The sequence below is a fragment of the Oryctolagus cuniculus genome, chromosome 16, assembly GCF_051225735.1.
Source record: "Oryctolagus cuniculus isolate XC-2025 breed Fujian yellow rabbit chromosome 16, ASM5122573v1, whole genome shotgun sequence".
In the NCBI taxonomy this organism is placed as follows: domain Eukaryota; kingdom Metazoa; phylum Chordata; class Mammalia; order Lagomorpha; family Leporidae; genus Oryctolagus; species Oryctolagus cuniculus.
Window position 1 is genome coordinate 73,370,493 of NC_142882.1, and position 504,665 is coordinate 73,875,157.

The following is a 504,665-nucleotide window of genomic DNA, read 5'->3' on the forward strand; positions in this document are numbered from 1 at the left end:
ATATATATACACACACATATATACATGTATATATATATATATATATATATATATTCTGGTCATGAACATCTAAACCAGAATATTGTAATGATCCTTTCAAACTCCGTGAATTGACTTTTTAAAGCATAATAGTGACATTTTGTGAGCGAAATTTTCTATTTTTTTAAATTTACTTATTTATTTATTTGAAAATCAGAGTTGGGTAGGGGGAGAGAGAGAAAGATATATCTTCTATCCACTGGTTTACTTCCCAAATGGCTACAAAGACTGGGGCTCGGCCAAGCCGAGGCCAAGAGCCAGGAGCTTCTTCCAGGTCTCATATGAGTAGCAGGGCCCAAGGACATGGGCCATCTTCCACTTTTATTTCTAGGCTATTAGCTGGGAGCTGGATCAGAAGTGGAACTGGCACCCATATGGGATGCATTGCAGATGGCAGCTTTACTCATTATGCCACAGCACTGGCCACCAAAGTTTCTAATTTTTAAAAAGGGCAATTTGAGTATACTTCAGAAAACTTTTGTAAAATTCGATTAAAAAATAAATTTAGTGCCAAATTGTTAGAAATCTATGCATTTTTTTTCATAATACACATTTCCTATGAAATTTTTGAAGACCTTCATATATATGTCAAAATGTTTTGAAATAAAATAAAATTATATTTTTATTACACTTTCCTGAACTTTTTGAAACACCTTCATATGTTTTTTATTTCCTTATATTAGTGAGGGATTTTTTGTGCTTTGAGAAATGTTTGCTCACTCTAAAGCCATGAAGGTGCTCTCAGAATTATTTTAGAAATTTATTTTTTTTCTCTTTTTCCTCCCACATTTATATTTATAATCCACTTGGAAGTGACTTTTGTATATGCTGGGGGCTACTTCCTAAAATTCATTTTGCGGGAGGCAGGCATTGTGGCCACTTGCAACACACAGGCATCCCAGATCCAGAGTCAGTTCGAGTTCCTACTACTGCACTTGTGAACCAGTCCCCTGCTAACTCACCTGAGAGGCAGCAGATGAAAGCTCAAGTATTTGAGCTCCTGCCACTCATTTTGGATGAAGCCAGGCTTCAACCTGGCCCTTTCACCCTGCCTTTCAAATAAATGACTAAAAAATGTTTGCAGTTCATTTTAAGTAAACATTCAATTGAAACACCAATTATGGAAAATTCTCTCCTTTGCTTACAGCCAAAAAAGCTGCCTTTGTTCCACATTTGCATATGTGTTCTTCTAGCCAATTGGCCTCTTTTTTCCATCCATGAATGAATAGGATACTGTTTTGATTAACATTCCTCACAATGTCTTGATAGCATGTAGTGTAAGTCTTGTGCGTTTGAACTTTATCTGCAGGTTTGCTTTGGCTATTCTGAATTGTGTATATCGCCATATGAACATTAGAATAATCTTATCCATTTTACCAAAAAGATAAACAAGAAACACCTGGTGAGATTTTGATTCGCATAGCATTAAATCTATGTACTAATTTAAGGGATTGCTGACATCTGTACAATATGGAGACATCAATCCAAGAGCACACTAATAGATCCCTCCGCTTTATTGAATTTGGTTCAATATTCAATGCCCTCTTGGCCAACCAAGTAAAAGTTGTCAGGGTTCCGTAACTAAATATGATCGTTGCTTTACATTATGTATAGATCCTTTATCAAAGAAAATTTTCTATGCCTAGTTTTATAATAGTAAAATAGAATATAGAATTTTACCAAATGACTGTTCTTTGTGTATGATTCTTTTAATGTGTTAAATCTACCACATTCATCATCAAGCCTTTGCAGTCACAGGCATACTGTTTTCATATCCCATTGGATTTATTTTGGCAATATTGCACACATGCTCATGAAGAATTTGGTCCACAAATTTTCTTTGTTGCATGGTGCTTGCCAGATTTTATTATCAAGGCCATGTAAATATGTTGGTGCTTCCTTTTCTTTTCTTTTCTTTTTTTTCTTTTTTCTTTCTTTTTTTTTTTTTTTTTTTTTTGACAGGCAGAGTGGACAGTGAGACAGAGAGAGAAAGGTCTTCCTTTTTCCGTTGGTTCAACCCCCAATGGCCGCTGCAACCAGCGCACTACGCTGATCCGAAGCCAGGAACCAGGTGCTTCTCCTGATCTCCCATGTGGGTGCAGGGCCCAAGCACTTGGGCCATCCTCCACTGCACTCCCGGGCCACAGTAGAGAGCAAAAGGAGCAATGGAGACAGAATCTGGTGCCCCAACCAGGAGGAGACAGAATCTGGTGCCCCAATCGGGACTAGAACCAGGTGTGCTGGTGCCACAGGCAGAGGATTAGCCTAGTGAGCTACAGCGCCGGCTTGGTGCTTCCTTTTTTCTGCTTTTGGAAGAGTTTGTATAGAAATGACATCATTTATTCCTAAAAATTTCTGGAGAATTATTTCACCAGTATAGTTGTCTGAGTCCAAATATTTTCTTTGTGGGAAGTTTTTAAATTAGCCTAAAACTTCTTAAAGTTTTCTATTTATTATTTTGTTAATTTTGATTAACCATTTTTCTAAGATCCTCTTTGTTACCCCACATTTTCAAATTTAATAGCACAGGGTTATTCATAATATTTTCTTTCATCCTTTAACAGCCTGTAGAATCTCTTATGTCACTTTTCTCACTACTGATATTGATAATTAATACTCCCTTCCTCTCCTTCTTTCTATCCATAGTGGCAGAAGTTTATTCATTTTATTAATCTTTATAAAGAACTATTTATTTGGCTTTGCTGATCCTCTGTATTACATGCTGCTTCCTCTTTCAGTGATCTTTGCCACTATCTTTATTAATATATTTCTTCTAATTTATTTAGATTTAATTAGCTATCCTTTTGCAAATTGTTGAGATCAATATTTATTTTGAATCCTGTTTCTAATTCTATTTAGTTAAGGCTAAAAGTACTAATTTACTTCATGCCATAAGCTTTTAAATTATAACTTTCCATTAAAATATTTTCAAAATTCCATTGTGATTTCTTTGTTTTGCAAATAGCTTTTAAAAGAGCTATGCATAATTTTCCATTTTTATTTATCATCTTATTACCAGCTTTTACCTTAAATTGCTGAAATTGCAGTCTAGAATATTACAATTCTTAGAGATTTGTTGAAAACTGGTACGTGTAGCAGTGTATGCTTAATTTGGACAAAACTTTCATTTGTGTTGGAAAACATTGCATGCCCTGCAATCTGTAGTTATTGGCCATATAACACATACAGAGGTACTTGTATCTGTTCATTTGCATGTATATTTGTGATCATATGAAAACATTTGCTTATTGCACTCATAAATCTTTTGTGTACTGTTGTATCAGCTGTTCTATCATTTAATTATAGAAAGGCATTCAAATTTCATAGTATGATTGTAACATTTGTTTTCTCTGAAGGTGTACAAGCTTTTGCTTAATATGCTTTAAATCTGTGTTTTCAGGTATGTAGAATGATGTATCTTCCCTATGTATTAACCCATTTTTACTGTAAATTATCTTTCTTTATCTCTAGACTGTCCCTTAACTTAAAATTCCTCATGTAATGCTTGGCTAATTGTACAGGCTTTTTTAGTTTGATATCTTTTACAATATTTGACTTACAAACTTTCAAAGTCTTTTTTTTTTTTTTTTTTTTTTTTTGACAGGCAGAGTGGACCGTGAGAGAGAGAGAGACAGAGAGAAAGGTCTTCCTTTTTCCGTTGGTTCACACTCCAATGGCCGCTGCGGCCGGCGCACCGCACTGATCCGAAGGCAGGAGCCAGGTACTTATCCTGGTCTCCCATGCGGTTGTAGGGCCCAAGCACTTGGGCCATCCTCCACTGCACTCCCTGGCCACAGCAGAGAGCTGGCCTGGAAGAGGGGCAACCGGGACAGAATCCGGTGCTCCGACAGGGACTAGAACCCAGTGTGCCGGCGCCACAAGGTGGAGGATTAGCCTATTGAGCCGCGGCACCTGCCTCGAAGTCTTTAAATCTCAGTTGCCCCCCCTCCCCGTGCAAGCACTATATAATCATTTAAAATTTTTGGTTTATTATGATAATATATTTTAACTATAGCCCATTTGCACTTAAAGTAATAACTTATAATTGAATATTTAAATATCACTACTTCATATACACATACATCCATGTGTTTGCATTTGTAAACCCCACAAAATACCATCATTTTTGCATTGATATTTCAGTGTTTATCACACTTTATGCACATGGGTAACTTTCAGATCATCAGGTCTTGTATGACGTGGTCAATCTGCTAATGGCTTCAAACAAATTATTTTTGAATGTACTATTACTAATTGCACTTCCTCTGGGAAGGGTGATTTTTATATAGAGAAATCACTGCATCTAATAAACTGAAAAAAATTCAGAGACAGTGAGTCAATACCATGGACTCAGTTAGATAAAAAAAATTAGACCTCATATAAATATTGAAAAGATTTAATGGTCAAGCAGAGAATTTTAGCGTTTATTTGTAGTTAAAATTCCTGTGCAATTTCAAACTCAGAGGAGAAAATTTCACAATATTCAACTTATGTAAAGTTTGTGGAAAGAGAACACACTATGCTTCAGTTTCTTTAGCTAATATATTTGTCTTAAATTTACTCTACCTTGGTGAAAGCTTTGTGATTCTTTTATAAATGTTCAATTGCTATGTCCACGCTCCCATAGTCCCATGTGCAAGCCTTCATGTACTTAGTAAAATTGTTTGTTAATGTTTATTTATCACCCAGCTTCCCTACTAGCCTGTGATATATTTTCTATATTCCCAACCCTTTATACAGTAGGAGATCCATAAATAAATCATTCAATGGTTTAAAACTGTTGCACAGTGAGAACCCTTCTCAAAATAAAATATTTTGCTAAATCATCAAACATTTTAAAATAATTTCATTTACTGAAACTATTTGGTGCTGTGCAATGAATATAGACAAATCCTTTGAGAATACTTCACAAGGTTACTTCTTGCTTTTTGATTTGGTTTTAATGGCACTGATTTGAACTTATTGGCCCTGGGATGAGTCCAATAGAAGGATGAAAATGGGACACAATCAAAAATGAAGAGCAAGAATATAAGTAATAGCATAAGGCTTCTGAGAAGACAAATGGAGTTCAGTCTTTGCGAAGACGACATTTAGGGCCAGCTCTTCCACTGTAAGAGAAGATGATGGGTAGAAATAGAGTCACATTCGTCAATGAATTCTCTTGTGTCTATTACTATTTTTATTTTCTGTAAAAATAGAAACTAAGGTAATGTGGTGACACTAAAAGCATGAAATTGGGAGAGGAAAGATGGAAACAGAGATCTGAGAAAAATGAAGCATCATGTTGAAACATCAACATGAAGACTTGAGAGTACTCCCAGAGAAATGTACGGGATTGCTGAAGAATGCTAACATTGATCTGAAATTGAAAGACAGGAATATATAGAAGAAAAATTTTGTTTTATTGTAATCTTTCCTCTAAGACTCTTGTGCTACAGGGACATGGACATAAATATAGCAGTTAGTTTAGCTTATCCAGGCAGGAACAGCCTTTTGCCACAAAGATGAGACATAAGGAAAAGGATATTACTATAATACTGAGAATATATTGATCTAATAGACTTTAAAATTTAAACTGAATATGAATGTAGTGAAAAAATAGGAGGAGCCAAAAAGATCCAAGAATAGACATTTGAGAGACTATAGAATTTGGAGGTGGAGATAAACAAAAGGAAGTCATCAGAAATGAGTTCTGTGGATTGACAAGTGAAAGGCATTGATCTGCCTTCCATATAGATTATAAATCACTCAAGATTATGAATCTTTGATTCAGACAGGTTGGGTGACTGAGATCCATTGCTGTATTCTGTAACGCTTCAGACATACCCCTGTGGGAACTCTATCATCAAGGATTTGAAAAACTACTGGTTTAATTAAGGGAATGGACTCTTCAACAGAGGGAGGAGCATCATCTTGGGAATGTGTTTCCAAAGATGAAGACATGAGTTAAACCACAGTGATACAATCAATTTGCATTGTTGAGCCATTACTTCAGTATAAGAATGGTAGCTGCCACTACTATTCTGGTAGTGGTAGGGGTGGGAAGACCTTATCAGTGACTACTAGTTATAATCCTGGAGCATCCACAGGGGAAAGAAAAAACTTGTGCATCTGTCTAACAATCTTCATCATTAAATCCTAAAAAGGAGAAAGAAACTCCAGAAAGCTTTTTTTTCCATACATAAAAATGCAGTGAGGGTTAAATTTCACATGATTTGCTTCGAGGGATATCTATATTCTCATTATTGAAGAAGCAAAGTAGTATACTAAGGATGCAGTTTGTGAAGAGAGGAGTAAAACAGCACAAATAGAAACAAGACAAATGTCTACTTGTGAATTGCTAGCAGAAGGTGAGGAGAGGTTAAGTACCAAGCAGTTTCCAGGAAAGATTCATAGAACTAATTCAGCTTTGCTCCTTGGCTGGGAAAAATGCAAGTCCCTCTAACTACACCAATAGTCTGGGCATAAGAGTGAGCCCTCTTGCTCTGTAGATAGTAGGTCACAGATATGACAGGTAAGACTGGATTATTCAAGAGTTCATTATCTCTTTCATGAGGTTCCCCTTAGACCTTTGTTATCTGCCCTTTCTTATTCATGTCCATGGTTTGGTAATTTCACTGCTCATTAGCATCTAAATTAAAGAGTTAGAAGTTAGGTTAAGTTGAAATCTGTTAGGTGCTGTGAGGGAAAAGTAGGAGATTTGCAGCATGGTGAGGAATCACATTCAGCTGATGATTCAGAGATGTCAACTCTTTCCTTCCAGCACCCACCAGTCCTTCTTGGAGCACTTCTCCATTCTTTCCTCTTAGACACTGTTCTACACCCTTTAACTGGCCCCTGAGTCCTTGTCCCCCATCTCTGGTCTTAACTGATTGGAGTGGGCTAATAGTTGACCTGAGAAGAACCAATTAGGATTCCCTTTCTGTGGCTTTGGAATTTTACAGAGAAATTGGTTGTTTTCCATTGGTATCTTGACTCAGGAGATTGCACAGAGCCATTACTAAGACCCAGTCTACCGCTAAACAGAGGCAGTCCGCAGAGAGAAGAATTGAAACAGGTGTTTGGAGAGGAGAAGGGCTAAGGTATCATAACAAGGCAGGCTTGGAGGAAGATACACCACAACTCTGCAGTTCCTGGTCCTTGTAGCTCATCATGCTTGATCAATACTCACTGCCCTTGAGTTTGATGACTGTCTCTTGAGCCTTTAAAAAAAAAATCCCTGACCCTGCTTTCTTTACTCTCAGGCAAATTTGTTTAGTTCTATTAAAGATGTAAGTACCAGAAAATCATGACAGCAGCACTAAAAAATCTTGGAGCCCAAATAATATTAATGAATTTTGAAAAGTAAACCATTCCATGTGTCATGAAATGATGTTCATCTCATAGGCAATGAGGGTCACTAAAGATTTATTCTCTATATGTGGAAGGCTGACAAAAATGTTTTAAAGAGAGGCTCTGACAGCTCTGTGAAAGATGAATGGGGGGAAAATGTCTGAGCATCTGATTAATAAAGATATACTCTCAGCACAGAGCAGCTTTAGTTTTTATTTGATAATCATCTGCAGCTGTCAATTTGGAAAAATCTAACTTACATAATGGAAAAAATTAAAATTTAAGGATATAAAAGATAAAATATTGAAGAAGTAGAACAAACTGATCAAAGAAGATAGAGTGACATGAGCAGCCAGGGTGTTTACCGCCCAGACTATGGCCAACTTCTAAGAGGCATCCACCTATGTATTTCACCACAAACAATAGCAGTGTTTCCTTCAACAAGCAGAAAAAAATCTCTGACCTTTGCCTGCAAATGGTGAATTATCCCTGATAACAAAAAGAAATTCTGCTTTCATCCATCAGCTGTGTAGTATCCCCTTCACATTCCAACATCCTCCATCATCCACCACTGCTAAATGGTTAAACTCTATAAATTTCTCCAACATGAGTTCTCTCTCTCTCTCTCTCTCTTGCACACAGACACACACACACACACACAACCACAACCATCACCACTGTGGGGAGCAGCTCGGACTAGACTAAGTTACTGGAATTAAGACTTATTCTATGCATCTGCTCTCCTCTGTGGGGAGCAGCTCGGACTAGACTAAGTTACTGGAATTAAGACTTATTCTATGCATCTGCTCTCCTACAATATGGCGCTGGGAGAGGAGAAAACAGCTTCTACCCAGCTGCCTCCAGTTCAACCAATAAACTGTAGGACTTGCTCCTGATTGGAGAGCAGCGTACTCGGCGTGTGGGCAGCCGAGTTAGGATTGGCAGAGGAGGACTATAAAGGAGGAGAGAGACGGCATGCACGAGGAACATCTAAGGGGAACACCTGTGCAGCCCCCCAGAGAGCCGGCCGGCGGTGTGCCGCTCCCCTGCGGAAGTGGGGAATGTGGCCAGGGGGAACTGCCCTTCCACGGAGGTGGAAGGGATAGTAGCCAACCCGGGAAGAACCAGCAGCAAACCCGGGGAGGGCCGAGCAGACGAAAGAACAGCGCAGGGTCCTGTGTTGCTCTTCCACGAAGAGGGGGAGCGACATAATGGTGCCGTGACTCGGATAGGAAACCTGACTCGGATAGGAAACCTAGGAAGGAAGAAGCAGGAAAATGCCGGAGAGAGAGACTAGCAAAGAGCCTAGGTGCCGGAAGAAGCTATTGAAAGCCTAGGCAGAGACTCGGATATGGACTGTGAGAAAGAAGTTAGGATTTAAAGTGAAAGCAAGAAGAAACTTAGACTCAGATACGGACTGCAGATTGAAAGCGAAAGTGAAACCTGGAGGAGGCTTGGACTCGGATACGGACTGTGGGGAGTAGCCAGGAGAAATGAGAGGAATATTGTTGGAAGAAAACTTAAGGAAACATACCGGGTAGAGAAAAACGTTAGGGAGGATGAAGCCGCGAGTGCAGGCCGAGGCGGAGATATAAGCCACCTTGGAATTCTTCAAGTCACCCCGGGGAGCAAGAGGCGAAGATCTGGAACCAGAGACGTGGGCCGCCAGGTTGGAATTCGCCAGGTTAGTTCGGGGAACTTGGACTGAATGCCGGTGGTGGCGGAAACATTCGCGGAAGCCGCCGCGTGCAGAGAGAGCACGGGGCGTGAATAGATGGGGAACGCCGGGGCTGGCGCGAGGCCGTGGTGCGGGCGCGAAGTGCGTGGAGACCGCGGAGCGTGCGCGCAGAGCCGGGAACCCGCCGGCGGGGCGAGGCGCCGGGAAGCCGCGCAAAGCCGGGAAGCCGCGCAGATCGGAGAAGCGCGGGCTGAAGCGGCTCAGAGCCGGGAAGCCACCGAGAAGCAGTCTCGGGGCGGGCGCCGGAAAGCCGCAGGGATAAGAGAAACAGAAGTTTTAGAAGTAAAGTGAGAGAAATAGGAATGCTGGAAGATAGAAGTAAAATGGGAGAAATAGGAATGCCCGGAGATAGAGAAATAGAGAAATAGAAAGGCCTCCCCTCAACATGCCAATTAGAAGGCTTGGATTCGGTCTGCCCGATTAGTGAGGCGATGAGCACCTGGGCGGCTAGCCGCAGGTCACCGAAGACAGGCACGAATTAACATCAGTAAAGCTTCCCCACAATGCAACAATTAGGAGGCTTGGATTCGGTCTGCCTGATTTAAGGCGGTAAGCGCCAGCAAAGCTCGACCAGAGTATGAGCTGCAGGTCACCGAAGATAGGCACGAACCAACACTAATAAGTCTCCCCCACAATAAGGCAATGAGAAGGCTTGGATTCGGTTTGCCTGATAGGTCTTGTAAGTCCCCTGCAGGCAGAGCAGAGCATGCGCTGCAGGGCACCGAACACAGGCACGCATCAGCGCCTAAAAACCTCCTCACAACATGGCGAAGAGAGGACCCGGATTCGGTTTTCCTGATTGATAGGACTTGTAAGAACCTGTGGCAACTCTAGCAAGTAGAGCAGAGTGTGTGCTGCGGGACACCGAAGACAGGCGCGTATCAACGCCAAAAAAATAAAAAGAAAGGGGGATCTGTGGGGAGCAGCTCGGACTAGACTAAGTTACTGGAATTAAGACTTATTCTATGCATCTGCTCTCCTCTGTGGGGAGCAGCTCGGACTAGACTAAGTTACTGGAATTAAGACTTATTCTATGCATCTGCTCTCCTACAATATGGCGCTGGGAGAGGAGAAAACAGCTTCTACCCAGCTGCCTCCAGTTCAACCAATAAACTGTAGGACTTGCTCCTGATTGGAGAGCAGCGTACTCGGCGTGTGGGCAGCCGAGTTAGGATTGGCAGAGGAGGACTATAAAGGAGGAGAGAGACGGCATGCACGAGGAACATCTAAGGGGAACACCTGTGCAGCCCCCCAGAGAGCCGGCCGGCGGTGTGCCGCTCCCCTGCGGAAGTGGGGAATGTGGCCAGGGGGAACTGCCCTTCCACGGAGGTGGAAGGGATAGTAGCCAACCCGGGAAGAACCAGCAGCAAACCCGGGGAGGGCCGAGCAGACGAAAGAACAGCGCAGGGTCCTGTGTCGTTCCTCCATGAAGAAGGGGAGCGACACACCACCACTATCATAGTCATATCTTGTACCTGATAGAGCTTGATCTATGACATCCCTGAATAAAAATTGTTAATGACTCTCACTGTCTACAAGATGAAATCTCAACTCCTTAGCATGGCATATAAGGTTCCTTGAGATGTGACTGCTTCTCCAACATCTTTTTTTATCCAAATTCCTTCTATCCCTCCCACCACTCTCAGTCACCTTTAAAAATTCAATTCAGATTCATTTCTTCTATAATCTTCCATGAATTTCCACCACCTCCTGGCTCCTTGAGACTGAGTAAGGATTGATTGCAATTTACTGGACTTTCCCATCTACTTGAATGCAACCTCTTTAGGAAAGCAACTATGACTTTGCTCTCTACTTCCTTGACATCTATCACAGTGCCTAATAAAAGATAATGCATATCATTTTGATAGATATTTAATTAATTTCTATCTAGACAACTTCAGTTTAGATTTTCTATTTCATAGAATTACAATTAAAAGCTTATTACTTCTTACTTTGAAGGTTCTTTTCTTGATTTATTTTTGGAGCTAGCAAATCATATTGTTATTCTTAATTTCCTTCAAAATCCAACATTCATTGGAAGTTTAGTCTAGAACAAGTGGCTTCTCTTCACAAATAAAATATTAATAGTTTTAAGTGTTGATGATATTTTAATAAGATAACAATAAGATTTTAATAAGATAACAGTTATATTCAGAACAAGAAACCTATTAGCTTGATAATTTTAATTAGCAGCAAAAGCAAAAAAGCTTGGTTTTGTTTTGCCCATAGGATGTATTTCAGATGTATTAGCATATTCTGTCAGATGTGAAAAACCCAAGCTATTACAAAGTTTTACCAATCTTGGGGAATGCTGCTGCTCATCTTTAATAAGAAATACTCTCCCTAGGAAAAGGACAGCCAGGTGGTGAAATCAACGTTAGTTGCAAAACAGTGTAATTTTGTTCAAGATGGCCTTGAGATGGAGCCCATTCATGGACTTGAGCACCCATGAAATTGGAGGAATGAGCATACCTTGAAAATGGCTTTATTTTCTTTTAGGAAACAGAATAGTACTTTCTTGCTTTGCTGCTTCTTGAAAGTTTTTGGATCTTCAAATGGCATTAAAAGCTAGAGAATGGAAAACAAAATCTGCAAGCAATTGCCCAGCTAATGTTTATCTCAGATGCAAAGTCGGGAAAAAGTAGAACATCTTCAAAGAGTGTAATCAGCTTGAAATGAGTGATAAAAATTCGATTATCTACCAGTGCAAATTTGTGCAACAAATTGCCATCAGCCATGTATGGCCTGGGGAACTATTTGCTATTTTCAAATAACTTTGACTTTCAATGGAAAGAAATAATCACAAAGACCTCAAAAGTATGTGGTTATATGAACCATTCATGAAGTGCAAGTACATTTTCTTAACATAATTATCCTTTTAGTATAAATTATAAAGCATTGTAGAGTAATATTTTCAAAGCATATTTATGAGATGATAATTGATGTTTCTAGAAACAAGACAACATAAAAAGAAATAAGGAAGTAAAGAAATTATATTCCTTGGTCGAAAAACTTTAGAAAACACTGAAGAAAGAAAGTGGAAGGGATTCCTGTACTGTTAGGTGTCTTTTATTGATGATATTAGACCAATATATGTTGTGAATCTTCAGAAAAGAAATAACTTTCCAGAAATTTGTCCAGAAAGATGGTGAGAGACTGTAATATGTCCCTTATAAAGCCATATGTAAGTGTTTGTGATCAAGTAGTAATAAGCATTCCTATGGTGTTTCACTGGGTTCTGCCTGTGGATTTTGTGGCACTTATTTCACTTCAGTGGCTGCTGAGAATGCACTGCAGTGATTCACAGAGAGCCAGCTCTCAGTATGCTGTCAAGTCTTTAACCAGATGGTCTGACCATTTGGCTTGGGATAAATAAAATCAGCAACGTTGGAGGAAAATCCCAGATTTTCATAGATTCATCCTACCCAGCATTTTCGCCTTGCCTTAGACCATTTTGGATGCTTTAACAAAATATCATCAAATATGTGGCTTATAAGGAATATCAATTCTGGAGCCTGGGCTGCTGAAGATCACGATGTCAGCAGATTCCATGTCTTGTGATTCCTGCTTTTTCTTTCATAAATGACGCCTTATTTCTGTCCTCACGTGTAAATGGCATGAGGGACCTCTCTCAGACTACTTTAATAAGCTCTCTGATAATGTCATGAAAGCTCTGTGCTTATAACCCAATTACTCCCCCCATCACCACCACCACCAAAGACTCACTTCCTTATACCATGACTTTGGAGTTTAGGACCTCCACAGCTGAAATGTGTGGGTCACATAAACACTCAGAGCATAGGACACGGTTGAATTACACAGCTCATTTCTTACACACATCCATTTCCCTATTTTCCATCTAGAGAACAGAGTAAGTTCTCCATAGATACTTAATTGCAATCCAACCACCCTGCAAATTACTTGGACTAGAAGAGTTGAAGGACTCTGTGTTGGCCCTCAAACTCTAGAACTACCAGTGTTAAACATTCAATTGGTGGCAAAAATCACACCAAACTGTAAGCTAGGTAAAGACAAAGTTCTCATCCTCCCCTGCTATAGGAAACCTCCTTAATGTCTAGGATGTGGCTGGATGGGCAGTGAAAGGCAAGAAATGCCTGTTTCCTTCCCATGGACTTTCTATGTTTTCCTTCATACTCTTAATTTTAGATTAGTTATAAGTCTCTGCAGCTAGGGTTCTTTTATGTTTGCTGGTTGCTGTTATCTCCAATGCCTATACCAGTGCCTGACATTAGAATAGAGGGTATAAATAATGTTGAGTGAATGAATTAACTGCAGGAATAAATTCCCTTTTCATCATGATGTTGCAACCTCTTCTGACTATTAGAAGTAAAAGGAAATTTGATAGAGCAAAGAAAACTGGCATTCTGATTTTATACCACAACAGTGGGATCACGATTGAGTTCCCAAGTCTGTATAATACACTGTGCCATTTACAACACTAAACCAATGTCAAGGCTTTCTCCTTGCTCTTGGAAGTGCAAAGAAAACTGACTTTGCCACCAAATGTGAAGGGTGTCTCTCTCAATGTTTGAATTCTTGAAGCTCACATCCTTCCTGGTCATAAGGGATCTCAAGCTCCCCTTTCCTTTGAATTAGCTCTGCTGTTCTTCCTGCCCTACCTGAATTGTCTCTTTTTGGAACTGCATCACTCCCTACTGCAAAGCATCCTGATTCCTTCATCCCCCAGTCAATGGCATAAGGCTATGACTGTAAATAACTGTTCTTGGAAATTCCAGTCCATATATAATTCACATCTTGCAGAATAAGCAAACAGGAACTGAATGCTCTGTCTCTGGGCTATTAGAATTTCTATGGCTGTTCCCTTAGAAGGAATGTACACCCGGCATTCTGTTCACAGACTCTTGTGTTCCGATCAGTCCACTCTGCTAATCTTCCTATTCACTTCTTATGCAGACATTTGAACGCAAGGATTGGGATGATTTTCTCCATAGCCTTCTGTGATACTTTGGTCAGTTTTGTCTGATTCTGCCGCCTGCTCTCACACCTCCCCAAACCACCTACTGACCCAGTGCTTTGGCATGAGATTCAGACGGACTTCTAGGAGCCTGAGTCTCTTTGTAGATGAATTTTTTTTTTTTCTGCTTTGGGGCTGATGGATGTAGAGTCAAATCACAATCAAGATGGCAGGAAACATTGTTAAATAACCCATTTCTATGGGAAATATTCCATTTTAAATCATACAAAAGCTTTCTAACATCATTCATATTATATTATAAAAAGATGTTCAGAAAAGAAATTTTGTGATAGAAAAATTTTTAAAAAAGATTGTCCCATTGGCTTACCACCACATAAAACTGCACTAATCGTTTTAGTATATTTCACTTCATTTTATTCTATAAGGGCTTCTTTATGCAAAGTTAAAACCTTAATGAAGTTTTATTGATATATGCTCCTTTTGCACTTACTATTTCTTAAGCGTTTTCAAAATTTTAATTCTAATATCTGCATGTTAATTCATTAGGCAAATATCCTGTAGTCATTTTCATTTCTCTTAGTAGATATTTAGCTCCTATCTAATATTTTGCTATGTAAAATAAGGCTTCACCAAAATATTTGTGCAGAGAGTTTGTTCAGTACTTGGGATTTTTTCCTTCAGGATTCATCCTCAGAAATGAAATTGCCTCCCAGATAGGAGGATTTTAAAGCCTTTTGATATTTCTTCCTGATTCCTTCCAAAATGTTATACTGTTTTTCACATTATGATGTTTAAAACTTTACCACGCCAGTTTTTTTATTGATTGATCTGACTTAAGTGTTTGCTACCACCAAGGCCATTGAACTTGAAAATAACAGACCTGACCAAAAACCTCTGCTCTTAGCTGGAGGTCAGAGGGTGCCTTTAAATACCTTGCACCTTTGTTTGAGGGAGCTGATCTGTTCTCCCAGTTACGGAGCCATCACTTTGCAGCCTGTGGCTACCATTTCACTAGGCTGATCTATTCTCCCAGTTACATAGCGGTCAATTTGCAGCCTGTGGCCACCAGTTACTAACAAAAACTGTGCTTTGGGGTGATGCTCTTTGGGGCTTCATGATTATCTTTGCTGAACCATGACAGTGGCAGGGTATCTTAGCATTATCTTTCTGATAGCAAAAGGATACTTACTATAAAAACTTAGGAAAAATATAAAGTATAAAGAAGTATTAATTACTTTATGTGACTAGTTAGCTGCAATTGCTTAACATTCAGGCATTTCCTTCTGAATGACATTCACAAGCCCACATTCACAACACTTTTGCCAACACATCACAGCAACCAAAACCCTATTACACAGCAGCCTGCAATCCATAGCTCTCTAAGTAGCATTATATGATTTTTTTCTCATGCCTTTAAATGGCCCTTGAAAATATGAATTTTTTATTATTTATTTGACAAATAGAGTTAGACAGTGAGATAGAGAGGCAGAGAAAAGGATCTTCTTTCCGTTGGTTCACCCCCTAAATGGCTGCTACGGCCGGAACTGTGCGGATCCAAAGCCAGGAGCCAGGAGCTTCCTCCTGTTCTCCCATGTGAGTGCAGGGGCCCAAGTACTTGGGCCATCCTCCACTGCCTTCCTGGGCCACAGCAGAGAGCTGGACTGGCAGAGGAGCAACCAGGACTAGAACCTGGCTCCCATATGGGATGCTGGCACCACAGGCAGAGGATTAACCAAGTGAGCCATGGCGCTAGCCCCAAAAATATGAATTTAAAAAGCATATAGTACCCTAGAGTATGACTTTATAACAATTTATTTAAGAGTTTTCTTATTAGACATTTAACCTTTTTTTTCATTTTGTGTGATCTTCTGGCATTTTAGAAGAAGTAAATGAAGGTCCTTATACATGAATACTGTTATATAATTTTGATTATAATCGAAGGATAATTCCTTAGGTGAATTTCTTAGTGACATTTATGAACATTTTGAATGCATTCAGCGCAAACTTCCAAGTATCCTTGTGTATTACAAGTGGTAAAACAGATGGCAAACATGGAAAAAGTGATTAAAAGTTTATAAAATTTAACTAATATTTATCTTCAGGAATAAGTAAGCTAGACTTTAGTATTTGGATTGAGCCTGATTATATTTTATTGGCTGCTTATGAAGTAAAACTAATTATTAAAAAATTTAATTTTAAAGACAAAACTATGTCAAAATTGCTCCCTTAAGAATCATTTTTTCTTGAAGAAAGCTACAGTGCATAGTTTTCTTTCAGGTTTTTCAAATCATTTTTACCTAAAATTATTTTCGAAATAATACATACAATAAAACTTAGCTGTCATGATCATCACGGGCAAAATTACACTAATCAAAGTGAATAGATGCTCAACATGTTTGAAATGCATTTAAAATCTCCAGGACAAATTATATATACAAATTTACATATTTAAGAAAAAATTAGTCTTCTTTTAAAAAAAATTAAGACTAAGAAAACTATAGCAATGCCTCCTTTCCTTCAGAGGATATACTCAAAATCTTCCATTGGATACACGAAACCACAGATAATACACCTCTCTTTCTCTCTCTCTCTCTCTCTCTCTCTCTCTCTCTATCTCCCTATATCTCTGTCTCTATATGCATGTATATTATGTTTTATTATGTTTTTAGTTACACATATATACCTATGATAAAGTTTAATCTATAAATTCAGCACAGTAAGAGACTGACAACACTAATAACAAGAGGACAGTTATTACAATATACTGTAGCAAAGTTGCATGAGTATCCTCGCTTTCAAAATATCATATTGTAATGTGCTTACCCTTCCTGTGCTATTGTGAGGTGACAAGCATTTTATCGCTTCTCTGGAATATCCGAGTTCACACCATCCTTGCTTTTATACTATGAGGCCATTATTGAGTAAGTGAGGGTCGTGTGAACAGAAGGATTGAGATACTGATAAACGGATGCTAAGTGTCTGAAAAGATTGGCAGCATAGACAGTGTGGCTGTGCTGGACAAAGGGATGATCCATGTCCTGGGCAGAATGGAGCAGGATAATGTGAGAGTGCTTCTCTCTACTCAGAATGGTAACCAATTTAAATCTTAGGAACTTTTTATGTCTAGAGTTTTCCATGCAGTATTGTCAGACTGCAATTGACCACGGGGAAGTGAAACTATGGAAAACAATACCATGCTCCGGGCAGGGGAAATCAGGGGCTACCATACTATTTACCAACAACACTGAATGGCATAATTTGATTAGATCAAAATTTGCTGAGTATTAAGATATATGCTGGGTGTTGCAGTAGATTCTACTGGCTGCAGTAAAATATCAGAGGAATATGTAGCCCTGTAAAAGAAAATTGCACAAAAGTAAAGGTCCCAACTGTATAAAATCATATCTGAAAAGAACTGACTCAGAAATAAAGAATAAATAAAGAGAAAACAAGTGATTTGTGTATTTTTAGGTCAGCTAAGATTAAAGAGTATTCTTAACACAATGTTGTATGATGTTGAGACGGTTTTCATTTGTATTTTTCATTCCTTTCACAATAGTCCACATATCAATCTATCCAGTTCTGCCCGATGATACCGCTTCCTTTGTTTAAGCACTATCACCTACATTTGCTGCCGCCACCCAATATTATAGATTAAAATAACTCACTGTTGGAAAGTTTCCAGCAAAGCAAACACTCAGCTGTGGTTTTCCTACTTAATTCCTGGATATTTTATAACATAGTATGCCTTTACTAATATTGTAATAGGTGTGTATCCTTGAAATATTAACCATAGCTTCATGCTTTGCAGAAACAGAGATGGATACCATCGACACAAGCCATATGGATATGTTGGTGTTTACATTCATTTTAATACATTTGTACCTTATAAACAAAATGTGTTCTTTTAGTCATCAAAGATATAACTAGTTTTACACAACATGACAGCTATCCAAACCATGAAGGAATAAAAAATCACTTATCATCCACACTGTGATTACTGTTGCAAAAGTTCTTTGAGCATCTAGATTTACAACTCCAACACGGGCAGAAAGATTGATGCTTTAAATGAACTCCAGCACTACTGACTGTGTGTGGGATGTTAATATCATCAAAAAAATCACAAGCATTGATTAAATCCAAGGCTTTGGAGTCAAAGTAAACTGAGACTCTGCACCATCTAAATAGGGCACCACGTCAGTTCCAATATGCTCTGATAGTAGAACACCCCTCTTCCTTTTTCATGCTGGCTACATGAACCAAGCCCCAAACAAGCCTCCAGGCAGGTGATTGACAGCACAAAAAAGCAGCTGCATCAACTCCCCAGTATTCCCATTCTCATCTGTTAAAACTTTCTGGAATCAGCCTTTATTAATAATGGCATTACTCTGAAACCATGGTAAAAATGAAAGCTTATCATAAACCAATAATCTACCACTTTTCAGAGTTGTTCTAGATGAAATTTCTTTCTCTACTCACATTTTTATACTTCTCAAGATTCTATTACATGGATTGCACTTCCTGCAATTTCTAATTTTGTCCATAGTCCAAGCAGTACAAGATTTAGGAAGTGTGTGATAAAGGATTATAGCCTAAATTGCCACTCACATCTTTAACCTAAATTGATGGTCTTATGGCACAGAATTTATGAAAAAGATGCCTCAGTCTTTGGAGTCAAGTGGAAGACAAAAGGTTGTCATCGATGCGTGCATCTCACCTGAGGGGCTTTTGACACTATCAACATACAGACTCCACCCTTGAAATTTTGATTTAAATGGTGTCAAGTGGGAGCCTGAGCATCCCTAGAGTACATAAGCCTCCTCGTAGATTCTAAAGTGCAGGATGTCGGGGCCATGACTGTGGCACAGTTGGTTAAGTCTGCCTGCGGCGCCAGCATCCCATATGGGCGCCAATTCTAGTCCCGGCTGCTCCACTTCCAATCCAGCTCTCTGCTATGGCCTGGGGAAGCAGTAGAAGATGGCCCAAGTGCTTGGGCCCCTGCACCCACGTGGGAGACCTGGAGGAGGCTCCTGGCTCCTGGCTTCGTTTTGGCCATTTGAGGAGTGAACCAGCAGATGGAATGTCTCCCATCTCTGCCTCTGCTTCTCTGTAACTATGCCTTTCAAATAAATAAATAAATGTAGATAAAATAAAATGCAGAAGGTTGAAAACCATTGGTTTAGATTGTGTGTGTGTGTGTTTACACACACTCGTATTGAAAAGAACAAAACTGTTTATGAATAGCTGGTCTCAAAGAACTTCAGAAGCCTGTTTTGCTTGCTTTTTTGTTAACATTAAAATAAATAATGTTGTATTGTTCTTATTCTTACCACACCAGCTGAATTCTAAGGTTAAAATATATAATCTCTACCAAAATCAATAATAGCAGCCAGAATTGATGGAGTGTCCACTATGTGTTTCTTTATAAACTTTATTTAATCCTACAATGCTCAAAAGTAAACATTATTACATCTATTTCACAGATTAGGAATCTGAAACTCTGGAGAGGTAAAAACAATACAGCTTAAAACGCATATTCATAGAGAGCATCTTTTCTAGCCTCCTTCTACTTTCCAATTCTATTTCCAATTTCTAAAACAAAAATTGATCTGGTTTTACATCTACTTATCCTGAAGTCAAGTTAGCATGTTTCAGAATGTAGAATGATGCTTCCCAACTAATATCAACAATTGAATGTTGACACCACCGCTGTCTTTATTTTGGCTTTTTTTTTTTTTTTTTTTTTTTTGACAGGCAGAGTGGACAGTGAGAGAGAGAGACAGAGAGAAAGGTCTTCCTTTTTCCGTTGGTTCACCCTCCAATGGCCGCCGCAGCCAGCGCGCTGCACTGATCCAATGGCAGGAGCCAGGTGCTTCTCCTGGTCTCCCATGGGGTGCAGGGCCCAAGCACTTGGGCCATCCTCCACTGCACTCCCAGGCCACAACAGAGAGATGGCCTGGAAGAGGGGCAACCAGGACAGAATGCGGCGCCCCGACCGGGACTAGAACCCGGTGTGCCGGCGCCTCAAGGTGGAGGATTAGCCTAGTGAGCCGCGGCGCCGGCCTTTTTTTTTGGCTTTAAAATTATTTCAGTAAAGTGAACAAACTTTGAGAGACTGTCTCAAAAATGCATTTTAAGTACTTTCTCTCTCTTTCAGACTTGAATCGAAAATGAAATGCCCCTGACTGCAGAAGAGCAGTGAAAACAGAGATATTTGAAACCATAAATATGCTTTGGGTGACGGTTTACAAAATTTACTTGCACATAAATCATCCCAGAAGCAGACTTATATCCTATGCATTTCCATATAATTTTCAACTTCTAGTAAATAGCAACCCTGAACAAAAAAACTCCTAAAAAATGGAAAGGACCCAAAAGGGTTGTGACCTTTACTGTCAAGTGCCACACAGTTTGTTTAAAAATAAAATATTTTTTCTAGATGAAATTTTCACCAGCTTAGCTTCACTTAAAGGGGATGTTGGTCCACAAAATGCCATGCAAATGAGAAGAAGATGTTCTGATGAGTCAATCCATTGTCAACAAAATGAAAAAAAAAATATTTTCACAAGAAATAGCTTTTCAGAAAGCTTTATAATAGTTTTTAGGTAATTGTCAGTGAAAAACAAGTATCAGTGAACATTTCATCTTCAAAATTCAAATGAAAGACAGAATTTTCTATTATATGTAAAAACAAAAAAATTCTACTTACACATTGTTGTAGTTTTTCTAGAAAAATTAATGCTACCTCAGCATTTCTCAAAGTCAGAGAAATGAACTGGATTCAAAACGAAGAAAAACATTTGGTATAAATCATTTGGTATAAGAAAAACATTTGGTAATTCAGTTTTTCCCATGCCTGCAAACAAACTTACCAATGCAGTAGAAATTAGCATTTATTTTGAAAAATGTTAATTTCCTCATATTAGTATTAAATGCTCACGATAGTTCTAGTATTTTCACTTTTCAATTGATTGTACTGACCCATTTACATGAACTTTACATTGGGTTTAATAAGAAATAACCTCATAATGAACAGGCTGACAGCGTGGGAATCAGAAGACTCAATCAAGTTCGACTTCCAGGTCGTTCTCATTCTGTACTTTGAGACAATGATGTGAAACCTAACATCCCAAGTTCCTCATCTCTCACATTCTAGTTCTACTGCCCACCTTCAAAGACAGATTTGAGAACAAGATAATGTGCATGAAAGAATTTTAAAACTATAAATTTTAAAGGCACAATCTAAAGAAAATTGGACCTATGAAGTGATAGAACAAGGGAGGCATTTGGTGCAGTACGTAAGTCACTGGAATAAGAATGTAACTGAAAATTGAGAGTATTCTCAACCATTGCTTATTCAAATACTGTTGTTCACTGAGGAGAAATATTTCACACCGTAGGGGCCAGCATTGGGGCTCACTGTTTAAACCACTACTTGAGAACAGCATCCCATAGAAGAGCAGCCGTTCAAGTCTCAACTGTTCTGCTTCCGATCCAGCTTCCTGCTAATGTGTCGAAGGCAGCAGAAGACAGTCCAAGTACTTGGGCCCCTGCCACCCATGCAGGAGATGAGGATGGAGTTCCAGGGTCATGTCTTTGAGCGGGCATAGCCTTGGCTCTTGTGGCTATTTGAGAAGTAATCAATATATATACATACATACATATATATATATATATATATATTACAGGCAGAGTGGACAGTAAGAGAGAGAGACAGAGAGAAAGGTCTTCCTTTTGCCATTCGTTCGCCCTCCAATGGCCGCCGCGGCGGGCGCACCGCACTGATCCGAAGCCAGGAGCCAGGTGCTTCTCCTGGTCTCCCATGGGGTGCAGGGCCCAAGGACTTGGACCATCCTCCACTGCACTCCCTGGCCACAGCAGAGAGCTGGCCTGGAAGAGAGGCAACAGGGACAGAATCCAGTGCCCCGACCGGGACTAGAACCTGGTGTGCTGGCGCCGCTAGGCAGAGAATTAGCTTATTGAGCTTATTGAGCACCAGCCGTAATCAATATATTTTAAACTTCTCTTTTTCTCTTTCAAACTCCATCTGCCTTCAAATAAATAAATAAACCTATATAAATATTATGCCCATTATTTAGAATAAATCTTAACATTACTTTCTTAAAATACAAGTAGTTTATTTATTTATAAATGCATACATATTTACTAACAAAAAATAAAACATCAATGCATTAGAGATACACTGGTAGTTCTGCTAACCTCCTTGAAAATTAATACACAAACATCTATTTGTATCCAATATGCATTTAATTATATCAAAAATTAAAGCCAAAATAAAAAAATAAGAGAAGCACCCAGTTTGGAATCAGACTCCTACTCATTTTACCTCCCTAACCTATTTCAATATCAGTAAAACATGAGTGGTTCCATCTACAGATCTCACAGAGTTGCATTGAGGATTGAAAGAGATAGCCTGCAACTTAGGGTAGTGTTTGGAATCTAGCATGTGTTCAATAAATGTTTTCTACCTTTTCCATTTAGTGATCAGATTGGAAATTGACTAGTTTTTCAAATGAGTAATTCATATGTTATATGTAACTGCTCTTATAGGACACATACAGAGACTAGAGGAATAAATTAAATTTACATCTATTGGAACCTACTAATGAGAATATAGCAAAACATTTAACCACTCAGTCTTGGCATTTCATTTTGAATTTTTCTGATTGAAATCAATCCCTTTAAAAGAACTTGGAATGGATTATTTTACAGAAAATATAATTTTAGGTTAATGCATATCATGTTTCCAGCTTCAAAGACTGTGAATCTCAGGCAAAGTCCACATTTAATAGAATAACAGAACAGGAAACTTAGTATCTTAAATGTCTCTAACAGTTGCAAATAATTATTTGATTTTTCTCAAGAATTTAATGGCAGCATCAAAATAAAAATTCAGTCAAATGTGATTCACAAAAACATATATTCTACCAGAAACCAATGCATGTAAATTAGCTGTATCTTCTCCTGATATATCACCGGGAGCCTTAAATAGAATATCTCAAAGACCTCATGAGGCAGCTCTCTGGAGCAGAGGTGTTTCATGAAGCAGCTGACCCAGCACTGTCAAACACAGAGGCCATACGTCTTCCATTGACTGATACTCACAGTATCTGCTGCAATAAACCACATGCTGTCTATAGAGAACACAGCATAAAATAGAGCCATGGATGGGTTAATGGTAAAGGGGCTTTTTTTTTTTTTTTTTTTTTTACAGGCAGAGTGGACAGTGAGAGAGAGAGACAGAGAGAAAGGTCTTCCTTTGCCGCCGTTGGTTCACCCTCCAATGGCCGCCGCGGCCGGCACGCTGCGCTGATCCTAAGGCAGGAGCCAGGTGCTTCTCCTGGTCTCCCATGGGGTGCAGGGCCCAAGCACTTGGGCCATCCTCCACTGCACTCCCGGGCCACAGCATAGAGCTGGCCTGGAAGAGGGGCAACCTGGACAGAATCCGGTGCCCCGACCGGGACTAGCACCTGGTGTGCCAACGCCGCAAGGCAGAGGATTAGCCTAGTGAGCCGCAGCGCCGGCCAGTAAAGGGACTTTTTAAAGTACACTGTACACCTAGTAATCAAAATAAAGGTGGATTGCCTATGTTAATATTTACAACTGCATACTTGATACTCAGGAATATCACAAAAATATAGAAGAACATTTCATAATGGAAAAACGTCTCAATTTGTCAAAAAAAATAACATCCTAGATGTGTATATACCCAATAATAGAGCCAGCAATTTTACTACAGCTTCAAAAACCATGAAGCAAAAAATGTCAGAAATGTGAGAAGAAATAGACAAGAGGAAAAACAGACAAGAGTAAAAATAATATTTTCAAAGTTCAGTATTCTTTCAGTGATAAAAAGTAATACACAAATTTCACAAGGCTATAGAATATATTATAGAATATTTATGTTATATAATATCTAAACTATGCATTATACTATCATTGAGTCTGGTGATTGACATTATACAACAATGTAACAAATAGCACAGCACACATTCCTGTCAAGGGAATATAAATAAACCATGCACAAAGTAGACTATATACTGTTCCATAAAATACATCTCATTAAGACTAGGAAAATTGAAATTACACAGAATATTTGTGATCATAGTGAAGTGAAAGTGATCATCAATGGCCACAGCATTGTGGTATAGCAGGTTAAGCCTCAGCCTGTGATGCCAGCATCTCATATGGATTCTGGTTCAAGACAGCTGCTCTGCTTCCGTTCCAGCTCCCTGCTAATGCACTTGAGAAAGTAGCAAATGATGCCCAAGTGCTTGGGCCCCAGAATCTACATAGGAGACCCAGAAGAAGATTCAGGCTCCTGGCTTTGGTCTGGCACAGCCTCAGTCATTCTGGCCTTGGGAGGAGTGAATCAACAGATGGAAGATCTCTCTGGCTCTGTCTCTTCTCTTCTCTTTGTAACTCTTAAAATTTCTTAGAAATATTTATTTATGTTAACACAAAAATTTTTAAAAAATGAAAGGAAGGAAGGAGGAGTGAGGGAATGTGGGACATACCATTACTGCCTTAATATTGTACATATGAAATACATGAAATCAGTTTTCTTTATACAAATTAAAAATAAATATAAATACAAGAGTAAGCAAAAAATTTTTAGAGAGGATACCAAGAAAGCACTAAGCATTTAAAAATTGGACTCTGCCGGTGCCGCAGCTCACTAGGCTAATCCTCCACCTTGTGGCGCTGGCACACCGGGTTCTAGTCCCAGTCAGGGCGCCAGATTCTGTCCCGGTTACCTCTCTTCCAGGCCAGCTCTCTGCTGTGGCCAGGGAGTGCAGTGCAGGATGGCCCAAGTACTTGGACCCTGCACCCCATTGGAGACCAGGATAAGTATCTGGCTCCTGCCATCGGATCAGCGCGGTGCACTGGCTGCAGCACACCGGCCGCGGCTGCCATTGGAGGGTGACCAATGGCAAAGGAACCAATGGCAAAGGAAGACCTTTCTCTCTGTCTCTCTCTCTCACTGTCCACTCTGCCTGTCAAAAAATAAAAAAATAAAAATAAAAATTGGACTCTACAGAGGACATTATTAAGAAATAAAAAGGATAGCTAAGACTGAGGGTCTATATTTGAAGAACATGTCTCTGACAAAGGACTGATACACAGAATACAGAAAGAATTTCTACAGCTCAGTAAATTTTAAATGGACGAATACTTTAACTGGCACTTCCCCAGACAAATGATATATAAACATTCAGACATCTGAAGTGATACCCAGGACCATTAATGGCTATGGCTAGGAACATGAAAACTTAAAGTCATGAGATAATAATCACATGCCCACTAGAACACCTAATCTTTGAAAGTCTGACAACAGTAACGTTTGGAAAGCCACACAGTGACTGACTTTCATAAACTATTGGTAGGAAGTTAAAATGTATAAAACTACTTTTAAAGCAATTTATATATTTATTAAAGGTAATTGTACACTTATTATACAACCTAGATTTCCACTCTTAGCTGTTTACTCAAAAGAAATGCAACACAGGTCCACTCAAAGGCTCCTTTACAAATTTTCACAATATCTTTATTCAAAATAATTCAAATCTGGAAGTAACCCAAGTGTCCAACAACAGGTGAATAAAACAAATTGAAGTACTTCTATGAAATGGAACAGTAGTTGGCATAAAAAAGAGAAACTATTGGTTCAAAGACAATATAATGAATGAATCCCAAAATCGTAATGGCAAATCAGACATAAAAAGAATACTCTCCTTGATTTCTTCTTATGAAATGCTAGAATAAGAAACCTAATCTATAGTAAAACAGGGTGTATTGGATGTGATGGGTGATTGACTTCAAAAGGACACAAGGTAATATTTTATATCCATAGAGATGTCCTATCTCTTGATTTTAGTGGTAGCAGTTACATAGCTACATACAAATTTGTTGAACTAAATACTTAAGAAGTGATTTTCTCTTTATTATGTACAAATTATATCTAAACAAATGTGATCTTAAAATATTCATTCACAAAAGATGTAATTTTACATTTATAATTAAGAGCAAATATCACCAGCAAATAAATATTTTACTATCTACAGTTTGTCTTAGGGTGAATAACCTAGAAACATTTCCTGAGACAAAAGTTGAAGAGGTGAATGTAGGAGGCATCAGAAATGAATAGAAAATCAAAGAAGTGGCTATGCAAGGCAGGGAAGAGAAGAAACTCAGTTAAGGGTGCACCATCAATTAAGTTGTTATGTGTGGTATGTGTGGCTTGGTGAACCAGAACACAGCACATATCACAGTCCAGGACTGCCCTACTCACTGTTGAAATCCTCTTAATGGGTACCAAATAAGCAGCAGTTTCCAGGGAATTCTGGGCTGCTGTGTATGGGGCAAGATAAACTCCAGTAGACAGGGAAGCTTTCAGGACAAGCAATGCAGATGCTGGTGGCTGAAGTTGAGCAAATGCAACCTGACGTGATGCGAAGAGTGGCTGCATGGGTAGGACACTGCAATGTTTGCCCAATTAATACTGGACAAGAACCACTGGCAACTCAAAGTATACTGCTAATTCAGAAACTTTAGCCACAGAGGTATGTGAGTCAAAGACAATTTCAGATATTTTATACTTTTATTTCCACTTAGTTTTCAAGACTAGCACATCTTTTACAACTATAAAGACGTACACCAAATAAACTGACCACAAATCTGAAATCCTGTTTTATGCTATTCAAATATGCTGCAAAGAATAAATTATGTTGAATTTCAACATAAAATTAAATACAGATTACTATAAAAGAGAAAATAGAAATATAATTTAAAGATGTTCTAATTACTCTTTCCTGTAATGTTATTTATTTCTCATAGAACTACATATTTCCCAGGATCACTCAGCAGCAACATATTTAGAGATAAAAACAGTGTTAAAGACACTTAACTGTTATAGCTATCAAACTATTATTCTGCAACAGAACACTAAATGTTATTCCAAAGGCTTAAGAGAGTTAATTTAAATTTCTACATATGGAATAGCAATTGTACTTGCTATGGTTTTGTTGTTTTTTTAAATATTTATATGAGAATAGTCTCAACTGAATATTCAACTACCACATGTATTTTCATTTCTAAATGAGTATCACATCTACATATTTGATCTGTGAGCACAATACTTTTAAATCAATGTCTCCATGCAGTATATTCATTCACACATATTAGCTCGGGCACAATAACATACCCAATTATACAATCAATGCTTATGGACATGTGAGTTATTATAGCCTTTCTGTTACGTGATTTGTAGCCTCTTTCCTGGTTTTCAAAGTTTTGATTGCACATTTTGGGACAATCTGAACTCGTCTAATACTATTAGTCTTAGATTTTGAAGAGGTTTTGCTGATCAACAGAGAATTCTCATGCCAACCCTTGGTGTTATTTATTTTTGAAAGCTTTCATTTATTGAATGCAAATTTCAGGTACAATTTTAGGAATATAGTGGTTCTTCCCCCCATACCCATACTCCCACCCACACTCCTGTCCCAACCACTACTCCCTCTCCCATCCCATTCTTTATTAGGATTCATTTTTAATTAACTTTATAGACAGAAGATCAACTATATACTAAGTAAATATTTCAACAGTTTGCATACACACACACACACACACACACACAACATATAAAGTACTGTTTGAGAACAAGTTTTGTAGATAATTCTCATAGTACAACTCATTAAGACATAGGTCCTAAATGAGGAGTAAGTGCACATCAACTCCTGTTGTTGCTTTAACAATTAGCACTCTTATTTATGATGTCAGGGACCACCAGAGGCTCTTGACATGAGCTTCCAAGGTTATGGAAGCTTTTTATGACCACAAACTCCATCAATATTTGGACAAGGCCATAAGCAAAGTGGAAGTTCTCTCCTACCTTCAGAGAAAAGTACATCCTTCTTTGATGGTCCATTCTTTCCACTGGGCTATCACTCACAGAGATCCCTCATGTAGGATATTTTATTGCCACAGTGTCTTGGCATCCCATGCCTGAATTGCTCTCATGGGTTTTTTAGCCAGATCCGAATGCCTTAAGGGCTGATTCTGAGGTCAGAGTGTTACTTAAAATGATTGTCATTCTGCTGCAACACTTGATTTTAAATGATGTACCAAATCTGTTTACAGATATTTTAGAATGAAATAATATAAGTTTAAATTATTGTTTTATTTACCCAACTCCTATTTAGTTAAAAATATATGTAAGCATAACTTTCTAGTGGGATCAATAATAATTTTAAATGTAGAAGGTTAAGTATAAACTAGATATATTTTACAGTAATCTCCATAAGTCTTAAAATTTCCCTTTAGTGGCTCAATTAATTAAGTGATAGCATTAACTCCACTCATTATTTAATAATTCCTAATTACATAATTTTGATGTTCTTAAAGTTTTGTTTACTGTTAAAAGCTGTTTCATAAATATGACAGAAAACAGGATCTCTCCTCCAAAACAAAGGAATATATATACAATTTGGGAAATTTCCTGGCTTCCATAAAAGCCACCTTTGGACCCCCTACTCGATTTGCAGATTATTTGTTGCTTTTCTTTGAAAAGAATTACAAATCATGGTCCAAAATTAAGCATAAAGAGATTTTCTATTTACCTGTTTCTTCCAGTTTGTACAATAGCAATTTTCCTCTCAAATTTGCAACAGTGGATTGATATGTAATAAGTTCTATGTGGAAGAAAATAGTTCTTTCTGTGCTTAAAAAGTGACACTTAAAGAAAGTGTATAAATCTCATAGAACTTTTAACAGCAACAAAGTGATATCATGCAATCAAAGATGAAAAAACAGATTAACAAAATATAAAATTAATTTATTTCTTTTCCATGAATTCCAAATAGATGGACTAAACATGATAATAGATACCAGTATGTACATGTTGGAGCCAGAGTTGTGACATAGTGGGTGAAGACACCACCTGTAACGTCTGCATCACATACGGGTGCCAGTTCATGTTCTGGCTGTTCCACCTCCAATCCAGTCCTGGGGAAGCAGGGTAAGATGGCCCAGGGAGTTGGACTCCTGCCACCCACATGGGAGACTTAGACGAAGCTCCTGGCTTTGGCCTGGCCCAGCCCTGGCTGTTGTGACCATCTGGGGAGTGAACCGGGGGATGGGAGATCTCTCTCTCTCCTTCTGTGACTGTAACTCTGACTTTATATAAGTAAATTTTTAAAAGAACAAAGGAATGTAAGTGCACATCTGTAACTTTCAGTGATTTCAAATCAGGCTTTAAAATGTTTGCATCTACAATGCATCTATCTGTATATGTAACCTGAACACACACACAAGAAATAATTCAGAGCAGGTGTTTGGTCTGGTACTTAAGAGGCCAGTCAGGGTGCATGGATGTGATGCTATGCTCCAGCTCCTGACTCCAGCTTCCTGCTAGTGCAGATCCTCTCTCTCTCTCTCTCTCTCTCTCTTCTCCCCCCTCTCTTAAATAAATAGGCACAGATTTTTGAATATAAGTCATCATTCCCTTCTCTCTCACCTGACACAACCAGCTCACTAAGTTTTCCTAGTCTCCACCTTTGTATTATACCCAAGATCTAATGATTTGCCACTGCTTGCATTGCTGTCACCACGGTTTAAATGCAAGTCATTATTATCTTTCATCTGCATTATTACAGAAGCTTCATCACTGCCCTCTCTGCATCCACCCTTCCTCCTCACAATCTATTCACCATTATTCCGTGCTCCCTTTAAACTATGCCACTTCCTGAAAAGCCCATGAGAGCATTTCAGGCATGGAAAGCCAAGACACTATGGCAAAAAATGACCTAAAGGAAAGATCTCTGGGAGTAAGATCCCAGTAAAAAAAAATAGGCCATCAAAGAAGGAAGTACCTTTCTCTGAAGGGAGGAGAGAACTTCCACTTTGATGATGGCCTTGTCTAAATAAGGTCAGATTTTGTGAACTTACGAGGCTTCCATAGCCTTGGCAGCTCATGTCAAGAGCCTCCAGTGATCACTGATGTCATAAATAAGAGTGCTAATTGTTAAATCAACAATAGGAGTCACTGTGCGCTTGCCTCCTATGTGGAACCTCTTTCCTTAATATGGTGTACTATGAGAATTAACAGTAAAACTTGTCTTCAAACAGTACTTTATACTTTGTTTGTCTGTATGGGTACAAACTGTTGAGATCTTTACTTAGTATAGAGTTGATCTTCTGTATATAAGGGTAATTGAAAATGAATCTTAATGAAGAATGGGATGGGAGAGGGAGTAAGAGGTGGGATGGTTTGGGAGTTGGAAGGCGGGTATTGGGGGAGAGCTGCTATAAGCCAAAAGTTGTACTTATGAAATTTATATTTATTAAATAAAAGCTTTCTATAGCAAAAATGCCATTTCACACCACTCATCTTTTTAAACCTCTCTAAATATTCATTTCCACTCATAGGTAAAGTCAAAATACTGCTTCCTTTTTTAGCTAATTTTCCAAGATTCTCTCTGGTGCCCACTCTGCTCCAGCTGCTCTAGCCATTTTGTGTCTTCTCAAAAGCACAAGGAGCAATCCCCGGCCTTGAACATTTTCATTTGCTATGCCTTGGCCATGGAACACGGTTTCCCTACATAACCTAATGACTACTTCCCTTTGGGCCTTCAAGTCAACACAGATCATAGGAGCCACATTTCCAAGTGACCAAATTTTAAAAAATGAATAAATGACCGATTAAAACCCTGGACCTTCTCTCTGTTCTGTTTTCACATCATTTCGTATTACCAGGCATAAAGCATGTTTATTTAGTGACTGCTGTCTCTGCCCATTAGATTCTGAGCTCTGTTAATATAAGGGTTTGTTCACTGCCCTGTCCTTAGGACTTACAGTAGTGCATGACACACCTCAGGTATCTGATAAGTGTGTTGAATGAACGCATGCATACTCAGGTGGGAAGGTACACAGAGGGCTTGGTATCACACCCCCCTCCTCCTCCTTCATGTCCTACTTCCACTCTGTAGAAACCTAAGCCATATTTGGAAACACTTGCAAACCAAGACTATCCCACAGAAACATAACTTTTAAAATATACAAGCATGAGAATGAAGGAAGTGAGTTCAAAGTATAATGGAAAGTGTTAAACTGAGTCAAATTCCCACTACTATGCCTCTCCCATAGCAGGGCCTCTAAGATTTCCTGAAAATCTTACTCCTTCCAGTGGGTGCCTGTTTGAAACTGAGTTCTTCACTTATTCCCAAAATGCAGTATTATTGCTAAAAGTGGGTAGAGAAAACAGGTATGAGTTCAAAACACTATTTACCTTATAATCACCTCTTTTACACCTTTGTAATTATCCCAATATCATTATTTATGACAGATATTTGAGCCAATATAAAATTATGGACTCACTGGATAGAAAGCATCGTAAAGGTCACAAAATTCTCTCTGCTTTTTTAATAAATTATGTTATCCTTCAACATCATTATTACCAAATGAAAACTCACATTTCAAAGCACATTAGCAATTTACCTTTCCCAAAATGGATAGCAACAAATTCCATCAAGTGAATGAAATAATATTTAGCAGATGCTAATTTCAAGTCACATAAGAATTGCAGAGAAAATGTAACTTTATCTTTCTATAACAGAATTTTTATCTTAAGCTTAACTTGTACCATACCCAGAAACTAAAATCGCAGCCAATTGAATTTGATCCCAATTCAATTGGGAGTTCTCCCAATCTATTCCCAAGGTTGCATACAACTTTCACAGGACATGCATAACACCATGGTGTTGGCAGCAGATAGCACTTAATAATATTGCTTCCCCAGAGACCCACACGCCAACTGGTCTCTAGCATTCAGCCCTGGCACTTTGTTCCTGCACGTTCCTTGTCCCAGTCTCAAGCCCTCCTAAGTACTGGGCTCTGTCAAGTTTACGCCACTCTTCCCAACAACAGAAAACTTCCAGCTGCTCTCATGGAACTTCCTGTACGCCATTCCCAGTGGCACACAGGCTCCATGCAGCCATCTCAGCTCTGTTACCAGGCTTGCTGCTTCCTCAGATTCCATTCTAGAAGCAAGTACCTCTGCTTTCAGACCCTCAGGCCCCAAGTTCACCTGGCTGTTTCCTGGGGACACACAAGCATTCATAATCTTGCCTCCACTGATGAATTTCCCTCATTACATGAATAAGGAGCACATATTTTGAGCTGGGGAATCAATGAGATGAACTGACTTTTTAGGATCTTAACTTTTTCCAAAAAACTGGAGGAAATGATAACCGAATTCCTTTGAGGCCTCCCTTTTGATATGCAGAACTCAAGCTAAAGAAAAAGCAACAGAGAAAATTTTTTTGGTCAAAACCAACTGCTTTGCCAAATTTTCAAAAGAAATTCTCCAAAAATTTTCTTCTTTGATTTTTGGTTTTGCTGAAGCAGATGCCTGATAATTGGGAGTTTGAGCTTCTTAAATCAGGGGAGGCTCCCGTGTCACAGAGAGGTAAATGGGGGCATAGACAGTGGTGATCACAGACGTTGTAAGACCCTACTAAAAATGACTACATGAGTAATATCTGAAAACTACCTACCAAAAAACAAAAAACCCTGTGAACAAAAGTGAACATTTTAAACTCCCAATGCAATTTGAAAAATTAGAAAAAGAACAGAGAGAAGTAGCAGTTTAAAAGGCTATTCCCTGGAATCTAGAGATGAGACTTAACTCAGTCTACCACCCACGAGCTCTGCGGCTTCAGGAAGCTTGCTTAATGTTTCTAAGCATCAGTCTCCTCTTGCAAGGGGGCACAGGGCCACCTACCTTGTAGAGTTGCAATGCTCAAGCGAGGGAGCCCATGGAGACTTCTCAGAACCATAAATGGCTCATCTTTTTTTGTTAGTCCTTGCCATGGTCTTCCATCCTTGAATGCATTGAGTGAGGGGAGTAGTAAGAGAATAATGTTTGCTTACCTGTCTCAGAAAGTTTATAAAATATTTTGAACCTCCTTAGGAGATGCCACTTGACAATATTTTCCATTAAAATCTTTTATAAAATAGAAAGAAAAATAATTTGACAATTAAAAATTTCAGAAAATTGACAGGTTGAATTTCGGCAATAACAGAAACAATGATAAATATTTTATTTTAAAAATATTTATTTGGCAACACCTGCATTCTGACAATTTGCCTTGCACTATTTCTGTAGATGCTCACAATCACAGCAGCCAAGTTTCCTCCAATGCTTGAGTGGAGGAATCCTGTGTTCAGAGAGCCGTGACATTCTAGTTGGTCCTTTGAATCCCTGATGTAGATTTGGGAAAGCCAGTCCCTGCTGGGTGGGGAGATGATCACAGCTATACATCTAATTCACTGGTCTAGAATTTGGGGAAACAACATTGGACCCCCAGTGACAGCAGCCACCACCACCACCTTCAGAAGATACACAAGCCTCCTGCAGCCATGCATGAGCACTGGAACCATCCAACCGACCCTCAGGGTTAAAAGGCATTTCTTTTCAGTAAAGGGCTAAAAGTAGGAAAATTCTTTTGATCAAGCTTATGACACTTTGCCAGCTGCTTGGCACCAAAAATTCCTTAATTTTAGACTGTTACCCTAGGCTCTGTACATAGAACAAAACAAAACTCTCTCAATGAAATTTGTTCTTTTGACATTCTAGTAAACAGTACTTGTAATTGTTTAACTCACAAATATATTGGACATTATTGGATATAAACTCAATGACAAACCACAGTTTTTAATTCCCTGTGTTTCCAGCCCCTGCAATGATTTTTCAATATGCATAGGACTCCTGAGAAAAGCCTGACCTAACAGTTTTTCAGATATGATTCACACTATAATGTACTCAAGTTTTGTCATCTACAAACTAGGTAAATAATAATCATTTTCTGCATATTAATATGTTTTAATTTTTGAATGTACCTACAGATTTGCATTTTATTTGAACAGCAATATGAGGATAAATGATAAAAATAAAAATGGTTAAAGGGATTGCTGCCTGAGTAAATGTGTACAACTGCTACATCAACCAAGTCTTCTCAAGGTTTATAAGCACAGCCATTCATATTTGCTTCAGGCTAAAACTTGGCATTCAAAATTTATAGTGAAGATGCAAATTGTTTTTCCAAAGAATTATTGGTATTGGTTAAGCTGCTTCTTACAAGTAAAGCAGTTGAGAAAGGAGAAAAGAAAAACACATTCTCAGGCTTCTCATGATTTTTTAATCTATTCTGTGCAAAAATATGGCTTACAATTTATTGCTGAAATATAGGAACCTGCAAATTCCCAGTCCACAGTTTTAAATTTAACAGATCTCAATTGCGTGCACGATTATCACTCCCAGAACTTCAGTGTATGTATTGTTAACACTTTTGCCCCTTCCACTCATGCAGAGCAGTTCTCCAGAACCACAGACCCAAAAATGCTCATGTGAAACCATGTTGTGACAACTCATTATTTTTGCTGTAAAAAGATAAACCATTAACTTGTGTCATTTTTTGTCCCAGGAGGCAAGAAGTTGAAAATGTTGTTCCTTCATAACAATTTCAATTTTACTAAAAAGGTTTTGGAAAGAAGAACAGATGATGACAAATCCATGTTCGTATCACACTGTTTCCAGCCTGAAGTTTTCTCCTATATCTTACCAATAGTGTGGAATAACTAGGATTCTAAGCAAGGTCATTTACTTCAAGTTCTTACTGCATGAAATCTGTTTTTCCCAAGTATCGAATATATTTTAACATAGTTAAAACTTAATTTACCAGTTTTTTGAAGCAACAAGTTTGTCATTTTTGATCTTAACCCTTAAGTCATCATATTGACCATCTTGTTTTATCCAATTCTTTGTATAAAACAGGAAGAAGGAGCCGGCTCTGTGGCACGGTAGGTTAGTCCTCCGCCTGCGGCACCGGCATCCCATATGGGCACTGGTTTTAGTTCCTGCTACCCCTCTTCCAATCCAGCTTTCTGCTGGGAAAAGCAGAAGATGGCCCAAGTGCTTGGGCTCCTGCACCTGCATGAGAGACCGGGAAGAAGCACCTGACTCCTGGCTTTGGATCAGCGCAGCTCCAGGCATTGCAGCCATCTGGGGAGTAAACCAATGGAAGGAAGAACTTTCTCTCTGTCTCTTCCTCTCACTGTCTGTAACTCTACCTATCAAATAAATAAATAAACCTTTTAAAAAAAGGAAGAATATATTGGGTTTGAATAAGTTTTGAACTAAACTTTAATGCTATCATGATTTTTCCATATTATAGCTGGAAGGTGGTGATGATGTAGGATTTGGGGTTGCATGTGTACACAGGTCAAGAAAAGGGAGTCCTGACAGTCTGAATTATTAAACATGAAATCCTTGTTGGAAGCTGATCAATTGCTTTCTTGTTATATTCTTTTTCTTCTGGAGGAAAACTACAAACAAGTCATTTCACAGAATAGCTGTATTAGCTGTGTTCTGTAGCTTTATAAAAATGGAAGAGGCATTTCATGGGGAGTGTAGAGAGCAAGTGGCGGCATGGAAATTGAAGAATTTCTTTATCTCCTCTTGAATTTTGAATTAGTAAAGCACAGATCAGGCCACATAAGAAAAGTTACAGGCCACTAAATCAAACATTAACCCCACCCCATTTCTAACTCTCTTGTTTCCTACCAGCCAACTAACTTCCAAATGATTCTGTTGATAAACTCCCACAATAACAAGATTTATGGGTGACAATTATATCCAGGGTCTGGAATTCACAAAGCAATCATTGTCTAGTCTGTCACAGAGAGAGTCTATTCTATACCAGATTTTAAAATGTGTGACAAATTAATTAATGAATCACATAAATGGTTGTCTAGTTATATTGGAGGATTTGAAGAAATGACCATTCAACAGTGATGTGCATCTGACTTGCAGTTGAAGAGAGTCTTTAGTCAGATCAGTTAAGGACTTCTCACTTTACAACTCTGGTTTTGTTTTTCTTGTAGTACTTCTGTTATTTTCTATACCCATATGCAACTTATATCTAAAAGGCATTAAGGAGAGATAATAGAGGGTAAGGATAGGAGCCCTTAATTTGGCAACTCTGGTTAACTGTTGAGACTCTGCACATCCTAATACTCAGTTAATGGCTTTAAGTATGGATTACCTTACAAATTTCTTGGTCTGTATACTTTACTGGGATTATTTATAGCAGTTATTTTTAAACAGAAAGCTTACTGTCTGAAAACAAAATTTTGTAGATCAGTTATCCCAGCTGGTCTAGGTCTAGTGAGTGTGGAAGCCCTCGACTACTGTTGCAATTTCTGTAGTTGAGTCAATATAATGGAATCAGAGAAACTCAGCCACAATCTTCAGATACCTTGATTTTGTTTTAAATGAAAAAAACACTTATATTTCAAACTCTCTGCTAAATAATGATGCTATACAGGGAAAAATTCAACAGGTTGTAATTAACTAAGGCAATTTCAATTACCTCCTCTATGCTCATTGATTTTTGATAGTCTGGAACTAGTATGATAATTGACTTTTGGTATTCAGGAATGAATAAACCAAAAATGAGTGCAATGCCATCTGCCACAATTGTTTCCCAGGTTTGAGAATCAAATTCTTAAGCTGTTTTGACTGGGCATCTAATAGCAATTTAGATAGTTCTGTACAAATCCAGAGACATGAGATGCAAAGGCATGACTGTATTCCAGCACATTCTTCTTGTCAGAACCATTTAAATCACCATCTTACACAAGTACATATTGAAACTCAACTTTTAAGTGTTTTATTTTATGTACAATTCATTTTATCCAGAAATAAAATATCTAAATACAGACAGACTGTAATGTTGTATATGTATAGCTTTCAACAATACTTGAGCTGAATAAATGCTTTGTACATTAAGTTTGTCTTTTTAATGGAGTTCACAGCTACATTGATAAAATGGGTTCCTCATATCCTTTTTTTTTCTTTTTAACCAATGACAAGCAGAGAGACAAGTACAATTTAATATTAATAAGCAGCTCAAATAACACTTGGTTAAACTATGTACAATACAAACCATTCATACAAATGAAGACTAGGATATTGAATTTGTTACAATATGTGTAGTAAAGATAAGACAGACACTTATAACTTACATGGTGTCTGCCAGGAATTTTCCTTCTTAGTTAATGATCAGAACTTGTTTTAAGTGGCCTTAGCTGTTCTCAACTTCGCCAAAGTCCAAAGACTGGTGATGAAAGCTGTCATCCCGACATCTGCCCACATGTAAATTCCAAATGTTTGCTCATCTTTACTGAGAACAGGCTCCCTCCAGAGAAAAAAAAAGAGCCATCTTGTATCACCTTGAATGTGCCTACTATATGCTGGAAAAAAGTTACTACACTTTGTTGTGTTCATAAAATAAAGAATACTGAGCTCTAAAACACGTTTTTCCATTTTAACAAGCATATACTCCTACAGTAGTATTTACCAGTACAGCTACTCCAAGCAGTAGGAATGCATGAGTGGGGTTATCGATTAGCATGGACTCAAGACTTTAAGAGATTTCCATAACAGTGAGTGTTAGAAACATTCTCTGTCTAGTTAATCCTTTTGTTGCATGATAGTTGATCCTGAACCATTGAGTCAGACAATGAAAGCCCTCTCAACAGGAATCATGACGGATGCAGTTGAAATGTGCACAAATGTGTGTGTTTGTGTACCTCTATATGTGAGAGTGTGTCTGCCAGGGTGGTGATTACAACTATACCGAGAGATGAAGCTGACTGGGCAGAAATAACATCGGATTATTTTCCACTAACGTATTTGCAGCCAGTTGACGAGAGCAGCAGTGTAGACACATTCCAGGCAACAGATAGGACCTTCCTCTTTGAGGTGACAGCCCTGCCATATGACCTTTAACTCCTCAGGCTTCAGTCTCATGCCCTTGTTCATCCTCATCCCGAGGGGAAGTATGGTGTGTCGCTGTGGTAGTTGTAGTCGGGGCACACTTTCTGAACTAGTTTATAATCTGTACTATAAAAGGAAATGTAAATACAGATCACCTTAAACGGCTTGGAGCAGAGCCAGGAAACATGACTTTGGGTCTGCTCCTGGTAACAGGTTTTTGAAGGGTCATAGTTGCAGAGTGTGTTCTTGGTAGCCTTGTCAACCTTTTCATATTCAATGCGGCAGTTGAAGGACTTAGAATCTTTGGCATCAATCACGGTTTGTTGTGCCAAGTCGAATTCCACGATTTTAGTAGGGGGCACCAAGCTGACAGATACATTCCCTTGACCAGTGGAATTATGCCTGAAATAAACACTGAATGTCCCATTGCCATGATCTACAATTTTCCCAGTTATCAATAGATTTAGCTTCACTGTTTTGATGTTGGAATGAAAATCACCCCATCCAAACATTTTCTTAAACTTGCCCGTCTTAACTATGGGCCTTCGCTTGGCCCTGGGCCGAGGCTCTTGAAGGTCTGTGGAGTTCCTCAGCCAGTCCCAGAGGTCTTGCTCCGAATAAGGTTCTGGGGTATCATAGCGCAGGTCCAAATCTGTGTCATTTTCTTTCCCACGGAAAGTCTGTGACAGGAGCCGGCTGATAGATAAGTCTTTGCTGCTTTCTGTCCATATGTGCTTGAGTGTGGATTTGCTGCTTCCTGATTTCAGAAGGTCTGATTTCCCACCGTTTGTTAAATTGGCGCCTGTCACCTAAAAAAAAAGAACAGAAAATTGGCATTTATATCTGTGCCTCTCTGAACATACAACATCTAGATCCAACCCTTTTCTCAAAGGCTCAGAATTAAATGATGACACATTTTTAGAGTGCCTTTAGCATCTGATCTGTATTTATTAAGATATGATAAAATATCACTTCTATTTTTATATAACAATGGAAAAGGGGAGGTATGAGTAGATAAAACCCAGAAAACATGACCTAAAGATCTATTAAAAAATTGACTAATGAAAGAAAAGGCCACCTCTCACAAGTAAACCAAACCAAATTCAAACATAAACCAAACCAAAGTAATGATTCCTTAGTACCAAAATCCCAACACTTCTGAAATAAATTTTATTAAACATTTTGTTCTTTTCCTGTTTCAAAATCACCATAAGCTTGAAAATGGTATGATTCTAGAACTATGTCAACTGAAACCCAATAAACTTTTGGGAATTAGAAGATTAATTTTACAAAGAGATTCCTGTATGTTATAACTGAGCAATGCAAAATAATGTTTATTATCACTGATTGTAAGCAACATTATGTGTTGTATAAAATGCATTATTTTACTTTAAGTTTATTAAAATGTGTTCTAGGAATAGGAACTTAAATGGCAATATCTAATATACAATGTCTCATAGATAATTATCAATCTAGAGAAGCAAACATCATGCCTGTCACTTCAGGTTGGATTGTGGAAGAACATACACAGACTGTTCTCCTGAGACTACAGTCTTGACCCTGATCTCCAAGCAGATCAGAGATTCAGGGGAACAATTGACCACAATGGTCTCATCCACCTAAATTCTCATTCTAACAGAGATCCCAAGGACAGGAGTGAACACAACCAAAACAGAGAGTAGAGAAGCCACGGGCTGACACACACTGACTGGTCTCAGGTGCAGCCGCTGAAAGCATTCCCCAGATGCTCACTAAAAAGCCAGCTGCAAAAGAAATCTACTGCCAGACCCCTGGAGACCCTGTTCTGAGTCCGTATCTGGTACCAGCCTGATGACCAGTCAGCAGCAGCCTCGTAAGACCTTGGAAGTTCCTTTCAAACTGTTCTCCCACAACAAAGCTCCTTCCTGGGAACTTTCTCTCATTCTGTCCTTTTCCCTGTCTTTCATTCTGGTCCATTAGGAATTAGAGCTGCATTTCAAGACCTCTCTATTTACTTAGCTATTGCAGGCCTCTTGTTGTGATACAAACCTGGCCTGGAATAGTGTTTTCCTCAGCCGCTTGTTCTGGGAGTCCTCTGTTCCAAGCTGCAGGGAGCAAGACTATGAATTTTAGAGCCACACTCCCTGGAGTTCTCCCCAACCTCTAGCTCTTCTAATATGTATGCCCTTGGTCAAGTTATTTAACCTCCCTCTGCCTGAGTTTCCTGCATCTGTAAAAAGAAGCTAATAATGGTGACTATCTCACTGGGTTGCCATGAGGATTAAATGAGCTAAGACATACAAAATCTTTATCACAGTGGCGGGCATATGGGAAAAGCTCAATAAATTTAGCTATTATTATGAATCTCAAACTGGTACTTGCAGACAATTAAAGAAAGCAGTCTTCCTCGTGGTGTATGTGGAAGCCTTGTCTGAGAGTTACTTTGCTCTGGATTACACCGCCATTTTATGGGGCCCTGGATGGAACAGATTCCCTCAGGAACGTGGAAGGAGAGGGCCTTGGCAATCAAAACTGGAAAATTATCTTCAGTGTTGTAATCTTGCTGTTTCGCAATTTCATCAGGATCAATGAGCTCTTCATTCCAAGCCAGCAAGTAGTCTCTTCTTTGCTCAGTTCAAACTGAGACAATGTGGGTGTTGTGGGATTATTCCTACCTGCTAAGGAATGCCAGACGCATTGGTCTCTTTCCAATGAATGCTGACCTTGAGAAACCCTTCAAGTTTATCCTCACATAAATGCAGTGTATCTAAGATAAAATCAGGTTTTATCTTGGGGTTGCATGCTGGAAAGCCAGGACAGAAGCTAACATAAAAGCACTACTTACTACTTCAAGATGCTACCCTGTTTAAAGCTGCATCTGCTGTGATCTCAGGATAAGACGCAGAGAGTCACTGTGTGCAGAGGTTAACAAAGGACAGATAGAGATTGCCAATGGAGAATCAGACCTTAAGGATGGAATGAGGGCCCCCAAAGATGTATAGATCACAGCATTGGTGAAGTCACATCAAAGAGAAGCACGAACTAGCCTCATGTATGCGGTCACTCTGAATTCCCAAACATCTCATCCACCTTAATAAACGCTAGCTTTGAGTCAAAGGTAGCTATCAACATGATCACTACTGATCTGGGGGAACTATGAGGAATGGAGAAAAAGTTGTCTTTGCCGCCAAGTTTATTTCCTTTCCAGGTGCTTTCACTTAACTTGTACTAATCTCTTGTGTTGATTTCTCTCCTCTTTTGTCCTGAACCAAAATTGCTTACTGTTTACAAATTCTCTTCATGTTAAAACAATTCTCTGAAAATAGATCACGTTCTAACAGTGTAAGTGATTAATAAGAGCAATGCTGTTGCTTTAGTGAGGAATTTTTAAAAAAACAAGTACTAATATTAAATCCTAAAGAGATGAAATTGATATGGAAAAATTCTTTGGCGTGTATGTGGATTATGCAAAGAAATGTATTTGTTTTGTTAAGAGAAAAGCAGGGCTGGCGCCATGGCTCAACAGGCTATTCCTCCGCCTTGCGGTGCCGGCACATCGGGTTCTAGTCCCGGTCGGGGCGCCGGATTCTGTCCCAGTTGCCCCTCTTCCAGGCCAGCTCTCTGCTATGGCCAGGGAGTGCAGTGGAGGATGGCTTGGGCCCTGCACCCCATGGGAGACCAGGAGAAGTACCTGGCTCCTGCCTTCGGATCCGAGTGGTGTGCTGGCTGCAGCGCGCTGGCCACGGCGGCCATTGGAGGGTGAATCAACGGCAAAGGAAGACCTTTCTCTCTGTCTCTCTCTCACTGTCCACTCTGCTTGTACAAAAAAAAAAAAAAAAAAAAAAAAGGAGAGAGAAAAGCATACATTTCCCACCTACACTCTTTGCCTGATAACAAAGCCAGTCTACTGTGAGGCAGTTTTTACTCTCATATCAAAAGTACCAACCTTACTAGTTTCATCAACATTATTGCATTATAATTACTTAACTAAGAAAATCTAAGTTTCCCTGACTAGTGCCCTGAATGTAACATATATCAAGATTTAGTGTTTTTCTAAAACACAGAGAAACTATAATATAAAAATTGAAACTAAAAATAATAGGCAATAGAATTACGGGTCTTTTAGTTTTGGAGTTTTTATGTGTATGTAGTTGGGATTTTTGTCTTGTTTTGAAGAAATTCAGTAGACTAGTTGACTCTGTACATCCCAAAATCATAAGCATTGTCCCTTTCATAGCTCCTATAACTATGCCTTAGTATAAAATAAATAAGTAAATATCCACTTTTATTATTTTTCTTGGAATTACATAGTTTTCCATTGTTTGGGTGGTAAGAATAATAAATATGGGCATGCATTTAGGATGACAATATACTTGTCACTCAGCTTCAACATAAGGTTATACTGTGATGCTGTCATGACACATTGGGGATGAAGCAATGATGAAATTGTCCTAAAGAATGAAAATGAAAGGAATCGATAGTGCATTTTACCAGGAGCATATGGGAAGTGAAAAAAAAAAAAAAAAGAAAAAGAAAAAGAAAGTGGAAGGTATGATTTCAAGGAAGAAGAACTAATCTATTCAAAAGGATGCTGAGACACTGCCAGGCCAACAAACCTTTGTTTTTCAGGTAGATAGAGAGTACAGTTGCAAATTACACTCTCCATAGCCATCGTAATGATGAGGGTAAGCTCTGGAGTCAGACACTCTGAATCCCTGCCCAGAGTCTTGTCTTTAGCATCTCTGTGATGTGGGCAAATCACTTAATTCGTTTAAGCATTTGTTTTTCTCTTTCTAGAGACCAGTGGAATAATACCCACCTCCCTCACAGGTCTTACCAGGATTCTATTTGGCATTCCATTTAAAGCACTAAGAATGGTACTTAAATGAGGTGAATGTTCAACATGGGTTATGCTGGCTGCTGTCATCATCAAATATTTTTCCTCTAAATCCTGTTATACATTATGTAAATGAATAACTTGGAATAGCATTTGGAAGTAAAAGACATTTTTTGTAAAAAAAAAATGCCTTTAGTACAACCATAAAACAATTTAAAAATATAAAGTAACAGGAGACAGAGTTTGAGGGAAATGAGGAGTAATGAGGAATAAATGAGCATAAAGTTTTACTTAAGCAAAATGAAGTTAAGCAAGGTTAGTTAAGCCAAATGAACTAAGTTCTGGAGATCTGCTGCACAACTGCACCTGTAGCCATCAATACTGTCTGGTATACTCAGAACTTTACTAAGAGGGTAGAACTCGAGTCAATGTCTCTCCACAATAATATATATATATATAATTTCATATATATATATTTAATTTACCTTAAGAAAAAAATTAACATACATTGAACTCTAAATAAAACAATGTGGGCTAAAATGTTAAAAGAAAAATGAAGAGAATAAAAGCACATGTTTTTTAAAGTACCAACCAAAAACTATGACAGGTTAAATAGGTATTGAAACTCCAAGTAAATTGGCTGGCACCGCAGCCCAATAGGCTAATCCTCCGCCTGCGGCACTGGTACCCTGGGTTCTAGTTCCGGTCAGGGCACCGGATTCTGTCCCTGTTGCTCTCTTCCTGTCCAGTTCTCTGCTGTGGCCCGGGAGAGCAATGGAGGTTGGCCCAAGTCCTTGGGCCCTGCACCCACATGGTAGACTAGGAGAAGCACCTGGCTCCTGGCTTCAGATCAGCGCGGTGCGCCGGCCACAGTGCACCGGCCACAGCGGCCATTGGTGGGTGAACCAACGGAAAAGGAAGACCTTTCTCTCTATCTCTCTTTCTCACTGTCCACTCTGCCTATCAAAAAAATCAAAAAAGAAATTCCAAGTAACAAAGGATGAAGGATGAGCACAACCAGCCATGAAACAGTTCAGCTACCACAAGCCGTCTTTGCCTTCACTGATGTGATACTCAAAGCTTCAAGTGCTGTTGACAGTAGAGCAATTTCTCCAAAATATCTGGGTATATAATCAAAGTAGGTTTCAGCTGTCATATCGCCAATACTGTCTTGCATATCCCTAGTCTTGCTTCCCTTCCCTCTCTCTTGAGTTAAGACAGGAGCAGATCACTGTCTGTCTGTTGTGAAAACCCAGGAAGTCCCCAGATTTGTTCATTATTAACAACACAGATAGATTCTGTTATTAAGTTAATAACTATGTAGTTAGATGCCGCAGACAAATTAAAAAAAAAACTGAGATAAATGACTCAGGGCCCTTACTCTCAAGAAGTCCACAGTATCATGGGAGAATCAATTCAGCAAAACACATTGTGATGCTACCAGCACCATGTGTAACATCCTAGAAGTCACAGTCAAAGCAAAAAGATAGCAAAAGTAAACAGAAGAGACGGGCCTTAGATCTGGGAGCTACAGGAGACTGGGGAGTTTGCCAAATAGAATGGCCAGGTGAGTTCTTCCAAACATGAGGAGTACAACTGCAAAAGCACAGAAGTGAGAACAGACGTGTGATGTGCAATGCAAGAATGGAAACAGCCTCTTGCTGTCTAACTGAAATTCTGTGTCCTTTGACAAACATCTCCCCATTACCCTCAACCAGAGCTTCTAACAACCACTATTTACTCTCTGTTCCTTGGAGTTTGACTCTTACAATTCACATATTAAGATTCTGGTAGCCAGGTCGGTGCCGTGGCTCACTAAGTTAATCCTCCACCTGCGACGCCGGCATTCCGTATGGGCACCAGGTTCTAGTCCCAGGTGCTCCTCTTCCAGTCCAGCTCTATGCTGTGGCCCAGGAGGGCGGTGGAGGATGGCCCAAGTGCTTGAGCCCCTGCACCCACATGGGAGACCAGGAGAAGCACCTGGCTCCCAGCTTCAGCACCAATAATGGCTCAGGTGACTAGGTTCTTGTCTCCACATGGGAGACCTGGATTTTGTTTCTGTATCCAAGCTTTAGCCCTCATCCCACCCTGGCCATTATAGGTATTTGGATTGTGAACCAGCAGATGGGAACATTCTCTCTCCACCCATCTCCCAAATAAATATTTAAGAAGAAAAAAAGAAAAGAAAAGCAAAGAAAATGGGCTTAAGATATGGCATATGGCAGTGGCAGACAAAAAGAAGAAGAATAGAATTAAGAGATATTTCAGAGGGGAAATTGACTCAACTAGATGGTTTATTGGCTAAAGTGAAACATGAAAAGTTTGGTATTTAGTGAGTTTTCTCATATCTATGAGAAACATATAATTAACAAGTTAGCAGGAAAGTAAAGTAAAATTAAATCTCATAGGAATATTGTGGGTACAAGTGTTTACAAGACATTTTGAGACACCATCCAAAAAGAAGTAGGTTGCGTGAATCTGAAAGATAGTGAGGATAAGAGTTGTTGGTTTCATAGGATGACTAAATAGTGTTGTGCAAGGAAACTGTAGTGACACTGAAGAAGGATAATGACAATGACTAAGAAATATGCACATATCACGGACAGCCCAGAGAAATCCGGCTAGGCAGAACAAAAGAAGATGTCAGAGGTATAGAAAACAACAGAAACCAAGAGAAGTAGGGGCAGGAAAGCAGTCATGGGCAATAATCAAATTCTAAATAAAGGTCTAGAATAATAAGCGCTTGAAAAGAAGCTTCCCAACTTTTGTAATCCACTAGTAATTACTTTATTTTAGTCAGATTTCAGTAGTGATAAGAGATCTTTAAGATGAAAACATGTAACTAGCTTAACATATCCTTTTCCCAGACACAAGCTTTCTCAGTCTATCATAATCCTTTACGCCTTAAGAGCTTTAATACTTGAAACATATAAATTTAAACATAAAATTAAGACACTGAGGCTTGCCAAATAAACAATATAATCAAAAAAGAAAATCTTATACCTAGAATAGCCTCAACCATTGATTTTTATAATCATATTAAAATATTTTATTTTTAAAGGTCAGCTAAAATCTATTGATGGCAGCACATCCAAATTATAACAGATGTTATAGGAATTAGAACAAAAAGACAAATACAAATGAAAAAAAATAATAAGTTCTAATCAATACAATTGCAAAATGACAAAGTATGATGAATCTTTCTCTACAGATAATTTTTCTATATTATAATAACACAAACTATACTTCCAAACAATAAAATTCTCCATTTCAAAAGTAGTCAATGAGCATTCTATTCTATTAATTCTCTAATCAAATGATACCATTTCTGCAAATGATATGTAATGATTGTCTCTCTGTTTTAACAACACTATAAATCTTAAATTCTCATTTATAAAAGATTTGTATATTTATTTATTTGAATGGGGATGGAAAGAGAAAGAGTGAGAGAGAGATAGTGAGAGAGATGGAGAGAGATTGTCCTTCTGCTGATTCAACCCCATTTTGGCTTCAATACCTGGGATTGAGCCAGCCTGAAACCAGGGGCCCACAAATCCATCCTGGTCAACTACATGGGTGGCAAGGGCTCGAATACTTAAACCATCATTGACTGTTTCCTGAGTACATTGGCAAGGAACTAAATCAGACGCATGATAGTCAGGACATCAACCAGCCCTCCAATACAGGATCTGGCCATTCCAATAGTCAGCTTAACTATCTGCATCACAACACTTGCTCATAAAGGATTTTGGCTTTATTAGGTGGATGCATTTTAAAGTATATGTTTCTTTTGAGAACACCCCAAAATAGGAGCAAAGAGAAGGGTCATTTTCTTCAAACTTAAAGAGCTTGGGTCTTAAATACTGTGAGTGTATTTAGGACAAGAATTGTTGTTCATGGGGCTAGAGGGGAAATGACCATAGGATCATGAGAGTATGAGCACAGATACCACACTTTAACCCCTTATTGGCTTATTTTAGGGCCATACTTTCACACTGCTTTCTATCATATCTTTTCATTATAGGTTTATAATTACAATGCCAACATATTTTACTTTGTAAATATTGTTGAAAAATGTTAGAGAATAAATAATTTCTTAACTCCACTACCACCTCAAATATGGCTTCATGAGATAAATGTTCACTCACTTACATATACAGTCTCCATCTTTTAGCAATATCTCCTGGTGTTTGTATATGTCTTTTCATAAGAAGAGTAATGAAAAGCCTTTAATTTCCTCCAACCTATACATTTTACTATTGATCTATAAAAATAATCTCAAAATTGCTTTAGAAATTTTGTGTTTATTTCATCAAATGAATACTTGAAGCCAAACAAAAACTATGAACAACATTATGCTTAGCAATATCGCTCAACAGAGAATAACTAATCAACAAAATGGCCTTACTCTATGATTACAACTTCATTTTAGCAGATTTATGATGAACTATGTTGAATACATGTTGCATAATATTAATCTATTGGCTAAGAGCACACAGTATCCAGGATATTGTAATTAGCATTTTACATATGGCATTGCATTTCATTTAAACCACACACACACACACACTTTGACTTGAACTTTGAGGTTAATACTGCAGTATTCAAATAAGGATACGGAAGCTCAAACAGAGCTTGTCCAAGATCACTGCTGACACGTGAAAGAGCCACTTTTTACTTATTGCACATAGTACGTCCTTTATCTTTTAACATTATTTTAATTATGCAATTCTACATTAATATATGCTTATCAGTTCATTCCAAATTTATAGGGATTTCTGAAATAAAAACTAAAATCTCTTCTTCACTATCAAACCCTGTTCCCTTCCAAAGCAACCTGCTTCTCCAAAGGCAAAACCTGCCAAAATTTTGGAATATGTTGTTCCTAAATATTTTTAAAAGAATTATTTTATTTATTTGAAAGAGTTACAGAGAGGTAGAGTCAGAGAGAGAGAGGACTTCCATCTGATGGTTCACTCCCCAAATGACCACAACGACCAGAGCTGAGCTGATCTGAAGCCAAGAGCCAGGAGCTTCTTCCAGGTCTCTTGCATGGGTGCAGCGGCCCAAGGACTCGGGCCATTCTCCACTGCTTTCCCAGGCCACAGCAGAGAACTGGATCAGAAGAAGAGCTGCCGGAACTGGATCTGGCGCCCATATGGGATGCCAGCACTTCAAGGCCAGGGCTTTAACCCACTATGCCACAGCGTCAGCCCCCAAAATAATTTCATATATGAATATTTTACATACATAGTATCATATTTATGAATTCTATATACTTTTCCAAGTAAATATAGCTTAGAAATGCATCCCTATTAGTGTGGCCAAATATATTATCTTTAATTATTTTTTAAACTCTTACTTGAGAGGCAGAAATCCAGAGTGAGAAAGACTAAGAGAGTAGAGTAATAGAGAACACCCTCCCCATTGCTTCTCTCCCTAAATGCCTGCAATGGCCACAGTTGGACAAGTCAAAAGCCAGGAGTTGGCCGGCGCCGCGGCTCACTAGGCTAATCCTCCGCCTAGCGGCGCCGGCACACCGGGTTCTAGTCCCGGTCGGGGCGCCGGATTCTGTCCCGGTTGCCCCTCTTCCAGGCCAGCTCTCTGCTGTGGCCAGGGAGTGCAGTGGAGGATGGCCCAGGTGCTTGGGCCCTGCACCCCATGGGAGACCAGGAAAAGCACCTGGCTCCTGGCTCCTGCCATCGGATCAGCGCGGTGCGCCGGCCGCAGCGCGCCGGCCGCGGCGGCCATTGGAGGGTGAACCAACGGCAAAGGAAGACCTTTCTCTCTGTTTCTCTCTCTCACTGTCCACTCTGCCTGTCAAAAAAAAAAAAAAAAAAAAAAAAAAAAAAAAAGCCAGGAGCCAGGAATTCAATCAAGGTCTGCCACATGGGGGGCAGAGACACAATGACATGATCTATCAGAACTGTCTCCCAGGGTCTGCATTGTCAAGAAGCTGGGGTTAGGAGCCCCAGAGCCAAGAATCAAATCCAGGTAGTCAGATTTGGGACATGAGCATCTTAACCAGTAGGCTGACTGTTCATTCCAAGATATGCCATATTTACTTTAAACTAGAATACAGAAATCTGTATTCTACCATCCTTTTCTCTTTGTGTGCTTTTTGTATGACAGCTTCTTAATTATTACACCGCTTCACAAACAGGTTACATAATTACCCACTGGTTTATCTGCTCACTGTTGTTTCAGAAACCCTGCTCTTCTCTCCCTTCTGTTGGATTTTCACTTTTCTGGGTTATTGATTTCTACTTCCTCCCACCAAAAATGTTTGTATTTTCTCAATCTCAGCCATCCTAAAATCTCACAAAGTTAGTTGAATGTGCTGGGCTTTCCCCAGCCCCTTTCTTAACTAGTTCACTAAAATGAAAATAAACATTTCTGGATGTTTCAAGCTCTTTTTCATGAAGTTCCCTAAGAGGACTATAAATGCTTAAAGGATGTTCTTTCTATAAACTGAAACCATGTATGCTGTTGGAGGGAGGGCTTAGCTTAGATTAACACGTGATAAATTACCTATATGTTTTATACTCTATTTACATCTGTTTCAGTGATGGTGGTTTACTGGTTCTTTAGTCACAATCAAGAGTTTGAAGGGAAATGTAGCCCTTGCAGATTTCTCTCTTAGCTGTTTAGAGCCTGCAATTCATTGACAGTACCTGGAAAGCCTGTATTATATGTAATAAGCCAGAAGAAATGGGTTATACAGAAAGACAAATACTGCATGATCTCACTTGTATTTGGAATCTAAAGAAAACCAAGTCAGCAACAGAGAGAAATTGACAGTTGCTGGGGGCTGGAGTTGGGGAACAGAAATGGCCAAAAGACACAAAATTGTCACCTGTATGATAAGTTCCAGAGTTATCATGTGCAGCATGGTGATCAAAGTTAATAATAGTAGTGGTGGGTGATATGGCTTAGCAATTAAGTCACCACTTGGGATATCCACATGCCATGTCAGAGTTTGGTTCAAGTTCCCTACTTTGAGATTACAATCCAACTTCCTGCTAATGCACTAATACAATCCAAGTACTTGTGTTCCTGCCAACCCCATGGAAGACCTGGATGGAATTCCTGGCCCCTGGCTTCAGTCTGGTCCAGCCCTGTCTGTTGCAGGAATATGGCGATGTCGCAGGCATTTGATACATGGTTATAAAAATGAATAAAATGTTTGAAATAACATATTGAAAAACTATTTATTTACTAAAACAAAGCCACCTAGCATCATTTTATTAGCCATGAAATATTTGAATTTTTCAGCAAATCCAGATGTCTTTAAAGAAATGAAAAATGTTGTGATCTAGAAATAGCTTCTATATACATATGAACTTGAGGCCAATGAGTGACTGTCCATAACCACACTAATGTAGATGCTAGCGTATAAGTTTACAGCTTCATAAAATCAAACAAGTTACAGATCTGTCTAGAATGAACCAAATGAAGAATGATTCACCTTACACTACAGTTTCACATGGTTTGTCCTCCCAAGTTTTAAGTTCTGGTGCTTGAGCCCCAGTTTCATGGTTTTCTGAAATGGTGGAACTTTAAGAGGTGAGGCCTAGTTGGAGGAAATTAGGTCACGGGGTACTATCCTCATAAGGGATGCATGCTTATCTCCCAGCAGTGGATTTAGCCTCCACAGACTGGATTATTGACTTGCTAGAAAGTGAGGCCATCCCATGTGTTTGGGCTCTGTCTGTTCTCACACACACCCCAGCACGTGATGCCATCTGATGTGCATCTGTGTGACACAACATGAAATGCTTGCCACAGGTGGGCTCCTGAGCTTGCATGTTTCGATTCCAAAACTGTAAGCCAAAAGAAACCCCTTTCCTTATAAGGAATGCAGTCCCCAATGTCTTTTTTATAGCAACACAAAATGAACTAACACATCTTCCAACCTTATTTTCAGCAATCTGTATGTACATATGTTCCTATATATAACTTGGATACATGAGAAAAAATGAGTAGCAAAAATCACATAGTTTATACAATAAAAGTCCAAACTCCTGAGAAACTCTGTTACTGACCTTTCAGTAGACATAGGAAAAGATTGTTATGTAAATGAAATGATGGAGATGAACCACAGGGAATTATCAGCCCTCTGCCATTTAGAACTTGAATTGCTTCAAAAAGTCTTCTAATGCCTGTTTCTAGTCAGGCTATTGAACATTGAAACTGCTCAGAGCTTCCCAGGTGCAAAGAGGACAGCAACTCAACCAACCCAGGAAAAGGAAAGCAGATGAAGGTCCTTAAAGAGTTTTCCCACACTCCTGTAAAAGTCCTGGAGACAGGGGCTCCTTATGCACTCAGCAAATGCTGGTAATGCTAGAGTTTGAATTCCATAAAAACTAAAGACATTAAGTTAAAAAAAAACTATTTTGGAATCATTCATTGGCCAAATGTGACCAAGATATGGCAAGAAGTGCATCCAACAGAGGGCACTGGGCCCCACAATGAGCTCTGCAGCATGTCTCAGAAAAGACAATACTTTTGCATGCAGGGGACTTTGAACACCACTGTGTAGTCAGAAAGCTCTTCCCTTGAAAATTGTGAAGCTAGCACATCTTCTAAACGTCTCCCCATAAGAAGACTGGCATCCATTCTTTCACTTTCAGTTTCTCCCTTCCAAGAATCCTAGCACTGGGAAACTCTACTCCATCCTTCACAAATCTCCAGTTCCTGCCAGATGTGAAATCATATGCAACTGCTATCCACAAGTCTGTACCAGATTCAACATCGCTCGCCACCCCCATTTTCTTAAGGCATCGCCATGAGGTAAAAAGATATTTAGGCAGAGAGATCCCCTAAACAAGCTAAAAGGTAGCTTCTAGATTTAGATCATGGGACATTAAGGTAAGCCGATTAGGTATGAGATTGAGGGTGGGACTGGAGTTGAGAGACAGAGAGACAGAGAGAGACTTAGCTCTTTTTATTTCCAGGGTAATTAAATAAACAGTTCCATTAAATCAAAGAAGGATATTCATCCAAAGTTTATGTTAAAGGAGGCAGGTTATAGAGAGAATGGAACAAACAGAGCCCATAAACAACTGAAGATGCAGTAAAGAGGTAAAAATAGAGAGACAGGATGAAAATGAGTGTGGAGTCAGAGCTCAGAGATTCCCTTGGTCTCCAACTAATGTATTATGTAATGGCTAACTCGGTATGCGTAGCACTGCCTACCTTAATCACCATGGATACAAGATATCCTAGGAGAACTTCATGGACAGGTTGTTCCAGAGACTCTCCTCCTTGTATGTCCCTGTATTCAACTTCCAAATTCCAAGAGGTCATTTATTACCCTTTTTGAAATAGCCGGGTAGCATTCCAGCTGCCGCTAGAGGGCACAGCAAGGACATACGACACTGTCTCACTTCAGGGGTGCTGAAGTCAGAGTTGTGCCACTCGGTGTCCCAGGGCTCTTTGAGGAAAGAGCAGACAGAGACTTTGTGATCACTGCTCGCTGATGCAGCCCGTGGGAGCTACTTCTGGGAGCTGCAGAGATTAGTAAGGAGCTGCTGCTGTTCAAGACACTACTAAAGCAGCTTGTGTGAGCCCTGGGAAAGGCATCGACGCCAGGGAAGCTTCTCCGGAAGGTCATCCAGGCCTGTGTCGATGTCTCCAGTCTCATCTTTGGCCTCAGGATTCTGGCCCAGCGGACTTTTTCACCTGCTCTCTTCAACTGCAGGACCTTGGCATAGGGTGTTTCCCCTTCCTGGAAACTGTTCTACCCATCGCCCTGGCTGAGCAAATGCCTCATCCTTTAGGTCAGCTTAAACTTCATGTCTGCAGGAATTGTGGATCCTCTCATATTGCCCTGTACTATTCCCTGTACTATTCCTTTAGAAATAGACACATCAATTTATGTGCCTTACACATGCAACACACACATATAAACACACACACACACCAACGTACTTTAAAAAGTTAACATAAAAAGTTAACATAAACGGGAGTTAAGAGATGAGATCACTTGCATAAAAAAAATCCATCCATGGATTTTTTTCACAACATGTATTTCCTGTGAATTTTTGAAGAACTCTCATATATATACATATATATATATACACATATATATAAAATATTTTTTTTCCTTCCCTGGACTGTCATCTCCATGAAAGAGCCATTTTTATCATTTTTATCAGCAATTTTTTACCCTACTATAATACAGTGCCAGACAGCAAGTCGGCACTCCACCAGCACCAGTTGTATGAATAAATGCATGCTTGGATTGAATGCCTATTTGCACATAATGATATCCCTTTACAGATGAGCTTGCCCCATAAGCAGATAAACAGCGCACTCTCTGGCATAGACAAATGTGTTTCTATTCTAATCCTCCATGGTGGCTTTGTGTAACTCCATAAACATGCACAGTGAGGCAGAGAAATGGAGGTATTCTTACAAGACATTATAATGACCAATTGGTCAAGAATGCTGCTTCTAAACTCTACCAAATAAATATATTTTCATTTCTGCTGATGGAAAAATGAATAGGAGCAAAAATGACAGGGTGAATATAAAGTTTTACTTTGGGGGACTGACAAATATTTAAAAAGCTTGATGAAACAATGAGTATGGTCTCTTGGGTGGCAAGAAAGTTAGCGTCATGCTATGGACATTTTTTTCTCGAATTCCAGAAATTTGATCCTAAGACATCAGTGAGGGAGTACTGATGGGATTCTAAAATCAAAGACTCCTTAATAAAAGCTTGCCAAACATTCTGAGGGCATTTTCTTTGTGACAATTAAGCGGACATTGGTGTTGACAAATAACAATTGCTTTGTAACACGCAGGCACATATTAGCCAATTTCCTTGCCCAAAAGTAATTTCACAGAGGAATGCAGTGGTATTTCTAAAATGTGAAGCAATACAATCAATTTTATGAGTATGTTTGCAAAGGTTTAAAATTGAGACAGAAAGTATCCATTAACAGCACAAATTAAAATATAAAAATATGAGTCTTGAAGGCATTGCTGATTTTACTCTAGAGCTAACAAGTGTAAATAATAAACGCAGTTTGACACTTTTGCTGTGTGTCTGTGTCGTGAAAATCCATGACTGTCGAGAGTTAGAATTCCAGAACATCTGAAACTGGAAGGAGCCTTTGAAAGTATTTTGTAATTTGGAATCAGGACTCCTATATAGCTGAAATAAAGTGCATGAGGCTACCAAGATGGTTAGCAGCAAAATCAAAGTTGTGGTGAAGGTTTCTTAACATCCACCAACCCTCTTGTGTCCTAAGGTTTCCCTTTTTGGAGAGCCTGTAACTTAATGTCTCCTTCAGAGTTTATCAAAGCTCTGGAAAACCAAATAAGGACTGGCTCATCATATCTGATGAGTTCTTAATCTTGTGGGGGGGGGGGGTTTGAGAAATCTGGCATCATTTGCAAACCCTATTACAAAAGGCACTAATCAAGTGCATTGCAGATACAGCTCAGGGTCCCCTGGGTTGAGTGTGGGAACAACACTGAGAACATCTAAGAACAAGTTAAGTCTCAACATGATGGCTGTGTAGGAGAAGAGAGCCCATGTGACAGAACCATTGTCACAGGTTTTCAGGTAAATAAATATCACAGAGGATTATTCTTCAGGCCTGAAAGGGAAAATTTTTCATATTTGTTCCCAAAGATAAACATCAGTTTCTATTTGTGGAAGATGCATTTTTAAAGAGGGCAGTAAAATGACAACTTTGTCAGATATTCTATTCTATCCCAAATAAAATTTCAAATAAATAAATACCACCAGCAAGAATTTGTAAGTGTGATTTTTAAATTTTTAAAATTACCCCCAGGGAAATCATTTTACTCACTTTAAAATCCATGTATAAGTCAGCCCACTCTTGCTAACCGATGTCAATATTGTCACTTCTGCTAGATAATGGTCATAGTATTTGGAGCCTCCTTCCTGTTTCAAACCTTAAAAATCAGTGATTCTCCAAAGGAAGTTCTAAAGCAAACTCCAGGTATAATGAGCTGTAATATATACTGAGGATCCTGTTGGAAAAGGTAATGGTGGCAGTGGAGTGTGCATGGTATTAAATGGCATATTCTAAGTACACCACTGATTTCCTTTTCATTAAAATATTCAATATATATTGTCAAAGGAAAGTGTGGCATTTATGTGTTTTTCTCAAAGTGGAAGTTGCTTTTACACGGCTAAGTAATGCTTTTAAAAGTGAAGCCATATTTCTCTGAGTAATCCTGGTTCTTTAAATAATAATCCATCCCAATTTGATTCTGCACAGGAAATAGTACTTATGTTTACATTTTTTTTATTTCTATGTCATTTCTAATTTATAGAAAGTTATATAAAACTTCCATATGTCCTTCATTTAAATACCTAGATTCACTAATTCATTTCATTTTGTTACCTAATGCTTCAATGCTGTTTTACTCTTTTGTGTGTGTGTGTGTGTGTGTGTACTTGTGCATGAGAGTACCTCAAAAAGTTCATGAAAGTGAAGTTAAAAGAAAAGTTTATTTTGGTACAATTTTTAAAAAAAATCTATTTGTAGTTTTTTCATAATATGAAATTTTTATGAACTTTTTGAATATCCCTCATATGCGCTGATTTCAAAACTTTTGCATCAAGATAACATCTTTGAATTCCATTTCCTCTAACTTTTTGAAGTACCCTCATGATATATGTGTGTGCCTGTGTGTATTTTTCTGAGCCATTTTGAGGGTACACTGGAGATATTATGTCTACTTACAATTAAGAAGGTCTTGGAAGTATTTCCTATGAAAATTTACATCCTCTCATATAACCACAATATAATTACCAAAATTAAAAATTTAACCTTGAAATATTACTGTCATTTAATCCATAGTCAATACTCAGATGTCATCTCATTAATATCCTTCATTCTTAGTCATTTTCCTGGTCTAGGATCCAATCCAGAAAATGGACTGCACTTAGTTGCAATGGTTTTGTTTTGTTTTGTTTTGTTTTTTGTTTGTTTGTTTTTGACAGGCAGAGTGGACAATGAGAGAGAGAGACAGAGAGAAAGGTCTTCCTTTGCCGTTGGTTCACCCTCCAACGGCCACCGCGGCCAGTGCGCTGCAGCCAGCACACCACGCTGATCCGAAGGCAGGAGCCAGGTACTTATCCTGGTCTCCCATGGGGTGCAGGGCCCAAGCACTTGGGCCATCCTCCACTGCACTCCCTGGCCATAGCAGAGAGCTGGCCTGGAAGAGGGGCAACTGGGACAGAATCCGGTGCCCCGACCTGGACTAGAGCCCGGTGTGCTGGCGCCGCAAGGTGGAGGATTAGCCTAGTGAGCCGCGGCGTTGGCTTGCAATGGTTCTTATATATCCCTTCTTTCTATTTCTTGTCCTTTATGTTTTTGAATAGTCAAGTTAATTTGTTAAATGTACCTCAATTTGTTCTGTGTTTATGTGCACTGCAAATCACTTTATAATGAAATTTTAGAACTTTATGTTGACAAAGATGAGAGTTGGGAAAACATATTCCTTCACTTAAGAGTAAAGGAAGGAATGCTTTTAGTAGTCCCAGAGAAAATAATACGTATTAGTAGACTATACTAAATCAAAGCTTTGTAATTCATTTAGACTATTTAATATAATTTCACAGATAATTAGTTTGCATTATATACCGTTTTTTCCTATTAATAATAAACTCATTAAGTCTTATCATTTTGTGGGCTCTTTCATTTCACATTTTGTTTTAATGAGGCCAATGTTTTTAAAAATCTATTTGCTGGTTTCACTAAATTTATCTATTAATTTCAGGCTGCCATTATATTGTTTAATCAGAAGGATTTTTAAGCTAATATTTTCATAGTGTTAGTCAATCCCATCATACAATTGCAGTCCATAGGTGTGAGTTTCTCTCCAATAACTTCCCTGGGAATTAAATATCAGTATACTAATGATAGAATGGATGAAATCAAGGCCCACTGTCCAAGAGCTTTCCCTGAAGTTACATATTGAGTTTGCAGAAATCTTAGTTCTTCTGACCTAAAATTGCATTACTACTTTTCCGACAAAAGTGAGGTGGTTATACTATCAGTTGGTATTTTAACATCATGGTGATTCAGTTCCTTGAATAAGTATGCAGCAAGAATGGACACTTGACCAAATGGAGGTATTTTTAGGCTTCAATACTGGATGTAGAACTTCAAATTCAAGTGTAACCTGAATCTTCAGTCCCCAGAAGGATTTGACAAGCAGATCATACTGCACATAAAACACCAGGTGCTCAAGTATACAAACACTCAATTTACATCAAAGCTTTCATGGCCAAAGGTCATTTAATTTCAAAGACATAATCCCTTGAACCTTAACTTTCTCATTCCAAAGTACAGATAGTGATTCCCTTGTTCCAGTATTGTGTTAGAGACAATGTATGCAAAGTATTTCTTCTCAATAAATGACAGATGTTGATGGTATTTATTTTATGTCATCAAGAGGGCTATGTTGATCTGTGTAGTTAACATTGTGTGAAAGCATCTCATTTCTAAAATTAAAATTCATGTGAAACAAATTGCACATGTTAGGTAGTGTGCCATAGTGGTGAGGGTATGGGCTCAAAAACCAGACTCACATCTTGCTCTTAAAGCAGAAGTCCTTGGCTGTGGAGCTGGCTACCTGGAAACTTTTCAAGTCATTTTGGCAACCATAGCACTGTTACCTGTTTAAAATATCTGTGCTACAAACGTAACAGAACTTAAAAATACTAGCTTCAGAATGTGAAAGTATGGTTTTGCACACAGATTTTTTTTCCTTAATAACACACAAACAGAAAATACTCACCAGTCTCCATGGCAGAATTGTACTACCCCAGTCATGACATTTTTGATCTATGCTTTACAGAGCATCCCATTAGAGTTCCAGGGAAACCCTTACTTTCCATTATGTCAACGACACCTTTGCTGGCCTGGAGCCATCACCAGCTCTCAGGGCGCTGAACCACAAAGCAATATCTCTGTAACTAGGCCAAATAGGCCATGACCTGACAGGTTGTAAAGCAGTCATTATCTCCTATTAAGTCTGAAATCTGCGCTTTGCATATTAAAACAACTATCCAGTTGTGCTATGGAGGTGTATCTGCCAAATGAATAATTAGATTTTTAGGAGACTAAAAAGGAGATCAAAATGCTTTCTACTGTGCCAAAAACTAAGTCAATTCAGATTTTATTTCTCTCCTCCCATGTTTTTATCCTTACTCTCTGGCAGCAAAACCAAAAATATTTCAATAACAGAAAATATACTTCTGTTGCAGAATTTGCTGCATGAAACCACGTCTGAGTTGATGTTATATGGTGTGAGTGCCAATCCTTTCTGTGCTGTGAACTGCAGGTTGCTTTCTCATACAACTGGGTAGAAAAATGTAGATGGTTGGCACCTAATATTTGCTTTGTTTGGTGGATGTGATTACAAAGAGAGTTTTATAAAATGTAAAATGACTGAATGAGCCACTTAAATGTCAAAGCTCAGAAGAGATTTGCTTTTGTGGTTTATAATTTAAGTGGTTTTTCTTTCCTATTCCCTGGAGATGTCTAAGTAACTCATTTCACACAGCTTTAATGGTAGATATGCAAGCGACTTTAGAAAGATTTGGAATAGGATTGAAATATAACTATATAAAATATCCTATTAACACTTGCCCCCTATTTGACATTTTGAGGAAGATTTTTAACTAAACTCTTGAAGCTCAGTACCTATGATGTCATTAAATATTTTTCACTCCAGTGGATTGTAGTTCTGGAAAATTTGCAACTACTCTTTGCAGCAGGGGATTAAACTTTCAGGGAATAAATTAAATTGGGTTAAAATGTCTAACAGAGTTTTCAGATGAGTGCTTTATTCAAGTAGCACAGAGACATGTTAACTTTGAAATGAAACTCTAGTTAGGTAAATAACGTTTGTCAAGAACCAATTGCTCGGGTGCTACACTGCTCTAAGCTTACTTTATTAATATTGGTTTGCGATCTTCAGTGCAGGTGCAGAAAGGAATTCTAAATGCAATTAAAGCTGAGCTAGAAGGCCACACAACTATGCTTTAATCAAAAGCTGAGCTCAAACCTGCTTTACATATAATATGTGCAAAGAAAAATCTCTTTTTCACATTAAATATTACTGCATAAATACTCCATTTTGAGAGAGAGCAAATGCATTTCTATGAGAAATGCAAAGGAAGAACAGCTTCACAACAAGAAGAATGTTACAAGTACTGAAAGAAATACTGGGCCAAGAATAAATTAATACGTTATTAGGTATGAATATTTGTGATTTTTTTAAACTCTGAAATTTCAAGCCAGAACAAAAGTGTATTTCTATGGGTCTGTATGTATGTGTGTGTGTGCACACACATACCCACATATGTATGTATATATATACACACACACATACACAAACCGTATCTTTTAAATTTTATGACTACATATTTATTAGGAATATCTAGGATCCTTACACTCAAAGCCATTTTAAACTAGGTAAGAATGTTGTAAAACTAAGAGATTTGTTATTACTTTTTAAAGATACATTTATTTGAAAGCCAGAGTGACAGAGAGAGGAGGCAGTGAGGCAGAGAGAAAGAGAGAGAGATCCCCTGTCCACTGGTTCATTCCCTAACTTCTTTGATGGGACTAGGCTACAGCTGGTATCCAGGACTCTAACCAGCACTCCAACATGCAATGCAGACAGCTTAGCCCATTGCACCACAACTCTTATGCCACTTTTGTAATTATTAAATCATATTCACAGATAATAGCAAAATTAGTTTGTTACATTCTTCTGTGTACCACGAAGGAGTTACGTAGAAGGATAAATATGGCTTGTAGTCCAACAGACTTTTTTTCCTGTATCTTGTGGCCCTCATATTCACAGATAATAGCAAAATTAGTTTGTTACATTCTTCTGTGTACCACGAAGGAGTTACGTAGAAGGATAAATATGGCTTGTAGTCCAACAGACTTTTTTTTCCTGTATCTTGTGGCCCACAAAGTGTAGACACTTTCATCTTGAACTTTTAAAAGAAAAATCCAGAAGTCAGAAAGGAGAGATAGATGTCATCCCTTAAATTCATGATTCAAAGTTCTGATTAGGGTTGGTTGTTTGGCTTAGCAGTTTGTGGCACTGTTTAGGGCACCACATCCCATATCAGACTGCCTATTTTGAGTTCTGGCTCTGCTTCCCAGTACACTCCCTGTTAGCAGGAGATTCTTGGTCTCACCTTTGTTATCTTAAAAGCAGTTCCCTTCCCTGGTATTCTTAATTTTGAGAAAACTTGATGCTGTTTCAGCTAAGAGAACTACTTAGGAAGCTGAAAAGCAATTGCAAACTACATTGGATAGCTGTGACTTTCAGTTGTTCTGTATGAGTTGAATTTTGTGCTCTTCTCCCTGTGTACATGGTAGTTCTACTTTTCTCCAATAAAGCTTCTATTTAAAAAAGAGAACTGTGACATCAAATGCTGGATCTCCCATTTACCACTAATGTCATCACAAGCCAGATGCCCAGTCTATCCTAGCTTCACATTCCTTTTCTGCTAAACTAGGGATGATAATAATATAATTCAAAGGATTGACCAAAAAAAAAGGAGATAATCGTTGTAAAGTAAGTTTTCAGAGATTAGTCTTTGAGTTTTTTGAATCAACCCTAGACAAAAAGGGTAAATTTTTTCACCTGTCATACACTCTACCATCACTGGCTTTTTGAAGAAGTTTGAGTTGCTTGCTTATTTGTCAGAGAAGTTGATTTACTTTTCTATGCTAGAGTGTCAGGAAAATGTAGCAAAATTAAATCTGTGAGATAGTTGCTGACATACAGATTTATTATCTGGATGAGATATTTAATGTATACCTAACTCAAAAAACAAATCTTGTAAAAATATTGGATACTTTCCTAGGGGAAAAAAGAGCATTGATTCTGAAGTAAAGTATACAAAATTCAACACTGATTTAGGGACACATATTTAATTGTGTTCATTGTCAACCTAAGTATAAAGATTCTTGAATCCAGTAACTAATAGGCAATGCCTGTGCTATGGTCACATCAGCACATTCCAGCAAACCAAGTCCTACCTCTCTTCTCCTCTGTTTTGGCAAAGAACAATTATAAGTTTTCAGAGAAAATAAAACATTATCTGTTCAAGAAGTTCTGATCAAGAAACCCAAATGAATGGCAGCAAATATACATATAAATATCTCAAAATTGGATGGCATTGTAACCAGCAGTCCTGACCCCAGCCCTTCTCTGGTCTAGGTCAGCTTCCATACTACAACCATGTTATTCCCAAAATTTGCTTTCAATAATGATTTCATCATCTGCAAGTTATCACCTAACCTTGCATTCAAGTTCCTCAGGGATCATGCTCTTCTGTATCTGTCTACTCCAGTCCATTATCACTGATTAAAGCAGCAATGCTCCTAAGTCCCTTTTCAGTGTCTTTATGAATTCAAGTCTTTGTTCATTCTGCAACCATGCTGAGCCCCACTGTGGACACACTCCAACATACACACACACCCATACTCATGCCCCTGGATGATGGCTCTCTTCCCACAGCCCCGCAACACAGGAGTGGTGTTCAGCACCAGCTTCAAGCTTGCTACTACCTCCAATCACGCCAGGCCACGCTGACACCACCTATTCTGACACTGGCTGTAATATGAGTTAACTAGCTCTCGTGGGTAAGTCCTATATTCCCACCAGATGATGAGTTTCTTGCTGCTGTCATTTCAACTTCCACGCCTGCCTCAATGCTGGGCTCATAGGAAGGATACAGTAAGCCCTGTCATGAGAATTCACATCTTTCTGCATTCCAAGCAAATGGACCCAATCTACTGCCAGACCAACCACACAACATTTGACTGATTTCAAAGTGAAAGCAAATGAAAGACAAAGAGAGCCAAATATGCAAAAATCTACCAGACACTGGGGTCAATACATAGGTGGCAATAAAGTCTTGGCCTTCTTCTCTAGGAGTGCTGAGAATCCAGGCCATTGGTAGGCAGTCAGTATTTGGAAACAATTATTTCTTTAGTTTTCCTCTTGGTAGAAATACTCCCGGGAAATGACTTGAAAGCTATTTTGCTTTATCTAAATTGAAAACTGCTGAAGGTGGAGGTGTAGCAGAAGGCTGTAGGAAATAAGGTCTACTTTCCATGGAATACAGTATCCTTGTGTTACCCAAAACCAAAATATTCGACATGCTTTGTTCAATAACCACCTAGGCAAACCTGAGAAGATCTCTATGTTTGGCAGTTGATTGCTCTTGGCCTTCAATGCCATTTGATTAACAGTTTCCCCTTGAGCCTGTTATCTCACAAAAAGCTCAAGGTTTAATTCCCCAATCCTAGGAAAACATGCTTCTTTAAAATGTAAAATGTGAATTGTAGGAGATAGAGAATGAACTTCACACCTTAGTAAACTATCCCCCCGCCCCTTAGAAAAGACTTGATTAAAAAATGAAAATCCACCTCCAGATTTCCAGATAGACAAGGAGGCCCACTTACCCCAGCTGCCTGGAGACATTTTAACAGCAGGCACTTTGAGGTTTTTAATGACAGTCAGGTTGAACAGTGAGGCATCAGAAGCTGCCGATGCCTCATCCCTCGGTCTGCCAGCATACAGTGCTCAACCTGCAGCAGCCCTGCTCCAACCAAAAGCTTGAACAGCCCCACGAAGTCTCAGAATCGCCTTCAAAACCAATGCTGATGCTTTAGAACAAGGTTTTAAAAATATCAAGAGTCACTGCCTAATTATTCAGTTCTGTTCACAGGGCAAAGGGAGATTATTTTCTTCTTTGATTTTATTTAAGGTATACAAATTTCATGTATTTCATGTATATGGATTTAGGAACATGGTGACACTTGCCACCCATGACCCCTGCAGTGATTAATCTATGCCATGAAGGCTAGGATTTGGTTACCTCTCTCTTCGCATGGATAACTTGTGCATTAAGTTCAATTCCTCGGCTGCCTGCTAGTAAAGATGTGGGACCTGGCATTAGCTCAGACTTCACCTGCAACTTGTTTCATCCGCACATGTTTAATGCAAATGATTTCTGGTTGCTAGAAAATTATTATATCTTCATTTAAAATAAAAAAGGCTAGAAAGATAATTTGTCTATAAGACTTGAAAGACTGATATTCACCAGTGTTCTCACAAAATGGGACGTTTTAATTGAAGCAAATGCTCTGATTTAGTCAGGAGTCTTTTGGGCTTTCCACTCTTGGTAAAAATCTTTTCAAAATGTATTAGTCCATGTTTCTGGCTCACTAAGTACAGTACAGTGTGCTGAATGTAATTAATACTTCTCTGATAACTGTAAGCCCCAGAGTGCCTGAAGAGCTTCATAATGAAATTTAATTGTGATACTACAGAAAGCCAAGCAGTAAAGAGGAAATGATCTAGGTTTGCAATGCTCAAGTCCTGTAGCAAATCCTGAAAATATTTAGGCTTTTTATTTTTGTTTAATTTCTTTATCATTCACCTCATCCCACAAAGGATTTGAAGCACCAAACACACCACAAAGTAATTTTAAAGCTTAAAAGTATCAGGTGGATGACATACAAATGAACACACAAAAGGACAACAAAGAAATTTTCAGAAAGGCCTTCCCTAGGGTACTCCACTGTAGTGGTACAGCCAAGGTAGAGAGGGCAACAGGATCAACCTCAAAACTTGGTGTTCCAAAGAATAAACTGGAACAAAAAACTCTTATTAGGACAAGCAGTCTTTTTCTAGATTGCTTGTACTCAAAATAATTTTATTTTTTTGATAAATAAATTTTAACTTCTCACAATTTTAGGTGCATACTAAATACTTGGTGTGGGGAGCAATCCGGACTAGACTAAGTTACTCGAATTAGGACTTATTCTATGCATCTGCTCTCCCACAATATGGCGCTGGGAGAGAAGTAAACAGCTTCCGCACAGCTGCCTCCAGTTCAACCAATTAACTGTAGGACTTGCTCCTGATTGGAGAGCAGCGTACTCAGCCGAGTTGGGATTGGCGGAGGAGGACTATAAAGGAGGAGAGAGACGGCATGCACCAGGAACATCTATGGGGAACATCTAAGGGAACCCGTGCAGCCCCCGAAGAAAGCCGGCCGGCGGTGTGCCGCTCCCCTGCGGAAGTGGGGAATGCGGCCAGGGGGAACTGCCCTTCCACGGAGGTGGAAGGGATAGTAGCCAACCCGGGAAGAACCAGCAGCAAACCCGGGGAGGGCCGAGCAGACGAAAGAACAGCGCAGGGTCCTGTGTCGTTCCTCCACGAAGAGGGGGAGCGACATAATGGTGCCGTGACTCGGATTAGGAAACCTAGCTCGGATAGGAAACCTAGGACGGATAGCAAACTTAGGAGGGAAGAAACGGGAAGAACTGTGAAAAATACCGGAGAGAGAGACTAGCAAACAGCCTAGGGAAAAGCCGGACGAAAGAGGTGCCGGAAGAAGCTGTTGAAAGCCTAGGCATAGACTCAGATACGGACTACGGGGGGAAGCTGGGAGAAATCTCTAAGGTCGAAAGCGAAAGTGAAAGCTAGAACAAACAGACTCGGACGCGGACTGTGGGGAGAGGCCAGGAGAAATGAGGGAGGAGTATTGTTGGAGGAAAGCTTGGGGAAACATACCGGGTAGAGAAAACTGTTAGGGAAATTGAAGCCGCGGGGGGCAGGCCAAGGCGGAAACGAAAGCCACTTTGGGATTCTCAAGTTAGCCCGGGAATAGGGGGCGAAAAGTTGAAACTAGAAGCTGAGACGCAAGCCAGGTTGGGATCCGTCTGATTAGCCCGGGGAGCAAAGGACGGGAAGCCAAATCGTGGGGCGGAGACGTACGCTGGGTTGAATTCGCCAGGCTAGCCCGGGGAACTTAGATTGAATCCTAGTGGCGGAGACGCAAGCTACGCTGTGTTACTCGCGGAAGCCGCCGCGTGCAGAGAGAGCACGGGGCGTGAATAGATAGGGAACGCTGGCGTAGGCCGTGGTTCAGACGCGAAAGGGTTAAGCGTGGAGACCGCGGACCGCGCAAAGCCGGGAAGCCGCGCAGAGAGGCGCGCGGGCTGTAGTTCCTGACCCAGAAAATGTAAGTTGGGTCTGGGGCCCTGAATTATAAATAAACTCTTAGGTAAAGTCAACACTGCTGATCAGTGGACAACATGTTGAGTAGCAAGGCCCAGAGAATATCAAGCTTGGACTTGCTAACAATCCCTTATTAATGAACTTCATAATTTTCATGTAGCATCCCTCATGGTATATTGGTAGCATGCCATTAAGCCAGTAGATGCAATCCTGTATAATTAATTCTATGAGGTGAGGGTAGTAAAACATGTATTCTAGGGCACACATATCTCTCAATGTCTTCCTTGGCCTGAAGGCAAAATTTAAAAACCTTGCTAATCAAAGGGTGAACAACATATCTCCCTTCAGTTGTAAGAACGATTAATAGGCATACACTTCTTCATAGCTGGTATTTTTTTAGTACAGAAAAGAATTAAGAATACTTTATAAACTATCAGTTGGTTCTTTCTCACTACATTCAAATTATAGGATGAATCTTTTGTAATAGCATGGTATAAATATTTTCAGTTTCAAATTAATTCTATTTAAAATTTGCATATTCATATATAAGTGCATATTAAATTATTTAAAGATTTATGTTTCCTATTCTAGGAAAGTTTCAAGCATTGATCATTTTCAAAAGAAAAAAGAAAAGCTTTTATCTTTACTATTTAAGCAATTATTCTAAACCATGTGAAAATAAAGAATAACAAAAGAAAAGTTTTAAGGTTAATTGTTTCTATAATACAATTTATTCATTTTTATGAAGTCAAGCCACGAAACAGAATTACAAAGTTAAAAGAGACCTCCTTCTAGGAAGGAAGGAACTGAATCTCAGGCCATTTAAGTGACTTTTTCAAGGTCGCCCAGTTAACTTATCCCAGAGGCAGGCCCCTTTCTATAAAGACCAATGCTTGTATCTCATATGTCATACTGTTTTACTATCATTATTCAGACCGACCCACAGACACACCACCACCATTGCCATTCAACATAAAGGTTCACCATATTCCACTCACCTGCTGAATATATATTGAGAATCAACAATGTGATTTTCACTGATTTGTGAGCAGAAGGACAGGATACAATAATGGATTTCACTGCTAGCTCCTCATGATACATACAGTTTATCAGGAATAAACATGCATGTATAGTATGCCCTGTACACTCAAATGCATTTAAAATATGGTCATTAATTAGAGACAATACTTGAGGTGTATCTTAATTATTGGATATATTTTGGCTAGGAAAAATAGAACAACCAGCTATGCCAGAAGTTGGAAAACATCAGGTGTTAAAGAATGCCAAATAAACTTCTTGTCACTGTAAGAAATACAGGTGGGAGGGAACAAAGAGCTAGAGAAGACAGATGGAAATCAAGGACAAGGACATAAAGAGATTTCTGGCTTAAAAAATAAGAGCTAAGCCACTGCGGTTAATAGTCATTAAAATACATTACATGCAACTTTTAGATACCCAAAGAGAGTCTATCAAAGGCTTCTCCTTCCTCTCCAACTGGATTTGATGTCATTCTTGGAACAATCATGTTGTTGACCCTAAGAATAGTCTATATTCCAGCTACCATGGCCACTCTGCCCATGGGCCCAATATGCAACAACGAGAATCATAAAGGAAAAAGGCAAGCTGATGATCAGAGCACAAATCATCTGATCCTCATGATTATCCTGAGCCCATTCGTTGGTAGATGCCCTTTGCAGAACATTTTCATGGAACCCAAACATCGTCACATTTGGATCATTCCAAGAGGATAATTTTTATCTGACCAATCTTTCTCTTCAACAGTCAACTATTCATAAGAAAGCCCCCATGAAATCATGGTTGTGCTTTGAGGTGGGGGAGAGGGAATTCAGTAAGAATATGTATAATCAAAGTCTGAGACACCTGCTTGTGCCTCCTGGATCTGTTGAAGCTAGATCTCAAACACACTCTTCCATTAATGACAAATTGCTGCTACATATGTCTGACCAAATAACAAGTTTATAATTGCAGCTAAAGTTGCATGATCACATGACAGCTAATGACCAAGCATTCCAACTCAACCAGGTCTGGCAAGATTTCCAGGAATTGATTTTGTATTAAAAAAAAAAAAGTTAGCCATCTGAAAAAGTTAACATTGTTTGCTCCCAGCTCTAGAGGTCATAACTATGACTCTCCTACAGGGATTTCTTAGAAATTCCATGAACATCCATACTTCTAGATATATCAAATATGATTGGATCCATTCTATTATTAGACTCAAACAGAAAAGTAGTTTGTATTTCAGTATGATTAGCATTTTCTTATGGTGAGACGCTTTTGAGTCAATAAATACAGTGCAACAGTAAACTCAAATGCATTATATGTTCTCTTGAAAATCCAAATAAGCTGAGATTTGTGACACTGTCATCTTTGAGGACTAAAGGGAGGTAGAGAGAAGGGGTACTGATATAGCCCCAAAACAAAACTATGAAGAAGTACTGCTAATCTTCTTGGGTAAAAGCATATTGCCGCTGCTGATTTTCACAAATTGTTGTGGAGACAAAAAAACTTTCCTGATCAATAGTTGTGCACCAGATCCATGAGGCTCTGTTGATTTACTTCAGCAGATAAACCACAACTGCAACTGGAATAAATTCTTGATTACATTTATGATAATCCACAGCAACTCTCTAAGATACATCCATCTTCTTCAAAATCCCACCAGGAGAACTAAATGAGGACATAATGGAAACCACAACCCTTGAGTATTTTAAATTTTTGATAGTAAGGTTCTTCTGTAGTTTCTCTAAGCCTACAGTACTACCTTAGGTTCACCATCCTGGCAGGGATGTAAAGTTCCAAAATTTACACATGTACCACCCTGCCAAAAGAGCCCTCAGTTTATAAGCCAAGAGTCAAAGTGTGGGACCTGAGAGTTGTCATATCCGTGTGTTCCAATTGTCCATACAGATGCTGGTAATAATCACAGTGGGGTCCATGAACCCATTAAAGGGATAAGTATGTCAAAAATTTCATTTGTCAACTCAGAATTGAGATCTCATGTAGGGCCAGTACTTCCAAGAACCTATGAGTGAATCCTCAAGTTGAGTGTCCTAAAGTTCTTACTGGTGGCACCCTGGTTCTAGAACTCTGTTACTTGATCACTACTCTTCCCACTTTCATTGGCATTTTGAGTCCCCATATTTGGTGTAGCTGTAGAAACAATGTTTAGTAATCCTTAAGTATGCTGGGTTTCCATCTCCCAAATGTACAGCCACCTTACTGTTTCCAGGGCCTTTTGAGGGGAACCTTGGAGGAAGATTACAGACACAGTTGTGACAGTGTTACAGGTTTCACCTTTAGGAGGACTTGCCCTTTATGTCTGCAATTGACTTAGTCTGAAAACTTGGGGAGATCATGATCCTCCATTGTGGTGACTCAAGTCAGGCTCCCAGTCAGCAGATCTAGAGCTTCGTCTTTTTTAGAGATAAAGGGATATTTTAGTAAGGGGTCTATATCTTCTGCTTTTAAGATTACCATGATTAGTAATCCACAACCAAAGAGGTTATAAAAATATTTATAATTGGCCACTACTTATATCTACTAATGCCCTTCCCTTCATTCTAAATGTTAAGCATTGCCGCTTGAATACCTGTCTTTCCAGAATTCTAATGCCTCGAATAAATTCAGGAAGACCATCTCAACATCAGCATCTCCTACTGTCATCCTTCAGCTATAGAAGACAATAACCTCCAGAGTAACTGACTCATCCATTTATTACTCAATGCTTACGTCAGAGGAATAGGTTCTCTTTGGGAATACAGTGCATGATATTTTGTTGATGGCAATGGAAGAAGAAATTGATTATGTATATCACATGGGATAAATCTGCACCAAAATACTTACTTACTTTCATATTCCTTTGGAGTCTTTTCTTACAGCTATGCCTCAAATGTTCTGAAATTTTAACCTCATGCACTATGTCACCATTGTGTGAAAGTTTCAGTTAACTAAGTTTTAGAACCACTTCTAGCTGCACAAACTTAAAACATTATTCACAAATTTTTACCAAATTTATCACATCATTAAGTTCAGCCTTATCCAGCTGTATGTTTTTCCCTTAATCTAAGTCTTAAAACTTCTGATATAAACTAGCAAAAATTTTGCAATCATTCTGGAATGTAAACTATCTTATCCTGGATCAGACTTCATACTTGTTTCCCTGGAGTATTCTGAAATGCGATCCCAATCGTGAGTGGAAATGCATTCGGAGGTGCTAACAATGGATCATGGGAAGCATTATATCTCTTTGCACGGCAGTGCCCAAGGTGAACTAATTAAAAGAACATCAAACAGGTCAGAGGCTTGTGTAATTTTGTGTCTGTTTTTATTGGGCTGACCCTGAAACAAGAAATAAGGAATCTTCTAGGGATGCTATGAAAGTTCTTTAGTTCTCTAAACAATGGCTTGAAATAAGAGTTTAGAGTCATGAGTTTCCTACCCCCCACCCCAATTTTTTTTAGGTTTTCCTATAAAGTCACAGAAAGATACCTCACCTCATACATATTTTTCATTATGATTGCTGTAAGATTCAAATTTAACACACACATTTGATCCTCCAACTGCTTGCTTCAATCAGCCACAGACAATGATTTAATTAAATGTGTGCCACTGCCTACTATAAGCAAAGAGATCAGCATTAGGTTCGATAAAAATTTATAACCAAATCAACCCCAGAACAACAACAAATTCTTGAGAGTATGTCCTGGGACTGCTCATGGTGCCAAACATACTGGCATGCAGAGATTTGTCAGGAAGACTAAAACCAAATGAAACATTTCAACAGAAAGAATATACAACATGGGAAATTCGTTTTGTGGTATTTCAAGCAGACTGGAAAAGCAGGAAGGGAGTACTAATATAAGACAGAGGCAATAAACATGAAGTAGTCAACCACTGTGATGTCTAGAGAAATGTAAGGGAGGAGCTGTGATTAGAACCTAGAAGCTCATAGGAGGAACTGGGATTAGGCCCTCTGAGAAGAGGCAGTGTCTTGCAGGTGCTGGTAGCTCTGACAAGTATGATGAGGCTGGGTTGTGGGAAGTCCAGAAGAAGCTTCTACCGAACTTCCATTGCTTGGGGGGTATCCTGACAGTAACAGCAAGTAAACAAGGAAGCAGAGAGTCCCTTCCGTTCCTTTCTAATCCAAAGCCTGACTCATTGACTGGACCTAACAGGAGGGCAACTGACAAGGATCTAGAAATTCTAGCCCCAGGACCACATATCCAAGTACAGAAATAGGTTCACAGCCAAGACAACGTAGCTTGATAGCTAGTCTAAGTTTTATATGAAGAAAACAAAATCACAAAAAAAAAATTACAGGGTCAGAAACTAGGTTTTAGTCTCAGTCACATTTCTAACTATAAGAATTTTAGTAGTTAATTTCATGTTTTTGAATGTCAACGTCCTTGAAAAAAAAATCTCTGTAACCTTCCTACTAGGTGGCATAATGTCAGTGTAAATACATTGAATACAGGTAGAATACAATTTAATCATGTTTGTCTCACTATTATTGTTCATACTAAATGGAGCCAGGAATATAATAACGAGACCCATAGATAATCTTAAAATCTTCTTTTAGATTATTTATATGTATTCTTGCCTAACCAGTCTATACCAGGCATACACAAAATAGTTCAGTAAGCTCCATGTCCAGCCTCCCATGGAGATGCTAAAAAGTAGCAATGTGAATCCAAGCAGAGTAGCAGGGAGAATAAGACCTAAGAATCTCAGCTCATTCCCCAGATGAATGGCCATTTTGAATATCTGAACATACTCACATACCATCTAAATATGACCTACTTCCCTGCTATTCTAATAATCTTCAAGATGCCAAAAACCACCAGAAAAAGTTGAATTTTCAAATTTGTATATTGCTTCCTGCCAGAGTAAATCAATGAAGCAAAAGTCATTCAATAAATAACCAATTTTGGAGCAGAGCAGATATTTTTTATATTAGGATCATGAATAATAGTTTCAGAAGGAAATAGTTAATAGATAAATAGTGTATTTCACTGAATAGATTTTCAAGGTAGAGAACCACAAAATTAAGTAATGAAGACCACTGTACTTAGGGATGATTCCCAGAGATTTCAGGATAATCACCCATTGAATATCCAGAGGTTAATTCCAGGCCATACAGAACTCTAGAATTAATTGATTGTTTTTTGTTTGTTTGTTTGTTTGTTTAGAATCTTGCTCTATGGAATGAAACTGAAGAATGTTAAAACAAATGAGCACTTAGCCAGCCAAGAGGTATTTATGACTATGTCCTTTGTGACAAATGCTAGGGTCTGAGGATACAGAAGTAAAAAAGAGTGAGATATCGATAAAGCTGATTAAAATACTAGTAAGTTTAGAAATGCAGTGGGTTCAGAATAATTAGTCTTACTTGAAGGTCTTAGCAAAGGATTTTCAACTGTGATACTGAATCTGACTCTCTAAAGCTTTCTGTTTAGAAAGTGGTTTAGAAAGTGTTTAGAAAGCCACTGTGGCTTAGTGGGTAAAGCCACTACCTATGGTGCCAGCATCTCTTCTGGGCATGGCTGCTCTTCTTCCTGTCCAGCTCTCTATGACCTGGGAAAGCAGTAGAATATGTCCCACGCGTTTGGGCCCCTCCATCCGTGCAGGGACCCCCAGTGAAACTCCTGGCTCCTGGCTTCAGATCGGCCCAGCTCCAGCCATTTCAACCATTTGGGGAGTGAGTCATCAGATGGAAGCTCGCTCTCTTTCTACCTATGCCTCTGCCTCTCTGTAACTTTGCGTTTCAAATAAGTAAATACATCTTTTTAAAAAGAAAGAAAGTGGTAAAAGGCAGAAAAGCTAGGGCAGCTGCACTGCAAAGGCAGACAGCCACGAAAGGCAGCACCATGTTAGGGGCACAATAAGAAGCACTGTGTTGGGAGAACTTAGGATGCATAGGGTGCAAGCCTAGGACACAGCCAGCTACAGGCGATGAAACTGGAGAAGAATTCGGGTCCAATGAATGGAGGGATTTATTACAGTGCTACAGGGTTTGCACTTGATTCTGTGGGAAGCAGGATCCCAAGGACATCTTTAACAGGGGAGAGAAATTATCGAATATATTAACACTTCTGATAATTCTAATAGCAATATATAAATAGAACTTAATTTTATCAGCAAGAGGTAAGGAGAACTGTTGATATTGTCTAGGCAAGAGATGATAAAGATCCGTCATGCCAATGTGGTATGGTGAGAGTTAGGCAAGGAAGGCTGGCCTGGAGATACTCCTCACCAGAGTCAACAGGACATGGAAAAAGTAGAAGAAAGGCTGATGGATGGCTCAGAATCTTTAAGATTGGGAGCTAGAATGCTGAGAGTGGTGACATCTTCCGTTCAAATAGAGCAGTATGTAGCACACGTTTTCTGTGAAGGTCCAGAGAGTTCAGGCTGCCATAGGCCGTGTAACACAGACATGTAATCTTTTTTTTTTTTTTTTTTTTTTTTTGACAGGCAGAGTGGATAGTGAGAGAGAGAAACAAAGAGAAAGGTCTTCCTTTGCCATTGGTTCACCCTCCAATGGCCGCTGCGGCCGGCGCACTACGCTGATCCAAAGCCAGGAGCCAGGCACTTGGGCCATCCTCCACTGCACTCCCGGGCCACAGCAGAGAGCTGGCCTGGAAGCGGGGCAACTGGGACAGAATCCGGCGTCCCAACCGGGACTAGAACCCAGTGTGCCGGCGCTGCAGGCGGAAGATTAGCCTGTTGAGCTGCAGTGCCGGCCCAGACATGTAATCTTTTCATTAAAAGAAGTTTGTTTATTTGAAAGGTAGACTGACACAGAGAGGGACAGACATATGTAGAGTTCTCCCACCCACTGGTCATTCCCCAAATGGCTGCAACAACCAGGGCTGAGCCAGGTTGAAGCCAGGAGCCTGGAACTCCCCCGCTGGGTGGCAGGGACACAAGCACTTGAGATATCTTCTGCAGCCTTCCCGGGACATGAATGAGAAGCAGAGCAGGGGGTTTTGAACCAGCACTGCAAAATGGGATGCTGGCATTACAAACAGTGACTTAACCTGCTGCACCACAACTCCAGCCCCTGTCATTGAATCTTTACCACAACTATTTATTTCTGCCAAAATAGCACAAAATACATCAAAATGGATAATATATTAACAAATAAGTATGGTTATGTTTCAATAAAATATGATTTATAGATATTGAAATTTTAATTTCATCTAATTTTCCCATTTTGTGAGATAATTTTTTTTTTCTTTTTTTTTTATTTCAACATTTTAAAGATGGAAAAACTATTCCCATTTCACAGGCCATGGACTAGCTTGGGCCAAAGACCATAATTTGACAATCTCCAATAGAGAAAGCATGGGAAGAAATGGTGTTCAAGTTAAGTTTCAGGTAGTATGAGACAGTCAGGTAAGGATACTCTGAAGGCAAGTATACAGCTCTGGACCTCAGTAAAGGGAGCTGTCCCAAGTACTCCACAAATAATATCTTCGTGGTCATAAAGAACCCAATACAATAGAGAAATGAAAGGCCATATTGTACTCTACTGCTGCTTTTAAAGTACTTTTTAATTGAAGGTAAAGCAACATTTGAGGGTTTTATATTATCAAATGCAGACTTTTTTTATTTCTATAACAGGCAGTTAGAACCCAAGGCCAAAAAGATAAAGCATTTATGACAGAACTTATAAGAGTAATGAAAGATGAGAGAGTACAGAAACTGTCTGAGGAGCAAATAATGCTTCATCCTTTATGGGTGAATGACAGAAATGAAGCCTGATTTAATTTCAGAAAGGGAATTTCATTTGTTACCTGTCAAGCGCTGATGCAAAAGATAAATAGAAATACTAGAAACCACCTTCTCAGGTGGAAAGTAACACTACTCACAGCATTATGCCTGTTAAATAACATTTAAGCCACTCATCAAGGATCCTAAAGAGGAAGAGTTTACAATTCAATTGGGTAAAGAAAAGATGACAGTTTCTCAGGTGCCTCACTGGAGAGCCTTTTAGACATGGGCTGCCTTTCCTTTCACAGGCAGAGTAATGAAAAGTAAATTTATCTTCAGGTTCCACCATTTGTTTGGTGGCGGCACAGTATCTCTAGTTCACACTGGATTTTTGAACAGATGAAACATTTCCAAAACCAAGTAATTTGATTCTGTGCAGATAGTAACCACAGGCAGTGTAATTAATTTCTTTTCTATCTCCAACACAGTAAGTGGATCTTCCCCTTCCATCCATAAGACAAAGCCAGACACAAATCATTATGAAGAGCAAGGTGCAACATAAAGATTAAGAAATCCATGATGCTGTGCAGCCACCACTGTTCATTGCCTCACAACAAAAACAAAATGTTAAAAATCAATCCTTTAATACCATGTGAATTTTCCACATAAAGTGGCCCAGACAGATTTAGTATGTTAACTTATATTTTCCTCATTGTCAAAGCTTTATCAGAAAATTATTTGATATAGTACAAAACATGTTGCTATATGCTCTAACAGCTATTTTTCTTAAATGTTGCAAATTCCTTCGATGTAAACATTTTTAAAATGCTTTGATGATAGTTGCTAGAACCCACAAAACTGTCATATCTGCTCAAAATTACTTTTTTTGTGAGAATTACTGCCAAGTTATTTCCTTCTCAGCTATTCTTCTACAGAATAATAATATTGTTAGTACTTGATGAGATAAAACATTGACACTAAAAAGGACATTTCACAATGTGAATTTCTGCAAAGGAAAAATTGGAGACAAAAACTGAACAGCATTTCTAGTAAACAATTACCAGTTTTAAAATCTTAAAACAGAAACCCGTATGTGTTTTGCATCTTTAAAAGTTGCAAAGAATTTACCCAATGAACAATGAGACAAGAGAAGACAATTGGAAATAAACAAAACATGTGTTCAAGTTTAAGTTGCACATCATGACAAAAACCTAGTCCTTTCTACACAACGTCCCAACAACTGGATCTAAGTGGGGAAAATGTCACAATCATGTTTTATTCTTCATACAAGGACTAGGAAAATTGTTCAATCTGTTCTTGCTTTCCAAATTTAATTATTTTATCACTAAGCTGGCTAATTGACAATTACATTTTTTAGATTCATTTTATTCATTTGGAAGGCAGATTGATGGATAGAGAGAGAGAGAAAGAATCTTCCATCTGTTGGTTTATCCCCAAATGGTGACAATGGCCAGGTCTGGGCTGGGCCAAAGCCAGGAGCCAGGAAATCCATCTGGGTTTCCCACATGGGTTCAGGGGCCCAAGCACTTGGGCCATCCTCTGCTGCTTTCCCAGGCACATTAGCAGGAAACTTGATAGGAAATAGAGCAGCCAGGACTCAAATCAGCACAATATCAGCCTTGACAGCTAAATTTTATTAGTAGTAGACACAGATGAATTCAAGTCAAGAATTTGGACATTATAAATAAAATATGACAATATTATTTTATTTCTGAATTTTAAACATGATACTGATATAATGGTATAACATAATGAAAATAAACTTTGGAGACAGTCTTTCCTAAAGCCAAATGTAGTAACTATGACTAACTAGCTGTGTTTTCTTGGGAAAATTACATTTCCCAAAGAGACTCTAAATTCTAGCATAAATCAATCATAAAAAAGTAACCAAAGATTCCCAAGTTATCCATTATTACCTAGATCTATGGATCTCATTTTATCAGAGTAATGGCTTCCTTTGTATAATAACAGTATATTGTTCTAAAATAAAAGTCAGAGATATAATCTATATACATAACCAAAATATTGAAGTGTCCCATAAGATGTCTTTCAGTGTATAAATGCATGAATACAACTATTCTGCGAGTTATATTGAAATTAGATGTTTATATCAATATAAAAAGCATCAGTAAGATGCCAATTACAAATACAGAGACAGAGATGGGAGCCATTGGCTATTAAATGGGAGGTACTGCCATCAATGGCTTGATTTTCCAAAATAGTGAAGAGCTGTTGTTTAAGTACTGAACAAATAAAGAGTATTTCCTTCAACATGGACACTAAATGCATTCCTCAATAATTTCATGTAGAGTTAAACAATGCCAGTTTTTTGTGTTTATATTTAATTGTAGATAGGTTTTCACCTCTGTGAATCTCCAGTGGAGAATTCCAAGACCATGAGGAACGTGGGTGGAAAAATCTGCCATTGTCTAAAACTCATTCAACGCAGTGCAAGATGTCTAGTACCTCTGGCTCCAATGGCCTTCTAATAAGCTTCCTGTCTCCCTTCCTCTGCTCAGGTTTCCTGTACCACCCTCCCTTCATTAATTCTTCAAGTGACAACCTGGCCAATCTTTTTAAATCCAACCACATAACTGAAATTTACCAATGATTTCCAGAAACACAGAGAGTACAATCCAACCTCTTTTGCATGTCCTTCACGCTCTGTGGGGTCCTGCCTACAGCTTCCTTCCTCTGCAGTCCCATTTCCCCCATGTCTTCTTGCTCCATGCTCCAAACACACTAGTTCTCATTAGTCTGAAAATTGCTCAAACTTACTCAAGGCTTTGTATTTGCAGTTCTCTCTGAACTTGACTGCCTGAGCCATTCTCTGGTTCCCATGTCCTGTGTGACGTACTGACCTTAATGTTGATCATCTTGCCCAAATTAGAAACTTTGCTCATTTCTTCCCTAAACCATCAACCTTCCTCACCGACCAAATGGCACACTTCACCTTTCAGGCTAAAATCTCTGACAGTTCTCCGCTCCTTCCCCCAGCACTTCAGTCCATCTAATTACTAAACATGCCATTTTGTCTTCACCTCTAAAACAGCACCTAAATCTATCACAGCGACAGCTTAGCCCCCTCATGTCTCATGTGTACCACTCCACAGACCCCAGATCAGTCACACCGCTCCCGGGCAACCCTCTGAAATCCATCCTCCACTTAGCATCCTGGGTGGTCTTGAAAAAGACAAGTCAGATGACGTTATTCTCCCAGCTCAAATGCTCCAGTGATGTATTTCTCACTTAGCACAGAATGCAAACCCCTGACGCCACAGTCCACTAGGGCTTTGACCATCTGGTCCCCTTGCCGCATCATTCACTTTTGCTCCACTCATTCCTGCACAACCCAGGGTTTTTGTTTTATCCTGGAACTGTCTGGAAATTGCTGAAACATATATTTGCAAGAACTTTCATTTTCTCTATCATACAAGTGTCAATTTAAAATGTTGTGAACCCAGGGAGATCTTTCCTAACCTATTCATCTGAAGAAGTCCACATTTAATTCCAACACAATATATTGCTTTACTTCCATCATATAAGTGACCATTAGGTAACATTTTGTGGCTTATGTCTTTATTTATTAATAATAGTTAATTATTAATAACAATTAATAAGAAGAAATGAAAGAAACAGGGATATAAGAACCTTGATGAAATGAGTCAATAGGCTGAACCTAATGCCTATATCACCACTATTCAGAAAGAATATTAAAAAAATACATTTTGAAAGATTAAGTCAAAAAAATGGCTCAATATTTGAGCAGAATTCCCAGAGAAAATTCTTTAGCTTTATGATTTCAAACTACAATGTTTGCACCACCAGAAAACATGAGTTAGTCAAAATAGATCAAACCTCAAGAAAATGTGGTGCATCTTCCTGAAGCATCAATTTTATGTGGGAGTATTGTAAACAATATGTTTCTATGAAATAAATAAGTTTTTGTAATAAGTTAGAATATTAACTTGCATGAGTTATTAAAATAAGCTAGATCTGGCTGGTGCCGTGGCTCACTTTGGCATCCCGGGTTCTAGTCCCAGTTGGGGCGCCGGATTCTGTCCCAGTTGCTCCTCTTCCAGTCCAGCTCTCTGCTGAGGCCCGGGAAGGCAGTGGAGGATGGCCCAAGTGTTTGGGCCCTGCACCCACATGGGAGACCAGGAGAAGCACCTGGCTCCTGGCTTCAGATCGGCGCAGCACACTGGCCATAGAGGCCTTTTTTGGAGTGAGCCAACGGAAAGGAAGACCTTTCTGTCTCTCTCTCTCTCTCTCTCTCTCTCTCACTGTCTAACTCTGCCTGTCAAAGAAAAATAAAAAAAAATAAGCTAGATCTCTGTGAAACATTATGTTTTTAGCAGTTTCTCAGACAATGCTTCCAAATTTCCAGATATATGGCGTTATCATCTTCAGTTTCAAGGAGCATATAGGTATTTTTTCAATGAAATGAATTAAGAAGCAAAGAAATGCCTCGTTGAACATTCACTGTGGCCAAAAGCTATAATAGACCCCACATGTAATGCTCAATTAGAAAGAATCACTAGGAAGGATAACCACACTTCCTATTTGTGTGGTAATAATCAATGTTCTGAATGATAACATTGATACAATTATTATTTTCACTTTATAAGAAAATTCGGATTGCAGCTCATTCTAGTCAGTGGCAATAAATGTTTAACTATGGCACTAAATACCTGCCATAGTTAGAAGTCAACCAAGAAAAACCAAACCAAGAGTTATCCAAAATTCCTTGACAGGGAAAGCCAAAGTATCCTCACATCTACATAAACATAAGGAGGCTAAGGGGTAAGGAGACATTGAAACAGCAATTCAGTTCTGAAGTCTGCAGGTGACAATCTGGAAAGTAAGGTGTTCCACAAGCATTATGTCAGCAATAAATTATGATTTCCTTTAAAGTTATAATGACATCTAGGAAGGGAACATAATGATGTTAATTCTGGCAAACAAACTGCATTCTGTAAATAATGATCAAGACCAAGATCTTCCATGTAAAACTATCTCTGTCAACCACTAACTGTGTGACTTTGGCCAAATTACTAACCTCGGCTTCACCATCTCTGATATGGGAATAAGGCCCAGCTCTTCAGAGTGTGAAGGATTATTCGACACAGGATGCTTCAAAGATCTCCATGTCCTTAATGTCAGCTGTCCTTCTTAGAGTACAATGTGCCTTCCATTACAAAAATTAAAAAATACCCTATTCTAATTCCAAATTTAATATAGAAGAAGGTCTAGTTTAATATTAGCAATGAATATTTCATATTTTTCTACAGGAAGTGTTTTAATAAAATTTGATACCACAGATCACCAGACCTCCAATATTATATCCAAAACTTTTAAGTCTAAATCCTCTAATACTTGGTCTTAAAGCAATAAGGTGTTTAGATATATTCTTTCCTATGTAGACTGAATTATCAACAGAATCCCAAATCCTGCCCCGAAGTACTAATTTGAAACTTAATTTTGCCTTTTTATATCATCTCCCATTTTCTTCAACTTTTCTCATGTGCACATCCCTGAGAAGTTAGAACTCTACCTGAAGGCTGAGGCTGTTTCATATAACTGCTTTAATATCTAACCTTCTAGTTACATTGCTGTGGGGAAGGGGTTGGCAGAGAGAGGAGTATGAAATGAATTCCAAAGATGTCTCATATTTATTAATTATGACATTAATTTCTTGGCTCCTACTCAAAAATCAATTGAGTTGTGAATCAAATATCATCCTATAAAGAAAATAGACAAGACGTGTTATTATAAACTCTGTAAGCAGAAATCAAAAATTCCTGATTCAAAGTGTGGTTTCTCTAATCTGATGTGGTGCCTGGGCTGGCTTTTTAAGAGACTGGATTTTTAAAAGAGATTTTTTTTTCTTGTTATACAGACAGGTTGAAAACAAAATCACCATACCAGAAATATGTCTTCCCTGTGGTTCCCTCAGCATCACCCAGCTGTGCTTTCTGTTGGAACACACAAAGTCCAGTTTTTCAAAGTAAAGTTCTAGTTCTTTGATTGGCATCCATGGCACAGACCTCAAGGGAGAACTGAACTTTCCCTCTCACACACATAAAGACACCTGAATCACATAGATAACCATGCACCTGCGCCTGCACTTGGGTAGGAGACACTGGGACCAGGAACGTGTTCCAGAGACTTGAGCACCTTCATGACACGTCACCACCGCCCTACTATGAGTTACTGTTATCTCTTGCTATTGGTGCAATAGCACTTTAATGGCCTCTAGGCTTCTACACTTGTTTTCCTTATTGTCAATTCTCCACTCAAGTTCAACACAGATCATTTAAATATTTCATAATATCAGTTCACTCCCTTAATGCAATACCATCCAATTGTATCATTTACAATAAAATCTGGAGCCTTTACCATGATGTACAAAATCTAGGAAGACTTGGTAGGTCTTACTATAATCTTATAATACACCTCTTCCTTGCACGTTTAGACTTCCCTGATCTTCTTCCAGGGCCTAAAATGTGCCAAGCAGGTTCTAGCTTCAGAACCTATGCCAGCTATTCTTGCTGACTACAAAGGCATCTCCCTAGGCCATTCCCTTGTCACTCAGACCTCTGTTTGAAAGTCACCTTCTCCAAAGACCTTCCTTAACCTAGAACAACCACTCTATGACCCCATAATGAAATAATCTCTGTGCCGTAGTTGATATTCTCCACTGCTATGTTTTTTAATTTCTCTGTTTTATAGTTGTTTATTGCCTGTCTCCCTACTCAAAATGTAAACTCCACAAGATTAGAAACATGCCTACTTTATCCACCATTTTATCCCATATGCCTAAAAGAACATCTGGTATCTAACAGGACTCAGAAAGTATTTGGTGGAGAATAAATAAATTAGTCAACCAGTTTATTTTCAAATTTCCTTTACCTTCATGCAGCAATTGTAGTGGTTAAAATTTTCCAATTTATGCTTTCTGCTTTAAAAGATTATATTTGATACCAAAACATTTTCTTCTTATTATATATGCCTTTGAAAAAGAATGTTTCTTGGTGTCAAATTGTGAAAATTCCTTGATTGTTTTTGTGGGAGTGACCCTGAGAAATTCTAGAAATAATTCATTGGGAAGTTATTAAGCACTCTTCCTAAGGGATTACACCCTATATTCCAATAGGGCATGAAAACACTAGAGCCAAGTGAGCCATATGTCACCCTAACCAATTAGAGCAACAGTCAAGTGAATCTCTTGATTGTTAACTAAAAGGAAGTCTCTAGGGGGAAAGAAGTAAGTGACTCCTGAAGGAGACTTTATTCAAATCTAGATGAATAGCAACGGAGCAGTGCAAGAGCTCATGAACAGACTCATCCAAGCTGGGCAAAGAAAGGGCTTTTAAAGAAAGCAGTAGGAAAGGGAAGTGACAGGTTACCAGTGCTGGCAACATTGTCACAAATAGCGCTGATGAATGTTCATTTTTGATACCCAGAAAAATCACTAAGATTATTTATTTCCCAGGGATGTTTTCAAAACTTCCAACCAAGGCATGTAGAGAAGGTAAACCATGGACAGTTCTGACAATTAGAGATGATGACTTTGTTGCATTTGCACTCCATTACATTTGGTGTATGGACATCTCTTGGCTTAAAGACAATTTTTTTTTTTTGTCTTCAGACTCATATAGAATTAACAGCATATGCTGAAATGTTTGTTACTTCTTTAATTCCCTGCATTTATTAGTACTCTCTTTTCTTGATTGGTGCTATATATAGTAACATTGAAAACCACTCCTAGCCCATCACCAGTATTTACACAAAGTAAAAATACTAATCACAGAGGTCTTTCAAAACAAAACAACTAGCATGTAAAATATTTGGGTTTAATATATAAGCAAGAGATAAAGGCCATCCAATAAATAAATAAATAAGCAAACCACCAAACTCCCCCCTGCAAAGTATATGCATCCTAGTTGTTGAATAATAGACTTTATTGTCTCTCCCATCTTCAGTGTTTAAAACAGGTTCCTAAGGAGGAAGAAATGACTGTACAAAACAATCAAAACTTGGGTTTAGAGAATAACATAAACCCTTCACATTCTTCAGGCTGATTTTAACAAGAAACTCAGCAATGATTACCAACTTTGGAAACCCTGCGTTAGGGAGAGGAGTCTAAATTGCTTTGTAAAAAATAATACAATCATCTTTTTCAACACACATCACTTGATTACAACAAGAAAGAAATCTGAGAAAAGTGATCAAGGAAGGGAAAGAAATCTATATTCCCCTAGACTTGTTCTACCACATTATTAAGGTGGCAATAGCCCCCATTTGTCTGGCACAATTCTGTTTTATACCTGTTGCCAAAGTGCAGTTATTAATAGCAGTGTCCCATTTTATTCTCAAAAGTGTTGCAATTTGGATGATAAAGTATATAGCCACTTCATGTGTTACAGAGTGGCCACTACCCTCCTGATAGATTCATAGATAGCTACATAGAAATAGTCTCCTCTCTATTCCACCCTACAATGTTCCCTGGTGGCCAAACTATATAACCTGTATTAGTGGGTTTCCCTTTTGAGTGAGTAGGTGAATAAGAAGCACTAGTAAGAAAGAAAAGAATGTGAATAAAGTGAGATTAGAATGTGTATCCCGGATCTTTGTCCCTGCCTTGTGACCCTGTAGCAAAGACCACACAAGTGGCTTGCTTGCACACAAGCACAACACTATTTGTAGGCACTGTAAAGTCTTCACTCTCCAGGATGATGCATAATACCTTGTATGCTTCCCTTAGCATTGCCTACACATATATAAAACAGTCTCTTCCCCGATTTTCTCATTTGAATATACACTATGCTTCCCTCCAAGAAGCTAACTAATAGATTACATTTTATTTGTGCACCCCGCATGCACAGGATGTAGTAAAGCACACTCATTTTGCTTGTGAAACAATTTAGGCTCAAAGAAGCTACTTCACTTTTCCCAGCTGGTACGTGAGAGACTGAGATTTAAATCCATATTTCCCTGATTTTTCTAAAATTGATGAGTAATCCTCCTATACCAAGTTTCTTAGTCTGTTTCCTGTTACTTAAAGAAATTCCTGAGGCTGTATACTTAATAAACAAAAGAGATTTATTTAGCTCACAGTTTTAGAGGCTGGAGTTCCTAATCACTTGGATGGCCCCAATCATTGATTGAGCCTCTGATGAGGCCCTAATAGCAAATGCCATCAAAACAGGGAAAGCACATGCAACAAGCAGAGCTCACATGGTAAGACAGGAAGCTGGACTGAGTGAAGGGGCCAGGTTCACTCTATAACAATCGTCTCATGACAACTAACCAGGGTTCCAAGAGAACTACATTAATCCCTTCCAAGGGCATTTCCCTTAATGACCTAACCAACTCTCATTAGGCCCCAACTCTTAAAGGTTCCATCACTTCCCAACATTGTGATGCTGGAGACCACGTTTCCAATTCCGGAACTCTCGGAGGACACATTCAAGCCACATCTAAATCACTGTATGAAGTTGATCGACCTGTAGACTGTTTCTATATCAGATGATAAGAGGCACAATAAGCTCTTTAAATATTGCAAAGTTATATGAACACACATCCTTTCAACAAATACTTTTTCAGCAAGTAACCACTCTAGACCAGATACTAATTAAGGAAAACACTAGAAGAGAACAAAGGTCATCAAAAACAAGTATATTAGCAGATGTCAGTGTTTAAATGTACCGACACAACACCCAAGATCAGCTTCAAAAGACATGGCTGAAAACTGTAATGTAGTTCTGCAACATTCATCAAATACTTTGTGACAAACTAAAGCTCTGATTGTTAGCTGTGCCCTGACTAGGAAACTCTTCTCTGTAACTTCAAAGGAGGTTTCTCGATAAGCTTATTATGATGAACTAGAGAAGAATGACAGTTACGGATACCCTCCCTAGATGGGACTATCTCTGGATGAATGCCAAAGTCTTAAAAGTTTGGAAGATAAATATGCTTACTTAATTTGAATACAACACACTTAGCTGAAACATCACTTTCCATCACATATTTTTGCCTGACACGCCACAGATCAATGACCTGGCACCATTTGCTTCCTTAACTATTCTTCCCAGTCCCGTTGGATTTTGAGAAGTCCCCAGATTGTTTTAGTCTAAGATGAGGACATGGGACAGAAGGACAGAATCAAGAATATGATATTGTATTAAGTGAAAAATAAAATAAGAATAGAATGACAGTGACTGAGGTGCATACTATGGTACATAAAATAACATAAGAGAACACAATTCTTGAAAATGTTGAATTAACCCATAAGATTTGGAAAGGAATTTTTAATGTATAATTAACCATTTTCACACCAGTGCAGTTATTTAACTTGCCCTGGACCACTTTGCTCATCCATGGCAATGCCAGTAGTTAAACTCATTTCTTTCTGATTCTGTGTCCAGACACTTTGAGGACAGAAATGCCTGGAGGCATAAATTTGACAGAAGAAAGAACCATATGTCTTCAGTTAGAAAAATAAGGCTAAAATGATGCTTCAGCATAACATCTTTCCCAGCTGAACATCTGCATGTTGACTTTTCACAAGCTAAATATCAAATGAGAAAAAAAAATGAGTAATACCAGGCCTGAAAGTAGTCTTACTCAATGTTAAAAAACTGGATGAAACCTGGATTTCCTGTCTCCCTCTTCCTCAGAGTCCTTTTGCACCTTATATTTTCCTAGCTACACATTTGCCTCTCTCAGGTCCATTAGTTCACTCAGGTAGTGCCCAATCCTCTAAAATCCAGAATTTGCCTTATGCTCCCAGGACACACTGCTCATTCCTTCCTCATCAGAATTTACCTCACAGCATCCTGAGAATCAGGGCACTGCTGGATCACATATTGTGAATCTACCAGAAAGAGAAATAGGGTAAGAGGCAATGTTTACACACTACATAAAGGGTAGTTTGGACGCAGAAGCCTTTATTTAGCACTGCGCAAATTACATCGAATTGACATGGATTTATTTGTCTTCATGGAAAATCTATCTTGCCAAACAGTACAACTTCCTGTGAGCTTTCTTACAAGCAACAAAATTATAATTCGTCTACCATAATAGGTAAATCAGAATGAACAGCCACAAATACAATGATGTGGTTAATGACAACAGTTCCAGTTTTATCATAAAATTAACCTAGATTTGAGTTACCTGTGACAATCTGGACTGTGTATTTTCAATACTGTTTCCTTGATGTTTTGGTTTAGCAAGATTAGCAGTAAATTCAGGTGAAATAATGTCATTTGTCTCTTCGTCATTAGCACATTTGGGGGTCTAACAATTCTCTGCCCCCCTTAATTTTCCCAGCAGAAATATTATTCTTATATGAGAAATCACATAAACAAGCTACAGTTTTTCCGTGTACAAGTGACCTTCTGTTCATTCATATCTCTCCACTGGTCCTACAACATAGCCAGGTGCTATATTATTTTCCCAAAGGTCATCTTCAAGTGTAACAAATACACCTGATATTTTCTACATTATTTGCATGTAATTTGCTTATGCCTAAACAGACTGTGATTTGGAGGAGTACAAATCTAATTTAAATTTTCCTGAACTACCACAGTGAAATGATAACTGTGTTTTCTGAATTTTGACAGCAGAACAGAATTTTCATTAGAGGTAAGGAGAGAACATCAAACACTTGAGGAATCGAATGTATTCTAAATGCAAACTAGAAGCAGGAAGCCTGTAGGTATAAAATATCAGGCACATTTGCTAAAGTTAAGGTCATACCTAACAAGCAGGTTTAGAAATATCTAATCAAATACTCAATTTTTAAAAATGGCTCTTTTTAATTTGGATCGGAGAAGGGAAAGTAAATGTTCTTTATTTTAAGGAGCCAGGTGTGTCTCTCTACCTTAGACAGACCCAATGAGAAAATATCCCCGACTCAGGGTCTTATAAGCTGAGGAAAGAAAACTATTGTAAACAGTTAATATATAAGCTCCTAAGAGCAGATAAACATGCATACATAATATATAAGCTGTTAAAAGCAAATAAACCTAAGTTGTTAAAAGCAAATAAACTCTAGCTTTCAGTTTATGGAGTCCTTATGTGAACGAGTTTAAAGCAACATAAAGGAATATCATTATAGAGCAACTTTCGCAGGGAACAGGCAGAAAAACCACTCCTGAGAGAGGACCCAGGGCTACTGGCAAGAGACAGAAGAGTTAAGAAAAAAAAGGCTGAGGATTCAGAACAAAGTTCTCTTGTTCCCAACTCTGCTCAGAACTAGTTCCAAATATATCTAATGAAGTTGAAAAATGCAACATAGTGGATCTGAATCCTTGACAGCTCACATTCTGGATAATCAGCTCTCACAATTAAACCCACACACTAGTTTTGTAGGATGGTAGTTAAACAATTCACATAGTAAATGCATTTCCTAAAATCACCACTCGAACAAGACTAATAGATGTAAAAGAGGTAGGCTAAATGGTTGCCAGAGGAATATGATAAATTGCACAGGGGACATTGGAAATTGGAAGAAATTACGTACAACTGTTTTCTCACCATTTCAAAAGTTGGTTTTAGCAACTGATGATGAAGTCTTTAAATTCAAGCCTCTTCTAACACATAAAACCTCTTCTTGCGGTTACTTTTGTAAGTGCACTGGGTTGCTAATAAGACAGCAATGAAGCCTAAGACTTCTGGTGCTTTGTATCAGGAGACGTGCATTTTCTCTTTTATTTCAAGCACTTGTCTCTCCTTACAACACAAAAACCTTTTGAAACATACTGAAGGAAAGAGATTAAGCATTAATAAAACCATAGCATGGCTTGAGAGAAAACAGTCAAGAAAATAGAACACTGAACCCAAGTTTTAGCATCAAGCATCACCTATCAAAGGGCAAGGGTCAAGACCCATAGTCCAAACATCTCCTGAGAATTAGCCTGAGTGTGGGAAAACATACTCAGTATCCATGGGATCATAGCTAATGGCAAAGGTCCTTCATCACTCATCCCCCCCATTTTTTCACAGGCTCCATGGTTAACCAGATTACTCACTGTTCTTTAAACATGAATCTGTTCTTTTCTCTTTCTATGCCTAAATGTTGTGCCTCCCCAAATTTCTACTTCTACATCCTACCTGAATGTTAGGATGCAACTCAGATGCCATCTGTATAAATCTTTTTTATAGCAGAAATAAGTTCTCTGGGCCAGCGCTGCAGCTCAATAAGCTAATCCTCTGCCTGCAGTGCTGCCACACCGGGTTCTAGTCCCGGTTGGGGCATCGGTTCTGTCCCGGTTGCTCCTCTTCCAGTCCAGCTCTCTGTTGTGGCCCAGGAGTGCAGTGGAAGATGGCCCAGGTCCTTGGATCCTGCACCCACATGGGAGACCATGAGGAAGCCCCTGGCTCCTGGCTTCAGATCAGCACAGCGCACTGGCCGTAGCCACTTGGGGGATGAACCAAAGGAAAAAAGAAGACCTTTCTCTCTGTCTCTCTCACTTTCTAACTCTGCCTGTCCAAAAAAAAAAAAAAAAAAAAAAGAAAAGAAAGAAAAAGAGAGAAAGAAATTTTCGTACCCTGAATTTTTATAACAATCACCATTTTATAACATATTATTTGCAGCTTATTGTGCATTGGCTATACCCGGTAATATCTACTAATGTCTAAATTCCTTGGTGGTAGATTTTCACATTAAGTAGGCTGGTGTCTTAAACGTAGAATGTGTCAATAAATGAATGTCGGTGAACTCAAAAGGCTTCCATAGCCTTGGCAACTCATGACTAGAGCCTAGGGAGATTACTGACGCCATAATCAAGAGTGTCAAATTGTTAAGTCAACAACAGGAGTCACTGTGTACTTACTTCTCATGTGGGATCTGTCCTTAGTGGGTTGTCCAATGTGAAGTAATGCTATAACTAGTACTGAAACAGTATTTTACACTTTGTGTTTCGGTGTGGGTGCAAACTGATGAAATCTTTACTTAATATATACTGAATTGATCTTCTGTATATAAAGATAAAGATAAAATGAATCTTGATGTGAATGGAATGGGAGAGGGAGCGGGAGATGGGAGGGGTGTGAGTGGGAGGGAAATAATGGGGGGGCCATTGTAATCCATTAACTGTACTTTGAAAATTTATATTTATTAAATAAAAAAATAAATGAATGAATGAATGAACGTACAACATGTTAGGATGGTCTAGAAACAAATATTGATCAAGGAGCTTGGAAAAAAATAGGTTGATATTTGTTTTAACCTTTATGATTTACTTAATTATCTGAAAGTCAGGATAACAGAGAGAGAGACAGAGAGAGCGAGCTTCCATTTGCCGGTTCAACTCAAATGCTTGCAAAAGCCAGAGCTGAGCCGGGCTGAAGATAGGAGCCTGGAACTCCATGTGGGTCTCCCATGTAACTGGCAGGAAGTAATTGGCCATCATGTACTGCCTCCCAAGTACATTAAAAGAAAGCTGGATTAGAAGTCCACGTGGGTCTCAATCCGAAGCCTCTGATATGAGATGTGCATATTCGAAATCAATGCTTAACCCACTGCGCCACCACATCCTCTTGATTTTTTTTTAATTAAAGATTTGTATTTAGACAATATAAATGAGAAACGCAGAAATAGTATTTCCACTTGGGGCATTTTACAATAAGAACATAAGCTGCACTGATGTATTTTCTGCCAACCACATTAGTACTGCCATCATCTGGCCCATTCTTGCCTCTGAATCCAAAATCACAGAGATGAACATCACAGAATATCAGATCTCTGGCAAGTTGGAGATGAAGTCCCACTCTTTTCTGGGGACACTGTAGGTTAGGGTGCACTTTGCCTAGATAGTAGGTGAAAGAGGGGTGGAACTCAGATTCTTGGATAGATGTCAAGGGTTCTTCAGGCTCAAACAAGCTGCCTCATGGTAAATCCATCATCTCTGATATCTGGAAATATTCAACATTACGTTCTAATGATTTGAACTATGAAAAGGTTAATAATGTGTTCATTCCTTTAAATGGCATGTTTTGTGCTACACTTCTGAAGAAGCATCATTCATCCTTTAAAAAACGCTACAGTGATTTCTTCTGACTGATAGTCAATACTGATATTTATTCACGCCCAGAACCTACTCCACGAGTAACCATTTCCATTAACCACTGAGAGCATGAGATCATATCCAAACTTCATGCATGTCTGCTGGCAACACTGATGCTTATTTCAAGTGAGCTCTCCCCCATAGTCTCAGAATAAGACAGTACAATTTTGCATTTTATTGTTATAACCTTTATATTGACCTAAGAAATTTGATAAAGTGATTTTATTTTGTAAGCATTCCAGAGACTTTATTAAACATTAAAATACAATCATATAAGCATTGTATGAGTACTACAAAGAATTTCCTGAATAGCTCAAATCCAGTTGCATGTTGGATATTTTTAGAGTGCTTTTTAAAAACACGGACTCCTAACCTAGACCAGATAACTGTGAAGTCAGAATGCATTTCCTAGAAATCTGATGATGATGAGCTTCCGGTGCACAGTGAGCTTTGGGGATTACTACTCCTAAGGCCAGGCAATTCTTAAAGAAGTCTGATTTCTCTTCCCACCTATAGGTGTGCACTCAGATTTTGCTCCTGTTGCACCAACCACCCTGGATATCCACCCAAGATATCCCAGAAAGTTTTTGTGTGTTTGTTGTATTTTGTTTAAGCCTTGGACTCTGACCCAGCAGAGGACAGGCCAGTGCATTAAACCACTTCATGAGATTTCCTCACTGTGAGTAGTTTTATTGAATTATATGTTAGAGTATATGCCACACGTATGTATTATCATATAAGGTCTCTTTAGCCTCTGAGAAGTTAAAGGAATCCATAGTACTGGCATGATTGTCTCAAAGTATCACTTAACTTTCACAAAGAGAAACATAAATCAGTTGCAGTAGAAATATGCCATTTCTCTATTATATATCCCTTTGATCAGAAAATCCGTGCTTATATGTGACAGGTGGTGTGATATGGTCCAAAGATCTCAAATCTAAAAGTAAAAGGGCTGTAATTTGATGATTATTATAACTCTGAAAGTAACTGACTTGGAAATGCCACTTACTTCTCTGATAAATATCTAGTTATCCAACTACCTAATATAAAGGGACTGGGCAGGGACATAACTTCTAGGAGAAGGGCACTTACTGGACATTAGTTCTTTCCTGGCCAGCTGTGTGACTTCCAGCAGCTCGCTGTACCTCTCTGCATTTCGGTTTGCTCATCTGTGACACACAAGGTGGAACCAGCTACTGTCCTAAGGCTGTCCCAGTTGAAGTCTTCAGGTTTTTGATAGCCTCAGATCATGATGATTCTTTTCCAGTGCTAATGTTCGGTTAATAGGAATTCCTCTCATGGATTATGCAGAAGCTGCTTTAGCACATCTTTGCTTATGAAAATTGCTGAGCGCAGGTATTTTCAATTCAAGCTACCTCATTAGCAGTAGCAGCTGCAGATGTTAACTTCGTATCAATAACTTACAGTGATCACTTGTATCACGTGAGTTCCCTGCTTTGAGTATTGCATGGAAATTCTACAATTTCTCTCAGTCGCTACTAAGTGACTGGACAAGGTGCTTCAGTTTTTGAAGAACACCTGCACCATCTTCTTACTTCCATTAGGAACATATTTTTGTTCCTGTTTGGTTTTTAAGGATTTTCCTCACATAGCTTTAACTATGCATCTGTGGGACTCCCTGGTATTTACTCTTGAATCTCTGGGGAAATAACATACAAGATGGGAACTTGTTTTGGCTTGGTGAAATCTGTAATCTTAGATTATGCGATTTAGAGGAGCTGACCCCTGATCTTTGCAACTTTAGCTATGGCTGGCCACTCATCCAACTTCACACAGCCCCTGTATTCTACACAGACTAAGCTTTAGGCACAGCTCATTCCCTCGATCTGAAATGAACTATCTCTCTCACCTCTTCACCACCAGCACACCTTACCACGTTGAATGCATCTCCACACCCCCTGTATCCAGAGTACCTGGTGCATTTATCACTAGCACTCACATATTTGAATTGAAATTAACTTCTTTGGTACAGTTACAAACATAGGAAAGCCCACAAATGGCGCCGAATAGATGATTTCTGATGATGATCAAAGTGACCAAAACATGAGAGAGAATACCACTCCATGTCTGGCTTTCTAGCAACTGACTTACCTTAGGCTTTATGGAAGATACTGCAACAAGTTGACTTGTGTGATTAAGGACACTAAAAAACAATCCTTCATCCAATACAGGCATGTTTTATTCTCAACAAAAGACTCCCAACTCATATCAAAAATAATAATAAAAATTGGGGGCAATAATTGAGAGAAAACTAACAATAAGATTTATCCATTAACAATTTCAAAACTGCTGAGACTAGATTGGAGGGTGAACCAACGGCAAAGGAAGACCTTTCTCTCTGTCTCTCTCTCTCTTTGTCCACTCTGCCTGTCAAAAAATAAATAAATATATAAATAAATAAAAATAAAAATAGAGTATATCTTAATTGTTACTTTAACTAAAAAATTAAACATAATACTGATTAAGAAAAAAATCTGGCCAGATGTGAGATACATAGATAAATAGGATTCTTTTTCCATAAAGATCTCTACCACTATGATACCTGAAAAACATACTTGTCTAGTCCATAATATTGCTAATCATACTGAATTACACTTGAATGTGTTATTTACACAAATATTTCTCTTTCATATAATTTATTTATTCATTTTGAAACACAGAATAACAGAGCAAGCATAACAGAGAGAGAGAGAGAGAACTCCCTTCTGCTGGTTCATTCCCCAAATGCCCACAACAGCCAGTGCCGGACCAGACCAAAATCGCGAGCCTGAACTCCATCCAGGCTTCCTATGTGGGCAGCAGGGACCCAGGTGCTCAGGCCACCATCTGCTGCCTTTCCAAGTCCACTCACAGGAAACTGGATGGGAAAAGGAGCAGTCAGTTCTGAAACTGACCACTTGACACGGTATGCCAGCATTGCAAATGGCGACTTAACCAACTACAACATAAAGTCCATCCCAAAGGTAATTTTTTCAAAGTGCTGGGCACATAAGAGTTGAGTAAAGTATAAGTAAATCCAGGAAAAATCACATTAAAATGAGGATAGAGGAGGTCTGCCAGCTGAAAGCAGATATAATGTAGCATCCCAGGTAACTGCAGTGGGCAAAGTGACAAAAACAACAGGGGGCTTTTGCTTTGCTGTGAGTTGTTCTTGTGTAGACCACAGACCTGGGGGCCATGGTAGGAGGCCAGAGTTGTAAATGGCAGGTCTAGCAATAAGAACAACGTCGCCCTGGCAGGAGGCTCCATGGGCCAGCAGGTGCCTGTGATCTGGCTGAGAGCAGCGGGCATGAGAGCAATGAGATGTTGGTGATGCAGGGAAGATGGGTGCCCCTGTCACTGGATCATTGGTGCAAATGGCTCCAATGCTGGCTGCAAGAAGCAACATTCGGAGGACCTTAGGATGCAATTGGAGGGGGAGAAAAACTACAATGGAGATGGAAAAAACACTAAACAGGAGAAACTGTCTCAGAGTCCGAGAATTTTCTAGAATTGGAGAGGGTCCATCAGGGAGGCAAAAGGGCTAAATGTGGGCCTCTCTGACTACAGGAAAAAGAAGCATTTCTCTACTCTCAGTAGAGATATCAACGCACACACTAGTGATTAGGCCAAGTACCCAGGGTGGGGTTTATTGAGCTTCCAGACTAACTGCTAGTCTGAACTTCTTGTGCACTCAGAACCCAGGAGACCTGTAGACCCTCCGGCCACTAAACAGGGGTGCCCAGAAACTTCAGGAGCCACTTTCTTTACAGAGAACTTGAAATGAGAATGAACATCTTCCCCTGTTGAACAAATTATCCCAAAAGTACCCCACCTGCATCACACTGTAACTCCTTCTAATTATTCCTCATGTTGCCAGATCGAAATGTGTATATTTTCTGATGCTAAAGATTATTTTTATAGTTTTACATGATCTACATCTATTATGTATTATGTCTTCAGGCAACTATTTGATATTATAATCTAATCATTTTGATGGCAATAAATTGTATTCAGGGTATATTTTAGTCATTTTATAAGTTTCAAATAAAAATTAATTAATCTATATCCTGGGAAAATGCATGGTTTTATTATCAGTAAAGATCTTATTCATAGATAAGCATATATTTAATTTTCTTTTTCTGAATTAAATAAAATTTGCTTTCAATACAGGGCCTTGTTTCTTTAGAAACCAAAGATGGGGAGAAAGGTTTCTCTCTTCGCTTTTCTATTTTACAATTATGGGATGGACTCCATATGGTCTGCAGCTTTTGTCATACTCCACATTCTAATACCTGGATCATCTGGTTGTATGCTATCATAGCTCCTCTTTCCTTCTCCAGGGAAATTCGTGTCTGTTGCTGGCATCTGTCCCCTGTTTTCCTGTAAAAGTCTTCACAAATAATGCACTTAACACCTTCTGTTCTTATTAACAAGCTATCACTTTCTCTCTGGCTTGTCATTTCTTAAACATACTTCTAAATACTTTCCCATTAAAAATCTATATAGTTTCTATATTTATGTTCTAATAACCTTTTGCTTAAATGTAACCCAATCAATATATTTTTCTTTTAACATTCAAGAAGCCTAATATAAGTAAAATAACTTCAGAAAAGTTTTGGTTTTCATTTAATTCCCCAACTGTGCCATTATCAACTAGGATAAATGCAGCATGGGGAATTTCTTCAAAGAATATTCTTCTTAATTGTTCCCATAGTCTCATTAGGTCTCAACACAAGATTACGAAGAAATAAGGTACATCTATAAACTAACTTTGCTCTTTGTTGTCAAGACAACTGTGAAATATCAGACAGGACATCACAGATGGCTGCATTTAACCTGTATCACTCCTTCAGAGACTGCAAGCTAAATGAGGTCTTGAAATGAACAAAATATAGAGAGAATATTTGCTGAACAACATAAATTTGTACCAGGTTTAGCATTTCTGCATTGGCCTATTACTGGGTAAAGAGTAAGTTTATATTTGGTTCAGAAGATTTTTTCTTCCTTAATCACTGTTGATGGCTTTTTCTAATTCTTTACAAAAAATGAGTTCTGAAACCAAAGTATAAAAGCACAGGTCCCAGTCAGTCTGATTTCTTCCTGGCCTTTAAGTCCTTTATCATGAAATATCAGCTTTATTTAAATTGCAATCTTTTACCTACCTAGTTAGACAACCAGCTAATATATCAGAAACAAAGGAAATATACAGAGTCAGCCAAGTTCAATGTGAGTAAATATTTCTTGAAATGAGTCATCAACCATCAGTTCCTATCTTTCCTAAGCATGTAACTACATACATTCAAAATGTCTCTATTTGGCCATGTATTTTCCTGTACTTAGGCCGTGTAAGGCACAGTGACATTTAAAAAAAAATACATTCCAATATTACACAAACAGAAGGAAGGACTTTTTTTGTATAATGGCCTTTTCTAACATTTTTTTTTCCTAACTAAAATAAAACTACAATTGTAAGAACAAGGACTGATCAGGCTCTCAGGTGGAGCATTATGCAAATAACTTCGGCTTCCTGCTACTCACTTTATCTCACACAAGCCGACTTAGGTATAGAGCTCCAGAATTCTATCCTTTGCTTTGACAGAATATTTTGAACAAAATTTAAACATTGCTTTAAACTCACTCCATTGTTGCACACAATGGACACTTAGGATAACATGCATCTTGGGAATAGGGAGTCGTAATCTTTTCTAGTTGTTCAATTTATAATACTTCTTTTCAAGGTTGTGTGTGAAGCATAGAAGTGACTGCTTTGAAATGGTAATATCTAGTAAAATTTTACATATTTTTAAACTAACATATCTGTGGCACTGACCATGGCTAATTTGTTTAGAAAAAACATCTAAGACTGTGCCTGCATTTCTAAAGCCTAGCCCTAGAGCTTTGTTAGTTTACCCAGCCAAGCAGTGTGGGGAACTTGATAATTAGATGTAGTAGAAGCCAAGGGTGGAGGCAATGCATAGCAAAAAATAAAAAATAAAAAAAAGACTGGATGGAAATGTGTGTCCTTGATGAGAAGATGAATTGACTAATTTGTTGGAAGCCATTTAAACATTACAAAAAGCTTAAAATTCTTGGAAGAGACCTGTGCTTATCTGTGCAAGGCTTCCATGTCCTTCTATAAGTTAGTCTTTTCAGGAAATATGGCATTCTCCTTAACCTTTTTTGCCTGAACAGACATACTGTTATACTGCTAAATACACCGTGGATGATACAGTTTCTCCAGCTTTCCCAAGGTGTTCATAGCTTTCACTACTCCTCACATTGTATGGAAGCTGTACATTTGTTCTGCAAGGATCAACTTGGAAGCAAGGCCATGTCCTCAATTTGTATAATCTGGGTCTCTAGCATAGTTTATGGCACACTGTATACACTTAACGACTGAGTGCTGAATGAATGAAAGACTTAATCATAAACTTTAGAAAAGGAGCAAGAATACGAGCAAATGTAAATCTGTAAAAGATGCATAGTATATTGCATATAAATTCTAATCTCTAACTTGAAACAGATAGAACCAATGTTTATTAAGTAGATGTGAGGTAGAAATTTATGTATATTATCTTAGGTAACTTTTTGTAAGTATCCTTCATTCCATTATAGAGATGAGGAGACTACGGACCAAGAGCATTAGCAACTTACCCACTATTACAGGAAACAGAAGACCTGAAATTTTAGTGCAGATCCATCTGACTTGAGTAGTTTTCTCTACCCCACACACAAGGTCAAGAAGAATGAGCCTATCCCTACTTTGCCCTATTTTAGGATTTATCTATGCACACCCACTGCAAAGACCCTGTCAACCACAACAGGGAAACGTCAGGGCAGCTCTGTCACTAAGTTGGGTTAGAAAAACCACGTTTCATCTGGAGCTGCCTACACCAGTAGGGGCTTGACTGTAATTTCCCCCTTGAAACACTGGCCTCAGTTTCTAGGTCAATTGTTCCTGATGAGCGTTCCTACCTCATCAGAGTGATGTATGGAATCTCATTAGTTGCATCCCCTCTGTGATAGGCCTCCAGAGAGCATGATTTACTCTGGTGCATGCTGCTGGCTGTCAGCTTGCTTCACCCAAAACTGACAAGAGCCTGCTTCATTGCCACAGCAACAGTCCAACCCCTCTGTCGCTATGGTCACACTTTCCCAGTGTGTCTGCTTGCTCAGTTTCTCCCATGCTTCTCATCTCTGGCCTTCTGCTTGTGTGAATGCCTGGAGTGCCGGATTCCTTTCAAGCGCTTTTGCTTCCCTTTCTACCTCCAGGGATTTGCATGCCAAGCCTCAGACCTTCAGCATTCTCCATCTGAAGGCACCCAAGTTTTGTAATAGAAATCGATGTAAAAGAATGAACTTTCTTTTAAAATATGGTACATTTTCTGAACATAACAAAATGTGGATCTACAGAGCAGCATAGTAGTAATACTCTTAGGACACTAATTTGCTTTTAAAGAAACAAAGTGCACAATGAAGAGCCTCAGACGCACCCATTTACTCAGCATAGGCCACCACAGAAACTTGTAATTCTCCACTTGTTCCATTTTTGAACAGAGACACTAAAGGCCTAGCAGAGCTGTGGCAAAGATTGAAGTGTGTGTGTGTGTGTGTGTGTGTGCACCAGGGACACAGAGATGTATATCACAATAAAATAAACATGTCATGGATGTTTCCACAATATATTTATCCCTCCTTGAAAAAATTCTTTTTTAAATTAGGCACAATCTCAAAACTGTACCTTATTACAAATATAAACAGATTAGAGATCCTTACTCTATGATATGGAGTAATTTTCCAAAGTGTAGCTTTCCTTAAATTCTTTATCAATGGGTGCCAGCACTGTTGTATAGCAGGCAAAGCTGCTGCCTGCAGTGCCAGCATCCTATAGGGGCACTGGTTCAAGTCCCAGCTACTTCATTTCTGATACAACTCTCTGCTGTGCCCTGGGGAAGCAGCAGAAGATGGCCCAAGTCATTGGGCCCCTGCACCCACATGGGTGACCCAGAAGAAGCTCCCGGTTCTTGGCTTCGGATCGGTCCAGCTCTGGCCATTAAAGCAGCCATCTGGGGAGTAAACCAAAGAATGAAAGCTCTCCCTCTCTCTCTCTCCCTCTCTCTCTCTCTCTCTCTCTGCCTCTCCCTCTCTGTAAATCTACCTTTCAAATAAATAAATCTTTAAAAACTACTAAATTCTTTATTAATGAGTAAATCAAATATTGGTAATATTTATTTTTTCATTTTATGCTAAATTAATGACCTTTTCTAGTCTCTGAAGATATTCAATGCCTAATCAATATTAGCCATAGAATAATGCTTGGAAGATTAGCAAATATAATTGTTTCAAAATAGCATTTCCCCCTGAAACTTCTACTACTTATAATATTAATAACATTAATAACATCAAACACTAATGCTGAACCCTTAGTCTTTTCCAAGCAAAGACTATTATAATGATTGAAAATGAATCTTGATGTGAATGGATTGGAGAGGGAGCGGGAGATGGGAGGGGTGCGAGTGGGAGGGAAGTTATGGGGGGGGGAGCCATTGTAATCCATAAACTGTACTTTGGAAATTTATATTTACTAAATAAAAGTTAATAAAAAGACTATTATAATGGCTTTTGTGTATTATGTTACAAGCATACCTCTATATTGTATAGAAGGTTGTATATTGTACACAACTTGTACACATATAGAAGTATTACTATTCCAGATTTGTGCATGAAAGCATGAAGCACAAGGCTGTTAGGTATACTGCCCAAGGTAACACAGCTCCCAACTGATGAACCTGAAAGACAAAGCCAAGCACTTAGCTCCAGAAGCCACACGCTTAAACATCACACTACCCAGTCCCTACAACCCGGAAGATGTCACATACTTTCAAAGACACATCCAACCTGGAGCACGTTTGCATTGTCAAGTACATATCCCAAAAGATTTCTCCGTGGTAGCCTCTGATAGGAACACTACCAGAGGCATCTATCTTCAAATTACTTCTGAGAATTTTGTGCTATTCTCATTATTTAGAGGGAAGGAAGTAGGGTAGGAAGTATCACTATACTGTTAAAACTTTATATGTGAAATACATAAAATTTTTTCCTTTTATATAAATAAAAAGTAAAAAAATACTTTAAAAGGTTATCTCAAAAAATTTATCAAAATGAAATTAAAAGATATGTTCATTTTGGTACAAAAATTTTTTAAATTTGTAGTTTTTTAATTGCTATTAAGGAGGGCAGATTGCATATATTTCATGATACAATTTTCATAATATACATTTTCTATGAACTTTTTAGATATCACTTTCATATCTTAATTATAACCATTTATGTTAATGCTGTTTGCTTTTTTATTTGTGGTTATCTCAAATACCTTTTGTTTTTGTTTGTCATTTATCCCCCTTTTTTTTTTTTGCAGTCAATTTGTATCCCTTTTATAGGACTGAAAATAATTATATTCAAATTTGGTAATGCAATTTTGACATGGATGTGAAAATGGAGTACCAATGACTAAAAATTAACGAGAAATCATGGTATCTACACTAAGATGTTGTCCATACTCTCAAATCTAACCTCATTTCAAAACATCTTTGAGAGTTAGAAATCATTTCAGCATTTTCGGATGATAACATGTACTTGAGAAAAGCAACCTCAATACTAAGTAAATAAACAAAATTCAAACTCAGGTCTCATCTAAGTCAAAATCCATGAACTTTTTACTCTACCTTGTGGTTTTCTCCCTTAACAGCACCCATTAGAAAGAACAGACAGGAGGGCTGGGAAGGAAAATGGAGAAAAACAAGGCAGAGGGGGCCATGAGTAAGAAAGCACTGGTTGAAAGGAGCAAAATTCCCAAAGTTGGCAAGGGAGGGAAGACCCTGTCATGGCCTGCAACAGTCTGTACCCAAAGTGCATGACTTGAAGCCCCTTAGAGAACCATCATGAAATCACGCCTCCCTTGACTTTCATTCTCACTTTTTAACTCTCAAAATGCAGATCTATTTTTAAAAACTATTTTTTACAGCCTTTGTCTCAAATGTTGAGAAATAGTGTTTTCTCCTTCATACTACGTGTTAAACTCTTTACTTAGTGTAGGGTTAACCTTATGGGTATAAAGTTAACTGAAAATAGATCTTTGCTAAAATTAAGAATGGGAATAGGCCGGCGCTGTGGCTCACTAGGCTAATCCTCCGCCTTGCGGCGCCGGCACACCGGGTTCTAGTCCCGGTCGGGGCGCCGGATTCTGTCCCGGTTGCCCCTCTTCCAGGCCAGCTCTCTGCTGTGGCCAGGGAGTGCAGTGGAGGATGGCCCAGGTGCTTGGGCCCTGCACCCCATGGGAGACCAGGAAAAGCACCTGGCTCCTGGCTCCTGCCATCGGATCAGCGCGGTGCGCCGGCCGCAGCGTGCCGGCTGCGGTGGCCATTGGAGGGTGAACCAATGGCAAAGGAAGACCTTTCTCTCTGTCTCTCTCTCTCACTGTCCACTCTGCCTGTAAAAAAAAAAAAAAAAAAAATGGGAATAGCAGAGTGAGGAGGAAAAAGCGTGGGAGTACGTGTTGGGGTGTGTGGAAAGAATCACTATGTATCTGAATCTGTATCTAGGAAATACATGAAATTTGTATACCTTAAATAAAAATTTAAAATAAGTAAATAAATATATATGATACTAAAAAATTATTTTTCTGTCTTTCAGAAGCAGAGAAAGAGAGACAGAGAATCTCTGGGTTACTCTCCAAATGTTCACAACAGCCAGGGGTGGGCCAGGCCAAAGGCAGGAGCCTAGAACTCCATCCACATATTCCCATAAGGATGGTAATGACATGTGTCACACCTGATACCTCCCAGAGTATGCATTAGAAGGAAGATGGCTCAAAACCCAGGCACTTGGGTATGGGAGTTGGGTGACCCCAGCAGCATTTTAATGGCTAGGCCAAACGTCTGACTCCCACTCTTCTATTAATTGTCTCAATCACCACAGCAGTCCAGTCATATAGAAATTACAAAGCAATCGGACAGGGGCCAGCACTGTGGCACAGCAGGTGAAGCCCTGGCCTGGGGTGTCAGCATTGCATATGGGCACAAATTTGAACCTGGCTGCTCCACTTCCGATACAGCTCCCAGCTAATGCACCTGGGAAAGCAGCAGAAGATGGCCCAAGTGCTTGGGGCCCTGAACCTTTGTTGGGGACCTGAAGGAAGCTCTGGACTCACGGCTTCGGATTGGATCGGCTCAGCTCTGGCTGCTGAGACCACCTGGGGAGTGAACCAGCAGATGGAAGACCTCTTTTTCTGTGTCTCTACTTCTCTCTGTAATTTTGCCTTTCAATTAAATAAATAAATCTTTAATAAAAAAAAACCAATCAGCTGATTCTTTCCCTTTCAAGCTCCTTTCTAAAGGGGCAACAGAACGCTGACATTTATTATTTCATGTTTCTTTAAATACCCTTTTCAGAAAGGGTAAAAGATTTACACAATAAATTTATGCTAGAAATGATAGACCCAATTTTACATAACAGGAGAATTTTTTTCTGAACTAAACTTATCTAAAACATTAAAACTATCCAAAGGAGACCTAAAATGAACTCAGAAGTCCTCACGGAACCATGTCTTCACTCTAGAAAGAGTTTCATTAGCACAACTCCTGGAATATAAATAGCCACTCTGTTTTTAAAGACCTTAATGGGAGGTAATTATAGGACCTTCCAGGCAGGCTACCTCATTGCATCGCTCTAAAATGCTTCTCACAGAAACTGAGGAAAAGCATCAGTATTTTCATTCTTTTAGGCAAATATATGAGATCAAGTCCTTGATGCCAAACTTCATGCTGGCAATCAAAAAAGTTCTTTTAGAATGCTCAAACATATATCTGTTTAAGAAAGCTTCAATGGCCAAAAACAGCTAGATGCTTAATATGATAAAATCCTTAGTTACACATATGGCCTTCTCCACATGACAGTATTTTCCTATTATAACTTATCCAATTTGCTTTCTTTCATATGAAAAAAATAAAACGGTTGAGGCTGGAATTGTGGTGAAGGGGGTAGAGCTGCTGCCTGTGGTGCTGGCATTCCACATGGGCACAAGTTTGCATCCCAGCTGCTGCACTTCTGATCCAGCTCCCTGCTAATGGCCTGGGAGGAGCAATACAAAATGACCAAGTGTTTGGGCCCTGCCACCATGTAAGAGGCCTGGGTAAAGCTCCTGACACTTAGCTTTAGCCTGGCCCAGTGCTAGCCATTTTCGCCATCTGGGAAGTGAACCAGAGGATAGAAGATCTCTCTCTTTCTGTCTCGCCTCTCTCTCTTTCTGTCTCGCCTCTCTCTCTCTCTGTTACTTTTTCGAAACAAAGAAATAAATCTTTTTAAAAATAAAACTATTCCTTAAAGCACCAGCAACATACATAAATAGTATATGTAATTTAACTAGCAAATAGCATGTTGAATAACAGGTATTTGAGGAACACCAGTCTTGACTTTGTCTACAGACCACGGACAGAACATTTTTGTGGAATTTTATCTTGGAGTTCTTTTTGCTAATTCAGGGATATGGATATATCCCGGGTACCACTTAACAGGCACTATCAGCTTGGTGATATTAATAGAAACTACAAATTCTCTTCAAACAGGAAAGAATGAATTTTAGTGCGATTAAATGGAAATGAAAGGAGAGAAAAAGGCTCTAGAACATGATGGTAGAAATGATGACTAACTTATGGGAAAAGCTTTGCATTGGATTATTCAGAAAGTAGTTGGTACTGCTCAAAAAGAAGTCTGAGTGTTACAAAAAGTCATGAATTTGAGTTAGTCAAGTTCAATTTTATATAATCTTAGGTAAGTCTAATTTGACTTTAAAGACTGATTTTAACTAAACTAAAAAGTGTTTAGTAAAAAAAAATAGAACTTGTTAGATTTCAACACTGAAAATGTAGATTTGAGAAAAGTGAATTTTAGAAAAAAGTCTATCAGAAAAGGAAATCAAGGACACTGCCTTGAGAAACAGCTACTTAGGGTTACAGAAAGGAATGAAGTCAAAACAAGAAGTTCAAGGCAGATGAATGTCCATCAAAGACTCAGTAGACCAATCCTAATGCCAGAAGGCCTAGAAAATTTCATTGTTGAGTCATTGCTGAATTCCAAGCAATCAATTCCAATACTTGCTTATGAGAGAAAATATTCATCCTTAACAACTGAAGATTGAAGTCAAGATCAGCAAGATATTAGAAAGACGGCAGAGTAGGATATCTCAATCCACACTCACCATACAACATATCAATCTGAACAAACATCAACATGGTAAAATACCTTCAAAATAAGTTTAAAAAAATCAAGTGAGAGATTATAACAATTGCATGTAGTACAGAAGTAATAAAAGATTCACTGGAGATGGTAGGAAAGACTGATATTACCTGGAGCTCCCTATCCCAACCCAGGGACAGACATAGATACCGCGCACCTGGGGGAAGGAGAGGAAAGTGAGCACAAGACTTTGCCTCAGAGCCCAAGCAGAACCTAAGGCCTTCAACTCCAGACTGGTACCAGTGAACTGAAATATAGCAATCCCAGGCTCCAGGCTCCGTGTCAGACAGATGCCAGTGGCTCCAGGCTCAGAACTAACCCCAGTGTTGTACCTTAGCTCAGGTCAAATTGAGTACCACCAGAACCCCTGTAGCCCTAGTTATCAGGCCAGCATCCACGAATCCTACCTCCAAGTCAATCCCTATGAATTTAGGCCCCAAACCTGCTCTGCTTTTGTAACAGTTGAGAGACAGTTCAGCCCACATATCCCTAGGCTTCTCGGCCCTGCTCTAATGCCAAGCAAGCACTCCTGGCCTCAGGTATCAGGTGAATATGCATGGGCAAAATTCCAAACCTTCTCACTCAGTTCCTGGGCAGCCTCTGAAGCCACATTTCTGTTAGACTCAGGGTTCAGGCCTCTTCCAGTAGATTTGGGATTCAGGCTAGTGTACCACAGCACTAGACCAGCTGCTATAGACCCAGGATATGGGACCACTCCTATGGAAACACTCTCAGGCCAACCCACACAAGTTCAGGCTACAGACCAGCCCCTGTGGCTCCAGGACCTAGGGAAGCACCCATGATCCTAGACTCCACATGATGTGTCACAAACCCAGGCTTTGCATCTGCCCCAGCACCAGATTGCTTCCAGTGAGCTCAGGGCACAGGCCTGCTGAAGCAGACCCAGCATCCATGCTCCCCACAATACACCCCAGTGCCACTTGGCTCCCACCGGGTGAGACTCCAGGAACCCCCATCAGGAGCCAGGCCACAGGTCATCCACATACGAAATCATCAGTTCCACAGAAGTGTATCCAAGAGGCAGGACCCACTCCACAGGCCCAGGTGTCAGGCCTGACAACTTACTACATTAAGCAGCAGGTCAGAATGACCAAGAACTCCAAGTACAGCCATGGACCAAACCCGATAGCCCATGCAGAATCTCTGGTTAGGTTGACTGGTAACGATAGTTCTAAGACAAAACCAGTCTGAAAGCACTGAAATAATTCCCTATTCCTTCAAATGTGCAGGCATCAACATAGAACAACAAGAACTGGAAAACCAAAGGGAAATAATACCTCTAAATGAATACAACAATCTCCCAGAAGGTGACCATAGAACCAGAGATACACAAACTTCTTGACAGAGAATTCAAAATAATTGTTTTAAAGAAGCTCAGTGAACTTAAAGAAAATAAAATCAATTCAATGAAACCAAGGAAATAAACAAGCAACAAAAACAAGAAATTTAACAAGAATTGGAGTTATTTTTTAAAAATCAAACAAATTCTGGAGCTGAAAATCATCATGAATGAAAAGAAAAATGCAACAGAGACCATCAACCTCTGGCTTAATCAAGTAGAAAAAAATCTATGCACACACAGACAGACTTTGTTTAAAAGTAGACAGCCACTGGGCCACTGGGAGCAGGAAGGGGAGAGAAAAAAGGGTGAAGAAGAATGAATGAAGTTTGTAGAATTGATGAGAAAGTGTTACAGAGCACATATTTAAGTGATAAAAGTTCAACAAGGGGAAGTGAAAGAGACAAAATGGGATAAGGGAATTCTAATCAGACTATCAGAATTCCAAGTTCATGGACTGGAAGAAATAATATTAAAATGTTTATAGTATTCAAAGTAATCTACATAGCCAATGCAATTGTTATCAATATTCCAATGGCAGTTTTCATAGAAATTTATGAAACATTCCTGTGGTTCATATGGAACAACAAATAGATCCTAAAGAGCTAAAGTCATCTTGAGCAAAAAGAATGCAGCTGGAGATATCACACTATCTGCCTTCAAACTATACTTCAAAGCTATAATAATCTAAATGGCATGGCATATGAGCACATAAAACAATAGTACAGAATAGAGAACCCAGAAATAAATCCATGTATTTGTAATCAATTCATTTTCAACATTTGTTTCAAGAACATATAATGAAGACAGAATAGTCTCTTCAACAAATGGTTTTGGGAATACTGAACACTCATATGCAGAATTATGGAATTACAACCTTATCTTACATTGTATACAAACTACAACTGAAAATAGATTAAATATTTAAATATAAAACACAGAGGTATAAAATTACCAGAAGAAAAAAATAGAAGGAAACTCCTTGACATTGATCTGCACAATTTTTTATATTAGCCCCAAAACACAAGCAACAAAAGTGAAAATAGACAAGTAAGATTTACACAATACTATATACCTTCTGCACAGCCAAAGAAACAATCAGAAGAGTAAAGAGATAACCCATGGATAGGGGAAAATACTTGCAATATCAGATGTATGCATCTGGTAAGGGATTAAAATTCAAAATATATAATGAAATCAAGGACCCCAATATTAAAGAAACAAATAAGAAAATTAAACAGCAGGTAAAGGATTTGAATAGGCATTTCTAAAAAGAAAACATACAAGCAGCCAACGGATTTATGAAAAAATGTTCAATATCACTCATCTTCATAGTAATGCATATCAAAACCAAAAGTCATGATCTCATTCCTGTTAGAATGCCTCTGGAGAACATTATGCTAAATGAAATAATTCAGGCACAGAAAGACGTATAGTATGATTGCACTTATATGAAAGTACTTTAAAAGAGTTCATAGACATAAAAAGAAAAGTTCATTTTGCTCAAAAATTTTTGAAATCCATGCATAATTTTTTCACATTATGCATTTCCATGAATTTTTTGAAGTATCCTCTTATGTAGAATCAAAAGAATCTGAACTCATAGGCGTGGAGAGTAGAATGGTGGCTACCAGGGAATGAGATGAGTGGGGAGAGCATGGAGAAATAGTGGTGAAAACATACAAAGTTTCTACTAGGAGGAATAAGTTTAAGAAGTCTATTGTACAACATAGTGACTACAGCAATGTGCTGTATACTTGTACATTCCTGAGAGTAAGGTTTTAGTGTTCTCACTGAACAATTGTCAGTTACGTGAGATAAAACACATTAACTAGTTCAATTTAGCCATTCCACCATACACACACACACACACACACACACACATCTCAGGAAATCTTGTTGTATATGACACATACATATATATAGTTTTGTCAGTAAAATAACAATTAATTTTAGGGGCAGGTGTATCATTTAGTAGTTAAGTCACCACTTGAGAGACCTGTATTGCATTATCAGAGTACCTGATAAGGCTATACAAATAGGTACTTCCAGCTGAGCTACCCAGAGTACTTGATTTGAGTCCCAGCTCCTCCCATTCTTATAGCTTCCTACTAACACATACCCTGAAAAGCAACAGATAATAACTCAAGTATCTGGACCCCTGACACCAACATGGGGGATTCTGATAATTCTGGGTCCATGGCTTCAGCCTGACCCTGTTCTGGCTATTGTGGGCATTTGGGGAGTGAACCAGCAGAAGTTCTTTGCTTGCCTTTCTTTCTCTCTCTCCTTTCCAAATAAAATGAAAATAAATAAATACTTAAATAAATTAATTTTAAAAAGCAACTGAAGAAAAAGTCTTGAGGCTATAGTATATAATACAATACTAAGTAAACATTAAAAATCATATTTTGAAATGATAAATTAGTTAAGAACATTTTCTTTCTATAAAGTATACAAAAACAATAAAACCTAATAATTTTAAGAGATAATTTCACAAAATGAAGTATTTATCACAATATTTTATATATACATATTAATGTATATCCACATATTTTGATATTATATATGATGTGTATATATACATATATATATATATACAAATCTACATTCATGAACAGTATATGCATAGCTATGGTTATATAGAACTCTGGAGAATGGAATTAAGGGTTTGGGTTTTTTTTGTTTTTGATATTTTTATCTTCTTAAGTTTTTACAATAACAGATACCACTTTTAAAATACAAAAGCAAACAATCAGTTCCAGGCACATCAGGGTAGAAGCAATTTCGGAGGCAGTGAGAAAAGATTATGAATAGCAGAAGCTTAGAGAGGATGCATGTGAGGCATAAGTGAAGTACACATCTTCTTTTAAAAGAAACCAGGATTAGGACTAGGGCTAGTAGACACAGATAACCAAATATAATCAGTAATAATAAGATAAGGCAATAAGTACCTCTGTTCAAGAGAGTGACACTATCTCCACGGATTAAGCCATAGACATTGAGAGCCAGAATGATTGTCTGCGTATCACAGGATTAGACGCTTTTCAGCTTAGATAGATTTGGGAAAGCTAACATTGGCTTGCCTGGCTGATTAGTCAAGTCATTATTGTACTTCTTAAGAATTTCTATAAATGAGAATATTAAATTAACTTTATTAATTTTGTGAGGGATATCTTTATCTTTTTGGCAATTGAGATACCCAGAACAAATTTAAATGGGTTTTATAGCCTTAAAAATGGAATGATCTGAAATAGAAGCTGACTTCGGCTATTATTTGTGTGCAATGATACAGCCAGTGTTGTAGACTAAAATGCCACAGAGGGTTTTTTTATTTTTATTTTTAGCAAAAAGGAACCTTGAAATTTATCTACATTAGTTAGGATGTGTGAATCAGACAGATCATGAGACTAGAGAATGCAATGAGATCTATAGTGAACTTCCCAAATCATTTAAAGAGGAAAAGTGTGTATATCATGAGTGCCAAGGCAATGAGGGGGCAGATTCAGACAGCAGTCAGCCAAGGGGAACCATGGTCTCTATCAATTCTCTCATTTTAACAAGAAATAATACACGATATTTGCACACATTTCCTCCGTGACAATCTATTGACTTCTAGGTCCTAAGTTCTAGTTCAAATTTCTCTATGGGACCTCATGCTGACACCCCTGTCAGTCCTTTGGGGCAGAAATCTCCCAGCACAGAGAGATGTATCTGTGTCAGGTCAGAATGCTGCACCCATTCCTCCCACTCGTTTGCACTCTGCTGTAACTACTGAATTTCTTTATAGAGATGAAAAACCTGGATGATCTTATTTAGAAATACATTTACTTGTTTAAAAAATATATATATAACCTTTTGTTGTTGACTCTTCCAAGCACTGAATAAATACACATATTTATGAATATTTCAGTTAACAGCATTTGTAAAAGATCAAATATCACAAGCCATGGCTTGTAGATAGAATTAAAATATCCAATAGATTAAAAATATTACCTGTAGTAGAATGTAGCAAACTGAACCAAGTCAAATAGTCATGGTTTAAGCCCTGAATGACGCTTACTTGCTAGCTGACTTTAGGAAAGTAACTGCTTTTCAATTTTCTCATTTTCAAAAGGGCAATACAATAATATTCTTCATGAACTTTATAACTATATCTACATAAAGGTATTTTTCCATTTGAATAAAATCATATTTTTGTTTGACGTTGTCACAATACATTTTCTCATTTTGATTAAATATACTGGTGAATATATTCTAGTAACCTAAACTAAATGTATCTCCAAAGTTTGAAGGCCTCTGTTCTCATGGTTGTGAACTAAATTAAATGAAAAAGCTACTGTCTACTTCTCTTATTTAGAGGAATCCCAAGAGCAGCATCATGCAGTGCTAGTTATGTGTTTAACAGTGTTGAATCAAACATGGAAACAAACACAAAGCCACCAGAGTATAAACCTCCTCTTCATGAAAAGCCTATGTAATATATATTATAGTGTATATACAAATTCATTTTTAATACTTCAAAGACACACATAACTATCTTTTAAACTGAAAATACCAGTCAAGGCACGAGGCACTTAAGCAGTCATTTTTAAGCTCCTAAGCAAATTTTGGTTGGAAGCTTGTGGGAAAGTCTCTGTTTTTCTTTAATTAATATACTTTAATTGATGACTTTTTTTGTTTGTTTTTGCACCTCTCATGTGTCAAATGTCTTTAAATTGTTCTCAGTGTTAGGATATGTACTTCTGTGGGTCAGTCCTATTGGTGGCTCACTATTTGGACATGTGCAATGGAGAATTTTACTATAAAAAATCAGGGCTTCTCATAATTTAGAAAATTAAAAACTCATCGATATCTTTATACTTGAAGATATTTTATGTAACTTGGGTACTTATGGAGTTTGGGTAGTTGTGGTATAATTGAGTCAAAGTCATTTATTCCATTTACATGGAGTTTCTCTCTTTGCTTTACACTGCCTTTTTAATGTCCCTCCCCCATCTATCAATTATTGCCCGAGGCAGTTATTACCTACAATTAGATTGAGTTGTTTCAAAAAGCCTGGGTTTGATGAGCCACACTGTTTTTTAAGAATCAGTAGATGGAAGAGACGATCACTTGGAAGCTGGTGTCAGTTGGGATGAAAAAATGTCCTTTTACACCCCATCCTCTGTTGCAACTGTTCTCCATCAGTACTGTTTTATGTGTTGAAAATTTAAGGAAATTGAAAATTCCAAATATATATTTCAGTAATAAAATAATTTATAAAATGTTCTGAGGTCAGAAAACATAGACACCTCCGTATTCCGAGCCACTCATGCTTTGACTGCCTCTTATTCAGACAAGATTTGGAGAGGAAGCAATCACTCTGCTGCCCTTTTCGAGGCCACTGAGCAGTTTCTTAATCAAGAGAGATTACCTGAGGGAAAGATCATTCCATCTAAGGGTATGCACAATGGTGTCAGCCACTTTTTTTTGAAATAAGGGAATGATCTACAAGTTATGTTCTCTGATTTTCCCATCGTTGGTGTTTCTCTTCATTTGTAAAATTAATTAAACATTTTTAACCTGGAACTTGTTGATACACAGACAACGAATAGAGAGCTAAAGAAAAGTTTAACCTTCGAGACTAATCTTAAACTTGTATCTGTACAGCATTACCAAAAAAAAAAAAAAAAAAAAAAAAAAAGGTTGTTTGCCTACTTCCAAACCTATTATTAGAACAATTGCAAATCTTTCCTCATCTGGTAGTGCTGCTTCAGTCATACATAAATATTTTATTCTTGTGCCAAAGAAGCCTCAATTGTTATTATTGAAAAGAATTTCTGTTCCAGTGAGTGGCTTCACTGCTGTCCAATTCATGTCAAATTTACATTTCCTGTCCTCAGATCCCAAAAAAATGAGCTTTACATTTGGGGCTTATTGATCTAAAAAGTTCAACAAGTATGGCACTGTAATCTTTAAAATTCATATCTACTAGAATGTAGGCATGTTTGCCTTTAATTTTAGGCAGTAGTTTATTAAAAACACCATTTTTCTTCTTAGTGCCTCCTTTCAGAAGCTTCATACATGTATTTTAGACAAACTAACTAAATTAACTCAGAGTTTTCATTTGAGTCCTGGCACTATCCCTTACTAGTTGCACCGGCCTGTTGCTCAAACTTTTAAAGTTTCCCTTTCCTTACCTGCAAGAGTAACAACAACTAACAAATTAATACTGATGTGGTAGAATGATTTTAAGGATGAATATGAGGTGATGCATATTAAACACTTGCACAAGTGGAGGATGGCCCAAGTGCTTGGGCCCTGCACCCCATGGGAGACCAGGAGAAGCACCTGGCTCCTGCCTTTGAATCAGCGCAGTGCACCGGCCGCAGCGGCCACTGAGGGGGTGAACCAATGGAAAAGAAAGACCTTTCTCTCTGTCTCTCTCTCTCACTGCCCACTCTGCCTGTCAAAAAATAATAAATAAACTAATTAATTAATAAATAAACACTTGCACAGAGCCAGATGAAGCATACATGAGTGTGTTCTGCCCTTATCATTGGCATGTTCTTAGCAACTTAACTTAATGTAAAGTTACATTGCAAGATGAAGACAGTCACGAGTGTATTTTTCCAAAGCAAAATTATGCCACCCTTATGTGTTCCCAAAATGCTCAGCACCAGTCCTGTCTCAGCTCTTCTCTCTGGATTATGGAAGGTCCCTAGACTGTTGGCTGCTGCAAGCACCCACCCATCCCCGAGACTGGACAATGAGGTGAGTCAGAGGCCAGGCAATCCGGTTTGCTCAGCATCCTCATGCAACTTGCGTACAGGAAACAGTACTGTGAGTGGGTTGAAAAAATAATTCAAGGCATTTCTAATTTTATATTTATCCATTCCTGGAAGAATATTTCCTTCTGATAGCACTTATTAACAGAAGGCCTAAGAAAAAAATAATCCTAAGTACTGGCATCCAAAGCTTTTCTAAGGCAATATTTCCTTGACTATTCTGCTGAGGATCTTTTCCATATTTACTTTGTGCCTGTCGGTAGTACTCAGGTAATCCTCCTTTTTAACTATGTTAATTAGACTTAAAAAATCTTCAGGAGTTTTCTTACAGCTCTCACAGCAAGGCTGAAAACCTAACCACACAGAGACACCTGTCATGTGGCTCCAACTGATGGAACAGACCCATTTGCCAAAATATCAACTTCATATTTTTCTATTTTAGCCAAAAAAGTTTTATGCCAAATTCCTCTTGATCATGCTTCTATGAATCCTAACATTAGAATAGTAAGGATATGCTAGCAATCATGCCTATATAATTCATTGCCTTTAGACCATTTTAAACTAAATCACCCTTCTCCAAAATATTCTCATACAACTTAATCTATTCTACCTCATCCTGATTTTATATGGATACTAGTCCATATTATTTAATTTTCCCATATATAACTTAAATTGGCTGGTCTTTTATTTACTATTGGAGTATAAGTACATGAAAGAAAACCGTGTGCAATATTATACAAACATGGATTTTTTTTTTTTTTTTTTTTTTTTTTTTAGTGAAAGCAGCATCTTGTTATAAGTAAATGGAGATGTAGGGACTAGCAGGGATTGCCAATAACTGGTTTAATTTTACTTGATTGTATGATGTATAAGCCAATGACAAGAATAGATAGGGGATAGGGGGTTATTTTTAAAACATTTGGATGTGCTACACAGAGGATCTCTGTGAGACCTCAGTGGAAAGAAAGGGCCATCAAAGAAGGGGGTACTTTTCTCTGAAGGGAGGAGAGAACATCCACTTTGCTTATGGCCGTGTTCAAATACTGATGGAGTCTATGGTCACAAAAGGCTTCCATAGCCCTGGCAGCCCAGGACAAGAGCCTCAGCTGATCACTGACATCATAAATAAGAGTGCTAATTGTTAAAGAAACAACAGAAGTTGTACTATGAGAATCGACTGCAAAACTTGTTCTCGAAATGTACTCTATCTGTTGTAGGGGGGAGTGCAAACTGCTGAAATCTGTGTTTAACATGGAGTTGGTCCTCTGTATATAAAACCAAACTCAAAATGAACCATAATGAAGAAGGAGATGGGAGAGGAGAGGGAGGTAGGATTGGCGTTGGGGTGGGAGGGTGAGTATAGAGGAAAGAACCACTATATTCCTAAAGTTGTATCTATGAAAAAATGTTTTCATTAAATAAAAACTTTTAAATTAAAAATAAAACATTTGCATGTGCCCACATTTAATCTACATGACTTAAAATCTCAAAATCAATTCAGAACGAGAAATCATCATAAGCAAGGTTTCCCTGGAGCCTTGCATGGCATATCTTACTGCATTACAACTATGGTTACAATACGTTCTGAAGTTTTGAGACAATTGAAACAGCTCATGAAAGAATGTATGTTAAATACAAAACACGGCCATATAGTAAATAGAGATTTGCTCAGTAATCAAACACTCACCAGGTACTTAATATAAATATAAATATAAATCAGACACTGTAGTAAGTACTGAAGACAAAAAGGAGAAATAAAACATAGCAGCAGCAACTCACAATTTTGATGCTCAGATAATTTATGAACTCAATATAAGCAGTAAAGCTAATCCTATTCTAAATTTACGTGGAACTTATATGCAGAGATGTTCCTATCAGAACCATTTCAAAAGTCATCAAATACTGGTCTGAAAATGGGTGTGAGGAGGGAAATCAACTTCAGATGACTGTATTATACTGAACAGCATTCTCAATATTATTATTGTTGTTAGGGTCAAAAACGTTAACTTTCTGAAGCTTAGGAAGTGGACGTATTGCTGATGTCCCCTGTTGCTATCTTGCTGATCGTTAGTGATAACAACTAACAAAACCTGTCTTATGGAAGGCAAGGTCCTACGAATCATTGCTGAGAAGCAGGAAGGAACAGTGAAAAGTACCCTAAGTGGGGAAGTTTCAAGCTACATTACAAAATTATCAAACCTAACTAACCTGAGAGCTCCCACAGTCATTTCTCCCACCCATGAGTTCACAGCTCACTTTGTTTGCATCATGGCTTTGCCACCTGCCCTACTTTGACTTCTTCATGGTGCTGTGCTTTTTGCTCTTTGAATTCATAACAGCAAAGTAAAGGTTTTTATGATTTTAAAAGCCAAGTGCTGTGTCTGAGAGACACTATGAGACTAACAAATGAGAGACAAGGCAATTCATGTCTTTAAATAGCTAAGACACTATATGCTATAGTAGCCAGAACAACATCACACACATAAAAGTAAAATAAACACTTAACACACCAGAAACCCACCAGATGTGGAAATCACATCTTACTCTGAATGGAATGAGGGCCAAAACAAACAAACATCCATTAATGAAGAACCAGATATTTAGGGACAACATGTACACAGGAAGGAAGAAAGAGGTGAGGCTTAGTTCAAACACTGCCTCTCCTGCTTACACTTAGGTAATTTTAGAAAAGTTACTTAGGGGAGGTGCTGTGGCATAGCGGACAAAGCCACCACCTGCAGCACCAGCATCCAATATGGGTGCCCATTTGAATCCCGGCTGTGCCACTTCTGATCTAGCTCCCTGATGATGCACCTGGGAAAGCAGTGGAAGATTTTTCCAAGTCCTTGGGTCCCAGCACCAATGTGACAAACCTGGAAGAAGATCCTGGCTCCTAGCTTTGGATCAACCCAGCTCTGGCCATTGTGGCCATTTGGGGAATAAACAAGAGAATGGAAGATTTTCTCTCTCTCTCTCTCTCTCTCTCTCTAACTGTGCTTTTCAAATAAATAAATGAATCCTTTAAAAAATTTACCTAATTTCTTCCAGTCTACTTACTCAACATGTAGTACCTCACTCACAGGGCAATAAAAGTAAAATTAGATAAATAAATTTACTCACTCAGCACACAAATAACAGAATATAATATTCTAAAACAAAATTATGCTTACAATCCAGGTATGTATAAAATGTCAAAGGAGGTTATTGGAGTCAATGATTAATTCTGCAGGAGACCAAGGAAGGTTTTTTTTTTTCCCCAGATAACATCCACTTGACACATTTGTCATGTTTTCTGTGTGCAGAAGCTGAGGAAAGAATTCTAGGCAAATGCAGGGTCTGAGCACAGACCTGAGTTCTGCACGGCAGCCAAGGAGATTCCTCTTGAACTTGAACTATCTGCCATTCTCCTTTCTGGACGGTCAGTTATTACTGACTGTAAAAGGGCAGCATCTCATTAGAAAATATTTTAATAATCACAGACCAGATATGACAAATGCCTATGTTTTTCATGGACTTAGGAATTACTCAATTTCTAGAAAAATAAGAAAACACAGTGGAGAGTCTTGCTTTCTTGGAAAGATTATTTTTTCTGATTCTACAATAAACAATCTGGATAATTATGGTTTCTTCCATACTGCTGCCTTTGCATTTCTTTTCCCTTGCATTATTAGACCCACCACTAGGAGGAATCTAAGAGAATCACCTAGCTGATATTAACCCTAACTCTTCTTCTGCTCCCATTCTGAATTTTCCAACCTCCAGCTCAGACAGAAAGAATGAGGCTGTCATGGAAACCAACGAGAAGTACTTGGAGCACACTGAGATTGCCCACCTGAAGTACGTCTCCGCAAACTGAAGTCTGTGCTATACACAGAGATGCCTTGAGTAGGGGTGAAAAGATTAGAAGCTATGAACCAACAATACTTATGGAATGTTTCATGGGTCCCACAAAAGCCCAGACAAACCCTTCTCTGAGCAATGGGGGATGGATTTGCCTTTGTACGTGAACCACTCTAATAATGAGTTTGCATCCTGTGTTCCTTCAGTAGAATATGATTTCAGGGATGTAAGTTTGAAATAGGAATAAGATATTCATATTGTGACCTAGTTTAAATCAGATGACTTTTTCAGAACAGTTGAGATATAATAAGTGCTTGGTTCTTTATCACTTCTTCAACTCTAAAAACTCTTACTGAATGCCAATTAAAATGGTAAATACTACTTAGAATCTGACCCCATAAAATCTCTAGTAAATAACTTACTTGAAAAGACATAGAGTTTGCTTTCACCAGAAAAAATAGTTTGAACACTCTTTCTTCTCCCAGGAGACATGGCAACAGAAATTGAGATTCCCCAACAAAAGCAAATTGAATAGTTTTCCAAAAGTTAAAGGCTAGGAATGTCTTTGGTTTCTGCTGTCCTATTGGCAGGCCATCCTCTAAAAATATATTTACATATAGAGGAAAAAAAAGATGAAATTACTATGAAAGCCCAGCTAACCCTCTTGAACTTCCACACATTGAATCCAAACAAGGTTTACTGTGGTGTTAACAGTAACATCAATTTTCAAGGACACTTATCCATGCATAATAGTTGACCCCAGGAAGGGAGTCAGGAGGAAGTTGGATAACAGGTACCAGAACACAGTCAGATAGAAGCAATCAGTTTTAGTGATCCACAGTACAGTGGGGTGAGTATAGTTCACAGCAATGCATTATATACTGGATAAAGAACAGAAGAGAGAAGCTGGTAAGCTCCAAATTTAAAGAAAGGAAAATAGAAAGGTGCATTGCCTGGTTGGATCAGTTTATACTGTATATATGTGCTGAAATATTGCACTGTACCCCAGAAAAATGTACACATATTACATGATAATCAAACCTTTTTAATTAAATAATTTAATTGTTATAAATTATACAGGTGGAAAAATTCAACTATGAAGTAAAATGAATGAAAACAATTTAAATTTTAACTGAAAAGTAATCCCTGTTAAATATAAGAGTGGGAATAAGAGAGGGAGGAGATGTACAATTTGGGACATGCTCAAGCTGACTTGCCCCAAATGGTGGAGTTAGAAAGGTGCCAGGGGATTCCAATACAATCCCGTCAAGGTGGCATGTACCAATGCCATCTCACTAGTCCCAGTGATCAACTTCAGTTCACAATTGATCACACTGATAGGTCTAAGAGTCAAAGGGATCACACAAACAAGACTAGTGTCTGCTAATACTAACTGATAGAATCAAAAAGGGAGAGAACGATCCAACATGGGAAGCAGGATACACAGCAGACCCATAGAATGGCAGATGTCCTAATGTCCTAAATAGCACTCTGGCCTCAGAATCAGCCCTTAAGGCATTCGGATCTGGCTGAAGAGCCCATGAGAGTATTTTAGGCATGGAAAACCAAGACAATCTGGGGGAAAAAAAAAAGAAGACCTAAATGAAAGATCTCTGCGAGTGAGATCCCAGTGGAAAGAACAGGGCCATCAAAGAAGGAGATACCTTTCTCTGAAGGGAGGAGAGAACTTCCACTTTGACTATGACCCTGTCGGAATAAGATCGAAGTCGGCGAACCCAAAGCTTCCATAGCCTCAGCAACTCATGACTAGAGTCTAGGGAGATCACAGACACCATAAACAAGAGTGTCAAATTGTTAAGTCAACAACAGGAGTCACTGTGTACTTACTTCTCATGTGTGATCTGTCCTTAATGTGTTGTCCAATGTGAAGTAATGCTATAACTGGTACTGAAACAGTATTTTTACACTTTGTGTTTCTGTGTGGATGCAAACTGATGAAATCTTTACTTAATATATACTGAATTGATCTTCTGTATATAAAGATAATTGAAAATAAAAAAAAGAAATTCAATGGTACATTATCTTTCTAATAAAGTAGAAATTCTGAGAACTTTGTTTACAGTTTATGCACCAACAATTAACTAAATATCTAAGGGAAAAAGATGAGCTGCCCGTCTGCATTTGAGAGAGCAAATTTGTCCCACCCAAGATGTGGGGGAGAGAAACTGAGCTTATGTGTATTGAACAGGTTGTTGATATAGACTATCCTGCTTTGAAAATCCTGCCAATCCCGTGACTGAGAAAGACAGCATTACATCTTTATGGAAAATGAGAACCAGAAGCCAGGAAGCTGCATGGAGATGTGTATTTTAAAAGGATTTGAAAGCATTCGTGCCAGAGTTTAAGAAGTATTTTATGGTTGTACAATGCCTCCCTGTCCAAAGCTGGCAAGCACTGTAGAAATCAAATAGTCAAACTCTGTTTTATGGTTGAGGCTACAGAGCAAAGCTAGACAGCAATGCTAGAGTACACAGTGGCTTTTAAAATTCTAGCACCAAAACAACTACTAAAATATATGTGGCCTATAAGAGTCAGATAAAATTATACTATAACTTGTACATCTGAAAGTGTCATCAGTTGGGAGCATTTACTTTTCATAAAAGTGATGTTGAAGGATGATTCTGAAGTCAATAAATACTAATGATTCCAATTACACTTTTAGAGTCTACAAGAAAACTCATTTTTCTCCATAGCATCAACATTTCCCAACTACAGAAGCACAGAAACCTGATGTTTACTCAGATAGTAGAGTGAAGGGATGGGGGAGGGAAACCTATGATATGTTTTTCACTTTAACAGTATGAAAAGGATCATTTGTGGACCCCAAAATAAGATGCCTGTAAGATAATGAGGGATAATTGCTTAGTAAATAAAAGAGAGATTGATTGGAATCACAATCTAAAATTAAGTTCCATATAGGAAAGAATTTTCCAGTTTTGTTCACTGCAAACCCCAGTGCCTAGAATAGAATACTCAAAGATCATGTTTAACGAACTAATGTTTTAGGTACCTCCTGAGTATTAATAAGGGATGATTATTTTATTAAAATTTGGCACATTCATGTAGTGGAATTGGGTAGATATAAAAAATGTTTTGAGGTTTACTTATTGATGCAGAAAAGTGTCTATGATATGGTGTGCCAACTGTTGATGAATAAAAGCTGGCTATAAAGCCATGGATCAAGTATGATTCCATTTGTTCTTGTATGAAAAACAGACAAAATAATGGCCCTATGCACATATACATTCTCCCCATGTAGAAAAATACTTATTACTCTTTAAGTATTCATGAAATATTTCAATGAGTAACATATTCAGCAAAAATATTCATTATGAAAAGAATAAAAGCAGAGTTAGGAATTTCTAATTCATTTTCATCTCAAGACATGCAGATCAAGCATTTTAAAAAGACAATTCTCCTGTATCACTCAAAGATTGTATCTTTTTCTTTTCTAAGTAAAAAGAAATGAAAATAAAAATTATTCATTGCATCATTTTTATATCTGTCCAGAAATATAAGCAATAGAACTCCTGAGTGATGAAGACAGACTCCCAGATTGTTAGGTTTCACCTAGTCCTAACGTACAATGTCCAATTCACTATGACAGATCACAGCTCCTCAGTTGCTTTTTAATTTAATCCTGTTTACCTGTATGAGAGAATGACTTAGAAAAGAGAGAATGAAATTGCATTTGGGGCTTCTATTTCTGGCAAGATGGCACATTAGATATTCCAGAATATTCTCACTGCCTGACACCAGTATATGCTAGCTTTTAAGACACTTGATTTTTAACATATAACTTACTATGCAAGTAAAATACTCAAAGGAAAATAATAAATAGGAGTACTGTGGAAAATTGTAAAGAGTAATTTAAGACTGGGGCTGTTATAAAGTTATTTGTGCATTCCAGAAATTTATTTCTCTTCTACTAGACAATGTGGACAAGAGAAGGCCTTAACCCACTTGCAGTAGACACATGAAGCTAGGGAAAAAAATCCTCTCCAATCAACAAAAATGTGATTTTTCCAAAGAAAAACAGTAAGGAAATATATTTCTTCAGTGTTTGTTACACAAATACATACTATGTGTATGTGTATGAGCTTATGTGTATGTACACACGCAAGTATGGAGATGCATGGTGGATTTAATGTGAAATAGGTGAGTTGGGTACAAATTCTAAAATAAATTCTATGCAATCTCACGAGTCCAAGTGATCAATTTCTGTTCACAATTGATCATAATGATAGGATTAAGAGCCAAAGGGATCACATAAACAAGACTAGTGTCTGCTAATACTAACTGATAGAATAAAAAAGGGAGAGAACGATCCAACATGGGAAGCAGGCTACACAGCAGACTCATAGAATGGCAGATGTCCTAAACAGCATTCTGGCCTCAGAATCAGCCCTTAAGGCATGCGGATCCGGCTGAAAAGCCCATGAGAGTATTTCAGGCATGGAAAGCCAAGACACTCTGGCAAAAAAAAAAAAAAAAGAAAAAGAAAAAAAAATGACCTAAATGAAAGACCTCTGCGAGTGAGATTCCAATGGAAAGAACAGGTCTTCAAAGAAGGAGGTACCTTTCTCTGAAGGGAGGAGAGAACTTCCACTCTGACTACGACCTTGTCTAAATATGATCAGAGTCGGTGAACTCAAAAGGCCTCCATAGCCTTGGCAACTCATGACAAGAGCCTAGGGTGATTACTGATGCCATAAACAAGAGTGTCAATTTGTTAAGTCAGCAATAGGAGTCACTGTGCACTTACTCCTCATGTAGGATCACTGTCCTTAATGTGCTGTACATTGTGATTTAATGCTATAACTAGTACTCAAACAGTATTGTTCACTTTGTGTTTCTATGTGGGTGCAAACTGTTGAAATCTTTACTTAATATATGCTAAACTGATCTTCTGTATATAAAGAGAATTGAAAATGATTCTTGATGTGAATGGAAGGGGAGAGGGAGCGGGAAAGGGGGGGGTTGCAGGTGAGAGGGACATTATGGGGGGGAAGCCATTGTAATCCATAAGCTGTACTTTGGAAATTTATATTCATTAAATAAAAGTTAAAAAAATAAAAAATAGAGAACACAAATAGAATAAAATAAACACTTAATATCAAAATGGAAAATAAATGAGTTTTTAAAAGATATTTTAAAACCATAACACTAATAGAAAGCACAAAATAAGATAATAAAAATAAACTCAAATGCATTGGCAATTATAATGAATGTAAATGGACTAAACTCTCTAGTAAAAAGACAAAAATAAATAAAGTAATTTAGCTCAGTGATCAAACCACTGATAAAGATACCTGCATCTTGTATCATAGTACCTGTGTTCAGTACTTGGCTCCTAACTCCAGCTTCCTAGACAATACAGATCCAGGGAGGCAGGGACATGGCTGCAATTACTGGGTTCCTGCCACTCATGTGGGAGTCCTAGATTGAATTCTCAGCTCTCAGCTTTGCCAACCTCATCCACTGCCAGATTTTGAGGGTATTTGGGGGAAGGAACTAGAATATGGGATCTCTCAACAAATACAAAAATTAAAATACTTTAAAGATGAATATGTACAAACAGAATTCTAGGAGCTTTTTGGAAATGCCAGACTTGGGTTGATTTAGAAAAGTATATAATGTTTGAAAGAAAAAGAGTAGAATATATATATATCAGTTAAGTACCAAAAAAGGATAAAAGCATAGACATCATACAAAACAGAGGTAAAAAACATAATAGAATAATATTTCAGTTTATACAACAACAGTCTAAGACAGAGACATACTAACTAGAGTGTGTATGTATTTATTAATATAGTTCAAGTAATATATAAAAAAAAAGAACTGGTAGAATTGGAAGAAGAAACTGAAAAATCTACCATCACTGTATTGACTTCCTAAATGAAGTCCTATTTCAGGAGTTGATGAATTATGCAAACAAAAGAAAGATGAATGGTTCAGCTATTTCCAAGAAAATCAACACACTTGATCTAATAGACAAATATGAGTCTGCTCCAAACAACAAGAGAATAAACACTTTTCACAGGACATGTGAAGTATTTATATAAATTTACATGAAAAGACATAATGTTTGGAAAGTTTTATATAGGCCACATACTACCATGGCCAAAATAAAATTAAGATCAAAATCAATGAGAAAGAAGAGCTACATCAACACACATATTTGGAAATATTAAACACAGTTGTAGTAGCTAACAGGATCAAAGGTAAATTAAGTCAAATGAGCAAATTATTGAAAAAGAAGTTTGCAAAAACTGACTCAAAAAGAAAAACAGCTTGAAAGATCAAGTAAATGGAATCAGTGATCTAAAATCTTCACACAATCAGCCCTAAAATTGAAGGAACACATGATTAAAATATTATACAAATATCACAACCAATAAAAAATAGAGAACATTCATCAAATCATTTAGAGGTATAAGGTCCCTTCAAAAAAGTATTTCAACAAAACAAAATTTACAAACCATTGTACTTATGAATGGAAACACAAAAATTCAAATGAAATACTAACCAATTCAATTATATATAAGCCCAAGAGGTCCTATTCTAAAATGAAGATAGATTTACTAGTACAAAATTTATTAATGTATTTTATCATAATAATACATCTAATAAAAATCATGTAAACACATTAAGTTATTAGATAAATCATAATAAAATTTAACTTACATCAAGATTTAGGAAAAAAATAACTCATAAGCTAAGAATAGAAAAGATTGCCTTTACTTGATAAATTATAACAACAAAAAATATTATATTTGTATTTCATTTAAAAACCATTAGCATCCTTTTCTAAATATTATTGTTGGTAATAGCCAGGAAAATTAAAAAATGAACTAAAAAGTAGGAAAATCTGGGTGTGGTGCTTTAGTTTGGACAACCGTATCACATTAATGTGCGATATTAATCATAGGAGAAGCTGGCTGTGGGGGTATGAGAGAACTCTGCATTACTTCACAGTTTTTGTTTTATTAATTTAAAAGTATTTTGAAATTGAAATTTACTTCAGAAATGAATAAAGACAGGATAGGATGAAATAATATTGTCATTATTCATAAACTATAAAAATATAAAGCCTGAAATATACAAATTATAAGAATGAATAATAGAACTTAGCATGAGTTCCAGATATAAGGGCAAACATTAAGCACACTCATATTTGCCGATCACACAGATTTCAATAAATTAATTTATAATGTGAAGGTTAAAAAATTCTATCTAGCAATACATATAAAATTAGTGATACATAATTTTCATAGGAAAAGTTAAAATATTTATTTAAGCACATTAAAGAAGATCTTAAAAATAAATATACTATATTCATGGATTGGATGATAATATTTAAAAGATGGAAATTTTTCTAAATTAATGCCTATCAAAAACATAGTATCTCGGCTGGCGCCATGGCTCAATAGGCTAATCCTTCGCCTGCGGCGCCGGCACACCGGGTTCTAGTCCCAGTCAGGGCACCGGATTCTGTCCCGGTTGCTCTTCTTCCAGTGGCCCAAGTCCTTGGGCCCTGCACCCGCATGGAAGACCAGGAGAGGCACCTGGCTCCTGGCTTGGGATCAGCATGGTGCACCAGCCACAGCGCGCCAGCTGCAACGGCCATTGGGGGGTGAACCAATGGAAAAGGAAGACCTTTCTCTCTGTCTCTCTCTCTCTCTCACTACCCACTCTGCCTGTCAAAAAATAATAATAATAATAATAGTATCTCAGGGTCTTCAAATGGCTTGACAAGATGGTACTAAAATAAATACAGAAAAGATAAAATGCAAATGTTCCCTGCAGATATTAGCACTTCTATAAATATAATTAACCCCCATGAGATTAACAAAAGGATAACAAAAAGACAAGTGTGGGGGGGTGGAATGGGACCTACAAGTATACCATAAAATTGATTTGTAACAGGTAGAATTGCTGACCAGTAGGCAAATAATGGTGCTGATAATTCCACACTGGGGAAAAATAACAACGCCTAATATTTCATAACATACTTAATAACTCAATTCCTTGCAGGCCAAACACTCAAAGACAAGGAACAAAACTTTAAAACTTTTAGAGGAAATTGTAGAAAAAGATATTTAAGATCTCTAAATAGGATAAGATTTCCATAAAAAGACAAAAAAAAATCCTTAAGAAAAAGATTGAAGAAGTTAAAGATGAAACAAAAATTGGGCAAGGGCAGATGTTGGGGTGCAGTAGGTTAAGCCCTCGCTTGTGAACTGGGCAGCTTGTTTTGGAGTGCCTCGCTTCAGTCTCAGCTTTAGCTTTCTCCTAACACAGTAGGGAGGCTTTGGGTGATGACCCAACTGCTAGGTTTCCTGCCCTCTTGTGGGAGACTCAGATGGAACGCCTGGATCCAGCCTAGCTTAACACTGGCTATTATGGGCATTTGGAAAGTAAAATCAGTAGACAGAAGATCTCTCTCTCTCTCTTTCTCTCTGTCTCTCTCCCTGTCACTCTACCTTTCAAATAAATAAATAAATCTTTTTTAAAAAATCACAGGGAATATATTTGTAGTATAGTTGATATTCATTATATATCAAAGAAGGCAAAAAAAAAAAAAAATGACCTAGATGGAGGATTCTGTGAGTGAGATCCCAGTGGAAAGGACAGGCCATCAAAGAAGGAGGTACCTTTCTCTGAAGGGAAGAGAGAACTTCCACTTTGATTATGGCCTTGTCTAAATAAGATCAGAATTGGTGAACTCAAGAGGCTTCCATAGCCTTGGCAACTCATGACAAGAGCTTCCAGTGATTACTGACATCAATAAATAAGAGTGTCAACTGTTAAATCAACAACAGGAGTCACTGTGCACCTACTCCCCATGTAGAATCTCTGTCTCTAATGTGTTGTACTATGCAAATTAACAGTGAAACTACTACTCAAACAGTACTCTGTGCTTTGTGTGTCTTTGTGGGTGTAGTCTGTTGAAATCTTTACTTAGTATATACTAAGTTGATCTTCTGTATATAAAGATGATTAAAAATGAATCTTGATGAAGAATGGGATGGGAGAGGGAGTGGGAGAAGGGATGGTTGCGGGTGAGTGGAGGGTTATGGGGGGAAAAGCCGCTGTGATTCAAAAGTTGTACTTTGGAAATTTATATTTATTAAATAAAAGTTGAAGAAAAAGAAGGCTTAATATCTTAAATATATTTTAAGGAACCCCTACACTTTCAAAAAACAAAAAGTCAATGAAATGTGCTAACGATTTGGAAAAGCATTTCATAGCAGAAGATATTTGAATATCAAAAACATTAAAAGGTGCTTTAAGTATAAGAAACGTAAAAGCACAGGGGCCGGCATTGTGGCATAACGGGTTAAGCTGCCATTTGCACCACCTCACATCATGTGGGTGCTAGTTTGAATCTTGGCTGCTCCACTTCTTTTATTTTTTTAAAGATATTATTTATTTATTTGAGAGGTAGAGTCACAGAGAGAGGGAGAGACAGGCAGACAGGTCCTCCATCTGCTGGTTCACTCCCCAAATGGCCTCATTGGCCTGGAGCTGGCCGTATCAGAAGCCAGGAGCTTTCTCCATGTCTCTCACTCGGGTGCAGGGGCCCAAGCACCTGGGCCATCTTCTGCTGCTTTCTCAGGTACATTAACAGGGAGCTGGATCAGGAGAGGAGCAGCCAGTCTAGAACCAGCACCCATGTGTGATGCCAGCGTTGCAGGCAGAGGCTTAGCCCACTATGCCACAGCACTGGCCCTTGGCTGCTCCACTTCTGATCCAGTTCCCTGTTAATGCACCTGAGAAAGCAGCAGAATTGGCCCAAGTCCTTGAGCCCCTGCCACCCAAGTGTGAGATCTGGAATCTGCTCCTGACTCCTGGCTCCAGCCTGATGCAGCCCTACATATTTGGCTATTTGTGGAGTCAACCATGGATGGAAAACCTCTCTCTTTATTTCTTCCTCTCTCTGTCTATAACTCTGCCTGTCAAATAGATGTTTTTAAAAATTAAATTAACACAATGAAATGCAATTTCACAGATAACACATTTAGAGAAATTTTAACACTTGAGAACATTGCTGAGGGAATGAGACCTCCCAGCCAATTCCTGCTTCCTACTCCACTCCCCATTCCACCTGCCTGCTAATGTGCACCCTGGGGAGTGGCAAGTGATGCTCAAGTAATTGGGCCCATGAGACCCATGCAAAGGCAGATTGACTTCCCAGCTCATGATTGCAGCCTGATCCAGTCCTAGATGCCACAGGCATTTGGGGAGTGAACCAACGGATGGGCATGTACTTTCTCTCTCTCTCTCTCTCTCTCTCTGTTTCTCTTTCTCTCTCTTTTTCTCCCTCTAACAATAATTTTTTTAAAAAATTGAGAAAAACTCAGATGTTTACTAACAAGAGAGTGAGCACTATCATTATTCTGTGGACTCTACATCTGCTAAAATGACAAAGAACTTAGAACTCAATTTATTAAGAGGGATCAATCTCAAAAACAATGCTAAGCAAAAAGTAAGTTGTCAAAGACTTTCTATATAAAGTAAAAGCATGTAAAATGTTAAAAATTAAACATATAGAGTAAAAATCTAATGAGAATGCTTTTCACAAAATGTAAGACAGTGGTTATCACTCAGAGAAAATTAAGAAGATGTACTGACCAGCAGTACACAGTAAAATGCAATGGTCTTTACAGTATTTAAATTCTTAAACTTTGTAGCCATTGCATTACTTCTTATATTTAGATATTTTAAGTAGTATGGATCCATTTTAAAAAATTTAGTCTTTAAGAACATGCCAGAATCCATTCAAGACAGCAGGTTGAGCACAAATGTTCTATCCCAAGTCCCAACATGGCAGGAAAAACACTCTGCAATAAGAACTGAATAATCAGTTGAGTCATCAAGAAGAAAGGATGCTGTAAACAAACAAGAAATATGGAAGAATTTTTAAAAGACAGACTATCGCAGCAATCAAACTGACAGAAACCACAGTAAAAAATTTCCACTCAAATTAAGACTAAGAAGCAGCCATTGCCAAGGTGAGAACCTTCCCTCCCCAGAGAGCTCCAGAGAACCTCCAAGCTAGGAGTCAGCAAATTCAAATGGCAGGGCATTAGTGGTTATAATTAATTACAAGACCATCAGTCAAACAGCAACTGCTGTGCCAGTATTGGCCTTACTTATCCTGGACGAAAAGAAAGAAAGAAAAAATGCAAAGGAATTGGAAATACTAGCAATTGTTTCCTATAAAAAATCCTTAAGAATCACTTTCCAAAGAAAGGAGACTCTTCCCTGGGAGATCTCTCAGCCTAAGTATGCAGCCAGGAGAGAAATGTGAGTACAAGGCCTCAGTGTGAAACAGGCCAATGTCGCTACCTTTGCAGACACCTCCAGGTTATTGCTCTCTGGATCCCAAAGCCTTATATGAGCACACACTATTATTCTCAAACAAAATGGAGTAAAAATACAAGCCCCAAGTATTAAACAAAACCATATGAATATCTATATTGATAAGAGGCATAATCCACAGTTTTAAATTCTGTAAATCAAACAACATGGTATTCAAAGTGAACGTCTTAGACACATAAGAAATTGGCAGCTGGTGTTGTGGCATGGCAGGTAAAGTCACTGCCTGCAGTGCTGGCATCCCATATGGGCACTGATTTGAGTCCCAGCTTCTCCACTTCTGATCTAGCTCCCTGCTAATGCACCTGGAAAAGCAGCAGAGGGTGACCCAAGTGCCTGGGACCCTGAAATATGTGGGAGATCCAAATGAAGCTCTTGAACCCTGGCTTTGGCCGGACCCAGCCAGCCCTGGCTGTTGTGGCCATTTGGGAAGTGAATCAGCAGATGGAAGACCTCTCTCTCTCTCTCACTGCCTCTGCCTCACACTCTTCATAACTCTGACTTTCATGGAAACAAATCCTTAAAAAAAAAGAAGTTGGCAAAATCAGAAACATAGTCGAACATATTAACATACTTGTGGAAAAGTAAGGAAGTAATTAAATACCCAAAAGTAGAAGTTTATTTCAATTAATCAATAAATTTGTATAGATACACAGAGAAATCTTATATTACACAGGAATTAGGCAAACTTTCAAATGTCCTTTGCAATAATTATAAAATTTGAACATACATTAGACTAATAAAAAATGTCAATACATTCATACAAATACAATGTAACTAAACCAACCAAAGCCTCATATTAAGAGATGGCTAGCTAGAAAATTTCTAAAGGCTAACAAGATCTATTATCAAATCAGGAGATGGAAAGCAGGAAAAGAGGGCCGGCGCCGTGGCTCAATAGGCTAATCCTCCACCTTGCGGCGCCGGCACACCGGGTTCTAGTCCCGGTCGGGGCGCCGGATTCTGTCCCGGTTGCCCCTCTTCCAGGCCAGCTCTCTGCTATGGCCAGGGAGTGCAGTGGAGGATGGCCCAGGTGCTTGGGCCCTGCACCCCATGGGAGACCAGGAAAAGCACCTGGATCCTGGCTCCTGCCATCGGATCAGCGCGGTGCGCCGGCTGCAGCAGCGGCCATTGGAGGGTGAACCAACGGCAAAGGAAGACCTTTCTCTCTCTGTCTCTCTCTCACTGTCCACTCTGCCTGTCAAAAATAAAAAAAAAATAAAAAAAAAAAAAGAAAGCAGGAAAAGGCTGGTTTCAGACATCTATCTTGTAATTATTGATGTTAAATTCCTATATGAAATATTAGCAACAATCCAGGACTTTCTTAAAATAGTGTATCATATGGGGGGGCTGGCACCGTGGCTCACATGGTTAATCCTCCACCTGCGGTGCCAGCATCCCATGTGGGCGCCAGGTTCTAGTCCCAGTTGTTCCTCTTCCAGTCCAGCTCTCTTCTGTGGCCCAGGAGGGCAGTGGAGGATGGCCCAAGTGGTTGGGCCCCTGCACACACATGGGAGACTGGGAAGAAGTGCCTGGCTCCTTCGGATTGGCACAGTGCCAGCTGTAGTGGCCATTTGGGGAGTAAACCAACGGAAGGAAGAGCTTTCTCTCTGTCTCTCTCTCTCTCTCTCTCACTGTCTATAACTCTACCTGTCAAATTATAAAAAAATAGCGTATTATATAGGGCCAGTGTTGTGGCATAGTGGGTAAAGCTGCCACCTGCAGTGCCGGCATTCCATATGGGCGCCAGTTCGAGTCCCCGTTGCTGCATTTCTAATCCAGCTCTCCGCTATGGCCTGGGAAAGCAGTAGAAGATAGCCCAAGTCCTTGGGCCACTGCACCTGCATGGGAGACCTGGAAGAATCTCCTTGCTCCTGGCTTCAGATCAGCATAGGTCCAGCAATTGCAGCGAATTGGGGAGTGAACCAGCCAATGGAAGACCTCTCTCTCTCTCTTTCTCTCTCTGTGTGCCTCTCCTTCTCTGTGTAACTCTTTCAAATAAATAAATAAATAAATCTTTTAAAAAAGGTAAATGAAAATAGTGTATCATACACTGAAATGAATCATACAAATAATGAAATATTACATATATATTCTGAGAGTACATAAAAAGTAAATTAAAGATAAGTTTGTTTTGATGGAAAAAATTTGAAATCCATACATAGTTTTCTCATAGCAGATACTTCCCAGGTTTCCCTGAACTATTTGAGGACTCTCTCATACATACTTATGCGTGTGTATACATATACATATATGCAATATATACATATTTATTATTAAAATCAATGCTCAAATTAGAAAAAGAGTTTTCACCTATTATTAATACTAAGTATTTAAAGTTAGGAATGGAAAGAAACATCATTAACCTGAAAAGTATATGCCCAGACATCTATAGCAAAGTATTAATTACATTCCATCAAATCCAATACAAAGTAAAAGATATGTATTAGAGTTATATTCCCTACTAGTCTAAATATACTAGACAATGAAATAAGATAAGAAAAAATTTAGAATGAAAATGGAAAATGGAAAGATTGAGAAAAATATTACTGTCAAATTGCTTATCTAAAATAGCCAAAAATAATCAACAGAAAACTTGATTAAAATTCAATTAATCAAAACAAGAGGCAACATTAAAAGTAAAACTAAAAGCTTCTATGCATATTTTCACAAACCAATTCAAAAAATAGGAATAAACCTCAGAGGAAACTGGCCAAGCTCTCTCACTCTCAGAAGGTTGCCAAGTGAAGGGGAAAATGCACGACTATCATATATTATTTTAACCTAAAAGTACCAATCATATAAAAGATCTTTAAAAATTTTTAAACAAATTTTTTATAAAAAGATTTTAAATCTTTCAGAGAGAACAAAACAAAGTCACCTACAAAATATTTGAAATTAAAATGTAATTGACATAAAATTCCAAGAGAAAGAGATTTTCAAGTTCAACACTATCCTCAATTTAAATATCAACCACATCTGAGGCAAGAACAAAAATACTTTTGGTTCTGCAAAGTAAATGTACCTTTAAGCTACCCTTTTAAAGAAAGCTAATTGAGAGTGCTTCACAATAAAGAACTAGCCCAGGAAGAACAAACTGCAATGAAGAGAAGATGAAGTTCTAGAATAGTGGTGAAGAGAAGCCCAGAGATGACGGTAGTTGGACCATTAAGCTATAAAAAAAAAAAAAAAAATACAGAAATGACAAATTCCAGATAAACAATAAAATTTTTTTTCAAGTTCGATTTTAAAATTAATCTTGGACTTTTTTTAATAAAACTTTTATTTAAAATATGCATTTCAAAGTACAACTTTAGGTTATAGTGGTTTTCCCCCCAAAACCACCCTCTCACTCACAAACCACCCTATCACCTACTCCCTCTCCCATCCCATTCTTTATTAAAATTCATTTTCAATTATCCTTCTATACAGAAGAACAAATTAATATATACTAAGTAAAGATTTCAACAGTTTGCACCCACACAGACACACAAAGCACAGAGTAGTGTTTGAGTAGTAGTTTCACCATTAATTCACATAGTACAACACATTAGAGACAGAGATTCTACATGGGGAGTAGGTGCACAGTGACTCTTGTTGTTGATTTACCAATTGACACTCTTTTTTTTTTTTTTTTTTTTTTTTGACAGCAGAGTAGACAGTGAGAGAGAGAGAGAGAGACAGAGAGAAAGGTCTTCCTTTTTGCCGTTGGTTTACCCTCCAATGGCCACCACAGCCAGCGCGCTGCAGCTGGCGCACCGCGCTGATCCAAAGGCAGGAGCCAGGTGCTTCTCCTGGTCTCCCATGGGGTGCAGGGCCCAAGCACTTGGGCCATCCTCCACTGCACTCCCGGGCCATAGCAGAGAGCTGGCCTGGAAGGGGGGCAACCGGGACAGAATTTGGCACCCCGATTGGGACTAGAACCCGGTGTGCCGGCGCCGCTAGGTGGAGGATTAGCCTATTGAGCCGCGGCACCAGCCAACAATTGATACTCTTTTTTATTGACGTCAGTAATCACTGGAAGCTCTTGTTATGGGCTGCCAAGGCTATGGAAGCCTCTTGAGTTCACAAACTCTGACCTTATTTAGACAAGACCATAATCAAAGTGGAAGTTCTCTCCTCCCTTCACAGAAAGGTACCTCCTTCTTTAATGGCCCTGTTCTTTCCACTGGGACCTCACTCACAGAGATCTTTCATTTAGGTCATTTTTTGCCATAATGTCTTGGCTTTCCATGCCTCAGAAACTCTCAGGGGATTTTTAGCCAGATCCGAATGCCTCAAGGGCTGATTCTGAGGCCAGAGTGCTGTTTAAGGCATTTGCCATTCTATGAGTCAGCTGGTATCCCACTTCCCATGTTGGATCATGCTGTCCTTTTTAATTCTATCAGTTATTATCAGCAGACACTAGTCTTGTTTATGCGATCCCTTTGGAATTTAATCCTATCTTTATGATCAGTTATGAACTTAAACTGATCATTTTAACTAGTAAGATGGTATTGGTACATTCCAACTTAATGGGATTTGGAGTCCCATGGCACGTTTCTAGCTTGACCATTAGGGGTAAGTCCAAGTGAGTGTGTGCCAAACTGTACATCTCTTTGCTCTCTTATTCCCACTCTTATTTTTAACAGGGACCAATTTTCAGTTGAATTTAAACACCTAAGAATAATTGTGTGTTAATTAAAGAGATCAACCAATGGTATTAGGTAGAAAAAGAAAATACTGAGAAGAATAAAATAGTAAGCTTTTCCTCGATAGTCAGGCCAAGGGCTAATCAAGTCATTGTTTCTCATAGTGTCAGTTTCACTTCTACAGGTTTCCTTTTAGGTGCTCAGTTAGTTGTCACAGATCAGGGAGAACATACGATATTTGTCCCTTTGGGACTGGCTTATTTCACTCAGCATGATGTGTTCCAGATTCCTCCATTTTGTTGCAAATGACTGGATTTCATTTTTTTCCTTTACTGCTATGTAGTATTCTATAGAGTACATATCCCATAATTTCTTTATCCAGTCTTCTGTTGATAGGCATTTAAGTTGAGTCCTTGTCTTAGCTATTATAAATTGAGCTGCAATAAACACTGAGGGGCAAATAGCTCTTTTATTTGCCAATTTAATTTCCCCTGGGTAAATTCCGAGGAGTGGGATGGCTGGGTCATGTGGCAGAGCTATATTCAGGTTTCTGAGGAATCTCCAAACTGTCTTCCATAGTGGCTTTACCAGTTTACATTCCCACCTACAGAGGATTAGTGTGCCTTTTTCCCCACATCCTCGCCAGCATCTGTTGTTGGTAGATTTCTGTATGTGAGCCATTCTAACTGGGGTGAGGTGAAACCTCATTGTGGTTTTGATTTGCATTTCCCTGATGGCTAGTGATCCTGAACATTTTTTCATGTGTCTGTTGGCTGTTTGGATTTCCTCTCTTGAAAAATATCTATTTAGGTCCTTGGCCCATATCTTAAGTAGTGGTTTGTTTTGTTGTTGTGGAGTTTCTTGATCTCTTTTTGTGTTAAGGAATGTTCCTTTCTATACCCAATTTGCTTAGAGTTTTCATCATGAAAGGGTGGTATATTTTATCAAATGCTTTCTCTGCATCTATTGAGATAATCATATGAAACCAACAAAATATGTTGTGATTGTAAAATATGAGCAGCAGATAAAACACAATCAGTAAAGAATGACGCAGACAAGACTGGTCATATTATGAGTTATTGCATAAAATTAACTATGTTCATTGTTAAAACAATATTCTTAAAGCATTAAATAATCATTCACTGAATTAAAAGGCACAGCACCATACAGACAGCACAAGCAGCCCTTCTCAGTGTTTGTTCTCTAGTTAAAAGAACCACTATTTGTGAAATACATGGTACAACCACACTGGACCCCTAAATGAGTCACTGATTCATTCTCTCCATCTTCCTGCTTTAAAGGTTCCTGTTGTAGATAACAACTTCTTCATGCATCTTATATAGTTCCTTGGTGTCCTCATACATCTAAGTAAGAATAGAACCAACAGTGGCTACTATGCAAACCTCAAAAGCTTTCCTGCCACCCAGTTGAGGACTCTAATTTTTTTCAGTCATCACAGGATGACTGTAGTGGCCATTTGGGGAGTGAACCAACGGAAGGAAGACCTTTCTCTCTGTCTCTCTCTCTCTCTCTCACTGTCTATAACTCTACCTGTCAAATTAAAAAAATTTATAAAAAAATATATTATATGGGGCCAGTGTTGTGGCATAGTGGGTAAAGCTGCCACCTGCAGTGCCGGCATTCCGTATGGGCGCCAGTTTGAGTGAGTGGGTGCAGATACAGGCTGGTGATCACACTGCTTTTTCTGACATGCCCAAAGGCAATGAGCTGAGCAGTGTCAGTTGGGTTCCTCACTGTTGGACATGGTTGCTGAGGTGTTTATTGGCTCCTATCAGTCCTTTGTAGATTCTAGCTCTCCTCCCAGAGCCTCTGCTTTGTTTTCTTAACCTCTGTTGGCCTGGGCCATCTGCTTCCCCAGATCAGCATTCTCCTCTCTAGGTTCTTCACTGAAAGTAACTGTCAGTTGGAGTGTTTTCAGAGTAACAGCCGAAGATAGTAAGTTTTGTATTCATTTTTTTGTATTCTATTTTCTTCACCTGATTTTTCATTATTGGAGGAGTTGGGCTTATTTAATTTGGTGGTCTACACTGAGATTTCTCTTCCAGGTATGGTCTGAGCTTACACAATTACTTCTACTAAAAAAAAAAAAAAAAAAAAAAACTCCAATATCACATTTAAAATAAATTCCTGGGGCCAGCGTTGTGGCGCAGCAGGTTAATGCCCTAGCCTGAAGCATTGGTATCCCATATGGAGTTCGAGACCCAGCTGCTCCACTTCCAATCCAGCTCTCTGCTGTAGACTGAGAAAGCAGTGGAGGATAGCCCAGGTCCTTGGGCCCCTGCTCCCGCATGGAAAACCCTAAGGAAGCTCCTGGCTCCTGATTTTGGATCAGCACAGCTCTGGCCATTGTGGCCATCTGGGGAGTGAACCATCAGATGGAAGACCTCTCCTTCTCTCTCTCTCTCTCTCTCTCTCTCTCTCTCTCTGCCTCTCCTCTCTGTGTGACTCTGACTTTCAAGTAAATGAATAAATCATTAAAAAAATTCTTTTGACTTGTTTTGAATCATATCACAACAATCACGCCTATCAGTATATCTACTCAGTTGGATAACCTATTTATTTTCTGTCTGAAATAGCACATCTAATAGAAATTTCAAATTCAAGAAAGCTGAAGTTTATCACAAATTAATAAAGGCCAGAGGAGCTCAAAGTATAGAAGTTATTTCTAAATTTGACCAAAATCTAAATGTAATATCCAAAGAGGAGGTGTGAGAACAGCAGAGCACTCTGGATGAGAGCAGAGCAGTTTGGTCTGGGACAGTTCAGCCTCTTCGACCAGACCAGGAAACATGTCAAGCCTCAGTATCAAGACAGATAAGGAGCAAGAGCTATGAGGCACAATGACTAAACCTATATACAAGGCAAGGGTCCAGGAACTTTTCTGGTTCATGTATAAAACCTAACTGCATGTCTCTGGTCAGTGCCTTGGATATGCTCCCTACAACCAGAAGATAAATCATAGTATATGAAACACTGTTGTACCATGAAGATGGTTCCCTGAGAAAGGAAGCTTGGCCATATGATTAGAAGTATAATATCAGATAGGTTATGCTCATAAAGATCAAAGAAATAACCATTGTTCTTGAGCTTAAGGACCAAGTTAGCAACGCTGGCTTACTACTGAATCTTCAGTTGCTGCTCATATTTTAACATTTCACTAATTAAAATGATCCAGTGGGCTTAGATTCTGATGAATTGAGTTTCAATTGGGTATACACAGCCCAAACTGAGATTACATGAATTACCTGGATTGGAAAATCAGCAAACAATATGCCTATACAAAATTAATGTTGAGGACTGAAGCTAGAGGTGGAACATGTGCACAACATATGCTACCTTCCCATGTCCATGACAAACATAAAAAAATCATCCCAGCATGCTTTCTCACTGATTTAGACACATTCTCATCACCTCCATTACTTGTGTGGGATATCATACTCAATAACTGATTGAAATTGGCATTCCATTGGAATTGATGTCAATTAGCTATCCTCCATTTGTCCTTGACTTTTTAATCCGTTGCTGTTAAGTTTTCATGGAAAGTTTTAAAAGAATATCATTATCTCTTTTGCACAGATGCTTGTAGTTTTTCTACCTATTAATATGGGGAGAAGGTGGTTAGAAAACATCAGAGGCACTGTTGGAAATTCTGCTGACTGATGAACACTTCTGCAGGCCAAAAGTATTTTTTGGATCTTATCTGGAAGACACTTCTACAGATAAATTCCTTTAAATATTCTCATAGTGTCCTGAGTTAAACTTTTGTTTAAAGGGAACACAGAGACAAACAGAGGGAGCTTTCACTTACATTTACTCAAATATCCCAGAGGGCTGTTTCTGGAGTCTGGCTATTGAGTGAAGGAGTCTCCTGAGTCTGTAAGCTTAGACACAATCCTTTTTCAGGGGATAAATGAAACTGGGCAGAATTAGGCAGAAAACGGGATCTTTAAAGGAAAAAGAAAGTCTATGCCAGCTGCAGTCCAACTTCAATAAAAAATAAAAGAGGAGGAAAAGCTTTACCCTTGGATAAATACAGTGACCTTCCATGGATGTAATCAAAGCATTACTTTTAAGCATATTACTCCCTGGATTCTTTCTCTCTCAAAAATATTAATAATAATTTTCTTTTATAAATGGGAGGTAAAATTAATACACCTTTTAAAACCCCACCAGTTAACTGGTACTATTGGGTAAATTTTTTCAAGTGTGTATGTTTTCAATTCAATTGGGCCAACATTTTTTTAATTGTTACAGAAGAATGTTCTATCCTTCTATTGACAAATGCTTCAAAAAAAATCCAGTAGAATGAATCATGATTTCCACAAGTTATTAACTTGTTTTATTATTTTCTTTTCAAACACTTCAATTTAAACTCAGTGTTGCCAATCACTCTCCAACATTGTGACAGATAATTTAGTGATGGTTCTTCATCCAAATTATCTATGTTGGCATGTCTTATTTTTTTTCTATGTCCATGGCATTGTCAAGATTTAACAGTGGTTTTGATAATGGAGGAAATTCGGGAAACCAATCACTGAGATCTTGAAGAATTTAACAGAATAATTCAAATGGTGCCCAAGAGAGTGAATGTATTTATAACACCAAAAAGAGAAAGGAAGGGAAAGAAACTTGAAAGAACTCTGAAGTTCTATCGAGTTCAACAGCTATCTAACTAAATAGAAAGTGATGTGAGATTTTAGGCCAGAAAGCAACAAGGACTGCTGGGCACTAGTTCTTAAAGAATTGTACCTACAGCCAGCTAACAGCTGTCATTCCCATAACCTTTGAAGAAATTCGTACAGCACTCAGGCTCCAAACTTACCTCTACCTCAGTGACATAGCATTTTTTCTATTTACAATTCTTATTCAGCATCTAGGTTGCTCTTGAAATAATGTCTATGGGTTGACAGCTCCAGAGAGATAAGACCTCTAAAATACCCTCTGACAGAAGTGATTATAGATTGCTAATTGTTAAAATTTCTAATATTATAGCTACATGCTCAAAATATTATTTGTGCCTCAAGTAAACCCATTATGTCAATGGTGGGAAGCAAAGGGGTCATTTCTCTGTACAGTAGAAAATAATATACAAATTAGTATTTAAGCACTTCAAAGCTATCTGGTTGGAACTTTTGAATTCTAGGGTTCTAGATTAATGTTGGAGAAATTATCACAGATTTGGCCCAGAGAAAAGCTCTCTGCATCTGTGTGCTTTCCTATCAGGCAAGCAGTTTGCTATAAAACCAATGGTTTTCTGGAGCATTTCCGTCTCAAAGAAAACTAGTGAGGTGAGGCCATTCTCTTTGGAGAGAAATCCCAATGATACACATAATGGCAAAATAATATGTTCCTATTACTTTTTAACAAAACTAAACAAACATTATCATTATTCAGGAGATTTAAAGATAAATAGAGGCTACTATGATACAGAGGTCAGGCAAACATCAGAACCCACTTTTCAACCATCAGAATCACTCTTTAAGGGAAAATATACCCCTCTCCAATGAGGAGAAATCCTTACTTACCAATGCCCTTGAACACAGGGTTTAAAACAAATGAAAAAACAAGCCCAGCTATAATCCAGAGGTTCTAAGTCATAAAGAAATAACTCACACACATAATAGAAAATTACTAAACACTCATACAGTATGATGCCAATCTGTGTTGCAGACCTCAGTTTTCTCAATGGCAAAAGAGGAGTCTTTCAATTGAAACAGTAATTATCAAATGAGCACATTGTTGTCACCTTGCACATGGATCAGCTGGAGGAACCATGCACTGTAGTAAAATTACACATCTTTTCTTCAGTTCTTGTGAGTAATTGGTAATTACCCTTTACAAATTATTGAAACATACCAAGTATCCTATTGAGTGATTTACTAAGTGTTTCTAAAGCCTTGGATTCATACATGAGTCTTAGTACAGTACCAGTTTGCTGAGGTGAAACTCAGTATTCTACTAACAAATTTGGTTGTCACACAATACAGGAATACAATGTGTATTTGCTCCTGCATCTATATACCTTTAGAGAAGGAGATATGCTTTGATTTGACTGTATCATTTTCTTTCTAGTATTCTTATTTTTTTTTCTTTTTTTAAGATTTATTTATTTTTTATTTATTTATTTTTTAACTTTTATTTAGTAAATATAAATTTCCAAAGTATAGTTTATGGATTACAATGGCTTTTTCTCCCCCATAACTTCCCTCCCACCCACACCCTTCCCATCTCCCACTCTGTCTCCCATTCCATTCACATCAAGATTCATTTTATCTTTATCTTTATATACAGAAGATCGATTTAGTATATATTAAGTAAAGATTTCAACAGTTTGCACCCACACAGAAACACAAAGTGTAAAATACTGTTTCAGTACTAGTTATAGCATTACTTCCCATTGGACAATACATTAAGGACAGGACAGATTACACATGAGAAGTAAGTACACAGTGACTCCTGTTGTTGACTTAACAATTTGACACTCTTGTTTATGGCATCAGTAATCTCCCTAGGCACCAGTCATGAGTTTCCAAGGCTATGGAAGCCCCTTGAGTTCTCCGACTCTTATCTTATTTAGACAAGGTCATAGTCAAAGTGGAGGTTCTCTCCTCCCTTCAGAGAAAGGTACCTCCTTTGATGGCCCGTTCTTTCTACTGGGATCTCACTCACAGAGATCTTTCATTTAGGTGTTTGGTTTTTTGTGTTTTTTTTTGGTTTTATTTTGTTTTGTTTTGTTTTGTTTTTGTTTGTTTTTGTTTTTTTGTTTTTGTTTTTGCCAGAGTGTCTTGGCTTTCCATGCCTAAAATGCTCTCATGGGCTCTTCAGCCAGATCCAAATGCCTTAAGGGCTGATTCTGAGGCCAGAGTGCTATTTAGGACATTAGGACATCTGCCATTCTATGGGTCTGCTGTGTATCTCGCTTCCCATGTTGGATCGTTCTCTCCCTTTTTAATTCTATCAGTTAGTATTAGCAGACACTAGTCTTGTTTGTGTGATCCCTTTGACTCTTAGACCTATCAGTGTGATCAATTGTGAACTGAAGTTGATCACTGGGACTAGTAGATGGCATTGGTTTTTCAAGATTTGTTTATTTATTCGAAAGGCAGAGCAACAAAGAGGCAGAGGCAGAGCGAGACAGAGAGAGAAATCCTCCATCTGCTGGTTCACTCCCCAAATGGCCACAATGATGGAGCTAGGCCAATATGAACTAGGAGCCAGGAGCTTCCTCCAGGTCTCCCATGTGGGTGCAGGAGCCCAAGGACTTGGGCCATTTTCCACTGCCTTCCCAGGCCATACATAGTGGAGCATTCGATTTAGTATTCTTATTTTAATAATGCCCTATGGTTATATTTTCATCAATATTGATTCCTTGTGAGTTGGTTGGTTCCATATAGAAGTACATAGATATATCACTGATAATGTCTACAAAATTCTATTAGCTAATCTTTCAGAAACTAGAGATAAAAATTAACTGAAATTTTAAAAAGATTAAATTATCCCAATCTATACTTGTCTTGTTTCCTTTTCATCACGAGTTACTTGATCTACTAGAATGAGTAGATTGCAGTTCAAAAAAAATCTAGAAAGGTATATTGGATAAAAAATCTAAGAAACTGGAATATTCATAACTCAACTTATTATTCCAACTGTACACCATGGAAATTCTTTTCACACACAAAGAGATCTGAGAGTGAGTTAAAACAACAGTGAGTTAATTTACAGGAATAAAATCATCTACACATGCACCATCTTTAATAAAGAAGATGATTTCTTAGCTTGGAAAAACCATGAGGAAATTGAAAGAAAGGAGATATATGTCCAGTTTCTGCTCAAGTTGCCACATTTGAAAAAGAGTGATGACAAGCCACTAATCCTTAAGTGAGAAAAATCAAAGGCTAGCAAATTTCTCACTCACCTGTGGTGAGCAAGTCTCAAAGTAGCTGGAAGCAAGTTCACCAGAGAAAAAGACATAGATTTATACAAGGACTTGCATGACAACAGGTGAATCATGGGATCCAGAACACTAATATAGAAGTAACTAGTAATTCTAATGTATAAAATATAGACAGAAAATACTACTGGACAAACTGTGAGATGTTATGTAACTTCAATCCTGTTTCAAACTAAGTCATCTTAGTAATAAACAGATTTTCTCAATTCAATAAATTTATTTTAAACAAATGGATTAATCAGAGGACAGAAAGTTTCAATTATGAGTAAATCCTTGCTCCTCAGCCACAAATCCCAGAAGAAAAAATGAAATACAGGGCAATTTTCAAGTTGCCACCGCTGTGAGAAAACAGTTTCTTGTAACACAGACATAAGACTTGAGAAGTGAGCTTACATGAACCTCTAACTCTTTACCAGTGTTATAACTATCTCAGAGTGCAGTAAAGAACTCCCCATAATCTATAGCTGAATTACGGTGTCCTCTGTCAGACCAGGAAACTGAGGACATTTTTACCATGAAAAATGTAATAGTGACGTAGATGAAATACATTTGAAATACAATGAAGATACATTAGAATGATAGTTTCAGTTTCATGTCCTAACAACAGGTATAGGGTATAACTTGCTTTTATTGAGAGACATTGGAAATTAAAGACTAGGAAGAAGTTAAACTGAGTTGATATATTCAACAACCAATATTCCATGAACCATTGGATGTTGAGCACAGCTTAGGTGAGTTTGTGACCACTGTAGTGATTGGACAATGTTATACTGCTGTGGATGGTAATTTCCTAGACATACTAAAAACAAAACAACAAATCAAAACAAATTAGTATTAAGTGAAAGTTGAAAAGTAAATCCTATTAATAATGTTATCCAAGAAAAAAAGTGTACATTTGTTCTTTCAAACAATAAAATGTGGGCAAATTATGCATAATCTTCAGTAGTTTGACCTTTTGCTGGTTCATTAATATTACTGGGTAAAGGAGAACTGGAAAATTTCAAGACATAAAAATTAGTTCAATATTTAATTATATTAAACATATTTCTTTTCTTCATAAATTGACAATTTTTAAGAATGGTTGTGGGGAGCAACTCGGACTAGACTAAGTTACTGGAATTAAGACTTATTCTATGCATCTGCTCTCCCACAATATGGCGCTGAGAAGGGAGAAACAGCTTCTACACAGCTGCCTCCAGTTCAACCAATAAACTGTAGGACTTACTCCTGATTGGAGGAGAGCAGCGTACTCGGCTTGTGGGTAGCAGAGCTGGGATTGGTGGAAGAGGACTATAAAGGAGGAGAGAGACAACATGCACCAGGAACATCTAAGGGGAACATCTATCTGAAGGAACACCTGTGCAGCCCCCGAGAGAGCCGGCCGGCGGTGTGCCGCTCCCTCGCGGAAGTGGGGAAAGTGGCTAGGGGGAACCGCCCTTCCACGGAGGTGGAAGGGTCGGTAGCCAACCCAGGAAGAACCAGCAGCAAACCCGGGGAGGGCCGAGCAGACGAAAGAAGAGCACAGGGTCCTGTGTCGTTCCTCCACGAAGACGGGGAGCGACAAATGGTAAATGATATATTATATGATGTATATTCCTATAAAGTATTTTATAAATATTATGTCAAACTATCTATATTTCTGTCTGTTACTTCCATAACAAATCTGTTGTTTTTTTTTTTTTCCTTTCTTTCTTTGGTCAAATCTTGGAACCCTCATTGGGATGCACTACTTCTCAAACTACATCCAGTAATAGACATCATTAAAAATCTTGACAATAGTGAGGAATTATAAAAGACTGTACTGTTTTAATTCAATGACTTTCTGTTTAATACTGGATTAAATTAAACACAACCTTATAACTTTAGAAAATGTCTTCGTAGGCATGACTTTCTGTGTGATGCCTTTTAATGAGCATGGGACTCAGTAATATGTCAGTCATTGATTGAATCCGTTACCAAAATTTGATGCCTACAGCATTCTACTGAACTATCATCAACAAGCCTTACAACATGAGAAGTCCTGGCAAAGTTAATAAAAAAAAACTTTTTTCTAAGACTTAAGGGAGAAATGCGGGGAAGAGAAACATTTACTAACTCATCCATCTTAGCTTCTTTAGCACAGTGCAACCAAATCAGATGAAGAGACATATAAATGTAAAGCTATTGTATAATATATTCAGGCCAAAAAATCATGTTATTCTCACAGAGGCAAAGGGTTAGAGAACATAAATTATCCACAGTGGCTGCTTAAGCTGATAAATGCACCAGATAAATTTCTAAACTCTCAAGTTCACTTTGTCTGTGTAACTACAACTGTGTTTACAGAGTCTCACACAAGGCTTTAAATTGACTCATCTGTAATATACTGCAGATGGTACTTCCATTTATTACTGGGTGTTGCTCTGCACTGCATCATAACTTCAGCATTTGGACAGCAATCGGAACATTTTTCACTAAACGGCCTCTGCTTGAGACAATACTATATAGTTATTGCCTACCAGTATAAAGAGAAATTTCAATAATTTCAATGAATTATCTACATAGTAGTTTGTAACATTATTTTAACATACCAAAGTCAAAATGAGTTTGTAATATTTTTAACTAGAAATGAAAAACTATCCCAAGAGCTTAAGTAAAAGAAAATAAGAGTATCTTCCCCAACTGCAAGTAAGTCATTATAAGCCTCATATCAACAAGCATTCATTATGGCTCCTACCAGTTCAACTTTCTTAGAAATTATAAATTGGCTATAATTTCCAGAAGTTGGTCTCCATTTAAGAATAAACTTCCCAGAACTAAATAATCCATTTTCAATGTCCATGCAACACAATTTTCAGACTCTCAACTGTAAAATTTGGAAGCTTTTGTGTATAAGAGGAATCCTGAAGAAATAAATATTGTATAATAATTTGTATTTGCGGGGCTAATGCTGTAGCCTGAAGTGCCAGCATCCCATATGGGCGCCAGTTCAAGACCTGGCTGCTCCACTTCCAATCTAGCTTTCTGCTATGGCCTGGGAAAGCAGTAGAAGATGGCCCGAGTCTTTGGGCCCCTGTACTGGCATGGGAGACCTGGAAGAAGCTCCTGGCTCCTGGCTTCGGATCAGAACAGCTCCAGCTGTTGCAGCCAATTGGGAAGTGAACCAGTGGATGGAAGACCTCTCTCATTCCTCTCTCTCTCTCTGCCTCTTTTCTCTATGTGTAACTCTGACTTTCAAATAAATAAATAAATCTTTAAAAAAACAATTTGTATTTGCATATAAGATTTTTACAAATCCTGTAAAATTATTTCCATGATGAAAAAATTTTACAGCAATGCGGGTCAAGCTTGCTATAATTTTGATAATACAATTGTATTTCTGAAATGGAAGAATTCTGAAGTGAAGATTTGTTTTCATTAATTCCTTATTTGTTTCATTCCTTCTTTAAAAAACAGCACAAAGTTATGAGTTTACTAGATTTATCTTAAATTTTGCCAAGAGTTAGAATGCACGTGGCCTTGACCAATCTCATTAACCTAATGATAGTGAGATATATGAGGCTTTCATCATCCCATCCCCATATGGATCTGGCTTCAAGGGAAAATGCAGCCTTTATAAAATAGCCTTGGCAGATAACAACTGCACCACCGTCTGTTCAAACTAAGATGTCAAACCTCTGCTAAATTTGTACATTGTAACTCCAAACTTTGGTTCTTCATTTATCCAGAAACATTGATTTACATTTGTTTTCTTTCAAATCCACCAGGTTTTTGTATACCACCCAAAAATATAGTTGAATCTTCCTGAAGATAAACTATGCATTGTTTTTTGTATGTGAATGAAATAATTTCTTTCATACCCTTACAGTTCTTTTTCTTCACACATACACAAAAAGGCCTCATTTAAATTAGAGGAAATGGAAATTCAAGTTTTAACTACTAATTTTTCTAAAAGCTGCCATTAGCAGAAATTATACTGTTGCCTCAGACTTTCTTTTCTTTTTTTTAAAAAAATTGTTTGTTTATTGGGTGTAGGTTTTCTGTTTCAGTTTGGTTTTTGATTTTTTTTTTCATTTATGAACCCTCTTCTAACATTTTTAATCAGGGAACTAAGCAGAAATGCCCCAATGTTCCCTATCTGGTTGAATCACAAAAAAGCACTGCCTTCTGTATAGTTTCACTGAAACCTTGTCTGAAGATAGATGACATCAAACTATGTACTGCATTAGTGATGTTTTTATTTGCACCTTTTCATCTCTTCACTGTGAAAATCTTAAGAGAAAATATTGTTACCAAGCCATCCACAAACTCTTCCTTTACATTTCCCTTACTTTGATGCAGGAAAGAAATTATATCTGTTATGTTCAAAAATAATGAACACTCTAATGATTCTAGTTGCCATGATCTTCTCTTGTTTTGACTTTGACAGTTATTCTCCTATGTACCCAGGATAACCTACCCAGTCTAGACATTGCTACTTCCTTGTCCTTCTCTTTTTATAATGCTTTATACCCATGCAGTTCCTTTTATCCACAGATCTCAAAGTGATTCTTTTTCTCTAATATACCTTTATATTCTCTAGAGAACCAAAGAGGCTTCTTTTTTTTATAGCTCTAACTTTCTTTCATGGGTAAAATCTGGTCTGGTTGCTAAGAAGCGCGGATTTGAATATACTCTCTAGCAGCTTCTACCCTTTGGCTTTTAAAATGGTTATTCTTTTTAATCCATTGAAGTACATTTGACTACCATTTTTAAAAAGCTCTTTTTAAAAGTCAAAATGCAACTCTCTGGAAACCAATGAATCTCATTGCCACGGTATGGTAGGTTCTCTTGCTTCAAGATCTATAATCATTTCTTCAGTGTCAGTAATAAAATGCTTCAGTAATCCTCCCAGCCCCTTGGCAATCTGCCTACTAGCACCAGGCCACTCTCCATTGAAATCCTACTACTCAAAGAGCTGGGAATGATGGTGCTGCCATGGCAACTTGGAGCATTGAAGGCCCAGAACTCTTTCCTTTGTTTAATATGAGATATTAGCTGGAGAATAAATACTGTATATTAAAACAGCTTTTTCATTACCAGCGCCCCCTAAGTTTATTTTCTGCTCCCATATAGACTTCCCTATCTACAAATGGCCCCTGTTTCCAGGACAACAATTTGTTTTTCATCCTGTCTCATTACAGGATACTTTTTGTCTTCTTGCCTAAGGACATACATGAGTCCTCAGACACCTAAATAATAGTTGTTAGACACCTAGTATACATAAAAATCTGCATGAATCTCAAACTTCATTCTTCATTCCAGGTAGGCAATTTCATTTACACGTGTATTAACAACTAACTACATCCAAGCACTAGGCTGGGTATTGGAATGTTCTCAGGGAGATGGCTGTCTAACAGAGAAAACATCCCTATGAAAAGTTGGTGTTTATAAAGTCACAAAGGTTTTTTTTTTTATTTATTTATTTGACAGGTAGAGTTATAGACTAGTGAGAGAGAGAGAGAGAGAGAGAGAAAGATCTTCCTTCCATTGGTTCATTCCCCAAATGGCCACCACGTTCAGCGCTGTGTGGATCCACAGCCAGGAACCAGGTGCTTCTTCCCGGTCTCCCATGCAGGTGCAGGGGCCCAAGCACTTGGGCCATCCTCCACTGCCCTCCCGGGCCACAGCAGAGAGCTGGACTGGAAGAGGAGCAACCGGGACTAGAACCCAGCGCCCATATGGGATGCCGGCACCACAGGTGGAGGATTAACCAAGTGAGCCACGGTGCCGGCCCCTATAAAGTCACGAAGTATTAAGGGGATGTACAAAGAGCCCCTTTGCCCAACTGAAGGAAGAAAAGAATTCAGGAAAGGTAACTTGGTAAGAAGGAAGGCTGACCAGGGGTGTGTAGGATTACTAGGAGTCAGGTAGGCATACTGTGGGGAAAAGCATCCTAAGAATAAGGGAAATGTGAGAAACACCACTGCAGCTGACAGACTACTAATTGGCTACTATAAAACATAAAACCCAAGTGGAGTACATGAGTACAAATGGTAGAAGACACTGTCATGAACCAGGTCATGAAAGCCAAATGCAACATGTTTTCAGCATATTTACAAAGGACATCAATAAAGAATGGATGGTTTTATACGACATGAAGTTGTAAGCTTGATTAGCACAAGTGTGCCAATTACCAGATTACCAGAGTGTGACAATGAAGGCCATCTCGATCAGTCATTGTAGAGCTATTTAAAAGAAAAATATAGAACAATGGTGTTTGGAGCAGCAGTTAATACGCTGCATGAGATGCCCACATCCCATACCAGAGTGACTGGTTCAACTCCCCGCTACTCCATTTTTAATCCAATTTCATACTAATGCACACCCTGGGAGGCATCCAGTGATGGCTCAAGTATTTGGGTCCCTACTAGCAACAAGAAATTTGATTCTGGGCTCCTGACTTCAACCTGACCCAGCCCTGGCTGTTGCAAACATTTTGGGAGTGAACCAGCACAGAAAATGGATCTCTCTTTCTCTCTCACTCAATTTTTTTTAAAAAATGGAAATTCAAGAGCTTGGCAGGGACCCTACAGGGCCATGAAAAAGTCCTGGAGTAAGGAAAATATTAGACGTTGCCAAAAAAGGCTGCATGACAATTATTATACTCTATTGATAAATTGGAAGTGTAGTGCAAGAAGTTCAGCAAAATTGTAGTTTGCAAAAGAGATTGAGACCTAGAGGTACATAATCCAGCTATCAGGCAACACACCTAATATGATGTGATGCCTTACAAAATCCTCTCCGTTTCAGGAGTGGCTTTCTTCATTGGGATTAGTATGTCTTTTGTTCACCAGTGAAGTCCACATACTTACAGTGAAGCAGATCCCCTGGGCAGAAAAGCAACAAAGAAGAATAACAGCACCTGGTATCTCCTATAATCCTACTTAACAATCTGAAAAGTATTGCCCATATATCATTGATCAGGTGCCTGATTCACAGGCCAAAAGATTAGGCAGCTAATTGAAGGTCATAGAGAAAATCAGTCATCTCAGGATCAGAGTCCAGCGTCTGACTCATTGTTTAAACCCCCCATTAAGTCACTGATCTAATGGAATGCCGTGGGTTAATCTACAATTGCACTTTGCCAAAATCCTTTCCAAAAATCTTTAGCTTGACATCACCCTTGGATGACAAATGATGCCTGGATCATGAAGAGGATTTCAGACGTTTTATCTCTTTTTGTGATAACAAAGATCTGAAAGCTTTGTTAAGAAAACCGGTGATGAGCCGGTTTCTGCTCAAGCCTCTGGTAAATGTTCTGAGAAATAGGGAGCCATAGAGATAAGAGGAGTGGGTAGGCTTCTAATGGAACACTATCCTCTTCAGAAGATCTATAATTGTGTGTTTTATAGTCTACTCGAGTCTGTTCCACAGCATTTCTTTCCATCACAGAGAGCTTTGGCGGGCGTTAATAGACCAGAGAAAGCATTTGTCATTCCAGGTTTGTCATTTAAGCAGAATGGCACCATCTGCATAATTCTTTCTGCATATTTGGATCTAATAGGATGTAGAAAACTTCATAATGAAGTAGGGAATAGGTGCAGAGAGTTTGAGTTGGTCTTCCCCAAACTTCCTACTAGAAATGCCTAGTAAAGCATAACAACCTATCATGACAATTCTTCAGCCCTTAAAAAAGACTTTGAAACTAAAGATTAAAAAGTTAAAGCATCATTTAACTACAGAATAGGAGATCATTTTACTACAGAAAGGAGACTGATATTGATCTCCCCAATAATTTGAATTATTATAGACTGTGATATGTTTCTATTTCTGCATCTGGTCTTGAAGGTCAAAACAATTATGACACACAGGAAACTGAAAAAGACACTATAATATAATTCAGGACAATACCATCTAACTATGCCTATGTTTTTATCTAGCATAACAGCCAGTGAAACGTGGGTGTTGGAAGAAATGCTGAAAATCACTTATTCTATTCTCCTATTATAGGAAAATAAAAGCTTAAATCCCCCATATTTATAGCAATTTAATTCACAATAGCTGAGATATGGAATCAACCAAGATGTCCATCAAATGATGACTGGATAAAGAAAATGCGATATGTGATATGTGTGTGTTGTGTATGTGTGTGTGTGACGAAATACTATTCAGCTACAAAAAAGAATGAAATACTGTCCTTTGCAATAAAATGGATACATCTGGAGACCATTATGCTTAGAAAAATAAGCCAGATTGAAAAAGACAAATATCACATGTTTTAACTTCTGATTTGCGGTAGCTAATATGTAGAGTACCAAAAACCTCTTAATATGTATGCAATTAACATCTTGGTAACTGAGTATTATTTATAGCTTTTGTCTATATTCCTGCAAAACAGTGGTCTTTCTACTTCTTACATGTTGAACTCTATGTAGTGACACATTAGCCTGTGATATAAAGTAAATTAAAAATATTATCACAAAAATTAAAAAAGAATGAAAAAAAGGAAGGAGGACGATGGGGAGGGTGGAAAGGAGGAAAGAATCATTTTATGATGAGAATTGTATGTATGAACTATTTGAAACTTGTTCTCTTTGTATTGTTAACAAATTAACAAATTGGAGCCCAAAGAAATCTTTGGTGATGTTAAGTCTTCCTGTATCTGAGCTGCACTGAGGAGCCTTGCTCAACTCTGCTTCTCCTCTTCCTGGTGCTGACTTGTGCTTCCCGGTGGATCTTTGCAACATCTTCGAACACATTCTAGTCTGCCTTAAAAAAACCACGTCTTGACTTCCAAACCCAAGTGCATTGTAGTCACACTGCAATTGTCCTGCCTGCTCTGAATCTTATGACATTGGAGGCCTTCACTCCTGTACAGCTCCATCCATTCGCTTGTTCCAAAAGGCTTGTGGAGTTGCTCCCACGTGCCATATTCTCCCTCGATCTCTGCAAGAGACACTACCTTTTCCTTCCAGTTTGATCTGCTCCATATGCTTTGCCAGCATACATCTTTCTTCCTGCTATGTAAATACATACAGTTCATGAGATTTTTTTCATTTTTTTCATATACTTCTTATTCATGACTTCAACTCCACGATTTCAGCCATTGCTGACTGCCAAAGTGGCCTCTCTAACCCAGATCTCGGCAGAGCCTTGGCCACCACCTTCCTCCAGCAAGGGTTCACCTGGAAAGCTCCTTTTCACCTGAACTAAACCCTTCTGAAGCCGAAACATTCTGTTCTGCAAACCTGCTTTCCCTGAAGACTTCCCTGTCTCTATTCGAAGTGTGTTCACATTTCCTTACCAAGGCCTAGTATCAAGCCTCATGCTTAAGAAACTCCTCTGAAGCTTCAGTTTCAACAACTCACCCAGTGCTGCTAATTATCCCTGAGCATCTGCTGCTTCCTCCCTGCTCACTTTGCTCCAGCTTCGGGCTCCAAGGCCTGACCTGATTCTGCCGCTTCCCTCTAGCTCACTTATTATTATAGAAACCTTCAACACGCTGAAACATTGGAAGAAGAGCATAGAGCACACCTGCATACCTACACACCAGATTCAATAATTTTAAACATTATGTCACCTTGGCTTTCCTGTTTGTGCACCCAGATCTGGCTGGAGGTATAGAGATAGCAACAAGGAGGACTCTGGGTATGGGTCCTGGTATGAACATGGGTAGAAATATGGACACATTCCATAGACATGACATAGACGTAGATACAGATTCTGATACAGTATAGATATGATAATATAGATACTATGTACATATTTTGTAGAGTGATTTGAAAATAGAGAGCAGGTATCAGGAACTGTCTCAGCATATTTGCTCCTAAAGAATAAGAACTCTCTCTTACACTAGCACAAAACTGAAATTTAGTAACAATGTCCTAATCTTATCTAAATCCAGTCAACATTCAAATATTCCTCCTGGTCTCCCAAATGACTTCTTTAACTGTTTTTCTATAAATTATGATTCAATCATAGTTCACAGATTATAGTTTATTTACTTATTCTCTTATTCTAGCTCCCTCATCTTTTTTATTTTTCTTCCCACTTTTTTTGTGACACTGTACTTTATCCTAGAGAATGACAGATAGCTAGAATTTGTGTAATTGTTTTCTTGAGATGTTAGCTTTTTCCTCTCTCCCTGAAACTTGTGAGGCTCCAAACAATCATTTTCTAATTTATGTTCTTTATTTCACCAAAATCCCAATATTTTATGATTCAAATGTGTCTTTTTCTCTACTCTCCTAATATTTTAATTTCTTTCCTCAAATCCCCCACGTCTTCACACTTACGTCCCGGCAGCTATTACTCCTACATCATAAAACCCAAGCCTTGGAATTTTTTTTTTTTTTTTTTGCTTTCAAGACCTCCCAAGTGTCCCTGAGCCACTTCTGTGATTTTATTCCTAATTGCCCCTCTGTTTAGACCTTGGACCCACACAGTCTGTTCCCTTGGGCACACAGTGGGCTTCCTTGCTTCTCTGCTGTTGCTCCCTCTGATTTCAGGACACTCTCACCTTTCCAAATCCTACCTTCAAAACTACATCCAAGTATTTCTCTCATAAATATTCTCCACACCAATCATAAATCTACAGTTATTTTCTTCCTCTGATTCACAGCCCTTGATATTCATATTGTATCATACATGTGTTGAATGCTCATGTAATTCCTCAATCAATTAACATTTTCTCATACATAACTCAGAACTTGCACTATATAACTTTCCAAGTGATTGTGTAACGTTTTACCTGGTTAAATAGGTATTCAACAAACAGTTGCTTTATCACCAAATGAGAAATTCAGATTTAGAGTTTGCAAGAGGTCTAACCTCTGTCAAATCATCACTAATATTTGAAGATGACTTTGAATTTTCATACAATTGGTAACATGAACACCAAGTTTCATGTGTACCCTTTGGTCACTTATGGCCCAAAATAATGCCAATAAATCCTAACACCAAGTTTCATACATGCCCATCAGCCATTTATAGCCTAAAGTTGTGGGGAAAGAACCAGACCTAAGATCAAAAGACCTGAAGGCAAGTCACAGCTCTGCTAGCAAGTAGCCTAAATATTTTTTTTATTTCAGTTTTATTGTCTATAAAATGAAAATAATGAAACCTATACACCCAGTTGGGCAGGAGGTTGAAACAATAATGAGGCAAGTAACTTAACCCAAGTTACTGAATCTAATTTGACATTTCATTTCTTTTTCATGTTTTTACTTTTTTATTTATATAAAGGAAACAGATTTCATGTACTTCATATATACAGTTTAACGAGCTTAATGGTACTTCCCACCCACCCTCCTCCTTCTTTTTTCTTTTGTTTTATAATGACATACTTTCAATTTTCTTTATAATCACAAGCTTAACCCTCCCCAAGTGTAAAAGAAGGAAAATGATCTTGTGCTTCAAGAGTTTGAAATCCAGTCCTTCTAAGAACTTGCAAGTAGTAGCCCCGAATAGTAAACTTTCCAAGAATATAAACGCTCATTAAATGTGTAAAAGAGTATTATAAACTTGCATGTGCAAAGTAACTGCTCAATTTGTTTTGGAGAAAACAGGGCATTTCATGACTGGAGCATCCTACCTCAACCACTTATTGGGTTGGTCAACTCATGCTCCTCTGTATAAGATAGAGCAAACAGTAAGACGTACCTAAGAGGTACAACAGTATTATTGAGTGAGATAATCTTTGTGGCGTGGTTAACCTAATGCCATGTATAGAGTAAACGCTCAGTGAAGGGCTGCTGGTGGGATTCACGTGTGGCTTGTCTCTCAATGACTCATGTGTGAGAGGTGTTCCCAGGGTGGCAATGTACCTAGATCTAGCTATAGGCATAAAGATAGTGATGGCAGATGGTATTAACCTTTTGTAGGAGAGTCCTACCAGGAAGCCCTTAGATCAATTGGGGCATGCCCTAGAAAGTGATTAGGTATTTTTGACACACCTTGGATATTTCTTATGAGAGGGCTATTGTAAGATCCTCTCTCTCTTTCTGGCTTCTTGGATGGAGAAGTCATCTCTCACTCTCATATATGCCCTAGCCATTTCCATTGGCATGACAGGACATAGCCAAGAGTCCTTACAAGAGCTGAGCTGAAGCCAATACCACTCCTTGAATCCCTGAAACTGTGAGCTAAATCATTTTCTTCATGAGTAGCCCATCTCAGTCTGCAGTCATACAAAGCTGACAAATACAACTGCTATCATGTTATACAAATCCTAAGCAAAGAGCTTTATTCCAAAGTTATTCTCAAATGTAAGAGGCAGAAATTCCTAAGTTATTTTTCTCTAATTCTACATCTCTGCTGCAACCCATCCTTTTGAGTCATGCCTTTCTCGAACACTATTCTTCTTGTCTCTGTGCATACTTCCTGTGCTATGCATCATTTCATGGACAGAATTATTCAGCTACCTACATCCTAAAAATTTGACTGCAGGGTCTGGCATTGTGGCATAGGAGGTTAAAAAATTTGTGTACTGGCAGCTTCACTTCCAATCTAGCTCCCCACTAATGGCCTGGGAAAAGCAGTGGAAGATGGCCCAAGTGTTTGGATCTCTGCCCTGATGTGGGAGACCCAGATGAAGCTCCTGGCTCCTGACTTCTGCCTGGCCCAGCCCTGGGTGTAATGATCACCTGGAGAGTGAACCAGTGAATGGAAGACTCTCTATCTCCCTCTCTCTCTCCCTCTCTCTTTCTCTCTCTCTCCCCTTCCCTCCCTCCTACCCTCCCTCCAGACCTCCCTCTCCCTCTCTTTCTCTGTAACTCTTTCAAATAAATAAATAAATCATAAAAATTAAAAGATTTGACTCCAGTCTGACTCCTTCATGGAAACTGATACTTTTCAGAATATTGTGGTCTTGTCCTCCTTTGAAATCCTCTAATGACACTTAAATCATATTTTTCTCTACAGATGATAGATAGATTTGAACTTAATTTTCTTTCTACAAGATGTTTTTTTCTATCAGTTATAAATTAGAAAGATTTGATAAAATGACATATTGTCCCCCAGCCTTACTCTGTATCAAAACAATAATTATTTGTTGAACTAATAGGTAGTTGATCAGTACAAAAGAACCCTTTGGAAACTCTATAATTGTGTGAAACTTTATATATAGTTAGTTTTTATTTATAATGCATGAATTATCTTCTCAAAGGCAGGAAAAAAGTACTTAAACTGAAAGAGATCAGATCAGATCAAATTAATTCCTGACTCTCTTCTATCTCCACAAGACCTTTAAAGTGATAAATCAGAATTTTTAACAAATTGAGAATTTTTCTTTTTGCTTGGCCAGAAATGAATTGAGATTCTTTAAGTTTCAAGCAACAACCACTTAATCCAATCATTTAAGGAAAGGAAAAAGGTTCATGTATGCATTTTTGTTTGTTTGTTTGAGAGGCAGAAAAACAGACAGAGGACCCAAGTGCTGATTCACTCTCCAAGTGTCCACAAAGGCTGGTGCTAGGCCAGGATAAGCTCATGAGCTCAGATCTCAATCCCTGTCTCCCACATGAGTGGCAAGAACTTGATTCATTGAGCCATCACCATTGCCTCCAAAGGTCTTCATTAGCACAAAGATGGAATCAGGAGCCAGATCCAAGGATGAAACCCAGATACTTCATTGTGGGACATGAATGTCTTAACCAGTGTCTTAAATGGTAAGCTAAATATTTGCCCCTGGTTCTTACTATTTTAAGGCACAAAATTAGTTTAGATATTTTTTCAGCTTCCTATCAAATTGTATCAGCAAGGTTAAGCTTGTCTCCCAATTCTTCTTGGTTTAAAATTTGCTTCAGTTTTAAGTTACATGAGGAATAAGATAGTGGCAGGACCCTCAGCCTGCTTATTTCTAGGTTGAGTACCCAAAGAGTAGGAATATTCCCTTTCACAAAAGCCAAAAAGTCTCATGAGATTTGGTTGGGTCCAGTTGTTCCCATGATTGCCTTTCAACCAATCAAATGACAAGAGGACACTACACAAAAACTCACCAAGGCCCTCATCTCAACTGTAAGTCAGAGGTGTTTGTAACTAGCTTCCTGGACCCACAGGTACCAGGAATGGGACAGGGTGGTTCGGTGGAAGGAAATGGATATAGGCAGCAGAGGGTCAATGAATGAATACTGTAGAAACATTCCAGGACTCTGTTTTCCAGGAATGTTATGTACCTGGCAATCTTTCAGTAAACTCACTCAGTACTTTAGCAGCCTTTCGTTTTCACTATTTGCTAGGACTGTACTTCTGAGCTTTTTCAATATCATGGCACACAGAAAATAATAGTACTTCTGAGTTATATTGAGGCCAGAAGTCTGTTTGCAAGCCGAAGTCAATAGTTACCCAGACATGAGCTCCATTCTAAAACCGTTGTTATCCCCACAAAGCGACTCATGGGTGTGGAAGCTCTAACCTAGGAGGCAGCATGATATTTGAAAAGCACATTCACTGGAAATCTCAACTCTGGACTTTACATCCAGATCCACCACTTACTTTCTATAAGTAGTATCTGAAGCAATCCTCAATTTCTCCGCATCTTAGTCTTCTGGTTAGTAAAATAGCAATATTACTACTCAACCAGTCTTCCTCACAGAATCTCCAAAAAATATGAAATAATGCTGCGGGTACATGTTGTAAACAACAGAGTATTAGACAAATGTGGGGCATCATTTCTATTATCTGGGACACAGTCTCCCACTTGAAGATACAATTAAAGGATAAGATAGGAACACTATAATACTTATTCATACTGAATGTGTATTATTATCTGATTCTTCTTTAGAGTTAAGTTAATCCAAAAGGGTGAATGAAGTTGCCCAATGTAGATAAAACTAATACTATGGACATACATGAATAGAATGAAGTAAGCCAGGATATGCTGACTTATAAGGGCTGAAATTATTGATCTCTTGACTGTAAGTGATATCTGATAGAACATTTAGCATAATTTGTCTAAGTAAGCATATATGAAATAAAATCAGAATTAATCAAAACTCTAGTAAAGTGTTCACAATGGACATATGAGTCTAAGCTTCATACCTATAACCAGGAGCAAATCTTAACAAGACAGTAGAAACAAATGATAAGAGCTAAGTGGGTTAACAGACAATTTCAAGGCCAGTCTAAATAAGGAGACTAGACAGAATGTGCTTATTAGACAGAAAGTCTAATTTATTTCAAACAGAAATCAAAGGCCCTTCAAAATACATGTTACCTTACAACTGTGTCATGAATATATGGAAAATGTAGGAATGTTCAGAAAAGGCATCAGAGTAGAAATAATCCTCAAGTTACACTCAACTTCCTCTGCAAAGAGAAAAAAATAACCAACTGATGCAATAGAAAGTCATTGATACTACCTGTCTTGTGTATACTAAACTTCTTCTGCTTAAAAATAGTAAGACATAAAATGAAAACATTTCAATTTTATGATTTTATTCTTGTTCCAGATTCTTCCCATGAAATATGTGGTGGAAAAAAGAAAGAACTGGGATCCAGATAACTCCAGTGAAGACACACATAATTAGCTACTACTAGAATTCTGTAGGGTATGCTTAGCATATATTCATACAAATAAAATAAAAAGAATACACATTTTCCAGTTTTTCTTAGGCAGACTCAACATATAAAGATAATGGATTACATATCTTGCATAATCTCAAGAAGCCCTCAAAATGAAAGAATGATGCAGTGATTACACTTCTGGGAAAAACAATACGTTAGCAAAAGATTTCCAGTTCCTCTCTAGTTTGCAAGTGAAATTTAAGCCTCATGAATAGCTCAGTGCCTGAAAGTTCGCTCTATAACACAATACAGCTAATTTAGCCTCTTCCTGCCAATGAAAGCATATACAGTATAAAGGGAAAACATATGTGGAAGCTTTTGGGGCTGTTTTATACAAAGTTATTAAAATATTCAGTTATCTTCACATAGCCACTCATTGACAGAACATCAATCCAAGATTCTGTTAGGAGAGAGCTGGAGTTCTAAAAAGGACAGCTTTATATCTATGGAATCAATGCCACACCTATCAGATGCCACTCAGTCACATCAGTCAGTTGAATGAAAACAAATATGTTTCCTGATCTCCACACCACTAAAACATACCCTAAAATGCCCACATCCCAGTCAGAAGGTACAAATGTGACTAACCACTCTACCTCTTCAGTGGGTCCTGTTACCATCAAGGAAAACAAAATTTACAAGCTGAACAAAAATGAATGATTCCATATGGGCAGAAGAATCCCAGTGAATGTCCCTTTTGTCTGTTTAGTCATACATGACCCAAATCTAAAGGTTCCCCATTCTACCTCCTTCCTTAACTCCCACATATATGCCAACATTAGAGTTTCTCAACCTCAACACCTTTGCTAAATCTTTGTTGTAGAAGGTGTTGCTGTGCATTGTGGTATGCTTTGTAGCATCCCTGGCTTCTATTCACTGGATGCCATAGCAACCTCCCACCCCACAAACCAATTACAATAATAGAAAGTGTTTCCAGACACTGTCAAATGTTATTCTGGTTGAGGACCATTGCTCTCAGATCATCCACTGCCCTTCTGATTCATTGAAGCTACTAGCTCAAGCCAAAACTATCTCTTGGGATAAGTCCTCACTTCTAATCTGCTCACCTCTCATCTGATACCCATATAGCAACCAGAATTGGGTTTTTAAACAAAAACTTGATTAGGTACTCCCCAACTTAAAATATTTTAGTAGTTTCCATTTGCTTTTTAAGGGAAAATCCTTAACCACAGTGTGTGTAACCTAGTCCTTGCCTACTTTTTTACCCTCTATCGCTCCATTCTCTATTTTGTTCATTGTATTAGATAGCACTGATGTCCTTCCTTTATCTCCTCCTAGTTGTCATGCTTCCAACTACCTCAGCACCTCTGTACATTCTTCTTCCTCTGTCCTAAATGCTCTTGCCAACTCATCTCTTCTCTATTCATTCTTTAAATTTCGAATGAGTGCCTAATGCCTTCCAAGCACTATTCTGGGTCCAAGAATTTGAGCAGTAAACACAAACCCCTGACTCAATGCAGTCTTCAAGAAGTTGAGTAGAAGAGACAGAACAAAAAATAAACAAACAAGTAAATTTACAAAATGTAGATAGTGATAAATATAGCATAAGGGTGATAAGGAGTGCTGGCAGAGAAACACTTGCAATTCTATTTGTGGCCTCCAGAAAGAGCTCACCAATAAAGTGAAGGAGTACCTGGGGGAGATCACATTTTGAGTGGAGAAGGGCAAGATTGAAGACTTCAAAATGCTGTTTATTTGCATGTTCAAGGAAGAGCAAGTAAGCCAGTATGACTGGAGATGAGTATATGAGAAAATAGATGAAGATATGGTTGGAAATGTAGCAGGAGGCCAATTACACAGGACCACATAGGATAATGTAAGGACTATGAGACTGATTCTGAGATGGGAAATCATGAGAAAGATTTGAGAACCAGACTAATATAATCTAAATTTCATTTTAATGAGGTCACTCTGGTGGCTACATGAAATACAGACTATAAGGGGACTAATGTAAAAGAGAGACTAGTTAGAAGTCTATGATTTTTACCCAGTCACCCTTATACATTCTTTGTGTTCCTGTTCCATTTTCTCAGGAAAGTATTTTCAATCTCCTATACTTTCTTATAACCCACATATCTGTCGTTTATGTAGCACTTGGCATTATTGCACTTTTATATTTATTTGTGTAGTTATATGAGTAATATTTATCTCCTTCACTGATATGTGGGCTCCTTCAGGAAGGGGATCCTGCCAGTTTCTTCTCTGATGTTTAGCAGAGTATAGAACATCTTTGGTTCTCAATAAATGCTAGGGCAAGGAAAGAATATTGGAAGGAGGAGAGGGATGAAAAGAGGGAAGTACTGACACTACAAGTATTTTATAGATTCTAGTTCAATCATTCCAAAATAACTGTAATGTGGGGTAAGTAGAGACAGATATTTTGCAAAGAATATTGCAATGGTTACACTATACCAATCCAAGGGAATTATGGATCACAGAGAAATTGAAGTCATGCTTACAGATCTCAGATACTTTTAGTTTGATTATCTCACTGAATCCTCACCATAAGAGGGTTGTAGTAGTACATTTTCAGATAGCAAATGTAGTTAGATTTACATAGGCTACAGAGTTGACAGTTTGATCCCTTGCATTTAGTTATCTTGCACACTGCCTCCTGTAGGGAAGTCAATAGGAATTTTATTAAAGATTTTGCTCCCATAACTCAACTCCTAAAATTCTATTGTGTCAAACAAATAGTGGGGCTCAAGTTAGATAAATTTCTGGGTACATCTAAAGTATATATTCCTCCCCAACAGAACCAATTCCCACCAGTGTCATACAGTTTCATTTCAAATTTTAATGAGGCACAACAAACAAAAAAAGGAAAAGAATGAAAAATCAGAGCCACCTAAAAAAAAGCTATGAGACTATTCCTTGCAGTATTCAAATATGAAACAAATCTTTATTCTCAAACATCATTTAAAAGACCTTGGTTTATTTAATATATTAACAAAGAATATGATTTAATATCACTTTGAGGCCTAGAATAATTCTTTTTTCAAGATGTTCTATAGGAAAAATAACAGCCACAGAGTGAATCTCTCCTTTTGATAAATCTTTAGAAAGAAATAGGAGAAAAGTCAATTTAAGCACATACTTTGGAATTTTCATCAAAACTGCGTAATGAAACATGAAGCTTCTAAAATATTTATGGCAACTTTCATCATTTAAATCTTTCTCATGAATTTCATTTTTCCCAAGAAGGAAGCTTCCTTCTTTGTTAAAAAAATACAAAATAAAGGGTTTCTTTGGGAAAAAATATACATTAGTATTCATATGTTTAGAGATACAGATGCTTATATATAGTTAAGTAGCTTCTTCTTACAAACAGACAGCAAGAATATAAATAGTTCAACTTTTTAGGACAATTAAAATACACACTGAATTATTATAATGTTCATATTTTTGACCCAAAAATGCATGTAGGCATTTGTTTCTTGACAAAGCGAATGAGCCTCAACTACAAGTATAGATATCCCATTATGACTTATTGTAATAACAACAAAGATATAATCTAGCTAATAAGAGGAGATGATTTTTGATGTGCTAAATTTTGGCACATGTAGATGTTGGAATACTATGCAGCCATCATAACTAACGCAATGAAAGAACGTATATCAATTCAGGGCTATGCTTGATTGTACATTATTAAGTGAAAAATGTAAGCATAGTGTATCACCAATTTCATAAAACATACAAGTCATGAAAACCAGTGGTGTGGCCGTAGTGCATAAGGCCATTGCCTCTGATGTCGGCATTCTGTATAGGCAATGGTGTGCACCCTGGTTGCTCCGCTTCAAATGCTGCTCCCTGCTAATGGCCTGGGAAAGTAGTGGAAGACGACCCAAGTGTTTGAGCCCCTGTCACCCATATAGATACCCAGACGAAGCTCCTGGCTCTTGGCTTCAGCCTGGCTCAGCCCTGGCCATTGTGTCCATCTGGGGAGTGAACCAGCAGATGGAAGTTCTCTCTCTCCTCTCTCTGTAACTTTGACTATCAAATAAATAAACAGTAGAAACAATATATATTTTGGACAGAAATATGTCAGAAAAAAGTTATTAAAATAATATTAGTTGTATATGGAAACAGATTGTGGATTATAACATTTACTGTGGAATATTATATATAATACAACATGTTATGGATTATTTTTATATATAATATACCCATGCATGTTTGTAGTGCATGTGTATAGGAAGATGTATGATTTCTATGATTTATTATGAAAAAATTGACAAAGATATGTTTCTTTCTAGAAAGAAAATTACTGATATTACTGTTTTTTTTAAGATTTATTTATTTATTTGAAAGACAGAGTTACAGACAGAGACATAGAGAGAGATCTTCCATCCACTGATTCACTCCTCAGATGACCACAACGGACAGGGCTGGTCCAGACTGAAGTCAGAAGCCAAGAGCTTCATCTTAGCCTTCCATTTGGGTACAGGGGCCCAAACACTTGGGCTACCTCCTTCTGCTTTTCCCAGGTAATTAGCAAGGAGCTGGATTTGAAGTAGAGCAGCCATGGTATGAACTGGCACCCATATGGGATGTCAGTGTTGCAGACAGCAATTTCACCTGCTAAGCCATACCACCGGCCCCAGTAACATTATTTTTTAAAAATCAAATATAAGGCTGGCATTGTGGCATAGCTGGTTAAGCCCCTACCTGCAGTGCCAGCATCCCATATGGTAGCCAGTTCGAGTCCAAGCTGCTCCACTTTTGATCTAGATCCCTGCAAATGCACCTGGAAAAGCAGGAGAGGATGACCCAAGTCCTTGGGCAGCTGCACTCTTGTGAGAGACTCAAAAGAAGCTCTTGGCTCCTGGCTTAGGACTGGCCCAGCCTTAGCCATTGTGGCCATTTGGGGAGTAACCAGCAGATAGAAAACATCTCTATCTCTCCCTCTCTCTCTGTAACTCTGCCTTTCAAATAAATAAAATAAATCTTATTTTAAAAAAAAGAAATCAAATCCTGTCTACTCTTGATGGGCATTTGGGTTGATTCCAGGTCTTAGCTATTGTGACTTGAGCTGTAATAAACATTAAGGTGCAGACAGCTTTTTATTTGCCAATTTAATTTCATTTGGGTAAATTCCAAGGAGTGGGATGGCTGGGTTGAATGGTAGGGTTATATTCAGGTTTCTGAGGAATCTCCAGACTGACTTCCATAGTGGCCTAACCAGTTTGCATTCCCACCAACAGTGGGTTAGTGGATAAAGAAATTATGGGACAAGTACTCTATAGAATACTATTCATCAGTTAAAAAAAAAAATGAAATCTGGTCATTTGCAACAAAATGGAGGAATCTGGAAAGTATCATACTGAGTGAAATAAGCCAGTCTCAAAGGGATAAATATCATATGTTCTCCCTGATTGGTGACAACTAACCGAGCACCAAAAGGAAACCTGTTGAAGTGAAATGGACACTATGAGAAACAGTGACTTGATCAGCCGTTATCCTGACTGTTGACATACAACTTAATACTTTATCCCTTTTAGTACTTTTTTTTATTCTACTTAATACTATTGGTTGAACTCTGTAATTAACACACAGTTATTCTTAGGTGCTTAAATTTAACTGAAAAGTGATCTCTGTTAAACATAAGAGTGGAAATAAGAGAGGGAGGAGATGTACAATTTGGGACCTGCTCAAGCTGACTTGCCCCAAATGGTAGTTAGAAACGTGCCAGGGGATTCCAATTCAATCCCTTCAAGGTGGCATGTACCAATGCCATCTCACTAGTCCAAGTGATCATTTTCAGTTCACAATTGATCACACTGATAGGTCTAAGAGTCAAAGGGATCACACAAACAAGACTAGTGTCTGAAAATACTAGCTGATAGAATAAAAAAGGGAGAGAACGATCCAACATGAGAAGCGAGATACACCGCAGACCCATAGAATGGCAGATGTCCTAAACAGCACTCTGGCCTCTGATCAGCCCATAAGGCATTCGGACCTGGCTGAAGAGCCCATGAGAGTATTTCAGGCATGGAAAGCCAAGACATTCTGGCAAAAAAAAAAAAAAAAAAAAAAAAAAAAAAAAAAAAAAAACCACCTTAAATGAAAGATCTCTGTGAGTGAGATCCCAGTAGAAAGAATGGGCCATCAAAGAAGGAGGTACCGGAGGTACCTTTCTCTGAAGGGAGGAGAGAACTTCCACTTTGACTATTACCCTGTCGGAATAAGATCGAAGTCGGCGAACCCAAAAGGCTTCCATAGCCTTAGCAACTCATGACTAGAGCCTAGGGAGATTACTGATGCCTTAAACAAAAGTCTCAAATTGTTAAGTCAACAACAGGAGTCACTGTGCACTTACTCCTCATGTAGGATCTTTGTCCTTAATGTGTTGTTCAATGTGAATTAATGCTATAACTGGTACTGAAATAGTATTTTACACTTTGTGTTTCTGTGTGGGTGCAAACTGTTGAAATCTTTATTTGTATATACTAAATCGATCTTCTGTATGTAAAGATAATTGAAAATGAATCTTGATGCGAATTGAATGGGAGACGGAGCGGGAGATGGGAGGGTTGTGAGTGGGAGGGAGTTATGGGGGGGGGGGGGCCATTGTAATCCATAAGCTGTACTTAGGAAATCTGTATTTACTAAATAAAAGTTAAAAAAATCAAATCTTTCTAACCAGTTACTAAGAGTTAAAAACTACTATAGTTTTGATGGTTTAAGATTATTTTGAAGTTTAGTATATATTAGAAAAGTTGACATTTTTAATTTGTTTATTATTTATGGCCCTTGTCTGTGTTCCTGCTCAAATGTGGTCTTTTTTAGTTTTGCTTGTGGAAATCTTTACTTAGTATAGCATTAAGCTTTTGACCACGGTGCAAATTGAAAATATGTTATATCAATAATAAAAATAACTATAAGAAATAATATATATACAACCAAAGTTAAAAACTTAAGATATTTATTGATGATATGAGAGAGAAATGAAATTTAGCCAAATGCTTCTGAATACTGAACCATAGATATATAGTGGTTGTTTATTCCATTTTACAAAGATGTCCTGTGTTAGCCATTTTCCCCAATCTGCATTTTTCCTTGGCTTTTTAGATGGTTAGGAGACTGCATCGAGTGCCTTCTTATAATGAAAATACCCACTGTGTTCCCACTCAGCTTGTTAAGAAATCAAAGAAAGAAATTAAGTTAGTTTGGCATGATTTGTTTTTGATGAACCCATGTCGCCTCCTAATTATCACATTATTTTCCTCCAGATGTTTGCAAATTGAGTGAGCATAGGGATTCTCTTTGTTGAAATGCACCATGAAAGCCCTGGACAATAGGCTGTGTTTGAAAGCTTCTGAGTTGCTGAGTTTACTAGCATTTAGCATGGAATTCATCTGGCTAAAAAATGTGCACATACCTTAAAACATGAATATAATTATCAAAATTGGTGATGTAAAATTAATGGCCCTGATGGTTACATAGATGTAGACTCCTACATAAAGTGATAGATATAAACACACAATTCTCTAATTTGGCAAAGCACTAATCATCTTTATTATAGTTTATTCAGATAAAAATAAAAATTGGTTGGTGTTTTCAGATCATGTCCCACTTTACAAAGTACCTTTACTGCAGTATATAATCTCCTAGTGTATAATTGAGAGCTAACTTCAAGTAAGGTAAACAAGGATATGAAACTGCATTTTTTTTTCAATACCTCTATCTAATATCAGCAATAACAGTGAGTGGACAAAACATTTGCCAAGACTCTGTGACCTCTGAGTCTCTCTTTATCTATAAAGCAAGGTTAATGATACCAGGCTGGGGAAAGGGTTTAATGAATGAATGTAGCATACTGTGAAGACAGAATGCTGATACAATACATAGTTCTCTAATGTCAAAATACCAGAACAAAGAATCTTCTCACTGTTCTCTTTGAACTATAACAGAAGTAGAAGTTAAAGTCAGTGTTAGGTTGTAGAACCGAGAAGCTTCTCTTATAACCTTAGAGATAGAAACACTTATTGACTCTTGGCAAAACTGGGCAAGTCAATACTTTTACACTTTTAATAGACCTATGTGATAGCACTGTGTAAGAATGCTTATGAAGTTCAAGGAAAGTCAAGTTTCACTCTAGTGTTCCTACTAGTACTTATTCAATCTCCACACTTGACAAATATTTTTGAGATTGAGAGAAAGGTAGGAATTCACCAAAAGAACATTTATTACAACCAAATTATTTTAACTCACTGATTATATCACTAAAAATAGTCACAGGAGAAAAAAGAGAAGGAAGTAAAAAACGAGAGAGAAGAAGGAATAGGAAGAAAAGGGGGAAGAGAAGAGAAGGGATGTCAGGAAAGGGGGTAAAGAGAAGGAATGGAAGAGGAAAGTGAGAAAAGAACCTCAATCACTCATTGTGCCAACACACATTCAGTTACCTTTCAAACACCTTGGATTTCCAGGAAGTCATTTCTTGATGTTTATTATCTTAGAAGCTTCAAGAAATTCACAATCTTGAAGTTTATAAATACATCTGGCTTAATCTGAAGTCACATTTTTTCCAAAGTTAGACTTGTGTTGAGACATCACAAATTAACTGCCTAAAGCTTTACTTGTGAGAGCATTTTTAAATAAAACTCATATTGTCTAGATTTAGTGCTACCAGCAACAAACAACAAAGCTCTGTAGAAATGTAGATGCTGAGGACTGAGATAGATGCTCCTACTGGCTAACCAAGGCTCCTTTCTACTGAGAAACAATATGAACTTTATTCACATTCAGAAGAATAAGAGTTATCACCTGCCATTGTTGGAAACATATTCATTAAATGTACCACCAGGGACCACTGCATGGAAATACCCTTAAATCTTTGCTTCTCTTTTTTCAGTGCCTCCCTTCACAAATCCCCAAGCACTGATGATTGTTCACTTGATTACCACTAACAGTGATCCACTATCCAGAATACTCTCTGCCTCCTTGTTGCTGTGGATTCGTTTCCGACAGGAAGAGTGTGGTGGGGGCAAGAGGCGTAGAGTCACCACACAGACCTCTGGAGATGGTTGAAAGCAGGTCTGAGGCAAGCAGTCCACAGACTCGTTTATTTCAGTTGCTATAGCTGCTTATATAGCAAAAGCAGCCAATCTTGTCAATTGGCGCTCTATACCCTAACCAATCCCAGCCTGTTGCCAGGCAGTTTCCGAAGCCATCCAATCACGACCTATTGTCAGTCAGGCTCTGTTGTCATGTGGTTTCTGAAGCCATCCAATCACGGCCTGTTGCCAGGCAGTTTCTGTTGTCAGCGGCCATCTTGGCATGACCTTCTGACCTTCTCACCTTCTCATTCCACCACACCTCCTTTCTTCTGCCAAGACTCTTACTCTATGCCCATTTCATCAGATGTTTCATACTGGCAGACAGTCATCACAACAGTGGTCCTCCCGTGTAACATGCAAATTTTCAGGATACTTTCTGAAGACACGGTGATGTAACAAAGGAGTGACTGAAGGTTCCAGGGCCAGATGGAAAGAGAATTAGGGTAAGAGGAGAGCTCCAAGAATCTATCAAATTATACAGTGTTCTAGACAGATGCCTGTCTGCCCTTCCATAAAAATGTCTGCAGTGCCAGACTGTTTGCATTCCTTCTTGCATGGCAAATGGGACAGAGTAATGCAAAATGAAGTTTGGGAGATAGGCAACAACAGGTGTATGCAATGTCACTGACATAGAAATTCCTGGGTAACTCAATCTTTCACACCATGGAGATGGCCTACATTTCCTATACCTTGTCAGTTCATGAATACATTACCAGAAAGGATTCCAGTTCTTAGCAAGTTCAAAGGGAAATATTTGCCACTTCCCTTCATTGGAATCAGCTCTCTTATTGCTGTTAGCAAACTGTGAAATTTCAACCAAAATTATGTCAAAAGATTATAAAGTACAAGTATTTCTGTTAACAATTTTCCACTTAAAATGTTATGAATTCTTCATAGCTATCACTCTAGCAAGCAAATAAAGCAAAATTAAAGTTCAAAGCTCTAATCATATCCAAAAGCAGTACCTCTAACTCAAACAAGTAAATCTTAATAATGCAATACTTTCTACACCAGGGGATTTGAAAGTCTGAATGGCAAAATCAATCACCCTCAGTTATGTTAACAGCAGAAATGCTTTCCCTCTACCTAGCATGAAGTGAAAGATAGAGACAGTTGTCTCTTAGAATGAATAATCAGAAAATTACAGCATCTGTTATGATGAAATAATAGAAAAAAATCTCTGGGAGCTTGGAAAATATATAAAAATTTTATTATGCTGACATCATTCTTTGCTCATATAAAATTATGAGGCTGATAAAATCCAGGCACACATGAAGAACTGCACATGTGAGAAGGATTTTTCCTTTGTAATACTAGTTCAAAGGTGACTGATACAAAGTAGTCGGTAATAATAACATAACTTCTTCCAAAAAGCATCTTTGCTCTTAAATCTTTCTGAAACTCTCTCAGAGTATTTCACAGTCACTATCATGGCCTTCAGTTTGTTCTTTCTGACAAGATCTCTTTGCATGGCACTGTCTTTTTCACATCTGAAGCAATTCCATGAATTACCTAAGGCTTCCTCACCCATTGAAAATCTTTTAAATCTTTCAGACTATCTCTTGATTATTATATTCTCAATTTACAAATAGAAAACGGTAAAGTTCTTACATATAGTGCCTGCTATAGTGGAGAAGACTGAAGAATTACATAAAGTAATATTTGGCAGTTACCTTGTTACTTCCATTTACTGTTTCTAAGATTTTCCTTGTTTACTGAGCATGGTCAGTAGATATCAGCTAATTGCAGAAAGATAAGAAAGGCTAACATACGTATTTGGACCTAGTATATGGTTAAATTACAGCTTTCATTTTAATGACCTACTTACTTCTACAAATGATTTTTAAATATGATCCAAAATTTCTTAATGTAACTGTCAACATTTACTTCATGATTATCTGGATTTATATATAAATTTTTAAATATAGTCATTTGTCATTCATGCCACATCAAGAGTGGATTCGTCTTTGGGGTCATTTTTCTCTAAAATGCATGGTGGTGTTTTATAGGTGTTTTGTGCTTTATACAAGTTGTGCCCTCTAATGCATGGAAAACATTAAACTTTTCAAAGCACACACTAGAAAAAGGAGGCTCAAACCCCCATACCTTACAAAAGTACAAAAGGGGCTCTTCTACTTAGATGATTGGTTCAAATGTTTGCATTTCATTTCTATCTTCTCTCTCTCTCTCTCTCTCTCTCTCTTTCTCTCTCTTTTGCCCCTTCTTTGTTAATAACCCCATTCTTCTTCCTCTGATCAAAATCTCACTGGAATTTGCAGAGTTTGTCCTAATGAACAACATTTGCACTCCTGGGATGACCAGCTGTCCTGCAGAACAGACCTTACCTCCACACTTCATCTGTCCTGACCAATAACTGAAGTAGAAAATTGTGTCCATTTTCTTGTGATATAACATTGCATGACAAACCGAGTGTCTTAAACAACAGAAACTTATTCTCTCTCAGTTTTGAAGGCAGAAATTTAAAATCACTGTATCTGCAACACCATGCCCTCTGAGATTCTGAAAAGAAATATTCCTTATGTTTCCTAGCTGGTGGTCATTGTCCATCCTTAATTCCTGGCCTGCAGGTGCATCTCTCCCACCTCTACTTCTGTCAGTCACATGGCATCCTATGTATCTGTTGTGTCTCCATTCTTTTTTTTCTTTATGATTCATTTACTTACTTATTCACATACTTATTTGAAAGGGGGGGGGGGGAGAGATAGATTGATTTCTACCTGCTGCTTTTTATACTCTCATGCTACTCTAGGCCAAAGCCAGGAGACTAGTAGTAAACTAGATCTCCCACATGGATTATTGGGGCTAAAGAACTTGGCCTGTCTTCCACTGTTTTCCCAGGCACATTAGAACGAAGCTGAGGGCCGGCATTGTGTCACAATTTGTGAAGCAACTGTCTGCAGTGCTGGCAGTTCAAGTCCCAGCTGCTCCACTTCTTATCCAGCTCTCTGCTGTGGATTGGGAAAGCAATAAAAAAATGCCCAAGTCTTTGGGCCCCTGCACCCACATGGGAGACCTGGAAGAAGTTCCTGGCTCCTGGCTTCAGATCAGTACAGCTCTGGCCATTGTAGCCATCTGGGTAGTCAACCAGTGGATGGAAGATCTCTCTCTCTCTCTCTCTCTCTCTCTCTGCCCCTCTGTAATCCTGCCTTTCAAATAAATAAGTAAATCTTTAAAAGAAGGAGGAGGAGGAGAAGGAGGAAGCTGGTTTGAAAGCAGAGCAGCTGGGACTCTAATTGGCACTCGGTTATGGGACATCATTGTTCTAAGTGGCTGCTTAACTTGGTACACAACACCAGCCCCTCAGTATGTCTCAATTCCTTTAAGATTTATTTTATTTTATTTGAAAGACAGAGCTACAGAGAGAGATAGAGACAGAGAGAGAGAGGTCTTCCATCTGCTGGTTTACTTTTCAAATGGCCACAATGGCAGAAGCTGAGCCAATCTGAAGACAGGAGCCAGAAGCTTTTTCTGGGTCTCCCACATGGGTGCAGGGGCCCAAGGGCTTGGGCATCCTCTGCTGCTTTCCCAGGAGCATTAGCAGGGAGCTATCCAGGAAGTGGAGTAGCAGGGGCTTGAATCGGTGCCTGTGTGAGATGCCCGCACTGCAGGTTGGGGCTTTAACCCACTGCATCAAAGCACTGGCCCCATATGTTTCAATTCTTACAAGGACAACAGCTATAATAGATTCAGGGTCTACCCAACTTCACTTAGTCTCATCTTAATTACATATGAAAAGATCTTATCTCCAAATAAGTTAACATTCAAAGTATCAACCAATTACAGTATCTCATAAAGACATGTCCAACACAATTACACTGAAACAAAGGAATCCAGCAAAAATTTTCACAATTTGGAGTATGAAAAACATCACAGCTGAGTATACGAGATATTCTAAGAATTTCCACAGGACTTACTGATTTTGGAAAGAAAACAGCCAAGGGGGTTTGTCAGAGCTAGCCTGAGTTTTGCTTTTCCTAGGAAGTTCTTCAAAGTTACAGAAGTCTGTTGCATTAATAACCGAGGGCAAAATGTGGTCTGTAGTAATTATGCTGATAACATGATCTACTAATGAAGTTCATTAGTCTAGTTGATGGAAACAGGAATTTATTGACTTTTTTATTTGCCACTAGTAAATGAGTACTGACTGTATGCAGTGACACCATCCAAAGTATGAAAAAAATGCATTCTTTCAGCAGCTCATCAGTCTTAATTAAATTGGTGCTTTTAACTCATTTAAGCTAAAATCATCTGGAGCATTTAAAATTTAAACACCCATTTAAGCAACAATACATATAAATACTCTATTAATCATGAAAAAGCTCATGATTGCTACTAAATTTAAAACAATCCAATGTGATTTCACATTGTTTGGGTTCAAAGTTCTTTGAGTTAATTAGTTTAATTCTACTATATATTTAAACTCTTTAGTCCCAGGACAAGCCACAGTAAATGCTTCAAGGGAAATTGCTCAATGAGGTAGTTGTTCCAATGAGCAAATTTACTAGAAAAAGTATACATTTCAAAATTTACTAGAAAAGATTTATGCAAAAATCTCCAGAAACCACATAATTGTTCAACTTAGAGTCCTACTTCTCAAGGTAGGAAAAAATATATCTAAAAAAAGAAAGTAAAGATATTTTTCAATGCCATAAGAAATCATATATTCTTACCACTGAATCATAGCCTCCTACCAACTTCATGCCTTTGAGGTTTTCAAACAGTGCCATCCATAGCACTTCTCAATTCAGATGTGTCATTGCATTATTCTGTACATATTCATTGATCTAACAAGATATACACTTAGACTGGAACCAAGGACCTTGGTAAATATTCCACATTTAAAATACAGCAGAGCCAATTCTTTTAACAAGCTTTTGGAAAGTCAGAGGCAGAGGCAGCAGTCCTGTATCTTTGCCCATTACAAAAAGAGAGTCACAGCCATGCCTTAACTTCCAAAGCCTGGCGGGAATTTTTGCTGTTCTTGTTCCAGACTGTTTTCTTGATCCTCGTTATATTGTTAGCTCAGCAGAGGAAAGAGACAGTTTAAAAAATGTCACAGTGGGAAGTGCTTTAATATTGAGTGGTAAATCCCTAGAGGCAAATGCAAAATATATCCACATTGTTAGCAGTGCCTTTGAAGCAGGCCTAAGATTGTTAAAACAAGTGACTTGGGTTTCTTTCCTTTGGCTGAAGTTGTTTGTGGTTTGGGGTTGCTTGTGGTCGGGAAAAGAGAAGTGTTTTCCATAAAACATAATTTTTCTATTTCTATGTATTTCACATTGTACCAAAAAGTATAAGTATTCCCTTCTCACCTTCTATCCATATTTGCCAAATTTAGCAAAATAAAATATATAAAAGATACACCATGAAGTTAAATTGAGAGCTGAACACCTCAAAAGGTAGACATGTCTGTCTTTCCATGTTCAATGGTTACTGTAGGTCATTGCTACCCAACCCCCAAATACAATCAGCAAGAACTATTTTTACATATTAGACAAAAGAAGAATTATGAATATTCAAATGTGAACTAATTAATTTTCTAGAATGACAGATTCTGCCTCTCAAAAAAAATGTTGGCCTCATTTTATTCATTGTATTGGAGAAAATAACAATGATTTCCAAAACTATAGTCTCTAGAGATTAAAAATCAAGAATGGTGCTTTTACAAAGCTGGAAAAAAGTATTAAGATCTGCAGAAACTTTAATACATACCCTTCTGATGCCTTTTGATGCCTTTTCTTCCTAATCTTGTTTGATTTTTGTTGACTCCACTCTAAAAGATTTAACTTATCTATTTTCAAAAGTGCTTAGGTTTTTGGTATCCATTGCAACTCCTTTGTAGGCAAAATTGGTATTTTGATCTCTGACGTTGAACATCTGCAAACTAAATTTATATGCATGATAATGACACACAATCATAAAGGATGTGAAATAATCTGGCTGTGCTACAACAGATGTCAATTTTTGTGGCTTGTTATTACTAAAAGGGGAAATGGAGCTCCTCTCTGTGACAAGTCATGTGGCTTCTAATCCCTAGCAATAAATGTACCTAGAATATGTGCAGAAGGGGCACTCAGCCTGAATATCTATCACCATTTTGATTGTTTAAAATGCATCTGGTCCCTTTGAGTATATTTACTGTGATTACTCAGTTCAAGCCTTTTCACACTATTGTATGTGTCATCAGATGACAGTAATGAAAATAACTGCAACCATTATTATAGGTTTTAGGACTTTGCCATCTGTTGAGTATTAGCCTTTGCCATTTCCCAACTGGCATTCCAGTGAGCCAAAATTGCACAGAAGCTACCCTACAACACTACACTGTTTTATCACCTTTCATTTCCCACATGCCAAAGGTAAGACATTCCCTAAGCAGTCCTCTTTGGAATTGAGTAATTAAGAATGATCTGAATGAACTCATTTGATGTCAAATGCTAAAGAACATGTTAAAGCTTTATAAATATATATAGCACATGATATGCAGTTCCAAGAAATGGCTGTGATACATACTCTTGTGATATTTAAGTATCAATTTAAAATGGTTAAAAAATGGCAAGTTAATTATTCCCGTAAGATATGAATTATTTGGAAACATTCAATATCTCTTGTACAATATAGAAGCAACAGGCTTATTTGAGGCTACAAACATCTAATTATCATAATATTTGCATTTTAGCCAGTCACAAATTTGCAAGGAATTCCTATTCACAAATCTAAAACCCAATATTTAATCACGCCAGCAGTAGTCTATTACTGTACTAGACTTTGTTTTAGAAATGAACCTGGAGGTGGGCATTTGGCATTGTGGTTAAGATGCTACTTGGGATGCCTTCGTGTTGGGTCTCTGCTGCCAATAAGGGAGACCTTGAGTTGCTAGATCCTTGCTTTGGCTGGCCTAGTGCTGGCTATTGTAGGCATTTGAGGAGTAAACCTGTGGAGGTAAGATTGATCTCTCTCTCTCTCTCTCTCTGGCCCCCCCCCTCTGTTTCTAATTAAGTAAACAAATAAAATTTTTAAAAAAGGAAAGAATCTGATATAAACTCCATATTATAAAATAGCCTATACATGCTCTGTGATAAAATATTAGAGACTGGAAAATTCAATAGAAAATTATAAAGCTCAAAATTGAGCAAAAATTATATTTTTCCATTTTTAGTAATATAAAGAAACAAAATTTATGTATTCATAGGAACAGTTTTAAGAGGATAACTGTACTTCCCTCTCTCCATTCCGTTCCTTCCTTTTCTTTTTTGCAAGTCCCTTTGCATAGTCAATTTTTACAAAAATCTGGTGAGAGAAAGAGTCTACTGTGAAAAAGAAGAAAAAGTCATATAGTAAGAAAGCAGGCATGGTGAAACTAAATAGAAAGTACAAATGAAATTAATTAAGTGAATTTTCTAATTGTGAGACCTTATACTCCTCCAAGAGTTGACCACATCATAGATATTCAAGAACTACTTAGAGAAGGTAATTTGAAATAAAAGGTCTAGGCTATATGAAATGGTTACAGAGGGGCCAGAGTTGCAGCATAGCAGATAAAGCCACCACTTGCAAGAGTCCCAGCTGTTTCGCTTCTAATCCACCTCCCTGGTAGTGCACCTGGGAAAGCAGCAGAAGATGGCCCAAATTCTTGAGCTTCTGCACCCCTGTAGGAGATGGAAAAAGCTCCTGGCTCCTGATTTCAGTCTGGCCCAGGCTTAAACATTGCAATCATTTGGGAAGTGAACTAATAGATAGAAGATATCTCTGTCTCTCTCCCTGTAACTCTGACTTTCAAATGAATAAAATAAATCTTTAAAACCAAAAAGAAATAGTTGAAATAGAAAAAAAAGAAATAGAGAATGTTGAATAAACAGGTTTTTTTAAACACTGCAAAATGTTTTACAACTGAATCCAAATAGTTGTTTACTGTGTAAAATTCAGAATTTATTAATCTTCACAGTAAATGCCAACAACATTGAAGGTAGCTGCCAGCTAGCCTTTACAAAAACAAAAATAGAACCAACACATTTTTCTCAATTACTTGCACTTCTGTTAATACAACACAACTAACCCGCATCTTCATTGCACCTGTGGGAAGAACAATAATTTGAGACATTCATTTTAAAGAATGTAGAAGAATACATTTCAAAGAGACTTTTGACATTTTTCAGATAGAATTGAATGTTTTCTTATGTTAAATTAGTTTGTAAGAAGGTAAATGAGGAACTTATGTTTAATAAGCAAAAACATTTTTAATTAAACCAAAACGTCAATAATTAGAGAAAGGGGACTAAGGGGACTGCAGTGTTGTAGAAGAGGAAGTTTATGTAATCTGTCTCATTAGGATTGAGAAGAGTATATATTTTAAGTGGCATTTAGAGAGCAACCAAAAAAAAGTAAAATCATTTTCTGCTCAAATGCAGACATGGGAAAAATAATTCTAATAGATAAAAGGTGAAAAAGTGCCATGAATTGTGGAAGAGGTAAACAAATTATAATAATGACCAATAAAACACAAAATGATGAAAGCAGTCTTAAGTGGTCTTCTTAAGTAAATGGGTGGTACCCTTCCTGGAATGTGGTAAAGACAGCTATTGATCCATTCTTAATAATTATGTGGCCAGCTGAACAATAATAGAAAAAACAATAAAAATAGTAAAGAGTGTAATAGCTACCGAGGTCACTAAGAACACCCTGTAATACACATTGCTGCCTGGAATAATATTTACTTACTGTATGTCTATTTTAAACATTTTATACTACGGAATATATTTCAAGCTAATGAGTTTATTTCCCTTGAAAATGCCCCAAAGGATTTGGAGAAGTCAAAGTCCTTTGACATTTGACCTATGCATGTTGCTTATTTACAGACAATAACAAAATCAACCACCATCTCTTAGGCATTAACATTTTATAGACACTATGTAAGGAGATAGAAAAGACACAAAGGTAAAGCCAAGTCAACTATTGTTGAGTCTGTACCACTCTATTCCTAACCAAGAGGAACAGGACATTGCAGCTCCAATGGTGGACTTTGCCTTTATACACATTATAACAGATTTGGGGTCACTTACATTGAACAAGGCTTCACAACAATTATGAGAATATTTGTCTCCCTCCAGCCTCAGAATTTAGTGGAGAAAGCAGATATACACACATCTAAGGCTGACTGAGAGATAGGCTTAATAGAGAGAAATGAGTTGTGCGACAGAGTGAAGCAAGATATTAATTCTAACTGAGAATATCCTGGAAAAAAGGTGGATTTGAACAGGCTAGGAAAAATGAATAATGATGTGGGCAGGACATAGGAGACAAAGTACGAAATGCAGAGATCAGAGGGTTTAAATAGAGATGGAAAACCACAAGGGGTCATTAAAATCCAGGCCCTGAGTCTGAATTTATTCTATAGACAATGGAAAGCAAGTAAACATTTTTAAGCCAAGGAGTAATATGATCATATCTCTATACAAAAGGAAAATCTGCGGCCACATTTGAGGACTATTTATATTTCAAATACAGAGAAGTAACTAAAAGAATAGATATCAAAATATTACCAAAAGTGATATTTTTGAATAAGAGGTAATTTCTCTTTGGCTGTTTTTATTTTCTAAATATTTTACAATGATTGCAACTAAAGTTTACATTTTTTTAAACAAGATATGCTATATCTACTAATTGTAAATACACTATTATCACTATTACATAAATAAAAGAGGCTGGGGGAAAAAGCATTTCCAGTGCTGTGTAAGTATTTAACTTTCAGTATTGATTAATCCAAAATGTGGCCATCGGCCTTTGGTCAGGACTCTACTGAAATAGGTTTAAAGCCAAATATTTGCAGCAGCCAGCCAATGATGCCATTTTCCTGGATATCTTAGAATAGCATTGTGACTCCCTGAGTTACGGGAAGAGCCAATTGGATCACAAATCTGGGAAGTGAATGAGCTTCTCACCACAGAGCAGGAATACACTTGATTAAACACAAGGGCATGCTGACTTCCCATGTTTCAAAGAACCAAGGCCTGACATGAGCTAGTCCAGGGTGACCACATGTCCCTCCTACTGGTCTGTCCTTGTTTTTAATAAAAGGTAATTTGGGAATAACATTGCTGAGGACATGGATCAGTATCCCCTCCTTGTCCTGAATTCAAAATTTCTTGTTATCAATGTGGGGAAGAAAAGGAAGAGAGTGAAGTCATTAACTGGAGATACCATCCTGAATAGTGGGTATAGAACACTGAGAACTTTGGTAACTTCAAGTCACTAAATAGACCAGTTAGCTATCATTGTCTTGTTTTAGTTCTTTTCCTATCATGCACTGAGAAGTAATTTTGGAATAAAGATAATTCTTTTCACTTCTTCTTAGTCTGGCTCCCCTATGACCTAACTTTACCCTGAATAAAAATTCATATGCTAAAAGAAGTTTGATCACTTTTTCAAACGGGATGAAAAAAATCCAGAGAAGAGGAATTATACTAACTACATGAATTATGGGAAGGAATAATTTATGTTTACCATATGAATGTATGTATATATGTGTGTGTGTGTTTTTATGTAAATCTTTTATTTATAAACAGGATATTTGCATTTATATTGAGTCTCCTGAAGAGAATAAAGTAGTCCATTTTCATTATGTAACAAAATTTAAATATGCTTTTCAATTCAAAGCAAAGCAAGAAAGTTCAATAAAGTTCATTAAAATCCTGAGGCCAGTGCCATGGCACAGTAGGTTAATCCTCTGCCTGCAGTGCCGGCATCCCATATGGACACTGGTTCTAGTCCCGGTTGCTCTTCTTCCAATCCAGCTCTCCGCTGTGGCCTAGGAAAGAAGTAGAAGATGGCCCAAGTCCTTGGGCCCCTGCATCCACACGGGAGACTGGGAAGAAGCACCGGGCTCCTGGCTTCTGATTGGTGCAGCTCTGGCCATTGCGGCCATTTGGAGAGTGAATCAATGGAAGGAAGACCTTTCTCTCTGTCTCTCCCTCTCACTCTCTGTAACTCTATATCTCAAATGAGTAAATAAAATCTTTAAAAAAATTTTTCAACAGAATACTAACTTAAAGTTTTGGATTTAAGAGTGATTGGTTATACCACATAACCCACCAATCTAGCCTGGACATTTGTTTCTCAACTCTGCCGGCCTACCCTGAGCAGAGAGAGCCTAGACTTTGCTGCTGGTACAGGCAGCAAGATCTGCGAGCCCAGATCTGGTTAGTGTGGTCATTCTTTCACAGTCTGATACAGGAAAGGATGTCAAGCGAATGGACCAGAAGCACAACCTAAGGTCTGGTAACCACATCCAAGTACACAGGTCAGAAAGGAGAGCCAACAGCAGAAGAAGCCAAGTGGGTCGGGCAGGCACTGAATGAGCTGAAGCATGAAGAGAAGATGAACTGAGCCTTGTGAAATCCTCTGAGCCAGATCTCAGGTTTCCAAACCAGCTTTATACGTGTTTCCTGTGAATCACTGGCAGGATTTGCCCAGGACCCATAAAAAGAGTCAGCAAAGAAACAAATAGGAAGAGGGCCCAGAAAAGCAGGGATCAGTACCTTGCAAGAGGCCTCTCTTAGAGTTTACTGAAGGAATGAATGAATTCAACTTCTCATTTGAAGACCATGGTCACACAAATACACATGAAATCTATGTCCAATCCCCTATAAAAGGACTTGTAGGTATTGGAAACCATCCCTTACCACGGCTAATTCCTACCCTACTGCTAATATTCACCTCAGATATTTCTCACTCTCCCAATCCCATGCCCTTTCATATTTTAAACTCTTCCATCTAAATGAACCTATCCATGTATTTGCTTAATTATCATAATGTGACTGGAAGTTCATGAATCATCCCTAAAGCTGAAAGTTGTATTTGCTAATAAATACCAACAATCCCTCTTGGCCAGCACCGCAGCTCACTAGGCTAATCCTCCACCTGCGGCACCAGCACCCCGGGTTCTAGTCCCGGTTGGGGCACCAGTTCTGTCCTGGTTGCTCCTCTTCCTGTCCAGCTCTCTGCTGTGGCCTGGGAGTGCAGTGGAGGATGGCCCAAGTGCTTGGGCCCTGCACCCGCATGGGAGACCAGGAGGAAGCACCTGGCTCCTGGCTTCAGATCAGCGCAGCACACCGGCTGTAGCAACCATATGGGCGGTGAACCAATGGAATGAAGACAATTTCTCTCTGTCTTTCTCTCTTACTGTCTAACTCTGCCTGTCAAAAAAAAACAAAAAACAAAAAACAAAAAACAAAAAAAAAAAAAAACAATCCCTCTCATCTGTTCCCCACAAGAAAAAAACACATGAAGGTAACATAGGCATAAGATAATAGTAAGTTTGGTTAAATAGCCTCAATAATGGTGCCACTTACCTGCTGCACTCACACTAGCCCACAGCACTAGCAGAATAAACCCTGTCTTTATAACTACGAAAGACGAAAGTACTTGGCATTAGTATTTGATGGCAGATGAAAAAGGAAGGCATTAAATGCAGAAAGACAAATGGTGCAAATGTGTGAATATACTTGATAAACAGATAATTCTGAGTTAGAGTGCAGCAAGGCATGAAATGGCAGAAGACAGCACCTACTATCATGGTATCCTAAGCCAGGAAGCTCTGCATACAACTGCATTTATGACGCAAGACAGGCAGTATGAATCTTTTTGAGTTATAAAGTTTGCAGTGATAGCAACATGAAAAATTAGATTTAAAAGAAAAAAGGAGGGGTACTGCATTGGGAAATAGAAAGACCTCGAAGGGCAGGACAAAAGCAGTACCAGGAAGTGAATAAGACGACGAACTAAGACCAGCAAAGTAGGTTAAGCTGCTGCCTGAGAAGCTGGAATTCCATATGAGCACCCGTTCAAATGCTGGCTGCTCCATTTCCAGCTCAGCTCCCTGCTAATGCACCTTCTCCCAAGAACATCAGCAGTGTACATTGCACATAATAGCTTAAAAGAATAAAGGAAGGGCCAGCGCCGCAGCTCACTAGGCTAATCCTCCGCCTAGCGGCGCCAGCACACCAGGTTCTAGTCCTGGTCGGGGCGCCAGATTCTGTTCCGGTTGCCCCTCTTCCAGGCCAGCTCTCTGCTGTGGCCCGGGAGTGCAGTGGAGGATGGCCCAGGTGCTTGGGCCCTACACCCCATGGGAGACCAGGAAAAGCACCTGGCTCCTGGCTCCTGCCATCGGATCAGCGCGGTGCGCCGGCCGCAGCGCGCCGGCCGCGGCGGCCATTGGAGAGTGAACCAACGGCAAAGGAAGACCTTTCTCTCTGTCTCTCTCTCAGTGTCCACTCTGCCTGTCAAAAAAAAAAAGAATAAAGGAAGCAATTTAAGTTTTTCAAAGAGACACTAGCGATTTTGCAATGCTATAGACATACTGAATTCCACAGCCAAGAACAGACATGATACGATTGGCATCTATGGGGCTAACTTCAGAAAAACCATCTCAGGTCACAGAGAAAAAAAGGAATAATTCAAATGCAATCTATTTGTAGAAAAGCGTTGATATTTGTTTTTTTGTGGAAAGATTTCTCTGTGCATTTTCTATGAAACACAACAATAATAATAGATCAAGTACATTTTATTTATAAATGGTAATAGCTACATATTGACATTATATGAAGATTCTCATGATTCACTGCACAAATATGTCTTTTCTCTATCCCCCTCTCCTATCTCAACTTTAAAATGAAAAGAGAAAATTTACCCTAGGAGTTTCTCAGTTATGAATAATCAAACACAAGCCCTTGAGGCTCCAGAAGAGTCTAGCTATGAAAGAGAGGAGGGAAAGTGCCAAAGATAACAACTTCTCTAAGACTCCACCACTACAGAAAGGAGCTATGTCTATGGGCAGGTGCTGTGGTGCAGTAGAGTAAGCTGCTATTGAGATGCCTGCACCCTATATCATAGTTCTGGTTCAAGTCCTGGCTTCTCCACTTCCCACCCAGCTCCCTGGGAAGGCAGCACAAGATGGCCTAAGAACTTTGATTCCTGGCTGGAGGTTTCAGCCTGGCCCAGCCCCGTTCCCAGCTGTTGCAGCAGCCATTTAAGGAGGGAACCAGCAGATGGACGACTGACTCTCTGTCTCTCTCTCTCTTTTTCTGTCTCTCTCTCTGTGTGTGTGTGTGCGTGCGTATCACTCTTTCAAATAAATATATATATAAAGAAAGAACAAAAAGGAACTATGTCTATTTTCCCCAGTATTAACCAAAGAAAAGATTGGATACTAAGCTATCCATTAACACCTTATGAACTGCTTTGGATCTCATAATTGAGAAGGGGAGGAATACAACACAAGAGCCATCCAAGGCCACCGGTGCCCTAAGAATTATTCGTATGGACACCACTCCTCCTGAATCCCTTTGAGGATAGCTGCTTAGATGCTGAGAGAAAATAATTGAACAATTTCATGGTGACATTAAACAGCAGCTCAGCTCATAAGGGAGCTCGATATGAATAACAATAAAGATGGAGAGAATGACATATCCTCTGTACAGTGGGCATGGGCAGGATTCAAACCCTAATGCCTTTAACTGCAGCAAGGAAAGAACACGTGAGAAACCTGCTCACAATCATGCAAACTCTATTTGCTTTCCATAGCAGAGCTGCAGGTTTCTATATCACCTCTGCTGATTGACTACACTCAAATGACAGCACCGTGCTCTGTGGCAAAAGAACTCTCAGATTTGCATTGATCCAGGAATTGACCAATTTGACATGCCACTTATTTCCTAAAAGGGCATTTCAATGGACCAAATCAAAATGAAGTGTTGTACAATTTTCTGTACAGGTTCAACAGCAGCTGAAGAATGACTGTTCGCCAGAGTAGTAAGGCATGTTGCCAAATATAAAGGGGAGCGCTGAGGCTCCCCCCTCCCTCCCTGGCTCCTTCTTTCATATCTCAAACCTGGATGTGTGAACAGAGCTGGAGGCATTTACTCACAGTGCTCGAATTCTTCATTAGACAACTCTGAAGTCTGAATGAAAAGAAAAAAAAAAAAAAACAGACAGAGGCCGTTTGATTTTTAACACTGGCTCCCTGGGTATCCGTCTCCACAAAACAGATCATTCAGAGCGAATATTTAGAACACCTGCATATTCAAATGTGCACTAAAGGAAATTCTACACACAAAGGAAACACAAAATATTACCGAGTGACTCACAGTCTCCGTGACCTTGACGCATGTTCACTGCCTTCCCTGCTGCTCTGGCTCTTCTGCTCTCTAACACAGGCGTTCCACCATCCACACTCTTGACCACCGCAGATCTGGCATTGACTAAATTCCTGCACTGCCTCTGGAACCGGTCTCTCACCCATCACAGGGCTGTCCCACTAAGGAATCCTGCTAATTAACAAATTGGATCTTTTAATGGCTGAAGCCCCTTATTATGGTAGAATAGACCAGTGGTGGTCCAGAATCTCTTCATTCTTGTCTCCTGGACACTCCACCCACTCCCATTCCATTTAAAATTTATTCTAATTAAACTACTTGTAGTTAAGAAAACTGGTGCTGTAGTCTCAGGTCTCCTGGATTTGTTGTTTTCTTCCCCATTTTGCTCATTTGGGAAGCCTCTGCTGACCTCTATACTCTGCTAAGATGCACCACTGGCTCTGTACGTCCCTGACACGTTACTCCTGCAAACAACACCAGCAGTCCTTGTTCTGTAGTAGTGTTGAACACTGTCACTAGTTCTTTGCTTGCATTTATCCTACCACAATAAACATGTGATCCTGTTCTGCTCTTCAAGGGCTTCTTCTGAAGGGAAGCCTTGTTTAAGAACAAACTTTTTAGAGCTACCTGATTTCTAACTCTGACACCACAGCTTACCAGCCCCATGACCTATGGCAGGTGACTTAACCTCTCTGTGCCTCAGTGTCCTCAACTACAAAACAAGAGTCATGATAATAAATGCCTTACTGAGCTGCTGTGAGGATTAGGAAATCTTACCATGTTAAACTTTAGCATAGTAACTGTTTAACAAATGTGGCTTATCACACTGAGAAGTCAGTGACATCCGTCCTCAACCTGCAGTGGATACAGGGTTAGATTGCATACAGAATGGTTCTGTTGAATCTGAACTGATTTAAGAAGAGATACCATAGTAAACTGCATTCCAACAGAAACTTTTTTGTTTTTTTTTGTTTGTTTGTTTGTTTGTTTGTTTTTGACAGGCAGAGTGGATAGTGAGAGAGAGAGACAGAGAGAAAGGTCTTCCTTTTGCCCTTGGTTCACCCTCCAATGGCCGCCACAGCTGGCGCGCTGCGGCCGGCGCACAGCGCTGATCTGAAGCCAGGAGCCAGGTGCTTCTCCTGGTCTCCCATGGGGTGCAGGGCCCAAGCACTTGGGCCATCCTCCACTGCACTCCCGGGCCACAGCAGAGAGCTGGCCTGGAAGGGGGCAACCGGGACAGAATCCGGCGCCCTGACTGGGACTAGAACCTGGTGTGCCGGCGCCACAAGGCAGAGGATTAGCCTATTGAGCCACGGCGCTGGCCCAACAGAAACATTTTGATGGTAGTTCATGCATGGTGTTTGGGGCCATATAGTAAGAAACACCCTTTCCACAGCCCTAATATCTAAATACTTTAATGAACTCTTTCCTGGAATGTTATTCTGTGTTTCTTCAAACTCTGGTTCCCAAGCACTCTCATCTGTCTTAGGGTTTGTGGGGAGCAACCCGGACTAGACTAAGTTACTGGAATTAAGACTTATTCTATGCATCTGCTCTCCCACAATATGGCGCTGAGAAGGGAGAAGCAGCTTCTACACAGCTGCCTCCAGTTCAACCAATAAACTGCAGGACCTGCTCCTGATTGGAGGAGAGCAGCGTACTCAGCGTGTGGGTAGCAGAGTTGGGATTGGTGGAAGAGGACTATAAAGGAGGAGAGAGACAACATGCACCAGGAACATCTAAGGGGAACATCTATCTGAAGGAACACCTGTGCAGCCCCCGAGAGAGCCGGCCGGCGGTGTGCTGCTCCCCCGCGGAAGTGGGGAAAGTGGCAGGGGGAACCGCCCTTCCGCGGGGGTGGAAGGGTTGGTAGCCAACCCGGGAAGAACCAGCAGCAAACCCGGGGAGGGCTGAGCAGACAAAAGAACAGCGCAGGGTCCTGTGTCGTTCCTCCACGAAGAGGGGGAGCGACAGGGTTTTATCCTGAGCCAGTGCTGTCATTCTGTTCCTGAGCACAACTTCTCCAGATAAAATAGAGCGGTCTAAGGAAATCACTTATCAGGAGCAAACTTCTCAACCCCTCTTCACTGCTCATGTTGGAAGAAGCACCATTTCAATGCTCTTCAAACTTCCCTAGTTTTATAGAAGTATTAAAAAGTAATGAATAATTAAGATAGTAATATAATAACCCCAGAAAAGCACATACATGAATTCATATACCTTTTACTTTTCTGTGACATGCACACCATAGAAATAGCAAGTTTATAGTCAAAGTTTTTAAAAGGCATTTACGTCAGTATGTTAAATTTATAAATTAATTCTCATGAGTAATTTAAAAATCATTATTCTTACTATGTATCTGTCCTCATAATAAGCTTTTAAGAATGGGGGACAGGGGCCAGTGCTGTGGCGCAGCAGGTTAATGCCCTGGCCTGAAGCGCCAGCATCCCAAATGGGGGCTGGTTCAAGACCCGGCAGCTGTTCCACTTCCAATCCAGCTCTCTGCTGTGACCTGGGAAAGCAGTGGAGGATGGCCTAAGTCCTTGGGCCCCTGCATCCACGTGGGAGACCCAGAAGAAGCTCCTGGCTCCTGGCTTCAGATCAGCGCAGCTCCAGCCATTGCAACCAATTGGGGAGTGAGCCATCAGATGGAGGACCTCTCTCTCTCTCTCTCTCTCTCTCTCTCTGTCTCTCCTCTTTCTGTATAACTCCGACTTTCAAATAAATAATAAATAAATTAAAAAAAAAGAATGGAGGACAACTGGTTATAAAATTAGACACAGGGTTCATGACCCATCAAAAGTGATGGTGAAGGGTAACCATTGTTCAATGCTCTTCTCATTGGGTAATAACACCTTAAAATCAAAAACACAATAACCTCCAGAACCACCCCTCTTCCCTGAGGAAGAAAAAAAACTAGGGTCAACTCAGTATACTCCAAGTCCTGTAGGAGTCAGCGATACGTTCACAAGCTGTAGGAAACTGTATATTAAGAACTGAATTTTACCAAACATCTTCCAGACAGTACCTATCATAATAAGTTAATATCATGTACCAGTAACTAATTTGTACTTAGAGTGTCTGATGGATTTACACAATATAAACTAAACTATAAAATCTATGTTTTTAAAGTTTTAGAAAATTTCAGCAAATAATTTCCAGATGTTCATCATTTTTCAGCTTGCCAAAGTGTGAAAAAATGGTTTTAACCTCCATTTTTCTTTTTTTTTTTAACTTTTATTTAATGAATATAAGTTTCCAAAGTACGAATAATGGATTACTATGGCTTCCTCCCCATACCGTCCCTCCCACCCACAACCCTCCCCTTTCCCACTCCCTCTCCCCTTCCATTCACATCAAGATTCATTTTCGATTATCTTAATATACAGAAGATCAGCTTAGTATACATTAAGTATGGATTTCAACAGTTTGCTCCCACACAGAAACATAAAGTGAAAAATAATAGATGATTTTTTTAAATGATGATGAAATCAGATCAGACCTATTGTCATGTTTAATCCCAGTGAGAGTCAAGTTGGGAATTGATAATTTCTTTTTTTTTTTTTTTTTTTTTACAGAGGATCAGTTTAGTATGCATTAAGTAAAGATTTCAACAGTTTGCACCCCCATAAAAACACTAAGTGAAATATATTGTTTGAGTACTCGTTATAGCATTAAATCTCAATGCACAGCACATTAAGGACAGAGATCCTACATGAGGAGTAAGTGCACAGTGACTCCTGTTGTTGACTTTACCAATTGATACTCCTGTCTATGGCATCAGCAATCCCCCTATGCTCCAGTCATGAGTTTCCAAGGCTATGGAAGCCCCTTGAGTTCTCCGACTCTTATCTTGTTTAGACAAGGTCATAGTCAAAGTGGAGGTTCTCTCCTCCCTTCAGAGAAAGGTACCTCCTTCTTTGAAGACCTGTTTTTTCCACTGAGATCTCACTCACAGAGATCTTTTGCCAGAGTGTCTTGGCTTTCCATGCCTGAAATACTCTCATGGGCTTTTCAGCCAGATCCGAATGCCTTTAGGGCTGATTCTGAGGCCAGAGTGCTATTTAGGACATCTGCCATTCTATGAGTCTGCTGAGTATCTCACTTCCCATGTTGGATCACTCTCCCCTTTATTTATTCTATCGGTTAGTGTTAGCAGGTACTAGACTTGCTTATGTGCTCCCTTTGACTCTTAGTCCTTTCATTATGATCAATTGTGAACTGAAATTGATCACTTGGACTAGTGAGATGGCATTGGTACATGCCACCTTGATGGGATTAAATTGGAGTCCCCTGGTATGTTTCTAACTCTACCATTTGGGGCAAGTCAGCTTGAGCATGTCCCAAATTATACATCTCTTCCCTCTCTTATTCCTACTCTTATGTTTAACAGGGATCACATTTCAGTTAAATTTCAACACTTAAGAATAACTGTGTATTAATTACAGAATTAAACCAGTCATATTAAGTAGAACAGGCAAAAAAACTACTAAGAGGGATAATGTATTAAGTTGTTCATTAACAGTCAGGGCTATGCTGATCAAGTCACCATTTCCCATAGTGTCCATTCCACTTCAACAGGTTTCCTTTTTGGTGTTCAGTCAGTCGTCACCGATCAGGGAGAACATATGGTATTTATCCCTTTGGGACTGGCTTACTTCACTCAGCATGATGTGTTCCAGATTCCTCCATTTTGTTGCAAATGACTGGATTTCGTTGTTTCTTACTGCGGTATAGTATTCTAAAGAGTACATATCCCATAATTTCTTTATCCAGTCTACCGTTGATGGGCATTTAGGTTGGTTCCAGGTCTTAGCTATTGTGAATTGAGCTGCAATAAACATTAGGGTGCAGACCGCTTTTTTGTTTGCCAATTTAAATTCCTTTGGGTAAATTCCAAGGAGTGGGATGGCTGGGTCGAACGGTAGGGTTATCTTCAGGTTTCTGAGGGATCTCCAGACTGACTTCCATAGTGGCTTGACCAGTTTGCATTCCCACCAACAGTGGGTTAGTGTCCCTTTTTCCCCACATCCTCGCCAGCATCTGTTGTTGGTAGATTTCTGAATGTGAGCCATTCTAACCGGGGTGAGGTGAAACCTCATTGTGGTTTTGATTTGCATTTCCCTGATTGCTAATGACCTTGAACATTTTTTCATGTGCCTGTTGGCCATTTGGATTTCCTCTTTTGAAAAATGTCTATTGAGGTCCTTGGCCCATCTCTTAAGTGGGTTGTTGGTTTTGTTTTTGTGGAGTTTCTTGATCTCTTTGTAGATTCTGGTTATTAACCCTTTATCTGTTGCATAGTTTGCAAATATTTTTTCCCATTCTGACGGTTGTCTCTTCACTCTCCTGACTGTTTCTTTTGCAGTACAGAAACTTCTCAATTTGATGCAATCCCAATAGTTAATTTTGGCTTTGACTGCCTGAGCCTCCCGGGTCTTTTCCAGAAACTCTTTGCCTGTGCCAATATCTTGAAGGGTTTCTCCAATGTTCTCTAGTAACTTGATGGTGTCAGGTCGTAGATTTAGGTCTTTAATCCATGTTGAGTGGATTTTTGTGTAAGGTGTAAGGTAGGGGTCTTGCTTCATGATTCTGCACGTGGAAATCCAATTTTCCCAGCACCATTTATTGAATAGACTGTCCTTGCTCCAGGAATTAGTTTTAGATCCTTGATCAAATATAAGTTGGCTGTAGATGTTTGGGTTGATTTCTGGTATTTCAATTCTGTTCCATTGGTCTATCCATCTGTTTCTGTACCAGTACCATGCTGTTTTGATTACAACTGCCCTGTAGTATGTCCTGAAATCTGGTATTGTGATGCCTCCGGCTTTGTTTTTGTTGTACAAGATTGCTTTAGCTATTCGAGGTCTCTTGTGCCTCCATATAAATTTCAGCACCAATTTTTCCAGATCAGAGAAGAAGGTCTTCGGTATCTTGATTGGTATTGCATTGAATTTATAAATTGCTTTTGGGAGAATAGACATTTTGATGATATTGATTCTTCCAATCCATGAGCATGGAAGATTTTTCCATTTCTTGGTATCCTCTTCTATTTCTTTCTTTAAGGTTTTGTAATTTTCATCGTAGAGATCTTTAACGTCCTTGGTCAAGTTTATTCCAAGGTATTTGATTGTTTTTGTAGCTATTGTGAATGGGATTGATCTTAGAAGTTCTTCCTCAGCCATGGCATTGTCTGTGTATACAAAGGCTGTTGATTTTTGTGCATTGATTTTATACCCTGCTGCTTTGCCAAACTCTTCTATGAGTTCCAATAGTCTCTTAGTAGACTTCTTTGGGTCCCCTAAATAAAGAATCATGTCATCTGCAAAGAGGGATAGTTTGAGTTCTTCCTTCCCAATTTGTATCCCTTTAATTTCTTTTTCTTGCCTAATAGCTCTGGCTAGACCCTCCAGAACTATATTGAATAGCAGTGGTGAGAGTGGACATCCCTGTCTGGTACCAGATCTCAGTGGAAATGCTTCCAACTTTTCCCCATTCAATAGGATGTTGGCTGTGGGTTTTTCATAGATTGCTTTGATTGTATTGAGGAATGTTCCTTCCAAACCCAGTTTGCTTAGAGTTTTCATCATGAACGGGTGTTGTATTTTATCAAATGCTTTCTCGGCATCTATTGAGATAATCATATGGTTTTTCTTCTGCAGTCTGTTAATGTGGTGTATCACATTGATTGTCTTGTGCACATTAAACCATCCCTGCATACCAGGGATAAATCCCACTTGGTCTGGGTGGATGATCTTTCTGATGTGTTGTTGCATTCTATTGGCCAGAATTTTATTGAGGATTTTTGCATCTATGTTCATCAGGGATATTGGTCTGTAATTCTCTTTCAGTGCTGCATCTTTTTCTGGCTTAGGAATTAAGGTGATGCTGGCTTCATAGAAAGAATTTGGGAGGATTCCCTCTTCTTCGATTGTTCTGAATAGTTTGAGAAGAATTGGAGTTAGTTCTTCTTTAAATGTCTGGTAGAATTCAGCAGTGAATCCATCTGGTCCTGGGCTTTTCTTTGTTGGGAGGGCCTTTATTACTGTTTCAATTTCTGTTTCAGTTATGGGTCTGTTTAGGTTTTCGATGTCTTCCTGGTTCAATTTAGGCAGGTTGCATGTGTCCAGGAATCTATCCATTTCTGATAGGTTTCCCTGTTTGCTGGCATACAAGTCCTTGTAGTAATTTCTGATGATTCTTTTTATTTCTGTGGTGTCTGTTGTTACATTTTTCTTAAATGCAAAACAAATTATTTATAAATTCTGTCACGTTTTTTAAGATGTTAAAATTCAGTATATGACTTCTTTAAATGTTTATTCATCTTTATTTCATAACTTCTTATACTGAGACTGCTCAAACTGAAATAAACCATAATTATTAAAATCAAATGCTGACTTATTATGTATTTATTATGTATGTTTCTTTTTTAGACCAAAGAAACAATATGACTTTTAAAAAGATAGATAAAAGTGTGCTTCCAAGAACACAGTGATGATGATACAACTAAAAGTTAAGACCACATCATTGCCCAGAGTGACTTTGAGACTCTACATAGTAGAATAAAGGCTATTACTTCATTTTTATAAACTTGAGTAACTTTTAGGCAGGTTCAGGATCTCTGAGTCTTATCTGGGCTTGCTCATCTTTTCATTTCTTTGCTTCCTGCATCACTAATTAATGGAAATACATACTCAGCCTACAGCAAATGCAGGAAGTTGATTCCCATGAAATGCTAATGAAAGTCTGAGCCTCCACAGGGCAGTAATATGTTTAAATTTGGAAATGCCAATTGGAAGCAGCATTGATTCTTTGGGGACACTAGGCTTCTATTAAGTACATTCTTCCCTCACTGAATCAAAGTTAACTTTCAAAGAAATACAACTGCCACAAACACCCCTTCAAGGAGATGCCACTGAGGTCAAACAGACTCCATTCCTTTTTCCCTCCTTCCTGTTGTTTAGTGGAAACCAACTCTTAGGTCAGAACGCACTCGCTTAATTTATTTTGATTACAGCCTTGCCCCACAAATAAGCAAAGAGTACATTTTTAAGCCTGAATGGCTGCACAAGGCATATGCATCTACTGTGCTGACGTATACTGTAGTTAAGAAAATACGCTCTCTCTGCTTTCAGACTTCTAAACAGGGTAATGCTAACTCCCTTCTCCAGTTGTTCAAAGCAGCTCTCTTCTACAGCTGCTTACCATTTTCAACAATGACATACTTCTGCATGTCTGAAATATGTGAAACTGCAACAGCTCTTTCATGCTCCAATCCAAAGTAAACATCAAAACATTTCCTCTTCCTGCAAATACTAAGAAGCGAAAAAGACATTTCAGAACTGCTGTGGTTTGTGTGCATGTCATTTCATCTTCAGGTCTCTTATGTTTACATTTATCAATCACGTCAATGTGGGGCTGGAGTGGGGTAGCACAGTCAAAGGTGAGCCGTTCACAGAAAACAATCACTAGATTTCCTGAAAATGTCCAGCTTTCAGAGAGACATCTTTAACAAAATGCCCTCAATCCATGGTCTTCCAAACTTGCTACTATCATACCCCTAGAAGAATTTTGAAATACTGCCCATATTAAAATGTTTAAATTGACATCTAAAATTTTTACAATAAGCTGAAGTGCTTCTGAAAGATATGCTTTCTCACTTGTATTATATATCTGCTTTAAATATATATGTTTTTTACCAAACCTTGGTACTGTATTTAGGGTATTCTAATTCCTAGAAAATGTCTGCCTATCTAGTATCTTAAAAGACAAAGACAAAAAATGTCAGCATGTGACAACTTTGTCATGGTTGAATTCTAAGGTAACTAGGGAGGGAGATGGAGAAAGAGACAGAGCTACAGCAAGATGGTGAGACTAAGTCTTCCTGCATAATATTTAATGATGATGACTCTCCTCAAGCTTTTTCCATTTATTTACTCACTTTTTAGATTTTAAAAACTCTTACAGTCACCTTTAATTGACTCCAAGGGCACAATTTCAAAGTAAGAAATTAAAGAATCCCCCATGGTTTAGGGGACTAGAGGGCAATTTATTTCACAAAGGAAGAGAAATCAACTCTTTCATGTTATACAAGATTTACATGTGAACACATCTAGTGTGATACTAATTCTACCAATATGACATGAAAACTACACCTAGAATTTTAATTATATTTTCTAATCAGTCTTCAGATTTTAGGAGACTAAATTATGTTAGCAATATAAATATGATTGCTATATATTCCCTAAAATCTACAATTCAGTCGTTTTCAGAGAAACCACTTAAAAGACAGTTAAGCCACTACCGAATACCTTCTGAGAGCCCATTGTTCCTGTGGAAGGAACAACCCAAACAGAAGACTCTCTTCCTTGGAGAAACATGCCTTCTGATCAGGGATTCAGATTGATACACCAGAAACAATTAGGAGAACACTCCATGAACTCAAAAGAATCATTACTGCTGTGAGATATTTGAGTTAATGAAATGGCTTTTGAAATCCACCAGATTCCTACTATAAATTGCTTCCCTAGGACCTAAGCTTTCTTGTGAGTAAAATGGTGACAATGAGAAGGGCAGGGCTGGGTGAACTACAGCCTGTTTTGGTGTAACATGTGAAGTGAAAATGCTATATTAGACTTGTAAGTTGTTAAAATAGATTTTTTAACAATAAGACTATTTCTCAATCTGTGAAAATTATATAAATCTCAAATATTAGAGTCCACAAATAGTTTCATTAGAATACGGCCACAATCACTTATTTACATATTGCATAAAACTGCTTTTACATTAAAACAGCAAAGCTGAATAGTTGCAACAAAGACCATGTGGTCTACAGAACTTAAAAATATTTACAAAATACTTACAAAAATATTTCTGACTCTTAACAGAAAATTTTCATAATATCCTTGTTTTAGACAATTAAAAGAAATAGTAGAATCAAATCATTAACATACCACCCAATATGTAAGCACTCAATGAAAGGTAAATATGTTTGGTTAGGTAGACTTAGAAACATGGCAGGGGATTCCAATTCAATCCCTTCAAGGTGGCATGTACCAATGCCATCTCACTAGTCCAAATGATCAGTTTCAATTCATAATAGATCATAACGATATGTCTGAGAGTCAAAGGAATCACACAAACAAGACTAGTGTCTGCTAATACTAACTGATAGAATTAAAAAGGGAGAGTACAATCCAACATGGGAAGCAGGATATACAGCAGACTCATAGAATGGCAGATGTCCTAAACAGCACTCTGGCCTCGGAATCAGTCTTTAAGACATTCGGATCCTGCTAAAAAGCCCATGCAAGTTTCTCAGGCATGGAAACACTCTGGCAAAAAAAAAAAAAAAAAAAAAAAAAAAAAAAAAACCACTAAATGAAAGATCTCTGTAAGTGTGAGATCCCAGTAGAAAAAACGGTCCATCAAAGAAGGAGGTACCTTTCTCTGAAGGAAGGAGAGAACTTCCACTTTTACCTTGACTAAATAAGATTGGAGTTGGTGAACTCAAGAGCCTTGGCAACCCATGACAAGAGCCTTGGGTGATTACTGATGCCATAAATAAGAGTGTCAATTGTTAAATTAACAACAGGAGTCACTGTGCACTTACACCCCATGTAGGATCTCTGTCCTTAATGTGTTGTGCTATGTAAATTAACGGTATAACTAGTACTCAAATAGTACTTTACACTTCGTGTTTCTGTGTGGGTGCAAACTGTTGAAATCTTTATTTGTATGTATAAACTAAATTGATCTTCTGTATATAAAGATAATTTAAAATGAATCTTGATGTGAATAGGATGGGAGAGGGAGCAGGAGATGGGATGGTTGCAGGTGGGAGGGAGGTTATAGGGGGAAAAAGCCACTATAATCCAAAAGTTGTACTTTGGAAATTTACATTTATTAAATAAAAGTTAAAAAACATGTTTAGTTAGAAGCTATAATTTGGATAAGTTTATAAAATAATTTATACAAAAGGCATAAGTTACCCCCAGGTTGCCATTAAGACCTTTAGAGAATTTTAAATATTGGTATGCCTGTATCCATGCAACACATATAGACCCAGTCTTGCATTAAAGATGGAGAACTGACCACAAGAAAGTAAGGATTACAATATCATCTATTCCATGATATTTGAATGGAAAGTTTAAGTTCTTTCACATCTGAGTACCTCCATTTGTTATGCTCCATCTGCTGAATATATTCTTTCCTCTGCTCATTTAATGTCTCTCCTTCCCTCCATCAACTGTCCCCTTAAGTAGCACTACCTCAGTCACTGCATCATAAGAGCTCCTAGTTGCCTTCACACCACACCTCCAGTTATTCATAAATGTAGGTAGCTTATGATGTCTTCCCCTCCAGATCGTAAACTCGAAGAATGTAGTGACGCAATCTGCCTTCATCACTACCACACCTAGTTCTCAGAAGACAGAGATGGGGCCGGCACCATGGCGCACTAGGTTAATCCTCTGCCTCCTGCACCAGCATCCCGGTTCTAGTCCCGGTTGTTCCTCTTCCAATCAAGCTCTCTGCTGTGGCCTGGAAAGGCAGTGGAGGATGGCCCAAGTGCTTGCGCCCCTGTGCCCGCATGGGAAACCAGGAAGAAGCACCTGGCTCCTGGCTTCGGATCTGTGCAGCAGCAGCCATTGCAGCCATTTGGGGAGTAAACCAGTGGAAGGAAGACCTCTCTCTTTCTCTCTCTCTCTCTCTCTCTCTCTCTCTCACTGTCTGTAACTCTACCTGTCAAATAAATACGTTTTTTTTTTTTTAAAAAAGGAAGACTAAGAGATGACAATGAGTTTGAGGTACTTCAAAAAGTTAATTAAAGGTGAATTAACTTTGATGCAAAAATCTTTGAAATTCAGGCACACAAGGGTTATTCAAAAAATTCATGGAAATACATGTTATGCATGGATTTCAAAAGGTTTTGCACAAAGAAGAACATCTCTTAAGTCCATTGTTCCTCAAAAGTACACTCATGCCTGTTGAATGAATGTCTAAAACTCTGAAGGTCATCATTAGAGGACAACAGGCTACTTGTCTGAAGTGATATGAAACTCAACTGAAGGCACTGTCAATAAAAAGGCTCAGCCTTTTATTTTTTTATCCCAGAGTAAGAAAGTGAACTTCAAAATCATCAACAACAGAAAGACATTGTCCTAGATGCCAGCAGAAATAAAACATCTGCAAGCTAACGTGCTAACTCTCCGGAAATTCATGGTACAATCACACAATTCTAATGCAAGACAGACTTTGAGAATGATATCCTGTAATGAAAGCACAAAGCGTGACAGGAACAGGGGAGGAGCAGAATGTTCATCTTGGCTGGCAAGGTATGGAAGTCTTATAGAGATGAGATTCAATCTGAATCTTGAAGCCTGGCAGAACTTCCAAAGGCAACCAGGAGCAGCGCATTTACAGCCCTGCTTGAAAACAGGCGCAGTTGGGAAAGCACAGAGTGCAATCAATCAACAGACACCTTAATCAACACATTAGGGTGGTGGTTGAAAGGGTAAGTCTCGAGACTCAGTGTGTGGACAAATCCAAAATCTACCACTTACTCTCTGTGTCACTGGGCAAATGACTTTCTCTAACTTGCAGTTTCCTTGTCAATGAGATAGGAATAATAATGTTAGCACCTAGAATCATTTCTGTGAAGGTTAAATTAAAAAACAGAACATGAACAATATGGTGCTAATGCATGGTAAGCACTCAAAAAATCTTAGTCCTCATTGTTCCTCTTTTCCTTCCTTAGTAACTGTAAGTGTGAGAAATAGTACCCTGCTTTCTCCTCTCTGATTTCCTTATGCTGTTATGAACTAAGCTATTCCCTGGTAGCAGAGGAAATGTTTCTGAAACTGCAGGAGCATTTTAAAACTTCTAGGGTGCCATTGTGCACACAGAAGTGATACCTAATTGAATAGTAGCCTAATAGCCTCAGAAAGCTGCTGCAATTAAAAAGAATTGTGGTGTTAAAAATAGAAACAGTTCAAGGATGGGAAAATGAGCTTCCACAAGTTGCCCTGACATTCTTTCTCAACACCATTTTTCAAAAAACAAAATTTAGGAAATCTACATACATGTATAAATCCAAAATGCTCACCAATTCAACAAAACAGGAGTCGATGACTGTGGTAAAGTCCCTATATCCAGGAAGAATCATTGATGGAGGCAAAAAGATCTATATTAAAATAAACTGTCAAAGAACGAATGCTTCCAAACAGTAAAGTGTGAGTTCTATTTTTAACATTTCTCCATGAAAAGATTGAGTTTTTAAAACAAAATATAGCACTTTAGTCTCAAAATCTTCAACTACTAGCAGGCACTATCTGTACATGTAAAGAAACTTGGCAGAACCTTCCCCTGGCACTGATGAAGAACTTTCTTTTACCACTAAATACCTGACAGAGTTAACATTTGGGAGGAAATGACGTAAGATCTAAAAGTAGCTTTGTCAGTCAACTGTTTTTATGGCTTAGGAACAGCCTTGAATGGAAGCACTGGACTTGTTCTAGGGTTTGGCTACGAAAAACTAATGCAAAACTTGTCTGGTAGCCTAATGAGGGGCATAGACTTCTTTTTAAAGGAAGTGGATGACACTGGAAATAAGTTAAATATCTAAAATTACCCCAAGATCTATTTCTCTACTCATGCTAGATTCTTGCCCCCAAATGTCATATCTGTGTAATGATCCAAGTGGATGTCCAACAAAACCAATCTCCAATAACCATGGAAAGCAGAATGAAGCCAGGACATTGGATCAAACCTGCAGAATCATGGCCATGTTGGACTCAGTGCCACAGCCTTCTGTACAACAAAACTTTCCACTATAAGGGAAATGTTCTACAGCTGAACTGACCATTGTAATAACCTCTAGTGCCCTGAGACCAGTGACATTGAGGGTCTGAATGTTTATTTTATATATTATTGTATTTAACTAATTTTAATTAAGTCAAAGAGATCTATGTGGCTAGTATGTATGTCAGTTGCTGCTAGAGTTTCATATCCTGTGCCAAATTTAGTACTCATCCATGGGGCTGGCGTTTTGGCATAGTAAGTTAAGCCTTTGAATGTAATGCCAGCATCCCATGACAATACCAGTTTGGGTCCCAGCTGCTCCCATTCCAATCCAGCTCCCTGCTAATAGCCTGGGAAACGTAGCGGAGGATGGCCCAAGTGCTTGCTCCCCTGCACCCATGTGGGAGACCCAGATGAAGCTCTTGCCTCCTGGCTTCAGCCTGGCCCAGCCCCAACATTTACAGCTATCTAGTGAGTGAACTAGCAGGTGGAGGATTCTCTCGTGCTCTCTCTCTTTCTCTCTCTCCCTCCCTCTCCATTTTTTTCTCCTCCATCTTTTTCTCTTCATCTTTCTCCCTTCCTCTCTTTCTGCAACTCTAACTTTGAAATAAATATTCATCTTTCCTCTCCCGCTCTCTCTGTAACTCTAATTTTGAAATAAATTAATATTTTTTAAAAATTTAATATTTTCTTTTTCTGACACATTGGTCCATCTTGTCTATGATGCCCATGGCTGTCTCCTGCCCCTGGCATCCAGCATCAGTAACTGACCTTTCCCTCAACTGTGTGGGGTACAAGCTCCACAGGTGCTCTCCCCGGCACCCCTATCTAAGAACAATCTTCTACCCGCTCCTGTCTTCAGCAGGACTCCACCAGCATATCTCCCAGCCATTTTCTCCTGCTCAACAGTGAGCAGTTACTTTCTCCCTCTGAACAGTAACATGTTAGGAACCAATATTATTCTCTAGAGAAAAATTACAATTTCTAGAAGTCTGACTGTAAAATCTTATACCCTGTGGCTTACTGCAATAGAAGTATCCAGGCCTGCCAAACAAAGATAGTTCAGCTCCACCTCTAATTCTCTGATTCCCAGATTCTATTTTAGGTATCTATTTTCATCTTATACTTAAGATTAGTCTCCCTTTCTGATTATTCATCTATAGCCTGTTTTCCATAGCCAAGAGCAGGGGAAAATATTTTAGAAGTTAAATTTTATATTTCTAAAGGTCAGTTATCCAGGTATGAAAGCAGGCAAACTTTATTCCACCAGAAATCTGTTTTGATCATTTTTCTGTACTGATAGCAACACACTATTTTATTCTTAAATTGCAAATTTGAATAGCCTAAATGTCTTTCCTTTGAATTTCCATATAATGCTAATATGCAAAGGATTTTTAAAAGGTGATAGTATACAAACTTACATGCATCACTTTATTTCTCTGATTGTAAATAGTGCTAAACTGCTCTGAACTTTTGTGATCTTATCACATCTTTCAAAATTTAATTATTTGTTTATTGTTCACTCCCCAAATGCCCCAAGAATCAGGGTTGAGTCAAGTGAAGCTGGGAACCAGGAATTCAATCCAGGTCTCTCAAGTTGGTAGCAGCAACCCAGTTACCTGAACCATCACTGCTGCTTCCCAGAGTCTGTTTTGGCAGGAAGCTGGAGTGAGGAATCAAAATTGAGCATTGAGCCCAGACACGGTGATATGGGATTCAATATATACCTTAAATGCTATGCCAAAGGTTCACTGCTTATTCTCACATTTTAACTGCTTCTATCCTATTTCTCTATATTTTAATCAAAGTTCAGTCTCACAAATATCTCTAATACCAATTAGAGAAGGGTTGGTAGTCTGTTCCTCCATCTTAGAACACAACACATACAGGAATGAACACCCAATGATTCCATTCAAAATCCAATGGGTCCCTGAGCCCAGCCACACCAGTATCCCCAAAATCCTCACCTGAAACTAGGTAAATAGAATCAATACATCCCTGGAAGGAAGTGAGATAATCAGGCTTGGAACAAGCTCCTCAGTGTACACATGTATAATCTACTGTGCAAGAAGAGGCCAACATGCAAAAAGCATTCAATTCCTTATTTCTCTCTCTCTTGGGACCAAGTTCCTGTGTCCTTCCTGCTACACTAGGTATCCCAATACATTTCTAGTAAATTCCCTGTTTTCTGAATTAATTCAAGTTATAGTTCTGCAAATTGAATTCATGAGTGTCAATCAATACAATATATTTAACACTTTAAAATAATCTACCCCTGATTAAATGTAGCATTGTAGATGAGAATTGGAATTGTATATACAACCCAGTAAATTCAAATGAAAGATTCCACAGCAACTATTCTCAAATAAATTCCACAGTTATATTGTTACAAGAAACATGATACCTGCAATATGACTGGGCAAAGAAAATAAACTCATTTTGAATTCTCTAACATATAAATTCCTAACTTTATTTTGAAACCATCATTGAAATAATAAATAATAGAATTTTAAAGCATGTACAGTATTATCACATTATATTAAACTATTTCTGATTATCTAATAATTATCAATATTTCATTATTTTATATTCATAGAGAATTGTCTGGAATATATTATATGTTTTACTTTTTCCTACACAGTCTTATGCATTACAATGGAGGCTGGAGCAGTGGGAGGGTTGGGGAGGGGAGTATAGGGAAACTCTGTATTACCATCTCACAATTTTAGTTTTGCAAATTTAAAACTTTCTGGACTAAATTGTTAAAAAGTAATTAAAAAAGTTAAAGGTTCCCAACCCATATCATTTGAAATACCATACCCGCACATATAAAGATTATGCAAAGTAGTAGACAAAACTAGCCCAAACAAAGATTTTGGTACTGTTCTAAAAAAGGCTAAAAAAGAGTTTTTAAAATTATTATTTTCATTCTAAAGCAAATTTCTAATTTATTTTATAGTATTTGTAACTTCTCAATGTATGTCTATTTATTATACCCTTAATATGCCATTCCTACCCTGGAATTTTGAATCATGTTCTTCCTTGATACAGCTTCTACCCTTCTGCAATTTATCTACCCTTCAGTATTGAACAAAATCATTTCTCCTTTGGAATCATCTCTGTCCATCTCAGTATTCAGGGTCCTCTTTTCCTTCCAGAGCCTCTTGTTCTTACTTGCTTATCAGTAATTTGGTCCTGGAGCATACAACATGAGTTTTTATGAATCAGTCCTGAATTCCAAACTATCTACTTCTTGAGATCAGACATCACTTCTTAAACCCATAATCTTCTCCCCGTCCATACCTAGTCTTTGGAGTTTATCAGTTTCCCAAACAACATTTTTGGTCTGGAATTTTCAATTTCAGTTTTTCTCAGTCTTTTTTGTTTAAAATATTTTTTTTATTTTAAACAACCAGACTCATTCTTATCTAACCAACTAAGATAGTGTTAATGATTAGATCGTCCATATTTTTTTAAACGTGAGATACATAGAGAGAGAAAGAGGGTGCTCCAATGAAATGGTTCACTCCCTAAATGCCCACAATAGCTGGGTTGGACCAAACCAAAATCAGGGACCAGAAACTTAATCCAAGTCCACAATATGGGTGGCAGGGACCCAACTACTAGAACCATCATCTGCTGCCTCCCAAGGTCTGCATTACCAAGAAATTAGAAAGGGGAGCAGAGCTGGGACTCAAATCTAGGCTCTCTGATATGTGACGATCTTAATGACGTCTTAACCACTAGACCAAATGTCTGCACCTCTTCAAACTTTTTGGGTCGCTATTTCTTTTTTTTTAAAGATTTATTTATTTGAAAGTCAGAGTTACAGAGAGATAGAAGGAGAGGCAGAAAGAGAGAGAGGTCTTCCATCCACTGGTTCACTCCCCAATTGGCTGCAATGGCTGGAGCTGAGACAATCCGAACCAGGAGCCAGGAGCTTCTTCTGGGTCTCCCACGCGGGTGCAGGGGCCCAAGGACTTGAGCCATCTTCCACTGCTTTCCCAGGCCATAGCAGAGAGCTGGATCAGAAGTGAAGCAGCTGGGACTTGAATCGGTGCCCATATGGGATGCTGGCACTGCAGGCGCAGGCTTTACCCACTACACCACAGTGCCGGCCCCTTGGGTCACTATTTCTCCATCACTGTATCAAACTCTGTTCCAAACTCCTCTGTGATAATCTGTAAAAGGGTCAATGTTTATTCTACACAATGTCCTAAAATATCATCCTCATCATTCCTATGGGAAAATATTTTAGGAAGAAGCAGTTTTATGGCTCTAACCAAGAATTCAGCTAATCAGCTCAAGAAGTAGTCACTGCCAAAGCTCAAGAAAACCCTCATATAAAAATGTGGCACTGTCACAAATGGAGAACTGGCAAGGGGAAGAATATGTGAAGATTGCCAAGGCTGGCACTCTGCCTTCCCTATCCAATCACTTAAGAGAGTAATACCGTCTCATTGCAAATGTTCCAACATATGTGATGTACACTCATCCTCTTATTTTTAATACACAAAAGAATCTCCTTGAAATATGAACAGTCTAGCCAAAACATAATTATGCCAGATTGAGAGTAAGGATGCACATAGATTCACAAACAGATTTAAGATTTTAGATACAAGAAACCTAGGTATTAGACTGGCAAAATTGGGGCAAGTGTACCGGTTCCTAAGATTCTATTTACAAACCCTGACTGTTGTACCAGTAACTCTGGTTATGATTTACCCATGAATGAACATAACAAGTTCCACTGAATAATTAAGTTACATCTAAGAAATCTAGTGTTTATAGTAAAGTTCTAGTTCAATAGTAAAGGGCTGTTTGCAGGAGAAACACAAGACTACAAGCCAACTCCCCACCCTGAGACACAGCAGGCATGACTCCTTTGGACAACATAAGAAGACAGGGGAATCTACCAGCAAGTTGGGTTCCTAATAGTTACCAACAAATAGAAGAGGTACACATTTCTTTAAATTTTATTTAGTTATTTTGTGAGCAAAGAAAGATTTATTTAATTCATAAACTTGCCACAGCAGTCAAGAGGGAGGCTCCAAGGGAGGAATACACCCATCTTTTTAAATTTTAAGAATCAAAGGGAAGAGGTTTAATGAAGAATAAGGAGTCCGTATGAAGTATTTCATGTTACCAGATTGCAGGAAGATTTTTGAGAAACTACCTCCCCAAAATTACTTATATTTTCCAATGTAAATAGATACATAGAAACTCTAAATAGAACTGTTTTCCATACTTTGAATACCACCTACATCTCTAAAATAAGCAAAGAAAAAAATTAAAAATGAAAACATTTTTAAAGTGAAAAGTGATGCTAGTCTCACAATCAATTTGGCAAAATTCAATCTTGTTCAATATTTTGAAATAGTTTGAAAAGAATTGGAGTTAGTTCCTCTTTAAATTTTGTAGAACTCAGTAGTAAAGCCAGGAGGACCTGAACTTTTCCTTGGTGGAAGATTTTTAACTACTGCTTCAATCTCATTTTTCTGAAACTGTTATATTTTCTGTATCTCCTTGATTTAATCTCAGCAGGTTGTAAGTGTCCAGGAGTTTCTTTTTTTTTTTTTTTTTTTTTTGGAGATTTTTCCGTAGGAGTTTCTTATAATCTTCGTATCACAGTAATGTGGGTTTTTAATGTCTTTTTTAATAACTAATTTTATTTGAATTTTTCCCATTTTTCTTTGTTAGTTGGCTAAATGATTGTCTACTTTGTTTGATTCTCAAAAAAATTCAGCTTTTTCCTTTGCTGATCTTTTTTTTAGTTTCAATTTCATTTATTTCTGTTCTGATCCTTATTACTTGTTGCCTCTTGCTACTCTAAGTTTTTCTTGTTTATCTAAGTCTTTGAGATGCACCATTAGATCATTTATTTGAGATATTTCTCTTTTTTATGTAAGCACATCATGTTATAAATTTTCCTCTTAATACTACTTTTGCTGTATTTCACAGGTTTTGATATATTGTGTTTTCATTTTCATTTATTTCAAGAAAACTTTTGATTTTCTTTTTAATTACTCCAATCACCCATTGATCATTCAGTAACGTGTTGTTTAAATTCCATGTATTTATGAATATTCTATTGTTCTTTTTGTTGTTGATTTCTAGTTTCATTCTTTTATGGTCTGAGATGATACATAGCATGATTTCAATCTTTTTAAATTTACTGACACATGATGCATAGCCCAATATATGGTCTATCCTAGAAAATATTCCATGTGCTGATGAGAATATGGATTCTGTAGTTGTTGGGTGAAATGTCCTGTATATATTTATGTTAGACTCATTTTTTCAATAGTATGGTTCAACTCCAATGTATCTTTGCTGATTTTTTGTCTAGATGATCCACCCATTGATGAGAGTGGGGTGTTGAAATCACCACTATTATTACATTGGAGTCTATCTCTCCAATTAGGTCTGATTGTGTTTGCTATATATATCTAGGCAATCTTGTATATATACAGTATTGTGGCTATTGGATATGTATATATTTAGGATTATTATATCTTCTTGTTGAATTGATCATTTTATCAATAAATAATGTCCTTTGTCTCTTTTTATAGTTTTTGATTTAAAGTCTGTTTAATTGATATGAATATAGATATTCCTGCTTATTTCTGGATTCCATTTGTCTAGTGTATCTTTTTTCAGTTCTTCACTTTCAGTGTATGTGTATCTTTATTTGTGAAGTGAGCTTTTTGTAGGCAGCACATAATGGGATCTTGGTCATTTACCCATCCATGCAACCCACATCCTTTGGTTGGGGAATTTAATCCGTTTAAATTCAAGGTAATAGTATTGATGGATAAGAACTAAAACCTGTCATTTTGTTTATTGGTACTGATTCTGCATAGCAAAGAAAATAGTCAATAGAATGAAGAGACATATAACACAATAGGAAAATATTTTTGCAAGTTAACAATCCAAAAAAGGATTAATATCAGAATATAGCAGTACCACAAAAAACTCAAGAACAGAAAACAACCAATCTACTTAAGAAATGATAGATAGTTCTTAGAAGAAGAAATATAACTGGAGAACAAATACATAAAAAAAGTTCGACATCACTAGCAATCAAGAAATGCAAATGAAAACCACAATGAGATATGACCTCACCCCCATCAGAATGACTATTATCCAAAAGACAGAAAGTAACAAATGCTGGCAAGGATGTGGGAAAGGGGGAACATTTACACACTGCTGATGGAAAAGCAAACTAATGTAACCCTTGTGGAAAACAGTATGGAATTTTTTTTTTTAAATTGGAAATCGACTTGTCATATGATCTATCAATCCTGCTACTGGGTATATACCCAGTTGTCCTGAACACATTGTATCAAAGAGATACCTGCACGTCGTGTTTAGTGCAGTGGTGTTCATGAGAGCCAAGGTGGAATCAACTGAGATGTCCATCATCAGATGAGTGGATAAAGAAAATATTTTATATATACATATATATATATACACACACACACACACACACAGGTATATACAGTGGAATATTACTCAGCTATAAAAGAGAATAATTCTAGCATTTGCATCAAAATGAGTGCAACTGGAGGACTTCACATTAAGTGAAATAAGCCGGACAAAGACAGACAAATACATATGTTCTCTCTCATATATGGGAGCTAATTTAAATTTAAAAAAGCAAAAAAGCAAGAAATACCTATGTGTATTCAGTAATGTTGCAAATATAGTTTTGTCAAACCAATGGTTAAGAATGATATACCACTACAGTTTTAATGATCTGTGATTATACTAAAATTTACTAAATGGGAGTGAAATGAACATCTTTTCATTTGATTATTGTTATTACCATTGTCTATATTCCTGTTGAACTACAGTCTTTTTTAATTTTTACTTGTTTAATTCTTTATTTAGTGGAGGATTAAGCCTTTGACTGCAATGTAATTTAGTGTGTTAATAAATTCCTCAAAAAAACAAATGGGAAAATGTAAAAAATAAATAAGGCATAGAGAACATTTAAGTCAATTTTTAACATAGAAAAAGGTAAAGATAATCCCAATTTCATAAGAAATTCTCATATGATTAGTCTAAACAGACAAAAATAAGACAATTTCAGATATATAATGTAAATAAAAGGTTGTGAATAATGAGAAAAAGCTGCTGAGAACTGGGTTACCATAGCAAAAAAATAATAATAACTATGAAGTGAATTATATGTTTAAAAGGTAGACACAGGCTGCTTCAAACCTTAATAACAGTCTCCATCCTGAAACACAGACTCTTTCTGGAATTAATGATTAGAGATTGAATCAGTCACAAATGTCTTTTGAACAAACCCTCAGAGCCCCTAACAGCATATCACTGACGTTTTCATGACACATTTAATACTTTGTCTTAGACTTCTGAGTGTCTGTCTGTCTGATGTTTGGCTCATTGTATCTTGACCTCTTACAAGAAGTCTCATTCATCTTTGATCCCCCACTGAAATCTAAAGTAACATCTTATATACTGGAGTTTTTCAAAAAGTTCGTGGAATATGCATATGATGAAAAAAACTGTGAAGATTTCAAAAAACTTCATACAAAATAAACATTTTAATTCCATTTTCCTATGAACCTGTTGAAGCACACTTATATAATAAAAGTATGAATGCATATTTTTTTTAAATCAGGGACTGCTAAGGAAGAAAGTAAGGGAGTAAAGAAGGAAAGCTACTCTATTCTGGGCTCCTAACTCCATGTTACTGGGGCTTCAAAAGCATCTTTCAGTATTCTCCACAAAAAGACTGAGTTTTGAGGCTAAATGTGCAAATTTTGGGGTCTAACCATCTTGGGTTAAATCCTGATTCCTCTTCCAATCTGTGTGACATTGAGCAAGTTGCTTAGCCAATCCATGCATCCATTTGACCAGACATAAAATGAGGACAATAATATCTCACCAATACATTATGAATAGTCATTGAATTCATACCTATAATGTACACAGAATAACACTCAGTATATCTGAAAAATATCATCTGCACTCAGTAACTGCAGAACAACTGAGGGGCTCAGGTGTGGTAAACTCCTTGTCCAAAGCCACAAAGATAAGGCTGTTCTGAATTCAAGCTATTAGGTACCAAAAGCTTCAATGTCTCTACCTTTTCCTGTCTCCACGCAAGAGCTGCGTGACCAGGTTACCTAACAAAAGAGTAACTCCCTACTTCACTCTTGCTCCACCTCCAAGAGGTAAAGATGGAGTGAAAGTTGGCTACCTTCCCCATCAACCTCTGTCACTTCTCAAGTCCTGGCTTGTGAACCATCATCACTGCACTCGTTTCTCAATCCTGCCCCTCTGGGACTTGCATTCCTACTCCACAGTTCAGTTTCTGCTCCCTTTTCCAGATGACAGGAGTGCAGCTGCTTCACCAGAGTAGCACAAGCCCTAATTCTATCACTAAATGCTGTATAACATGTTAACTTAAATCTCCCTGCCACTTAGTCTATCTATAAAACGGGCGAATAACAACAACAATATTAGCAAATGTATTGAATGCTTAGAATTTATTAGGCACTGAATTTAATTCATTTAATATTCTCATAATCTATGATGTAGGAATTATTATATACACTTTACATTTAAATAAGAAACCAAGGCATGAGGGGAATATGTAATTTGCCCAAGACGAATAAGCAATAGAGCTGACACTCTGACTTCAGAGCCCATAACCCATTGAATGATCTGGCAGGTGCTTTGTAAGTGCCAGTTCTCTATACCTACTCTGTAAAGTCTTATTGCATCTGGAGATGTGGGCAATTTGTAAGTCAGGGCATGAGTTCTCACTACATCCTTGTGGGTAAAATGGGCTAAAGCTTACACTTGAACAGAGTCCTGAACATGACGATCACACTCTTCGTGCAATAGCCCCAGCTTGTATTTCAAATGTCATGTCTCCTGACCCAGACTCCCATTCTTAGTAGGAACCTCTCCCAACACCATGACCACTTAGCTTCACCCTATGTAGGGAAAATTCTCTCAATACCTTGACTGTGTCACGCCTCCAACATCCCCCTGCACTGGACCTTTCCAACTTGCTGTTCTCTCTGCTCAGAGCACTGCTATTTCACCCGGCAACCTCTCTGGGAACTTGAGTGTCTGTCTTTCCCCCCAGCTCCACACAACTTCTTATCATGACTCTTATCACACTGGGCCACAGTGATGTGCTTCATCTGCGTCTTTCCTTCGAGATCCTAAGCTGTATGAGGACTTCAGCTTGTCATACTTAGCATTGCTTCCCAGTCCCCACATGTCTTTAGTTAGTACCTATGAACGGGAAGGAAGAAAAAAAACATGACAAAAGAAAAGTATGAAATGTTTGCTTCCTCTTCTTCCAACTTGCAGTATTCTAGAATTGTAGACCAAAGATTTTTAGAACGGCAGAGGTGGAAGGTGAATGCAGCACATCCCCATTTAGCTCCAGAGGGTAACTCCCTCTCCTGCTCAGGTGTTTAATATTTCTCAGGGATGAAGATACAGGCATTCAGAAACTCGGAGACTAGACAGGTTAATGGCTGGTTATTTTTAAAATCCAAGAATAAAAGAAAATGTTAAGAAGATAAGAACAATTCCATCTGCCAAGTGCCAGATGTTAAAATATTTCACTGAAAGAAGGGCTGAAACTTGAAGGAATGAGGTGCCCTAAATGCTTGAGAAGAAACTTAATTCAGTAAGAAGCTGAACAAGTCCCAGTACCACACACAGACATTTTTCTTCCTCCCCAGAGAAGGAAAAAAAGTGACCAATACAAGCCAGCCTGCCTGAAGAGAGAAGATTTAACTCTAATGTCAGCGAACTTCACTCAAATGCCAATCACCACAATTCTGAGCTACCCAGAGGTTTTGCTGGATCTCTGCCAGTCAGTACTACAACTGATATCTTTTTCTTCAGACATCGCAACATTCAAAAATAAAAGGAAAATATGTTCAGCTGCTGCCTCTTCAGCAGATTTGCAATTTTCCAAGGATCAGCCTCTCTCCCACTCTCAGTCCCCTAATCTCCAAGCAAAGTAATAGCTTCTCCTTGCCTAGGGAGCAGTCTCTGGTTAGTAATTCAAGAATCCTTGGTTTCCTAATCCTTTCTTGCCAGAAATAAGTCGGCGGATGTTAGTTAAATGTAAAGTCCCCTGTAATACCCTCTCTTTTTTCTCTTTCCCTTCAATCTTTCAAGGTGCCTCATAGAGTGGAAGTATAACTATTAATGAGCGTAGCCTGTGACTGCATTCTAAACTGCATATTCACCAGCACTGTCTTTCACCCATGTTCATTCTTTGACAGTGAGTGAACTGTGGGTGTTGGGCACCCCCTGTCTGTTCTCACATGTAAAGTGTGACCAAGCCCAACCCATGTCCCTGCTTACTCCTTCCCCAGTGAAGCAGGTGACTGAACTCAGCTTGGTTTGTGCTCCTCAACTGGCAGTTACCACTCATTTTACACAGTTCCAGTTATGGGTCAAAAACAGATATAGAAGGTCATAGACTCTTCCCAGCCCTCTACTCATTGCTCTCAATGACAAAACCGTCACTCATGTTTTATGTAAGGACCTTGCTTTTACTCTCTATAGGTACTGAAGTCAGGAACGTTCTAGATGTTACCTAGAACCCCCAAAGGATTTAACAGAGCTGGCTGTAAGTGGAAAAGCCTTTGGGTTGCCTAATAGACACTCTGTAGTCTATTCTTTGCAATACACATGCTGAAGATGCTTCTGGCAATCTAGTAGATCAAACAAAATCAAGTGGGCAAAATGAATTACATTCTGAATTTTGAGTAATAAAAGCTTAGTCACATGAGAATTAAACTGATAACCCAAGTTCCTGAGAGACAGAGATCTTCCATCTACTGTTTTACCCCCTAATGGCAGCAACTGCCAGGCCAAAGTCTGGGACATCTTCTGAATCTCCTACATAGGTGGCAGCAGCCCAAGCACTTTGGCCATCCTCCGCTGCCTTCTCAGGTACACCAGCAGGGAGCCGTATCGGAAGCGGAACATCCAAGACTCAAACAGGCACCCATATGGGACGCCGGCATTTACCCACTAGACCACAGCACCGGTCCCATAAGTGCTGTCTTTACCTTCACTCTCAGTTTTCTTCCCCTCTCTTTAAACAGGTTTGTTAGCTATTTGTCAAGGGTGCTGAAATAAAGAAGCAGTAAGTGCCATAAAATGAAAGGCGTGGAAAGAAAATCTGAGTTCAAGTTCTTTTTTTTTCTTGGTGATTAGTTGATTTTATTTTATTTTTTTAAAACTTTCACCTAATAAATATAAATTTCCAAAGTACAGCTTTTGGATTACAGTGTCTTCCCCCCCCCCATAACCTCCCTCCCACCACAACCATCCCATCTTCCGCTCCCTCTCCCATCTCATTCACATCAAGATTCATTTTCAATTATCTTCATATACAGAAGATCAATTTAGTATATGCTAAGTAAAGATTTCAACAGTTGAGTTCAAGTTCTTATTCAGCTACAAATAGCTTTGCACTTAATTTCAAGTTGTTCCTCTTAACTCTGACAAGTGTGTGGTACGTGTGGTCTAAAGTAATGAGTGGCCACCCCTACCTGCTTCTCTACCACCATCTAGCACCATTGGTCACCTTCCTAGTTTTAATCCATTCAAACCTTAGTTTGTTCAGTCTTTGAAACACTATTTCTACTCTCACACAGGGCTTTAAAACACCCAGAATATTCTGCCTCACCTTCACCTACCACAGTTTTCACCTTAGATTATGCCCTCAATCTGTTAAGTCTCAACTCAACTATAATGTTTTCAGAGAAGCTACTCTGGGACCTTGTATTACTTTGCTTCCCCTATTTTACACTCACAAAGCAACTTATCGTTGAACTTTGGCAGTAAACATTACTCTTTAACCATTCAAGTATTTCTCCTGTCTTTGTTGTTCATTGGTCCCCGCTATGACTCCAGTACTCATCTCACTGCATGTGATAGCTACTCAATGCATATTTATTAACTGGCTGATCACCTGAAAAAACCTCCCCTCCTATCAGAGAACTGTAGTTATATGTTGTAAAATCAATTTGTAAATTACAAAACTAAATGGTGAGCTGCTATAGAAATCTAAGCCACAACTATTATGTAATTATCTTATACACTCCGAAACCTCATTCTCTCTTGAGGATTGAGTTTTCTTTAATATTGTTCGACATGTGACTTCTGTAATTCCCTCCCCAGTTACAAAAGGGAAACCAGTATGAAGGTAGAGGCCAGGATTAGAGTACATTGCAGCAAAGAAATTTACTCCAGACACAGTGACTTAAAGTGACAAGAAACATGTATCATCTTTCATGGGTTTGGAAGGGAAAGAAATTAGGAGTGGCTTGGATTCAAGGTCCAGAGTCTCATGAGGTTGCAGTCAGATGTCATCTGGGATGAGACTACATGATCTGAAGGCTTGAACAGGGTTGGTCGATTCACTTCTGGGTGGCTCACTCACATGGCTAACAAGCTGGTATTTACAGGAGCCTCAGAACCTCTCCATGGGGCTGCTCAAGTGTTCTCATAACGTGGTGGCTGGCTTCCCTCAGAGTCAGTGATTCAAGGAAACAAGATGAAGATACAATGCCCTTCAAAATCAAGCCTTAAAGATCTCACAGCATCACCTCTGTCTTATGGGACTGACATACAGACAAACTTTGAATCTCTACTGTGGCCTGGGAAAGCAGTAGAAGATCACCCAAGTCATTGGGCCCTTGTACCCAGGTGGGAGACCTGGAAGAAGCTCCTGGTTCCTGGCTTTGGATCAGCACAGCTCCAGCCATTGCAGCCATCTGGGGAGTAAACTAGCAGATGGAAGACCTCTCTCTCTCTCTCTCTGCCTCTCCTTCTCTCTGTGAAACTCTGACTTTCAAATAAGTAAGTCTTTAAAAAAGGGGAGGGGCTACACAAGGGCACACTACTACGGGGTAATGCATGCCTGGAAACTTCAAGTCTGGCTCCCACAGAATATAACTTTGTCCAGAGCCAGTAGAACAATGCCTCCTCAACAGTGTGTGCTCTAAAGTAAATCTTTGAAGGTGTCTGTGGCTGAATTCATGAACCAATAAATGAAAGAGTAGACCAATGAATGAATGTAACATCATTTATGATTATTACAATGGAAAAACAAGAAGTGTATTCTATCAGTTATCAAGCCCTCACACAAATAGTCTCCAGTTCCACAGCAAAAATGATTGTAACTACACTGCTTTTGGGAAGAGGGGTTAGTGATAACGGGCGAGGTCATGAGCCCTGGAGCCCTTTCCAAGTTTCTGAACCTCCTCTTGAACCTGTAACCTACTGAGAACAAAACACTTAGATCAATGGACTTCATCTTTTATGTTAAAAATGAAGCTGAGACTCTTAGGAATCGACAACTTTGGGGCAGTGGGTTGTATTATCCTTGGTACAGAAATTCATAACAGCTACTCCCATGAATGTTATATAAATTCATTAAAAATGTGGCTGGAAGGATTTAGCCTCTAGCATTCTTTACTAACACAAGTATTACTACAATTATCATTGCAAAGTTCTAATAACAATATTATTTTCATTTTCTTTGATGCCATTTTTAAAACAATTTCTGAATACTCAAGTAAATATTTGTAAATTTGGTCATGAAACAGTGAAGGTCATTCACAGCAGAAATGGAATATTGTAGATCAGAATTGATTACTTTAATATTCAAGCTTATTAATTTATCCCAGGATCACAGCCCTGACCCTACAGGGGATTGTAATCTATTGAACACAGAGTAAAGCAGTATTTCAATGAAAAGCAACTACCATCAACACACGGAGCAAGTCCAAAACTTGGCAATTTTCCTGGACACAGCCCTCTCTCTCACTGCCCTTATCTAATCCATCAGCATCCCATATATCCTTTCTCTACTCTCTGCTCTACAGAATCATGTATTTTCTGGCTCCACTATCAGTCTTCCCCTCACAAGAGCCCTCCTCCCCTATTTGTCTCAGCCTCTGTCAGTCTACAGCACACAAACTCGTGACGCTTTCTTCTGTAGGCTACCTTGTCCAGAGTGCCCTTCATTATATCCTTGCACTTGAGTGTCACTTCAAGGAAACTTTGAAGGGCTTCAGTGGGAACTGGCTCTTCCCGAAACACATATTAGAGCACTCTATCTCCTTGGCAATTCTTATCGCAACTGTAATTTTTATTCCCTGTATTTGCGTAGTGTTGAACTCCATGATCAGTCACTTCCACCCCAAAGGCACAGAGAGGGTCTACTTTGCCTTTTATTGTGTTCCCAGGGCCCAACACAGGAGTCAACACATAGCTGACATTCTCTAAATATGGATGGAGTAGATAAATGAACATTTGTATTACATACATAGAACGCAGTTTATATCATGGGGAAATTAAGAAAAATATAGTTAAAAAAAGCAAATTCTCTTGATGACTTCTTGCATTGTTATCAATGGCTAGAATAAAAAGAGATAGAAGCTATTTTAGAAAATCAAGAAATATCACCATCTCTAATTTAATTTTGAGATTTTTACAGGGTGTAAAGTCTTTCTAATCAAGTTTGGATTACACATTTTTGATGACTTTTTTTATTTAGAAGGCTTTCAAGTAAGCTACAGATAAGGAGGGAAAGAATAAGTAAGGGGAAATTATGATATAGCAAAAGAATGCAGAATATATCCACCAGTATCTACAGAACATTCCGTACTGCCCACTTTCTCCAGTGCTTAGTTGACATTCACCCACCAACAGCTATTTCATTAAAAAGAGAAGTAGGATGATAGCCCAATGCCAGATTACATGGTAGAATTAAAGAAAAAATACTCAATGCTTTTCAGAAAAACTCAGGAAACTCACATTAAGCAAATAAAACATGTGCAGAAAACTCAAATGGAATAAATATATTCATATGGCTTACAAAATTTAGTTTTTTCTGTAGAAAAGTTAGCCAAAAACATTTAAAAAGAGAATGGCAGCATTGATTATATGCAGAAGTTATTTCACACACTTCAACTCTTTTAAGAAGGATTTCTATGCTTCCTGTTCACTTTAACAAATTCTAAACATGAACTCCAAATTTCTATTAGAACAGTCACATATAAAACAAAAGAATTTTAATGAGTTTTCTCCTCAAAATACCCAGAGGTACAAATTCACATTAAGGATTAATGACCTGTCAGTGTGTACTTAAAGGAGAGAAGAGACATTCCAGTTGTAGAAATTTTTAAAAATGGAGTTTGAAATAAGAAAACTTATCATTTTTCCTTTTGTGTCATAAAAAGAATTGACCTGATTTATTTGCTTTAAATTTGCCAAAAGTAAAACGTATTAAATGGTTGGCTTTTAAACAAAAATTCATTCTGGGCAAAGTTTTATGACAAAATTAGAAGGCCTAGTCAGAAGTACTCTTTTTGTCACTTAAGTGGTACAGCATTAATGTCAAACACTATAAAAAGGAGAAGCTATTTACATGTTTAGACTTAACAGAACGTCTCTAATGACTGCTGTAATATAGAAGGACTGATCCCCCATAACCAAGCATGTCTGGTAATAGAAGCCATGGAAATACTCCAAGAGCTATTTCAAACAACCCATGCAATTTTATCCCTATTTCATAAGGTCTTATCTGTTGCAAGGAAGAGTTAGTGCTCAGTTTTCTGATTCATTTACATTTGACAAACAGCCATGCCACAGAAGCTCTACCTGAGGTGCTATGAATCTCTTTTCCCTCTTTGAATTCAGAAATGATGTTATGACCTCAGGAGACAGAACCTAAAGGCTGAAGAGATCAGGTTGAATTTGAAACTCAGAACCCTCAGTACCTAAAAAGATTGCAAATTTAAAAGTTCACATGCTCCCATTTTCTGAGTGTACAAAACATGGAGACACTAGCAAAGCAATACATGAAGTTGTGCCATCTTCCTTTTCTGTCATGTAGTCTTCCTGTTTGGGCATACGCTCAAGAAAGTAAGTAGATTCCACCTTTTTCCTTATTTTTAGAAAGATTGCTTATGTCTTTATTTGAAAGGCATGGTTGAGAGAGAGAGAAATCTTCCATCCACTGGGTCACTCCCCAAATGGCCACAATGGCCAAGACTGGGTCAGGCGGAAGACAAGGACCCGGAACTTTGTCTGGGTCTCCCTCATGGGTGGCAGGGACCCAAGCAGTTGGACCATCTTCTACAGTTTTCAGAAGTGGAGCAGCCTGAATGGTGCTCACTAGGGATGCTGGTGTCCCAGGCATTGGCTTAATCTGCTGGGTCAGAACACTGGCCCCTCCATCTCCCTTCAGAAGCAGACCGTCTCCAACAATCAGACTCGCAGCCCCAACCTGAATCTATACTGTACCCTGCAAACATCTGTGTAATGGCAGAAAATAAAAACAAATAAAATAAACTAGTTCTTCTGAGAAGATATAAAATAAATATGAATATTTCAGTAATTTATTTAACTTTTCATAAAAATACTTAGTGTCATACCAAAACAGAAGAATTGCACTGATTTTTAAAAGATAATAGGTACCTGAATAGCCCTTTTATAGCATTTATGCTCTTTTAGTCCTGCTTGGAGCCTGGAACAGTTGCAGGGCACATCATTAAACAAGAAGGTCCTAGAAACATCTTAAATCCTCAATAAATCTTTATCACACTCACAATTCTATATACCACATTTAAAGGTTTCCATGACATAGAGGTGACCTCATATTTTCTACCTTCCAGGTGCTTTATGCAGTCACTGACAGAAGTGTGTAAAAATCAATTTATGTTCAATAAGGTAAATGTCAATGATATCTTTAAACACGATTAGCCAATGGTATAGTTTATTTCCAAGACATTCAAATTTTGATAGCTGATGACCTTAAATAGTACTTTGGCATGATCCAAAAGTGCAAAGACATTTAATAACCTATAATTAACTGGAAGAAGTTCTAAAGTCATGGTCTTCGCCAGCTCAGAAGCCTTCTGTGTGTCACATTCCTTGCAGGAAAAAAAAAAGTGTATTGCTTTAGTTTAGCACAGAAGATGTTCCACAATCTGTCTCTACACTACTCTTTCAGCCCAATATTATGCATTTGTCACTCACATCCTATGCTGCAAAAAACTCCAACTAGTCCTTATTGCTGACTTCATACTATTCTTTTTCATCTCTGCCCTACATTTCCTTTCTTTCACCATCTCTGTTTCTTAACTCTTCAAGTCTACATTAGATGATTTATTTAGGAGGCAGTGAGACAGCACATGTATCAAGACTATTAATGTCATTTTATATCCTGAACCCAATGATTCTACTTTCATAAATAATCAGAGCTGAAATTTCTTTAAAATCACTACAGTGTTTTTGAGAATAAAAAAACATAAAAACTCTAGGAGAGACCTGAAACCCAAAGTTAGAGGATTATCCAAAAAAAAAAATCATTATTCATTTAAACATTATTGGTTAAATGTTTAAATGATGTCATTATTCATTTAAACATTATTGGTTAAATGTTTAAATGATGTTACCAGGAAATTTTTAATGGCAAGCAGAAATGCTTAAGATTGTTAAGTGAAATAGCAAGACAGAAAATTGCATGTGTATAATATGATCTTAATTATGTAAAAAAAAAAGAAAAAGACTGGAAGGAAATTTATCAAAATAATATTGGTAGGCATTTCTAGGGCTTGAGATTTGAGGTGATGGTTTTCTGCTGCTTTTTAAACTACTGCTTTACATAATTTCTGTGCATACTACCCTTGTCAAAAAAAAATGAAAAGTCTTTTCTAATCCTTTATTTTTAAGAAGATGCTCATGTGCTGCCTTCTGGGAACCTTCTCAAATGAATCTTGATGGAATTAATGCCTTATTTCTCTCTGGCCCCATAATACTTTGTACTTCCAACTATTTTTTAATCAAATTTTCTGCTTGATGTGGTTGTTGAATTTAATTGAAAAAGAAGTACCTATTACAGATCCTCATCTTTCATTTTCTAAAAATAGATACAATTGAAGAGGAGGTTTCTCTCTATTTATATATATAGCAGACACCACCTGTAATAGTTTTATTTTCAATACCATGTTGTTCAGTGTAAGAACACCTGCTTACCATCAGTCTCTTTTAAAAACCAAGCATCAAGCTTACCTTCATAGCTCTACATCTACAGTTTGTTTGATAACTTATGCCTTAATTATAGGTTGTCGTCCCACTCAATGTTGTATGAAGATTATGGAATAAAATGCTAAAATGTATGCAAGCTTTAAAAACTAAGTCAGTAATTTTATCATAAGCATAGGAAGAAAAAGTATGGCATCATTTCCCCAGCAAGCCTATTCTGGCTTTTACTTCTGAAGTGAATATATAGATGTTTGTGTGAATTAATGTTATACATTTCTATAGAACATTTTGCTACATTTTCAGCATGGTCCTTAAGCATTGATATTTTTGTAGTTTCAATATATGAGCAGTCTTCAAAAAGTTCAAAGAAAATATATATTATGAAGAAATTATTCATTGATTTCAAATTTTTTATATCAGTAAACATTTTTTAATTTCATTTTCTATAAACTTTTGAAGTACTCTCAAATATTTTATAGATTACTATGTGTAGAACATTGGAAGGAGTTGCCCTATAAAATACTTATATTTGATTTTCGGATAAACACTGATTATTTTAGTATATGTATAATGCATACAACATTTGGGAAAGGCATATACTAAAATATATGTTTTACCAGAGATTTAAATTTAATTTGGTGTCTTATTTTTATCTGCTAAATCTGACAACTTTGAGACAGGGAAGGGTTGAATACATGGAGATCCCACAATCTGGCTCAGTAACCTCTCAAACCTACTCCTAGGCAGCATTTCATTCCAACTCAGCAGATAATGAGAGGACATATCTGAATTCTCCACATCTTTCAAACCGAGTTTTAAAAAAACAAACATTGATGCCAAGGAATCACTAGGACTCCCTAAGCTCTCCAAATTCCAGAACCTGAATTCCTGCCAAGTCTATAGGAGAGAATCAAGAACATATTACCACACTCTGTTGTGCCTTATAGTTTTATTTTTAAGCATTTTTCACCTAACAGAGAAGCCAGTGATCTTTGACTTTATGAGCTCAAATTTCTTCAAAGTATTTAATGCACACTAGACAACCAAGTTTAATTTGCCCTTGTTCTTTTATAGAGCAGTAGAAGAAGAACATTTGTCATTTTGGGACTCTTCCTTGAGGTTAAGAGAGCTATTTTTTCATATTTTCTTGATAATATGACTCAGTTTCCCTCATTCCAATTTTTATGGATCCTGTTCTATGTACCACAGGCTCCTTAAACTCATCCTGCAATAAAATGGTTTATTTTTCCCACTTTGCTCTCCCAAACTTCCTTTTTCCTGTATTTTCCATCAACTTCCATTCATAAAACTTAACAAAAAATCACAGATTTATTCTTAGTGTATCTTTATCACCATCCATCTTTCCATATTTTATTAGTGAAATCTTTCCAATTTCACCTCTCAGAAATATCAAAGAATGGTCCTCATTCTATTCTTTCCACCCCCAACCCCCACCCTTGCCTTTGCCCGGAATCTCCTCTACTGTCTCCAGGGTTCTCAAAGTTCAGTATGCTTATGACTCGAACGGGTATGTTGTTAACATGCAGATTCTATTGCTGGAGCTGGATAGGCCCCAAGAATTCCCATTTCTAGCAGATTCGTTGGTGAAACTGACACTGTCAGTCTGGGAACCACCCTTGGAGTTGTTCTAGGTTGTCCCAACAATGGCTTCTTCTATTTCACTGAATCACCATATTGCTGTGGATCCTCTGCGTGAATTTCCATGATTTATTTTGCCTACTGAATGACTAGGATATAAACTACTCAGTGTACCATGACAGGTTCATGCCCTGTTCCTCTCTATCCCAAAGACCCACATTTTAACCTCTAACCCCACTCTACTTCTTTCTGCTTCCGATTCACTTTTTCCTCTCCCAATTCAAGTCTTTTTATATCCCAGAACCTTTGCCTAACAGATGCTTAGAGTAATCATTCCTGAGTGGCTCCTTCTTCAACATGAAGCTCTGAAGTTGCACTTTCTCTGTGAACTTTCTACAATGCTCTGAGGAACACGTCCTTAGCACCCAATAAGATTATTGGCACCTGTCACAATTGGCTGTTTTCAACATCACTCCTTTTATACATATTATAAAACGTGATGTTCATTATATACTAGGTATTGTTCTGTGTATTTGATGTATAATGCTTACAACATCCTGTAAGCTAAGTACAATTATATCCCCATTATAAAGACAATGGCACAGAAGCACAGAAAGTTCAATGCCTAGGATAACAATTTATTCATGCCAGCACAGATTCTAAGCCATAGCCTATCATCTTAACCACACTGCCCCTATGATAATATCTCATTTCAGTTATCAAATTGAACCATATGAAGCTATGGAATTTTTTTATTTTTTTATATTTTATATTTTTATTTTATTAAGAGTCTTGGTTTTTCATAAAATAAGAATCAATCATGAGCAGATTGGTTCCCTGAACTTAGCACAGATCTCTGGCACATAACAAGGCATAGATAGTAATACCTCCAGTTATTGCTAAGTAAATGCTGGCTGGACATTGTACCATTTGTTAAAGAACTGGTAGCTATGACTAGAAGCTTTATTAGATTCATATTCAAGTATATACAGCAAAAAGTTTCATAAGTACTATTGTGCATGTGCCATGTCATCAACCAGGATGTACATGTCTCGTCATCTGAAACTTAATAGACTGAGCCGTGAGTTCAAGAATTGTTAAATTGGCCGGCGCCACGGCTCACTAGGCTAATCCTCCACCTAGTGGCGCCAGCACACCAGGTTCTAGTCCTGGTCGGGGCACCGGATTCTGTCCTGGTTGCCCCTCTTCCAGGCCAGCTCTCTGCTGTGGCCTGGGAAGGCAGTGGAGGATGGCCCAGGTTCTTGGGCCCTGCACCCCATGGGAGACCAAGAGAAGCACCTGGCTCCTGCCTTTGGATCAGCATGGTGCGCCAGCCACAGCGCGCCAGCCATGGCGGCCATTGGAGGGTGAACCAACGGCAAAAGGAAGACCTTTCTCTCTGTCTCTCTCCCACTATCCACTCTGCCTGTCAAAAAAAAAAAAAAAAAATTGTTAAATTGATCTAGAAATTACTCTGTGTTCAAACAAATTTTACTGAAATATTTTTGGAGGTCATAAACTTTCATTTTCAAAGGATAATGTCTTAAAAACTTCTAAAATTATGATTTTCTACTTCTATAATACCTTCACATGTATGAATTGAAATTCTCATCTATTATCAACTCCCTGTCACATTTTTCAGTAAATGAGTCAAAGCACAAATGCAGATGTATCAACTATCACAAATCAGCACTGATTTGGAAACAGATAAGGATCTCAAGCTTCAGAAATTATCGTCAATATCAGGATGAAAGAAAAGCCCTCCATCAAATTATGGTTAACATAGACCTCAAATACCAGCAAGATGCTTCGTTATCACTCAAACATTTTGGATTCGATAAATATTATCTTGTTAAAACTAGGAGCTTGGTTTTTTTAACCAAGGATGTGAATTTTCTATTATGCAATATGGAAGAGATAATGGATGGTTGATTATTCGACCAAGACATCAAGTTTGGAGATCTACACATATGAATAAAACTTCAGTTACAAAGTCAAACACTGTGAAGAAAAACTTAAATTACAAAGTAATCTCTATTGCACTAACAATCTACTTTACAATCTTGCTTTATGAATCAATGTGATAAGCTTCTACGCTGCACATTGTGTTAAAATTTATCATTTGTAACATTTGCATCAAGTATCAGATAAAGAAATCCATGGCATCAGGGAGAGAATGTAGCTAATCAAATTATACTATTAGTGCTTGTTTGCCTATTCAGTGACAAAGTAAATCGGTTTCCAAAGACAAACATACAAGGAAAAATTGAAATGCTGAAAGAATTTGACGAAATTCAAGTGCAGCATCTTAGTTATTAGCCAGTTGCAGGCAACAAAGCTTTCTACCAACCCCAGTACATTTCTAGCAAATTCCTATGTAACCTGCTGTATTTTATTCATCTGTATTTCAAGGGCTATCATGACTATCAGTTTTAACCCACGTATTTCATCTTCAGAAAAACCAAAGGGCATTCAAGAATGTCTCACCCTGCAATTCAGCAGATTCAGCACCTAATTTTCACGCCCACCTTGATGTCCCTATTTGACAAATTCTTTCTTTCTTTTAAATATGAAGAGATTGGTTTTGATTTGATTGGTTTACGGCAACTCCCAATCCATATTATCCAGGGTTTTCTTAAGTGGCACTTCAAATTTATCCAGTGAAACTATGCCCTGAAAAACACTGAAAGACCATTGTTCCAAACTATGTTGAAGTGAGACATGAAGACCATAAACCACATAGCTCCACTAGCAGAAAACTAACTTCAGAGAGCAGCATATATGGTCAGCCTCAGAGAATTATACAGGTTTCTATGCAGTGGCGGTGAATACACAAGAGATAGAAGATAACAGAATTCAAAAATATTTGCTGTGTATTTGTATTTTTATATTTTGTTGTTTCTTAGTTTAAAATATTTCCTTTTCTTTGTATCATCCAACATATAAAAATCTTGATAAAAATATTCAAGTTTAGAATAAAATGAAGTTTTTTATACCTAAACCGTTATTTGAGGATATCTCAAAAAAATTGAGAAATGGAATTAATAGAAAGCTTACTTTCCTGCAAAAATTTTTGAAATCTATATATGCAGGGGTCTTCAAAAAGTTCGTGAAAATGCAGGTAAAAACCATAGAAATTTTCAAAATTTTTGGACCAAAATACATGTATCTTTTAATTCTATTTCCCTGTAAGTTTTCTGTACTTAAAGATGCACCTGACCTATAATGGTTCCATAGAAGTAGTCCCATTCTAAGCATGGCCTGTTAGGTACACAGGTATCAGTCATTACAGGCCCTGCACACAGCCGCTTCCAGGGAGAAATTCCTAGACACAGTATTTAGCATAAAACTCTTGCCAGAAGTAAGAAAATAAACAAAAATAAATAATTCAAACTCAGCAATTGATCTATGAAAAGACTTGTTGTTTAAAAGAAAGTGGAGGGGCTCGCACTGTGGTTTAGTAGGTTAAGCCTCCGCCTGCAGCACAGGCATCCCATATGAGCTCCAGTTCAAGTCCCAGCTGCTCCACTTCCAATCCAGCTTTCTGCTAATTGCCCTGGAAAGCAGTGGAAGATGGCCTAAGTGCTTGGGCCCCTACACCCATGTGGGAGACTCAGAAGAAGCTCCTGGAATTTGGCTTCTTATCAGCCCAGCTCCAGTTGTTGCAGCCATTTAGGGAGTGAACCAGTGGATGGAAGACTTCTGTCTGTCTCTCCCTCACTCTGTCTATAACTGCCTCTCAAATAAATAAATGTTAAGAAAAAATTTTTAAAAAGAAAGTGGAAAAGCACTTCTCAGGAAATTGTTTTTAGAAAACCCAAAAGTCTTCTGACTATTATTTGGAGTTGGAACTGTAAGACTTGTAACAAGCTGACAGCATAATGGACAGAGCCAATCAGTAATCAGAAAATGAACCAGTTAGCAGACAGAGTATACTGAAGGTTAAACAAAAGGAAAAGTTCCTATCAGAGATGTCTCTGTGTGGGAGAGAAAGCAACCACTCAGTAGAGAGGCCCAGGTTTCTCACAACATTCCAACTGAAACTGCAGGCCACCTGAATCCTTATCCTCTTATCTTGAAACGCTTTAAATAATGGTTTTTTTATCACATTAAGTAACTGGTTTTCATGGTCATACAAAAGATAGTATCACAATGTGGTCATTCATGAAAAAGATTCTGATGATTCCATTTGGAAAAATAGGTCATCAGAAGAGAGGACCCCAAAGAACTAAAGAAATTAATGTGCCTTAGCTGGGGTGTGTATAGCAGCAAACAGTCAGAAAAACTAATGTATGTCTCCGTGGAAACCAAAGGTGTCAGGGGAAAAACAGTAACAACTGGAGTGATTCTCTTGACAGTGGAAGTCTTATCTGGGATCATTCTGCCTTTTTAGGAGGAACAAGAATGTCCAAAGCCAATGGAAAACCAATAGAGAAGTTCACACAAAGAATCCCCCAACCTTCATCTAAGCTAGGCAGTTATGCCACAATGACATTAGCTGGAGACAATTGGACCAAAAGAATAGTTTGTTGCTTATTTTGTGACCCTACAATTCACTAGGCCATGGCCTTAGAAAGACAAACTCACCGTAAAGTTTTGTTTCCCAAAGCTCACTGAAATGTAACACTGGGCCAAGAGACAGTGTGTGCTTCTTCCACAAACTATGATGTGGGCCCATCTAAGCACACCAGTGAAACCAAGAGCTCCTTAATCAGACATAGGCAGCAAATGTGGGTTCTGAGCTTCCGTCTTCCTGTTGGCTTAGGATCTTGTGTTTGGGGCTTTAAAAATGTCAAGATTTGGGCAAGAATCACTGTGTAGCAGGTAAAGCTGCCACCTGCAATACCAGCCAGTTCATGTCTCAGCTGCTCCACTGTGATCCAGCTGCCAGGTAACAGCCTGAGAAAAGCAGCAGAAGATGCCCCACATGCTTGGACCCCTGCTACCCATGTGCAAGACCCAAAAGAAGCTCTTGGCTCCCAGCTCTGGCCTGGCACAGCCCTCACCATTGTGGCCATTTAGGGAGTGAACCAGCAGATAGAAGATCTCTGTCTCCTTCTCTGTAATTCTGACTTTCAAATAAACAAGTAAATCTTTTAAAAAATGCTAAGATCTTATATTGTATGCATGCTTAAAAGATGAGTATAAGACAACATTTCCCCAGTGACTTTCCTGGGAAATACTCTTGGGAGCAAAGCATAAGCACTCTAATGTCAGCAAAAGCACATCTTCTTTGTTTTGAAAGGAGCCCTCCCCCACCCCAACCCTGGTGACCATGCACTAGAATTTGCCCATTTACATTCTCCAAGCTTTCTATGAATGGTCCTAAAAAACTGCGAAGAAATCATGACAAAGAAAAAATCAGGTCACATCTGCTTTGAGGTGCCACTTTATAAACCCGAGGTGACTGGGCTCCTAGCAATCTTTCTATTTTATCTCTACTATCACCTCTACTTCAGCATTTAAGGGACTCAATGTCCACTTCTTGGGAGGACACTGTCCACTCCATCAAATAATAGAAGGAGATTCATAGAATGCTTCCAGAACAGGCAACTGATGCACCAACAAAGGACAAAATCATCCTATGCATCCTGCTCCTCCATTTCCAGCTAAGACTATTTCACGCTCTGGCTTCCAAAGAGCAGAGACCCCATACTCTAAACCTGAGCAGCAATTGATTGGCTCTGTCTAATGAGATTTAGAAAGGATATGGACCAAACTCTGCCTGGATTGACTTCTGGAATAATAGAAAACTATGCTGCCTTAATGAACTGCTAGTCAGCAAAGCATCCAAGTGATGCTTATCCTTTTCCCTCCTCCTTGATTTTCTCTTCTCATCAGGAGTTTGGACTAGATGTTCAATTCAGTGGGGAAGCTACAGTGTTTACTAACTGAGATGGCAGCCAGGATTCTCAGTTTAAGATATGCTTTCAAAGAGGTGTTGCCAACTTTCCTTCCAGATGGCTGTTAAGCACCCACAACCGACAACCGACACAGCTTCTGGCAGCAGTTGGGAAGAGCTGTGAGCAATGTCATATCACAAAGAGAAAGCCAGCAAAATTTCATCTTCTGCACAGCCATTCTCAAGCACCACAAGAGTTCTATTTTTATTAACAGAATCATTTAGAAGAGGCATGAAATTAATTTATTGCTACAGTGATTTAAAATATTTACTTTTAAATTATTTTTTGCAATTGGCTCCAATCTATTTTTGCTGGAGAGATTAGGATGGCAAACAGATGATGAACAAGGAAAGATTGTATGGCTCCATGACAGCAAGTGGTTGGCAAGGTTGTTGGTAGTTCTACCCAAAGAGTGAGGAATTAGTCAGAAGGCCCAGGCTAAATCTATGAATTTTGTGCTCTGGAAGCAATAGGAAGGATGGGGGATTCTTTGTTCTAGGCAATGGATATGTGGTGGCCATTTATCCTGTCCTTTGCACATATTGCTCCCTGTTCAAAATCCAATTGGCAGGGAAGAGTTTTGGCATTGGCTAACTGAAAAAGCATCATTTATTCATTTGTTTCATGGTTGTTTGTTTTGCTCCTTTAGTCTCAATGGCCCATCAATTTTTAACTAAGCTCTCTCCAGGGTTTATAGTTTGGACAAGCTAGTTAACCAGAGTAAGCGGCATACCTAAAGAATGTCTATGTGCGTTATTAACAGAACACAGTAGCCAACAGGCGTTCCAAGTAAACAGATAAAGCATTTGCTGGTGAATTTGTCTCAGTCCATGAGAAGAAGTAATTTCTAAGTGCATAACCCTTGTGCCAACCAGAATCACCCCAAGGCAATATTCCTTCAGCAATTCTGTCCCTTTACCAGCCCTCATAGTGCATCTTGACATTTTTCATGTCTTTTTAGTTATAGTTGGGAAATGTTCTATAAAGTCTCATTTTAATCCCTTCTGCTTCCACCTTTCTTATGCAATCAATGAAAATCATCACATCAACATATTATACTTTCATAAGTCTAGTTTTTTGGTCTCAAAATAGTACACATTAATTCTATTGTCCATTCAAGGAATCAACTAGGAGTATATATAGATCCAAATTCCTAGTAAGTGAGCATTCTTGAAGAACTCTGAGGATTCTGACCTAGTGACTGACTCTCTCTCTCTCTCTCTCTATATATATATATATATATGTTATATGTTACATACATTATATATAAACTAGATTGATTTTTTGCCTTTGGTTATAGTTTTTTCTCTTTTTAACACAAAACACTGCTTTTATTCTCCTAAATAATATTGTGCAATAAGGAAGGCAAGAAATATCCCAAGGACCCAAAAATTTAGAAGAGGAACTGGTAATGTTCTTTGCTATGTATAATAAAGAATTGATCTCACTTTAACCTTGTAATCCTATCATAGGCATGGAAGTTAATGTTCTATGAGAGGATCTTCATAAAGTTCATGGAAAATGCATATCACAGAAAAAGTTTTTCTCATCATAATACAATTTTATTTCCATTTTTCATGAATCTTTAGAAGTCCCCCTTGTTTTTCTATTCATTTCTTTTGTGTGTGTGTAAGCAAGCCAGATAGAAAGACAGAGAAAACACAAAGAAAGAGAGCTGCCATCCGCTCACTCAATGCCCAAAGGATTGCAATAGTCAGGGCTGGGCTACGAGAAATCCAGGAGTCAGGAGCTCAGTTCAGGTTTCCCACTCAATCCTGGTCTTAATCCAGGGTAACAGAGAGCCAACTACATGAGCTATCACCAGCTGCCACCCGGGATACGCATTAGCAAGAAGTTGGAATCAGGAGCCAGGCTAGTACTCCTAGGATGATACTGGAATTTACTTTCATTTTTATACACATCTTTTCTACTTATGGATGTAATGCATGTAATTTTTAAAACTGAACATTCAGAAGAGTGAAAAGAAGAATATTTAAATCACACATACTCTCACCACCCAGAGACAACTGGAGGTATATCTGTTGTCCTTTGAATATGTACGCATACAGATGCACATTTTAATGTAATGGAACTCATCCTAGACATACTGTTTACCATGAGCACTCTCAGTCACATTAAGTATTATCTGGCTATTTTTCATCAATTATATTTATTTAAAATTAGTTTTAAAACTTTGCAGTTAACACGCCTCAAGAGCAGGACTGCATGTTATAGATATTAAAGAATATTTATAACAGTCACACTCAAGGGACTGAAGGTCTACAAAGAACAGAAGCAACTCCTTTTCACTATCATCAGGGCTGAATGTAGAGTTGTAGAGGTGAAGGAAAGAAATTTAATTAATTTTTAAAAATAAATCAACTATTCAAGACCTTGAATTTACAGAGGCGTCTTTTTAAAAGACATTCCTTCTGCTGAAGTACTTTTCCTCAAAATATTCATCTGCCTGGAATAGACATCAGCTCCCCTGCCTAGCTCAATCCTGTAGGTTTTTGATGACCAATATTTTCCATCTGGCCTTTCCAACTGTTCCAATCTTTTCTTAAAAAGGCTCTTGTATCTCTTAGGAGGTAGCTGAAGTGTAATGTTTAAGTATAAAAGGGTAGTCTTCAGCAAATTATTTAACCTTTCTTTTCCTTTAGTTCCTCATCTGTAAAACTGGAGGGTAATACTCCTTTCCTGTCATGGTTGTTACCAGGATCCTAACTTAGCAGATGCCAATAATTTAGAACTGTGACTCAAACATTGCAGGCATTCCCTAAATGCCGAGTGCCATTATCTGTAACTCTCCTTGAGTGTTTAGTCACATATTTCTTGACTTCAGTAACTATTTTACTATGTATATGCACACATATCTCAAAACATCATGGTGTATACCTTAAATATTCACAGTAAAAGAAAACTTTTCTAAATCACACATTGCTTTGTTCTTTCATTTCTTGGCAATTTTTTTTTGCCTCCCCATTTTCTGTAGTTTTATTCTTTTGGTACCATTCTCTTCTTGGGTAAATATCTACATTTGTCTTTGCCTGGTACCTTATTTTGTTTTCTTCTTCCTCCCTGTTGAGAACTCATAGACCTTTACAGAACCTCATTATGCCCTCTAATAATCCAAAGCCTTGGACTATCAGCCTGGGGTTAGGGAGTAGTCTAGTGGAAAAGTCAGCCTCCAAAGAACCGGCCGATGGATTTGTTTCTGCAAAGAGTCTTCCTACAGCATGGGCTCAACCCACTGGAAAAATCATTGCTCATTTGTTTTCACCCTTGGGCTGAATATCTCCAAGCAAAGGACCTGAATCTCAGGTGGCAGTAGCAGTAAAGTCACAAATAAAGCCTACTACTACATTCCCTGGTACACTGTTCTAATTACTGAAACAGCCCAGAGGAATGAGGAAAAATTGAGAGAGATGGAGAGAGACAGGTGAGTCACACAAGCTTCCCTCATCTTTAACATTGAGTGTTACAAGAAAAGCTAAGAGGACTCTATCATGCACCTAAGGGTGATTTCCCACACAGCTAGCTCAGCAGTTGTGTGTAGCTCTCCCCTACCAACCAAATCTCCTCGCTAGAATCATTTGTTTCTTTTAGAGCCTCAAAACACAGAAGCACAAGGAAGCATGGAGTTACAAGTTTCAGAACCCAGTGGAGTCCCTGGGAGTGCATCTGTGTATCCTACTGGGAGAGAATATAGGATTCCCGTAGTTATAATTGGTGCTGTTGCCCTTCGGCTTAGAATTGCATTACTTGAAAAGCAGAGGGGTTGCTGTTGTACTTGTGATCATTAATATTTCAATCCAGAGCGGCCTGTTTCCTAAACCCTAGGAGAGGTAACAGAGGTTAGCGTATGAAATTCAGCCAAAATGCTATAACCTGCAGCCAGATGTGTTATGAATAACAATGTGTAGAAGAAATCATAAAATCGGATAAGGAGGACAAGCTTCTAGTGTTAAAAACCTCAGCAAATTGAGGTTTTGTTTAAGTATGTGGGAGCTAAATGCCAAGGAAAAGCCCCCTGACCTAAGCAGCTCGCTGAAAGTGGCTGCACATAATTCAACAACTCTGCCAGGAAAGTTACACACAAAAGGTTGAGAAAAGCTGATCCAATAGATCAACTAATGGCCTGGAAGGAAGCTATAGAACCAGACATCTCATCCCAGCCTCCTCTCACTCTCCCCCTCTCCTTGACATTCCCTCAGGGCCCCATTGCCTCTGAAAAGGAACTTAACTCACACACCGAAGAAAGGGTAATAAATACTTGGCAACAACCTACCATTGGAGGATGCAGCAGAAATAATGTAGGTGCAAGAAAGTGGCTGCTTTTGAAATGAGAGCAACCCGGTGACCACAGAGTGTCCTCCCTTGCAGTTTTGCACATCAAATACAGCCATAAAGATCCGACCACCTTCTTTCTAGAATTAGAGTGTATTCTTTATAGGGTCAGTGTTCAGCTCCCCTGGTTTTCAAATGCCAGCAGCCTTTGAGGTCTCAACTGTCAAGGAGTAAGGCAGGTCTAGGACTGTCTTTAAGTTTAATAAAGCGAGAAGATTGGGCCTCAGACATCATGCTTCACAACTGACAATCTTTTTATAACGCTGTACTTTTATGTGAGCTACTTTTTAATATGACCTGACTTAACTATGTGTGAAGTTAAGCAGGTGTTCAACATATTCCAAAATGAACTACATTAACCTTTCATGTACAATCCTGCTTGGTAGCTGAGAACCCAAATGAAACAAAAAGCCCTTTTTTTGTTTTTTTAATAAATAATGCCTAACAATAAAGATGGGTCTCTTGGTAACCATTTTTTTCTGTGGCAGACATCTATAGTCAATCCTGTTATCTTGCATATCAATCTACTTTTGATTTTAGGAAACTAATACTCCCAGCAACTCCTACAACAGAAATAGTGTTGGCAAGCAAGTTAGTAACTGGCCCAGGATATCTTGGCCACTTCCAACCACGGCCATCACAATGATCCCTTCTGTATCCAGGAACATATTTGAGTTTCCATGAGTGAAATGCACGTGTCTATAGTATTATCTTGAAGGCCAAGTAAAATGTACTTTCCTAAGTCTACAGAATCTATACTTGCTCTGCCTAAACTCCTGGCCCAGCCCAGTCTCTCTACCTCTCTCTCAAGAATCAATGTGTTAATGGCATCTAACTGAGTGTGGAAAGTGTACATCCGTATAGGTTTAACTACTGAAAGTTTTTGGGGAATCCAGCTAAGACAAAATAAAAATGAGTGTTCTTCACGTAATCCAATCATTGTGCCTTAAGGAATTAGAAAATGGGAGCTAAAGGAATATATTTTAAATCTAATCTGAGTAGCCAAACATTGTGATGTTTGTTTAGTGATTGTGAATTTTAACAAAAAAACACTTAAGACAAAAGCATAGTTTGTTGAAATGAAAGAAATTATAAACACAGATCTCCTCAGACACAAGAAAAAAAAAACAAAGAAATGCTTTTGAATCAAATCAACATATTTTATGTTCATATTGATGTTGTAAAATTAGATTTCAATATTAGATTCAAAATTCCAAGATTTTTTCTGCAGTTCAATATACCTCCAAAAATAAAAGAGAATGAACACACATGCACAAAACTATACAAGAATAATAGGCAAAAAGTACAGAAATCATCTGTGAAACAATTATGATTAAAATCAAGTAAGGAAGCTAGGAAATTCAACTGATTCTAACCAGAAAATACCTACAAATCTGCTGTAGGATGACGGAACAAAAAACAAACAGGAAGAAATACAAAGTTATTAAATATCAGTAACAGTCACATAAAAGGGAATGCTTGGGTTTATATGTGACTTTGACTTGTGAGATGAAAGAATCCAGCTCAGTATACAGTCACATGGAACATTCTAAAGAAGTAATCCCAAGTTTAAGATAAGGCCACAAGAACAGAGACAGAGACCAAACTTGAAGCACTGTTACTAAACAGTATACCCACAACAACCAGGTTTTGGCGGCTCCTGTGTCTCTCAGACATTAAAAAGATAAAACTAAAAGTCTGTTTCATCCTTAACTCTTGATTTGCCTTCTTCCCCAAATCACAGCTGCTCTACTTCTCCAAGTCCAGCAGAATGTCCAGTAGCCTCATAAGAGAGGCGCCCTGGAAAACTTGGCAATTCCAACTGTCTTACCAACAAAAGTTCCCACCTCCCATGAAGATGTGTTAACATTTGCTCATTAAAGAACACATAAAATATGTCAACTGAAATAAACAAAACATAAAAGTATGCCTCATGATGGCTGATAATAAAGGAATACACCCATAGTCAAGAATCGGAGAACTCAGAGGGCTTCCATAGCCTTGGAAACTCATGACCGGAGCATAGGGAGACTACTGATGCCATAGACAGGAGTGTCAATTGGTAAAGTCAACAACAGGAGTCACTGTGCACTTACTCCTCATGTAGGGTCTCTGTCCTTAATGTGCTGTGTATTGAGATTTAATGCTATAACGAGTACTCAAACAATATATTTCACTTTGTGTTTTTATGGGGGTGCAAACTGTTGAAATCTTTACTTAATGCATACTAAACTGATCCTCTGTAAAAAAAAAAAAAAAAAAAAGAAAGAAATTATCAACTCCCAACTTGACTCTCACTGGGATTAAACATGACAATAGGTCTGATCTGATTTCATCATCATTTAAAAAAAAATCATCTATTATTTCTCTCTTTATGTTTCTGTGTGAGAGCAAACTGTTGAAATCCTTACTTAATGTATACTAAGCTGATCTTCTGTATATTAAGATAATCGAAAATGAATCTTGATGTGAATGGAAGGGGAGAGGGAGTGGGAAAGGGGAGGGTAGTGGGTGGGAGGGACGGTATGTGGGGGAAGCCATTGTAATCCATAAATCGTACTTTGGAAATTTATATTCATTAAATAAAAGTTAAAAAAAAATGAAGGAATACACCCAAACCTTAAAGTAATTTCAAGAACTAAAATCAAAGTACTTCTCAGGAGTGAATTTCAAATAAAAATGTGTCCCTCACTTTGGTAAGAAAATATCAAATTTGGGAGGGCAGAAGAGAAATTTTAATAACAAGCCTATTTATGTGTATAAAGCATTTTGAGGCTTTCTTTTTAGAGTAGACTTTTGTGGGGAAAAGATTAGGTATATTCAATGCTGAGAATAAACTGGAAAAAAAAGGACCTGAAAGTGAAGAAGCAATTGGCTGGATTGGTTTTCTGTATCCTTTCCCTTGTTACAAACTCTGCAGAATGATTTTGCATAAGGAGGAAAGTATAAGACCTAACATGCTACTAAATACTAAAAAGTGACCTGGGCAGTTTACACAGCTGTACACAAGTGATCCAATTTATGAATTCCACTAGGGAATAAGCCCTGCCCTTATAAGGTAGCATCTACTTGAGAAGGAAATGTTTTTTTACTGTTCCAATTCTGTGCAATACTTGAAATACCATTAAAGGAAATAAATTGAATGAAAACCTATTACTGCTAGGTACATTACACAGAGTATATTATTTTGTCCTCAGAACCCTTAAAGGTGGTTGTCATTAGCTCCATTCCACAAAATAGGAACTCAGAACCTAAGGGGAAGGGTCAGCAACTTAACCAAAATTGTAAGGATTGTGAAGGATTTTGATCAAGTCTGTTACAGACTCCGAGCATGCAGGCCTCCACTCTACCAGTCTTGTCTCTTTCTTAAGCTTTTAAGTGTAGGTGTTAATTGAACTCATAAGATATTTGAGACTAGGTCTGCATTAGGAAAAGGGAGACTAAGACTTTACAGTGCATACCATTTTAAGACTTTATTAAAAGTCAAGGACAAATACATGAACAATGCTATAGAATAGTCCTGGAGGTGAGGGGGGAGAGCGGTATGGGGGCACAGTGGGTTAAGCTGCCACCTGCAAACCAGCATTCAATACAGGGTGTCAGTTCTACTCCTGGCTGTTCTACTCCTGGCTGTTCTACTTCCAATCCAGCTCCCTGCTAAAGCGCCCGAGAAGGCAGTGGAAGATGGCCCAAGTTCTTGGGCCTTGCCACCCAGGTGGGAAATCAGATGGAGTTCCAGGCTCCTGGCTTCAGCCTAGCCCAGCCCTGGCCATTGCAGCCATTTGGAGTGTGAACCAGCGACTGAAGATATCTCTCTTTCTGCCTCCCTCTGCATCTCTGTCTCTGTCTCTCCCTATCTGTAATTTTGCCATTCAGATAAATAAATATTCTATTAACTAAGGACTGGATAAAGAAAATATGGTATATATACACAGTGGACTACTATTCAGCCATAAAAGAGAATGAAATCCTATCTTTTGTAACAAAAATGGATGCAACTGGAGACTTTATGCTTGGTGAAATAAGCCAAACCCAAAAACACAAATATTGCTTGTTTTCTTTGGTTTATGGTAGCTAATGTAAGTAATGTATATGAATGAAATTTATATCTTGAGATTTAATTGTTGTTTATAGCCCTTGTCTATACTCCTGCAGAAAAACAGTCTTCCTACTTTCTACTTGCTGAATTCTTTATTTAGTGGAGGATTAAGGGCTATTTATAAAAATAAATTGAAAGCATGTTATTGCAAAAAATAAAAAGAAAAAGAAGAAGCAAGAAGCAAGGGAGGGTAAGAAGTATCATTATGGACTTAAAATTGTATAAATGAAACACATGAAATCTGTTCTCTTTATATAAATAAAAACAGAATAATCACAGAGGTTTCAAGTATCTCATAGGCACATGTGTGGATGCAGATCCAGGATCCTTACCCCTAAACAAATGACCACTGATATTTCTTATGTCTCTATGTTACATTATAATGTCTCACTCTTTGTAGTCATTTCTCAGGGGAGGGAAACATGTGAGTTCTGAGGTTAGACTACTTTGATTCGCATGCTGTCTTTACCATCCATCAGCTTTGACCTTGAGAACACTCCAGTATCTCAGTTTCCTCAACAGTAAACAAGGACAATGACAGACACTCAACTCATAGGTTGTAAGGATCAGTGCAAAATCATGCCCATGTCTTTCAGTACCCCTGCTTCACACAGAGTAAGAAAAAATAGATGTTAATTCCCATACTAGTGTCAAAAAGATTCAATACAAAAGGGTTTCCTCCCTTTCGTGTGACTTTATGTAGTTGTATAAGTAAAGCAACATGTGGCAGCCTGTGTTTCCAAACAAGTTCAAAATGCATGTGATCTTCTGCAATATGGCTGTGCCATTCTCCCCTAAAGTGGGAGAATTTGCTTCTGATGAGTAATGTTATACCAGTTGTAGATGTAGCCCGTGACTGGACTACTGACTTTTACTTCCTGCCTTCTGGTGCAGTCATTTGGAAGCCACTCAGCAGGCTGTAAGAAAGCACAAGCAACCCTATGGAAGGGTCCACATGAAAAGAAGCCAAGCCAGTATGACAGCTGACCTCCCAGCAATCAGTGCCAACTGACCAGCCAGGTGAGTGAGCATCTCAGAAGGAGGTCCTGCAGACTCAGCCAAGAGGGACTCCAGCTACCTCCACCTGGACCACAGCTAAGCACTTACTTTAGACCCCTGCTAAGTGGCAGATTATTGTGGTGTCAAGTCAGCATGTTTGGGGGCAATTTGTTATGCAGCCCTTGATGTGATCAGTCTGTTCCACTTTGGTGATACATACCTTCACTGATGGGCCCAGTATAAAAATGCTTCCTGTTTCAACATCTACAACCATAACCTGTGCTGAGTGCCTTCTATTTGCCCATCACTGGCCTATCCTCGATGGAGGGAGAGGAAAGAATATGCTGCACTAGCAACTATTTTCTTACCCTCAGAGCTTCTGGTACAGTAGCAAGAATGAGGAGTCATGAGCAGAAGCAACCAAAACACAGCCCAACTTACAGGAGTCTAATTCATGGGTTCCAAACACAGACGAAGGGCTACAAGCAGACGCATACGCCCTCACCAGGAGCGGCTTTGTTAGGAAGTACTACCCCAAGAATCAGATGCCGGGCAGATTTTTGAAAGAGATCAAAAACAAAGACACACAGAGAGCAGGAAGAAAACGTATTCTGTGAGTTAGGAACTGCTGGTGCGAAGGTTCAAACTTGCCACGAACAAGTCCTGGACAAGATCTGTGAATGAGACTGCCAAAATTCTAGCAGAGGTCCTCACTAAGAACAGAGAAATGAGGTTGGGGAGATTGGGATAAGGGGTCAACAGCTCTCCACTCCAAGCTTTTACAACCTGGTGTGCTTTGGCCTTGGGAAGGCTTTTTTTTTCTTTTTGCCTTTCAGACAGAAGCCCTCCCTCCAGCCTTCAAAGGCAAACAGGCCAAACAGTGACTTAGGTGCTTCTGTGACATAATGCTTAGTCTCTCTACAAACTAGACCAAACTGTCTTGCTGTGTTTTACTCAGCAGCCCACGTCATCTCTTTTGTGGAATCAGGATTACTCAAAATCGAGTTGTATCTTCTGCCTAGTGTCTTCTGTCAGAGGTGTCTGAGTGAATTCCTTACACGTCCATCAAAGAGACACACTTCAAAATGGGAACTAAAAGCAAAGTGACCATATCAATAAAAGCAGCTCCTAGCTGATTCACAAACGCAGCCTCCAAAGGAGCACTGAACAGAGAATAACTCCCGCAGGACTTCGGTCTATTTGTTGCTTGTTAGTTTTCCCCAAGAAGCGAACAGGACTCAGTGCTGGCCATTGCAACCAGGAGTCTTCCACATTCACTTACCTGGCTTGCATACTATTTTTCACTGAAGTCAGTCTTTGTGTTAAGGACCTACCTTTTGGCAAAAACAAAGCTGACCTGGAGGCCCTACCACATGGCCATCCAAAAACCACCCTTCCCTCCTGCTGCATCTAGATGTGTCCCAATCCAAAAGGATGTGAGGCCTACAGAAATCAGGAGACCATAGCATCTCCCTCTCATTCTGACATTCTCTAGAATTCTAATGAGCTCAAGAAGAGCATTTAAACTGGAGTTAGAATTAGCTAAATCCTGAAAAGCTTCCTTCACATACTGCTACAAACCTCACGGTTCTGGTGACCAGTTGTCACCATTTCAAGTAAAGTGCATACTGAGAAAAGAGGAGAAATTGGAATTGAAAAAGAAAAAAATGCAGGATATAGATCAGGCTAGGATCTTTCTGTTTTTAATGTTAAAACCAGTGTCTCCAGAGGCTTTTCTACCCAAATAATATGTTGCTTTCCCTGAATTGTGAACATAACAAAGGACATAGAGGTATGAGGAAAACATAAAGTAGTGTATTAGACAGATAAAAGCCTTTTGTATTTTAAATATATTTATGTATCAAAATTCAGCATGCTGGGGACAGCTGCTCATTTTGCATGTTCACATACACCTGAATGTGTGTGCAACCCCAGAAGCACAATACCTTTAGTTTCAAATCCAAAGAGCACCGACGGGCTCATGCTGATGGATGTGAGTCGATCTCACACCATATGGTCCACATCTCTCCTCATCTGATGCGTGCATCATCCTCAGGTTTGAGTCGCATCTGTCTCATTAGTATAAAAGGACTGCCTCTGGCTATTGTTGTATTTTTAGACAACTTCAGTATCATCCTAACTGCCTGAAGGCTGACACCTAAGCAATACGAGTATCAAATATTTACATACACTTGTTTCATTTGTGAATTTGTTGCTTGTTTTTTTGCTTCATTTTATAAGCTCCCTGAGTTCCACGTCTTTCAGCTTTTAACAAGCACAGCTCCACCCTAACCACCTTGTGGATCCCTTAGAGTTTTGTGGATTCAAGTAATACCCTGGCCACTGATAAGATGATTTCAGCTGTTTCAAGATTTGATACTAAATTACACAGTTAAAAAAAGTAATTTCTTCTAAGAAAGGTACCAGAATATATATATTATATATAATAGAAAATTATATTAGATTATATATAGAAAATTATATTAGAAAGGTTTTCCCAAGTACCCCAGGAAATCTGCACCCCCAGCAGAGCTATGATGATCATTCAGAATCACAAATAGATCCAAACTGCTAAGGACCTATACACTTTGTTGCCGCTATAAATCAGAACAAACCATAAAGTTGATCATGACTCAAAGTAATTGATTTCCCTTTGGAATATCTTAGCCTGGTGGGTCTTGGTAAGTAAATACATTCATGGAGCTAGACTCATTGGAAGACCTAAAAACAGAGAGAATACTGGGTGGTTAGACTAACCTGGAGCTCTATTCCCACATGCACACTAAATTAGTACCCTCAGGAAGTTTGCAGAGCAGCTCTCCCTCTCGGTGACACAACCCAGGTTAGGACTATGACCCGGATATGTTTCACGCAAGCCAAACAACCATGAAAGTGGCCTAGGCTACAAGCCAAAATGACACCAAATAAGGTTTAATCCAGCAAGCATTTATTGATAAATGCTGATGTGCCAGGAAATTTCTGTTCCAACTCTTAAAAACTGAAAATTATTAGACAAAGTTTTTCTATTGAATATGTACATACTTAAAATAAGCAAACTAGGAATACCACCTCCTTCAAAAAAATATGAAGCATTTTGTAAAATGCAACAAACTTTCCAATCCTAAGGGATGTGAATTCTTTAAAATCCAATCAAGAGTAGAAAAATAGATGCATTTGTCCAGTTCTGGCTTTTTATTTTGCTTTATTTTAGCCAAACAGAATCTGTACAATTTCCAAAGGCAGTTTCACTTAAACTGTTTTCTACCTTCTCTTTGTTTCCAAACCATGCTTATGGTAGAGGTCACTGAAGTTGGATTGGCTGCATATATGGTTTGTTTTCCCCATTCCATTTGGCAGTTGTATGTGATTGCTGTTTAAATGACTGCCCCAGTTACTGAACAATGGACCTGTAAGTTAACACTTCATGTAACAATACACTTCATGTATGACCATCAAGTCCTGCATCTTCAAAAATAAAAGCAAGTCTCTAATCTGATTTTCTTAAAATGTATTACATGTTGCCCTGAAATGTAATCTCCTGGACAAAAAGTAAACAGAAGCAGATTCAATTAAGGAGAGTTAAGTGGTGACATTGAAGGAATCATGGAAACAAATACAATGCAGTAATCATGTGAAAATTAAAAATAAAACAAATTGAATTTTCTTCTGTGCCCTCACATCCAAATGAAAAACTTGACAGCAAATAGTATATTTTTTAATTGAGGAAATGATTGCTCATTGTACAGGGAAAATAGTGTAAGAAATCATAACTCTACACAGTACATGGTTAATGCTATTGAAAATGCAAAAGCCAGGGAGTTGGTACCAACATTACCTGGTATTTTAGCCATTTATGCACCCAAGAACAAGCGTGTTTATCTTTCACCTTGACATATGATTGCTCTGCTAATGCCATTTAAAACTAGATGGGAGAAAATTATATTCTCCCAAGGAGTCGACTGATTCTTTTCTTTAAAGAAAAGAAAAAAACTAAAGATAGCCATTTTGAATCAAACAAAGTGCTACATAGAAATCTCTGGGCATAAATCGCATCAGGCCTCTATAATTTTTGCTTGCTATCGGTTATTGCTGGGATAATTGCATAGGAACAGTATTTGTGTAATTGTCAGCAGCAGTGCTCCTGGACCAAGGACCAAGGCCTCCTGCAGGTTTCCACAAATCATTACTCTCCTCACATTTGTGCCATTTTTTTCCTGCAGATCACAGGAGTTAAGCCAAATAGAATTATTGTTCTCAGACTTGGGAAGATTCACATTAGCTCCTGGAAAGTACCGACAAATTTTGCAGCTAATCAAATGTGTGCCCTATGTTTAAGAAAAAAGAGGCACCAAAGAATTGGGGGCAAGTAAAGGGAATCTTAAAAAGAACAGCACATTTTCAAAGCTAAAGATGCTGCTTGAACAAATTGAAAGCTAATTTGGTAAATGGGGTCAAGAAAGCCATTAGACTGTTTAACCCAAAGGGGTTGGACCTGAAGAAGACATTTGAAAATATTTATCCAACTCTGTTTTCCTGCTTGTTTGTTTTCTCTTTCACACTGTTGCAATGCATTATTGGAATTCAGAAGCAATGGATTACTATGTACTTGCAGCAGTAAATAACACTCAGGAATACATCTGAATACAAAGACTCTTCTCTTCTTCCAAAATCATAATAGATATCTCTGTCCTATGTAGAGCTAACCACCTTTTTATGAGCTATCTATGATAAACACACTATTTGTTCTGACTAAATCTTTTCACACTTTAGTAAAGGAAAATTCTTTAACTCCTTGTGTTATTGATTAGCATTTAGTGTGTTTTGCTATAACCAAGTTTGTTCAGAATTCCAATCATTTTGATGAATACAGACTGTAGCAAGCATTTCTCCAATATTTTAAATCTTAGACAAAGGATATGAATTGACAATCCAGTTATAAAAGCAGCCCAGGTGACAAACACTTTAAACATGGGAAATAAATGGATGACAGTTGATCCATTACATTAATCAAGAGATTTGTGATAATAATCCTTAAGGTTTGTGAGGAGTTAGTGAAACAAACATCTTTTTGCACAGCCAATAGAATGAAAGGGAGAGAGAGAGAGAAGGTACTTCTTTAAAACACTCTCATAACATATAGTAAAGGTTTTATTTTAAACTGTACATTCTCTAAAAACAAATGCCTATCCTAAGGAAGATGGTTCTAGGTGTAAACCTCTGATTCAGTAGTTAAGTTATTACAGGAGACACCGTTATTCCACATCAAAATGTCTGGGCTCTGGTCTCAGCTCCACTTCCAAGCCAGTTTCCTGCTAATGCGCATCAGGGGATGCAATGCTACTCAGATTCCTGACACCCATATGAGAGACAACAGGTGGAGTTCAGGGCCCCTGACTTTGTCTTGGTCCCACCCTACTGGCTGTTATGGCAGTTTGGGGAGTGAACCAACAGATCTAAGATCTCTCTCTCTCTCTCTTTCTCTAATAAATTGAAAATAAATACAAATTTTAAAAACAAAAATCTATCCTAAAGATAATGTTTAAAATCCAAAAGATTTATGTATAAAATACATAGTAGGAAACAACTATCCAACTATAGGAAAATACAGAAGTTATAGTACAATATGTAATGGATTATTTCCCACCCATTAAATACTGTTTTCACATCCAAAACTTAAAACTATGTAATAATTGGGAGGAAAAGTCACATAAAGTAAAATACAAGATCTAGAAGTATAGATGCATATGATGTCCAGGTTTCTTATAAAAATAACTATATATATGGAAAAATGTTAATCAATGTTTTTTTAATGATGGGATTATAAATGCTACTTATTTTTCCTCTCTGATTTGGATTATTGTAGCTAGATTTACATTTAATATTCGAAGGTCATTACTTCTGATCCAAAGTGATACAACACTTTCAAAGTCAAAGACTTTCAAAATCATCATACTTTCCAATAAATCTAGGGAAGAGCTTCTTGAAGTGCTCAGGTGTCTTTGCTTCTAAAAAAAGACATCAGGGATGACAAAGGGATGATCACTCTGAATAGAAGATTCTTGGAATGCAGTGGGGGTTTTTAAGTTTGTTTGAGATATTTTGATGGACATATAAAATTGTACATAATTACGGGGTACTCAATAAATGTATACATTGTGTAATGTCCAAATAGGGTAAACACATCCATCTCCTCAAACATTTAACATTTCTATATGGTGAAAACATCCAAAATCCTATCTTTCATTTTTGACTGTTTTACAGAGAAATGTACAATACATTAACATTATCTATAGTCACCCTCCTGTACAATAGAACCACAGAAATCTTTTCTCAGTATTGAAGAGTAAGATCCTTCTGGAAAGTCACCTAAAATCTGTCATTAATTTTGTTTAGAGTTGAAGTTGTCAGTGACGTTATTACCCTAAGACAGACCCTTGCAACCCCCTTACACCCCCAAGCATTTTGTGTTCTGTCACTTCCCTCTGGAATTACTAATTGTCTCCTAGTCATTTCTATCTTCTACAGTCACTGACAGCTGTCACTGGGAAAACACATTCTCTAGTGGCTTTAGCCAAGAACGGAGTCAGCTAGAGACCTGTACCTGTTCCTGCTTTCCCTGATGTCTCAGATGACTGCAGGCAAGTCTTATAAACACCCATTAACTGATCCTCCTATTTGAAAATTGGGTATCATTTGATGTCATATTCCTCCTCCCTGAGAAACAAAATAAGACAGAAATATCACCATATGCAAACCTGCATTCTATGGTTTCATTCCTCACTATTCAGTGTTTAGTGTGTTTTCTGCCTCAGGTAACTGATATAATTTAGAAGGAATTTGAGAAATAGCACAGTAGTGGTTAGAACCATAAACTCAAACTGGACTTCTGATTGAAAGCCCAGCTCTGTCACTAACTAGTTGTACTATCTTGTACCAGTTGTGTAAGCTCTCTGTGCATCTATTTCTGCCTCTGTATAAAACAGATTAAAATGGTTAATTAGCTTATAGATAGATAGGATTTGTAACCATTTTTGGTGTAAAGTGTTAGCAAATGTTATTAGAAAGCACTGTTTCTTCTCTTTTCCAAAATTAGAAATATGTTTGTAAAATTCCTGGCTATGCTTTGGAAGATCTGTTTATAAATATTCCCATCTATGGCAGAGGGGGGAGTGCATTGAGTTAGCCTTAGTGATAACTTACTAAAAACAAAATAACATAAAAGTGCTTTATATGTTTTTAATATTGGCAAAAGCCTCATTAAATAGACTTGGTATTCAGTATATTTACTCAGAATAGATACTGGATAAATGAGGAATCACAAGTAGTTTTGCATGTGTTAATATCTGTCTGTGATGGGCAACTAGTCCAATAGGAATAGATTTTAAGTAATTACATTTCATTTTGGCTCTTGTCAGCCCTGGGTTAGCTGAGCACAATTTAATGGAGAAGTGCAGTGCTCCTTGCACTTAATGAGGCTGCATTTGATAAGAGACTCTGGTGGGATCTGGAATCAAAACAGTAATGAAATCCAAGGTTCAGGTTCTTGGTTCCTTAGGCAACAAGACTGGCACTTAGTACACTTGCTTCCAAAGAGAAACAAAGAGGTCTACTTGTTGGATATATTCATTTATTTTTTAAGATGCTGGAGAATTAGTTGGCTTTTATCTTTCAATATTTAAACAAAAGTGTTCCGCAATAGCTTTGATTTAAAAATAATTTTTCTGCATTTTCTGTGCTGTGATCCAAGGATACTTTTAACACTGAATTGTATGAATCTTAACTATCATTTAACTACTATGTTACTGATGAGGAAACTGGGGATTACAAAATATGCCCAACAATATCAAGAAGCTAATTAGTGTCAAAGACAAGTTCAAGTTTAATGACAGTAATTGTTAGTACTTATTGCGCACTTAATAATCATCATATTACTCATTCAATCCTCAAAACAGTCTCATTGAACACATGATGAAAACATGATGGCACAACTGGATTAAGTGGCTGACCAAAGTCACAAAGTAGCTGAATTGTATTAAAAACCCAGGAATGTCAACTTCAGAATCATGCTCTTGATCTCTATATGCTGCTGGTTCTAGTAAAATGACATTGAAGTTCCTCTCAGGTCAAAGGCAGCATCAGAGATACATTAAGGATATCATTAGGAAAGCACCTAAAAATATGAATATCACTTTCCCTCCATTCCTTAGCATTTACACAGACACTTTATAGCCATAAGAACTCACAGTGGGGCCAGCGCTGTGGTGTAGCGGGTAGAGCTGCCGCCTTCAGTGCTGGCTTCCCATGTGGGTGTCAGTTCAAGTCCTGGCTGCTCCACTTTGATCTAGCTCTCTGCTATGGCCTGGGAAAGCAAAACAAGATGGCCCAAGTCTTTGGCCCCCTGTACCCGTGTGGGAGACCTGAAAGAACCTCCTGGCTCTGGCATCAGCATGGCCTAGCACTGGCCTTTGTAGCCATCTGGGGAGTGAACCAGTGGATGGAAGATTCTCACTCTCTTTCTCTCTCTCTCTGTAACTCTGACTTTGAAAATAAATTAATTAATTTTTTTTTTAAAAAAAGAGTGACTGGAAAGTAAATGAACACAAAAGTAGGTGATCAAAAATATAAAACATTTGCTGTGGTTGAATTCAAGTTGCTTCTCCTTAAATTAGTGGTTTGAGAACATTTAATGACTGTCAGAATCACATGGAATTTTTGATAGGAAATGTATATTCCTAAGCTTTTCTCCATATCTGTTAAAACAGAATGTCTGGTCATGAGGCCAAAGGATATGAATTTTCCTAAGAAACTCAGGTAAGTCTAAGATAGTCCATAGAGCACATTTTGATGTTAAGATATATATTGCTAAGAAAGCTAACCCAGTTGATTGAGCTGAAATATCCACAGGTACATGACAATAGACCTGACAAATACCAATGAAGAATATTATCATTGGTTTCAATAATGATTCATGAAACCCACTTTTTTCCATAGTTGCTATTTTTCCCATGTTTCCCAAACTCAATTTTTCTTTAGCATGAATGGAAACAATATATGTTAATGTACTCAATTTTATAAAGGAAGAGAAATCAAATCTAGGAATGTTTGAGTCTTCTTTAAAAGGCTTGGCATTTACACATCTAAAGCATGACCCCAAAGTGCCCAGCCATAGTATATATGGAAAAGAAGCTTCCACTATACAGGCCAATCCAACAGCCAATTTACAAGGTGCATAATCATTGATAGTTTAATTAGCTTGCATCAAGATTCCTGACCTTTTGTTGCAATCTTTAGGGTGAAATCAAAAGTGCAACAGCTGGTCTCCTTACTCACTGTGAACATTTAGCCTATACACAAAGAAGTGACTTGTTTTGTTCATCAACATAATTAAGCCCAGATATTGACTGCCTCTGTCAGACTTTGGCCAGGAGCTAACTTGTATGAGAGCTTGATGTAATTGTACTAAGGGCTGACAGTGCTTAGATTCACAGATTGAGAAAGAAAAATGATTTAAACAGAATGTGTATACTCTCTCCTGCACATTAAAAAGCTAATTGTAGTCTAAGAAGTTGATACACATAATTCCTATATTTTAATTATGAAAATCATCAACATTATAATAACTGAGTATTTCTTTTAAATAGTAAATCACTAACTGACCAAATGGAGGAGGGTATTATATTACTAAGTGCAAATATAATACTTTCTTTTGGCCACAGAAGAAGAAAATCAATTGGAAGTTCATATTTTATCTTAATTGGAGCCATTTGGGTACTGAGGCCTCTATAGCACAATTGTTCCTGATGAAGTTGACACTAGTAGCTGTATTTTTTTTCCTAGTATTATGAACTATCAGCAGAAAATGATTTTATTCTGGAATTTGTGCTGCAGATACACAATCCAGACATGTACAAGACCATGGAGCCCAGCATCAGCAACTGATGAACAGAACCGATTCCAACCAGAAGGAGTCCTCCTCACAGAGCCAGTATGGAACTCAACCTCCCACAGACACCAATGCTGCTTGTGTTTCACACGCTACTTTGCAGCATAAAACTCTGCTTAGGTGATGTTTCCCTCTCCTTATTTTGAACTCTTAATGACACTGATAACTTTAATAATAATATGTTGCTCTTCTGTTAAACCTCAGTTCATATTTCCTATCCTGTGAGAGCAGAAAAATTCTGCTTCTCTCAGCACAATCGTAAAGAGGAGAAGACAACCATTAGGAAATTATTCTGTTAGGCGCCAGCTTTGTGGCACATAGGAGCATGGTTCAAGTCCCAACTGTTCCACTTCTGATCCATCTCCCTGCTAATGGTCTGGGAAAGTAATGGGAGTTGGCACAAGTGCTTGGGCCCCTGAGCCCATGTGGGAGACCCAGAAGAGACTGCTGGTTTCAGCCTGGTCCGACACCGACCATTGCAGCCATTTGGGAAGTGAACCAGCAGATGGAAGATCCCTCTCCTCCTTTCTCCCCTTTCCCCTCTCCCCTCTCCCTCTGTAATTTTGACTTTCAAGTAAGTAAATAAATAAATAGTATTGTGTTAATGTCTAGCTTGGCTAAAAAGTGCTCCGATGAGCTTCCTAAGCTTGTACATTCAAATAAAGGGGTAACTACAAAAGGAGAAGACATTGCATTTTCCAAAAGTTATATTTACATAATTTTTCTTGACTTTCAAAAAACTTACAAGGTAAATGTTTCATGTCTAGAATATACACACATTGGTGTATAGATGCCAAACCATTTTTTATACCATAACATAATGTTCTACTTAAAGGACTAATATGTACTATAGTAGTGAAAAATGAAATTTGAAAAAAGTATAACACACTCATGTAAGTAAAAAAACATAAAAAATCTCAATCACACCATCATACACCTTAGTTCATTCTGCATTATATTGTCTTGCACACCTCCCTATCCTACTGTGTAGAATACATGCATATGGTGTGTTCCAATAACAATTGATTCATATGCAAAGCATCCTCCCATACACAAATCTGTTATGAGTCTTTCCAAGAAGCAATGACCTACATCCTTGTCTGCATAAAGCAGAGGTTTTTAATTGGGGGTAGTTTTGCTTTCCCTGGTGACATTCATCAATGTCGAAAGACATTTTTGATTGGCACAGCTGGTATAGAAGGGTGCTCCTGGAAACAAGTGATTAGAGGCCAAGGATCCTGCTAAAGTTTCTACAAAACATAAAAGAACCCCCACAACAAAAATTACTGGACCCAAAATTACCCACAGTTAGCGAGCTAAAACAACAGCTGCAGTTCTTTGGAGTGACATGAAATTTTCAGAACTTAACACTGACAAACGCACATTTGAATCTTCTCACTTGTGTGAATACCTGGGCAAATTTCCTAGTCAGAGACAATATGTGCAACAGCAAGAATGCTCGGCTTGGGCGTCTGGAGACTTGGCTTCTGTAGATGTGGTTCTCTCACTAATTAACTGTGTGAACCTGGGTAAGTCCTTTAGCCTCTCATGCCCTCAATTACTTCATCGAAAAATGAGAGAACCAAACTAAAGTAATTCTTGAGATTCCTTGCAGCTCTAAAATTATTATTCCAAAGAGATGCAAAATCGGAAATTTAGAAAATAGATTTAATTAAATTACCTAGTTCTGCAATAATTTACATATTTTTAAAAACTGCATATATATGAAATGTTAGCTGTACCATGTCATAAGTTGAGGAGCATTTATTAAGCATCCATAATATACTTAGCATGCTGCCCAGTGAAATCCATTAAAGTGGTCTATGTTTTTCTCAAAGTACGATATGCAAATCATGTCAGGATCCCTCATAATGAACTAAAATTGCATGAGCCCCTTGTCTTACCAGGTTGGAATTTCTGAGAATTTGACCCAAAACCTGTTACAACCCCTCCCACAAGGATTATTACGTACTCTATAGCTTAAAAGCCACTAAATCAAAGATTAAGGAGAGATTTTGCCTTATACTGCTTTGGTCTTTTTTTTTTTTTTTTTTTGACAGGCAGAGTGGACAGTGAGAGAGAGAGAGACAGAGAGAAAGGTCTTCCATTGCCGTTGGTTCACCCTCCAATGGCCGCCGCGGCCAGCGCGCTGTGGCCGGCGCACCGCGCTGATCCGATGGCAGGAGCCAGGAGCCAGGTGCTTTTCCTGTTCTCCCATGGGGTGCAGAGCCCAAGCACCTGGGCCATCCTCCACTGCACTCCCTGGCCACAGCAGAGGGCTGGCCTGGAAGAGGGGCAACCGGGACAGAATCCGGCGCCCTGACCGGGACTAGAACCCGGTGTGCCGGCGCCGCTAGGCGGAGGATTAGCCTAGTGAGCCGCGGCGCCGGCCTTTGGTCTTGATTATATATGTAATTTTATAGGAATTAAGAGAAGGAACACACTGACAAGCTAAAATAGTTGATGAATAGTTTTACACAGATGTTTTTATAATCTATGATATATGAGCTTGGATAGATGGGGTTTGGAAAGCAAGAGGGAAAGAACCAGAAAAAGCTATACAATGTGAAGTTCGTACATGAGCAATGCCACAGAGGGAGGGCAGTGAGATGTCACTTGAGGCCAATGAAGAGTCTCCTAGTAACAGTGCTTGTGTTGAGCAGAAATAATGAATAAACTAGTTATATGTATATGGTGGAACCATTTAGAAAATGTTTATCCTCCAGCCGGCGCTTCAGCTCACTAGGCTAATCCTCCACCTGCGGCACCGGCATCCCGGCTTCTAGTCCCAGTCCGGGCACCAGATTATGTCCCAGTTGCTCCTCTTCCAATCCAGCTCTCTGCTGCTGTGGCCTGGGAAGGCAGTGGAGGATGGCCCAAGAGCTTGGGCCCTGCACCCACGGGGGAGACCAGGAGGAAGCACCTGGCTCCAGGCTTCGGGTCGGCATAGCGCGCCAGCCGTAGCGGCCACTTGGGGGTGAACCAAAGGAAGGAAGACCTTTCTCTCTCTCTCTCTCTCTCTCTCTCTCACTGTCTAACTCTGCCTGTCAAAAAAAAAAAAAAAAAAAAAAAAGAATATGTTTATCCTCAACTGTCATGGGAAAAAATTGAGCTTGAAGCTGTTCAAATACAATTTAGACATTGTCTGTTTGAAACCCATTTCAGTGATTTTTAAATTGTGTATGCAATTTAAAAATAAAATTATTGTATGCCTTAAATGTTCTAGATCTCAAAGTTTCCTCCTGCATTTCATCTACTGAACGCGCATGTTTACTTGCTGAGTAAGTCTTACATCCCTCTAGTACACATATTATTTTGCCTATAAACTCATATATATATGCCTACATTGGTCATTTCTACATGCTCTAAATGATGAGCTTTTCCTCCTGAGGGAAGGACTGATAGATTTTTTCCCATGGAACAATGGCATTTTCACCTGAAGTGTTATTTAATATCAATAATTTAACCTGTTCATTTGTTAAATTGACTACTCAACTCCAATTTATTTCTATGATATCAAAAAATATGTTTTGTGCAACATGAATCCTTTTAAATTTTCTGAGACTACATTATGACCTAGAATGTGGTCTACACTGGTAAATACACTACATAGATTTGAAAACTGTGCATCCTGCTGTTGTTGCACGGAATTCTCTATACTGCAGATTAGGCCAATTGGTTGATGGTGTTGTTTAAATCTTCCATATAGTTCCCTGATTTTTTTTAATCTCCTTGTTCTGTCAAGTACTGAGGAAGTACTATAAATTTTTGACTGCCCTTGTGAATCTGTCTCTATTTCATCACTATAAAATTTTTTTAATTTTTTTTCTTCATGCATTTTGGATCCCTTTCCTTTTAACATGTAAGTGTGCTCTTTTCAAGCACCATGGGATTAGATCTTATATTTTTTTAACTTGATCTGACATTCTCTGTATTTTAATTGGAATATTTTGGTTGTTCGTACGTAATTTTATTATGATTTAGTCAGATTTAAATCATCATTATCTTACTACTAGTTTTCTAAATGTCCTTCTCTGTTTTCTTTTCCTCTTTATTTGACTTATTTTGGATTAACTAAACATATTCATTTTATTTTATTCCCTTTGTTGTTAATTTTATTTTAGTTAATTTATACAATTTTTAATTATATACAATTTTAACTTATCATAGTTTACTTTCAAATGACATCATACCCTTTCATATGTAGTATAAGAATCTTATAATGGTGTATTTCCATATTTACCCCTCCTGATATTTATGCTATTACCATACATCTTACTCTCACATTTAAACTCCACATTAATCATTATTATCCTGGGTTAAGCAGTTAATTATTTCTTGATAAGATTTAAATAATACCCTTCAAAAATATTTTAATTCAATTTTCCCACAAACTTTCAAGTTCCCTCATATACTCAAGGTAAGTTTCTCAGAGAAAGCAAAGGTAATGACAGTTACTGTCCCCCATAAGTTACAGAAGAATGTTATGTGACAGTATGACATTTTATTAAAAAAAAACTTAGAACATATATGCCTATTTTAGACACATGATTGGTAATATTAAGACATAATTATTGATAAGTTAGTCAATATACACTTTATTTTCAACATTCATACTTTGATTTTTATCTAAATGTCAGAAAAATATTGTCCAGTACTGCAGTTTATAGATATACATAATGTGTAAGAGACTGACTTCTGCAATCACCGAAAAGCTCGATAAGCACTTTGAAAGGAAAAACTTCATGCAAATGTTACTAACTCATATTTACCTCGTAGGAAATATACAAAAAGTAGGGATAGGTATCTGTCATGTCTTTTTGTATTTATCAGCATAATCAATGCTTTCAAAGTCAAATATTCAATAAGTGCTTACAAAAAAAAGAGAGCAAGCCGCCACCCACTTCCTGTTCTTCAGTTGTAATCCCTTTTAGCTCCTGTAGAAGTTTCTTCACACATTTACCTCCATATTTCCAAACACAAGTCCTGCTTTTTTATTTATAAAAGCTAGATGTTATCATTTCAGTTCTTGTCACTTAAGATGAGAATTTAGCTCTTCCTCACCACCACCCTCAACTCTTCCCCTTCTACATATCCACCTTCCCAGAAGAGTGAAGCTGCCATGTTTGGGTACACAGGTAGTCACTGTTTACATGATTTTGATTGTGTGATTCTGCTTATCATTGAGCTTAATGGTGCACAGTGATGACATTTCCTTGACTAGAAATATTTTCCTTGAAACTATTTGCCTTATTTACATAGATTTCCATGAATTAGCTCTAAAATGTTCTAAATATTCCCAGACCTGTCAACTACCGGTGATATTTCTCAAGTGTTCAAACATGTCAGGTTTTCAGTCTAGTACTTTCATTTCATTCCTGTAGACCTCTTCTCAATGGCCCTCAATCATTCTGCTTAACTCCAGACAGGTTGCTGTCTGGGTTTTCAATGGTGCAACCATCTTGTGACATCTAAACTGAATCACTCTGATAATATTTCCCATAGAAACAAGTGCATTAGTAACTTTGCCAACCATGACTGGTGATTTCCAGAATTTCTTTCAAGAGTGTATGCAAGATAGGCATTTGTCACAGTTCTTGGAACCCATAAGGTATATCTGAGCGCCGGGGTTGGAGTTCTGGCTCTGCTTCTGATTCCAGCTTCCTGCTAATGCCGACTCTGGGAGCCAGCAGGGGATGGCTCAATTAGTTGGGTTCCTGACATTCATGGGAGAGATCTGATCAAGTTCCAAGCACCTGGCTTAGGTTCAGTCCATCCCCAGCTGTTGTGGGCATTTGGGGAGTGAATCAGTAGAGGGAAGCATGTGTTCATGTATTCTCTCACTCACATGCTCACTTGCTCTCTGTTTCAAATAATGAAAATGTTAAAGATACATGATAGCTTCTGTATTAACAAAGAGGAGGCAATGTGGAAAATTTTTGTCACTTAGCAATAGAAGAGGGGAGAAATATAATACTATTTATTGAACATATGCATCCATGCCATGAACACTGTCAATCAAGTACTTGTCACAGATTACATCTTACATCCTCACTACAACTCCCGAGGTTGAAGCCCATCAGTATCATCCCCATTTTAGACAGCAGGGGACTAAGATCCAGAAACATTCAGTAACTGATCTGAAGTGCCAAGGATAGAGAGTATTATAACCGAGAGAGAGAGAGAGAGAGAGAGAGAGAGAGAGAGAGAGAGGTCCTCCACCCAATAGTTCACTCCCCAATTGGCCACAACGGCTGGAGCTGCGCCGATCCAAAGCCAGGAGCCAGGAGCCAGGAGCTTGTTCTGGGTCTCCCACGTGGGTGCAGGGGCCCAAGGACTTGGGCCATCTTCTACTGCTTTTCCAGGCCATAGCATAGAGCTGGATGGGAAGCGGAGCAGCTGGGACTCAAACCGGTGCCCACATGGGATGCCAGCACTTTAGGCCAGGGCATTAATCTGCTGTACCACAGCGTCGGCCCCATAACCTAGTTTCAAACACAGGCTATATTCTACACCACAAATATTCTCAAATACATTTCACTGCACAATCTCCACCCTCTATGAAAAAGCAGAGTTCAACTGTGATTTCTGAATGAGAAGACAGGAAGGGGCCTGGAAGAGAAATAGAATACTTACACTACTTAAAGAAACAGTTTTGTTTTGTTTTAAGATTTATTTATTTATTTGAAAGTCAGAGTTACACAGAGAGAAAAGGAAAGAGAGAGAGAGAGAGGTCTTCCATCCACTGGTTCACTCCCCAGTTGGCTGCAATGGCCAGAGCTGCACCTGATCTGAAGCCAGGAGCCAGGAGCTTCTTCTGGGTCTCCCACGTGGGTGCAGGTGTCCAAGGACTTGGGCCATCTTGTTCGGCTTTTCCTGGCCATAGCACAGAGCTGGATCAGAAGTGGAGCAGCTGGGTCTCAAACTGGCATCCATATGGGATGCCAGCACTGCAGGTGGCGGCTTAACCTGCTACGCCACAGCACCAGCCCCAAGAAATAGTTTAGTCCCAGCTCTGCCACCCGCTACTCAGACACCCTTGAGCAAATCACATGACATCTTAGTCTCAATAAGCACTATGAGGACATTTATTCAAACTCTTACTAATTTTCATTATTTGAAAAGCAAAGAGAAAGAAAGAGACAAAGAGATAGGTTACATTTCCTGGTTCACCCCTCAAAAGCCTACAAGAGGCAGGGCTAATCTGAACCCGTCCAGATGAGTGGCAGGGACTCAGGTATTTAAGCCATCACTTAATACCTCCCAGGATGGCCATTAGCAGGAAACTGGAGTTGGGAGTGGAAACCTGGACTTTAACCAGGAGATGTGATTATCCTATACAGCGCCACTGTGCCAAACAAATGCCCCAGAGCCCACATTTTAAAAATATTTACTCCTAGCTAAGCACTTTTCCACGTCTTATCTAACATTCTCCCAATAAGAATCTTTCGGTGTAAATGTTCTTATCACTGTTATGGTATTTGGTAGTGTCATCCATAAATAGGTATAATTTCTAACAGGGTGCTGTTTCCCTTCCCTTTTACATGAGTGAGTTTAACTTGTTACCCCTAAATTGTCTTTTTCTAATAATCCATTCCTTTGAAAACAGACAGTAAAACCTACAAGCATATGTTGAATCTGAACAGAAAATACCAACAGCAGAATTGTCAAGCTAGAAGGAAATGTAGAAACCACCTCTATTAGCTGAGTTTTCAGAGGAAGAAACCGAGGCTTAGAAAAATATCACTTGGAACTCCTAGTGTCACACAGTTGTTCATAGCCAAATTGGATGATTCCTAATTTAATGCTTTTATTAAAACTGCTGGTAGGTGGCCCATAGAGTGAATGGCAGAGGTTGGGTGGCAGGGGATAGGTAAGACAGAGATGAAGAGTAAACCACATGCAAGTCCCAACCACCATCCATTCTTCATTCTCTAAGCTAATTAAAAGACACCATAAATATAAGAACTACAAAAGGGAACACAAACACATTGTACCCCCAGAAAGAGTTCATAATAATAATAAAAAAACAGGCTAAGAAATTATTTTCTAAAACTTCCTACTAGATGTAATAAACTGCAAGTTTAGCCCAGAATGTACTTGTATGTGTAGTTTGACATCTTGAATTTAAACAATCTGTAATGGAATTCTCAATTCACTTACCCACCCCCCCAAACTCAGCCTCTCAGTACAAGGCGCCTCCAGTCAGGCAGTTAGTAATGCCAAAAATCAGCAGCCATCTTTAGTTCCCTCTCAACCTGTATCCAAATCAATAAAGCAAATCCTCTTGATTCTACTTCCAAGATACATCGCAAATATGTCCACTTCCCTCCTGCACTTCCACAACTGCAGTCTAAGCCACCATATTCTCTTGCCTGGGTTATTAACACAGCTTTCTCAGTAGTATTTTCTCTTCCACCCTGCCTCCACTCCCAATAGATTTTAGGGTCCAGCACTGAGGCTTAGCAGCTAAAGTCACTGCCTTGCCCCGGGATCCCGTACGGGTGCCAGCCAGTTCATATACCAGCTGCTCCACTTCCAAAGCAGCCCCCTGCTAACATGCCTGAGAAAGCAGCAGAGGGTGACCCAAATGCCTGGGTCCTTTTACCCACATAGGAGACCCGGAAGCAGCTCCTAGCATTGAACCAGTCCAGCTTCTCCAGCTGTTGCGGCCATCTGGGGAGTGAACCAACGGATGGAAGACCTGTTTCTCTCTCTCTCTCTCCCTCTCTCTCTCTGTAACTCTGCCTTTCAAGTTAGTAAATAAATCTTAACCAAAAAAAAAGTGAATTAGCTGATGTCATTTCCTTTCTTAAGTCTACCAATGATCATAATAGCCTCCTTTCTATAGTTTATAACTTAGCTAGTGCTTTCCCAAATAAATCCAAAATTTACAACTGGCATCCCTAGTCAATTTCTAGGCTACTAGGCAGCCTACTAACAAAAAGAGTTATTCCTGACTTCAGTTACCAGAATATGTTACATGGTTCTTTATAAAGGCAGACAAGTACTTTGTTAGTTAGATCTTCAAAAGGCCATGACAAAAACAGAAAAACTATTTTCTTATCACCCCAGAATCCACATACTGTCACCTATCTTTGCTCCTCTCAACACTTGTGTGTGATCAGAATTAAACTCCAAACACTCTGTATTACTGTATGTTTATCCATGCAAGCCCAATCCTGCCACTGAAAGATAAACTCTTATTTTCTTATCTGAAAGTGCCATAGGGACAGAAGAAAGGGATGGAAGAAAGCAAAAGCAAAGGTGAACAGAGCAACATGATCTCAGTACTGTTGTAGCTCAACGGAGTGGGCGGACTGACATTAAACACATAATTACAAGTGTGATTACAATGACAAAAGTGGAAGTAGGAGGTGATTAGGGAGAATTGAAGAGACAGTGCCTGTCTGAGCAAAGGAACACCTAAACTGAGACCTGAAGATGAAACAGGATTTAACAGAATCACCTGATAAAGCAGGGAGCTCGGTGCACTCAATGAAAGGAGAACTGAGACGTGGGAGAAGAAGAAGAAGCTTGCCGCAGAGGACAAAAAATGACCATGATGCGGTTCTGTCATATCATGTTCTTTCCATATTTTTATATCTACCCCCTATGAAAATCCCAGACTCTTTCCATAATCATAAATTGATGGTAATTGGGGCCACCATTGTGACAAAGCAGGTTAAACCACCGCCTCCTGTGACACCAGCACCCCATATCGGCACCAGTTCAAGGGTTCAAGTTCTGTCTGCCCCATTTCCTATCCAACTCACTGCTAGTGTGCCTGGGAAAGCAGCAGAAGATGACCCAAGTGCTTGGGCCCCATGTGGGAAACCAGGATGAAGCTCCTGACTCCTGGCTTCAGCCCAGCCAAGCCCCCGCCATTGTGGCCATTTGGAGAGTGAACCAGTGGATGGAAGATCTCTCTCTGTTTCTCCCTCTCTCTCTTTCTGTGACTCTGCCATTCAAATAATAAATAAACCTTTAAAATAAATTAAAATTTTTTCCTTACCAAAAGGCTTTGCCTAATCACCTTATCAAAAAGCACCTGGGTCATGTTTTCCATACCTTGCTTTTTCATTCTAATATTTACTACTAACTGCAGGGGCATATATTTGGGTTTGTTTTTCTTTTATTTTCTTCCTCCACTAAACAGCATGAGAGCAGGATCCTGAGTTGTTTATTTGTGTTCAGTGCTATATTCCAGTCAACCCCAGTCACCCAGAGAATTTCAGCACATCCCATATCAGGCCCATGTAATAGGAATCTGCTAATGCTGATTACCAGGATCAACTGATTTTTTGTTTTACACAAAGGATGTCAGCAGCACATCCTCAAGGACTTAAATTGGAAACCCCCCACCAAAAGTAAAAACATACATAAAACTGTTTTTAAAAACTGGAAAAATCCTACGATTTTTGTTTAACTCCCAAGTGAAGTAAATTGTCATGTACCTCTAACTTATCTCCATGATTTCTTGCTCTTTGTTGGGTTGGTTTTTTTGTTGTTTGTTTTTTGTACAAACCTAAAGGTGACAGACATCCAGCTATAATCTAACCTAAGTCAAAGCTAGAACTACCTCGGGGCCGGGGCTGTGGCATAGCCAGTTAAGCTGCTACCTGTAGTGCCGGCATCCCATATGGGCGCCCATTCAAGTCCCGGCTGCTGCACTTCTAATCCAGCTCTCCGCTATGGCCTGGGAAAGCAGAACAAGATAGCCCAAGTCCTTGGGCCTCTGCACCCACTTACTTATCTGTCAAATACACAGATAAGTAAGTGGGAGACTCGGAAGAAGCTTCAGGCTCCTGGCTTCAGATCAGCACAGCAGCCATTGTGGCCCTCTGGGGAGTGAGTGAACCACAAAATGGAATACCTGGAATACCTCTCTCTCTCTCTATCTCTCTATCTCTCTATCTCTCTCTCTGCCTCTGCCTCTGCCTCTCCTCCTCTCTGTGTGTAACTCTGCCTTCCAAATAAATAAATAAATCTTTAAAAAAAAAAAAAAAAAACTTAGAACTACCACTGAAGCACAATTTGATCCAGATAATCCTGGCACTCATGTCCATGTCTCTGTCTATTTTAACTTCAGCTGGGTCTAAATGACACCAAAGCATCTGCAGAACAAGAAAAAATAGTCAAAGAACCAGGCTTTTAGGAACACTGCTGCTCACTCCCACGGAGTTGGGCAGAGCTATATATTAAGTGTTACATAGCAAAGCAAATTAGGTGATGGGTTTTTTAATTTTTTATTTATTTGCCATTTTCTTTTACTTTTCCTACAGATATATTTTGTGGCACAATGGTAGATGCTCAAGATAGACAAAAATAGTGTGTAAATATGCCCCCAACATAGTAGGTACAGTAACTGGTGTTGTAGTGTTACCCTCCCAGAGACTTTCAGCAAAAGGCTTAACCAAGCTTTAGTTTCCTCATCCAGCAGGGTGAAAATGCCTGCCTGGCACAGTGCTGTAACAAGAACAGGTAAAACAGACCTGGAAACATGCCAAATATGTGAGTGTCATACACTATAAATGTAAGACATTATATGAGATTTCTTCTTTGGCATACACAGATAAGCAATAGGCTTTCTTATCCAGATTCTCAAGAATTTATAATAACATCTCTCCATTTTATACAGTATGCTTTTAAATAAGATTATAAAATGTCTTATCCAAAGACTCTTATTCCATTAGCTACCAAACAACTCATAAAGCAGCTTAATGTGTCAATGTGTCTGGGAGATTATTACTGGTGTGCAGGAGTGAGCCACACCATCTGCAGTTTCTTTAGACCCAAAAGTTCCCAACCTGATAGTGAATAGATTCCAAAATAAAAGCAATCATTTTATTAGAATATCTGCAATGATGCATTTATGGCCCTGAGAGATACTAAGACCTTTTTCATTGCATTTTTATTTATAGTATGTATTTTCATAATTTTTATCTTTAAGATACCATTATCTTCTCAGAATCCAGTCTGACCTCCAAAATATGTAGTATAACAAATATACAGTCATGAAATTCTACCTGTAGAGTAATAGCTTGATCTATAAAATAACAGACATTGAATTTTGTGTTTTTCCAATGCCTTCACTTCACTATTGTTCTTCATTAATGTAATAACTTTTGGCATCATGGAAACACAATATGTTGCTAACATTTGGTCAAAATTAGCAATGAATTATCTTGCTTGTTTGTTTATTCTGGGGCTTAGTTCTATGGATACCCTGGGTTAATTTTCAAGGTCAGTGAACTGAGGCACACTTCTAACAGAGCTCAGAGAAAATAGTTTTAAAATATTCCCTCTCACCAGTGCCTCCTTCCTCCCCTTGGCATCAAAATATTGATCAGGTTTTCTCTTGGTGTCCTATGGAGGTGATTGGGATGCAGGCTTGGGAGTGAACAGCAGGTTGAAGAGACACAGGAATATTGCCATAAGGTTCTATTTGCAATTAATGTGCCTTTTATTTGAAGAAAGCACTGTTTTTCTCATTATAAAAGTAATGTAAGTCCTTTACAGTACAAAATTTGGAAAAGGCAGAAAGTCCAAAGAATTAAATTATGTCCAATATCACTAACCATAGACAGCCATGAGTAATACTAAATTTTCATTTTGGTTTTTAAATATTTCATGATTCTCCCTGAGAATGCACACTACACTGAATTTTTAAAATGTATGCTAATTCTTCCCATTTGTCAGCAAATGTTGATTTTAGGAAGCAAGGAAAATAACAGGTTACTGACACTTCTCCAGTCCTGTGAGGCAGGTTAGTTTCGAATGCATATGTTGAGTTCTCTTTCACTACTAAAATGACAGGGACCAGGATCAGAAAAAGAAGATTAATCAGGAAAATGGCTGAACAGATGGCCACTAAATGTAAAACTAGAAGAAAACTTGTGAGCTCTGACTCTAAGTAAGTAGTAATAGTGAATAAAGGATATGTTGTCTGAAGTCACTCAAACCTGAATTCTTGTTCTTACCATCTTACTGCTTTTCTTAATTTTTTAATTATTTTTAATTAATTTCTCTGTGTTCTTATGTTCTCAAATGTGTAAAACAAGAATAGCAGTATCAACCTGAGATTTAAAGAGTGAACATATAAAGCACTTAGAACAGTGCCCCTCAAACAGTAAACTCTCAGCAAATTTTAGCTGCTAGCAGTAGCAATAGTACCATATTTATCAGACTCTGAGCTGATTGCTTTACATACATTGCCTCATTTACTTCTACACTATCCTAGAAAATAGGATTAAATGAAAATGTAACCGGACCACTTTATCATCTATAAGCTTGAATTACAAATGAGAAAACTGAGGAATAAAAACATTCATTATCTTGCCCAATTGGGCCATAGAATCTGTGAATGACAGAGTCTGGGATTTTCACGAGGGTTGCAAATGACAGTGTTTCTCAAAGTGTGGCTGTGAGACCACCGTCAGCATAATCAGAACCTCTGTAACAGAGCCCAGGAATCCACAATTTTAACAAATTCCCTAGGTATATTTCAGGCCCCAAATGGTGATTTGTTGCTACATAGAAGCTTACATGGGAAAATAATTTTCTGTCATTTATCCAGAAAGAGATAACTTCAGAACTTCAGTTTAGGGGTGGTTCCTAGTGCAGCAGTTAAGATACTGGGATTCCTGCATCCCATAATGGTGTATCTGAGTTTGAGTGTCTGGTCCCTTTGCAATTAAGCTCCCTGTTAACACACACTCTGGGAGGCAGAAGGGTATGGCTCAAGTAGGAGGGTACCTGCCGCTCATGTAGGAGACCTAAATTAAGTTCCTGACTCTTGACTTCAGCCTGGCTCAGCCCTGACTACTGGGGAGTAAGCCAGTGGATTCTAAGATTTCTCTCTTTCTCTCTCTCTCTAGCACTCTCTAGCTCTCTACTTGCAAATACATAAAAATAAATTTTAAAACTTCTTTAAGTCTCAATTTATGTTCAAAAAACTCTTACATTTTATTTACAGCCTGTAGAAAACAGACCCTGCCCCCAAATAATATCAATGGATAATCCCACAGCATGTGAGAATATTGCTCTTGAAGAGATAACCATGATGCAACATTGAAACAAGCAGCAACAAACACATATCTTCTGTGTCTATTTGCATGTGATTGATTTTTACCTTACACTTGATGGATTGACACATAGATTTAATTATATCATGTGTTGTTCCATTGATACTGCTTTGCAGCTATTTTACATTCAGCTTGGGTGCCAGATTGAATTAAATGGTTTTTTTAAAGCCTATAAAATAGGAAAATATCTTTCCCTGGCTGGTATTTTTTTACATATTGGTTACTAAAAGTCTGTAAGCTAAAAAAGGTTGTAAAGTTCATTTGTGGTGAGGAAGCTAATTTGACTTTTATAGCTATTAATCTTTTATGGAGCACAGAGCAGATACTGGTGTTGCTCCTAACTTAGACATCTCTGTAGATGTTGGGATGCCACCACTGACCATCCCTAAGGAGACAGTTCCAGTCCTAGTAATAAGGTCAAACAGAATGCAATAATACCTACTATATGCTACACAGAAAACACACTGTTGTTGCTTTACACCAGCAGTGTAATAAGGTCCAACAGAATGCAATAATACCTACTATATGCCACACAGAAAGCACACTGTTGTTGCTTTACACCAGTTGTATGACATTATATATTTTAAAGAATAATGGATAGAGATTTTATCATTTAAAAATCATTATCACAGTTCAGGCATCACCCCCTAAAAATAATAATTCATCACTCTTTTCTGTGTGCCTACCATGTGTACTCTGTGGTTCTACCAATGCCATTTACAGCAGTGAGAAATCACAAAATCAGGCAAATGATTTACTTTCATGGATCTCACATGCCCATGGGAAGAGTCACACAAGAAACATATAAAAATGGACTCATCACATGGTAATCAAAGCTGAGATGGAAAATAAGGCAAAATGAAGGATGGAGAATAATTGGAGGGAGTTCTGTTTTACAAAGAGTGGTCAGGAAAGGTATCTCAGATATAAGGTGACACGGCTCCACCTCATTTAGAGAAGAAGAGACATTGAAGGGTTGAGGATTTTTCCATGATGCTGTATGTGCAAAAACAGCTGCTTCATTCAACCAGCAGAATATAATTTTCCTATGTGGCATTTCATATATTAACCTATTTAGAACTCCACTAAAATCTTTTTTTCCTTCGTTGATTCAATAGTTATTTTTTTAACTGTTTCCAATTTTCCAGGTGCTATGCTAAGGCTGGAAAAACAGCAGTTCATAGTTATGGAGCACTTAGTAAATGAAGCACTGTACAGAGTACTTTACATGGCTTAATTGGCTGGTAGGGCAGGAACTGTTAACTCCACATCACTATTCAGTGTGAGATCCAGATGGGTGACAAAATGCCCAGGTTCACATCTCATTGCAGTGCCAGACTTAGGATGAAAATCACGCTTCCTGATCCCCATTCTAGATTCCCTTAAACTATGACATGCAAAACCTCAGGTTAAATTCTTTGTCTTCCTTTGATGTAAAAAAGATAATGGACACCCCACAAAACAAGTACTTCCACCTCATTGCTCAATGAACCTCAATAGCTATATAACTTCACTCCCTGCCTTCAAATAAATTAGTATTAGCTTCATTTACAGATGAAGCTCTTACCAACAGAGTTCAATCAGAGCAGGAAACAGGCTGGTAACTTTGTAGTAAAAAACAGATGTCTTTCATAGATGAGCCCTGTAATCAGAGATTGTCAGCAGGGCTGGAGAAGTGGACAGAGGGCTCCCTGGCACCCTTTGCTCTCACCTCACTCATGAAACCATCTGCTCTGTTCAGACACTTCCTCCTCTTGCCACTTCAGGCACAACTTTGGCCCCACACAGCCAAGTCTGCACTGTTGGTGCAGAATCCCTGCAACAGACCTCTGCCCTGCCTACCTCCTGAAGAAAGCCTCCTGGAGTACCTGCTCCAGTATCTCCTCACCAGAATTCTCATCTGATTTTGATACACCAAAGTCAAGTTTTGGCAGCCTGAGTCATAGAATCTTGAAGAAGGGAAGGACCTCCAAGGTCACCCTAGATCAAACTCCTTTGATCACAAATGGGATGCAGAGCAGGTGTACAACTTACATCAAATTAGTCCTAGAACCCAATAAGAACCTGGATTTCACATTCCAGGTCAAGTGTTCTTTGTACCCTTTCATATTGCTTTTTGGGTCTTACTGTTGGGAACAATACAATGTCAGAGATTAGTACTCAGGGAATTTGCTACAGGTTGATGGAAGACATATGGGGAGAAAGTTTGTTAGGCATCCAATCCACCCATTCCCAACACATTCTCCATGACTGGTTTTCTCTCATGATTAAGTTTATCTCATATCAAGTTTCTACCATTAGTTGTAAGGTGACTCTGATAAAAATTAAATGAGTGTGGTATATAAATACAATGGAGTATTATTCAGCTATAAAAAAGGATAAAATTCTACTATTTGCAGAAAAAAATGGAACCCAACTGTAGGATATCATATTAAGTGAAATAAGCTGGACCCAGAAAGACAAATACTGCATGTTCCCCCTTACATGTGGGAACTAAAATTAAAAAGAAACAAACAAACAAAAAAAAAGAAATGTCTATATGTATCAGTATTGCTGCAAATATAGTTTTGTAAAACTTTGATTTATAACTTTGTCAAACTATTGGTTTAAAATGTCATACTACTATAGCTTTAATGATTTGTGATTTCTTTAAAAGTTTCTGTACAGGGACCAGTGCTGTGGTGTAACAGGTAAAGTAGCAGTCTGCAGTGCCGGCATCCCATATGGGTGCCAGTTCAAGACCCAGCTCCTCCACTTCCAATCCAGCTCTCTGCTGTGGCCTGGAAAGCAGTAGAAGATGGCTCAAGTCCTTGAGCCCCTCCACGCAAGAGAGAGGAGAGAGAGAAGAAGGGAATATCATTATTTTCTTAGAATTGTAACTATAAATCACATTGAATCTGTTAAAAACCAATTAAAACTTAAAATAAAAATATATAAAAAGGAAGATTTGTTTTCTTTCAGATCAGACACATTTCAAAAATAGCTAATGATTATTTCAAAGCATTCTGAAATCATCAACTTACTTTTGACAAGATGAGTATAATTAATATTATCTTCATTTTAAAAGTGACAAAATCATGACACAAAGAAAGGAAGATTACACGGCTATCTGGTGGAAGAGAAAGGACAGAAATTAAACTCAAACCATTCTTAGTTTGATATGCTTTACTCTGGAACATTTTTCCAATATAGAGAAAGCAGAGGCTACCAAAATTTGCAAAATGTATTGGTCACTGCCTTTACGCCAGCATATGCCCTAGCTTATTAAATCTTCCCAATATAACTATAAGCTAAGTATTTTATTATTACTACTATCTTCATTATACACATGAGAAAATTCACACTTAACAGAATTACATAATTTTATCAAGGGTAAGGAATCTAAAAAATAGCAGAGCCAAATTTTGAACACGGGCTGTCTGATTCTACAGTCCACACTTAACCACTATACTATATTGATAGTAGAACCTTTATTATCAGCATGAACAAAGGGCCTCAGCAGTGCAGATTCCCATTAAACTCCTAAATAGTCTCCTTGTCTCCAAGAATCTGTGTAAATTTTGAGCTGATCATATCTTACTTTACTGCCCCATTTTCACTAAGCCCGCACTTCTGCTCACAGTGGGCCTCCTCCTTGATTCCCCTCCTCCCTCCTTGTGGCAGGATAGGCCATTGGGGTCACACCCACAGATACGTTATCAAAGAGGGATCATCCTGGAATATCTGGATGAATCCAATGTTATCACATGAGCCCTTAAAAACAGATGGCAAAAGAGAAAGTGAACAAGATATGACAAAGAAAACCAGAGAGATTCAAAGTATGACATAGATTCAACACATCATTATTGGCTTCATGATGTGTCAGGGACACAAAAAGCTGCAAGAAACAAGTCCAAGAACTAGGTTCTACCAACAACCAGTAAGCTTAGCAGGGAATGCTAAACCTCTGATAGGAACTGCAGCCTCAGTTGAAATCTTGATTTTAACCTGATGAGGCCCTAATCAAAAAATCCAGCCAGGCTATGCTGGACTTCTGACGTACAGAAGCTATGAGAAGATAAATGGGTGTTGTTTTAAATTCCTAAATCTGTAGCAATTTCTTACAGCAGCAAGAAGAGCACTGATATACCTGCCTATGTTTTCTCCTCTCCTTTCCTATCCCAGCTGGGACAGGAACAACAGAAGTCTCACCCTTATAATAAAACTTAAAATATTAAACAAGTATGTGCAATTTTTCTGAGGTTTTCCTCTCCATTCCTCAACAAAGTAAAAACCTTATGTTCCTCAATGGTAAACTAGATCTGTTCTTGGAAAGAAAAATGAGACAGAAGAGACCACTGCAAAAAGGAACATATTTCTCATATGCAAATGAGGCATTATTTCATCTCAAGAGTCTTAAAACAAAGACACTTCAATATGGTCCCTGCCTTGCACTTCATATGTGCAGATTTTGTATTAAAACAAATTGTGTGTCTGTACATGTCGTTTACTTGTGGGATGCAATCTGGCAGAGAAACAAATGTGTTTCTGACATTCAAAGTCAAGATTTCATCCCCTCATATCCTCCTGAAATATGTCCAGCCCATATCCTGGGCTGTGAGGGTGGCCACCAACACATGGGCTCCCTGCAGAGCTGTCACCACAGCAGGCGGCCCAGGTACTGTGGAAAAAACGCACCCCTCTGCCACTGGTGTTGGGCACCTCCACAGACCTCCACACTCTGCCTTCACAAGAGAAGCCTGTTTCCTTCCCTTCTACAGACTTTGTTTCCTGCACAAGAAATCACTCTTTCATACCACAGCTCTTCTCTCTCACACCATCAGTTATTATGCTTTTGGAGCTGGATCAAAGAACCCTTCTTGTGAGTTTTGTCAGCTACAAAGCAAAGACCAAAGCAAAGAAACTACTCTACAGAGGGAAGTGTCTTCCCCAGGAAATTCTTTCCACCAAGTGATCAGTTAGAAATAGACGGTTATAAAGTCATGGGCCATTAATGGTAGAGCAAAACCAATCTGGTCAAGTCCCACATCCCCTGCTCCTTTCCCTATTCTCCCACTAGAAAGCACACCAAGGTATAGACACCCCTTTGCCATGGTAATTATCACAAGAGGGGTCTCTCAAAGTGGGAGAAAGAATCCTGCAAACAATCTCAGGCTGGATGCTGGATGACTGCACCAAAAGAATAAACTCATCTTTTGTTGTTGTTGTTGTTGTTGTTGTTGAGTAGTTTTAATAATAAAGAATACATTTTATAAATCATCCAAGAATTTTTATCAATAGATTTTGAGACCAGAACAAATTGGAAAATGCTTCCAACAAAATGAAAACAAAAATGCAACCTAACAAAATGTATGAAAAAAATTTTGCGATACTGTTTATACCACACTTAGAATACATAGAATACACTTTAAACTCATCTTTTTTAAAAAAATTTTTAGTAAGAGAACAAATTTCATGCATTTCACAGATACAATTCTAAGAAGCTAACCATACTTCTCCCCCTCACTCATTCCCTCCCTCAACTCCTCCTTTCCTCCTTTTTTTTTAATTTTTGCAAAATCAGCTAATCTTTTAAGTCCATTTGTCTTCTTGCCTGAGTCCGGGTCCAGGAAAATATGTCCATGTAAGTAGTCATAGAGAAATCACTCAGAAGTACACCATCTAGACTATCCCTTGCCAGAGTTATAAACGAAGGAAGTCCTAGTTGCAACTAGTCACATAGATCCCTTCTGATTGAATGGGTCTCGCTTGTCTTCTCTATGGGTTTGCCAAAGCCATATTCACTGCCACTTTTTAATGGGGAGATGTACCACTTTAATGTAAAAGACCAAAATGCTCAGTTGGAATACAAGTTCATGTGCTGAAGGGGAGATCATGAAGGCAATAACCTACTTCTCTCAATTGTCATTGTGCATGGATCAGGCTTCCAAACCCTTAAACACATCCAAGAAAGTGAAAGCTGAGGCCCGTCCTCCACAAGTGAGGTGCAGGTCACTATAAGGTGCCTGCCAACAGTGACACCAGCTAGAATCTCTGTGTAACCAGTAGCTGTCACTCACCTCCCACCCAGTGGCAGTTATTTCTCCAGCCACCAATGAGAGAGGAGCAGATTATTAGATTTAGGTTAGCTGAATTTTAGTTAGTAGGAAAATTGTGTACTTTCTATTAGGAAATTACTTGGAGAAATTTATGGTGAGATATTATCATCATAATGGACTTAAATGGTATTACAAAAACTGTATTGAAAAGCTATGATAGGCCGGCGCCGCGGCTCACTAGGCTAATCCTCCGCCTAGCGGCGCCGGCACACCGGGTTCTAGTCCCGGTTGGGGTGCCGGATTCTGTCCCGGTTGCCCCTCTTCCAGGCCAGCCCTCTGCTGTGGCCCGGGAGTGCAGTGGAGGATGGCCCAGGTGCTTGGGCCCTGCACCCCATGGGAGACCAGGAAAAGCACCTGGCTCCTGGCTCCTGCCATCGGATCAGCGCGGTGCGCCGGCCACATCGCGCTGGCCGCGGCGGCCATTGGAGGGTGAACCAACGGCAAAGGAAGACCTTTCTCTCTGTCTCTCTCTCTCTCACTGTCCACTCTGCCTGTCAAAAAAAAAAAAAAAAGAAAAAAAGAAAAGCTATGATAGCTGGGGCCGGCGCCGTGGCTCACTTGGCTAAACCTGCGGTACCAGCATCCCATACGGGCGCCGGGTTCTTGTCCCAGCTGCTCCTCTTAACTCTGCTGTGGCCCGGGAGGGCAGTGGAGGATGGCCCAAGTGCTTGGGCCCATGCACCCGCATGGGAGACCAGGAAGAAGCACCTGGCTCCTGGCTTCAGATCAGTGCAGTGCCGGCCATAGCAGCCATTTGGGGAGTGAGCCAACAGAAGGAAGACCTTTCTCTCTCTCTCTCACTGTCTATAACTCTACCTTTCAAAAAAAAAAAAAAAAAAAGAAAAGAAAAGAAAAGCTATGATAGCTATGATAGCCTGTATTATCCAAGAAACAGAGGTTCAAGAAGCATAATACATCTACCTATTCCTTACTGCTGTCTCTCTAGCAATGGCTCCTGATTTGGGAAAAGGGTAGGAGAACAAACCAGGCTACGATTTCTGAAAGACTGACTGCCAAGTGTCTATGAGGAAAGGGGAAACTAGGGGGCCAGTGAGCCTCTGAAGCAGATCTGCACACTGACCCCAGAAGTCCTGCCTGGCCCTCTCATTACGAGCTGAGCATCTCAGGGAAAACGAGCTATGCCGTAGAGGATATTGACTGAGATGTGCTGAGGTGATTACATACAAGCTGGGTGTATTTACAACCATGGAAATAGCTTCCTTGTATCCTTAGCATACCTGAAACAGTGGTATTTTCCTTCATACCCCACATTCTGGACAGGGGCAGCAGGCCTGCAAAAGCATACGGCTAATGGAGAGGGAAAACAAATTCTGTGTAAGTTTATGGTAAAAAATATAAATGGGTAAAGGAGCAAGAATAAAGGAAAGCTAATGAGGCCCCAAAACTGGAACCAGAAAGAGCAATCCAGAACTAACTCAACCATTCATTCATTTACCTAAGGAACAAATATTTGTTTCCTGCCTAGTCTGTGTCTAGTCTCTTGGTCCCTTAGATTGCCTCAGTACAGGATAGTATAGAAAAGCTCAGAGAAAGTTTGAACTTAAAAAAAAAAAAAAAAAAACACTCAAGCTTCCCAAAATTTATTTAATGCTTTAGATTCCTATATGGTTTTTCTTTCAAGATCATTTAAGCTATCTCAAAGAATTAGTGTTTTCTGGGACAGTTTTGTAAATTTTAGTATAAAACAGATTGTACTAATTCTCCCTAAATGGCCAGAGTAAGGTGATGTTTATCAGATCCTCCAGCTGTCTGCATACAATCATGAGAAGGAGAGAAACTACGCTACGGATTTTTTTAGAGAGAAACCTTGCTGGGAAAACCCTGGCTTCAAGATGAGGGTGCCAGCAAGGTCAGATTAGCAACACCCTCGAATACTAGAGAATTCTGAGTGTGTCTGTTACAGAACACTGCGTGGAGAGGCAGCAACCCCGGAAGATGGGGACCCCTGTTGATACTGACATAAGCCCAGTATAGTCAAAGGAGGCCGTGCAACTGACCTTGCCAAAACTGCGGGTCACATCCATTCATCCAACAACCATACTGAGCCTCTGTCATCTCCACACACGAAACACGTCAGATCTCCAAATTCTCACGAATATCATCTCTGAAATACTCCATGTTTACAGATGAGGAAACTCAAGCACAGACAGTCGATTTGCAAAGTCACACACCTACTATATGACAGAGCTGAGATTCAAATCCAGGTTGATATGCCTCCCAAAGCCATGGTCTGTATCACTTTTAACACTTTCCAAGGTGAAGCCCCACATGTACCCAGCAGGCACAGCACAGCCTGCAGGCACTGAAGCTTGGAGTCTTTTATAATTGCCCTCCCCATCAGAAGGAAAGGGTACATCTATGACCTGGACCTGTGGGGGGTAAGCAGCAGTGAATCCAGCGTTGGCATTTACAGGCTGAGAAAACCAGGCTCAAAATGACAGTTCAGCCTTTAAATAGGAAAATTGGTTTTCTGTAACCTAGGAGGAAATTAATCTAAATGACAATGGAATAAAATTAACAATCACAAAATAAAGACTTGAATTACAAATTCTTCACCAGCATCTCATGTGCTTTAGAAAGAATGGTGCTAGAGCTAGTAACAACCCATAAATATAACTCTCAAAGAATCCTCTACTGTGTAAAATCGATAGTGCATATTCAATACAATAATATTAACCATATAAAACAAATTGGATCCATCTTCTATGAGACTTGTAGCAATGTTGGGCATAATTAGTCATCACTTTCAATTGTAGGAACTAACGGATTTATAGTGGACCCTAAGACTGCACAATGAAACATGCTTGTACTCTCAACACTGCTCACTTCTGGAGAGTCAGCCTAGCAGAAGCAGGTGGCAAGGAGCAGAGTTAGGCTCTTGCTGCTGTCACGGATTTCTCAAGAATGGCCTCCTGGGTGGACATCTGGGACATGGGGTTAAGATGCCACTTCAATGCCCACATCCTATGTAGGGGTGCCTGAGTTTAAGGCCCAGCTCCACTCTTACTTCCAGCTTCCTTCCAACATACACCCCATGTGGCAGCAGGCGGTAGCTCAAACTCCCTAAAACCTGTGTAGGAGACCTGCATTGAGTTCTTGGTTCCTGGCTTTGATCTGGTCCAGGCTCTGCCATTGCAGACATTTGGAGGGCAATAAATGGAAGATCTCTCTGTCTGTCGTCTCTTTCATTTGCTCTGTGTGTGTCTGCCTTTCAAATAAATTTTTTAAATGTAATAAATAAATAATTTTAAAGAAAGGAATGGCCTCCTAATGTCTGTTAGATTATGACTTGTTCTGTTCTCTTCCAAACGGTGATCTCTGATATTCTCTGCCCTTGATGTTAGTAAAGCATTGCAGCCCTATATTTGGAAACTCTGCCTTTTAGTTAAGAACAATAATTACCCATATGCATATATGTTTATAGCATTTAACATTTTATAACCAGGAGCTTCTGTTTCCTTTCACTTCACAGCAGAAGCAGCAGTGTCCGTACTCCATTTCTTTATGCAGCCATGGAGGTCTTGGCTCAATGTCATGTTACAATCTTCTTCTTGGGATATTTCTCCTCCTACCCCTGCCTTCCCCCAATCTAAATCCTCTATGCCCTTCAAACTACTTCCACCACACTGATCAGACCCTCCCGTATACACAGCAAACTCATTGGCCTTACTTCTAATTTGGTGATTATTCTGCTGTCTCCCAGTTGCAATTACTCTGCCATTGCTTCATATTGCCAATAATCCCACAATTTTGTCTTACTCCATTAGACAGAATAGACTAAACTGTGATGTCTAGAAACCAAAACCTCTTTATCTCTGCTGTGTCACCTTTCTACAGATCATTTCTCACTCACATAGAGCCAGTGAGGATTATTATGGGCTCTCTGCCATTCAACAAATCAGAGATCCAAGATTCATCCATTTTTCCATCTGAAAACCTGACCTTCAGGATGCTATGTAAAGAAAGTGAAAGTGTGGATGTAGCCATCACAGACTTTCAAAACCTCAGCCCATAAGTGATCTACATCACACCCACTAACAGAAAATTGACTGCAACTAGTCACGAAGCACACCTAACAGCAAAAGGCTCAGAAGAGCAGGATTCCTAAACGTTCCAAAAGAATAGGAGAAATGGATACAAGTGAGTCCTGAGAATCTCTGTTCTCTACTACAGCGAGATTACGTCAGTCTCAAGTAGGCTGGGACGCCAGTAAGGCTAACGGGGTCACAGTGCACTCTGGCTGTTTGGCAGTGCTTGAGCTGTGGGATTTCTCCAGAGTCCTTCCATGTGAAGCACTTATCATTCCCATCTGTAGGATCCTGGGCCTCATATGTCCTAGAACCACATGAAAACTATGCACTGGCAAGTTCAATCTGGAAAGTGATGGAGAAAACATTATCTGCAATCAACTCCTGTCTCTTCCCAAGCTCTTTGCTCATTGTCCAGCTACAGAAAAGGTGCAGCTTCCAAGACAAATGAGTGTGGCAGAGATGTCGGAATTTCTTGTGGCTGTGTCAATCAACCACATGTGAACACCACAACTTTGGAATGTCCCCTTTCACTGCTGTGTACCCTAAGACAATGCAATCAGCAGTGAGGGACAAAGCCTGACGGAGGAGAAAACGAAGTGACAAAAACCCAGCAAGAAATAGGTTTATAATATAATGCAACCCAACAACACGTTTCCTGTGGTAGGTAGAAAGGCTCAGAACTGAGGCTCCCTTCTCCTCTTTAACAGATGGGGAAAGTGATAACAGAAGAGGTTAAGCTTCTTGGACACGGTCAAACAATCACACAAGAAAAGCCAGGGAGAGTACCTGCGAGGTTGCAGGCTTAGAGCTGTTCCTATTAAATTAGATGATGTTCATTCGTCACTGACAGCTTTGGGGGGAAATGGATCAATAAGCACTTCCCTTTGGGTCACTCTCCTACTGTGTCGGATTTATATCTGCAAATGTTTAAAGAGTTCCCATTTACCTGGGGTTTTATGACTTTGTTATAATTGCCAGAGCTGGGCGAAAGCTGCCTTCTGTCTGGCTTCTCCCCCTGCAGGGAGCAGCCCCAAAACCATGTCATCTCAATCATAGAACAAAAATGCTTTGAAGGAAAACAAATGCTGCTTTTTCTTTTCCTTAAAAAGAAATTGTTGAATTGCCTAGAAAAGTCAGACAGTGACTTGCAAAAAAACCTTTCTTTTAAGTTGTCAAGCTGCTGGCAGGAGAGGATGGATCACCACGATGGATTTTCTGAGTGCTCAGCGAGGTCAGCAGTAAGGACTGGAAGATTTTTCCAGGATCTTGTGACTCCATGGTCAAGGGGCTTTTCCTTCCAAATTTCTTATTTTTAAATGTTGGGTCTATACTCCCATTCTTTTTGTGTAATGAAAAATATACACTAATATTTATCTTTATATAAATGACTATTGACAAGCATTATTATGAAGATAGTTGGGGGACAACACTAACATATTTATCTACAGCTATTTGGTACTGTGGCATTGAGCTATTTTACATGATATTCTCTTACAAAGAAGCTTTACCATGTCAACTGATATGTCAATTTATATGAAGCACATTTCCAGATATGTACACATCCATGTAAGTATGTATATGTGTGTATCTACATAAGTATGTGTACATAAATATAAACATATATATATAGTCTTTTATGTTAACAATGAAAATCAATGAGCTTTTGTTTGCCTGTTTTCTTGTTGTTGTTTTTTTCCCTACTGCAGGATCTTGCAGCCCATGCCTGGCTTTCAAGTAATACACACACATGGGGAAAGGTAAGAGGGAAGGAGGGAGAAGAAAGCACAGGAGAAGGAATGCTTCTTTGTAATTTATCAAGACGGAATATTGACAATTCAATTTCATAGCAAAAAAAGCCGCAGATGCATTTGTTCCCCATTGTAACTCCTTTCTTTGTATAGTCTGTTCCTTTTCTTTCCTTGGAAACTTCCAATTTAAATGTGCTCATTGCTGAAAACAAAACAGCATTGGTGATGTAGGCAAAGGTTGCAGAAAATGTCCCTGAGTCAGATAACATGTGGAAGCCATTATGAATTTAGACATGTGAATTACAAAATACTATTCCTTAACTCATAAGAATTCTACATATGAAGGGACAGCTTTAATTAATTCTGTGTCATTTGCTTTAACATTTTAAAAAGTACATTTTTAAGTGAAGTTAACACATTTCCCTCAGTTTTACGTACACCATTAATCAGTTTAAGACAACCTTCCCTTATAAAGTATGCAGAAGTAGATCCTGGGTCAGGCACAAATCGGAGTGGCTCAGATGCCCACATTCCACATCAGAGTTCCTGATTTGATGCCCAGCTCATACTCCTCCTGACTCCAGCTTCATCCTGATGCAGACTCTGGAAGGCAGCAGTGACGGCTCCAGCCATCCACTGGGAGACCTGGACCGAGGCCTTAGCTCCCAGCCGAGGCCCCAGCTAGGGCTTGTTCTGGGAATTTAGGGAGTGAACCAGCCAATGGGCTCTCTCTCGCACTCTCCCTCCCTCCTACTCACAAGAAAAAGTAAATTTAGAAACAATAAATTCTGTCCTTAGCAAAATAATAAATACTTCAGAATAAGCGAGATAATACTCATGAGGCTGATCTAGCCTGCTCTGAAGCTTGACTCTTTAAAACAAGGAAAAGGGTAATGAAAAGAGCAGGAAACAAATTATAAACACCCACTCCAGACCAGGAGTTCTGCTACATGCTTTACAAGACACGAATCTCTCCAGATCTTCACAAAAAAGTCTACGAAGTCATCACTACCCCCACTGTGGGAAAAGTGAGCAGGGTATAGGGGAACCCAGAGAAGAAGACCTAGAGAATTTAAGAACTTACTCCTACTACTGCAGTTTAAGAAAAAGAAAAAAAAAAAAAAAAAAAAAAAAACAGGCTGCGGCACACTGCTGTAGTTCCAGAATCTGTGCAGCAGCAGGAGTGAAAGAGTTAACCTGGAGCTGGAGATTAAATGCATATTTTAAAAATTCTTCTGATTGTGTTATCAATGTGTCTTCCTCATTTTCTATTTGTTTCTGAGTTAGGACAGGGATATAAGAAAATATCCTGAAAACATGAGACATCATAACTGTGGTTGACAATGAAGATATTTATGCAACTCTTAATTAGAACTACACTCCTTCAATGTGTCAACGAATGTTACCTACCCAGCACCTGGAACAGTATGGTTGGGAGAATGCAAAAGACATAACAAGAAGAAAATAAAGGTGGTTTTTTTTTTCCTTGAATTCCATGCTGCTCTTTTGTCATTAGTGTCATTAGTGATATACTCAAAGGTGAACTTTAATCCACTACTATTTTTGCACACCTACTATGTACATAATACACTGTCATCCTCAAGAGGAGGGCAAACCCTAGACTTGCAAAGTAGCACAAATGCAACTACTCAAATTCAGCACCTAGGCTCTGCTGCTTCTGTGTACCTATCACCTGTGTGTTTGACAAATACTGAAGCACTGAATAGAGACTGCTTCGCAACATCAAATATGAGACAATTTCTAATACAATATTGTTTACAAAATAGGCCCAGGAAGGTCTCACCACTCCTAGCAGTTCTTTGGAGATGCCGCGATTATCTCCGTTTCCCAGGTGCCAGAACATGCTTTACATTATCTCCCAGAATTGCCAGAAACTGCATGTATATAAGTGTCCCAAATAGAGCATTAGAAAAACAAATGTTATTCCTCTGCCCTCCCCCTAAAGCCCTGCTCTACCATTCCTATAAACAGAGGCGCAAGCACAACTCTGGGTAGACATGTCCTCTGGGAGGGCCCAGGATTCCAAGCCCATATGTTCTTTTGGAAGAGAAGCAACCAGATCTTCCCTGTAGCCTCTGTATGGGTATCTGTCCACCACAAACATTTATTAATTTAGGCATCCTTTTTTATATTAAATGATAAATTCAGGGCTGGCATTGTGGCGCAGCAGGTTAAGCCACCACCTATGATGCCAGCATTCCACCAGAGTGTCAGTACGAGTCTCAGCTGGTCTGCTTCCGATCCAGCTCCCTGCTAATGTACCTAGGAAGGTAGCAAAAAACATGGTTCAAGTATTTGGAATCCTGCCACCCAAGTGGGACACCCAGATGGAATTCTAGGCTCATGACTTCAGCTTGGCCAAGCCTCGACCACTGTGGCTCTATGGGGAGTAAGCCAGCAGACAAAGATCTCTTTCTCTCTATGTGTTTCCCTCGCTCTCTATCACTCTGCTTTTCAAATAAATAAAAATGAATAAATATTTTAAAATGATCAACTATAACTATAAAGGACAAAAATAAGCCCCTAAAATGCCCAGACCTGGATTACAAACAGAAAAGAACTGCTTTCTTTCTTTCCACCTACTTTCTGTACCCCAGCCATAGGCTCTCTCTACAGTTATCATGATTTTGTTTCATAAAGACCTTTAGAAACCTATTTCTCATAGAAATAAATAAGAAATTCATTCTTCCTCTCTCCCACTTCTCAATAAAGTTCTAAATTTAAAAGGATTTTGCTTCCTCTTAGCAAATATATAAGAACGAGAATGACTTCGAAAAAGCAATTGCCATTAAGATGTTAGCCTTGAAAAAGAATATTCCTCGAAGACAAAGCCATTACCTGTTTTGATGAGTCCAACAAAAATGTCAACAAGTTAGGATGTCTGTGAACCTTAGAAAATTCTTGAAAAAATTCAAACATTATTTGATGCAAAAGTATTCAATTCATAACCAACAAAAACAATATTAATTTTGAATCTCACCATGATGCCATTATACCTGTATTGGTTTTGTTACTCATCATGGACAACTGAATAAATGTTCTTTTTATTATTATTATTTCGGAGAGAGACAGAGAGAAAGGTCTTCCTTCCATTGCTTCACCCCCTAAATGGCCTTTACGGCCGGCACGTTGCACTGATCCGAAGCCATGAGCCAGGTACTTCCTCCTTGTCTCCCATGTGGGTGCAGGGCCCAAGGACTTGGGCCATCCTCCACTGCCTCCCCCCAACCCCGGGCCACAGCAGAGAGCTGGACTGGAAGAGGGGCAACCAGGACAGAATCCAGCGCCCCAACCAGGACTAGAACCCGGGGTGCCAGTGCCGCAGGCAGAGGATTAGCCTAGTGAGCCAAGGCACCGGCCTGAATAAATGTTCTTGATTGGCTGGTCGTTGGTTGATAATTCTAACTCCCTTAGTTCCAAGGGAGAACTTAGCCAGTGACATAAGATATTCAGCAACTAATAAGAAAATCCCAACTAGATAGAGCATGAGAAATGTCAAGGAGGAAAGAAATAGCTAAAGTTGATGATCTCAAAAATATGTAATAGTGGAGGAGGAAAAATTGAGTACCTAAAAAAGACAGAGAGAGCTTGAGAACTGGTAGAATTGGAATAACTCATTAAAGATGCCAGAGACTTAAACAAGGCAAACTTGGCATAATGGCATATGATGTTACAAATGAAAAAAAAATAAATAAATCAAAGGTTGGGTAACAGGGAAATAAATGAAGGTAGAAGGTTATGAATACTCTAAGAGGACCAGATGTGCGTGCCTGAGTGAGTGAGTGGCTGTGAGTGGCAGGAGAGAGCATTGTTGGAAAGAAGAGAAAAGGAAAGGATTTGAAGAGAGATGTGACTACAGAGTGACAAGTAAACCACAGGCCACATAGAAATTTTTATTTTATCCAATTTGCTATGACTTTCAGGGTTGATGTGATCCAATCCATGTTCCATGTGTGATTTTAATGATGGCATTAAAATGCTCAATGCCTCAGTTCTGCTTTGAATGACAAAGATGAAAATACCTGCAATAAACAACGTTTCCCAGCAATGATTCTGAATATGGATTCGGTCTTTTCTAAAGCAGTTGAGGACTCCATAGTAAAAGTAATAAGGAATTCATGAGTTGTGCTATTCTTACAGTCTTAGGGGGGAAGCTAATGTTTAGTGCAATGTATACATTCTACTTCCTCCCTGTGATCATCAGCTAGAAATGATACATACTTTTAAAAGCTTTCTCCTGATTCCAAAGACCATGAAACACATTTATAAACAACATGTGAGTGAGTCCCTCTGAGTATCCACAATTTAGCTGTGAAATGTAACAGTGCTCAAGGATATCCTGGCAGGAAATAAAATATTATCCTGAGCAGCACGTGGTGCCATGTGCCACATTATTTATCACTCAGTAAAGATTAATTGATGATGATGAAGCAGAATCACACAGACACGTGGCAGTTCTGCAGAAGCAGAGCTTATTTATCTCACCTCCCACCTAGACACACATCTGCCCCAAAATGAACACTTCGGACCTGACTCAAAATCAGGCACCCTAGGAAACATTTTCAGCCCAGCTACATTAGAAATTCCTCTAAAAGGTCATTTTAGTCAGGGAGCATTTTGTAAGCTAGAAACCATCTCAATCTCTCTTTAATTCAACCTCTTACATGTGTACATACTTACACACACACACACACACACACACATACACACACATGTATCTCTTTTTGCAATGCTCAGTCTATTCTAATGCTTTTAAAAGGGAGAAGAGGCACTAAATATGCAGCTGCTTCTTTATGGGACAGAGGACATATGGACCATATGAAATAAACTGACTATAAAACATCTGGAAAATAAGATAGCAAAGTAAATTTCACTGAGAGTGTGTAATCTGTGTTAAGTCATCTCTTCTAAACCACTGACTTGCAGCAAGTGGAAGCAGTGGAGGTATAGGATTCAGGCTGGGTTAGCATCCACATGATGAAAAGAAATAGAACACAATTGGGAACTTGGATATGCTGCCTTGCAGAGTGCCTTTTTGAGTCCAAGATTGATAGAGGACCCATATCATTTCACAAGCTAATGGTCTACAGCACAGAAAAGATGACAGGATCTACCTGTCTGCAAGAAAGACCCAGTGACTTTCATGAGTCCATAGCCATGACATGACCAGCCTTTGAGGGGAGTGAAATTGTCTACTATCTGAATATTGTATCAGGAAACAAGTTACTCTTGTTGTTTCTACCATTTTCCAATACAATGGGCAAAAACCTAAAGCTTGACTATAGTGGTAGAAAAGCCTGAAACTGAATTCCAAGTCTACTATTTGCTATGCAACCTTAAGGATATTATAAGATGTCTCTGAGACACCCTTAGAAATGAGGCTACTATAAACATAAGGTGAAGGAGAAGAGAAAGAAACAAATGAGGATGTATTAGCTTTTCATTACCTTAACTAAAGTACCTGAGAAGAATTTATTTTTATTTGTAACAATTTGTTTGTTTAAAAAGCAGAGTAACACAGAGAGAGATCTTACATCTGTTGGTTCACTCTCCAAATTGCCACAGTGGCTGGAGATGAGCCAGGCTGAAGCCCAGAGCCAGGAACTCCTTCCACATCTCCCACATGAGTGGCAGGAACTCAAGTATTTGAGCCATCATGTGCTATTCTCCAGGCACATTAGCATAGAGCTGGATTGGAAGCCAAGGAGCCAAGATCCAAACCAGTGCTTTGAAATGGGATGGCCTTGCAAGCAACAGCTTAACCTGCTGCACAATGCCAGGCCCTGAGAGGAGCTTCTTGGAAAGGCAAGGATTATTGCAGCTCACAGTTTGGAGGTTCACAGTTCAAAAATATGCCTGTTAGTCTGGCATCTAGGGGAAGCTAGAAATCGTGGGTGTGTGCAAACAATCACACGGTGAGGCAGAAGGCAGAGCAAGAAGCTCAACCAAGCTTGGCTTAAATAAACAACCCTTTCGTGAGCAAGTGCCCAAAGACCTTCCACTGGGTCCATCTCCCAGCCTCCACAATCATGTCAATTCTTCACTACAATCCATCAACTGTTAGCATTAATTCATTAACTGTTAACATAAGACTTTGGGGTTTAAACATCTATGCAAGTTTGGAGAGCCAAGTCCTGTTGAATCCATAACAAAGGCTAACAGGTAACTTGCAAATTCTCCAAATATTAAAGACCTAATAAATATTGGAGAGGGAGAGCAGCAATGAGTCTAAAGTGTTTCAATTACTAAACTAGGCATTGTGTTCAAATACAAGCCATACTTTTGACTAAAGTAAATGATTTATCATCACCCACTTGAAATTTCCCCTACTGAAGGGGAAAATGTTGGGGTTGGTAACCCACAAAGCTTTTATACCCCTCAAGCTGAAAGTTCAAAAACTGAGAGCTATTACCTTAAGGTAAGTTACTTCACCTTGTATACCTCTATATTCTCACTACTTACCATGTAGAGGGTATTTGTTAAATATTTGTCAATTTACTGAATGAATGAGTGCTTTAAGAACCAAAAAAAAGTTACAAAAATATAAGGGATTAAATTTCCAACTCTCTGTAGCCACCGCAATGATATGTGCTTCTTAAAATACAGGCACAACTACCACGTTCTCTCGGCTTCTCTTTAATGCTGTATTTGGAAGGGAGCCACAGCAATCCCTCTGGTTCCTTCCTGTCATCTCCTTTAGAAGAGCCAACTCATTTGGACACTCGTGGGGTTTGGCTGGCAGCTGTCAAGCTCAGGATTATGTATCTTGAGTCTTGGCATCTGCAGCTTGGTGAGACTCATCTCTAGCATCTGAACTGACTGGGCTCCAAGGACCAGAGCTGCCAGAACAGGGTCGCACATTCCTGGGTTGTCAGAACCTCCTGGCAGCTACTTTCTTTCAGTCAACCTTGATAAAACGCAAGATGCCTCCAATTCTGTCCCCTGGATGAAGTCTAATGGAAGCTGTCTGGTCCAGGACTGCAAGGATGCCAGAATCTTCAGGAGGGTCTACAAACATGCTGTGTGACGATTTAAAGGTAAGAATGTAGTTCCGTACTAGAACAGAAATAACTGTTGTTAGCTGTATTATGTTGGTGCCAATACAATAAGCCATGGTGGTACATAAAACTCACAAGTTATCTGAGGCCAGGGGACTGGGAGAGAGGTAGACAGTTCTTCCTCAAAACCTTTGAGTTCAGTGTGAACTTCCCCTTCTGTTCCATTACTGGCTGCTCATCTTCCCTTTTTATAAAGTAAAGGAGGCACTTCCAGGTATCCAGTTGAGTGAATGATCAGTCTACACGGTACACAAAGGCCTCACACCTGAGGGAAGCGCCAGATACCACTGGAGCCAAGGCCACTTACAGCAGAAATCTGAACTCAAAGGCTGGGATAATATTCACAATCAGGACATGTTCCACAATTAGGAAGGAAATATGAAATTGTATCAAAAACTGTGGCCTGTACAAAAAAAGGAGATAAACTCTTTAGGAATAAACCCACAAAGTTAGCAACACAAAAGGCCTGATAACATAGCAGGAATTCACCAATGTGATAATGTACCACATTGCTTATTATCATTAAGTGTTGGAATGAGTGTATATTGCTATACATAGTGGATTATTTCTTGAGAAGACTTATCTGTAATTGTAATTCAAGTCATACTCCTTTTTGGATTTTAGTTTAAACCAAGCTCATGTTGTTCATAAAATAAGGTTTGTTTGCAAAATTGAGAACATCTACTTCAGTCCCTCCTTTATTGATCTAAGGTCAGGGAACCACAGATCAGACCAGAACAAGCACACTATCAGTATTTATTTCCCAAGAGCCCATGACAAAGTAAGTGGAACCTTCCAAAGGAAGGGTTCAAAAGTTCAAACATAATTGAATTGGAGCCAAAAAGCAAATGCCTATTGAGAGGCTCTATACCTCCAGCACAAAGCACCAAACACCTAAAACTCATATTAGCCCCTCAATTTGAACTTATAATGAAATATTTAACATATTGTTGATGGGTATATATAAGTACATACACATATGATCACATACATTAATATTTTTTAAATTTATGTATCCTCATACATTATAAGAACATATTTATATAATTCTCCAGAAGGAGTAGGCTTTCCATCCCTTAGGTTCCATGTTTTCATTCCATTTAAAACCAAGATCCTACATCTCTTCAATCATCAAATTTCAAAAACTTTCAAAACATTGTACCTGTGCCCATTGCCCTGACTGAGAATAATGCTGGAATGTAGCCTACATCTCAACCAACAAATGCCTCAACTTTTCTGAGTCTCAATTTTTCATAAAATGGGGATAATAGTGGTTTTTCCAGAAGGTAACTATGAAAATTATATGAGAGGCTGGTACTATGGCGAAGCAGGTACAGCCACCACCTACAGTTCTGTCATCCTACATGGATACCAGTTCAAGTCCCGACTGCTCCACTACTGATCCAGCGCTATGCTGTGGCCTGGGAGAACAGTGGAAAATAGCCCAAGTCTTTGGACCCCTGCACCCATGTGGGAGACCTGGAAGAAGCTTTAGATCAGCCTGGCTTCAAATCGGCCCAGCTGTGGCTGTTGCAACCATTTGGGGAGTGAACCAACAGATGGAAGACTTTCTCTCTCTCTCTCCCTCCCTTCCTCTCTGTAACTCTGCCTTTGAAATAAATAAATAAATCTTTTTTAAAAAAGTTACATAAAACAATGTGGAAGTATTTCACTTAATATTGGTGTATGTCGGTAAAATTCGGAGCTATGACTGTATTCATCAATTACTTACAAATCCTCATTTCAGGGTTAGAAATAGACAAAATATCAGGTTTATCTTTATGATTTCCTCAGTGTACCCTAATGTCTCATCTGGATTTCAGCCCCAGCTGTATTCCACGTATATAAATGGCTTTCCCAGCCACAGCGAGGGTGCCCAGCCTGTACTGTCAGCATAGCTAGGTATAGAGGAAGCATTCTGAAGTGTGAAACAGTAAACATCCTATGGAGCCCTCCATTCATTACATGATTTACAGCTGAGGATTTTCCACAGACTCTTTCTGGATACATTTACTTTTTTACTTTTTTTTTTTTTTTTTTTTTTTTTTGACAGGCATGGTGGACAGTGAGAGAGAGAGACAGAGAGAAAGGTCTTCCTTTTGCCGTTGGTTCACCCTCCAATGGCCGCCACGGCTGGTGCGCTGCGACCGGCGCACCACGCTGATCCGATGGCAGGAGCCAGGTGCTTCTCCTGGTCTCCCATGGGGTGCAGGGCCCAAGCACTTGGGCCATCCTCCACTGCACTCCCTGGCCACAGCAGAGAGCTGGCCTGGAAGAGGGGCAACCGGGACAGAGTCTGGTGCCCCAACCGGGACTAGAACCTGGTGTGCTGGCGCCGCAAGGCGGAGGATTAGCCTGTTGAGCCACAGCGCCGGCCATGGATACATTTACAATATCTGCTGCTAAGCAGCTGCTCTAAGAACAATCAATGCTGATTCCTACCTATGAGATAGAATGTCATCACCCATACTTCCCATTCCTTACCATACAAAGGCATGGATGAGATGCCAATTGCACTTTTGATGGAACACATTACTGTTTTGTTGGTGTGCGTGGAATCCATGGTGAAAAACTTGGAGGGAAATTCACGAAACAGGTCATACCTGACTCCCTCAACCCCTTTTGTCAATCTCCCTCTCCCAAATAAAACACAAGATTCTGCCCACTGCAAACCCTGGCAAGTTCCCTTAAAAGTCCCACATACACAGGAAAAGAAAGGAGAATGCAACAGAGAGAACAAGTCAGACACACCAGCAGTTTCTTTAGGGTTGACTCCAATTATTGTAGACCATGAGTCAATGAAGATGTTAATACTAAGGACAGAAAAGAGAAAAAGAGAAAGTAAGGAAGAACAAAAGACATTGCACACATGATAACACTCTCTATGACACAGCCTTTTTGTACTGTTCCAAAGCCAGGGGCTTATCCTGGACCCAATGTATTTATTAATGTGGAATTGAACTACGTAAATTGCACAGAATGAGGTAGAGCCAAGATGGCGGCTGAGTAAGAGGCTCCAGCAACCACCTGCCCACCCAGACACCCGTGTGACTGCTATACCCACACTGAGTCACCTTCATAATCACTACAGCAGCCAGTTCAGAGACCACAGTGACCTGTGTTGTTATAATCATTAAGAAAAGCCAGATTGAACAAAGCTAGAAGCAAACAGCAGCTTGCATTGCCACTTCTCCAGCTCAAAGGAACCTGGCCCAGAGATTGACTCCTGCTGAGCAGAGGGAGAACAAACTGAATTCTTCTGTGGAAAAATTTAGCTAGACTGAGCCTACCACTGCTGTCCCCAGGCCCATACCTGTGGAGTGACTGTTTGCAGCCACCACAGTCAAGCAGCCTTTGCCATCCTTTCTAACCACCAGCAGAAAGAAAAAATCTAGCCATGCAGAGGCCAAGAGAGGGAGCTTAGTGCTCCACCTTAGATCTTAAAGTGAGGCCCACTGTGCCCAAAGCTTTTCTCACCCAGTAGGTGCTCACAGACTGACTACACATGTGCTCCAGCGCAATGGGCTCATTTTGTTGTGTGTCAGTACCAGGATCTGGTAGACCAGGGCACCCCTGGGACTTTGTGGGGCCAAGTGACATGGAAACCCAGGTGTGACCAATTTGGCGCTAATCTGGGCAGAAAGGGGGCTGCCTTTTTCATCCTTCTCCAAAATTGAGCAATTAGCCAGGGGCCAACACTCATGTCTTAGAAATGAGGAGTGGGCAGATAAAGCCCAATGCCAGACAGATCCTAATGGTTTTCATCCCTAGGCTGGTGCCTGTAGATGGAGTCTGTAGAATTCCCCCTAATATCCGCATCGTGGTGAGACAGACTTGTTTTGACATGTAGCAGTGAGCCTCCCCAAGATTGCACAGGGCAAGGTGACTCTGAGATCCAGCTCTGACCTGCCTTGGGTCTTCTTGAATAGCTAAGGAGCTGCTTCTCTCACACTCCCACAACCTTGAGCAGACAACAAGGAATCTCAGGACTGTTTTAGAACTCAGTGCCAGAACAGTAAAACTCAGCACTAAACACAGTCCCTTTCCTCAGGCCAGCGCCTGCAGATCGAGCCTCTGGACATATTTCAGCGCACAGTAGAGTTCTGTGCTCCTGGCTGGTCAGTCTTATATCCCAGGCAGCATCATCAGTTGCTGATAGATGCAACATTGGGCAGTGAGCCCACTCCAGCAGTGGAACAGACTGCTTAGAATTTCAAGAAGGATAGCCACAAATCAAGCCAGATTATTGTTAACTAATCCTTTGATGTGCAGACGATGTCATACTCCAGCAAGCATCAGGAACCTCTAGGAAACCATGGCTTTAACAGCAAAATAAATCAAACTAAACATATACAAATTGAAATTGCCAAATGCTGGGATAAAGATTTCAAAACGGCTGTTTTAAGAAAACTCATTGAAATTTAAGAGAATATAGGGAAACAATTCAATACTCTAACAGATTGAACAGAGATGGAATTAAACAGAAATCTTTCAACTGAAAATACACTAAGTGAAATAAAAAATAAAATAGAAAGCATCAATGTAGAGTATATCAAATAGAAGAAAATAATCAGTGAGCTCAAATACAGACTTTTAAAATATACAGGTGAGAGACGGCGCCGTGGCTCACTAGGCTAATCCTCCGCCTAGCAGCGCCAGCACACCGGGGGTGGGGGGGAGGGGGGTGGGGGGTGGACCCGGTCAGGGTGCCAGATTCTGTCCCGGTTGCCCCTCTTCCAGGCCAGCTCTCTGCTATGGCCAGGGAGTGCAGTGGAGGATGGCCCAAGTGCTTGGGCCCTGCACCCCATGGGAGACCAGGATAAGCACCTGGCTCCCGGCTCCTGCCATCGGATCAGCGCGGTGCACTGGCCGCAGCATGCCGGCCGTGGCGGCCATTGGAGGGTGAACCAACGGCAAAAGGAAGACCTTTCTCTCTGTCTCTCTCTCTCACTGTCCTCTCTGCCTGTCAAAATAAATAAATAAATAAATAAAATAAAATATACAGGTGAGTTTAAGTAAGAAAAAAATCAAGAGGCATGAAGAAAGACTATAGGAAATACAGAATGCAAGAAAAGAGCAAATATTCAAGTTATTGAGACACAAAATGGACTTGAGAATGCCAAAGGGTATAAAGCATATTCGATGGGACAATAATAGAAAACTTTCCAAATCCTGGGAAAGATATCATTACCCAGGTATAGGAAAAATCAAAAGTCATCAGTCATTCAAATCAACCAAGTCTACTCTAATACATACTATAATCAATCTCTCCAAGGTTAAAGATAGAGAGTATTCTCTAAACTACAACAGAAAAAAAAAAAAAAACACATAAAAGTGTCCCAATTTGCTGGACTTCAGACTTCCACATAAAGAGTGATGAGACTTTTACAGAACTGAAGGGGAAAAAATTCCAGCCAAGAATAGTGTAGCCAGCAAAGCTATCCTTCAGATGTGAGGGAGAGATAAAGACATTCTCAGACAAACAAAAGCTAAGAGAATTTATCACAAGACCTGTGTTACAAAATTGTTAAAGCGAGTTTTTCAAACTGAAAGAAATGCTAACAAAGAAGAAACAGCAGCAGGAAGAAAACTCACTGGTAAAAGTAACTATACCAACAATTTCAGAATGCTCAAAAATTGTAAATATGTATGTATATCAATTACACCTTTCTTTGGATGACTAAAAAAATTATAATGACTAAAGTGTTAAGAGACTGGCAATATGTAAAGAAGCCAAACATAACGTACAAAATTCAAAATGTTAGAAAGAATGGAACACCAATGTAGACTGTTTTACTAGGATTTCTTAACTCTTTGCTGTTTCTTTTCCTATTTTTAAGGAACAACATTAAGTTGTTGTCATTTCAAGGTAGCCTGTTATAGCCAAAAAAGTAGGTTTCTTTTAAGCTTCAAGGAAGCCAGATAGCAAAACCTTATACAGACTTAATAAAATAATAAACAATCAGTGGGGGTGGGGAGGAGGCTTGGCATTTTGCAAAGTGGGTTAAATTACAACCTGCAATGGTAGCATCCCGTATGCATTGGTTGGAGTCCCAGCTGCTCCATCTTTGATTAAGCTCCTTGCTAGGGCACCTGGGAAAGCATCAGAGAATGCACCAAGTGTTTGGGTCCTTGCCACACTTGTGGGAGACTCGAATGGAGTTTCAGGCTCCTGGCATCTGCCTATTCCAAACCTACTACTGTGGTCATTAGGGAGAGAACTAGCAGATAGAAGGTCTCTCTCTCTCTCTCTCTAATTATGCCTTTCAAATAAATAAATAAATCTGAAGAAGGAGGAGGAGGAGGAAAAGAAGAAGGAGCAGAAGAAGAAAAAGAAAAAGAAGGAAAACCAAAACTGAATGTTGTAATTCGGGGAAAGAGGAAAGGAGCCATAATAAAAATACAAAACAAGTATCAAAATTGCAGTAGTAATACCTTACCTGTCAGTAATTACTTGAAATATCAATGGACTAAATTCTTCAATTAAATGACAGAAAATGACCAAATGCCACTTATAAGAATCTCACTTCACCTCTAACGACACATCTAGACTGAAAGTCAAAGAATAGAACAGCATATTCCATGCAAATGGAACTCAAAACAATTTTTACATCAAAATGTATAAAAAGAGACTGGGAGGGTCATTATATAATGAAAAAGCACTTGACCCACTAAGAGAAAATGAGGAAATAACACTTATAACTATACATGCACCTAATATTGGAGCACCAACATATAAATCAAATACTAATAGATGTAAAAGGAGAGATATACTCCAACATAATAATAGTAGGGGACTTTAATACACTTTCTGAAATAGACCAGTCTTCTAGACAGAAAAATCAACAAAGAAGCAGCAAAGTTAAATGGCACCCTAGATCTACTGGACCTAACAAATGTCTTTGGAAATTTCCATCCAACAACTTTAGAATATACATATCTTCTCAATAGCACATGAACACTTCAAAGCATAGATCTTATGGCAGGTCACAAAACAAATCTCAGCAAGTTTAAGGGAATAGAAATCATATCAAGCATCAATTTTGATAACAATTCAACAGAACTAGAAATCAAAAAGAAAAATGTTGTAAACTCCAAAACTACATGAAAATTAAACAACTTTCTCCTGAACAACCAATGGATCAAGTGTGAAATTAAGTAGAAAATTTAAAAATTTCTGAAATGAAAATGGAAACACATCAACATATCAAAACCTATGGTATCCAGCAAAAGAAGCATGAAGAAGGAGTCAATGCCTCAATTTAAAAAATTCCAAATAAACAACTCACATCTCAATCTCAAGGAAGTAGAAAATAAGAACAAATAAAATCCTAAATGAGTAAAGGAAACAAATCACAAAACTCAGAGTATAAATAAAGGACGTAGAAAGTAAAAATAAATCAATAAAATGAAGAGTTGGTCCTTTGACAAGATAAACAAAGTTGATAACCCTTTAACTAGAATCATGAAGAAAATAGAACCAGGGGCCAGCACTGTGGCATAGCAGGTAAAGCCGCCACCTGCAGTGCCAGCATCCCATGTGGGCATCAATTCAAGTCCTGGCTGCTCTATTTCCAATCAAGTTCTCTGCTGTGGCCTGATAAAGCAGTAGAAGATGGCCCAAATCCTTGGGCTCCTGCACTCGAGCAGGAGACCTGGAAGAAGTTCCTGGCTCCTGGCTTCAGATCAGCGCAGCTCTGGTCATTGCTGCCAATTGGGGAGTGAACCACCAGATGGAAGACCTCTCTCTCTCTCTGCCTCTCCTCTCTGTGTGTAACTCTGACTTTCAAATAAACAAATCTTAAAAACATAAATAAATAAAATAGAATCAGAGATGAAAATAGAGACATTACCACTGACACAACAGAAACAGAAATGATCCTTACAGATTACTATGAACAACCATATGGCAACAAATTTGATAACCTGGAAGAAACTGATAAATTCTTGAACACATACAACTTACAAATACTGAATCATGAGGAAATAGAATACAGAAACCAATAATGAGTGACAAGCAGTAATAAAAATTCTCTCATCAAAGAAAAACCTAGGACCAGATAGCTTCCCTGCTGAAGTCTTTCAAATATTTAAAGATGAATTAACACACATTCTTCTTGTATTTTTTCAAAAATAGAGAATGTTATTCCCTCAAATTCATTCTATGTGGCCAAAATTACCTTGATACCAAAACCATAAAAGGACACAACAACAAGCTACAGGCACAAATAAGCATGATGAGCATAAATGCAAAAATACCCAAAAATTTAATCCTATGGCATACTACAAAGTTCATTCTCCATGATCAAGTGGGATTCATCCCAGGGGTGCATCCCAAGGATGCAAGGATGGTTCAATATATGCAAATCAAAAAATGTGATATACAGCATTAGCAGAATGAAGGACAAAGGTAATATGATCATTTCAATAGAGGCAGAAAAGGCATCTGATACAATTCAACATAGCTTCATGATAAAAACTCTGACCAAATTAAGTACAGAAGGAACACCTCTGAACATAACATGGGATATATATGGTAAGCCAACAGCTATTGAATGGGGGGGGGGGGAGTGGCTTTTTAAAATCTGGGGCAAGACAAGGATGCCTACTTTCAGCACTTTTATTCAACATGGTACTGGAGGTCCATCTTAGAGTACTAAGGCAAGAGAAAGAAATAAAGGAGATTCAAAATGGAAAGTAAGAAATCAAAATGTCCCTGCTTATAGACAACATGATCATATATGTATAAAACCCTGAAGACTCCATCAAAGAGCCATTAGAACTAATATACAAATCCAGCAATGTTGTAGGATACAAAGTCAATGTGCAAAAATCACTACCATGGTTATATGCCAGTAGTGAGCTATCTGTAAAACAAATCAGGCAAGCAGTCATATTTCTGTCACCAAAGAGGTGGCAACTCTACAGTGAAAATAATAAATCATTAATGGAATAATTGAAGAGGGCACAAAGAAAAGACATAAGAAAGATAGCCCATGTTTATGGATTGGAAGCATATATATTAAAATATGCTTAGTATCCAAAGCAATCCAGATTCAATGTAATACCTATCAACATCCCAATGACATATTTCACAAAACTAGAAAAAAAGGTAGGAAAAAATGCATGGAATAACCAAAGACCCCAATAGTCAAATCAATCTTGAACAAAAAGAATAAAACAGGAGGCATTAGCACTCTCTAACTTTAAAATATATTTCAGGGGCCAGCATTGTGGCACAGCAGGTTAAGCTGTCACTTGTGAAACCAGCATCCCACACTGGAGACCAGTTAGAGTCCAGCTGTTCTGCTTCCAATCCAGCTTACTGCTAATGGACCTGAGAAGGCACCAGAAGACGGACTCAGTATTTGGGCCCCTGCCACCCATATGAGAGACCAGGATGAAGTTACTGGCTCCTGACTTCAGCCTGGCCCCAATCCAGCTCTTGTGGCCATTTGGGAGTGAACCAGTAGATGGAGGATAACTCACTTGCTCTATCTCTCTTGCTCTGCCATTCAAATAAATAGATGAATTTTTAAAAATAAAATATATACAATACAAATATATAGTAATTAAATAAGCATGGTATTGACATAAAAACAAATCTTCAGACAAATCGAATGGATTAGAGACCTAGAAGAAACTCACACATATACAGTCAGCTGATAAAGGGACTAAGAAAATGTCTTGGAAAAAAAAGGATAGTGTTTTTAATAAATGATGCTGGAAAAATTGGATATCCACATACAACAAAGTGAATGCAGATCCTTAACTATCATTATTTACAAAAATCAGCTTAAAATATATTAAAGCCCTAAATGGGAGAACTAAAACTTTGAGATTATTAGAACAAAACCTATATAAAAATCTTCAGGACATTGGAATTGGCAACAATTTTCTGGATCAGACCCCAAAAGTACAAGAAATAAAAACAAAATAGACAAATAGGATTTTATCAACCTGAAGATCTTTTGCACAACAAAGGAAATGACAGAACAAAGAAACGGCCTGCAGAATGAGAGAAAATAATTGCAAGTTATACATCTAGCAAGGTGTTAATATACAGAATCTATAACTAATTCAAACAAGTCAATAGAAAAAACAATCCTATTCTCTCTAATGCATCCCTCAACCATGGCCATAGGTATGCTATCTAAGCCTCAAATTTATATCTCTTTTCTTAAGATTTTATTTATTTATTTGAAACACAAAGTTACAGAGAGAGAGAGATACAGATCTTCCAGCTGCTGGTTTCCCCCTAACCCCGATGGCTACAACAGCCATGCAGGAAACAGGAGTTCTTCTGGGTCTCCCACATGGGTGCAGGGGCCCAGAGACTTCAGTCATATGCTGCTTTCCCAGGTGCACTAGCAGGGGGCTGCATTGGAAATGCAGCAGCGAGGACTTGAACAGGCACCCAAAGGGATGCAGGCACTGCAGGCCACAGCTTAACCCACTGTGCCACAGCACCAGCCCAAATATACCTCTTCTTTTAAAGGACCCCAACTTCCTCCTTCCATGGATACTTGAGAAAACCAGTGAAAAGGCTTTAAATAACTGTACTGATTGAACTTTGACCCTGCACAGCACACAAATCCAAACACTGGACTGAAGAAATAAATGAGGAGCCTCTGCCCTCCAGGATTCACTTCTAACTTTCATGGGGAAAGATGCTAAGCAAAAATGAAATCTCATAAGCAAAAGGCACTTTCTTTTGGTCTGACCCACATTCCAAAGTGCTAAAGATGGAGAAATGTTTATACTGTCTCTTCCCATGTTAAGCTAGAAAGGGACTTTTTAGCAATAGTACAGCTCTCCTTGAATGAATGCTCTGATTTGCATGAAGGCACTCTACAAAGAATTTTTCATGTATTTACAATAGATATTTGTTTCACTTAATGCCAGCAATTACCCTACTGAGGGAGGTAATATTCTTAACATTTCTATTTTACAGATCAGTAAAGCAAAACTCAGAGCTGTAGCTCAACTTTGTCAACCACTGACTTCCTATGCCCTTACAATTCAACCCAAACTTGTTAGCTAAAACGTCTAGATTTTCTGTTGGGTTAAAAAAAATGTATCTGCAAAGACATAATGTTCATTTAATTATAATTGTGTTTCACAGGTAAAAGACAACCAAATTTATAATGCAAGGGGGAACTGGTAATTCATGAGTGTCTGAATATTGCTCCACTAAAAGGAATATCAGTCATGATATTGTAGTGATACACAAAACCTGTTCAAAGTAGAAATCAGAAATAGTAGATGGACACCAGGTGACCAGTAATATGAGATTCACTTAAGTCGGCTTGGCAAAGCATAAGCATCCTTTTCACAGGGTGCTCCTGGTTTCATCATTAATCAGCTTATCCCCATTTTCCCTATTGACTGGCCGTCCACTTCAATAGAACACTCTGGCTGCTCAAAGAGCTTTCTCATTCAGCCTTTAAATTAGCTAACTGCCCAGCCACGAGGCAGGTAGCAATTTATGTCCAACAAATCAAGAGGTAGAAGGTACTGAGAAAAGTCTACTTATTTTCCTTCTGCTTTCCTGAGAGGAGGGAGGTGGGTGACAAATGTCTGTGGGTTAGTAAACTGTACTAATTTACAAGCCTGCTGTTATCTTTCTACTGTAACACTCCCTAGAGGAGCTTGGAGAAATGATCTAGCTGCAGCTTTCAGTTTCAATCAATAAACTTGAAGATTATGAGACATGGAAACCTAGTTAATACAGCAGAATCCTGCATTTACATACTGTGGGAACTACCAGAAAATTCATGTTGTAAGTGACTTTAAAGTCTAAGTCAAAGAAATTAAAACATGAATTGATATATTGTTTGCTAAGATTATAACCAAAATGATAGTAAAAAACAACATCTGTATAGCTCATTACAGCTCAAAATGTCCATCAGGATGCCTCGATGGCATCTTAAAAATCATCCCCATGATCATAGAGGCTATCTGCTACGCAGCAGGCACTGATTGAAATGCTTTGCATGTGTTTTACTCATGATACCCACTTTCACCTTCAAACTCTAGGTCCTTGAGTAGGATTCCGCATGCTAGGGAATTAACGACCATCCATTCAATTATGCAAGCTGGAAATCTAGGCATCCAGATACCTCCCTCTTCTGCCCTCCCCCCAAATATAACCCATGATCAAACCCAAACAGATACCTCCCTCTTCTGCCCTCCCCCCAAATATAACCCATGATCAAACCCAAACAGCTCCATTCCCTAATTCAATCTCTTTTTTATTCTTTTATTTATTTATTTGACAGATAGAGTTAGACAGTGAGAGAGAGATACAGAGATAAAGGTCTGCCTTCCGTTGGTTCACCCCCCAAATGGCCTCTACGGCCAGCACTGCGCCAATCCGAAGCCAGGAGCCAGGTGCTTCCTCCTGGTCTCCCATGCGAGTGCAGGGCCCAAGCACTTGGGCCATCCTCCACTGCCTTCCCGGGCCACAGCAGAGAGCTGGATTGGAAGAGGAGCAACCGGGACTAGAACCCAGCGCCCATATGGGATGCCAGCACCGCAGGCGGAGGATTAGCCAAGTGAGCCACAGCACCGGCCCCTCCTAACTCAATCTCTAACATACTCACACCTCTCCAGGTCCACTGCAAGTACCTCAGTCTATCAGCTTTCACTTGAGCTGCTGCTATGGCTTCCCAACTGACCTGGCATCCTCCGCCTTCTTCCCACTGCCCCCTCCTCTTTCCAGAGTGGGTAATAGAAATGAAAATCTGGTCATATAATACATGCATGCCCATGAAACACACTAAAACACACAAAGACTAGGATTTCACCCAAGCCTAACCCTTCCAGAATTAGATTCAATCCACTCGGGTTACAGGATATGCTGGATTTGGCTTCTGGTCTTAGTAACTTGAGCTACATCTTCTAGCTGCATCTTCCAGCTATGTCAGCATTTGTTCAGATCCTTCAAGTGTGCTGTCTGCCACACTGTCCCCGCCTCTGTTCACTAGTGTGCTGTCACCACCTTCCTCTTTCCTATTTAATGCCAATTCATCTGTCAGTGCTCAGATCAAACATTACCTCCTTGGGAAAAGCTTCTCTGATTCCCTTGAACAGATGCCCCTTCTTTCTACCCAAATCAAAGTTCTTCGCTTTATACCCTCATAAGACCATATTCATTTTCATTACTGTCTATATGCTCATGAAGAGCAGGGGTGGTATCTGCATTGACTCCTTAAAACATATGCAAGTGTCAGCAAGTAAGTAAACTTTTTTTTCATTTGAAAGTCAGAGTCACACAGAGAGAGAAGGAGAGGCAGAGATAGAGAGAGGTCTTCCATCCACTGGTTCACTCCCCAATTGGCTGCAATGGCTGGAGCTGTGCCAATCTAAAGCCAGGAGCTTCTTCCTGGTATCCCATGGGGATGCAGGGGCCCAAGGACTTGGGCCATCTTCCAACGCTTTCCCTGGACATAGCAGAGAGCTGGATGGGAAGTGAAGCAGCCAGGTCTCAAACCGGCACCCATATGGGATGCTAGCACTGCAGGCGGTGGCTTTACCCGCTACGCCACAGCACTGGCCATCTGTCAGTGACTCTTAAAGATAGCATTTGTTAACTAAATAGTTGAATAAATTTACAAATTATACACAAAACATCTTTTTCCTGTTTAATTTTCACAGAAGCACTTAAGAGGAGCTATGAATAGTGTCCCCACTTTATAAATCAAGTAACTAAGACAGAAAGCCCATGCCCCTTATCCTGAGGTCTCAGGCCACTGGATGATGCAACCAAAGCTTTAACTTGGGTCTTTTGACTATCTAGTGCTCCCAAAGCACTTTGCTCCCCTCCAAATTGTACCTTGTCACCAATTCCATAATGGACCTTCTGAACCCACACAAATGAGAAGAGGTAAAAGTCATTCACATGACTCAGAAAATGCACTAAATATATTAAACCATGCTAAAGTAGTTGAATTTTATGGCATATACATGGTACTTCAATGAAATTGTTTTGAAAAATTATCAGTTTCCAGGGCCAGCACTGTTGTAGAGTGGGTAAAGCCACTGCCTGCAGTGCCAGTATTCCATATGGGCACAGTTTTGTGTTCCCAGCTGCTCCACTTCCAATCCAGTTCCCTGCTAAAGGCCTAGGACAAGCAGGAAAGGATGACCTGGCTCAGTCTCAGCTACTGCAGCTGTCTGGGGAGTGAGCCAGCAGCTGGAAGACCTCCTATCTCTCCCTTTCTCTCTCTGTAACTCTGACTTTCAAACAAATAAATCTTTTTAAAAATTATCAGTTTCCTCAGTGGTATTTTGGAGTTTAACCTAGAAATCACCTCTAAAAATATGAAACACAAACAACTGCTATAAAAGCAAATCTGTTGCTTTTGAAAGTGTGATATTCAGACCACATGCCCCAGAGCCATAGTGGATGCTATAAAAATGCAAATGACTGGGCCCATTTCTGGATTTAGTGAATCAGAATTGTTGGGAACAAGTTCTCAGAAATCTAAATGTTTAATTTACACAGAAAGTGACTCTTATACACACTAAAATTGGAATACAGAGACACCTGTGTGCTTCTCTAAGCTAATTTTCTAGTAAACAATAAGACTTCTGATGATTAAGAACAGAAGTGGGGCTAGCATTGTGGTACAGCAGGCTAAGCTGATGACTGTGATGCCAGCATCCCATTTCAGAGCACTGATTCAAATTCTGGCTGCTCCAATTCCAATCCAGCTCCCTGTTAATGCACCTGGGCAAGCAGCTGAAGATGGCCTGAGTGCCTGGGCCCCTGCCACCCACATGGGAGACCTGAATGGAGTTCCAGCTCCTGGCTTCAGCCTGGCCCAGCCCCAGCTGTTTCAGCCATTTTGGCAATGAGCTAGTGGGTAGATTTCCCTCACTCTGTCTTCCTCCTCTCTCTATAATGCTGCCTTTCAAATAATTAAATAAATAAATCTTCTAAAAAGAAGACAAGAAGATGTAATGACACATAACAGAATCCATCCATGAGCTTCATTCTCCAAATCTCTATGATGATGGCAGATGATGGCATTGCTAAAACCTTTTCAATCTTAATTTATTCACTTATAAAACATAGTGCTGGAATAGATATTACACTAAGTTCCAATCAGTACCCAAGAGCTTTGATTCTGATATTGGAAATATGACTTCAGAATTTTGAGATTGTTCTAACGTAGCTATTTTGGAAACTGATTCATCAAAATCACCACTAGAGTTTAAAAATAGTTCCCTTAATAGAGATCTGGACTCCAAATGTTTGTATTGGCCCAGGGAGCCCCATTTTTTTAAGATTTATTTATTTATTTGAAAGTCTGAGTTACACAGAGAGAGGAGAGCAGAGAGAGACAGAGATCTTCCATCCGCTCGTTCACTCCCCGATTGACCACAATGGCTGGAGCTGTGCTAATCTGAAGTCAGGAGCCAGGAGCTTCCTCTAGGTCTCCCACATAGGTTCAGGGGCCCAAAGACTTGGGCCATCTCTGTTTTCCCAGGTCATAGCAGAAAGCTGATCGGAAGTGGTGCAGCCAGGACTCGAACCGGCTCCCATATGGGATGCTGGCATTGCAGGTGGCGGCCTTACCCGCTATGCCACAGCGCCTGCCTGGGAGCCCCATTTTTAAAGGTCCTAGGTGCCCAGGATACATAACAAGTGGGAGAATCACTGCATTCAAGCACTCAGGATCATTGTTTTATAGTCATATGCTGTACGACACCACTCCTAAAAGCATCCAGGAGTTAATTATTTGCTATTTCATTACTCAATAACAAATTGCATTTCATTATTTTTTTCATTGTGCATGTGAGAAGCACAACTGCAGTTCAGTGGTGAGAACTGACAGCCACATTATGAGATTTAGAAACGACAGCTCTTTAGTGCTTGAAAGAGCTAGATGACAGAAATCCTATCTGTGAAAGCTGACAGATTTTTTCAAAGCTCTAAATGCAAAAACGAAAGCTGAAGAGTCCACGCTGATATCCAAGTGTCACTAAAGGATTTCATAAAGTATCTTACATGACCACAAAGTAGATCCTTCAAGACCCCAGTTACAGGAACCTGGTCCATGCTGCTTACCTGTGCGCATTATGTTCAGTTAGAGACTTCTTAGAGGTAACAGCATGAAGACTTCTATTCCAATGCTGCTGTAACTATAAGCTAGGAACCCCCCACACACACTTATTTCTTTAATGTTCTGTCATTTTTTTCTGAAAAATGAACAGGGCCAATAGGAGAAGTTCTAAATTTAAAATGTACGACTCTGTTAAAGGTAAGACTAAGGAGAGAAAAGATCTTGAATTTGTATGCTGATGTCATGATTATGGGTAATGCATAAGTTAATTCCAATGATTACCGGCAGTGTTGTTGCCATTCCAATTAAGAAACAAGTTCCTTTCAAAAATTCCATATTACAGCAGCAGGCAAAACCCTGAACAGCCTAAATAACATTGCATCCTTCTCCAACAAAGAGGCTTGTGTTTGGAAATAATAATAGCAAACACAAGTCAGGCACTCACTGATGTTCAAAACACAGTAACTCATCTAATGCTTACAGCAGCCAAGAAACGCAAATACCACTTTTAAATCACAGAAAAGTCAGCAGCCCATCCAAGGTCCCACAACTAGGAAACACCATGTTCAGATTCAGACCTTAAAGTCTGTGCTCTAAAACACCATGACATCCCACCTCTTCCCAGCTGGCCAACCTTCAAAAATTCCCTATCACTAATTATTAGTAATTATCAGTAATTATTTCCATACTTCAGTGAGTCACCAGTTTTGCAGAGACCATACATAAATTCAAATATGTGATCCAATGCTGTTACATCAGGAGCTATTAGACAAAAGGAAACTGAAGGGAAACTTAGAGATTTAAAACTCATAAGTGACCACTAGTTAAGTCTACGCCAGGCACCGACACAGCCTTGCCTTGTTCTGCTTGCTTTGACCTGACAGTTATGAAACTTGTACCAGTGCAAACCTATCCCTGGATGTGGTATTTTAACTCACAAGTACATGACAAAACAATATGTTCAGAATTTTGGAATCATACTCCATTATAAGCACATTATTCACTTTATGGCTCACAGAATTCATACAAAACAAACTGTAAAGGGTATGGAGAAATGCTTCTGTCTGTGGTTCTTCCTCTTAAGGGAGGTGGTCATCGCCTTTAACTAGCATGGCTCCATAGGAGTTTGTGGGCTGGTGCAGACCTTCCCTCTCCCATGGAGTCAGTGGTAAATCAGGGGTGGGCCAATGGTGCAGCCCGATGCTCAGAAGTATGCAACAATGGCACGGAGTAAAGTCCCTCAAAATGACATCTGAAGGTCTGCTGGCCTCACCACCCTCTAGACCAGCTTTTGTTGTTCTGACTTGGTAAATGCCTATTTATATGCCTATCAGGCATCAGTATTGATTACATAACTTGAAGCAACTCTGTATAACACGGAGAGGCCCTGGGAAGATGCTGTATCTGCTCACTCACCTGTATGCTTTTTATTGCACTGACTGCCTTAGCAGATCTGCAGTTGACAGAAGTGCAAGGAACTTAAGCTGGATCCAAGTCTCAGTTCTGCTAATCTTCAGATTCAGGCTGGCCTTTGTGGTCTGGCATAGCTCGGCTGGGAGCTCCGATGTTTGTATCGAGGCCTTTGTTACCAGTCCTTGGTCTTTGCCTGGGCACTTGATGAAAGTGCGAGCTCTGAGTGCTGCTGTTTGCTGTGAACCCTGGGAACGACAGTGGAAGGCTGTCACAGCCAGAGGTGGCCTGAGAAGTCTGGACTGTCTCAGCTGGAAGGAGCATCCTGATGCTCAAATAGCATGTTCTCTTTTGTCCTGGTGATGGGAGGGGTTTTAAGCTCCTTTCTTGAGAATGGACTCTTCCTGCCTGGTGCAAGATTAACCATTACCCAGGCACCTGTAGCTTTCATCTCATCTCACCTGACATGAGGTTTATATTGTGTAGAATTTGTTGCTCTTTTTTTGTTTCGTGCTAAGTATTTTCAAGGCCCAGCTCCTGGAATGCCAGCTACCAAAGATTATACTCAAATGGAACATGCAATATGTACTGTCTCTCTGATCAGAGCTTAAGTCCCAAATTCTCAATGGAGTTAGCCATGCCGATGCATTATCTACCTAACTCTAAGTTAGACTCTCATCACTCTTTTAACTAATATCCCCTGTTTTCCTTTCCTGGTGGTAAATCTTAGCCCTTTAACTAAAGCCTGGGAACATATTGAAGCAAGGACGCATTACAGGAACTTGAGTATAAAAGCACCTCAGAACTGTATGTTGGTTAACTGCTAGCATGCTGAAGTTGGTAACATACAGTCATCAGTATTTATAAAGTCATAAGCTATGACTTTATGGTCATAGCTTTATAGCTATATAGCTTTATATATAGCTTTGTAGCACTTTGTGCTATGACTCCCAACAAGAGCTGAAAAAAGAGATGTTCCAATGAGAAGAAGCAAAATCAGACTGCTTTGAATATGAAAAGCAATTTCTGCATGTGAAAATTTCAAAAACACTCAATCTTAGCTTTTAAATGCCTTTTGGTTTGTGAATTTTATTAACCTCAACCAAGGATGTGTCTTTAGTATGGGCAGAAACATTTTGAAAGTAGAGAGGAGAAACAGAGGTTTGATAAATGAGTGGTCATTAAATTACTCTAAATATCCAATTTTAGCTAAGGCAAAATCCATCAACTCCATTTTTTCTCAGTAAAATTAAAGCATTCAGCCATGAGTTGACCAATTTTCCCCTCTGATTTGGCTCTTCAGCTCAATACCTAATTGGTTAGTGGTGGGAGCTCGTTGACAGGTGTGATAATGAACGTTAAATGATTAGCAAACTCCAGGGATAGCCTTCAAAATGAAGTTGATGTCCATGCAAATAAGGTACTTTTAATAATAATAATTTGCATATGTACAGAGCCTCATGGTTTAAAAGGCATTTTCACATATATTAGCCCATTTTTATACAATATTTCACAGAATTAGCAGGGCAGGCATGATTATCTCAGACAGATGAGGAAATGTCAGTTGCAATATTCCTGCCACAAGGAGACAGGTCAATTTTGTTGTTACTTACCTACCCCCTGGATATTTATTGTGAGAAGCACAGTCATTGAATAGATGTATCTCAGCATGGAAGCAGGGAAGTATTTTTTTTCTTGTGCTGTGTCTGATACTGTTCTAGGACAAGTGTCCTCAGAGTTTAGCATGCGTCGCAATCACTGAAGAGCTTGCAAGCGCTAAGCCCCACCACCCAGAGTTTCCGAAACACTGGTTCTGGGTTGGGACCCAAGAAATTGCACTTCTAACAGGTTCCCAGGCAATGTTACTGTGGCCAATTTGGGAACCACATTTTGAGAACCATTTTCAAGTTCCTAAGACATATTTCTCCTTTGTCTCCCATTGATCCTACATAAAAACTTCAGTAGGCCCAGAGTTCTTGTACTTATTCTTGGATTAATTAGATTACAGTGACTATCATGGTAAATTTGAATATAATCTTAGTTCGGAAATTAGAAGTCCAATTCCTGATATTAGTCAAAACTCTGCACTTCGACCTCACATTAAAACTTCTGGTTTCTTCCTCTTCAAAACGTCTCAGGCTGGAAGACAGTGTGATAGGAAAGAGGGGCATGACTGACTGCTGGATTTCTCTGCCTTGTGCTCCCCCGCACCCACACACACACCAGGCCCTCTCTGGTTGGTGGAGAGGACCTTGTGGGGATGAAGATAAGAGAAGGAGGAGAGAAGGGCCCTACATATAGCCACACTTCTGTAACAGCCTTCACACTCAAGGTCTGGCAGATTTTAGAGCTGACTCTCATTGGATGCTTTAGTGCGTTGTCTAGAGAATCCCAATGCTGTAATTCATCTGATAGATCACTATTCCAACTAGCTCCAACCTACTCCTTGCTCAACCTCAACCCCTAGAAATCCAGTGCTCATATTCTATGATCTTTACCAGGGTCCCTTTGTCCCTTTAGAATACCCTATTGGAGAGATCCCAGACCAATCCACAATAATATTCTTGCCTGTAGTTCACCAGAAACATGACCACAAACTTTGCCCTAACAAATTCAGGAATATTGATCAACACTGTGGCAGCCACTTAAATGTCACTGTCTTGACCCCACTTTACCATGCTCATCCACATGTAAGAATAACTTCTTGAAATCTTCTCTCAACTACAGGGTTCTCCATGTAGAGTCCATTGAGGTTGCTCTCCTAGAGTTTGAGTCAGAGGAGATAAAACTCACCCCACTTCTTTGAGAAAGAGGGTACAGATCCACAAAACACTCTATCTCTTCATTTACATCTCTTCACGAATCTTAATTCCTCTTGCTTTCCATAGACTCTTTCATATTTTAAGAGCATGAAAAAGACTAGGAAAGTATGTTGTCTCTTGACCATCTCCTCTGTAAATTCAATCTAGAAAAAAATCAGCTTTAGAATTTCTCATCTACTGTGTCATGGTATATGATGGCTAATTTTATGTGTCAACTTGGCTGTGTTATGCTGTCTAGTTGTTTGGTCAAACACCTGTCTAGATGTTGCTATGGAAGTTATTTTTCAAGTGTGATTAATATTTAAGCCAGTAGGTTTTTGGTAAAGCAGATTATCTTCCTTAATGTGGGTGGATCCCATCCAGTGAGTTGAAAGCCTTCAGATAGAAGAAAGGTTTCGCCAAAGGAAGGAATCCTGCCCCGAGACTGAAACACACATTCTGGCAGGAAATTTCCAACCTACCCTTCAAGATCCAGAATTGCCAGTCTCCATAATCACAGGGGTCAAGTCCATTAAAAATCTGTAGATAATCGCCTATTGCTTATATTGCTCTGGAGCACCCTACCTAATGCATGATTTTTGGCTTAAAATTTTTGGAACCTTCTTTTTTCAAAAATCTCAAAAGCTTCTATTATCTTGATTTTATGGACAAAGAAACAAAGGTATAAAAATTTAACCAAGGCGAGTGCATTTAGTAAGGATGCAAGCAGGGTGTAGCCCTACATAGGACTTGAACCTGGGTCTCTCTGAGTCCCATGACCATGTTCCAACTATCACAAAGGATTACTCAAGTCCATGCAAGCTACCTTATTAAATGGTTGTATCTCATATGTGAATTCATACATAAAATTATATATGCCCAGAATGAAAACACTTAAGTCAGTGATTTAAGTTCAAGATAATTCTTTTAACTTGGTAAAACCCAATTAGTTGCACTTCCCAAAGATAAAACATTTAGATGATTGACTGAATTTCACTTGTTTGTCAAGGTATTTGGTGGCGGGGCGGGGGGGGAGGGGGGAGTAATAATAATAGCGGTAATTTTAAAAAAAGCAACTTTGTGCATTCTTGATTGTTGATCTTCACTCTACATACACATCATTAAATATCTATGAAAAGAATATTATCAGCCTCATTGTACAAATAATAAACTGAGGGTCATAGATGTCAAAGAAGGTTGTAGAACAAATACATTAAAATCCTAACTCCAAAAACAATGAAATAGAAAATAGTAATACTTAGTTTTAGGGTGCTGTAAAGAGAGGAAAATTTGATAATAAAAGTATAGTACAGGACTGCACCGTGGCTCACTAGGCTAATCCTCTGCCTGCGGTGCCAGCACCCCGAGTTCTAGTCCCAGTCAGGGTGCCGGATTCTGTCCCGGTTGCTCCTCTTCCAGTACAGCTCTCTGCTGTGGCCCGGGGGGGGGGGGGGGGGGGCAGTGGAGGATGGCCCAAGTGCTTGGGCCCTGCACCCACATGGGAGACCAGGAGGAAGCACCTGGCTCATGGCTTTGGATCAGCACAACGCGCCAGCCGTAGTGGCCATTTTGGGGGTGAACCAACAGAAGGAAGACCTTTCTTTCTCACTCTCTCTCTCTCACTAACTCTGCCTGTCCAAAAAAAAAAAAAAAGTATAATACTTACACAGTTTATCACATTCTATAGATCCAATGCTCTCTCTCCTCTTTAAAGAGATAAATATCTCCCAAGAGAACTTATGTTTATATGCCTAAGAAATTAATCTCCTATGAAAATTCAAGAAAGGAATTAGAAAGCAAAGTAAGACAACAGTACCTCCTTGTGAGTCTGCCAATGGCTGATTCTCCGTAAAGTCCTACATTATTCTTAAACAGTAAGAATCCCTGCAACATAGGATGACCCTTCACAATAGAAAAAAAATGGTTTTGAAAGTCAACTAACTATTCCCTAAGCTTTCCCTCATTTTACTTTTGGATTCTCATTTATATTTTAACCAAAAAGGGTGAAGGGGATAAAATGTCCCATCCTATAGAACTTACACAGTGGTGCACCATTTTATTCCTAGCACCTTAAAAATTTGGAAATTTCTCTCAACTTGAGAGAGCAAGGGAGGAAGAAGAGGGAAAGAAGAAGAACATAGGAGGGAGTGAAAGATGGAAAGAGAGAGAGAGTGACCCCTTTTCATGTACTCAAGTATCTCATCTGACAGACATGGTCTTTTCCAGACTTTTGCTCTTAAGCCACAAAGTACACCTTGACTCCCCTGGAACATTTCCTTGGTCATATAATCTTTCTAGTTGCATATATATGAACACTTTATTATGTGGCTGACCTCACTGAGCTAGAAATGGGCCATTAATTTTCTTCTAATCCCAAAAGTGGACACTTCCTCCAGGTCGAGAAGGGAAAATATATTGCAGTCATATAACAATGAAGTTATACTACTCTCCAGGTTCTGCTCAAGGTAAATTAGCTGTTCCTTCATTGTATCAGGACAAAATGTTCTCTCCTCACATGGTACAGACAAATATTTCAGGGAAATAGGAGGTTCCGGCAATAGGAGTAAGCAAAGTCAACTCACAAGACAGTCTGACACATCAGATACTTACCGTGCAGTCTTACAAGCCAGCAAAGTACTAGCTTTGAACCCTGCTTTTTATCCAGCAGTGTTGAAATAACCAGAGCTATGAGGTTAAAATCACAATTAATTTAGAACATACTTCCTTCCATGACTAGAGTAGCACCTTGGAAGGAGCCATCGCTCCAAGTGAGCTAACCATAGGCCCTGCATTATTTGTGGGACAGAAATATCCAGTAATATAGGATATAGGCAAAGACTATACCATTGTAGTGCAAAGGGCCACAACCTCTTAATCACAAATTTGCTCAGCCTCACAGAGACAGTTGAGAGAGTGGTGGATTATCCATCACATGGTGACCCGAGATAAGATCCAGAGGGACCTTGGAATACACAGAAAGCTTTGCTCTTTGAAAATGAACTTCCTCTGCCCATTGACTCTGATAGATTACATTTTAGAAGAGTACAAAGAAAAGGACTTTCTCTTTTTTCTTTTTGTCTCTCTCACTTAGAACACTCTGGTTACAAGGGAAATAATCGATAAATAGAGCTTCCAGCCAAACTTAAGGGGATAAACTAGTAAATGCTAAGCTTTGGAGCATTAAAAAGGCTCATTGTGCAGTTTCAGAACAATTTCCATGTCATTAGCTCTAACTGCTCCCTCCACCAATGGGACTGACTGTCAAGAACAGCATCAGCATTATCTTGTTTCCCACTCTCAGACAGGACAACAATACAACAGTGATGGCGATGGCTCCCCTGCCTATGCATCATATACTTCAGATACAGAGTTTTATTTGCTCCATGAAGGCAAGAATCATGTTTGGCTTATTCATCATCATGTTTCCCAAAGTCTGTCGAAATGCCTGGTAGATAATTGCTTGTTGGAGTAAATCAAATATCTTATTCAATCTCATTCAAACTTCTGAAAACAATGGATTATCGGTTCTGTTTTACAGAAGTTAAAATTGAGAATCAGGGAGTTGCATACTATCCCCAGGGTCACAGAGCTAGTAAGTGGCTGACTCAGAAACTGAACTAAAGCCTTATTTAATGTTATTCACTTTTATTTATCTGAGTGTCAGAGTGGCAGAGACAGACAAATATAGAGACAACGAGAGATTTTCCTATGTGCTGTTTCACTCCCAAAATGTGCACAACAGCCAGGTTTGGTCCAGGCCAAAGCCAGGAGCCAGCACTTCATTCAGGTCTCCCACATGAGTGGCAAGAACCCATGTACTTGGGCCATCACTGCTGCTTCCCAGGATAATTAGCAGGAAGCTGGATGAGAATGGAGGCAAGATTGGGTCCCAGGCACTCCAAAATGGGTTTGGGGCAACCTGAGCAGTAGCCTAACCCACAGTGCCACAACGCCTGCCCCCACACCAAAGACTTCTGTCTCCTAACTTAGTATTAATCATCCTATAGTGTTGTCTAATTTGATGAGAGTTACATCACAAATATGGCAAGTAAAAGGATTGACACTCAAAACGTAGGAATACCTATCCATCTGAAAAGAATGCCAAGAGAGAAAATTCTAAAAATCTAAGGTCAGATCACAATAAAAGTGCAGTGAGGAGTCAAGTTCAAGAGATTGGTCATTATTAATCAAATTATAGAGCAGCCCCAATAGCCACATATTTCCTTGCATTTGCACTCAAGAGACCCTTTTGTAAAACATCCACAGAAAAAGATCGATACCTCTCTGGAGGTAAGTGGCATAAATTACGTCTCAACATATACACCACAGGAGTTTTACTGTGTGTTGTATACAGTAATTGCATTTTATAGATGGCTGTGGAAAGCTTCAGTCCTCATTGATTTGGATCATAAACTAAAAGGCGACAAAAAGAAAAGAACAGCACTTTGGATGAAGCAGTCAGTCATCTGGAGCAGCTAAAGAAAATGAAAATTTGGCATGCTGAATGTGATCAATTCACGTTTCTAGGAAAATGAATGTAGATATTTCAGTGTGTTCATTATCAGTTGTTAGCAAGACTTGAAATGTTCTATGAGGATCACTGTCCATTTGACAGTCGTTGGTGGCACCTCTCAGCAGAATCTAAGATGACAGGAAGCCAGCCTATGCTATAGGCTTTCTGACTTTCCACATTAGAGAAGTCCACAGAATGGCTTATGAACCACGTTACCTGAATATCTGTGTTTTTATTATCACATTGACTATGTCTTTGGGACTTACATTCAAAATCAAACAGATATTGTGATGTCATCTGGGATCATCAATCTGTCCCTGACATTTCTACCTTCCAGAGCATTATCTTTCAAGCATCACTCTCTGTTTACTTCATTTCTTCATGCCCTTCACAGCAAGCAATTCTGAAGGGATATTAATGCAGCATAACAGCTCCTTACCCTTTTTCAAGGCCAATTTTGCAATATGGGCAAAATGATTGGAAATGGAGTCCTGAAAATACTGAAACCATCTGTCAGGGTCTCAGTTAAGAAGATCCACGCTGCTTCACAGCCAAGGATATGGATAAATTATGCCTGGCTGGAAATGTCCAAAGCAAGTGGGTTCCCATTCAAGCTTATTAGGACAAACTACAAATTCATTTACTTTCCATTGGCCTGATAAAATGGCACTTTTAAATTGTAACAAACCAAAAGCTACACTGATGAGGAAGAAAGCAAATGGTGAATATCTAGCAAAAAAATAAAGTCTTTCTTGAAGTAAAGAACAATGAAAGTGGCTGTCGTTAAAAGGAACTACAAGCTTCCATCAAAATGTCAGTAGACTTACTTACATCCATAGACACAATCCTACAAAATGTTCCCATGCATTCTGTAAAAATAACCCTGTTAATATTTAATCACAAACTCCAGAAGTATTCGGTTAATATTTATTCATGAAATGTATTTGGTAAAATATTAAAGAACTAGAGGGTGGGGCTGTGGTGATTAAATTATATGGCTTGGGATGTCAAGCTTTAGAGTAAGTTAAACTCTTTGCCTTCCTCCCTTAAGTATTTATTGCCATTTTAAAACTATTGACACCTTACATTAAAAAACAGGGATTCTTACATTTATGACAGATTTTCATAATAGTAAACATTGGTTGGCAAAACATTGCACAGATGTTGGATGTGATATGCTTCCTAGGAGCATCCCAAGATATATCCTAGTTTTAAGTGAAGTACTACTGAAAATGAATGACCAACTCCACACCCTCACTCAGAGATTTTTACAAGAAAAGGAAAAATAGGGTCCTTTCTATGAATAATAAAGTAGACAGTTTTGGTACAAAGCTGCAATCAGTATATCCAATGTGTTATGAAAACAGCCTATGTGCTTATAGTCACAGCACATCTACCCCTACCCCAACCCACAACTTCCTGCTAAAACACTGACATACATGAAATGTAGTCCAGTAATTCAGCAATTTCTGTATTAAGTAGATACTACCCACACACTCTTTTCATTTATTCTGTTTTTCAAAATAATTATTTAGTCTTAATCGGCCAGAATTGCCAGAAAGATCTGATTATTTTCCTCTCTAAGTAGCATTCATGAAAGCCTTTTTTCTTAATAGGATAGCACTGGAATGTTTGGTTTGGAGTACTATAGAATTTGAATGCACAAATTAACTGTATGTCCCAAAGAGCAATATCGAGTCAATAAGCTACCCAGGGGGACCCCTCTCTAGCCTGGGGCTCAGGAATACCACAGTCACTAGCTATTGCAATGAGGATGCAACAGAATCAGAGTGCTGGAGGAACCAAGATAGAAGTTCAAGAGAATAAGATGGAGTTTTTTGCTTAATTAAACCAGGTATCTAATTACCCTGAACCAGGGTGTAAAATCAAAACATGACCCAGCAAAGCTAGCGAGGTGTAGGGAATTCCTCCAGACCCACCCTCTAAACTGTTAGTCCCTGAACCTACAGCAGATCTGAATTCATAGGTGAAGGTTGAGTGTCCAGATCAGGGGATGGGGGTATACTGAGACAAGTCTTTTCAACAAGCACTAAAAGATCCTATGAGTACGTGATTTTGCCAACTGGGATCCCAAGCCAGAATCTCCAGCCCTTCCTCCTAAATCAGGGGCTCCTGATATTTGATAATTATCTTCTTTTCAAGATATATTTTATTTATTTGAAAGGGAGACTTGCTGAGGATGGGGGAGAGCGAGAGAGAATGCGAAAGAAAGTGAAAGAGTTCTCCTATCCTATCACTCCCCAATGGTCTCAACAACTGGGAATGGGTTAGGCCAAAGCCAGAGGCTGGAGTTCCATCTGGGTCTCTCATTCTGGTGGCAGGGCCCAAGCACTTGGGCCAATTTCCACTGCTTTGCCAGATGCATCGGCAAGGACCTGGATTAACAATGGGGCAGACAGGACTCAAACTGGTGATCATATGTGATGTCAGAGTTATGGACAGCAGCTTAACCTGCTGCTCCAGAGTACTGGCCCCAACAATTATTTCCAGAGAGCCCAATATTATCTAAGAGAATGCTCACTCTGCATAGCCCAGGGACTCATGAATCAATCAACATGAATCAACAATTCAAATATAATAGCAGCAGCACCTACTCAGTTGTTAGCTTGGTCCCATCGCCAGGCATGGTGGAAGCACTAAATGCAGGAATAGCTATAAGCTATCAAGTGCAGTGTTTGGCACATGACACACTCAATACACTTTCATTCCTTTCTCTTCCCTCATAACGGTGGTAAGGGGGTTGATGCCCTGAATTTTACCTCCAGAATTTTCTGAAACTCAAACAAATGCTTCAGATACCTCAGACTGCAGATGGGCCCTTTTCCAACCAAGAAGGCCCCTCACAGTTCCAAAAAATTCCTGTACAGAGAGCAGACCACAAGCAGACAGGCCAAAACTGCCCTGGCCGCTGGGGAGACAGAGTGCTGTGATCTTGCCCTTGTGTCTGAGCTCTGCCTGAAGGTACCCATCACCCGAAATCCTCTTAGTCCTTGCAGTCTTGTGGTCACATCACATCTCCCAGAGCTCCACATGTTATCATTTACAGATACAAGGAACCAAATAAAATGCCTCTCCAAGGTTTGAGTCTGAAGACTTTCCAATCAGAACCAACACTGAGAAGTTAGAAAGACTCACTGCAAAATTCAACACAGAGTTATTGAGGTTCAATAGGTTGCTAAACGGGTTGAGGGACAATTTCATAATCACTCACCTTAACAGAATCAGTAGCATTGGCTATTACTTACTGAGTTCTTACTGTCTGCCAAGTTCTTACTGTCTGCCAGAAATTCCAGGAAGTACAATAAATAGATTATCTCATTTAAACCTCATTTAATAAATTTATATATTATCTCATTTAAACAATTCTTGAGATAAGCCCTGCCATTATACCCATTTTACAGATGAGGAGATTCAATCTGGGTTTATCTGGTGATGGACCCAGATCAGAGAAGCCTATGACAAAGGAAAGGTGAGGGAAATAATTTCCTCATTCACCTTCACAAGACCAACCAACAAACAAAAGAATGTAAATTAACAAACTACAGAAATGATCCCTGAAAGTATAGTCTTAAAAAAGAATAAAAATTAGAATTAAAAGCACAAAATAAAATATCCCTGAGGTAGCTTCTGGTCGCCATAAGAGGCCATGAATGCCTGACATGATACAAAATTAAATGTTATGAAGCCTGGGTTTCAGTCAATTTTCTTTCTATGAGAAGATGAGCTTTATGCTTTGGTGAAAATCACTTTATCAGTTTAATCTCTAAAGTTAACAGTTATTAAATGAGCAAATGTTATAAATATTAAAAGGAAGAAATCATTTCTATTTTTGAAGCTTGATACATCAACCTAGGTAAACTGATGGGCCTCGTGACAGTAGTGCCTAGACACAGAGTGTGTCATGTATTTATCAGACCTGAGGGCCCGGGCTGGTGGGGAGAGAAGAAAAAGGATAGAAGTATCTGCTCTAGGAGAAGTACCTACTAAAGGCTGATGCTTGCTACGCATTATCTTCATGAGTCAGTCCTTTAAGTTATTACCAATAAATAAATGAAGAATAGGAACTATGTAGGATAAATTAATGGAAAAATACCTTACTCTGATGAGTACCAACTCTTACCAAGCTGTAGCTAACAATCACTGAAAGCCTTATAGTAACATTTTGTAGTTTTTCAAATGTATTTCATGTGACCTGTAAAAATTCTAAAGATGGAGAAATTAAGTTTGGAAAGTTTATGTGACTTAATCAGGTGACTAAGTGTTGGAAGAGTGACTCAGCTATCTGATACCAAGCTCGGAGCCCTTTTCACTGTCCTGCACTGTCTGAAGGTCCGTGATCTCACTCCAAATGGGGAGATTTCCCTTGATAGCCAAATTCCAAAGTTTAATGTTCTAAGACTTTCTATTTTGTGCAGTTAGGTTTTTCAAGGTAAACCAGTGAATATAGTAGATAGATTTATATTTCAAGAGACTTAAAAATCTTCCATAGTGAATAAAAAGATAGAGTATCAACTCATAAGTAATATTCTACCTACAGAAGTAGAATGACAAAATGGAAGGACAAGAGCAAAGCTGCATAATGATTGATGTTCCATCATATAAACCAACGAGCTGATGATTTAGTAAGAAGAACGAGAAGGGAAGTAATATCTATGAGACACAGACAATATGCCAGGCAGATTACATAACTCACTCAATCCGTATTTATTGGATAGCTATTATGTCAAAATATTATGTCAGAATATTACTCTGCAAGACACTCAATATGCAATGGTAAATAAAATAAACACAGGTCCCTATTCTCATTTCATAATGTCTGGCCATGGAAAATAGACATTAAACAAATAATCATTCCAATAAATAAAATTCTTAATCATAAAACTCATAAGCAAGATAATGAAGGGCTTATAATTTAAATAAATGGAATTGGGAAAGACTTAAGACATAATATTTAACCTGAGAACTGAAGGAAGATTAGGAATTAGCTCAACAAAGAATAATGAGAAGGCCCATCTAGGTAGAGATAATTTTATACCAAATAGTTTGAGGCCAGAAAGAGCCTGAGTATGCGAGTAACTGAAATAAAGATGGTGAAGCCCGAACAAAGAGAACAGGGGTGAAATACTTAAAATACACAATGAATCTAGAGAGCTGGCAGGGGCTAGACCCAGAATACCAGGCGTGTGTTACGTTAACTAGATCTTTATTGCGTCTGGCTTACAGATGAGGAAACAAAGATTCAGAAAAGTCTAATGACCTATCCAAGTTCCCACAGCTGGTCGGTTGGAGAATTCATCTTGTTCAAAGAAGAGTATCCTTTAAGGGAATACTGATTCTCCTCCGGACGATGCCTACAAGCAAGGGAGTCCACCAGCACAGAGGCTGGCCTCTCTCTGCTCCTGCAGAAGGGAGAAGCAAATCAGTCCAAGAAGTGGGGGTGGAAGGTGAAGCAGTCAGTCTGAGCCCAGGCCCTGACTCTTCTCCCTCGCTTCTGCTCTGCCCCTCCACATACGTCAGTAGGAATGACATCATGCAATTTGCTGCCTGAAACTGTTAGGAAGTCTGCTATGAGTCACCAGAAATCAATTTTATCAGAAATAGAAATATTTTAGATGCATCTTTTTCATCTCAGTCGATTCATATCACAAATCCAATTATAAATGTATATTTAAAAAACTTTTAAAAAACCTTTTTTCTAGTCATTTTATGTTAACAAATCAAGCTGGAAAGAGAAACCATAAGAGCTGAAATGGACCTCCACAACCAAACTCAGTGCTAGAGAACACCACTGATACCTAGCCCACAGAAGGTCCTGGCAGCTCCTGTTCCACATTTTCCTGGCATTGACATGAGCTCAACAGTTCTGGCATCCTCTCCATATGCACAGAGCATCCCAACCAATGCCAGCATCCAAACTGTTCTCTTTGGAAAAGAGTTTGTAATGATTGCTTCCCCTACAATATCTCTGATATGGAGCTTGAAATGTTAATAGGTTTTCTTTTTTTAGAACTATATTTAAACCACAAAGGATATTTGCCAGTTGGGAAGCTAAGGATTCAAAATCTCTCTCCCCTCCAGCATAACCCTCTCCAACCTCTAAAACAAGAGTGGGGCCTCATGGGTCCCGGGGAAGAGTCAGGCGTTTGTGATTTTGTCCTTGGGTGGGACAAGGAGAGGTCCTGTGGAGAAGCTCTTCTCACAGCAATGTCGCAGACCCCACGCACTGGAGGATGAGCTAACAGACGTCACAGAGTCTGACATCAGTGTGGGGGCTGCTGTCCTTCAAGTGTGCCCCTCACAATCACCTCACCTGTAGTTTTATTTTTCTTTGGACAGAAGCATACACATTCGGCAAGTTGTTTACGTGATGGTCTCTCTATCTAAATATAGCATGGAAGGACAGATCTAAAATGTCCTTGTTGAAATTCATCCATGGAATATAACCTGAAAAAAGTTAAAAAGTCCCATTCCTGAATGATGCAATATTTTTCCTGGATGAGAAAAGAAAACCATTAACTTTATTGAAGCAAAAGAGAAAATCAAATACACCCAGACATGTACAGTCCTATTATGACTCCTAAAAAGAGCTCGCTTAATGGAGATTTTCACATTTTTAAAGATTTCCAATTCTACAACATTTACTCAACCAAGATGAAGATAAAGAATCATAAAGGAACTTATTACATGGTTGTATAGAGTTTGAAAGGAGGCGGGAAGGAAAGACATTTGGTCTAACAGCTAAAGTTGCTACTTGGGATACTGACATCCCATACCTGAATGCCTGGTTCGAGTCCCAGCTACTCTGCTTCCAATCAAACTTCAAGTTAACTCAAACTCCAGGTAATGGCTCAAGTACTTGAGTCGATGACTCCAACATGAAAAACCCAGAGTTTCAGGCTCCCGGCTTCAGCCTGGCCCAGTCTGGCTATTGTAGGCATTTGGGGAGTGAACCAATGGAAGGAAGATATCTCTCTCTCTCTGCCTCTGCTTCTCTGTAACTCTGCCTTTCAAATAAACAAATACATTTAAAAAAAAAAGATTAAAAAAGAAAACAACTGTGCTTGTATGCCATCTTTCCGGTAGGGCTGTCTTGAGGACCCTTGCCACCCCAGCACCAACATTATGCCTAGCACATGGAAAACAGCACACAAACTTCTGCAGACCTAGTTTGTTGCAAGGGAAACACACAATGGAGTCAAAGCTTAATGAAAAAAGATGGCTTCTTAACTAAGACTATAAGAGATTCTCTGAGGTCCTCTACTGAATAGAAAAACGAAGGACTGAGTATATCATTTATTCTGGTTGCTGGTTGTGTTCGCATAGGCATGGCTATGAATTTCCAGTTGTTTCCACCACATAAAAAAGTTGACCACGGTCACTAGAGATTAGCCTTCCTTGCTCACTTACAATCATGGAACAGGAAGTTTGATGGAATCTTGGAGAACCCTGATCTTGTATTCTCAGCTGTGTTCCCCAGGACCTCAGGGTGCAACAGGGTGCAGAACGGGCCAAAAAGCAGCTCTCTGCATCCCCAGTCCCATCTGATTTAGCACAGCTCCTTTCACATTTCTCATTTGCATATTCGGGTTTTGTATGATTTCATTAGAAACATGGTTCCAAGTGCTGAAAACAAGACTTAACACAAATCATCTAATTCAAACTTGTAAGTTCACATATACAGTGGTAGAGCCCAAACACCCAAGATACTGTCAGCAACAAACAAAAGGCCAGATACATTGATTCTTAGTCTAGTGCTCCTTCCACAACACTATTAATTGGGAACTTTAGGGTCTTACATAAAATACCTGGCATCCACTAGTTTCTATAAGTCTAGGAGATAAGCAAGCAGTAATATGCAATCCATATGGTGCTAACAGCTTGCATGTGCATCTTACTGTGTGGCTTGCAAAGAAATCCACATCCATACATTTATTCCCGCATGCTGACCACAAACTGCAACGCATTTAAAGCAGATATTTCATGTATTTAAATGAGGACTGTTTAGTGTCAAAGGTATCCAGTGGCACTTGTAGCTGTAGGACAGGTAAGTGGCAGAGCTGGGACAAGAAGAGAGTTCTCTCCAAGACTCAATTCAGTACAACTCGGGGGCAAGGTCCACTGACCAGTACCTTAGGCCACTCTTGCTTCTCCCAAGCATAGTTAATAGAATTCGATCCATGAACTCACAGACCGGCCAGATTACTGGGTGTTCTGGAGTTGAACGCAGATTTAACAGAAAGAAAGCAATGACTGTTAGCAACGGCAGCGTTCAGCACAGGAAGGGGAAATGGAGGCCATGCCAGCCCAGGCTTTACGCTGATGCCAAACGCCAGAATTCCAGACTAGAGAGAAAATGGCTGCCATACTGAGACTTCAGCCCCAAGCCAGGGCAGGCTAGCTCTCCCTTCCAGTCGTGTGATTTGCCAGTCTAGGCCTGGGAAGCCCAGAAAGGAACACAAAGGCCCTCGACGTCCCATAAACAGGTAGCCTCCAGGTAGCTCCCTGTCCCACACAGCTCCCAGCTGAAAACGGAAGGAGGCGGGCCTGGCCACAGGCGATTGGTTATGCTGGAAATGGAGATGAAAGCACTCGGACGGCTGGGTTTGGGCAATGCTGACGAGGGCCAGATTCCACACACTCACCCGGGAAAGCCAGCGAAGCTCACAGAAACACTCCCCCTGCAATTGAGCCCCAGCTGTTCAAGCTGAGGCTGCTCTTTAAAGTGAAGCAAACGGGTGAAAAAGCTGAAGTTCAGCAGTTTCACTCTGTTGGGCCAAAACTCCTGTGCAGTCCCAGCCCTCGGCTTCTGTTACATTGGCCAGATGCTCAGGGCCTCCCGAGCCGGCCTTACGGGGAGCTGCGCACAGGGTCCAGGCCAAATGAAGCAGCTCACAGGGCGCATGCGTCTGGGTGAGCCTGTTCTACTGGCAGAGTCTGGTCGATGCAAAAGCTGGGGTCATCAGAATTAATTTTACAAACTAGTTTTTAGAGCAATATAAAACACTTTTTATTGCAGTGAGCGGTTGGAGTCTTTGGATCTTAAATTACATTCCTTGCCCCGAATGCTAATGTCATCCCAGTGGCTACCTTTCAACTACAAACAAACCCAAAAGCAATGCAAACAAGCTTGCTATTTCACCTCTGACCTCTGTGTTTCATTTTCTAGGATTTTATTTCATTTCTAAATACCCTCAGTTCCTAAATGAAAATTTTTCCAAAGCACCAAAAAAGTTTATATTTACATATTTAGTAGAGTTGTTTTTCTCACCCAAGATGTTTCTATGCCCATCCAATTACCATTGCAACTGGATAAATGTCATCTTTGCAAAGGGATCTCTCAATTATGCTCAGCAGCCTCATGCAAACAAATTGTTTTCAGCCCTCTCAAGTCACTCTGGCATTATTTTTGATGAGATCAGTTCCCGCATAGGAAAAAAAAAAGCAGCTGACCAATAAAATCATTGCTAGGTATTTTCTTTACTTTTTAAGTTGACAGCAAAAGGAGCTGCGGGAAGGAGTTTCTGAAATCTCCATCCGGGAGAGAGTATTTGACACAGTAGTTAAGACCCTGCTTTGGACGCCTGCCTCCCACGCATCCAACCCCAGCTTCTCACTTACACAGACCCTGGGAGCAGCAGCAATGGCTCGAGTACTTGGGTCTCTGCCACCCACATGCATGACTCAGACTGAGTTCCACATCCTGACTTCATCCTGGCCCAGTCCCAGCTACTGTGGACATCCGGGAAGTGAAGATCTCTCCCCTTTGTTGGTCTCTGTCTCTCTGCCTTTCCAATAATAAATATAAATAAATGAATGAAAGAAATCTCTATCCATGACCACATGAGTGGATGCTGCGATGCATCAGCCTCTGATCACACATGGTGCACGCGTGTGCCTTCTCTCGGAGTGCAGGCACAGGAATGAAACTTCCCTACTTGAGGCTCTTGTGTCCAGTTTCTGTCAGTAATTGAAGTGTCTGGAAGATAAAAAGAGTCTCACCACGAGATGAAAAAATAATTCCTTTGGAAGCATCCATCTTGAAAATGATGAAATGTGTGGGCCGTGATTGCAAACACTTAGAGAATCACTGAGGAATAAAAGATTTAACTTCCGGGACGGCTTGTGGGGAGGGGGGAGGGGAATGCATCTTCCACGTGGCACAAACCTTGGTGACTCATTTTTCTTCTTACAATCCCCAGGTGGCAAAGTTCACACAATGGATGGACAGATTAACTGAAGATCAACTCTCGCTTCTGGAAAAGAAGCTTTGAAGGCATTGTCAGTGCTGCTCAGGGAGGGCACAGGCGTGTGTAAGCCGCTTCGGGCAGCGGTTTAGTCCACTGAGATTGATCGCTCAGCTCCACGGCACCAAGCGTTAGAAACGCTCAGAGGTGACAACAAGCTATGTCACCGTGCTTTCCCCAGAGGCATATAAAACACAGAAAACTTCTGGGATACCAAGAGAAATGGTGTCCATTTTGAACCACGTCTATTCTCTAGTGCATCGGGTCCCTTCTCAGGGAACCCCAGGGGTGCCCTCCACTCCAGCAGTCTGCAGGTGCAAGTAAGATCTCAAACCACTTGGGTGAGGAGAGGAAGAACCACAGAACTGACGTGGGAGAAGAAACACAGCTCCATCCAATCTTTACTCTTTTTTGCATTTTTGTTTTCAACATTTTAAGTGTAAAATAAAACACATACAGAAAAACAACAATTCGCATGCACTCCTAGAGTTTAACGTTATATATAATGTTATTGGGCAAACATCCTGCAACCCATACGTAAGTCTAAATTTAAACTTTTGCGAGCCACCTAAGAAATCTCATCCAGGTGCTCTTCCTCTATCTTGAACACCCCCCTCCTCTCAAAAGTAACCATTGACCCAACTTTTACAGTAATGACCTTCTATAGTTTTATTTCATAAGTGTTTATTCCTAGACATCGAAGTTTAGACTGACCATTTTATTAAATCTGTTACATTTTATGTCTATTTTAATACACACATTTCTCAGCTGTAGCTTTCTTTGCTTTACAACATTTTTCTTAATTCTTATTGGTTTATTTGAGAGATAGGGAGAGACAGAGATCTCTTACCCATGATTCACTCCCCCAAATTCCCACAACAGCCACGGCTGGGCCGGGATGAAAGCCTGGAGCTGGGAATTCAGTCCAGGTCTCCATGTGAACATCAGGAAGCCCAGTCACTTGAGCCACCACAATTGCCTCTCGGGGTCTGCATTAGCAGGAATCTAGGAATCGGGAGACACAGCCAGGAACCCTGCAGTGGCAAACTGGCTTCATAGCCAACATCTTAACTACGGGTCTAAACACCTGACCCAGGCTTACAGCCGTGTTGTTCAAGGGCCTGTGGCATTTGGCCTCTTGAGTTTCCCACAGTCCAGATATCACTGACTGGAGTGGTGTGGAGCCAACATGTTCCTCAGCTCTTGATTTCCTACAAATAACAGCTGGATCTAGACAGATCTATCCCTTTCCAAAGACTCCACTTTACATTTTATCCAAAGCCACATAATGTCTGGATAGCTCTCTTTGATGTTAGCAGTTGTTGATACTGAATGACTAGACCCAGTGGTTCATTTGGATTTGCTAAGCAGTGACATTTTCTCAATTATTTCTCATTTTTAACAAAAATGCTTTTATAAATAACATGCTTCGTCTCAATTACCATATGGTTTTTCTGCTACAGTTCATACTGGAGAGATAAGATAAACATTTGATTCTTTCCCTGCATTTACCTATTTTCAAGATAATGAATTGTTCTCTAGAATTTTCTGAGGGTGACCAGGTTTTTATAAATGCCAACTTCCCTTAGTATACAACAATAATCAATGCTCTTTATGCTATAAACTTAGTTTTCCTAGATACAAAAATCTTTGCCTCATATTTTCTTTCTTTGATTCTCCCAAATTTGTTACTCTACTTTCTTCTGGCCTATGTAAATATTTCTCCTCAAAAAGGTCTGATTATAATTATAATTTAAATTTTCTTTCACTTCACAATCACTTTCTACTCCATCAAGATGCTCAAATATTTTTTTGTTTTCTTTCTCATAAAATTTTACTAACTTATGTCCTAGAATTCTCTGTTCTTGGGGCCAGCATTGTGGCACAGCAGGTTAAGCTACCACCTTTAATGCTAGCATCCCATATGGGCACTGGTTCAAGTCCTGGCTACTCTACTTCCAATCTAGCTCCCTGCTAATGTGTATGGGAAAGCAGCAGAAGACAGCCCAAGTCTTTGGGCCTCTTCACCCATGTGGGTGATCCAGATGTAGTTCCAGATGCCTGGCCCACCTCCAGCCATTGTGGCCATTTGTGGATTGAACCAGTAGCTCATTTTTGCAAATGTCCATGCAAATTCCCAACTAGACAATCTTCAACTTTAAAGAAATCTCCACTCAGGCCAACATCGTGGTATAGTAGGTAATGCCGCCGTCTGAAACACAGGCATCCCATGTGGGCACCAGTTTGAGTCCCAGCTGCTCCACTTCCAATCTGGCTCTCTGACAGTGGCCTAGGAAAAGCAGTGGAGATGGCCCAACTGCTTGGGCCCCTGTACCCAGGTGAGAGACCCTGATGAAGCCTTTGGTACTGTCTTCAGCCTAGTTCAGCCCTGGCTGTTGCAGGCACTTAAGGAGTGAACCAGTGGATGGAAGGACTCTCTCTCCTCTCTCTCTCTTGCTCTCACTCTCATTGCTTATGGGAATTGTGGAAGCTTGCTGCCCTAAGTCATCTAAGTTGGAAGTAGATTTTTAGAACTTTTCCCCAGATTGTTGCTTACATTTTAGAATCAAGAAGAAGGAGAATACTTTACCTATCCCCTCACCCAGCTCCAGAAGCACACTGTATTTTATGGTGCCATTTTATATACCACAAGACACAATAATATGACCATATATGAACCTAGGAAACTTTCTTCATAATAAAATGCACATCCAATTTTCAAATTGAAATCAACTTGACAGTGAGTATAAGGAGAGCAGAGCATTCGTGATCTGCTCCTGGAGCCAGCTCTGGGAACAATTCTGCCTTGATAGATTTTAAATGTAATGACAGATGAATTATCTTTGCTAACAGAAATCATACCTTCTGATGGCATACTTCATAGCTAAAGTAAAAAACTAAATAAATAATGCACACACCTGCATTTATGGATGTCAGATCAGAGGAAGTCTATAGTAAAAATATCCTTAAAAAGAAAAAGAGGAAAATTATGGTAATGATTTTAAAAGTAAAATAACAGGGCTGGCTTTCTGGCATGGTGGGTAAAGTCACTGCCTGGAATCACAGCATCCCATATGGGCACTGGTTGGTGTCCTAGCTGCTCTTCTTCTGAGCCAGCTTCCTGCTAACTGCTTGGGAAAAGCAGCAGAAGAGAGCCCAAGTACCTGGGCCCCTGCCACCCACAGGAGAGAGACTCAAAAGAAGCTCCTGACTCCTGGCTTTGGCTTGGCCCAATAAGGGCTGTTACAGCCATCTGGGGAGTGAATCAGTGGATGGAAGATATTATCTATCTATCTATCTATCTACCTACCTACCTATCTCTATATCTCTCCCTGTCTGTAACTCCAACTTCAAATAAATAAATCTATTTTTAAAAAGGTAAAACAACAACGTATGTGTCAAAGAATGTGAAATCTAAATCTAGCCATCTTGAGAGCAAAGGAAACAAGCTAATAACTGAGTAGTGCTAGAAAAAGGAAGAAAATTAATTGATTCTAAATTCAGATAAGAAATGGTCTCGGGTAACAGGCTTCCATAGGGAGAAAGCCAAAGGGCATGTCTGTGCTGAGGACATGAAGACACAAATCCAGGCCTGGAAGAATACAAGATGACAAGAAAAGTAGGTCAAGTGTTTGAGGGAAGAAGACAGCCAGCCAATGGGGCAAGAACAAGAGCTTTACCCTACAAGTGTCAACATTCTCTGGCACCACTCAGAGTGTTTCTAAGAACAGATTTCAGAGTCAAGCATTCATGAACTTCCCTTAAGTACACACAGAATAGGAGAAGGGAATTGAATTATTTAAAACAGAGGATCCATAAATATCTTCAGATTCAGAAAATGGCCCATGAGCCCCCAAAATACTAAGAAGCCTGTTGTAGAAATTAAACAGGATCTAAGTAAATGTTATCGTCATTTCAGACCCACTCACACCCACCTATATTGCCATAAAAACATACAAAAATATCCCAGTGGCAAGGTGAGTGGAAATTTGAAAGGTTGGGTAGGGATGGGGGGACGTGGGTGTTGCTTGGGAAAAAACAGAAATGAAGGTCATAGAATCCACTTGCCTATTTGAGATAACATTATTAATGTAAGTCAGTTTTGCCTCAATAAATTTTTTAGCAGTCCCTACACTTATAATTATACAGATAATGTTAGATCCTTCTTATTTTAATGGAGGAAAAAGAAAAGGTGAAGTAGTAGAAGGATTAAAAACTGGACAATATTAGCATTAAGGTCCCAAAAGAAGAAAAAAAGAACTTCTACCAAGGAATAAACCTTCTAACACTAAAATTTCTACTGCAATCAATGTATTTACCTGGTAGCAGAGAGAGAAGGTATATAAAGGCAGATGCTTTTTCAATTAATAAAAGACTATTTTTTATTCTAGCTGGTTTTTCAGCATGGCTACTGCTCTTTCTCATAAAAGATATCCATTCTATGATTTTTTCCAATTATGATTTAATTGTACGGCAAGTCTAGACTTGCCTTCAAATAACTAATACCAAATCTTTCCATATATGTTAGTTTTGGGCCAGAGCCACATGGTATAGGTAGAACTGTTTACGTGTTTATTTTACTTATTTGAAAGACACACACACAATCAGAGATCTCCCACACTCCGGTTCACTCCCTGGATGCCTGCAACAGCTGGGACTAGATCAGGCTGAAGCCAGAAGCCAGGCACTCAAACTAGGTCTCCATGTGGGTAGTAGGGATCCAGCTACTTGAGCCCCTACCACTGTCTCCCCAGGGGTATGTTAGCAGGAAGCAGAAAGGAGAAGTCGAGTCAGAACCTAACCCAGGCACTTAGATGTCGGCCACGGACACCCCAAGTGGTATCTTAAGCACTGTGCCTATCCCCTACTCCCATGGTATAATTTTCTGGTTTGGTTATGGAACAGAAAGACTCTTATTAAAGGAACATCAATGGGGACATGAAGCCCAAAGATTCCTCTGGTGAGACCAAGCAGCAAGGTTTAAATGGAACCTGTTGGAGACAGGCCAGATTGGGCATCAGGCTTCACCAGCAGCACTCTGCACAAGCTCTGTTTGTGGCTTAAACAACTGAAGTTTAGGAATCTCCAAAGAAGGAGACTAAGGAGGGTATGGAAAGGTAAAGAGAATAGCTCATTGCAGAAAAGCCACACCTCATCACCTTCCAAGCCAGAGTGCCCTTGCTTGACCCTGGTGGTCTCCCCCAGGAAGGACTGATGTCCAGCAGTGAGACTTGGTCTCCCTCTCTGTTCTCAATGTGCTTCCATCATCACACAATTCTCAGACATGTGCATCCTGGGAGGGAGTACATGGCAGAACTAGCCAGTGTGGCCATGACTTCATAATGGGTTCATCTTGAACTCCATCTGAGAAGGCAAGAAAAAGCCAGTGGAAGGTAGATAATGTACTAAAGAAGAGAAAAAGACAAGGCAGACAGGCTGGAAAAAAGAAAAATGAGAAAGTACAGGCTGGGTTGACTAGAAAAACTTTGAAAGCTACCCTGCAACTATCAAAATCATATTTCACAATATTTGCAGAACATTCACAATATAATAATCAACTATACAAGCAGCTTACAAAGTAGTTTGCAGTATGTATACCCATTTTCTTAATATGTGCTTTATTTATTTGAAAGACAGAGTTACAGAGAGAGGTAGAGAAGTTTTCCATCCACTGGTTCACTCCCCAAATGGCCACAATGGCTGGAGCTGAGCCAATCCAAAGCCAGGAGCCAGGAGCTTCAAGTCTCTCACGTGGATTCAGATTCCCAAGCACTTGGGCCATCCTCCACTGCTTTCTCAGGAGCATTAGCAGGGAGCTGGATCAGTGTGGAGCAAACAGGACTCAAACCAGCACCCATATGGGATGCCGGCACAGCAAGCCAGGGCTTTAACCTGCTGCACCACAGCACTTGCTCCATATGTACCCATTTTGTAAATGTGTTTAAATATAGAGACAATTTCACAATTGTGTGTATTATTTTTAGATATCTGTGAGGGAGTGAGAAGTAAAAAGAGAGGCCAAGAAGACATGTACAACAAAAGGCCTGAGTTTATTTTCCAAAATGGGATTAGAGATGACATTCTGTTTTAATGCTTCCCTACAGCCCCCAAATTTATAATATATATATGTATATATATCTTCGCACTTATACTATTGCATATATTTTATATAATATTCTCTATTATACATTTAATTATTTATTAAATTTTGTAATATAATTATACATTAATTGGACAATAAATAATCATGTGCCTAACTTATTAAATATATGTTATAATAAAAGCAACAAAAATTTTCTTCTACCTCTTCTTCTGTGTCCCTTCTTTTAGTACCCATCCCACAGAAACTTGGAATCAAGGGCCAGCGCTATGGCACAGCAAGTAAAGCTACCACCTGCAGTGCCAGCATCCCTTTGGGTACCGGTTTGAGGCCCAGCTGCTCCACTTTTGATCCAGCTCTCTGCTATGGCCTGGGAAAGAAATAGAAGATGACCCAAATGCTTGGACCCCTGCACCCACATTGGAGACCTGGAAGAAGCTCCTGGCTCCTGGCTTCAGATCGGCCCAGCTCTGCCTATTGTGGCCATTTGGGGAGTGAAACAGCAGATGGAAGATCTTTCTCTCTCCCTCTCTATCTCTCTCTCTCTCTCCTTCTCTCTTTCTCTCCCTTTCAAATAAATAAATATCATAAAAAGAAAAAAGAAACCTTAAATCAAAATTGTACCAACTGAAAAAAAAGGCAAAACACAACACAAAGCATGTGTCACAATCCTAAAATTATGTTTACATACCTGATTCTTGAATCCAACCAAAATCTTTCACATACCCAATCACAATAAGTAAAATAAACATCACGAAAGAGGACATCAAACTCTGACTTCTGGTGAAGCAATGGTTAAAATTCATGAGAGTGTATTTTGCTGTTAATTGGCTATCCACCACTAGAAACCTGGCTTTTGCACTCCCAGTAGTCACAGCAGGCCCCTGCAGATTGGCTAATGAGCTGTCCACTCATTGGCGAGTCCAGCTATTTATCAAGCCTTTGGGTAATTTGAAGCAAGCTCAGGATACCTGCAGCAGTTCAAGTGGAAAATGAAATCTGAGTAGCCTATAAAGGGGAAATGACATCCTGCCCAAGCTGAAAACGTCTGTTCTTTTGGGGTAGATTCATCTAGACTAGTCAAATGGGGCTGAGAAATTAACTAAAAAGGAAGTCTACCGTCCCTGGGGTTTGGCAACTTGCCTTCTCTCCCAGAAAAACACAGAGCTCTGATGTCTACCTCAACTTTCTGCCTACTGCCTCAGAATGAATGTAGAATCTCATTAATGAGAACATAAGCCTACTTCTATAGAAAATTCAGGATAAGGAGAAGGAATACTAAAAAATAGAAATAAAATGTGGGAGAGGGAGACAAGGTGTTGAAACTGTTGATATAGTACAATAATAAGTGATACAGAAAAAGCCCAATAAGATTGCAGTTATTTGAGTAGGTTTTAATCTGAATTCTCCCACTCACATGCCAGTTTTATATGGCAGAGAGTGTAAAAGGACACTGGAGCTTAGCAATGTCAGCCGACTGTCATCCTGTCAAGAGTGCAGACAAATAGTCACCATGTGAAAATCAATAGCAGTGGGGAAAAGGCTTTCTTGTACATTTATGATGGATAACACAGCCTGGGTGTAATGCATTGAAACAACTAACTCCAATGATGCAACTTGCTTCGGTCAACGATTTTCAAGCCTTGGTTGGGAACAGCTGCACTGCTAAAACATTTACAGTTCTAGGCACTTGACAGTGGCCATTTCCCTACAGTGAAGAATTAATCTGAAGGCTACTTCTTGAAAACTCCAGCTATGGGCATGGAAAGGACTCAGTTATGCCATGGCTCAACACTGCAAAAGTGGTTCTTTGCCACTGAGCTTTCTCCAATTCTAGAATCGAAAAGTACCATACATAGTAATAGTAATTTCTCCATTTATTTATTTAGAAGGCAAGAGGGCAGCCATTCATTGGTTCATTCCCCCAGATGCCCACACCATCCTTAGCTGGGGCTAAGGCAGGTTGAAGGAAGAAGCCAGGAACTCAATCCAGGTTTCCCACATGGGTGGCAGGAACACAATTATTTGAGCAATCGCCATGGCTTCCCATGGTTTACATTAGCAGGAAGGTGAAGAGAAGAGTTGGAGCTGAGAATTAAACCCAGACACTCTAATGTGAGATGTAGGCTTCTTAACCGCAGGCCCGAAGTCTGATCCTAGTGATCTCCCTTTTATATAAGTTCCCTAGAAATCTTTCAGTGAAGAAGTAGGAATAATGGCTTCTCCAATTTTCTAGAAACCATGGAAATGCCAGAAGTAGGTGCTGAAACCAAATGAGTTTCCCTCCTTTAGTCAACATCCTCCTATCAAAGCCTTCCACCTACGTTAGGGAAATGGGAATCTTTTGTGACTAATGAGCCAATGCCTTCAGCAGCCTGATTTCACTTTTTTTAGGCTGGGAAGGATGATTTGCAACCAACATTTCAACCAGCCTTCTCTGCCTTCCTTCTCATCTCCTGACACTGAGGCACACTTGAAGTGCAGTGTTCTAGTCTTTTCAGGTCTGCATGGGTAGTGCAACATCCAGATGCTCCAGTCTCCCAGAACACCAGAGGCAATGAGGCAGACAGCCCAGTGACAACTGCCTGGCACTACCTAAGGACAGTCACAGCTCCACACAGGTGTTGATATCGACTCAGGGTGTCTGCAGACAAGCCGTCCAACCCCTCTGCGGCTCAGCCCCTCTAAAATGATGATGATCCTGTCTCTCCCTCTAAGTGTTCAGGGAATCATATAAAATAATCAATATAAAATACTTTGAAAAATGTTCACTCATGAAGTCGAAGAATTTTAGAAGGACGTTAGAGATGATTTAGTGCAGTCCCTCATTAGACAGATGAGGAAATAGTCCCCTAGCACTTTAAATGAGTCCAGTAAATTCAGAAAAAAAGAGAAGCAGAACTGCTATGCAAGTCGAAGCACAACTGTTACATCTTAGTACAGCTCCAATGTGAGTGCTAAGCAAAAGAAACATACCGCCTATAGAAATTTAAAAAAAAAAAATCAAAGACCCCCACCAAGACTGGAATACATAATAACTGTCTTACTGCTATTACACTGTAAACATGATAAAATAATATTGCTTAACATTTTCAGGTTTTGAGGCCACCCTGGAGGACACCAAAATATAAATGAACAAAAATTCAACCATAATTCTCTGAGGAAAAATATCCGTGTTAGCATTGTAGTGAACACCATTTTCCATAGGATTACAAACTATGCACCTGTTGTGTGCAATCTGCTATTTTGAATGGGAAGAATTTAAAATGATATCCTGCATGTTCCAACAAAGGAGTATCTGTGAAGCATGTTAATAATGAGGCATGTGGAAGACTACTAGGGCTTTTGATATCATGAGTAAGAGGAAACCTCCATAAAGATCCTGATCTATTCTCTAGGACACAAAAGAATAAATACCGATGGTTGAGTTAGAAACAAAGTGGTTTCTCTAATAAGATGAACCCCAGAGATAAATGCTTGCTTCAACAGAATGAGTTACCCTCTGTTGCATTTACAACCCATTTCCAAAGCAACCATTGGCTTGGTAGACCCTTCCAGGGTAGCAAAATTGAGATGGCTTTTTTCAGTCTTAATCCTTCTCAACCCTCGTCATTTCATCTCTTTTCTGAACTAAAGGTCAACTTTATGGGAATACACCCTTTATGTTAGTGACGTTCCAGTGACCCAAAGATTTTACTCCACACAAATCCTTCCCCTAGGAGTGAAGGCTCATTAAATTTATGAATTCCCTTACCTGCAATTTGTACCTGCAATTTGAGTGCTGCCCCTTTGGCCTAATCTCTACCTCAAAGAGCAACAATCAATGGTAACCATGTCCTATTGTTTGTTTGAGTTAATCCTGAAATGCTAAACTGAGATGCAGTTCCACATAAATCATTCAGATTCAATTTGCTATAACTAGACATGCTGAATTAGCTGTGATTTTCAGACTCAAGCCCACTGGAAATCCAAAAGCCATCATTTTGCATCTGCTCACTGAACAATCACCTGAAAAGGAAACCTCATGTTCCAAGTAGACACTGCCTTCTCTGACATTGCCCTAACCTTACAGGGATTCTATAATATCCTGAATTGGTGAATTTTGTAAGACCCCATCCCCAACCATTCTGCTATTTCCTTCTTTCTTATCAAAAACATCAATTTTCATCATCCCAGAAGCACAGATGATGAGGAGGAACAGAGTTCAGAGTTGCTGGCCCAAGAAAACGTTCTATAGAAGCAGCATCTTTGCAGTAGGGGTTGTTGGTTTTTTTCCTCAGAGGTTTATAAAACATTAGGAAGAACTTGATGAAGAGCCATTATAAAACATTACATAAAAAACTAGACTGTGAGTGCATAAGCAAGAGTCTTAAAGTGGGGGCACTTGTTTAATACTCACCCCCTCATCACCTCCAGTACAGACCTGACCCCTTCTATTGATCCTGTTGGATAACAGGTCTCCTATACTAAGTTTCATCTCTGTTCCTACTCTGCCATTTTCCCTACAGTGTTGAAGTTTGGCCTTAAATGGTGTAATACTCAAAATTAATGAAAACATTAATTTTCTGAAAATTTTGGAAACAACCACACCTTGAATAAATAAAATGTTCCCCCTTTATAGGGAAATTATAGGTAGAGTTCCTCAGGAATATTAGTCTTACTTTTAACCATATATCAGAAACTCCAACTACTTAAATCCCTCTTGATTGAAATGCATAAGTATTAATACCACTTGTATGTGTGTCAAATGGTTGAAATCCACATTTCTGTTTATTTTTGTGGCCATGTAGGTAAGCCTCTGCATGATCTATTTGATAATCCAAGTGTAGCAAAATGGCAGTTGGTTTTTTCTCTGTAAACCTGACACCTTGAGCCATGACCAAATGGAGTTGCTTAAATTAAACTCAACCTAAAATCACTTTCAATCAACTTGACCACACTTGAGATGGATTCTACAACATATGTACTTCAACTATATAGACAAAACACACAGTCCACACTGTTGAATGTATTCAAAATTAAAATAGAGGACAAGTTGAGAGTGAGAGGGGCATGGGCTTAGAAATAGTCCAAACTCAGATGGAATTAGACATCTTCAATCACAGGTTACACGTCCTTGAAAACTTCCAACATCTTTGAAATCCAGCCCCCTTGTCTGTAAAACTGGAGTAAGATAATCTTATTTGATAATGATTGTTGCATGGACGACATGAAATGCATATTAATGTGAAGCATAATGTCTAGACTTTGGCTGATACTGTACATATGGTAACTGTCTACAGCAAACAATAATACCCTCCTTAAATATGCATTCAATTCATAATAAGGAAGGAGACACACACTGTAAAGATCCCTGGGACTCCTCATAGTACTATTAACTCACTCAGGGTAAGATACAAGTTAGCTCATTATTAGACACTGATTGTTTCCTAAGACCATATTTTGGAAAAAAAAAAAGAGAGAGAGATAATAGATTATTAATTGATTAGTGATTTAAAGACCAGGGAAGGAAGGAAGAAACTAGTGTTGGGGAAAACACAACTCAGAAAAGAAACTGAGAGCACAGACACATGACAGACGGAGACAGAGACAAAGAGAGACACACAAATAGACAGCAAACTCACATCTGCTGGTTCACTCCACAAACGCCACCAGTAGCCAGGGATGGGACTGGAAGAAGCCAGGAGCCAGGAATCTAATCTAAATCCTCAGTGACTATACCCACTAAACCTAGGGCCCCTGAGTATGGGCTACGTTGCCCAGCACTGTCTCTGGAATTTGATTAAGTACCCCAAAAAAAAGTATTGACAAATAAAGTTCTTTTATTATGCTTATGTGACTATTATCACAGAGAATTCATGGGTCACTACTGAAGAAGTCATTTTCAAACTCTAGATAAACTCATGCACAAGTATTTAAATACCAGAGACTGAGGCAGGCATTTGGCTTGGCAGTAAAGACATCACTTGGGAGTCTTGCATCCCATATCAGAGTGACTGAATTCTAATCCTGGCTCCCCTCCCAACTTCAGTGTCACAGTAATATCCATTTGGGAGCCTGCAAGTGATGGCTCAAGTAGTTCTGCTCCTGCCACCCACATGGGAGATCTGGACTGAGTTCTCAATTCCTGGCTTTGATGTGGTCTAGCCCCAGCTGTTGAGGGCATTTAGGGAGTAAGCCAGCAGGTTGAAATGCTCACTCTCTACCCACCCCCTTGTGTGTGTGTGTGTGTGTGTGTACCTGTGTACACATGCATTTACCATTTTGTCTGTCTCTGAAACAAAATTAAATTACAGAGAGTGTAGAATTTCAAAAAAATCACTACCATGCTGCTTTTCTAAAGTACAATAACATATTCACTTTTTCTTTGTATGATACTGAACTTTTTTTAAAGATGTATTGTTATTTTATTCGAAAGGCAGAGTACAGAGAGAGAGGGATAGACAGAGTTAAAGATTTTCCATCTGCTGCCTCACTCCCCAAATGGTCACAATGGCTGGAGCTTGGCCAGACCAATGCCAGGAGCCAAGAGCTTCCACCCAGTCTCCCACGTGGGTGCATGGACCCAAGTACTGGACCATTCTCTACTGCCTTCCCTGCATTAGCAGGGAGCTAGATCAGAAGTGGATCAGCCAGGACTCTAACTGGCAAACATTTTTCCACATCTTAATATTTTTTCCCTGTGAGCACCTTAAAGATATTTATGGCTTTAATGTTTACTTTTAGATAAAGTTTGAATTTATGAATTTAAAAATAAGCATTTCAACAGAAGCATTTAGTTTAAAACAAGCTTATTTTATTAATCTTCTGGAAGAGAAGGCTCCCAAAACCACAGATAAAATTTAACAATCATAAAAATTGACTAATTGCCATGTATTTTTCCAGATGTAAAAGAAAATAACATCAAATCTTCCAGGTGAATCTCTATTTCCATTATTTTACTATCTCATATAATTTTTTACACTGCCTTTTTACACTAGCACAATTAGAAGTAACTCAAATCTAAGAACTAAAATTATCATGACAGCTTAACCATTAGGGAAATATTTACAAACATATAAACAAAAAGCATCTTCAACAAATCAACTATAAGCAGTACAGAAACCTCACAGGGAGCTTTGAACCAACTGAGGACAGTGTTATCTTGAGGCCCCATAGAAACTGCACATCCTGAGATGTGCAAAGCCATTGCAGGCCTTAGAACCCTGAAAAGCAGTGAGTAATGGTGGAAAATAGGCTGACAGGACAGGGGACATCACCTTAGGTTCCACAGCACACACTCAAAACCAAAAACCAAGCAGATTTTCTGTTCATGACTACATATCTTACTAGAATGATAGGATGAGATATTTGAAAATAAATTTAAAATTAACCTCAGCATTTTCAGAGAAGCTGTTTTTTAAAATTTCCTTTTTGGGGCCGGCACTGTGGCCCAGTGGGTTAATGCCCTGTCCTGAAGCACTGGTGCATCCCATATGGGCACCGGTTTGAGACCCGGCTGCTCCGTTTCCTGTCCGGCTCTCTGCTATGGCCTGGGAAAGCAGTAGAAGATGGCCCAAGTCCTTGGGCCCTTGCACCCATGTGGGAGACCCAGAAGAAGCTCCTGGCTCCTAGCTTTGGATCGGCCCAGCTCTGGCTGTTGTAGCCATCTGGGGAGTGAACCATTGGATGGAAGACCTCCCTCTCTCTCTCTCTTTGCCTCCCCTCTCTGTGTAACTCTGACTTTCAAATAAATAAATAAATCTTTTAAAAAATTTATTTTCTAAAATTTATTTATATAAAGAGAGCAGATTGCAAATAGGCTTCAAATTTCTGAACTGGTTTGAAATCCCCTTCAACTTCTCTAAAGCCACCTGTATATCTACATTAGGAGAAACTCCAAGGAAAGATCACTCATATAGCTATGCATGTGCTTTTGTTTTTTTTTTTTTTTAATGTTTACTTCTTCATTTTCACTTTATTTGAAATACAGAGACAGATAGATCTTCCATTTGTTGGTTCACTTCCCAAATGCCCACAAAAGGTCAAGTCAAAGCCCGGAACCTAATACTTAAGTCTGGGGCTCCCACATGGCTGGCAGAGACCCAAGTATTTGAGCCAACCCCAGTTGCTTTTGCATTAGCAGGAAGTTGAATCAGAAGCAGAGGAGGTGGAATTGGAACCAGGTGCTTGGATATGGGATATAGGCATCCCAAGAGGCATTAAACTCCTACACCAAATTCCTGACCCCGCTTTTCTATGTTTAAGGCTTTTGACAACTTCTGGATTTTATCTTATACAATATCATATAGATTTACTCTGGAAGGATTTGTGCTTATTATTTATCCTTTAACCTGATTAGCATCTTTTAAATTTTGGTGAAAGCATAAAATATTATAGGAAACATTTTCTTATTTTCTTTCTTTCTTTCTTTCTTCTTTCTTTCTTTCTTTCTTTCTTTCTTACTTTTTGCTGCTTCATTTAAATGTAGTATGGGAAAATCACAATTCCTTTTCTCTATTTTTTTTGCACAATTTATTTCACAACAAAATTCTCAGTAAACTTTATTAATTAACTGTTTAGAAATTACAAGCATTCCTACAGAGTGCAATCCATAATCCTGATAGTGTGTGATGACTGAGAAACTAGGAATTGGCCTCAAAATAAATAGCAGTGTTTGATAATAAACTTTCTAGAAGACAATCAGAAAAACACCCAATAATTCCCTTGTTCCAAAAACAAAACAAAAAGTCTATTCATGATTATTTAATTTTAAATAAAAAAATCCTAAAGTGAGAGCACTTGCTATTTTGTCACTGTTTACTTCATTAACCAGCCAGCACTAGTGACAACCTGATTCCCCTGAACTTCCAAGATGCTTTAGCAATATCTAAAGATGCTAGGTGGGATATTCAACATTTTTATAAGCAGGCTACGGTGTCCTGACAAAGGTACATGCCAGTTCCCTACACAATCCCTTGTTTTTTCATATTTGCTGTCTTGGGCTCAGGTTTTTAGAAAGGTAGCAGCAAAAGGAGTGTGAGATGTAAGAAAGTCTGCAGGAATTTAGGAAACTCAGGAAATTAGTGTCCTAAAGAGAGTCATAATAAAAGCCTAAATTGAAAATAGAACAGACAGGAAGCGTCTATAAATTATATGCGAACTCTATGCAAATGTGCATGAAAAGGCCTCAGGGAGAATTCCAGAAGATACCTCATCATCTGATGTATCTGGGAGTCTTCATTTCACAGCATTTAGCTACTAATACCCTTTCATAGTCCTATAAAATATATTGACCTTTTAAACCAGATTTTAGTTAAACTCGGGCATATTTTAAGTGTCATAATCAGAAGGAAGAGACCTAAATTAGTTCAGACTTCTATATTGAAAATACAGTCTATAATAGGAGGATTGTGTAGGATTCATAAACAATTATTAAAAATAATTACTCAACACTAAATAGCAGGCAGTGTGCTATGTGTTTTACAGTTCTCACATCTGCGTTGTCCTCATGGTAGTCCAAGGGGAGGGGGAGCTATTACCTACATGCTGCAGATGCAGGTTAGAAAGGTTAGGAAAGATTACAGAAATGTCCCAGGTCTCATGGTCAGCAAGTGGCAGAGCCATACTCTCATCACTGCCCACGCCATCAGACCTTGTGTTCAGTTGCTGTGTCCTGCACCATCTTCCGCACACAGAACTCGGTAAACGAACTGAAAGAAGAGTGAATTTCAGGACTAGTGAGCAAATGACCAATATTCCACCCCTCCTACGCTTCTTTCAGGTCCCAAGTTCTGTTTCTTCTACTTAGTTTTTAATAACTCATGAGTTACATCACAGAAAATCAGATAAAAGGACTTTTCTCACCTCATCTTCCTTAATAATATATTAAAAACTAAGAATATGTGAATGCATAAGCTCTCTTCAAATCTTTATCTAAATGTGAGGCTAAAGCAAAATGGAAGGTGAGGGACTAGCGCCGTGCTTCACTTGGCTAATCCTCCACCTGTGACGCCTGCATCCCATATGGGTGCCAGGTTCTAGTCCGGGTTGCTCCTCTTCCAGTCCAGCTCTCTGCTGTGGCCTGGGAGGGCAGTGGAGGATGGCCCAGATGCATGGGCCCCTGTACCCACATGGGATCCCAGGAAGAAGCTCCTGGCTCCTGGCTTCGATCAGCACAGCGCCAGCTGTAGCGGCCATTTGGGGAGTGAACCAACGGAAGGAAGATCTTTCTCTCTGCCTCTCTCTCTCTCACTGTCTATAACTCTACCTGTCAATTAAAAAAAAAAAAGGAATGTGAACAGATCAGAACTCCAGAAAATGTTACAGGCACTTTCATTCTCCCAAAGATGTATATATTTTATTTTTCTGTTCATAAAAATTCATAATTAAAACTGCAAAGTGCAGCCTAATCTGGTCCCTTGTTTTAATGCCTCCATACATCATTGGCTGCGCTGACCTAATAAGAAGAGCTCATCTTTCCTGTGTCAATGTAGAGACCAAGTCACCGACCTGCTAGCATCCATTTTGTGTACAGACTCAGGTTGTATTTAATATATCGACTCCATTAGCTGCTTAATGCCATTTTTAAGATTTGACAAAGCAAATTCAAAAGCCCATTTAACAAACTGCCTGATAATATCATGGTTCTGCTCTTGATTTCCTTTAACTCATTAATTCTTTTTTTGTATTTTAATCACTTTTCAAGATGCCAGCAAAAGTCAGAAAGGGTCAACAGTGGCTAACAATCCCAAATCCCCCTTTTGTTACTACATATTTTTCACAGATCATTTCCTTGGGAATGACCCAAGAGGATTGAAACAAGTCAAGGAAAAGCCTCGAGATTTCCCCCAACACCTAGGAACAACACACTGCTAAAAAAAAAAAAAAAAAAAAAAAAAAAAAAAAAAAAAAAAAAACCCTGCCCACCCACCCCCTCCTCAAGGCTGCAGGCACAGCAGCCTCCACTTTGGCTGCTAGCGTGCCAACACCATCACGTCTGCTCAGGGGGTGGCTCTAATCCCCATGAGAGTCACATTGTGTGACATGAAGCCAGATATTGCTAAGTGAGGTCTAGGGAATAATTAAAAAGCAAGCATTTTGACTTTTAAATATTCTACAGTCTTTAAGTGGTTTAAATAATTCCTAAGTATAAGTGTCGCCAGGGAGAGCAGGGTGTCAGCAGCAGAATGAATGTTGTTGCTAACAGCCAACAGCTGGAAAGAGACTGTGACAATGCCCCCTGCTTTGCGATACTTCCCTGCTGTCCTGTGCTATGCTAGCTCAAGAGTCTAATAGCAGGATGTGAGAAATGAGCGCTCATCTATCTACTTGTCAGGGGCACTGCAGGGATCCCATGTACAAGCCTTCCCAGCTCAACCAGGGCTGAGCTGGACCATGACCTAGAAGGAAGCTTTTCAGGGGTGAGGGGCCTTTTATGGTAATTAAGCCTCCAAAAGGCACAATCCCCAATGGCACCTGAACCTAGAGGAATAGGCAGGAAATTCCACTATGCTAAATGCTTTCTCTAGATCGTACTGAAAAGGAGCTATATCAGAAATTCCAAGGGCACACTGTTTCCTTGGGGATGCCATGATAACCCTGTAGGTGCTTCATTCAAATTTCACCCATGCTTTTCTGTCAAACCATAACCTCTTGGTGCAATTGAAAGCTTTCTTTATTTTTTATTTTTTTTAATTTATTTAAGGTATACAAAAGTTTTTCTTTTTGAGGTTGGGAAGGCCTCCTAAGCTGTCTTTTCCTGTTGTCTCTTCTGTTCTAAGTGTGCCTCTCCTACATGAAGCTTCTTCTCCCCAATTCCTGGTATCCTTACCCATCTCTTAGTCACCATGTCTCCTTCCGTGCCCGCTGGTCTAGGTCATGCCACCAGAATCATCTCCCAAAGTATGCTTTGACCATGTCTCTCTTGTTCAAAAAAAAATCAAAATTCCATAGTCTAAACCACTTTGGTAAACTTTAAGGCTGTGCAGAGCACATGCGTATGACTCCCTGGCTGTAAACAGTGCTATCCTGACAAGTGATGCTATTGCTATATGAATTCTCAGGAGAGAAAGGGACATTGAGATAAGCTGAAAGGACAGTTTTCAAGGATAAAAAAATACTTAGAGCAGGTATTTGACCTAGAGGACAAGACACCAATTAAGACATCCCACATCAGAACATCCTAGCTCCTGCTCCTGACTCCAGCTTCCCACTAATGAAGACCAAGGGAGGCAGCAGGTGATGGCTCAAATATTTAGGTCCCTGCTACCCACATGGAAGACCAGTATTGAGTTTCTGGATCCTAGATGTGCTCCATTCCCTACCCTTTGACCAGTGCAAGTGTTTGAGAAATGAATCAGTACATGAGATAGCTCTCTCTCACTATCTGTCTATCTTTCTGTGTATTTCTGCCTCTCAAATGAATAATTTCTTCAAAGGAAATGCATGTAATTCCATATCCACTATTTGTATATTACCTCACTAAACTATTTGTTATTTTCATTTTGTCAGAAAGGCAGAGAGAAACAGAATAACAGAGACAGAGAGAGATCTTCTATCTGCCAGTTCACTCCTTAAAGCAGCTGGCTGGAGTAGGCTGAAGCCAGGAGCCCAAAACTCAACCCAGGTCTCATGTGGGTGGCAGGAACCCTGCTGTCTCACAGAGTATACTAGCAGGAAGCTAGAAGTGGATGTGGATCCTGGACTTAAAGCTAGGCATTCCAGGCGGTGGCTTAACCACTGCACCAGAGGTCAACCCTGTCCACCAAACTCTTAGACAAGTATAATTTCATTTTTGTTGTCCTAGATTTTAATAAATGAGGCAATTGGGGCTGCTGAGGCTTCAACAGGCAAGTGATAGGTATGGGGGGAGCAACTGAGCACATGCAGATTGATAGCAGATTGATTAGTAAGCTTTAGAATCAACAAGATATCTTGAGGTTATGGAAAGGATTAGGGTAACAGGGCAAAAAAATGAAAACTGAACTGTAAACTGCTCAGAAGGCCTGGCCAAGGAGTTGAGTTCAGCCTGTCAACAACAGGCAATTGTCAAATAATTTGAAAAAGATGCATATAGGGTAATTTTCTTTTTTTTTTAAGATTTACTTATTTATTTGAAAGTCAGAGTTACACAGAGTGAGACAGAAGGGGAGGTAGGGAGGGAGGGAGGGAGAGAGAGAGAGGAGTGTATGTATGTGTGTCTTCAATCCACTGGTTCATTCTCCAATTGACTATAGTGGCTGGAGCTGTGCCAATCTGAAGCCAGGAGTTTCTTCTGGTCTCCCACATGGGTGAAGGAGTCCAAAGACTTGGCCCAACTTTTACTCCTTTCTCAGGCCATATTAGAGAGTTGGATTGGAAGTGGAGCAGCCAGGACTTGAACCAGTGCCCATATGGGATGCCAGCAATGCAGGTGGCAGTTTTACCCACTACACCACAGTGCCAGCCCCAGGTAATTTGCTTTTTAAAAAGAAAAATATTTTATAGAGTAGACAGTGGATTGGAGAAGCAAGAGGTCACAGATAAGGAAGGTAGAAAAGGCTTGAATGGAGATAGATTCTAGAGGTGAAAGTGATGTCTGCAAAGTGATTATATATATGTATACTATATTTATGTGTGTAGAGAAAGTGAAGAGACTAAGAATTGTCAAACTTGATTATGCAGAAACATGAAGGAGTCACTTAAATAGGGAACAAAGAAGACAAAGAGGAAGAAATGCAAAGTTTCTAGGAAGATAGTGTGTGTGCAAAAACTATAGACAGAAATATGATCTAGAACTTCAGATATGGGGCCAGCACTGTGGAGTATTGTGTAAAGCCACCTCCTGCAATGCCAGCATCCCATATGGACACCATTTTGTGTCCCAGGTACTCCACTTCAGATCCAGCTCTCTGCGTCCTGGGAAAGCAAAAGATGGTCCATGTCCTTGGGCCCCTGCACCCATTTGGGAAACCTGGAAGAAGTTCCTGGCTCCTGGCTCCAGCTGTTGCAGCCATCTGGGGAGTGAACCAGTGGATGAAAGATCTCTCTCTCTCTCTCTCTCTCTCTTCCTCTCCTTCCCTCTCTGTGTATCTCTGACTTTCAAATAAATAAATCTTAAAAAAAAGAACTTCAGAGAAAGATCTGAAAGAGAGGCCTAGAGAAAAGGTACAAGTACATCATAAAAATAAGAACAGTAACAGCATTTATTAGTTGTCTATTTCCTCTCTTACATGCTCGTTTATTGCTCAAAACTTCAGTTTACACAGGAGGAAACTGAAGTTTAGAAAGCTTAAATGACTAACCCACGAAAGGGCTTTTATACAAGAAGCTTTTGATTTACTCACTTGAACAAAACTGATGAGGACCAAATATGAAAACAATAAATGACACACATTGAACTGTTCTGCCAAGGAAAGTAAGTTACGCTCTTTAACTTCATGGGTCATCATGCATGTTTGACTGAGCACCCAGGTTTTGTATGCCTCCTGTCTGCTCTATTTTTCAAGGAATCTTCAGCCCTTCATCACTCATTCATGAATTCATTCAAGCAACAAACTCTTGGGGCATATCTAGCTCTGTATCACCTCCTGCCATTCTTTTCCCAGACACAGAGACTTCACGGTGTGGTTTCCTGTCTACTACCGATCCTTACTCTTTCTCCCTTAAGTCTTCTCACCCCTTCCACTCCATGTCCATACTTTTTCCTTGCCCAGAACTCTCAGTTTCTTTCGATGTTGAGGACCCACAGTAGACTGGAAACAAAGCTGAAGTCATTAGCAGGGAAAGTGGTGCAGGCATTTGCATTATTGTCTTTAGAATGGAAAGGATGGCAATGCCGAGTAAAATTACACATTTTCCAAAATTAAACTGAAAAATGCAGTTTAACATTTCAAAACTCTACAAAAGTTCTTTTCTCTGTTGATAAAACTGTAATTATACTATTGGGCAATTCAATTAATTTTGTGTTTTATTACAGAAGGCCATGATTCTGCCTAGAGTTAAATTAATGGAATATAAATCCATTTGTCACATCTCCAAGAAATTTTGTGAAGGGTGTTTGACTTCAATTTGTAAAGTCTCCACATGATAAAATTCATCATCCTTTTCTCATATCATTTCATCCAGAATTCAGGTAAAAAATGAACAATTTTATGTTTTCATTAACCACTTTTCCTACAAAATACTAAAATTCTTAAATTAGCATTAAGCTATTAGACCACAGAGACCAAGATGTTCATTAAGTTAACTCCTTCTGCTTAAAAAAATCAAGGTAAAATCATGAACAGATCAGAAACAAAAAGCTTCTATATGGTAAGGGGACTGATGTATGTAATTGTAAGTATATGGATAAGAATGCTTCCAAGACAACAATCAGGTTATAAACTGTTTATGAAAAGGAAGTTGTCATTTGCTCTTTCTTAACCTTGCTTCAGAGTTCCATTTGCATGCCACAAAGCATCTTTTCCAAAACCGTGTGTAAAGTGGTTCTATCTCTTAGGATTATTTCAACCTTCCAAATTATTGTAATCTCTCTGTGTTACTCTCTCTCCCTTTCCTCCTCTCTTTCTCACTCATTACAAGTTATTGTTTTCAAAATCTCTGCTAAATAGTTAAGCAAATACCACAAACATCTTTGCCAATTTACAGCTGTAAGAACCGAGACTTGGAGAAGCTGAGTGACTTTGAGAGCAGTTTATTGCAGAAGAAATGCTGAAAACTGTGAACTCAGAAATCTGGGATTGTCTTCCTGTTTCATCCTGCAACTAGCTGTGTGATCCTTAATCAGTCACTCCATTCATCAGCTCATCTTTCTTCAGAATAAAGTGAGGGCCTACTATAAATTAACTCCAATGTTTTTTGGCTCTAAATCATAAGCTTTTCCCAAGAGAAAGAGAATTTGTATTAGGATACATATCTTCAATTCTTCATCTTATTCTGTCTCCACTGCTCAAGCCAATGGGTCAACACTATGGGGCAGCAGGTGAAGCCACTGCCTGCAGTGCCAGTATCCCATACGGGCACTGGTTCAAGTTTCAGCTGCTCCACTTTCAATCCAACTCTCTGCTATGGCCTGAGAAAGCAGTGGAAGATGGTCCAAGCCCTTGGGCCCGTGCACCTGCATGGGAGACCTAGAAGACGCTCCTGGCTCCTGGCTTCAGATCAGTACAGTTCCAGCAACTATGGCCATCTGGGGAGTGAACCAGTGGATGGAAGCTCGCTCTCTCTCTCTCTGCCTCTGCCTCTCTATAACTCTGCCTTTCAAACAAATAAATAGGCCAGCGCCACGGCTCACTAGGCTAATCCTCCACCTAGCAGCGCTGGCACACCGGCTTCTAGTCCCGGTTGGGGCGCCGGATTCTGTCCCGGTTGCCCCTCTTCCAGGCCAGCTCTCTGCTGTGGCCAGAGAGTGCAGTGGAGGATGGCCCAAGTACTTGGGCCCTGCACCCCATGGGAGACCAGGAGAAGTACTTGGCTCCTGCCGTGGGATCAGCGTGGTGCGCTGGCCGCAGTGCGCCAGCCGCGGCAGCCATTGGAGGATGAACCAACGGCAAAAGGAAGACCTTTCTCTTTGTCTCTCTCTCTCTCACTGTCCACTCTGCCTGTCAAAATAAATAAATAAATAAATCTTTTTTAAAAAAAGGATAATAAAAAGTTCTTCCAGGTCTTTTCCCAGCACCATTGTTCATTGTTTCACATTAGCAGAGCCTCACAGACAACATAGGAAAAAAGGCAGACTATATGCAATCTCATCAGACCTCAATTGCATTAGCACACCATTGTATTTTTGTGGGCCAGTACTAATTTTCATAATTTTTAAAGTAGACTACCTTCAAATAGAACATTCCTCAAAGAATTAAATAAAAACATTTAGTATGACATCAGTAAGAATTGCTCTGGGAACTTCACTCTGGCATTTGACTGTCTGACCTTAAGCAAGTCATGAATTTCACTGAGCCTTGGTTCTTTTATCAAATAAATTGATCTGAAATTTTTCTAAATTTTGTAGAGCTATAAACAATTGTCAATTATTTTGATCAGTGGCATCAAAGATGCCAAAAGTGTGTACCTTGATCCTAAAAAAAGTATACATGTGTGTGCAAACACACACATACTCAAGAGAGGAGAAAACAGCCTGCATCCAATGATTGCCAGGGAATTAAGAAACATGGACAGCCGGCGCCGCGGCTCACTAGGCTAATCCTCTGCCTAGCGGCGCCGGCACACCGGGTTCTAGTCCCGGTCGGGGCACCGGATTCTGTCCCGGTTGCCCCTCTTCCAGGCCAGCCCTCTGCTGTGGCCAGGGAGTGCAGTGGAGGACGGCCCAGGTGCTTGGGCCCTGCACCCCATGGGAGACCAGGAAAAGCACCTGGCTCCTGGCTCCTGCCATCGGATCAGCGCGGTGCGCCGGCCGCAGCGCGCCGGCCGCGGCGGCCATTGGAGGGTGAACCAACGGCAAAGGAAGACCTTTCTCTCTGTCTCTCTCTCTCACTGTCCACTCTGCCTGTCAAAAAAAAAAAAAAAAAGAAACATGGACTAGATCTGCAAACACTCTGTGTGGACCCTCACTGAGAGTCACCAAGGAGAAGGCTGAGGAAATACAACTGTGAACCATGGGAAGAATGCCGGGAGCTATGACACCAAATGGGCCAATGAAATTGGCTTACCTGCCTTCTGCAGCTCCTTTCAAGTGTTTTTGAGGGTTTGAGGGAAAGCTAGGGAAGAATTAGCTCAATGAAAAGCATCCCACCAGTAAAAAAAATGGTGTGTGACTAACCCTCAGTTTTTCAATGATATTAAGAATGTGAGCCTCCAGGCCAAGCTGTCACGGGCACCAGGATTCTTTGCTGCATAGTTTGACAATCTACCAATTTTTAGCCAACACGTACCAGCCACAGATTGTATCATCAGGTTGTTTTCTTCTCCAAGTTGGGAAGAGGCTCAGGATCTGCCTGAGAAAACTAAACTACATTAGACTAAATAAGGAGAGATTCATTTCTATTAGCATCAGTTGCCTACTATTGTAAAATCATTGTACAACAAATAGCTCTTCTTCAATATCTCAAGAAATTAAGTGCATCTGCCAGGAAGTAATGCTTCCTCCACAACTAAGTAGTTTGAAAATATGTTTTAAAAGTAATTTTAAAATGTCAAGAGCCTAGGATTCCTACATCGTGATTTTTTTGAATCCACATGCTGGGGATTAAAAAACATCCAACTGAACCTTGCAAAAATACAAGATTCTCTGTCATGGATGTGAGGATTGTGTTTAGAAGTACACCAAAGGTAATGTGCCACCACTTCAACAATCCAACATGGTGAAAGGGCATCTAGACACTGGCAGGAGAAACGGTGCAAATGGAGAAAGAGAAATCACCGGCAAAGCAATACATTGAAAATACAAATCAAAAGCAAAATGTTGCTTTCACCACACTGGACCTTACCACATGAATGTCTCTTAAAGTCACTTTATGGATTTGAAGGTATAATTATGGTTAATAAAAACATTCAACCACTTTTATCTTAAGTTAGCTTTTCTGCTCAAAATCAAATAGACCAGCAATAAAGCTATGTTTTCAAGCCTGTCGAATTCCTCTTCCACCATGATTCACTGAACTTAGTATGTCATGTCTGGCCTGGAAGAGAAGCAGATGTCATTCCAATAAGACCTCTGTTTCCTTGAACCTGCAACTACATTCATCATTTTTGTCACATGCTGAGCACACATAGCCAGTTGGACCAGATTCAAGGTCTCAGTCCCTGTGAATTGTAAAGAGATTGGGAGATTATTTCATGAAATTGCTCAAACTACAGCAACCTTAAAAATCTTAAAATATGATGAATAATTATAATTAGTCGCAATGCAAGGATAATGAGTTAAACATCTTCTTCGGAGATGAGCCAGAATTCTTTCTCTTACATTGTATTTTCAGGTAGGATTCCCTACTTAGTCAATAGATCAGTCTTTCATTGTTATGCAGATGGTAAAGCAACAAAACAGTGTAAAATTGTGTAGCTCTTCTCTCTTTGGCAAGATGGAAGTCAGCATACTTGAGTTGTAACTCCCACTTGTATAACCAATGTAAGACACTATTCTGCACTGCTTTAGCACTCAAAAAATGATTTACCCATACCTAGCTTCTCTCTCTTTCCATTTCAGAGCAGAGTTTACATACAGAAAAGTGTCTGATGACTTACAAGAATTATATGTACCATTCCCACACATTCTCCTTTTCTGTTAGGGTCAGCAAATAAATGATTGCCAAAGAAATAGCCCTTAGGAGACAGGGAAAGAAAGCTCTTCCATTTCATATTCAGTTTGAACAAATGATAAGCATGCCAATGTGCATTGTAACAACCCACTTAATATTTTATAGGCTGGTGGCTTCCAACAGCATCTGATATTGAATATTGGCCTAAACCCTTTTGGAAGAAGTGACAAAAAGTGGACGCTGATAAGCAGCAGGCAATTTCCTCCCAACTTGTGCTTGCAAAAGGCTGTGAACATTACAATTCCAGGCTACTGCATTGCTCGAATTCTGATCCTTTCTGGGAAGCACCATTCTGTCTGGGCAGTAATGGCCATGGAGGCCACAAGGCTGTGCAGATGATGTACAGAAAGAGGGATGTCCGCTCTCATTGTGAGCTGAAATGCCCTGGCTTGGAAATAGACTTTACTTGCACCCTTCTGCTAAAGCTGAAACAACCCTGGTTTCCTTTAAAAGATTCACTCATTTCCTTTTTCAAGGGCCAGAGATTACTCATCAAGATACAATATATAGTACATCAGTTTTCTACATGCATTTAATACTATACCACCTGATTCATGTCTCAGGATTAGTCTTTTTAAAATGGCTTTAAGCTGTTCTTTAATTTAAGCCAATTTTCTGTTTTTAGCTCTATACCACAATTCTGCAAACACAGATTAGTTTCCTTATATTAGGTTTATCTATATGAGGACTAATGATGTAGTTCCTGGAATAATTTGTTGATCCTTATGGGGTCTTATGGAAATTAATGCCATGGCATAGCACTGCATGCTTGTCTTTGCTAATCTGACACATACACCTGGCCCTTCTGTCCCTCAATTCACTCTACAGTGTCTGGCAGCTCCAAAAATGAAATAAGTGCATAAGTTAGACTTCTAGACTGAATTTTTTGACGTCCTTTGCATTTAGCAAAGAAAACAGACTTTTTCATGATCTCCATTTCCTGTCTCTGAAATACAACTTATCACGAGCACATGAATATAATGCTGTGGTCCTAGGAATGATGACTATCCAGAAGTGCTGGCCCCAAGAATAGAGGAATTCATGATTTACAAAAAGCATCACATTGCTTAAAAGACATGTAAATTCTGGTTTCAATACTGGGACTCCACTGAACACGGATAGCTAAAGGCTGATTGCTTTCTACTTTCACCAGGATCAAGCAACGTTCCTCCAATGCCCCGTTTCTCTTTTTAAAGATCCTTTTTGTATGTCTTCACAATTTTGAGAACATATAGACACAGGAAAGAGTTATTGTGGGAGTCAGAGAAAGGGGCTGGCAGCCGAAGTACCTATCATCATCGAAGAACCTTTTACATTCTCTGTGAGTGGCCCTCGTTCTACCACTTCTCCAGTCATTATAGAGAAAGGAAATAAACTAAGGGAGCTGAAGAACTAGGAATACAAAGAATCATGATACGGAGTACAGAGGAGAAATATTTTTCCAGACCTTGTGTGGTTTAAAAAAAACTGATTATCCCCCTCAAACTCTAAACACCTAAGACCCAGAAAATTACATGTGTTTTATCACCCACTTCACAAAGTTCACTGGCAAAGTCCCAGGGCCCAGGGGCACTATTCTGTCTAACCTTCTCCTTCAAAGTTCAATTGAACAAATTTTCTAAAACTGGAATGTGTAAGGGGCATATTAGAAGGGACACTTTTGGCCAGTGCCACGGCTCCCTAGGCTAATCCTCCACCTAGCAGCACCGGCACACTGGGTTCTAGTCCCAGTCCGGGCACCAGATTCTGTCCCAGTTGCCCCTCTTCCAGGCCAGCTCTCTGCTGTGGCCCGGGAGTGCAGTGGAGGATGGTCCAGGTCCTTGGGTCCTGCACCCACATGGGAGACCAGGAGAAGCACCTGGCTCCTGCCATCCGATCAGCGCAGTGCCCAGGCCGAAGCCCGCTGGCCGCAGTGGCCATTGGAAGGTGAACCAACGGTAAAAGGAAGACCTTTCTCTCTGTCTCTCTCTCTCTCTCACTGTCCACTCTTCCTGTCAAAAAAAAAAGGGGATACTTTTGGAGTTTGGTATTTTTACTCCAATATCATGAGAGTCCCCAGAACAGTTACAACCCACACAATTCAGATTTTCCTTAGCTAAGGCAGCTTAATAAATAAAACACTCTGAATTTGCTTAAAATAGATGATTCTCTACAGATCCTGATTAAGATCATATTTTACCATATACTGCATCTAGAAATGCAACCCACTGCACAATGCTGTAGTTAGGATATGTAACATCTTGGAAACCAGCAGTGCATTGCTGTAAAACGTCTGGTGATTGTGCATGTTTGAGTACTTTTTTTTTCATTTTCAGACTTTTTGCATCATTTCTGCTGATTAAAATTTTAGAATGATTTTTCAGATGTGGAATGACTAACAAGACAGTTCATGTTCACTGTTCAGTTCATTGGAGAGGAATCAACCTTTATGTCATCAAGTGTGACTGGATAAAGAAATTGTGGTATATATACACAATGGACTATTACTCGGGCATAAAAAAGAATGAAATCCTCGTATTTTTAGTGAAATAAGCCAGATGCAGAAAGACAAATATCAGGTTTTCTTTCATGTGTAGAAGTTAATATGTTGAGAGAGAGTATAAAAGCTGTATGGCTATCACACTATTTGGTATATGGATGGTTATAAATGCTGTCTCCACTAAATTATATCATTTATGTGACAACATACCCTTTCTTCTTCACTATAGTATCACAAATCCCATATTTTGTGATATTAATATCCCTGTTTAAGAAAAATAGTATATATATATGTATATAATATCTACATATGAAGTGAGTATGGAAACTGTTAATAACTGTTAAATGTTAAAAATTTCCCAGAAGCACAAAATATCTTAAAATAACAATTTCTAAATACAGAATAAATGCAAATACTTAATCTCTCTCCCATCACCTCCTTTTTTCTTTCTCTGCCCCCTCTCCCTCTCTACTTCTAATTCTGTAGAAAGGGGAAAAGCATATTTGAAAAGAAACCTGATGTTTTCTATCTTTTAGTCCCTCTGCCCAGTTTCTGGGCTGGAATGAAATTCCTGATGTGTTGTTATATTAACTCTGTCTTTGCCAGAGGCCTGCGCAAATTAGACTCCTGCAGAGACGTCCCCAGAAAGCCACAGAGGGCGCACACGCATCTCCCATGCTGTCCAAAGTCTCAGTCTGCACCAGCGTTTCTGCCAAGGAATACTCAATTTATTTTTGCCAGTACACTAACAATACAGAATTAGGAATACAAGAATCATGATGCACAATACAGAGGAGAAATACTTTTCCCACACCTCGTGTGGTTTTTAAAAAAAAAAAATCTGATTAGCCCCGTTAAACTCTCAACACCTAGAATATCTCAAGACCTAGAAAATCATGTGTGTTCTATCACCCATTCACAGGGGGAGGTTGTGAAGTGGCTGAAGTACTGATCTACACAACCATCCCACCTGACCCTCCACTCTTTTTTCATTAGGCCTCAACTTCTACCACTCCAAAAACTATGGGAAAACCAAGACATGCCTACAGGATGTCTACTGGAAAAACAGGTGAAGCATTTGAAAAGAGGCATGGAAAATGCTTCCCTCTCCCTGCTTCCCACCACACATTTAAATGACTTTGCCCTGGAGCCTAATTGCTTGAATTCCCCACCACAAATAACCTCTGAGTTGAGGCATGAAAGAGTAATCTATCAAATCAACATCACACATTCACAATTCCAGCCTCAAGCCCTTACAGAGCCCTGGAAAAGGAAGTGTAAAGCATGGTGTTGAGCTGTGATGATGGTGAGGTTCTAGACCATGAAGGGCCAAGACGTAAAAGGAGGAAAATAAGCCAGCGCCGTGGCTTACTAGGCTAATCCTCCACCTTGCGGCGCCGGCACACCGGGTTCTAGTCCGGGTTGCCCCTCTTCCAGGCCAGTTCTCTGCTATGGCCCGGGAGTGCAGTGGAGGATGGCCCAAGTCCTTGGGCCCTGCACCCCATGGGAGACCAGGAGAAGCACCTGGCTCCTGCCATCGGATCAGCACGGTGCGCTGGCTGCGGCGGCCATTGGAGGGTGAACCAACGGCAAAGGAAGACCTTTCTCTCTGTCTCTCTCACTGTCCATTCTTCCTGTCAAAAAAGAAAAAAAAAAAAAAGAAGGAAAATATCTTCAGGAGATCTAATAAAATCAACAACAACCAGAATTGGGAGAAGAGTTGACCTGGCCACAGGTACTGCTGTTTGAAGTCTCATCAGTGATAATAATACATTTAGAGAGTCTATCAGAAAAGACTGGATGGGTTTGTCAGCCTGGAAAACTGTGATACAGAGGAGCAAGTCAGGGGCACACTCGCTTCCCATCCTCAAGACCAGAAAGACACTGTGAGAAAGAAAAGCAACTTCAACTCTGCGTTGGGTTCCACCATGGCCTCTTGTAAAATAACCTCAAGGCTTTCCTCCCCCTTTTACTCAAGCACACATGGGCACACACACACCAAGCAAGTTTTGATTACTTATTAGACGCCCCAGACACTGTATTGAAAAGCAAGATTGACTTGATCGGCCCTTGTCCTGACTGTTGACGTACACCTTAATACTTTATCCCTTTTAGCATTTTTTGCTCTACTTAATACTATCGGTTGAACTCTGTAATTATTCTTAGGTGTTTAAATTTAACTGAAAAGTGATCTCTGTTAAATATAAAAGTGGGAATAAGAGAGGGAGGAGATGTACAATTTGGGACATGCTAAAGCTGACTTGCCCCAAATGATAGAGTTAGAAATGTGCCAGGGGATTCCAATAAAAACCCATCAAGATGGCATGTACCAATGCCATCTCACTAGTCCACTAGTCCAAGTGATCAATTTCAATTCACAATTGATCATACTGATAGGTCTCAGACTCAAAGGGATCACATAAACAAGACTAGTGTCTGCTAATAATAATTGATAGAATTAAAAAGGGAGAGTACGATCCAACATGGGAAGTGGGATACACAGCAGACTCATAGAATGGCAGATGTCCTAAACAGCACTCTGGCCTCAGAATCAGCCCTTAAGGCATTCAGATCTGGCAGAAGAGCCCATGAGAGTATTTTAGGCATGGAAAGCCAAGACACTCTGGCAAAAAAAAAAAAAAAATCCCTGTGAGTGAGATCCCATTAGAAAGAACGGGCCATCAAAGAAGGAGGTACCTTTCTCTGAAGGGAGGAGAGAACTTCCACTTTGACTATGACCCTGTTGGCGAATTCAAAAGGCTTCCATAGCCTTGGCAACTCATGACTAGAGCCTAGGGAGATTACTGACTCCATAAACAAGAGTGCCAATTTGTTAAGTCAACAACAGGAGTCACTGTGCGCTTACTCCTCATGTAGGATCTCTGTCCTTAATGTGTTGTTCAATGTGAATTAATGCTATAACTAGTACTCAAACAGTATTTTGCACTTTATGTTCTGTGTGGGTGCAAACTGTTGAAATCTTTACTTAATATATACTAAATTGATCGTGAATCTTGATGTGAATGGAATGGGAGAGGAAGCAGGATTTGGGAGGGTTGTGGTTGGGAGGAAAGTTATGGGGGGAAAAAGCCATTGTAACCCATGAGCAGCTGTGTTTTGGAAATTTATATTTGCTAAATAAAAGTTAAAAAAAGAAATAATTATCACTGAAAACAAAATCAGTGTTTTATCTCTCGTATGTATTATATTTGAAAAGAATACTGACCTAATTGTGAAAAACTGTGTTATTTGATCTTACTGCCAAATTTAGCTATTTATCCTAAAAACAGAAATGTTCTTAACCTATTTTGTAGGCCAGATATGCAGAGTGCAAAATACACAGAATAAAAGATTGTTTCATTACCTCCAAAAAAAAAAAAAAAAGAAAGAAAGAAAAGCAAGATACTCTGACGACTAGCATTTCAGACATTCCTTGTATAGAAGAAGGGCCCTACCAAAATGGCATTCTGGATAGCATGAGAATATTGCTGAATATCTATTAAATCTAGAAGCACTGACAACGTTCATTTACTGGGCCCTGGATAATTTCACCAGGATGATGAAACCCTGCAGGATCTCTGAGTGGCTAATCAGTCTTCTCCTATCAGTTTTTCCCAGGACTGATCATGTACTGCTCAATTTTCATTTAAAAATTTCACCAAAATTTTCAAGGGAAAGTGTATGAGGTGTGTTACATGAGGCCCCTGAATGCACACTGGGGAAGGAAACAATGCAGACAGAAATACTCTTCTTGCTGAGACAGCTGCCCTTCACAGTCATAAGCCTTTACGTGAACATCAAAATCAGCCTCTCCCAGTCAATCCATTTGAGCAATGAGTCAAGTGTTAAGCACACAGTTTGTCTTCCAGACCAGGATTCTTTAGAAAACAAGGCACTGTATTTTTAAAGTAGGCAGTGAGCATAAACCAGTACCGTCTCAAGTGAACAGAGATATTCTTACCTTAGTTATACATCTTTGATCACTGAGTGGTCATCACAGATCTACTCAGGGAGAGGACGAATGCTTGTTACAATTTTTTTAAAAAAAAAAAAGAGGCCTTTTAGAAAACCTCAATTCATTATTTAAGAAACAGGGATCCAGCATTGTGCACAGCAGGTTAGTTCACTGCCTGTAACACCAGCATCCCCTACGAGAGCTCCTTCAAATGCTGGATGCTCCACTTCCAGTTCAGCTCCCTGCTAATGTGCCTGACAAAGTAGCAGAAGGCCAGAGTGATTGGGCCCCTGCAACCACACCTAGCCCAGCCCCTGCCATTGCAGCCACATGGGGAGTGAATCAAGAGATGGAAGATCTCTTCCTCTCTCTCTCTCCCCCTCTCTCTCCTCCATCCTCCCTCACTCATTCCCTCTCTCTCTCTCCCCCATCCTCCCTCCCTCACGCTCTCTCCCTCCCTGCTCTCTACATCTCTGACCACCACCACTCCCCCACCAGCTGTAACTCTGCCTTTCAAATACATAAGTAACACTTTTTAAAATAAACAAAATACTCTTCCAAAGACAGAAAAACTTGAGATGATGTTGGCCTGCTCATCTTCCCAAAATAATTTGTTCAGCTCAAGGTTAGCAAGAAAACGAAACTCCTACTGCTGCTGATAAAGCCATCTGTGCTTCAGAAACGGCTGACAGGTGCCTCCAGAAGAAGCAATCAAAAGTCATTAACGATCAAAATCATGACAATTAAATACAAGGATCTATCAGGGTCTTATTATCCAAATTGCAATGAAAGGATTTCAACACCCTCTTTCTCAAAGAAAGGAGTAGTTACTCGACTTTCCAAGTCCATTGGCTGCATTCTGCTATCAGGGTTTTCAAACCTTGTTTCCTGAATGATCTACAAGAAAAATAATAAGCAAAAGACACAGAGATGATAATTGGAAAAAGCTGGAGTCCTCAAAATCTTTCAAAAGCTTATTCTCTCATTGCAGATTTTCCTCCAGACCACTTTTATAACTAAGGAAATGTATTCTGGGAACATTTGGCATTTTTAAAAGTTCAGAGTTGAAAGCATACATTCTATAAATAAACCCACAATGAAGTGCTAAAAGGTTTATTTCTGATTTCTTATTTCACAAACTAGGAACTAGGCATAAAAATATTGGGTCATAAAATGCTTAAAAAGTAGATTACTAGAAACTAATAGAACACATTATTATCTATTGAGCCAATGATGGGTCAAATGGCATTTTGAATTCTTGTGGAGAATATGAATATGACCTTCATGTATACCATTTAGAGAAAGCAATTTTATTTACATTTTTAAATCCACATAAAGGTGAAAGATGATACTGCTGCAAAATGGAACATTTAATTTTTTGCCCCAAGGCATAACTAAGCTTTCCCAAGGTCAAATGTAGTACAAGACTGAAATGAATCCAGCCTCTTCCCCTCATCTCCTGCCAGAGGACTTCCACTTTGGGCAGGAATACCTTGGATCTGCTTTTATTCTTCAGAAATAGAAAAACACCTAGATTCAACATAGACTGACTAATTTTATAAAATATTTTGTGGTCATTTTTCTATTTTATTTTTATATTAAACATCCAGAATGTAATGGACATGCCTATGCTAACCCAGGTAAGTGGAACTATTTTGACTGTAAAATATTAAGCAAAACAGATTTTTTGAAAGTATCTTACTCTATATCATTGTATGAAGATTTTACTTATAGAATAATGTGGACTTGCACATCTCCCATTGACATCACGTAAGGTACCAGTAATGAGAATAAATGAGAATAAATTAATGAGAATAAATGCCACAGGAAACCTGGTGTTTATGTCATGTGCATGTGGTTATCCCCTGCTCCCTCCACCTTCTCCTGCCCAGACATGGCAAATAATTCAAAACATATGTGTGTGACTTGTCAGGAAAGATACAGATGCTATGCATCATTTTAAACTCGATCACAGATGACTGTAAGGCTGTGTTTTATGCCCCGGTCTCACTTATTACATTACCCTGAGGCCCATGGATCATTTTTCATGTTGGCCAGGTCAATAGAAGTAACTTCCTAAAAAGCTTGTGTCCCATATGCCCTCAGCAAATGCTAGAGTCACAGCCATCATCAAACCTTAGCTTACCATCCTCAAACAGGGTGGGGAGGGGAATAATTTGATAGGAATTCCCTTAAGAATAAAACTACATCTAATAAAACTACTAAAGTACAGTAATACAACTGCCATTTTATGTCCAACTTCATACCCAAGTGAGGTCTGTCCAGGGCTGGAGAAAGGAGGGCTGTTCATTAAAATGGAAAGCAATATAGTGACTTCTTTCAAAACAATTTAATATGAGATTCATTACCCCACTTCTCCACTATGTGTGCATGTGCATGTATGTGTGTGTACACACACACATACACACATTATGGTGTAGTAATTTAAATCCTTAGTTCAAGAATAAGACTGCCTGGGATAGAATCTTGTCACTTGTACTAGACAATCACACTCTCAATGCCTCATCTCTACAATGGAGTGTTATCACTAATATCACTAGGATGGTCATATTACTGTTGCTATTAATGATATTAGCAGGAACCTAACAATAATAAGAAGTATCTATCATTTTATATGGTTGTGAAAAGAACTACATGAAAAAACTCCATAGTAGAGTACTGGCTCAGTGCTTGGTACAGTATATAAACAGGAAGTAGAACATAAGAGCCATTGTAGTTATCCCTACACTTTCCCTATTCTCATTAAATCCAAGACACTCGCGTTTATACAGGAACTCTTCTTTGGTACCCAGACAATCCTCTCAAAGAAGGCAGCCTATAGAAGACACATGAGCAGTTATGACAGAGATTATAGCTTTATTCCACCATATTATTTTATCTGATTATTCTGCAGAGTTAATGTGCTGCCACACACAGATGTTTGGTTAGAATGAATTTCAATGGAGAAAAACCATCACTATCTCCTGACCAAAGGTCCATGGATGTTAAAATTCTGTAGGCTATCAATTTTTATTGCGCTATGGGCAACTTTTAAGAGGATTTCAAGTGTTAAAAGTAATTAAAAGTAAATACTGTATGTAAATCAATCAATTTTTAAAATCAGATCTTAATAGATGCCTACAGTGTTTAGCACCTGAAATTAAAACATCCCAGGGATTCTCATTTCAATTAGGCAATGTATTCATTGAGCCTTGTCGATGATTTCTCTCATTTCTATAAACAGCTGGCTAGTGACTGTAGAAATGGCCATTTTCTTCTGGTTTTAATCACAATGGTTACTATCAACATTAAATACATATGGCTTTCTGGGCACTATTGGGCAATTGTATAGCAATCAACTAGCAGAAAGAGGAAAACAAAAGATGGTCCAGAGTAGAATTAGCCTTTGTGTGTCATTCCTATAAACAGTGTCCTGAGAACTCACAGAAACCTGGTGAAGAAACCTTTTCCATGAAGGGTAGAAAGACTATTTTCTTTACTTATTCACCATTGCTATGTACCAGACACTTTTCCAAGCTCTGTAACACATTAATACAGTGAACTTTCAATAATAACTTTATGGTATAATACATTTTATTAAACTCATATTATATATGAGGAAATTGAGGATCTGAGAAGTTGTTCGCCAAAGTTTACAGAATTAAGAAAATACACTGTCATTATCTTCCCCCTTTTCCTCCTTTTTAAACGCTTCTTTCTTTAAAAATGAGAGTAAGAAAGAGAGATCCTGCAAAACCCACAAAGGGGATTTCTCCTCCCTTTTGTGCCCAAATCTTCATCAGAACCAAGAAGTCACCACTTTTTCCTCATCACTTTTCTTTTTTTTTTTTTTTTTTTATTTTATTTTATTTTTTGACAGGCAGAGTGGACAGTGAGAGAGAGAGACAGAGAGAAAGGTCTTCCTTTGCCGTTGGTTCACCCTCCAATGGCCGCCGCGGCCGGCGCGCTGCGGCCGGCGCACCGCGCTGATCCGATGGCAGGAGCCAGGAGCCAGGTGCTTTTCCTGGTCTCCCATGGGGTGCAGGGCCCAAGCACCTGGGCCATCCTCCACTGCACTCCCTGGCCACAGCAGAGAGCTGGCCTGGAAGAGGGGCAACCGGGACAGAATCCGGTGCCCCAACCGGGACTAGAACCCGGTGTGCCGGCGCCGCTAGGCGGAGGATTAGCCCAGTGAGCCGCGGCGCCGGCTCCTCATCACTTTTCTATATCTAACACTGACGCTTGATCAGGTGCCATGACATCATCGGAAGCTTGGGGATGGTCTTTGGGAGGATATCAGTCATTTCTGAGCATGTGGATTTTCTTTTAAAGCCTCTCACTCTTTCTACCATTTTTTATTCAAGGGATATTAAAGGAGAGAAATCCATAAATCTATGCAAATGCATCTGGCTACATATTAATTAATCATTCTAATTGTGAAGGATTTCAGTCAAGAATGCAAGGCAGGATTAAACATCCTGGGCCAAATCATGCACTTTTCACGCTTTCACACTTCAGAACATTTGTTCAAGAGGTGCAGATCCAAAACTGTTAGCTCAGTTCACACATACTAATGCCAGGTTCACGTTCGTTTGATAATGACTAGAGATTGCGGCTGCCTCTTTGGTGCAGCTGCTCATAATTCTGCCAAAAGAAAGAAGGCTGAAAATCTAACATGAGGCTCTCATCATTCACTTACATATTTCTCATGAAACAGGCAAAAACTCCACCATATTCTGCAGTATCTCCACATCAATAGCAATTAAGCGTTACATCAAGATCAGAGAAATAGCACACTGACCATGCATGAATAACTTCCCACACAGTGGTCTGCACCTTTCTATGCAATTCCATAAAATCAATCAATGATGGTGCCAGGTTGAAGGAAGCCATTCACAAATAACTGGAAAAGATGTGTGAGTAGAGGTATTTTATAATTTCAATTTCAGAAATCATGTAGACAGCCCTGTTACCAATAGCACAGCTGCTTCAACAATACAACACCATACATCATTCTATAAATAGGTTTTAGAATTAAACTTGAGATTAATTATGGCATTCTCATTGAAAATATAATGGGTCTCATATAACCCAGCCCACATTTTTGTTTTCCATCAAGTATTGGGCAGCGTCATCAATATATGTAGCCAATTTGTAAGTCCAGGAATTTTCTCCAATTTATAGGAGCTGTTAGCACAACAGTGTTTTTTTTTTTTCTTCTTCTACTGCAAAGGGGTAAATGCTATTCTGCTTAAACTCAGAGTGAAATTGGGAGGGGAACTGATTTTTTAAATGTCACCATGAGCTTTGGCCACGTATAATTCTTAATTGAATAAGGCCGGGGCGGTGGGGGGGAGGGGAGATTTCATTCTTGCAATAAAAATGCATAGTAAAGAAAATAAAGAAGTTTATGGTAGGAGTTTTGGCATTTCCTAGATATCCATAAGGCAAGTAACAGAATGAATGAGAGAATGTAGTTTTTAATATGTTTAGAGGAAGGAAAGAATGAAGATATCAAATTTTTCTAAATTTTGCCTGCAGAAATCATAAAGAGATTTCTTTCATTTTTATGAAATGTGTGGTTAAAGTAAAACTTCTACCCATTTACTTATTTTTAAAATACACAAAATATCAATAGTCTACAACTTCAATAATACAGTGTTAGTCATTTAAAACAAAATATTGAAACAATGTTTGAGAGCATTTTTCTTTCTCATTTTTGAGTGACATTGTAAGCTAGTAGGTCAATAAATGCATCTTTCCTGAAATTGTGATCACTTACTTAGAGGTTACCTTGGAATGAATCTTAACAATCAGTTGCAGTGCAAGTCAAGTACATAAAAGAAGGGGCAGCCTTATGATTAGCACATCAGTGCACAAAGACGGACAATAAATTTCCATCACATTGTCAAGCTCACTCAAAACAATCAAATATTTCACTGAACCATTTACAACTATTGATTGCACACCAAACTTGACTTTATATTCTTCCTATTTTAAATAGATGCAATATTTTACAAGAGCTTCACAAGTAAGAGATTGTGAATGTAAAGCAGTCCATTAATTTTATATAAGCTATTTTATATACCTGTGGGCCTCTAATAACATCCACTACAAGGTTACAAGGAGAAGAATCACTTTCTAAAGTTCAGTTAGAGTATATGTACATGACGGAAATTCCAGCTATCATGTCAGTAGTTTCTCTCTACCGCAATTGCTTTCAGTCTATATCCAAAAATTCTAAAATAGGGCAACTGTTCAGTGTCAGAAACCAGATTCCTCTTGAGAAAATAGTAATGTCTGAACCAAGCTGAAATTTCAAATCCAGTAACTTATGAAAACAAAAAGATGTTCCACAATACTTTTCTATGGACTCCTTCAAAGAGGTAGCTCCATAGATTCGTACCAGCCTTTCTCTGCTCTCTGTCTATCCATGGGTTTAACCTGTCAGTGAAAACGGCCCTGCTAAGACAGGGAATTTCCCCCAAGCCTGTCAGTCATGAGTTTTTCCTCTTAAAGAAGGAAATCAGTGCCTCCTTCCTTTTAGCATCTGATTTTGAATTTCACAAAAATTCCTGCCAGTTTGCACTGTGGTAACTGTGTTGGCTGGAAGGCCCTGACACTCTATGTGTAAATTTGTGCACTGTGATGGCTGAGAAGCAGGCAGAGGTAGGAAAATGCAGCGAGCTCTCTCTGTGTAGCTCCCTGCACCACACTGCACTCGACCGTGGTGCTCATTTCCAGCAAGCGCTTAGCCTGGCCTTTTGTTCCTCTAAGTTAGTGTGAGCTAATAAATGTCTTTTTCACTTTATTGAAATCTCCTTTTAAAGAGGCATGACTGTGGAGTCTGGCCTCACAAAGATAGTCCTCTAGACATGAGAAAAGTAAATTAAAAGGGCATTTCTGTTAATATCAAAGCAGGCTTATTATTTCAATATAAGCACTTCCTTAATTTTCCTTTCTCAGCATGCAACGTAAATATAAATAAAAGGGCTCTCCACTGGATGTATGTTACATATATCTCACAGAGTTTAATTACAAAGCCTCTAAAAGTGAAGAGGGTAAGAGGAAATGATGTCAGTAGATCATGCAGTCTAGTACTGTGCTCTGGCTGTTTCTGAAACAAAGACACTCAGGTAACCACCATATACCCTGAAAGGTGGCGGTTACAGGAAAAGAAAACTCAGTGGCGGGCGGGGGGGGGGGGCTATCATTATAATTTCATGCCCAGGCACTCATAATTGTTTAATTTTGCCCTTATTAGTGCTATTATGATTAGATATTAGAATCATCTTACTGCAACAAAGGAGGGATTAGTGTTTAAAAAAAAAAAAAAAAGCCGCATCCTGCCTTGTCTGCAGCAATGTATCCGCTGTTCCTCAGGAGGAACCGCTCCACGACTCCAGCAGTACACCCGCGCCCCTCAGTTGGCCCTAAGAACTATCGCACTGTGGGGAACTGTCGAGGCACCCGCAGGGTCACACAAGCTTCTTCCCAGCAGCTTCTTAGCGGGCACGGTAGAAAACTTCTGTAAGGGAGAAACACTAAAAGAGAGTGCGCGCTGTGGGAGGGAGAAGGGGAAATGCCTGCGGACCAGCAGCGTCCCGCCTCGACCTCTGGGCGGGGGCGTGCATCTCTCCACCAGCAAAACCGCTCCGGATTGGCCGGACTTCCGCCCGGAGAAGGCCGGCGCATCGCGCCAGGGCCTCGTAGACCACTTGGGGGGCAGTTTTCCTAAACCTTCCCTTCCCTTTGAATTCCATCTCCTACCCTCTGCACAGCCAGATGCGTTCTCTTTCCGCGGGCTTGGCTTTCTGCGAGCCGACTTCTCCCACGGGCTCGTGGAGAACTACTTGCCCGATTTCAGCTCCTTTAATTCTGCAGGGATGTGCACACTCGGGTGTCACGAAAGCACTGATTGCGCTAAGGCGAGAGAAACGAACGACACTTCCCAGCCGTCCTTCGCCTTTGACATGAGACAACCCCTAGCGCCAACGCAGGGTATTATCCGGTTTATTTCGGGATCCAATCCGCCTGGTGGCCGCTGTTGAGGAGGAACCGAGCGCACTTGAAGTGACCGCAGCGTCTGCCCCAGGGCGCACGGAGAAGCCCTAGAGAGCGCGCAACAGAGGGTGGGGAGGCGCAGCGGCGACTGTGCGGGCCTGAAAGCTTTGAGGGACTTGGGGGGGGGGTGTTGTTTGGTAAGTAAATAAGGACACTCCCCGCCCCATCCCGGTCTAATGATGATAGATTCCACGCCGCACAGGCCCGATGCCGGCGAGACCAACCACAGAAAATAATGAGGCTGCATCCCCATTCGTCTGCATTAAAGGCGAGCCAGGCACTTTCGATAGCAAATACATCGATTCCCTTGCCAGGGCCGCGGTTTGTCCTGTTGTCCGTGAATAATTACGGCTCCTTTAGAAATTCATAATAATTAGGACTCTCCGCACCCCACCCAGCCCCAGCGCGCGGCCGTTTACGGGCGCCTGATTCTGGCGGACGTCTAGCCTCGCTCCCCTTAGGTGAGCGGTGACGCCAGAATCATTTCTGCCCCACATGATTTTACTCCTTGAAAGTTGGTTTCCCTCTCCGTGCCTCAGTTTCCTTGTCTGTCCAATGAGGCTTCCACTTCTAGCTCTATTATTACCAGATGCAATGCTCTGTTTGGGGGAGGAGGGGTAGATTTAATGAGTTGTGAGAGGGGGGGTGTGGGACCGGGAGAGAATGAGTCGCCTTCCCTCTGCATAAACTCTGCGGGGATCACGTGACGCAGCAACCGCAGAGGGGGCTGGGTGCAAGCCCGGGGTTCTGACCGCAAGACACACTGGGGACCTAGCGAGCGGAGCTGGGTGTTCCCGACTGACTGCGAGGGCGAGCAGGTTGTACCAACCGCAACCTGGCCGCGGGCAGGGGTCTCCGTAAGCCCGGAGCGCAAACTGGACTAGAAGAAGCCGGGAGCCCGGGCGAGAGCGGCCGCTCCGCAGGCCCCAGGCGCGCAGAGCTGGCCGTGGTGCTGAAGAGTCGCTCCCCGGCCCCGGGTCCTCGCTGCCCGCCCGCGCCCGGTTCAGTCTGGGCGCCCACGGTCTCTTCCTGGAGAACGGCCGCAGTCCAGGCTGCTGCCCCCAGAGCGCCGAAGCTCGTCCGCGTCGACGACAAGTTTCCCAAAAGCGACGCTTTGGTGTAAGGGCTTGGGGTCCGGACGCGTGAGGGCTGCACCGGTGTTTTCCTAAACCTGTCGGGATTGCTCGAGGTCACCAGAGGCTAAAAGTAGACAATAAGGCCCGCAGGGGCGGCGGCGGCGGCGGCGGCTCCAGCTGGAAAGCCTGTCCCGGCCCCGGAACACGGCACTTTGGGCAGAGGACTTGAGTTTCCGAGTCGAGGGTAGGAAGCCTACGTCGAAGAAGGTTCCTGGCTTATTTCCGTAGAAGATGGCTTGAAATGGCCATTCAACTCTAATAGTGGGGAGGGGGCTGACACACAGGCCGGGAAGTGTGCCGGAGACGCCCCCTCCCTCTGGTGGTGGGGAGCGCTGGCCTCGCTGTGCGCCCTCGGCAGCCGATGCTCGGATCCTCGCCGTCAGAACCCATTAGGGCGGCTCGGGTGACGGGCGAGGCCCGGACGGAGGCAGGTCCAGCCAGGACGCGCAGAGCCCCAGCGAGCCAGTTTCTAAGGAAACACTCGGTTTTTCTAAGCTGCAATTTGTCATATTGTGGGAGAAAGAAACGGTACAAGAAAAGCCTCCCGGTTCTCCATTCTCATGCAGATGAGACGATGCGCTCTGGCAGCGGCCTGTACACCCCCCTCCCCATCGTATTTCCGGCTTGAATGAGTAAAATACGCTCATTAATTTAAAGGGAGGAGTGGGGGGGAAGCTTTTCTCCAGCCGCTACCCGAGAGGCACCCGGTGATCTCTCGCAGCTCCGGGGACCCCACGGGGCGCACCAGCCCAACGCCCCCTCTCCTGCTGCCACCTCGCTGTCCACGATCCAGAGGCCCGGCCCGACTAGACACCCTATTTCCACAATAAAGGGCACTCTAGCATGGGAAGTCTCTCAGCCCCACTCCCAACCCCCTACACACACCCCACCAGCCCCCCACCTCGCAGTAAATATACTAACGGAAGCTGTTTACAAAGGAGGTAGTTAGGTTTTCAGCCCGCAGCAAAGATGCGGCGCCTCATCCGAAGTTTAAACAACAGCCAGCAACCCGCGGGGGCGGACGGCAAACTTGGAAAACGCGCAAATGCGCTCTCGGGCGCGCGCAGGGCCACGAAGAAGCCGCCAATATATATCATCTCAATAAAAAGCCGCTCCTGGAAGGGTTGCATAGTAATTGAGACCGGCGCGCTTCTCTGATCTAGGCTGGCATTTCCTCAGCTCAAGCTGACAGAGCCAACTCAGGAAATTGCTGGTAATATTCATCTGGGGAGCACTTTCATTAAACGTAATTCATTCGACTTTCACAATAAATTGAGTGACATCCTTACAGCGGAACCTTTTTATCCTTGATTAAGTGCTTGCCAAGCTTTGGTTTCCCACTTTATTGTCACATTCCTTCAAGCGGAGTCGTCAACATGCCAATCGGCGGCAGAAAAATGCCGCGCTGTGTTTACCAAGCTTCGGGAGGGGCGAATGCTGACACGGAGGAAAAGAGCTGGTGGGGAACCTGATGAGGGATAAATCAAGACCGCAACTTCCTGCAAACGGGCGGCGGGACCAGCCAGGCAAATGGTAGAGAGGACGCAGGAGAAGGCGAGCGCGTAGGTCCACCCTGCGACCCCGCTGCGCCCCGGAGCCGCTGACCCGACGGCGCTCTATGGTCAGGCTTGCCCGCCGCCTCCTAATTAAAATGGCGAGGGCTGATAACGGTCTTAACCTGAGACCTGATGCCGCTAAAGGACTGGCTACCCCAAAGTAACTTTCCTGGCTTGAATCAAAGCTAGGCTCTTTGTTTGGTAAAAAGAATGCCCATGTTCTAAGTTGGCACTTGAGAGCAGGCAAACTCTCAAAGCATTCATTGGCTTGCTGTGTGGACTGGGGAGTGCAAAACAGTGCCATTGTCCATTCCTGGGATTCCCTTTTTGACCTGATAGCAACGCCTCTGGAGCTGAATCCATTGAGGGCTCTTCAGAACCGGGAATTCCTGGGGAACCTGAAAAGCGCCTGAGTATTTCAGAACAGGAGTCGCTTTATCAAAGCATGGCCCCTTCTCCCCTACTGCTCCCCACTCCACCCCACTCTATAAAATCAAAGAAGCCCAAGACAGAAAATTGCTTATTTGAAAAAGCAATATCCAAATGCTTTCATCTCTCAAATGCCCTTTAGAAAATATTGTCGACGGCAGTTATTACCCGGGACAATGCTGTCAATTTCTGTAGTCTGTGGAAAATCTTCCCTCAGATAAAAAAGTAGGACACTAGGCACCTATCTCAAAAAAAAAAAAAAAAAAAAGCCAACCAATTTCCCATCCACCCGATATATATTTTTCACCCAGACAACACTTTCATTAAGGGGGAAATAGCAGTCAACAATTCAAAGCCAAATAGAAATCAACTTCACACAAAGAGGAGCCATGCGTTTAATGGCTTTCCAGGAAAATACCGCTGAGTGAGTTGGAGCAATTCTGGGTCTCTCCTAACACTGAAGGCAGTTCCCCGGAAGCTATCACTAGAAGGCCCTAGACCAAGATAAACTCCCTGGAAAGCCAGGAATAGAAGCAAGTTCTCTGTCCCACAGAGCTCTGGGATGAATGTATCTGAGGACTGGGAGTTCTCTAGTGATACTTGAGGCAAAGACCCTTTAAAAAGTCTGGATTTAATCCTGCATCTGAAAGGCTGGCCTGTGGTGGACTAGCTAGGAAATGCAGCCTGATGGGGAACTTTTAGTACTGCCCCCCCAAAAAATTGCTTTAATAGGAAACACCTAAGACCCATGGGTAGGTAGCTCATTTATTGTATTTAGTTTACCTGCAGGAGTATGCTCAAATTGAAATTTTCAGTAAGCAGCTGACTTAATTTTCAAAGGAATGGAAGTATGTATACTTACACCAAAGGATGGACATTGGGGATTTCCCTCTGCTTTTGCCCCAGCTTCAATGATCCTTACCAGCCCCCCTCCTCTTGGGTGTCACTTATCCAAACTGGCTTCTAAAGGTGCAGTTAGTATCCTCTGGGTATATCACACATTCTTTAAATCTATAAACAATCATTGTAGAATTCCATTAAGGACACCCTAAAATACAGGGGATAGATGGCTCAAAAATGTTGTGGTGCAAGGTATAAAAAGGATCTTCAATTCTTGACCAATTTTTGGCCTAAAAGGCAACCAGGTGATAGGCAATCTTAATTCCTAACAGAACTGACAGGAACTGTCCTTATTAGAGTAGTGCTAACATCATGCAACTCCTTGTAAGAGTCTCTGGACTCAACTGTCAGTAACTTTTGCTTTGCCGTGCCCAAAGAAGACTCATTAGACTCAAATCTCTGTCTGAGAATTATCACAGGGGAACTCCCAAACAGAGCACCACATTTTCTGCAGGAGAATGTTCTTCTGTGCGGTCTCAGTTTCCACTTCATCCACTGAGAATAACTCAATTTAGAACCCCATTCTTTACAGTAAGAAACCACATTTTCCTAGTTTATCCAGAGTGTGCTTCAATTCCATTCAAAGCTATTACATCACACTGAAAATATCTTGGAATCAGTCCAGAGCTGACAAGAGAATAAAGATTCCAGGACTGTTAAAAATCTTAACAAGCATTGTTGTCATAGATTCCTCTCCAACTAAATTCAGACCTTTCAACCTATAATACTCAACATTCAATCAAGTGAAATGTTTCCTTACTTTTATTTTCAAAAGATTGTTTCCCATCCCTGCACTTTTGTAGCTGGATCTTGCCCTGTGGTGATTTTTGATATGTTAGCTAATATGCTTCAGGAAGTAACTTTGCAAATATGTTTCTAATTAGCTTTTCATTGCAGTACTAAAAGAAGCTTCTAGTTTAAACTAGGGCAGATCCATTTCTATAAACACAAAAGCCTTAACCTTTGAACAGGCAAAGAGCCCTGGGCCAAGGAGCATACGCTGAGAAGATTCATCCAAATAGGTAACTGGCGTAGTCTGAAGCGCAGATCTGCTGTACATGGTTGTTTTTTTTTTATTATTATTAAAAAAAAACTCTTCCCAAATGTGGAAGGATTTAAAATTTTTTTTCTATAAGCAAAAGCCTAAATTTTTCCATAAAGGAGATACCTTGCTCCCTGGATATAATTTTAGGGGCTACTCCTTCAGAAACATAACTGGGAGTGCATGGATTTAAAGAGAAAGGTGCACTGCAGGTAACAGCTAGGAGACAGGACACAAATCGAGTGTTCCAGTCAAATAACTTGTGTTGTGAGCTCATCAAAACAAAATATTACTCATGAAATTCTTCCCTGACTATGTCAGTTCAAGGGAAACACACACAACAATGTTTTTGTCACCTTTGCCTTCTTGGAGGTAACTTGAAGCAGCTACTGACAACCTGCGTGGGTCTACTGCAGGTTCTTCCAAAGGACTGAGATGTACTTGGGTGCAGCAACAAATAAATGCTCAATTCAATTACTGTATCTGATGTTTAATGAAATAGATGGAGAAAACCACGATTATTTCTTGATCTGCTCATCACCCCAGAGTTTTAATCAAGGCTCCCTGCTTCTTTATCTGCCTGCAAGCATCCTGACTTGACTGCCCACCTCACCCTCCTAAATTCATTTCCATGGTAAAAGTCAGCTTCCTGCTCCTCCAGGCAAACAGCTCCAAATTGTGCTGGCAAATAACCCTGGGATTACAATCCTGGAGGTACCACCCTGGGTCAGGGCCATCAGCCCTTTGTTTGGGGGTTCCTGTGCTTTCTAATCCCCGACACACCAAACAACTTTAGATCAGAGAGAAAAGAATGGACTTCTAACTCACCCTCTCTATTTTATTGTTCACATTTTGTATTGTTTTGAGTGAAATTGGAAAAATTGTCTCCTTTCTCTGTATCGCCAAAAGGCATTCAGGTAATGAAGTCTGTAACTAAACGGTAATTGAATCAGCATAATTTGCACACTGAATGGTTTTCAAATGCTCCCAGTTTACAATTAAAGGAGAATTAATGCGCTTGTTGTTGAGAACGCAGCACATTAGAATAAATCCAGCACTGTTGTTGTAATGAGTGGAAAACGGTTTAACTGCCAACAAACACATTTAAAATTTAACACAACGTATTGATTTCACTTCTGCTTTTGATAGATTATTTTCCAGACTATCGAAATACTTGCTCCGAGCAATAAACTGCACCACAGCCGCGAGCCCTTGCCGTGTGATGTGAGCACAGCCCAAGGACATAAGAACAGTCCCGAGGTTCAGGCCGCTCAAAGGTGTGCAGAGGAGGGGGCAGGCAGGTGAGGACGGTCAAGGGAATCGTTAGTGTTCCTCCTCTCTGGCTCTCACTTGGCACTCCTCTCGCCTCCCTATCTCTGTTTTAAAAAAGAAATCTGCATTTCTTCTAACCAAACTTTCTGTCCTCAGCTCTGGGATCTCAATGTCAGTGGGCTTACTGGGCACAGGTAAAGGCAAGGGTGATTGAAATGGGCAATGGGAAGGACTCTCTTTGCATTCCGTGTGCGTTCCAGCGGGGGAAGGCACAGACTTCGGTGACGGTCAGAAATGCTGTTCTTTTTCATTGGCTGCCCCGGCTTTCACCTGTTTACCCCAAGGTGTCCTATGGGCGAGGACACTGATGCGCAGCGCCCTCTGGCGTCCGCAGCTGCTACGGTCACACGATAAAGGAGCAAAGACAGGCAACATCGGGGATTGAAGCTGAAACCCCTTGAACATATATATTCGCGCGCACACACACACACGCACTCGCACAATCACAAACACACAATTCACACAACTCGCAGCAATGCAGAAACATGCGCCACAGCAACGGCAGAGAAACGCTGTCAATTGCAAGGATTAAAAACCCTATCGCTCTCAGGCTTGCTGGTTCGGAGACTCGCGATTGAGGGTCGCCAGCACCACCCCCAATCCCATTTATCCAGGCCCTCCAGAGAGTTCTGGCTGCTCTAGCGCTCCACGTCTCTAACCAGAACACTCTGAGCCCTCGGTGCGCTCTCGCGGACTTGGATGATGTAGGGAGGTCGGTACGCTGAGCACAACTTCACCAGCAGGGTGCGAGTGTCCCTGGTCCTCCTAGAAGCCAGACCTGAGAAATCGCACGCTCCTCGGCTCAGCGTGGTGCCCACAGGTCCCCTTTCACCACAACAAAGCGCTTCTCCCTGAAGCCTGGTTCCAACCGCGTGCGAAGTCCCCACGCCAGAGCCCCCGCTCTTGAAGGAGTCGGGCCGTGGCTTTGTTAAGGATTCCCTCCTTGTTAACAAGGCCTGGCAGTCCCCCGGGAAGAGGCTCAGCGCCTAAGCCAGGGTTCAGTCATTTGGTGGGAAGGAGAGGTTAGGAGAGAAGAGGAGCCATGGTCGTTGGAGCACCTCTCACCTAACTCTGATGGCTCTCTGTGCCCCTAAGAGTTCAACTTCTCCTGTCTGAACCCTGGCAAGTCAGAGAAAGTTAGTTTCTTCCCGTACCACATCTCCAAGCTGCAGGAGAGGGTGCGTAGAATCACTTTCAAAGTCTCAGACCCTGGCAGATTCATGCCTCCCACTCCCCAGCCCTATACCCATTTCCCTTAGTTTAAACTCTAGGCATGAAATGCTAGCGCTCCGTGCCGTCCACCCCTTCTCTCTGTCCTTTCGCCCATAAAGCATCCTGTCCCACTGCCTCCTTGGTTTCTGGGCGTCTAGGGCGCCCAAGCCGCTGCTCAGAATCACGCACAGGAAAAGGGGGGACTGGGGCAGGAAACGGGGATGTGAAAATCCCGCAGGGATCTGGAGACCAGCTTGCCAAAGTTGTTCCAAAGCAGTCGTTAAGAATGCTGCTGTCGCTGAACTGGTGGCCTCACCCTCCTCCCAAGCGCGCCCAGGTGCCTCGCCCCGCAGCCAGAGCAGGGTGGCAAAGGCGCCTGACCCGCCGCGACTTACCAAGTACACGGTGGGCTGCAGGAGGAGAAGCACGTACCAGCACGCAGCCTGCATCCTCCCGCGTCTCAAACTTCCTTGGCGGTGCCTTCGCTGAGTCTTTGTTCCTTCAAAAACATAGATCCACCTGACATCCACTTTACGGAGCAAGGAGCGCTCTCAGCAGCCTAGATACAAATGAAATTAGACATCCCATGACCACGCGGGCAAGGTTAGGCTTGGCGAGCAAGCGGGGAGAGGGGGTCGTGGCGGGGAGGGGTAGACCAGGAGAATCGGGCGGGGAATGCGAAAAATTGAAAAGCGAGTAAATCCAGCGCCTCCAAGGAGCCAGCGCGCTGTCCGCAGGCAGCCGGGCGGCGGGGCGAGGGGCTCCGTGCGCCCTGCGCTCCTAGGGTGCGAGTTCTCGGGCAGCGGAGGCCAGAGCCGGCGGGACACAGGGAGCCGCGTGCATGCAGCCTGGTTGCGAGCCCGACCGTCTCTGGCAGCCAGACCTGCCCTAGTGTTCGCTGGCCGGGCGGTTGGGACTGAAGGCAGCGGCTGGTTCTTCGCCAGCCCTGGCAGTGCTCACACACGTACACACCAGCAGAGAGAGACAGAGAAAGAGAGAGGGAGAGAGAGACCGAGTGAGGGGGGCGCGGGAGAGGAAAAGCAGGTAGAACTGACCAGGATTAGGTGCAGGGTACCTCAACACGCCGGGCGAAGTGGGGGAGGGGAAGGGGATGCAATTTGCATACAGGAAAACAGGGCTCAGTTTACCCATTCGAGCCTCTGCACACGCAGAGATGCACACGCGTGCACACAGTCACATCGCCAGCACTACTTTCGTTCCAGCCAAGGGGGCACAGCCAGTCGCTAACTTCTGGAGAGGAAGCCTGCCTCGGGCTGTGAGGGTCACCTGCCAGGCATTCTCCGTCCCCCAACAGGATCCGCCCTCGCCGCCCCGTTCTCGTGCCCACCACCCCAAGGTGTCCCCTTTAGGCACAGTTGAGGAGAAGGATACCTACCGCACAGGACTGGGGGCGACGCTGGCGAGCAGGGACCGCTCTGGGCAGGCTCCATGGAGGAGCTACTGGGGCCTGGCGTCTTCAGCGCCCCGGACGTGCCCTCCCTGGCGCTCCGTCTCCATGCTCCGGCGCGGACGGGTCCGGCTGTTTCTTCCAGCCTCGGCGGAGTCGGTGTCCCAGTGCCAGGGTCGCACTCGGGATTGGTTCGCGGGAGCCTAGGCTTGGCACAGTTGGATTCACGGTGCAGAAAACTTAAGAGGCAGGAGAAGGAGGGGGAAGTGGAGGAAGAAACAGAGGAAGGGAGAAAGAGAGGGAAAGAGAGAGAGAGAGAGAGGTGAACGCGCCGAGATGCTGCTCCGGACAGACTGGGACTGCGAGAGCCGGCGCTGGGACCAGCAGCGCAGGGCTCCCGGCTCTCCGCGGTCACGGGAGGATGGTAGAAATGACTTAAGGACAGGACACTGGGCCAGTCCTAGGGACTTGAACTTGACCGATAAGACGCTGGCCTTTCAGAAGGAAGAAAAATAAGCTAGGCACTGGCAGTTGGAGTTTCCGAGGGAGGGTGGGGTAGGGAAAATGTGGAGGCTGCGGGCACACGCAGCTGCTGCACCTCCACCCGCGCCGCCAGTGGCCGGCGAGCCGCACCAGCTTGCAGCCGCGGGCGCTGTCCGAGGTGCTGCCCGGCCGACGGGGTTCGCTCGGGGGCGCGCTGGATTTCCCGGCGCCGCGGCGGTGGGGGTCTCTCCACAGGGACGCGGTTGGCGCGCCCGCCCTCCTGACACAGGCAATCACATTGGCACGTGGGTGAACGATCCCTCAAAGGCTAATTGGTGCCCGGTGTAAATAGATCCCGCTCTCAGGCTCTCGGCGGGCCAAGCCCGCAGGGGGAAGTGGGTCCCGTGCGGCGTCCTAGGTGGCCGCAGCGCCCCCTCTCCGGGAGGGGTAGGGGGTGCAGGGAAGACAGCGCTGAGCCGTGCAGTGGCGGGAAGCTTAGCAGGGAGGTGCGCAGGGCGGGGACTCGCACGGGCGGGAGCCGAAACGCCCCTGCTGGCCTCCTGCCCTGACGCGGGACGCCGCCGACCTGTGGCTGCGTGGCCAGAGGCTGGGGGCGCTGCGGGCCGCCAGACCTTCAGCGCGCCACCGTCCGGAGGACTGTGCGACCTTGGGCTTCGGACTCCTGTTCGTGGGTTGGGTAGAGTGGGCGGGTGATGGGGAGGGGTGTAGGGAGGATGCTTCAAGCTGTGACCACTCTTGGGACTGACACCTTCCACGCAGCAAACATCCCTCGACCCCTCGACAGTATTCTCTCTTGCGGTTCTCTGTCTCTTTCTCAACCTCTCTCTTTCAGTTTGCACCTGTCAGTCTATCTATCCTCTACTTATCCACCACTCATCCATCTACCTATTTGCCTACGGTCTATCTCCTGTCCTTTCTCATTCTTGTGGTCCCTGTCTGAACCTCAGCTTCTCTCTGCTGATCTCTGCCTCTGTAGTTCTCCCTCTGAATATCTGGCTATCAGTCTCTGGGTCTTTGTGTCTCTACTCCGCCTCCCCCACCCCACCACCTCCCTTAATCTCTATTCTTTTCTTCTCCGCTTCACTCTCTCCAGTGCACAGCCACAGCCTCACCAGTATCCGGTGAGATCCAGGACTAGGCCACTCCGGTTGGAGGGAGGTTTCAAGAGACTATTGGAAGTAGCTGAAGTCAGACCACAAGCCCCAGCACGGCTGAGAGCATTTCTCATCCTCCAGGCGGTTGGTGACTTCTCCAAGTCTACCTCTCACCAAAGCTTGGCCTGCAGTGGTACATACTGCAAGATGGCATTTCAATATTAGTTTGTTAAGAATTGAGTTAAAATTTAACCTCAGAGCCTGTGTTGAGACATCAAAAGAAATCATGGTGTTTTTTTTTTGTTTGTTGTTTTGTTTTTGTTTTTGTTTTTGTGTGTGTGTGTGTGTGTGCATCTGGGGATGTCCTTTCCTTGAGTGTGGCTCTGCAAATGTCACCCTAGCCTGTCTGGGCCCTGATACATTTTAACTCTGGACAAGAGGTCCCAGAGTGACCACAGGCAGGGGGAACCACAGACTACCTCCCAAACCCAGTGAAGACAACCAGCAGAAACCCTGTCTGGTGGAGCAGATGAAAGAGCAGCTCCACTAACACCTTTACCTGGCATCAGATCTCCAAGAGCCCCTAAGTCAGATCCCCACCTAAGCCACACCTGCCTCAATTTGAGGCCTGCTCTCTGCCTTCCAGCTAAAAACAGTTCCTTAAAGATCTCACTTGTCTAATCTCCAAAGTTTTACTCTGTCATTGTGATTTCTGGGATTCACAGGGCATGGGCAGAGTAAGGCTGTGAAACACATCTTCTAACCAGAACTCTTAAGAACGCACTTCAGAAAAACCACACATGTATCTGTAGCATGGTTGCAACTCTGTCTTGGACATTTTCACTCACCAGGCTTTTGAGTCTTATGAAGTCTAATGGAAAGAACTTGAACCTCTTTGGCACCATGTCTGAGGAGGAAGGGTCAATGGAAGGCAGGGAAAGTTGTGCTTTTTTTTTCTGTCCCCAAAGATTCAGGAAGCCATTCTCAAATTTTTCCCCACATACACATGAGCTCCAGGCCTTCCTAGACTGGAGTATGGAGCCAGAGTGCCTCTATTTGGATGCCTAAGTACATTGCTGTCAGAGCTGAACCTCTCTGTCTGACCTTTGGGAAAATGAGAATCAGGTCAGCTTTGGGATACGTCAAGTTCTTTTCTAAATCTTACTTCAAAAAACACTCTGCCTCTAGTGCCATTTAGCCTTAAAAAATTACTGCTTGTGAACTAGAAGGATGATCAGGGACCTTAAAATCTCCGTCTGAATGGGACTGATTATTTAAGAAAAGCACCACAGGCACCCAGTTATGGGAAGTGGGTCTGACACTTTGTTCTATGATGCAGGATTCCAAAGAGCTTTTTATGTTAATGACCTGAGACCTTCTGTTAAGACATTCAACTCCTAGGAGACCCTTGGACAGGGATATAAAATGAAAGTAGATTGCCATCTTTTGTATCTGCACAAGACTCTTCATTCCCTACAGTACACAATCAGAGAAGGACAGTTAACCACCAAATAACACTGGAAAATGTATCATTGTTTCAGCTAAACCTCTCCAATTTTTTTTTCCTTTTTGACAGGCAGAGTGGACAGTGAGAGATAGAGACAGAGAGAAAGGTCTTCCTTTGCCGTTGGTTCACCCTCCAATGGCCGCTGCGGCCAGCGCGCTGCGGCCAGCACACCGCGCTGATCCAATGGCAGGAGCCAGGTACTTCTCCTGGTCTCCCATGGGGTGCAGGGCCCAAGCACTTGGGCCATCCTCCACTGCACTCCCTGGCCACAGCAGAGAGCTGATCTGGAAGAGGGGCAACCAGGACAGAATCCGGCGCCCCGACCGGGACTAGAACCCGGTGTGCCAGCGCCGCAAGGCGGAGGATTAGCCTACTGAGCCGTGGCGCCGGCTAAACCTCTCCAATTTTAATGACATGATGCTGGTGGGGGAAAGGACAATGTTGGCTCATTTACCTGATTTCCTATGATTTGCTTTAAAATGAATTCAAAGCAATAAGAGCATAGCTTTCACACTTTCTGCTGTTTAAAGTAGAACCCTACCGCAAACGCACTCTTAGAATACAGAACATCGACAATCAGCTTCCCTGGGATAGAACAAAAGTGTGATTTGCTGTCAGGGGTATAGCGTTTGTGCCAATTTTTTCAGACCTTACTCATGATGCGAATCTTTTCAGAAGTCACCCTCTTGCTAAATTTTGGGTGCATTGCAACTTAATGTCCATACAAAATTCACATGAATTATCACCACTGTAAAACATCTCTCCCATCCGGTTTTCCCCAGATATGTCTGGTCCAACCTGAAGTGAACAATATGAAACAGTAGTATATATTAATATCCAAAAATATAAATATCTTCTTAAAGAGTTGAAGTAGGCTGAACTCAAAAAGAAATAGTGATATTAAACAACTTTTATGATAATTAAAATCAGAAGAAATTAAAATTAGGATTGATTTGAAATATACTGATACTTCTGTTAAATGTAATTCTGCTTTGGTTGATTTGACTTGATGCATTTATCTGATTTTTCATTTTTTGGCTGTGGAGATAGAGGGTGGGAGTTGATGCTTTGGATTTTCTTGGGACTGGGGAAAAGAAAGAAAAGGATTAACTCTGAGTTCTACCAAGCTCCACTCTAAAATGAGGCTATCTTAAACACATGAATGTCATCATATGTTAACAAAAGTCTAAGAAGGGACAGAACTTTTGTTATGAAGCACTCAGTATGGTCTTGCTCAAGCTTCAGGCCAAATTGAATCTCTGTGCATGCACATATGTTTTTCCTCATAGTCCCCCAAAATGTGTAAACTTTGATCTTAGTATAACCTGATAGTTGCCTGTTGTATCATCTTGGACAAGGGCCTGGAGATTCCCCTAGTCTCAGCTCCATCCATTATATAGTAGGAAAATAAGACAAGATGATTTTTTTAACTTTTATTTAATAAATATGTTTCCAAAGTACAGCTTATGGATTACAATGTCTTTCACCTCCCCATAACTTCCCTCCCACCTGCAACCCTCACATCTGCTGCTCCCTCTCCCATTCCATTCACATCAAGATTCATTTTCAATTATCTTCATATACAGAAGATCAATTTAGTATATATTAAGTAAAGATTTCAACAGTTTTCACCCACGCAGAAACACAAAGTGCAAAGTACTGTTTGAGTACTAGTTATAGCATTAATTCACATTGAACAACACATTAAGGACAGAGATCCTACATGGGGAGTAAGTGCACAGTGACTCCTGTTGTTGACTTAACAACTGACACTCTTGTTTATGGCGTCAGTAATCTCCCTAGGCTCTTGTCATGAGTTGCCAAGGCTATGGAAGCCTTTTGAGTTCACCGACTTCGATCTTATTTAGACAAGGAAATAGTCAAAGTGGAAGTTCTCTCTTCCCTTCAGAGAAAGGTACCTCCTTCTTTGATGGCCCATTCTTTCCAATGGGATCTCACTCACAGAGATCTTTCATTTAGGTTTTTTTTTTCTTTTTTGCCAGAGTGTCTTGGCTTTCCATGCCTAAAATACTCTCATGGGCTCTTCAGCCATATCCAAATGCCTTAAGGGCTGATTCTGAGGCCAGAGTGCTGTTTAGGACATCTGCCATTCTATGAGTCTGTTGTGTAAGACTAGATGATTTTTAAAGTGACTTCCACTTATAAAATTTTATTCTATTTCATGTGAAGACATTCCTGATTTTAAAAACTTTCCTACTTCATGAAAAACAATTGTATGCTGCATTTTGATTTTCAAAGATAGAAACAATTTAAAAGAAGTCATTCAGTTGGTGTCTTTCAAAGATTTTAAGTCAATTGTGCTTGTGGGTTTGAGCTGAAATTTTTGTCTATTTCTTCCCTACCCCACCCACATAACCTTTCTTCTAGGTCAAGGGTTGATTCTATTGTATTAATCATATCATTTTTTCACATAACTTGTTCTGCACATGTTTTTAGTGTCATTGATTTATGAGAATCTGTACTCAGAGTGGCATCCTTATTATACTTATGAATATTTGTTACAAGAGATCCAAAGCTATTTCCAGTACTTTTGCAAAATTCTTAAATGTCACTCAGGACAAGAAAGAAGCTCCTGGCATTTCCACACTCAGGATATTTTGCTAGCAGAAGGAAGGACTATTTGCAATGTGATTTTTACCAGCCTATAGTATTTGGTATTTGAATGTAGTAGAACTTGGTTAATAACTTGAGGCATGTGTGCTAAATTACCGTTACAAGAATGCTTTAATAACAAGATCACTGGACTAAAGAGAAAAAATAGCCGTCAAGCTCTGGAATAAGAAAAGTTAAAGGGAATCAAAAAGCTTTATGTGGAAGGCATTTTCGTTTTTAGAAGTAATTTATATGCTCAGTCTTTGTATCCATATTTCATTTATTCTGTTAGGTGAAGACAGAAGGTTCTCAAAGGTAGGGTAGTTTTAATTATGCTCACAAACTTTAAAAAGAGAATGAACACAATAAGAGAAATTAAAGAAAGCCATAGTTAAATGGCAGTTGAAGATAAAAGGTGGAAAGATTGGGGTCATTGCCCCAAAATCATAATTAAAATTTTTAAAAATATTGTGACTGACCGGCGCTGTGGCTCACTAGGCTAATCCTCCACCTTGCGGCGCCGGCACACCGGGTTCTAGTCCCGGTCGGGGCACCGGATTCTGTCCCGGTTACCTCTCTTCCAGATCAGCTCTCTGCTGTGGCCAGGGAGTGCAGTGGAGGATGGCCCAAGTGCTTGGGCCCTGCACCCCATGGGAGACCAGGAGAAGTACCTGGCTCCTGCCATTGGATCAGCGCAGTGCGCTGGCCGCAGCGTGCCGGCCGCGGCGGCCACTGGAGGGTGAACCAACGGCAAAGGAAGACCTTTCTCTCTGTCTCTCTGTCTCTCTCACTGTCCACTCTGCCTGTCAAAAAAAAATATTGTGACTAAGCACCTTTGCATTATAATCTAATTACAGAAATTCTTCATGGTGGTCCCTCCAGAGATTATTAATTGACAGTTCCCTAAAGCAGAATCATTAAAGACAAAGAACTTGATAACCAATATTCTGTTAACAAAGCAAAATACAGTATCTGCTTTCAGGCAGAAAGAATACTGAGACTCTTACCACACAGAGATGGAAGAAATTATGAGGACAAAGGCTACAAGCTCTGTGATTACCTAAAGCTGAAAAGTCTGCAAATGCATATTTCATATCCATAATATAATGTACCTAGATATTTTGAAATATGGATGTATTTCCACCTTTTATCTTGATTTTGCATTATGAAAACAAACTGTAAAACAAGATAATTTATACAGTCAGGGAACAAAAGACTTCTTCAACCCAAATATCATAGGGATAAGAATTTTGGTTCAGAAACCTTTTAAGCAAAAGATATCACGAACACGATAACCCTCTCAATTTCTCTTTTTAACACCAAATTAATGAAAACAACTCTACTGGAATTTTATCATAATTAACTTGAATGATCATACCATAAAAATCACATATTATACTTTTCTACTTTTTCCAGTTCCAATAATAAAATACTTTTGATAAAGTTCAAGGTAAAATAAGCTAACATCAAATTTTGTATTAAATGGATGGTCCATTTATATAGTTCCACAGTATTCAATAGGGTAACTTCTACCATTTACCAGGTGCCAGCACATGCAAGACACTCATCTCTAGTGAGTTGTTGAGCATCAGTCTGCAATGTCATTTTGAAAGGAAACCTCTCAGGTTAGGCAGGAAGTACTTCACACTCCACATCCATCGAGACTGACTTAAAGCAAGTATGAGAATTATTGGACTATTAATGCACATTCCCTCTCTCTTGTAACTGTCTCCCCTGTTTGGTTTCAGAGCCACCTTCCTTTCTCCAAGGTTTTCAACTCACCCTCCAAACACTCTTTCTCAGATTATCCATGCACTCATCTTTGTACATGAAACTTTGGTGCTCTGCAGGGCTCTGCAAATAGTTCATTCTGACTCTTTTCACTCTGACTAGGCAATTTGTCTAGGCCCATAGTTCTAACAGTAATTATAAGCACCCAAAGATCAGTAAGCTAATAAGTTCCAATTCTGATATTTTCCTTGGTGCACGTATTCAGCTTCTTGCATTCATTCAATTGCATTCATTCAGTTGCTTTACTAAGAGTCCTCATGGTGAAATGGGAAAGTACAGTTCCCATAGATACAGTCAGTCTTGACTTTTTTTCTTTTCTTTTATTCCCTTTTCTTTTTTAAAAAAACTTTTATTTAATGAATATAAATTTCCGAAGTACAGTTTATGGATTACAATGGCTTCCCCCTCATAACGTCCCTCCCACCTGCAACCCTCCCCTTTCCTACTCCCTCTCCCCTTCCATTCACATCAAGATTCATTTTCGATTCTCTTTATATACAGAAGATCAGTTTACCATACATTAAGTAAAGATTTCAACAGTTTGCCCCCACACAGAAACATAAAGTGAAAAATACTGTTTGAGTACTAGATATAGCATTAAATCACAATGTACAGCACACTAAGGACAGAGTAAGTGCACAGTGACTCCTGTTGTTGACTTTACCAATTGACACTCTTGTTTATGGCATCAGTAATCACCCTAGGCTCTTGTCATGAGTTGCCAAGGCTATGGAAGCCCCCTGAGTTCACCAACTCTGATCATATTTAGACAAGGCCATGGTCAAAGTGGAAGTTCTCTCCTCCCTTCAGAGAAAGGTACCTCCTTCTTTGATGACCCGTTCTTTCCACTGGGATCTCACTCGCGGAGATCTTTCATTTAGTTTTTTTTTTTTTTTTTCCCAGAGTGTCTCGGCTTTCCATGCCTGAAATACTCTCATGGGCTTTTCAGCCAGATCCACATGCCTTAAGGGCTGATTCTGAGGCCAGAGTGCTGTTTAGGACATCTGCCATTCAATGGGTCTGCTGTGTATCTCACTTCCCATGTTGGATTTTTCTTCTTTCTTTCTCTCTCTCTCTCACTCTTTCTCCTTCCTTCCTTCCTCCCTCTTCTCCCTACCTTGATTTTCCTCCCTTACTCCCCTTTTCCCTCTCTTCCATTCTTCCTTCCCTTATTTATTCCTTTTATTCCTAACCAGAGCCTCCCAAAGACAGTGTCTTCCATCTGACACTCTAGCTACAAGGACAATCACATACAGGAGGTAGAAACCACACCCTTCAGTGCGGAACCTGAAACAAGAAAATCCATGAAGCAAACCAAAGGTTGGCCCTGATGCTGGAGCAAAGCTCCCAAGCAGGCTTCCCTGCTGTCCTACGGAGCCACAACAAGTGAGAAGTCAAAAGTCTGTTGTTTCAGGGTCATGAACTAGGTGGGTGTTTATTTCACAGCATTATCACAGCCCAAGCTAACTACAATAACACCACTATAACACTGGAAAACACAAGTGTCATATTCCCTTATTTCTTCTTTTTCCTCCTCCACATGAAATAATAAATTGCCGACACTCTCACGTTTGCAGCTAATTGTCTTCCAGTCTCTGCTACCACTACTGCCCAAGTCATATCATCAGTTACATGCTCTGTGACAATTACCTTTTCACTGTGTTTCCTATTCTTCAGCTTCTACCTCCATAAATTTGCCTTCCTCACATTCACCTGATTGATAAAATTAAAACTAAAATATGCCCACATCTTGCATGGCTTTAAACCTCTTCATCAACTTCCCCTAGCCTTCCAGATCATGTCTGCAATAAGATCCTTTCTGAGCTGGTCTCAGTTCACACTTGTGTCTTCATCTCCTGTCATCTGGCTCTTCCTCCGTGACACACTTCACACTCTTCATGTGCAAGATCCTAACATACCACTGTATTTCTCAACTTGAAGCCTCTGTACTTTCTTTCCCTTGCTCTGACTCCCATTAACTCAACCTCTAGATGAGCTTCTAGGCTTCCGCAGATCACCTCCCATCCTCCCCATTTTTCTAAGGGATCTGTGCACTAAAACACATTATTTAGTCTTCCACTCCATATTGTTTATACATTTGTCTTCTCAACTGGACTGTGACTTTCAGGTCTGCACTTCCAGTCTTACTTTGAACTATGTTGATCTGAATGTTCAGTTACACTTGGAAAGCTCAATATCTGGAAAACAGCCTAGTGTACCTCTTGCAACAGAGCATATTCGAGATGCATTGCTCAGATAGTAACGTCAGAGAACATTTTCAGGCAAGCCTCATCCCAATGAAATCAGCAAAAGTATTAGAGGATAATATTAACAGCACAAGTTCCCTCACCATAAACACCCTCAGAGACTCTTCTGAGAATCAGAAGCTGAATGGGAAATTTGGTCTGAATAGATTACTCAGTGGCTGACCCAATAACCCCCTCATGTCCAAGACTAAGTGTGCAGAGGTACCAAAAAGGCCCTGGATGTTCCTAAATTCTAGCTTCACTCTGCATTTGTGCACCCCAAATTCCATCTCATGTTTTAGTTACTTCAGACTTAATATCTTACCCAAAGGCTTAATTACAACTAGATCTGCCCTCTTCATATCTGCCTCCAGGACCAAGTGAAAGAGGGAATGGAGGTACAGTGAAGAGAATTAAAGAAATCCTAGTGAGGGGCTGGGGTGGTGTCATAGTGAGGTAAAATATGCTCCTTTGCCTTACCAGCATCACATATCAGAGCCCTAGTTCACATACCCACTGCTTTACGTCTGGGCCATCTCTCGGCTAAAACACTTGAAAAGGTAGTGGAACATGATCCAAATACCTAGTCTCCTACCACCCAGTGTGGAAGATCAGGATGGAGTTACTGGCTCCTGGCTTTTGCCTAGTGCAGCCCTGGCCATTTGTGGCCATTTAGAGAGTGAATCAATGGATTTAAGATCTCTCTCTCTCTCTGTGTGTGTGTGTGTGTGTGTGTGTGTGTGTGTGTATGTGTGTCTCCCTCCTCCCCCATCACTTTACCTTCCAATAAATAAAAGATAAATAAGTCTTAGTAAAAAAAGAAATCCCAGTAATCACCATTATCTTAACTACACTAACCCTGGATCTAGGAAATGGGGTTAACCATACCCACAGAAAAAACTGTACACTGGATCTCAATATTCCTGGGCTTTTGAGTGAAGTTTTTTGGCAAAAGGAGAATTGTGAAGTCTTTGGTCAGAAAAGAACCTTCTTCCTATTGCAGCTAATCTTCTGATATGATAGACACCAGTAGATCCTGCTTCCTAGTCTCAGTCATTTCCATCATTCCATTGACAAGAGTCTACTTCCTTTTTTTTTTTTTTAGAATTTTTTTTCTTTTTATTTATTTATTTATTTTTTACAGGCAGAGTGGACACTGAGAGAGAGAGACAGAGAGAGAGAGACAGAGAGAAAGGTCTTCCTTTGCCGTTGGTTCACCCTCCAATGGCCACCACGGCCAGCGCACTGCAGCCGGTGCACCGTGCTGATCCTATGGCAGGAGCCAGGTACTTATCCTGGTCTCCCAAGGGGTGCAGGGCCCAAGTACTTGGGCCATCCTCCACTGCACTCCCAGGCCACTGCAGAGAGCTGGCCTGGAAAAGGGGCAACCGGGACAGAATCCGGCGCCCCGACCGGAACTAGAACCCGGTGTGCCCGCGCCGCAAGGTGGAGGATTAGCCTAGTAAGCCGCAGCGCCGACCTTTGACAAGAGTCTAAAGTGACCTAAACTTTTAACTGTATTTTTATCCTAGATTATGAGGCACCAATAATGAAGTCCACAAAACCATCCATTCAAGTTTCTTTCCCACCTCTAGCAGTTATTTTTTTCCTGTTATGGCACTTCCTACTAACTACTCCTACACTGAAACTTGTCTTCTTTCCAGTCCTCTTGTTTGATCTAAAGTACAATCTAGTATCTGTCTTCCAGAGGTCATCTTCACTCAAATGTTCTCCTGTTATCTGATACAATGTTCAAAAGTGAACTCATCAATAGCCCCTCATACACTCTCAGATACCCTCACTCCTATACACAGTTCCTCAAATTTCATTAATGGCTTACAGATTTAATATACTTGTAGTCTGTGTACCTCAGAATCAGCTCTTGATATCTTTGTATATAGCTCACGCATCAGTTAGGCACATTGTCTTGTCAAGTCTTCTTCAGAACACCTCTTGCAGCCATCTCTTTACCATCATTGTAGATAAGATCTTTATCACGTCATAACTGGTCAGCCATCTCCCAAGTGTTTTCCCAAATTCTAACTCACTTTCCAACTCCTGTTAGTCTAACCACTATGAACACTAACCATAGTAGGGGCTGTTTTTATTCATCTTTGCACCGCCTGCCCTTAATATGATGCCTACCATATAGTAGAAACTCAATAAATGTTTGCCTGATGCACAGATCAATTCCTTATACCACTCCCACTTCTTAAACAACATATCAGTATTTGCCATGTTACTTTTTTGTGCACACGCGCGCGCACACACACACTCACAATCAGCCTTTAACTTTGCATGTCTAGACAGTTATTTTTAAGTATTTATACATTTTTCTCAAGAAATCATTTCTTCAAAAGTTCTCTCAGAAACATAGCAGGTAAAATAGAGAAACATGTTTTTCTGGTGGAATCCGGGGTATACCTACACCAGTAACTGTTTGCAATCCACTTCTTGTCTTCTCTCATCCCCAAGCAATCCAAGACCTAGTGACCAGCTAGAATACCCTAAAACAGTAGTTCTCAAACCTTATTTCACTTAATTTTCACCTGGAGGATAAATTAAAATGTTTATCACCAGGTCCTGTTTCTTTAATCACTATTAATTGGTCTGGGTTTTGACCCTTAAAAGCTTCCATGTCACAAGCATCCAGGTGATGCTGATGAAGACTATATTTTAAGAAACCCCACCCTAGAAGGTAACAGATTGGAATTTGAAGCTCTATCTTTTGGAATAACATCTCAAACCCTTGTGGCAGCAACAAATGTCTGTCAAATTCTGGTATTTGACCCATCCATCAAGATTGAGTAACAGGATTTTGGTCACTAGCTTGAGTTAATCATTCCACAATGTACACATGTATCATAACATTACACTGATAATTCCCGATAAATATATACAGTGATTATTTGTAAATTGGAAGTAAATTTGAATTTTTAAAAGATTTTAATTACCCAGTGCTCCCAAGAATATTTGCTTCAGCTTATTACTCTTTGATTCCCAGTCATATTAGTTTTGACCAAACTGTGAATTGTTTCTTATGCGGCTCCCCCTAATTGGAATTACCTTCTGCATTCATTTCTTTAAACTTTTCAAAGTCAACTGTTATTCAGTAGGTACATCAAAGTCTTCCTCCCTGAAGCTTCTCTAATCTACCCACTCACCCACCTATCCACCCGTCCAATACAAGCGTATTGAGAAAGCAGTGGTCCTAAGTACTGTGGATATGGGAATGAATAAGTAGACACAAACTCTTGTCCTCAAGGAATGTACAATCTAGTACAGGAAGACTGATAATAAAAAAAATACAAGTTAAGATGTATAGTAAGCTAGATTGTACTGGGCTCTTTGGATTAAAAAAATAAGAAAGGAAGAAAGAATGACAGCAATGAAAATGCAAAGGAAAATTTAGATGAAACAATTGAGAAGGTGACAACTGAGTGAAGATGGAAGGCAGTGGCTATTGTGAGTGAAATATTTTTAGGTAGAAGGAAGAGCAAGTGAGAAAAGCTGAGATAGGAATGCACTGGTGCATTTGAGGGACAGCAAGAATGCCAAAGTGCCTGTGGAGGAGCAGGTCACAAAGAGGTGGCAAAGGATGACAGAGGAGACAGACTGAGTCACATCTGAAGGACTTAGCTTTCTACGTCTTTGCAGTATGCCTTTATGTTGAGCAGAGACATGGTGAGCCCTGACTCATACCGTAGCACAATTATGGTGACCACATCAGGAACCACCTCAGAGGGGCAAGCGCAGCAGCAGGAAGAAAACTGAGGAGGTTACTGCCATAATCTAAACAAGAGGAAGTGGTGAGTTGGTGACTTGGATTGCAGGAGAGGTGGTGGGCAGTGAGCAAATTCTGGACATATTTTGAAGGAAAAGATACATCCATCGCTGATCGGTGGAATGTGGAATGTGAGCAACACTGTTGTCTCTGAAGTTTTCATCCCTGACAGGACGGAGTTATACCCATATGAGGAGGACTGAGGAAGAGAAGGATGGACAGAGGAAGAAGAGAAATTAGCAACTCAGCTTGACACACATTCAATTAGAGATGTGCATTAGATATCCACGTGAAGATACTGAGTATAGTGAGTGAGGTTCAGGAGAAGTATCTGGACTGTAAATACAGATTTGGATGTTTTCAGTGAATAGACAGTTATCAACTTATAGTTGATATTTAAAGACATCAGATCAACAAAGGAATCTATATAGATCAAGAAGAGACTCTGGAACACTTCAGTGTTAAAATATTGGGTGAGGAGCCAGCACTGTGGCTTAGTGGGTAAAGTGGCCACCTACAGTGCTGGCATCCCATATGGGCACTGGTTTGAGACCCAGCTGCTCCACTTCTGATCCAGCTCTCTGCTATGGCTTGGAAAAGCAGTGGAAAATGGCCCAAGTCCTTGGGCCCCTACACCTGCTTGAGAGACCCAGAAGAAGATCCTGGCTCCTGGCTCCTGGCTCCTGGCTCCTGGCTCCTGGCTTTGGATCAGTGCAGCTCTGGCCATTGCAGCTATCTGTGGAGTGAACCAGTGGATGGAAGATCACTGCCCCCCCCCCGCCCCGCCTCTCTGTAACTTTGCCTTTCAAATAAATAAATAAATCTTTTAAAAAATATATCAGGTGAATATCCAGGAAAGGAGACTGAAAATGAAACCACACTGTTGTAGAAGGAGGTCAAGGAAGCGGAATAAGCAGCTGAGTCAAACGCTTTGATAATCCAGGTGCAACTGAAAATGACCACTGAATTTAGAAATATGGAAGACTGGTGACCTGACCTTGACTTCATCTACCCTCTTGCAGTTTCAGGGGGATAGATTAGGGGGGAGCTTGAATGCAGAAGATTCAAGAGAAAAAAAAAAAGTATATAAGGAGAGGGTGTGCATGGCTAGGGAATATGGAGCACTCTTTGAAGATGTTCATTTATCCCTCTTAATTCCTTCTCCCTGAGATTCTACACCAGCTAGGGACAGACTGCTTCTTTAGGTATTTTATCATATTTCACCTTCAATGATACTTTTTTTAAAAAGATTTATTTGTGATTTATTTGAAAGGCAGAGTTACAGAGAGAAAGGGGGAGAAATAGAGAGAAAGAAAGAGGTCTTCCATCGGCTGGTTCACTCCCCAAATGGTTGCAACAGTCAGGGTTGGGCCAGGCTGACTCCAGGAGCCAGGAGCTTCTTTTAGGTCTCCCATGTGGGTGCAGGGGCCCAAGGACTTGTGCCATCTTCTGCTGCTTCCCCAGGAGCATTAGCAGGGAGCTGGATCAGAAGTAGAGCCACCAGGACTGGAATTGGCCCTCAATCAGGATGTAAGCATTGCAGGCACCACAACACTGGCCCCCTTCAATGATACTTAATTCTTCACTATGTTTATATCTTCTTTCCAATTAAATTGAATACTCATAGAGGAAAGAATCAATGTCTCCTTTTACATCTGCACCACAACATCAATACTTGGCATGATTCTGTGCCCATAACAAGTATTTAAAAACACATAATGAAGTGAATAAATATTTTTCTAGAGGCTTTCTCTGCCCCCTTTTCCAGCTGTTCTACACCTTTTATTAAACTTCAAGATTAATTTGACTTTTAAGGAGTTTCATAGAGTGACTCTACCCAGATTGTGTCATTTAGAACATTCTTATCTAGCCCTCTGCTTCTGTCAGGATACTTACTTAGCATTTCTGGAAAAAGGAGCTGATAATTTTTCTTGTCATTTTCATTATGATGTTATCCTTGTCTGGAAATTCCTCCTTTAATCCTAAGGTCTCTTAGATTAGAAACTAATCATAGAAGAGTCCTAATATCATCTTTTGTCTTTTTGCTTTAATATATGTATATACACTATCTACCTTTCAGGTCTTACTTCTTATGCTATATATTGAACACAACCATTATAAATTTACATATGTTGCACTCAAAAATAAATCTTAGAAAGCTTAGAATTTTTGGCTTTCTATTTATTCTGTCAACCAACTTTCAGAATGAATTACAAGTGAAATGCTGAAAAATATCACTATATATAAAGTCATTCATTTAAAGATAAATACATGATAGTATGAATAAAAATGATGGATAGTTGAACAGATGGATGGGTGGGTAGAAGAATGGTTGAAAAGAGATTTCCAATGTACAGTTATTTCATACATCACTCATTACACTACATATTCCACACACAATCCATAGTTGGATGGTGGCATACATATTATAGGTGATGAAATAACCTTAGAGAGGTTAACATGGCTCAAATTATTCCAAAACACTAGAATTGTAGTTCTACAAGTGTATTGTTTTTCTCTTTAATAACAAGTGAACTTCTAATCTCACAATTGGCTTGACCATTTAACTCAACAAAATATCAGCACTACAAAGTGCATTCTTCATTTCTTAACATTTTATTTATTTATTTTCATTTTTTTGAAAGGCAAAGAGACTGAGAAAGAGACAGACAGAAATCTTCCATCCAGTGGTTCACTCCCCCCAAATAATCACCACCACAGCCAGATTTGGGCTATGCAAAAGCCAGGAGCCTGGACCTCATCCAGGTCTCCCACCTGTGTGGCATCTTTCAGATTTTTGTTTTTATCTTAAGAGTATATAATAGGGGCTAGCACTGTAGCGTGCTGGGTAAAGCTGCCACCTGTAGTGCTGGCAACCCATATTGGCACCAGTTAAAGTCCCAGCTACTCCACTTCCAATCCAGCTCTCTGCTATGGCTTGGAAAAGCAGTGGAAGATGGCCCAAGTGCTTGGGCCCCTGCACCCATGTTGGAGACCCAGAAGAGGCTCCTGGCTCCTGGCTTCAGATCAGCACAGCTCCAGCCATTGTGGCTATTTGGGGAGTGAACCAATGGATAGAAGACCTCTCTCTCTCTCTCTCTCTCTCTCTCTCTCTCTGCCTCTCTATAACTCTGCCTTCAAAAAAATAAATAAACCTTTAAAAAAAGAGTATATAATAGAGAATGATTTTTTAAGCAAGTGCTTTCTCAAGCTTATTTGAACTCTGTAACTCAGATATATGCAGGAAGATGTTCTATTTTTCCCTCAGCATGGGAACATTTGTGAAAGTTGAAAGCTTTCTGAACCCTCTTAGGTCACTGGGGCACCATTAGAGATCCCAGTGAATAATTTACAGTCTCCCAACATGATTGACTCCTTCAAGGTTAGCAACAAAAGTCTAGCAACCTTATTTGTTTTCTTTTGGGCCATGAACTCCAGGGTGAAAAAAACTAGCAAAAGGGCAAGCATTTGAAGCAGTAGTTAAAACACAGCATGGGACACCCACACCCCATACTGGAGCACCCCCGTTTCTCGTGCAGTGTCCTGATAATGCACACCCTGGGAAACAGTGGTGGTGACTCAAGTACTTGGGAGTGGGAGACTCAAATTAAATTCCAGGCTCCTGGCTTCAGCCTGGCCCCAGCTGTTGTAGGCATTTGAGGAGTGAACCAGCAGATGGAAGATTTTTCTTTTTCTCTCTCTCTCTGCCTTTCAAATAAAATGGAAATAAATAATTTTTTAAAACTAACAAAGAAAAACCATGTGGTAATATAAGATGTTATAATGGAAATGTATTCTCTAATACAGAGACCAACTAATTACGGCAGCTAAGCACTTCACTTGGCATCCCAACAGCCCAGCCAGAGTAATCATAGCTTATTCCTTATACCCTAAAATCATCTGTCTGAAAACTTGAAGTTGCATTGAAATATTAAAATTATCATAGATAAAATAATATAAGGTCAGAAAAGATTAACTTAGCTTTAATAGTACAGTAATAATAAAATCTCCTATTTTATAGATCACTAAATACTTTTTATTTTCATGGTAAATTATAAATCTGCAATGAGGATGTTTGGGATTTTAGCTTCATTAATTCAAAATAAGATGAACTGTATTAGACATGCTAATTTTGTGAAAATGATATTGCTATTGACTAAGACACTAAGATATTATTGTATCTTTGTAATTTGCTATTATTGTAGCTTTGTAATTTTTATAGTTTGAATCTCCAGTTTACTATTTCTACCTTGTGTCTCAGAGTGCAGAATTAATGAATGAGACAGAACCTTTCCTGATTCTACAGAGGAATTTGCTAAATAAGCTGATGGAAAACTAAGCCTATACTTTCCTTTATCATTTTTAAAAGGAGAACAGTATCAACAGTAATAATTAACCCTGCACACTATGTCCTTCTCTCTTTTCTTTTTTACAAAACCTTAATTAGGTTCCAAGAAGCAGGTATCTTCCTGTGAAAATGGGCAAAAATAGCCCTCAATGAAATGGTTGTGAAATAGATTTTCCCATTGAGGAGTAAAGATGAGACAGGAAAAGCTCTGCTCGTGCCGCAGCCATTTTTCATTCTCTTTTACAACGTGAGCAAGTGGAGGATGAAGGAACAGCCTTCACCTCCATCACATGCTCTACTGTGCTCCAAGATTGACGGTGACCCTTTAAATTAAAAGAAAGGAAAACCACAAAATCAGGAAATTGTCGGTCAGAGGAGAGGTGACCCTCACGTGTATCTTCCTGAGGATGAGTCGCAATGAGCTGATGACTGTTAACCAAACGAACACCATGACTTCCAGGGTCAACAGAATTGGAAAATAAGAGCATCCGAACAAAGAGATGTCGTTTCCCCAGTGTCATTTGTTTTGAAAAGTTATTGCATAGTGAGCAGTGCATAAACTCTATTTCACTCATGAAGAAACCGCACTTGGATGTTTAGTGAGCAAAGCCACAGTCAGAAGAGAAAGAAATCTGATCATATGCATCTTTTTTAATGTAAAAATGCACACTCTTCTTGATTCTGACAATGATGTGATTTGTAAAGCGCCCTAAATGTGGTCAATTATTACGGTCCTCCAACGCCACCTAGTGTTAGACATATATAGCTGTAGCCTGGCTCACCTATTCAACCAACCAAAATTTCTAAATAAAAGGAAACAGGAAGACTTCAAAGCTTGATTTCAATATCTTGCAGCCAAGTTACTTTCCATTCTTTTATTTTAATGCTTTTAAATTGCTTAAGTGCTCTTTTCACTATCGTTGAACTGAAAGTTATATGAATCTTTGAGTTCATTCCCATTGATGAATGTCTAATTTGCCCTGGCAAGCTTATGCAATTATAACAGTGACTCTACTTTTGATAAAAAAAGATAAGTGATTTCTTAATTATCTCACTTGGACATTTAAGATTGAATGATACACACATACAAGGCTGAGTCTACAGAAATAGCCAGAAAACATGGAAATAGGAGTGATTTGAATATCCTATGTTTGCAAACTGACAAACAGAATTGGGTGAATATACTCTCAGGCTCTTGTTGTCATAAATGTTGATCACGAAAGAAGCCTAAAGTAGGTGACAGCCATTCCCCTACAACCTTGTTACCAGATTATAATGAAAGCATTGTCAGACCAAATTATGCCACATATGTAGACATGTTAAAATAAATATTCAATAGTATGCAAGAAAAAACTGTTCTTAAAGTCAATTTTGTAAGCTTAATAAATTCTAAGTGCTGTACTTTTTAGTGCTCAAATAACTGGCCTTACATGGAAGACTCACTACAGGCAGAAGTGACAAACACCTGATGCAGAATTTTGTTACACTATCACCAATATCAGGCAGCCAGAAATATCCTGGCTGGACATGGGAGCATAAGGGATAATAAGTTAGCAACATGTCTATGAATAATTATGAATAATAAGACTTTCACGTACCTGAAAGTTTACTTCATTATTTCAGTAAATAATATTGTTTATAGCCCTTGCCTATATTGCTGCTGAACTATGGTCTTTTTGCTTTTAACTTAAACTCTTTATTTAGTGGAACATGAAGCCTTTAACTACAATGTAAATTAAAAATATGCTATCTCAAGAAGAAAGAAAAGCAAGCAAGCAAGAAAAAGGGAGGGTGGGAGATAAGTGTCATTATATTCTTAGAATTATATCTATGAGGGAGATTACTGATGCCATAAACAGGAGTGTCAATTTGTAAAGTCAACAACAGGAGTCACTGTGCACTTACTCCTCATGTAGGATCTCTGTCCTTAATGTGCTGTACACTGAGGCTTAATGCTATAACGAGTACTCAAACAGTATATTTCACTTTGTGTTTCTATGGGGGTGCAAACTGTTGAAATCTTTACTTAATGTACACTAAACTGATCTTCTGTTAAAAAAAAAAAAAAAAGAAAAAGAAACTATCAATTCCCAACTTGACTCTCACTGGGATTAAACATGACAATAGGTCTGATCTGATTTCATCATCATTTAAAAAAAAATCATCTATTATTTTTCACTTTATGTTTCTGTGTGGGAACAAACTGTTGAAATCCTTACTTAAGGTATACTAAGCTGATCTTCTGTATACTAAGATAATCGAAAATGAATCTTGATGTGAATGGAAGGGGAGAGGGAGTGGGAAAGGGGAGGGTGGTGGGTGGGAGGGACGGTATGGGGGGGAAAGCCATTGTAACCCATGAGACGTACTTTGGAAATTTATATTCATTAAATAAAAGATAAAAAAAAAATAAAAATAAAAAAAAAATGTCACAGCATTTCAAACAGGAAAAAAAAAATTATATCTATGAACTACATTAAAGCTATTCTCCTTAAATTAAAATAAATAAAATTTTTAAAATATTCATAATAAAATAATTTTAAAAGAAAAAATATTATTTAAAAAGTGTCAAATCTGTTGGTTACGTCAAGGCATGACACCAAGAAACATATGACCCTTGTTATTTCTGAACACGTATGAGAATAAGATGGTCTATATGTTCACCCCCAGGAAGCAAGCTAGCATTCTCACTCTAGTTCACTCTTTCTCAGTTCCATCAATGTAATGCAACAAACCAGAAAAACATCTCTGCTTCTAAATAGAAGCATATGATTGGGTCAGATAAAGAGAACTGTCTATACGGAAATTGAATTGCAGTCTGGATCTTCCAAATCCAGATACACACCAGAGTAATAAAATAGCTCAGTCTGCTCATGGAAAAGCCAACCACTCTGTGCAACCCCAGCCTGGCAACAAAGGAGGAAGTGGAAAGCTCATCATTTCGGCCTGAATGAGTTTTTTCCCATTTCAAGACAAGTCAGTAAGTGGAGAAGAATCAGTGAAACTGCTTCAATTTCATCATTTACAAAAAATGTGAATGGGAGCAGAAATATAACAAGAAAAGTTATGATATCACCATGTACTCATTTTTCAAATAAGCATTTCCAAAAGGATATTTGGACTTTGCAAATTTTTGTACCAAATGAAGTTCATGGTGTTTTTATAGTATTAATGAAGTAGGCAGGCATACAGGTTAAAATTGATCAGATTTGTGAACTGGAAGACCACACCTTTGCCACACCCCTGTGTGATCTCATGCCCCTACCTGATGCCTTTGCCACGCCCCTGTGTGGCCTCATTCCCTACCTGGCCACACCGGGGTGCCCACCTGCCAATCAGGTTAATTAACCACTCCCCTTTGGAGTGGGTTAAAAGCCTAGGGCACAGTGTACCTGTGCCCTGCTCTTCTTCCCTGGTGTCTTGCCAGGACAGGGCTTGCTGTAGCCATGCGCCCTAAGCTTCCTGGCCTAGATGCTCATCCACTGGCTGGTTCCTGGTGCTCGGTATGAACTCCCATTCACTTCTCTCTCCTAAACAACGCTCTCACTCTCCTATGCATCTTTCTCACTAAATAAAAGCTTAAAACGTACCATGCTGCCTCGTTTATCTGTGCCGGCATTTAGAATTCTTCTCTAAATATTAGGCAAGAACCCTCTCGGGCTTATTAATATTGGGGATTTAGTAATAAGCCCGTGGTGAAATCGTAAGGCACCCCAAATTCCAGTAGCACATGTGGCACCCCAGATAGCATTTCTAGTGAACTTTAAGGGGCCACATTTCAGGGTAAATTTTAGGGGGTCTTTTCCGATTTCATTAATAAATTTATTTAAGAATATATTACTAAATACATCATTTTGTTTCAATACATAAGAGATACATCCAGGCTGAAATAGTCCTTTCCTTTAGTTTAAAAAGCAATCAATAAATTCATCTGAGGATACTACACAATATAGTATGACCTAACAAACTAAGGATTTAGAGTATTAAATATATACAGTGTTAAGCTGTAAAGTAAGCAAACATTCTTTCTCACAAACACCTATGTAAAAGGTCTGTTCATAATTTGTCACAACAGGTAATTGGCTCCTAGTGGATGCCAAGATCCCATAAAGCTCACATATGCCAAAATATTTCCCCATTCCCTCAGTGAAGTGCCATCTGTCCTTCTGTTGAACCTCAAATTCTCAACGTTAAAACCAGTTCTCTGAATGGGTTCTCAATGATAAATCCTACAGACTATCCGTGTGCTAAAATTGTATGCAAAATATTGTGAATTTGTACATATGTCCTTGTCTGGAAAGGCGATTCCATAGCTTTAATCGGATGTTCAAGGTGTCCTCGCTCTGATCCAAAAGAATCAATGAGCACTGGCAAGGACCTCACCCAGCCCCCTCATCTATCTTCTTATTATGGACTTGTCTGTCAAGAGCCAGCAAACCCCCCTTGACAGCACTTGGAGAATCTTTGAGGAAGCAGGACTTTTGCAGACAATGCACTGCCTTGCATGACCCCAGGCTGCAATGAGTCTGTTTGTCAGGCGTGGACCCTGGCCTTAGGCCACCCAGCACTGTACCCTGCTCTGCGATGGTCTGAGCCACCGTCATCCACTGTCTCCCTGTCTGCAGTAGCCGCCGCCTGATCTCGCCGCTCCTGCTGGGACTCTTCTTCACTCTGCTCTCCATGTAGCAGACAAAGCAATCTGTTCAGTATGAGTCATATCACTTGAGTCCTCTGCCCCAAATCCTCTATTTAGAGTGAAAGTGAAGTAGAATGGGGTGGAGGCAGGACACACAGCTCCCTTCTGCTCTCTTCTCTGCCCTTGTCTCCAGCACTCTCCTGCTTCTTTGAATTCTTTTCTCTTACCACACTGGCCTTTGCTGTTCCTCAAATCCAAGACTCTCTCTCCCAGAGACTGGGAGTCTGTAAAGTTCCCCCCGGAATGCACTTCTAATCCCCTGGATGGTCATTGCTTCAGTTCCTTCTAGCTCTACTCCCAGGTCACCATGGCAGAGAGCTACTCCCAGATCCTACACTACACAATGCAGCCCCACAGACCCCTCTGCTGCACCTGAACCCCTCTCACCCTGACTCATCATTCTCGATTGCATCACTGTTTTATGACATATATGCTTCATTGTTGCTCTCTATCTACTCCCATGCCTAATCAGTACCCTCTCCACCCCAGTGTGCACCCACAAACCATCTAGAGCAGGAGTCTGTAAACTGTAAACAGAAAACACTTTCAGTTTTGTGGGTCACTTGGTTTCTGTTGCAGCGTCTCAGCTTTGCTATCACAGAGGGACAAGGATCACTTTTCAGTTAAATTTAAATGCTTAAGCATAATTGTGTGTTAATTAAAGAGTTCAACCAATGGTATTAAGTAAAACACAAAATACTAAAAGGAATAGTAAGTTGTTCCTCGACAGTCAGGACAAGGTCTGATCAAGTCATTGTTTCTCATAGTGTCCATTTCACTATTTCAGGTTTCCTTTAAGGTGCTCAGTTAGTTGTCGCCGATCAGGGAGAACATATGATATTTGTCTCTTTGGGACTGGCTTATTTCACTCAGCAAGATGTTTTCCAGATTCCTCCATTTTGTTGCAAATGACTGGATTTCACTTTTTTTTTTACTGCTGTATAGTATTTTTTGAGTACATATCCCATAATTTCTTTATCCAGTCTTCTGTTGATGGGCATTTAGGTTGATTCCAGGTCTTAGCTATTGCAAATTGAGCTGCAATAAACATTGAGGTGCAGACAGCTCTTTTATTTGCCAATTTAATTTCCTTTGGGTAAATTCCAAGGAGTGGGATGGCTGGGTCATGTGGTAGAAGTACACCATTTTAAAAAGATATATTTATGTATTTGAAAGGCAGAACATGGGAGAGAGAGAGAGAGAGAGAGAGAGAGAGAGAGAGATTCCATGTACTTGTTTACTCCCCAAAATGGCCACAACAGTCAGGTCTGGGCCAAGCAGAATCCAGGAACTAGAACTCAGTCTCCTACATGGGTGAAGCACTTGGGCCATCCTCTGCTGACTTCCTAGGCGCATTAGTAGGGAGCTGAGTAAGAAGCAGAGCAGCAAGGCCTTGACCTTGGACTCTGATATGGGATGTCAGAACTTGAAGCATCAGTTTAAGCTACTGCACCACACACCGGTCCCAGAGTCTCCTTCTTAACCACGTGATATTAAGGTATACGCTATCTACATAATGTGGCACAATTGTTAGCACTGATCATCTTGCGGCAGTAGTTTCAGCAAATTTTCTGCTGAAAAGTTCTTGTTTCCCCCTCTGCATTCTTTTATTCCTCGGAAGCAGACCCCACACTCAGTGGTGGAGGAAATTGAGCTCCCTCCTTGAAGATGTAGAATTTATATAAATCACTCGGAATCTTTCTGTAAGGAATATTTGTCTCTTCTTTCCATGTATGCATTTGTTTATTTTGTCATTCATTTATACCAATGTGGACTCATAAAGATGAACTTTGTTCTTTAGGTTACAATTCAGAACTACTACTACCTTGTTTAGTACCTTGCTCCTGCTTTGGTTAATAATAATTCTTTTAAGCTGGCTCTTGTACTTTCTTGGTCTACCAGATACACCAGGATCATCCTGTATTTTACCCGCCCCAACCCTATAGTCAGCCATTCATCCAAGGTTTCTTTAATTACAGAATGGTATTAGAAACCAAGAACTATAATTTGAGTATATTCACTGCTAGTGGGGTTCACTGCTTTGAGATCATCTTAGCAGACAGAGCAAGAAAACACATGTGTGGGTACTGTGTCACATATATGGGTTATATATATCTGGAATTATTTATCTACCCCTTTTTAATCTATATTAAGTTAAACATGGCTTCATACAGATGTTTCTGTCTCTACTGCAGTATCAAAGGGTTCATTCTCACCTTCCCTACTTGCTTATCTGGAAATTCCCTCTCCAATAGTTGTATTTGTTCTTGTGTTCAACTCCAGTATGCACAGAAGTTTCTGAATTGTTACCATTAAGCATTTGGCAAACACATTGTTATATTTTGTTGGATTACATATATATAAGACTATATATATATATATATATATATATATATAGACAGGCAGAGTGGACAGTGAGAGAGAGAGAGACAGAGAGAAAGGTCTCCCTTTTCTGTTGGTTCACTCCCCAGTGGCCACTGCGGCCAGGGCACTGTGGCCGGTGCACCGTGCTGATCTGAAGCCAGGAGCCAGGTGCTTCTCCTGGTCTCCCATGCAGGTGCAGGGCCCAAGGACTTGGGCCATCCTCCACTGCTCTCCCGGGCCACAGGAGAGAGCTGGACTGGAAGAGGAGCAACCGGGACAGAATCCGGCGCCCCGACCAGGACTAGATCCCAGGGTGCCGGCACTGCAGGTGGAGGATTAGCCAAGTGAGCCATGGCACTGGCCCGACGATATATATATTTTTATGTGGAGACTGAAACTAGAGCATCCAACCCAGTCAGACAAGGTTAAACTTCCAGCAAGTCATAGAATTGGATTTTGAATTAGAAGTCTACTGTTTAGAAAGGCAATGATCTGGGGTCAGTATTGTGGCACAGCCAGTTAAGCCACTGTCTGTAGTGTTGGCATTCCATATGGGTACCAGTTTGCTGCTCCACTTCCAATCCAACTCCCTCCTAATGCACCTGGGAAAGCAGCGGAAGATGACCCAAGTCCTTGAGCCCCTGCCACCATGTGGGAGACCCAGCTAGAATTCCAGGCTTGTGGCTTTGGCCTGGCCCAGTACTGCCTGTTGCAGCCATTTGGGGAGTGTACTCATGGATGGAAGCAAGCGCTCTCTCTCTCTCTCTCTCTCTCTCTGTAACTTGCCTTCCAAATAAATAAATAAATCTTTTAAAAAAGCAATGATCTTGCTGTTTTACATATTGCTTTCCAACATTATAAAAAGGGAAAAACTACTTTGTAATATTCAGTTTGAAAATAAGTATATGTATTGAGTTTTTACCACAAAAGCTAATAATGCTTATTATAAAAATATGGGAAAATGTATTTGTACAGTCATATTATATCACACATACTACTTGGTATAATATTCTTGAATAACATATGCATTTCTGTACCTTAATGAATGCTTTGTATTATAATTTTAATGACTATTTAATGTTCTGTGCAGTTAGTAGAACACAATCACCTTAACATGGGCCTCTATTACACAAATATGACAGTTTCACATTCTTTGCCAACATAAAATATTCTGCGATTCATTTTACATTTCCAATAAACAGAATTACTGGGCCATACTGTTTCAGGCTTTTAATGCCTTTTGCCAAATTGCTACTATAGAAAGTTGTATTAAATTAATTCTTCTTGATACTATCAGAGTGGTTCTTTCACTGTCATATTTTAACACGATTGTTTAAGAGCAATCACTATTTTACAAATGGTCATTTAAACCAAGCCTTGTTCTTATCATGACTAACTACAATTTAATTTACTTAAATGCCTTCCAGATATTAATTGATTCAAAAAGAGTTAAGCTCCTTTTAGGGGATCCCAATTAAGCAATTAAAAAGTATGTCTATCTATTGATAACGTGGAGTATTGTTGTTATTAATAAATCTTTAGAGAAGATATACTTCTGCCCCAAAGCCTTAATCTTGGTTTGTTTACCACCCCTTAATTAAGAACTCCTGATAAGATCAGTTAAATAAATCAACAACTATTTGTATCTGTAGTTATTTGGTTCTCTGGCTCTGATCCTAGCCCCAAGCTTATTCTTGTAATAAGTCGCAGAATCTACATAGTAGCCAAGAGTTATTTGTAGATTGAATAGATATCATGGATTCCATAAAGACACACCACTATTTTCCAGTATATGTATATATGAGCATTACTGTGGAAATACAAATTTATTTTAAAATATTGCTAAATTCGTAATAACTTTTGTTATCATGTTTTTTCAGAAGAGCCTAAAAATGCAATGCTATTATTGAATATTTTCATCATATTCAAAAAGGTTGAAAATGACTTAAAATGACTTAAGAGCACAGACGTAAATTGGATGGTGTTAGGACCTGCACTTGCTGAGAACATTAAACCAAATGTCATTCAAATAGTCTTTCTTTAGCCTGCTTTCAAGATTGGGTAAAAGCTGAATTATCTTATCCTATCTGAGATGTTCAAGCCATTGTCTTTGTTCAATGACAGATGCTGCAAGAATCTAATAATCTAATGGCACCCAATTTTACAGTCAAAATTTTCACTATGCCCACAGTACAAATTTGAGTGAATTGCAAATAGCCCAAATTCACCTCAGTTGCTAAATTTGTGTGCCCATTCTCTGATGTCGATCCCAGACATTTCCCACAATATAGATGAGAGGCGTGGAGAGTTAGCATAGCACCACGAGGAATTACATAGAAGCTGAGTGGTTTTCTTGGATTTTTTTGCTACCATTTATATATCCTCAAAGACTGGGTGGCAATGGTAAGGCAAACACTAAGCAGGAAGAAGAAGGCTTGTTTTTATCAAGAGAAATGAAAGTGCTGTTACTTGACTGTGCTGTAAGACTGTGAAAGCTTACAGCTTGTTTTATAGGGAGGAGCAGTGAAGCAGGAAATTGCTAATGCAACATACATCGAAAAAGAGAGACAACAAAGACACCAAGGAAAGATGCAGAGATTTTAATGTCTACCAAAAGCCTCTGCAACAGAGACTGAAGGGTACAAAGTACACATTCAACTAATGAAAGATCACTTATTTAATATAGATTTGAGCTTGATGAACTGTAAATAAGCCTATGAAGAAAGAAAATTGGGTTAATCCAAAGCACTTAGTTAGCAAGCATCATTTTCCCTCACCAGTCTTGATGTTCTGTTTCACTTTTTTTTCTGGTACAATACGGTAGTCATCACATATAGCATGGGTGTGAACACATGGTCACTTTTTTAGTATTTTACAGAATCTGTTTCTCAAGCATTTGTATTATACTTCATGGCTGATATAGTTAAGCCTTATAACACCTAATGTTCAACACATAGGAATTTCCAGAGAATATGTGGACATAGCTCTAAGGAAATTCATCTCCAGATCCTCATTGTCTACAAGTATTCTTTCTTAAAACTAATTTGTTTCACTAGCACCCAGGTCTTGTTTCTAAATGCCATCTATCAATAAATGGGAATATGATTTTTTTGAGAAATGGGGGTCTAGGGCTGGGAGAAGGAAAGTGCAAGACGATCATAAAATATTTTTAATATCAGAAAATGAAAAAATAAAGAAAGAGAAAAGGAGGGAGTGGAAGAGAGGAAGAGGCAGTGGGGAGAGAAGGGAAGATAGAATCATGTTAAAAGAACACAAGAGTCAATCTGATAGTGTTCCAATGGGCAGAGCTGGAAGGAATTGAGCAATGAAACAGTGTTGGTTTATAACCTAATGAATAAAATAAATAATCACAAATATGTACAATATAAAAAATGATTGAAGGAAGGAAGGTGAAAGGGAAGAAAGGAGGGAGGGAGACAAATCTTTCTTATGTAGTTGCTTGGCTAGGAGTGAAGCCAAGGAGGACTGAATGAAACAGAAAGTCACCATTAGAACAGAGCAGTAATCATTTCTGCAGAGAACACTCACTGGTAAATATTAAAATTAGTGGGAAAAACCCTAATGAGAAACATGACAGTTAAATAACCTCAAAAAATCTCCTCCAAAATATGTGTTAATTACTGTGGTAGTTCTAACTCCTCCCTCCGGGAGGTAGAGTTTCATTTCTCTCCCCTTGCGTGTTGGTTGAACCCGGTAACTCTCTTCTGTCCAACAGAAGATGAAAAGGAAAAATAGAAACTTTACACTGGAGTCATCAAGGTCAACATCACCAGGAGTAATTCATGTTGCTATCATGTAATCTCTGACCCAGTGCAGGAAAGAGCACCTCACCCTCTGGTGCTCTTCATGAAAGTGCATAACTCCATGCTTATCACAAGAAAATATCGGACAGACTCAAACTGACAGACATGCTGCAAAACACCTGACAAGTGCTTTTCAAAAGGGCACTTCCAAAGGTCGTGAAAAGACATGGAAAGACAAAGGAACTGTCACAGACAGCATCTAAGAAGACACAAGAACTGAATACAGCATGTGATCCTGAAACAAAAAAGGACATTTATGGAAAATATAGGAGAAATCTTCACCAACTGATAAAATCTGTATCCATGCTAAGTTCTTACTTTTGACTAGACCATGGATATCTGATATGTCAACGTTATTGGAAGCTGAGTAAAGCAGAAATTTCTAGCTTAACCTGTGAAAAACAGGAGAGATCCAGGTTACTGGCTCGTGAGGAACCCAAGACCCTAGCAAGTTACCTGAGCCTTGATTTTTCCCTCTTTCCTTGTTCCTTGCTCACTAGCACAGTTTTGGGGTAGGCAGACAGGCCCTCAGAGCACTCTAGATTCTGCATTAGCAAACTGATGATGGAGTCATGAATATGGACAACTCCTCCAGCCCGTTAATTCACAAAGAACCATCCATAAACTAGTTATCAGAGCCTTTTAAAAACTTCTAGTGATGCATGTTATTTTTTAACTGAAGTAAAAAATGCATGCTATAAAGTTTGCAAACTTAACCATTTTAAGTATAGTTAAATATATTATTCACACTATTGTACAACCAAAATCCAAAAATATTTTCCCCTTGGATAATTGAAATTCTATCCACACTAAAGACCATTCCCCATTCCTTTACATCTCATCCCCTACAACCACTCATCTACTTTCTGACTCTATGAATTGGATAATTCTGGATGCCACATACAAATGTAACCGTGTAATTTGACGTTTTCTGGAATTATTTCATTCAACATAGTCCTCAAAGTTCATCCTTGTTGAAGCATGTGTCAGAATTTCTTGAGGGTAGGTGTTTAGCTAGAAGTTAACATGTCAGTTAAAACACTCTCCTCCAGAGTGCGCTAGCGGGGTCTACTACTCATGGTTCAGGAAAGCAGGGATCCTGAAGGAACACATCTATTTACTCATTTGAGGTCCAACAGGAACAAGAGAGAAGAGGAGGAAATGGGAACAAAAGGAATAAGTGATTGAAACTTGGAGACATTTGATTGGTCAAAGACAATGAGTGGTTTGGTTCCTTCAAATTATTTAGTAAACTAAAGGAGTGGAGGTTGGATGAAAGATGTAGAAAGGGGTATGAGAAAGAAGAGGTATTTAACTAGTAGAACTGAAATCAGTAGACAGAAAATGGCTAAAGGGAATCAAACTAACATAGGAGGAGGCACTCAGGTGCACACATACAGGGTTGAAACCATAGACATACCTGGTTCCTTCAATCCATGTCTACTCTAATTTAGTACTTGTAGGGAGCCCTGCCTGAATGCCCCCAGGCTGAGCTGATGCCAGAGTGCCCACTTGGACCACAGCTCTTATCAGTAGCATGTAATTGATTATTTGCTTGTCTGTCTCCCCTTTCAGAGTGTTACCTCCTTGAAAGCTGGGACCTTGAGTCTCCTTTGCATCAACATCTAATTTAAACATCAGTAAAGAGATGTTTGTTCAAAGAATGAATCAGGTGTTCTTTGCATAAAATGTAGCTTTATAAAATGAAAGTAAACATAAAGTCAGAAAGGTCAAACATAGGGTGAAGTACTTATGTCCAAAAACAAAACGGAACTGTAAAGTGATGAAAATTTTATTAAAAATATAGATTCTTTGTTTTCATAACAAGAAATTTGGATTCACACTTTCTAGAGCTCCTATTCCAGCTCCAGTTTTGAAAAGAAACTACACTCCCAGGAAATTGCACATTATCAGCCATCTTCTTCAAACTCAAGAAACCAGTACTTCAGGGTTGAATTAGATATTCAGAATAGCTCTCAATCAACAATAAGAAAGGTATAAAGATGATTCAGACGTACAAATATTCCTTCATGAATCCAGTGATTCTGACTCACTGGTGAATGTGACAGAAGCCAAAAGGACGAGCACTATGGCAAGCACCCCTAGAGCTCTGAAAGCTGGCGACCCGTGGAGTAGTCCCTGTGGGAAGCTGCTATACATCCATTGAACTGCAAACAGCAAACCCTGTCCTGACCAACTGTCCGACAATGATACATACGACCAGGGGCTTAAAAATAGCATCAAAAAGTATTGGTAAGCATGTTCTCCTAAGCAAGAGAGGTCAGCAAGTAGCAAAATCACTTTCAGTGCTACCTGTGGCCATGTTAGGGGAGAGAAGAGACCTTCAGGCAACAAATAAATAAAACAAAAATAAATACAAATAAACATGGTAGGTTCACAGTGCATGAAAGTCTTCCACTATGGGAAGAATGTTCATAGAAAATGTTAATTATCAACAACAAAAATAAACATGCTTCAAAAGGAACTTTTGATTATCCTGGAAACTCCAATGATCTGCTTGAAAGGTATGGGGTGATGTGCCCAAGAAGAAGGAGAATAATAAACAAGGACAAGCATCAAAGGGCAAGGGTTGGGCTAGAGAGTTTGCTGATGGATTTTTATGAAGGCCATTGACAGTTTAAGTATGCCCTTGGACACAAGTTAAAAGGGAATTGCTGTAATACAATGATAAATGATTATTTTGAATAAAATGGATTTACAAAATCATCTGAAAAGGAAACGCTTTACTGTTAGTGAATCCAGACAGCATCTTCATCTGTTGCTGTGTCTTCCATGACACTGTGTGTACAGAAAGGCTTCAAAACATTCATGTGAATTTTGTATTGTCCTGTAGTTCCATTTTTTCATGGACTTTTTGAAATGCCCTAGTAGGATAGACCCTCAGAAGATATTTCCGATATCAGTTTATAGAGGTGTCTCCTCAAAGTTCCAAATCATGCAATCAAAGCACATTCCATAACTTGTAATCATCATTAGAAAAATAATGATAGTGACTAAGGCATAGTGAGATGGTGATGATGTATCTTGGCTTCAAGATCGAAAATCTGGAAATGTCTAAACTAATTAGATGTCATCAATAGCTCTGCCAACAGTAAATTTGCATGAGGGTTGTTGGGCTGGAGGAATTTTTTTTGTACAGAAGTCAGGAGGAGAAAACCAGAGTGTCTATCCTGAATATTTCTTTCTCATCCATTTGGGCCTTAATTCTCTCAGAAGATGAAGAGCCCTTTCACAAAGGATTTTTTGTGAAATTATGTGCAATATTTTGGTTTCTAGATGGTAAGATGGGATACAAAATGGGGAACAGAGGTTCCCTCTTTACTTCTGTACAGACTTTAAGGCTTTCTATCTCCCTCTCTGTCATGTGAGGACACAAAGAGAAGACTGCCATCTGCCACCCAGAAAGAGAGCCCTTTGTGGATCCCATGAGATACCAGGAAACAGCAAAATAAACAATGGCCTCAGCCTGGGCATCCCTGCAGTTACCAAAGCCATAAGCAGCAAAGGCAGTAGTGAGCAGCCTCTCCAAGTGCCTTCATGAGTGGCAGAAATCAACAAGGGCACAGAAACAAAGACTGAGGGGCAATTGTAGGCCCATGTGTATCTCCTTAATATTTTGGCAATGCTTGGAGAAGAGCACCAATTCTGAACATGGAAGTGGAATCAAATTTGTATTACTATTAATAGGATCCACATTTATATTGAGATGTCAGTAGGGCCTAGAGAATCTCACACTGCAATTCACGCATATCAGTAGTCTTCAAAAACTCATGGAAATGCATATTATGAAAAACCAATACATGGATTTTTTTTAAATTTTGACACCAAAATAAACTTCTCTTTTCATTCCATTTTTATCACAAACTACCTGCAGTACCTTCATTTGTATCATATATCCTAAAATATTTTATAACACCTTTGGTCCCAAAACTTTACTCTCAGAATCATCCTAAGAAGAACAGAAAACCTTATTATTTATCAGCATATCACTTGAAGCAACAAAAGAATTGAAGAAACTATCTGAATAGCTTAATAATAAACAATTCAGGGTTTGGGCTAGCTAGTCCCTGAACACCCTGATTTAGGAGAACTCCCAAGAACTGAAGATTTCAGGGATCCATCTCCCATAATGGAAGACATCAAGAGCATGTGCCAGCAACGTAGACTCAGCAAACCAGACACTTAGACTTTGAATCTTGCATATTGAGGAAGTGGCACAAAGGTGGGGAGTGATCAGAAATTAAAATTAATTGAGGAAAATTTTTCTGTAAATTTCTGAATCACAACATCATTTTATACCTATATGTTTACCATGTGTCACATGTGAAAAATTAAGGCATTGACCAGGAAATAATTGGACTCTGAGAATTATGTTGTAGGAATTTAGTGCTATGTACTGAATTGTGCCTCCCTAACACTTTTTCATGGAAACCTCATCCTCAATGCTATGGTTTTGGAAGATGATTTGTTTGGATAAAGTCACGATGATGGAGTTCTCACAATGGCATTGGTGCCTCTATCAGAAAGAGCAAACAGAGAATTTGCTTTCTGTCTCCCTGTCTGCCATGTGAGGACACAGACAGAAGGCCATCATCTGCCAGGCAGAGCTGACTCACTGGGGAGCCAGATCATCCAGACTTTGATCTTGAACTTTCCAGCCTCCAGAACTGTGAGAAACGCATTCCTGTGGTTCTAGCCACCCTTCTGTGCTTTTTGTGACAGCAGATCAAACTCTTGAGTGCAAATGGGAAGATTTGGGGAATTTTAAATTCCTTGAATCTTCAACTTCCACAGGAGGCCCCCCAACTGCTGTCTGATGAAGTTTTTCCTACTGTAATTGAAGACCCTCTCGTAACTTCATCAGAAGAAGTTCCCTTGCAAGGAAAAGTCAATTCTCCTTCTCTTTCATTTCCTTCCACCACAAGTCTTAAAACTAGAGTCAAATCCAGACTATCTTGGGAATAAATACAACATTGCAAAGACAACCTCTTGAGAGAAAGCTTATACAACAAAAGAATCTCTGGACTGTACAATTTCTTATCAGAAAAATATGGGGAATTAATATACGGAAATGAATTCAAAAGCTATTTAAACAGGTGTATTTATCATGAATACATCCACCACAGATTCTGGATTTGATTAACTCATTCAGGCAGCTACAAATGATTCTGATTGGCTTTTGGATGGTTTTCCTGAAACCCAAACAAAATTGTAGACCAAAAAAACCTTTAATATAATAGACAGGAATAAATACAAAGAGCTCATGAAACAGGAATACTGAACAGATTAATCACACATGACTCATCTACCGTCCATCCTCTTACCTCTTCCTTCAAGGAGATAGGATGCTTCCTTCACCAATTCCTTGGAAAACACACTGAGTAGGAGAATACTAGCATCTTTGAAAAGCACTGACTCGATTCTTGCCCTAAGTAGCAGGAGACACTGCAGGAAAACAAGCCCTCTGCCTTCCTTGGGAATGGGTGGATCCTGAAATGGCAGAGGTGCAGGAGCCCTGAGAAACTGCCCCACACAAGATGGAGCAGCTAGCACAAGAACAAGAGGGCCCAGGAGAAAAGTGGGGAGGCCGGCCTGAGTGGGCTCTTCGGCAGAGGATAATTGACCATGAGGGGTTTGAGCCAGAATCCAGAAAGGCCCCATCCCAGATGCCTTAACCCTGAATGTTGACATCTCAAAACATCAAAATGTCTCAAGTCTAAAGTCTCAAAAGACAGCATGTAGCAAACAGGAAAGAAGCTTCTTAAAAATTTAAAATAGAACTACTGTACGACCCAGTCATCCCACTGTGGAGTAGATATCCATAGGTAATGAAACCAATCTGTCAATATATCTGTACTCCCATGTTTATTGCAAAACCATTCATAATAACCAAGAAGTAGAAATAATCTAGGTGTCCATCAACTGATGAATGAATAAAGATGTTACATACACACAATGGAATACTACCAATGAAATTCTGCCATTCGTGGCAACATGAATAAAACCGGAGGTCATTATGTTATATTAGGGTCGGTGCTGTAGCACAGTGGGTTAAAGCCCTGGCCTGAAGTGCTGGCATCCCATTTGGGTGCCGGTTCTAGTCCCGGATGCTCCTCTTCCAATCCAGCTCTCTGCTGTGGCCTGGGAAAGCAGTAGAAGATGGCCCAAGTCCTTGGGCCTCAGCACCCACGTGGGAGACCTGGAAGAAGCTCCTGGCTCCCAGCTTCAGATCGGCGCAGCTCCAGGCATTGCAGCATCTGGGAAGTGAACCAGCAGATAGAAGACCTCTCTGTCTCTACCTCTCTCTGTAATTCTTTCAAATAAATAAAATAAATCTTCAAAATAAGTAAATAAATAAGACACAGAAAGACAAGTACAGCGTGATCTCAAATCATCTGTGGAATCGAAAATATCTGTCTCGTGGAGGTTCATAGTAGTCACCAAATGCTGAGAAGAGTATGAGAGAAGGGAGAGAATGGGAAAAGATTGATTGATGTGAACTGAGTCATTCTGAGATAACACTAAGAAGTTTGGGTGTTCTCTTGCACAGGAGGGTGACTACAGATACTGATAATATGTTCTGTTTTGTTAATACAGGAGAAAAGATTTTTGAGTGTTTTCACCACAAAGAAATGACAAATGTTTGGGGAAATGGATATGCTTACTCTAATTTGAACATTACCTAATATAGACATACATCAAAATAGCAAATGGCACGTCATAAAATGTACAACTTTTATGTATCAGTTAAAACAAATTCTGGGGCCAGCATTGTGGTGTAGCAGGTTAAGCCACCGCCAGCAACACTGGCATACATTATAGGCACCCATTCAAGTTCCAGCTGCTCCACTTCCTATCCAATTCTCTGCTAATGGCCTGGGAAAGTAGTGCAAGATGGCCCAAGTGTTTGGGCACCTGTTACCCATGTAGGGGTATAGCTCCTGGCTCCTGGGATTGTACTGGCCCAGCCCTGGCCATTGTGCAATCTGTGGAATGAACCAGTGGATTGAAGATCTCTCTCTTTCTCTTATCTCCCTCTCTCTGTAATTCAGCCTTACAAATAAATAAACAAATAAATCTTTTTTTAAAAAATAAAGAACAAGAGTGTCAAATTGTTAAGTCAACAACAGGAGTCACTGTGTACTTACTCCTCATGTAGGATCTCTGTCCTTAATGTGTTGTTCAATGTGAATTAATGCTATAACTAGTACTCAAACAGCATTTTACACTTTATGTTCTGTGTGGGTGCAAACTGATGAAATCTTTACTCAATATATACTAAATTGATCTTCTGTATATGAAGATAATTGAAAATGAATCTTGATGTGAATGGAATGGGAGAGGGAGCGGGAGATGGGAGGGGTGCGGGTAGGAAGGAATTTATGGGGGGGGAAGCCATTGTAATCCATAAACTGTACTTTGGAAATTTATATTTACTAAATAAAAGTTAAAAAAATAAAAAATAAAAATTAAAAAATAAATTATTTTTAAATCTTGAAACTATCACCCTGAGAAAAAAATCATAATACTTTTAATTATACTTATGTACATTTTTAAAAGAGAAATTCATTTGAGAAATAAAAATATGACAGAACAGTCCATAGGTCATTTTACACAATGAAATAGGCAGTAATAACAAACATGTTTTGCAACACTTAGGTGTACCAATGACAGTTGTATCAGTCTCACAATTAAGAAAATATAAAACATACTCGTAAAGAAATAGGTCAAAAAGGGAAATATATAGAAACAGATGACTATGGTTGGTGTTGGTGATTGTGTGCATACAGCTTTCTAGCTGTGGTCTTCTGAAATACCTGCCTTGACAGTCAGCCTAAGTCTTTTAACAAGGTCAGTCAAAACCTGAGATTAGTCACCACTGCGTATGCAGTCACCCAAAGAGCCAAGATAGTGAACAATTTTATCTTTCACATTATCAGATGTGCAAAAAGAACAACTTTCCACTTATTGAAGAATTTTCAACATTTTACATGGACACAATACCTACACAACATCAACATTTTAATAATATACTTCTACAGAGTAAAATTAGCAAAAACATGTATAAAAATCAGAACTCTTTAAAATCTCTATATAATATATTCTTCCAACCTTGGAAGTAATACGAAGATGAAGTACACAGTGTAGTGAATTGGAAAATACAACATTGACAATTTACAGTAGTGGAGACATGACTAACAACAAAATTTGGCAGGTGAAAAAAATGTCTTCCAAGAATAAATTATGAGCATTTGCATGGAAGAGTCCATAAGAACCGGCCAACTTTCACTAATGTTAAGTATATTTTTGATGTCTTGCATATGGCTAATTTTCTTTTAGAGTCTGATTTTCCCAGAACATACATCCACATTCATTTTCTAGGTGGGGATACTTTCCTGAATCCCTCTAGGATGCGAAACACTAGGGGTCTTCAAAGCCATCATGGAACATGAACATTTTCATTTCATTTTCCACACACTTTTTGAAGCACCCTTGTACACCCACATAAGTATTCCCTATTAAGTTTTCCCAATCTCTGTGTCATGCTTCTATATCTTCCTGAAAATACAAAATTCCACCCCACATGCACTCTTTAATTTTTTAATTTATTTTAAAGGCAGAGGAGGAGAGTTTTTTCCCTAACAAAAAGATTTATTTATTTATTTATGACTCAGAATTACAAAGTAAGAGGGAGATTTTCCATCTGCTGGTTCACTCCCCCAAATGGCTGCAATGGCCAGGACTGAGCCAGGCTGAAGCCAGAAGCCAAGAGCTTCTTTTTTTTTAATGATGTCATATAATATATTATTGAAATTATTTTTTTAGATTCTTCTTTTTGTTTTTTTTTTTAGTTTTTTTATTTAGAAAATATAAATTTCCAAAGTACAGTTTATGGATTACAATGGCTTCCCCCCCCCCAATAATTTCCCTCCCATTCGCACCCCTCCCATCTCCCACTCCCTCTCCCATTCCATTCACATCAAGATTCATTTTCAATTATCTTTATATACAGAAAATCAATTTAGTATATATTAAGTAAAGATTTCATCAGTTTGCACCCACACAGAAACACAAAGTGTAAAAATACTGTTTCAGTACTAGTTATAGCATTACTTCACATTGGACAACACATTAAGGACAGATCCCACATGAGAAGTAGGTACACAGTGATCCTGTTGTTGACTTAACAATTTGACACTCTTGTTTGTGGCGTCAGTAATCTCCCTAGGCTCTCGTCATAAGTTGCCAAGGCTATGGAAGCCTTTTGAGTTCACTGACTTCAATCTTATTCCGACAGGGTCATAGTCAAAGTGGAAGTTCTCTCCTCCCTTCAGAGAAAGGTACCTCCTTCTTTGATGGCCCCATTCTTTCCACTGGGATCTCACTCGCAGAGATCTTTCATTTAGGTCTTTTTTTTTTCCCAGAGTGTCTTGGCTTTCCATGCCTAAAATACTCTCATGATCTCTTCAGCCATATCCAAATGCCTTAAGGGCTGATTCTGAGGCCAGAGTGCTATTTAGGACATCTGCCATTCTATGAGTCTGCTGTGTACCCCACTTCCCATGATGGATCGTTCTCTCCCTTTTTGATTCTATCAGTTAGTATTAGCAGACACTAGTCTTGTTTTTGTGATCCCTTTGACTCGTAGACCTATCAGTGTGATCAATTGTGAACTTGGAAAATTGATCACTTGGACTAGTGAGATGGCATTGGTACATGCCACCTTAATGGGATTGTATTGGAATCCCCTGGCATGATTCTAATTCCACCATTTGGAGCAAGTCCGATTGAGCATGTCCCAAATTGTACATCTCCTCCCTCTCTTATTCCTACTCTTACATTTAACAGGAATCACTTTTAGTTAAAATTTAAGCACCTAAGAATAACTGTGTGTTAATTACAGAGTTCAACCAATAGTACTAGAACAAAACAAAGAAAAATACTAAAATAGATAAAGTATTACATTGTACATCAACAGTCAGGACAAGAGCTGATCAAGTCACTGTTTCTCATAGTGTACATTTCACTTCAACAGGTTTCCCCTTTAGTGCTCAGTTAGTTGTCGCCGATCAGGAGAACATATGATATTTGTCCCTTTGGGACTGGCTTAATTCACTCAGCATAATGTTTTCCAGATTCCTCCATCTTGTTGCAAATGACCGGATTTCATTTTTTTGACTGCTGTATAGTATTCTATAGAGTACATGTCCCATAATTTCTTTATCCAGTCTACTGTTGATGGGCATTTGGGTTGGTTCCAGGTCTTAGCTATTGTGAATTGAGCTGCAATAAACATTAAGGTGCAGACAGCTTTTTTGTTTGCCAATTTAGTTTCCTTTGGGTAAATTCCAAGGAGTGGGATGGCTGGGTTGTATGGTAGGGTTATATTCAGGTTTCTGAGGACTCTACAGACTGACTTCCATAGTGGCTTAACCAGTTTGCATTCCCACCAACAGTGGGTTAGTGTCCCTTTTTCCCCACATCCTCTCCAGCATCTATTGTTGGTACATTTCTGAATGTGAGCCATTCTAACCGGGGTGAGGTGAAACCTCATTGTGGTTTTGATTTGCATTTCCCTGATTGCTAGTGACCTTGAACATTTTTTCATGTGCCTGTTGGCCATTTGGATTTCCTCTTTTGAAAAATCTCTGTTGAGGTCCTTGGCCCATCTCTTAAGTGGGTTGTTTGTTTTGATGTTGTGGAGTTTCTTGATTTCTTTGTAGATTCTGGTTATCAACCCTTTATCTGTTGCGTAGTTTGCAAATATTTTTTTCCCATTCTGTCGGTTGCCTCTTCACTCTCCTGACTGTTTCTTTTGCAGTACAGAAACTTCTCAATCTGATGCAATCCCAATAGTTAATTTTGGCTTTGACTGCCTGAGCCTCCAGGGTCTTTTCTAGGAAGTCTTTGCCGGTACCTATATCCTGCAGGGTTTCTCCAATGCTCTCTAATAATTTGATGGTGTCAGGTCATAGATTTAAGTCTTTAATCCATGTTGAGTGGATTTTTGTGTAAGGTGAAAGGTAGGGGTCTTGCTTCATGATTCTACATGTGGAAATCCAATTTTCCCTTCACCGTTTATTGAATAGACTGTCCTTACTCCAGGGATTAGTTTTAGATCCTTGATCAAATATAAGTTGGCTGTAGATGTTTGGATTGATTTCTGGTGTTTCTATTCTGTTCCATTGGTCTATCCATCTGTTTCTGTACCAGTACCATGCTGTTTTGATTACAACTGCCCTGTAGTATGTCCTGAAATCTGGTATTGTGATGCCTCCAGCTTTGTTTTTGTTGTACAGGATTGCTTTAGCTATTCGAGGTCTCTTGTGTCTCCATATGAATTTCAGCATCATTTTTTCCAGATCTGAGAAGAAGGTCTTCGGTATCTTGATTGGTATTGCATTGAATCTATAAATTGCTTTTGGGAGAATGGACATTTTGATGATATTGATTCTTCCAATCCATGAGCATGGAAGATTTTTCCATTTCTTGGTATCCTCTTCTATTTCTTTCTTTAAGGTTTTGTAATTTTCATCGTAGAGATCTTTAACGTCCTTGGTCAAGTTTATTCCAAGGTATTTGATTGTTTTTGTAGCTATTTAGAATGGGATTGATCTTAGAAGTTCTTCCTCAGCCGTGGCATTGCCTGTGTATACAAAGGCTGTTGATTTTTGTGCATTGATTTTATACCCTGCTACTTTGCCAAACTATTCTATGAGCTCCAATAGTCTCTTGGTAGAGTTCTTTGGGTCCCCTAAATAAAGAATCATATCATCTGCAAAGAGGGATAGTTTGAGTTCTTCCTTCCCAATTTGTATCCCTTTAATTTCTTTTTCTTGCCTAACGGCTCTGGCTAAAACTTCCAGAACTATACTGAATAGCAGTGGAGAGAGTGGGCATCCCTGTCTGGTACCAGATCTCAGTGGAAATGCTTCCAACTTTTCCCCATTCAATAGGATGTTGGCCATGGGTTTTTCATAAATTGCTTTGATTGTATTGAGGAATGTTCCTTCCATACCCAGTTTGCTTAAAGTTTTCATCATGAAAGGGTGTTGTATTTTATCAAATGCTTTCTCTGCGTCTATTGAGATAATCATATGGTTTTTCTTCTGCAGTCTGTTAATGTGGTGTATCACGTTGATTGTTTTGCGAACATTGAAACATCCCTGCATACCAGGGATAAATCCCACTTGGTCTGGGTGGATGATCTTTCTGATGTGTTGTTGCATTCTATTGGCCAGAATTTTATTGAGGATTTTTGCATCTATGTTCATCAGGTATATTGGCCTGTAATTCTCTTTCAATGCTGCATCTTTTTCCAGCTTAGGAATTAAGATGATGCTGGCTTCATAGAAAGAATTTGGGAGGATTCCCTCTTTTTTGATTGTTATGAATCATTTGAGAAGAATTGGAGTTAGTTCTTCTTTAAATGTCTGGTAGAATTCAGCAGTGAATCCATCTGGTCCTGGGCTTTTCTTTGTTGGGAGGGCCTTTATTACTGTTTCAATTTCTGTCTCAGTTATGGGTCTGTTTAGGTTTTCGATGTCTTCCTGGTTCAATTTAGGTAGGTTGCATGTGTCCAGGAATCTATCCATTTCTGATAGGTTTCCCTGTTTGCTGGCATACAAGTCCTTGTAGTAATTTCTGATGATTCTTTTTATTTCTGTGGTGTCTGTTGTTACGTTTCCTTTTTCATCTCTGATTTTATTGATTTGGGTCTTTTCTCTTCTTTTTTTAGTTAGTTGGGCCAATGGGGTGTCAATTTTGTTTATTTTTTTCAAAAAACCAGCTCCTCGTTTGGCTGATTTTTTTTGTAATGTTTTTTTCGATTCAATCCTGTTGATTTCTTCTCTGATTTTAATTATTTCTCTTCTCCTACTAGATTTGGGTCTGGTTTGCTGCGGATTTTCTAGGTCTTTGAGATGCATTGAAAGCTCATTTATTTGGTGCCTTTCCAATTTCTTGATGTAGGCACCTATTGATATAAACTTTCCTCTTAACACTGCTTTTGCTGTATCCCATAAGTTTTTTTTTTTTTTGAAGTTCATTTGCTTTAATGTTGTACAAAAAAAATGAGTAGAACCAAAAGTAAATAAACATTATCACATTTGTTTACACCACTATCTAGTTCTTCATATTAACTTTACTATTCAAATAGAAAGTTAAGTGGCAACTTAGGGAATGGGAAAAATAAAACCAAAAACCTCTTCTACCACATTTATTCTTCTACACCGTGTACAGCTGTGCTCACAGAGACGGCTTCTTTTACTTATCCACTGTGTGTAATTCAGTTGTATATAAAATTGAACCTGCTCAACAGCTGAGGGAGACTAGAAATGATGGGTCCATATCCTGGTGCGTTGTCATACAATTCAAACAATGGTGCAGCTACCAGCTTGTAATTTTTAGGGACTGCAAACAAGGCTTTCTCTTGAAGTTGAACCAGAAACAACTTCTTATGTTCCTTAGGCTTTGTAATATGTGCAGGAATATATGGATACTGAGGAGGTTCAAAATTTGGTCTCCACCAGTTACCAATGCAGTCATCAATGACCCAGTCTTGCAGAACTCCATCTTGGTGGCCTAGTATCTCTGTCATTAAGCGTTTTAGTCCTTCAACTTCATCTTCTCCTGGGTTAAGTTCACCACCAGGTAATTTGAAGAAAGTCATTCCCAGTTGTAGCAGTAACACATGGGGTAGCCGGTGCTCGTGTACAATCAGAACCCCTTCTACAGTCCTCCTCATTCCAATTTTATCAAATTCTTCTCGCATGCACTGAAATCTGGCTGCAACAGAACTGTCCTTCTCATAGAGAGGCTCTTTTGTACCAAAAGTATAATTGGTAAGAGGATAAAGGTTGATGGTGCGCTCCAGGGTGAGGGGCTTGGTCTGCTGGATGTACTTGTTGCCGAACTGATTGACCCCGCGGGGCCAGCCGGTCTGCGAGCGATTGGGCGGTACCACCGACATGCTGGCAACCTCTGACTCTGGTGGTGAGCAGAAATCGGGAGGTGAGGGAAATTTTTTCCCCCCGTGCAGGCAGCGGTTATCTGCGACCCGCTCAGTAGCCGCCGCCCGCCATTAACATGAGAGCGCAAGAGTATATCCCACAAGTTTTGTTATGTTGTGCTGTTATCCTCATTTACTTCCAGAAAGTTTTTGATTTCTCTTTTGATTTCTTCTATGACCCATTGTTCATTCAGGAGCATGTTGTTCAATCTCCATGTGTTTGCATATGTTCTAGGGATTCCTGAGTTGCTAATTTCCAACTTCATTCCTTTATGGTCTGAGAAGCTGCATTGCATGATTCTAATTCTTTTGAATTTGCTGAGACTTGCTTTATGGCCTAGTATGTGGTCAATCCTAGAGAAGGTTCCATGTACTGCTGAGAAGAATGTAAATGCTTTATGTGTAGGATGAAAAGTTCTGTATATATCTGTTAGATCCATTTGGGCTATAGTGTCGTTTAAATCTACTGTCTCCTTGTTGATCTTCTGTCTTGTTGATCTGCCTATTTCTGAGAGTGGAGTATTGAAATCCCCCAGTACTATTGTATTGGAGTCTAAGTCTCCCTTTAAGTCCCTTAACAAATCTTTTAAATAAACCAGTGCCCTGTAATTAGGTGCATATACATTGATAATTGTTATATCTTCCTGTTGAATTGATCCCTTAATCATTATATAACATCCCTCTTTGTCTCTCTTAACAGTTTTTGTGTTAAAGTTTAGGTTGTCCAATATTAAGATGGCTACACCTGCTCTTTTTTCATTTCTTTTGGCATGGTATATCTTTTTCCAGCCTTTCACTTTCAGTCTGTATGCATCTTTGTTGGAAAGATGTGTTTCTTGTAAGCAGAAAATAGATAGGTTTTGTTCCTTTACCCAATCAGCCAATCTGTGTCTTTTAACTGGAGAGTTGAGGCCATTAATGTTTAATGTGACTATTGATAAGTAGTAACTTTGCCCTGCCATTTGCCAAAAATATTTTCTAATATATGCTTTGAATTCCCTGTGATCCTTTGCTGTGAAGTTTTCTTCCTTTACCTTTTTTCATATTGATGACCGTGTTTCTGTGTGGGTAACACATCTTTAAGCATCTTTTGCAGGTCTGGATGAGTGGCGACAAATTCTTTCAATTTCTGTTTGCTATGAATGGTCTTTATTTCACCTTCATTCACAAATGAGAGCTTTTCAGGATATAATATTCTGGGCTGCCAGTTTTTCTCTCTTAGTACCTGGGCAATGTCTCGCCATTCCCTTCTAGCTTGTAGGGTTTCTGATGAGAAGTCTATTGTGAGTCTAATTGGAGATCCTCTGAGAGTAATCTGACGTTTCTCTCTTGCACATTTTAGGATCTTTTCTTTATGTTTCACTGTGGTGAGTTTGATTACATAGTGAGGATCTCTTTTGGTCATGTTTACTAGGGGTTCTATGAGCTTCCTGTACTAGGATGTCTCTGTCCTTCTCCAAACCCAGGAAGTTCTCTGCAAGTATCTCACTAAAAAGGCCTTCTAATCCTTTCTCCCTCTCCATGCCTTCAGGAACTCCTAGAACCCAAATGTTGGTTTTTTAAATAGTATCCTGTAGATTCCCAACAATATGTTTTAGATTTCTAATTTCCTCTTCTTTTCTTTGGTTTGACTGTATGCTTTCCTGTGCTCTGTATTCTAAGTCCGATATTCTCTCCTCTGATTCACTGACTCTATTTTTAAGGCTCTCTAATGTGTTTGTCATTTGATCTGTTGAGTTCTTCATTTCATTTTGATTTCTCTTTGCTATCACACTTTCCTGTTCTACTAGTTTCTGTGTTTCATTTTGATTCCTCCTTAAGATTTCATTTTCTCAAAGGAGATTTTCTATCCTGTCCAGTAAGTAATTCTGTATCTCAAGCATTTGTTTTTGAAGACTTCTAATTGTTCTTATCATAAATTTGAAATCTGTATCTTGAATTTCTTCCATCTCATCATTTTCATAATCTTGGCTTGGGGTGTCTTGTTCATTTGGGAGTGTCATCGTTTCTTCCTTGTTTTTGTTTCCTTGGTTTTTGCATTTGTTGCTTGGCATCGTAGAGATATCTTTGGATTCTTCTTCCCTCGCTGTGGTGTTTTTTCTTGTTAGACTATGGCTGTATTAAGTGGACTGTCTGCTTTTGATGGGGCCTTAGAGGCTTGAGATGGGTGAGGCATGAGAGCTCTGTTTGGTTCCTCAGGGTTAAGGGTGTGCCAAAGGTGACACTCCCAGGTTAGGCATGGTAAATCTCTCTCTCTTTCTTTCTTTTTTTGATTCAAAAGGGAAGTAATTCCACACAGCTGAATGGAATTGGAGGTAGTTAGCAGGCGAATGATATACTCACAGGAGCCAGAGATTGGAAGCTCTTTCCCAAGGACCACACAGGGAATCTGTTCTGCCCTCCGTGTGGGCTCAAATTCACCTGCAGTCTCCCACTGGATTGCCAAGGTTACCGAATTGTAGTATCTCTGGAGAGTAGTCACGTGAATTCTGTGAGTTCTCTCCCCCACCGTCTCTTTTTTCACAGTCTCAGTTCATTAGCACCACACATTCACTAGGTCCTAATCTCCTGTTATTTCACCCCGCCCAGAGTCAGGTTTTTCTGCTAGGCTGAGGGCCGGTGGAGACCTGAGGTCACCCTGCTTATGACATATGTCCAAAATGGTGCCTGCTCTTTGTCTTGCTTGCCTTTAAGAGGTGAGCGGAGAGAGAGAAACTCGTGTCTGTATCAGTCACTTTTTTTTTCCTCTCTCTTCTAGTTAGCCTGGTGAACTTTTCCCCATGGGGTTTCATGCCTCATTCCCTCTAGTCTCCTCTTTCTGCTTGCCTGCCGGTGTCTCGGGCTATTGAGGTTCGGCTCACCTCGCATTCCAGCGCTGGTGTATTGAGTCTGTCGCTGGTGTCCCAAACTGTGGGCTCCCATGCTCTCCACGCAGGTCCACTGTGAATCACTAGTTCTGGAAGAGTTTCCTCTGCTGTTTCTTCCCCTACTCTTCCTTGAACCTGCAGTATCTCCACTTTTATTAAACTGTCTCTTCCCAGACTATCAGTGTACTCCCTTCCTATTCCACCATCTTGCCGCTCTCCCACTAGGTCTCCCATGTCAATGCAGAGGCCCAAACACTTGGGTCATTCTCTGCTGCTTTCCCAGGTGCATTAGCAGGGAGCTGGATCAGAAGTTGAGCAACTAGGACTCAAACCGGTGCTCATATGGAATGCTGGCACTGCAGACAGAAGCTTAACCCACTTGTGCCACAGCGCTGGCCCCCCATATGCATTCTTACATAGTCCACAGATTTGACAAAATCAATGCTGGTGATGGAACAGCAATGGTATTGTGGACATAATTTTTGGGGCAAATGTGGCTTCCATTCATGGAGAGCTCTTGGATTTCATCAATTTGAAGGCATGCCAATGCAGACAAATGATGCTTTTTGAACACTTATTTACTTGTATATTGTTTTTTTAGACTGACATCTTCAGCAATGTTTTATTACATGGAAACACCTTTGTCAGATTTCAGATTTTTACTTTTCTCAAGCAGCCTTTTATTTTCACACAGGAATGGTTTTAGGGATTTCAACATGTAAGATTTTAATCTTTCAGATTGTGATTTTGGGGATTTTTGACTTTAGGGATTTTGATCATTTGGGATTCCAACATTTGAGATTGTGGCTTTAGGGATAATGATTGACAGACACCCTATGGTAAAGTCCATAGCACCTAAAGAAATGGGCAGACCCTCAAAGAACTTTTTGATTTCTGTAACTAAGTCTCCAGGCCAGAGATCAGAGGCCTAACTGAGCTACAAGTTTCAACCACACAGTATCTCACAGATGAAGAGCTCTCTGACAGAAGGAGAACTGTCAGGTCTTGAAGGAGGACTTTGCACACATGCATCTACTGTGAATCTTCCCCTGAGCCTTCCAGGAAGACCTGTGGCACTGAGGACTGCTAGTCACTTGCTGAAGCTAACTTTAAATCTCAGCTGTCCAGAGCACCACGGGGTTCACCTGTTGGAGAGGGGCTCATGAGAGTTTGCTAATAAAAATTGACAAGATCTGAACCCAGAGCAGTAGTCCTAGTGGACTACTAGTGGACTACATCTCTGGACGTTACTTCTCCATTTCTTGGGTATACCATTGCCAACTCCTCAGCCGTCAGAATCATCCTGGATCTTTGATTTGTGGAGCCAATGAAGTAGCAAATCTCAACCAACCAGATTGACATCTCCTCCAGACCTCCAGACATTTTCTAAAGTCTGCTTTGCTCTCCTGAAATTAAATCCATGTGTGATCTTGATAACCTACACACATAAGTTGAAAAGGACAACAGAATGATCTAGCTGTGTTATGGAAAATAAACAAAAGAAATTAATTCACTCTAACATAAATAGGAAATGCTTGGGCATGCTTGCATTGGAAGTGATAATGGATTAAAAATATGCTTGTCTCATTCATAGAATCATATGTATGTTATAGCTATCAGTAAAATGTAAATGTGTATATGTCATTTTGGCAACTTACATGTCACAAGTGCCGTTACCATCAAAGATGTGATTTTGCAAAATTAGTATTCAACTCCCAATGTACATGGCAGATTTTCTCCTGAAAGATATAAAGAGTATAAAACTATGCAAAATAATCAGCATTTTTGTGAAAAAAATGGAGTTAGGTTTTAGGCTACAAATATCTATAGTGTCATTTGCAACTTGTGCAGGAATAGGATGATTCTCTCTAGATGAGCCTGTCTTGTTGGTGAAATCCCTGACCCTTGTCCAATAAATCCAACAGTACTGGTCAACCATTGCAGCAATCAAAAATGTAACCACAACTTTTCAAAATGTCCCTTGGGGTGGCACCACCCATACTGAACACAAGTGAATGGAGTCAGGGCCATGACCACATCTGACACTCTCCCTCTCCAACAAAGTAGTAAATTGCAAGGATTAGTGAAAAAAAGCAAAGGGGATGATTCCTGATAAAATAAGCTATAGGGTAGCATGAACATTTGTTTTGTTCATTTATGTATTTCAAGGGTCTAGAATTGGGCTTGGCACTTAAGAGACTCAACGCATGTTTGTGGAACAAATGAATGAACAATTCTACTGAACTCTTCAGTTCACACTTCACAGGAGACATAAGGGTCTTAGATGATTTAAATTTTAAAGGCTGGATTCATCAATTGATTTGCTTTACTTAATGTTTTATTTTAGCTGTACTGTTCTTCCTGAAGTAATATACACAGATTATGGCACCTGGTATGTAGTTTATTTTATTTATTTATTTATTTATTTATAAAGATTTATTTATTTGTTTATTTGAAAGGCAAAGTTGTAGGGGCAGGGGAGATCTTCTACTGGTTCTCTCTAGAAATAGCTACAACCGTGAGGTTAGGCAGGCTGAAGCCAGGAGCCTGGAACTCCATCCAGGTCTCTCATGTGACAGCCAAGGGCCCAAATATTTGGGCTGTCTTCCATTGCCAGGCACCTGAGCAGGCAGCTGGATTGGAAGTGGATCAACCAGGACTCGAACTAGTGTCCATATGGGATGCCAGTGTTACAGGAGATGGCCTAATCTACCGTACCACAATGCTGGCCCCTATTTTATTTGTTTGAAAGGAAGAGACACAGAAAGACAGAGATGCAGACCAGCAGAGATCTCCAAAACCCTGACTCACTCCCTACAACAGCCAGAGCTGGGCCAGACTGAAGCCAGGAGCTAGCTCTATTCAAGTCTCCCATGTGAGTGACAAGAACACAACTACTTGAACTATCACCACTGAATTTCCAGTGTCTGTATCATCAGAGCTGGGACTTGAATCCAGGCATCCTAATATGGGATGCATGCATTCTAAGGGGCATCTTAACTGCTCCACCAATGCCAATCCTTGGTATGTAGCTTTGAATTTAAAAGCAAAATGTTTTTGACCATTACATTCCCACACAGGATACAGTAATAGTACCTTTTAAGAAAAACACTGTGATGCTATGAACTGGAAATAAGATATAAGTTATCCTAGAAACCTTGGGAAGGTAACTGGGCAGATAAACCCCAAAAATATAGGACCTATCAATTAAAGGAATTTTATGGGAGGTCAATGTCAAAATATTCTCTCCAAAGTGAAGGGCAGGTCATTGTGCAGCAAAGAAAAGGTGCCATGATTATTGGGTCTGGTTGTGTACTGAAGGCAGCAGCAGAGGACACTGTGGTCCAAATTGAGAGCTCTGTGCCCAGGACCCTAAGCATGTTGTGTGGGGTGATTCTGATACACCCGTCTCCCTGATTCCCAGACTTCCCATCAGTTCCATAAGCCACATGAATACTCTTTCATCACAATGCCTTTCCACTTACATTAACCAGAGTTGATTCCTTACATTTGCATGTAAGAACCCTTATTTACACAGATCCTACAATTGAAGAAGTCTCCAAGTTGGAGAACAGCAAGATTCACAGTTACTATAAACTCAATCATAAAGTATTTATATAACATGAAGTCAAGATAAAAAAAATACAAAATGCTATATATATATATATATATATATATATAAATGAGGGCAATGAGTACAAAATGACATAGAAAATACTGGAAGGAAATACATCAAAATATTGAGTGGTTGTCTCTGATAATGGGAAAATGGATGCTTTTTCTTTTCACTTCTATGTCTATTTCCAATTTCCTATAATGAATATCTAATTCACTTATAATAGAAAATGCTTATCTTGTAAAAATCAGGTTAGTGGGAAGATAATAAAATTTGAAAAGACTTCATATATTAGAAATTGTTAATGTTTTGTGTGCTAAGCTAGACTCGAATCCCTTCTAATAAAAAAAATCTGTTAGGATAAATGAACCAATATGGAAAAGTTCTTTGAGTTCATTAAAAGTCACACCTAGTATTTCTCTCCAGGGCTGCCTTTATTACTCTCCCTGCTGAGCTCATGGAAATCACTAAATGGCTGGTGAGAAAGAAAATATAAAAGGTACCTTTGAATGAGAGACTACAGCCTAGAACCTTGATCTATTAGTTTCTTTCTGCTGCTATTAACAAATTACCACAAACTGAGTGCTTAAAAAACACAAATTTCTTCTCCCACAGTTCCTAAGGTCATAAGCCTAAAATAGGTGTCATCAAGGCTCAGCTTTTGCCAGAGAATCTGGAGGAAAATCAGTTTCCTCACTTATTCCAGGGTCTAAACAGCACCTGCGCTTCTTAGTGGAAGACACCTTCCTTGTATCACTTCTAACTCGGACTCCTGTGTCCATAACCACAATGTGCTTCCCTGAGCCTGACCCCACCCCCAGCCTCCGTCTCATAAGAACCCTTTGGATTACACTGGGCCAATCCATAGAATCTGAAATAATCTCCCCATCTCAAGATCTTTAATTTAAATACGCACGCAAAATCCCCTTAGCCGTGAAAATCACAGATTAGTACATTTCAGGAACAAGGATGTAGACATCTTTCTGCAGTGGCAGATTGGATGTTATCCTGGCTACGCACTTGGGCTTTTACAACCTGAGCTATCAAATTCAGGGCTCTCTTCCTTTCTGGGATGAGGATCAATGTCTTCAGCGGACTTTTCCCATCCCAGTCACCCAGCAAGGGTGCTGATCAGAGCCCATCAGAGGCTGCCAAGGCTGAAGGGACCCCACCAGCCCTCAAACGGGGTTTTATGACATTGCATTTTAAAAAGAGATTTGTTGCCAAATTTTTACAAGGTGTGAAGGCCACCATGCTCTTTGAAAATGCTTGGGAATTGTTGGGTTTTGTTTGTTGGCCGGGGCTTCTTTCTAATGCACTATCCTACTCCCTTACCACATCACCAGACAAGAGTATTTCTCATTTCTGTGTGCCCCTTGCCAATAAAACATTATATCCTCCCAAGGGACAAGTGAAGAGTAAGACATGAGTCAGACTACAGTTTACCAGGCATCTGGGGAAAGGATTGCATTGGAAGTGATAACACTCTATTTTACAATGGCATTTGCCTAATCAGCAGAAATCATATCAAAACAAGAGAAAAATCCCCTTTTCACATTGTTTTGGAAAACATTGCCAATTTGAGCTGGGAGGAAGTTTTGCATGTTGCATGCTTCATAGGTTTTAACAGCTATTATTTCAAAAATTACCTTTGTACAGCATTTCTTGATTGCAACATATTTCACATATATCATTTCATATACACATTATTTAACATACTCAATGGAGTATTATTTAACATACCCAATGGAGTAATTTTGACTTTTAATGGTGTCTTTGTTTCTACCAACATTTTTGCTTAGAAGCTACTATGTTCCAAATGTGTGTCCAACATCTCTATGTTGGAACTTAATCACCAACATTATAGTCTTTGAGGGGGGGTGGTTATTTAGGAGGTGATGAAGTTGTGAGGATGGAGGGCTTTTAGAAGGCTCAGGGGAGTGGATTCCTCCCTTCTGACCATTTGCCATGTGCAGTCATGGGATCCTGCCCTCCAGAGGACACCACTGAGACACAGAGAGCAGCTCTCACGGGACACCACTCCTGCCAGCCCATGATCATGGACTTGCCAGCGCCCAGGGCTGTGAGAAACACCTACCTATTGTTTCGAAGTCCCCTGCCCTGTGGTAGTCTATTATAGGAGTACAAATATACTAAGACAGCTGTAGGTAGTCCCGATTTGTAGAGATCTCGGGTTTCCACATGTAAATACTCCCACTGTAACTGATTTCTATTTATTTCATGTCATTTCATTTCATTTGAAAGGCCGAGACAGATGGAGAGCGATATTTTACCCCCTTGATCACTCCCCAAATACCCATAACAGCCAAGCTGAACAAAGCTGAAGTCGGGAGCCCAGAATCCAATCCAGGTCTCTCACGTGGGTAGCAGGGGCCCAGTATTTATGCCATCACCTGCTGCCTCCCTGGATACTCGTTATGAGGAAGCTCCACCAGAAGTAGAGAAATCAAACTTTAACTAGGCATGGCAATAGGAATACAGGCATCCCAAGCAGTGACTTAGCCACTGCTGCACAGAATGACGGCCCCCAAGCTGATTTCAAGCTACCAATGGACTGTAGCACAGGGAGTTAAGCTATGCAATATCAGCTCTTACACAGTGTTTAGAGTAGGCCCCAGGAATATCACTCCAACTAGGCATTCAGGCTTCCTGTTAAGGGAGCAGAATCCTAGCACACCAAACCAAAAGGAGAAAAAAACCAGCCTTTGAAGAACCATCAAGGTGATGGAAGCAACAACCGATCTGCAGAGGAGTTAAACATGCAGTGGACAGGTTCCTCCTCTGGCTTCAATGTACTTCACCCTGAAGACAGACAGTGCTTGCTGCTCCTGTGGAAGACACCCCTTGAGCTCCCGGAGCTGCTGGCTTCACCTCCACCTGTTACTTGTTCAGTGACTCGCAGTGTGAGATCAAGAAACCCCCTCCCGAGCTCAAGAGCTTCCCCCTGGAGTCAGATGGAAACCAACCTCCTCCAGAACTGAGGTTGGAATCACATACTTGACTCCCTCGCTCTTTCGTGTTTGTCCAGAAAGCTCTTTTTTCAGCAAATAGCTCACGAACGATCTCTTGTCTCGGGATCTGGTTCTGGAACACCCAGCCTGAGGCAGGTAAAGGACGATATATCGTCACCTCAACTTCACCCTCTGAGGGTTTTAATAAAACTATTTTTCCAGCAATCTGTGTGCTTATTATTCTGCAGTTTCTGGTCAACTGTAAGAATTTAACACATTTACAACACAGTATATTTAGTGGGGCTGAGTACCAAATTCTAGAAAATAGAGCCACGGTGTGCTAAACTGTTTAATAGAAGTGTGAAAATTTCTTACATGGATTGTCTACATCTTCTGGCCCTGGGCTGGCCTCAACAAAGTATAGGGCTATTTGATCATAAGATACCCACCCAGTTATGTGAGTAGAAATTCTAAGTATGCATGGTGAGAATATTACTTCATAATATGGAAGAAATCTGTTAATAATATAAGCTAACTTGATCTTTTCTCTATGATCAAAAAATATCTCCCATCTATGTGGAAAAGATTTAATTGTCTTTGAAAAATTCTCCCATAACTAAGTGCAAAGGTCTGTCATGCTTGTACACCTCATGACAAGTGCAGAGTCTGTAATGACAATACTCTACAGTCTACCCACAACAAATCAAAGGGAAAACACGACTTTGACACTTGGGGATCTCTTGGGCTCCACACACACACAAAACATGAAGAACTTAGTGGAATATTTGCACTTACAGCTAAAAGCAGAAAAGTCCTACTACCAGGAAATTCTAAAAAAGAAGTTCTCCTGGCAGTCTAAAGCACACACCTGCAGGTACATTCATCTGGCTGAAGCAACACGTGTCTTTACTTTATGAGCCACAAAACTGAAATAGGGTGGAATATACTGCATGGTTAGAAATCAGGAAGATAGGAAAAGACCTCTTTCAATTCTCATCTGTCAGTCTTTCCTCTGGAAGAGAAAAGGTTAAGTTCTCATACAGCTTCCAGAGAACAGACAAATACAGTCTGAAAATAAAGCAGATGTGGCCAAGCAAGGATAAAAATATGAACAAACTGAAACTATTATGGGACTTTGCAATCTGTGCTCACACATGAATTATTACCACAATCATTGAGAAAACTGCAGTCCAAACACAAATTCCTAGTCCACATTCTCAGATGCCTTGCAAGTTGCTGTCTAAAGACAAAGCATAAGAGGTTACATCTTGATAAATTCTTTCTCTTTTTTTCTGATATAATTACTCCATCTGATTACAAAATTTGAGGAAAAGAGAAATTTCAAAGGAAAGATTTTTAAAGTGCCAGAGAAGAAATCAGTTAGCAGGTTAAGGAATACAAATTATTAGAAAAGTTTTAATAGTATGCTAATTCTGCACAAAATGGGAATCAGGGAGAAAATTCCAGAAGACTGCAATGGTTGTAAAAATTAGAGACTTTATTTTCATAAGACATTATCTAAGCAAAGATATAAAAAAGAGATTGCTGTGGAATTGTGTGTATGTGTGTTCATATCCATTGTTCATGTAGATATGAGACTAGGGACAAATAATACAAATGTCTCACACAGGCTGGAGTTGTACGGGCTTCTTCACGTCAAAGACACCAGCTTCACTGAATTCAGTGTCATTAAGATAAGAAGCAGATTTCTACAGCTGAAGAGAAAACAAATTTGTGAGATCAAGTGTTCAGAGAGGAGGAAGTAATCGTATGACATCATTCAGCATCAGAGGCAATATGCCAACATCTGAAACAAAACAGATTACAATTTTCTTTCACGCGAAACTTTAAAAGATCCTTATGACTGTTTCTTCCATGCCCATTGTTCACCAGTTTCCACACAGAGACTTAATGGTGGCAATTTAATTACAATCACTTTTCCCCTTTCCATTCATTCCACTGGTATTGCCTTCTGTCTTCAACTTTCAAGTCTTAACGTTGATCAAGGTCAAACCTCATCTCATATTTATCACGGTTCTCACTTGCAGACATGTGGATAGATAGAAGTAAGTAGGGTGGGAAGTGAGTAGAAAAGAACTAGAAGCCAAATGACAAAGACTGGTGGAAAATGGCCTCATAGAGATGTCATCTTTGACAGGTGACTGAGTTCACAGCTTCTTTTGTGCTACATAACATCGCCCTGAGCATGTTACCGAGGCTCCATCCAAAGCCAGACAGAGGGGAGACGTGTGCGGGAAACGATGAGCCCGCACATTGGTTTTGAACTGCGGATGACAACTTGCTGACAAGCTGTAGCCTGACACAGGGCTGGCAAAGGACAACGCAGTGGAACTGATAATGAGAGATGTTGTCTGCAGCTGTCAAGGAGCACAGAGCAAAGAGACAGGAAGCAGAGGTCGCTAGCAGGAAGGCATAACTGACAGAGCCCAAGAAGGTAAGAGTTGCCCACTCTGAGAGGCAGCGGCCGTGGTCAGCAGCAGCCGCGTGCCTGGAGAGTGGAGGTTCCTTCACAGCCTGGTTCCTGAGGCGCTGCCGTCCAGGGGCAAGGCATGATTTCTGCCACTTCAGCCATGAGAAGCAATGGCAGCCCAGGGAACACACCACTGCCAATGGCAGGTCTTGGGAGTCCTGTCCAAGGACTCAGCATTGTTCCTGTGCCTTGTTTCATTTCACTGCGAGCCACCATTCCGATCATGCTTGGTGTTCCGGAGTAAGATGTGGCTGGTGCTTCCTAACAGGACATGAAACACTGGAGCACACAGGTGCACTCAGGACCTCCAAGAAAGCCCAGCAAACAACACTGTCAAAGTAACAAATCAAAGCTGGAGGCAGCTCACTGATAGGAAAATGCGAAATGACTCGCAGGTCTCTTTGAGGCTACTCCCACTTAGATCACAAGAGCAGCAACACCCGAGATCTGACGCTCTCCTTGAAGGCACACATCTGAGAAACAGATTGGAAGGGACGTAGACGCAGTCCTTTAACCCTCGACATCAGACAGGGATCACATTGGGTCCTCTTCTCTTTGTCGCATTGTCTAACACACCCTCCACCTGGTGAAGTCAGTCACTTTGCCTAGAGACCCCACCAAACAGGCCTCCCAACCTTCTTTCTCTGATGTCAGACATCAAAGCCACAATGACTGTAAACAGCCTGACAGCTCTATTAAGACAAAGGAAATGACTTGTAACCGATCAAAGGGTTGAAAACAACTCCATGTGTACAATGTACATTTCAGAAGACATTCTAGAGAAGAAAATTTTTTAAAATACATGGTGAGACTATTAAACATGAGTGTATACAGAGTGAGGGTAAATTTGTAAAAAGTCCTTTAAAAATGCTTTTGCTTTTAGTGCTCTCTGAGCCAATTCCATAAAGGTGGCCTGTTATATTTAATTCTTTTAAATACCACTGCTGTGATAAAGGCTTCTGGGTCAGGCATTTGGTGCGGCAGCTCTTGGCCACTTGAGATGCCCACAACTCGCACTGTGGGGCCTCAATCTGAGTTTTGGCTTCAACTGCAATTTCAGGTGCCCTGCCAATGTGCACTCAAGTAACTGGGTACCTGCCACCCATGTGACAAACCCAGACTGAGTTTCCAGTCCCTGCCTTTCAAAGAACATAGATAAGTAAATAAATAAAGGTTTCTCTTGAAGACCTGTATGCCTTGTTAAGAACTATCACCATAAAAATATCATCTAGCAGTCTCTGAGATTTTCTCAAGTAGAAGGCCAATTAGAATGTAGCTCAGGTTTGAGTTTAGCTGGATTCCAATCCAATTAGCTTTATAAATTAATAGCTCTTTGTATTTCAGCACTAGGTGATGTTGTTTAATTAGTCAGTTTATTGTTTCCAGTCTTAGTTCAGAACTTCACATTCTGATGAGTTACAGAGTTTTAATTGAGTGGATGAATATTCATCTAGAAAAGTGTTTGTGCTCAAACCGCTGTCAGAACACTGTGGTAACATTAAGATTCCCAGGCGTAATAAAAGTACAACACTCTATCTCCAGAATTTTATAGTGTTTATGGCAGAAATCACAAACAAGTTGCCTAAGGGACTCCAGGCCTGCAGACAGTTTTTTTTTAGTTTATTTATTTTTATTTATTTTTAAAGGCAGACTGACAAAAAGAAAGAAAGAGAAGTATCTTCCATCTGCTGGTTCAATTCCCAAAGGCCCACCGCAGCCAGAGCTGGGCCAGATCCAAGTCAGGAGGCAGGAACTCCATTTGGGTTCCTCATGTGGGTGGCACAGACCCAAGGACACCTGCTCCCTCCCAGAGTAAGTGTTAGCAGGAAGCCAGATTGGAAGAAAAAGCAGGACTTAGTCCAAGGCACTCTGATATGGGATGCAAAGTTCCCAATCAGCACCTTTACCCACTGCACCACAATACCTGCACCTGCAGACAGGTTTCTCTCTTCCTTTTCTTTTTTTTTTCCCTTTCTTTTCTTTTTGTTCTATTTTTGTTTCTTTGCCAAGATAATTTATTTTAGTATTGATGAGCATCAAGACAGATAAATTTACGTAGCTCTCGCATTTCTGCAGTGCAGAAGCGTCAAGTTCAGTGGCAGGTGCCCCTTTCGAATGGACTGAACGCTCTCCGTTCTTCCCCATTTTTACTAGGCCTTTTCCATTTACTAACTACAGCTACATGGCCCCTGTGGGCAGGTGTTCACTTTTGCGATCACTTAGTAGCATACAAGACCATGTGGTGTTTGTCTGAACTCAAAGCCATTGCTTGGAACTTTCCACGTCTTCACAATACAGTTTTATAGCTGGGTTCTTCCCTTTCCTCACCAAGCACATTAGAAAGAAAATCAGTTTGTCACATACTTGTATATAAAACAATTGATATTAACAGTTTATCAAACACTGGGATGGAAAAGAGATTGAGACCAGTATCAGCAAATGGCTCAGTGCCTGTAGATATCAAAATAGCTATATGCCTCCTATGATTTGACCTACAGATATAAGGGTAGGGGGTGTTGTCAGAAGAGGGAGACAAAGAGAACATCCAAGAAAGAAGGAAAAAAATGAATGAGAGACAAGGAGATGGAGAGGAGATGCAAGCCAAAGAAGGAAGACTATTTCTGGTAGAGACACCTGCAGGGAACCCACAACTCTCTCAGGTGTGGCCCTGCCTAATCCCCACAACCAGTTGTCTGCACAGGGTTCAAGGAATACATTAGACTAAACATAGATAAGAAGGAGGAAGAGGAGTTAGGATCTACCTGCTGGATAACAAAGTCAATCACTTGCAACATGGGTAGATATCCCACTAGTTCCCTGCAAACCCCTAAGGAAAAGAAGTTCTCCTGGAATGTATGCATTGTGCTCAAAGTTTCACTGCTTTTAGCACTTAATCCCAACTAAAAATCTGCAACAAAATAAATCTTTTAAAAATTAAGTTAATAAATAAAAGTCAGCAACCTACACTAATTTCATCATCTCCTAAATCAACCATTCTAGTGACAGAAAAAAGCTGGGTCCATTATTTTGGCTCATTCCCAATACTTAATAATAGGAGACATTTTGAGGGCACTAACAGGGTTACTTGTCAAGAACTCCTTTTACATAAGGCTAAAAACAAGCCAGGAGTGACACTTGAAATTGATCATCCTTTTAGCCATTCTGTCAGGCTTCCGAAAATTAATGAGTGAGCTGCGGAAGGGAAGTGGCTCACCACACAGCACGGGAATTTGCTGATCTTCACTTGCAGAAATTCTGCTTAGCTAATGCAAAGCTAAACACTTTCCTTCCCCACAGTGCTCCCCTTCTACCCAAGTCTACTCCTGGGTTTCCTCCAGTCACTGTTGCGCCCTCCTCAGGTACGTTCAGCAAAATACAAAGGAAAGCAGCAGAAGTCACTGGCCTCAACTGATGGAAGGACGTAGCAGATACTTCTCAGACTTAAATTACAAAAGCACATCCACATATAAAAATCAAAATTCAAAATGCAGGAAACATTTATTCATCAATAGGAATCAGGGGGCTAGAGGGCTCAGATCACAACTCTAGATTCAGTGAGATAGGGACTTACTGGTTCAGGAAGGCAGCTCCATGATGAGGTTCAATTTTATGCTCTATGGAGAAATGACTTCTGCCATTTTTCCAAACATGTGGATAAGAAACTAAGCTAACAGGAGTTGTGGAGAGATTCAGTATCCCCTGTCCCTAAATGCTGTAATTTACTGAGTTAGTGAAGAGACAGAAGCTCAAAAAATTGAAGGATAGCAAGTGACAACCAGTAATCATGTATTCTCCAAGTGGCGACAATTGAATCATAAGAATCCCAAATACATTCCCATTTCACTTCTCCCACAAACCCTAGGCCCTGGCCAGACCACAAGAATGCTTCAGACAACACTGCTGCCCCTGAAAATTCACAGATCCAACATGGACAGTCTTTCACTCCTTTTCTTTAAATTTAAGAAGCAGGGAGACAGAGAAAGAAAGGGAATGGCTGGTTCATTCCTCAGACGTCCACAACATCCAGCCAGTGATGGACTGTGCCTAAACTAGAAGCAAGGAACTCAATCCAGGACTCCCACATGGGTGGCAAGATTGAGCCTTTACCTGTTGCCTCCAGGTGCACATAAACAGGAAGCTGGAATCAGGAGTGGAGTAGAACCTGGATCCAGGCACTCGGGTATGGGATACAAATGTCGCAAGTGGTGTTCCAGTTGCTATGCCAAATGCTCACCCCTCTGTTCCTTTTTGAGTTATCCATAAGGGAGCTTTAGGTCTATGATACTATTCCCTATTTTACCTCATTCGGTGCTCATTAATTTTTAAATGATTTAAAAATTACCTGTTTCTTTTCCCTTTCCCTCTGTTTTGAACTCTTATCAAATTCATCTAGAAAAATTTTCACTTGCTTTGTCTCTTTCTCTGTTCTCTCTACTGCTCTCCAAGATTAAGAAACTTGAGAAGAAGGCAGGAGCTTGGGCAAACGTTTGGCATCATTGTTAAACCACCCAGTTGAGATGCCCACATCCCACATGGAAGTGCCGAGGGTAGAGTCCTAGCTCCTCTCCCGATCCCAGAAACCCCAGCATCCTGCTGAAGCACATCATGGAAAGAGGCAGGTGCTGGCTCAAGTAACTGTGTCCCCATCACCCACAAGAGAAACCTGGATTGAGTCCCCAGTTCCTGGCTCTCGTCTGATTTGGGCCATCATTGTGGACATTTTGGAAGTAAAACATTGTGGATAGGATCTCTCTCTCTCTCTCTCTCTCTAACAATTTTTAATTTAATAAATTATGCATTCATGCTAACTTCATAGTTGCTAAGGAACCATCGAGTAGGGGAGGAAACAGGACCTGGCAGCAGATAAGTTTTAAAAAAGAATAATTTCGGCCAGCGCCGCAGCTCACTAGCTAATCCTCCGCCTAGAGGCGCCGGCACACCAGGTTCTAGTCCCGGTTGGGGTGCCAGATTCTGTCCCGGTTGCCCCTCTTCCAGGCCAGCTCTCTGCTGTGGCCCAGGAGTGCAGTGGAGGATGGTCCAGGTGCTTGGGCCCTGCACCCCATGGGAGACCAGGATAAGTACCTGGCTCCTGCCATCGGATCAGCGCGGTGCGCCGGCCGCGGCACGCTGGCCACAGCGGCCATTGGAGGATGAACCAACGGCAAAGGAAGACCTTTCTCTCTGTCTCTCTCTCTCACTGTCCACTCTGCCTGTCAAAAAAAAAAAAAAAAAAAAAAGAATAATTTCCAGGGCTGGCGCTGTGGCACAGTGGACTAAGCCTCCACCTGTGGCACCAGCATCCCAAATGTGTGCCAGTTCATGTGCTAGTTGTTCCACTTCTGATCCAGCTCTCTGCTAATGGTCTCAGAAAACAGTGGAAGATGGCCCAAGTGCTTGGGCCCCTGCACCCATGTGGGAGACCAGGAAGAAGCTCCCGGCTCCTGGCTTCAGATCGGCTGAGCTTCAACCATTGCAGCCATTTGTGGAGTGAACCAGCAGATGGAAGACCTTTCTCTCTGTCTCTCCCTCTCTCTATCTGTAACTCTACCTCTCAAATAAATAAATAAATAAATATTTTTAAAAGAGTATTCCAGAAACATTTACTTTGGTTGTTGCCAGATTTAGAAATATTGAGAAATAGGAGCTAGAACAAGGAGAATACATTCCAAGTAATGAAAATAGCACACAGAAAGTCTTGAAGGAATAAACAAGTTGGAAGCATATACTTAAGATAAAAAGTTGTGATAAAAATTTTCTAGATTTTTGAAAAGATGCTTTGGCAATGTATTTTATGGCCATTGAGATCATCTTTTTATCATTTTTCTTTCCTTATTTTTAATTGTCACATTAAAATTGTACATATTTATGGGATATTATTAGGTTTCATACATGTAAACATTTTGTGGTGTTTAAATCAGGATAAACAAAGCTATTTCCTCAAACATGTATCATTTCTTTGTGGCAAAACATTCAAATCATTTCTTCTAGCTTTTTTGAAATATGCATTATATTATCATTATCTCCAGGAGCTCTAATGTGCAACAGAGCATCAAAACTATGCTTCCCACCTAACTATAACCTGCACTTGCTAAGCAAGCTCTCCTCACCCCACCTCTCCTCTACTCTTCACAGCCTCTGAATGGTAACCACCATTCTACTCTCAAATTCCATGAGATAAAGTGTTGGATCGATGTTTGAGGGTGATCATTTGGTACTTATCTTTACATGTCTGGCTAATGAGGTCCAGTTAGGATTTCATCCTTCTTTTATGCGGACTGGCATTCTGTTGCATATTAAATACCACATTTGCTTTATCCAGATATCAGTTGGTGGACATTTAAGCGTGTTTCCATTTCGTGATTGCCATAAATAGTGCTGCGGTAAACCTGGAAGTGCAGACATCTCTTCAACAGACTGATTTCCTTTCCCTCCTATACACCCAGCAATGGAATGGTTCAATCACTTGATAGCTCTGTCTTTAATTTTTTTCAGGAACCTCCATTCTGTTTTTCCATAATGGCTACACCGATTTACATTCTAACCAAGAGTATGAAAGACCCCTTTCCTCCACACACTGACCAGCACTTGTCGTTTGCCTCTTTGGTAATAGCCTATCCAGCTGGATTTGATTTTCAGTTTCCTGATGAATAGTGATATTGAGCATTTTTCATGCACTTGTTGTCTATTTGCATGTCTTCTTTTGAGAAATGCCTATGAAGGCCTATTTTTTTTCCTTTGATTGTTTTGAGTTGAGTTCCTTATATATTCAAGATGTTATTAAGCTCTTGTTAGATGCATGATTTACAAATATATTCTCCCATTCTATAGGTTGTCTCCTCAATTTATTGATGGTTTCCTTTACTGTGCAGAAAAGCCTTTTAGTTTGAGGCAGTCCCCTCTATTTTTGCTTTTGTTTTAAACTTTTTTCTTACATTGTGAAATATAACACTGCTGTCTTTAAACCCAAACTGTGATCTTCACCCAAAAAAAGGAAAGTGGAATGATTTTTCAACATTCCTTCTCCATAATAGTATTTAAAGTAGATGGAAACTGAACCAATGAAGAGAGACTAGCCCTCCACTTTTCACTCCCCCTGCAGGAGGTCTGAGCAAGAAGGGTGGAGAGCACGAGGCCCTGCTCTCATAACTGCAGCAGAATAGGATGCTTCACTTGTGGACTCTCAGAACATAAAGGAACAAATTCAGGCACTTACTATAGCTGCTGCTCATTACTGACTATTCATTAAAGAGATAGCTGGCTTGTTCCAATGTAACCTCAATGTTCTTTACAAAGAAAAAGTCCATCATGCTATTTCCTACAAATTATGGAGCTCCCTGTTTATTCTTCTTCAAAAACCCTTGCCCTGTTTTCTAAAAAGAACTGCTTAAACATTCCTGCAGTCTAGGCATTGTAGCTAAAACACAGAAATCATACTATTAAAGGGAAGAAAAAGCTAAATTGGACCTCTGAAAGGGATACGGCCCAAGTTAATGCTTCCCTTGTGCCCAAGTAAAACTCACTCTGACAAGCGGGTCTAAACTGTGTTCCCGTAATTGCTTCTTTCCTCAGCAGTGCTGAGTAATTGCTATGCAACTTTGCCCTCCTGGTACACACACATAGAGTTATCATGATGTGATCGCCAAATGATATCCAGACCCAAAGAGCTATGTTGCATAAATCCTGCAGTCAAGAATGAGAAAGATTCACAGGAGAAGTAATTCCATTTTTATTCTAGCAGCATCTTGGGCTTTCATCCAGAAAGAAGAGAAATGTGACCAGAACACCATCAGGGCTTGCACTTTAGCTCTGTCTGCCCTCTCTGGACAGTAGCCCACACACAACCCATCCAGATGCTTTGGCCTTTCAGCATTTACTCCCATCACAAGACGTAGAGGACATTCTAAATGTCTTGCTAAGTCAGACAAATGCCTCATCATAACATTAGGTCATCTGGAAGAGTCTATGTTCACCTTCCCTATCAACAATTTCCAACAGGGGAAGGATAGCTTTGGGATACCCCTAGATCTCCTTTCCTTAATAAAGTTAAGAAGCATACAATATCACTCCTTTATTTCCTAAATCCTTCCTGAATCTGGATGCACTTTCTTTTTTTTTTTAAGATTTATTTATTTATTTGAAAGTCAGAGTTACACATAGAGAAAGGAGAGGAAGAGAGAGAGATAGGGAAAGAGAGAGAGAGAGAGAGAGAAAGAGAGAGAGAGAGAGAGAGAGATGTCTTCCATCTGATGGTTCACTCTCCAATTGGCCACAATGGCTGGAATTGCACCGATCCGAAGCCAGGAGCCAGAAGCTTCCTCCAGGTCTCCCACGTGGCTGCAGGGGCCCCAGGACTTGGGTCATCTTCTACTGCTTTTCCACGCCATAGCAGGGAGCTGGATGGGAAATGGAGCAGCCAGGACTCAAACCGGCACCCATATGGGATGCCGGTGCTTCAGGCCAGGGCGTTAACCCACTGCACCTAAGCGCCAGCCCCTAGATGCATTTTCAGTTTGTAGTCACACCTTGAAATTCTAAAAGTTTGTAAGACTTGTTATGGTTCATAACGTGTCCTTTGTTTGCCTTCAATCAACATTTAAACTGATGGCTGGCACCATGGTAAGCACAGTGGTGGTGTCAGGAGAAGTATACATGTATGTATATAATACACACACACTCACACAGTTGAATTGTCTGCATTGGAAGTACATATATGGTCTGACCCCTAGACAAGAATGCACCATCTAGTTTGCTCACTGTGACTTGGTGACTCAGGATGCCAATTTGAATGTTTTGATTTGAAAGAGGAAACAGGGGCTGGCTCTGTGGCATAGCGGGTAAAGCCGCCTCCTGCAGTGTCGGCATCCCATATGGGCATCAGTTTGTGTCCCAGCTGCTCCACTTCCAATCCAGCTCTCTGCTATGGCCTGGGAAAGCAGTAGGAGATGGCCCAAGTCCTTGGGCCCTTGCACCCATGTGGGAGACCCGGAGGAAGCTCCCGGCTCCTGGCTTCGGATTGGCACAGTTTCAGCCATTGCGGCCAATTGGGAGTGAACCATCATATGGAAGGCCTCTCTCTCTCTCTCTCTCTCTCTCTCTCTCTCTTTGTGTGTGTAACTCTGACTTCTACATAAATAAATAAATCTTAAAGAAAAAAATGAAGAGGAAACAAACATATAATATCAGAGTCTCTTTTAGCAAGATAGATAAATTCCAAATAAGATGATACAGGATTTTCAGTGAATCTGTTGGCTAAGAGGTATGGTTAAGGCTACTAATTCTTTTCAGTGATGAAGCTGACCAAATTCCTTCCCGCATGGCATAACTCCTTACCATTTGGAAAATAAGCAGGCATATCTTAATGTCAGTCTGTTCCAACCTCACTTTCCTATGAGAAGCCAGTTGACCATATTTTTTCCTGTTTCCTTTACTCTGTAAGCATTGAGCCCTACCACGTGTCCAGCTACAGATTGTTGAGATGTCTTACTGGGAATTTCCCCTTGCTTTCTATGACCAATAAATATTTAAACTTCAAAACAAGAGAAGATTCAGGCTATGTCATTTGCAACTTAGAAGCTTTGGAAGACTGCATAAGAGTTGTAAGACCATCATGGGGAAATCACTAGGATTTCTCAGCTGGATTATTTGTATTCCTAAGACAAACCATCTGTCTCCAACCAAATTTTGAACTGCATGTATATGCACCAATGTGCTGCAAAGGGAATGGAATCTTTAGCTTGTATGAAATTTGCTCATCGAGATTTTCAAGGTTTAAAGCAAAGAAACCTAGGTTACAGTAGTTGTCACCTTGTGAGTATGTCTACTTCACAGATCTCTATATCTATGCTAAGATCTGCTAAGGAAAGTACATTATACTTTCATTTAGAAAGAAAACCCCAAACTGCTGCAAGGATGCACTGATGACATTGATGGTTTACCCTTTCCTGAAATATGGTATCCCATTCAGTGGCTGAACAATAACATAGCTGCTTCTCCTGGCTCAGAAATATGGACAACATTTGCCACTAATGTCCATTTCCCTCTGTTGCTGTCAGAGCTTATCGTTTCTATTGATGGTGGCTAAGCCCACTGCTTTGGCTTATTTGGTTACTTATGTGACAAAGGCTAGCCCACCAAGGTCAGTGTTGGGTATCATTCATCATGTTGCCAATATGTCTGCCATGATTGATGGAGGGTGATGCCCTAAAGGGTCCCTGACTTCTGTTACTGTCACACTTTTGCCTCTCAGCCACACCAGGACTGGAGCTCCCAGATATTGTATCATCTCATCTCCTAATGGATCTCTGATTAAAATCTCCCAAGGACTAGCCTGCTTTCAAAGAGCAGTGTGAGATCAGAGTTAATGTTCTTGCTGACTCAAATAGTGTGCTAAAACATGCATCATCTAGGGCAATGCTGTAATTCCTTGCTTCACCAACCTAAGTTGTAATCCCTCACTTGTGTGCAAACATGGGTGATTTGTACCCAAATCTGTAGCCTTAGTGAATAAACACATCCCAAACATTAAACTCTGGATAATGTAAAGAAGGCTATTAGAGTCATCTTGAACTTTTAGCCATGTTAATAGTAAATGAGGGAATTTTATAGCTGAAGAATGAAAAAATACTAATCTTTTTTTGCTTTCATAGATAATATGCAATTCCAGAAACATGATTAAAATCCTAATCCTAGGTCAATAAACACAATGAATACTCTTGATTTCAAGCTTTCCCTCCCAGCAGACAACTCCAACACAGACAGAAGCACTGAAGTCGATTATGGGGAAAAATGCAACTAGACCATGTGTTCACTTCCTCTTCATCATCTTCTCCTTTTAATCAATAGCACACTGAGTTTCCAGCTTCTATTGAATTAGGTTCACAAAGCTTTTTTGTTCTCACCTGTCGCTAAGAAAAATCATTCATGGCATCCTGGATCTCAGCTAGCAGAGACTGCATGAATCAAAAAGGTAAAAACGCTCCCTCCCCAGGGAGGCCGCCAGCTGTCTCATTGATTCAGCCCTGCTCTTGGCTGATTTGGAGGCTGCGCTGGCACCAGTTCCAGCGAGCACTGTATAATAAGGTACCACAATGCAAACTGTTACCAGGGAGAAACAGAACATCTGGTCTGGAACAAAAGCGAAGTCCATCGCTCAGAGGCAGCCTGGCCATCAGTGTCCAAGCGTGAATATACTGGGTCCTGTCACCTGAAAGAGGGGGTCCCTGGAGCCAAATCAGAGAAGATAAAATAGAAAGCATAAGGACAAGGAAAACCCCAGAGAGAAATAATATATTCTTTTCCCATTATTTTTTTTCAAACTTAGAAGTATAGTATCCATTAGTATGTCTAGGAACCCTACTTTAAAAAAAAAAAAACACTACCAGCAACAGTGATAAAAATGGAAATGCTAAAAGGCAAAATCACTCATTAGTGTCTTCATTCTGTGAGGTTTTGGGGGGGATGTTTGTTCTGGGTGGTGTGTTTTCTTCTGTTATTTTAATGGATGCAGACTTCCTTTGTCACCTGGCTGCTATAAGCAGAGCTAATGAGTGGCCTCTATTGTGTAGAAATATTTTAATGCCAAGGAACTATTGATGCGGGGAGTCAGCCTGAGAACAGTAAGGAGAGGTGGCATACAGGATGTGAACCATGTGCCTTCAGTTAGCTGTGCACCTACCCTGGGCACTTGAGAGTCTGCAGCCATCCAGGTTGCTTTATAAGCTCTCCGTTGATTTTGTTGCTTTAAGTACTAAACAACACCTTGAGAAAATAATTTGACTTCCAACTGCTTTTAAAATGCAGATTTAAAAAAAAAATAGAAGGCTTACCCTGTTGACAAAGACCCTGTCAAAGTGAGAGTCATTATACTCTACATAAGGTTTGTGTACTTCATTCCTTTCCAAAGCCATCTGTCTGAATTTAATTCACTGATAATTTTATCAGTCTCCCCATGCTTTGCCTGAACCCTCTCCATAGCATTTTTTATTCTTCACAGATGTTAACTCTTTGAATGACAGTTCCAATGCCCTTAGAATTTTGATGAAGATACACATCCTTTCCAAAGGATTGCTCTCAGATGCAACTCTTTTCAATCTCCTCTCAGCTTCTACATTTCCAGCAAAAGTTGTGCCTCTCCCAGACCAATCCAATCTATGTGAAAAAGTGTATCCGGGGGGCATAAAGAAGACACCTGCCATGGCACCACCCCAGGCACACAAAACGCCTACCACCTTTTTGGAAAAGAAGTCACAACACCTTTTATAGAGATAACTCCAATCTTTATTCCTATCTAATTAGTGCATACACTTTTATGCTTAAGAAAATGCAGAAAAGCAAAGGACACTACAAATACATTTTTAATTAACTTTGTGGAAATTATTTGTTTCTTTTTTTACCTCTTGTTTTAGACTATGCATTCTTTTTTCTCTTATTTTTGAAAAGGCATCATTTACATGCTTTTCTAGGTTGTGCAAAAGATGATTTGTATCAATCACATTATCAAATAATATTACAGATAGTCTGTTATTAGTTTCCAAATTCACTCCAGGTGTGTGCTGGGCATTGTAGGAACTGAATGGGAAGATTCTCAAGACACCTACTCCCTGGAAGGTTATGATCTAGTTGGGACTCTGGGACACAAAGCAGACTGTGATTGGTACAAACCACTACACAAACACAGACAGACAGAGATTTATTTCATCAGAAACATGATGCAGACATCACAGAAGAGATCAATCACTACTTGAACCCTGAATACTCAGTAGGATTTGTGGAGTAGAAATGAGAATGAGAAGGAATCTAACTATAAGAAACTCCATTAATAAGAGCATGGTTGTGGGAAAACCAGAATGAGTTGTGGGAACACAAAGCATGCTAGTTTGGCCGGGGCAGGGGCACAAGGGAAGAAACCAAAGACAAAGTTAAACGCAAAGGGTAGAGACATGATTTGGACACGGAAAGGTACAACTGGAATTTTCTGAGCAAGAGTAAGATATCATATGAACTGAACTTTTAGAGTATACTAACAGTCCTCTGTGGAATGAATTGGAAAGAAAGAGATTGAAGACAGGGGACATTTTGAGGTATCATAATAAGGGAAATAGAGGACCTGGATTAGGCCAGGTGCACTGGAAATGACATCCAGGGAACTTGCTCAAACATTTCATCCAAACAGATAGGAGACATGTGCTTAAATCAAAAGGGAGACTCAGGTGGGCGAGCAAAGCAATCTGACTCAAGTTCTCTTCAGTTTTGCCTCATTCTAAAGTAACTTCTGGTCTCTCAGCTGTCACCACTGCTTCCCAAAAGAACAAAAGCCAGCTCTTTGGGGAGAGTGTCATCCTCATATGATGACTTTTCGTTTTTTACTATTCATTTGGCCCTGAGAAGTTATACAGTATTTGACACACAGTTTGTGTTTATAGACTCAGATATATGACAGCATTCTGAGAAACTGGCATTTGAGCAAGATGGAGGCTAGAAAACAAGATGGCAACTCCATGAAATCCCAGATCTAAGGAGCATTTTAAGAGACAGTATTGGACAGCAGATTCACAGAATGGCAGATGTCCTAAATAGCACTCTGGCCTCAGAATCAGCCCTTAAGGCATTTGGATATGGCTGAAGAGCCCATGAGAATATTTTAGGCATGGAAAGCCAAGACACTCTGGAATTTAAAAAAAAAGAAGAAGAAGACCTAAATGAAAGATCTCTGCGAGTGAGATCCCAGTGGAAAGAATGGGGCCATCAAAGAAGGAGGTACCTTTCTCTGAAGGGAGGAGAGAACTTCCACTTTGACTATGACCCTGTCGGAATAAGATCGAAGTCGGCGAACTAAAAAGGCTTCCATAGCCTTGGCAACTCATGACTAGAGCCTAGGGAGATTACTGACGCCATAAACAAGAGTGTCAAATTGTTAAGTCAACAACAGGAGTCACTGTGTACCTACTTCTCATGTAGGATATGTCCTTAATGTGTTGTCCAATGTGAAGTAATGCTATAACTAGTACTGAAACAGTATTTTACACTTTGTGTTTCTGTGTGGGTGCAAACTGATGAAATCTTTACTTAATATATACTAAATTGATTTTCTGTATATAAAGATAATTGAAAATGAATCTTGATGTGAATGGAATGGGAGAGGGAGCGGGATATGGGAGGGATGCGAGTGGGAAGGAAATTATGGGGGGGGAGGAGCCAATGTAATCCATAAACTGTACTTTGGAAATTTATATTTACTAAATAAAAAAAGGAAAAAAATTTTTAAAAAAAGAGACGGTGTTGGGACATCAAGTACAGTGCTTTCATTGTTTCCATTAAAATAATGTAGATGCTATCTATAGATTAAAATTCCATAAATGTAAGGAAAAAAATCTTTATTGCTTAAAACTGATGATGATAATGACAATTATTGTCAACCTTATGAGGACAATGTGATACATGAATTAAAGATCCAAATCTTCAAAGACTGTGATTAGCATTTACTTTCCCTACCTTAGAGGATCTGTGACACTAAACCAGACCCTCAGACTAGAACAATCCCATTTACAGAAAATGGCAGCAACACTTCCCAGGGAACGACTGGCAGGGTGGATTTGGATTAATGTGGTTTATTGAGGACTAGCTAGTTGTTCACTAAAACCCATTCCCTTTTTGTCCTGGGCATAGCCAGCCTCCTGGAGGTGGGAAAGGCGGGGGGAAGGAAAGTAACTGACTTCTGCCTGAAGGCCTTCAGCCGGATCCCCTGCACTCTCTTCTTTTGTCTTCTGATGAAGTGGAACAGCAAAGAACTCCACAGTCCAGGGAGTGGCAAGGTCACCAAAAGAAAGAATTGTGTGAGACCATTTTCATCAACTGACACAGGAATATCGTGTGAATAAGAACACTTCCGTAACTTGTCCAGTGTTCAGTGCTGGAGACTGTGGAGTTGCTGTTCGCAGTAATTAACCTTCCTGGCTGGGGCACACCGGAGGCTGCACAGTCAGACACATCTCCCCAGCTCAGAGAACACGGGCAAGTTACTTACATCTGAGAGCTTCAGCTCCCTGTGAGAAAACAGAATGTATATAAATCTCCTGGCAATGGAGAGCAGACGGCAGAAGATAACTGTAATTGCCTTTGGTAGAGAAGACACCGCAAGCAAGGTGTTCTGGCCAGCAGGAAACGCCTCTGGAGAATAGGATCAGAAGGTAGCTTCGGCAGAAAGACTCCTCTCCAGCCTGCCCTGGAGAAAGAAGCGCAAGTTTATCTTGATTTACTATCAAAGAATTACTTCTGATTAAAAGAGTGTCTGTCTTGTTATGCTCAAAGAATGACAGAGAAATCTGTGATTTAGAGTGGGAATTCAAGTTCCAGTTCCAGGATATCCACCTTCAGCCATAACAGAATTACAGGTAGAGAAAGTCCACTGCTATTGTAGACTGTAAAACTGGACAAAATCTATGAATGGTTGTTGTCAATCATTGGACAACTGCACAGGGCTCTGCGATCCTTTACAGAAGAGAAACATGACAGATGAACTTCTCTTTGATCCTACATTTCCATCTGAACTGATATACAGAAAGGGCCGTCTCATCAGGCAGCAGAGATAGAGCTTTGGATTTGGGGCTGCTGAGGAAGACGGAGCTTACAGGGACAGATATTTGAGATGGGGAAGATGCAAAACATGGGGTCCCCAGAGCTCTACATGGAGATGCCCCTCGGCTCCCTCGCAAGCACTGGGCTGCACACGTGCTGGGCAAGACTCACTGACGCTAACCACAGAACAGCTGCCAGGAGGCGACTCCCAAGTGAAGACCCCAGCAGTTGTAAAGTGCTGTGAGATTTGGGAAACCAGCCTCTCAGGACATGGTGAAGTGACTTCACTTAGTCAAGTGGGCATGTAGTTAAGATCCCAGAAACACCACACTTCATAAAGAAACATACCCTACAGCAAAGACTGGGGAAGGGAGGGGAGTGAAATAGACCCTCTCTAACAAAATCTGAAACCTCAGGCATATCAAACTCAACACTATTCAAATATTGGATCCGATCATTCTGTGTTGTATAGGGCTTACCCTGTGGACTGTAGAATATTTAACTTTCCTGTTTTCTGTTTCTGCAACACATCCAGGTTGTGACAGCCAAAAATATGTCCATACATTGTCAAATGTGTCCTAAGGTGGCAAATGCAAGATTACCTATTGTCAAGAACAACTACCCTACAGCATATAAGAGATACCATGTCAGCTGGAAAATAAAAAAGCAGTCTTTAAAGAAAACATTATAGAGGCTGGTGTTGTGGTGTAGCAGGTAGAGCCACTGCCTGCAATGCTGGCATCCCATATGGGTGCTGATTTGAGTCCCAGCTGCTTCAATTCAAATCTAGTTCCCTGCCAATGTGCCTGAGAAAGCATCGGAGAATGGCCCAAGTGCTTGGGTCCCTGTACCCACATGGGAGATCTGAAAGAAGCTTCTGTCTCCTGGCTTCAGACTGGCCTAGGTCTAGCCATTGCAGCTATTTCGGGAGTGAACCAGTGGGTGGAAGATCTCTCTCCCTCTCTCTGTCTATAGCTCTGCCTTTCAAATAAATAAATCTTAAAAAAGATATTATAATCCATTAATCATGTAACATTCAGAATGTCCACTAAATGTTTTTAAATGGCTAGACATGCAAATAAGAAAGAAAATATGAGGCAAAAAGGAAACTTAGTCAATAGAAGCAGTCCCTCAGGAAGATGTGGATATTAGAATTATCAGAGAATTACTCTTTAAAAGGTTATTATAAATATGTGCAAAGATGTAAAGGAAATGATGGATAGAATGAGCGAATAGGCAGAGAGCATCAATGAAGACTGCACAAAAGAACCAGATGGAAATTCAAAACTTAAAAGTCAAATATGTGAAATGAAAAACTCACCAGATAGACTTAAACTTATATAACAGAAGAAAAGGATCGGTGAGCTTGCAAATCAATCAACAGAAATCACCCAACTGAAGAACAGAGATAAAAATAGTTATTGAGAATAAATAGTATCCTGTGTCCTGTGGGATGTTAAAAAGACAATCAGTTGCTCATCAGAATTGAAGAGAGTTTAGTCTTTGACTATTTGAAGAGAGGATGGTTGAAATTTCCCTCTATTTGGTAAAAACAAACAAACAAAACAGCAATCTGTAGATCCAGGAAGCTGAGCAGCCGCGCCAAAACACAAACACAAAGAACAGCACATCTCAGCACATGATAGCAAAACAATCGAACATAAAAAATAAACATTTTACTTATGTTTGCAAAGGGGAAGAAGTGACTACACATAGGGAATAATAGCAGGGATATCTCCGACTGCTCCTCAGAAACAATGGAGAACAATGAGATAGCATCTTCACAGTCACTGAAGGAGATTTCTGGTGCCAGCCAAGATAGATTAACAACAAAACTCTATAGTAGCGAAGGCAAAAAATAAAACGTATGGAACAATGGATTTCTACCCATGGGACATCAGTCAACAAAGCACCGTGATTCCCAAGGGGCATGCACTCAGTAAGTGGGTCTCATGAGCGCCCCAGCTTCCTGGCTCGAGCACTTCCAGGCCTCTGCCCAGAGAGCAAGACAGCAGGCCGGCCTCACTTTCAGAGCTGAGAAGGTGAAGCTCAGTGTCTAGTGAAGAGAAGGCAGCTAGAGTTTGCAGATCAGAGTCCCAGGAAGTACAAATGCACATATCAAAACTGCCAGCCAGGAATCTACAGAGCATCCCCCCTCACCCCCGAAATGTGTTCAGCACATCCTTGGGAGTAAACTACCTGAGGCCAGAGAATTGGAGACCAGTACTCTTTAATCCCATAGGACGATGATTGGTGCCTGTCACCACCTGGCAGACTAAAGAACTGCATTATTCATTGGCCATTGCATAGAGCAGACAGGCATTGCCTTCCAAATGGGGAATAATTTATCCTTAGACTAAATGACACTCTGCTCACACCTACCAAAATGTAAAAGCAAGGCCCAAAGGCTCGAATAGTTGCCAAGCCACTTAACTGCAATCCAGAGCCAAAAACAAAAATATTTACATGGATACCATAGATAAACTTCAGAATGTTTGTCACCCAATCAAAAATTACCAGGGATTCCCAAGGGCCCAAATTGTATGACTGACAATGAAGAGGAAAATCAGTCAACTGAAGCCAACCCAGAACTAAGATCAGTGTTAGAATTCTCAGACAAGGACACTTCCAAAATAATTATCAGGACTGTATCCTGTATGTTTACAATGTCAAATAAAGATGAGAAATATTAAAAAGGGTGGTAGACGTTCTGAAGCCAGGCAGCCAGGGCAGCCAAACCTCAAGACATGAAAAGTATCACTGCTCAGATGAGAAGTGCACATGATGGGAATAATGACGTATTAGATGTCGGAGAAGAAAAGACCTGTAAACCTGAAGCAGCATCTGTAAGAGCTCTACAAAATGATCACAAAAAGAAGACGAATTTACAAAATGAACACAGCTTCAGTGAGCTGTGGGCCAACTTCAAGGGGCCTAATATTTAGGACAGAAAAGAACGAAAAGACCCAAAGCTATTCAAAGAAACACAACAAACCAAAGGGGAAAAAATGAGTTTACAAAGGTACATAGTAATCAAATTGAGCAAAATTAGTGACAAAGAGAAAAGAATACCCAGGGAAAGGAGATGTGAAGATGAGAGCAGATTTCTCTTCTGAAATGAAGGAAGCAAGAGGGTAATGGAGCAACTTCTTTAAAATACTAACCAAAAAGAAAAAAAGAAAAACCAACCTGTGAACCCACAATTTGATGTTCAACAAAAATATGTTGCAAAACTAAAGGCAAAAATAAAGACTTTTTCAGAGATAAAAAAGCAAAAGCATTCCTCACTCACAGATCTTCACTATAAAAATATTTTTAAAAAGCCCATTAGGCAGAAGTATCTCTAAAAGATATAATATGGAAACATGGACCGCTATAAAGGAATGTAGCACAATAGAAATAGTAGCTACAGAGAACAATAGATAAGGCTCTATGTTTATTTTCATCTCTTTCAAAGAGAGTTTTTTATGTCTTAATAGCAATATATTGTAGAGTTTATTACATATAATGTATGATGAAATAATCCAAGTCCTGGAAGGAGAAAAATGAATGTATACCATTGTATGATTTTTATAGTATACAGAAAGGTCTATTAATTATATTGTAGTAAGTTAAAGATGCATATTTTAACCTCAGATCTATGTCAGAAGGAAATATAGAGATATAAATCAAAATTCAATACAGGAAATAAAGTGAAAAAATATTAAAAATAACTCGAATAACCCAAATTACAGTTCTTTATTTAAAACATTTATTATTTTTTTATTTATTTGACAGACAGAGTTACAGAGAGGGGTAGAGACAGAGAGAGAGGTCTTACATTTGCTGGTTCACTCCCAGATGGCCACAAACGCAGGAGCTGCACTGATCCGAAGCCAGGAGTCAGGAGCTTCTTCTGGGTCTCCCACACAGGTGCAGGGGCCCAAGGACTTGGGCCATCTTCTACTACTATCTCAGGCCATAGCAGAGAGCTGGATCCAAAGAGCAGCTGGGACTAGAATCGGTGCCCATATGGGATGCTGGCGCTTCAGGCCAGGGTGTTAACCCGCAGCACCACAGCACCAGCCCCCCAAATTACAGTTCTGCCACTTTTTTCTTGTGTGACTTTATGCAAGTTATTGCAACTTTTTTAACTTCAGTTTCCCTGTCTCCCACTAAATATATTTCATAATATTAATTTCATTAAATTTGTGATGAGTAACAAGGATTTAATTTTCTTGAAAGAAGACACCATATCTAATTTATTTATTTTTGTATTTCTTATACCAGGAACAATGCCTGGCAAATGAATTTTTATAACTATTTTCTTCTGTGTTTTGCCTTGTAAAATGAGTTGAAGCCTGGCATATAAGAGAAACTCAGTAAATTTTTTTTGACAGATACAGTTAGTGAGAGAGAGCGACAGAGAGAAAGGTCTTCCTTCCATTGGTTCACCCCCAAAATGGCCGCCACTGCCGGAGCTCCACCGATCTGAAGCCAGGGGCCAGGTGCCTCCTCCTGGTCTCCCATGCAGGTGCAGGACCCAAGCACCTGGGCCATCCTCCACTGCCCTCCCAGGCCACAGCAGAGAGCTGGACTGGAAGAGGAGCAACCAGGACTAGAACCCGACTCCCATATGGGATGCCGGCGTCACAGGCAGAGGATTAACCAAGTGAGCCACGGCACTGTCCAGTAAATATTTTTAAAGAAATCTATTGCCAAATGCTCTGCAAAATGATGAAATATAATAAGATACATAAAAATGAATCAAATAAATTAAATAGCATGCATTTCTATTTGATAAGCAACAGGTAGAGGGTGAGTTACAAAAAGCACATGCAAAAAAATTATAATAGAAACATTTTAAGAAGATGAAAGAGAGTGCTTCATCATTTTGCCTCATTATCATTGATAAAAATATCAAAATCTACAGTTTTCCTAAAAATGTAATGTAAAATAAATTTATTTTCCAACAATTTAAAATTCTCCCAGGTTGAGTTAAGATGATCTAGAATGATCAGTCTTCCCAAGTTGGATAGTTCTGGGACTCAGTCAGCAACAAGCAGAGAAAGTGAAAACAGTGGTGATGGCTCCAGGGCTGGGTTCCTGCGACCCACGGGGACCTGGGTCGAGTTCCCAGCTCTTGACTTCAGTCCAGCCCAGTCTCAGCTGTTGTGAGAATTTAGGAAGTGAACTTGCTGAGGTTGTCTCTTTCTGTCTCTCCCTCTCTCTCTCAAAGTAATTAATTAAAAAACAAGACATGAAGAAAGTCTTCAGATCTGAGTAATATGAACGGTTCCCACTACTCTTCTCATAATTAATATGGCAATTATTATCAGCTACTGAGCACAGTGTCTGTCAGTAACCTGAGCTGAGCACTCTATATAGATTATCTAATTTAACACAACTCCATGAAGCAAATATTGGGCACACATTACCATCATATATATGAGAAACTAAAGCTTGGAGGTGGCTACTGCCTTGCCCAGACTCACATATTCAGGACACAGACAAATTTGAAACCAAACCTGATTATTATGCCCAGACTTTTAAAAATATCTGACTCTGAGGCCGGTGCTGTGGCGTAGCAGATAAAGCCACTGCCTGAGATGTTGGCATTCCATTTGGCTGCTTGTTTGTGTCTCAGCTGCTCCACTTCTTTTTTTTGTTTTTTTGGTTTTTTTTTTTTTTTTTTTTTTTTTTTGACAGGCAGAGTGGACAGTGAGAGAGAGAGACAGAGAGAAAGGTCTTCCTTTGCCATTGGTTCACCCTCCAATGGCCGCCGCAGCTGGCGCACTGTGGCCAGCGCACCGCGCTGATCCGATGGCAGGAGCCAGGAGCCAGGTGCTTCTCCTGGTCTCCCATGGGGTGCAGGGCCCAAGCACCTGGGCCATCCTCCACTGCACTCCCTGGCCACAGCAGAGAGCTGGCCTGGAAGAGGGGCAACTGGGACAGAATCCGGCGCCCCAACAGGGACTAGAACCCGGTGTGCCGGTGCCGCTAGGCGGAGGATTAGCCTAGTAAGCCGCAGCGCCGGCAGCTGCTCCACTTCTGATCCAGCTCCTTGCTAATGGCCTGATAAAAGCAGCAGAAGATGGCCTAAGTGTTTGCTCCCCTGCCTCCATGTAGGAGATCCAGATGAAGCTCCTGGCTCCTGGCTTCAGCTTGACTCTGCCCTGGCCATTGCAGCCACTTGGAAAGTGAACTAGCAAATAGAAGATCTCTCTCTCTCTCTCTCTCTCTCTCTGTCTCTCCCCCTCTGTCTGTATCTCTGCCTTTCAAATAAATGAATACATCTATTAAAAATAATTTGACTCTAATACCTCATTTAAATATATTATGTAAATGAAGGAATCTAATATTAGTGATCATATGGTTAGGTATATACCCAAAAAATTACATTATTCTGTTTTAACATATTTTTAATTATTCATAACCCAATTGATTTCACTCTGAGATTTTGGAAGGCCCTCATTAATTTCCACAGCAAATTGCATTCAGTTTACCCACACACGGATGAGCACCCTTTTGAGTTGTCACCATAGTGAATGGAAAGACCACAGCCTTCAAGGTCAGCTAAATTTGTTTCAGGTTTTGGCTCCACCATGTGCACGAAGCATGGCCATGACTGAATATTTAATTTTCTCTCTTCTGGTTTGTCTGCCTCCTAGAACTCCCTGAGATTTAACTCAGGTAGCATTCATGACAAGCCCCAGCTCAGAGACCAGTGTTTCTTCTTTCACCTCCCCAAAAGTCACAAACATTTAAAATGAAAGAGCCCTGTGGGGGGAAAAAATGCTCTGCAAGTTAGGAGCCATCATCTGATGAATGTGCAGAGTTTTGGACATCACAGGCCCTACGTTGGCCTCCAAGGTTGTAAGGACTTGCTGTTTGTCTGATCTTTCCTTGTAGGCTTAGTAGCCTACCAGCAGATGGCAGGAGATGTGTGATGAATTGGATGCACAAGGTCATCTAGGCTGGGAAGACAGGCATTTTACATTACAGATCAAAGAATGATAGGGATTCTTCCCGCTAATGGATGCAAGACATTCTACAGATGATGCCTACTACCCGTGAGCAGATGATGCCCAAGATCTCTTCATTCCAGGAGTCAGAGTTGCTAAACAAATCATAGTTCAAAAAGTTCATGGAGAATGATATTAAAAGATAAGCTTATTTTGATGCAAAAAATAAACCCCGTGAATTCCATGCATAATTTCTTCATAGAATGCATTTTCCATAAACCTTTTGAAGATGCATTAAATTGCAACAGAGAGTATATGCAAACACAAACATGACAAAATGTTAGTAAGTAAATGCAGGTAATGAGTCTATAAATATTTATTGTAGTATTATTGGATATGCTTTTTCTATGAGGTTGAACTTTATTTGGTACTTTTTAAAATATAATTCTAAGAAATCGCATTCCAGAAAGTCATGAGTTCTAACTGGGATACGCGATCCTAAGGGAAGTGGATAGCAGTGAACCAGAGAAAAATACTTATTGAAACCTAAATGAATCAATTAGTGAAATAAATAACCCAGCGCACATATATTATCAAAAGGAAGAACATTTTGACTAAGAGGTTCTGTAGATGTATGATATCTATTTGATGTGGATAGCTCCTTTTTTTTATTTGTTTGCATGTTTGTTTTACTGTTCTTATACTGAATGGCAACAGTTTCTAGAGAATCAACAGGCTTTCAGAGGTATGGAGCAAGGGTTTATGCTCCTCTCTCTCTTCTGTTCTGATTTTCTATGAAATTCCATAGTACAAAAATAGCCCAGTCCAGGGGGAGGCATGACATTTCCTGATCACGATGGTTACATCTGTAGTCTATCCCTTTATTTTTCTCAACTGCCTTTCCAGTTGGAATCACAGAAATGACTATCAGTGCACCTGTAAACCTGGCTCTCTGTACTCGGGCAGCATGGTTCCGTGTAGCTACATGTGGGCTCCACAGGACAGCAGCAGGCACTCTTATCCCATTGTAGGCTCCACCTGGAATGGAAGTGGGTCAACACATGCACATCTGAGAGAAGTCAGACTTCAGAGCTTCTCCCCAAACCCCAGCTGTTCTCCCCCATGTCATTACATTTTCCAGGGCTCCACAGAATCTATTTTGAGATTATTTTTAAAAGTGAGAAAGTTGGTATGGTATCTGTGATCCATTAAAATTTAAAATTTTCTAGAAGACACATTTCTTTAGAAAATGCAGAGTCTAAGGCCCTCCCATTCCCTATGCCCCCGTGTGCTCAGTTCTCAACCATGTTAAGCCCAGTCTGCATCGTCCTTAAGTTCTGTCCTCTTCCAACACAATTACTCACCACTGTATCTTTTACTACTCTGTTAGCCAAAATAGAGAATAGAAAAAAAAAAAAAAAGCCAAGAATTTCAAGTAGCTCAGCTTGTCTTGAGCAAAAGAGCTGCTCCCTCTGTGTTTCTGTGGCTTTACTTCTAAAATAGCACTAGGCATCTCATGGAGTTGCACAGGAGTTTGTTTGGTTTTTTTTTCCTTTGACAGGCAGAGTGGACAGTGAGAGAGAGAGACAGAGAGAAAGGTCTTCCTTTTGCCATTCGTTCATCCTCCAGTGGCCGCCGCATCGTGCTGATCCAAAGCCAGGAGCCAGGTACTTCTCCTGGTCTCCCATGGGGTGCAGAGCCCAAGCACTTGGGCCATCCTCCCCTGCACTCCCTGGCCACAGCAGAGAGCTGGCCTGGAAGAGGGGCAACCGGGACAGAATCCGGCGCCCCGACCGGGACTAGAACCCGCTGTGCCGGTGCCGCAGGCAGCGCCGGCTGTACAGGAGTTTAATAAAAACATGAAATTCCTGCTTGATTGTGAACTCTGAAGGTAGACACTTCTTCATTCGCCTTTGTGTCACAGCACCAAGGACTTTAAATGCATGTTTGATGGCATATCATATCTGAGTATAAACAGATACCTTAACAAAGATGGTTCTCTGCTCCCGAATAGTCTAGGGAAAAGCATGCTGACTAATGGGTTCCAGTTATATGCTACTACACTTGATGTGGGTAGCTCCAATTTTTTTGTATCTCTTTGTGTTGCTGCTCTTACACATGGTAATGGCAATGGTTCTTAAATACAAGAAAATACTGAAGTGACTAATCACACTGCATTGCTGATAATTAAATGGTTCAGATGCATAGAGCAATAAAATATTATGCAAATATTTATGTCAGTACAGTGGTCAGCAAACTCTTTGTGTGAAGGTCCAGAACAATGAATCTCTAGACTTTGCAGGCCATTTATAGCCTATGTCACACCACCCAATACTGTGATGGTAGTAGGAGCATATCCATGGAAAATGTGCAAATGAGTGAAAGTGGCTATAACTCAAGAGAACTTCATGGAAGCACTGAAATTTGAATTTTGTATAGTTTTTAATGTATCTCAAAATAACCTTCCTTTGGTTTTTCTTTCAAACATTTAAAAATGTATAAAAAATCTTAGCAAACAAACCATACAAAAACAGGTGTTTTAAGATTACTTGTGTTTGGATATTACATGAATTTACAAAATATTTTTGCATCAACCTGAAATTCAACTTCTGAAAGCAAGAGTTAAATAGACACTAAAATGAAATTCCTATTTTTGAAAAAAGAGGTTAAGACAATTGTTAATTGCCTCTTTCAAAGACAGTCTTTTATAACGAATTTCTGATTTGTTTCTCATTGTTTTCTACAAACAATAGAATCTTCTAAAACTTTCAGTGAACTATAGAAATAATTTCCACAATGTGTAGGTGATTTCAGGGGATTAAACTAGGCATGCTTCAATAGATCCTGATGGTTTGTAGGCACCACACTTATTTGTTCATTTTATTCAATGATCCCCTGCCCCACAAATACTAACACTTTTCTGGTATTGTACATGTTTTTTAAAAAAGGTGTGTATTTTTTCCTTGATCTGTAATCATTCCAGTTGGATGAGTTTGGTAAATGTGAACAGAAGGGAGAACTCCACAAACCCAATGAGGAAAACTAAAATGCATAAAAGACTCATAAAGAAAAAAAGAATAGGTTAGATCACTGTTCACTCCCCTCTAGCTGATGTGCCCAAGCCCTCAAAGCTCTGTGCTTGCACACCTGTGTAATTGGATCAAAGGAATAACTTCCTAGACAGCATAGTGGGAAGGCTATAGTTCACAATGACTTCATATATATTATACAAATAGAAGAAAGAAGCTCTAAGAATGCAGTCACAAGGGAAATGTTGATTACACTGTCCTGATCAGAGCATGCTGTATACAGGCATTGAAATACCACATTGTAGCCCATAATTATGTAAAAAGTATTGTTGACAAAATTTTTTAAACCCATACAAATTTTTTTTGACAGGCAGAGTGGACAGTGAGTGAGAGAGACAGAGAGAAAGGTCTTCCTTTGCGGTTGGTTCACCCTCCAATGGCCACTGCGGCCAGCGCACCGCGCCAATCGGAAGCCAGGAGCCAGGTGCTTCTCCTGGTCTCCCATGGGGTGCAGGGCCCAAGCACCTGGGCCATTCTCCACTGCACTCCCAGGCCACAGCAGAGAGCTGGCCTGGAAGAGGGGCAACCGGGACAGAATCCAGCGCCCCGACCGGGACTAGAACCCAGGCCCCACAGGCAGAGGATTAGCCTATTGAGCCACGGCGCCAGCCCCCATATAAATTTTTTTACATGGTGCTACAAGAAGTGAGAAGGATGGGAGTTATTCCTTAACAGATAATTTACTGAGTTCTTCTTATGTACCTAGGACTTCTGTGGCGTTGGCAAAGTTGTGGTAACCAGGCCAAGCAAGTTCTTACTGTTACAGAACTTACAGTCACATGAACAAATAAAGAAGAAAACTACTGGCAAATGGTGGGTGCGATAAAAAGAATTTTAATAGGCTAACTTAATAGAGCACAAAATACAGGAAGGCTGGTTAAGCCAAGTAATGGGACAAAAAGTCTCTTGAATAGGATGACTCTAGAGTTGAGATTGGATTGGCAAAAGAAACTGGGTGCACCAAGCGCGGGAGAAGTGCGTTCAGGCAGGGGAACGAATGGTGCAGAGGCCTAATTTGAGAATGGGTTTGTCTACTTGAAAAAGGAAAAAGAATATCTCTATGTAGTGTTTCATATGCTGGACTGGGGCCGGCGCTGTGGCCTAGGCCTGAAGCACTGGCATCCCATATGGGCGCCGGTTCTAGTCCCAGCTGCTCCTCTTCCAATCCAGCTCTCTGCTATGGCCTGGGAAAGCAGTAGAAGATGGCCCAAGTCCTTGGGCCCCTGCACCCGCGTGGGAGACCTTGAAGAATCTCCTGGCTCCTGGCTTCGTATTGGCACAACTCCGGCCGTTGCAGCCAATTGGGGAGTGAACCATCGAATGGAAGACCTCTTTCTCTCTCTGCCTCTCTTCTCTCTGTGTAACTCTCTGACTTTTGAATAAATAAATAAAATCTTTAAAAAAAATTTTTGGACTTTGTTCTAAGTGCAGTGGAGCAAGAGCTTCAGGAGCAAGATTAGTAAGGAACCTAGGCGAGTAGTTCAGGCCAGATATGATGGCTGAGCGGCAGTAACCAAGGAGTTGGGGTGGGAAAGGAGGGGCTCTTTTGAAGATAAGAGCAGCAAATCTGTAAAAGGTCAGAAGTGGGAGGTAAGGAAGAGAAATCAGGGATGACTGCTCAAATGTTGGCTTTAGTAACTGGATAAAGTGGCCATCTGTTGAGAAAACACAAGACGAGAGAGCGGGAACACAGGTTTTTCATGTGGGTAGATGAAGAGTTCTGTTTTGCTCATATTGAACTTGAAATGCTATATTCATTTCCTAGGATGCTGTAACAAGTTGCCACAGACAGAGTGGTTTGAACAGTAAGAATGTATTCTCTCACAGTTCTGGAGGCCAGAAGTTCAAAATCAAAGTGTGCGACCGGCAATAAATTCTAATGGATTCATTCTAATCCTACATCTGTTGACAACTAAAATGAGTCCTTCAATGAAAGGAGAAAGCTGTGTAAAGATCAAGACACCAAACGAAGGTAGCAGAATATGCTGCTCCCTAAATAGATCGTTTTTGCTTAAGGATATGTTAAGCTGATTATTTTGAAAACAGATGAAAGAGTCTGGAAACAGGAAATAACTCTTCTGTAAGGGAAACTTCTATCTATAAAGGAAGTCTCTAGTTGTGAGGGTGAATCCCTCCCCATATCAGGGGTGGAAAGATGGTGAATTCTTATCAATGAGAAGTCTCCGACTTAAACCTGTATAACAAGCTTAACTCTTGATTGTCACCTTCCATACCCGGGTTCTCCCATAACCTTCTCTCTCTTGTCTGATATTTAAGCCTGAGTCCTAGGACACCTTGGAGAGCTACTGTTTCCCTGCATTTCCATATACTTATGGAAATATAAAATATATTATTGTGGCAAACTGTTTGTCCTCTGCATGCTTCTGTGTCTCTATCTGCAGCATTGGGGTTATAATGTAAGTCCAACATTGACTAATCAACTACTTGGGCAATACTTCACAGGTTAAAGGCTCAGGTCTCCAGACAAGATGGCCCTTACTTCATACACCAACCAGAGACTTGGGGTCCTCAGGCCATGTGTACTTCTGGACAAACAGCTCCAAATTTGGAGATTCCCACTACCTCTCCAGGTTTAGTAATTTGCTAGAATAATTCACAGAGCTCAGGAAAGCACTACACTGCTGTAGTTTTACGACAGCAGAAAGATATATAACAGAATCAGCCCAAAGAAGAGACACACAGGGCATGGTCTTGGCGGGTTTAAAAGTGGAAGTGTCTAGGACTTCTCCCTGTAAGGGAGGACACACCAACCTCACCCACGCTTCCGTGAGCAGTCACGTAGAGGCACCTTCTGGCAGAACCGTTGACCATGTGATGAAATTGCATCCCCATGGCCGGCGCCATGGCTCATTAGGCTAATCCTCCGCCTTGCAGCGCCGGCACACTGGATTCTAGTCCCGGTCGGGGTGCCGGATTCTGTCCCGGTTGCCCCTCTTCCAGCCCAGCTCTCTGCTGTGGCCAGGGAGTGCAATGGAGGATGGCCCAAGTCCTTGGGTCCTGCACCCCATGGGAGCCCAGGATAAGTACCTGGCTCCTGCCATCAGATCAGCCCGGTGCGCCAGCCGCAGCGCACCAGCTGCGGCGTCCATTGGAGGGTGAACCAATGGCAAAAGGAAGACCTTTCTCTCTGTCTCTCTCTCACTGTCCATTCTGCCTGTCAAAAAAAAAAAAAAAAAAGAAAGAAAAGAAAAAGAAAGAAAGAAAGAAAAGAAATTGCATCCCCAGCATCTCCTGGCCTTTAAGGGGTTGGGCAAATATTGCCTGAATCAAAGCACCAACCCTCCAAGCACACGGTTGGCCTTTCCAGTATAGTCATGTCTCATCCTGAAACCCTGTAGGGGCCACCATGAGTCATCTAATTAGCATAATCCGTCAGGGTTCAATCAGGGCTCATCTCACTGTGAATAGCAAAGACACTAACTCTGGAAGTTCCAAGGATTAAGAGGTACTGTCATGAAACAAGAAAAAGGGCCAACAAATCTCTTATTATGTAATAGGGGTTAATGACAAAACCTACAGAAAGGGTTGATGCATTATGAGAGCTAATAAATGAAAAGTACTTAAAACACTAGCTGGTCCTTTAGAAATGTAGCCATTATTATTCCCTAAATAATTAGATATTTTTACATATACATTCAACAGGTGCTTTTAAATCTCATATTACACTATAGTTTCTTCCCTGAGAGAAATAATTCAGTTTATCTAAATGTAATAGATCCTATAGGAGATAAATCTTATAAAAGCTGACCCACACCTGTTTTTCTCCTACCTGCACAAGATCTTTGCCAGCTCCCTAATACCTCACCACTGTGTGCCAAAGAGAGTGCAATTCTTATATAAAACTTAAAAAATGTTGAGTGACTGGGAGAATTACTGGAGATCAATGCTCCAAGTTAAATCTTCCAACTACATGAAACATCACCAGTGTAAATGTTCCATTTTCTAATTCATTGTTTCAACAAATATCTATTTAGTGTCAGTTAATACTCTAGGTATTGAAGCTATAGCAATGACTCAAACAAAACTATTGTCTACCATGAGCTTGTATTCCAATGAGAAACTCAGATAATCTCTGTGTAGGCTGAGTGGTAAGAGGAGTGGTCCTTGAAGAGACAGCATTTAAGGTGAATCTGGAATGCAGAGCCCCTGTGTCTCCTGACCTGCTTTCTGCTCTGTTTATGCAACAGCAGGCCTGCCCCTCAGCATCTGCGCACAGTCCTTCTCACACACCTGTCTCTGGATTAAACCGGCTCAGTTTGCATACAGCTGCCCATTTCTTCCACATGTCAAGGTCAGTTTGGAATGTTCTGCACCTCATTATTTTAGGTCAACATCAAATTTAATAAGAGTATAATCCTGATATTAATGGTTCAGGGATTTTAGAGAGAGAGTAGTTAAGAAAGTGATTTTGTGGAAATTACACTGAACTCGACTTGAGCAAGACAGCTGGGCAATCTTTCCCTTGAGAAAGCAGCAGAGTTTTTATTTTGTTTTGATTTTTGTTTTATTCTGCAATTTCAGTGAATATTAAATTACTTATCAGAGACAGTTTGGAATATGAGCTTTTTTTTTTTTTTTTTTTGTAGATTCCTTTTGACTTAGCATCATTTCTCTCGTGAAGTCTCACTGCTGTAAAGGCTCTTTTTATAGATAATTGGGCCTGAGAGCAAAAGGCATTTGAAGGAAATCCAGCTCCATTCTCTTTCCAGAGGGGTATGATCCTCACCTCCTTCTTGGAACCAGCAAAATATGAGAGGGATGACAGTCCTTGATTTCAATCAAAGATCCAGAACCACTGCCCAACAGCAGGGAGGGGGAGGAGCAGGTCTCCAAGCAAAGTCAGCCCCATCTACCTCACCATCTCTTCACAGCACGCAGCGTGCAGATAATAAACAATAACCATAACTCCTTTCCACAAAAATGCAGCTGAAATATTCACCAAACCTACTGTGAAAGAAAGGTCAGGTGGTCCAAAGGAAAGGGGAAAGAAGTGAGAGAGGGAGCGAGGGAAGGGGGAAAAAGGAGGGAGACAAGAAAGAGAAAAGAAGGGAAGGAAAAGCAAGCAAGAAAATCATCAGCAAAAGGGTATCCTCTTTGGCTGTCAGAAAACAGCACTAGAGGCAGATAAAGCCCGAGTTAAAATCACAGCGAGGGTTACGTTCAGCTTTATTACTGGATAGCAGGGGTGTACGTGACAGGCCATTGCGGGCAGCACCGGATGAAGAAAGCAGCAGATGTACACAATCAAACCGTCTATTGAGGCATGGAACACAGGGCAGCGGCAGTCTCCACAGAAAGCAGGGCAGTGACAACACAATTTTAAATCCATTTGATAGGCAAACGATATCAGCTGAAATTTCTCAGGGTGAATGAGTTTAAAACTCGTTATCTGTAGAGCAGCCTCTCCCGAGACACCACTTTATTTATTCAGATGGAGCGCGGAGAATATGGGTAAACATTACAACCCCAGCCTCAACGTGCTTTGTAGATAACTCCAGTACAGTATTTGTTCTCTGCGTTTTGCATAAGGTTCTTTTCCCCTTAGAAGAAAAGGATGGGGAGTGAGGAAAATGGAGAAAAGGGGATATCGCTATAAGGCAGTGTGCAGAGAACTGTGAAATGGCGAGCTTGTTTACCATGCCGGCCATGACAACACTGGAAGTCATTCTGTCATTTAATGTCCCCACTGTCCAGTTTTGAAGAGCTGGGAAGTGCTCTAACTTCTTCAAGCAGTATACCAGATAATAAGATTCATTGTATCTAAAGACACCAGTTAGTCAAAACACACAGCAAGGGGACTTCACAAAATGCGGGTCACAAAACACAAATTTGCTTTATGCTTCAATTTTCATTTTCTCTTTTCTCCCATTGGGAGCCCTAGTTAGTTTCAGCCTAGTGACATGTGGAAATGAAACTAACGGATGTGTTTATGTGATGGTAACTGCTGAAAGAACTGTAGAGAAGATTGGAAACTATGGAAAAGATGAGAACTCGAATACAAAATTTTAGAATTGATGTAAAAAATTCAGCAAAACTCTTATGATGGGTCTGTGGATTTTTTTCACTTACTAGAAGACAGAGATGGATTTGAAATAGTTTTTTTTTAAGATTTATTTATTTACTTGGAAGTCAGAGTTACACAGAGAAAGAAGGAGAAGCAGAGAGAGAGAGGTCTTCCATCCGCTAATTCACTCCCCAGTTGGCCGCAACGGCTGGAGCTGCGCCAATCCAAAGCTAGGAGCCAGGAGCTTCTTCCGGGTCTCCCACGAGTGTGCAGGGGCCCAAGTACTTGGGCCATCTTCTACTGCTTTCCCAGGCCATAGCAGAGAGCTGGATCAAAAGTGGAGCAGCTGAGACTAGAACCGGCGCCCATATGGAATGCCGGTACTGCAGGCGGTGGCTTTACCCGTTATGCCACAGCACCAGCCCCTGAACTAGTCTTTATTATTATTATTATTGTTTCTTTATTTATTTGAAAGGCAGAGTTACAGAGAGGCAGAGACAGAGGCAGAGAGAGAGAGAGAGATCTTCCATCCCATGATTAACTCCCCAAAGGGCCACAATGGCCACAGCCATGCCAATCTGAAGCCAGGAGCCAGGAGCCTCCTCTGGGTCTCCCACATGGGTGCCAGGGCCAAGGACTTGGGCCATCCTTTGCTGCCTTCCCAGGCCAAAGCAGAGAGCTGGATCGGAAGTGGAGAGGCCAGAACTCAAACCGGCGTCCACACGGGATGCTGGCACTGCAGAGGGCAGCTTCACCCACTATGCCACAGCACTGGCCCCTGAACTAGTTTTATCTGCAGCTTTACTCTTCCACTGAAGCTTGAACGCTGTATTTTGCTATTCTGTTTCTTTGTATGGTTCATGGGAAGTTTGCTATTTTATATAGAAAGGATAGGATGATCATGAAGGTCTCTTTTTCTCCCAAAAAGGAAAAATGTTTTGGTGAGTTCACTGATTTGGGAGCAAAATACAAAATACTATATCTTGGAATGAATAGCTTGCTTGCTTATTTATTTATTTATTTATTTATCTTTATTTGAGAGTCAAAGAAACAGAGACAGTCATGCAAAAAGAGAGAACGCCCCAAAAACCTATAGTCACTAGGGCTGGGTCAGGCTGAAGTCAAGAGCCAAGAACTCCATCCAGGACTCTCACAGGGGCGGCAGGGACCTAATCACTTGAGCCATCAGCTGCTGCCCCCAGTGTCCACTTTGCACAAGCTGGAATCAGGAACCAGGGCTGGAAGCAGGACTCAGGCTGATATGGGACCCTAGTGTTCTAACTGCTAGGCCAAGTGTCACCACCCATGTTTTTAAATAATTTTCCAGCATTGTGTTAGGGAGTCAGCATCAACTGTGCAATACTGGTATGGGATTTGGAGTATGTCACTTTATCTCTATTTGTGGGGTTTTTTTTTTTTTTTTTTACATCTATAAAATGAGGAATTGAGATTAGGTCATCAGAGTCTCATTTAATGTTTTATTATTTGAATCATTATTAAGAACCAAAGAGTAGTTTATAATTTTTTTAGTGTAAGGGATCTCAATCAATATGAGCTACTCTTTATCAAGTCTGCATTATGACTTGTAATCCTCATAACAACCCTATTAAGGTAGTCACTATCATTTTTAAATCCAACTTGTTTTTTATTTTAAGTAAGATAACAAGCAAATGTAGAAAGAACACATAGAATGCTCAGGATTTCACAGTTACACAGTGGAAGAAATCTATCAAATCCAGGTCTACCTGATCACAAAGATGTCAAAGTTACAGAAAGAGAAGGGGTGGACAGAAATCTTCCATCTTCTGGCTCACTCCCCAAATGGCTGCAACAGCCAGGGGCAAGGGCAAGCCAAAGCCAGGAACCAGGAACTCTGGGCCTCCCATATGGCTGCAGGGTCCCACTTGGACCATCCTTCCTTTACTGCTTTCCCAGCCATATTAGCAGGGAGCTGGATCAGAAATGGAGCAAGCAGGACTTAAATACACACTCATATGAGAAGTAGGCAGCAGCCAATTCACTGCACCACAACACCAGCCCCAAAACCATGTGTTCAATCACTAGGAATATCATGCCCTTTAGAGACAGTGATCTAGCCCATGCCCTCACTTTACATTTGCAGCTAGTAGCTGAATAAGAGTAAGTCATTTGTCCAAGGTCACTGAGCCAAACCTGAATCTAGGTTCATTTTCCTCCAAGTCTGTGTATATTGCTTCATACCAGCTAGTCTATTTCTTGAAGCCACAAGACAGTATCTAATCAAAGCAAGAGGTTAATATTCCCTGAGTCTCATTAGCATATCTAATAAGCATAAAATCAAAGAACTAGAGAGATTCTAATTAAAGTCCAGGGTAGATAAATTTGTCATGAGAATAAGAGAAAACAAAACAAGACATGATGAAAACTGAAGATTAAATTCAAAGGGATTTAATGCAATCTGGTTCTCTCTCCATCCATATGCACCTAATAGTGCTTAAATTACCATTGTTTCCTGTTCCTAGGAACAGTCTAGATCCAAAAAAGTCCTGAGTCCCAAAATCTCTGTAGGGCCTCACCAGTTTGCAGTAACCTCATGGAAAAGCATGAGCCACAGAATTCAAATGAACCACTTCCATTTCCTGCAAAAGTCTCGTCATTCATGGCAACCATGAGCATACCTTGTAATGGTGAACAGCTTGGTGCTTAAAACTGAGCCATTTTTAAACTGTCATTAAAAAAAAATAGCAGCTCCTTTACACACAGAGACTATGTACATATGTTTTGTCCCATCAAAGATGACTTGTAGAGTCCTCCAATTTGCTTTGACGAAAAATGGCCTTTAAGATTAAGAAGGGAAAAAAAAAAACTTCTGATAAAGGGAAATATTTTTCACAAACTTGCAAGTGTCTGCAAAGCCAGTTAACACAGAAAACCTTGTCACCTTGAGGATGCCATTTGTTATCACACATGTGGAATGCATCTATCCGTCTTCTTTTAATTGCTTAGCTAGGCCAGAAATACAAAGCAGTCAGTGATGCACAGGCTGTGAAAGAATATTTCGTCAAGGGAACTGTGAAAACATTTCAAAGCAAGACTCTTCTCTGGTGAAAGAAAACCTTCTAGCTGTTGGTTGGATGTTGTGTTTGCTTCATACAGCCTAGAATAGAAGACCTTCTCCATCTGCAGATAGCTGAGAAAATTCCTACCCTTTTCCAAGAAAATAGCATAGGAGAGTAGTAAGTTCTCATTTCTTCCTCTTTTCCTGTAAAACAGAAAATAAGTGAGATTATTCCTGAGTCAGCTGCAAATATCTGGTTACCACTCTGGAGTGGTATTGAAATCAATCTTGGCGGCATTTTTTTTTTTTTTTTTTGACAGGCAGAGTTAGTGAGAGAGAGACAGAGAGAAAGGTCTTCCTTTACCATTGGTTCACCCCCCAAATGGCCATTACAGCCGGCGCCGCACCCATCCAAAGCCAGGAGCCAGGTGCTTCCTCCTGGTCTCCCACATGGGTGCAGGGCCCAAGGACTTGGGCCATCCTCCACTGCCTTCCCCCACCACAGCAGAGACCTGGACTGGAAGAGGAGCAACCAGGACAGAATCCGGCACCCTGACTGGGACTAGAACCCAGGGTGCCGGCGCCGCAGGCAGAGAATTAACCTAGTGAGCCGCTGCGCCAGCCAAGGCGGCATTTTTAGCACACTCTTTCTCTGAAGAATTTGCTAGAAGTCATTTTAAAAATTAATTTGGGAGGCCTTTAGACTGGACTGCTCATGCACCTTGAGCTCCTGTGTAAGCAAAACAAAACCCAAGTCAGAATCAGGAGTCACAGCCAGGAAAAAGAAACAAGCTAACCAATCAGAAACTGCCAACTAATCTCTAGAGATTTCACCACTCAGAAGCTACGCATTAATCTCTACCTGGAAATTTTCCCAGTCAGAAACAGCCAAGTAACTTGTAACTAGGGACTTTCCACTATAAACAATCAAGTATTTTCTTTGTCTTGCTTTCTAGAACACCTTAGTAAAGTTCTCCCCTCCCATCTCCTCAGTGGAACCCCGAACTGCTTGTGCTCTGTGGCTGTCAGATTCATAAATCACTATTTGCTCAATTTAACACATAAAAATTTGAACATACCTTCTAGCAAAGTGAATACCACACATATGTATACACTTTTCAAAGTATTGTTTATTGAACACCTACTGTGTTTATGACATTGAGTCTTTATAGCAATTCTATAACATCTATTTCTAGAAGATCTCAATGTCACTGATGATGAAACTGGAAGTTTATTTGCTAATAAAGAACAAAGCCAGGCCCCTATACCTAGGGTCTTTTCCCTGTACCATACTCACTGGTCCTGATGCTGGCCAGACACAGCCCTCTGCACCTAGAAAATGATGGAGCCCTGGAACGTGGTGGATTTTTAAAAATAAGGATACCAGTATGAGTTTCTTGTATTTATTTTTATTTGTTTGAAAAACAGCACTCACCTGCTTGTTCACTTCCTAAATGTCCTCAGTAGCCAAGGTTGGGCAGCTGCAGCTGGGAATGAGGAACTTAATTTAGGTCTCTCACATGGGGGACAGGGATCCAATTATGTGAGCCGTCACCACTGCCTCCCAGTATCTGGATTGGCAGGAAGCTGGAATCAGGAGCCAGAGCAGGAATGGAAGCTAGCACTCCATGTGACGTGGGTGATATGGGACATGGACAACCCAACCAGTCTTTAGACCATGAGGCCAAACACCACCCTCATGAGCTCTTTAAAGTCCTCTTGCACAGTACCAGTGCCCCTCAGTTTTCAATGGTGTTAACAGTGGTGTTGACTAAACCCACCATAAGTCAAAAATGCACTCGCTACACCCACTCTACCAAACATCATACGTTACTGCAGAATACCGGTGGCTTACTCTTGTGCCTGTGGGGTTGACTGGGAGAGGTGCTCACTGCTGTTACTCAGCATCACCAGAGAGCGCCGTAGCACATATCTCTGTGAAAAAGATCAACATTCAAAATTCACATTCACACTGTCATGGAGTTGAAAGCTCAGTAAGTTGAGCCCTCCTTAGTCTGGCACCATCTGTGTACTGTTTCTATTGATAACTGGCCAAAGAAGACACCTGAAATTGCATCCACTGTGTCTTCCTTTCTCAGCCCTCCCCTCTCTTTCCATGGTTGCTCTTTTCCTATTTTATAAAAAAAAAAAAAAAAAAAAAAAAAAAAAAAAAAAAAAAAAAAAACTTCCACTAGCATCTTCTCTCACTATGGTAGTATCTCGAGGGATGACTTGAAACATTGCTCTGCAACAGGAATTCTCTCAATCCAGACTCCATAAATTTCTCTCCCCACGAGACACATACAGAGGCACAATCCCTCTCATTAAGAAATGAACTTTCATGGACAGGCATTGTGGTGTAGCAGGTAAAGCCACCTCCTACAACACCAGCATCCCACATGCGCGCTGGTTGTCCCAGCTGCTCTACTTCTGATCCAGCTGCCTGCAAATGGCCTGGGAAAGCAGCTGAGAATGACCCAAGTGCTTGGCCCTGCACCCATGTGGGAGACCCAGAAGAAGCTCCTGGCTCCTGGCTTTGGTCTGGCTTAGCCCTGGCTGTTGCAGCCATCTGGGGAGTAAATCAGAGGATGGAAGATATCTTCTCCTCTTTCTATAATTTTATCTTTCAAATAAATAAAATAAATCTTTGTACAAAAGAAATCAACTTTCAGTAATTTTTTGTTTTGTTCCAAGTTGTACCAAAAATTTTATATCTTTGCCTTAATTTCATAAATTATTAGTTAACAAAAATGTTGTAACTCTATAGAAAAACACATTTTAACATTGAGAGTTAGAAGATCAGAAAAAACTAATTTCAATTTATAAACACACACTGCAGAGAAATATGATAAAATGATTAATAAAAGATTCTCAAAACTACATCCAGGGTGAAATTTGGTGGGAGAAAGTGAGAAAAAAGAACAATGTGAAATTATTTACTTTTAAAGAAAAGTTTGTTCTTATAATATTAAATGGATGGTGGTGGATATTAAATCACTACGATATTAGATTTCACTGGCTACATTTAAATACGATGAAGAAATAGTTTTATTTTTACAGAATCATGGTTTTCAGGCCAGTTAAAGTCCTCAAAAATGCCATTAAGATTTGTTACTCTTAACAAGGATTAGAGCAGGAAACAGAACATGTGAGAACATCAAAGGCCAATATTCAGCCTATAATGAAAACAAGTAAGTTGACATAATTTCCTTTTATCCAATATTATTATGTTCATTTCATGAAAAATGCCCTCATATAATACTATTTCCTCTTCTTGTTAGTATCTTTGTCATAGGGGAAGATACCAGCATTTTAATGATTTAGTTATTTAAACTTTTTTTGATAATCTCTGTCCTTTGATTGACCCTTCCATTTCACCCCTTCTCCAGTTACAGAACTAAGGAAAGGAATTGTCAGCAAATCAAGTTACAGAGCACTGGAAAGGTTATTGTTCCAGGAACTGCTATTATCTTTCTGACAAAAATTATAACAAGCACAGGATAAGGTGCAACTGGAACTCATTACTAGCCTACCACTCAGAAACAGAAGATACCATAGTGCAGATTTTAGACACAACAGAAATGGTTGATATTCAAAGAAATACCATAATTCATGTCCAGAATTGATTTTCTTCACCTTTTTGCTGAGATTGTCAATAAATGAAATGGCTATTAAACTCGGCAACGATTGGGATAATATGATGTATGTCAACAGAGAAATCAGAAGATGTTTCATCGTCCACCACCATTATAGATATTGCCTGAGCTTTCAACATAATGCAGCCCATTCGACCTTGGAATTAGTTCATTATGGGTGCATGTCAGCCCTGGAATACTTTTCAAATAGCATGCTCTCACCTATATACTTCTTCCAAAGCAAGGACAGAAACACACACACACACACACACACACACACACCCTGCCTTGCAATGAGGTGACATGATCTTTGATAACAATAACAATGCTTCTGGCATATGCCTATAAATTTATATTTTGTAGAACATATTAGTAGGTTAGAAATGGTTTCAAATGTACAAATCAGCTTTTATAATCAAGATTCACATTTTATGACTACACAAATAATTTTAGCCAGCATGTATTGAGTGCTATCCACCATGAAGTGTGCAAGCTTCACATTTCACATCTTATTATTTAGGCATCAGGCAGTGGCTACTCCTTTGACCTCCATATTAAACACAAGGAACTCAAAGATTAAAGTACTAATTACATCACCCAAGACCATTTTCCATGCAACATACAGAATCCCAAACCAAACCCAGGCCTGAAGGCCCTTGATTTAACCCTGCTCTGTCCACTATGGTGGCAACAGCATTAGAAGTGTGGTCAGTCAAAATTGAAATGTACTGGATGTGTAAAACATAAAACAGATTTTAAAAACTTAGAATGCAAACACAATATAATAATTTTAAATTGATTAAATGTTAAAATGATAATGATCTGGATATGTTGGGTTAAATGAAACATACTATTAAAATTCATTTCACCCTCTTTTGTTCTTCTCAGTGTGGCCTCTAAAAACTTAATACTATCTATGTGATTCATATTATATTTCTATTGGACAGTGGTCATCTAAGTCATTGGGTATAGTGTCATATTTGAATATGTACACCTATGTGAATGGATGGCTGGATGGACTTTCTTATTATAGAAGTATATTAAAATATAGAAAAGGGGTGGACATTTGGCCTAGTTGTTAAGATATCACATCCCATATCAGAGTGCCTGGGTTCAATGCTAGGCAAGATTTTGATGCAGACCTGGGAGGCAAGGGTGATGGCTCCAGTTATTGGGTTCCTACCTTCATATGTGGGAGACCTGGATTGAGTTCCCTCTCCAGCTTTGACCACAGCCAGGAGCCACTGCAGGCATCTGGGGGGTGAATCAGTGGATATGGTTATATTTCTCGCTCTTTCTCAATCTGATTCTCACCCCCCCCGGATAAATATATTTAAAAATTAAAAAGAACTTTCAAAGATATAAAAACATTAACATAGGTATATTGGTCTGTTCAAGCTGCCAAAACAAAATGCCATAGATCGGGTGGCTTAAACAAAAGAATCTTGTTTTCTCACAGTTCTCAAAGGCAGAAGTTAGAGATCAGGGTTCCAGCATGGTCAGTTTCGGGTGAGGGCTCTCTTCCTGGCTTGTGAATGGCCTCCTTCTCCCTGTGCCCTCACATCTGTCCATACACTTTGTTTTAATTCATGCTTCTTGGTTGCTTGACTTCTGATCCAGCTCTCTGCTATGGCATCTCCCAGGTCTCAAACCTGTGCCCATATGGGATGCAGGCACTGCAGGCGGCAGCTTTGGCAGCCTTACCTGCTATGCCACTGCACCGGCCCCCATTTATTTCTTACATAGTATTCTGTTTCTTCACTGAGCATGTTCATGACATGTAACTCCTCTTCTTATAGAGCCAGACCACTTAAGGTATGTGACTGAGCTCAAGCTTCTCCCTCTGCTCCCTGGAAGATGCTGGCCTCTTAGCCATGACCTTGGTATCCCTGGAAGCATGAAGGAACAAGAAAGACCACTGCCTAAAATGTAGGTCAAGCTATGGATTGCAAGCAAAAGACTCGATGCCTATGCATGGGCAGACAGGAGAACTGACCTAGTGATCCTTCACATACTTGAAATTTCTTTATATATAAATAAAGACTATTAAAAACACACAAAGGCATACACTTTTATGTATGTAACTATATTATTCTTTATATGAAACCTGATGAAACTTTTATACTCATTTAACTAGTTGTCAAGTGACCAGAAAACCATCTGGGAGCTACAGCCCAAGATATTCTGGGATAATAGAATGCTAAATGGAGAGACAGATTAGTTACAAGCATTTGATTCTCAACAGATTTCACATCTCTCTCTCTTCCCCCATTCCAATAGCCATATCTGCTAGCTATTGAATAATTACGTTTAAATCCTCTGGGACTATCATCATAGCTGCAGCAGCAATCTTTAACATAGTGCTTGCTCATCCAGTTCCTACTATAATTCCCAACAAAATAAAATAGCACAAAGTCATTCAAATTCATAGACTAAATATGTATCTATAGAGACAAAGTATAGGATAAAATTCATTATCCTGATAAATTGATGAACCCGGACAACCACTCTGAATAATTCAAGCCAAAGGAACTTTTTTTTCCTCACCGGTTAGATATTTCTGGCCTGATTTATCCACATAATTGCCTCGTCTCTCCATTTCATTTTGCCCATGTCAACACAACGAAGTCCCTGCACTTGATTTTGAAAGCTTCACTATTTCATGTCAAGTTAGCAAGTGAGACGCACATAGCAAATTCTGGATGGAGTTCTGTGACAAATGACTTCTATGGTCTGCACGTGTCTCTTCAATGACAGCTGCTGGGAAGAAACATCACCTCCCAGCTGCACAACTTGATCCTTCTCTCCCTTGTGAATTAGGAGGAATTGAATGTTTGACTTTAAAGTGGCACTTCACACTCCTCTCCTTAAATATCACAATTGTGCCCAGCCGAAAGGAAACAAAGAAACCCATCATTGGCAACTGATGGTAGAAAAAAAGAGTCCTCTCATTACAGAGATAATAAGCAGGATGTTCCCCTGCAGCCTTTCTTTTTAATTCTGCTTATTGTATTTTATTAAATGATGCAGTTCAAAATTAAGGCTTTGGCAACCTTCATGCACACTCTGCATAAACAAGCAAAACAGAAACACAGTTAAAAGAGCAAGTATGGGTCCCTCGCAAAAGCCATCTGCTTTCTTCTTGTTATGAGACTTCAATTCATCAGCAAAACTCTAAAGAAAATATTTATAGCATAAGTGTAAGCCTCTATGCTGGAGCTGCTTGGAGTCATGCTTAGTGGAACATCAGAAAACTTAGTTAGGTTGTATTACTAAATAACCAACATAGAACTAACCATCTAACCTGCCTCATTCACTCGTTCAGTATTTATTCACTTGTTCACTCATCCAGCAAAATTTATTTAAGGCCCTCCACGTGCCAGGAATTGTAGTTGCCTATGTTTTTCCATCACTAAATGAAGATAATGGTGATACCCGCCATGCTCACCACTCGGTGAAAACACTGCTGCAAACTACAATCGCTAATAAGCACCAGAAAAAAGCACACATTCATTTGGTTAACTATGCACAAAATAGAAATGTGATCATAACTTGGGGGAGGTTTCATTCTACAAGCAATTTGTTAATTTTCACCCTGATAAATATGATCAAATAACTTCCTGTCCCTATGCCTGCCCATTGCTCATCTCAGGGGAAGGTAATGAATGATCCATGCAGTACAGACTTTTTCATGTCATTAGACGATCACACTGCATAAACATACAAACAAATGGAACATACCTAAACAATAATATTGACATGTAATCCAAGTTCTGTAAGCAAACGTCCCCCCACAGCTTACATTTTCTGATCTATAGTAGCTCATAACCATGGCCTAAAGTGAAATAAGACAGAAATCTGGAGGTTTTACATGAAAAAGAAAGAAGTCTTGGGGCATGTGTTTAATCTCATAGTTAAGACTCAGGTTAAGACGCTCACATCCCATATCAGAGCACCTGAGTTCAGTTCCTAGTCCACCTCTGATTCCAGCTTCCTGCCGATGCAGAACTGGGGAGGCAGTGGTGATGGTTCAGTGGTTGGGCTCCTGCCACCTACATGGGACACCTGGATTGAGTTCCTGGCTCCCAGGTGCCAGTTCCCCGCTTCAGCCTGGTCCAGTCCCGGTCACTGCAGGTACTTGGGAAATAAACCAAAGGATAGGAGCACTCTTTGTCTCTGCCTCCCAAATAAATAAAAATTTTAAGAAAACTTCGTGGTATTTAGCAAGTGGACTGAGATGGGGATAGTTGTTTCCATAGTATATTCTAGCCTACCTTAACAATTCCAAAACTTACACCAATGATAACAGGTCATCACAATGACACCTAAAATGCTTAGCAATGACTTAGCAATTAGGCAGAGTATAGTTAGCAATCCAGTGTGGCAAGCTGCAAAAATAGCAATCTATTTTATGCAGTGGGAAGACATGACAAAATTAAAACCCCATGATAATTCAAGAGGCAGACCAAGTGGCTTCTGAGCCCAGTGATCTTAGAGGAAGTATGCTGAAAGTGAATATTGGTTGTTTTTGACAAAATATTACAAATAAGAAACAAGCTCAGGAAAACCCTGGCTGGTTTGTGAACAAATAAAAGGGATGAGAGTAGAAGTAGTTCAGAAATTTAGAAGGTTGCAAGTTGGGGAAAGTGATTACTTCCAAGCCCTGCACAGTGAGATTTGGCATCTCAAGAAACTTTGCCATAACAGCCAGTGAACCATCTTCATTGTATGAAATAACCTAGCAAGTGGATCAGAAAAAGTGTGTGGACAACCCCACCTAGTGTATTCAGACATCTTCAATGTAGGCTCCATACATTTGCCCAAGAAATGCTTGGAAGTGAAAAAGTAAAGGAAGAAAAATATTTCAGAAATATGCCTAGAAAAGAAATTTAAGGTGTGGTTGATGGCAAATGGAACCTGGTAAAAGCAAATAGATCAGAAGTGCACTAGATTTTTAAGGAAACTGTATTGCCAAAGAAACCGTGAGCCTGGACTGAAGGAAGCCATTGACATTCGGAGACTTATAATCCTTTAGGTGCCAACAGTTCACGAGGAAGAAGCTTGCTAAGGAAGTGTGCAGCTCCCAAGGACACATCCCCAGCACCCACATAAGAGGAGCTGATGAGAGTGATGGAAAAGAAAGAACATCTCGGAGGGCATAGCTTGCAGCCGTGGAGTACAACAGGTCAAAGAACGCTCAAGAATCAGAACCAAGGCCTCATCAAGTGCCAGTTCCCACCCACTGGGAAAGGGAGCTATCATCGTGTCTGCCAGTGCAATGTCATCATCACTGACTGTCTCCAATCTCCCCTTTCAAATGAGAATGTGCACCATGGTGATCCTACTCCTTGTGAGGGTTCTTCATAAAGTTCATGAAAATGTATATTATAAAAGAACTGTGCACAGGGCAATATGGGCCTGCATCCCATATTGGAATCCCTGGGTTCTAGTCCTTGCTATGCTTCTGATCCAACTTCCTCTAATACACACCCTGGTAGGCAATAGGTAATGTCTCTAGTAGTTGAGTCCTTGCCACCAGCCTGGGAGACCTGGATTGAATTCCAGGCTATGGGCTTCAGCCTGATCCAGCCCCAGCTGTTGTGGGTATTTGGGAAATAAATCATATCTCTCTCTCTCTCTCTCTCTCTCTCTCTCTCTCTCTTTCTCTCCCCCCACACCCCGTTTGTGTCTTCTTTTCAAATAAGTAAAAATAAATTTTAAAATGCTTATCATGATTTGAAAACTGCTTTTTCACCAAAATAAGCTTCCCTTTTAATTCCATTTCCATAAACTCTTTTAGGTAGTTCTGTATATTCAACAAATAGAAACATTTGTATAATTTTCCTTTCAGTTCATAGGTAGTCTGATCAAAAACAGCCTCCTATAGACTACCAAAGAGGACCATGCATCTCACAGGGCTGATGTAGTGACAAGGTTAGATGAAGGGATCTGTCCCCTGGGGCTGAATTGAGAAGTCTCCTGTGTGTGAAGAAAAAAAACCTGAAAATTTGGTGATTGATGTTGGCAGAGACTGTAAGTACCTACCAAATACTGACATGTTTTCCTGTATGTGCAAGCCCCTTGCACCTTAATGAGGTCAGGCAAACAAATCAGGCAGTCAGAGGTGGGCATAGTGGATGTTGTATCTCCCCACCTCATCTTGTCCTTCTCCTTCCCTTCCCTGCTCCTGTGGCCCCGGGGTTATGTGATCCAGATGGTGTGACTACATGATGGAAGACAGCATCAGACTCTGCACAAGGGAGAAAAACCTGTTATATTTGCAAAGTCACTAGGATTCAAAGGTTCATTTACTTTCACAGCATAGCCAAGAATGGATCAAGTAACTATATAAACCTCATTCTCATTCTCTCCCACAAAATTCCAGCAGCATGTAGGCTTATCGCTAATTTTTAAAAATGTATTTGAGAGAAGGAGGAGGAAAAGGAGGAGGAGAAGGAAAGAGAAGAGGAAGGAGGAGGAAGAGGAGGGGGAGGAGAAGAAGAGAGCAAGAGCGAGAACGAGAGAGGGTGCCCATCTGCTGAGTTATTCCCCAAATGTCTGAGGCTTGGTTAAGGCCAACTTTGAGAGCTGGGATTACAACCTGGTCTCCCACGTGCGTGGTAGGAACTTATACCATCATCATTGCCTCCCAGGGTCTGAATTAGCAGGAATCAGGAGTCCAGAGACAGAGCCAGGAATCAAACCCAGGTACCCCAAAATGGGATGAAGTTGTCTTAATCAGTAGGCTAAATGCCTATATCTGGATCACTAAATGCTTTTATGTGACTAAATGGACAAAGATGAATTTGAAAAGGGCCCATCAATATGAGGGTTGAAATAAGCTTTAAGTGTTAGAATATTATATGTGAACACAGATGCTGTGCAATGATAAGCAGGTGCTATATAAGTTACATTTAGGCCGGCGCCACGGCTCACTAGGCTAATCCTCCGCCTTATTGAGCCGGCACAGAGTTCTAGTCCTGGTCAGGGTGCCAGATTCTGTCCCGGTTGCCCCTCTTCCAGGCCAGCTTTCTGCTGTGGCCAGGGAGTGCAGGGGAGGATGGCCCAAGTCCTTGGGCCCTGCACCCCTGGGAGACCAGGATAAGTACCTGGCAGTCCTTGGGCCCTGCACCCCTGGGAGACCAGGATAAGTACCTGGCTTCTGCCATTGGATCAGCGCGGTACGCCGGCCACAGCACGCCAGCTGCAGCGGCCATTGGAGGGTGAACTAACGGCAAAAGGAAGACCTTTCTCTCTGTCTCTCTCTCTCACTGTCCATTCTGCCTGTCAAAAAATAAATAAGTAAAAAAATAAGTTACATTTAACTAACTATATCTTAGCTCCCAATATCCTCATATACTGTCACCTCTTCATTTACTTCTTGCCCTGGCCCAGTCTCTAAGCCCTAGAAAGATAGAAGGCTGCAAATAAAACTTTAAACTTCAAGACACTGGGTGCATTAACTTTGATAATCATTTAACAGAAAATAGCTCAAAATGAGGACCAAGGCATTTCTGCAACTTCACAAGCTTTCCCTCAATAAGGCTTTGGAGCACTGAAACACTGTGATGCCAGAGTTCCAGGTAGGGGAATATAAGAGCAATAGCTGCCACCAACGGGATATAAATGTGGCCAGTGGAAATAGCAGTAGGATCCTGTGGATGCTATTTGGCTGAGCATTTGTGAATTACTACCTAAAGGATCCTGATAAATAGTCATGGTCAGAGAACGAATTTTGCTGGATACTAAATTCTTGGAGAAGGAGTAGAGACAGCAAAGCCTCATACATCTGTTACCTTTTGTTTTATAAAAACACCTTGAAATTTACTAGCCTATCACAAAAACTGTTTATGATTTATCATACGTCTCAATAGATTATACAGTTCTGATGACCAGGGCTGGGCTCACTCATATGTCTGTGGTCAGCCAACAGGTCAGCTGGGGACTCATTGAACCATATAGTCTTGACCAAAATAACACAGCTTTTTCCCATGAGTCTCTCATCCCTACAGAAAATTAACCCAGGCCCCAGGTTGGGGTCTGAGAGACCAACAAAAGCACAAGACTTCTAAGGCCTAGGCCTGGACCTGGAACATCAAGCATACCCCATTCTGTAGTCCAAAGCCAGTCACAAGGCCAGACCAGATCGATGGGAAAAACTGAACAGTCCATTGCAAGGGAAGAGATAATGAGGACAATGATTGTGGCCATTGTTGCATTCAATCTACATACCTGGTTGGCTTTTTATTGTTGTTATTATTTTATTTTCCTGCAATACTATTTACATGGGAAAACTTTGGTTACACTCTCTGTAAGTTTCCCAGAATTCTAGGATCCTATCTTAGCAATCATTTTCTATCTCAACCTCCTAATTTCAGAGGTAAGGAATAGGAGGCCCAGAGAGGTTAAGCAATTTGATCAATGGCTGAAAGGCAAGAGAGGATGAGAAATTACTTCTTATTCATCTTAGAGCTCAGTTAACCACCTTTTTCTATCCTCTCTTCCACAAATACTTTTAGGAAAGGAAATTTGATCGTATTTTAATCCCCCATATCTGTCATCAAAGGGTTATCTTTTTAAAAAAATCTACTTGAAAGGCAGAGCAAAAGAGAGCAAGAGCGAGAGAGAGATTTTCTACCCACTGGTTCACTCCCTAAATGATCACAATTATCTGGAAATTTGGAAATTCACCACCAGTAGTCAATGAAGACTGTTGGCATCCTCACTGAGCACCTGGCCTGCTCTTCCTTGACCTGCCCTCTGTCTGTGAGTGTGCTACTAACACCCATGTTTTGTTTGTTTTTGTTTTTGTTTTTTTTTTTTTTTTTTTTTTGGACAGGCAGAGTGGACAGTGAGAGAGAGAGAGAGACAGAGAGAAAGGTCTTCCTTTTCCATTGGTTGACCCCCCAGGGGCCGCTGCGGCCAGTGCACCGCGCTGATCCGAAGCCAGGAGCCAGGTGCTTTTCCTGGTCTCCCATGGGGTGCAGGGCCCAAGCACTTGGGCCATCCTCCACTGCACTCCCGGGCCACAGCAGAGAGCTGGCCTGGAAGAGGGGCAACCGGGACAGAATCCAGCGCCCCGACCAGGACTAGAACTCGGTGTGCTGGCACCGCAGGCGGAGGATTAGCCTATTGAGCCGCGTTGCCGGCCAACACCCATCTTGATGGTGAACTTCCATGAACCTAGTGACCTGCCTGTCATTTAATTGACGTGTCCTACAAAACCAAACTACTCCAAAGACCCCAGTATTTTCCCTTCTCTTGAGAGAAATGCCCTGCACAATTGCTAATAACTTTAATCATGCCATTTTCCTTCCTATTTTGCGTAAATTCCAGCAGCTACAATTCTGTTCCTGAGCTATAATTTTTCTCCAGAATCTAAATCACAAACCAGAAAACTGAAATGCAATATTTGTTTTCCATCCCAAATGATATAAACCTACATTAACTGACAATGTACTAGAAATTCAGCTAATCCTTGTGTCTTAAACCTGAGTTAGAGGGCTAGAGGAAGGAAAAACTCTAGCCCTGGCAATAACTTTCTGATCCTAAAAAATTGCAACTTGAATGTGAGGCACCATCACTCTCTCAGGGCAAACAAACGGTGAACTGACTTGGTACTGGAGAGCTCTGCCTTCTGAATACAGAACATGACAAGAGGAAGAAAAGCTTCAGATTTCCAGCCATTTTTCTAATTCCTCTCTGCTTTTATGAGCATCTCAGTGTAGCCCACTTCATTAGCCATTACAGAGATTTTAATTCTTGAGTTAATCCTGTGTTCATTCAACAGAATGAATATTAATATCTTTCTAATGTAACTTTTAATTAAATGTAGCATCACCATTATGACACCCAAAAGATCTAAATAGAGTTTGAAAGAGAAGACAGACACTATCGCACTAAAAATCAGCGAATTCTGCTCCCATGTTTTTCCAGAGGCTGATCACCTATGAAGTAATGAGAATAAATTATGAGATAATGTAGGACAGATCTAATTAAGATAATGAGCTATGATTATGGACATGATTTTCCAGGGTTAAAGATCTCAACAAAAGGCAGTGTATGAATATGTTTTAAATATCTTCTTTGGTCTACTCACTTATATTAGCTATGCCTCTTAAAAAATGAAAATATTCATCCAAAGTAATGACCCTGAGTGTGTTGTAACTAAAGCAGGGTTTTAACTATTTTGATAGCACTGGTGCACTTAATAGTTTGACAAGCTTTTTTATTGCTATTTTGTATATTTCAGTGACACAGTTTTTTTTTTTTTAGAGCATGGCAGTCAAAGGCAAACAGAGCTATGAGGATCAACATTGTCTCTGCACCTTGAAAGCTGTATTATGAAGATATTTTGGTTTGGTGTAAAAAGTTGGTTGGATATAAGAAACTAATTAGCCTGGCTTCAAAGGGAGTGACAGGCAGACAACCAGAGCAGAGGAGTAATAGGGCTTTGCAAGTATACCTGGGTATCATCTCTGATTTCTCCCCAGAGGCAACATAGAGGGAGAAAAAAAACATGGAACAAAAACTACCTGTTCCTCAGACAGCAATGGTTTATAAACAGAAGTAAGTAGTTCCTGGGCAGTGTAGAGCTGTTGCTGAAAAACTCTGAAGGGTCTGATGGCTTTGTTATTTGGTAAAGATTCAGCATTGTCATTGTGAAAATAAGGCACTCATTAAAGCCAACAGGTGGAAGAAATCTGCAAACCAAGGGATGCCAAGAGTTTTCTCCAGGTCTTGTGCCTTATCAATAGTCAGTCCCAAAATGAGAAATTAAAATCTATTCGGTGATAGTTGTGTGACAATTGATCCCAGGTCCAGAGTCAGCCTCATGTGTGTGTGGGTCACAGGTGCTGTCATTTGCATGAAGTAGCATCACACTGTGGTGATGGAGCCCACTCAACACATGGCTGTCCTGGACATTGTAGTCCTGCTGTTGTGCATGACTACAGCTGTAGTCAAACACTGGGCTCTGTTAGCACCCTAGCCTCCATGACCATTAGGTGACAGCAAGTGTGACTACACCAAGTGGCTCTCCCTTGAGAGGCCAAGAATTCTTGAAAAATGCTGAGCAAAACAGAAGAACAAATGCCTGAAAGACATAAATGATGCATTTGAAAGCACAGATGTTGCTAGTTCCCTGTTCTCTGGATTTTTCTTCATATGTTTTATTTTATTTTTAAAGGAATTTACTAATACATTTGATTCTCAGGATCACAGCAAATGCAAGATAATTACAACAACACAATTTTCATGTTAATATGTTACTACAAAGAGAACAGATTCAGTGTAGTACACAGATAAAATTCTAAAAATATAATAGTTCCTCCCTTCTTCCTTCCTTCTATCCTTTCTTCTCTCTCTCTCTCTCTCTCTCTCACTCTCTCTCTCTGTTTCTTTTTGAGATAACGTATTTTTTAATTTACATTATAGTCAAAGGCTTAATATTCCTTGGATTTTGACTGAATTTGCTTTGCATTCCCTTTCTCTATTACACATACTTCAAAAAGTTAATGGAAAAAATGGAAGTAAAAGGCAAGTTTGTTTTAGTGCAAAACATTTTAAAATCCACGCATTGGTTTTTCATTTTCCACAGACTTACTGAAGACCCTTCATACACATGAATTTCAAAAATATTTGCATCAAAATAAACATCGTTTATTTCCATCTTCCACAAACCTCTTGAAATACCCTCACATACCCTCTCGTTCCCATCATCCTTTCAGGCTCCCCCTACCCAGTGTCTAGGTGCTATCTCAGAAAGAATAATGCTGGTAAGTCAGAAAACTTGCATTGATCGTACTGCCCAGCTCTTACTAGCTGTGCAGATGTAACCAGGTCTCTGAACCTCTCTGTTGTCCTTAACTCTGAACTCTGTCCTCACAGGATGGACGTGAGGACTAAATGAGATCATAACATTTAAGCACATTGAAAATGAGAAACCTCCACTCTAATAGACTCACAAAATATAGCAACATTTTCCACATGGGAAGCAAAGCCACTGGATTGAAAGATGACTATAATAGCTTAAAAAAGTAAAATGATTATTTCCAGCATTGGCTTATTTCAAACATAATCCCTAGGGCCCTGGTGAGAGACCTGAGGAAATAAGGAAGAAAACTGACCAAAGAATTCACAAGGCCATCTTTTCCTAAGACAAATGTCCATCAAGCACATTCAGGTAATATTGCCTATTCTTTTCACTTTAACATTTTTGCTCATCTTACTAATTTTCCTTCCTCTCTCCTCTCAAGGTACAACATGATAGAGTAGAAAGAATATAATAGACTTTAAAGGCAGAGAGATCTGTCTCTGCTACTTAGCAGGTGATTCAACTCGCCAAGTCTCGGATTTCACATCTGTAAAATGAGTTCAGATATGGTCACACCTTCTTCATGGTAAAAATACTTGAGATACAAATGTTATGTTTCTCATAATCTAGATATTAGGGATTGCTAGAAATACAGTCAAGAGGACAAAATTCCAACCCCCTTCCCTGCCTGGACATGTTCCTCCTAACAGTCATCACTCCCTCCTCCAACTCCCTCGTGTGGCTAGTATCCTGCATGCCCCCATTGCTCACTTCCCACCACACCCCAAACTAGTTCCTTCCACTTCCTCCATCAGTTTAGCTAATTATTAATAATTCTATTTAGGCCAGAGCCGCAGCTCAATAGGCTAATCCTCTGCCTTGCGGCACCAGCACACCGGGTTCTAGTCCTGGTTGGGGTGCCGGATTCTGTCCCGGTTGCCCCTCTTCCAGGCCAGCTCTCTGCTGTGGCCAGGGAGTGCAGTGGAGGATGGCCCAAGTGCTTGGGTCCTGTACCCCATGGGAGACCAGGATAAGTACCTGGCTCCTGCCGTCAGATCAGCACGGTGCACCGGCCACAGCACGCCAGCCGCTGCGGCCATTGGAGGGTGAACCAACGGCAAAGGAAGACCTTTCTCTCTGTCTTTCTCTCTCTCACTGTCCACTCTGCCTGTCAAAAAAATAATAATAATAATAATTCTATTTAACAGATTGAGAGTTAATGGCAGCCCATTAAACTTCCAAGGGATATTTTTCTTTGATGATCCATATCCATTGCCTTGCTGGGGTTGGGGGAATGACATTGGCCTCTGGGTAGAAATAAGAAAAGCTATCTATTCCCCTAAGTTCCATATACAGCAGATAACCACCTTTCAGAGAGGTGATTTGCTAACCTACATGGGTGAATATCCCTCTGCCCCTGAGGTCAATACCAAGTCAAGTCTCGTTCTGTCATTCATGACCCAACATCTTTCCAGGATCACAAGCACAGGATGTGCAAAACTCAACCAATATCTTCCCAAACTTGTGTTTCCTGCCCTGGAGGATCAAACTGCCAGTAACTGGTGTCTGAAATTTGGTAGTTATTCCCAACCACACCCTTGTTCTGGTTTCAGATCCTGATCTCTAAATGGCTTCCCAGTTAACTCTTCTTTCCTCCAGTGTTCTGTCAATCAGCGCAATGGGGCAGAGAGAGTGGTCTTTCCAGACAGAAAATGTGATCATGCTATGCACCTCTTCAGGCACTTATATTTGCCCCTCTAGCCTATGGAGTCAACATCCAAATCCTGGTTCTCCATCCTCTGCATTTTCTCCTGATCCCTCACCAGTCTTTCCAGTCTTTGTACACCAGGCTATTCAACACCTCAAGGTCTTGGTGGTAGGTTCTTGTCCTTTTCTCTCCTCCCTATTCTTCCCCCAGGGACTTAGCTCAAGGGGAACCTTCTGAACTATTCCTATGCCTTCTCCCACACCTACTTCTACCCTTCTCCCTCCTCATCCCACAGGTCCATATTTTATGAAAATGTCTCCTGCAGTGCTCAGTGTGTGTTTACAATTATTTTCCAACATTTTTGGCTTCTCCACTATCACGGAAACTTTGAAGGCAAGAGCTATTCCTTGATCGTCTCTGTATCAGCAGTGGCCACCACATTGTCACTGACAATGGCAGTCCCTCTAGCCTGTTTTCCTCTCTTCTTGCCGTGTAGATTAAGGTGTCTCTCAAGCAAGGTTGTGGGAGAAGTTACTGGCAATGGAAGAAAGCCTATTTGCATGTTCAAATGTTACTTTGCCCAGCACTAGCTAGAGAAATGACAAAAAAAGTTTGGAAAACAGTATGAACGAATGGAAATACTAGTTAGCTGTCTCGAGTAATGGTTTACAAACTTAAAAAGTGTTTGTACTTACATGGGCCTTAGGATTGCGGATTCCCTTCTTTCCTTACAAGACTGTGCTCAGAACCTGTGTGTCCAACCTGTGTCTTCTCTTCCCTCTCCCTCAAACTGCAGCTAATTTAATCAGGTGCTAGCAAAGTATGTCTCTACACATTACATGGACTGTACAACTTGAAAGTCTGGTTTCAATTAAAATGAATACCATCTCATTGTATTGCCTGTTGTTACCTCAATATAGCATGACCATAATACCTGTCATATTTTGGCATTGCACACAGTACTATACCAAAAAAATCTAAAATTTTAGATATTTTATTACCAACATTTTGTGCCTTATTCACATTTCTCTGGTATTTGCATCCTAGATTAATGCTTTTTTATTTGTTTTCATTACCATCAAGGCATTTCAATCTGAGAGTCATCTCTCTCTCTTCCTCCTTATGATACCTACTCAGTTTTTCTGTTGGAAATATTTATTTGGTAATATTCTGCAAGGAATAAGGCAAACAGATAATACATCCAGGATTTATCCAATTTATATTGGAATGTATAATTGTGTTGAAACATGATATCATAATGATAACATACAAATAATATAAAAGGCAGCTGCAAAATATTTGTTTTTCAGACCTACAAAATTTATAAACTCTTTCAGACTAACTAGAAATATAAATATATTCTCACCTCCTTTATTTATGAATATTGATCATCACATAAAACAGAAGAGGTTTTCTCAGGCAACAGAGTAGAGTATTCAAAATCAATTCATTCCAAGTTTTGCCCACTTAAATAAACTAATTTTGGGGTTGGCTTGGGGATACATGGGGGAGGGGATGTTTTTATATCTCAGTATGAGAGGGATTTATATGAGGCTTTTGTGTTTCAGCTTGTTGTTTACTGCCTCTTACACCTAATAGTTGAATCCTACTAAAATTGCTCATATAGCCTGAAACCATTCTTTTTGCATTCTGAGCACTGTTGTATTTTGTATTGATAGCTGTTTACTAATGGTTAATTTTCAATATCTGGATGAAAAGGGTAGGTTCTAGTTTATTAAGGGTGGAAGAGATAAAAAGAGTTTGGATTCAAGAAACAGAGGACACTGAGTGTGGCTCATTAACTGTGACAAAAAGAGTAATAGGAGATGTTGACAGAGGAAATGAGGTGAGGGGTGTCTGGGAGCTCCTCACGCTGCTACCACTCAATTTTTGTTTCAAATTTAAAACTATTCTGAAATAAAATGTCTTTAAAAAGAATTCTAATGTGATGAACCATGTTTAGCTTGGACCCCACTTGAAACATACTGGCTGTGGCAGTTGGTCCAGATATTTGTGTGGTGTGGGATTAGTAAAAACCTAAGCCAGATTGTTTCTAATTTTATAGCACATGTTATCGGAAATATTCATTCTCCTTAAAGTGCTGCCTTTAACAGCACTGCAAAACACCATTTCCTGGGAAATGAATATATATTGAAAAACCATTCTTTCCTTAAGAGCTAATGAAGAAAGCAAAAGGCCGGGACTCTTTAAAGAGAAAAGACAGAAAGGCCTGGTCTCCAGTGCTCCAGCGGCCCTGAATCAACCACAGCTGGATGAGTCCCCACAGGAGACTCAGAGGCCTCCAGCCATTCTCATGTGAAAATTTAAATTGATTGCTGACTATTGAGCTTTACAAAATGAAGGATGGGTTTTCTCTTTGTGTGTGTGGGTGTGTGCAGGAATTTTTTGAAAGAGGTAATGTTTCTTTATGGAACGGAGTTTTTTTCAAAGTTGGAAGACAACAGGAGAAGCAACATTTCAGGGAGGCTCAGCAACAATTAGGGGCTCCTTGCAGCAATACCTTTTATCATTTTCCAAAGGGAACCTAATCAGAATGCCTATTAGACATGGAAAACCCAGCCCAGAGTTACTACAGTTAAAAATCCACCACTGGGGCTGGCGCTGTGGCGCAGTGGGTTAAAACCTTGGCCTGAGGCGCCAGCATCCCTCATGGGGGCTGGTTCTAGTCCTGGCTACTCCTCTTCCGATCCAGCTCTCTGCTGTGGCCTGGGAGAGCAGTGGGGGATGGCCCAAGTGCTTGGGCCCCTACACCCATGTGGGAGACCCAGAAGACGCTCCTGGCTCTTAGCTTTGCATTGGTGCAGCTCCAGTCGTTGCAGCCACCTGTGGAGTAAACCAGCAGACGGAAGACCCCTCTCTCTGTCTCTACCTCACTCTGTAACTCTGTATTTCAAATAAATAAAATAAATCTTTTAAAAAAATCCACTATAATAAGTATCATCTCAAGTCAGTTCTCAATAAAACAGCAATTTCAGTGTGCCAACCATTGTAAACCTGACTTGGCAAATGAATCACTGGTCCCAAAACATCTGAAAGGCCTTTCTCTCATAACACCGTATAGTTGTCTAAACTACTCAGTTGTATTTCCTCGTACTGATGCTCACGGGCCAATGTAGTCCCAGGCGCCGCGGCTCACTAGGCTAATCCTCCGCCTAGCGGCACCGGCACACCAGGTTCTAGTCCCGGTCGGGGTGCCGGATTCTGTCCCGGTTGCCCCTCTTCCAGTCCAGCTCTCTGCTGTGGCCAGGGAGTGCAGTGGAGGATGGCCCAAGTGCTTGGGCCCTGCACCCCATGGGAGACCAGGAGAAGCACCTGGCTCCTGCCATCGGATCAGCGCGGTGCACCGGCTGCAGCGTGCTGGCCGTGGTGGCCATTGGAGGGTGAACCAATGGCAAAGGAAGACCTTTCTCTCTGTCTCTCTCTCTCACTGTCCACTCTGCCTGTAAAAAAAATATAAAATAAAATAAATAAATAAACGTGGATGCTTGAGGGAGAAGAAACGAAGAAGTTCTGTGTAAACCCCAGGCATCTGTGCTTAGCACGGACAGAAGAGCCCCCAAGTGCATCCAGAGCATTCCTGACACTCTTCCCCCGTACACCACGTTCCGTATTTTTGGCTCTGGCCGTGATCATTGCAACTCCACAGCACAACAAAAGCCAGCAGGTCATTGTGACCTGGCTCTGTCAGAGCCCTTCCCCCAGGGATTCATCTCTGTCCTCACAAGCAGATGGAAGAATTTAGTCCTGGGCTCAGCACTCTTTCCCTCCCAGAGTTGCCTGGGAAAAAAAAAATTTCCAATAAAATTCTGCCTTTAATAGTAGCAAACTAGATAATTAATATAAATTTCCCACTGATGGCAAATTGAAAAATGGTTAATGAAATATATTTAAGTATTATGAAACATTGTTTTAAGTTTCAGATATTTTAAACAGCTTCTTAAAAGCATCAAAGAGCTAAAAAGTGAGTGAAAAATAACCATGGAAGGTGGGCTGGTTTTGCACAATAGCATTCAGGGTGGGGAACATCCAGCCCATGTATAAATCTCCAAATGGCCATGGCAGGAAAAGTTTCCCCAAGCCCGGAATGGGCAGATGAGAGACTGAGCTGGAAAATGGGCAGCCATGAAGGGCTGAAAAGACAAGAATAAGAGTTCAAGGCCCACCAAGGTCAGGGAACCTGGAAAACCACCATGTGCTTTTGGCTAGGACCTTAGAGTTGTCATCACTCACAGGCAACCTGAGAGTATAGAGAATCTAAAAGAACCTACTGGGGCCAGTGTTGTGGCACAGTGGGTAAAAGCTGCCACTTGCAGTGCCAGCATCACATATGGGCACCAGTTCAAGTCCCAGCTGCTCCACTTCCAATCCAGCTCTCTGCTATGGCCTGGGAAAGCAGTAGAAGGCCCAAGTCCTTGGGACCCTTCACCCGCATGGGCGACTCAGAAGAAGATCCTGGCTCCTGGCTTTGGATCAACACAGCTCCAGCCATTGTGGCCATCTGGGGAGTGAACCAGCAGATAGAAGACCTCTCTCGGGCCGGCGCCGCGGCTCACTAGGCTAATCCTCCGCCTAGCGGCGCCGGCACACCAGGTTCTAGTCCCGGTCGGGGCGCCGGATTCTGTCCCGGTTGCCCCTCTTCCAGGCCAGCCCTCTGCTGTGGCCAGGGAGTGCAGTGGAGGATGGCCCAGGTGCTTGGGCCCTGCACCCCATGGGAGACCAGGATAAGCACCTGGCTCCTGGCTCCTGCCATCGGATCAGCGCGGTGCGCCGGCCGCAGCGCGCCGGCCGCGGCGGCCATTGGAGGGTGAACCAACGGCAAAGGAAGACCTTTCTCTCTGTCTCTCTCTCTCTCTCACTGTCCACTCTGCCTGTCAAAAAAAAAAAAAAAAAAAAGAAGAAGACCTCTCTCTCTCTCTCTTTTTCTCTCTCTCTCTCTGCCTCTGCCTCTCTGTAACTCTGGCTTTCAAATAAATAAATAAATCTTTAAAAAAATAAAAAGAACCTACAAGTAAGTTATTAGAAATTAATAAATGAATTTAGCAAAGTCATTGAATACCAGGCCAAAATCAGTTCTATTTCCCTATGCCAGTGTCTAACAATCTCAAAATGAGTTTTTAAAACAAAGTCTCTGACAACAACATGTATAAGTCAAATGTTTAGAAACAAATCTTATGAAAAAACATAAAATTTTATATAAAAATGATAAAAAAGTATTGGAAGAAACTAAAGATCTAAATAAAAAATATATACCATATCAACTTTTCCCAAATTAAACTATATTTTCAATGCAATTTCAATCAACATCCCAGTAGTCTGTATGTGTCTGTGTGTGTGGATCAACCACTTGACAATTACATTCTCATAAAATACAACAAACCAATAGCCACAACAATCATAAATAACACAAATTTAAGGGATTTATTCTAGCAATTATCATGATTTCTTATAAAGCTGAAAGAATTCAGCTGGTGTGATAGTGGTACAAATACACAGATACAAATACAAGCAGATCAACAAAAGGATAGAGAGCCCAAAACAAACACATTTGTAAACAATCACTTGATTTATGACACGTATGGCCCTGTAGAAGAGTGGGAGGGGGTCATATTTTTGTAAATGGTGCTGAGTCAGTTGGATATCCATGTGGAAAACAATGAAACTTGTTTCCAGGTGGATTATAGATCTAAATGGGAAAAATTAATATTTTTTTTCTAATCGTAACAATCTCAGATAGAATTACAGGCAAAAAATACATCAACCGGGGCCAATTTTGCGGCATAATGGGTTAAGCCACCAACTGTGATGCTGGCATCACATGCGAGCACCAATTCATGTCCTGGCTTCTCCACTTTCAATCCAGGTCCCTGTGAATGCTATGAGAAAACGATCAAGTGCCTGGGCCCCTGCCACTCACGTGGGAGACCTGGAAGAAGCTCCTGGCTCCTGATTTTGGCCATGCCCAGCCCCACCTGCTGTGGCCATTTAGGGTATGAACCAGAAAATGAAGATCTCTTTCCAAACTTTCTCTTTCTCTCTCTCTCTGTAACTCTGCCTCTCAAATAGATATATTTAAAAAAAAAAATACATCAATAGAATAATAAAACAAGTTTATAAAAGTAATAAACAATTTAAAAGTAAATCGTTTACACACAGGATGTAATGGTATGAGGGTTTATCGTATTCATTATTTCTTCTTCCTGCACAATTGCTACCACTACTTTTCAACATGTGGGGGTCATGGAATCCTGCACTCACACTGAACTCTATGAAGTGCTAGCACAGAGATGCCTAAGAAGGGCAAAACGAAGGCCATAGATGAGACTCCTCGATGCTAGCAGAAACCTCACACTCACTCAACACACTGCAGAGTCACTGGAAGACACCACTGCTTCACCCCATCTCAGTGCTGCATGTGCAAAACAACACATCTTTGGATTCCTACAAACATTGTACACAATTAGAACTTTGACCAGGAACAATTGTGTTCAAAGAATCATTCAATGTGTTTGTGGAAAATCATAATGTCACAATATCACTTCCTATCGCATATTTAGTATATTTTGGAATGAAAAAAAAGTCATTATACCTCATGAAAGGAAGTCTTTTTTTTTTTTTTTTTTTTTTTACAGGCAGAGTGGACAGTGAGAGAGAGAGACAGAGAGAAAGATCTTCCTTTTTCCATTGGTTCACCCCACAATGGTCGCTGCGGCCAGCGCACTGTGCTGATCCGAAGCCAGGAGCCAGGTGCTTCTCCTGGTCTCCTTTGCGGGTGCAGGGCCCAAGGACTTGAGCCACCCTCCACTTCACTCCTGGGCCACAGCAGAGAGCTGGCCTGGAAGAGGAGCAACCGGGACAGAATCCGGCACCCCGACCAGGACTAGAACCCTGGATGCCGGCGCCGCAGGCAGAGGATTAGCCTAGTGAGCCACGGCACCGGAAGTCATTTCTAAAAAGTGGTATCAGCTTTCAACAGGAAATAATGATTGCTCCCTGGACAGTCACAGGTGAGGTAAGTCTGATCTACAGCCATGAAAGACATTTCCCCTGAACAAGGGGAATGAATCTGAACAATATATTGTTGAAGTCAAAGCAAACACAAAAAGAAAGGTGTGTGCCAAATGCTTCTGTTTATATAACATACAAAAGCATGCAAAATTAATCTTTGAGGTTAAAAGAATAGCAGTTACCTTTGGGGAAGAGGTCATTCCAGAAAAAAACCTAGGCAAGGTGGACATCTGGCCTATTAGCAAGACACTGGTTAGGTTGCTTATGTCCCACATCAGAGTGTCTGAGTTCAATTCTTGACTCTTGACTCCACCTTTCTCTTAATGTGGACTCGGAGAGACAGCAATAATGGCCCAAGTGGTTGGGTCCCTATTGCCCACGTGAGAGACACAGATTGAGATTCTGGCTTTGCCTGAGACCTTTCTCAATCCAAGCTATTGCAGGCATATGAGGATTGAACCATCTGATTGGAAGTCACTCTGTCTCTGTCTCTCTCCCAAATAAATTACTAAGTTTTTAAAACCCCTGCATCAGTACTCATACCACTCTGGATCTGAGAGCATTTGCTTGGCTTTAGTATTCCCTAAAATATATGACATCCTTATCTCTAAAATATTTGTGAAAGTCTGATAAAAGGTGTTATGAACTTCTAAGAATTAATTCAGCAAAACGTTGTATCATTTTAAAACAAAGGCAATGAGGTTTTAGAAAAAGAGCCAGATGTCCTGATTCAAACTCCCACTCAGTAGCAGGCTGACTTTGGTCCATTTATGGTTTTGGGGCCTTAGCTTCCTCAAATATGGGGTAGAAATTAGGTTTATCTGCCACAAAGTTGGTAAGTACCTCTGGAAAAAATAGTGTATTTGGGTATGTATTTAATGTTTACATGTGAAGTGAATATGGCAAAATGTGAAAAATTGTGAAGTCTTAAAATTAAAAAAAAAATTTACAAAGGATATTAAAGGCTCTGGGGAGACAAGGGGCTCAGTAGAAAGAAAGTTCCAAATAAGTGTTATTCTCTTTCCATCTCCATTTACTGGAAATTATAGGAGTTCAACCCCCAGTTTATAACCTTCACTTCTTCAAAGCACATGTTTGTAGGCTTACTACATCAACTAATGGTAATGAAAGAAGCATCTTGAATTAACCCCAAGAAACTTTAAAAGGAACCAAGTGAAGACATTGAAAATTCACTACAGAATCCCTAAGAGCACAAAAAATGGAGATAACTTACTTTATGCTGTTAAAATGCGAGGGGCAAGCATTCGGCATAGTGGTTATGGTGCCACCTGGGACCCCTACATCCCATACTAGGTTCAAGTCCTTGCTCTACTCTCTATTCTAGCTTGCTGATAATGCAGACTATGGGAAGCAGAGGATGGCTCAAGTAGGTGGGTGGCTGCCACTCACATGGAAAACCTAGATTGAGTTTCTACCTCCTGGCTTCAGCCTAACCCAGCTCTGGCTGTTGAAGCCATTGGGAGATTGAACTGGCAGATGGGCAATTTCTCTCTCTCTCTCTCTCTCTCTCAAATACATTAAATAAATAACATTTTCTAAAAACAGTATCAGTGCTTACAGTTGCTAATAAAGGCTCATTTGAAAGTCAGACTCTTGAAATGCATAATGGTTTTAATATTCCCAAGTGTAATGATACTATGAATTTCTATTTTTATTTTCATTGTCAATTAATTAAATGTTCATCTCAGGAAGATGTTTGACTCAGTTAATTCAAGCAATCATATTAATTAATGTAAATCCTTCAACCTCATTACTTCAAGATTTTAAATCAGCATCTTGCAAATTCACCAGTTAGAAAAACTGTCAAAGATTGTTGGATTTACCTGGTCCCATTAGAAAAGTCCATGTGAATCAAAAAAGCCAATTCTAGGAATGGTTCTGGTCTCTTTCCATAATATTCCAGATTGACCAGTGCCACAAGTAAAAAAGTAAATTTACCTGATTCCCCAGTGACTTACTGGATTTTTTCCCCTTACCCCACATAGGGGATCCAATAGGTCTCCGTGTGAAGGTCACCTTGCATGCTGGGTACTACTTGTGCTGGCTGATGGCACTGGGAGTTACAAAGTCAAGCCTTTGTTTATTGTTCTAGACTGATCGCTTACAATGTCCTCCTGTCTACCTCACCTCCTTCAAAGTGCAGCTCAGCTGTCCTGTCTCATCTGAAAAGCTCTCCTTCCCTTCATACTGCAATCTCCTAGAAACTCCTACTTTGTCATCTTGATTTGCTCCATGTCCTGGCTTTGCCCTTGCTCCCTTCCTGTGTTCTAAATTTTTGCAAGATAGGGATAGAGTGTCCCCCTTAGTCTGCTTCTCCCACCACTTGTAACAGTTCAGAGCTAAGAGCTGTGTTGTGAGTATGGCAGTCTAGCCACAAGAAGAATGAGCCTGCTGCAAAATCCACTGTTACCTTCGTCTTAAATCCCCACATGACTTGAGCACAGAAAAATCAAAACAGGTAGAAGGAAAGGGGAAAGCAAACACTCACAAACCCAGAGGAGCCCCTTCAATCTTGCCTTCATAAGTTCTGTTTCCATTTTTACATACAGCATATTTTATATCGTTTCATCTCTTCCTGTCTGGGAGATGAAAAGGATATTGTTGCCCACCCTATTCCAAGCCCAGAAGGCTAAATGGAGTGGACCTCAGCAGCAGGCTATTTTGCCTACTGGCTTCCAGAGGCTCCAAGCCAATCAGACAGGAGAGTGAGGTCACGAATCCTGCAGCACCCTCCCAGAGCAGCCAGCTGCATCCCTGCAATAAGCCCATCTGCAGGCCTCTCCATGAAGTCCCACTGGCTCTTAGTCCTGGTAACTTTCCTCACACCCTCAGAACTGGGCTAGTAACAACTTCCCGTCTCTGTTACACTGTATCTGTGGTTTCCCTGAATCCTGCCCACAGGTCTGTAAAACTTTCCAAACTGTTCAGTGTGAATTGGCCCTTTCCCGTCGAGATCTTATCTGACTCAAGTATTTTACCACTACCCTTAGGATTGTAATATTTGTTTCGTTTTGGTTTTTGACAGATAGAGTTAGACAGTGAGTGAGACAGAAAGGTCTTCCTTCCATTGGTTCACCCTCCAAATGGCCGCTACGGCGGGCGCACTGCGCCGATCCGAAGCCAGGAGCCAGGTGCTTCCTCCTGGTCTCCCATGTGGGTGCAGGAGCCTAAGCACTTGGACCATCCTCCACTGCCTTCTCAGGCCACAGCAGAGAGCTGGACTGGAAGAGGAGCAACCAGGACTAGAACTGGCGTCCATATGGGATGCCGGCACCACAGGCGGAGGATTAACCAAGTGAGCCACGGCGCCGGCCCCAGGATCATAATATTTGTGACATTTATGATGAGCTCCCTTGTTTCTTTAGGTAAGCGAATCTGCCTGTGCTCATAAGCCCTTCTCTTCACGGTCAGGGTCGGCTGCAGGACACTCAGAGACAGTGTGATCATGTATCAGCTCTCACGATGCATTTAGGGCTTCACAGGCATCACCTCATTTAGTCTTTCCCTCCCCCTCACACATGCACAAGCCTAGGAGAAGGGTCTGAGAGGCACATTTCACAGGACCAAGGGAGCACAGCTGTTACTAACAGAAACAGAAATGGGAACTCCAGAGTGTCTCGCTACAAAACCTGTGGCCCTAGCCCAGAAATGAAACCGGGCTACTGAGTCGCCTAGATGGATTGGTTCTCAGGACCCATGATTCACAATGTCCTTTCTAAGTCGAAAGGGTGATATCTTCACCTCTTCTAATTGATTAACAATGAATCCCCAGCTCCAATACAAATCTGACAGTTCCGGCCTGTCATAGTTCATTTTGTATTGCTATACCAAGCTACCCGATACTAGGGGATGTATAAAGAAAACACAAGTCTATTTAGCTCAGTCTAGAGGTTCAAGAGCAGGCTGCCAGCATCTGCTCAGGTCTGGTGAGGGCCTCGAGGCAGAAGACACAGGAGGACAAAAGCCTTCAGATAATCCCAGCCCCCAGCCAATCAGTCACCCTCAGCCAGCCGTTCCCAGCTGGGACCCCAGAAATCGTAGAGAATGCGCGCGCGCACACACACACACGCACACACAGCATGGATGTCATTCAGAAGGTTCATGGAAATGCATATTATGAGGAAACTATGCAGGAATTTCAAAAAGTTTACACTGACATAAATTTATTTTTAATTCCATTTTCCACACACTTCTGATGTCTTCTATAGCAAATGAGATTGTTAGTGAGTACACTAGAAAACTAGATTGAACCAGGTGAACCATGTTCTCTTCCCTCCTCTGGGCCCATATCTTTCTATGTCATGACCAGTAACATGAAAAGGCCAAACAGAAGGAAAGAGAACAGAATTTAACACTGCTATCATTAGTGGCAAGAAGCAGAAGAGTGACACCTATTAATAATACTACCTGTTAATGACCCAATTAATGATCCAAATACCTAATCAAAGTAAGCCTCTCTTCCTCTTCAGAAGGGAGAAGGTAGTAAGAGACTTTCTAAGGAGCTGAGTGAAAAACTTCCTCTCTACCCTAAAGACCACGATCAGCTCTAAGATAAAATTTTGTATGTTGCACCCCATTTTGCTACTTATTAGGAGCATTAAAATGGAAGTTGCTATCTCAAGCTAGTGAAATTAAGTCAAAATGCTGCCTCCTGTGTACAAGGCATGGACGAGCCTGGTGACAGCTTTCAGTTAAAAACACGTCCTGACTCAGAGTCAGAAGGAAGGTGCATTCCCAAGGCGGTTCAAGAGCACAGCACCAGCGTGGACGAGCAGCGGCTGAATAACGGTTCAAGTGCACAGCACCAGGGCGGACGGGCAGGGACTGAGTACGAAGCAGCCAATGGCATCATCAGGAAAATAACACAGGCCCAGTGCACAAGATGAGCACAGTGATCACCAAGTTATTGAATGAGGGAATGCCGAACAGAGCAAGACAAGATGTAACATATGCTGTCATGCACATGGCACTGGCTGGTGCAGCAGGCATAACTGTCAAAAGGTGATAACTGAGGTCAAATCCTCTGATTGTTCTGCCTTGTGAAGGAGCCCTGTGCAGACACAGGATAGATTTAGGAGCTGGTAACATTCAAGCCAAAAAGAATACAAGAGGTGACTTTCATGCCTGGGAACAGCAAGAGCAAAGGGCCTGGGGCAGAAAATGGCCAGTGTTCAAGGGCCAACAAGTAGAACAGTGGGACTGGAGCAGTGGAAAGAGTAACAAGATGAACACAAAGGGAAAGCAGAGGCCAGCTCAACAGGACTTTGCAGGCTATTCGACAGACTGGAGATTCGACTCTGGGTGACACTGTAAACCATTGCAGGGTTTAGACAGGACGAATGAAGTTATGTAACTTCTTTTTAGCAGGACAAGCCTGGCTGCTGTATTGAGAATAAACTTAAATGGGCCAAGTTAGAGCAAGGAGAACAACCAGGAGGCTATTGTAGTACTCTTCCCTAAGTATATTGATGGTTTGGCTGGTAGTGAAGAAAAGAGTGAATTCTGAGTATATTTTGAAAGTAAAACCATCAGAAGCAGCTGACAGATTAGATGTGAAATGTTCCTCTTTCTTGAAATCTTCTTCATAGCACTTACACCCTCCTAACATACTACATATTTAATTCTCAGTGACTTCATTGTCCCTCTTACATAAACGAAAGCTTCATGAACATAGGGATTCTTGTGCCTGGTACACAGTAGGCACTCAATAGATAGTTGTTAGTGGGTTACTTTATCTGAAGTAGTAAAAGAACTCTTTTAAGTTTTTTTTTACCCTTGTCACACACTGTTCCATTTGCAGGCATTATTTATTATAGGTTTGATCTCATTATTCCACCATGAGTCATTTACCACAGTAAATTCACTTTCAATTGATGTACATTGTTTAGAAGGTACCACCTAAATTACTGACGAGGCTTGGGTGCCCTGTTCTGCTAACTGGTATAAACTATTGCTGGTGATGTGTAAGATACAGGATGAGGTCAGTGCCGAGTTCTAATTGACTTGATTTAATCAGCACGGATGACAGAGATGCACACTCCTAAGGGCAGATTGTGGAGCACTTTCTGTTGTGTTGAGGTAATGCTGCACCTGTTTCCTCTTGTGAATGTCTAATCTACTGATGAAGTTGTTCCGACACAGCCACTTTGATGCCAAGGACAACACGACAAGGCCAGTTGGACGGGACCAATTTGAAGCTAGAAGGTCAGGACACTATCTAAGAAACCATCATATCTTCATCCCTTGTCATCCACCCAATAAGGAGCTTCAGCCCATCTCTGAGATTCAAGGACTGACGATGAGATGGGGGATGGGCTGCAGCTTGCTTCCACCTGAAAGAATTCGTGTTCCTCACCCTTGTACATCTTACAAAGGAGCAGCAGTGTGTCCACTTCATTCTCTAAATATTCACCTATATCTTACATGCTCTAAGCATGGAGTAGTCATTTGCTTTTATATAATTTTGGTTGCTTATTAATGAGAGTTGTTCTAGTCAGCATGTGAGACTCCTTCGCTTTTTCTTGCCAGGCTTCTTCTTGTCGGGCCAACCTGATTTTCTTAGATTTCTATCAGACCCAGAGATGAGAGAAAGAAGCAAGCTAGCAGGACAGAGCATTCTCCTCTATCCTCAGTCTCAAACTCCCAGGAAATCCTACTTTCTTTCCAGTGGCTTACTTAGTGCTGTCACTATCTGAAGTTTTTATGAAGACTTCTTTATACTTCGTAAGTTTTTTAATGTGCTGTCCATTTATTTATTATGTATTTACTTATTAATTTGAGAGGAAGAGAGACGAAGAGCAAGTGAGCTCCTGTCCACTGATCCACTCCCTAACATGCCCATAATGGCCAGGGCTAGGTATGGGCTGGGGCCAGGAGATGTGAACTCAATCAAGGTCTCCCATGTGGGTGTAGAAACCCAACTTCCTGAGTCATCACTGCTGACCTCCAGGGTCTGCACTGATAGGAAGCTGGTATTGGGAGCTGGATCTAGGAATCAAACTGAGCCACAGTGATATCAAACACAGACATCTTAACCAGTCTTCTAATGGCTAGGCCAAATGTCCACCAGCTTTTATTTGTGATTCATGAATTGGGGTGCCATGAGCACAGGACACTGGCCTCATAGGCAGAAAGTGGCTAAAGAAAGAAGAGACAGGGAAGAAAGGGGGACTTGTTAGTGCTAGTTACCAGCTACGGTCTGAGGTTGTCTCTGTCTCTGTATGGACTGGAAGCATGGTCCATGGCAGTGTTGAGACTCTTCAGAGGAGGAGTCTGGTGGGAGGTCATGAGGGTGCTACTTCTGAAGGAACTGAGTGGCTTACATGGAGTTCTGGTTAGTTCCCATGAGAGTGAGTTGCTGGGAAAAATACCAAGACTGGCCCCTCCCCCTACAATGCTAGGTACCACGAGGTGATACAGCAAGGGGAGGCTGGGGTTTGCAAGAGCCTGTACCACGCTGCTTGGACTTCAGCCTCTAAAACTGTGAACTAAATAAGCCTCCTTATCATGCAGCCTAAAAGTGGGCATGCTTCACTCTACAGTTCTGGATCAACACTGTAAGGTGGCTCTACCTCCATTCTTAGCAAACTGGTAAGATGCACAGCAATCAGAGTATGCACTCCTTAAAGATAAGCAGGTTCCAAGTCTTGAAAGGACACCCCAGCCTCATTTCCTTCTTTAACTTCATCAACTATTTTTAAAAAATTTAAATTGTGTCTATGAGGGAAGAACAGAGATTTCTAAAATTCACTCTCTGGCTCCAACATGGAGGATGAAATGTACAAAAGCAAAATATAGTCCAAGCCAGAGAGGAGGCAGCTTAGACCAAAGGATGACAGCAGAAGAGCGAGTAGGGCTATGTTCTAGATAAAGTGACAACATAAAGCCCAGAAAAATCACTGATTCATTGAGTGGTCAGACAAAAGAAAACAGAGGCATCAAAGAAGCCTCCTGAATGTTTGTTCCCCACAACTGAGTGAATCACATCTCCATAAACAGAGGGGTGGAACCATGAAATGGGCAACTGGATACTCAAATCCAGCATTCAGATGAAAGGGCCAGCCAGAAGCATGGATTTTAGAGTCATCAGCTTACGGATGACACTTAGAGCCGTTAGACTGAATGAGATGATTTAGGGATAGACGAGGTAGCATCCAAGGACCAACCACAGAGCACCCTGTCCATTCCTGACCCATTTGTGACTCATTAAGGGGTCAGGAATAGGAAAGGAGCCGGAAAAGGAGATGGAGAAGACATCAGAAAGAGAAAAGAAGAGAACACAGGGCCCCAAAGGCCAAGCGAAAATGTGTTCTGCGGAGGCAGAAGCCTGCTGTGTCAAATGCCGCTGAGAGGCCCAGCAGAGCAGGCCCAGAATCGCAGGACGGAGCAGACAAGGCCAGCCCAGGTGGTGTGCTGAGACAGAATTCTGACTGGGGGCGGATTCCGGAGGGTCAGATGGTAAGGAAGTAGAAAACAAGGGTGAGGGAAAGGAAGGAGAGTGGAGTGATTGAAGAGGCACAGGTGATGGCTTATAGCACACACCTGAAAAGCTGCTTTGCAAAGAAACAAAGTTCACGAAGAAATCAGAGATGAGACAGCACAAGTGAGCACAGAGCAGGAAGGTTGGCTGATTTGGTGGCAGAATGATGGGAAAAATTTTCTATATGAATCAAGAAGTTAGAACATCAGCTCAGAGCACAGAGAAAGGAATTTTCTGGAGTTAGAGAATGATGTGAGTGATACCGTAATTTGGAAGGGCTGGAAATCGAATATACCAAGGAGATGAAGTTGAATGTCATATTCTAGCAGCGCTAAAAGCCCTGAAGAGGGCTAAATCTAAAATGAGATCAATCAGTACAGTTGGTTACTTTTCTGGAACACTTTCAACTGCTTTGGTGCAGGTGCAGAGTTGTTAGAGAATCAGGCTTTAACCAGGGATAAGTTCAGCTGGGAAAATATAATGGAGGGAGACTGGGGCGAGAAGGGAAAGGCTGTGTGCTGTGGGGAGCAACTCGGACTAGACTGTTACTGGAATTAAGACTTATTCTATGCATCTGCTCTCCCACAATATGGCGCTGGGGAGGAGTAAACAGCTTCTACACAGCTGCCTTTCACCAACTTGACAAGCTGCAGGAGCTGCTCCTGATTGGAGGAGAGCAGCGTACTCGGCGTGTGGGTAGCTGAGTTGGGATTGGTGGAAGAGGACTATAAAGGAGGAGAGAGACAACATGCACCGGGAACATCTATCTGAAGGATAGCAGCCCCCGAGAGAGCCGGCCAGCGGTGTGCCGCTCCCCCACGGAAGTGGGGAAAGTGGCAGGGGGAACCGCCCTTCCACGGAGGTGGAAGGGTCGGTAGCCAACCCGGGAAGAACCAGCAGCAAACCCGGGAAGGGCCGAGCAGACAAAAGAACAGCGCAGGGTCCTGTGTCGTTCCTCCGCGAAGACGGGGAGCGACATGTGCAGTGCACTGGTGGTGCTGTAAAGGGATGCTATCCGTGAAGGGTAATGGGAGTGAGGAGAGGGATGAGAGGCAGTGCTGATGAGAGGTGGGGCCAGTGGGCTGCAAGTCCCGCTGAAGCCTCCGATGCTGGCACTTGAGTGGCAAAGTTAGGAGGTGGCGGCCAGCTTTGAGTCACTGTTTCAGAGGCAGTACAGTTTTCAGTGTTGACAAAGTCCAGGACAGAACTGAGAAACAGAAAGTGAGTTGGAAGTGAAGAGACCAAGGACCAGAGTCGGAGTAGTGGATGTCCAACCTAAGGCTTATTATTGAAGTCACTGAGAATGAAGACAAGCTCCGTAATAGGCAGAAGGAAAATGGTCTTGGGACTAGAACCGCAGTTAGAGAGCAGCATGCCATGAGCATCAGTGAGTACACACAGCACAGACTCCAGATGAACTCACTTTCCGAGGGAGGAGGGACAGCGGATGGGCTGAGAGCATCAGTAGGGTCAAGGAGGACACCTATCCCAATCTCCAAAATGGGCGCGGAGTGAAGTCCCTGGCGACAGCCCAATTTCATTAGAGTTGGAATATACAGCAAACATTCAGAAAAGAAAATTTTGAAGAAAGAGAGGATTTTACTGATGATGATCCAAGCTCTAGAGGGTTCTTTGGAATGGCTTGGCAAGTCAAGAGTGATAGAATATTGGGTCAAGGTGGGGGATGGAGCCAGCCGAAGGGAAAAAAACATGGTGATGATAGGGCCAGCATCGTGGCATAGCTGGTAAAACTGCCACCTGTGTTGCCAGCATCCCACATGGGCGACAGTTCATGTCCTGGCTGCCACACTTCCCCTCCAACTCCCTGATAACTGCCTGGGGAAAGCACAGGAGGATGGCTCAAGTCTTTGGGCAACTGCCACCTTCTAGGAAGACCCAGAAGAAGCTCCTGGCTCCTGGCTTCAACCTGGCTCATCTTTGGCCATTGCATCTGAGGAGTGAACCGGTAGATGGAAGATCACTATCTCTTTCTAACTCTGAATTTCAAATAAATAAATAAATCTTTAAAAAAAAAAAAAGAATGCTGATGGTAGAGTTCTGGAAAGCCTGGAGCTCAGGTGGTGACCAAGGTAAAAAGGATATGAAACAAGAAGGATCTGATGGCTTCTGGGGCAAGGTGGGGTCCCCACTTCCTGTGAGGACCTCCTCGCAAAGTCTGTGTTCCAATGGGAAGTGCTGCCGTGCTACCCAGGGCATGGGTAAAAGATAATTTCATGACCCTGTAGGATTCCTGGAGTTCTTCCAGGCCTTCTGTTTGTCTCATACAACTAATATGTCAGTATCTATTACACAGAGAGTCCTGCTTACAAGAAGTCATCTAGGAGCCAGCACTGTGGTGCAGTGGGTAAAGCCTCCTCCTGCAGTGCCAGCATCCCATATGGGTGCAGGTTCAATTCCCGGCTGCTCCATTTCCAATCCAGCTCTCTGGTATGGCCTGGGAAAGCAGAAGATAGCCCAAGCCCTTGGGCCCTGCACCCATGTAGGAGACCTGGAAGAAGCTCCTAGCTCCTGGCTTCAGATCAGCACAGCTCTGGCAGTTGCAGCTGTCTGGGTAGGGAACCAGTGGATGGAAGATTCTCTCTTTCTCTCTCTGCCTCTGCCTCTCTGTAACTCTACCTTTCCAATAAAATAATTAATTAATTTAAAAAAAAAGAAGAACTCATCTGGACTCTGAAAGTAAAGTGCAGCACTATTTCTCAGATGCAAGCCTACCTGGAAACTTGGAGGAAGCCTCTACTAAATGTGTGCACTTCTCCTTTCACTGTTGGTCTGACAAAGCACAGCGGAGACAGCCTTTCTCCCAAGAAGCCTGGTTTATCTTGGCCTGTGCACCTGTGCTTTTTGTCCCCTTCTGATACCAAATGAAAGTGCTTCTCCAGGAAAACTTCCTTGGTCACTCAACTCTAGCATCCTTGTGGAGAAAGCCATGGCACACTGCACCCTTAGCCATATCCTCTCCATGTGAGCATTCCCTCTAATTTCTTGTCTTCCCCAGCGTGGATTATCTTATGGAATGAATATTTGTTTCCCCCTTAAAATGCATACGTTGAAACCACAAGCTCCAATGTGACTATATTTTGAGATGAGGTCTTTGGGAGCTAATGACAGTGAGATGAGGTTAGGAGGGAGGGCTCTAAAGATGGAATCAGTGCCTTGATTAGAGAGTCAGTCAGTCTCTCTCTCTTCCCCACAGCCCCCCATCCCATCCCATGTGAGGACACAGCAGAAAACATCTGCAAGCCAGGAAGACAAGCCCTCATCAGAACCCAAGCTTAATGGCACTCTAATCGTCGACTTCCAGCCTCTGGCCCTGTGAAAAGTGCATGCTTTTTGTTCAGTGAGTCAGTCTGTGGTGTTTTGGGGTGGTAGCCAAGCAGACAGAAACAAGCTGTGGGCCCTTTGAGAGCAAGGACTCCATCTTACTGGTTGTTCAATCCCCTTTGACCGGGGCAATGCTTGGAACCTCCAAGGAGCTCAGCACACAGCTAATGAAGGAAGATATTAACCCAACACCAGAGCTTTTGCTTTTGCAAAATTAAGCTTACAATAGTAGGCACAGTAAAGAATATGAAACTAGAATTATGTGACCTATAAACCAAGAAGAAATGTTCTTAACCGACCAGAGGAAACCTTCTGAGGATTAGAGCAGAGAGGAAAACATTGTTTTAGCCTCACATTCCCTCATGATTTAGAAAAGGCACACAGCAAATGCACTCCCTGACTGCTCACCCCACGGCCCCTATATTGCCTGTGTTGTATCTATTACAGGCAGAACTTGGGCTAGCAGCCCAGGAAACCCAGGCAAACTGGAACTGCTAAAACTAAACTAAATAATTGAAAATCAGAACAAATGCTTATAAGTAAACAAAGAGGGTACTGGGGTATAGAATATTCAGGAAACCTTATTAAACAGGGTGACCATGGGGCAGGCACTATGGTACAAAGATGGGATGCCCACGGCCCATATCAGAGTGCCTGGGTTCAAGGCCCAGCTCCACTTCTGACTCCAGCTTCCAACTAATGTACACCCTAAGAGGCAGCAGGTTCAAGTACTAGAATCCTTGCCACCCATGTGGGAGACCGACCCAAATGGAGTTCTAGGCACCTGCTTCTCTCTCTCTCTCCCTCTCTCTCTTTCTCTTTCTCCCCCCTCCAGGTGTGTATGTGCATGTGTGTGTGCCTGTGTCTGCCTGACAAACAAAGTACAAACAAATAAATAAAAAACCTGACCATTAAAGGCCTCTGAAAATTTAACACTTTGAGACTTAAAGGGCAGAATAGGTATAAGCATTCGCAAAAGTCTTTGGAAGGTTAGAGTTTGGAAACATGACCATGACATAGAGAATAGGCTGTTACTGCTATCCAGACAAATGGGGCTACAAGAACGAGGTCAGAAAGGTAAGCAGGGCTGAAGGTCAGGGTCAAAGCTAGGATTTTCTGTATGTACTCTTGGAGGATCTTAAGCAGAATATTCATTCTGTCCATCAGCTAGCAATAAACACTGAACACCTGCCGTGTGACATGCACGAGTAGACTGGTATGTGCATTCCCTTGGTTCAGGGAGCAGCAATAGCCTATTCTCTGTGTCATGGTCATGTTTTCAAAGTCTTCTGCCCCCCTGGGCTGTACAGGGGGACATGAAAAATGGTTCTAATACGAGTATTTTCAAAGCACAACTGTTAACCTGTCAAATTTACTTTCACACTAAATATTTTTTTAAAAAAACCTAGTTTGGTTCATCCTCATAGTAGTTGTTGAATTAAGGCTTCCTGACTCAATATACAAATTAATAAATAATATTAAAGGCAACCACAGGTCTAAATAACAGAGAACATAAATGATTCAAATATGAAATGGCTAGAGATCCCAGAGTAAATATTTTCCTACCGTCACTTATAAATGATTCATATTTCTGAGTGAACTACCTATCTGGGCTTCTAGGGAAACAAAACTGAATATGCTCTGGCCGGCAACTCCATTTCCCGTACCAAGGTCCACAGTGGACAAGGACACAGAGGGGACAGAGGCCCTCTTCTCCCTCTTGCTGGGTGAAGCTGCTGTCTTGTCTACGCATGTCCCAGATGCCCTGGACAACAGCGAGGGAAGGAGCAGCTGAAGCAGAGGAGCTGGGCCAGAAGAACCTCACTCTTGCACGGGTTTAGGCAGCTTGCATGCATGCTAAGCTCCTGGCTGCAGACTCTCAAGACCTGGCTTCCATTCCTCACTTTATATATATATATATACACACACATATATAACTATATACTTATATATATTATATAATATATTATACATTATTACTTATTATATATATTATATACTTACTATATAGTCTCTTAGAAGTTGCTTATGTGTACCAAGACTTACATGATACAGCATGAACCAGCAATTTACAAACTAATAACAATGATCATTTTCTACAGTGTTACATACTATGGAAAAAAAAGATACAATACAGCATTATGAGGATAGAGAATGGTGGGAACCCCAAGTCAAATTTGGAGAAGGGTCAGGACGAACAGAACACTTAAGATTCCACACATCACAAACCGTGGGTACGCTGTATGGGGCCAGGACAGCTGGTGTTGCATAGAGGTGTCCGCTCATTCACTCCTGAGAAGAGAGCTGGAATTCAGCAGGCAAAGATGAGGACCTCATCACCATGAAAGGCGAACTGAGAAAGATGACAAATGAACTGAACCTCGAGATCGACGCTGCCTCTGTCTGTATTCGCAACAGGGGGATTCAAACCCAGCCAATGTGCTGTCAGTTCCACGGCTCTAAACCAGAGGCTTCGGCCGTTCCCAGGCGGGCGTTTGTTTCCGAACCTCTGCTGTCCAGCACAGAGGCTGATACAAGAGTGGGAGCTGAGTGAGAGTAAATGATAAACGATAAATTAGAGAGACCAAACCTGAACAGTAAGATTTCCAACTGGCCCTTGGTACAACATCAACTGGAAAATGTGGCCATTAAAAATAATAATAAAAAAAGACGGGCGAGCTTGAAGGCAACTAAAGCTGTCATTGTTACATCTTGCCACCAGATGGCACCATTGGTTTAAGCAAATTGGTTCTAGGTAGCGCCAGACAAATGCATACTATTTTGGCGCACAGAAACCTCAGAGGGCAGCCCACCCAGACAATTAATGGAATGGAGGTTTGGGGCACTTCTAGGAATTTACAAAACAAAAAAAAAATTCACTCTAGCACCTCCAAACTCCGTTTCTAGTGCTTTTTCTGTCCCACATTTTTGTTTCTATTTTGTTCAAACTAAACCAGCCCAATGATGGTCTCTGGGCTTGTAACCCACAGGCAAAGAGAACGCTCCCGGTGCAGTAGCCTGCGTCACCAGGCTCAGCTCTCAGTAACAGTGTTTGCTCACCTCCTTTTCTCAGATGCGGCTCTCATGGGTGTTGCCAGTGGAAACAGACCTTCGCCAAGGGAAAGGAAGTGGTGAAGAGCTGCCAATCAAAGTCCAATTAAAATGTATTCTTTTAAAGCAGGTGACATTTAAACAGTAGTCTCCAGAAGGCCGTTCACATTTCTGAAATTTACAAATGAATTTTTCACTGAATGGCTGATTGAGATGACTTTATTCCTTAGTGTCTCTATTTTTAACAAGTAGGAGGAAGATTAAATATTAATATTTTTCATTGTTAATTTTCTGGCTCCCCTTCATAAAATGTCCATTTTCTCTCCAATGAGACTCCATCTGCATCCTTACCCTCACTCAAAATAGTGCAACAAGCAATTCTTCTTTTTCCTCTTTTTTAAAAGGAATTTGTTAATACATTATATTCTCAGGGTCACAGCAGATGCATGGTTATCACCGCAAACCATTCTTATCTAATTGAGAGAAAGAGAGGTTTTCCGTGCTCTGGCTCACTCCTTAAGTGTCCCCAAAGAACAGGCCTGGGCTGGAGGTGGGTTTGCAATCCAAGTCTCCCACAAGGGTGGCAGGAACCCAGCTACCTGCCTCCGAGGTCCTGGAGTCAGGAGCCAGGCCAGGTCTGAAGCTGGTACACTCTGGTCTGGGATACAAGTGTCGTAGCAACTGAGCTAATCACACACTCCAGCAGCTGTTAACCACCAGCTCTTCCTTCCCATTTCACAACTCTACTAACTCTTCAGGGAGACAACATCTAATGGATTTCTATTTCTAAATATACTACAACAATATCTTGGAAATTGCTCACTACATTGAAACTCAGTACTTTCCCCACTACAACTGGAAATCTCAAGCCAAGAAACAGTGCATGACAAAAGCAAGGACTAAAGAAACACCAAAACCAAGGGAGCAAACAAAGAAGGTGTGCAACCAACATGCAAAGAACGAAAATAAGGCATTTACTCTGCTTGCTCTTTTAAATCATGATTCCAGCGCTATCTTTCTACCCCTTGATTTAATTTTCTTTTACTTGGTGACAGAATTGTGCTTCTTATTCAAACAAAATAACAAAGAATTGTTTTCCCTGACATGAACAAAAATACATGCTAATTTATTTAAGTCTTAGGAATAATATTGAAGAGTTTAAGCAAAATTTGCTGCCAAAAACAGGACATTAAAGATACATTAGATACATTCAGTGCAGCCGTTCATCCTATTTTCATGCATGTTGAGTAACTTTTTATCTCTACAGTGCCATCTCTGGACCTCTCAGACACACAAAACACTAGCATTATATCATTAACATGTTTCTGGTCAATGAGCTGAGTAATACAGAAATTACAAAACTATATATTGCCAGTCTCGTTCAAATGAGCTGCATATTACATCCATTAACATAACTATATTGATCTAATGTCATTATTTTCCATGGAGCATAGTTTGCAGATACAAAATTGACAAATGGGAAACAAATGAACAGAGGGAGAAACAAAAGGCCATAAATTATAAACGCTCAATAAGGAATATCAGAGATAATTGCCATGACACAGAAATATTGTTAAGTAGCATGTATTTTGTTTTATAGAGAAGAAAGAAAATCTTAACCCATTTTAACCATTTTATTCCAACCAGACTAAATCTGCTGGTAGAAGATAATTTGATCGCCTTTTCAGAGAGATAGTTTGAACTTACCTAATAGTCTGGTTATTTATTATGTGAACTGTGATGCGCTCAAATCACAGTCTTGGTCAGGATACTTGGATCTTGATTGAATTGACCAGGGTCTAACCTGGGCATCGGATGTCTGAAAGCTTCCCTCATGACTCTAAGGGGCAGGAGGCTCGAGTGAACCTCCGATTTTACACAGCCAAATGTTGACACCTTATTGCCGAATCATTTTCAGAGTTATTTATAAAGAGGTTTAGATGTAATGTGTTTTTTTGGGGAAAAGTCTGTGGAATTACTTCAAAGATGACTACAGGGGTGGACATGGTGGTACAAAGGTAATCCATTGCTTAGGATGACCACACGCTACGCCAGAGTGCCTGGTTCAAGTCCCGACTACTTTGCAATTCCAATCCAGGTTCCTGCTGATGTGCCTGGGAGGCAGTGAAAGATGACCCAAGTATTTGAGTTCCTGCCACCTACACAGAAGGGTCAGATTGATTTCCTGGCTCCTAGCTTTGGCCTGGCCAAGCCCAGCTAATGTAGGCATTTCAGGAGTGAACCGGAGAGTGGAAGCCACATTCTCTCTCTCTCTCTCTCTCTCTCTCTCTGACTTTCAAATAAATCAATATTTTTATAAAGTTGATTCAAACTAAACACTCTTCAGAGCCAAAAGAAAAAAAAAAACATAGTTAATAGACACATCTTCTATCATGTTCCCTAAATAATCACTGAAGCCAATACAAAATTCTAAAAACTGATTCTAGGAAGCTTTCAAATAACACTACTGATGTTACCAAAATAATCAAACAGAAAATTCAATATCAAATAATTTGGGGTTAAATATACTTTTTTTTTTCCCTACAGGACTTCTTAGAAACTATAGCAAGCTAATAGGCTACTAGATTGTGGATCTCCAAGAGGGACAGAATTCCCCATGTTGCAGGCAGTAAATATGTGTTGATTGAAGGAACCATGGCCTCATGTTGCATAGAAAATACTTTAGGAAAAATTCAATCCAGGTTGTATCTTTTAAGGCAATCATTGTAAGATCCAGAGCCAAAGCCCTATCCAAGTATTTCAATCTGTAGGTCAAATTACATGTTTTCTAGCATTCTCTTTGGCATATATTATGGTATCACTTTTCCATATCTGGAGGTTCTCTACCAGAGGCACAGCGTTGTGGTCAAGTGTACAAACTTGGGATTTCTTAGGCTCCCATCTAGCATTTTTCACTTACTTTCTCTGTGCGTTTTTCACCCATCAAATGGGGAAATGTATCAGACATAGCTTTCAGTGGTACAGTGCTTACTAAACAAGTCATTGTCATTATTTCAACAGAATGCTGAAGCACACGTTAAAGTGAGGAACCACACTGCCATGTAAAGAACAACAAGGAAACCTCTGAGGGTCCCTCCTTAGCCTCTGAGCCCTTGGACCCACTTTGACAAGGCGGAAGGGCTGAGACAGGAAGAAGGACTCGAGAGAGAGCACAGATGCCTTTTCATCGTCTCCACCACCCCACCCTTTTCAGAGGGACTCCAGTGGGTCCACCTGAGATCCTGAAAGGTGCATCCCTGGACCTTGGGGACTCAGGGGCCTGCATTCCACCTTCTACTGAGGACATCTGGAACATCAGGGGTGGTTGAGTAACTGCGCTGGGCACAGAGCCGCCTGTCATGTGAGAGTTTTTCAGGGAAAGGACACTAGCATATTTCCTGTTCCTAGAGGCTGGCAGCAGGTGAGAGAAAGCCAGCCTGGGTCTGGGCCATCCCAGACTCCTAGGACCCAAGGCAGGAGGAGCAAGGGGCCAGCTGGAGTTGAGATGGCCCTGTGTGCCAGCAACAAGGGAACGGCAGGGAAGGCAGTCACAAAGGCTCTACCAAAGTGCCCCCACAAGAGAGAAACAGCTTTCAATCAGAAAGTCCAAGAAGAGCAAACAGAGAAAGGCAAATGAGAGCCCCTGTCCAGGGCCAACTTGCAGCACATTCAGGCCCAGGCTGGACCAAAGGAGATTTGCCCATTCAAGAAAGTCTCGGTTCGGTTTTTATTTTGGGCCCCACAGTCTACTTTCTGAATTGAGCCTGTGTCCATAATCCTAACTGACAGTAGGACAATTATTAAGCATGAGCAGAAGAGTTGGGATCTGGGGAGACTTTCATGCAGGGGTGCCCAAAAATTACTGGGCAGGTTTTAAAGTTGCAGGAAGCGCAAAAATATGTTGATTTGATGATGTGCCTTGAATCCTGAGGTTAACACGTCACTTACATATTATTTGCAGAGTCTTCAAAAAGTTCATGAAAAATGCATATTTTGAAAAACCTATGGTTGGGCCGGCGCCGCGGCTCAATAGGCTAATCCTCCACCTAGCGGCGCCGGCACACCCGGTTCTAGTCCCGGTCGGGGCGCCGGATTCTGTCCCGGTTGCCCCTCTTCCAGGCCAGCTCTCTGCTGTGGCCCGGGAGTGCAGTGGAGGATGGCCCAAGTCCTTGGGCCCTGCACCCCATGGGAGACCAGGAAAAGCACCTGGCTCCTGCCTTCGGATCAGCGTGGTGCGCCAGCCGTGGCGGCCATTTGGAGGGTGAACCAACGGCAAATAGGAAGACCTTTCTCTCTGTCTCTCTCTCTCACTATCCACTCTGCCTGTCAAAAAAAAAAAAAAAAAAAAAAAAAAAAAAAAAAAAACAACCTACGGTTGGATTTCAAAAAATTTTGCACCAACATGAACTTATAATTCCATTTCCCACAAGCTTGTTGAAGTGTTTAGTTGAATGTGTGCGTTTAGGCAGACTGCTTCAAGAATTCCCACAAGGCCAGCGCTGTGGCTCAATAGGCTAATCCTCTGCCTATGGCGCCGGCACACCGGGTTCTAGTCCTGGTCAGAGCGTCGGATTCTGTCCCGGTTGCTCCTCTTCCTGTCCAGCTCTCTGCTGTGGCCCGGGAAGGCAGTGGAGGATGGCCCAGGTGCTTGGGCCCTGCACCTGCATGGGAGATCAGGAGGAAGCACCTGGCTCCTGACTTCAGATCAGCGCAGAGCGCTGGCCGCGGTGCGCTGGCCACAGCGGCCATTGGGGAGTGAATCAACGGAAAAGGAAGACCTTTCTCTCTGTCTCTCTCTCTCTCACTGTCCACTCTGCCTGTCAAAAAAAAAAAAAAAAGAATTCCCACAAACTGTGATACTACACATCTTTTCTCTGCTGTATTCGTGTGGCTCAGAGTGTGGTCCACGAACAAGCAGCATCAAAATCAACCGGGAGCTTCTTTAAAATAAGGAGTCAGGCCCTGCCTGAGACCTGCAGACTCCGACTGCATCTTAATAAGATCCGGGGGTGGGCTTACCAGCTGCTAAGACACTGATTGGCATACCCACATCCCATATCAGATCCCCTGGTCTCCAGCCCTAGCTCTCTTTCAATGCCAGCTTCCTACTAATACACATCATAAGAATCAGCAGAATTCCTGGGTTCCTGTCACTCCTATGGGAGACCCAGACTGAGTTCTGGGCTCTTGGCTTTAGCCTGGCCACATCCTGGCTGCTGGGGACATGTGGGCAGTAAACCAGCAGATGAAAAATCTGTTGCTATGTCTTTGTCTCTGTCTCTCTGCTTTCAAATGGAAATGAATGGGGCCAGCTCTGTGAAGCAGCAGGTTAACACCCTGGCCTCAAGTGCCGGCATCCCATATGGGATGGTTCTAGTCCCAGCTGCTCCTCTTCCGATCCAGCTCTCTGCTATGGCCTGGGAATAGCAGTACAAGATCACCCTAGTCCTTGGGCCCCTGCACCCGTGTGGGAGACTCGGAAGAAGCTCCTGGCTCCTGGCTTTGAATTGGCGCAGCTCCAGCCATTGCGGTCATCTGGGGAGTGAACCAGCGGATGGAAGACCTCTCTCTCTCTCTCTCTCTACCTCTCTCTGTAACTCCGCCTGTCAAATAAATAAAATAAATCTTTAAAAAAAAATACCTCTCTCCGTCTCTCCTTTCTCTGTGTAACTCTTTCAAATAAATAAATAAATCTTTTAAAAAAAATAGAATGGAAATAAATAAATAAAAAGTTAATCACACCCTCAGGGGGTTCAAGTGCAAACTAGAGTATTGCTGCCAAGGTCACCACAACCATCACTACCCCTACCCCACCCCACCCCTCACCAAGTCCACAAGAAGGCCTGTGAGATTGTAACACTTTCCAATTGAGACCTCATCAGAGCTGATACAATGAAAGATTCCTAGTAGCAACAACCATGTCTTCCGCACTTGGGCATTACAAAGACATTCTACAATCTCATTTTCTCAGTTACTCTCAGTTACCTGGTTAACTTTTAATCTGGTTTAGTTGTTTCAAGTGTTATCTCTTGCATTTAGTACCCTTGAAACTGGTTAGACTAGTGATAGGAAAAGCCGGCTCTAGCACCTGGTGCTCCCCGGCCACCACCCAGCCACAAAGGCAGATTAGAGAGCTTCAGCATCTGTTGTTGAGTAACACCTGCTCATTAGCTTATCTTCACAGTACCGCCACAGGGCTCCTGGGTTCTATGGAAAACGAATTCAAGATTACCATAGCCTCAGGAAACTTGCTTGGGTGGCCTCATCAGCAGAAATGGAGACAAATGATCTTTGGTCCTCCACTCTCTGATGCCAACCTCTTACTAACTGGGAAGCCCCTGGCTGCAAATCAAGACGTAAATCACCATCTGAACTTCAGTGGGTGGATTCCGGGATGAACCTGTAAACAGACTTCACTTCGCAGAGCCGAATAAATGCAATCTGGTCCAAGGGAGACTCCCAAGACCCACACTAGATGTGCAGAGCATGAGCTCATGGTGTGTGCAGGATGTCAGACCAATGTCTGTTGAATGAACAAATAAATCGAAAATGCAATAATGAACTGTTCTGGAACTAATATCCTTATGGGCAGTTTGTATTCCTAAATCTGTATGTTTCCCTGATGAATGAAATTTTACTTCTTTTTCATTCCTTATCATATTTGCATTCACCTAACAGCTCCAGAAATTGCACTGTGGTTAAGCAGAACAATACTGAAATCTAGACAGGGCCGATGTCCTGAGATAGATTACTATCTATGAAGTGAGAAGTTTAAACTGAGGTTCCATCCCTAGAAGATTGTGTAACCCAAAATTTGAAGTTCCAGTAGCCTCATAAAACTAGTGATGCCTCATCTGTGGGTTATTGTGCAATGTAAATAGGATGACACCTTTGGAGATTTGTAACGTGGCATGGCGTGTGGTGTGTTGAAAGTCAGCAGTAGCTCTCTGAACACTCCTCCTTTACCACACCCTCACCCTAGATGAATTGCTCTGTCTTTGCTTAAGCCTTGTCTTCATCCTTGCTGGACTCAAGAACTGCTTGAGGGGCTGGTGCTGTGGCACAGTGGGCTAAAGCCACAGCCAGCAGCAACGGCGTCCAATATGGCTGCCAGTTCTAGTCCCAGCTGCTCCACTTCTGACCTAGCTCCCTGCTGAAGTGCCTGGAAAAGCAGCAGAGGATGGCCCAAGTGCTTGGGCCTCTGCACCCATGTGGCAGACCTGAAAGAAGCTCCTGGATTTAGATTGGCTCAGCTCTGGCCATTGTGGCCATTTGGGGAGTGAACCAGCAGATACAAGACCTCTCTCTCTCTCTCTCTCTCTCTCTCCCCCTCTCCCCCTCCCCCTCCCTCTCCCTCTCCTTCTCTTTGTAATTGTGTCTTTCAAATAAATAAAATAAATCTTAAAAAGAAAAACATCTTGAAACCTCCTAAGGTAAGTAGATTAGTCTATTTCAATAAATTAGTGTAAGAGGCAGGACATAAAATTAGCTTTATTTTCCTACTTCCAAACTCATTGATTCATTTCTTCACACATAAATTCAAAAAAGTATTTACTGAGCACTTAGCAGGCATCAGATATTATCCAAATATGTCTAACTAGAAACAAGCCTCCTCAAGAGGGCATTCCATGATAGGTGTTGCCGTCAAATTACGTGCCAGTGTGAGAGAGGCCATGATTATTCCTGGGTCAAATGACATTCCACTTGATCCTGCTAATAGCATGTTGATTGCACTAGGTGCTAACACATCACTGAGCACTTCAGATTCTGCCAAACCAAAGCCACATGACTCAAATGCAGAAGACAAACACCAACAGTCCAAGAGAATGGAACACTAGTTTATGTATTGGATTTAGTAACAACAATCATTTAGCTTTGGTTGCAAGTGACTTTATGGCTTCTGTCTTTTGTGGTGGGAAAAACTCACCAGAAACAATCTACACTATAAATGTTAGAGATGTTTTCAGTGCTAAAGCTAGGAGGTGCAACAAAAAATAAATCTGAGAACAAAGGTACAGTTTCAAAGATAAACTATGAAGTCCTGGGAACATTATGAGAGAAATAAACCCAGACTAGATAGTATCTATAGATGGGAGGGAAAGATGGGACTTCTGGGTACAGGAGTGATTGGCAGGAGATTTGACCAAGATGAGAACATAGGTGGGAAGCAGGAGCACAGCCTCTTGGGGTTGTGCCAAGCCTCTGGGTTGTAGGGAACAGACTGCCCAGTGTTCAAACAGGCTGCAGAGACGTATTGCACCCCAGTCAGCTGGCCACAGAGACAGTGTTTCCATGATGCAACCACACCAGTACAGTACGGCAGCATCCTCAATCTTGATTCGCGTGAGTCATCGCGTTCCCTCGAATTCTGCCTGACTCAGAGCTGGCACTCTGTAAGGATTATTTGATGAAGGAGAATGAACTGAACCATAAATGTGTTTAGCTGTTCCTGTAGACCAGGACTTGGGAATTAATTGTGACATTTTAGTGTGTGTGTGTGTTCCATCTAATAGAAATTAAACTAACAAAATATATTTTATCCTATAAAATGATGCCATAAAAACTAAGGATTTTTTTTTACATTGTTATAACAGAAAGTCCAACATGGAAATGACTAAATTCTTAAATGTCTTGTAAATTCTCCTTGAAATAATGAAATGAAAGCTACCTGCCAGGCCTAGATGTCACTCCCCTTTCCCTTGTTCTGGTATTCATACGTTCTACCCAGAAAGTAAACATGTAAGTGCAGATATGCAATAAGGGCCGACTTGATAAATCTTAAAAAGTAGCTCATACCCTCCGATACAGCTTCTAAGAAAGCTAGATCGGTAGTCGCAGCTTGGGCCAAGACACTTAAATAATTTCTCCAGTCCTAGAAACAATAGACTGTACCTGTGTCACTGCTCAGAACAGAGAGCAGGCTATGACCACTGAGATAAAAGGAGGGACTATATAAAACTCGTCTTTAGTACAGGAGGTGCACCTTTGTCCCCACCTGTCCAAGCTGTCTTGTCCCCCACAGCTTACCTGCCAGCAGCCCAAGTAAGGCCACCCTCTGAGCAAAGACAAAAGGGAAGATGGCTGGGCCTCGCCCATATACAATGATAAAGCTCTGGCTCTCCTACCGTGTAATTCAAAAGCAGGGGAGAGAGAGAGAAGCATGCATGTTAAATGTGAACTGCATCCTGCAATACTGTGACTCTGCTCAGCGCAGCCTGCCTAGCTGTAAAAATATGAGAATGTAAACAATGAGATTTATTGGTATGTCCCCTAGGGACAGAAAACAAGGGTATGCTTAGAGATGAGAAATCTGCATGGAAAGAAAATGCTGGGGGCTGGCACTGTGCCATAGCTGGTAAAGCCACCGCCTGCAGTGCCAGCATCCCATATGGGTACCAGTTCGAGTCCTGGCTGCTCCACTTCCCATCCAGCTCTCTTCTGTGGCTTGGGAAAGCAGTAGAAGATGCTCCAAGTCCTTGAGCTCCTGCACTCACATAGGAGGCCCGGAAGAAGCTCCTGGCTCCTGGTTTCAGATCGGTGCAGCTCCAGTTGTTGCGGCTAACTGGGGTGTGAACCAGCAGATGGAAGACTCTCTCTCTCTCTCTCTGTACCTCTCCTTCTCTCTCTGTGTAATTCTGACTTTCAAATAAATAAATAAATCTTAAAAAAAAAAAAAAAAAAACAACAGAATGCTCAGCTCTCCTCAGGTGCTGTTGGAGGCTGCCACACGATGGGGTAGAGATTAAATGTCCCTTTTTGCTGCATCCTAAGGATCCAGGTTCTATCTAGTTCTGGTCAGGTTCTCCTGAATTCATGGACTGGAGCTCACATTAAGCATGGGGAAAGGGGGTTCTCCAGGAGAAAGGCTAAATATCAAGTCCTCAGAAAGCACAGAAGCCAGCAGCGCGGAGCCCTGGGCATTTTCTCCTCCCTGCCCAATCTGGTTCCATATTCTCTGACCTGTCAATCGCATCTCCCAGTCCCCTCCCACTTGTACCTCTGTGGCTTCCTGTGCTTACTCAGAAAGCTTTCTTCTTTAGCACCAACTTGTAGTAGAGTGCAGTCTTAGTTCCCAAGTCCATCTGGCCAGTTAGCTCCAGTACTAACCATGAGATGACAATTGTCCTCTGTGACAGGTGGTATATATATCACACCATGCTTGTTATCAGGTCACAAGAGAGATATCATCTTGCTCCCCCATTTGCTAACTTCCAGGGGTGCCTATACATGAGCCTTTTAAACTGCTGGTCAGGCGTGGGACCTCTCAGTTTGGTAAAATGTGGGCATTGCCAGCAAAAGAGGTCAAGTCAAGAATTCCTCCAACTGCTGCAGCCAGGTGCCCAGTGCACCGAGTGGATCTACCCAGTGCCTTCTGCTCTACCAGCTCTGGCCAAACAGAACTGGCTCATAGCAATGGCTCTGAATTAATTAAACTGTCTGAGTGGATTTTCCATTTTGAAAATTATTTCCTATTTCTCCTGATTCTTTTTTCATAAGCGACAAAGATCTAAAATCAAGACTTAATTTGAAAAGAGTCCATTTCCAGTGAGTGGAATAATTTTCACATAACTGCCAAGAGTTTTTCATGTGTCTAGCTTCGGTTTTGGTGTTAGATGAGTGATTTGACCAAGCTGATGCATAAGCAGATGATAGGAATTTATCATTCACATTCACGTGTGTTTAGTTTGCCATTTTCTTCAACAAAGATAGTCAAGATTTTGTAGTTTTTAAAAAAAGTGGATCTTAATGAAATTTTTTTCATGCACAAAAAAGTCACTTGGGTGATTTCATTGGGTAGTTTCAGAATGATTTGAATTATTAGTGTAATTTATCTGGTTATCATGTCTATAAATAAAATAGAGGTTCATTATGCAAGAAATAAGGTTCAAATCATACTAAGGGTTTTAATGTGCTATTTGTGGGTAGTATTAAAAATATAATTCAACAAAATTACAGCAGGAAAGAAACAATAAAAAATGTATCTTCACACGGTGTCCCGTCTACGACAGGCAGTGGATGGATGTCTGGCTGAATGAGTAGACACAGAGAAGCTAAATCAGATAAATGAGAGATGTAAGCTTGTAGACATGAAGAAACACAGGATAATTTTATATAGGGGACACAGAAAAACCTGTTTTTACATTCAAGATGATAAAATAAATGGTGTTCAAGTAGCTACTCAAAAGATAGGAGAGAAGAAGAAAATCATTTAGGTCAATATCAGAATGTTTTCATTCTCCTTTATAGAATTAAGCTAATAGGAAATGCTAAAATCTAACAATAATCATAGATTTAATGTATCAAGGAAGGAAAGAATTTTAATTAAATTTTACAAATAGAATAAATCTCATTTAAGGATGTATGCCTCTTCATAAAGGAATTAATATTAAAAACATTAGTGTAAGTTGAAAAAGATCAAGAGCATTGGAAAAATAAGAAGAAAAAGACAAAATTAATTTATAAAGATATATTATTGCAACACAGTAAGTAGCAATAATGCAGTAGCAGAGAACCATAACAGGAAGTCAGGAAGGAACTGGTTTCACAGTAATAGATTTACAAAAAGATAAAATGGGGGAAAAAAGAATCATTAGGAAATTTCCTGGCATAATGTGGGCTAACAGAAGCTGAAAGTGACATTTATTGTGTAGAAAATACACACACACCATCATACAGCCGAGGCATTAGAGAGGTTTATTTAGAGCTGACATTTCCTTCTTGTTTTAAGTCTTAAAGAGAGCTTGATCTAAAAAAAGAATTTCAGCTTAGGATTTTTAAATTATGTTCATAGTAAATAGCATATTAAAGATGAAAGGTCAAAAAATAACTTGTTTAAGATGATGTATCTTTCCACCAAACACTTTTCATGCTGTTCCAAGTCTTTTAAAACATCTCTAAGATAACACAGTGCACACACACAAGATCAAAGAGTCATATCTTTCCAAGTAAATGTGTTTTCTGTGTGATGAAGAGGATGATAGGTAAATATCACAAGGCTCTTCCAAGATCACAAAAACTCTTAACTTTAAATCATTGGGGAGGGGCCCAATTTCTTTGAGGCAACAAATTTTAAATTCTAGACATTTGTAAAGGCACATTAATTTTTCTGTGTCACCATAAATATAACTGCTTATGCATTTCAACAGTAAACATAATTTCTTATTCGTGTCTTGAAACACAAAATGCCTTCATTTTCCCTGGCAGGTTGCAACTTTCCTGATACACTTGATCTGTTCCCAACAATGCAAACCCAAAACTAAGGAAAAAAGAACAAAACTAAACCTTATTGTCATCCACTAAATGACTCTAAACACACTGGCAATCAAGCCAGAGAAAAGAGACATAATTTCATATATCTATCTAACGAGCCCTTAAAAATACTTTGAAGTTCTTTGAACGTTCAAGGTTAGGAGCTCTGGTTCCACCGCTAAAATAGCATTAAAATAAAACATACGGTTCCTTTTCAGTTCTGCTTTATGGTTAATAATGTTGAGTCAGGCACGTGTCCAGATCAGTATCCAATCAAATGGGTAACAGCAGCCAGCTCATCTCTGAATTTTATGGATCATAAGAAAGAGGGTTCATGTTTGCGAGTTTTCAGTCTCCAACTTGCTCAGTCCTCTGGGTTAATCAATCAATACCTAATAAATGGATGTGTGAGGGAAGGAGTAGACCAAGGGAGGAGGAGGAAAGGAAACAATTCCAGCTTCTTGGATTCTAACTTGAAACTAACTGGCCCAGGAACACACATTTTAACAAACACAGCCTGCCCCTAGGTAATTGTCAATGTGCAACAAAGAATATTAGGTTTCAGTGAGGCAGAGCTGGATCCACTAGCTTACAAGGGCCAAGAGTCAGATTTGCTTGTCTTATCAGAATTTCAAAATGCTGCTATATTAAACTTAGTGATTATTTTTCTGCCAGTTCATTTCTGTAATTTATTCATCTCTTATTTTAAATCCACCTTCTCAGAGAAAAGATTGAAAGTGCCTTATCATGGCATATTACTGCTTTTTGCTAATAAAATGATTAGAGAAAAAGCGGTAGAGTAAAATAGCATCTTAGACATTCAAGTAAGTAAATCACAGCTACATTTAGTTTCTAGGTTATGAGTCCACATGCAGAGATTTGCCCATTTGGAAAATGATTTCAGGATCATTAAAAAAAGAAGTCTCTCAGACTCTTCCTTTAGCACTGGTATGAGACAAGCAGAATAAATATTTCCCTACCCACTGTACCCTCGTTTCTAAGCCACCATAGTGAAGATTTTAAACTGGAAATGTCTAGCAGAAATCTGAAGTATTTAATTTTTTGTCCACTCCGCTTAACAATAATCAGAAGTAGAGTAATACCTACATTTCTATTAGCCATGCTTTAAGTAGTTCCAATGCAAGTTGATTTGGAGGGCACCTGAGAAGTGCTTTACTTCATTTACTTTTGCAAGCATGTCATGACCACCTACTACATGCAGACTTTCTGTAAGACACCAAAGTGACAAGCTCTAGTCAACAAGCCAACAAAGAGCTCAAAGGCCATTGGGGGGATCAACAAGGAAACAGAAAATTAGAAAATGACTTGGAAGCGTTAATACAAGACTAACCAGAGAGTGCAGTGATACTGAAGGCACAGGGAGACCTTCTTAAAGGAAATGATGGCTAACCTGAGTTCTAACATGAGAAGCAGGAGCTACCCAGGCCACGATGTTAGTAGACAAAGGGAAGAGAGTATGTTTGGGAAGGAGTAAAATGTGCATTCCCAGGCCCAGAGCCCATACAGAGCATAAAAATTTGGGTACTGCAGGCAGTTCAGAAAGCCTGGTTCTCAGAATTGGGGTGGAGTCAGGACGGATGGGTGGGTGTGGGAGGCAGGGCCCATCTCTCACAACATGGCGCCGAGAGGAAGTACAAGAATGTGGAATTGAAAGTTACAGAACATGACTGCTAGAAGTTGCAGGAGCTGATCCAACCTCTGATTGGAAGAGAACAGCGCGCTTAGCATGTGGACAGAGACCTGATTGGTGTGATGACTGTAGGAACGCCAGCAGGGCACGGATTGGTGGGAGAGGACTATAAAGGGGGGATAGAGACGGCACAGTTGGTTCGTTTGACTGTAATAAAAACCCTACTGAAGGGGGATCAACAGCATCTGGTGTTGTTCATCTGCGGGTGGAGGAGCGACAAGTGGTGCCGTGACTCGGATTTGGACTGCTGGAAGAAAGCCGGAAAGTACCGAGGAGAGAAAAATATAAACTAGGGAAAAACCTAGGAAGTGAAGTGAAAACTAGGGGAAACCTAGGAAGTGAAGTAAAAACTAGGGAGAACCTAGGAAGTGAAGTGAAAACTAGGGGAAACCTAGGAAGTGAAGTGAAAACTAGGGAAAACCTAGGAAGTGAAGTGAAAACTAGGGGAAACCTAGGAAGTGAAGTAAAAGCATTTACCGGGGACGCCCGGGAGACAAATTAACGGCATAAGAATTAGTTAGACCAAGGTACAATGGGTAACGTACCATCCACTACCAGGCTGCGACTGCTCCTAAGCCGCTTGCTAAAAACAACAGGGACTCCAGTAAAGGCAGCTACCGTTTGTGCATTCACAAGGGCGGTCGCAAAAACGTCTCCATGGTTTGTAGAGAATGGTGACTTAGAGCAACAACAGTGGAGACGAGTGGGGTGACAATTGCGTGCAGCTGGGGAATCTGTGGAAGTGCTGAGGCTGTGGCAGCTCATTGATCAAGTGCTCCAGGACCCCACGGAGAGGATAGGATTACTGCTTGATGAGGGGAGTGAGCTGCTGGAAAGGGTTCTTGCCGGGAAGAGGAGGAAGCTGAGGAGGGAGCCTCGCCCCGAGAGAGATACCAAGATTGTATCCTATCTTGACAAGGCTGGTGAATTTAACCATAGAGGATGAACCACCGCCCCGGTATCGGCCATTAGCATTACCAAAGTCTTCACCAGTAGAGAAAAGTCCCAAACCTGCTTGGGAGCAATACCAGGAACCAGGCCATGTGTTTCCTGTATTGCAAGATCAGCAAGGAAATAGAGGTTGGACGCCTCTTGATCATAAATTGCTTAAAGAGTTACAGCAGTCAGTGCAGCTGTATGGTATGATTGGTTGTTGGGCTTAGCCTTGATTGTAGGAGGATTTGGTGTGATGTATAATATTGAAGCAGCTTCAACGACAGCGACAGTCAGAGGTTGTCATCAAACAGGCGATGCTCGCCATGCAGTACTCTATGGGCACCCCTGAGGTGTGGCTTAGCATGTTGGATCGGTAGTCAAAGACAGGCACGTGTCCACCCCACAAAGAATAAAAAGAAGGGGGATCTGTGGGAGGCAGGGCCCATCTCTCACAACATGGCGCCGAGAGGAAGTACAAGAATGTGGAATTGAAAGTTACAGAACATGGCTGCTAGAAGTTGCAGGAGCTGATCCAACCTCTGATTGGAAGAGAACGGCGCGCTTAGCGTGTGGACAGAGACCTGATTGGTGTGATGACTGTAGGAATGCCAGCAGGGCACAGATTGGCGGGAGAGGACTATAAAGGGGGGATAGAGACGGCACAGTTGGTTCGTTTGACTGTAATAAAAACCCTACTGAAGGGGGATCAACAGCGTCTGGTGTCGTTCATCCGCGGGCGGAGGAGCGACAGGTGGGGAGGGCAATGGAAACACAGAAGTATGGCAGATGAGGTTTCTTCCTCTCACTATAGCTGCTTTCCCTTTCTCTGCTAACAGAACCTCAGAAGATTGGCAGAGATCCCTTGATTTAAAGAGAGCTAAGGAAAGAAGCAAGGTATTTTCATTTCACAGTCATGGGTCTGGGTTTGGGCATGTAATCCAGTTCTGGCCGAGATCAAAGGAACAGTTTGCTGCAGCTCCCTTTCCAGTTGGAAAACAGAGGGTCACCAGGAGAAATCTGTTGCTCCATTCTTCCCTGCGTGGAATGCTCACATAGGTCTATAAGTATCTAGAGCTACTACAGCCACGTTGTGAGCAAGGCAAAGAGCAAAGACTTGCAAAGAGCTGATGAAGTCACTCCCATTTAGTTGAGTTAATAAACCATGCCTTGAACTGTCTTTGTCTACACTCTGTAGTGGGTGAGAAAAGAGATGCTTTTATTTTTTTAAAAGATTTTAATTATTTCCTTGAGAGGTAGTTACAGACAGAGAGAGGGAGAGCCAGAGAGAGAGGTCTTCCATCCACTGGTTCACTCCCCAGATGGCCGCAACAGTCGGAGCTGAGCTAATCTGATGCCAGGAGCCAGGAGGTTCATCCGGATCTCCCACAAGGGTTCAGGGGCCCAAGCAATTGGGCCATCTTCTACTATTTTCTCAGGCCATAAGCAGGAAGCTGGATTTGAAGAGGAGCTGCTGGAACACAAACCGATGTCCATATGGGATGCCGGCACTGCAGGCAGAGGCTTAGCCCACTATACCACAGCACCGGCCCCACCTTTATTGTGTAACTCTATTTGCCCTGTGCTCTGCTTCTTGCAGCTCAGCATAGTCCTAAAGGTTCAGACCTGTGTGACCCATGTCGTGAAAGGCCTCACAAGCAATTCTTGTCAACAGCCTTTTACTTGCAGTGACAAAAGCCTATTTCTAACCTGCTTAGGTTGAAAAGCAGGATTTTAGAAGAATGTATTGGGATATTCGTGGGCTCCAAGCTGACCAACCAACTTCTGGAGAAACAGGAATACAACCAAAGTTTAGGGATAACTTGAAACAGGGCTTCCAAGACCACCCACGGATGCTCCTCTAGCACTCATTTCTGCTTCTTTCCCTGGGTTGGCTTCCTTCATCCTCATCGCTGACCAGGTTCCTGCACCTGGTGAAAAACATGTCAAGTGATAGCTCCCAAGCTTCTCCTCTTTTAGTTTCTCTCTCTCAGAAACAGCTGGCACATGGTTCTTCTGTTATTAAATACAGGCTCCAATTTTATTTCCATAGATTAAGCAGTAGGGCTAGGTGGCCAAAGTAATAGACAACCGTTTCAAAGGAGATTATCAGATTTTAAGCAGAAGAAAGCAAGAATTAAATTTGTAATTTAGAAAGGTTACCCTGGATTCAGGGTAGAAAAAGGATTGTGAGCATAGTACCGGGAGGCAGGGAAACTGCCATAATAATGTCAGAAATCATGGGGCCTACAAGATGGTGCAAGCCAAGTTTACGGCTCCTATTCAGGTTGCACTAATTTAGTCATTTGTAGTTGGTCCACCTTTCCATATCACAATAAAGAGTGTAACTTGTCAGTGTGGTGGTGGGAGGGAGTGGACAAAAAGAGCTATATACATAATTACAATTTTAAGTAAGGCTTCAGAAAGATTAATCAATTTGCTAGCTTTAATCATAATCTAACTCTTTTTGGAAAAAGTCAAGTTTTAAGATTCAGTAGGTTTCAAGTAATGTTGAGGCCAATTTTCATTCAATACTGGTTTAATATAAAATTGATAAATAATTTGCAAGTTTTTATAGGACATAAAATATGAAATATAAAAATCCAGTGGTCTATCTTTGTCCTATGAGCCTACCAATCCAACGTATTACAGCAGAAACTTGTTTACTGCATATTCTACCAAAAACAAGAGTTAATCTGAAATCAAAGGCAGATGAAGCCTTGGGCCATGTTAAGATGCTAGTAATGGGCCGGTGCTGCGGCTCAATGGGCTAATCCTCTGCCTTGCGGTGCCGGCACACGGGGTTCTAGTCCCGGTCGGGGCACTGGATTCTGTCCCGGTTGCCCCTCTTCCAGGCGAGCTCTCTGCTATGGCCCGGGAGTGCAGTGGAGGATGGCCCAAGTTCTTGGGCCCTGCACCCCATGGGAGACCAGGAGAAGTACCTGGCTCTTGCCATTAGGTCAGTGCAGTGCGCCGGCCGCAGCGGCCACTGGAGGGTGAACCAATGGTAAAGAAAGACCTTTCTCTCTGTCTCTCTGTCCACTCTGCCTGTCCAAAAAAAAAAAAAAAAAAAAAAACAAACTTGGATACATTTCAAACAAAATGTTAAAATATTAAATGGTAATGGCATGCAAAGCCAAGACACTGTGGAAAAAACTGTCCTACATGAAGGACCTCTGTGGATAAGACCCCAGTGGAAAGAAGTGGTCATCAAAGAAGGATGTGCTTTTCTCTGAAGGGAGGAAAGAGCTTCCACTTTGTTTATGGCCTTGCCTAAATATTAAAGGAGTCAGTGGATTCAAAAGGCTTCCATAACCTAGACAGCTCATGTCAAGAGTCTTGGGTGATCACTGATGTCATATATAAGGCTGTTAATTGTTAAATTAACAACAGGAGTCACTATGCATTAGGAAAAGGAGGGTGAAGGTGGGGGATGGGAACAGGAGAGGACAACAGAAATTTAGGGTGGGAGGAAAGTATGGGAAACTAGGACTGATAATGGCTTTAATTTCTTGATGACGCATTTGGTTCTGATGTAAGCTTTTGAAAATTTTGCAGTTGGGACAGAAACCAATCAAAATATTTCATGATTAACTTCATCCTCAGAGGTTAACCTGCAAGACATGAGCTCTGTCTTACTTTATTTACTATCCCACATCCAACTCCAACCCACAATGCACACATGCTACATATTGAATTTTTAGCATAAAGTAGGTACAAAAAGTATTTAAAATATTTATTTTGTGATTATCCAATACTAAGTTGGTTTAGAATAGATTAACTATACAATCCTAGGAGGAAAGGAAAGAATTTTTAAATTCCAAGTAAGAAACAGGTTGGAAAGACAATGGAAATAAGGCTGAAAAAATACAACAGCACAGAGACAGTGTAAAAGAAATCATCATTTCTTATAGTGAATCGTAAAGCTGTAGTGAACCAGAATTTAATATCAACTAAAGTAACCTAGGGAGAAATTCAAAATAATTTTGAGATTTTTAAGCTTGCTAATATAACAAGGAAAGAGTTGTGGGAAGAAAATAGTATTCCATCATAGCAAGTTTGAAATAATAAATGCTTTTTAAATCAATGATAAGCCATCTTAGTAGTGATGCCTTGAATTCTGAGAATAAAATACACAGCTGTAGTTAATGCTTGGAAAGTCAATTCAGGATCTTCTTTCCCGCATGTATCTGGATAACCTCAAACCCCTCAAGACGTAGTGAGACTCCTGAAGACTTCTACCTCTTCAAGTCTTCTTGTGTTTCTGCAGGTCTCCCAGATCGATGCAGCACTGACATCCAGGCATACGCCTGAAATATGAGGGAAAGAGAAGAGCTTGAACTGACATTCAGATTTTCCCATTTCCTGAGTAATTCACGTTTGCCAAGTTCATGTTTATCATAGGAGCCAGGGCACACAGCCATGCGCTTTAGCACTAGAACAATCCCAGAAGGTAGTCAAGTCATCAGAAGCATTAAATATTACACACCAAAGAAGGCTGGAGATCACGAAAACCAGCATTTCAGCGCATCTTCAAATGTGAGGATTTGTATTTTTTTCTAGTATCAAAATTTAAACCTTGATTTTTTTTTTTTTTTTTTGCAGCTGACGTCAAGCATCACCAAATGCTGTAAGTGAAAAAGGGAGCAGAGCACTCCCTTAACTTCTTTATGAGGGCACTGATCCCATACAAGGGCAGAGCTCTCATTACTTGATCATCCCCAAAATGCCCAGCCTCTTTCTCCTATCACATAGGTTCTCATGTGAATTTTGGAGGGACATATATTCAGACAATGACAATATCTAAAGTCCTTAGTTTGCATTAGGGCTCACTATTTTTATTGTACAGATAGTTCTGAAAAATACACAGCATTATATGCCCACTTTTACAATTATCATACAGAATTGTTTGTCCACCTGAAAAATCCCATGATTGTGTTCACCACTCCCTCTCCCCAGCCACCTGCCAACCACTCACCTTCTTACTGTCTGCTTAATTTTGCCTTTTCCAGGATGTCATACAGTTGGAATTATACACCATGTGGTCTTCCAGACTGACTTCTTTCACTTAGTAATATCCATCTAAGTTTCTAGCATATCTCTTAAATATTGAATACCATCTCATTGTATAGATGTGCCATAGTTTATCCATTCACAACTAAAAGATATCTTGGTTGCTTCAGATTTTTGGCAATTAAGCTGCTATAAGCATTCCTGTGCAGGTTTTTGTGTGGACATCTTTGCAACTCATTTGAGTAAATACCAAATAATGCAATTTTTAGATCATAAAAAATGCATATTTGATCTTATGATAAACTGCTAGACTATCTTCAACAGTGACTACATTTTGCATACTCACCAGCATTGGGTGTTTATTAGTATTTGGATTTTGGCTATTCTAATACATGTGTATCTCATTGTTTTAATTGACAACTTGCTGATTGTGTATGATGTGTAATTTTATGTTTATTTGCCATGTATATATCATCTTCAGTAAGTTTTTTGTTCAGATATTTTGTCCATTTTTGATTGTTCATTTTTTATTGTAGAGCCTGAAGAGTTCCTTGTATATTTTAGATAACAGTTTTTTAGCAGATATTTTTTGAAAATATTTTCCCCATATGTGGCTTGTTTTCTCATTATTTTGACAGTGTCTTTTGCAGAGAAGTTTTTAATTTTAATGAGGTATAACTTATCTATTTTTTCTTTCATGAGTCATGTCTTTGGTGTTATATCTAAGAAGTCCTTGCCAAATCCAACAGCATCTAGATTTTCTCCTATGTTCATCTTCGGTGAGTTTTATAGTTTTGTGGTTGACAGTGAGATCTGTGCTCCACTTTGAATTAATTTTTTGTAAAAGTCTAGATTTGTTTTTCACATGTGCACACTATCCATTACCTATTGACTTGCCTTTGCTCTTCTTTCAGAGAACAGATAACTGTATTTGTGAGTGTCTGTTTTGGAGCTCTTTGTCTATTACATTGATCTATTTGCCTATTCTTGTCCTCATCTACACCATCTTGATTACGTTCAAGACTTGCTATAAAGGTACAGTAAGGTCAGTTCTTCAGCAAGTTATTGACTGAGCAAAAACTAGAAGAGTGAGAGTTAGGAAATAGGGACTATAGTCCTTTTTTAAATAAGTAGATTTTTTAAAAGATTTTATTTATTTGAGAGGTAGAGTTACAGCGAGAGGGAGAGACAGAGAGAGAGAAGTCTTCCATTCACTGAGCCTATCAAAAGCCAGGAGGCAGGAGCTTCTTCTGGGTCTCCCATGCAGGTGCAGGGGATCAAACACTTGGACATCTTCGACTACTTTCACAGGCCATAGCAGAGAGCTGTAGGGAAGAGGAGCAGCCGGGACTTGAACTGGTGCCCATTTAGGATGACTGCACTGCAGGTGGAGGGTTAGCCTACTATGCCACAGTGCTGGCCCCAGGACTAAAGTTTTAATTCAGCCCCTTCCTCCATGTTCAGCCCACACTTCACCTGTACTGCCTTTACTATTTGAATTGAGTTCATGGTGATTCTACTAAACTGTACTTTGTAAAGAGATACGAAAGACCTAGAGAGTCCCATCCTAATAATCCACTGAAAACCTGCTCTTTATAGGACACTGTGCCCCTTGAGGGGTCGTTAGCTCCAATGCCTATAAAAAGCAGGATATAGCTGTGAACTTTGGGCTAAGCTTTGCTCAGACCAGTTCTGAGTCAGAAGAAAGATTGTTCTACGTGGCACATGACAGGCAAAATTCTCCACGGGTTCTAAACAGGATATCCCATTTTGATGCCATCACCAGCATTCTCTGCAGAAGTTGGTTTGTGTGAGAGTGGGTTGGATGGGGTGGAG

At 40.1% G+C, this 504,665-nt stretch overlaps 1 protein-coding gene and 2 pseudogenes across 3 annotated transcripts; all 3 read right to left on the reverse strand.

Annotated features, from left to right (window-relative positions):
• Positions 1–27,613: 27,613 nt before the first annotated feature.
• NXPH1 (neurexophilin 1) lies at positions 27,614–355,500 on the reverse strand. 2 transcript variants are annotated; one of them, XM_051853330.3, is made up of 3 exons: positions 354,418–355,500; positions 353,417–353,580; positions 27,614–38,735 (listed from the first exon to the last, which is right to left on the reverse strand). In XM_051853330.3, exons 2-3 carry the CDS (start codon positions 353,468–353,470, stop codon positions 37,974–37,976), a joined length of 816 nt encoding a protein of 271 aa, XP_051709290.1. In that variant the 5' UTR covers positions 353,471–353,580; positions 354,418–355,500; the 3' UTR covers positions 27,614–37,973. The 2 variants fall into 2 exon arrangements, with proteins under 2 accessions (XP_051709290.1, XP_051709291.1); XM_051853331.3 differs by lacking the exon at positions 354,418–355,500 and adding an exon at positions 353,905–354,047.
• Positions 298,808–298,910, reverse strand: LOC149121815 (small nucleolar RNA U3; annotated as a pseudogene).
• A 40,924-nt stretch (positions 355,501–396,424) lies between the features above and the next one.
• LOC149121816 (cleavage and polyadenylation specificity factor subunit 5 pseudogene) lies at positions 396,425–397,327 on the reverse strand (annotated as a pseudogene). Its single transcript, XR_016223315.1, has one exon. The product of XR_016223315.1 is annotated as a cleavage and polyadenylation specificity factor subunit 5 pseudogene (transcript).
• Between the last annotated feature and the right edge of the window lie 107,338 nt (positions 397,328–504,665).

Coding starts and splice junctions, on each gene's coding strand:
- NXPH1 (XM_051853330.3), bottom strand. CDS start 353,470: ATGCAGGCTGCGTGCTGGTACGTGCTTCTCCTCCTGCAGCCCACCGTG. Junction 38,736..353,416: donor TGCAGCCCACCGTGTACTTG/GTAAGTCGCGGC, acceptor CTTTTTTTTTAG/GTGACAGGCGCCAATTTAAC.